The sequence below is a fragment of the Typopeltis vanoorti genome, chromosome 12 (assembly GCF_054136105.1).
Source record: "Typopeltis vanoorti isolate ZY-2024b chromosome 12, IOZ_Tvanoo_1.0, whole genome shotgun sequence".
Lineage (NCBI taxonomy): Eukaryota > Metazoa > Arthropoda > Arachnida > Uropygi > Thelyphonidae > Typopeltis > Typopeltis vanoorti.
This window is the reverse complement of record NC_143560.1, coordinates 16,614,498-17,191,213: the sequence shown is the minus strand read 5'-3', so window position 1 is coordinate 17,191,213 and position 576,716 is coordinate 16,614,498. Positions and strand designations below refer to the sequence as shown.

The 576,716-nt window shown below is 35.4% G+C and overlaps 2 protein-coding genes across 4 annotated transcripts; one reads left to right on the top strand and one right to left on the bottom strand.

Moving 5' to 3' along the window:
- Positions 1-37,015: 37,015 nt before the first annotated feature.
- LOC150100602 (solute carrier family 25 member 3-like) lies at positions 37,016-129,203 on the bottom strand. The gene is made up of 8 exons (XM_090401826.1): positions 129,077-129,203; positions 128,802-128,946; positions 109,390-109,514; positions 85,672-85,851; positions 67,822-68,003; positions 63,580-63,752; positions 49,098-49,208; positions 37,016-37,369 (listed from the first exon to the last, which is right to left on the bottom strand). Exons 2-8 carry the CDS (start codon positions 128,938-128,940, stop codon positions 37,209-37,211), a joined length of 1,071 nt encoding a protein of 356 aa, XP_090257952.1. The 5' UTR covers positions 128,941-128,946; positions 129,077-129,203; the 3' UTR covers positions 37,016-37,208.
- A 23,389-nt stretch (positions 129,204-152,592) lies between these two features.
- IleRS (Isoleucyl-tRNA synthetase) lies at positions 152,593-562,808 on the top strand. Of its 3 annotated transcripts, none has more exons than XM_090401998.1 (31): positions 152,593-152,749; positions 161,247-161,379; positions 172,130-172,286; positions 180,795-180,914; positions 190,456-190,590; positions 204,733-204,817; positions 231,294-231,419; positions 247,177-247,264; positions 257,114-257,174; positions 270,871-270,966; positions 278,089-278,211; positions 294,504-294,694; positions 312,145-312,271; positions 352,031-352,104; positions 365,905-366,099; positions 373,514-373,600; positions 391,023-391,106; positions 406,296-406,440; positions 421,601-421,721; positions 422,895-422,986; positions 429,484-429,561; positions 446,151-446,266; positions 464,467-464,569; positions 467,003-467,086; positions 481,482-481,616; positions 485,646-485,804; positions 509,603-509,698; positions 522,952-523,128; positions 536,862-537,016; positions 554,546-554,660; positions 562,605-562,808. In XM_090401998.1, the coding sequence occupies exons 2-31, from the start codon at positions 161,261-161,263 to the stop codon at positions 562,740-562,742; spliced, it is 3,582 nt and encodes a 1,193-aa protein (XP_090258124.1). In that variant the 5' UTR covers positions 152,593-152,749; positions 161,247-161,260; the 3' UTR covers positions 562,743-562,808. The 3 variants fall into 3 exon arrangements, with proteins under 3 accessions (XP_090258124.1, XP_090258125.1, XP_090258126.1); XM_090401999.1 differs by having other exon boundaries at positions 161,229-161,379; XM_090402000.1 differs by having other exon boundaries at positions 152,626-152,643.
- The last annotated feature ends 13,908 nt before the right edge of the window (positions 562,809-576,716 follow it).

The window sequence follows — 576,716 nt, the reverse complement described above, 5'->3', positions numbered from 1 at the left end:
CCACATTAAATCTGGTAATAACCCCTCACCAACTTATATGTCTTAATCCTATTCTGCTCCTCTTCTCTAGACTGCAAGTTGCATTTATTTCTTCAATCTGTCTTCACACTCGACATTTCAAGATATTTCGAAACCACCTTAGTCGATAGTCTCCGGATCCTTTCTGCATCACTGCCATAATCCACTGTGCTCTTCCCAATTTTAGTAATTATCCCTGAAATCATAAGTTCTTGTTCATCCCTCCCCCCAAGTCCCTTATCTCCTCCACTCCCTCTAAGATATCACCACCAACTGTATACTCCTTCCTAAATTTTAAATATTTTGCTTTGCTAAACTGATAACCCCACTCAGTTACCTATTCACCCAGTCTTGCAAAGCTACAACAGCTGCTCTAATTCTCATAGTCCTTTCCAACTTTTCATCATCTAAAGACAACTGCATATCACCATTCAAACCCTTCTCAATATCATTACCATAAACAGCAATGGTCCCAAATAGATTGAGGAACTGGTAACTTTCCCCTTATGAGATATCACTTCCCCATACATAACTTGCTAATACTTATCAGACAGTAATATCCAAGTAATATCCTGAATATTACTATCCAGTAATATCCAGCATGCTAATCTACTATCTAATCCAATCCATTCTAATTTAATTAACATGTAGCAATTAGACTGGATTGGCAATCTATCAAAGGCATTTGCAAAATCTAAATATACCACTGTGTATGCATCTCCCTTGTCTAATGCACTTGTCACTTTGTTATAAGTAGAAAATGCTAAAACATAATTTTCCTTTAGCAAAAACCCATGCTGCCCATCAAAGAGAATGCTGCTGCTACTGCCATTGTTAATCCAATTATGAAACTTGGTCCTCACTGACCTCTCCAACAGAACTCCAGACAAACAGATTGGCTTATAATTCAAAGCCTTATTCCCTTATGAAACAAAACAATTTTGTCCTTGTCCTGCTCCTTTGGAACTTGGCAACTATAAACAAAAAAAAGCATAATGCAGAAACAAAGTGAGTTGAAGAAGTGAGTGGAAGGAGTCTGTGAGAGAGAGTCACCAATTAGGTGAAGGGTCCTCTATATATAGTCAAGAACTCTTATGAAGTTTTAGGTGCACCACACATACCACAAATTTCTCACAGCATGCCTCCTCTGATCTTTCATCAGAAGGACACCAGACATTGGCAGCTGAGCAGTGCCAGTTAAGCAGAAGGCAAGCTTACAAAGTCTGATTTAGATCTGTTGATGATTTTCTTACACTTGTTTGTGGCTGTAGTGTAGGCTGAGTGAAAAGCTGGAGTTATTGAGTTTAGCCATTGAATATATGCGAGATTTTTATCAGGGACTGCAGATCATTTTTTTTTTTTTAAAGAACCAAGGCTTGGGAAGAGGTTGAGGGTTCACATTGGAATGAGGAATGAAGGCCCTCATTCCAGTAAGGACTATTTCAGTTATTTGGGTAGAGGAGGTGTTTGAAGTGGGAGAGAAAGGATAATTAGCCCATGGGAAAAAAGTTGTAAAAATCCTGGAAGTTACCTCACTTGGTACTGCTGTAAGAGAGTACAAAGCTGGAGTTGGTTGGGGAGGGAAATCAGTCTGTAGAAAAGAGATGTGGATAAAGTTACAGTACATTTGAAGGAAACAGGGGTTAAAAAAAAAGCCAATAGTAGTGGTAGAATTATGAGGATTTTCTGGTTGTCCAGTTAACAATTTGCATTAGATCATGACTGACAGCAGCTGATTTGATTTACAAAAGCTTTCTTATTAGTCAAGACTTGGATGATGCACAAGACTGATTTATAAGATGCATTTTCACAAATGTGCCATTTAGAACAAACAAAAAAAAAAAAAAAAATTAAAAGAAAAAAAACGCATGGTAAATTTCAAAATTACATTAAGTAATTTTTAAGGAAAGTCCATGAGAGGCTGTTCAGCCTATAGTAATCTAGTAGTATGCATGAGCATAAATTTGAGGAGAAAAAAAGAAATATTATAATATGTTGGATATTAACACCTGTAGAGTACTATTCGGGAAAGGCAAAGATGAGAGGCTATTCCACAGAACAGCAGTAAAAGAAAATGAAGAAAATTTTGCCCTATGAGTTTGGAGATGAACTAAGAAAGGATGGTGAATTGCATCACATGAGTCTTACTGGATTAAGAAGAGAGCAAAGATGTGTGCAAAAGAGAGTGGAGTGAACTAGTGAGAAGAGTCATTAATCAACCCAATATATGTGTTGAGTCAAGGATTTTCAGATAGCTCTTATAAGAACTATACAAAATGTGAGAACAGTAGTGAATGGTTGGGTAGATTTGTATATAGCGTTAAAAGCTACTCACTGAATTATTCCACTTTCTTCTTATCTACCACACAAAGTAAATCTATATTTTTATGAGATAAACAGAAGTTTACCATTTTGTACTTTAGAATTTGTCTATAACTGATTATTTCATTTTTTCATTTAAAAAGAGAAATATGTGCTGTGATCTTGGTCCTGCTTCTTTGAGATCAAGTTCATGTACGAGGGTGATCTGAAAAGTTCTCCGCCTAGCAATGAAAAAACGAATTTATAATTTCAAAATTATTTTTATTTTTCAACATAATCTCTCTTAAGACTAATACATTTATTCCAGCGATGCTCCAGCACCATTATCCCATCCCTATAGTGGTTCTCAGTAAGATCTGCAAAATACCCCTCTACAGCTGCAATCACCTCTTGATTAGAAGAAAAACGCTAAATCAGCGAGGAAGAGTTTTAGTTTTGGGAAGAGATAGAAGTCAGAGGGAGCCAAATCTGGGGAATAGGGTGGACATTCCAACAATTCATAGTGCAGATCCCTTAATTTTCCCATTGTAAAAACACCATTGTGGGCACTGTCCTGATGAAAGACGTTTTTTTTTTTTTCTTCTGCAAACCAGGTCTTTTTTCACAAATTTTTTCGTCTAGTCTGGTTAAAAGATTGGAATAATATTCCCCAGTTATTGTTTTACCCTTTTCAAGATAATTAATAAACAAAATGCCTTTAATATCCCAAAACACCGATGCCATGACCTTTCCTGCTGATGGAACCAACTTTGTCTTCTTTGGAGCTGAACAACCGGTCCATCCACTGTTTTGACTGCTGTTTGGAATTTGGTGTGCAATGGTGAATCCAGTCTCATCCATAGTAATAAATCGATGCACAAAATCAGTTTTATTCTTGTTAAATAGGCTCCAAGCACTGTTCAGAGATTTTCATACGAGTGCGTTTTTTATCTGCTGTGAGCAAGCATAGCACCCATCTTGCACAAAGCTTTTTCATTTGCAATTCTTCATTAAAAAAAATACATCCTACATGTTCTTTTGAAATGCCTATAGTCTCAGCAATTTCACGCACTTTGACTCGCCAGTCATCCAATACCATATCGTGCACTTGATCAATGATTTCTGGTGTTGTTATTCAATGATCAATTCAATGATCAATGATTCAGTGATCAATGATTTCTGATGTTGATTTTCTGCTGTTTGGACATCTTTCATGTGGATCATCTTCAAGAGTGATACAGCCATGTTTAAACTCGGCAGCCCATTTCTTAATTGTTGAAAACAAAGGAGAAGAGTGCCCATAAACTTTTATGAACATGAATTTCTTTTTGGTGCTAAATCTTCTTTTACAAAGAATTTTATAACCGCACGATACTTAATTTTATCCATTTCAAGGGATACAGACAACACTTTTGCTTCAGACAGCCATATAAAATAAACTACTTGATAGAATGACTTGCAATTTCACATGGATGCTTATGACAGATGTACCAACTTAGAAAAAAAATCTTGCTGATAGTGTTGCCATCTATGGTCGAGGCCAAGAACATTTCAGACCACCATCGTAAGCTGAACTAATCTGTAAATTTATCACTTTTTGTGGCTACTTCTCTCTCTCTCTCACTCCAGACATATATTCCTTATACTGACAATGAATATATGGATTGGAAAAGATGAAATAATGGACTTTTCTTTGAATAAAGGAAAATAAATAGTGGTAAAGTTAGCAATAAATAATTAGTATGACCTTCTCCAAATTAACCAATGCTATTCAGAAATCATTGGAATGTTATTAACTACTCATTAATAATTTAGTGAAATAATAAAAATTCATTACTACCTAGAAATCTGGGTCATTGCCATTCCATATCATGGCATTTTTCTTAGGATACTGCATAATCATAAAAGTTGTTTTGAATACTGGCTTGAGCACAGAGAATAATTTAATTCCAGTTTTTTTGTTGTTGTTGTTGTTTTTTAAACTAAATTCAACTGAAAACCAAATTTTCTTGACACATTACAGTGCTAATGTAAAACAGTAAAAAAAAAAAAAATTATTATTAAAGAAACTCGACTGGTGCATGTGTTTTAAACTGGATGCAACAACCAACAATATTAAAAAAGGAACCTACAAAAATACCATTTCCCATTAAGTGATTCTAAGTGGATAAGAAAAAAAAATTACAAATGAACAGGATACCTGAACATATTCTAAATATGAAATGTAAGGAATAAGATACTGTAATGTGAAAATAAAATTTCCCCCATAATCTCTCTGTACCACCACTGAAAGGATGACAGGACATACTCTTTAGTTAGGAAAAGATCTTGTCGTGAAAATAGTAATATTTATGTGAGCCGATCTCATATGGATGTAGCAGGCTTATTTCATCCAAAAACTTTTTTTTTGTCCAACACAACAGGCAAATCAACAAGAGAATATATAGACAATTAACAGACAAAATACTATATAAATGTAGAGATAATGTTTCCCAGTTCTTATTTGGCATGCAATGCCAAATGCAATCTTTCGGCATGAAATATGTAAAATAAGACTATTACAAGAAAACAACTGATACTGTCAGTAAAGATTAACTTCCAGGTCTTGCTTATGTGATAATCTATTATGGAGAAAGGAAAGAAAAACAAATAGTGTGATCGAGATTACATTTTATTTGAAATATGTCATCCTAGTAGAAAAACTGATCTAAATCGAATATTTTTCAAATTCCAAAATATCCAATACCACAATATAGGACCTTTTAATGTTAGTAACTGTGAGGTTTGTTCATTACTTAATGTGAACATTTAATATGGAAGAGCACTGAATAATTTGGGGAAGTTCATACACAATACTGATGAGTTTTGCCGCAGTATTAAAATGAGCAGCAAGAACAATTTTTTGTACAGTAACTGCACCTGGAAGTAAATGGGATCTGAACTATTTTATTTTTTTCTGTTTCACGTGCTTGTATAGATACAAACACACATGCACACACACTGTATAATATGCCAGCCAGCACATGAGGCAACTGGGCATATAAGACAACCCCCAAAATTTATTTTCAAAATGTTTATTTCATAGTATAATTGTCATATAAGATGATCATAAATTTACGCTTACTGCTGACATCTTCTTACACATTACTTTAATATACCTTTCTTCCAAGACTCACAACATGGATTTCCATGGGAGGACCACAATATGCAAGTCTAACATTACAAAACTCAACATGCAGCATCATCTTCAGTGGTGCGAAGAGCAGTATGTGGAAGCTTGGAAAGCTGTGTTATGAAGCAACAAATCATGCTGCGCCCTCTACCAAGTGGACAGATGGTGTGATGGATACCCAGTGAACATCTCTTACCAGAGTGCATAACCCCAACTATGAAATTCAGGGGTGGCAGTGTAATGGTATGATCCTGGTTTAACCTCAGACATCTGTTTGTGGTGCAATGAACATTGAACTCCAAGAAGTATCTCAACATTCTGAAAAATACAATACTTCCTACTTTATGGCATTTCTATGGAAATGACCATTGTCTTTTTCAGCAAGAAAATGCACCATGTCATAAGGCTACTGATGTAACTTTGTGTTTGTGGACATGAACATCACCACACTTAACTAGCCTTCATGGAATCCTGATCTCAACCCTACTGAACATTTGTGGGATGAACCGTAGCATCAGGTGAGGTCAAGGGACATTTATCCCACAACAATCCAGGACCTCATTACATGCCTACAGAAAGAATGTCCAAAATTCCCATTGCCCCGTAGGATTGCTGCAGTCATCAGCGAAAGAAAGTCAAGTTCTGCATCTTATTAAAGTGGGTGCCATGGCTATTTGTTCCTCACACTATGGTGTCCACTGACTTCTTTCCAAGCAGTGTATATAGGAGAAGGAGAATGATTCAAAGAACAGAGCACTGTGATACCTCCTGAATTAGTTGGAATCTTGAAAATCCATCATGACACAGTGTGCTGTCAGAAAAAACTGCCAAGCTGATTGCAAAAGACACACTATACAACAGAAGCTTACCTAACATACTATGCCTTAGAGATATCAAGGACAAGCAGTTACTTAAGTATCGCTTAAATTTTTCTTAAGTTACCTTTTCCATGGAATTTGATAAAGTTGCAGTGACATAAGTATCTCCATAATCAACAGTGGCAGAATCCATACCAATGATAATTTATTAGTTGAAGTTTCTAGGTAATGTAGAATTTAATGGATTCCTCCATTACTCTAGAAAGAAATGAAGTGAAAGAAACAGGATGATAATTTCATGGTAATAATTTTAACCCTTCTTAGGAATGGGTAGAATATGGGCTAATTTTCAAGCCTGAGTGGAATAATATAGCATAAAAAAGGAAACAAGACAGAATGACCTTTGGAGCACAAATTTGATCAATGTGAGAAAGTCCACGCTAATAACAACTTTACTAATTTTACTATGTGATTTTTTTTGACTGAAAGAATTACAAGTGCAAGAGATTGCAGAAATCACGTTGTAAAAAATGTAGTCACTAATGAGCAGGCGATTACAATATATAGCCTGTTGAATGTCAATCCTGCATTCTTGTGGTGTGGCCTGTTTCCACAAAAGGGGGAACTAGTGACCCACGAGATGGTCATCTACCATCTTATGGGTCCAGATACTAGTGAAACACCACCATCCTGCTCATTGGAAGTCTGTTTGGACTTCAAAACAAGGATCCTGGTCAACTTTCTCTTGGATGCTGCATGTCATGTGGATGGATGGGTCCCTCTCTTTGAGCTTTACCACTAATGTAGGGGTGCCTCAAGGCTCTGCTCTATATCATACTCTTTCCCCTAGATATAAATGACCTACTCTTAATTACCACTAATCCTATTCACAGCTCCTAATGATAGTACACTCAGCATTCACCCTATTATTTTGACAAACCATGTAGTGTTTCAACATCCCAAGCTTTAAGATCATCTGCAACCACTACTTTAAACATTGATCTCCATACCATCCTTCAATGGGGATAAGGTTAAGTTAGTCACCTTCAATGCCATCAAAATGGAGTTTTGCTTTTTCTCTCATTTCTGGGATCTCAGCTCACATACCCCTACTCTCAGTAATATAGAAATCACTAGACAGGATCAGATTTCTCTCCTCAGACTGACGTTTACCTATAGCCCCTCCTGGAATAAACCACAACATCAATATTTTCCTCTGACTCTAAAAATCTAGGCTTTTTCACTCAAGATGCTACTTTTCACCCAATTAGCCACTAACTCTATAGAAATCTCAAATGCACACATACTCAGACTACTGTTAAGGTGCATATGAACTGTAAGTAGTCTATAGATGAGTGAATCTGGGCACACCACCCAAGGGGTGAATGAATTGTAGGTGCACCACTCTAAACACCTCTAAAATTCTCAACATTGTCAGAGGAGAGCAGTCCAGCTCATAGATGACTCCTCCCTCACTAACTCAATTTATCCTCTGTTTCACAGCTGCCCAACATCCCTTTTCCATACAACCGTAAACACATCAAACTTGCTTCTCCTCTTCCTATTTTCTTCCATCTACTTCTATCCTTTGGAACAGTCATTTGCATTCCCCAACAACCACAATCTCCAACTCTTCAAGAAAAATGTCAATAAATTTCTTTCCCAAAGATTAACAACATGCATTCTACACATAGCAGTGATGTTTCATATTAAAAATAAATAAATAAATAAAATAAAAATAATTAAACAAAAAAAAAGCAAAAGTGGACAGAAAAAACCAATTTCTTGGATCATGAGGATGCAATATTTGTGAAAAGTTTATGGCATTGGAGATTAGAGTTATACGAGAAAATAAACCTCATTTTGTCCAGAATGATCATCATTCATTTCATCATTCATGGTGGTTTTAACAGACACTTAAACACCCACAGCCTTCCAAGTATCCTTGGATTTCCTAACTGTAATATGAGGATAAAGCAGTTGTATGAGACTGGCTAACCACCTTTAGTTAAAAGAGACCAGATAAAGGTTCCTCATGTCAATGACAGGAATCAAACCTAGGCCTTTCTGACCAAAGGGCTTCATCTGCACTGATGAGCCTCCATAGCTCAGTCGGTATAGATGAAGCCTTTTGGTCGGAAAGGCCTAGGTTTGATTCCCGTCAGTGATGTGAGGAATCTTTATCTGGTCTCTTTCAACGAAAGGTGAGTTAGCCAGTCTCATACAGAGGTGGGGTTCACCCAGAAACTCGGGCTTTTCATCCCCCAGAACAGGCAAACTGGCCCCATGAATACATACACAGATTACAGTCAGGAATACTTAAGATAGTCCTTCCAGCCATAGGTCTGATTCATCAGCTATGCTGGTCCTGAGCCCAGATAAAAATAAGGGGGACCAAGATGATGCCATACCTCCCTGTAAAAGGGGCTCACAGCCATTGAATCATCATACGAAATAAATAAAAATCAATACTAACTGAGCACGGAAGCTCCTAGAATGATCTGAGAAGTTAAACAAGACCAAAGAGAACTTGTTTGCATGCCACTGGACAAGCCTGATCTCTTTCTTGCAAAAAAAATTGGGGGGGGACAACAACCTTGAACAACCTTGCACACTTCTTGGAGAAACAAAAAAAAGATGAAAATTTAAATTAGAATTGGGAATGATAAAATGAATTATTTTAGCAATGCTTTTAATGCAGAAATATTGTCATCAACTTTCAAAAGTTATGATCTTCTGATCAGAATTTTTGAAAGTTGATGACTATTTCTGAATAAAAATTTATTTCAGCCTTTCTTTCTGCTCATAACCACACATTTTTTAATTATAAATAAAGGAAATTACATAATTATATAATTCTCATTCTTCCTTCCCCTAATAAAACTTATTTACATAATAAAGTAAAAAAAACAATTCACTGTATTCCACACTTTGTAATTAGAAAATAAAACTACATAGAGTAGTTGTAGATTTCTTACATTTTACTTACTCAGGCAGCCCACCTTCTCTTCGTGAGTTAAGGTGTTTCCCTAAGTGTTAAAAGAATTTCAAACCTTCTAAGTGAAGCAACAGGTAGCTTGCATCTGCAAAAGTAATTTCAGCAACATTCCTTCTGAGGATGACTCTTTATTCCATGTCCTCAAGTGTTAAGGTACTGGTACATTTAGTCACTTAAGAGGTTATAGATAAATTAGAATAATACTTTAAATGCTTTGATAATACATTCAGGAAAAAAAAACCTGTTAAACAAAGCAATGAAATTAAATTAAGCAAATTCCAATAACATGTTCACTCAAGCAATTATGTAATGTGTTTCATACCGCCTAATTATAAAAGGATAAACTACTTAAGGCATAGCATTAAATCTACTAAAATATATTAATAAGCATTGCAAATAAATTAAATGCATTTTTAACTGATGACTTACGTATAAAAATGGTTGTTCACAGCAGCAAGTTGCCATTTATCTGGCTCCTGATTAACATTGGCAAGACCAGTTACTTAGTTCTTTGACCACCACAATTCTTTAGTGGAATACAAAGATGATGGTTTGTATTTTTTTTTTATGTTTAAATTTTTTTTTTAAATGCACCTACTTTGCCTTAAAAATAATTTTCAAGAATATTTGCACATGTTTTAAAACTTTTTTGTAAAGTACAATATCAATGAGCATATTAAATGATTTTGTCAGAATAGCAAATTTACTGTTCTCTAAAAAAAAAATTTGATCCTGTGCAGGCAAAAACAGTTTAGTTATTAATAGCCTTCAACAAGGAGACAAGTCCAACTGAGATGGCAAATGTTCTAATGCATGATTTCTAAAAATTACCCCCCTTTCATGCTTATATTGTCAGTACATATAGCTACAAATGTGTTCAAGGCTGCTGATTTTATGTTTGTGAGAGAAGTATCAAGAATACCTGGAGGGAAACCAACCCTATATCCATATCTAATCCCTCCCAAGAAAAGTCCTTGGACTCCTTGAAGGTGTCATGTAATAATAATAATACAATTCTTGGTAAAAAAGGAAAAAAAAAAAAAAGAACAGCAAGTGAATCCTCAGCCAAGTAATCATACTGTTTCCAAACTAATATGTATACAAAATTTGATCGGCAATCCCAGGAATAGGCTGACTTGTGCCAATTCACTGCTAGTTTATTCTACCTCTTCTAGCATTCTTTTTTTATCTTTTAAAAATAAGCTTTTTTTACTATGCTTTTCTATTTCATTTCACATACACATTTATTTAACACATGCACATATATATTGATATCAACATGTTCAAAAGTGTTAAATTAGATACTTTTTTTAATGGTAATCCATGTCTGAGCAGTTGGTCAAGGTATGGTACATTAGTACTAAGAATGAGCAAAAAGTTAGAGTGAAATTCAAAAACGCAGCAGCACAAGGAATGAATGAAGAAAAAGAGAAATTTGATCTGTGGATTTGGAGTTGAATCTTGAAGTGTTGAATATGCCATCTATTTTACCATGTTGGAAGTTTCCCCCCCCCCCCCACTTGGTTAGACTATAAATTATATATTTAGTTTAATCCTTTATCCAAGTGTAAGCAAACAAAGTTTGTGCCTGAGGTATCTTCAGGACTGGAGCAACTCGTGGCAAAGGTGGAGTAAGTTCTCATCACTTTCCTTAGTATCCCATAATGCAAAGCACATCTCCTTGTGGATATGTATACTGCTATGCATTATAGGAAGGGGTCACTACCCAGACTGGTTTCCTTGTTTAAGTGCGGGGGTTACCTCTCCAAAAACTGCGAGATCCCCCAGATCATCCAACAATGAGCGACCTGCAAGATCAAAAACTCAGCATTGTTTCTCTCAGTAACAGGCTCACCCTGCCACTGAGAAGAACTCTCAGTGTTGGCTCTACCCCATGGCAGGCTCACCCCGCTACCGAGAAGAGCCGTTCATATTTCATCTGGGGGAAACAGCAACAGCTGTGCCTCGGTTAACTTTGTGGGCTACAGCACTTGCCCCCCCCCCCCCAGGACCTGGGTGACAGCCAAGCCTCAGTTAAAACTTCATGGGCTACAGCATTGCCATTCATCACCCAAGCTTTCAACCAGTTTCAACCTTTATTGAGGTCTCTTCAGTGGGAGCCATACCCAGAGGTGGTACCAAGGTTGAAGCAATGCAGAACTCATATTTCCATATGCCAAAAGGTGTCACATCTTATTATTAAATTACTCTGAATTAGAGAATGATATTGGAAGTTTTTTCTACTTTGTTAGATTATAAATTATATATTTAGTTTAATCTTTTAACCAAGAGTAAACAAACAAAGTTTGCACCTGAAGTATTTTCAGGACTGGGACAACTCGTGGCAAAGGTTGACTAAGTTCTCATCACTTTCCTTAGTATCCTTAGTCCAGTAGATAAGTGGCAAAGAAGAGTTTGAAGAAATACCTGCACTAATGTATGTAATGTTCCCAAAACATCTGATTGCCTGTGGCATCAAAGCCTACTCAGTAAACTACAATCCTTTAAACTTTGGAAAAGGCTGGCTTAAATGTTAATCCCCCTCCCCATATTATTCTTTCATGGGGAAATAACCTAGCTATATTTAATTCACCAGCAAATCAGGTGGCTGGTGAAATGAATATGACTAGGTTATTTCCTGGTCATAAATATGACTAGGTTATTTCCTCAGTCTCTGAAAACTAAGCATCCTTTTCCACTCAAGATGTTACTTTTCATCCATCCTGCTCTAACTTTGCATAAATTCTAAATCTTCCCAACCCTAGAATACTGTTCACATGTTTGGGAGGATGCTCCATAAACCTTAAAAATTTCTTGATACTGCCCAGAGGAGGGATTCAGCTTACAGATTGTCCCTTCTCTCTATGTGTGTGTGTGTGTCAATGACTACTATTTAACAGGTGGTATATTTTAGCTCTATCTTTTCTATAGGTACTTCAAATGGATGCTGCTCCATCAAATTGGCATCCATCATTCAACTTCCACTGACTATTAAAACAAACAGTAGCAGCTGTTTGTCTATATAGAGTACAATGGCAAACTCATAAAACCTGCTTCTCCTCTTCTCTTCCACTGTTTTCTGGAACCACTTTCCTCATAAAGTTTTCTCCAACTACGCCTTTGGACTTTTCAAGGAAAATACATTCCCACTCCTCAAGTTAACAGGTTCTACCACCACTGAAAGACACTATAAACTCCACCCCTTTTTATTAACCCTGCTCCCAAAGTCAAATTATCAATATAAAGGAGATCAAATCCCTCATTAATAATACTTTGCTTTTCCTTATTCCTAAGAGGTCCATAATATCATCATTACCTCCTTTAATACCATAACACATTCCTATCCTCAATAAGCAACATGTTGCCTCCTCTTTTTCCTTATTTAATCGCTCCTGATAACCATTATGCAAAGCAGGAATATCTTCATTAAAACCCAAATTTCCTCTATATACATGAACATTCACAATGGTCTAGGCTTCATCCATGGGGGATAATTCCATCCTCTTTCTCAGTGTTAAGAGTAAGTTTAACACAATGAAGTCGGCAAGTGCCTGCATGCTGACACTGCCTGCTGGAACTCCTGTCAGCATATTGTATGTTGCACTCATTTTGGGCAGGCCATTTTCACATAAGTTCAAACTTTTTTTGGTAGAATTTTATTTCTAAAATTAGCATCTATGAACTTCTTAATGATATCTCAATTAAAATTTGAACAGATTTCAAGTTTTATATATATATGCGTGCACATTTTTTTAGAAAATTTGCTTTAAATAAATCGTTTGCTTTCTATGCAAAATGACTACATTATAAATTGCTATTACCATCTATTTTCTGCAACTGAAAATTTGAAACAGGATGTTAGGACAAATGTATTTGGTTAGTCTGTTATTTTATTATAGTGTTTGACACTATAATAAAACTGTTCTTCTTGCTCACATGAGCATAGCATTTGCAGGAGTAGCCATGTTTTCATTAAAAAGGATCCTTCTAGTTCTCTAATTATATTAACTGTTGCTAAATATAGCAGAGACTGTAAATGTCTCTACTGTATTTAGTGATACAGTAAAACTACTACTAGTTTTTCTTGCTTCTGCCATTGTGTCTGTTGGAAATCCCCCCCCCCCAATAAAGGAATGTTTTTTTGGAAAGAACATATGTAATTAATAAAAATTCACCCATTCCTGAATGGGTGAATTTTTACTAATTACATATGTTTTTAGTAAATGAATACTTTTCATTTACTAAAAACATAGTTTCAGTACATGAATTTTTACTAACTACCAACAAAAGACTATCATATGCAAGATATCTACCATTGATAAGACAAGAGCTGCTGATAAAAAAACTGTAGATAATTCTGATAATTAGAAATTATTTACACATGATCAGTATACATAAACTGTATACTGATCATCAGTGAATAAAAGAAAATTCAGGGATTAAGTTAAGGTGCTCTGAAGTAGTTTTAAGTATCTCTCTATGCATGCTTGTTAGAGGAACACCAATAATTGTTTTTTCAATCACAGTACAGTTTTGATAGCCCTGGATATGTCTTCTTCTGTCCCAGATATCCAAAACATTTGTATTTGTATATAATGGTATCCTCTTTGTTTCTCGGTAATTTTGCATTTCATGAAAAAATGCTTCCAAATGTGATTCAAGTTGGCATTGTGCATCTTCAGATGAAGTTTCACCGAACTCAACAGATAGAAAAACTTTGCAGAAAGGTGTAGTAGATCTGGTGCTTCCAGTTGACACTGATGAACAGAACTTCCGATGTATCTGAAGGACCAAGAACACATGGTAAGATGGAAGCAACTCATGAAGCTTCCTTTTCCATTTTGGTTATCTGGGTGGAATTCTGAATTCTCACAAACTACCCTGCAATTGCTGTCAGTGTCTTTTCACAGTCATGAGAAATAACAGTTGAACCTTAGGTCTAAATAATAGACAATCAAAAGATAGTTTATTTTCTAACAAATTACACTCTCATCTTTCCATACTGTCGAATAAACTTTTTGTTAAGACGTTATCCTTACTGTGAGTGTCTTGGTTTCCGTTCCATTCAATGTTTATATATAAATCACCAACTGTCATATAGGATGACTGGTGAACTAATATCTCTTACAGACTTGAAAATATTTAAAAAATAATGCCCAAAATGATACTTTACTTGCCGACTAAAATGTAATTATCAAAAATCAATAGCCTCTGAATAATGACATACACTGAGTTCCATCTCTTCCAAACATCTAATATGGCTTGTTTAGAGCCAAATGTTTTCAAATTGTTTTGGATGGTCAGAGTCCAAAACTTTCTTGCTGTTTGTCAGCAAATTTTGGTATTCTTGCTGCAGGAGTTTTCTTTAATTATATCCTTTACCACAAGGTAGAGTGTGTGTATGTGCATTTTACACCAAACTCGAATTTCATCACTATATACATTTGAGGGGAAGTTTCTTCAACTTCATTTTTTTCATCTTCCAATTCATCACCAATTTGATGTCCTTGAGGCAAAAAATGGACTACTGCATCATATTGTTGGTAGTTATACTAATGACTTGGGCAATGTTAATGTTGTAATTTGACAATACTTCTAGTACTTTTAATTTCATGTAATCCTTCATTTGAATCATAACCAATATCCAGATTACTGTAGAATTTGATTCGATGTATTGGAGATTTATTCCTAATGTGCTTCTTTCTTTGTCTAATGGCACAAGGAATTTTCGGTGTTAACAGTTTAACTAATTTTTTTTTTTTTAATTTCTTTGTAGTATTACGGCTGCATCATTTAAATAATTGACAATATTATGAGCATCAGTGATAGTTATTTTTAATGCTACACACACACAGACTGAGTTAGAAATGCAAAGAAAGCACACCTTCATTAGCAACTACAATAAAGACTATGACTTGAGCCTGAGACGTTTCAACACACATCTTTTGCTTTTTCTAAGTAGAAGGTGCACTGAGATGGTCCATTTCATCATCTTGTACTACTACAAAGTTAATGAAATTTCAGGATGGGACCTTTCTAAATGATGTTTCAGGTTTCCTGCATGGCTTTCAAACAGCTGAACATTGCAGTTTGGTTGCTTGCATTATTATTATTATTATTATTACTTGACACCTCCAGGGAGTCCAAAGACTCATAAAGGGAGGGTACCTAGGCTACAATTCTCTGTTTCTACCACTCATCCACAACCACAGCAAACCTTATCATCTACACCAACGCCATCTACTGTCCACTACCACTAGTATTTTCACGGACAATCACAAACATCCAAGCCCACAGCCTTTTGGCTGGAGAGCAGATAGGTATCTTGTAACAAGAAGGATTTAGATAAGTTTGAATAGAACCAGAAAAGTTTACAAAGATTATAGATTTCGAATGGAGATATATTTTCTTGAAGTGAAATTGTTTGCTTAAGTTTTTTTTTTTTTCGTGTGAGAGCAATACTTGGTTTTCATAATGTTTGTAATGGTGGAAAACTATTTACTCCTGTACACTTTCAGTCATCACAAGTTATGTATAAAAAAATTCATGATGATACACAGGGTCACTTAAGGTTCAAATATAAACAATTGAAGATCTCCACATTGCCTTTAAAGAATACAGAGAACCAACTGGAGCTTCTGATCTAATGTCCAATCCTTGCCTTCACGTGGTGCATCCCATTAGTATCCACTAGGTACTGAACAAATAAGGATGGGTTGACAATTTGGAACTTAGCCACTGTACTTTCCAATGGCTTAAACAAATACATGATGGTACAAATATTACTTCTGCATCACTTCTGAGTCTGGCATCCACTGATGAGTCCTCAATAAAGGTCGAAACATGTCTGGGTAGTAACCCTTCTCATAATGCATAGCATTATACATGTCTGTAAGGTTATGTGTTTTGTATTGTGGGATACTAACGCAAGTGATGCAAAGTCATTAGCCTCTATATAAGAGTTGCCAAGTTGTGAAATTACTTCATATGCAAACTTTGTTTGCTTACACTTGGATAAGGAATTAAACCAAGAATATAATTTCTTGGCATCTTTAATTTATAATGGAAAGGAAATCGAACTTACAGAAGAACTAGAAAAGTATTGACATAATTGTCATTACTAAGACAAAGAAAACAAAAACAGGTACAGGATGTTATGTTTTGACGAACAAGGAAAAGAAGAGGTTGCAGCAGCATTCAGCACCAAACATGAAAATAAACTTCCTGATTGGAAGGAAGTTTCAAGTAGAGTTATGTAGGCAACTTCAAAATGGGGATATGGACAATGAAATTTATTTGTGCCTATTATCCTGCAGAAGGTTCTTCTAAGGAAAAAGTGAATAATTTTTTCAAGGCATTAGAAACAGGCAGCTGATAAAGAAAATGGAAAAGCGGTCTTTATTGGCGATCTAAACAGCAGAGTAGGAAATGAATCCCACAAGGCATATAAAAACATTTTAGAAAAATTTAGAGTAAAGTGCAATGTTATTAATAATGGTAGGTATTTGCTGGATTTTTGCAGAAATATGGAATAGTATTTCTGCAGAATTATTAACATGTTCCAACATAAAGATGTGCTCAAGTTCAGATGGAGAGAAGATGCAAGAAATAAGAAAGCCTCATTCACAATGTCATTGTTGATTTTGATATCATCATGCTCGTTCAGGACATGAATATACAGAGGATTTGAAAGTGGAAGTGACAATAATTTAGGTCTAAGTAGGATAAAAATGCATATTACATTGAAAATAACAGTATGTAAGAAAGTTTTAAAAATAACTAATCTTGAAATCTGTAGATTCAACTATACAAATATTATTGAAAAAAATAAAAAAGTTTTGAAAACAAAAATCAAACTTTGGAGCCGCACTGGCAAACTGAAGAAAACAATGATTCAGTTAGGGAGGTATATAGTGAAGTTGTCTGCAAGGATAGAAAATTAAGAATACAATGGTGGACACAAATGCTAAACAATCAGTCCTAGGCAAGAAGAAAGCACTGAAAGAACTGAAAATTCCTAGAAAAGAAATCACAGTCCTAAAAAAAAAATGTAAGAGCGCTAACAATGTGTAAAAGAAGCTAAACAAAAGTCAGGGGAAGACTGGTAAGATTATAAAATATCAAACAAGTGGAATAACATTCTGGAGGCTATTGAAAAAAGGGAAGAAAGAGTGCCCATAAAAAGAATTCAAAGATAATAAAGGTGGCATTAAAACTGAAGATAAGGATATCCTAGACATCTGGAGCAGTGGCACATGACCATTTCACAGTTGGGTGTGTTGTGATGTGGCTCATGCAACCTGCACTACAAAATTCACATAAATTTGAAAACAATTGGATTGCATTTTTATCAATGCATGAAATTTTTAAGAGTGCATAGTGCATCAGTACTCATCTTAATTAGTTCAATGCAATTAACTGCGGGATAACTTTGAATACTTTCATTTATTAAGTAATTGTGACCAAAATCTGCATAGAGTGGGAGACAATGTGTTTAAGATATATTAAGACCTGTGTAGCTCAGTGGATGTGGCGTTTGCACACCCCCGCGCTAGGCCGCACGAAGGAAGTCTTGGTTTCGAGTCTAGTCGGCGACTAGAGGAAATTTTTCTAAGCCTTTTTTCGACCGGTTCCCGAGTTAGTCGATCTCTGGCACGGGCAAGCAGGTTTTTCCTCCCGGAAACTTGGGTTTTTCGTCCTGTAACCTCAAGAAAATCGACCGTAGAACCCACATTATTTCAGACATTAAATATATTGTGTTAGGGTTAGAGACCACGAGATGGCGGCACATTTGAGCCGTCTCTCTTCACTGGTACCGCTTAATTAGTGATAGCCTTGGGCCATCTGTCTCTGATTGGGTACCAGTGGAGATTGAACTGCCCACTCAGTCTCCAAAAGTTAGATAGGGCTAAATGGCCTCGCCTACTCCCGTATATACGGGAATAAAAAGGCGTTAGCTGATTTTTTTTTTTTTTTTTAGAAAACAATAATGAAGGAGAATGCTATATTTGGTTGGTACTGAATTACTGAAAGGTATAAATATAATAGCAAATTTGGAAGAGGAGGACAAGGTTTACCTCCTTCGACTACAATCTGCAAAAGCTCTGGCAGAAAACCAGATATTCAGTAGATCATCAACACTATTTCCCGTCAATATGGGCAAAAAAAAGTTATAAATTATTTACAGAAATTATATATTAAAACTTTCTATAACGGTATCCTAAATATGTCAGTTTGTCATATCAAATATTTAATGAGATATCAAAAATATCTCATTAAATATGACAGTGCTCAATTGGGTTGGTTAACACTAACCAATCACAGCCACTGATTTCTGGGTGATATCCTGCCTCTCCTTCTAGATGGTTTCAAAACCACTGGAACACTACAAATTGAACCTGCTACCATCTGTATGCCTGTCTGTTCAAAGGGTTCATAGGTATCTGTATTTGTGACCGCACACCTGGCTACGAACGCAAATGCGATACAATGTTTACGTGTTGAAAAGTGTCCTCTTCTTGAAGCATTAGTATATTGTGTTTAATTTTAGGAATCATGCAAAGCCAGGAAACAATTAGGGGGTCTTTAACAGGAATAAATGCAAAAATATTAGCGATACTATTCTGTGGGTGTGCACCGCATACCCTGAATATGCACTCCTGGTCTGGAGTAATTACTCTGAAAAACTTAAGTTTTAAGTTAAGTTCTTAAGTCCTTAAGACATAACAGTAGTAGAAAATTTTCATGAGGAATGCAAACAGGAGTACCTAAAGTATAAATACTTCAGGTAGAAAAAGCCATCAAAAATTTCAAATATGGAAAGGCAGGAGTAGATGATATTCAACCAGAAATGCTTAAATAAAGGGATATAAGTTTTGCAGTGGCTACACTGCAAACCTTCAGAGGATCTGGTCAGAAGGTCAATAACAAATGATTAGAGTAGAGGTCTCATAGTCCATCTATAAAAAAAAAGAATAAAGCTGAATGTGAAATTACAGAACAATTCTCTAAGTGTTCCAGGTAAGATTTATGCCAGCATATTTGAAAAGAGGTTGAGAAAAACTATGGACGAGAAACTAGAAAGAACAAACTGGGTTCAGTTCAAAAAGAGGTTATCAAGATCAGATTTTTACTTTAAGACAACTAAGAAATCTTGGGAATATAACAAGGATCTGTACTTAAGTTTTGTAGATCTGGAAAAAGGCACAGAACAAGCTGCCTAGAGAAATGCTTTTCAAAACACCACAATTATATTGAATAAATGAAACATCATGAACAGCAATACAGTCTACATTTAGGATGTCAGTCAGATTAGAATTGAAGGAAATACAGGAATCTTCAAGGATGCACATTATCCCCACTCTTATTTATGTGGGTTTTGTTATGAAAGAAAGTCACGTTAAAACTGATATCAAAATCAGAGAGCTTAGCTCTTTGCTTTATGAAGATGATGTACTTCTAAATGCATACAGTGCAACTTTCCAGGATTCTCTAACTAAATTGCATAACAGCTACATCAAATTTAGCATTAAAAATCATGCAATAAAAAAGACCAAAACTATGAAAATAGGCTGGAACATACAAAACTTCAATGCATTCTCAATGGAAATGCCTAGAGAACAAGTAAAATATTAGGGAAGTAAATAAATAGCATGAATGACAGAATCATGTTAAAAATGAAGATATTAGATTAGAAAGGAACTTGACATTGTTAACATTTGAGAAGGTATTAGTACAGCTAAACTAAGTTGGTATGAACACTTAAATAGAATGGGCGAAGAAAGATTAGCAACACAGGTGTTTGATACCAAGGTCTAGGTGGATTTATTTCAATCAGAAGCACCTTCAGAATGAAATGTTAGATATGACAATATTGTAGTACTGACAAGTATCATAGTACTGACAAGTAATAGACTAATTTGGAGGAAAATTGTTGAAAGGAGAGTAATGATGTAAACTTAATTATGACAGCACTGCATGACATACCAGGAAATTAATGACAACACACAGTTTATACCTTCTCTCTAAATTACTTTTATTTCCATTTTATATTAAATAAATTTAAATGATCAATATTATTTTTCCTTTAACGACAGAACTACAGCATGCCAACAATCACATAACGCGTGCTCAGGACACAGACTAAAGATTCGCAATACATGCTGACATTGTCACGCGAACGTATCAACTTAGCTACCTTATAGTTACTAACGGTTTTGTATTCTTTATACTTTGTGCATTTATCATTTTTTTGTGTTTACCGTTCAAGCCTGGAGAAAGCTAGACGGTTGCTAGTGAAACTGGGTAGGTGTTATTATATGAACATATATAGTAATTAAACAAACCTATGGTCATATAAACAATAATAAGTCATTATTTTTCCTTGTTAATAATAACAATAAATAGAGAAATACTATTGTTGCATCATATTCTTTCACTAGCATAATTCTTAAATTAAACCTGAATAGTTAATTTTTTTTTCCTCCCCCAGACTGAGCATTATTTTCTGCTTTAACCCAGAAATACATTCTTCAGAGGAAGGAGTAAATTGGAACAATTTACTCCTTCCTCTGGATGGCTATCCAGATATAAAAAATTCACAATAAAAATATTTTCTATATGAGATTGTTAATTTGTGTGATTAAACCATTTAAACTGGTAGCAAGCATTATAAACTTCTGCTTAGTTGACAACTACACATGCGCAGTGAAGAGATCACAACTGACGACAGTAGGACTCCAAGTGCTGGTAAATAAGCAGCAAATGGGTGACAAGATTGTCTAATTAAATCAACAGTACCAGAGGGGACCTTTATAAAGAGAAAGGAGATATTAAGCATTTTAATTTTAACTTTTCTAGTCCTAGAGTTGAATGACATTAAGAAAAATTTTATTGGTAAAAGAATTTAATTATTTCCTAATTTGGGTAATGAAGTTACCCAAATTAGGAAATGTTTACCCAAAGTTACCCAAATTAGCTATCCAAACTATTCATGTTTAGTGTGTGTGTGGGGGGGGGGAGTGATGTACACTGAGTAGTCACTTTATTAGAAACATCTCTCCATTTAAGAGAATAGATCATTCCTGAACATATTCAGTCACATGGCTGCAGTTTGCTATATAAATCACACAGACAAGCATCTGATGGTTCTGTTTTTTGTTTGATGCATCAGAATATGTAAAAGTGTGACTTTAATGCATGAGTGTGGTATGACTGATGAAAGACAGTCTCAGTATCTCAAACGTCTACTCTTCTGGGTCTTTCATGCACAACACTGTTCAGGGTGCATCAGGAAAGATGTCATAACCAGAAAACCTCAAGCCAATGGCAGTTCTATGGACAGAACAGCTCATTAATGCATGAGGTCAGAGAAGAATGGCAAAGATTTGTGAAATGTGACAGGAGGACCAGATTAGTTAAATCATAGCTCAGTGGAAATGGTGGTCAGAACATCATCTCTGAGCACATATTTCATTGCACTGTCAAAGATGGGATACAGGAGCAGACAACAATCCCAGATACCAATGCTGTCAGCTAAGAATAAGATGCAGCTTCAGTGGGCATGTGATCACTAACACTGGACAGTTGATGAATGGAAAAATATCACCTGCTCTGACAAGTGCTGGCTTATACTGTATCATACTGATGGCAGAATCAAAATATGGTGGCAATAACATAGACTGTGAACCCTTCCTGACAAGTAGAAACATCAGGCTGGTTGTTAATGCATAATGGTGTGAGGAATATTTTCTTCGCACATATTAGGTCCCCTGATATCAAATATAAACACTACCTGAATGTCACAGCCTATTTTAACATCACCTCTAATCATGTTCAACCATTCATGGCTGCAGTTTATCCAATGTCAAATGGGTACTTTCAGCAAGATAATGCATCATGCCACAAAGTGTGTTGAACTGGTTCAAGGATTTCACATTTCCCAAGTCCTTGTCATTCTTCTCTGACTTTGTGCATTAATGAGCTGTTCAGTCCACAGGAATGTCATTGGCTTGAAGTTTTCTGATTATGACATCATTCCTGATGCACCCTGAACATTGTTGCTAAAACAGGCTGTGGGCATTCAGGTGGAGTTTATTTGATATCATCAGGGGACCTAACATGTGCCAAGAAAACATTGTTCACACCATTATACATCCACCATCAGCCTGATGTTTCTACTTGTCAGAAAGGGTCCACGGCCGTGTATGTTGTTACCAGCATATTTTGATAATGCCATCAGCATGACAGAGTATAAACCAAGACTCGTTTGAAAAAGGTGATATTGTCAGCAAGTTTCCTTTATTTCAGTGGCCAGCTCAGTCCCCAAACCCCAACCCAATAGAACATCTCTGGGATGAGGGAGAATGAACAGTTTGCAACATGCCATGATCCAATCTGCAACAGTTTGGGAATGTCATTGTGACAGCATGGATAAACATCCCAGATGAATTGTAATATTCTTTTCGACCACTGATTATATACAAAACACATAAACTGAGTTTAACTGGTTGGAGGTTTTTTATTGTAAAATAATAGCCTACTAGTTTTGCCAACTTGATGTTAGATTTGTCTGGGCATACAAGGTGACAAAACAGCTTAAAAAAGATCCAAAAACAAGCTAAGGATATCAGGTTAAAACATAATATTTAACATTCGTTAATCTAAATTTCTAAATTCAAATAAAACGCTACATCAAATGCATGAAGTGTATGTTATCAGTCATTGTTATACATGTACGATCTATAATTGGCAGCAAAATTGAACTCTGATGTGTTGAGTGATCTTATAAGACTTTTCCATATGTCATCAAGAATCATACCTTGGTTTCTGTTCAGGCTGCCTCTTGAATGGATAACTACTGCACAGTAGCATTGCATGCCCATTTCGGTTGGGTGTGTTGTCATGTAGGTTATACAACACGCGCTACAAATTTCACGTCAATTCGATCGTATTTTTTCTGCGTCTGCAGAAAATTTTCCAGGGGGGGAAGCTTGGAGACAAATAATTACATCAATCAATAAATTTTTATAATTATTGATTTAATTAAATAATTACATCAATAAACATCTTTTAGCATTTTTTGATGTAATTATTTATCGATGTAAAATATACAGTACATTATACATCGATTTTCATGATCTTTAATTCTTCGGAAAAAAAAGTATTCAGAATTAATAGTTTTAGCACAATTTCATATAAGTTATAAAAAAATTGACCGGCATATTTATTAAAAATCAACTAATTAATCCTAAATTAAATTATTTCAGTTTAAAAGCAGAAAATCATAAAACTAGCAAGTTAAATAATATTAAATTACATACACTTACCTTTTAAAAATGTATTTTTCTGTTTAAATTTGTTTCACTATAAATTTACACTTCACTCAGTGACTCACTAGACACAGAGGGCAAACGAACTGGCCTCGCTGTTCACGAATCAGAAAAAGATGAACCAAAAACAGGAACAAGTGTTTTATTGCTGCAATAAAACACTTATTCTACTATCCCGCCATGGGCCGAAACAGGCCAACTCATAATAAAATTTTAGGACAGACAAGGCTTACACATAAGGTTACATATCTCAATCACTTTTATGATTATAATTTGTGGAATTTTTTACTTGAGCCCTGGGGGGAGTTTACTCCCCCTCCCTCTGTAGATGCCCATGCCCGTATGATTGCATTTTTATCGACGTATGAAAGTTTTGAGAGTGCATAGCACATCAGTGCTCATATTAATTGGTCCAATGCAATTAATTGCAGGATAACTTTGAATACTTCGGCATAGAGTGGGGGAACAATCCGTTTTAAAATTTATTAGAAAACAATGAAGGAGAATGCTATAGTTGGTTGGTATATTTGAAATACTCAAAGATGAAAATATGTGAACCATCATTTATAGGATATGTTAGAATAGGAAATGAAAAGAAAATAAGTGTGAGTAGATATACTTTCAATAATGGTAAATGCATTATTAATAATTAATATTTGTGATATGTGTCCTATAAGTTGTTGGGTAGAGCAAATAGTATGATCCTATAAAGTCTAGACATGAATAAGTGAATTTATGATGGCAAAATTAAAAAAGAAAAACTTACGAGGAGACAGAGAATGGCAGGAATAAATATCATTTGATGGAGCAGCAAATCATCTCGTAAAATTTGTTGGCCATGTTATGCGTATCTGGTTTGTGTATATTTCGCTCAGTTTTCCAAGAAATTTCTTTCGCTTACTGAGACTCAGTATACATAACATCCGATCATTATCGGAATTATCCACACTTTCGAGAATCCTACATTATTTTTTTATTTATTTTTTTTTTTTAAGTATCAGCAGTTCTGTCTTATCAATCTCACATATGCTAGTATTTTGTTGTAGATCAACAACAAAACACAAACTGAGTTTAACTGGTCGGAGGTTTTTTTATTGTAAAGTAATAGTCTACTAGTTTTGCCGACTATTCTGTCTTATAATATAATACACAGAATATTATTCAGCAATAGATTTTTTTTTCGTGTTTTCGAAGCCTAGAATAAAAATCTCCATACCGTTAACACGTTCGCTGCCACGCTACTTCGGCATAGTCTGTTCCCGTACACCGAGCAATTTCACTTCTTCAAGGTCAGTACGGTACTCTCGTTGACGGCAGTCAGCGTCATACGAGTATACTCGTAGTTGGCTTGTGCAGAGCATATACTATGAGAATACACAGTTTTGATGCTAGCTCCACAAGCCAAGCATTTTCACTTCTTCAAGGTCGGTATGGTAATCTCATTGCTGGCGGCAAGCGTCACATGAGTATACTCGTAGCTGGCTTGTGTAGCTGGTTTACCAACTACGAGTATACTTGTAGTTGGCAGCGAACGTGTTAAAAAACTTTGCAAAAACTTGCATAGCAAGAGAAACGTTTAGTTTTTTCTCCTAACATCCATTTTCAAATTTTCAGTTCCAGAAAACATGTTTAACAGCTGTTTGTAATAAAGCCATCGGATATAGTAATCGCACAACTCATGACAAGTGATAACATTCAATTGGATTAGTTGACACAATTACCAATCACAGCTGCTAGGTGAGCTCAAAATTTAGCTCGCCCAGCCCCACCTTCTCAGCTGTTTAAAAATATTAGAAAGCTAAGAATTTGACCCACTGCGCCCTCTTTACATCTTTTCAAAAGTGCAATGGTGTATGCATTTTGAAAGCACACCTGGGCTATTAACACGAATGTGATGCAATGTTTACGCAGCGAAAAGTGCCTTCTTCATGAAGCACTAATGCTTTATTACCCTCGTGAAGAGGATAATAAAGCATTACCCTCGTGAAGAGGATAATAAAGCATTACCCTCTTCACGAGGGTAATGTGTTCACAATTATATTGTGTTCAATTTTAGGAATTGCGCGAAGTCTGCAAACAATTGGGGGTCTTTTAACTGGAATAAATGCAAAAATATAATATTGGTGATACTGATATTTCATGGATGAGCACTGCACACCCGGAATATTCACCCCTGCTACTGCAGCTTCTTTGATGTTGCAGGAATGAAAATCTTCTTCCAAGTACAGCATAGTACTTTTATCCCATTCAATGCTGATTGGTATTAGAAAAATGGAGCGCTAAGCCAGAATTGTCTTCTGTTGTTATTAACGCCTCCGATGTTGTTTTTATCTTATCTCTAGAATTCTAGAAGTTTGTCCTATATAATTTAAACCACAAGAGCAGGGAATGTTATAAACACCAGGATGTTTATAGAAAGCATTTCTGTCCTTCGGTGATCTTAACAAGTTCGGGATTCTTTATCGGTTTGAAGGCCACTCGGATCTCATAAGGTTTGAGCATTTTAGCAATTTCTGTGAAACAGTCCAAGCAAAAGGAATGGAAATTGAAGAGATGTAGTGGGTTTGAGTTTGTTGTTGTGATGGGCTGGAGAAAAGAATCTTATGAAATTTTTTGGATAGCCATTGTTAGAATTTCGAAGATGAGGTCTAATTCATCTTTAAAAGTTTTGTCATCTCTTGTGATACAAGCTGTTCTCTTTTTCTTGTCAACTCGGCAAAACTAGCAGGCTATTACTTTACAATAAAAATCCTCCGACCAGTTAAACCCAGTTTATGTGTTTTGTATCCAAGAGAATATTTTAGATGCTTAGTTGAATCAATGCCAGAGAGAATACAGGCTGTTCTTGAGGCAAAAGGGGGTTTCACTTTTGCCTCAAGAACAGCCTTGAAGCAAAAGTGAAACTCTTCGAGTGAAAAGCTTCACAAAAGTGAAGCTTATCACTCGTTATTAAATGCTGTTCCTAATAAAGTGGCCACTCAGTGTATGCAACTGAACTAAAAACTGCATAATAAGGAAAGTTAAGTTTTCAGAAAAGGCTTTATAAAGAACTTATTCCAAAGAAGTTTTCTGTGGAATTCTATGAGATAAGGTAGCCTTCCAAGACTACCTTATGTTAATGTTCAGTAATTTATAAAGCAATTTAGTAATAATGTGAGTCAGTGTATGAATGATTGACTTGATTATAAAAAGGAGATCAGGGACATTTATTTTAGCAATCTGAGGACCCGAGCCAAATAGTTTTTTGTATGTTAAAGTTTCTTTATATATAAAGAAGCTGAGAGATACCCAAGTAGAAAAAAATACTATTTATTATTTGAGCACACAATTAGTTACGTTGTCTTAGAAAACTTCATCTGGTTCATAACATGAAGAAATACAAAAATATACATTACAAGAGAAACAACAACACCTATAAATTAACTTGCAAACATATTGCTGACATCTGAAGGCATTCTGGATGCCAATACTATGGTATCCAGATTAAATTAAAATTGGCACAATCTAATTAAATACTGTAGTATCTAATGCTATTATACCTACACATCTTATTTTTCCAATACCTTTACTCCTTAAATAGGTGTGTGCAGTTGTAATATCGTATTGTCCTAAGCTTATGTTCACAGCACACATCAATCAGCTTATTGTAACTAAATGCATGAAAATCGTACATAACAGATTCTTTCATAATACTGTTATTTTAAAAAACACAATTATCTTGCAAAGACAAGCCAAAAAATTGTCTTCACAAGATAATTGTCACATAAATGCACCGTGAAAAGTGAGTCTGGGTCCACATCAAGTGCTACCGATCTTGTTTTCATAAATTTTATTAGTCTTTCCTATTAAATTATTGTTTATGGATAATTTATATAAATTCTCATTTCATTAAAACAATGAACAAAAGAAAACAAACTGAGTTGTAATGAGCTGTGCTGTGGCATAAATTTTAAATCCAACTTAAAGGAAAGCCTATTTCTGTATGTCTATTGAAAATTAAAGACTGTATTACTTGTTTTGTCAGTATAACATTATTTTTAAACATCACCTATAATAATTCTCGTGGAAAAGCTTAGACATTGGTTATACATTCTTACTAAATAGCTTAAGGAAATTACAACATACAATAGAATATACATTAATTTAATAGGAAAGACTAATAAAATTTATTAAAACAAGATCAGTAGCATCTATAATAATATTGATATAAAGTAGACCAATAGCTTGGATGAATAAACTTTTTGGCTAGTAGATTTAAGCTGTATTACTGGAGCAGCGTGTGTGTATCCCCAGTCTTGCTACATTTGTTTTGAATACATCATTAAACTTAATTCTTTTAGAATTAATACGTCATTATACCAATTTCAAAATGAACTTATGGTTTTTCCTTATGACTCAGTATAAAAGAGGGAAATTGGTTTTTACAGGAGCAGATAAGGGCAGTCAGTTCCAAATAGGGTCCACTGCCAAAACTATGAGAAGTTGTCTCCAGCAGACTGACTTATCATCCACAGAATCAGGAAAATTACTAACCATCACAGCAATTCTCAATGTGGCTTTAAAACTTGATTTGATAATGGAAGTTTAAAAAACTGGGTTGTGACACCTGGTGTCACAACCCAGGCTTCATATTAGTGCCCATAGAAAATAAGTTTCTATGATATAATGGAAATATTGATGAAATATTGGACATATTCAACTATTTGTTTTTCATTCTTGAAGATTTCATCCAATTAAATGTCTAACAAGTTCTACACACCTAATCTAAACATGAATTTTTATGGTGAAATCACAGCTAGAAAAGCAAGAAAACATAAGTGGGAAACTGACTATTGGGGCAAATGGCTAGCCTTCCTTAAAAGCAGAGATCAGGAGTTGTATGATTCAAATCGAGCACCATAAAAAAAGAGGAGGAATGGGGGGGGGGGGCTCTGCATCTACAGCCAAACCAGCTTTACTCTAAGGACAGAAACTGTTGATACTGCCAACCTTACAGCAATCCAAATGCCCTAAAACAGATTTTAGCAATTCTCAAACCAAAGTTTCAGTTCACTTTTTTTTCAGATATTTCTGATGTTTTTGCATAAGGAGAACACACTACTTGGAAAGAAGTCAGACATCCACAATGGCAAGGTGCATCGTGCCATGTAAGAAGTTACGTTTTTAGCCAGTATAAACTGGAGGAATATGATGCTTCCAAGTCAGTGCAACTGCGATCAGGTGAAAATGGATGTGGAAAGGGTACTGATGGAATTTGAAAGAGGTATTCTAATAGATGCCATTTTGAAGGCATATCTGTTTGGAAAATTGTTGGCAAATTGGGTCATCTCTGATATCTGAAAACATACTGAGATGGAAGCACATGGAGTTAATCACAAGTGCTACCCGCAGTGGAAAACCCAACACTCACCAAACATGATCGTAGGGTGCTACATAGGATATGTAAAAACCATGAGTTGTTGGTCAACACATTGAATGCAGAATTCCAGGATCCACTGGAACACAAATCTGCACAAAAATATTCAAAACCAAGACTCACAACATGAGTTTCCATGGTAGGACTGCAAATATGCAAGCCCCACATTACCTGAAACTATACTATGTAGTGACGAATCAAGTTACACCCTCTGCTGTATAGATGGCAGGTGTGGCAAACTCACAGTGAATGTTTCTACCAGAGTGCATAATCCCAACTATGAAATTTGGAGGTGGCGATGTGATCCCGTTTTTCCTGGTTTGGCCTGAGACCTCTGTGGTGCCATGAATATCTAAGAGGTATCTGAACATTCTGGACAATGCAATGATCCTACTTTGTGGTTTTTCTATGGAAATTACCATCATCTCTTTCAGTAAGACAATATACCTAGTCATAAGGCTGCTGAAACCACATGGTTTATAGACATGAACATCACCACACTTGACTGGCCTCCACAGAGCTCTGATCTCAACATTATTGAACATCTATGGGATGAACTGGAGCATCAGGTGAGGTCAAGGGATATCTTCCCTACAACAGTCCAGGACTTCATTACATACCTACAGGAAGAATGGTCTAAAATTCCCATTGATCACTATCATATGCTTGTTGTGGAAAGTGTGTCCTGTAGGATTGCTGCAGTCATCGTAGCAAAAGGAAGTCCTACATCATATTAAGGCGGGTACCATGGCTGCTTGTTCCTCACACTATGGTGTGTTGACTTTGCAAACTGTAATTTTTTTTTTTGTTTATTTATAATCTTTTTGAGAACTTTTTATTCTTAAACTTATTTTTAATCTAATTCAAAATCCCAACTACATATTCAGCCTTTCTTGTCATTACTTTGTTTTATACAGAATGTGAAATCTGTAACTTGGTTCCAGATAGTGCCAACTTCAAACAATATTAACACCTTATGCATTGCTTTGTCCCCTAAAAGACATCTAGCCAATTGTGTTCTCATAAGTGTACAGAAATACAAAAATATTCTCTTGACAAGATACAATAATCATAATCCTCAATACCAGTGAACATAATCAGAAAATAAAAGTTTTGCTCGCAGGCCACTTCTATTTATTTATATGTCTGTAGATAATTCTATAAATAAACTCAAATTCAAACAATAAAATGATTATATATCATATATAAAATAAAAACCTCTTGGCTCCCTGCAATATTAAAACCCATTTAGCTACTCCCTCTGTTATTAAGGGTTACCTAAAATTCAAACCTAATAATCCTCTGATTCATAGATGCTACTGATCTCTTCCTCTCCAATTACAGATTAGTCAAACAATTAGAAAAATCATTTATTCCTCTCCATGGCCATGTATTCTTACATTAAAACACATCTTAAGTTACTGAAACTAATTTTAGTAATTCAATATTATGGTCTGTTTTGACATTACTTCTTTTCATTAATATCCCCTGAACTTCTCTTCCCAACATCACTGATCTTTACTCTTTTGCCATCCATGCAAGTTACTTCTATTGGAAAAACAAAATATATACAAACAGATAAAGGATACCTGGTGCTTTCCTCACTTTCACCTAGCCACTTTTCTATATTTTTAAGTCCCACTTTATGTTGCCTACATGTGTTTGTTGAAATGTATATGGAATTTAGAAAACATGCTCTTGACATAGCCTGACTTAAGCATTCTATCTGGATATATGGTATGGGTTCTCAATTCGACTTCATAGCTCACATACATTCATCTTCTACTTCAGTCAGAATCCATTTTACTATGTGGAAAAAAAGTAACAATAGTCTTCACTTTCTAGACTTCAGTCACTTATCTTCCGAATGACAGCCATTCTTTTATAGTACATAAAGCTACTCACATAGGCAGATATATTCAAAAACTTTCCCATCATCATCCCCTCCTTCAACAGTACAGTAATAAGTAACAGAAAAAAAAAAAAAAAAAAACATTCAATCTCAAGTAGGGCATGACAGAAAATATGATCTGCAAAAATATACTTTCAAAAATCCCACTTCACATTCGTTACCCCAAAGAACAAGATCTTTCCTCTGTTTCTGGTATATATAAGATTGCTGGTTCCTGTTAGCCCAATTACAGGCAGACTGGATGGAAGAATCAGCCAACATCCATCTAGAAGAATAAAAAGTACACTGGCTGGAACAACTGGGGACAATCAGGTATACCTGACTGGGACTAACACCAAACCACCTAGAACTTCACATTGATGTTCTGGATGACATACCTCATGACTAATTCAGTGATTAACTGTTGCTTTTTCTTCCTCTGCAAATGGCTTTAATATCCAACCTAATTAAATAAATATAGTTAAAAAATTTCCCAGGATATGGGAAACATTCTTCGATATTCTGTGTAACAATATCGAAGAAAACCAGGGATTCCTACTAGTGACCAGTAGAATGATCTTAATAGTTAGGATTTTAGACAAGTTTTTAGGTCCCTACTTATGTTGCCTACATGTGTCTGATGAAATGTATATTGTACCTCTGAAATAGCCTGACACTAAACACTGGAAGTATTAAACTATTGTTTAATACTTCCAGTGTTTAGTGTCAGGCTTTAATTCATCCCCTGTGCTGTTTGATTATAATTTTATTTGATGATTCACTGCATTTCAGTTGAATACATTACATATGCTTAAGGGTCAAAGCTGTATAACTCAGAGGAGACCTCCACATAGCCTTTAAAGGAATGCGGAGAACCGACCAGGGCTTCTGACCTAATGTCCAATCCTCACCTTCTCATGGTGCACCCTGTTGGGTATCTACCAGGATACTGAACGATACAAGGATGGGATGGCAATTTGGGATTTAGCCGAACAAATTGTATTCTTATTTGCTTAAACCAATATATAAAATGATGGTACAACATGACAAAATTTCATGCTGGCTGTGTCTTTGACCGGTTAAACAAGGTAACCATTGTTTTCACCAGGGAACCTGGGCGAACAGCGAAAATTCAGCTACTGGAACAAATCTGAAAGCACACCCCAACTCAACATCATCAGAATTAAAGATTGGTACTATCACCATAAGAAGCCTGAATGGCAAAGAAATGGAGCTAGCTGAGGAATTAGATAAGTACCAGATCAACATAATAGGGGTAACTGAAACAAAAAAGACAAAAACTGGTGAGATCTTTCTCAACAATAAATACAAAATGTTATATTCAGGAAATGACAATCAAGGAAAAGAGGGAGTAGCCATAGTATTCAACACAAAATATGAAGCTAATCTACTTGAATGGCAGGCAGTCTCAAGTAGAGTGATTTGGGCACATATCAGAATGGGGAAATGGACAATGAGACTTATTTGTGTGCATATGGTCCCACAGAAGGTTCTACTAAGGTAGATGTGGAGGAATTTTTTGATGCTTTAGAAAAAGCAACTGACACAATGAAAAAGGAAAAGTTGGTCCTTGTCGGGGATCGAAATAGCAGGGTAGGAAATGACTGTCAGACACAAAAATATTTTGGGAAAATTTGGAGAAAAGAGCAAAGCCAATAATAATGGCAAGTACCTGTTGGATTTCTGCTCAGGACACAGACTGGTTATTACAAACACCATGTTCCAACATAAAAATGTGCACAAATTCACATGGAGAGAAGAGACAAGGAATAAGGAAAGTCTCCTTGACTATGTCATTGTTGATAGTGATGTTTTCTCCCTGGTGCAGAGTGTACAGAGGATCACTATTTAGTCTTGAGCAGGATAAAATTGAATTTCATATTGAAAAGAAAAACATGTAAGAAAGTTTTAAAGCGAATAAAAGTTGAGCAGCTCTCAGATGTGAACTGTAGACTAAAATACACAAAGATTATTGTGTATTTTAGTCTACAAAAAAAATGAAAAAGTTTGAGAACAGGAACCAAATCTTGGAGATTCAGTGGCAAGCCTTGAAGAAAACCCTGATTGATTCAGCCAGAGAGGCATGTGGTGAGGTAGTCTGCAAGGATAGAAAAATCAGAACTCCATGGTGGACATCGGAAGTTAAAGAGGCAGTGAAGGAAAAGAAGAAAGCATATCAAAAGTTCCTGGCAAATAAGTCAGCTTGTGCTCTTAGCAGAATAAAAAAGTAGAAAAAGCCATCAAGGGCTTGAAATGTGGAAAGGCAGCAGGAGTAGATGATATTCGACCAAAAATGCTGAAATATGGTGGAATAAAAGTCTTACACTGGCTGCACTGCATAGCTCAGAAAGCCTGGACAGAGTGACAAATTCCCGATGATTGGAGTAGAGCTCTAATAGTGTCCATATATAAAAAGGGAAATAAAACTGAATGTGAGAATTACAGATATTTTGCTACTGAGTGTTCCTGACAAGATATATGCAAGCACAGTTGAGAAGAATTGTGGAAGAAATGGTTGGTGAAGAACAAGCTGGATTCAGGTCAAATAGAGGCTGTCAGGATCAGATCTTCACTTTACGACAAATAGTTGAGAAAGCATGGGAATATAACAAAGATCAGTATTTAAGTTTTGTCGATCTGGAAAAGGCATATGACATGGTGCCAAGAGAGAAGCTATTCAATACGCTACAGTTATATGGTGTCAATGGAAGCATATATCAAACAATACTTAGTCTGTATTTCAGTTGTAAGTCGGCAGTTAGAATTGAAGGAAGTACAGGAAGATGGTTTAATGTTAAATATGGAGTGACACAAGGATGTACATTATCCCCTCTGTTATTCATTATCTATATGGATCACATTATGAAGGAAAGTGGTATTAAACATGATATCAGAATTGGAGATGTTATTAATGTCAGCTCTTTGCTTTATGCAGACGATGTTCTACTTCTAAATAAATCCGCTACAAGTTTGCAAGAGTACCTGACTAAATTGAATAACTGTTGTAATAGATATGGTATGAAGATCAGCAATAAAAAGACAAAGACAATGAAAATAGGTAGAATTGTTGAAAATGTCAATTGTATTGTGAACAGGGAACCTGTGGAACAAGTAAAACAGTTCAGCTACTTAGGCACGATTTTTACTGAAAACGGTAAATTAAATATGGAAATAGACAACAGAATCAATAAAGCTGGTATGGTAGGAAGTCAATTGAATAAATTCATATGGAATAAGAAAGAAATTAGTCGGAACACTCAATTAGCTGTATACAAGACAGTGTTCAAACCAGTTTTAACTTGTGGATCTGAGAGCTGGCTCAGATCCACAAGAGACCGCAGATATGAGTGTCCTGAGAAAGATTAGAGGTGTGAACAGATGGCATCAATGGCAATATCATATTAAAAATGAGGATATTAGGAAAGAACTTGACATTGTCAGCATCCAGGAATGCATTAGCAGAGCTAATCTCAGGTGGTATAGTCACTTAAACAGAATGGGTGAGGAAAGATTAAAACAAGTGTTCTCTGCCAGGTTGGCAGGAAAACGACCCAGAGGAAGACCGAGATATAAGTGGATTGATACGGTACAATGTGCCTTAGACGATAGAAATATAAGTTCTAATAATATTACTGGAGTCTTGAGAAGTAACAGACTGATTTGGAGGAAAATTGTAGATAGGAAGTTAGTAATGATGTAAATTTTTCATGTAGTACTATCATATCCTGTACACCCCTTGAGAGTACATGTCAGGAATTTGATGATGATGACATTACATATACGAGACATATTTTGGGATATAAACAGTTATTGAAAACTTTAAAGATAAATTCAGAATGATAAGTAATTTATTTATAAATGAAACATGACAAATCAATTTCGATGCTCTTTTTCTCTTTACCTCTGGATGCTAAACTCTGATATAGTGCCAGTGCAGTTAAAAATAAAATTAATTAATTAATTAAAACCTTACAAAAAACCTTCGCCATACCCAATTTAACAAATGGATGTGGACCACCTATATTAAATGATATGCACCATCATCTACAGATGCACGTTCAAGTCTGTTTTGACCAAATCACTGATAAAACAATCATAACTGTCCAAACAACACTTATTCCTTTTATTACAATTCCTTGCTTGAGGATGCCTCATCTTGAATCTCCTCTTTGACCTTGTGGCTTATGATTTTCCTTGCCTCATTCATCGACTGAATTTATCTCCATCTCCCAATTCTGAAAATCATTCTGGCCTCTGACCGGTTATCTTATTCTTGAAGCCTGATTTCATATAACCTAAGTACCTCAACAGTGAAGTCATTTTCCTTGGTGATTAATATCACCATTTCCAGTTAGATCTAAAACAAACTACTGTTCTTCTACCAAACAAAATACTTAACAATCCGCTCCACTCGCTGATCTTTTTCTAACCAGCTTCCTTTCAAGTATTTGAATTGCTGTTGTAGTTACTTCTCTGAAAATTCAGATCATAATCTCAATTATCTTCAGTAAAACAGAACATCCCTCCCCCTGTTCACAAACTTGTATCCTTTGGCACTACAATGCCAAGTAGGATCTCAAACTTTATACCTAATTTTCCATGATCAGACCACTGTTTTTAATTCAAATCTAGATTGTGATGTGTTGCAGAAATTATCTATGCTGGAATGAGAATTTTCCATTCTGTTCAAAATTTTCATTCAATATCCAACTCATGGTTTTCCAAGAATTGTGAAAGGATAGTAAAAAACATTAAGTGGCATGAGAGAAAACTACAAGTATTAAGTTGTCTAAGGTGTCAAAAGACTTTTAAAGGACTAAATGTAGAAACCTCGTCTCCTACGCTAATGACAGGAAATCTTGTCCCCTACGCTTTCTGGTCTCTTGCAAAACCTGTTGGGTGCAATTTACGTCTATGTTCTCACCTCCCTCCCAGAGTATTGTAACATTACCTAGAGATCAAGCTGATCTCCAGCATTATTCTTTACTTTGAACATTGCATCATGTTCCTTCTATAGCTTTCTGCCAAAAAAGGTTCTGGTCCTAATGGTATCCCACCAACTGTGCATAGATATGCACCCTTGAATTAACCTGTCCTATAAAATCTCTATATTATGTTCAGCTGGCACCACCTAATAACATGGAAGAAGCCTATATATAGCTGACTCAAAAAAAGGAGATAAGTGAACCATCAAACTGGAGAATCTCTTCTGTTTTATATAATTCAGATATACTTACAATACACTCAAATAACATGTTCATATGCTATATATCCAAAAATAAATAAATAATGACACTTTCTCCTATATTTTCAATATTAGTACTCTCAAAATATTGTAATCAATAATTAGCCAAAATTAAGATGTCCATAACATTCCATCATAGCATGATTAAATGTTAGCTGTTAGAGAATAAGGGCTCTCTCTCTCTCTGATGGTATATATATGATCCAGATAGCTTAAAATCTATTCTGCTACAAAAACGAAATGGCTGGATAACAGAACTTATGAACAGCTTGTTATGCTGCACAATAACTTATCAGCCAGATCATAGACCCTACAAGTCTGGATTTTGCCCATGCTTATAAAGTGGCTGAAAGTTTTTCATTTAGTTATAAATTAAATTAAAGATGCCCAGAAATTATATTCTTGTTTAATCCTTTATCTAAGTATAAGCAAAAAAATTTCCATGTGAAGTATTTTCATAACTAGGCTACTTACACAGATAGAACCTAATGAGTTCATAATACATATTTTTTGGGTGTGTATAATATATAAACCCAAATGTATAATATACATTTGCGAAATTGTACAGTATAATATACATTTGTCTAGTTGTGAAAATACTTCACGTACAAACTTTTTTTTTTGCTTATACATAATAAATAATAAAGGATTAAACAAGAACATAATTTCTTGGCATCTAATTCTGAAAGTGGTAACTTGCCCCACACAACTGATCCCATAAAATGTATTATGAAATCTATTATTAAAATGGTTACAATTTTGATTTCTTAAATAGAAAGAATAGTATTCATTTACAATAAAACTATTAAAATGGAAAATCCGTTTAATTTCATATTCTACAATTTACATCCAGAATCTATTTAAAACATCACTGATTGTTTTACATCTTGGCTGATAACAATAAATTATACAGCATTACTATAGCTCGAGGATTCTTAAATTATCTGCATGCCTAAGTCTTTTCTTGGAAATGAAGTAGAATACTATTTCAAACTATGTTACTTTTGTGCAGCTAATTTTTGTTTTAAACTTTCAGGCATTTCTGGAGGTGGAGGACGAGGTAAATGCAAGAACACTTTAACTGCATCATAAATAAACCACTGTAATGCTGTCAAAGTACCAATCATAATGATTCTTGGTGTTAGACCTTTCCATAAACCTGAAACAAAAATATATAAAATAAGAAAACACACAATTTTAAAAAATGCAATATTTTCAGGTAAAGAATGAAAAGTGATTTATATATAAATATATATTTATATAAAAGGATTTAAATCACCGTACTCATACAGACTTCAATAATTAGCAAGAAGTTTATTGTGACAATGAAACCTACAAAGTTACCACATGGAAACTTCATCTAAAATTTTTCTTGGTTAATGAGAGTAAGAAACACTAATGTAAAATTCTAACTGCCACTGTTAATTGTATTTAGAAAGGCAAATTTTGGTTCTGTTCAGTGATGAAGCTCCAGTTGCATAACTTGCTAATTTCGTGTAGCAGAAAGATGTGTATGGTTTGAATGGATGGACACCTGTAAGTAAGCGTCAAACCTTTGGCTGTGAAGAGTAATGCTATTACATTTTTCTTTAACTTGCAGGTGTCCATCTGAGTATCAACTAGAAGTATCAACACAAATTATAAAAAAAATGGCACAATAATAGGACAGAAAATTAACAAGGAAAAACTTGTTTTGGTGTGTGTGTGTGTATATATATAACCCTGCATTTGTTACAAACTTGCAAGGAATTAAATATCCAATATTTAATTTGCAGTGTGAATATTGAATAAGTATTTTGTTTTAATGCTCACAATTCAAAAGCCCTACCTGCTCTCTGCTGAAAAAACTGCACCAGTGTAGTAAATGAATATAGTCATTGATCCACATTGTACAGAATATATAAATAAGACAAAGATGGATGATAAAACTGATAGTGAATGATTTGAGTTTTCGGATATTGTCACTCATCTGTTCACTGGGCATCCACAGATGCTGTATGGTCACTCTAATGCTCAGCAATATGCCACACCAGTCCTTGCAATGCAGTCCTATTGTATGCTTTTCTGGAGGCTTCAACTCTCTGAACATCAGTAACTCCACACACCATCCATCCATCTCATTGACAGGCTACCCCTTCCTCTTTTTCTAGGAATTTTACCTTCTATTACTGTTCTGAGAAGTCCTTCCATCCTTTCAATGTGTCCAAAATATTTTAACTTTCTGTCTGTCTGTCAATATCCTTAAGCCTCAAAGTTCTGATCTTTTCTAATAACACCCATTTTTGTACACCTTTCAGTATATGATATCCTCAGCCTTCTGTAACGGATTTTAGACAAGTCTCTGTTGTTTTAGCCATTCCTAATCTTCTTCTGATGTCTTCTGAGCAGAAATTCTTCACATTAATAATGGATCCCAGGTACTCTCAAACTTGCATACTTCAATTCATTTTCCATTAAGGCACTCATGTTTTTCAAGCGCTTCCCTGTTTGTATTTCCTTTGAGATTCATAATATGTCTTGCTTGGATTGAGTTGAAGTCCTTATTACTGATCTTGTTAACTTTATCAAGAATTTGTCCTAGTTCTTCTTGTCATTACAGAGGAGTACATTATCATCAGCATACCCCAGATTACTGATCAATCTACCATCTATCCTAATTCCTGTCTTGAGCTCATTCGTAAGCTTCACGCATGATGTCCCCAGCATATATACTAAACAAGTGATGAGAAAGTAAACATCACTGTCTAACTCCCTTTCCAACCTAAAGCCAATCAGTTAATTCTTATTGTGACTTCTTGCTCCCTATACAAGTTGGCTATCAACCTGGTAGTGTTGAAGAAAACCCATTCTTTTCATTACTTCCCATGGTTTCACATGCTGAATAGTCAAAAGCTTTAGAGTAGTCTAAGAAACACATTACCAGAGAGAGAGAGAGAGAGAGTAAATTCATTGTATTTTTCTATAATGTCTAAGGCAGTGTTTCTTAACGTGGGGCAATTTGAAAATGATGTTACATTCGTCACATCACTGATATACTCAAAACAGTCACCATTGTAGGCAAGGGGAACATCAAAATCTTTGAGGCAGGGCATGATCCGAAAAACGGGAAATACTGGTGTAAGGCAAATGATCTGATCTCTGGTACCCTTACCTTTCCTAAAACCTGCTTGTTCCTTGGGCCTCTCTGCCTCAACATTAGCCTTAATCCTATTTAGCATGAGCTTCAATAAAATCTTGCTTGTACGAGATATTAACTAATAGTTCTATAGTTCTTGCAATCCTTTCATATATCCCTTTTTATGTAATGGTATGTAAACTGAATTCTTCCAGTCTCTGGGCCATGATCCTGTCTCCCATATCTTTGTAATCAATTTATGAAACACTTATCCCTCCATCTCCTGTGGCTTTAACTCTGCTGAGATTCCATCTGCCTTATTACTGTTAAGCTGCTTAACTGCTCTTTCAACTTCATGCCAAAGTGGAAGAAGAGGTTCCAAATCTGAATTTTCCTGGAAAGAGAGCTCCTCCAAATTTTCTTTATCCACTCTGTTGTACAGTTCCTCACAGTATTCTTTCCATCTGTGAGGAACTGTACAACAGATTAGATAAAGAAAATTTGGACCTCAAAACTGAATATTATTTTGTGTCATGCACTGCTGGTACAGTATTTTTCCACTGTAAAAAGTTTTGCTTAATGCATGAACTAGACCACAGTCACAAGGAACCTGCAGCCTTTTGAGGCGTTCGTTGTATACATTATCAATTATGTATCGTCATCATTTACAAATTATACATTTTCAAATGGTGTGTATTTTAATTATATTTAAAAATCACTATTTTTAAAGCATAACATTAAAAAAAACTGACTGCTATTATCGATCTATCCATTGTTCTATAGCTGACATTTCATCTTTAAGCCACTACAAGCACTCAATGCAACGTCAGCTTGATTAATAAAAAAAAAAAACTTTCGTTTTGCATGTGCATTGTTATACTGCAATGCTGTGTATTGCCATTTTATAACAAGCTGAATGAGCAGAAGTTTTTGTTTCATTTTTTTAAATTTCATTTGATCCCGAATATGTCAAATATCAAGGGGGAAAAAAACAAAGTGAATGCAGTATTCAACGAAGAAAGAGTTGGTGCTATATGCTTGCAGTCAAAGATAAAATGGAGGTTTACTTAGTGATACTGATTTTAACAGAGAAAAAAAAAATACAATAGTCATCAGCATTATTATTATTAATAAGAGACCTCCAGAGATTCAGGAACTCGCCGGAGGCTATAATATTCTCACCAGCTGTCATACCTGTTCTTGCCTTTCTAAATACAATTCATTCACACTATTTGCACACACAACATCCAACAGCAATCCATTCTAATCATGCGCTACTCTATGAAAGAAAAATCTGGCCCTCACTCACTTTTTGACAGCATTCATTCTCAACTTCCATGGATGCCCTCATGTCCTTTCTCCACCCTCCATAAAATGAAAAATTCCATCTATGAAATTCTGTATAACCATTACAAGAAGCTTGTAAGTCTTAATCATATCACTCCTCTTTCTTCAGTTTGCTAGTGTCTACAGCCTACAAATTCTCAATCTGTTTTCATAATCAGTGTTCCACAATCCAGATATCATTTTTGACAATCTCCTTTGTACTCTATCCACTGTATCAGAATCACCATAGAAACCAGACCTGTGCACAACAGTCCATGCGAGGCCTTATCAAGGCACTGTAAAGAGACAAAATGATTTCCTTATCTTTACATGTCAAAGTTCATTTCAGCATTTCTATTATTTTCTGAATTGTATTTACAATTTTTGCTATATGACCCTTGAACTTCAACTTCCTGTCTACTAAACCTCCAAGATCCCTAGCCTCATCAGTTTCTTCAAGCATAATCCCACCAATATAATATGACATCGGATATCTAATCACACCAAAGTGCATAAATTTACATTTATTAACATTGAACTGACATCCATTTTCACATGCCCACAATCCCAGCCTATTCAAATCATTCTGCAAGTACTGCATATCAGCAGCACTCCTGATTACCCTACCTATCTTTGCATCAGCAGCAAATAGCTGTACGATGCATGTCAAATCCTTCCCAAAGTCATTAATATACAGATTGAATAACAATTAACCAAGGACTGATTCTTGAGACACACCACTGGTTAACCCTGAATCTTGCATATTAACTCCTCCCCCCATATACCACTTTTTGATATCTGTCAGTCAGCCATCCTCTTATCCATGTTGTCCATTGCACAATAAAGATTCTGTCAACCCATTTCTGAATGTGAGCCCTAACCAACCTTTCCAAAATCTTCACCACCACTCCTGAGATACTCATTGGTCAATAGTTGGACACATTAGTCTTTGCACTACCCTTGAGCAATGGGATTACCGCACATTCTTTCCACTCCTGTGAAATCTTCCCTGTTTTAAGACTCAAATTATATAGACTGATCAAGGGAATAGACAGTTCTGCTGAACACTTAGCATCCATGCTGATATACCATCAGTTCCTATTGCAGAATTCTTATTCAGTTTGTGCAACAGCTCTGGTACTTCCTCCTCATCTAAGAGTTTCCTCATATGGTGAAGAGGGGTAGCGGTGAGCTCAATGTTGCATATACCAGATTGATAGCTTTTAGTAAAATGGATGCTCATTAGTTGAATAATCATTTTTGCATCAATCACCCACATACCATCTGTATTCAGTAGTTCTTTCAAATCCATTCTTTCTTTTACTTGCAGCATAATGATAGAATTCTTTTGGGTTGTCTTTAACTTTCAGAGCCAGTTTCTTTTCATACTCAGACTTAGCTTTCCATAAAAACTTGCGACTCTTCTGGCCTGTTGCTTATAATTATCATAACTGATAATCCTTATGCACATGGTATTCCTTCCACATCATCTTTTTCTTATGAATCTCTTGCTCAATTAGATTATACATCCATTTTACTCCTACTCTTTATTCTTTGAACTCTAGGGACACATTCTGATATTGCATCGTTTAAGTATTTTTTATATACTTCCCTTGCACCATCAATATCCTTTCCATCCAATACCTGGTACCATGGCACAGAACCCAGTGTATCCCTCAGGTAGTAATAATTTACTGCTTTATAGTTCAGCATGTAACCTTTTCTGAATGGAACTTTGATAAACTTAGCCACTTCCCAAGTGAGTACCACATGATCACTGTCACCAACTGGAGGCAGAATAGTTACTTCTTTAACTGAAACACCCTCTAACACTATAATCAGATCTAACACTCTTTGACCTCAAGTTCCTTCTGTCACATGCTGCTTGAGGAAGTTGTCTCACAACAGTTCAATAAATTCAGTTTCATTTTTCTCATGAGATTTGATTGCCACCCAATCAATGTTTGGATAAAGTCCCCCATTATAATTACTCTTTTTGCACCCATCGTCTTTATTTGATTATGTATTTCTTCATCACTAGCAAATGATCCACCAGGTCTGTAACAACACCCCACTGTGTATTTAATCTTGTTAGACTCCACCTCACACCAGATGGCTTCAAACTCACTGCCACATGAAAAATTGCTACTAGACTATGGTCATAGGTCTCAGCTCTAACTGGATTCAAGACATTTGATATCATTAGCAGCATGCTCCCCTTTCTCTCCTATCCTGTCTATCTTTCCTAAAAATACTGTACTCTGCACTCAATACCAATCAGTATCTGCTTCTGATAACCAATTCTCACTAATGCCTACAACATGAGGTCCCAATATAATAACCAAGGCAACAATTCTACTCATTTGTTTCTGATACTTTATGATACACATGAGGACCACAAATATGCAAAAGTGGAAGAACCAAGAAAATCTATACTTATAAATATAAATCTTAAAAACCCAACAACAATTTCAAGTGATTACAGGACAAAGTAATTTCATTACTTTGTCCTGTACTGAAGCAAATGTAGCATGTGTATTTGGGGAGAAAAGGTAAGCCATAGTGATATGGAAATTATAAAACGGTGCAATGTCAAAGATGTAGCATGTTTGGATTCAAATAAAGTTAATACAAATGACTTCCTCTTTCACAAAGAACTATAACTGACTAACAATATGAATTAGCTGTCATTGTTACTGAACAGCTTCAAAAAAATTGGTTAAAATGAAGATACTTATTTTTCAATTGCACTTGAGTCCATTGATATTAATCCCTCAGTACAAGTTGCTTTATATTCATGTTATAACTGCATATTTTTAATGTTATGAAGCACTACTAACTTTGGCTGCTCTCATAAGGAGAAGACATGGAATTGATGTTCTTAATATTTTTAAAGATAAATGCCAGGATTAAAACTTAATTTGTGTAATTTAGGAAGTGAATGTACAGATTGTGCTGCTTCTGTGAGAAGGAGAAAGACTTGTTGCATTGCTAAAAAATGAAATACAAAATTCCCATAACTTGATTTCATTTCATTGTATATTACATCAACAGAATCTGTACCAAATCTACTCTTAAAAGAGACAGTAAGGAAAGCTACTGATATTGTTAACTATATTTGAGCAAATGCTTCAAGGCATCCGTTTCACAATGTGCTTCAAATTGAAAAGGAAACATCATGTGTGGATCTTTCTCATCACTCTAAAGTAGATTCGTCGTCACAGGGAAAAGTTCTACCACTACAAAAACAATTCTTACATGGAATAAAGTAAACTTTGTAAATTTTCTAAAGAGGATTTCTACACAAGTGTAGTTTTCGGGAGGAAGCAGGTGCTGAATAAACTTTTTTTTGGAAAAGGGGGCAGTAAGCCAAATAAGTTTGGGAACCACTGTTCTAGATGAATTAATGTAGTTAGTGCCTTAAAAGATAAATGCAAAAGATCTGCAAATCTTTGATATACCTAACAAAGAAAATTAAGTTGTTACTACCTAATTAAATGTACACTAAGACAACCTTCCGAGTTTTAGTAGTGTGAACTAAAACTAAGAAGCTAGTCTTAGTGTAAACTAAACTTGTCAACTCTTCCAGTCTTTTAAAGATCATTCTGCAAAAATTTTTATCTAGTACTTAATTTTACATCAGCAAATAAATTTTACTATTAATAAAATAACCTAAATCAGTAATAAATATTGAATAACAATGATCCCAGCTTAACCTTGTGACTCCTCTACAACTACCTGATTCCTGGAGGTCTCTCCTTGAAACACTTCTTGCCATCTACCCATCCACCAATTACTTATCTATTTAACTAAATAAATGATCCAACTGAGGTCTTATCAACTGACTGATTCAGATGTGGAATACTATCAAAGGTTGTGATGAAATCTATGTAAACCACATCAGTCATTTCTACAATCAACCTGTTAACCTCATATTTGTCACGAATGATTGGCTGATCCTTCATGAAACCATGCTGCTCAGCAAATAATTCCTGGTATGTATTCTGACCATTCTATATTATGTAATGAATACAAGGTGTCTCTGAATGTGGTAGCTGGTTAATCTCTACAAGCCATAGAAAGGTGATATCTTATTAAAAAATTCATATATCCCACAAATTGAAAATAAATTTTTGAATTAGTAATAAGGCATTTCATAAAAGTGGATTAGCATTTGTTTCTTATTGTATGTTGCAAGCAGGATGTTTTGAGGTATTTTTGTCTTTGACTACTCAAGTCGTACTTAGATGTGAAAAAATTTATTTGATTAGATATTAGAGATTAATCAAAACTTTGTACGAGATGTCGAGTTATGTAATGTTGGTGTTTGTATCTAGACAAATGTTTAGAAATATCAAATATGAGAGAAAGATTAATTATTTGGACAATAGATCAAGTGTTAACTAATAAATATTTGTTAAACCTACTAGTTTCACCAAACTTTATTGTTGGCATCTTCAGGGTACAAGCACTTAGGTTAAAAAACATTATACAAATGAATAACTGTAAAATTCTAACAATTATAGTTACAAACTAAAATAGCATTGAACGTGAGTGATACACGTATTGCGTGTACATGATTAACTAGTTGTTGCTAAGGAATGTTCTGTAGTTTGCATTGAAGTTATTTCCTGTGTGTTGAGAGATCTAATTAGGATTTTCCATATCTCTGGGAGTATTAAATCCTGGTTCCTGTTAAGATTCCTGTTGAGGTCTTCCATAAATAGGTCAGAATAAGAAAGTGAAAGTGGACTGCCCATTGCCAATCCAGTTAATTGTTGGCAAATCGTATTCTTCCAAGAAAAATAGTTTGAATTTAGGCAATGATCGTACAGTAAGGTTATATCTTATGGGAACAAGGTACCTAGAATGCTGATGATGACCTCCACCACTGGAACGTTTGTAAAAAGAGAGGTGACATCTAGGCTAGCTAGAAGATCATTTTCTGATATGGTAATGTTTTTTTAATTTTTCCACAAAAGTTGTGAGTTTCTGATGTAACTCTATTTCTGATGTAAACTAAAATGCATGCACCCTTTAACTCCAAGACTCTATGGTATTCCAAAAGTGCACAAAGATGGTATTCCTTTATGCCTTTATCATATTGTGGATGGAATCAACTCACCTACCTACTTATTGTCAAAACATCTCTCCAAACTCTTACAACATATCCATAACTCAGAGTTACATCAGAAACTCGCAACATTTTGTGGAAAAATTGAAAAACATTACCATATCAGAAAATGATCTTCTAACTAGCTAGATGTCACCTCTCTTTTTACAAATGTTCCCGTGGTGGAGGTCATCAGAATCCTAGGTACCTTGTTCCCACAAGATATAGCCTCGCTGTATGATTATGAGAGATACTAAGACAAGTAGTGATGAGAGCTTGGTCCACCTCTACCACGAGTCAACTCGTGGTAGAGGTGGACCAAGAAACAAAGTTTGCACCTGAAGATACTTCAGGTGCAAACTTTGTTTGCTTACACTTGGATAAAACATAAAGTGTGGAAATCTCTTAATGGGTTTAATGAATTAATAGGTTAATTTACATAGAGGTTGTTAAAAGTTTTTCCACTTGGTTATAATAAATTAAAGATACCAAGAAATTATATACTTGGTTTAATCTTTTATCCAAGTGTAAGCAAACAAAGTTTGCACCTGAAGTATTTTCATGACTGGGGCAGAGAGATTAAACTAAATTTATTAAAATATGAGAGAAGTAGTTACTGATATATTATTAGAAGTAATTAAGTAAACTTACCTCAGCAAATAAATGATTGTGAAATGGATATCACCAAGTGTATAATGGATATCCTTTATCCAAGTATATAATTCATTGGTATCTTTAATTTACATAGAGGTTAAGTTACATAGATATCCTGGGATATGAACCTATGTGCAAAATTAGATAGTCAAGTACACTGCTGAAAGCAGTAATGGTAGCACATAGTGATGGATTGGAGCAGAAGTTGCTCTAATGCATTGCTGAGCAACTATGGAAGTGATAAGAATGTTATCAAACATTGCTAAATGTTTAGGGGTGGGAAAGGTACACAGCAAGAACAAATTGGAGATTTTGTGTCTTCAATATATATGAAGATTAAACAGAAATCAGGAGTTAAAAATGGAAAACAGAGGATATTCCTTTAAAAGAGAGGTAAGTTTATTGTAATAATTAATCCATATAAGATTTAATTCAGTCAAAGCTACTCTCCAGTTTATACAGAAATGGAACAGTAAGGTTTGTTGTTTATTTGGGAATCTCAGTCTTAAGTTATTGAAATTGTTAATATGGTTTTGGTTATTTCTTCAAAAAGTTTTCACATAGAAGGCAAAGTTGTTCTGAAGTGATAAAAAGTAAGGTTTTCGGAAGTTTAACAAATTCAAATTTGTTGCTATTTTCATACAGAAAGTGAAGTTATAGATAAAGCTCGCTGTCAGACAGTTTTCATGTTAGTCTTTCTCCTGTGTGAACTCAAGAAGGAATAGGTTTGTGGGAAGCAATAAACTGCAATTCAAAAAGTTGTCCATATAGGATGATAACTGTTGGCCTATGAGAACTGAACAAAAGATGTATAGCTAAAGTGTTTACCATGCTGTCTGGAGTTGTGAAGTGATGAATATATTAGTGCCTGCTGGTTAAGTAGTAGATCTGATGGTGTATATGTTATTTTGCAAATTAAAAGATTTTTTATTTTGATTATAAAGTGTGGAAATCTCTTAATGGGTTTAATGAGTTAATAGGTTAATTTACATAGAGGTTGTTGAAAGTTTTTCCACTTGGTTATAATAAATTAAAAATACCAAGAAATTAAATACTTGTTTAATCCTTTAACCCTGTAAGCAAACAAAGTTTGCGCCTGAAGTATTTTCATGACTGGGGAAAGTCGTGGTAAAGGTGGTATTGACTTCACATAACTTGCCTTAGTATCCCATGATGCAAAGATCGGATACTAAGGTCTGGCTCCCACTGATGAGACCTCAATAAAGGTTGAAACCGGTCTGGATAGTGACCCTTCCCATAATGCATAGTATTATACATGTCTGAAAGGAGATGTGCTTTGCATTATGGGATACTAAGGCAAGTGATGTGAAGTCATACCACCTTTACCGAGTTGCTCCAGTCCTGAAAATACTTCAGGCGCAAACTTTGTTTGCGTACAATTGGATAAAGGATTAAACCAAGTATATAATTTCTTGATATCTTTAATTTACATAGAGGTTTAAGTTACATAGATATCCTGGGATATGAACCTATGTGCAAAATTAGATATGGAGTTTAGTTTAGTTTGTTTTTTTATTTTGAATTAAGAGTTCAACCCCTTAGAGTGTGAGAAAGTAAAAAAAATATCTCTCTCCCTATGCACAAGGGGAAACAGCTTCGAAAAAAACAGATTCGAAAACCAAGCAGTTTGAACAATCATGGAGTTGGGCCAAAGTAACTAAATAATGCAATAAAGCACTAAAATTCAACAGAAAATTCAGAAAGTATTATGTTGATAATGAATAGTAATAGTCAAAGGCTATGACTTTTGACTAAGTGGCTAGTATGGACTCTTCTTTATTTGTCACATTCACTTCATTTCTAAAATACATTTTCTTTAACAAAATCATCTAGATTAATGCCACAACTAATCAAGGTTCCAACTTTGTTGCTATTCATATCACCACACAATAGATACAAGAAGCTGCTAGTTGTCTCAACTAGTTTATGTGCTGCCAGTTCACTGCATGTTACTGATTCTACACATCTGCTTTGGAATGCTGATATCACCAATTTACAGTTCTCGTGAAAGAGAATTCACAGGTACTATTAAAAACAGTTTGTAATAGTGGATAGTTTGCTATTGTGAGAATCAACTGTAAACACTTATCATAGAAAGAGTTAATGTTGTTATAATCTTGCCATGGTTAGCACAAACTGATGCTACACACTTTACAGAAAAACAAATCAAATTTTCACTTTTGTTCCCCAAAATGGAATATAATTTTTAGTCCTAACTTTTGGAAATCAGTAAGCAGTCAGTCTCTACCTGTCATACTACCAACAATCTGTAGAATGATTGATGAAAGAATGGTGGACAACTACTGCCACCTTGTTCCTAACTCTAAATGGTATGAATATATGAAAATGTGAGTTCTACAGTCAATTTATTTTGAGTTGCAACAAAATTTGAAGTTGGTAAATTAAAACTTTTTTCCAAACCCTTCTCACATGAATCAGTGTTTAAAATTAAATAAACCATACTGCAAATAACTTTTAAAATTATCCAAAATATAGTTCATTAATGACTGCTCTACATAACTAACCATAGAGGATGTATTATAAATTTCATCAAGTAGCATGATTAGCACAAGAGTTGCCAAAAGTAACATTGTACATAACACATTAAACAAATTATTTGAAATAAAGGCAAATTGAAGCATAAATGTATCCTCTTACCTTTCATGCCTAATTTACGTGCTGCTTCTAGTGCAGTACTGCCTTTTTCTTGATTGAGTTTTGATACTACAGTATCAGCAGGATGAGACACAATAGCACAAAACACACCAGCTACGTTTAAAGAAAAGAAAAAGAGAATTACAGAAGAGCAACAAACAATTCTGACCATCAAGACAATTAAAATTTAACAGTAATGTGATAAGTATTATAAGCTGTATTTAAGCTGCTGTGTACAAAATTCACACATATACCTACATAACTCGTGAATCAAAAATTTATTAAATGAAAATGGTTCCACTGATCACGAAATTACCTTCAAAATAAAGATAAAGGTTGTGAAAAATAGCTTTAAGAAAGATTATTTTAATTATTTAACATTTAAAAAACACTGCCTACCCTCCATACTGGCCACAGCATATAGATGCAAAGAATATGATGTTGAAGAAAGGGCAAGAAGTGGCAGCCATCAATTATCCTCATTAAAATAATTAACTGCATTAACTTTGCATTTGCAGCCACATCTCAGCCAGTACTAATGAAAGCAAAAATCATAGTTCCTTATAGTATATGCAGTATAGCTGTAATGTTTATATTTCTAGTCTTTTTTTGTAAAAGTGGTAGGCCTAGTGGCCTGTTACTATCTCCTCCCATCTCTTCAAAGGCAGTCTTCTATTCCTTCTCCCTTGAGGTCGATATCTCTCTGGGAAGTCTTCACTCATTCTGTATGTTGTCTCCATCCTCTAAACAGATCAATGTAGTCTAAACATCACCTCAAGTTCCTTTAAGAAATTGCGATTTCTTTTGTAGTATATTATATCCAGCTGTTTTGTGCATGTATCTCATTTCAGAGCTTATAAGTCTTTTTCTATTTGCTTGGGTTATGGTCCAGGCTTCTGAACCATATGTTAGGATAGGTCTTGCTATTGAGTTATGGATTCTTATTTTTGTTTTCTTGCTTATTAAATTTGGATTGAATATCTGATTGATAGTTTTTTTTTTTTTTATCATTCCTATGTAACTGGTTATTTTATGTTGCATGTCTTTCTCTCTTTCATAAGAGAATTCTATAAATTGTATAATATCATCGTTGATGCAAATTTTGCTTCTAATTGATTCTCAGCCTTTAAATGCCATGACTTTGGAAGTGGAGATTTCCATATTGCATGATTTTGCTATTTTATTTAATGAAAAGGCTACTCTCTGTAGTTAACCTTCATTATTTTCAATTAGAACCTGATCGTCAGTGAATAAAATTGTACTGATGTTGGTATAATCATTTATGTGAATGCCAAAACTGGTTGTTTTCCTCCACGCTTATATTATTAATGAAGATATTAAAGAGGAATGGTGATAGATTATATCCTTATTGGACACTTGCAGCTATGTTCTGTGATTCAGATTTTTGTGCAGCTATCTTTATTGCAATTTGGTTATTGTTATATATATATTGAAAATTGCTTTAATTATCCGGTTAGTAATGTTGTTATCTCTTAAAATTTCCAGTAGTTTATTACAATTGACTTTATAAAAAGTCTCTAAATTGAATTCTCTTTTTTCTATTAGGAGCTTCAGAGTGAAAAAGGCATCAGTGCAGGATCTGACTTTACGAAAACCACTTTGTTCTTCAAAAATATTTTCATAATATTTGGTTAGTCTTTCATCATCATCATCAAATTCCTGCCATGTACCCTCAAGGGGTGTACAGGATATGACAGTACTACATGAAAAAATTACATCATTACTAACTTCCTATCTACAATTTTCCTCCAAATCAGTCTGTTACTTGTCAAGACTCCAACATTATCATATCTTATATTTCTATCGTCTAAGGCACTTTGTGCCGTATCAATCCACCTATATCTTGGTCTTCCTCTGGGTCGTTTTCCTGCCAACCTGGCAGAGAACACTTGTTTTGCTAATCTTTCCTCTCCCATTCTATTTAAGTGACCATACCATCTCAGATTAGCTCTGCTAACGCATTCCTGGATGCTGACAATGTCAAGTTCTTTCCTAATATCCTCATTTTTAATATGATATTGCCATTGATGCCATCTGTTCACGCCTCTAATCTTTCTCAGGACTCTCATATCTGCAGTTTCTAGTCTTTGGTCAAGTGTTTTACTTCTGACCCAGCTCTCAGATCCATAAGTTAAAATTGGTTTGAACACAGTCTTGTATACAGCTAATTTAGTGTTCCGACTAATTTCTTTCTTATTCCATATGAATTTATTCAATTGACTTCCCACCATACCAGCTTTGCTGATTCTGTTGTCTATTTCTATATTTAGTTTACCATCTTCAGTAAAAATTGTGCCTAAGTAGCTGAAATGTTTTACTTGTTCCACAGGTTCTCCATTCACAACACAGTTGACATTTTCAATGATTCTGCCTATTTTCATTGTCTTTGTCTTTTTATTGCTGACCTTCATACCATATCTATTACAACAGCTATTCAATTTAGTCAGAGAATCTTGCAGACTTGTAGCGGATTTATTTAGAAGTATAACATCATCCGCATAAAACAAAGAGCTGACATTAACATCTCCAATTTTGATATCAGGTTTAATAAAACATTCCTTCATAATGTGATCCATATAGATAATGAATAACAGAGGGGATAATGTACATCCTTGTCTCACACCAGATTTAACATTAAACCATCTTCCTGTACTTCCTTCAATTCTAACTGCTGACTCACAACTCAAATAAAGACTAAGTATTGCTTGATATAATGCCCCATTGACACCATATAACTGCAGCGTATTGAATAGCTTCTCTCTTGGCACCTTGTCATATGCCTTTTCCAAATCGACAAAACTCAAATACAGATCTTTGTTATATTCCCATGCTTTCTCGACTATTTGTCGTAAAGTGAAGATCTGATCCTGACAGCCTCTATTTGGCCTGAATCCAGCTTGTTCTTCACCAAGCTTTTCTTCCACAATTCTTCTCAACCGTTTCTCAAGTATACTTGCATACATCTTGCCAGGAACACTCAGTAGGGAAATACCTCTGTATTTCTCACATTCAGTTTTATTTCCCTTTTTATATATGGGTACTATGAGAGCTCTACTCCAATCATCGGGAATTCGTCCCTCTGTCCAGGCTTTCTGAACTATGCAGTGCAGCCACTGTAAGACTCTTATACCACCATACTTCAGCATTTCTGGTCGAATATCATCTACTCCTGCTGCCTTTCCACATTTCAAGCCTTTGATGGCTTTTTCTACTTCAAGTATGGATATGTATTCCTGACTGCATGCCTGGTCAGTGTTTTTTTTTTTATCACTGTGCTGTCATCACTGCTTGTTTCATTTAGCAGTTTTTCAAAGTAATTACTCCATACTTCAAGGATATCTTTTTCTCCTGTTTTCATTTCACCTTTATCATCTCTAATTCCTTTTACAGCACTCTTTCCTCCATTCCTAAGCTTCTTCAACAACCTCCAGAATATTTTGCCACCTTCTTGATATTTATTTTCTATATTCTTGCCAAAGTCCTCCCATGACTTTTGTTTAGCTAGTTTTACACACTGTTTAGCTTTCTTACATTTGTCTCTGTATTCTGTAAGAGTAAAAGCTGACTTATTTGCCAGGAACTTTTGATATGCTTTCTTCTTTTCCTTCACTGCCTCTTTAACTTCCTGTGTCCACCAGGGAGTTCGAATTTTTTTATCCTTACAGACAACCTCACCACATGCCTCTCTGGCAGAATCAATCAATGTTTCCTTCAGAGTTTGCAACTGAATCTCCAAGGTTTGATTCCTGTTCTCAAACTCTTTCATTTTCTTTTCAATAATATTTCTGTATTTTAGTCTACAGTTCACATCTGAGAGCTGCTCAACTTTTGAGACTCAAATATATTTTATATTCAGTGTTTAAAAGGCTAATGCCTCTACAGTTTTGACATTCATTAATATTGCAGTTTTTGAAGATGGGGATGATCATAGCATTTTGCCAGTTTTCTGATGGAATTTGAGGTAGCTATACTTTTGCTACTGTTTTACACTAAAAATGTATAGGTACATGCTACCAAAGTGAAATATATTTAATTCTCTGGAGAAAATAAACTGAATAAATCTGAAATACTGTAGCTTGAATAAGTAATGATATCGCCACAACCATAAAAACTGAGATACAGATGCAAGTTTTATTTTTTTAAATCATTTTTCTGAAAAGATAATTGCATCATAATCCATAGTTTCAATAATAAAAGTGATTATAAACCTTATAAATTAGATCCTTTCCATTCTTCCAGATTATTCAGACTTCTTTAGATATCTCAATTTATCTAAACAAGCATTTATTTTTTTCTGTCTAATCAGATAAAGTATTTTATGAAGACAGCAAACTTCATCTCATGAAGGCATTTATGAAATGTTCCTGACAGTTCTAGTGTGTACAATGCCTTCCTGTCCACACTGGAAAGTTCACCTATCAGTTACAGCATCTTGTAGTGATGGCAGTATTGGAATATCTAAAGTGGGAGTCACTGCTATTTTGGCAAATTCAGTTTTGATACATTATCAAAATGTTTTTTTGATATCAAAAGACTAAAATGTGGAAAGGCAGCAGGAGTAGATGATATTTGACCAGAAATGCTCAAGAATGGAGGTATAAAAGTCTTAGAGTGGCTGCACCTGCATAGTTCCGAAGACCTGGACAGAGAGACAAATTCCAGAGGACTGGAGTAGAGCTCTCATAGTACCTATATGAACCACTCACTTGCCAAATCGATTAACTCCATAAAAAAAAAAGTAGAGAAAAGTGATAAAATAATATACACTGTTTTTTAAAATTCCTTTTAAAATATAAATTCAACTAAACATTGTAGAATATATTATTGCAGATGTAGCACTTATCTAACGCCATAAAATGTATCAGACAGCATATCCTTGGAGTAATCGTTATTATTATTACAATTTTTGCGCGACCAAGGGAGTTAATCAATTTGGCAAATGAGAAACAGTAATAACATCAAATTCAGTCTCCAAATTATTTTTTTATCACAGAAAAACTTCATTATCATACATTTTTTATTAAAGATTTTTCGCAAAAATGAATAATAACTGTTCTGTTACTGTTACAATTATTAGTTTGTTTAAATTGATTCATCAGCAACATGAATGATGCCTTCTTCATCAGCTGTATTTGAGGTCCCATCATGTCGATTTGTTCTTGCATTTTTATAATAATCATGTTTAATAAGAGAAATGAATTTCAACAGGTCCATCATATCTTTTCTCTTGTCACAGTTCTACCTGTAGGATATAACAAAGGCTGGTCTAAATTTTTCAGACCTAGTGGTCTACCTGCTACAGATTTTCTTATATTAATGGCATGAAATTCTGAATCTTTGTTAAAGTCATATTTGAATTGTATGACGTGGGGTTTCGATCTTTCTAATTTTATCCAGTGCATTTTAAGCCAATTTACTAGTAACCCTGTAACTATTACTTTTTTCGTTAATGATAGAATTTTCTAAAGGATTTGTTGAGAAAAAAATCCTGATGAGTCATTTGAACCACATTAAATGGTGCTTTCTTTTTACTGGTTTTGATTATGTTGTACCAATCATCTGGTGAAAAAATGTATTGAATTTTTTTGCATTTGAATTGCATTACTGCAACAATTTACATCGGAGTATGGAGTTAATTAGATTGGCTGCTGAAATAAATTATTTATTATTCGATGGTAAACAAAATTTTGTCATTTAGTGATGTAAATCCTTATTATTAGAGAATTTATTATGAATATAAAAAGTTAGGAGTCAATCAAGTGCTTTGACACTTGTGAATGGCTCATATATAAAAAGGGAAATAAAACTGAATGTGAAAATTACAGAGGTATTTCCCTACTGAGTATTCCTGATAAGATTAATTCAAGTATACTTGAGAAACAGTTGAGAAGATTTGTGAAAGGGATGCTTGGTGAAGATGCAAGCTGTATTCAGGCCAAATAGAGGCTATAAGAATCGGATTTTCAGTTTATAACAAATAGTTGGGGGTGCTTAAGGGTCAAAACTATATAACTGAGAGGAGACCTCCACATAGCCTTTAAAGGAATGCGGAGAACCGACAATGGCTTCTGACCTAATCCAATCCTCACCATCTCGTGGTGCACCCTGTTTGGTTATCTAACTGGATACTGAACAAACGAGGATAGGCTAGCAATTTGGGATTTAGCCGATCAAATTGTATTCTTATTGGCTTAAACCAATATACAAAATTATGGTACACATGACAAATTTCATGCAGGATGGGGTGCCGCCCGGTTGCACAAGTCCCCCGTTGTTTTCGCCAGGGAACCAGGACAAACAGCGAAAATTCAGCTACTGGAACAAATCTGAAAGCACAACCCTAATCAACATCACCAGAGATAAAGATCGGTACTATCAACATAAGAAGCCTGAATGGCAAAGAAATGGAGCTAACTGAGGAATTAGATAAGTACCAGATCAACATTATAGGGGTAACTGAAACAAAAAAGACAAACTGGTGAGATCTTTCTGAGAAATAAATACAAAATGTTATATTCAGGAAATGACAATCAAGGAAAAGAAGGATTAGCCATAGTATTCAACACAAAATACAAGGCTAATCTTCTTGAATGGCAGGCAGTCTCAAGTAGAGTAATGTGGGCAAATATGAGAATGGGGAACTGGACATTGAGACTTATTTGTGCCTATGGTCCCACAGAAGGTTCTACTAAGGTTGAAGTGGAGGAATTTTTTGATGCTTCAGAGAAAGCAACTCACACAATGAAAAAGGGAAAGTTGGTCCTTGCTGGGGATCTAAATAGTAGAGTAGGAAATGATTGCCAGATATACAAAAATATTTTGGGAATATTTGGAGAAAAGAGCAAAGCTAATAATAATGGCAAATATCTGTTGGATTTCTGCTCAGGACATAGACTGGTTATTAAATTATTGATTCAACCAGAGAGGCATGTGGTGAGGTTATCTGCAAGGATAAAAAAATCAGAACTCCATGGTGGACACAGGAAGTTCAAAAGGCAGTGAAGAAAAAGAAGAAAGCATATCAAAAGTTCCTGGCAAATAAGTCAGCTTAGAGAATACAGAGACAAATGTAAGAAAGCAAAACACCGTAAAACTAGCTAAACAAAAGTCATGGGAGGCCTTTGGCAACAACATAGAAAATAAATATCAAGAAGGTGGTAAGTCAGAGATGATAAAGGTTACATGAAAACGGGAGAAAAAGTTATCCTTAAAGTACGGAGTAATTACTTCGAAACATTGCTAAATGAAACAAGCAGTGATAGCACAGTGGTAAAAAACACTTAACAGGCATGCAGTCAGGAATACATATCCATACTTGAAGTAGAAAAAGCCATGAAAAGCCATCAAAAGGCATGAAATGTGGAAAGGCAGCAGGAGTAGATGATATTCGACCAGAAATACTGAAGTATGGTGGTATAAGAGTCTTACAGTGGCTGCACTACATAGTTCAGAAAGCCTGGACAGAGGGACGAATTCCCGATGATTGGAGTAGAGCTCTCATAGTACCCATATATAAAAAGGGAAATAAAACTGAATGTGAGAATTACGAGGTATTTCCCTACTGAGTGTTCCTGGCAAGATCTATGCAAGTATACTTGAGAAATGATTGAGAAGAATTGTGGAAGAAAAGCTTGGTGAAGAACAAGCTGGATTCAGGCGAAATAGAGGCTGTCAGGATCAGATCTTCACTTTATGACAAATAGTCGAGAAAGCATGGGAATATAACAAAGATCTGTATTTAAGTTTTGTCGATTTGGAAAAGGCATATAAATTCATTGCATACAACAGACAGTCCATTATACAAGAACTCTGCTCTAGGCTGCATCCTCTCTGTTCCAACAACCAAGCAGAACAACTTGCTATAGTTCAGTCACTTGCATATCTCTGGGAATTAGAACTCAACACCTCTCATCAAAAGACAGCAACAATTTACAGTGATAGTAAAAGTAGCACTATAGACAGCATAAAACCGAAACAACCATAAAGCATTAATAGAACAGACAAGAAATCTGCTTTGGAATCTCACTCCAGAGGGATGGGAAATCAAGTTCTGCTGGGTGAACACGCATACTGGGTAGCAGGAAACGAGAGAGCAGATCAGCTGGCTAAAGAAGCAGCTAGAAACAAGTTACCAAAAGTACTCAAAATCTGCTATAAAAATACTCGCAAAAGAGAAAAGCCTAGACTTGTGGGAAGAAGAATGGAAAACGAATCAACAACAAAAGCATTCTTGCCAAGCATCAGAAGCAGACTCCGGCTGAAAAGACACGCCATTTCTCCAAGTTTAACCACACTACTAACAGGACATTGAAAACTAAGACACTACTTACACAGATTCCATATTCTGGAATCGCCATCATGCTGGGTGAATACGCATACTGGGTAGCAGGAAACGAGAGAGCGGATCAGCTGGCTAAAGAAGCAGCTAGAAACAAGTTACCAAAAGTACTCAAAATCTGCCATAAAAACACTCGCAAAAGAGAAAAGCCTAGACTTGTGGGAAGAAAAATAGAAAACGGATCAACAACAAAATCATTCTTGCCAAGCATCGGAACAGACTCCGGCTAAAAAGACACGCCATTTCTCCAGGTTTAACCACGCTACTAACGGGATATTGAAAACTAAGACTATTTACACACAACTTACACAGATTCCATATCCTGGAATCGCCATCATGCACTTGTAGTCCACACCTTCAATAGACTATTGACTACATGCTTTACGACTGTCAGTTACTGGACTCCATCGGAATGCCCCTAACACAACACGTCATCACTTCCGGAGACAAGTGGGCAGTATCAAAACAGAGCCTTATCAAAAAGTATGACTCAGAATTAATTAAAATCGCCAATAACATAAACTTCCAGTGCTTGTAATCTAACATAAATTACTGATATTGTGTGAATTATATGGCATTAATATATGGATATATAAAAATATAAGGGGTGCTTAAGGGACAAAGCTGTATAACTGAGAGGAGACCCCCACATGGCATTTAAAGGAATGCAGAGAATGTCCAATCCTCACCTTATCGTGGCGCACCCTGTTGGGTATCTACTTGAATACTGAACGAACGAGGATGGGCTGGCAATTTGGGATTTAGCCGACCAAATTGTATTCTTATTGGTTAAACCAAAATAAAAATGATGGTACTGGTACAACATGACAAAAGTTCAAAATTTCATGCCGGCTGGTGCATCGCCCGGTTAAACAAGGCCCCCGTTGTTTTCGCCAGGGAACCAGGGCGAACAGCGAAAAGTCAGCTACTGGAACAAATCTGAAAACAAACCCCAACTCAACATCACCAGAGTTAAAGATCGGTACTATCAACGTAAGAAGCCTGCATGGCAAAGAAATGGAGCTAGCTGAGGAATTAGATAAGTACCAGATCAACATTATAGGGGTGACTGAAACAAAAAGGACAAAAACTGGTGAGATCTTTCTGAGCAATAAATACAAAATGTTATATTCAGGCAATGATAATCAAGAAAAAGAGGTAGTAGCCATAGTATTCAACACAAAATACGAGGCTAATCTTCTTGAATGGCAATCAGTCTCAAGTAGAGTGATGTGGGCAAATATGAGAATGGGGAACTGGACAATAAGACTTATTTGTGACTATGGTCCCACAGAAGGTTCTACTAAGGTAGAAGCGGAGGAATTTTTTGAGGCTTTAGAAAAAGCAACTGACACAATGAAAAAGGAAAAGTTGGTCCTTGTTGGGTATCTAAATAGCAGAGTAGAAAATGATTGTCAGACATACAAAAATATTTTGGGAAAATTTGGAGAAAAGAGCAAAGCTAATAATAATGGCAAATATCTGTTGGATTTCTGCTCAGGACATGGACTGGTTATTACTAACACCATGTTCCAACATAAAAATGTGCACAAATTCACATGGAGAGAAGAGGCTCGGAATAAGAAAAGTCTCATTGACTATGTTATTGTTGATACTGATGTTTCCTCCCTGGTGCAGGACACCAGAGTGTACAGAGGATTTGAAATTGGAAGTGATCACTATTTAGTCTTGAGCAGGATGAAATTGAATTTCATACTGAAAAGAATAACGTGTGAGAAAGTTTTAAAGCGAATAAAAGTTGAGCTGCTCTCAGATGTGAACTGTAGACTAAAATACACAAAGATTATTGAAGAAAAAATGAAAGAGTTTGAGAACAGGAATCAAACCTTGGAGATTCAGTGGCAAACTCTGAAGAAAACATTGATTGATTCTGCCAGAGAGGCATGTGGTGAGGTTGTCTGCAAGGATAAAAAAAATCAAACTCCCTGGTGGACACAGGAAGTTAAAGAGGCAGTGAAGGAAAAGAAGAAAGCATATCAAAAGTTCCTGTCAAATAAGTCAGCTTGTGCTCTTAGAGAATATAGAGACAAATGCAAGAATGCTAAACACTGTGTAAAACTAGCTAAACAAAAGTCATGGGAGGACTTTGGCAAGAATATAGAAAATAAATAACAAGAAGGTGACAAAATATTCTGGAAGTTGTTGAAGAAGCTTAGGAATGGAGGAAAGAGTGCTGTAAAAGGAGCTAGAGATGATAAAGGTGACATGAAAATGGGAGAAAAAGATATCCTTGAAGTATGGAGTAATTACTTCGAAAAATTGCTAAATAAAACGGGCAGTGATAACAGCACAGTGGTAAAAAACACTAAACAGGCATGCAGTCAGGAATACATATCCATACTTGAAGTAGAAAAAGCCATCAAAGGCTTGAAATGTGGAAAGGCAGAAGGAGTAGATGATATTCGACCAGAAATGCTGAAGTATGGTGGTATAAGAGTCTTACAGTGGCTGCACACCATAGTTCAGAAAGCCTGGACAGAGGGACGAAATCCCGATGATTGGAGTAGAGCTTTCATAGTACCCATATATAAAAAGGGAAATAAAACTGAATGTGAGAATTACGAGGTATTTCCCTACTGAGTGTTCCTGGCAAGATCTATGCAAGTATACTTGAGAAATGGTTGAGAAGAATTGTGGAAGAAGAGCTTGGTGAAGAACAAGCTGGATTCAGGCAAAACAGAGGCTGTTAGGATCAAATCTTTACTTTACAACAAATAGTCGAGAAAGCATGGGAATATAACAAAGATCTGTATTTAAGTTTTGTCGATTTCGAAAAGGCATATGACAAGGTGCCAAGAGAGAAGCCATTCAATATGCTGCAGTAATATGGTGTCAATGGGGCATTATATCAAGCAATACTTAGTGTTTATTTGAGTTGTAAGTCAGCAGTTAGAATTGAAGGAAGTACAGGAAGATAGTTTAATGTTAAATCTGGTGTGAGACAAGGATGTACATTAACACCTCTGTTATTCATTATCTATATGGATCACATTATGAAGGAAAGTGGTATTAAACATGATATCAAAATTGGAGATGTTAATGTCAGCTCTTTGCTTTATGCGGATGATGTTATACTTCTAAATAAATCCGTTACAAGTCTGCAAGATTCCCTGACTAAATTGAATAGCTGTTGTAATAGGTATGGCATGAAGGTCAGCAATAAAAAGACAAAAGACAACGAAAATAGGAAAATCATTGAAAATGTCAATTGTATCGTGAATGGAGAACCTGTGGAACAAGTAAAACATATCAGCTACTTAGGCATGATTTCTATTAAAGATGGTAAATTAAATATAGAAATAGACAAAAGAATCAGCAAAGCTGGTATGGTGGGTAGTCAAATGAATAAATTCATATGGAATAAGAGAGAAATTAGTCAGAACACTAAATTAGCTATATACAAGACAGTGTTCAAACCAGTTTTAACTTATGGATCTGAGAGCTGGGTCAGAAGTAAAACACTTGACCAAAGATTAGAGACAGAAGATATGAGACTCCTGAGAAAGATTATAGGTGTGAACAGATGGCATCAATGGTAACATCATATTAAAAACGAGGATATTAGGAAAGAACTTGACATTGTCAGCATCCAGGAATGCATTAGCAGAGCTAATCTCAGGTGGTGTGGTCACATAAACAGAATGGACGAGGAAAGATTAGCAAAACAAGTGTTCTCTGCCAGGTTGGCAGCAAAACGACCCAGAGGAAGACCAAGATATAGATGGATTGATACGGTACAAAGTGCCTTAGATGAGAGAAATAAAAGATCTGATAATGTTGGAGTTTTGACAAGTAACAGATTGATTTGGAGGAAAATTGTAGATAGGAAGTTAGTAATGATGTAATTTTTTTCATATAGTACTATCATATCCTGTACACCCCCTTGAGGGTACATGGCAGGAATTTGATGATGATATAACAAGGTGCCAAGAGAGAAGCTATTCAATACGGTACAGTTATATGGTGTCAATGGGACATTATATCAAGTAATACTTAGTCTTTATTGAGTTGTAAGTCAGCAGTTAGAATTGAAGGAAGTACAGGAAGATTGTTTAATGTTAAATCTGGTGTGAGACAAAGATGTACATTATCCCCTCAGTTATGCATTATCTATATGGATCACATTATGAAGGAAAGTCATGTTAAACATGATATCAAAATTGGAGATGTTAATGTCAGCTATTTGCTTTATGCGGATGATGTTATACTTCTAAATAAATCCACTACAAGTCTGCAAGATTCTCTGACTAAATTCAATAGCTGTTGTAATAGATATGGTATGAAGGTCAGCAATAAAAAGACAAAAGACAATGAAAATAGGCAGAATCATTGAAAATGTCAACTGTGTTGTGAATGGAGAACCTGTGGAACAAGTAAAACATATCAGCTACTTAGGCACAATTTCTATTAAAGATGGTAAATTAAATATAGAAATAGACAAAAGAATCAGCAAAGCTGGTATGGTGGGTAGTCAACTGAATAAATTCATATGGAATAACAGAGAAATTAGTCTGAACACTTCTTCTTCTTCTTCTTCTGCAGCTTCTCCCACTTAAGTGGGGTCACTGTTTGTTATGAGTCTCCTCCACACCTTCCTGTCTTGGGCTGTCACCACATCCAAGTTCTTCATCTTCAAGTCCTCTTCTACCAGCTCCATCCATCTCTTCTTTGGCCGCCCACGCTTCCGCCTTCCTTGCACATCCATCTGCATGACCCTTCTTCCCACATATTCGTCCTCCCTCCTCATCACATGACCAAACCATCTCAACCTTGCCTCCTGTATTTTCGCTCCTAAGTTCGTAACTTTCACTGTTCCCCTGACATAGTCATTTCTCAGATGATCCTTTCTGGTCACACCGCACATCCACCTAAGCATTCTCATCTCTGCTACTTCCATCTTGCTAATGTTATTTTTCCTCAGGGCCACAGTTTCTATAGCATATGTCATAGCTGGCCTCACTACTGTCCTATAAATTTTGCCTTTCAGATTGATCGGCACCCTCTTATCACATAACACTCCAGCCATCTCCCTCCAGTTCCTCCAACCTGCTTGTATCCTGCATCCCACTTCCTTCTCACCTCCTCCATCTTCTTCCACTGTCGAACCTAAGTATCTAAAGTCTCTCACCTTCCTGATGACATTTCCTTCTAGCTCCAGGTCTGTCTCCTGGCCACCGCCCACTGCGCAACACATATACTCTGTCTTACTTCTGCTCAGTCTCATACCTCTCTCTTCCAGTACTTTTCTCCATCTTTCCAGTTTAGTTTCTGCTTCTTCTCTTGAATCTACACACAGCAAGATGTCATCTGCATACAACATTGTCCAAGGTGCATCTTCTCTCGCCTCCTCTGTTACCACCTCCATCACAATATTAAACAGAAACGGACTTAATGCTGACTTAATGCTGAACACTAAATTAGTTATATACAAGACAGTTTTCAAACCAGTTTTAACTTATGGATCTGAGAGCTGGGTCAGAAGTAAAACACTTGACCAAAGACTAGAGACCGCAGATATGAGAGTCCTGAGAAAGATTACAGGTGTGAACAGATGGCATCAATAGCAATATCATATTAAAAACGAGGATATTAAGAAAGAACTTGACATTGTCAGCATCCAGGAATGCATTAGCAGAGCTAATCTCAGATGGTATAGTCACTTAAACAGAATGGGTGAGGAAAGATTAAAACACGTGTTCTCTGCCAGGTTGGCAGGAAAACGACCCAGAGGAAGACCAAGATATAGGTGGATTGATACGGTACAAAGTGCCTTAGACGATAGAAATATAAGATCTGATAATGTTTGAGTCTTGACAAGTAACAGACTGATTTGGAGGAAAATTGTAAATAGGATGTTAGTAATGATGTAATTTTTTTCATGTAGTACTATCACATCCTGTACACCCCTTGAGGGTACATGGTAGGAATTTGATGAGGATGAAAAGAGTACCATATAAAACAAATTATTAATACAATAATCGATCATGGATGAATTGTAATTTTTACCATTGATTATTAGATATGATTAACACGATTTTGATATACGCAGTCACATCGCGAGATTAATTAACCACGTTAATCGTGGGATACCTGTACAAGAATTACCTATATATCCAGCTGCAAAAGTAACAACAAGTTGTTCTGGTTTTGAGCATTCATCACGTGGCTTAGGCACAACATATTTGTATAACATTTCTACAGTCCTCTCAAAACAAGCAAATTTCATCATGGTGTAAGGGATTTGTCGCATCCACAATGGAGAAATCCCTTTGTAAAATCTAAAAGAAAAAAATATTGCATATTTAAAGAATATCAATATACAAATTGCGTTTAATGTTCTCGTAAACTAAGAACAAATGAAATGCAAATTTTGAGGAGAGGGGAAACAGCTTAAAACTAGCGAAATTTTTATTTTTATTTTAAAAAGTTTGAAAAAAAAAAAAAAAATTAAAACTTGCTTTGCATCAGATTAATGTGTATATTAAAGCACTGATGTTATCTGGCACAGTCCTTATCAACCAAATTGGATAGGGTACAGATAGCTGTACCCTATGTAGCTGCAAAGTCTAATACTTTACAACTACAGATCACTAGTGGTTTACAAATTACTAGTGGTAATGATCTGTGAACCTTTAGCAAAATATTGGTGTATGTCTGTGTCACAAATGTTGCCAAAAAGATGAACAATTTTGCAATTAACATTAATTAACAATAACAGCCAAGAAGTCTTTGTTGGGTGAATAGAATTTGAGTGACTTGGTTCAAGGCAGTATGTGCAAGGTGCATTCATGTGACAGTTGAAAGATCTGTAGAAGGAGAGTAAAACTGGTGAGTGAATAAATAGCATTTTAGAAGCGAGTGACAAATGAGTAGAGAGAACAAAGCACGTGACAGTGAGAGCAAATTCGAAAATGTTAACATTGGCAATATTGATGTGTGGTGGTGGTGGTGGAAGATCAGGATAATGAAGAGGACCTCAATAAGAAAATAGCAATGCTTAAGTGTAGTCTTTCACATGGCAAATCACAAGAGATTAGTAAAGCTGAGAAGAAGAAAAACACAAAGTCCAATGTAAGAAACAAGATAATATGAATAAATGAGATAAACTAAGGAGAAAATTTTGCACAGGCATTCTATGATCAGAGTAGTACTTAATGAAAACATGACAAAATTTCCAAGGTACAAAATTTAATATTAGTGAAGCAATCAGGATGCAGAAAGGTGAACTGTTTTGGATGACACTAATGACCTAAAGGTAAGAAGCATCGTATGAAAGAGAATGTGAAGGAGTTATTGGAAGATGCAAAAATGAAAGGTGAGAGTGTGATGAGTCTCCTGCCATGCTACAAGAAACGATATCAACCTGAATCAATACAGCTTGTGTGGCGATTCAGTAAAATTACATGCAGTTGTAGACTATATCTGCATTTCACAGACTGAAGGATTTATATCACTGACTGCACTTAAACAGATTTAAAGTTAGGTGTCTAGAGTTCTATCACTAGATGTTTGATAGAAATATGTAGCACACATAATAGTACTGTGAAAATAACAGTTTAACACATGTAAGGGAAATTAGAATTTATTAACTGAGACTTCAGCCTCCATGGATGTGCCCATACAATAATGCTTGCAGTGAAGGAAAGCTTCCTGTAAATGAAAAACCCATATTGCCTATAGTTATGGATTGTTAAGGTATCCAAGAAAGTGAAGACATTGTTAGAGTCATGTTCAATAGTGAACTTGGGGGATTATAAGTTTATTCTGTCCACAATCAATTTCAGCAAAGGACCACAATACAAAGATAAAATGTAGCCAGATATATATATACAGCAATCCCTCGATTAATGCGCCCCTGATTAGTGAGTCATTTTTTTTTATACCCAAATTCGATTGGTGCGCCTATATATATCTTAAAATTAATGTTACAGATTTAAAAAATTTTTCTCTCTGTACGTTTTAATGTCTAACTATTTTAAAAAACCACTCAGCAGGATGAAATAATTTAGTTACCGATTTCAAACATTTCGCAAAGTGAATTTTAATGCCGTACTACACTATTTCCGTGTACACGTGTTCCAAATTTACCATCAAAATGTAATTCATCTGCTAATTACAGAGCCTATTGATGATCATATCTAGTCCCTCATTTGCAACTGTTTTCCTTAATTTTTTTTAATTTAAAGTATTTTTCCAGCTTTCATCATGAGTAAAAGAATTAGTGAATAAAAAAGTGGAAAAGTGAAAATGGTTCAAAAAGTAATCTCATTGGAAGAAAAACTTGCAATAATAAAAAAAAATGAACAAGGTGAGTCCAGAGCAAAGATAGGACAAGAACACAAAAATGGGTGAATCAACTATGAGAGCAATTTTAAGCAAAGCTGCTGAATAAAAAGAGAAAGGTAAGAGTGCTTCAAGTTCATCATGCATGCAGACCACTCGAAATCAAAGTATTATAATGATTGAATTAGGAAGTAATTTCCATTTGGTTTTTAGTTACATGACTAAACCTCATTCTCAGAAACTTTAATATAGTGTTTTCTCCTGTTCAATCAGCTGTGACGGAAACAAAGTATACTCATGTTGTATGTGCTTGTTCTCTCTCTCTCTCTCTCTCTCTCAACAATGCTCAAGTTACAGTGAGCAAATTAATTTCCTCCACATGTATTAAACCTATGTAAGCAATTATTAGGTGTCTAGAGAGCTTTGATCAGAGAGGGTGAAAGCAGAGTTAAGAAAACTGAAGTAGTCAGGATGGATGTGCACACGCAGGCATAACAGACAAATGAGTGAGAATGACCAAAAAATGTAAAATCTAGCCTCTCGAGCAACAGTAAAAAGAGGGATAGTCAATTCAGGATGTAAAAGTGTGCATGCTTTTCTAATTAAAAAATTTTTTAATTTATATTAAGAGTATCAGCCATTTAACTTATGCTCTGGTTGGAGAAACAGTAGCTCCATCTAATAAGCTTTGCTATTTTTTGTTATATGAAATTGGAACATTAGTGTACAAGCTGCACAGGATGAGAACAGATAGTATATTGATTAGATGAATCGGAGATTGGCTCTGAACAATACCAGCAGTTGTGTGTGATGGAGCAGTGTCTCAAAAAAAGGAGGGTATCCAGTGGCATGTCCCCCCCCCCAAGGTTCTGTTGGGCCCCTGCTGAAAAGTTGCACTGCTGATGTTAATTCCCTTCAGGAAGATTTGAATAGACTTAACTTAGACAAAGGAGTGGGATTGTAGTTTTAATATCAAGTACAGGGCATTGCATTTTGGAGTGCAGAAATATAAGGCTCTGTACTATACTGATGATGCTGTACTGGAGGAAGTAGATAAGATTCAAGATTTGGAAGCAGGCTAAAGTTTAGAGGGCATGTTGTAAGTGTTGCAAAGACTGCACATCATGGTGTTGCTATGATAAGAAGTACTCTAACATGTAGAGTACTTCTTATCATATCACCACAGACAGAGCAATGGTCAGACCACACTTGAACTATTGTCTCAGATTTGGTCATCGGGTTTTCAGTATGATGTGGAAATACTAGAGAGGATCTAGAGACAAGTGACTAAGATGATATCAGGACTTTGGAATGCTGGCTATGGAGAGAAGTTGAAGAAATGTGAACTGCAGAGTTTTGGTGGAAAAGAGGTGATATGATAGACATTTAAGTTAACGAGAGGATTTTAATCAGATTAATCCTGTGATTCGTATCCTCTTCATCCTTCCATATTAAAGGAGCAACCTGCCTTATAAAAAGAGTAGAAGGTGAGAGAGGAAGAACCAAAGGCCATCCCTGGAAGTTGTAGGAATGTGGTGAAGAAGGATGTGAGGGATAGATTTTTTTTTTTTTTTATATGAAGAATTGTCAGTGAATGGAACGCTTTATGAGAATGCGTTCTTAATGCAAGGAGTGTTAAGGATTTTAACATGCAGTATGATAAATTTGTCAGTTGAATGAACCTCCCACAATGAATCTGCATACTCCATGGAAGGTGTAATAATATCAACATGAAACCTAGTTTCAGAAAATCTTTATACCTCCAATTTAATTTTCTACTAAAAATATTCAAATTGTATATGTTATGCCAACTACTCCACATTTTTGTACTTATGGCAGCATATGAAGACATTTCTAGTAGTAAAATGTGCCCTAGCAGTAAGTGGTGAGATATGGAGATTAGTGGATTGCAGCCAGAAAAGCAAGAGACTGTTCTAGAGAACACTGCTAGAAAGAGAGAGAGAGAGAGAGAGAAAAATGACATACACAAAACCACAGTGTAAAATGATTTCAGGAAAATACAACTATAGTTTAAAGGAATAACACTTCAAAAATGATTCTTACCCTCTTAATCCTTCATCCTTCCATATTAAAGGAGCAACCTGCCTTAACATTGGAGGGCATCCTGGTTGAGTTTGAATTCTAACTTTTACTGCTTCCATAGGACATAAGGCAATGTCAGCAAAGAACTCTGCAGATGCACTTGCAGCCAAATATAAAGATGTTCTCCATTGATAAGAGAGTTCCTAAACAAATTAAATCAAATCTTATATACATCATGCAATTAGAATGAAAACTTTCCCTCCTAATGAAACTGCATTTGTTAATTGAAAGAAAGTTTGATTAGCTAATTTTCCTAAGAAAAACAATTAAGGCTATGCCAAAACCCATGTTTTGACCAGTACTTTTTAGTAATTAATTTTGAATTTTACTAATAAAATGCAAACTTACATTAGTATTAGGGAAGTTAGCAAGCTAAGGACTAAGACAATCCAGAAATGCTGCTCTACATAAGTTTTCAAACCAACTCACATAAGCAGGATGTTGACCTCATACCAGGGATGAGGTTCATTACAACCTAAAGACAAACATCCACAGCCAAAGTGTAAATGTAACTTTTCTTTTGGTTAGAAGTAGATTAAGTGAAGACTTAATCTCTTAAATCGATTTAATGAGTTAACAGGTTAATTTAAGAGGTAAGAGATATCCTGGGATACAAACCTGCATATGCTAGATTTAAGACTTAGGAATTTAGTTAGTATTTTTTTGATTCTGAATTTAAGTTTTTTAACCACAGAGTATAAAGGAGAAAATAAATATACCTTCAGAACATTCATCCTACAGGAAAGACTGCCACAAGGATCTGTCCTTGCCCAGCTCTAATTATCCTATATAGGAGTGGCATCCCTCCAACAGCCAGTCAAATGTTCATTTACACTGTGACATAGCAATAACCACCCAAGACAGGCAGCGTCGGTGAATAAGCTACTTCAAACTTGTACTCCCCAATTTACCGTTTTTGTGAGTGTTTTTCCATTGAAATTAACTATCAAATGGAAATCAAACAGCAGGTACCGAGCAGCGGAATACCTCAGTACAACCTGTAAATACTTATAGTGTATTAAATCAGCTATCCTTCCAATTTTAAATCAGCAACGTGTAAGTGTTCACAATGCCTACCATACTCAGCAAAGATGGCGGCATCAAAAGCCAACGGCTAACAAGCACCATGTGTCTCTCCAGCACAGTGCTATCAACTTCCACCGACATACCTATTACATCCGCAGCTGCAAAACTGGTGTCACAGACAGAAAAAAGAGCATATTCTGCTAGTTCTGTTGCCACTTACTGCACGCTTCCTGTGCAAAAATAGACGAAGCAGCTCAAAAGCTATTTATCAAACTTAACCAGCCGTTCTTCTGTTCGCTGTGCCTCCTTTTGGTAAAACAACTTCTGAACATAGGTAAATGTGTCGAAAGCCTTGAACAACACATCAATGCTTTAAATGAAAATTTTACCTCCAAAATACATGCAGTCGAAGCCAAGCAAAACAAATTGAAAATCAGTGCTACGCAAGGTCCCCTCTACCAGCAAAAGAACTTCGTGATCTAATCGCATCAACGGTAAACGACTTGGAGTCTAAACACAAAAAACTCAATGCCATCATTTTGAATTTTCCCGACGGAAAATCGTTACAAGAGGACATCAACAAACTAGCTGAAGAATGCAACATTGATCCTAAGAATATCATCAGGTGCCATCGTCTCGGGCCTATAAATAAAAGGAAGGACGATACAAACTTTCTGCACCTAGTAAAAGTGACTTGCGACACGCCGACAAGCACATCAAAAACAATAACAGCGATCAACGAGTTCACAGACACCTGTCCCCAATCACGCATACGTGCACAACCAGACCTATCATTTGCACAAAGGGAACAAAGATGCCAGCTTCGAAGACAACTCAAAGAAAAATGTCAAAATGGTGACAACAGTTGGACCATAGACTACAGACAAAATAAACTGGTGAAAAAAACCAAGTGATGCCACTAGCAGCCACCATGGAGACCAGCATGCGGGCACCGCATAGGAAATGTGCAAGACACATGCGATCCAACATACGACTCACAAAACTCTACACATTCACTTCACCAACATCCGTGGCCTGAACTCCAACCTGAATAGTGTCCACTACCACCTACAGTCTACCAAACCCTACCTACTCTTCCTGGCAGAAACACAAATCTCACCTCCCCTCCAGCACCACTTATCTCAACCTTCCAAACTACACACTCTTCAACAACTTTTGTCCCAAGGATGGTGTCTGCACATACATCTGCTCTGACGTACCTTGCCAGAGAGCACCCAACTTAGAATCACCCAACTTCGACCTCCTTTGGTTGAAAATATCCCTTCCCCACTCAGTCCAATTCATATGCTGTCTATCACTCCCACAACACAACCAACCACACTGAGCTCTTTAATTTTCTCTCCCTAAAAATCGACTTTCTCCAATCCCACTTTCCCAACAGCGAAATCATCCTCCTAGGCGATTTTAACGTCCACAACACTAGCTGGCTTTCCTCCTCCAGTTGTACAGATCTTGCAGGCAGAGATGCTGAAACATTTGCCATCATCAACGACCTTACACAACTTGTCCAGATGCCAACCAGAATACCAGATAACGCAAACCACTCCTGTAGGTGTGGTTCCGCAAACCACTCCTGTAGGACTTCTGTAGGTGGATTGCCAGTTTTCTGTCTGGACGCACCCTGTGTGTGATGGTGGATGGCTCCCTATCCTCTCACCAACCCTCTTTCTGCTATATATCAATGACCTACTGCAATCAACCTCCAACCCAACATACAGTTTTGCAGATGACAGCACACTACACTCCTCGCTTGCATTTGATAAGCCTTACCCTACACAACTCACCTCAACCTACAGATCATCAAACCACCACCACCCTCAACTCCGATCTCGAAGCCATCCTACAATGGGGTTCAGATAACCTCATAAATTTCAACGTCAATAAAACCCAGTTCAGTACTATTTCCCATAAAAAAAGAACCATTTTTTTCCCAGTATCCTTTTCACTGTACCTAAATTTCCAGACAGTTTGATATCTTGCTCCTTGGAATCACCCTCAAATCAAACCTCTCCTGGCACAAACATATCTCAAACATTGCATCCTCAGCCTCAAAAAAACTAGGATTTCTCTTTAGCTCAAGACCCCTGAACAGTTATTAACATTATACAAGTCACAAATCCACCCAATTATTGACTACTGCTCCCACATATGGGGTGGGGCCCCCAAAAGCTCTCTCAAAATGCTCGACTCAATACAGAGGAGAGCAATTAGACTTATCAACGATCCATCCCTTAGCAACTCTCCCCCCCCCCACTTTTACACAGACGTATGGTCTCTGCAGTATATATATATATTCTACAAATTTCCATGGGAAATGCTCATCTGTTATTCCTCTATATCCAATAATTCCTCCACTCGATACTAAAATCATTGGAACATGTGCAGCTGCTGCACAATATTCCTTCACAGTACCAAGAAACAAACAGAACAAATTTCTTTTCCTCTTCCTTCATCCCTGCAACTGCAGCACTGTGGAACAGTCTCCCACCTGCTGTGTTTCCCAAGGAATACAATTTAAGGTCATTCAAATCAAATGTAAACAAATTCCTCTTTTCCCAACCCACTACCCATACACAGTACTAATGTACTATAGGTTGACCAACCAACCTCCTGTGTATGTGCCCAACATAAAAAAGACAATACCTTTCGAGGTCTCAAACACTGAGCAAGGATCTAAACTCACTTGTAAAAATACTTCAAAACTTGAGGACTATCCTTTAACCCCAGCAAAACTGTTTCCACTTGCCACCTAAATAACTAACCACAAGGCCTGTAGAAAACTAACTATTATGAGGACTACATCCATGACAATAACCCTTTCTACCTTTCATCTGATTACAGCCTCGCATACCAACAGCATGTGCCAGAACAATGCCTTAAGCTCAAAGATACAAGTTAATGTTGTAATGCTACAAACTGTTCTGTTTTTAAATTTGCAACACTGATTTTTTTTTTTTTTTTTTTAACTAAAATGATGTGAAAGAGCACTACTGGCTCTGATCTACCCAGTGGCAGGGAATGCTTGCCGTGTTTGGAGCCAAAGTCATCACACAACTCAACATAATGAGAACTACCTCAAGGACTACTCTCCCATGGTTGCCTGTCCTTTTCCACATCACCCCCAAGCTTCAGAAGAGAAGCCATCATCAAAAGAAATAAAATAATTTTCCCTATATCTAGGGATCTCTAGCTTACAGCTTTATCTCCAGATATCTCATCTTACTTATGAAAACAGGACATGGTTCCAGACCTGGTGGAGAAGACTGGAATGAACTACAAACAAGCACCCGATTATCAGGCCAAAAGCAATCCAAAAGTATGTCTTTTGGACTACCTTTAGCCTGCACAGCCAGTTTTTCTTTGTACTCCAACTTAGCTTTTCATATGATACTCAACTTTTCTAGCCTGCTCTTTACATATTTCATAACTCTCTCACAATATTCCTTCCATTATAAATCTCTTGCTTAAGATTGAAGAAATGTAAAATGGATTTGCAAACTCTAGACACATTCAAATACTTTGCTTTTTAGCATTTTTCAGAGCCTCCCATGCATTGTATATTTCTCATTTACCATAGCCTAAAGATAGCATTCTACTGGGGTTGTCATAATTTGCAGCATATAATCTGTCATAACTGGAAAACAATAGTTGGCACTTCCCAGGCGAGTAAGGCATAATCACTATCACCAACTCTTCTGATTGCTATAATCAAACCTAACACACTTTGACCTAGAGTTTCTTCTTTCACATGTTACTTAAAAAAAGTCCTCTGAGCAACTCAATAAATTTTCCTTCATTCTTATAAGTTTTCTCTGCTGCTAATCAACGTTTACATAATTTAATCACCCATAATCATTACTCACTTAGAATCCATCAGGGTAATTTGATGTTGCATTTCATCATCCCCAACAACCCCCTCCCACACACACACCATGTAATTTCATTCTGTTAGTCTCCACACTTCACACTAAATAGTTCCAAATTCCTTGCTACACAGCAAATTGTTACTATTATTGCTTTCCAGCTTTCTACTCTAACTGGACTCAATCATCAGATATCAGTAATATCACCCCCACATACACACATTTCCTTTCAGTTCTGTCTTTATAAAAATGCCATACTCTTTATATCCAATCCCACCTGCAGATTGATATCTGGATTTCACTAATGCAAAATGATCTTCAGCCACAAAGCATTCACTAAAGCAAATTAACTCAACCCTGAGGCCCCTGGCATTTGTGTGGAGACATAAGTTACCACCTAGCTTTTTTTGTCTACAGTCTGCTTGGCCCAGTTAGATAATTTGTTTCTCTTTTCTCTCCACAGATACATCAAAGTGAATCCAAAGCACACATTTTCATCCCTTCAGATTCCTCACCATGCTCAATGACATTCATGTCATTATCATGTTTATATTATAATGAACAGTAACCATGGAAATAGCTGCAGGAATCTCGATGTAGAAGAACCTGACCATCCACATAAAATTGAATCAGCAAGACATAAATATACCTCTCTGCTCCCTTCTGAAATGAATGTAGACTTTGCAGAAGCTCTTAGGAGCACTAGCCTTAGATATAAAAACAGTATTCAATGGTTACATGAGTTTGCATAGAACATAGTATGAATAAACAAGATCCGCATATCCAACTGAACAATTGAGGTATTGACAAGTTGGCTTCAAAAAGAAGTGCAATAAAATTAGCATAATACATTAAGAGCAGGCACATGGATGTTCATACTTTATGGAATCCTGGAGAGATGTTTAAGTTGTGGGGAGATGGAGTAATAACAATGAGCTCCTTGGATACAAATCCAACTTTTTAGTGGAGATCGGAGATTCACTGGATGAGTCAGGAAAGAAAAGGTGGAAGAATCATCTGGTACAGGAAAACTAAAGAAGTAGGAATCAGATTTTTTCTTAGTTAAAGAGATGCATTATTAGGATACAAATTATACAAATGAAAGAATGATAAAGTTCACAGCAAGACTAACATCAATGGTCTATTCACACTTCAAAAAGTACTGTAGTAGTAGTAATATAATATAGTAATTCTATAACTTAGAAGCAGCTTTGGAATCATTAGCGAAGAGATAATGATCACTGAAAGACGATATTACAGAATGCCAAGAATGAAATGGACAGCAGACTAATGAGCAAATACAAGTTAGTACTCTACTTACAACTGCTTGCACTTATGACAGCCATTTCCCTTGTTAAAAAAAACATTACACATTCATACCATATTCAGTGTTTCAATAAACTTCTACTGTATTTTGGATGCAGCTGTGCAGTATGGGCCTTTCTTGGTGGTAAGAATGTTTTTTCACTATAGTCATTTTTGCATCGATTGTCTTTACACTAAACTCTTTAATTACTCTATTTTTCACTGAATACATACAACACAATGTCAATGTAGTGTATTTAGTGCTATAATAACTACTGTTTTAGTTAGACCTGTGCAGTATGATGGTCATTGGGGGGAAGAAGATAACTATGGTTATAGTGAATCATTTTCATTTCAGTGTTACCAATGTAACAAGGTTGGAGTGGAATGCATTCCAAGGTTGCTTCTAAGTTATAGAATAACTATATTACTAATTCAGCACTTTTTGAAGTGTGTGAATAGACTTAAGACCATTGATGTTGTCATGCTAATTCTTTCATTTGCTAATTTGTATCCTAATAATGCAAATCTTTATCTGAGAAGAAATCTTATTTCTGCTTCTTTAGTTTTTCAGCTACTAATTGAAATTCAGAGGATATATTGCAAGAGCGAACAAAATAGCTCAGAGGATTACTTGGATACTGAAGAACACATTAGGGATCTTAATTAGGCTATGATTCGGCCACATGTTGACTGTGCACAGATTTGGTACACCTGCATTTCTTGGGGATCAGGAAGTGATGGAGAGGATTCAGAGATGAGTGAATAGACTAAGAATGTTTCCTCATAGGAGTGTTCCCTATGAGGATTGACAGAGTGTGTGGGTTACAGAGTTTAGCTGAGGCAGAGGAGAGGGGATATGAAAGAAACTAAGTTACTAAAGGGATTCTATAAGACAACAAAGGGTCATGCTTGGAAAATGCCTAAGAGTGGTTAGGGAAGTGCAGACTAGGTTCTTTACTTGGAGAATGGTGAATAAGTGGAATGGATTATCAGAGGTGTTATGAGTGACCCAACAGTGAATAGGTTTAAGGAGATGTGTGATAAGTATTGTGTTAATGGATAGAGCAGGTCTCCCACAATGAGTCTCGACTCCATGAAGTGCTCATAAATAATAACAGATGCTGGCTATTATTGGTTAGTTTAAATATAATTTAATTGTATCAACCAATTAATTGGCTGGTATACAAAAAATTAACTTGGATTCTAATATGTTCCAAAACATTTTTACCCTGGTCTAATTGTTTTGGTTTCAACTGAACAAAACCAAATTGTGTTGTGTCCACTCCGAGTCATAAGAGACAATTTTTCCCTGCTCATCGCAAGTATGTTAATCCTCAATTTAACTTCTGACATTTGGTCAAAGTCTAATGACCACTCCATCCACTGTATGAAACATTTTTTAATTTGTGATCTATGATTCATTTGTAATCTTTTTGAAAATGGCCAACAAGGGAAAAATTAATCCTTTCTAGTGTAGAAAGAAAGAGGACAATTGATTCAGAAATAAAAGTGAAAAGAGCAGCATGAGAATGAAAAAGCAATTGCTGCTATACATGACTCGAGTCTTTTTCACTCCATGATACTGTTATGAAAGAAAGAATGAATCTGTCAAGTCATGAAGGAATCTGCACCAATGAAGGTGTCAATAAGTCACAAAAAAGTCCCTATTAAATGACATAGAAAAATTACTAGTGGCATGGATAGATCAGATTCAGAAATGCATTTGTTTAAGCCTTTTGACAATTCATACTGAGACACGCCTTTTTGAAACTAAAAGAGCATTTAAGAAAGGAATATGACCAGACCATTATAGCAAGCCATGGCTTGTTTCAAGAACAGGTATAGTGTGCACAATATGAAGGTTACTGAGGAACCAGCAAGTGCCTAAGTGGTTGCTCAACAGTCCTTCAAGGAGGAGCTAAATCAGTCAGGAAGGAAATGTACCAGAACAAATGTGAAAATGAGATGAGTTTATTCTAGAAATCAATGCTTGAATGCACATACATCCATAAGAAGCAGAATATATCAAGACTCAATGTATTTAAGGACAGCGTTCTGCTGCTTTTAGGAGCAAAACGTAATATCAAGTTAAAATCAAACAAGACCGTTTCAAAGTTAAAGAGATGAAGAAAGAGAAATAAAGGGTATCTGCAACTAAGAGGGCAGTGAAAAAAAAAATCCCAGACACAGAAGCAAAAGAAATGGATTTCACAAGAGAAACTAATAATTCAAGAAAAAAAAAACAGGATTAAAGATTAGGAAAGATATGAAGCAATGTGAGGATATCAAACACTATGGAGATTAAATAACAAGTATAGAGGATGTAGAAATCAAGAAATGAGCAAAAACAGAATAAAGAATAAAACCTTGAACATAAGAGAGAGAGAGAGAAAGGGGGGGGGAGAGAGGTGAGATACTGATGAATTAAGAGAGAAACATATAGACACCAAAAATAATTGAAGAAAATATCACTCCCAAGCAAAGAGAAGGATGAATATACTGAAGGAAAGAGGTAATGAAAGTAAAGCATCTGAAGAACAAGGCCCTGGGAAATGATACAACCAGGAGATCAAGTATGGTGGAGATGAGAATTACACCAATTATGAAACAACATAGGAGGATGAAAGGGGGAAAAAAAAACTAAATGACTGAATAAGATCAATTTGAATTCATAAAAATTCAAATTCAAAAAGATTCAAATTTCATGCCGGCTGGGGTCTCACCTGGTTAAACAAGGCACACATTGTTTTCACAAGGGAACCAGGGTATACAGCGAAAAGTCAGCTACAACAAATCTGAAAAAACACCACAATCAACATCACCAGAGTTAAAGATCGGAACTATCAACATAAGAAGTCTGAATGGCAAAGAAATGGAGGTAGCTGAGGAATTAGATAAGTACCAGATCGACATAATAGGGGTGACTGACACAAAAAAGACAAAAACTGGTGAGATCTTTCTGAGCAATAAATACAAAATGTTATATTCAGGCAATGACAATCAAGGAAAAGAAGGAGTAGCCATTGTATTCAACACTAAATATGAGGCTAATCTTCTTGAATGGCAGGCAGTCTCAAGTAGAGTGATGGGGGCAAATATCAGAATGGGGAATTGGACAATGAGACTTATTTGTGCCTATGGTCCCACAGAAGGTTCTACTAAGATTGAAGTGGAGGAATTTTTTTAATGCTTTAGAGAAAGCATCTGACACAATGAAAAAGGAAAAGTTGGTTCTCGTTGGGGATCTAAATAGCAGAGTAGGAAATGATTGTCAGACATACAAAAATATATTGGGAAAATTTGGAGAAAAGAGAAAAGCTAATAATAATGGCAAATATTTGTTGGATTTCTGCTCAGGACATGGACTGGTTATTACAAACACCATGTTCCAACATAAAAATGTGCACAAATTCACATAGAGAGAAGAGGCAAGGAATAAGAAAAGTCTCATCGACTATGTTATTGTTGATAGTGATGTTTTCTCTCTGGTATGTACAAAGGATTTGAAATTGGAAGTGATCACTATTTAGTCTTGAGCAGGATAAAACTGAATTTCATATTGAAAAGAATAACATGTAAGAAAGTTTTTAAATATGGAAATAGAAAACAGAATCAAAGCTGGTATGGTAGGAAGTCAATTGAATAAATTTATATGGAATAAGAGAGAAATTAGTCGGAACACTAAATTAGCTGTATACAAGACAGTGTTCAAACCAGTTTTAACTTAAGGATCGGAGAGCTGGGTCAGAAGTAAAATACTTGATCAAAGACTAGAGACCATAGATATGAGAGTCCTGAGAAAGATTAGAAGCGTGAACAGATGGCATCGATGGAATATCATATTAAAAACGAGGATATTAGGAAAGAACTTGACATTGTTAGCATCCAGGAATGGATTAGCAGGGCTAATCTCAGGTGTTATATGTCACTTAAATAGAATGGGCATGGAAAGATTAGCAAAACAAGTGTTCTCTGCCAGGTTGGCAGGAAAACGACCCAGAGGAAGACCAAGATATAGGTGGATTGATACCGTACAAAGTGCCTTAGACAATAGTAATATATGATCTGATAATGTTGGGGTCTTGACAAGTAACAGACTGATTTGGAGGAAAATTGTAGATTTGACACCTCCTTGGACTCCCAGGAGTTGTCAAATAATAATAATCATCATCAAATTCCTGCCATGTACCCTCAAGGGGTGTACAGGATATGATAGTACTACATGGCAGGAATTTGATGATGATTATGATTATTATTATTTGACACCTCCTGGGAGTGCAAGACTCATCGAGGGAGAGTGTGCCAACAGCATCGAACAATCAAATCCCTTCCAACTATTAACCACACTCAAACTTGCTTAACTTTTTTGAGTGAGCCATTAGTAGCAGAGGCTCTACTAAATAAAAGAAATCTAGGATGCATAAGCAGAATTCAGGACCAGTATGCAAAAAATATAACTTTAAGATTGTAGAAAAGGTTCTATATAAAAATAAATATTCTGTCTGCTTTGCTGACTTTTAGGAAACATTCAACAGCATAGACCAGAAAGTGTCATAGGCTGTGCTCTAATCTTACAGTGTGATAATTGTGAAAAAACTAACAATGAGAGGCATGGGGAAAAGAAACAAATATCCCTGACCCTCTTGATCAAATTTCTGGAATAAACAATGAATGTTAAAGGAAAATAAGAGAATTTCATTCCCAAGTATGAGATTCAATAGATTTACGAATGAACTAGAAAGAACAATGCTGAAGTTAAGAGGAGAGAGCCATGGTTGATAAACATTAAAAAAAAAAAAAAAAAAGGGGGGGGGGAGTTAAGAGGATGAAGCAAATAAAAATCAGCTTGCTTTGTTTTTTGGTTCTTTCAATAAAACAGTTGAAACATTCAAATTAATTTGAAACAATCAATTACACAAAGATTTGGAAATGAAACAATGAGTGGTAGAAGAAAATATTCAATACGAATACAAATCAGTACTTGAGATGGAGAGAAAAAGCCATAAAAAAACCCGAAATGTGAAAAGATAGCTGGCATAATGATATTCAACCAGAAATGCTCAAGTATAGAAGACACAGTGATGCAGTGTATAATTCAGAAGGCTGATTGGAGTTTAGCTGACAGTACCATCTTTAAAAAGGAAAATAAAACAATGAGAATAACAGAATTTCCTACTGAGAATTCTAGATAAGATTTATGTAAGCATACTTAAGAGGTAAAGAAAAAGTATGGAAGGGAAACTAAAAACAAAACTGGGTTCAGGCAAAACAGAATCAAATTTCCAACTTTGAGAATAACAGTTGAGAAATTATAGGCATATTTATATACATCTGGAAAAGGCATGACAAGGTGCCATGAGAAAAGCTATTTAAAACACCACAATTATATGATGTAAAGTGAACACTATATTAAGCAAATCTGAGTTGTAAGTCAGCAATTAGAAATGAAGTATAGGCAGATGGTTTTATATTAAATCAAGTGAGACACAAGAACGTGCATTATCTCTGCTATAAGGGATCACAGTATGAAGAAAAGTGGCATTTGGCCAGACATCAAAATTGATGTTAATCTCATTTCTTTATGCAGATCTTACACTCCTAAATAAATCTAGTACAATTTTCACTAAATTCCTAAAATAAAACAATGAGAATAACAGAATTTCCTACTGAGAATTGACTAATTGATTAAATGCTGTAACAAATTTGGTATGAAAATAAGTAGTAAAAAAGACAGACTATGAAAACAGGCAGGAATACTGAAACCAAATACATCTTGAATGAGAAGCTATAGAACAAGTTAGATATTTAAACTATTTAGGCACTTTTTTTTTTTAAAAACCAAAGATGGCAAATGACATAGATAACAGAATAAGCAGTTGATATTGTGGAAGTCAACTGTATATGGAATATGAGAAAAACAAGTGAGAAATATGAGAAAAACAAGTCAAAGCATAAATTTAACGTAAAGACAGTGTTCAAGCTAGTTTTAGCTGAAGAATCTGAAAGCTAGGTTAGAAATAACAATTAATCAAAGACTGGAAACCACAGATATGAAAGTTGCAAGAAAAATTAAGGAAGGAACAGATGGTAAAAATGGCAGAATCACATTAAAAATGAAGATATCAGGAAGGAAACTGACATCATTAGCATTCAGGATGTGTGTGAGCAGAGCTAATCTCACATATGGTCACTTAAACAGAATTGAAGAGGAAAGGTTAGCAATACAGGTGTTTAATGGTAAGATGGTAAGAAAGATACCCAGAGAAAGACCAAGATCTAGGCGGATTGATGCTGTTAGAAGTGCCTTATAACAGTGCTTCCCAAACTGTGGGCCGCAGCCCCCTTGGGGCCATTAGTTTTATTGAGGGGGGACCGTGAAATAATGAAAACAAATTTAAAATATTTTAAGACTAAATAGATATTTTTTATTTTAAAAGAAACATTTAATTTTTATTATTTATTATATCTTTTTTTGTTATTTTTTATATTTTAATAAAAAAAAAAAAATCTCACATTGGTGTTGGTTCACAAATTTTGCTTCCTGCATATTTCAGCGCTTAATGAATATAGTAAATATCTGCTTATTCATGTTTTACTTCAAAGGTATTAATAAGAAGCACAAAATCTTGCACTCATTTAAAACAGTCAAGTTTTTCGCACTTTAAATTAATGTTTCATTGTTAGTGTACACAGGTGCAGCGATGCACAGAAAAAAATACACTTGGTGTGTATGTTTTGTATTGAATATAAACACAATAAATATTATAATAATATATGTCTATGTCTATAATATATGTCTATTAATATATTATAATAATACATGTCTATTAGGAAATAGATGAATAAAGAAATAAAAGAAAAGATAAAAATACAAACAATAGATTTAGAAAAATGGGTGACCTATTTCCAAAATCTCTGGACAGATGAGAACAATGAATTAAAATTTTATTAGACAAAGAATGACCTAATAGAAAATATCACACTGTTAGAACTGAAAAATACAATAAAGAAGATGAAAAATAGGAAAACACCAGGAGAAGACAATATAAATATAGAACTACACAAAAATGCAGGTGAAAAATTTAATGAAAGACTTTTGAAATTTTTTAATATGGTTTGGATGTCCGGAAAAAACCCTAATTCTTGGAAAAAAGCACTGGTCATCCCAATCTATAAAAAAGGAAATAAAGACAATTGCAATAATTATAGGGGAATTAGCCTGCTGAATACAGGATATAAAATATATGCAGGAATATTAAAAGAGAAACTAAGCAGCATTGTAGAAAACAAATTACTAGAAGAACAAAATGGCTTCCGAAAAGGCCGATCCTGCATAGATCCAATTTTTACTTTAAAATTATTAATAGAAAAGAGAAGAGAATTTCAAAAAGAAACACACGTGGCATTTATTGATCATGAAAAAGCTTTTGACAAAATTAGTCGACAAAAATTGTTTAAAATATTAACCAATTTAAACTTACCAAACCAACTTTTACAATCTATTCAAGAAATATATACAGGAAATAAAATAGCAGTTAAATTAGAACACACCTCAGAATGGAAAGATATATCAAGAGGAGTACGACAAGGATGTACCCTCTCACCTATGCTTTTCAATATATATATAAATGAAATATTAACAATCTGGAAACAGCATAACCCATTTGGTATACAAATGACCCTGCAAATGAAGATAGATACACTACTATTTGCAGATGATCAAATAGTATTAGCTACATCAGAAGATGACTTACAAAGATCAATAAATCATTAAATGATATCTCAAAGCAATATAATATGACAATATCCAAAGAAAAAACAAAAATAATGGCATTCAAAGGAGAAAACCCAATAAGAAGTAAAATAGTGATAGATAATAAAATACTAGAACAAGTAAACACTTTCAGATACTTGGGATGTGATCTATCATACGAAGAAGAAAAAGACAGACACTAAAATATCAAACTTTGTCAAAGTAAATGGCATAATAAATAGTATATTTAAGCCATCCCTGGTACAAAAACACACTAGAATCAGACTATATAATGTCTTGTCAAAACCAACTCTACTATACGGAAGCGAAACATGGACCATGAAAAGGAAAGATGAAAAACGAATTCAAACAGCAGAAATGAAGTTCCTCAGAAAAATAGCTGGATATACCAAGTGGGACCACAAAACAAATGAAGAAATCTTACAATCCCTAAAAATCAAACCAATTAATTACTACATAAGACAGTATAAACAAAAATGGCTAGAACATTTAAATCGAATGGACAACAGCAGACAACTACCAAAAATATTATACAGATACAAAATAAGTGGGAAAAGAAGAATCGGAAGACCAAGAAAGAGATGGCATGAGACCGGAACAGGCCACATGGCCTATATTCCATGTTAGGAAGAAGAAGATGTCTATTAGGATTTTTTTTTCTGATTGGGACTGTGAAATCTTTTAATTTTTCCAAAGGGAGCTTTGACATCTATAAGTTTGGGAAACACTGCCTTATAAGACCAAAAATATAACATCTTATTAGTCCTGATAAACTAATTGAGGAAAACTGCTGACAGAAAATTAATAATGTAAATCCCTCCATATACAGTATTACTTGAGTATCAGGTGCACCTCTTGAGGGTGCATATCAGAAATTTGATGATTAATGATGTTCTTAAATGCTGTCAAAAACAGCATTAAGTTTTTATGCACCATTTGTTTAATTGATATGATGCTAAATAAATTTTGTACATGAAGTGTGGAGAAATGGCATCCATCTAAAATTACATACTTACCAATGGCAGGTAATCTGGATCATCCCTTCAATTATTCATTTATGGATTACACTAAGAGATGGGTGGCCTATTATGGCCGAATTTGGCTTTTGAAATTTATCTTGCAAGTTACTGTCAGGTTATGCACCAACCATAAGTACCTCTGGTGTTGCAAGGATAAAAAAACCTTATCACCATATGACTGAATAATTCACCTTCAGCTGAATCCTTACATTAAAGATTCAGGATTCAATCCGTAAGTGTTGAATTACATGAATGTATGCTTTCTTTGTATCACTAATAAATGATAGATATCATTGACATCACTATAAAGCAGTAGTCCTCAAAGGGTGTGCCAGGGTGTACTGGTGCGCCCTAGAAGATTTCCAGGTGCACCCTGTGGTATTCCAGAGAAATGTGTGTCCAGACATAAAAATAAATACAGTTACTCTATTATACCTTTTCATTATGGATATACCGCTCTTTTTGTCAACACATCATTATTATGTTAATTAACAGCGGTTTTTCTTGCAAAGAGAACAAGAATATGATTTATTTGTGTATATTACTTATTTGTTGTGTATATTACTTATTTTAAAAGTGTTGGAAGTGGATGTTATGTGCATATTACTTATTTTCAGATAAATACACCCAAATAAAATGGATAGATTTCTCAAAAAGAAGCATGATATTGAAGAATCAGATTCTGGAAGTGAGCAAAAGTTAAGTGCAAGTAAGAAAGCAAAATCACGGCCTACTCACAAATATAATGAAAGTTATTTAAGCTTTGGTTTCACTTGGACCGGGAGTGAAGATCATCCTTTGCTGCTATGTTTAGTATGTGGATGTAAAATGGCAAATGAATCATTGCTTCCTAGTAAATTGAGTAAACATTTTAAAACTATACACTCTAATTTACAAGATAAATCTGCAAGTTTTTTCAAGAGATTTGTCTGAACATCAAACAAAAGCGGCAAATTCTTTTAAAAGTATAATGACTGTTTCTGATAAAGCTCAAATCGCTTCTTATCAAGTCTCAGAACTGATAGCAAAAAATATGAAAGATCATACTTTAGGTGAGTCACTTATTTTGCCTGCATGCAAAAAAATGGTCATGACAATGCTAGGAAATGAAGCAGCAATGAAAATAAGCAAGATTCTTCTGTCCAACGATACAGTTCACAGGCATATTATACAAATGTCTTCTGATATCAAGAAAAATGTATGCAGTAATAAACTTCAGTATTCAAATTTTGCATTGCAAGTTGATGAGTCAGCAGACATTACCAACAAGGTGCAACTCTTAGCATTCGTCCGTTTTATTAATGAAGATCAAATAGTAAATCAGTTTCATTTTTGCAAAGAATTAAGTGTGTCTACAAAAGGTGAGGACGTTTTTAACACTTTGAATAGCTATCTTGATAAATGGCAGTTAACATGGAAGTCGTGTGTAGGCATTTGTACAGATGGAGTCCCTCCCATGGTAGGCTGTGTTAAGGACCTTACATCTTTTGTAAAAAAACAAAATGAGAATGTTATCATAACTCACTGCTTTCTTCATAGGGAGGCCATGATGGCAAAAATTGGGAGAAAAATTAAGAGAAGTTTTAGATCAAGTTGTTCAGATGGTAAACTTTATTAAAACAAGACCTGTCAAATCGCATTTGTTCGAAAAGCTTTGTATCGATATGGATTCACAACACAGACAGCTGCTTTTACACACTAAGGTGAGGTGGCTGTCAAGGGGGAAAGTACTTACCCGTGTACACGAGCTATGACAAGAACTTCTTGCGTTTTTTGAAGAGATGAAACAATTACATTTTTGTAACCTCCTTCGGTGCGAATTTTGGATTGCCAGGTTACAGTATTTGGTGCCGATATATTTCAGCAGCTCAATATTTTGAATACTAGCATGCAAGGGAAAGAAGAAAATATTCTCACATCCACTGACAAAATGAAAGCGTTTCAGAGAAAACTACAGATTTGGAAAAGAAAAGCTATTGAAGGTAATTTGGAAATGTTTCCATTGGTAAGTAACACTTGCATAAATGAAACACTTCCAATAATAGTTGAACATTTAACAAGTTTAGAAGAAAAATTGAGTTCTTATTTTCCATCACTTAACACTGAACAATACGATTGGATTAGAAACCCATTTATGGAAACTTCAAGTGATTTTGGTTTAACATTAACAGAAGAAGAAGAAGAACTGGCAGCTATATCCAGTGATTGTGGATTGATGATTAAACATAAGGAATTGTCTCTTGAAGCCTTTTGGATTTCTATAAAAGAAGAATATGTGTCAATATCTAAAAAAGCTTTGAACATTTTACTACAATTTTCAACATCATATTTATGTGAATTAGGATTTTCTACCCTCACCACAATTAAGTGTAAAAAGAGAGGAACTCTTCAATGTATTGACGAGGAAATGAGAGTTTGCCTTTCAAATATATGCCCAAACATTGAAGCAATCGCTAGGACACATCAGGCTCATGTTTCTCATAAACACAAGAATGAATAAACTTAAGATATGTTTCATTTTATTATCGCATTATTTTTTTTCTGTAATATTTGACTTAATTATTATAACATATTTCTCAGAAATTTGTATATAGTGCGCCTACATTATTTGTAGGATTTTAAATGTGCCCCGACTTCAAAAAGTTTGAGAACCACTGCTATTAAGTAAAACAATTCACTATTTGAAGCACCAAGTTTTTTTGTTAGTTTTTTAATAAAAAGTAATTTTGAGATGTTACTTGTAAAGAACCCAAGAATGGTACAAAAGAAATTTACATCAATTTCTACAAATTATACATACCTCACCTAAGATGTTACTATAAAATTTTTTGAAAACTTCATAAAATCCAAATTTTCCCAGTCCTTGCAGGGAATAACCAATTGCAGTTGGTGCCCATCCTTTAGCTAATCCACGCATTCCATCTTCCTTTACAGTGACAGAAAAGCCATTCACAATACTTCTATATTTTGCAGGATTAGTCTAAACAAATTGCAAAATATAATAAATATTACTTAAAAATTTAATTAAAATATTTTTAAGAAGAAATTTAAAAACTGAATTAAGTGAAATATATAACCAGTATTACAAAGATAATAAGCCGAAAGGCTAAATTAAATATAACCAGTATGTTTCAGCAATAAGTAAAGGAGTAGGATGAACCATCTCACTACCTTTTTAATATTATCCACAAAAAATCAAGTTCTGTGAGAGACAGAAATAAAATTATGCAAACTGTTTCATACATACATATGAATTTGATTTCATTATGGCTTTTGATATGTTATGGCAAATAGGGTGATCTCCATAATTTCTAGTACTTTTCACTTTCAGTTGAAAGTTTTCACTCTCCTGACCTAAATAAAATACTTGCTCTAAATAGCTTAAGAAGAATTATTATTCCCATGCTTTTAAAATACAAGTCTTTGTTCCTTTTAACAGCTTTATAATAACAAATGCAGCCTAGTAGAGAAAAAAAAAAAATGCATATCAAAGGTGGGTTGAAAAACTCCAGCTCTGCAGTCTTACTACAAGCTTCAGTAAACTAGATCAACATTTAAAGCATTGTAATTCAGTAATTACAAAAGTTCATCAGTAGAATATTAGTGAAAAGGAGACTACATCCAAATTAGAATATCTGCAGGAGATAAAAGCAATTACATGTAGTAAGTTTAAGGGAGATGGTAAATCCCGTATTATTCTACAGCCGGGTACGAAACTTGGATCGAAATCCATATGGATTTCGATCCGAGTTTCGTACCTGGCTGTAGAATAATACGGGATTTACCATCTCCCTTAAACTTAATTTATGTCGCCGGTAAAATAGCCTTTTGACTTCTTATAATTACATGTAGTATTTTTAAATTCTTTTAATTATGGTGTATCAACTGTAAAGAAGAGATAATTACAGTTGTTTGGCTACTTTATAGGTAGATCTGCCTATAGAATCAACTACTGGTTTTTTAGGAAGACCATTCAGTGGAAGTCCAGCTAAATTAACAAGTCTTGGTCCCAATACCAGACATCTAGAAGTTAAAATTTAGATTTACAACTGTATAGGATGTCTGCAGTAGAATAATCATATAATAGGTTAAGTTTCCTAGTAAATGTCATTGCCAGTACCAGTTAGACTTCATCTATGAAAGTTAATTTTATTTTTATAGACTGGAAGGCTTGCTTTTTATCTAAGTATAGTTGCTTCAAATTAACTCTGATTGTGTGATAACCTGTTTTGTAGGCCTATATCAATGTTAACAGCTTTCTTATATCAAGAATAAAGTTAAGTTTTTTTTTTTTACTTGGCAAGAAATTCAGAATGTTATAGTTCTTTATAAAGAAAGATGGATTGAGATTCTATAAATGATAATGTAACAAATGGGAGACAGGGCTGGTCAGAGGAATTTGACAATATTAGCAATCCAAGTTTTTTTTTTTTTTTGGCTTCACACACATCAAAAAGATCTAACATACAACCAAGTACACAAAACTCTTAATTTACAACAAATACAAACCTCAGTTCCTGAACAAAGCAAAGATGCTTTGTTCAAGAAGTGTAGAGGCTAAAAGTTTCAGTAAACAAAGTACAAACACAGGAGATTAAAAATTTATGTATTTATTATAGAATATAAATTTGTCATCTTCAGCACATATATGATGCAAGAGCATGAAGAGGTGTTACCATTCTAGTTTAATATATACAGATCAATTATCAATACTTAGGTAATAATTTATTTTCATTCCCAATGTGAGACCACCATCTTGTTCTGAAGAGGATTCAAGTGAATTAGTCTAGAGCAGGGGTCGACAACGTCACAGCTATTTGAACATGTAACTGCACCTCTAACTTTTAGTCTACATGTACAACAAGCACACACCACAAACACATCTCAGTTTAGTTTGCTGCACAATGCAAGCACAGCACGTGTACTGCAAGGTTTTGAAGATTAATCTTTGTGGAGATGACAGGTATAAAATAGTAAAGACAGAAACAAAATAATATCAGTGTGTTCAATGCATAGAGACATGCATGTAAACCCAAAAATATTTGCATTTGGCTTATCTCAGTTTTGTGTCTGGTATATTTCTGAGAGCAAATATTTTTGAAAATGAACTATATCAAAAATAAATCAAGAAACCATATGATTAATGAAGGTTCTCAGCATGTTTAAAGATGAAAATTATGGTATAATTGCCTGATAAGAGCCTTGCTCCCACTCGATGCCTGAAATTAATGATAATTCATGAATATTTCCATGTTTAAATATACGCAGCTTGATCACTGACATTTGCTACACAGACGTTATTTAGGTATTCTGGGTCTGAGCTTTTGACACTCCCAGCTTTAGCTGAGATGCGGCTCTTTGGATTCCTTTATTTTTTAATTAGATCAAAAATAGCTCTTCGCTGAAAATGGTTGCCGACCCCGGTCTAGAACAAGATTTCCAGATTAATCTAGAATTCTTTTACCTTCAGTTACTGGTGAAAACTTATGTTTTTTTTTTGTTTTTTTTTCTCTCTCTTTCTCTTAACAGCTTTTTGTAAGTGAGATTCATATTAGGAAAAAAAAAAAAACCTTATAAGGGGACTGATTGAAGGTCAAAAGCTAGATAACAGAGATTTGAGCTTTTCCACATTCCTTAAAAAAGGGTTAGGTGAAAGAACCCACCACAGCTGCTACTGTAATGTTCATCCACTCTAATGTCTGTCTATGGTCTCAACTAAGTAGACCATAGAGTTCTACTAAGAAACAGCTGTTGGAATTTTTCAAACAACATTAGAGAGAGCAGCTAGCTGATTGAGGCAATGTTGGTCCTTGGAGATCTAAAAACAGCAGATTATGAAATTAATATCACATACAACAATATTTTGAGAAAAGAGCAAAGATAATAAAAATTGCAAGTACCTGCTCGATTCCTTTTCAAGAAATGGACTAGTCAGTACTAACACATGTTCAAAGATAAACATGTGCACAAATTCACATGAAGAGAAGAGACAATTCTCCCAGTTATCTAGCTTTCTTTTGACCTTCAATCAGCCCCCTTATAAGTTTTTTTTTTTTCCTAATATGAATTTCACTTACAAAAATTAGCAATGATTAGTCCATGTCCTTAAAAGAAATAGAAAAGGAACTTACTACTATTATTAGTTTGCTCTTTAAGTCTGTTATTGTTGATAGCAATATTCATGCTAGTTCAGGACACAAGTATACAGGGGATTTGAAAAAGTGATAATTTAGTTTTGAGCAGGATAAAACTGAATACTGTACTGAATAGAAAAATGTGAAAGTTTAAAAACTCAAGCAGCTTTCAGAAGTGAATTGTAGACAAACACAGTAAAAACGAATAATAAATAAAAAAAGAAAAGAAAAGAAAATAAGAACCAAACAGAGATTCATTGGAAGAGCCTAAAGAAAACAGTGGCACACCCAGAATTTAATCTTGTAAGGGGCCGAGTACTCAAGAGTTAATCTTGGGGGGAGCACACATGATTTAATCTTGGGGAGGCAGAGTTGAATAGACAATTTGAGAATACACACTGCATATGACCTATGAGTGAGCATCTGCAGTGATCGCCAATACATGATACCTGTGATCTCTGGCTGGGCTCGGGCAAACAAAGTATCGCCCAAGCACTACTTCATCCGCCTTGCGTTCATTGTGAACGCAAGGCAAACGAAGACCGTGATTACCGAGAATCGGAGGGTATTCCCACCTTATGTGACTGCTAATTCATAAATAGTATAGAAATAGAAGACACGACACAACATAAATAAAATTTTAAAAAAGAATTTTAATTAGGAAAAGATTTTTGGAAATGTTTCTAAACTTTTTTTCCTTTTTCTTTGGGGGGGGGGGGGGGGGGGGGGGGGCCTTGGCCTCCTCCTTGGGTGCGCCAATGAAAGCAAACATTCACTGATAGTGATTCAGCCTGAGACATGTAGTGAGGTGTTACCTGCAAGGATAGAAAAATCAGGACTCCATGGTGGATACAGAAAGTTACAAAGACAGGCAAGGAAAAGAAGAAAGAATATCAAAAGTTATTAGCAAGTCAGTATGTGCACTGAGAGAACAGAGAAAACATATAAGAAAGCAAAGCACCATGTAAAACAAGCTAAACAAGTCTTAGGAAGACTTTGGTAAAAACAAAAGAAATATCAGGAAGGTGACAAAATATTCTGGAGGCTACTGAAAAAAAAACAAAAAAACTTAGAAATGGAGAAAAACAGAGTGGTAGAAAACATTCAAGATAATTACAGCCAGGAGTACTAATACATGAATATTTGAGGTAAAAAAGCCATCAAAAACCTCAAATATAGAAAGCAGCTGGAGTAGATGATATTCAACCAGAAATACCCCATATAGTAGTTACACTATATAATTCAGAAAATCTGGTCAGAGTGTCAATTTTAGATTATCGGAGTAGAGTTTTTCATAGTACTCATCTACAAAAAGTTAAATAAAACTGAAAATTACAGAATCTGTGTTTTCTTCACTGAGTGTTCTTGGCAAGAGTTATACAAGCATATTCGAGAAAAGGCTAAGAAAAATTGGGAAAGAGAAAACTCAAAAAACTTGAAGTTGTCAGGATCAAATTTTCACTTTAAGACAAAGTTGAGAAATTATGGTGAATATAACAAATTATCTTCTAGGTTTGCAAAACTACTAGAAAGTACATAATTCAGTAGTTAGAGTTGAATGCACATGATCATTTGATATTAAATAAGCTGTGAGAAAAGTGTACACATTATTTTACAAGTAATGCCACTTTCATGAAGGAAAGTAGCATTAAACATGATAGCAAAATTGGTGATGTTAATCTCAACTATTTACTTTATATTTATTACAGATGTCATACTCCTAAATAAACCCAGTACAGATGTACAGGATTCTCTAAATAAATTGAATAATTACTGTAATACCATACCAAACAGTATGAAAATAAAAACTTTGAAAACATCTACATTCTGAATGGAATTCAGAATGGAGAAAGAGAGAGGGTGTTAAATGTCCTTCCTGAAGATGCTGTCAGTCATATATAATACAGCAAAATATATCAGAGGAATGTTCAATTTTAATGAATAAAAATTCCGAGTCAAGCCTGGTTATTCATTCAAAGTGAGAATGTTAACTGGAAAGAGTGTTCAACTAGAAAGCAAGCAGCACATGCCCTAAGAAGCAAGATGGAATCTGCAATAAAATTCTTTTTCTCAGAAATGCTAACCGCTTGAAAACATACTCCTCCCAGATATTATTCTTCATGCCTACACCAACAAATAAAAGAAAGATGTTTTTTCACAAAGCTTGCTTGCTAGAAGATACATGTAATTCTAGTCAAGTGAGATATACTTCTTTCAATGGTGATTCTGAAAAATAGTAAGGACTAAACGAATGAATGAGTAGAAAAAAAAAAGTAAATAAAATGAGTACTCAATAACTATGATATGTTATGGAGTAAATGGGCTTATTAACAAAAATAATCTATTTATACATGATATGTACATCCACACCTATTGGTGAAATCTTGGTCGAATAAAGCATTAACGATGGTAGATTATGTGACCAAAATGGGCACCTTGTCCTTCAAGATAAGTTTCTTAGTGCATGTGAAGGTTCTTTTTCATCTTGGAGAAAAAGGGTTGGGACATCTACTGGACATGTTGTGTAATTTTATCCCTTAGTTCACCATTTGAAGGTGGGTCATGGCGAAATACCAATTCCTCCAAGGTATCCCAAACGAAGGCATCAAGTGATGCGAGATCAGGAGAACATGAAGGGTATGGAAATTCTGTGAACCTCGAAATGAGCTTCCCCTGGGGAAGTGTTCTGATAGTCTCTAGAACCATGTAATGTGCGACAGGTTGCTCCATCCTATTGGAATGCCTGTGCACGAAATGGAATGTTTTTTGACACATACTATGAAAATCCTGGGTGAACGGAACCAACACATTCTTGATGTAGCATTTGTTAATCAAGGTCACAGATACATCACCTTCTTCAATGAAGTAAGACCCAATTATGCCATGACCAGAAACCGCACACCATGTGGTGAACTCACTGCAAAGAGGTTTCTCTCAGACAAATTCAGGTCTCAAGAAACCTGTAGATTCGTCTATTTACATGACTGCTCATATGGAAATGCACTTTATCCAAGAACAGACATTATGGAGGAAGGACAGATCTTCATAGGCCAGCATGCGTGAACAATATTCCCATCGTGCAGCGCAATCCAAATGAATGATGTATGAAAAGGAACCCAGCTGCTTAAAGAGTTTCTGTAGTGATGACTGACTCAGTGTCCAAGTTTTACTGTTGTTCAGTTGATGACTGCATTTCAGACACTAATATTTGCACCAGCACACACCCGTGATTCTCAATTGTGTTAAACAGTTTGTTCTTCCAGAATGCCCTTTACATTGTAGCAGGTATGCCTGAACCTCCTGATTAAGGCAATGATGATTTGGTCACACTTACGGAAAAGGCAAACAAACTGCTCATAAACATGTCGTAGGCTTGGACCATTTGCTCTACCAACTCTGTAATGAATGAAAATAATGCTGAATAATAAAATGTCTTTTCTTCCAACATCAATACCACTGCTAAAACTAAATATAATGGCATAGTTTTCTGTTAATGTGCATGCAGTTGAATGGCATATCTCAGGTGCATGTTGAAGGGGTGTCGAAGTTCAGTACTGTTTTTTTTTTTTCACCATACCGTAAAATAACAGAAGATAAAGAGAATGAATAATGCTGCAAAGGAAGTTCCCATATAGTCAAGTGAATGCTCTATTCATTTTTTTTTGTATATTTAATATCCCTCAAAAATGAATTTAACTTAACAGATCAGAATGAGAAAATTTTCTTTTAACTCATACTGTGCACTTCTTAGAATGTGCCATAGTTATTTTTTGCACATAAGAAATCCAGACAAACGGAATATTATAAATTATTTACTTATCTAAGAGAATATGATTTTGTTTAATTTTTTTAGGATAAAGAAAGTGACTTAACACGCTGAACTATGTTTACAGCAAATATTTAAAAAAAATTTATACTTTAGCTTCATTCTTTGAAATTCACAATATTAAAAGAAAAAAAAAATTAAAACATTCTAACTAATGAGCAATTATAAATGCTAACTTATTTTTCACAAACAATTTAATATAAAGGGGTGGATATAGAGAAGGGGGGGGGAGCTAACTTACCAAACAAACTTATGGTAACAACAACCAGTCTCATAAGGTGTAAAGAGAAAGTTTTATCCTAAACAAAATTCTGTATCACACTATCCACTAATGAACTATTCCTGTGGGTCCTTATAAGCTTAAGGGGATGTAGGAATTATACCCCTCCCCCAATCAAAAATTTTAGATAACTAGTAAGTAGTTCTTGTTATTTAGTCCTCGTCCACTGAACCATCATTTAAAAGTCAAAATCACCATAAATTTCAGAAACAGAACTGCTAATTTTTATTACTTTGATTTAATTATCCCCCTTTTATTTATGCTGAGTGTTAAGGGAAACAGACTTGTTTCTAAATGATTATGTTATCCATCTGGATTTTAGCGGGTTACCAAAGGTCTAGATGGATTTATACAGTAAGAAGTGCTTTAGAAGACTGAAATATAAGGACAAACAGGACAAAATATGTAGCTGGTTTCTGCTAAGAACATACAGATGACATGCATTGACAAATTAGAACAATGAGTGCAGGTTGAGTAATTATTACAAAGATTGACTGTGGGGACAGAGGTGGAATGATCACAGATAGCAAAGGAAAATTTATGCAGCTAAGAGGTAATTACCCGAAACAGAATGTAAAGGAGGAAGTTTGAGAGTGCAGGATCCGATTACAGCATCAGAACTTAACCAATCAGTGAGTAATCAATCTATCTACACTGCCTCAGCTTGGAGAAAGTGATTACATTGTTTTGACTTCAGAGATTGCCAGAAATGCAGAATTTTATATTAAGAGATACATATAAAATTCCAAAGCAGATGATTATGACAAGCTGAGAAGTTGGCCTGGTTCCTGGCAAAAATAACAGGGGCCTTGTTTAACCGGGCGATGCCACAGCTGGCATGAAATTCTGTTATGTTGTACCATCATTTTATATTTTGGTTTAAGCCAATAAGAATAAAATTTTTTCAGCTAAATTCCAAAGAACTTGACATTATCAGCATCCAGGAATGCGTTAGCAGACCTAATCTCAGGTGGTATGATCACTTAAAGATTAGCAAAACAAGTGTTTTCTGCCAGGTTGGCAGATAAAAGACCCAGAGGAAAACTAAAGGGGGTGCTTAAGGGTCAAAACTGTATAACTGAGAGAAGACCTCCACATAGCCTTTAAAGGAATGAGGAGAACCGACCAGGGCTTCTGACCTAATGTCCAATCCTCACCTTCTCGTGGTGCACCCTGTTGGGTATCTACTTGGATACTGAACGGACGAGGATGGGCTGGCAATTTGGGATTTAGCCGACCAAATTGTATTCTTATTGGTTAAACCAAAATATAGAATGATGGTACAACATGACAAAATTTCATGCCGGCTGGGGCGTCGCCCGGTTAAACAAGACCCCCCTTGTTTTCACCAGCGAACCAGGACGAACAGCGAAAAGTCAGCTACTGGAACAAATCTGAAAACAAACCCCAACTCAACATCACCAGAGTTAAAGATCGGTTCTATCAATTTAAGAAGCCTGAATGGCAAAGAAATGGAGCTAGATAAAGAATTAGATAAGTACCAGATCAACATTACAGGGGTGACTGAAACAAAAAAGACCAAAACTGGTGATATCTTTCTGAGCAATAAATACAAAATGTTATATTCAGGCAATGACAATCAAGGAAAAGAAGGAGTAGCCATAGCATTCAACACAAAATACGAGGCTAATCTTCTTGAATGGCAGGCAGTCTCAAGTAGAGTGATGTGGGCAAATATCAGAATGGGGAATTGGACAATGAGACTTATTTGTGCCTATGGTCCCACAAAAGGTTCTACTAAGGTAGAAGTGGAGGAATTTTTTCAGGCTTTAGAAAAAGCAACTGACACAATGAAAAAGGAAAAGTTGGTCCTTGTTGGGGATCTAAATAGCAGAGTAGAAAATGATTGTGAGACACACAAAAATATTTTGGGAAAATTTGGAGAAAAGAGCAAAGCTAATAATAATGGCAAATACCTGTTGGATTTCTGCTCAGGACATGGACTGGTTATTACTAACACCATGTCCCAACATAAAAATGTGCACAAATTCACATGGAGAGAAGAGGCTAGGAATAAGAAAAGTCTCACTGACTATGTTATTGTTGATAGTGATGTTTTCTCCCAGGTACAGGACACCAGAGTGTACAGAGGATTTGAAATTGGAAGTGATCACTATTTAGTCTTGAGCAAGAAAAAATTGAATTTCATATTGAAAAGAAAAACATGTAAGAAAGTTTTAAAGAGAATAAAAGTTGAGCAGCTCTCAGATGTGAACTGTAGACTAAAATACACAAAGATTATTGAAGAAAAAATGAAAGAGTTTGAGAACAGGAATCAAACCTTGGAGATTCAGTGGCAAACTCTGAAGAAAACATTGATTGATTTTTCTAGAGAGGCATGTGTTGAGGTTGTCTGCAAGGATAAAAAAATCAGAACTCCCTGGTGGACACAGGAAGTTAAAGAGGCAGTGAAGGAAAAGAAGAAAGCATATCAAAAGTTCCTGTCAAATAAGTCAGCTTGTGCTCTTAGAGAATATAGAGACAAACGCAAGAATGCAAAACACTGTGTAAAACTAGCTAAACAAAAGTCATGGGAGGACTTTGGGAAGAATATAGAAAATAAATATCAAGAAGGTGGCAAAACATTCTGGAGGTTGTTGAAGAAGCTTAGGAATGGAGGAAAGAGTGCTGTAAAAGGAGTTAGAGATGATAAAGGTGACATGAAAACGGAAGAAAAAAGATATCCTTGAAGTATGGAGTAATTACTTTGAAAAACTGCTAAATGAAACAAGCAGTGATGACAGTACAGTGGTAAAAAACACTGATCAGGCATGCAGTCAGGAATACATATCCATACTTGAAGTAGAAAATGCCATCCAAGGCTTGAAATGTGGAAAGGCAGCAGGAGTAGATGATATTCGACCAGAAATGCTGAAGTATGGTGGTATAAGAGTCTTACAGTGGCTGAACTGCATAGTTCAGCAAGCCTGGACAGAGGGACGAATTCCCGATGATTGGAGTAGAGCTCTTATAGTACCCATATATAAAAAGGGAAATAAAACTGCATGTGAGAATTACAGAGGTATTTCCCTACTGAGTGTTCCTGGCAAGATCTATGCAAGTATACTTGCGAAACGGTTGAGAAGAATTGTGGAAGAAGAGCTTGGTGAAGAACAAGCTGGATTCAGGCCAAATAGAGACTGTCAGGATCAGATCTTCACTTTACGACAAATAGTCGAGAAAGCATGGGAATATAACAGAGATCTGTACTTAAGTTTTGTCGATTTGGAAAAGGCATATGACAAGGTGCCAAGAGAGAAGCTATTCAATACGCTGCAGTTATATGGTGTCAATGGATCATTATATCAAGCAATACTTAGTCTTTATTTGAGTTGTAAGTCAGCAGCTAGAATTGAAGGAAGTACAGGAAGATGGTTTAATGTTAAATCTATTCATTACCTATATGGATCACATTATGAAGGAAAGTGGTATTAAACATGATATCAAAATTGGAGATGTTAATGTCAGCTCTTTGCTTTATGCGGATGATATTATACTTCTAAAAAATCCGCTACAAGTCCGCAAGATTCTCTGACTAAATTGAATAGCTGTTGTAATAGATATGGTATAAAGGTCAGTAATAAAAAGACAGACAATGAAAATAGGCAGAATCATTGAAAATGTCAACTGTGTTGTGAATGGAGAACTTGTGGAACAAGTAAAACATTTCAGCTATTTAGTCACGATTTTTACTGAAGATGGTAAATTAAATATAGAAATAGACAACAGAATTAGCAAAGCTGGTATGGTGGGAAGTCAATTGAATAAATTCATATGGAATAAGAGAGAAATTAGTCGGAACACTAAATTAGCTGTATACAAGACAGTGTTCGAACCAGTTTTAACTGATGGATCTGAGAGCTGGGTCAGAAGTAAAACACTTGACCAAAGACTAGAGACCACAGATATGAGAGTCCTGAGAAAGATTATAGGCGTGAACAGATGGCATCAATGGCAATATCATATTAAAAACGAGGATATTAGGAAAGAACTTGACATTGTCGGCATCCAGGAATGCGTTAGCAGAGCTAATCTCAGGTGGTATGGTCACTTAAACAGAATGGGCGAGGAAAGATTAGCAAAACAAGTGTTCTCTGCCAGGCTGGCAGCAAAACGAACCAGAGGAAGACCAAGATATAGGTGGATTGATATGGTACAAAGTGCCTTAGAAGATAGAAATATAAGATCTGATAATGTTGGAGTCTTGACAAGTAACAGACTGATTTGGAGGAAAATTGTAGATAGGAAATTAATAATGATGTAATTTTTTCATGTAGTACTATCATATCCTGTACACCCCTTGAGGGTACATGGCAGGAATTTGATGATGAGGAAGACCAAGACATAGGTGGATTGATACGGTAAAAAGTGCCTTAGAAGATAGAAATATAAGATCTGATAATGTTGGAGTCCAAATCAATCTGTTATCTTGACAGGTAACAAATTGATTTGGAGGAAAATTGTAGATAGGAAGTTAGTAATAATGAAAGTTTTTCATGTAGTACTATCATATCGTGAACACCCTTTGAGGGTACATGTCAGGAATTTGATGATGAGAAGTTGGCTTTTAGCACAGCCATGGCATAAGAACTTGGAGAGATGGCAGTGGTGGTACATGAGATGGTCAAGAAATGTTTGAAGAAAGTAGTATTAGAATGTATACCCAGAGTCTGGATGATATAGGAGTTAGATGAATCAATGGCATCATTAAGCAAGAGTTGCAGATAGAAAAAGTTGTCAGCATGCCCATGAGCTGTACAAGGCAAAGGCTAAGAATAGTGAAACAAATGAAAGAGAGCTAGCTGATGAGGCCAAAAGAAACTGTAGTTTCATTATATGTTAAATTGCAGAGTAAGCATGTGTGAACAGGAGTGTACCATCTAGGTGGCAAAGTTGCAATACCAGATGTGACAACACTGACTAATAGGAGAATAAGGCTGAAAAAAAAATTGGAGGTGCTTAAAATATTGTGGAGTCTCAATACGAACACGGCCATGTGATTAGGTGGCACATCTGCCAATCAGTATTACAAAAGTGTGCAAGGCAATCAACAGCTCCTCTGTTTAAGCCTCAGTACTATGAAAGTGCCAATGGAGTGGAAAGAGGTCAAAATACTTCACTGCATGAAGGAGACTCAGGACAGAAGTAGCAAATTATAATGCAATCAGCATCTCAATAGATGGTTAAGAGAAATTAGTGAAAGACAGAATTCAGGACTGGATGGATAGGAATATGATATTCTATAAGGGATAATAGTCTTGTGAAATGTAGGTCATGACTTAGTATTTTGCTTACTTTTTATATTAAAGTGACAATGTAGTTGGATAAGAGAAATGATTACTCAGTGATACTGTTAAACTTAGCAAAAGCAATTAACAAGCTTCCATATAGAACTATAGCATAAATTAGAGCAAATGAAGATGAATATGAATCTGTGGTGATCTGGATTAGAGGGTGGTTGACTGAAAGATATCAAAGAGTGGTTAATGGAGAGGTTGAGTCTAAGCGAAGGCAAGTGATCAACAATGTACGACAGGGCTCAGTACTTGGTCATCCATTGTTTAATTTGAAAAACAATGATTTAGGAAATCATTTGACAGGAAATACTGTTGTCTGCTGACGATACTAAACTGGGATGAGTAATAGCAAAAGAAATTAATGCAAAGGATCCTGCTGGGAAACTTAGACTATTTGTTATGTTCCATCGAGTCATTTTCAACTCCTGGTGATTCTATGAACGTATATTCTCCATTAGATCTGTCCCTGGTCATATCTTTCATAATTTCCAAGCGCATTCCAGTTGCTTCTTTAACTCCATCCACCCCATCTAATTCTCGGTCTTCCTCTTCTCCTGCTTCTATCAACTTTAGCAAGCATCATTTTCTCCAGACTGTCATTTGCTCGCATAATATGTCCGAAGTATGACAATTTTTGCTTGATGATCATCCATACAGTACCATAGGGAATACCACTGCTTTCACGATTCTGATTTTTGTTGCAAGGATAATATCTTTAAAGATCTTGCTTAAATTTGTCATTGTTTTCTTTCTGAGTAATAATCTTCTTCTAACTTCTTCAGTACAATAACCATCTTGATCAATGTGGGATTCTAGGAGCACAAAATTGTTAACTGCTTCCATTTTCTCCCCATCTACTTCAAAATCATTAAGTTCACATGTTGCCATAACTTTTATCTTTTTAAGGTTAAGTTTAAGACCATATTTAGCACTTTCTTCTTTAACTTTCATAATAAGTTCCTCCAAATCTTCTTTGCATTCTGCTAGCAAAGTGATATCATCTGCATACCTCAAATTATTAATATTTCTTCCACCAATTTTAATTGCAACTGAAGACTCCTCCAGCCCTGCCATTCTTAAAATATATTCACTGTACAAGTTAAACAGGTATGGAGATAAAATACATCCTTGTCACACCCCTTCACCTATTGTGAAATACTCAGTTTCTCCAAGATGTTTGGATAGTAGCTTCTTGTTCATAATAAAGATTCCTCAGAAGGATAATGAAATGCTCTGTTACTTCCATTGTTCTTAACACATTCCACAGTTTCACATGATCTACAGGGTCAAAAGCTTGCTATAGTCAAGGAAACAAAAAGGTAGACATTCTTTTGATATGCCTGTTCTTGTTCCTCAGCCTTTTCGAAATCCTGCCCGTTCATCTGGCATTTCTCTCTTCATGAATGGTTCCAGTCTTTTCTGAATGATCTTAAGTAAGACTTTACTTGCATGAGAAATCAATGCTATAGTTCTGTAATTTTCACACTCTCTCTTGCATCGCTTTTCTTCAATAAAAGGTATATAAACTGATTTTTTCCATTCCCTAGGCCATTTAGTTATGATCCAAATTTGTGAACATAGAGCTGTTAAAATTTTAACTGCCTCGTCTCCCAGGGCTTTGAGCAACTCAATAGGTATTCCATCTCCTCCTGGTGCCTTCTTACTGGATAGCTGTTGTGGTGCCCACCTCACTTCACTCTCCAGTGTTACTGTCTCCTTTTCAAATTTCTCAGTGATTTTGGAGTCCTTTCTGTATACTCTTTCCATCATTCTTTGATGTCTGCAGCTTCAGTAAGATATCCTTTATGTTTACTTTTCAATATTGGTACTAAACTTTCCTGTTAGTTCTCTGATCTTTTTGAAAAGATCTCATTTTTCCTTTCTTGTCACTTAGACTATGAGTAAAGGTAAATGGCTGTAGTTAAAATATGGCCAAGTATACACATCCACCAATAATTGTCCAGACACTAGCAATTTACAATTGATACCAGCAGGCGAACTCTAATATCTGGTATGTCCGATATTAGACTGGTGAACTGTCCAGTTCACACACTCTTTTCACCAGGCCAGACGAGCTACCTTCTTAGTTGTGATGTTTAGCTTGTGTACCACTGCTCATCACAGATGGTCTGTGCTGATTGTAGCTGGTTTTTGGATGCCACCTGTTTTAACATCCTTCTGTCCCAGCAGCCATTTTCGGCTGTCACCCTTGGTGTTTTCCTATATTAGTGATGCCAGAATGTCTCCATTTGTTGATCACATCGCCAACCATTGATTTTGGATGCCCCAGTTGAGTGGAAATGACACATATGGACATGCCACCAATGTGACAGCCCATGATGATGCTTCTCTCGAAGTCACTGAGTTCATGTCATGTTGCCATACAGGTGGTATGGCAACACTTGTATTCAACTGCTATGATGAAATACTGCTTTCGACCATCTGTAGACCGGTTTTTATGTTATTAACAAACCTAAAATGTTCCATAACTTCAAATAACAGGGGGCATCGAAACAATTATTAGTAGATAGTGTACTTTGAGTGATGCACTTTAGGGAAAAGATCACAACCTGTATAACTATATTGATGGAACAGAAATGTAGGAAACTGATGAGAACAAGGAGTAAGGTGTGATTGTGAACAGGGAAGTTCAGAGGGCATATTGCAAAAGGTAGCCAAAACAGCACACATCAGATTATGTGGTTGTTGAAGTTGAAGGTTTATTTTTCATTTGGTTAGACTATAATAAATTTAGTTTAATCCTTTATCCAAGTGTGAGCAAACAAAGTCTGCACCTGAAAATATCTTCAGGACTGGGGTAAGGTAGTACAACACCGGGCGACTCGTAGCAAAGGTGGACCAAGGTGGACATCACTCCTTTCTCAGTATCTCCCATAATGCAAAACACATCTCCTTGCAAATATGTATAATGTTATGCATTAAGGGAAGGGCCACTACCCAAACTAGTTTCGACCTTTATTGGGGTCTCTTCAGTGGGAGCCAGGCCCAGAGGTGGAGATACCAGGTAGAAGCAATGGCAAGGTCATTTTTACCTATAGGAGTTGCCAAACGGTGTGCCACCTTTTTATTAAATTACTCTGGATTTAGAGAAAGATGTTGACGGTTTAATTTTCATTTGGTTAGACTATAATAAATTTAGTTTAATCCTTTATCCAAGTGTGAGCAAACAAAGTTTGCGCCTGAAAATATCTTCACGACTGGAGTAAGGTAGTACAACACCTGGGGACTTGTATAAAAGGTGGACAAGGTGGCCATCACTCCTATCTCAGTATCTCCCATAATGCAAAACACATCTCCTTGTGGATATGTATAATGTTATGCATTAAGGAGCCACTACCCAGACTAGTTTCGACCTTTATTGAGAATGCACACTGACAAGCAGAGAGAGAGAAAGAGGGGGGGGAGGGTTACTGTTTCCCTCTAAGGCTTGAATAAGGCCACATCTGGACACCTGGATTCTGCAGAGATGTGTTAGAGAGGATCCAGAAACAAGTGACAAAGATTATGGCAAGTCTATGGAATGCTCTGAGCAGAGATTGACAGTCTGTGGCTGACAGGGGAAAAAAAGTATATATGATAAAAGCATAAAAATTATTAAAAGAAGTTTTATAAGATTGGTAATGAAGACTTCAGTACATGGCAGGAAGAGAGAGCGAGAGAGAACATCGGGGGGGGGGGGGGGGGGGGGGGGCACCTTTGTAGTTTGGAAATTTTGTAGTTAGCATTTTTTGCTTGGAGATGGTGAATTGGTTGCAAGGAGTTGTGAATGCTTAATCAATAAATGAATTTAAGGAGAGGTATCAGTATTGTGCGAATAATAGCTAGCATGTGAATAATAGACTTCTTGTAATAAGTCTTCTGACTCCATGGAGATATCTGTATAATAAGATAATATTGGAGTCTTGACAGATAACAGATTATTTTGAAGGAAAATTGTCAATAGGAAATTAGTAATGATGTAACCTTTTCATGTAGCACTATCATAATATCCTGTTTGCCCTCAGGACACAATATCAGGAATATTTTTTCGTACCGAGTAAAAGAGTAAAATAAAATATTCTAGTTCTCAGGAAGATTCAAAAATAAAATTAATCATCATCATCAATTTCCTGACATGAAAAATTTACATCATTACTAACTTCCCATCTACAATTTTCCTCCAAATCAGTCTGTTACATGACATGACAAAACTCCAAAATTATCAGATCTTATATTACTATCGTCTAAGGCACTTTGTACCATATCAATCCACCTATATCTTGGTCTTCCTCTGGGTCGTTTTCCTGCCAACCTGGAGGACACTTGTTTTGCTAATCTTTCCTTGCATATTCTGTTTAAGTGACCATACCACCTGAGATTAGCTCTGCTAACGCATTCCTGGATGCTGACAATGTCAAGTTCTTTCTTAATATCCTCGTTTTTAATATGATATTGCTATTGATGCCATCTGTTCACACCTATAATCTTTCTCAGGACTCTCATATCTGCGGTCTCTAGTCTTTGGTCAAGTGTTTTACTTCTGACCCAGCTCTCAGATCCATAAGTTAAAACTGGTTTGAAAACTGTCTTGTATATAACTAATTTAGTGTTCAGACTAATTTCTCTGTTATTCCATATGAATTTATTCAGTTGACTACCCACCATACCAGCTTTGCTGATTCTTTTGTCTATTTCTATATTTAATTTACCATCTTTAGTAGAAATCGTGCCTAAGTAGCTCATATGTTTTACTTGTTCCACAGGTTCTCCATTCACAACACAGTTGACAATTTCAACAATTCTACCTATTTTCATTGTCTTTGTCTTTTTAATGCTGACCTTCATACCATATCTATTACAACAATTATTCAATTTAGTCAGAGAATCTTGCAGACTTGTAGTGCATTTATTTAGAAGTATAACATCATCCACATAAAGCAAAGGGCTGACATTAACATCTCCAATTTTGATATCATGTTTAATACGACTTTCCTTCATAATGTGATCCATATAGATAATGAATAACAGAGGGAATGTACATCCTTGTCTCACACCAGATTTAACATTAAACCATCTTCCTTACTTCCTTCAATTCTAACTGCTGATTTACAACTCAAATAAAGACTAAGTATTGCTTGATATAATGCCCCATTGACACCATATAACTGTAGCATATTGAATAGCATCTCTTTTGGCACCTTGTCATATGCCTTTTCCAGATCAACAAAACTTAAACACAGATCTCTGTTATATTCCCATGCTTTCTCAACTATTTGTCACAAAGTGAACATTTGATCCTGACAGCCTCTATTTGGAATGAATCCAGCTCGTTCATCACCAAGCTTTTCTTCCACAATTCTTCTCAACCGTTTCTCAAGTATACTTGCATAGATCTTACCAGGTACACTCAGTAGGAAAATACCTCCGTAATTCTCACATTCAGTTTTATTTCCCTTTTTACATATGGGTACTATTAGAGCTCTACTCCTATCATTGGGAATTCGTCATTCTGTCCAGGCTTTCTGAACTATGCAGTGCAGCCACTGTAAGACTTTTATACCACAATACTTCAGCATTTCTGGTCGAATATCATCTACTCCTGCTGCCTTTCCACATTTCAAGCCTTTGATGGCTTTTTCTACTTCAAGAATGGATATGTATTCCTGACTGTATGCCTGTTGAGTGTTTTTTACCACTGTGCTATCACTGCTTGTTTCATTTAGCAATGTTTCGAAGTAATTACTCCGTACTTTAAGGATATTTTTTTCTCCCGTTTTCATGTAACCTTTATCATCCCTGACTCCTTTTACAGCACTCTGTCCTCCATTTCTAAGCTTCTTCAACAACCTCCAGAATATCTTACCACCTTCTTGATATTTATTTTCTATGTTGTTGCCAAAGTCCTCCCATGACTTTTGTTTAGCTAGTTTTACACAGTGTTTTGCTTTCTTACATTTGTCTCTGTATTCTCTAAGCTGACTTATTTGCCAGGAACTTTTGATATTCTTTCTTTTTTTTCTTCACTGCCTCTTTAACTTTCTGTGTCCACCATGGAGTTCTGATTTTTCTATCCTTGAAGACAACCTCAACATGTGCCTCTCTATTTGAATCAATCGGGGTTTGCTTCAAGACTTGCCACTGAATCTCCAAGATTTGGTTCGTATTCTCAAACTCTTTCATTTTTTCTTCAATAGTCTGTGTATTTTAGTCTACAGTTCACATCTGAGAGCTGCTCAACTTTTATTCGCTTTAAAACTTTCTTACATGTTATTCTTTTCAATATGAAATTCAATTTTATCCTGCTCAAGACTAATTAGTGATTGCTTCCAATTTCAAATCCTCTGTACACTCTGGTGTCCTGCACCAGGGAGAAAACATCACTATAAACAATAACATAGTCAATGAGACTTTTCTTATTCCTTGCCTCTTCTCTCCATGTGAATCTGGCACATTTTTATGTTGGAACATGGTGTTAGTAATAACCAGTCCATGTCCTGAGCAGAAATCCAACAAGTATTTGCCATTATTATTAGCTTTGCTCTTTTCTCCAAATTTTCCCAAAATATTTTTGTATGTCTGACAATCATTTCCTACTCTGCTATTTAGATCCCCAACAAGGACCAACTTTTCCTTTTTCATTGTGTCAGTTGCTTTTTCTAAAGCGTCAAAAAATTTCTCCACTTCTATCTTAGTAGAGCCTTCTGTGGGACCATAGGCACAAATAAGTCTCATTGTCCAATTCCCCGTTGTGATATTTGCCCACATAACTCTACTTGAGCCTGCCTGCCATTCAAGAAGATTAGCCTCGGATTTTGTGTTGAATGCTATGGCTACTCCTTCTTTTCCTTGATTGTCATTTCCTGAATATAATATTTTGTATTTATTGCTCAGAAAGATCAACAGTTTTTGTCTTTTTTGTTTCAGTCACCCCTATTATGTCGATCTGGTACTTATCTAATTCATCAGCTAGTTCCTTTTCTTTGCCATTCAGGCTTCTTATGTTGATAGTACCGATCTTTAACTCTGGTGATGTTGAATTGGGGTGTGCTTTCAGATTTGTTCCAGTAGCTGACTTTTCGCTCTTTTCCCTGGTTCCCTGGTGAAAACAAGGGGGGCCTTGTTTAACCGGGCAACAACGTGCCAGCCGGCACAGTACTTTCAATATGCCACTTAACTTCCACTAGCTTTCACTTTAATTCACTGATCTGAATTCTGCTCAACTTCATTTATATAAAAATAAAATACTGTTCCAATCAAGAATGACCAATTATGAAATTTGATTTTCTTGTAATGGTCTGTAACTTCAATAAGGCATTTGTGGGACTGACCATTAAGTTCTTCAGATTTCAGATAAATCTTTTACTGTGCAATACTAAAATATCGTTTGTTATCACAGAAAAAAAATTATTTCTGTATATTAAAATGGAAGAGAAAGCATATTATCCAATTTGATTTATCTTCCTTGTCAATATCCAGAATAAGTTTCCTTGCAGCATGAGCTCGATTATATATATACATTAACTGAAGAATAAAGATTTCAGATTTCACCTTCTCTTTCAAGTAATTCCCTTCCCCCACTTTTTTTGTTGCATTTTGAGACTATTTTTTCATGAGTTAATAAAAATGATTCTTAATGAAAGAAGCAATCTTTTTTACTCCACCATAATACCTATATTTCCTCCTTTCTATTCTGTAGCCCTTACCAACACTCACTCCTTTATATATTCCAATATTTTTATCTCATGTTCCCGAGTTGGAGAGACCAACAACAAGGTAGCCTTCACATGCTTGGAACAACTAACTGCTATTAGTTATTCTGAAATGTGTAGACATGGTTTTGAAAACAATTTTTTTTCCTCTTTTTTGTAAACAATAAATTCCATCAGTTCTTATTAATTTTCATTTGTTAGATTAGTATCACTCCAAGGTATACAAGATAAGCAAGTCAATCATTTCACTACAACTACAATTTAAAACAATACAGTGCAAACGGTATTGATTAACATTTACATTATATTTGGATGGAGATATTCAGATGTTTGCAGATGATCAAAGTTGGGACGAACCATGAAGGTAGTGAAGATGTTGTGGCCTTACAGGAAGACTTAAAATAGATTGAGTGATTAGGCACGGAAATGGAGATATGAATTCAATGTTGCAAAATGTAAGGTTTTATAATTTGGAAAACAAAGATGGGATGTAGAATTTATGCTTGGTGAGAATATTGTTGGAGGTAGAGGAAATAAGAGATCTGGGGGTGACAGTGGATAAGGATCTAAAATTTAGGGACACATCACCAAAATTGTGAAGACAACACAAAGGCTTCTGGGAATGATCCAGATGACACTGACGTGTAGAAGTAGGGAGATTCTTGTTCCATTGTATAAGGCTTTGATTAGGCCACACATGGACTATAGTGCCCAGATTTGGTCACCAGGTTTTCAGAAGAATGAAGAGATGTTGGAAAGGGTCCAAAGGAAACTGACTAAAGTCTGACCTCTGGAATGTCGAGTATGAGGAAAGACTGAGAAGATGTAATTTGCAGTCTGGTGGACAGGAAGAAGAAAGGGAGATAATAGAGACCTACAAGTTGGTAAGGGGTTGTTATAGGATCAATGCTGGAGAAGTTTTTACAGAGAATAGTGGGAGATCAGGGGAGAACCAGAGGTCATCCCTGGAAACTGTATAAAGAGGGTGTGAGTAGGGGAGTGAGAGGCAGGTTTTTTTTGTGCAGAGTTGTGAATGATTGGAATGCTTTGCCTGAGAATGTGGTGTCTGCAAAGAGTTTGAATGTGTTTAAAACACGGTATGATGAGCTGTGTGTGATAAAAGGACCTCCCAGATGAGTCTCTGACTCCATGAGGTCTTGGGGTGGTAATAATAATAATAATATTATAAATATTATTTTTAAAAAAATCTGAAGTTATATAATACATGAATTCTAAGCAGATTTTTACACTAAGCTGTTCTACTGATAACAATACCCCTTTTAATATAAAAGGCTATACTGCTCACAAAGGATTCAACATCTTCTATAGACAATGTCATCTTAAATACTGATCATCTTTCAGTGGAATAAGAATAACCTATTGAATTTCAATATTATCAAAATGTGAAAGTCGTTTGTCACAAAGATCCATGCCAACTCTGTCCAATAGTTCAGAACACTATTTCAACCTAAAACATAATACTATATAATTCCCAATCTAACTCAAACTTACTATTTACACATTTATAGTGGTGCTATAAAATCCTCCCTAAAATTTCTTAATACTATCCAAAAGAGGGCAGTCCACTCTTAAACTTAATCCAATTGTTTCTACATTATGGATGTTCTCAATAAGTATTGTCAGAGAATATGGTTCCAATGAACTGGTCATACCAGTTTTCCCACTTTCTTCTAAACATTAATAGCTACTATTCAACAGAGATAAAAAGTTCTCCTCTTTCATCTTTCTTTAGAAGAGCTTTCTTCACCCCACGTTCTTCAATTAGAACCTCCAGCTCTCAAAAAATCATTAAAAGAATGTTCAACCCAATCACCTGTTTGCATCATCATCATAGGTTTTGTGACCTCTCACGCATCAGGCTGATGCAGGTATTTCTAGTTTTGACTGCTTGGAAGAAATTATCCTTTGTTCTACAAGTTTCCCCAGGAAGAAAACTTTATCACCTCTGTATAAGGCCAACTAATGAACCATCATTTGAAAAGCCATTATATAAAAAAAATTACTTCTGTTTCCTAGATTAAATTCAAACCTAACTGCTCAAAAATCAAATGCTACAACATCCTCATAATTATTAGACAATCTTCCAAAAAATAACTGAAATTTGTTTTGCTTACACTACTGTAATTTGCTTGCTGGCCTGGATGCTTGTAAATGCTTTTAGGTGGTAGATTAATTTCAATATGAGAAGAGCAGATGCTTAATGTAAGCTCAAAGTGAAAACTTTGGTGTCTTGAGCAGGGTTTCTGAACTTTAGCCATTCCATGTTACTGGAATGGCTAAATTTCCGACTAAATGTCTGAAATTTAGCCATTCCAGTAACATGTGAATTCCACTCAAAAGGTTGCATACCTTTTGAGTGGAATTCACATAATTCTTAGTCTGAATCTAAAATTTAACAACAACACTAATACTAATATCATATTCCAAATTAGGTAAAATAAACGATAAAAAAAATAAAAAAATAAAAATCAGTGAAGGTATAGATAGAACTGAGCCTCAAACACACACCCCTTAAGGCAAGCAAAAGTTCTGAAAAAAGAAAATATTCTTCCATGGTTAATAAACCCATTACACTGGTTAGGCAAAAACAATCTTCTTTAGGCTTTTTGAGCAACAAAGGGGACCTATTACCTTGAGTATTTCCTTAACGGTTTAAAGTTTGCCACACATGGCAAACAGGTTAGTTTGACTTATTTAAAGTTTATCTTATGCTCAAGTTTCATCTGAAACTAAAACAATACATGATTTTGTAACATTCTGCTACATCTTTCACTACAATTACAGATATGTAAATGTACACGTTGTTAAGTTCTCGATAATCTATAACAAAATCAAATCATACAGCACACCTTTCAATATCTTAATATTCCGAAACTTTTGCATTATTCTGAATTTAAAGAAGTCAAAATGGCTATGTCCTAGCAATGCATCCTTTATGTACTCGGAATTTTTTTTTTTTTTTTATTCTGTCAGGTCCAGAATGTTTTATTATGAATATTTCCATAATATGGTTCTGAACCTTTTCAAGTTCAAATAATAAAATAGATCAATATTAAAAAAAAAACTTTGGGAGAAAAAGCTATGGGAAGTTATTCTACTCAGAATACTTAAATTACTAAGTGACAGCTAATCCCTTTACAGACTCAGTGTAGGCCTGTATTATTTGGGAGATGGCAAATCCGTTAGGTGTGCTATTGATATGATACTTGAATATAAGACAAGACATTTACCTGTATGCGACACTTCACCAAATCTAATGGTACAACAGCAGTGTGTGTAATTCCACAGCTAAGTATTCCACCAAATCCACAAAGAGCATAGTACTTTAGCGACCCATATTCACAACTATATGTCTCTGTAAAATAAAACAGATCCTGTAAAAAGTTAATTAAAGAAATCCTTCCAAAATTAAAACATCAAATTTCAAAAGAATTTTCACCTATATCATAAACTGCTGTGAAAACTTATTTGGATTTCATCATTATGTCAGTCCATTCTGAAAAAAGCCCTCTGATTACAACTGAGACTAGTCTATTACTTCTATTAATAACATGTCTGTCCAGTTCGCCTGTTTTGCAAGATAAACTGCAATGTCTACAGGAGACCAGTTAAGTAACCTTAAAAAAAAAAAATGCAATTTTCCAAAACTGGACTACAAATATTGCAACAACATCCTTTAATATAGAGAACTCATAGCTGAACTTATGATTGTGTTAAAAATCTTTCACATATCCTCTTTAATATTAATTTCACTAATATAGGATAAGACAAGTAATGATCTTATTCTGCTACTTAATAGCAATTATTCCACTATATGCCATCAAATAGTGATTCTTAACTTTCTTCAGCCCACTACTCCCATCATCTGGGAGCAATAGGCAACTATGGTCTTTTGAGAGTCTCACAATCCTGAAATGCAAATATTACAGGATGACAAACATTACACATTGACAGCTGAACACATCAAAATCAACATATCTATGCATTTACTTAGTACCACAATTACAGATGTATACTATATCAAACTATACTAACTAATTAAATGAAAGAAACCTCCACAGAATGAACTGACCACAGCTTCTGACCTAATGACCAATCATCACCTTCACAGAAGGCCATGGTAGTAGGCTCAGTATCCATCTGGATACTGAACAAATAAAGATGGACTGGCAATTTGGGATTTAGCCAACCAAACTATTTTCATTAGCTTAAAACAATAAAATCATGTTACAATGTGATGGCACTTCATGCCAGCTGGAGATTGACCCAGTTAAATATCCAATTGTTTTCATCATAGAATCGGGGTACACTGAAGGAACCTCCTCGTAGATTGTGTTATATACAAAGGTGATCACTCGGAAATCACAATCGGGCATACCCTGGGCAACGTTGAAACTCAACGTTGGCTAATCCTTCAGCTACTGGAACAATCATGTGAACTATAAATCAGCCTTCTTCAAGGCTAGCTTTTAAGATGACTTCAATAAATATTGAAAGACTATCATCGGAAAAGAAAGTTTTATTAGCAGAAGTGTGATACACGCAAATGTGATATTTTAGTTATCCAGGAGACACATCGAGGGGTAAAAAGCAGTAGACCAAAAATTCATGGCATGAAATTAGTAGCTGAGAGACCACACGAGCAATATGGTAGTGTTATATTTGCTAAACCAGACTTGGATATTAAATCTATACATATGACATCCCATAATAATATAGAGATATTAACCATCGAGATCAAGTCCTGCACAATCACATCAGTATATAAGCCACCTAATGAAAATTTTGTCTTCAAAGAACCTGCCAACTTTAATGCCCAGAAGGTTAAAATAATACTCAGACTTTAATTGTCAGAGTTTAACACTGGGCTACAAAATGAGCAACAGGAATGGTGCTGAGCTGGAAAATTGGACTGAGAGAGAAAGACTAAAGCTGATCCATGATCCCAAGTTAAAACCATCATTCAATAGTGGAAGGTGGAGAAGAGGCTATAATCCAGATAACATCTTTATCAGTGAACAAGCAGCCATGCAAGCGACGAAGATAGTAGAAGAGCCGATACCAAGAACTCAGCACAGACCTGTTACTTGTGAAGTCAGAGCCATTATCAATCCAGAGATAGTACCTTTTAAGCGACGGTTTAATTTTAAAAAAGCAAGATGGGACGGATTTGCGAAAGAACTCGATCAGACAGTAAACACTCTTGAAGCAGATCCAAGGAACTATGAAGAGTTCGTGAATACCATCAAAATAGTATCTTGGTGGCACATACCATGAGGGTGCAGAACTCAATATATCGCTGGGCTTAATGAAGACTAGACAGAACAACTGAAAGAATATAAAATCAGATATGACAAGGATCCTTTTGCTGTAGACACAATCGAGGCAGGCGAAAAACTGATGGACAAACTCACGGATGGTAGAAAGACGAGATGGATGAAGCTAATGCAGGATTTGGATATGAAACAGAACAGCAGACAAGCATGGAAACTGGTAAAGAATTTAAGCAACGATCCAACTAAAACTGCAATTTACATAACAAAGGTCACGCCAAACCAGATTGCTTACCAGCTACTACTGAATGGATGGACAGACAAGAAGATACTGAAAACCAATCTTACATGCATTAAAGAAGCTGAGACTAATTCATTAGCCTGTCCATTCTCTGAAGAAGAACTAAGAAAAGCTATATGTCACCTGAAAGAGAATAGCGCTGCTGGCCCGGACGACATTCAGACAGAACAGATAAAGCGTTTTGGTCCGGTATAACGTAATCACCAGGCAAAAGACGTAAAGTGGCCAATGGCCAAAAAAAAGCAGATGACAGACGAAAGACATCCAATGTACGGCCATATCATCACGGCTTCTCGACTCAAATCGAGGCATAGTTTTATGCAAAGAACCAAATCACTGATCCATAAACCTGAGGAGCGATGCCTTGTTCTATGGAGGGAATCGGTTCAACTTCAAGACGTCCCCATAATTAAGGAAGAGTTAATCCAGGGATATCACCTACCCTATAGCATCTGGAGGACTCTGAACCGTCTTAGAGTGGGAGTGTCCAGATGCAGAAGTAACCTGATGAAATGGGGTTATGCAGATGACAGCTGTGACTGTAGAGACGTCCAAACTGATGAACATCTTTTATTTTGCCCACTAACCGATGTGTGCTCCACGGATGACATTCTGAAGGTCAATGACAAGGCGATACAAGCCACTGTTTTTTGGATGGAGAGGATATGATTGGTGTTCCGGACTCAGAAAGTAAAGTAAGTAAGTAAGTATCAGAGAATCAGGATGAACAGCAAAAAGTCAACTACTGAAATGAACTCCAGCTAGTCACCAGTCAAGGTGATGGGCTGGAGTCATCAATATAAGTATCAATGGAAAAAGAACTGGAACTAGCAGAAAAACTGGATAAGTACCAAATGAATATCAGATGAAAAAGACAAAACTAGGTGAGATTCTTCTAAGCAACATACAAGTGTTATATTCAGGCAACAATGATCAAGGAAAAGGTTCAATGTTAACATGAGGAGATAATCTTAAATGGCAAGCAGTATCAAATGGTGTTGTCGGAAAATGGACAAGACTTATTTGTACCTATGATTGAAGAGAAGGTTATGTTAAGGAAGCAGTAAAGGAATTTTTTTGAGGCATTAGAGAAAACAGCTGACAAAGAAAGTTGGTACTTGTTGGAGAAAGTTGGTCCTTGTTAAAGATCTAAACAGCAAAGCAAGAAATGATTGAGATATAAAAATGCTAAGGAGAAATTTTGGAGAATTAGTAAGTACCTGCTGGATTTCTGTTCAGGATATGTATTAATCATTACTAACACCATGTTCAAACATGAAGAGACAAGAAATAAGAGAAAAAGAAAAAAAAAAGTGTTTTAGGATACAATTATTTTCATGCTGGGTAAGATGAATCGCATACAGAGGATATGAAATAGGAAATGATCAGCATTTAGTTTTGAGCAGGATAAAATTTAAAAAATTTAATTGGAGAGGGGGAGTACTTAAGGATCAGAGTGTATAAATGGGAGAAGACTGCCACATAGCTCTTTAAGGAATGCATAGAGCTGACCAGGATTTCTGACCTAATGTCCAATCCTTACCTTCTCATGGCACATCCTGTTAAGGTACCTGGATACTGAATGAATGAGGATGGACTGGCATCCCTGTGTGGGATTTAGACGACCAAATTTTATTCTTATTGGCTTTTGGTAGAAAGTGGAATAATAAAATGATGGTAGTACAACATGACAGAATTTCATGTCATGTTGTAAAAAGGTCCCTGTTGTTTTTGTCAGGAAACCAGGATGAACAGTGCAAAGTCAGCTACTGGATCAAATCCCAGAACACATCCCTAAAACAGCAGAGTTCAAGATTGGTACTATCAATATAAGAAGCATCATGGAAAAGAAATAGAACTAGCAAAAGAATTGAATAAGTACCAGATCGACATAATAAATGTGACAAACAAACACAAAAACAGGTGAGATTCCAAATAATAAATACAAAATGTTATATTCAGGCAGTAATCAGGGAAAACAGGGTAACCTTGAATGGCAGGCAATATCAAGTAAAGCAATGTTGCCAAATATCAGAATGAAGAACTAGACAATGAAACTCATTTGTGCTTATAGTCCTACAGAAGATTTTACTCTGAAAAAAATGGGGAAATTTTTTGAGGGATTAGAGAAGGCAGCTGGCACAATGAAAAAGAAAAGTCCTTGTTGAAGATCTAAACAGCAGAACTGGAAATGAATCCCACACACACACACACACACACACACACACACACACACAGAAATGTTTTGGGGAAAATATATACTAATACCATGTTCCAACCTAAAAATGTGCATAGATTTGCATGGAGAGAAGATGCAAGAAATAAGTCTCTATGTCAACTGTATAATAAGACTATATTATACAGTTGATAGTGATGTTTTTCCACTGGTTCAAGACACAAAGCAGTTGCAATTGGAAGTGATCACTATTATCTTTTTGTTTAATTTGAGCAGGATAAAATTGAATTCCATATGGAAAAGAAGAGTGTGTAATAACATTTTAAAGTAAATCAAAGTCAAACAGCTTTCAGAGGCAAACTGTAAATTCAAATTCAAACATCATTCAAGAAATAAAAAAAGAAGAAAAAAAAAATGAAAGAGTTTGAAAACAAGGATCAAACCTTAGAGATTCAGTGGCAAATTCTGACGCAAACATTCATTCAGCAAGAGAGAAATGTGATGAGGTTGTTTGTAAGGATAGAAAAATCAGAACTCCATGGTAAAGTCAGAAAGTTGAAGAGGCAGTCAAGGAAAAGAAAGCATATAAAAAAGCTCCTGGCAAGTAAGTCAGCCTATGCTCTAAGAGAATACAGAAAAACACATAAGAAAGCAAAGCAATGTGTAAAGCTAACCAAATAACAGTCATGGCAAGACTTGGGTAAGAATATAGAAAATAAATATCAGGAAGGTGACAAAGTATGCTGGGGGGCTATTGAAAAGCTTAGAAATAGAGGAAAGATTACCTGTAAAATGAATCAAAGATGATGATAAAGGTGACATAAAAACTGAAGATATTCTATCTGTGGAATAATTATTTTGAAAGGCTGCTCAACAAAACAAGCAGTTTCAGTATGGTGGTGGTGGAAACTCCTAACTAGAATGTAGTCGGGAATCTTGAAGTACAAAAAATTAAAAACCTAAAAAGGAAAAAGGCAGCTGGAGTAGATGAAATTCAACTATAAATGCTCAAATGTAGAATTACAAGGGTGGTCTGAAAAGTTCTCGGCCTAACAATGAAAAAACGAATTTATAATTTCAAAATTATTTTTATTTTTCAACATAATCTCCCTTAAGACTAATACATTTATTCCAGTGCCATTATCCCATCCCTGTAGTGGTTCTCAGTAAGATCTGCAAAATACCCATCTGCAATTACCTCTTGATTCGAAGAAAAATGCTGTCCAGCGAAGAAGAGTTTTAGTTTCGGGAAGAGATAAAAAGCAGAGAGCCAAATCTAGGGAATAGGGTGAATGTTGCAACAATTCATAGTGAAGATTCCTTAATTTTCCCATTGTCAAAGCACCTTTATGGGCAGGTGATTGTCCTGAGGAAAGATGATTTTTTTCTTCTGCAAAACGGGTCTTTCCTCATGAATGTTTTCATCTAGTTTGGTTAAAAGATCGGAATAATATTCTCTGGTTATTGTTTTACTCTTTCCAAGATAATTAATAAACAAAATGCCTTTAGTATCCCAAAACATCGATGCCATGACCTTTCCTGCTGATGGAACAGACTGTCTTCTTTGGAGCTTAACAACTAGCTTCTGTCCATTGTTTTGACTGCTGTTTAAATTCTGGTGTGTAATGGTGAATCCAAGTCTCATCCATAGTAATAAATTGACACACAAAATCAGTTTTATTCTTGTTAAAACACTTCAAGTACTGTTCAGATATTTTCATGCGAGTGCATTTTTGATCTGCTATGAGCAAGCGCAGCACCCATCTTGTGCAAAGCTTTTTCATTTGCAATCCTTCATGCTAAATATATCCTACACATTCTTTTGAAATGCCTATAGTCTCAGCAATTTTATGCACTTTGACTCGCCGGTCATCCAATACCATATCGTGCACTTGATCAATGATTTCTGGTGTTGTTACACTTTTTGGACATCCTTCACATCGATCATCTTCAAGGCTGGTACAGCCATGTTTAAACTCGGCAGCCAATTTCTTAATTGTTGAAAATGAAGGAGAAAAGTGCCCATAAACTTTTATGAACTTCGAATGAATTTCTTTTGCCGTTAAACCTTCTTTTTACAAAGAATTTTATAACCACACGATACTCAATTTTATCCATTTCAAGGGATACAGATAACACTTTTGCTTCAGACAGCTGTATAAAAAAAACTACTTGATAGAATGACTTGCAATTTCACATGGATGCTTATGACAGATGTACCAAATCAGAAAAAAAAATCTTGCCGATAGTGTTGCCATCTATGGTCAAGTCTGAGAACTTTTCAGACCACCCTCATATAAAAGTTTTACAGTGGCTACACTACATAATTCAAAAAGCTGGTCAGAAGGTCAAATTCCAGATGATTGCAGCAGAGCTCTCACAGCATCCATCTATGAAAAGAGAAAATAAAATTGCACATGAGAATTAAAGGTGTTCCCTACTGAGTGTTATTGATAAGATTTATGCAAGTATACTTAAGAAACAGCTAAGAAAAATTTTGGAAGGGAAGCTTAGTAAAGAACAAGCTGGATTCAAGGCAAATAGAGGTTGTCAGGATAAGATTTTCACTTTAAGACAATAGTTGAGAAATCTTGAGAACATAACATGGATCTGTATTTAAGTTTTTTTGATCTAGAAAAGGCATATGACAAGATGGCAAGAGGAAAGCTCTTCAAAATGATGGTTATATAGTAAATAGAACATTATATCGAGCAATACGTAGTCTCCAGCTGGAAGTAAGCAGTTAGACTTGAAGGAGGTAAGTGAAGATGGTTTGATGTTACATCAGGTGTGCAACAAGGGTACACATTATCTCCACTGTTATCTGCATGGATCATAGAGATAAGTGGTATTAAATCAGATTCAAAATTGGCAGTATTAATCTTAGCTCTTTACTTTATGCAGATATTATTTTTATTATTATTATTACATGACACCTCCAGGAAGTCCAAAGACTCATCAAGGGAGGGCACCTACTGTACAACTGTCTCCTCCACTCAATCCACCAACTACAACTAAGTGCAATCACACCAACGGCATCTACCACCCACCACCACCACCACTAGTATTTCCACAGACAATCACAAACATCCATGCCCACAGCAGGATTCGAACCCGCAGCCTTTTGGCTGGAGAGTGGATATGCTAACCACTCGTCCAACCAGGCCGGCTAATGTTATATTTGTAAATAAATACATTACTAGCCTGCAAGATTCCCCAACTAAATTGTAATATGTATGAAAATCAGCAATAAAAAGAATGAAAATAGGCAGATATATTGAAAACATCAACTTTATCCTGAATTGTGAATCTATAGAACAAGTAAACATTTCAGCTATTTAGGCACAATTTTCAGTGAAGATGGTAATTTAAATATGGAAATTGACAATAGAATTAATAAAGCTGGTAGGAAGTCAGCTAATAAATTTATATGGAACACGGAAGAAATTAGTCAAAAGACTAAATTAAATACATACAAGACAGCATTCAAACCAATTTTAACTTATGGATCTGAGAATTGGGTTAGAAATACAACACTTGATCAACGACTGGAGACCTCAGATATGAGAATTCTGAGAAAGATTAGTAGAGCAAACAGATGGCATCAATGGCAATATTACATTAAAAATGAGGATATTAGGGAAGAACTTCCAATTGTTAGCATTTAGGAATGTGTTGGTAGAGTACATTCCTAAATAGAACACCATACCACAGGTGGTATGGTCACAAACAGAATGGGAGAGGAAACAGAGCAAAGAACAAGTGCTCTTTGCCAGGAAATAGACCCAGAGGAAGATCACACTGTAGGTGGATTAACACAATAAAAATTACCCAGAAATATAAGATCTGATAATGTTGGAGTCTTGATAGATATTAATTTGGAGGAACATTGTTGATCAGAAGTTAGTAATGGTGTAAATTTTTCATGTAGTGCTATCATAATTATCCTGTACACCCCTTGAGGGTATATATCAGGAATTTGATGATAAAATTGAATATACTGAAAAGAAACGTACGTAATTAAGTTTAAAAAAACAATGAAAAGTTGAGTAGCTTTCAGAGGTGAACTGTATTCTCAAAATACAAATATTCAAGAAAAAAAAATGGAAGGTTGAAAACAGATTCAAATCTTGGAGACCCAGTGGTAGACCCCGAAGAAAACACTGCTTCAGCCAGAGAGGTATGGTCTGCAAGCATAGAAAAATCACACTCTATGGTGTACTCAGGAAGTAACAGTTAAGGAAAAGAAGAAATTGTATTAAAAGTTCCTGTATTCTCTCAGTATGTGCTCTGAGAGAATACAGAGGAAAATGTAAAAAAGCTAAGCAATGTAAAACTAGCTAAACAAACCTCGTGACAAGATTTTGGCAAGAACAAAATAAAGAAAAGTAGCAAAATATTCCAGAGATTATTGAAAGATCTTAGAAATGAACGAAAGAGCATTGTGAATGGAATCAGATGATTCTAGAAGTCTGGAATAAATACTCTGAAAGATTGGTAAATGAAACACGTGGTTGTAGAAAACATTCAAGGGGAATGCAATGAGGAGTACACATAGCAATACTTAAGGTTGAAATGTGGAAGACAGATATTTAATTATAAATGCTCAAGTATAAAAGCATAAGCTTTACAATGGTTACACTGCATAATTCAATAGGACTGGTCAAATTCCAGATAATTGGAGATCTCATAGCACCCATCTATGAAAAAACAAGATTAAATGTAAGAATTACAATGTCATTTCCCTACTTGTTCCTAACAAGTTCTCTGCAAGAATACTTAAGAGGACAAGAAAGATTGTGAAAAGAGATCTGGAGAACAGCTGAATTCAAACTAAACAAAGGTAAAGTTGTAAGGATCAGATTTTGAATTTAAGACAAATAATTGGACAATCCTGGGCAAATAAGGATTTGCATGTTTTGTAGATCTCGAAAAAAGGCATATGACAAGGTGCTTCTTAAGAGAAAAGCTGTTCAAAATGTTGCAGCTATATTGTGTAAATGGTACATTATATCAAAGTTCAATTCTGACTGACAACTGAAATAGAGTCAACAGTCAGAATTGAACTTTGATGAGAAATTATGTGCGAGACAAGCGTGCATATCATGCCCACTATTATTCATCTATATGGATCACATTAAGGAAAGAGGCAATAAACCTGATATGAAAACTGGCAATGTTAATCTCAACTCTTAACTTTATGCAGATGTACTGGATTTATTCAAGACTATAATAAGTCTGGAGGATTCTCTAAATTGAATAAATGACATAATAAACATCAGCAATGAAAAGAGACTATGAAAATAAATTAAAGATACCAAGATATTATATACTTAGTTTAATCCTTCATCCAAGTGCAAGCAAACAAAGTTTGTGCCTGAACTATTTTCAGAACTGAGGCAACTTCACATCAGTTGCCTTAGTATCCCATAATGCAAAGCACATATCCTTATATGTATAGTACTATGCATTATGGGAAGGGTGAAAATAGATAAGAGCAATGAAAATATCAACTTCATCCTGAATTGAGAAGATAGAGAACAAGTAATAAAACATTTTAATAAGGCTGTGGGAATAGATGACATGTCACCACGTATTTTTAAAAGAATGCAAAAGAATTAGTGATGCCCTTGTCCTGGTTATTTAATGAAAGTCTTGCAGTGGTGAAGGTTCCTAAGGAATGGAAACAAGGCGAAATAATATCTCTCCACAAGCATGGTTTGAGAACAGAAGTTTCCAATTATAGACCGGTCTGTATATATCTGCAGTTGTAATCAAAGTGTTGGAAAAATTGATTAGAAATAGAATATAGGATTGGGTTGATTGACATAAGATTCTCTATGATGTTCAGCATGGGTTTGTGAAGAGCAAGTCTTATTTTAGCAATCTGATTATGTTTTATGATAAGGTGACAAATGTGTTGGATAAGGAGGACCATATACAGTAATATTCTTGGACTCTGGAAAAGCATTTGACGGATTAGCACATAAGTTGGTGTATAAACTGCAGAGAATAGGAATGGATAGTATATTGGTTAGATGGATCGGATATTGGCTCTCTGAACAATACCAGCAAGTTGTGTATAATAGATCTGTGTGTCAGAATAATGTCAGAAAAGGTGACCAGTGGCATGCCTCAGGGTTCTATTCTTGTGCCTTACTGTTTAACTTATTTGTTAATGATATTTCATGTGGATTGACTAAGGATCATCAAATATTTGCTGCAAAGTTAGGTAGAATTATCAGGAGTAATGCTGATGTTAATTCACTACAGGAAGATTTGAATAGACTTTTAGCTTGGACAAATGAGTGGGGTTGCAGTTTTAATATTAATAAATGCAAGGTGTTAACACTTTGGGATACAGAGATATAAGGCTACATGCTGTATTTGTGAAGCTGTACTTCAAGAAGTGGATGAGATTTGGGATCTTGGAGTGATGGTAGACAGTGTACTGAAGTTCTGGGAGCACATCACACGCGTTGCAAAGACTGCACATCGTATTGCTGCCATGATAAAAAGTACATGTAGCGATAAGGGTGGTGGTGGTGCTGCTGCTTCTATATAAGGCATTGGTCAGACCACATATGATCTATTCTGCTCAGATTTAGTCACCTAATTTTTAGTGTGATGTGGAAACACTTAAGTGCCCAAAGATAAATAACCAAAGTGATATCAGGACTCTGGAGTGTTTGGTTATGAAGAGTGTTTGAGAGTATGTGGATTACAAAGATTGGTGGATAGGAGGAAAAGAGGAGATATGATACAGACCTTCAAGTTAGTTAAGGAATTCTATCAGATTAATACAGAAGAAATTAAAAAAAGAGTGGATGTTAAGATTGGAAGAATGAAAAGTTATCCCTGGAAGTTGTATAAAGATGTGCTAAAGGAGAATGTAAAGAGTAGATACTTTACATGGAGAGTTGTTAGTGAGTGGAATGCATTGCCCGAGTGCACTGTCAGTGGAGGTAGTGTAAATAACTTCAAAGCTCATTATGACAGACATACTGCTGGTTGAGTGGGCCTCCCACAATGAGTGCCGACACCATGGAGGATACTAAATAAAAATAATATCTGCTATTTAGGCACGATTTTAATGAAAAGAGCAAACTAAATATAGAAATAGTTAGCAGAGCTGGTTATAGTAGTTGGTATAGTAAGAAGTCAAATGAATAAATTTATATTGAATAAGAGAAATTAGTCGAAAGATTAAACTTGGTAAAGAAAGACTGTTCAAACCAGTTTTAATTTATGGATCCAAGAAATAGTTTAAAAATAATACTTGACCGAAGACCAGACACAAGAGTTTTGACAAAAAGTAAGAGTGACCAGGTGGCATTAGTGACAATCGTATTAAGAATGAGATTAGAAAGGAATATGATACTGTTTGAATTCAGGAGTGTGTCAGCAGAACTAACTTCAAGTAGTCTGAGCACAGATAATGGAAGAGGGAGTGTTATAAAATGTTTTTTTTTTCCCTTGCCAGGATGGCAAGAAAAAGACCCCCCAGAGGAAGACCAAAAATAGATGAACTGATTATACTAAGAAGTGCCTTAGAAGATAATCACAAGTTCTGACAATACTGAGATAAGATTAATTCGGAAAAAAATGGTTGACAAAAAATTAGTAATGACGTACACCTCATACAAGATATCATAATATCTTGTAGTTCCACCCCCCCCCCGAGGATACATATCAGGTTTATTTATGGTTTACTGACATAAGGACAGCAAAGGCCATACTGCACCATATCAAAGGTTACAGCAGCACACAAAGGTATCAAATACTAAGAGATAAGTTGGTAAATGTGGCATAAAAAAAAGGGGGATAAATAAGAATAGGATGTTAGATTTGAGCAATGACATTCAAGGAGTAGTGATAGCATTCAACACCCAACATGAAGATACTTCTTGACTGGAAAGCAGTTTCATGCAGGTAAAATTCAAAATGGGGAAATGAACAATGACACTTATGTGTGTGTATGATCTCACAGAAGGTTCTCCTAAGGAAGAAATGAAGGCATTTTTGGATCCTTGTTAGCAATTTAAACAGCAAACTAGGAAATTAATCCCACCAGGCAAAGGAACTTTTGGGGAAAATTTAGAGAAAAGGACAAAGATACTAATAACGGTATCTGTTGGATTTCTGAATAGTCATTACTAATCAGAACAGTGGATTTCTGAATAATCATTACTAATTCACATTTTAATAAATGTGAATTAATAATGTGAATTAATAATGTGAATGTAAATGTGAATTAAGCTCTCTGAACTTCAAAGATGTGCATATTCAGATGCAGAGACGATGCAAGAAATAAGAAAGCATCATTGACTATGTCATGATATGTAATATTTTCATGCTAGTTCAGGAAGTTGGACATTATTATACAGGTATCTCCATGGAGTCGAGACTTATCATGGGAGATCCATTATTCACACACTTGCCATCATTCACAAAATACATATCACACCTCTCCTTAATTCACTGATAGAGCACCTACAACATCTCTGGCAACCCATTCCACCCATTTACCACCTTCCGTGCAAAAAAAACAGTCTTAACACCATTGCTAACTGCACTCTTACACAATTTCCACTAGTGACCCCTTGTTCTCTCCCTTTTTGCCATGTACTGAAAAAAAAGTCTTCACTATCAATCCTATAAAACCCTTTAATTTAATAACTTAAATGCTTCTATCATATTTCCTCTTGTTTTGCCTATCAGCTAATTTTTGAAGCCTACAGACCATCAATCTATTTTCATAGGGAGCATTATACAGACCTGCCGCAATCTTCATCACTCGCCTCTGGATCATCTCCAGAACTTCATCCCCAGGAAATCTGGGAGTCCAGATGTGGATTTATTAAAGCCTTATATAACATCTTTATCCCTGCTTGTTAGAGTATTCTTCGACCATAAATCTGAGACATCTTCTGGGAGTATAAAACTAATACTTGTAACACACACAAATGAAACATGTGGATGTTTCCACATGTTCCCTAAAGTTGTATCCAGCTTTGGTGCTGGCCTTCTATGGACATTTTGTAGGAGACCTAGGATGCAAATTGTAAACCGGATCTTTGAGGATTGTTTTCCAAATAATGAGAGGTTTCTTCATCCATATTTATTTAAATCTGTATAGCTGTAAAGCTGCCACACGACAAACTACTCGTTGAATTGGAACTAATGGGGTTGAATAGTAGATTCGTGTGTTGGATTGGAGATTGGCTGTCTGATAGGTATAAGCAGGTTGTGTATGGGGGGAGTGATTTCCCAGAAGAGGTAAGTCATTACTGGCATGCTCCAGGGATCTTTTTAAGTCATTGTTGTTTTAATTTGTATGTACATGGCATTAGGTCAGTAGTAACTATTTGCTAATGTTGGGTCTTTTTCTGGTTTTAGGATGTCAATGACAATTGACTTATGCCATGAATCCAAAATCTCCTCTCCTGGCAAGCATCCTGTTGTATATTAAGAGAAGGAAATCTACAGAATGCTTTAATCACCTCATAATGAATGTCGCAAGGACCGACTAAACTGGCATAAGAATATAAGTGCTCTTTTTAGTTCCTCCTTAATGAACAGCTAATCATATAGCTCTAGTCCATTAGCCGAAAACTTGAGTTGCTGTTTCACTTCTTTCGAGATCAAAATTCAATTACATATCCATTTTTCAAGGTATGTCAAATGCATTCTGTACCCACTATATTTTTCAGGATTTAATTCAATAAAATTTTTGCACGGGTTATGTGAATGATGGATGTAAATTGGGTCCAAGATTATTTTTGACTGACATCTAAACTTAACATAACTAAGGTGCTTTGACATTAACATATTTAAAATGTTAAGATCTGATGTAGTAAGATCTATCTCTCTGAAATATACCCCAATATCGGAATTTTTTTAACATTCTATCATGACTGGATATTAAAGTATTATGTAAAATAGGAAACACCACCTAGCCATGTGCACTAGAGCAATGTGCTTATGTTCTGTCTCAGTGAGAGTGCAACATCCCAAACTACAAAGCCCTGGTTCTCACACGATTCTTTTATATACACTTTAAAAGAGAAAATGAAATTTTTTTGTTGTTGTTACCATTTTTTCCCTAAGCTTCTACATCAATTTATGAACTCAAGCATCTTTTTTTCTTATTTTCTAGAAAGCATGATGTCAATGCTTACTATTAAAATATGCTTTGTTTTTCAGAATTTTCTCTTCATACTCCTTTCCTCCTTAAAAATGAGGATCTTCTGAATATTATTTGGTCTCACTACACAAAAATCATCAGCTAAGTTCTAAAAGTTTTTGATGGGATTACTTTCAGTGAAATTCTGCTTAAAGTGCTAAAACACTGAAATTTTAATAACTAGCTAGAAAGGGGAGGAGAATGACAGACTTCTGAAAATTGGGCCAACTTTAGATCTATATCCAATGTAATTTTTACTGCCTCTGGAGGAAAAATCCATCACTAATCTTATAAACAAAAAACCAATTCAAATATCTAAAGAAACTAATATGCTAAGCAAAACAGTCACTTTAAGCAATGAGTACCCTATAAATAACAAAAAATAATTTTTGCCATTTAAAAAAGGTAGAAAGTTTTACCTTTCAAAAGGTAGAAAATTTTCAAGAAACAAAAAACTAACACTAGAATCACATTCAACAATCAAGAAAAAAATCAATTTCTCCTTTATAAGCTTTTTTTTTTTTTTGGCAAAGTTTCCATGGCCAATTTTGGATATTCCAGAAATTTTCAGAATCTGATACTTTTTAAAAATAGGATTTTATGCATTTCTGTTACAAAAAAAAAAAGAAAAAAAGAAGATATCAGAACTTCAGGAAGTTATGGCCATTATCTATGGGTGAATGACATCAGAAATACAAATTGCTATTGTTGTTTAAAACATCTGAAATTTTAAATCAAATTATCATCTCAAAGCAGTTTAAGTAAAAATTTATATTTTGTTCCAAATCTGTGGGAGACTCTTCTCTCTGGATTTACCCACCTAGGTTAATACAAAAAAAAAATAAAACATTTTACAAGCACACAAAAATGGAATTCCATCTTTTGATATGTTGTATAAATATTGTAGTTTTTATTTCAACATTTGTTCTTTATATATATCTTTTTCATCCTCCTTCCATTCACTGCTTGATATATAGGGCTCTCCATAAATTTCCAGGTGAATTATTATTGTATGTGCAGAGTCCAAAGACTCATCAGGTGACCCAAACTATACACACAATTTATCATACAAACAGTATGATCCTAAAACATTGTATAGTACATCCACAGATTCGAGACCCTTTGACACTTCTGCACATATCAAAAGAAGGAGAATCCATTCCGATCAATCCATGTGGGATGAGTTGTTTATTATTACACATCGGAAAATTAACTTCTCATTTATGATCATTGTACATTTTAAAGTGGTAACTCTGTTTTCCTTGTATAACAGTTGGAAAATTTTATATAAAGCACTTGTTAATCTCACACTTACTTGCCTCATGGGTGTCTTCATACATTCACCTGTGTTCATCCTAATTGCTTAAGTTTTCCTGAATTTGCACTGTAGCATGCTCTATGTATACAGCTCTCCCAACTACCAAAACCATTTAGATGTAGCACATCAGCATTTAACAAATCTTTCTTTCCAAACTCAAACCATACATCTACAAATCGTATATCATTTCTTCTGAACAACCTGTGTATTGATTCGTTTGCTATCAACACCCTCCTCTCCAATTTTCCTTTATCATACTGTGGCAGGAGACTAACAATCTTCACCTTCTCACTCTTCATTTTTGATTCATTCAATAACTCCTTTACATCCTCCCTCATAGAATACTTCTTACTTCTCAGAACATTAATGTCAACCAACCAAGAAAATTAGTTCTTTCGCCTTACCTTTTTGCATCCAGTTGGCATGGCTAATATTAACATTTGTTAAATACTTCTCTGATCATACAGTCTCCATATATAATTTACTCCTTATCATATTTTTCTCGTTTGTTCACATGATCTCATTTACCCCTGACCACATGCTTCCTTCTCAACTCAGCCCTGTGAATCTCTTGCCACTTCAACATTTTTGATTTTGTGATTTGTTCTGCAAAGGACAACATGCAATTATGCTATTTACTTATTTAGGTCTCCTGTATTTTGCCTGCCGTAAATTCAATATTGATTCCAACATTAGCATTTTCCATTCTACCATCAATACTGTCTACTCTACTAACATCTGGTTTGTTTTTATCACCTAACTGGTAAGCACTGTCAGAACACTTAATATACACTCGTTCATCAGTTTCACTCTCTTTCCTTAAATCCTTTAATTTTTGCAATGAATACAACTCGCACACTGCACTGTACAAAATCATGTAAATCATCCAATAATAGCATCTTCGCCACCATTGTTCTATAGTATGCCCACAGAAGTCAAAAGAAGGAGAATCCATTCCGATAATAGGGTAATCAATCCGTATTGTGGGAGGAGTTGTTTATTATTGTACTGTATTATATTTTATTATGTTTATTATAGTATTGTATATCAATACCAAAGTAACACAAATCCACACAACTCATTATCTAAATTATTTCAATCCCCCACCTACTGCCCACTAATAGTTTTTTTTTTTTTTTTGGTCTATAAATTATGTTCTCGATAATTTGCCTCAACAGCTTTGTTCAGTCCACTGATGAACGAGTACCTGTCCATAAGTATCCATAACATCTTTTATCTCATCATCCCATCTTACCACTGATTTCTGATAAACAATTCTTGGTGTCCATTCTGTTGTCCTATTTGTCCATCTGTTGTTACACATTCCATCATGCCATGCCCAGTACCATTCATTTCATTGATAATGAAATGAATGGCATAAACTTGATATCGAAATTTCATTATCAAGTTTATGGTCAATTGTAATTATTTGCCTTAGATATCTGCAGGAACTCTTATTTTCAAATGTTTGTATTTTGATGCGTTTTCATTCTGAAGCATATTAACTATACATTATTTTTGATTTGTCCATATTTATATGCAGCCTTATCTCCAAACTTACTTCATTTAATTCAATAAACATGTGTTGTAATTTTTTTGGTGATGTTGCTATTAGTATGATATCATGAATCTTAGATTCTTATTTTCCATCAATATTCAATCCTCCACTTACCAGCCAAAAGGCTACAGGTTCAAATCCTGCCTCCAGCATAGATGTTTGCGATTGTATATGCAGTGTAGATGATGATGGTAGCTGTGGTTTGATGGAGTTGGTAGATCATGAGTGGTGGAGATGGAGAGTTGCAGAGTAGGTGCCCTCCCTCCCTCAATTAGTCTTTGGCCTTCTTGGAGGCATCACGTAATAATAATATATTCATTGACTGTAGAGAATAAATTTGGTGAGAGTCTCCCTGTCTGTTGAAAATTTTTTCACTTGGTTATACTATAAGTTAAAGATGGCAAGAAATTATATTCTTGGATTCATCCTTTATCCAAGTGTAAGCAAATGTGCATGACGTAACTTCACAACTGGGCTACTTGTATAAAGACCAATGATTTCAAATCAATTGCCTTAGTGAACCTCCATAGCTCAGTCAGTATAGACTAAGCCTTTTGGTCGGAAAAACCTGGGTTCGATTCCTGTCCATGACATGAGGAAACCTTTATCTAGTTTCGACTAAAGGCGAGTTAGCTAGTTTCATATGGAGGTAGAGGATTTTTTCACCCAGAAACTGTTTTTTCATCTCTCAGAACAGGCAAGACGGACCCATGAATGCACACACACACACACACACAATCTACAGTCATAAAATACATCCCTAATCCCTCATTTGGAGGGCTCAACCCATCCTAAGGGAAAGGAGAGAAAAGGGAGAACCCCTCCACCCATATGAAATAAACTGCCTTAGTATCTTATAATGCAAGGCAAATATCCTTAAAGGCATATCAGTGGGAACCAGACCCAGAAGAGGTCATGCAGAACCAGACCCAGAAGGTCATGCACTGATAAGATGATCTCAAAGTTTCAAAACCAGTCTGGGTAATGGCCCTTCTCATAGCATTATACATGTCTGTAAGGATTACTGTGCCTTGCATTATGGGATACTAAGGCAATTGATGTGAAATCACTGGCCTCTATATATACACAAGTAACCCAGTCGTGAAGTTACTTTGCACGCAAACTTTGTTTTGCTTACACTTAGATAAACAATGAATATTTCTTAGCATTTTGAAATTATAGTCTCCTTGTCTGACCTCTTTTTATTTCTATTTTTCTTTCTTTTAAATTTATTACAGCTAAACCTTTCTCGTATACATGAATTATAAATATTGTCTATTCCTTTATATTTTAAAGCTTCTCGCATTTTACATTTATTCTATTTTTACATTACTTCTATTCAGTGAAGTTTGTTTTTTTTCAAGTCTATGAAAGCCAAAGAAATTGATATGTATTCTTTTTCTTTTCCCATTACTTGACTTAATGCTTGTAAGTGATCCACAGTTTCTGAAATGTGCCCGTTGATGGAAATTTAATATTGTTTATATTTGTTATTTGTTGGTGGGAAAACCATCATACAAACATTGCTACCACCGTGGAGTATTCTTCTCTTCAAGGCTCTCTGAGACGCATGCAGATAGGCTTCCAGTCTTCTTTATCACTGCCGATGTCTCACTTCTCTCTCTGTGCATATATATCTGAAAACGGATCCCAATTGTATTTTTGTAAGAGATAGATGACACAAATAAGAGGCGTGACAGTATGTTACGTCACACTCTCCGAAATGCTGCAGATATATACATATATACATAAAAGAAAACGTCCATACACACTTTACAACCAATCACAGGTAAGTCACATTATTGTGTTCCTGCAAAAGTAAAATCATACCTGTAGATGCTGCGGCCATCGTTCGCTGGGAAAGTAAAGGCTTTTCATCTACTTTTGTATCTAATGACGGAGATTCTTTCGAAGCTTCGCATGATACTGTAAATGGGTTCTTCAGGGACTCCAAAGGTATTTTAAGCATTTTGAACTGTCGCACAAGAAATGAAAACAGACAATTAAGCTAAGTATATATGGCTGCAATAAATATGAGAAATTCAGACAGTCTACGATGAAATTAAAAAAAAGATGGCGGGATTAACAAAAATAGCACTCCTTACCGGCAATACGGCGTATTCGTAGAGGCCACTAAGGACAATCGTACTAACTTTTAACACAGCCTGAAATATAAACAACAGAGTCCTCTAGTGAAAGACGATTATCATAAAATATAATTTGAAAAAAGTGAAAAGCAGAACATAACTTTATTTTTGATAATTGTAATGATAAATGTAAAGGTGCTTCATGCAGCCTTCATCGGCATATATAAAATTTTGCACCGATTTTTATTATTAGGTATGTCTTCCAGTGAACAATCCTTATAAGAGGAATATTCGGGACCAGTGATGGCCAGTACATAAGCACTGCGACACTGTAAGTGATGATATCAAATAAAGTTAAAGGTGTAAAGTTCTGAAATTAATGGTTACAAAAAATGGAGATAATTGAAATCATTAAGGAAGTGCGAAATTGAATCGCATGAGAGAAAGAATTGGAAAGGAGAGGTCGAGATATAAACGAATGATTCTCAAGTGGATTCCGTACTAATGAAAGACGAAATAATAATGATAATGATAAGTATGAAATATATTAGTTTTTTTCTTACAAAGAAAACAACAACGCAACTGTTAAATGTTTAACACGTTCATTGCTAATCACGCGATATCGCGCGATGCGAGTTCTCACCAAACGGCCGATCACGCGTATTGCGTTGACGTCGCTAACTAAATAAAAAAATAAAAAAAATTTGGCCACCACACGAAATTCCAATTTTCAGCTTGGCAATGAACGATATCGCGCGATCACGCGTTATCGCGTGGACGTCGCTAACTAAATAAAAAAATATAAAAAATTTCGCCACCACACGAAATTCCAATTTTCAGCTTGGCAATGAGAGTGTTAAATACGTTGTTATAAGATTTATTTTAGACTTTTAACTTTTAACTTCAATAGCTGGATGAACATCAATCCGTTGGATTTTTATCCGTAATCGGTATTTTTTAATTGTTTAAATAAAGAAAGTTTTGAGCACTTGGCTCGCCCTAATTAGGGCTGTGTACAGGGCCGACGGAAGCGAGCATACAGAGCATGCGATGAATGCGGGCACCGCTACGAAGGGGGCGCCGCCGCAGGGGCACGGTTCATAAGTTCATTTTTAAGAAACAAAATTTTTATCATAAAAACAAAAAATTCTTAGAATGATCAATATTAAAATAAATAAGGCCGGATACACCGAATAAAAATTTTTAAAAAATTGTATGTTGCCGCCTGTTTGATCAGTCGGCTGTTTACAATTTTGCAGCGAGAAAGCTAAATGCTTGCCTGCAGAATGTTGTGTCTACTGCAGTCTATCTAAAGTGAAACGGTGAACAGTTTTTATGCGCAGAAACGAATTTTCGTACAAAACATTTGTTTTTAGTTAACCAGTGATATGGTACGCATCTCAGTTGGCTACTGACAGTAGCGCAGTGCAGACTATTATTTCGTCTCTGTGTCGTGTTGAGTAATATGGTACGCATCTCAGTAGGCTACTGCGGACTATTATTTCGTCTCTGTGTTGTATTGCGTAATAATTTTTGGTCGGTATAAAATAGAAATGAAATCAAAAATTAAAAAAAAGTTATCCGGTGTACGTCATGCTGCAAAAGAAGCAGATATTAAGAAACAAACTGGGGCTCTGAATAAGTTTGTTAAAATATTAAAATATTCTGATGCAGATTGTAACCAACTCAATACATCAGAAATCCGAGTTGAAGAACCGTGCACATCATCCAGTTTTCATGAAAGTACTATTGCAACTATTGAACAAGATGACAAGACGCATGATTTAAGTGAAAAACAGTTAGGAGAAGATTTAGTTGTAGTTGAACACGAAACTAACACATTGTTAATCTCTGTAAATTTAGAAGATCTAGGTGAATGGGGAAATATTGATGAAAAATTACGAGTTGTTTTAATTGAAATGGGGCCTGTTCAGAAGAAAAATATAATATACCCCAGAGATACATATGGTCGTAAATTTGGCGACACGTATTATAATAGAAAAATGGAAAACGGGGAGCTCGTTAAATGAATGAATGAACCAAGAACATGGCTCATTTATTTCGAAATTTTAAATTCTGTTTTTTGATTTTGTTGCAAACTTTTCACACCTACTGAATCAAGTAGTCTTGTAGAAGGTTATAACGATTGGAGAAATGTAAGTACAACTTTATATAGACATGAGACTAGTTTAACTCACATGAAAAGTTTCTTAAAATGGAAGGAGCTTGATAAAAATTTAAAAAGCAAAACTATTATTGATTGTCAGACTCAAAGCATGTATGAAATGGAAAAGAAACATTGAACGAGTGATTTAGAACACTTGGTTGAAATTATAAAATTCTTTGGTAGCCAAAATTTAGCTTTACACGCATCATCTGATAGGTGCCTCCGTAGCGCAATTGGAAGAACGACAGTACATTGCGCCCTTCGATTGGAATAGGCCTAAGTTCGATTCTCGTCGCGACGGGAGGAATCTTTATCTGGTCGATTTCAATTCGAAGGTGAGTTAGCCGATCACATACGGAGGGAGCAGGGTTTTTTCTCCCGGAAACTCTGGTTTTTCATCCCGCATACATACAAATCGGCCCTTCAGAACACATGCAATTTACAGACAAAAATTACTAGTTGTGGTGGTGTTGGAGGTGGGCGGTAGATGGCGTTGATGGAGATGATTCGTAGTAGCGGTTAGGTGTAGAGACAGTTGTAGATGTCCTCCCGCGATGAGTCTTCGGACTCCTTGGAGGTATCAGGAATAATAATAATAATAATAATAAATTATATGAAAGGAATAACGGCAATTTTTTAAAATTAGTCGAACTGTTTGCGAAGTTTGATCCCGTTATGGAAAATCATGTTGAAAGGGCCCTACAAGGAAACAATAGAGTACACTATTTGAGTAAAGACAGTCAAAATGAAATATTGGAAACTTTAAGTAACATAATCAGGGATACAATTTTATTATCAATTCGAAATATCTAAATATTATTCCATAATTTTAAACTGCACACCTAATGTAAGTAAAACAGAACAAATTACCATTATTATTCGCTTTGTTTCCTGTGACAATAGAATTGTCAAGATCAGGGAAAACTTTTTAGGTTTTGCAGATATATCAGATTCCACAGTTATGTGCAACAATAATGGAACATTCCCATTGAAGACATTCGAAGTCAAGGGTATGAAAATGGGGCAAATATGAAAGGGAAAAAATATTGGCTCCAAAATTTGCTTTTGAACAAAAATCATCGAGCTTTTTCTTAAAAGGTGTGTGCAGCTCATACTCTAAATTTAATCATTAACGATGCAGCCAAAGTGAATGCAGATACAATTAGTTTCTTTGCAATTATTCAAGAAATATACATTTCGTTTCATTCTCCTACAAACGTTGGGCAATCCTTTTAAAGTTCGTAAAAAAATTAACATTAAAATAACCATCAGAAACGCGATGGGAAAGTAAAATTAATGCAATCCGCCCTCTCCGATATCAGTTAGGAGAAATTTACGATGCACGTTTTGAAAATTTAAATAATGAAAATTTTAATAAAGAAAATCATTATTCTTGTTTAGAGGCTTATACGCTGGTTAAACATGATAACTAATATTTAAGGAATTGATAGCGTATACTAGAAATATAAATTAAATAAACTTTAATAAATACTTTCCGATAATTCGGCAAACGTCACGTTGCCATCTTCTTGGGAACTTAATACAAAGACACGTGCACAGAAGTACTACATAACAGCAAATGAGAACTGAAGCTAGGAAGCTAACGTTTTCCTAAAGTCCTGATGGTGCCCCTGGCGGCTATATTGGTAGTTCTTGGCCTTTGGGCTGAAGTTCTTCTGATAAATGTTTCCCAAATTTGGGGCAGTCTCGTGCATCTAAATTTGTTGAGGTTTGGCATGTTCCTAAGGGCTGAGGCTGATTCCATGAATAGTCTTTCATACTTGAACTTGCTGCGGTGTATGACTGTGGCTTTCTTCCATCTTATTCTGTGGCGAGTATCCAGAGCATGGTCAACAAGTCCAGAGTGGCTGTACTGGTGAAATCGGATGTAATCCTTGTGTTCTGATATTTGCTGTCCTGCCTGTTTGGCCAAAGTAAGACAATTTACAGCTGCAAGGGACCTGGTAAACACCAGGTAGGTCTAGGGGAAGTGGTTGGTCTTTAGTGGAGCGGATAAGGGATGCCAATTTTCTATGTGGTCTGTAACAAGTGGTTAAATCATGTTTTCTTAAGATTTTGTTGATTTTTTCCGAGGTGCCTCGTATGTAGGGAATGGTGATGGATTTAGAGTAATCTTTTCTGTGAAAGGGAGGGGGTGGTGGGTTGTGGATAACTGGGTTAAGTATTTTCTGGATTTTTTGGGGTAGCCATTGGCTGAGAAAGTGTCACGGATGTGATTTAGTTCAGTGGTTAGGGCTTGATCATTTGAACAGATTATTTTTGCCCTGTTGAATAGTATCTTGATAACTCCATATTGTTGTGAAGGGGGGGTGATGGGATTGTTGGTGAATGTATCTACCTGTATGGGTGGGTTTTCTATAAACTGAGAAAACCAAGGTTCCATCAGGTTGGCGGGTGACTAGCGTGTCTAGGAAGGGGAGGTTATTGTTTCCTCTTTTTCCAGGGTGAACTTGATTCTAGGGTGTTGGTTGTTTAAGTGTGTTAGGAAAGAGAGGAGTGAACTGGGTCATGTGGCCAAATAGCAAACACATCATCAACGTAGCGAAGCCATATGGTAGGTTTTTGTGGGGCTGAGATTAAGGCTTTCTCTTCAAAATTCTCCATAAAGAAGTTGGCCAAGGGTGGGGAAAGTGTTGAACCCATGGCTGTCCCCTCTATCTGTTTGTAAAATTTTTCCTGCCAAACGAAATAGAATGAGTTCATTGTAAACTGAAATAGGGCTGAGATATCGGGAGGAAATTTAGCTTGGATTAGCTCTAGGGTTTCTTTGAGGGGTACATTCGTGAATACGGAGGAGACGTCAAAACTGACCATTATGTCATTATGTTGCAGTGTAAGGTTTTCCATACTGGCTTTGAAGTGGGCTGAGTTTTTTATGTGTGATGATGTGTTGCCAGTATAGTGTGAGAGCTCTTTGGCTAAATGCTTGGCTAGTTTGTAAGTGGGGGAATCAATGCCATCCACTACGGGACGTAATGGCACATTTTCTTTATGTATTTTTGGGAGCCCATATATGCGGGGGGGGGGGTCTAGAGTTATATGGTTTTAGTCTGTTGGTAACCTCCACAGGCCACGAAGTAACCTTCTTAAGAAGCCTATGGAGTTTTCTAATTTGTGAATTGGTGGGATTGTAATTAATGGGGATTGTAGCTCAGTGGATGTGGCGTTTGCACACCACCGCGCTAGGCCGCACGAAGGAAGTCTTGGTTTCGAGTCTAGTCGGCGACTAGAGGAAATTTTTCTAAGCCTTTTTTCGACCGGTTCCCGAGTTAGTCGATCTCTGGCACGGGCAAGCAGGTTTTTCCTCCCGGAAACTCGGGTTTTTCGTCCTGTAAACTCAAGAAAATCGACCGTAGAACCCACATTATTTCAGACATTAAATATATTGTGTTAGGGTTAGAGACCACGAGATGGCGGCACATTTGAGCCGTCTCTCTTCACTGCGTACCGCTTAATTAGTGATAGCCTTGGGCCATCTGTCTCTGATTGGGTACCAGTGGAGATTGAACTGCCCACTCAGTCTCCAAAAGTTAGATAGGGCTAAATGGCCTCGCCTACTCCCGTATATACGGGAATAAAAAGGCGTTAGTTGATTTTTTTTTTTTTTGTAACTAATAGCAAAGCCTTGAGCTTACCTGTGTTGTCATTAAGGTTGAGTACCACAGTGGCGTTCCCCTTATCCGCTTTGGTGATCACTATTTCTTTGTTTCTCTTCGATTCTTGAAGTGACTTGTATTCCCTAATAGATATGTTGGATTTTGGAGGTTTTGGTTTTTTGAGAACACAGGCTACATCCAATCGAATATCGTTGGCGATGTGGTTTGGAAGTTGGCGAATTCCGCGTTCAATTTGGATCATTAATTCCTCGGCCGGTAATTTCTTAGGAGCAATAGCGAAGTTTTGACCACGTGATAGAGCGTTGAGTGCTTCAGGCTTCAAGATAACTGAAGAAAGGTTAACTACAGTGTTGGTTTGTAGTTTAGGTTTGGACGCCGAGTTCTTTATTAATTTATCAAACTAGTTGATATGTTGGCTCCGTATTCGTTCGAATTCTTTATTAGCTGCCGTACACGAGACGTCATGTAGGCCTGACCAAAGCTTGTGATTAAGCGTATGTGAAAGCTAATTCTATAGCGCTAAAATAGCTCTGTTTATATCGGCTAGGGAACCGCGTGTAGCGGTAATTTGCTCCCGAAGTAAAGCCTGGCTTGCCCGGTTGTAGATACGGAGAGCTTTCTGTGAGACGAAGCAGTGTTTAAATTTTACACAGTTTGGGATAACTTGATTATCCTGGCAGCGTTTTAGAAATGCCAGATGGTTAAGTTGTCTGGATAACTTAAGTTTCAGTTTGCCGTAATGGCGGGCCTTGCGTGCGAAGGAATCTCCGTGGATGATCATTATTCTTGTTGAGAGGTTATACGCTGGTTAAACATTATAACTAATATTTAAGGAATTGACATCGTATACTAGAAATATAAATTAAATAAACTTTAATATATACTTTCCGATATTTCGGAAAACGTCACGTTGCCATCTTCTTGGGAACTTAATGCAAAGACACGTGCACACAAGTACTACATAACTGCAAATGAGAACTGAAGCTAGGAAGCTAACGTTTTCCTAAAGTCCTGATGGTGCCCCTGGCGGACTATATTGCTGGTTCTTGGCCTTTGGGCTGAAGTTCTTCTGATAAATGTTTCCCAAATAAAGAAACTAATGATGAAACCAAATAAAGAAAATAAAGAAACCCAGCGTGAAGCACAAACATTATGTGCTAAAATAAAGGACTACAAATTTATTTGCTCTCTTATAACTTGGCATGATTTACTTAACAGAATAAACCCTGGGAGTAAAATGTTTCAAGACAAAAATATGAACATTACACTTGCTTTAGAATCTATCGAAAACTTAAAAATATTTTTACAAGAGTATCGATCAGATACAAATTTTAAAGAAGTTCTAAAAACGGCAAAAGAACTGAGGGAAGAGGTGGATGGAGAACAAGAATTTAAAACTGATACGGAAGTTCGACGACGATAGAAGACACGAGAATTTGACTACGAGCTGATATCATGACGAAACGCCACAATCGCCAGAAGATGAATTTAGAGTGAATGTGTTTTATACACTTCTAGATGTTGCAATGTGTTCGTTAATAGAACGTTTTGAACAGTCAAAAACATATTGTGATAATTTCAATTTCTTGTATAGATTACTACAAATTAATAACGAAGTTTTACGAAAAAATTGTGACGATTTAGAAATTCTCTTGAAGGACGGCGACAATAAAGACGTAAATGCAATAGAACTAAATGACGAGTTATGTGCTTTCCGGGATATTTTTCGGAAGGATAATTTAAATATTCAAAAGCCTTTCGATATTCTTAATTTTACTGTGTCCAATAATTTATCTTTCCCTAACTTTTCAATTGCTTTAAGAATACTGTTAAGCTTACCTGTTTGTGTAGCGAGCGGTGAACGTTCCTTTTCCTAGTTGAAAATGACTAAAACCTACTTAAGAACAAGTATATCACAAAAAAGGCTTGTTAGTTTGGCGTTAATAGCTATTGAAAATGATATATGTGCGGAATTAGACATTAAGACCATTATTTCTAATTTTGTGAATATGAAATCAAAACCTTAAAATTTTAATTAAAAAAATCAAGTATATTTATGTAATTTAATTTATTTTCTGTTATTCTGTAAAGATATCATTTTTTGAATACTTATATTAAATGTTCTAATTATTTCTGAATTCTTTTCTTATTTTCTCATCTATCTTGAGTTTCTTTTATTTTCCTAAAAGATAGTTCCACTTATAAAAAATATTAAACAATTTTTACACGTTACTAAGAATTTAGTAACTTGTAAAATGCAAGAATGTTTTAAATTTTAGTTCAAATAAATTTTAACTTTAATTAAAATTCATTTAAATTTTGTTAGCGATTCGGGTCGGTGAGAAAGCTATAATCCCTGTATCATTATATTCAACGATTAAAGCGAAGTGGCTTCATCAAATTTTGGTTTAACTTTTGAGAATTTTTTGAATATTCGGGTTTTTAACGATTATCCTGCCTAGACAACGCCCCCGGTTCATTACATTTAGCGAACCAACGTGTAGCTGTTCTGTCAAAATTTATTTAATAAATTTCAAATAATTTAAATATTTATTATAGTAAAAGAACCACACACGCCCGGATCGTTACAGAGACGCTCAGATAGAAATGACAGCGGGCGGCAAAGACCCTCTGTATATATATATGAAGATTCATTGACTCGGTTGAAGTGGCGGCCTGTGAAGTTTTAAGTGGGGGTGCTGTCTATACATAATAATTTTTAAAAAATTACTTTTTTCCTAATCAGTAACTAATTTATTAATAAATAAATCTACACATTTATTTATTAATAAATTGGTTACTAATTAGGAAAAAATAATAATATTTTTAAAATTATTTTGTATAGGCAGTACCCCCACTTAAAGCTTTACGAAACGACTCAACTTGAAATATATATTGTAAAATAGAGTTGAATGACTTAAACCGAGAGTTAGGTAAAAAAAAAAAAGGGGGGGGGTAGTAGTAAAACACGACTAGTTTGGGCTAACAGCCTTCATCAGGTGACATTATAAAAGAAAAGAATAAACACTAAACACTGAAGGTTAATAAAATTATGAACAACATAGAGAGTCTCTATACATAATTAGCATGAAAACGTTGTAGTTAACCACGCTATCGGCCAAGACGGTAGCGTGGTTAAATACAAGTTATCATGGATGCGAAGTGCTTATTAAAATTGCAATACCATTGATATTACATCGAAATATATGATGGATACGAAGCGTGCGTATATGATCCATAATGGCCGGTAAGGTGGTAGCTGTTCTTTCGTTTGTTGCATTGTTGGGGTGCGTGCTTCAGCATATAGTAAACGCCAGTAAATGATTACAGCTGAATGACTATCTGGGAGGTTGTAGCTCAAGTTATTATTTAGATGTTCAGGGTTGAGGATGATTTCCCTAGATTCTACGATTTTTCTCTCCAATTCATCATGGCAATGAAAGATGTTAGTAGATCTGTCCCAGTGGACTGTATGACTTGGGTTTTCATCATTGGGATCAGCCGAGAAAAGGATATGGCTTGATAAGGCACTGGCTCGCTGTCTCTTGTAAGCAACGTCCCTCATGTGTTCGTCCATACATAATTCAATAGATTTGTCCGTCTGGCCAAAATAAGGAATATCACAATTGCATCATATTTTGTACACACCAGGATATTTAAGATGATGATGACAAGATTTTGGGTGGCTTATTAAGGAGCGGATTTTTGGAAGTGGAGTGAACAAAGTTCTGATATTGTATTTTCTTAGAACCTTGGCTAATTTTTGTGAAACTGAACTTATGTAAGGAATCGATATATTGCCTTTATTCCTCTGTGTGATGACTCTGATATATTCCTCTGTGTGATGACTCTGATATATTCCTCTGTGTGATGACTCTGATATATTCCTCGTGTGATGACTAGGAGGATTAAGCAGCAATTTTTCAATAATTCTTTTAGAATATCCATTAAGTAAGAAAGTTGTTTTGAGATAGTTGATTTCTTTTTGAAGTTCATTTGGGTCATCAAGAAGAGAGCGAGCTCTATGTCCCAAGGTAGAAATTATTCCACGTTTTTGGGGAGTGAAGTGATGGGACTGGATATGAAGCTATCTGTTGGTATGTGTAGGCTTTCTATACATCGAAATTTTAAGTTTACCAGAAGAGCGGGTCAGTTTTACATCTAGAAAAGGCAGGGAACTATCAGTTTCACGCTCTGCTGTGAGCTTTATACTTGGATGTCGACTATTGCGATGTTCCTGGAAATCCATTAGGGGAATCATGTCCATGGCTCCAAATGAGGAAAATGTCATCCACATAACGTTTCCAAACCTTAGGTAATAAAGCAAAGGAAGAGATAGCCTTGGCTTCATAATCCTCCAAGTAAATATTTGCAAGAACAAGGGATAAAGGATTATCCATCGCCAGACCATGATTTTGCTTGTATATAGTATCTTGGAATCTAAATTAACCGGACTTGATGCAATGGGTAAGTAAGACCAACATTTTTTTTTGGATAACTTGTCTTTGAATAATGTTATGACTTCCGCTGTTAGGATATTAGTGAACAAGGAAATTATGTCGAAGCTGTGTTATTGATAAAGGATAAAAACTTGCCTAAAAAATATTTGAGGTATTTTGCAAGATGTTTAGAAAGTTAATACGTCGGAGAATCAATTCCTTCCACAATGGGACATAGTGGGATGTTTTCCTTATGGATTTTTAGAACTTTATATGCGCTGAATAAGAGGATGGTGAGAGCGTAGAGACAGGTGAACGTTTCAAGAACCGTTCAGTGGTAGTTTTTAATAAGTTGTTGTACGATTTTGAAGTTCTCGAGTTGGATCTCTCTCAAGTATTGGGTAGGTATTACTTTGTAGTAATTCAAGCATCTTATTTTGGTAATCTTCAGAGTTCAGGATAACTGTTGCATTGCCTTTGTCTGCAGGAAGAATAATTATATCTCTGTTATTTTTTAAACTCTTAATTGCTTTGCGTTCTGTCGAAGTAATGTTATCTGCGGTTAGTTTTGCATTATTGATAATAAAAATGGATTCAATACGCAGAAGTGAAGTTTTGCATCTTGTGAAGGGAGGAATGAAGTAACTTTTTCTATTTTGGTAAGGAGTGATTCTTTGGGATAAATTTGTGTGTGTGTGTGTGTGTGTGTGTGTGTGTGTGTGTGTGTGTGTGTGTGTGTGTGTGTGTGTGTGTGTGTGTGTGTGTGTGTGTGTGTGTGTGTGTGTGTGTGTGTGTGTGTGTGTGTGTGTGTGTGTGTGTGTGTGTGTGTGTGTGTGTGTGTGTGTGTGTGTGTGTGTGAATTATATATATATAATTCACAAAAAACAATTGATAAATGCCTACTAAATCCACCCACTCGCTATAATGAAGAGACCAATAGAGTGAAAGGTAATATTTCTATATCATACATAAGCTTTGTCTCACCCAAATTACACAAGGTTCTTAGGAAATACAAACATAAGAACTTTATTTACACCTCTTTCAAAAAGCCGCTCCTTAGTGAGCCGTCTGAAACCCAAACACTACAACCTTAAATATCTACGTGTTTACCAGATTTAGTGCAACTGTGATATACCATACTTTGGCCAAACAGAGAAATCGATCGAGTTACCATTTAAGAAAATAAGAGGGACGTCAGTCACAGGAGAACGCGATCCCAGTGCTTTGTCTAGTCATGTTCTGTTCTCGGCCGATTCTAATAAAGAAAACCTTAGCCATGTAGTCGCTAGGATGAATTAGAAAGAAAGATAATAGAATCAAAAGAAATCATTCCCAACTCCCTACATCTCAACAACAACCTGAGTTACAACCTTTCAGACTGTCATTGTGCTACGATCAAATACTGGCATTCGCGAGATGCTATACGCATGCATACGCCCAACAATGAAGCCAACGAAAGAACAGTTTCGAATGCTCAGACATCAACGTTTCTATGTTGATTATACATACACTAACTTTCTGTATTGTTTACAGTTATTTACTCTAGGTTTTACTGGTTATTTCTTTTGTAATGTGCACCTGAAGAAGGCTGATAACCGCCGACTCTCAGTGGAGCAAGTGATCCAATTTTCATACGAAATGCAAATTTTATATGATCAGTCTGAGACCATCACATGTATTTTTTATGACCGACAACCAAATCAGAGGATTCATTCATAAGCTCAATCCGAAAGCCACTGTCGAAAAAGAAATTTGAAATGAACCACATACAAAAAAGGAAATTATAAAAATCGGCTAACGCCTTTTATTCGCTTACAGGGAGTATGCAAGGCCATTACAGTACTACCTAGTTTGTTTTGGAGTCTGAAGGGGAAGTTCAATCTCTATTAGTAGCAAATTAGAGATCTATTGCCAGCATGCAACGAAAAATATGGTGTTCTTTGAAATAGTGTGGGTTCTACAGTCGAAATTCTTAAGATTCGAGACGAAAAATCTAGTGTCCTGCCGAAAAACTCGCTTGATCATGTCAGAGTTCCGCTAGAACGAAAACTGGTAGAAGAAAGGTTTAGAAAAACTTCCTCTACTCGAAGAATAGAATCGAGGATTTCCGCAGGGAATGCAAACGCCACATCCACTGAATACATGAGAAATGTAAACGAAACATCAAATATTTAATATGGAAAGTTGAAGGAGCAACCCATGAAGAGAAAGAATTAGAGTAACTGCTAAGCTACTTATATTATATAAACGAAATACTAAAAGAATGGCAGTGTATCAATAATACAGGAATACGACTAGAAACAAATTACTGTCTAAATGACCAAATTTTAATCGCTACCACAGAAGACGAATTACAGTGATTGTAGAGGCTCTCTACAATCTTCACAGGATTTCTGCTAAATATACATGAAAATATCTTCCGTAAAAAACAAAAGTTATTTCATTTAAAGGAAGAGAAGCAATAAGAAGCAAAATAGTTCTAAACAGCAAACCAAATGAACAAGTTAATAATTTTAATTATCTCGTTTGTAATATAAGTTACAATGAAGAAACTGATTCAAAACATAAAATTAGTAAATTCACCAAAACGATGGGCATGATTAATAATATTTTCCAGGCAAGAAGCAAAACATGGACAATGAAGAAAATAGATTACCAAAGGATAACATCAGCAGAAATAAAATTTCTAAGAACTGCAGGCTATAATAAATTAGATAAGAAAACAGATTCAGATATTTTAAAAGAACTTCAACAAAAACTAATTTCACAAACAATAGAAAAACTACAGAAACAAATGGATCCAACATGTAAATAGAATGCCACCAGAAAAATTATCAAAAATAATACTAAATTATAAACCAAAAGGGGGAAAAAAGTAGAGGAAAACCCTTAATATGCCAGTAGACCTAATACCATGGTAGGAAGAAGAAGAAGAAAAAGAAGAAGACTAAACTACTTTGCGCGCTACGTAGCGAAATTGGAATAACAATGGTACATTACGCAATTCGATTTGTAAATGTCAAACTTCGATTCTCGTCGTGACGAGAAGATTCTTTATATGGATTTTTTCAATTGAAGGTGAGTTAGCCAATCCTATATGGAGGTAGCAGGGTTTTTCTCCGGAAACTCGGGATTTTCATTTCGCATATAGGCAAAAAAAAAAAAAAAAAAAAGCCATAGGACACACGCACCTTACGTACAAAATATACTGGGGGGGGGGGGGTGTACAATAGATGGCGTTGGTATAGGTAATGATGGTAGTAGCGGTTCGCTGTAGTTGATGAATAGAGTGGGGGGGAGCATTGCAGAGAAGCACTCTCCCTCGATGAGTCTTTGTACTCCTTGGAAGTGTCATGTAATAATAATAATAATAATAATAATAATAATAATAATAATTCCTTTTATTATTATAAAACTGGATGATATAAAGACAGCAGAAATAAAAAAGCAAAAAAAAAAAAAAGAAGAGGGATTACAGAACTAAATGATTATATTCGAATATATAGACAAGTAAAGAAAATTCCAGAGAGGAACAGCTGGAAGTATAATGATATCTGCACATTGGTAAAATAAAAATAATTAGAAATAAATACAAGAATGATAGAATAATAGAAGAAATTTAAAAACACGACGAGGAAATGCAAATATAATCGGTGCTAGGCCCACAATGAAACAAACAAAAGATTCTAAAGAATATTAAAATTAACTTCTGCATTGTGCAGACAAGGGATTTAAGGCTATTTTGTGTGGAGATTTGTGCAATTTAAAATGAAATATAGGCGATTTTTTTATTTATGAAACATATTTTAGAGAAGAATAGGTGTATTTTTACTATAGTTTTGTACTTTTTACTCATATTATTGCATTCATATGAGCCTCCGTAGCTCATTCAGTATAGACGAAGTCCTTTGATTGGAAAGACCTGGGTTCGATTCTCGTCAGTGTCCGGAGGAAACTTTATGTAGTGTCTTTCGATGAAAGGTGAGTTAGCCGGTCTCATAAGGGTTTTTCACCCGGAAACTCGAGTTTTTCGTCCCCCAGAACAGGCAAAGCGGCCCGTAAACACACGCATCTACAGACATAGGACACAGCGGGAAGCATAGGGCTAACCCTCCTTATCCTCGATACGGTAGCGGTTAAATGTAGAAAAATACTCTACAAAGCAAGGTAAAAGAGGAGGGAAAGAATAAGAAGAAAATTATTGTATTCACTACATTTGCCAATCTATTATATAAGACACAGTGTTAAATTTATGATAGTTTTCAAAAATGAAATGAAAAGCAGAGTAAACAGCATCACAGGATAGCGATAACCATGACAAGAAACCCGGAAAAGAAAATCTTTATATTGATTACATAAACCAAGAAAAAGTATCATACAAATATCAAGATTAAAAAGAATTATTCAAAAATCAACAGGATGTTGGAGAGAGGAGGAAAATGTTTACAATAGCTAAAAAGGAAAAAAAAAAAAACGAACAATAACAGGGACCATAGACTGGATAGTGCAGTCAAAGCTCAGTGGTTGAACAAGGAAACATTTAAGTTCTAGTCAATTCTCCAATTAGGCGAACATATTCTAATTTTTTTTTTTTCGACTGATTCCTGCAGATGCTGGCACGGTCCCGCCTGGTTTTCGTCTCGTAAACTCATGAAAATCGACTGTTGAACTGCCAATAATTCAGACAATATCTACCGTGTTAGGGAAAAGACTAATCTTCCCTACTCAGCCTCCAAGAGATTTAAAACGCCTCATCTATTCCCTATGAGTGAATACGCTTGTTGAGGCTTAAGTACTGTGAAGAATTCATGTTAGAGGTTTAATGGAATATTAACAGCACTGAGAAAGGATTAAAACTAATTTTAATACTCCCAATATTCTCCGTCACAGAGACATCTTCGGGGATTACAAAAACTTTTTGTAACAACACACACACAAATACAATACAAAGTGAAAATAAAGTCCTATCTAGGTGGTGCACCCTCTATGGACAATTGCAGGTGGCCTGGGATGTAAAGAGGGATCACTGATAATTAAAGTTTCCCAAATTTGGGGAAGTTTAATGCAACCGTATTTGTTTAAATTATGTTGATTCCTGAGTGCAGATGCAGATTCAAAGAATAGTCTTTCTTTTTTGAATTTACTACGGTGGAGCATGGTGGTTTTTTTCAATGAGATTCTGTGGATGTATCCAAAACATGGTCTGCAAGGCCAGACTGACTATAATCGAGTTTGCAGATGTAAGAACTGTGTTCTTCTAACCAGATGGATGCCGACCTGCCTGTTTGTCCGATGTAGGCAAGTTTACAGGAACAAGGTACGCTAGATACACCAGGCACGGAAAGAGGATGGATCTGGTCTTTAGTGGAGAGGATAAGGATAGCAAGCTTACGGTGGGGCTTAAAAGTTGTATGGAGGTTGTAGTTTTTTAATTATCTGGCTATTTTGTCTGAAGTACCACAGATGTAAGGAATAGTGATGGCATTTCTGAAGTCCTTCTGAAGAGATGGTCGGGGAATAGGGAAGGCATGTTAAACTCTGACAGTTAATGTCTCCGAATATTATTTTGACCTTCAGGGCGTTGAAGTTGGCAGGTTCTTTGAAGACAAAATCTTCATTAGGTGGCTTATATACCGATGTGATTGTGCAAGACTTGATCTCGATGGTTGATATCTCTATATTATTGTGGGATGTCATATGTATGGATTTGATATCCAAGTCTGGTTTAGCAAATATAACACCACCATATTGCTCGTGTGGTTTCTCAGCTACTAATTTCATACCATGAATTTTTAGTCTACTGCTATTTACTCCTCGATATGTCTCCTGGATAACTAAAATATCACATTTGCGTGTATCACACATATCTGCTAATAAAACTTCCTTTTCGGATGAGATTCCTTCAATATTTATTGAAGTTTTCTTAAAAACTACCCTTGAAGAAGACCGATTTATAGTTCGCATGATTGCTCCGGTAGCTGAGGGATTAGCCATTGAATTTCAACGTTGCCCAGGGTACGCCCGATTGTGAATTCTGAGTAATCGCCTTTATGTATAGCGCAATCTACGAGGAGGATCTTTTAATGTACTCGCTCTGGGACTTTCGAATACAAACTGATCGGCATTTGGAATACAACAGACCTGACATCACAATTATCAAACATCAACAGGTTTGGATTATCGATATCGCAGTGCCCAGTGATAACAACTTAACAACAAAGAACTGGAAAAAAATACTAAATATCGAGATCTGGCAATCGAAGTTGACAGGCCGAGGCTTAAACACACTAAAGTTATCCCAATAGTTATCGGTGCACTTGTTGCAATTTCAAAGCAGCTATCCAACTATTTATAGCAATTAAACATCAACGAAGTGATTCCATACGACCTACAAAAAACTTTGTTCGGTATCACCAGTCAAATTATTGTTTAAATAATATCTTGTTTTGGCTGTGTATCAATTATCTGAATAAATAATGATATATTTTTAAACTTCACTAATAACTTTATTATCTATTAACTTTATTATATATGCAGAATTATATAACTACAGAACTGTTCTCACCATTGCTTTTTTTGGAAACCGATATGGCATACCGTATTTTGGGAATGATAATAATAAATTTTTTTTTATAATAATAATAATAGTTTATGATCTCTCAGATATATTTTACAGACATACATTGCATGATTTAGGCAACCCTACATTGTCTTACCAATAATGTTAACTCACATTATAATTCAAAAAAAAAAAAAAATCAGCTAACGCCTTTTTTATTCCCGTATACGGGAGTAGGCGAGGACGTGTAGCTCAGTGGTTGTGGCGTTTGCATATCACCGCGCTTGGCCGCACGAAGGAAGACTTCGTTTCGAGTCTAGTCGGCGACTAGAAGAAATTTTTCTAAGCCTTTTTTCGACCGGTTCCCAAGTTAGTCGATCTCTGGCACGGGCAAGCAGGTTTTTCCTCCCGGAAACTCGGGTTTTTCGTCCTGTAAACTCAAGAAAATCGACCGTAGAACCCACATTATTTGAGACATTAAATACATTGTGTTAGGGTTAGGGACCACGAGATGGCGGCACATTTGAGCCGTCTCTCTTCACTGCATACCGCTTAATTAGTGATAGCCTTGGGCCATCTGTCTCTGATTGGGTACCAGTGGAGATTGAACTGCCCACTCAGTCTCACATTATAATTAATTAATATTATGTTTTGAAATATAATTCATCTATTATTATTATTTTTTAAATTTATCTACAGTTTTATTGATAATATCTCAAATATTTACATATATACAATTATCATCGTGAGTAACATTGAGTATATTATTTTACTAGGTTCAACACTAAGTGCTACATATAATGAAATTTCAATAATAATGATGATAACAAGTTTTTTTTGCTATCTTTTAAAATAACAATCACAGTAATAATTTACAATTATATAGTTCAGCGTTACACAAGTTATATAATATTACGTTTACTATTTTTTTTCCCCTTCAAAGTTTGAGAAAGAGTGATTATAAAACAGTATTATACAACAGTATAATATCTCAAATATTTACATATATACAATTATCATCGTGAGTAACATTGAGTATATTATTTTACTAGGTTCAACACTAAGTGCTACATATAATGAAATTTCAATAATAATGATGATAACAAGTTTTTTTGCTATCTTTTAAAATAACAATCACAGTAATAATTTACAATTATATAGTTCAGCGTTACACAAGTTATATAATATTACGTTTACTATTTTTTTTCCCCTTCAAAGTTTGAGAAAGAGTGATTATACAACAGTATTTACACATGTGCAACTAAAATATTATATTTCCTATTTCTCACAAACATACAATGTAAACTCATTATTTATATATTTTTTTCATAATAAGAATAATTTATTACATTATTTTTTCATGTTACATAGTAATATTATATTAATGATATTACCACATAATAATCAGTATCTTCTTTATTGTTAGGTAATTTACTGACTGTTTTGTTACATTTATGCATTTGATTATAAGGATTACATGTAGATGGATGAGGCAAGTTAATCCCACCTACTTCGAAGCTTGGGTTAGCTTTTATGAAGAGAGTGGGATTTAGCCTTCACTATTTATGTTGTTGTTACTGTTTATGCATGGGCTGTCGGCATTGGATGCCGGACGCAGGACATATATCGCGCAGAGGGTAAGCTTGACGCTTTTTATATTCCCTGTTGTGGGTTTCTGGAGCAGTGATGGGAGAGATTTGTGAGCTATTTTAGCTCGCCCTGAGTGGGCAGAAGTGGTTACACGTCGTTGAGTGTTAGGATGGCTTTCGGTGTTTTATGTTTCCAGTGGTCATTACCGTCATAGTTTCCGGCTTGTTGTATTAGTTGATTTGGATGCGTAGATGTCTTCATAAAGGATTTTTCTGCTAGTGGCGTAGTAGTAGTGGAGAGATGTAGGGGATATTTATGTCCCGGTGGAACTGGGCGTTCCTGATGAACCAGGGGACGTCAAGTATCATTCGCATGCACTTGTTCTGTAGTTTTTGTAACTTGAGGATGTTTGTCTTGGAGGTATGGCTCCAGGCTGAGAAGGCGTATATAATTGTGGGATAGATCACTGTCTTGTTGAGTAGAATTTTGTTTCTTGTGCTTAGTTTGCTGTGTCTGTTGATCAAGGGGTACAGCTGGGCGATAACGTTTGAAGCTTTGGTGCATGTGCTCTTGATGTGGCTGTTGAAGCATAATCGTTTGTTGAGAAGTATTCTGAGGTATCTTGTTTCAGTTTTCCAGGGAATTTTAGAGTTGAACAGGGTGATGTCTCCTTTGGGGGATGCTCGTATTCTTGTGAAGAGTATTGTTGTGCTTTTCTGGGTGTTTAATTGTAGTTACAAGTCTGTAAACCTTTTTTATATATTCAGGATGGTATCTTGTAGTTTTTTGGTTACGAGATGAGGTTGGCGGGATCTGGCTAGTATAGCCGTGTCATCTGCATAAAGGACGATGGTGGATGTGAGAGGATTTTGAGGGATGTCTGCCATATAGATGTTGAACAAGATCGGGGCTATTAGTGATCCTTGAGGAATTCCAGCGAGGATTTTCCGTTGGGTTGAGACTGTTTCATTGATTTTGACTTGCATCCTCCTGTTTGAGAGGTATGATTTAATCAGGTGTATGATGTTTAGTGGAAGATTTGCGATGATAAGTTTGTAGAGGAGGCCTTGGTGCCAGATCTTATCGAAGGCCTTTGAGATGTATAGGAAGACGGTTCCAGTGTGCTGATTCCAATTAAATCCTATGGTGATGTATTCTACCAGTCTATGGATCTATTGGGTCGTGCTGTGATTTTGACGGAAGCCAAATTGTTCTTGTGGAATGATATTTAGTTGGTTGACATGATCTTGGGGTCTGAAGAGGATCTTATCGAAGGCCTTATTGCTATCCTAAGTTGGATAGCAAGCTGACGGGATGGTAATTTTCAGGTAGGTGTGGGTCTTTGCCTGGTTTGTGAATTGGGATGATGTCAGCAATTTTCCATGACTAGGGGAAGTGCTGCCATTTGAGGATGGAGTTTATGATGTTTGCCAGATGTGCTATTGCTTTGCGTGGTAGTGCCTTGATGACTTTGTTAATGATGCCGTCGGGACCTGGGGCATTTTTGATCTTGAGGTGGTTGATGATGCCGATTATTTCAGTAGGTGGGGTAGGCATTATAGGGCTTGGATTGTCATCGGGACGATTTACTGTGAAGGCGTTCCAAGCAGTTCTGAAAATCACAACGATCTGTGATTTTCAAACCACAGGTCGTTGTTATGTTGTATATGTTCTTGTGTGTGTTAGCTATCTCTACAAGTAATAGGGGCATTGGACTCTTGTCGGCCCATAACATTCTGCTGACCTTGACAGATGGGATATCGTAGAGGCGGAGGTCTTCAGTTATTTCATCTATTCAGATGATTTCTGTTACTCCCCTGAGTAAAATTTTTAGGATTTTCTCTGACTTCAGTAAGTAAGTATGATATTTAATATCTAACTCATCCATTGTTTTAGTGAGTGTCTGTAGTCGCCTATTGTGGTAGGCTGGATTTTAATTCCGTCATCTACGTTTTTTCCCCATGAATAGGCAGTTTGGTATAGTTTTGCATAATAGGCCTGAGAACCGTCCATCGTTCTTTTTCCTGTAGTACAAACGGAGGGCCTTTTTCATTGTTGGGTGTGGGGAAGTCAGTGTTGGGGGCATCTTCTTCCATCCCTTAGTTTACCTGAGTCTCCGCTGTTTTACACTTTTTTTCGAGCATGAGTTTCTGTATGGTCTCTTTGTGTGTGAGCAGGGATTATCAGGTTCATCTTCCCCTGGTGTTGATTTGTCCCCTTCTGTGGAGTGAATATAGGTTTAGAAACCCTGGCCACTCTACCTCAAATTTCTTCAACAGTTTTTTGAGGAGGTCAAGCGCCAGCTTCTTATCCAGGTATTGGACAAAGTCGTCGGGACTTAAACTGTTCATGTTTAAAAGTATTAAAATATGCTTACCTGAGAAATATTTATAATGGCAAAGAAAAATTGCATCAAAAGTCAAAGTCTTACCTTGTATTCCGCTATCAAAGAAGATGCACAAAATCTGAAACTCACTAATCACCACTGAATTGGCGACTAGAGGAAATTTTTCTGTCTTTTTTCGACCGGTTCCTGAGTTAGTCGATCTCTGGCACGGGCAAGCGGGTTTTTTCTCCCGGAAACTCCGGTTTTTCGTCCCGTAAACTCAAGAAAATCGACCGTAGAACTCACATTATTTCAGACATTAAATATGAGTGTTAGGGTTAGGGACCATGAGATGGCGGCACTTGTTGAGCCGTCACTATTCACTGCGTGCCTCTTAATTAGTGATAGCTTTGGGCCAGCTACCAGTGGAGATTGAACTGCCCACTCAGTCTCCAAAAGTCAGATTGGACTAAAAATGGCCTCGCCTACTTCCTATATTTACGGGAATAAAAAGACGTGAGCTGATTTTTTTTATAACATTTTTTTAAATAATAATAATAATAATTTATTACATATGATACACACATTATATAGTTTTGATTACGTATGATACAACATTACATAAATTTCTTTACATTTGATACATTCATGTATTCTGATAATAATAATAATTTTTTTTTCGAAATAATAATTATAATAATTTATAACATATGACACATACATTGCGTACTTATCATTACATATGATATAACATTACATACATTTATTTACATGTGATAGGTACATTACATGCATTTGATTATATATGATACATTTATTTTTTTATTTTTATTTTTTTATCTTGGATGAGATGAAATGTATTTTCTCAGCTTTCATCCACGAAACTTATTTGTGAGCTTATCTGAGGGTGACACCAGTTATTATTTATTGGTTTATTTGCTGTGTTGGGAAGCTATGAAATGCCATCTATGTTTAAAAGGTTTGATTTCCACTGCAGCCGTTGATTGAGAAATTCGCACGCACACGCACACGCACGCACACACAAACACACGACAACTTGGAATGTCTTGATGCGGCCCTGAACTGGAAGACTGCATGAATATATTGTGTTTCATTGCGTTTGTATGGTATTTTGGGTGCATGTTTGTTGTTCATAGTATGTCCTTAGAGCTATTTTCAGGCTATTGTAGTTTGTAAGATTTCTGTATTCAAAAGGTAATTTGTTTATCATGTCTGGGATGTAAAAGTTTCACGTGGCCTTTCCGTAGTGATTATTGTATTTATATATCATAATTAGTTGTGTGAGGTCTTGTTATACGGTATGTATTTCTAACTGTCCTGTAGTTGGCATCGAAATAATGTTTTTGCAAAGCTGCATAGTGACATAAATGTTGTGCTGTCAGTATTTTGTGTTCTGACATTGCAGTATATATAAAGTCGTTATTGTCTCTGTTCCCAAAAGATCAGTTTCATCATTTTGTACTGTAGCGACATGAATCTATTTAGTTTGTAGGGTGCACAGAAAGCATACGTTGTTATAGCGTATCTTAGTATATTTCTGCATAGTGCTTTGTATATTAGTGTTTTTAGGCGTGTGGGAACTGTCTTTTAATAATAATAATCAGCTAACGCCTATTTGTTCCCGTATAGGGAGTAGGCGGGGCCGTTTATTAATAATAATAATAATTATTATTATTATACAATAACCAAAATCAAAAACTATGGCCTTTAAAGGACAAGATCCTGCAAGAACTAAAACAATAATAGATAACAAGATCTTAGAACAGTTGAATTCATTTATCTACCTAGGATGTACAATCACATATGAAAATGAAAAAGATATAAACGTAAAAATTGCAAAATATTTAAAAATAACAGGTGTAATTAACTCTATATTCAAACCAAACCTAGTTCAAAAACAAACCAGACTAAAAGTCTACAATACATTAGCCCTACCAGTCTTAATGTATGGAAGCGAAATCTGGACAATAAAATAAAAAGACAAACAAAGATTAATAACAGCAGAAATAAAGTTTATGAGAAAAACTGCAAAGTATACCCTATTTGATCACAAAAGAAATGAAGAAATTATAAAAGAATTAAACCAAGAACCAGTAATAAAAAAAAAATAAAAAATTTAACCATAAATGGATGGAACACGTTCAAAGAATGAAAACAGAAAGATTACCAAAATACAAACCAATAGGAAAAAGAAAACCAGAATGTCCTCTTAAACGATTCAACGATGACTTCTAAGGCCGGAACAGGCCATGCTAGGCCTAAATCCTTGATATGCATGATGATGATGATGATGATAATAATAATGCTAGCATTGATGGTGTGCTGATGACGTTCCCTTGGCATGAAAGAGAAATAGATGATTCATGCATGATGGAGCTCCGTTTCAACTTTGTCGTGAGTCTTGAGGATATTTTAATGAAGCATTTCCTGACAGATGGAATGGCTGAAGTGAACAATTGCTTTGCTTCTTCAGTCAAAACCTTTCCCGATTTTCATTTGTGTGATCATTTGCGAGCATTTTTTTTTTTTTTTTATCTTAGTAAAGCAAGGTTTTTTCGGACCAATGGTTATTGTGAACTTTTTGTGAGCTTTGAGCATGTAATTTATCAGTTCTACTGGTTACGATCATTAGTATCGTCTTATCCTGCTAAGATTAGAAACTCTTATGCCACTGATCGAAAAGTTATCTGATGTCTCTGTGTCTCTCTCACTTCTCACACCTAAATGATCATGGATCATTTTATCGCCCGAAAGTGGCGCTGAAGTTGATTGAAGTTTTCTGCTGTGTGTGGACATGCACTAGTTGGTTCCCGATTGCATGCGGTTTTCTTTAATGTGGTTACCGGTACAAGATTGTCTGATATTTGTTATGTTCGTTGTCACATATATAAAATTATTTAGGTTATTCTAAATTATTTATTTTCATTAGAATATTTTGCATGGATTGAATGGTAAATATATTTTGTCAACATTGTTTTACCATGTGTTTTTGATTGATTTGGCGTAAATGTTAAAATGATACAAATTCAAATAAAATATTTAATAAAATAAAAAAAAAAGCTATACAAACAGTTAAAAAGGTAATGATAATACCGTAATAAATAAACTATTATTTCTATAGCGTGAGGCTCGAGGTAAACAGGAATATTAGATAAAGTGTTCGTATGCTAAGAATACTGGCTGCAAGGTTTTTCGATCAGTGTCATAAAAATGTCCAATCTTTGCAATATACAGGTCGCAAATTAAAAGCCACAGTATCCCTGGATTGCTGATTAAGGTATTGAAGTAAAAGGCAGAATAAAATGACTGGATGGACAGGAATATGATATTTTATAGGAGACATATGGTTTTGTGAAGGATAGTATAGCCTTATCAATTACTATCCAGTGTAGCCGTATTATATTGCTTCTGCTTCAATGAAGTGATTATGTGATTTTGAATTGGGAGATTGCCAGACATGCAGAATTTTCACTTATGGAGTATATACAGAATTACAAAGCAGGTGGTTATGACCAGCTGAGGAGTAAGCCGAGAGCAATACTGTGATATAAGAATATGGAAGGGAGAGATGTTAGCAATGCTTGGGAGATGGTCATGGATTGTTGAAAGAAAGCAGTATCAGAGCAGAATAATTAACCCTCTCATGCATGAATTTTTATATTCATTTATAAAAAATTATAATGATGATACAGTACCGTTTAATCTTATGGTATTACCATGAATACATTAAATTTGCTAAATTTGTGCCCTGTATATGTTAAAAATGATGTCGTCATCTGAGGACATCATTTTTATGTGTCCTCATATGAGGCCCTTATGCATGAAAGGATTAAGTAGGTGTTGCAGTAAAAGAAAAAAAATTGTGGAGGGAATTAAGGAAGGCCAAAGCTAATTATTAGCTTTGGCCTTCGTTTTGGTCTAATTATTATAATAGCCCAAGCTATTGCCAGCCTGGTTGGCCGAGTGGTTAGCATATCCGCTCTCCAGCCAAAAGGCTTGGGTTCGCATCCCACCATGGGCATGGATGTTTGTGATTGTCTGTGAAATTACTAGTAGTTGTGGTAGGCAGTAGGTGGCATTGGTCTAGATCAGGGCTGTCCAACCTTAGGTAATCTGAGAGCCACATTAAAAAAAAGATTTATCCGAGGGCCACATCCAATGCATATAGTAATTTAGTGAGCAGCAACGATATAACCTCAATCAACACTAATCGCATGCTCTCGTTCTCCATGAGTGCCCAGAGCATGAGTGTTAGAACAAAACACTGTAAGAATGCTATTTTGACACATCTAATATTTGAAAAATACGTGGGTATATAGTGATGTAAAAACACCAAATAAAATAACCAACATTGAGATTATCGATTAGTGATAAATTAAAATATCCAATATTCATTCGGTTCAAATTATTATTTTATTTTTTCACTCATGAAAATCAAAACCCACAGGAGGGCCACACAGAATTGCACCACAGGCTGCATGCAGCCCATGTTTTGGACAGTCGTGGTGTAGATGATGATGGTAGTTGCGGTTCACTGTAGTTGGGAGACTGAGAGTTATAGAGTAGGTGCTCTTCCTCAATGAGTCTTTGGACTTCTCGGAGGTGTCACGTAATAATAATAATTATGGAAGGAAGATAGCGGATGAGGCCAAAAGAAATTCCAAAAAAGTTCTTTTGCTGTGTGACAAGTAAAAGCAAGAATAATTGTGGAATGATTCATTGTAGTAAGAGAACAATAACAAATGAAATAACTAAGTTACTGAGTCATCGTTTTGAAAGTGTGTACATCCAGGTGGAAATATTCCAATGCCATGTATGAACTGAGTGATGGGAGAACAGGTAGATGAATTGTAAGTGCTGATACTACAGAACCCTAATGAGGACATGGCCATTAGATTAGAAGGCATATCAGGCTATGCAAGAGAATTGACATCTCTGAAAGCTGTTGGAGTCATTTCTAGGAAGGTACCAAGGAAGTGGAAAGAGAAGAAAATAGATCACAGCATCCAAGAAGCTCCAAGATAGAAGTTTCAAATTACATGCCAGTCATTCTCAGGAAGAGTGGTTAACATATTGATGAAGTTGGTAAAAGATTCAGGACTAGGTGAATACAAACTTTATAGAGGGAAACATGGTTTGTGAAGGGTAGGTCCTGCCTTAGTAATATGCTTTCTTTTTATAATAAAGTGACAGTTGAGCTGGATAAAGGAAATGGCTACTTAGTGGTTCTGCTGGATTTTGCAAAGGCATTTGACAGGATCCACATGAAATTCTATTGTATAAAGGGACTATATATTGTAGCAGATGGTAGTAGATATGAAGCTGGACTAAAACACCCAAGCTATTAGTATGTTGTGTTTAATTTTAGGAATCACACAAAACCAGGAAACAATTAGTGGAGTCTTTAACACGAATAATTGCAAAAATATAATAGCGATGATATTGCTATTTCGTGGGTGTGCACTGCACACTTAACACACCCAGAATATTAGATCATGATATATATACAGGGTGGCCATAAAATAACTTTCCCTCTTTGGAGGCATCTGTAGCTAAAACCAATAAACAGAATGAGACCAAATTTTATATTGAAACTTTCGAAGGCATGGGGAGATGAATTCCACGAAAAAAAGATTTAGTACCAAAAGTCGTCGATAGGGGAAATTTTGACATCAGAGCTGAAAACAGTCAAATATTTGCAGTAAATGTAGGTAAAAAGGATTATGCAAATTTTACTGTGCGTACGTGACAGCAGGGCCACCAATTCCACTTAAAAAGGGATTGGGAACATTCAGGCAGTTATTCGAATGACTGACGAATTGTGCTCAATATGCGTCCTACCTTGCCTCAGCGTGCTTTACTTGTTAAGTTGTTTTACCTTAAACAGTGCAATGCCATAGCGGCCCTTCGGGAATTTAGAAGGCTTCAGAAATTGCGTACAGGTCCTATGTCAGCTGTAGCACTGAGAGCTATGATTAAGAAGTTTGAAGAAACTGGATCACTAGGAGTTAGACCTGGCAGAGGATGGAAAGCAGTGCAAGAAGAGACAGTAACAGATGTTGCTACTGCGGTGTTCGATGACACAGGGACCAGTACTGGTTCAAGCGCTCGTGCCATAGCTCGCAAACTTGATATGGCTTATGGTAGAGTCCGGAAAATCTTACGAAAAATGCTTCACTTCTGTCCGTATAAGCGCATAGACTCCTTACGCTCAGCTGTAGAGCATGTCGCACACCGGATGCAATTTGTTGTACACAAGAAAGGGCAGCACATTGAAAATCGTGTATGTGGTCCAGGGGACCCTGACTCTGATGAATAAAACATTATTTCCTGCAAGTTCAGTCACTATTTAATTTCTGTCTCTCTCAAGTTGTTTTAGTTTAATTATTATTCTTATTGTAATGCTCCATATATCCAGCCTAAATGAGTGATGCGGCTGTCACTTACACCATCGAAATGTTATTATTCCATTTTATTTGCCTTTAATGTAATTATCCACTTGTTTTTGGTTCTGCCAGTGCCAAAATTTCCCCAATTGGCGACTTTTGGTACTAAATCTTTTTTTTGCGGAAATCATCTCCCCATGCCTTCAAAAGTCTCAATATAAAATTTGGTCTCATTCCGTTTATTGGTTTTAGTTACAGATGCCTCCAAACAGGGAAAGTTATTTTATGGCCACCCTGTAATATATAAACTGCTTGGTAAACAATTAACAGACACCATAATGTGAAGAACAAACAGCTTGTAGGCTTTCTGCAGTCATTGCAGTGAAAGGTTAAGATGTAGGACTTCCTTTCACTGCAGTGATCCATTGATCGCTATCATATGCTTGTGGAAAGCATATGATAGCGATCAATGGACCATTCTTCCTGTAGACATGTAATGAGATCCTGAACTGTTGTGGGATGGATGTTCCTTGACCTCACCTGACACTCTAGTTCATCCCATAGAATGTTCAAAAGGGTTGAGATCAAGGCTCTGCGGAGGCTAGTCAGGTGACATTCGTGTCCACAAACCATGCGGTTACAGCAGTAGCCTTATGACAAGGTGCATTGTTTTGCAGACAAAGACAGTGGTCAGTTCTGTAAAAATGCTACAAAGTAGGAAGCATTGCATTGCTCAGAATGTTCAGATACTTCTCAGAGTTCAGTGTACATGACACCACAGAGGTCTGATATAAATATAGGATCATACCATCACACCGCTTCCTCAGAATTTCATACTTGGAGTTATGCACTCTGATAAAGACGTTCATTGGGCATCCGCTACACCTACATCCATCTATCTGCTTAGTAGAAGGTGTAGTGTGATTCATGGTCCCATAACACAGTTTCCCAAGTTTCAATGTCCCACTTTTAAGGCTTGAAAGGTTATGATTCCCGTTGACAATCCAGAATATTTATCCATGACCACAACAAATGAAAATGTGTCGGGAATCAGGAACCGATTCATAGTAACAAACCATTTTTCATCTGATGTTTGCTAGTGTAATGGGAGTCTGAAGTGAAGTTTATACCGAAGCATTTCAAAAAAAGTTCTGAATATATAATGGATCCACACAAGATTCATCCAATATCTTAGCACCACTAATTCATCATCAACATTATGTCTGTCAAGGATTTAGGCCTAGAGTGGCCTGTTCCGGCCTTAGAAATCATTGTTGAATCTCTTAAGAGGACATCCTGGTTTTCTTTTTCCTGATGGTTTGTAATTTAAGGCTGGTTTTGGTAATCTTTCTGTCATTCTTGCAACATGTTTCAGCCATTTGTTTATTTATATTTAAATTTTTTTTTCTATTACTGATTCCTAGTTTAATTCTTTCATAATTTCTTCATTTCTTTTGTGATTGATGAGTCAAAAGACTCATCGTGGGAGGTCCTTCCTAAGAACATAAAGTCTGTCAAGACTCATCAAGGGGAGGTCCCCCCTAAGAAACACAAAGTCTATCATACCACTCTTTAAACTCATTTGACCGTTCTCGCTCCCACCACTCCATCAGGCAATGCATTCCACGGTTCAACCACCCTCCATGCAAAGAAAACACTCCTCACCCTCTTGCTCACAGTTTCCTATCGTAACTTCCAGGGATGGCCTCTTGTCATCACTCCTTCCCGTTGTTCAGCCAAGCGAAAGAACTCCCCAGTATCAACCCTGTAACCACCTCTCAACAGTTTAAAAGTCTCAATCATATCACCTCTCCTTCTTCTATCCACCAAACTCTGCAGTCCACATTCCCTCAGCTGATCCTCATAACTATCCTTGTACAGTCCTGAAACCATCTTTGTCATCCGTCTTTGTATCCTTTCCACAGTTAATTTGTCCCCTTCAAATCCTGGGGACCAAATCTGAGAACAATAGTCCAAGTGTGGTCTGATCAGAAACTTATACAACGGAATGATAACCCTCTTATCTCTGCAGGTCAGTGTCCTTCTCATAATTGCAGCAATCCTCTGTGTTACCTTTACCACCTTTGCAATATGTCCCCTAAACTTCAGGTTTCTATCAATCATCAACCCCAGATCTCTTGTCTCCCCTACTTCCTCCAGTATAACTCCTACCATAGAGTATGCAGCATCCCATCGATGTTTCCCAAACCTCAAGACCTTACATTTTGCTGTATTAAACTGAAACCCCCATTCATTTGCCCATCTATCTAGCTTATTTAAATCCTCTTGCAGGGCTACCAAATCTGCACTATTACTAATAATCCTTCCCAGCTTCACATCATCCGCAAACAACTGAATAGTCCCTTGCAATCCACTGGCAATGTCATTGATATAAAGGTTAAACAATATAGGTCCTAGTACTGAGCCCTGTGGGACCCCACTTGTAACCCTCTGCCTCCTTGAAATTGCTCCACCATACACAACTCTCTGATACCTATCAGACAGCCAATCCTGAATCCAGTTGACCATATTTTGAAGTTTTTCTCATGAACTTCATTTCAGCTGTTATTAATCTTTGTCTTTTTGTTTTATTGTCGATTTTACTTTCATAGAGCTAATGTATTGTATACTTTTGGTGTGGTTTGTTTTTGAACTAGGTTGGGTTTAAATATAGAGTTAATTACACTTGTTATTTTTAAATATTTCACAGTTTTTAGTTTTATATCTTTTTTTCATTTTCAGATGTAATGATGTATTCTAGGTAGTTAAATGAATTTCACCTGTTCTAAAATTATCTATTACTATTTTAGTTCTTACTGGATCTTGTCCTTTAAAGGCCATTGTTTTTGATTTTTCTGTTGATATTGTTATTCCATAATCTTTGGCTATCTCATTTAAATTTAAAATACCTTTCTGTAAGTTATCTTCAGAATTTGTAATTATTATTTGGTCATCAGCAAAAAAGGAGTGATTAAGTTCACAGTAGGAGAAAGTTATTAGCACCAATAATTAGAAGGAAAATTGTTCCTTAATATTGTCACAGCATTGTGTCAGATATCATCAAATCTTCAGTTTCTTTGGAATGTTACTATTTTACTATTGAAGCAAATGGAATTTGAGAAAATGATACTTAAAAAGAATACTTACTGTATCATAATATTAAGTAGGATACTGGATAGTAAGATTTTTGCAGTTTATCACTGATCAGATCTAATATCTAGAGGTGACGTTGTGATGAAATGGGTTTGGTTGGTATGGATCATGTTTACTGGTTGCAGTGAATGGGAATCATGATTGCTAGGTTCTTAACCTCTGATGTTCCAAACAGTTTTGTATACTGATGCAAATTTTTGATACTGGTCCTTGCACCTTCCTACATGATGTTTCACATCACAAAGCATTGATTGCAAATGTATGTGTTTGAAGAGAATAACATTGGAATGTTGCAATTTCAACCCAGAGCTTCAGCCTGAACATGGATGCAGAATTAAGGAACAACCAAGGTGGCTTCCTTCATTAATACAACTTATGATATTTCTTGTTGCCAGTTCATCTTCAAACAGTATTAGGGTCTGATACAAGATTAGGTAACCAGTCTTAGCAAAAAATACTAGCTTTTGTCAGTTAGGTATATTATTCTTAGTTGTTTCTTAGACTTTGCTTTATTTGGCACATTTCCATCTATGGATTTAGGAAAGCTTAATGTGCATGTTGCAGATATTTATCCTAAATGACATCTGATTATCATTCCCTTCTGAAATGTTATTAACTTGTTTCGTGTTCTTGTCATTTTGCATACAAGATCAGTCTTCTACATACTTCTAATTTTTAGGAAATGGTAACGTAAACTAAATTATTAATTATAAAAACTTTAATTAATAACTACTTATATTTCAGCAATGTTGCATTGCATCTTCAGGGATCACAAAACAATGATATGTGCATGCAGGTGCCCTCTAGCGGGTTAAATTGTATTGTCTCTTGGCCATTGGGCTGGTAATCTTAGAATGTAAGCTTCCCAAATTTGGGACAGTGTCATGCACCCAGATTTGTTGAGGTTTGGGAAGGTTTTCAGAGCTGAGGCTAATTCATGGAAATATACTTGTATTTGCTTTGCTGTAATAAAGTGGCCTTCTCCAGCGTATTCTGTGGTGGGTGTACAATGCATAGTCCTCAAGTCCGTAGTGGAAGTTTTTGGGAACTGGATGTAGTTCTTGTGTTCGGAAGTTTTTCAGCATATCCAATCTTTAAAGAGATCTGAAAAACTTCCCAAACTTCAACTAATTTGGGAAACTTACATTCCAAGATCATCAGCCTAATGGCCAAGACAACCCAGTTTAGCCTGCTAAAGGGCACCTTTAGGACTCTAGGACCAACTTCATTTACCTTTCTTCAGCCTCATTTGCTTAGTGTGAGTGCTTGCATACACATATTGTTTAGTGATCCTGGAAGATGGCAATGTAACATTGCTGAAATATAGGTAGTTATTTTTATAATTATAAAAGTTTTTATAATTAATAATTTAGCTTTTGTCATTTCCTAAAAATTAGAAGTATGTCTAACCAACATATAAGCTTATCTACAATCTTCTATATAAGTTGCAAAGTATTTGCATAGTCCCATCCATATTCTAGCATTTGGAGGTATTTGATTTTGACTTTCTCTGTAGGTTATATTTTTATACATTGTGGTATTGGATATTCTAATAATTTAATTAGTATAATTTTATAAGTTAATTTTTTAAATTAGTTATAATTAACTTTTAAATCTTTTGATTTTCAGTAATCTTCTGTACATAGAATTAAAACTACATAAAATATTTTTATTGCATAGGATGGACTATTATCTTAACACCATTTCTTAACCATGTAGAATAAATGGTTTTGAGACATGGAGCATCCTATATTAAATGACTGTTATAATGTACTATATTAAATTATTGTTATAATTAAATTGAAAGACATTACACTATCTTTTTAGTAGCATCCATGCTATTTTAGAATTGTTTTTTATGTTGTCTATGTGAAAATTTTCTTTTTGACAGAGAAAATAAATTTTGCAGACATTCACTCAATCATGGTGCAACCAGTTCCTGAATTTATCGACTTTCCCAGAGAGGAAGACAAGATTTCGCAATTATGGAAGGACTTGGATGCTTTTAAAACATCTGTAAAAATTTCAAAATCCAGACCAAGGTGGGCCTGATATTAATTGGGCAAAAATAAATAATAGTAAATATATGAATATTGAATAAAAAAAAATATTTGTTAACCATATGATAACAAATGATTTCAGTGAGTCACCTGCTAAATCACTTGTGTGTTTAGTATTGTTTAAGACATAAGGATACAGGCAAATGAAAGATAAAAATTTATAGTTTGTATTCTAACTTCAGATATCATGTTGACAGTGTTGGTACAACCCTGAAACTTAGGTTTTGCACATATCTAGCTTATTCCTTAAAGGAGACAAAAGCTTGCCAAGAACCTGTCATCCATTGCCCTTATTTCAGTTAAAGTAATGGAGAAGACAATTTCTTCACTATCTAAAAACTTATTAATGATTGGCAGTCAGCACTTATTCCATTAGTTTTTTTTTTTTTACTGAGATTCTTATCTTCATCAGCCACCTCTTGGTCTGGCATTCGGGTTTACACAGAATCCTATCTTATGATTTTTTTTATCATTAAAACTAAAGACCAGTTTTCTTTGGCTACCAATTACATCTGATGGTGAATGGCTTTCTTTCTGATTTCTCTGCTAACAGGAGTTCCTCAAGGTTCTACTCTTTCATCTACTTTGTTTCCCCTTAATATTGGTAACTTGTCACTTTTTTTTATGGTTATCCCATATGCAAGAGAGAGGATTCTTTGGTGTATATTATATTAGTACTGTGCATAGGTAGAAAGCTGAGGAGAAAGAATAAATTCCTTAACATTCAGTTTGAAGAACTGTAGATTGTACTCTTTAGAAATACATAAGAAGTAAGACTGTCCCAAAAGACAGAAGTAGAAGGGATGAATGAAGGGGGAGAGAATTTGTTCCATAAGTTTGGAGTTGAACTGTGAAGAAGAATCAAACAGCTCTGTGCAAGTTTTAACAGATGGGAAGTAGTTGTATCAAATGCAAGAAGCAGAAACTGAATGTGAAAGAGTGGAGTGGTGAAGATGTCTAATCATCCTAATTGCATCGAGTCATATTTTTAGGAAGCTCTTAGGAATACCATCCGAAATGTGAGAACAATATTCAGTAGTTGAGTGAATTTGCTTGGAGTTAAATCTGTTCAGAGAATAATGCCTTGAACAAAAGAGTGAACCTAATTTTTTGGATGCCAAGGAGGCAATAATGTTTATTTCAAGAATGATTGGTGGTTAGTTATTCCAAGAAAAAAAATCTTATCTTGTCCCAAGATCTGGGTATTGCTAAAAGTAAGAATGAAAGAAAAAAGAAAAATCCTTTCTTGTGAGAAATAGACAGGATTGTGTTTTACTAACATTGAAGTTAACAAGGTTAATAGCCATTGAAGACTGGTTTGAAGATCATAATTTAGTACAACAGAAATTCATATTTTGAAGATTTGGGTAGTGTAAGGTTTGCCAAATAAGCTGTTTAATGAATTTACATTTGTCTGGAAAAGTCAATATATAGGAGGAGGAGAGTAGGTGAAAGAACAGCATTTTCAGTGTGGAACACAAGTATTAATTGAAAATCTAAGTATAAAGATCCATCCATATGTAATATCCAGAAATAAAACTGGCAACAGCCAGCCTATTAAGACCAGCCAGTTTATACTGCTATGTTCTACTTAGCATTTGTTCAAAAATGGGCAGCATAAACAAGAAGATACAATGTTTTTCAGTAGTGGCAGATAGTTAAAAATTTGATTGATAATGGTTTTGTTCCCTACTTTTGATTGAAGTAAGAAAAGTTGAACAGTAGTTTTCCTTAGGAATGGATTGAATATGAGCTAATTTCTGAACTACAGTATAGATACCAGAATAGATCTTTATTTTTATTCTCTTTTTGTTTTTTATTTCTGGCCAAAATTCAAAGATGGGAGAAGCATTGAATACTTCATCTTTGAAATGTGGTAAGAGGACATTTATATGATCATCAATTCAAGAATAAGAGAAAAGTAAGGAAGCTAAGTGTTAGTAGGACTATCAAACTGCAAAAAAGGTTGCAGTAGGGTTGGACAAAAGTTTTGACCAATAACTTTGGCTACAGACCAGAAAGCACACTGCATTGGACTTTTGCAAGTTTTCTGGTTTAGTCCTTTCAGAAGCAGTTTTGAATGTGTTGATAATTTGCTTGCACCTATTTTGGGCTTTGGTCTAAACAGAAGAGGAAAATGACGATTTCAGTGAAGCCAGTCAAGTACATCTTGGCAAACTTCCTGGAAAATCTGGGCATAGATATAGAATGAGTGGATATTCTAGGTTTCATATTCTCTGGCATGATATATCATTGCAAAATATACATAATTCACCTCCTTTGAAGTGAAAAGGATTGGTGTGTAATTGGTAAAACTGAATGAATACTGCTCGAAGAAACTGAAATGTGAGTAAGAAAAGGTGTGATTTTGTAGATCTGAGGTGGTTATCACATGTGCATGTTCACTAAGTCCAAAGACTTGTTGCAAGAAGCTTACACCAATCATCATTAACACAGTATCTATCATACTCCTCAAACTCATTCATTGAGCAAACATTTACAACTTCTTCTGGCAACTCACTTCACTTATCATTTTCCAAGTAAAAAATCTAATCATCATTTGATAGTTAATTATTCTCTTACAACTTCTATGGGCATCCATTGTTCTCTCCTGTTTAATCATGTATTGGAAAATTTCCTTGGCATCTATGTTCTAGCATATCCTTACTCTTTGTTTCCACTTATTAACTAAACTTTCTAACTTGCAAACCTTCAGCCTTTCCTCATAGAGAATTCCATAGGCCAGTTACCATTTGGGCGGCTTGTCTATGAATCTTTTCCAACATTTCCTCATTCACACAAAACTCAGGCAACAATTATGTTCACACTTAGCTTCTCTCTTTAAGGATTTTATATGTGGCCATATCCAATCTTTAAAGATGGTCATGGCATCTCTCTTTTTAGTGTTCTTCTGTTTATAAGTGATCTCTGAGTTATTTTGTCCCTTTTTTTTTTCTCCCAGTGTGTCTTCTACTTCATTTCCCTTGTTCATGATCATTCCTTTCCAAATCCCTATCCTTGTGAATTTTTTCAGTACATTTCTTTATTTTGCATGACTTTATTTTATATTTCTATTAATCCCATACACGAGAGGTTGTTCGACCTATAAGCACATCATTAGTGTTGTGTTGTGTGGGGGGGGTAGGATGGGGTGCAAATGAGGATTGAGATAGTTTTTTTTTTTTGAAGAGTTGTATAGGTACTTCCATGGTTACTGCTCCAATGAATTGGCAACCATCATTCCTCCAGTTTCTATTGCATCTGTTAATACCAGATCAGCAGCTGCACAGCACTCCTTTACTGTGCAACTGCAAACATACCAAACCTGCTTCTATCCTTCCTCTTTTATTCTATCCACCTCTGTTCTCTGGAACAGCCTTCTTCATAAAGTACTCCCTAACTACAATCTACAGCTCTTCAAAAAAAAAAAAAATAAAAAACTATCTCAGTCCTCAATTGCACCTCACACATCTCATCATCATCAAATTCCTGATAGGATATGATAGTACTACATGAAAAATTACATTGTTACTAACTTGCTATCTACAATTTTCCTCCAAATCAATCTGTTACCTGTCAAGACTCCAACATTATCAGATCTTATATTTCTGTTTTCTAAGACACTTTTTACTGTATCAGTCCATCTATATCTTGGTCTTCACCTGCGTGTTTTTCTTGCCAACCTGACAGAGAACACCTGTTCTGCTAATCTTTCCTCTCCCATTCTGTTTAAGTGACAATACCACCTGAGATTAGCTCTGCTAATGCATCCTGGATACTGACAGTGTCAAGTTCTTTTCTAATATCCTCATTTTGAATATGATATTGTCATTTATGCCATCTGTTCATGCTCTTGATCTTTCTCAGGACTCTCATATCTGCAGTCTCTAGTCTTTGGTTAAGTGTTTTACTTCTGACAAAGCTCGTAGATCCGTAAGTTAAAACTGGTTTGAACATACAGGTAATTTAGTGTTTTGGCTAATTTCTCTCTTATTCCATATACATTTATTCAGTTGACTTCCTACCATACCAGATTTGTTGATTCTGTTGTCTAATTTCCATATTTAATTTACGATCTTCACTAAAAATTGTGCCTAAGTAGCTGAAATGTTTTACTTGTTCTATAGGTTCTCCATTCACAATGCAGTTGATATTTTCAATGTTTTTGCCTATTTTCATTTTCTTTGTCTTTTTAATGCTGACTTTCATACCATATCTATTACAACAGTTATTCAATTTCATCAGGGAATCTTGCAGACTTATAGTGGATTTATTTAGAAGTATAACATCATCCGCATAAAGCAAGGAGCTGAGTTAACATCTTCAATTTTGATATCAGGTTTAATACGACTTCCCTTCATAATGTGATCCACATAGATAATGAATAACAGAGGGGATAATGTACATCCTCATCTGACACCAGATTTAACATTAAACCACCTTCCTGTACTTCCTTCAATTCTAACTGCTGACTTACAACTCAAAGTATTGCTTGATATAATGCCCCATTGACACCATATAACTGTAGTGTATTGAATAGCTTCTCTCTTGGCACCTTGTCATATGCCTTTTCCAGATCTACAAAATTTAAATACAGATCTTTGTTTATATTCCCATGATTTTTCAACTATCTGTCGTAAAGTGAAAATCTGATCCTGACTGCCTCAATTTGGCCTGAATCCAGCTTGTTCTTCACCATGCTTCTCTTCCACAATCCTTCTCAACCGTTTCTCAAGTATACTTGCATATATATTACCAGCAACATTCAATAGAGAAATACCTCTGTAATTCTCACATTCAGTTTTATTTTCCTTTTTATATATGGATACTATGAGAGCTCTACTCCAATCATCTGGAATTCGTCCCTCTGTCCAAGCCTTCTGAACTATGCAGTGCAGCCACTGCAAGACTTTTATGCCACCATACTTAAACATTTCTGGTCGAATTTCATCTCCTACTCCTGCTGCGTTTCCACCTTTCAGGCTTTTGATGGCTTTTTCTACTTCAAGTATGGATATGTATTCCTGACTGCATGCCTAGTCAGTGTTTTATACCACTGCGCTGTCATCACTGCTTGTTTCATTTAGCAATTTTTCGAAGTAATTAAAGTAAATTTTCTCCACTTCAAGGATACTTCAAGGATATCTTTTTCTCCTGTTTTCATGTTACCTTTATCATCTCTAATTCCTTTGACAGTACTCTTCCTCCATTTCCGAGCTTCGTCAACAACCTCCAGAATATCTTGCCACATTCTTGATATTTATTTTCTATGTTCTTAACGAAGTCCTCCCATGACTTTTGTTTAGCCAGTTTTAAACAGTGAGCTTTCTTACATTTGTCTCTGTATTCTCTAAGAGCCCAAGCTGACTTATTTTCCAGGAACTTTTGATATGCTTTCTTCTTTTGTTTCACTGCCTCTTTAATGTCTTATGTACCATGGAGTTCTGATTTTTCTATCCTTGCAGACAACCTCACCACATGCCTCTCTGGCTGAATCAATCAGGGTTTTCTTCAAGGCTTGCCACTGAATCTCCAAGGTTTGGTTCCTGTTCTCAAACTCACTCATTTTGTCTTCAATCATGTTTGTGTATTTTAGTTTATAGTTTACATCTGAGACCTGCTCAACTTTTATTCGCTTCAAAACTTTCTTACACGTTCTTCTTTTCAATATGAAATTTAATTTTATCCTGCTCAAGACCGAATGGTGATCACTTCCAATTTCAAATCGTCTGTACACTCTGGTGTCCTGTATGGACAAAAATCACTATCAACAACAACATAGTCAATGAGACTTTTCTTATTCCTTGCCTCTTTTCTCCATGTGAATTTGTGCACATTTTTATGTTGGAACATTGTGTTAGTAATAACCAGTCCATGTCCTGAGCAGAAATCCAACAGGTATTTGCCATTATTATTAGCTTTTGCTCTTTTCTCCAAATTTTCCCAATATATTTTTGTATGTCTGACAATCATTTCCTACTCTGGTCTTTAGATCCCCAACAAGAACCAACTTTTCCTTTTTCATTGTGTCAGTTGCTTTCTCTAAAGCCTTAAAAATTTCCTCCAATTCTACCTTAGTAGAACCTTCTGTGAGACCATAGTCACAAATAAGTCTTATTGTCCAGTTCCCCATTCTCATATTTGCCCACATCACTCTACTGGATACTGCCTGCCATTGAAGATGATTAGCGTCATATTTAGTGTTGAATAGTATGGCTACAACTTCTGTTCCTTGATTGTCATTGCCTATAACATTTTGTATTTGTTGCTCAGAAAGATCTCACCAGTTTTTGCTTGTTTTGTGTCAGTCACTCCTATTATGTTGATCTGGTACTTATTCAATTCCTCAGCTAGCTGCATTTCTTTGCCATTCAGGCTTCTTATTTTGATAGTACCGATCTTTAACTCTGGTGATGTTGAATTGGGGTGAGTTTTAGGATTTGTTCCAGTAGCTGACTTCGCTGTTTGCTTGGTTCCCTGGCAAAAACAATGGGGTCTTGTTTAACTGGGTGATGCCCCAACCGACATGAAAGTGTCATGTTGTGCCATCATTTTTATTTTGGTTTAAGCCAATAAGAATACAATTTGGCTGGCTAAATCCCAAATTGTCAGCCCATCCTCGTTTCTTCACTATCCAGGTAATTACTTAACAGGGTGCACCACAAGACGGTGAAAATTGGACATTAGGTCAGAAGCCCTGATCGGTTCTCTGCATACCTATCCTTGTGAACTTCTTTCAGTCCATTTCTGCCAGTGTGATGGGGCATGGAACCTATAAGCACATCATCAGTATTGTGTAGGGTGCAAATGAGGACTGAGTTTTTTTTTTTTTGAAGAGCTGTAGGTTATAGTTACGGAATGCTTCATGCAGAAGACTGTTCCAGAGAACAGAGATGGACAGAATAAAAGAGCAAGAATAGAAGCAGGTTCGGTGTATTTGCAGTTGCACAGTAAATGAGTGCTGGGCAGCTGGTATTAACAGATGCAACAGAAACTGGAGGAATGATGGTTGCCAATTCATTGGAGCAGTGACCATGGAAATACCTATAGAATAGATTGATAGATGGTGTCAAGGATTTTAATGCAAGTTTTAGGTGCACCACCCCACACAATGTGAGCAGTACTCTAAACATGGGTGGATTTCAGATTTGTATGTAGTTGATAGTGAGCTGGGTATAAAATAACTTCTTGAATGAAAAATAATGAGAAGTTTCTTGGATGCATGTTGAGGAGGCTATTGATGAGATGTGTTTATGCCAGGAAAGACCAGAGGTAATTGTCCAAGCAGAGAAATCGGATCTTGTCTGGTTATTTTTGTCCTACTAAGGGTAAGGGTCCCTCAAGGTCTCACTTTATAGGACCAAAACTTCCCAGATATGTGGAAAGTTTTGGTCCCCAATTATGATAGTACCACCACTGTGATACTGCTATATAAGAGGATTATAACCCTTCTTGGTTATAATCCTGTTAATGGCAGAATACTTTGTATTAGACTTAAGGCTCATCCTACCAATATGTCAATTGTGGTAGTTTATGCACCCCACACATATGAAGAGAGTGAGAAATTCTATGAAAACTTCGATTGTTTTAGATTGCCTACCAAGGAGAGATGTACTTTACATCTTAGGCGACTTTAATGCAAAGCGAAGTGGATATTAGATCCAGCATTATTTCAAAGAGCTGAATGTAGAAACTATGAAAGTTTTGTAAGTTGACCAGAGAGCTTGTGGGAATACATTCCTCTGCATGCTGGATCTAATATGTACTTCGCTATGTAATTTTACATCTCAGAACTGAAGCCTTTTGGCTCTTTATTTGATTTATTTTTTATGTTCTTTGCATGTGAATTTTGCACATCCTTGTTGAAACATGGTATTAGAAATGACCAGAAATCTAGTGGAGACTTACCATTATTACTAGCTCTGTGCTTTTTCCAAATTTTTTTAGAACTTTTTCATGTCTACTATTTGTTTTTTTACTTTACAGTTTAGATCTCCAGCATGAACCAGCTTTTTATGCCAGCTGCTCTCTAATGACTGTGATTCCTGTACTTCTTCCTTATTGGAATCTTCTGTAATAATCTCTGGATAAACACAAAAATTGGACAAATCTTTGCAATTTTTCCATTTTGAAATTTATTTAACTATTTGAAATTGCCCACCACTCAAAGTTTTAGTGATACTCATCACTAAAACTTTGAGTTTTAGTGATAAGTATCACTAAAAATATATCACAGTGATATGTTACAAAAATATATCACAGATCAACAGTGATCACAGATAGGAAGAAACTAAAAGTTTCTTCTTATCTGTGATCACTGTTGCCTGAATATGACTACTTATTTAGCAGTATGTGACCTGTTTTAGACTTCTTTGTCTTAGTAAGGTACTGAAGATAAGTACTATCACTAAGATATTGCTCTGATTGATTCTTCTGATTGATTATCTTTCCCATTATGGGTAGTGGGTTAGATAATGGGTAACTTGTTTACATTTGATTTGAAGACCTGTATATTGTATTTCTTGGGAAACATATAAGGGGAGAGATGGTTCCACAATATAGCAATAGTAGGGAAGAAGGAAAAGGAAAAAGACTTGTTCTATGGGTTTAGAGTATCACGAAGAGATGGATTTAGTAGAAATTGAAGGAATTATTTGGAAATATTTATAGAAGATACCTGTTGCAGAAACCAAATGCCTGTGTGAAAGTGGGGTAGAGTGAGTTGATAAGAGATCAGTTATTAATCAGTCAGATTGCCCTCTTCTGTATTGAGTCAAGTATTTTTAAGGAGCTCTGAGAGGGCGGTGGGGGCTCATCCCATATGTGAGAGCAGTATTCAATAGCTGGGATTTGTGATTTGTATAAGATTAACAGCTGTTTGGAAGTGAAGTAATGTCTTGAGTAAAAGAGCAATATTAGTTTATTTGGAAGCTGAGAAGACAATGGTTGTGATATGTTTGATGTATTTTCCATTGGTCTTTTTATGTTGATAGTACTTATCTTCAGTTTTGTTTAGGTTGATTTTGTTTCAGTAGCTGACTGTTCACTCTTCTCGTTTCCTGACAAAAATAGATTGCCTTGTTTAATCCTACACCATCCGATTTCATCATGTAATGCCATGATTTTATTAACAGTTTGTCAATATAGAATACAGTATGGTCAGCTAAGTTTCCAATTGACATCCACATTCATTTGCATCCTCATTTATTATGTATGTATGTATGCGGATAACTAATAATGGGCTCACCACAGGAGGGTGAAGATTAGACATTGGGAGTTCATAACTCACCAAATCATTTACCAACTCAGTCCTTGTTCCTTGTAGTCTTCTTATAGTTAGTTATTTAGCTTTCACGTAATCACATTATCTTTTTTATATAAATTAAATTAATTTATAAGTAAATTTAATAAATTAATTTAAATAACTTAAGTATTTTTAGGGAATTTTTAGTATTGGTAAATATGGGACCAACAATTAACAGTATCCTTACAAGAATAGAATGTGATGGGTACAGTGTATTCAGGGAAAGCAGACAGGATAGAGAGGGTGGGGAAATGTTGCTAATGATTGGTTGGATTTAATTCATCAGAAGAATAGAAATATGAAATGATGATGATAGCATGAATGATAATACTTACCTGAGGTCAAAGCTGTTTGGCATGAGATGCCAACCGTACAGAATATATAGTTGAGTGCTGCGATAGACTTGGGTTATCCGAAGAGGACTGTGAACTCTCCTCTTCAGACCAAGGAGAGCTATTGTTATGGATGATTTCAACTATAGGAATACAAGATGTGACAAATTCCTGAAATGGCCTTGTGCCTATGATGAGTCAGGCAGAATCATGCGACTGTGCATCTTTGAACGTGTCTATGCTATTGCTTCGAGTCATATCAAAACAATCAAGCCAGGAGTTGACAATCTATGGTAGAGTTTGCATATGCATGTTTGTTGCTTTCATTTCATTAACATTGTGTTTTGAGCAAAGTTAGGCAAAATTGCAGGTGAAACTCAAGATATGTTAGCATGGTGGTGACACCATGAAAGAGCCTAGTGCATTTGAGTGGCATGAGAGATTTAAAGAGAGATGGTGAAAAACTGAATGACTATAAACTGTTTTAAGATATGAAAATATGGAAGGAATAGAGCAGTTAGTTCAGTCTGATAGACAATAAGTGCACAGTTAACGGAGAAGAATTGAATTTAGACAAAGAAACAGTGGTGAGAAAAATTTTGATAGTGTTCTAATTTTGTTAGAACAGATGTTGTAAGCTCTGTTGAAAGGGTTTTCATATCATTTTAGTGTTGGGGGGAGAGGAATGATAGAAAAGTTTCGGTATGCATCTATCTGTGTGGATGGATTTTGAATAAACCAAGAAAGGAAGGGTGCCGTTGGAAAGATATGTGGAAATATATGAATATCTCCGATTCTTTTAAATAGTGAAATACCAAGGTAGTTTGTGCTGCTGAATGTTATGGCATAGCACTTTGTAGGCTGCTACTCTGCAGTTGCTCTTAAAGCTTATTTAGAAATCTTATGGAGCAAACACCAGTTTACTAACTTGTGTATATGAGAGAGAGAGAGAGAGAGATGGTTATTTTATTCTTTTAAAGAAATGCTTTTATATTATTGGGTTAGATTAGAATTAAGTGTACATGTATTTAGAGGTTGGGTATTTATCTGTGGGATGTAAAACCATACAGTTTATTTATTTTTTAATTCGCTACAGATACACCTTTTATGATGGTCCCCCATTTGCAACTGGTCTACCACATTATGGACACATCTTAACTGGTACGATTAAGGATATTGTGACTCGCTATGCTCATCAGTCTGGTTTTCATGTGGAACGAAGATTTGGATGGGACTGTCATGGCCTTCCAGTGGTATGTTTGAATAAATATTGTATTTGCTAAATCCTAGTTAATTTTGTTGAAAAACATTTTCAGTATGTATGTGTGTGTAGGTGGGGATTATTTTTATTTTATAAATACCACATGTAAAACGTTATAACTGTTGTATATTTTGCATTGTTTCATCTACCACCTGAAGACCATAAATGTTTATTCCACAGTAGAATTCAAACCAGCAGCCTGTTGAATGGAGAGTGTAGATGTTATTGACTTAGTGAGCTACACCAGCAGCATAACATATGCATAAATCTCATCATGATGTAATCACAGGAACCAAAGACACATTAGGTTGTGCAATCTAAATAATGTGCAAATAAAAAGCAACAATCAATAGTTCAAGTATTTGGTATTCAGGACCAACATTTTTCATCTAAGTAAAATAGGCTATGAAAAAGACAGTCTAAAAGTTTATGGCATTAGAACATTAAGTAGAAGACAACTTTAGTAATTATCTATATACTAAAAGTTTCATATATGTTGAGATATCAGTAGTTAACAGTAATTTAACTAAATACTATATAATGCACCACAGTGGACTACAAGTAAGATAGTTTTTGTCCAAATTGAGCTTAGCTGGAACACAGTGACCTCTAGTATCTTTAGCACCAACGCAAATAGTTCACTTTTTGCATTGGTGCATCTTAATATGCAGATACAGGAAATAAATCTCATGTTGTATGTGAAGAGTATCTGTTTGAGGATATGACTTTGACTTGTAAAAGTGTACATGGGTGCCCAAACTTTTGCTTAGCAACCATTTGGGAGTTTCTGCAAAATGCATAAGCATGTACTATACATACTAGCCACTGAATTAGAAACCTTTATGTAGATATATATACATCAATTACGCAGCATATATTCAAAATACTTGGTCACATGCATCTATTTAAGAATGCTACTGGTCAGTAATTGTCAATAGTATTGATCATAATAGGAAAAACAAAGGATCTTTCAGAGTTCGATAAAGGACTTATTTTGTGTGCCCATCTGGCTGGAGCCACGATTCTGAAAACAGCAGAACTGACTGGTTTCTCAAAAGGTGTGAGATATCCAAGGTGTTGTTGAAATCAGTGGAAAAATAACCCACATTGTTTATCTAAAAAGTGTAACTGTATTCCTGAGACAATCTGTCAGAAATAAGATTGCCATCATCTGAGCTTGTACAGACAAATAAAACTTCCTGTGTGCAGCTTTTGGTTGAAGCATTTATTGAAATTTATTCCTAACCCATATCTCACTGAACTATGTGCAGGGAATTGAAGAGGATCAGTATTAGCATTCACTAAAGGAGAACCAACACAGTATTAAATACAAAATTAATGAAGGAAAATCTCACATAAAAAGATTTTTTTATTTTATTTTATTTTTTTTTTTATGCAGGAATTTCCTTCAGACGTAAAAATATTTGATTTTGTAATACATTCTGGCTACTTTTCCTTTAAAAATAAGTTGTATCAACAAATTGAAGGAACAGCAATGGGCAATCCTCTTTCTCCTGCTATCTCCAACTTCTTTATGTAACATTTTGAAAAACATATCTTTGACAACATTTCTTCCAGACCTACTCATTGGTTCAGATATGTGGATGACATTTTTGCTATTTGAAATGGCTCTTCTGATGAACTTCAACAGTTTCTCACTAAGTTAAATGCACTTCATCCAAGAATCCAGTTTACCCTTGAAATAGAATCAAATAAGCAGTTAGCCTTTTTAGATCTTCTAATTCTTTGCCAACCAGATGCTAACCTACATTTCTCAGTCTATAGAAAGAAGACTCATACTGGCCATTATATTCATGCTGAATCTCATCACCATCCCAGTCAAAAGGCACACTCCTTTTGTTCTTCAGATGATCTCTTACAGAAAGAACAATATATTACTTCTTCCTTTCTATCTAATGGATACAAGAATTCCTTCATCAAAAGAGCTTTTAGTAGTTTTAATGTGTCTTCCTCTTCAAATACAAAAGAAATAACATGCATTCCTATCTCTTATGTACACGGTCTTAATGAACGTATAGCAAAAGTTTTAAAACCACTGAATATTTTTGTTGCCTTTCAACTGGTCAGAAAAATCTCCACCTTTCTGACTTCTCCTGAGGACAAGCTTCCACTTCTTAATTATCCAGGTGTCTACCAGATTCCTTGCTCTCGTGAATTATTTTATTTCGGACAAACAGGAAGATCTGCTTCTATTCGACTAGAAGAACGCCAGTCTTATATTCAGCACCTTAAACCTGAACAGTCTGGATTGCAGAACATGCCATCTTAACCAGACATAGAGTTCATTGGAAAAGACAAGAGTCCTTTCGCATAAGTCGGTTCCTCATAAACGGCTTTATAAAGAAAAATGTGAAACTTTACTCCACTCTCCTAACTTAAACAGATCTGATGGTTTACATCTATCCCCTTTATGGAAGATAGTACTTTACAAATCAGCTAATCTTTCCTAACTGTTTATTGTACATATAATTTTTTTTTTTTTTTTTTTTTTTGTTAGGAAATTTTATTGACCTCTTTAGTTATCTTACACTAGCAACTTAGGTGGCACTTTTTGGAATTGTCAGTTATTGTTTAATTTCAGCTTAACATGTACTGAAGATGCCTGTGACACACGGGGGAAAATTATACTATTAAGAAAATCTTTTTACGTGAGATTTTCCGTCATTAATTTTGTATTTATATGTTTACTCACAGTATTCCCTTACTAAGAGTTATTCCAACACAGTATTAAAGTTTTAAATTCAATGGTTTGGTATGTGTAGATTATTATTTTTTTTTTTATCTTATATATATATATATATATATATATATATATATATATATATATATATATATATATATATAACTCCATTGTGACAGGATACATTTTACTGAAATCAGTATTTGAGATATTTACAAAAATTTGTTTGCATTTATGCACACAAATTTTTGTGTTTTTATTTTTTGAGCATTTGTGTTTTTATTAGCCTGGCCATTATGACACGATGAAATTTGGTAAAATACTACATAACATCCTTCTGGCTAGATGAAATTAAATGAAAGTTGGTATTTGTGTACTTGACTCGAATACCAGATACCAAATTTGTATTTTTCTCTCACAAGTGATATTGTGATCTAAGTTATCTCATAGTATTTGTTTACTGATAAACTCATTGTACATTGATGCAGCATAAAATTATGTTATGAATGTCTAAAGCAAAAACAGCTCTAGGTTCATTTGCTGTGATTATTGATTTACTATAATAATGCTGTTGAAAAATATACATTATGATTGCCATATCACTTATTTAAAATTTTTAGGGAGGTCTTAAGTGCACCTTCCCAAACATGAGAGCAGTATTCCATAGTTGGCCAAATTTGGGATTTGTACAGAGTAAGTAATTTTTTAGCAGAGAAGTACTGTCATAATCATTTAGCATCCTTTGAATGGAAAAGGATTCTAGGTGATATGATTATACCATGGAGGATTTGGAGTAAGAGTCAGTTTGAGAAGAGAGATTTAGTTGATTTTTGAGATGAACATTATCAAAAGTAAGGTCTTTTTTTCAAGTGAACGAGCAAACTGTGTTTTGGAAATATTGAAGTTGACTAGGTTGTTTTCACCCCAATTAAGGATATTATGGAGATCAGTGTTAAGAGCACTTATTATAGACGATTTTGAAGCTTGAGATGTTTTAGCCCTGCAAGGCTTGTTGTATGAGTAGGCTGAGTGGAGAGTGCTATCTTCAGCAAACCTGTGAATAGGGTTTGCAGTAAATAAGAGCAGGTCAATGGGATACTTGCATTAACAGGAAAATCTGAAGAGAGAGAGAGAGAGAGCATACCATTAAGATTGATCTGAGAGAAAACTGGCAATCCAGTTGCACAAAGATGAAAGCAGTGCATATGATGGTAATTTGTTAGAAAGTTCTCATTGTTGTCATATCCTATCAAAAGCCTTGGAGATGTCAGTTGCAGTGGTGCAGTTTCTCCAAACCTTTCCATGGAATGAGTCCAAAGGTATGGGAGGTAAAGGCATGGGATAGGAAATTTGAACAAAGCGAGAAATGAAAGCTTCCATTCCAACATGGATTATTTCTGTAACAAGATCATAACAATCATCTGGATCTGGAGAATGAAAACTTGACCATGGAAAAATACAAGTTCTCCACTTGGCATTATTGTAATGTATATCTGGAGTTAGATATTACTGTAATGTAATATCTAGCTTCAATATTGGGTGAGTGAAAAGGATTGTCTGTAATTCTGATGGGGCGATGATCTGTTTTAATCATTTGTCTCCCTACTGAAATTACCAACATTGCTTCTGTCTCTCTTCCAACTTATTAGTGAAGTTCAAAAAGGGAGCCAATTAGAATTGTGGATATTGAAATCGGCAAGAAAAATGACTTCACTGATTAGAAAGTTGGCTGAATGAAATCGAGCTTCGAAGGTAGGAAGTCAGAGAGGTTAGCATGATTTTCAGAATTAGGAGAACAGTAGAGGCAGCAGATGAATGAAACAAAATGTGATAAAGAAGTCTTAAGCCAAAGAAGATTAAAAGGATGAGATTCTAGATAAGACATCCATTGGCAAGGAATATTAGATCACACAAGCACCTCCCTTATGGCAGAAGGAATCATATAGAATGTAATTTAGACAGCTGGAATGAGCTGTCGTTGATGTAGCAGATTTTAGAGTTCAGTCAGAAAGAGAACATCAGATTTTGTGTGTTACATATCTAGATGAAAGTTATTGTTGATGTCATGGATGTTGGCGAAGTGAATATGAAAGTTTTTTTGTGAATTATGGAGGGAGGTTTAATTTTGTTTAACTTCAGAGACATTATGATTATTTAGGCTTAATTTCATGCTGAAATTAGAAGGGGAATATATAGCACTAGAAAAATACTCTTTTCCAGTCTCCAAACCATGTGGCTGCCCTCCCCTGCTTATCCCATGCATTCAGTTACACAACCTCCCTCTAGGTATTACCTGGCATTGTACATAGCAAGATTATGCACTAGTTGATCAGGAATCCAAAAAACACATTACTGTCTGGTTTGGTCCTATGAAAAGGACATAATGTAAGGTCAAGCGAGTTTTCATCTAGATATGCAACACACAAAATATTGTCTTCCTGTTAAGACTTCTAAATTTCTAATCATATATCTTCAAATTAGCTTATTTTAAATTCCATCTCTTATGCTGTCTTTATCTTTCTCTACTCTTGCAAATGTCTGATCCACTATATCTAGGAACTGTAGTATCCTTTATAGTTCCTTTCCTCCTCCTCCACCTGTAGGTTTACATATATGTTGCTTTGACTGATTATTGTGAAGTTGCTCCAGAAATTTACTAATTGCATTATTAGTTGCTTCATTCTCTCAGTATTAAAATCTCACATGAATAATATTTTTTTTTTGTCTCTCTCATTAAGTAATTGGTCCATAAGATCACTACTTCTACTGTGCCAGTATTGTCTCACCCTAAATTGTCAAGCCCTATTAAGCACTATGCCATCCCAAAAAAAAAAATCTAGATAGTAATTCAATATATTTGTTAATCTCTAAATTGTTCACGATAAGCAATAATTCCTTCCTCTTTTTTGACGTGAATACGTCTTTAAATTCAGAACAGTACTAGGGGGTATGGGATGAAAAGTTGAGCGTAACAAAATCATTCGATAAGGTTTAGCTTAATAATTTCTAAAATATTAAAGGTAGCCAAACCAAACTTATATCATTCGATAGCTGAGGGAATAAACATTCGTCAGTGACCTTCAGATGGCGTGACACGCCACGCAGGTAGTAGTGGGGGCTCCACCATTTTGTGTACGATCTGCCGCGCCTTGGAAACTTCCACTCAGTATAACTTTGCACTCTGTCATGGTACGACGCTTGTTTTAGTGTCAATCAACAGCTCTCGTCGAGATTTATCGATTTAATGCATAATTCTTAAATTTTAATACAGTGTTGGTGAAGAAAATGTGGATTGAAGTTGAAAAATTTTAGAAATTTCTCAATGTCTCTGCCTATACTGACGGAAAGCCAGCCAGAAATATGCCGAACGCATACAACGGGGAAAGAGCAGCTTGTCAGTTTTCCAATAATATCCCAATATCTGGGTCAGAACAAATAAGGAAGTGTCAGGAGCGAAAGAAATTGAAAGTGGCGCAGTGTGCGGCTGACGGTGCCAGCACTTTGGCGGTTGGTGTGCATGAACTCATGGATGTAAATGGCATAAGCAACTATGAAACCGCTTCAGAAGATGGATTGAACAAAATGGATGTGGATTTAGGAAGATCGGTGACAATGGAAGAACATTGGAGATCGGCGAGTCTGCTTGTGCCATAACGATTCACAAATCGCAAGGGGGCACTTTCAATCAAGTTGTCTTTCAGTACGAAAAGTCTCAACAAAATCAACTGGTATACATTCCACTGAGCAGAGTGACTTCTATCAACGGGCTGTATTTGACTAACGAGAGAGACAATTATAAATTTTATCACGGTTATGGAAATTCAGCACCCACTGTCAGGGAGATACACGACGAATATGAGAGAATGAAGAAACACCACTGGTTAAGTGAGTTAACAGTTTCTGTGGTCGACAATCGTCAACTGCTGTGATCACAGAAGAGGTCCGGATATTAAACGTAGATGATGACCATGACAACAGCGAAAACTCACAGCGGGGAGCCTTACTTGTCTCGGCGATCAACACACAGAGTTTGGTGGATCATGCTGAAGGTATCGAAACTGAGTCCATTATGAACAGATCTGACTACTTGGTCATCAGTGAAACCTGGATGGATAATGCCACACCTGTGAATGTATCTAGTTTCAAACATAAAACAGCCATAGAAATGCGATGCAGTCAACCATCAACTTTGTCGTCGTCATCCAAACGCACCGCCGGTGGAGTCGCCATATATAGGAACCTCAACAGCTTTACCGATTGTCAATGTATCATTACCATTGATGTCAGTCATAAGCTTAGAGTCGAAGAACCATCAGTGGGAGATATATGCCTGGACGATGTAACGATCAACAGTGTATCTAAATTTGTCCTCGGAGCTGTGTACGTTCCCATCTCAATTCATCTGAATTCTATCACTGACGAAGTATTCATCCGAATACTTCGTCAGTGATAGCATGTTGTAGCTATCGATCCCTTCTGCAATACTCGAAAAGCATAAAGAAAATAATCCCCAGCATCGAGACAGACCTGTTTAAGCCCATCATCATCACCAGTGACTTCATTGTCAATGTGCCACAAAACCAATCACTGCAGGACTTTAACACTTGTATTGATTTGTGACTTTTGCCAGAAACTTGGATGTATCTTGTCTACCATTTGTATCTTACTTCTCTTACCATAGACCTATGATAAATAAAATTATAATGGATTATTAAACTTGTTTTCATTTATTTACACTTCCCAACACATATATAATCTTTTGGTGTAACATATTCATGTAAAACCCCTCCGGCCATGCTCCGACACAGCCACACCCGATTTCCCCCCCTCCCTTTTTTTTTTTTGGTCTTTTCTGCTAATATTTGAATTCTTAAGTATTGCTGTATAGTAACATGATTGTTAAGACAACATTTTAGAATACCTCACAAGTTGTATCCTAATTTATTCAGTTAATAACTGAAACAACACTTGCTCTTCCCATTTCTTTATCCTTAGATACATTTTGTTATATGTATCTAAGGAAGTAATATGCCTGCAGTGTCATCATCTGATCTGTTGTATACTGGGAGAGGGGTGGGGGCAGCTTGAAGAAACTGGAAAAAGTACTATGTTTAGTTTCTACAGCAGTTTCCCAAATTATCTGATCCTTACTCCACTAATAGTAATAAAAAATGTTTCACAGACAGCAAACTTTATGTATGTTGTATTGATATATTAAAACATTATGAAATAATTTTAATAACGTGTGATGTGACTGAAAATGATACGAAAATGTATTTAACTAATGGGTAGAGCAAGTGTTGTGGTTTCAATTATTACTTGAGTAAATTAGGCTGCAAATTGTGTGGCATTCTGAATGTTGACTTATGTTACTGATCAAGAGATACTCGATAAGAATTCCGATGTTAGCAGAAGAGATCAAAAAGAAATAATATAAAATTTAAGATATTTTTAAATGGTACATGATTTTCATCATCCAATGTTAGACCACCACCCTGTGGTTCTTGGAATTTAATCTATTTTTAATAAAACACTGTACTTCTTATCAATGCAGGGTCACAACATTTTGATTTTTCTAGCATTTTCAATATGATTGCACGTATCATTCCTCTGTGACTATGCTAAAAATGGTAAACATTATGCAAAAGTAGCTGAAGAAGATGCTGCATAGATATTGAAGTGCCATCTATTATAGCTTAAAATTGACTTGTGTCTAATAGAAAATAGTTTTATATTAACAAAAAATGACTACCCATACAAATTATCAATTCATTATTATAAAATGTAACTGAATTTCAGGAATATGAAATTGACAAAACCTTGAACATTAAAGGACCTCAAGATGTGGAAAAGATGGGAATTGAGCAGTATAACAGTGAGTGTAGGAAAATTGTAATGAGATATGCAGATCAATGGAAGGTTTGTATTTTTCATGCTAAATGATTGAATTCTTATCATAGTAATTAAAAAGCAATAGTACTGACATCTTTTATTCATTCTCCATGTGCATATGCATACAGTAAATTAATACTTTGTTTACATTTGTTATTCCTGTTTACTGCCTCTTATTAGAAAATTATAACAAATATGGTTTTGGATTTATGGAAATTATTTGGCTCCAAGACTAACAGTCAGAGAAAACACAAACTTTTTGGACAAGGAGCTGATCCCTTCATCTACTTGTAAAGGTGCAGATTAAATCTGATTAAATCAAATTTGATTTGTATCCTTTTGGGGGTAGTTAAAGGGGTTAGTAATTTGATGCTGACTATTGTTATTATTTTTACATTATCTGTTTAATTTTTTTTGTTTGAATACATATAACAAATGGAAAAAAGCTCATTGTGTAGTTGCCATATTCTTTATTTATTGTTATTTTTTGTTTTAGTCTTGGTTACAAAGTAAATTATAATAGACAATAAATTATATTCTTAAGACATATGGATATATGACATTTGGTAAGCAAATATATGCAGAATATATAAATAAATAAAATATAACAATATATATAGAAAGAAATGTATGAAATAAGAGCTGAAATAAAATATAACAATATATATAGAAAGAAATGTATGAAATAAAAGCTGAAATTATTGCTCAAAACCTAAAGTGAGGGTTTACTGGAGAACTTAAAACATAAGGAAGCAAACATAGTTTGCCCATAAAGTATCTTCATGACTAGGCCACTTGTATAGAGAGGCTGTTGACTACACATCAGTTGCCTTAGTATCCCATAAAGCACTGCACATTTCCTTTTAGATGTATATGTTGCTATGGTTTATGGGAAAGATCATTATTCAGTTTCAACCTTCATTGAGGTCTGATCAGTGAGTGGCAGACTCAGTAAGATACGAAGGTTAAATCAATGCAGAAGTCATATGTGTTTCACATACAAGTAGTCCAATGGTGCACTGCCATAATATTAAAATACTCTGGATCAGAGGCAGTTGTAGAATAGTTCTAAAAGTAACTGCAGAGATAGCGATTTTGTAACCAAGCAAAGAAAAATTTTCTACAACTGTCTCTTAATCAGAGGCAGTTGTAGAAAATTTTACAATTTTCTTAAGTCATATTTTCTGTACACATACAGTAATATGTGTTATACACCATTTTACTGTTTGTGTACAGAAAATATGACTTCTGTATTGATTTTACTTCAGATTCTGGCAGTGGGGGAGGGGAGAAGGTAAATTTGAAGAGAGAAAATTGCTACTCAGATACAAATCACAATTTTCTTGAAATATCAACAGCAACACAAATTTCTCCAAATCTTTCCATGGCTTGGTCCAAATGTGAGTTGTGTTGGCTAGGACATCTAATATGGATCCTTTATTTATATATATGTTGGTGTCACTAATTAATTAGCAGACTTTCAAGTGAAGAAGTACTTAGCTGTCTCCTGCTGCTGAAGTCTGGGTGGCGACCTTCCCATAATGCATACAAATATACATGTCTGACAGGAAGTGTGCTCTGCATTATGGGATACTAAGCCCATTGATATGAAGTTAACAGCCTCTACATACCAATAACCTAGTTGCAATAGATACTTCCTGCACAAACTTTCTTTCAGAGTTACATGGTGATGAGCATTCATTTATTCATTTTTATAAATTATGAAGACTGCTACCATATTGTGATTAAATATATATATATATAAACTGAAATAATCATCTGATGTTTCAACCTATCAAGTTCGTCATCTGATGTGTACACATACAAAGAGACAAGCTGTATTACAATATGTAGTATTCTAAACTCTCACACTAGTTTGGTCAACCGTTGAAACTGCTGACCTGACTTCTAGTGGGAGAGGGGAAATGCAGCTATATCAAAGCTAGTCCTGTTATCTCTTTGGATAAAAATTGCTAACAGATAAATTAACAAAAGTTAGGCTGGTAATTACTCACAGATAAATTAGAACAAAAACAGGATTGGTGGTGGCTAATGTATGAAATAAGAACTGAAATTATTGCTCAAGATGTAAAGTTGAGGGTTTGCTTGAGAACTTAAAACATAATTTAAGTGGACTGAATGTATGCAATCCACATTCTTGGGATTTAGTCTACCATTACTGTTTAGGTTAAGATTATTGATCAAAAGCGTGAGAAATTTTGATTAACCATCCTATAGGATTCCTGGTTCGAAATAATAGTTTTTTTTATCAGAGGTCAGGCCAGTAGTGTTAACAGTTGACCAAATTGGTGTAAATTTAGCATACTGTGTATTGTAACATAGCTCTCCTTCTCAGTTCATAGATCATTCTGTAAGAAAAACTTTAATTGTTTGCTTCCAGCAGTAATCTAATGCAAATTAGTGGGCTAAGAATTTTTTTCTATTTTTATTTTATTTTTTTAATTAATTTTTTTACCTGGTCTAGAAACTGCTTAAGAGACCAAACAGAGAACTTTTTCAAGCTACTTTAGGCCTTCAAAAAGTTGGGTGATTGTCTCACACCAGCTGATGAAATTCGTTTACTGCTTAAAGGCAGTCACATACATCCATATGTATGGTGAGATTTGAACCTGTAGTCTTTAGTTGAAGAGCAGATAAGCTATCCACTTGACCAACCAGATGAGACCTCAGTCTGTATCTCATTGATGGCATTTATTAATACTTGTCATTGGGTTTTGGGTTTGCTTACTTCCTGGGGAGGAGAGAGGTTTTACTTGGTGACAGATTTTTGCCTGTCATTGGTTGGAACCACTGCTGAGTTTCCTGTTGTGGAGTGATTCAGGTCAGGAGTAATTAGTTTAGTAGTGATCCTTTAGTTACTCAGTGAGATTTAGTGATCTTGTAGCTCACTCAGTTTTTGGACAGGTATTCTCACACTTAAACATATCTCAATAAAGGTCCAAACTGGTCTGGATAGTGACCCTTCCATAATGCATAGCGATATACATGCCCAAAAGGTTTGCTTTGCATTTTGGGATATTAAGGCAATTTATACGAAATCAAGTCTCTATTTGTGAAGATACTTCACATGCAAAGTTTGTTCACTTACTCTTAGATAAAGGTTAAACAAGAATATCATGTCTTGTCAAGTATAATTTAGTAATGTTTTCTGTTTGTGTATCAGGTGGGCATACAACAAATTGTAGCATGTGCTTTCTGTCAAAACCAATAAAAATATCACGACTGTGTGATATTTTTATTGAAATGGAACAAAACCGTGTAGTGAATAATGCACAGTGACATTCAAAACAAAGAAGTTTTATTGTCAAAAATAAAATAAAATAACACTAAATATTTACAGTGCAATATCCGAACACTCAATGATTTTGAAATAATTGAGAAGGGAAATTATTCTAATCTTTAATCTTGCATCCTGTCCTGTTGTTTTATTTTAAGAAAGAGAAAGTATTTAGTTTTTGGACATTATTTCTAAGAAATTCAAGAAAAGTCTTACTAATCTTTTTTTTTTGTTTCGGAAATCACGTAAAAGATGGAATAAAAAGTCATGAAGTATTATGCAAAATGCACATTTTAAAACCTGTTAAGCCAATTTCATGCTGGCTGAGCCATCGCCCAGTTAAACAAGTCTTCCCCTTCTTGCTGTTTTCATCAGGGAATCAGGGCAAACAGTAAAGTCAGTTACTGGAACAAGCTCCAACTCAACATCTAGAAGAAGAAGAAGAATAAACCTGACATCAGAAGAACTGAAAATAGGAACCGTCAATATAAGGAGTATTAATGGAAAGGAATTCGAACTTGCAGAAGAATTCGAAATGTATCACGTGGACACAAAAACGGGGTAGATCTTACTGAATAATAAGTATACAATGTTATTTTCAGGCAATAATGATCAGGGAAAGGAAGGAGTAGTGATAGCATTCAATAACAAACATGAAGATAAACTCTTCTTGATTGGAAGGCAGTTTTTCATGTAGAGTTATGTGGGCAAACTTCAAAATGGGGAGATGGACAATGAAACTTTTTTTTTTTGTGCATATGGTCCCACAGAAGGTTCTTCTAAGGAAGAAGTGGAGAAATTTTTTGAGTCATTAGAACAGGCAGCTAACAAAGAAAATGGGGGGGGGGGAAATGGTCCTTGTTGGGGATTTGAACAGCAGAGTAGGAAATTAATCCCACCAGCCATACAGCATACCAGGCTTACATATTTGGAAAAAAGGGGCGAAGCTAATAATAATGGCAAGTATTTACTGGACTTCTGCTCAGGACACATGCTACTCATTACTAACACCATGGTTCAACATAAAAGTGTACACAAGTTCACATGGAGAGAAGACGCAAGAAATAAGAAAAGTCTCATTGACTTCGTCATTGTTGATAGTGATATCGACATGCTGGTTTGGGATACAAGAGTATAGAAGCATTTCAAATTGGAAGTGACCATTACTTAGTACTAAGCAAGATAAAAATGAATATCACATTGAAAAGAACAGTATGTAAAAAAGTTTTAAAAAGAATTAAAATTGAGCAGCTTTTACAGATCAGTTGTAGACTCGGCTATACAAACATTATTGAAGAAAAAATGAAGCAAATTGACAACAAGAACCAAACCTTGGAGTCTCACTGGCAAACTCTGAAGAAGACTTTGATTGATTGATTCAGCTAGGGAGGTATGTGGTGAAGTTGTCTGCAAGGATAGAAAAATAAGAACACCACAGTGGACACAATAAGTTAAAGAAGCAGTCCTGGAAAAGAAGAAATTATACTAAAAGTTTCTAGCAAATAAGTCAACAGACATCCTAAAAGAATACAGAGAAAAATGTAAGAGAACTAAGTTATGTGTAAAAGTAGCTAAACAAAAGTCATGGGAAGACTTTGGCAAGAATATGGAAAATAAATATCAGGAAGGTGTCAAAATGTTTTGGAGGCTACTGAAGAAGCTTAGTGATGAAAGAAAGAATACTGTAAAAGGAATCAGAGATGATAAGGTGACATGAAAACTGAAGATAAGGATATCCTAGATGTCTAGAGTAATTACCTTTCCTTCATGTTTACACGATGATCAGAATACATCATGAAAATTATGGAAACAACTGGAGAGTAATTACCTTGAGAGATCAAGCACTGACAGAACCATATTAGAAGAATGCAAAGAGGAGTACATATCAATATTTGTGGTAGAAAAAGCTTCAAAAACTTGAAATGTGGAAAGGCAGCTGGAGTAGATGATATTCAACCAGAAATGCTTAAGTATGGAGGTATAAAAGTTTTGCATTGGCCACACTGCATAATTCCGAGGGCCTGGTCAGAAGGTTAAATTCCTTTTGATTGGAGCAGAGCTCTCATAGTACCCATTATAAAAAAAAAAAAAAAAAAGGGGAATAAAGCTGAATGTGAGAATTACTGACGAATTTTGCTATTAAGTGTTCCAGGTAAGATTTATGCAACCATACTTGAAGAGAGGTTGAGAAAGATTGTGGAAGAGAAACTTGGAGAAGAACATGATGGGTTCAGACCAGTTAGAGGTTGTCAAGATCAGATTTTCAGTTTAAGACAAATAGTTGAGAAATGGCAGGAATATGACAAGGTAGATGCCCAGAGAAAAGCTTTTCCAAATATTGATTCCATGTTTGATCTTTAGAGCAGAGTTTATGAATTATCTAATCCTTAGCCTGTCCATAGCTCTACTGTACTTCAGATTTACAAGATTTGTGGGTAGGATTCACATAACTAAAAAAAAAAAAAAAGCGTAAATTCAGATTATGATTTTTCTTGATGGCTTTTCAGCTATTTTGACTGAAATACTTAAAAGATTACTGTTGATCTGCATAATTTTCATGTTTATATTTACTTGTATCCATATCCATCATATTGATATAATGAGAGACAATATATTAGTATGGAAGTGAATGTACAGAACCAGAGAAACTAGAGTTATTAAGGGGGGGAAGTAGATATGCAGATTTTAGGGAGACAGTTGAGTGTGTGAATGTGTGTAATATGCCCAAGCGAGTAGGAAAGACCACAAATCAGAATGGGATAGTTAGTATAAGGCATCAAAATAGGGATGGGACAAATCGGCTTCTTCAGTTCATGTATACAAATGCCAGAAGTATTAGGAACAAGAAGGAAGAATTTTTGGCCTTGGCTGGCACTTCCAGAACACAGGTTATTGGCATTAGTGAAACATGGCTGACAGAAGATGACACAGCCAGTGGGATTGAATGTGAGGGGTATGGTGTGTTCAGGAGAGACAGGGAGAATAAAATGGGGGGATGTGTGTTATTGATGATAGCAGATGAGCTAGAGCCAAGGAGAATAGAAGTGGAACCACAGGATAGAAATAAGAGCACATTTGAGGCTATTTGGTGTGAGATTGAAACTAGCAGAACAAAATAGACAGTTGGATGCTGCTATAGACCAGGTGATGGAATAGATGGTGGAGACAGTATGCACAAGCAAATAGAAGAAATGAGTGGAAGGAGGGTAATTATTATGGGAGATTTCAACTATGGCAACATTGATTGGAAGGAGGAGAGGACACAGGGGAGGAAGGAATTGGATTTTATGCGGTTATTAAGGGATAACTATCTGCAACAGCATGTAATGAAAAATACTAGGGGTCAGAGAGTGCTTGACCTAGTAATTGCATCTGAGAATTTGGCTGTAACGAATATGACCACGTTGCCACCAATTGGTGAGAGCGATCATAGGGTCTTGACTTGGGAGGTGGCTAAAGGTGTGAAATTTACAATTAAGACAGGGTACATGTGGAATTATCGGGCTGGCAAGTATGGCAAGCCTAGGAGATTGATTGGTACAGTTCCATGGCATGTAAAACTGCAAGGGCTAGAAGTTGACAGTGCATGGGAGGCGGTTAAGAAGTGTTTGCATGAAGCAATGGCTGACTGTATACCTAGAGTCCGAAAAATAAATCAAGTAGGAGTTAAATGGATGAATAACACCATTAAGCTTGAGCTGCAAAAAAAGAAACAACTATGGAGGGAATTTCAGAAGAAAGCTGACCGGCAGACACATGAACAGTATAAAGCCCAGGCCAGAAGGATAACGAGTGTGGTAAGAAAAGCAAAAAAGGATTATGAAAGAACATTGGCCATGCAGGCTAAAGAGAATCCTAAACAGTTTTTTCGATATGTTGTAAGTAGAAGAAAAAATGTATATCATCCAGGTGGTGACATTGCAGAAATGAATGAACCAAAAGTTTATACGGGAATTGTGAATGATTGAGGTGGAGGTGAGTAGTCTATTACAAAACCTCAATGTCAATACATCTGTGGGATTGGATGGTATACCAGCTCGTGTCGTACGTGAAGCGGCTAAAGAATTGTCAGTACCCTTGACCATTCTGTTTAATCTGAGTTTCGGGTCTAGGTTAGTCCCGAGGGGGTGGAAAGAGGGGAAAATAGTTCCAAGACTGCTGTTGTAAATTATCAGCCGATTAGCATATCAGGAATCGTTGTCAAGGTCTTGGAGAAACTAGTCAAGAGAGGAATACAGGATTGGATAGATGAAAATGGGATACTGTATGGGGGACAACATGGTTTTGTGAAGGGTAGATCATGCCTCAGTAATTTGCTCACGTTTTATAACACAGTAACGACTGAACTAGATAAGCGTAATGGGTTTTCAGTGATTCTACTGGACCTTGCCTAGGCCTTTGATAGGATACCACATGGAACCCTAATCAGTAAATTGGAGCAGATGGGGATGGATATAGGGTTGGTGAGATGGATAGGAGGGTGGTTGATGGAGAGATACCAGAGAGTGGTTTATTCAGGAGTGGAGTCCAAAAGATGGCTTGTGACTAGTGGTGTGCCGCAGGGTTCTGTTCTTGGACCACTACTTTTCAATTTGTTCATTAACGATATAAGAAAGGATCTGAGAGGAAGTGTTCACTTGTTTACTGATGATGCAAAGTTGGGTAGAGCAATAGTGAATGCAGATGACGTCAAAATTTTGCAGGATGATTTGGATAGATTGGAGGTCTGGGCTAAGGAGAATGGATGTCAGTTTAATGTGGCAAAATGTAAGGTTATGCACTTTGGGGTGAAAAGAATAGCAGCAGTATATCACATTGGTGGAACTGTACTCCAGGAGATTGATGAGGCCAGGGATTTGGGAGTGTTGGTGGATAGGGAGTTGAAGTTTAGGGGCACATTGCAAAAGTGACTAAAACAGCTCATCAAATCACTTGGTTACTGAAAAATACTTTAACGAGCAGTGACAAACAAGTTGTTGTTCCTCTGTATCGAGCCCTGATAAGACCCCATCTGGACTACTGTGCCCAGATATAGGCGCCAGGATTTCTTCTTGGTGGGGAGGAAGTGGAGAGGATCCAGAGACGAGTGACCAAGATGGTGGCAGGTCTGTTGAATGAACCTTATGAGAACTGATTGAAGATTTGTGAGTTGCAAAAATTGGTTGATAGGCGGAAAAGGGGTGAGATGATTGAGACATTCAAATTACTGAACGGTTTCTATAAGATTAATCCAGAAGATATTTTTGAGAATAGGGCTGTGGTGGGAGGCTATGGGCCATACATGGAAGCTGGGGAAAAATGTGGTTAACAGGGGTGTTAGAGCTAGGTTCTTTACTTGGAGAGTGGTAAATGAGTGGAATAAGCTGCCAGAGTCTGTTGTGGGTGCTATGACCGTGAATGAGTTTAAGGCGAGGTATGATAGATACTGTGTGTAATACGAATGGTTGTTCTTGACATGATGGGCCTCCCTCGATGAATCTGTCGACTCCTTGGAGTTGCCCGTAATAATAATTATAATATTCTCTGGTCCTGACATACATTGATGTGCATGCTTATTACCCACTAACAATACATCCTTAATAAAGATTGAAAGGTACTAAAGTGGTATCTTATTTGTAAAGTTACATATTTTCTGACAAAAATTATGTGGATTGATTATGCATCAAACAAATATGAGATAGAAACTGATAAGAATCAGGAAGATATACAGTATCTAATAAATAGATAATGATAAAAAAAAAAAGCTTAAAATGATAACTAAAAAAATGCTTGCATATAATATCAAACTGAAGCCTTACTCTGAACTCATTCCTTGAAGTATCTTTATGTAGTATTTGTGATCACTGTAGTTTTTCTCATGATTTTAATCATTTTTCTTAGTCTGTTCTTAGTGATTGTTAGTGATGGTTAATTCATATTTCCTATGAATTTTATGATTGTTTTCTGGATAGACTAGTATTTTACATGTACATCTAGTTTGCCATATCTTTGCTGTACAGATAAGAGAGAGAGACCTGTTAATGAATTCTTTATGTATATCGATTTTTATGCAGATTGATTTCGTACATCTGTATTGCAGCAATACTTGTTAGTTTATATATGTAGATTGATAAATAGATGGTGAGGAAATAATTACTAGGATTATAATTACTAGGTAATATCACTATATATAAAATATATAGTGATATTATCCTGTATATCACTATATATTTTAGCTACACTGAATTCTTTTGTTGAAATTTTATTAATATAGATGTTTTCTTTATATAGAAGATTGTTGCTCGTGTAGGAAGGTGGATTGATTTTGAAAATGATTATAAAACACTTTATCCATCATTCATGGAGAGTGTATGGTGGGTTTTCAAAGAGTTGTACAATAAAGGTCTTGTGTACAGAGGAGTTAAGGTAAATATGATTCATTTGTGTGTTAGATCAGCGCTTCCCAAACTGTGGGTTGTGGCCCCCTTGGAGGCCATAGGTTTTGTTGAGGGAAGGCCGTGAAATAATGAAAACAAATTTAAATGTTTTAAGACTAAGTTTTTTTTTTTATCTTAAAAGAAACATATTTAATTTTTATTATTTATTTTTTGTTATTTTTTATATTTTAATGGAAAAAATCACACATTGGTTCACAAATTTTGCTTCGTGTGTATTTCTGCACTTAATGAATATTAGTAAATATATGCTTAGTCATATAAGTTTCATTTCAAAGCAGAAATCTAAGAATTGCAGTTTCAAATATTTCACCTGATATTGACCTTTTGTGTAGCTGTATTGAAACACATCCATCATTAAATTGTTTTTAAACTTCTTTTATGTTTTAATTCTTTCTTTATTACTAATCGTTTTATATTTCATGTTCATGTACTGCAAATGTACAATATTAATATATCTATGTATATAAAAATATGAGATAATGTGCCATGTCAAATGTGTATGTAAGATGCTAAAAATGTAATATTTGCATTTGATTTTCGCAATATTTGCTGTGTATGTTTTGTGTTGAATATAAATACAATAAATATAATAATAATATATGTCTATATTACGATTTTGTTTCGAGGGGGGGCTGTGAAATATTTTAATTTTTCCAAAGGGGGCCCTGGCATCCAGAAGTTTGGGAAGCAGTGTGTTAGATGAAATCTTAAGTGAAATCATAATGCATTATATCAAAATTCATTTGTATAACTTATATATACTTGAAAGTATATTATACTGAAAATAATTTCTAGTTATATGCTATTATTGTCAGATTATCCAGGGAGTCAAGGGCTCATTGAGAGTTGCCATCTCATCCACATCAGCTGTGTCATACCTTCTCTTAAACTCATCCACACTTAATGCACCTACTGCTTCAATCAGAAAATTCTGTTCACTCACTGCTCTGCTAGAATAAAATCAAGTCCCCTCAAGTATGATATTATATATCATACTCCAGTTTGACAAGTGATTGTTGTCCACAGACTCCAAGTCTGTCCTCCCATTGTCATTTTTTAGCTTTTCTTATGCCATTTCCACAGCCTCTTTATCACCTTGGAACTTGGGAGACCAAATCTCTATACATTACAGGTGTGGTCATATCAAGGCTTTGTAAAGAGGCAAAATGACTCATTCAGTGTACATTTCAGCATCACAATTATCTTCTGAGAATTTGCAATTTTTGCTATATGACCATTTGAGCTTCTCATCCCATAACTCTAAGTTTCATTCTCTAGCCTCATCAGTTTCTACAAGCATAATGCTAATATAGTATGCTGATGGAAATCTCATGCCAAAGTGCATAACTTTAAACTTACTAACATTGAACTGACATCTATTAATATTTGCCTATGCTTCGGGCTGTTTGTCATTCTGTAAATGCTGTATATCAGTAGCATCTTTGCATCATCAGCAATGAATTGAACATTTCCTGTCAAGTTATTCCCAGCATCATAGATTGGATGCCAGTAGTGTAAAGCCCAATCCATGGGGTACCCCACTAGTCACCTTAAATCTGGCAGATCTCCACCTCATTTCCTTCCACATACCACTTTAATACTTGTCCATCAGTTTTCTGTTTACCCAGGTTAGTAGTTTATATTCCAATCCCATATCTTTCAATTTATGCAACAGACTTTTGTGTGGTATTATATCAAATGCCTTAGCACAAAGTCCATTAGGGTCATAGTATACCTATTCCTTTTATCCAGCTCAGAAATTATCTCTGTTCCCTTTAGTAAACCAGTCCTGTTCCTTGCACAGTATAGCATTTCTGTCAATCCTATCTATGTGCGAGTTCTTACCAACTTTCTGGTGGTTTAGATACATCATATTTTGCACCACCCTTATACTGTCATACATTTTCCATTCCTATGAGATCTTTTATGAGCTGAGACTCTGATTATACAAAATGTCAAGTCAACGATCTCAGCTGAACATTCTTTTAGTATATGTACTGACATCCCATTGTTGAATTCTTATCCATGTTATGCAACAGATATATCTCCTTCTCATGCACCTCTATCTCTTTCTCCTATGTAGTGCTATGCATGATATTGCATACACAAATCGATCTTTGCAAAGTGGAAACACATTATTTGAATAATTGTATCTACTTCTTATGCAATCTGCATTCTTTAAAGTTATTTTTCTATATTAATTCTTTCTTTTACTTGCAGCATAACGATTTAAGGCAAGAGGGTAATTTGACAATTCATCACTTCACCTTCTTTTAGGACGTCCTTGGCCTCATTTCCCTTCTTTTGGAATCCAGTTGGTTAGTATGGTGGTTCATCGCTCATCTTCTCTTCTGAATAGATTCCATGTGTTGAGGCTTAAGTGCTGTGAAGAATTCATGTTCGAGGTTTAATAGAATATTATCAGCACTGAGAAAGGATTAAAAATAATTTTAATACTTCCAATATTTCGTATCCATCACAGAGATATCTTCAGGGATTACAAAAAACTTTTTGTAACAACACACACACAAATAATGCAATAATGAGTGAAACTAAAGTCATATCTAGGTGGTGTGCCCTCTATGGGCATTTGTAGGTGGCCTAGGATGTAAAGAGGGATCTCTGATAATTAATGTTTCCCAAATTTTGGGGGTGCTTAAGGGACAAAGCTGTATAACTGAGAGTAGAACCGACCAGGACTTCTGACCTAATGTCCAATCCTCACCTTCTTGTGGTGCACCCTGTTGGGTATCTACCTGGATACTGAACGAACAAGGATGAGCTGGCAATTTTTATTCGCTTAAACCAAAATACAAAATGATGGTACAACATGACAAAATTTCATGCCAACTGGTGCATCGCCTGGTTAAACAAGGCCCCTGTTGTTTTCACCAGGGCGAACAGTGAAAAGTCAGCTACTGGAACAAATCTGAAAACACACTCCAACTCAACATCACCAGAGTTAAAGATCGGTACTATCAACATAAGAGGTCTGAATGGCAAAGAAATGGAGCTAGTTGAGGAATTAGATAAGTACCAGATCGACATAATAGGGGCAACTGAAACAAAAAAGACAAAAACTGGCGAGATCTTTCTGAGCAATAAATACAAAATGTTATATTCAGGCAATTACAATCAAGGAAAAGAAGGAGTAGCCATAGTGTTCAATACTAAATACGAAGCTAATCTTCTTGAATGGCAGGCAATCTCAAGCAGAGTGATGTGGGCAAATATCAGAATGGGGAACTGGACAATGAGACTTATTTGTGTCTATGGTCTCACAGAAGGTTCTACTAAGGTAAAAGTGGAGGAATTTTTTCAGGCTTTAGAGAAAGCAACTGACACAATGAAAAAGGAAAAGTCGGTCGTTGTTGGGGATCTAAATAGCAGAGTAGGAAATGATTGTGAGACATACAAAAATATTTTGGGAAAATTTGGAGAAAAGAGCAAAGCTAATAATAATGGCAAATAACTGTTGGATTTCTGTTCAGGACATGGACTAGTTATTACTAACACCATGTTCCAACATAAAAATGCGCACAAATTCACATGGAGAGAAGAGGCAAGGAATAAGAAAAGTCTCATTGACTATGTTATTGTTGATAGTGATGTTTTCTCCCTGGTGCAGGACTCCAGAGTGTACAGAGGATTTGAAATTGGAAATGATCACTATTTAGTCTTGAGCAGGATAAAATTGAATTTAATATTGAAAAGAATAATATGTAAGAAAGTTTTAAAGCGAATAAAAGTTGAGCAGCTCTCAGATGTGAACTGTAGACTAAAATCCGCAAAGATTATTGAGGAAAAAATGAAAGAGTTTGAGAACACGAACCAAACCTTGGAGATTCAGTGGCAAGCCTTGAAGAAAAAGCTGATTGATTCAGCCAGAGAAGCATGTGGTGAGGTTGTCTGCAAGGATAGACAAATCAGAACTCCATGGTTGACACAGGAAGTTAAAGAGACAGTGAAGGAAAATAAGAAAGCATATCAAAAGTTTCTGGCAAATAAGTCAGCTTGTGCTCTTAGAGAATACAGAGACAAATGTAAGAAAGCTAACCACTGTGTAAAACTAGCTAAACAAAAATCATGGGAAGACTTTGCCAAGAACATAGCAAATAAATATCAAGAAGGTGGCAAAATATTCTAGATGTTGTTGAAGGAGCTTAGAAATGGAGGAGAGAGTGCTGTAAAAGGAATTAGAGATGATAAAGGAGACATGAAAATGGGAGAAAAAGATATCCTTGAAGTATGGAGTAATTACTTCGAAAAATTCCTAAATGGAACAAGCAGTAACAGCACAGTGATAAAAAAAACACTCAACAGTTCTACAGTCAGGAATACATATCCATACTTGAAGTAGAAAAAGCCATCAACGGATTGAAATGTGGAAAAGCAGCAGGAGTAGATGAAATTCGATGAGAATTGCTTAAGTATGGTGGCATAAAAGTCTTACAGCGGTTGCACTGCATAGTTCAGAAGGTCTGGACAGAGGGACGAATTCCCGATGATTGGAGTAGAGCTCTCATAGTACCCATTTTCAAAACGGGAAATAAAACTGAAAATGAGAATTACAGAGGTATTTCCCTACTGAGTGTTCCTGGCAAGATCTATGCAAGTATACTTGAGAAACAGTTGAGAAGGATTGTGGAAGAACAAGCTGGATTCAGGCCAAATAGAGGCTGTCAGGATCAGATCTTTACTTTACTACAAATAGTCGAGAAAGTTTGGGAATATAACAGAGATCTGTATTTAAGTTTTGTCGATTTGGAAAATGCATATGACAGGGTGCCAAGAGAGAAGCTATTCAATACGCTACAGTTATATGGTGTCAATGGGGCATTATATCAAGCAATACTTAGTCTTTATTTGAGGTTGTAAGTCAGCAGTTAGAATTGAAGGAAGTACAGGAAGATGGTTTAATGTTGAATCTGGTGTGAGACAAGGATGTACATTATTCCTCTGTTATTCATTATCTATATGGATCACATTATGAAGGAAAGTGGTATTAAACATGATATCAAAATTGGAGATGTTAATGTCAGCTCTTTGCTTTATGCAGATGATGTTATACTTCTAAATAAATCCGCTGCAAGTTTGCAAGATTCTCTGACTAAATTGAATATCTGTTGTAATAGATATGGTATGAAGGTCAGCAATAAAAAGACAAAGACAATGAAAATAGGCAGAATCATTGAAAATGTCAGTTGTGTTGTGAATGGAGAACCTGTGGAACAAGTAAAACATATTGAGCTACTTAGGCATGATTTTTACTGAAGATGGTAAATTAAATATTGCAATAGACAACAGAATCAGCAAAGCTGGTATGGTGGGAAGTCAATTGAATAAATTCATATGGAATAAGAGAGAAATTAGTCGGAACACTAAATGAGCTGTATACAAGACAGTGTTCAAACCAGTTTTAGCTTATGGATCTGAGAGCTGGGTCAGAAGTAAAACACTTGAACCAAAGACTAGAGACCGCAGATATGATAGTCCTGAGAAAGATTATAGGCGTGAACAGATGGCATCAATGGCAATATCATATTAAAAATGAGGATATTAAGAAAGAACTTGACATTGTCTGCATCCAGGAATTTTTTTAGCAGAGCTAATCTGAGGTGGTATGGTCACTTAAACAGAATGGGCAAAGAAAAATTAGCAAAACAAGTGTTCTTTGTCACGACCCAGAGGAAGACCAAGATATAGGTGGATTGATACTGTACAAAGTGCCTTAGACGATAGAAATATAAGATCTGATAATGTTGGAGTATTGACAAGTAACAGACTGATTTCGAGGAAAATTGTAGATAGGAAGTTAGTAATGATGTAATTTTTTTCATGTAGTACTATCATATCTGTACACCCCTTGAGGGTACATGGCAGGAATTTCATGATGATGATATTTCTATTTTTATGAATCTTTATTTTTCATTTATTTTTTATATACTTCAGAAACCTTGCTCTAGAGACCAAGCATGCAACTTTTTCAACCCACTTCAGGCCTCCAACAGCTTCCTATATAAAAAACTCGACCCACTTTAAAGCCCTCACAGAAAATGTAACCTTGAACAATACAGACATATTGGTAAGCTTTGATATCTCCTCTTTGTTTACCAATATTCCCTTAAATGACACTTTATCTCTCTTAGAAAACGTTTTCCTCTCTGACATCTTAGATCTCTTTTCCTTTGCCATCAACTCTGGGGATTTCTCTTGGAATAAAAAAAATCTACAAGCAGATAGAAGGAACCGCCATGGGTTCCCCCCTCTCACCCCCTTGCCAATTTCTATATGGAAGATTTCGAAAAACGAGCCATAGACTCAGCCCCACTCAAACCTTCTATCTTGCTAAGATATGTAGATGATGTGTTCTCCATTTGGCCTCATGGCCCAGACACTTTAGACTCCTTCCTCTGTCATCTCAATAGCCTACATCCAAGAATCCAGTTTACTATGGAAAAGGAAAAGAACAATTGTTTACCCTTCCTAGACACCTTAGTCACGTGCCTGCCCAATGATACACTTGCCTTCACTGTATACAGAAAACCCACACACACAGGCAGATACATTCACAAACTCTCCCACCACCACCCCTCACAACAATATGGCATCATTAAAACCCTTACCAAGAGAGCCCACAATCTTTGTTCCAGTGGAACTGCCCTCACTACTGAGCTTAACCATATACACAGAACTTTCCTCTCTAATGGCTACAGTGAACACAGTATCAAAAAAATAATTAATTCCTCCCTCATTCCCCGTCCCTCTCATCAACAAGAATTTAAAAATACCATCACCATACCCTACATCCGAGGCACTTCGGAAAAAATAGCCAAGATACTAAAAAAGTATAACCTACATACAGCATATAAGCCCTACCGCAAACTTGCTACCCTTATCCGTTCTATGAAAGATCAGCTCCCCCCTCTCTCTCTGCCTGGAGTTTACAAAGTACCCTGTTCCTGTAAGCTTGCGTACTTTGGACAGACAGGCAGATCAGCATCCATCCGCCTGGAGGAACACAAGTCGTACATCGTTAAACACAACTATGGCCATTCATGCTTGGCTGACCATGTTTTGGACACCACCCACAGAGTATCATGGAAGAAAACCACCATGCTCCACCACAGCAAATTCAAGAAAGAGAGACTTTTCTTAGAAGCAGCAGCAGCTCTCAGAAACCAACCAAATCTTAACAAATACAGTTGCATTAAGCTTCCTAAGATTTGGGAAACACTCATCACCAGAGGTCCCACCTTACATTCCAGGCCACCTACTACCGCCCATAGAGGGCGCTCCACCTAGATAGGACTTTAGTGTCACCCACGTGGTTGGGCTTAGTATTGTAAGTTTTTGTGTGCATGTTACATTAATTGTTTTTGTAATCCCCGTAGATGTCCTAGTGACTAGGACGAAATATAGGAGTATTAAATTCTAATTTAATTCTTTCTGAGTGTTGTAAAAAATCCATTAAACCTCCAACATAACTGTTGGTTGGAGAGCGGGTGTGCTATCTGCTTGGAGCCAACCAGGTTGGCTAATATTTCCAAAGCATAATGTTTCTCTGATCTTCTTCTCCCATTCTGACAAAGTATCCTTTCATATGAGACATCACACGAAGGGATGCTTTGTGACACCACCAAATGCTTCCAGTAATTGCAGAGAAAACACAAAATATTCAGGATGACATTATGCAATATTTACATATGGAAAGACAACAGTATGAAACCTGCTAACTTCTGGTTTCATGCAAAAAACCATGCTGTCAATATGAAGAATCCAAAATAGAAGCATCAACCAGAAGAAAAATCCATGTGGATATGAGCTTTCTCTTATTTGCTGCTGTATGAAGGGAACCTTTAACATCTTTATAAGGACTTTTCTGAAGGTAAGTTAGCTAGTCTCATATGGAGCTTGTTCTCCTGGAAACTTAGGTTTTTTCATCATCCTTCAGAAAAGGCCAGCCAGCTAGAAATATGCAATTAATACCCAACCACCATGATGTCTATAGATGTCCAGCTAAATCTGGATATGATTCTGTAATGTTACAGAATCATATCCAGACATCCCCAACAGTCTACATAGACTATGAATGAAGAAGAGGATATGAAGACAGCATGGTCACCATAAAGGTGTCAGTCCAGATGTTTCTGTCTTAGGATCTCCTTAACAAAGTGGAGAACAAAGAATTAGTCTACTTCATATCCTCCTCTGCTGTAATTTAAACCATCTCAGGCCAATCCTGTTTGTTCCATGGTCTGTGGACCACTTGCCCTTAAGAAGGTTCAAGTGTAGTTCTCTGAGAGCTGTTCATCTGAATATAGCAATAGCAACGGATGAATATGATTTTAAAAAAATATAATTTGTACTTTTTTGAAGTTTTTCCATTTATTTATTCTGAATTCCTATTTTATTATTTTCTGAGAAAACTTTTTTTAAAAAAAACTGTGCCAGTGTTGGACTACACCAATCAGTGTCTCGGATCCCAATTTCTTTGCGATTCTCAGGGCAGGAAGCGAGGAGAAACTTAACGAATTTCAGTGATATTAGGAATTGTGCTGTCTTATTGCCCATTAGAAAGATCTTAATTCATGCCCTCTTATATTTGATAATGTTCTCATATCCTTTCGAAGTTTTTTTTTTCTCTTGGTGCTGACTTTCACAGCCTGCTTTTCCTGGCTTTAAATATATTAGTGCTTCCATAGTGCAATTGGAAAAACAACAGGACATTGTATCCTGTTGTTGTTCCAATTGCAGGAAAGCACTTGGGTTCATTTCTCTTTGTGACAAGAGGAATCTTTATATGGGCTTTTCAATTGAAGGTGAGTTAGCTGATATCATATGGAAGTAGTGGTTTTTTTTTTCTCTCCAAAACTCAGGTTTTTCAGTCTGCATGAAAGCAAGTCGGCCATGAGAACACATGCAATTTACAGACAAAAAATACTGTTGGTGGTAGTAGTTATTCATAGTAGAGTAGAGTGCTCTCCCCTCAATAAGTCCTTGAAGGGTGTCATATAATATTATGTCCATGGCCTCCTTGGTCTCTAAGGGGCTTGGTATTCTTTTTTATTCAAAACACTACCTCTCTTCTACTCAAGTGCTAACACTATAGGTCTCAAATTTGATCAACTTTGGAATGCTGCTTTTGCATTTTGGGGGGAGGGGTGCACCCATAGCCTCTCTGTGAATTCTTGATTGTGTACAGAGTAATACAATCTGAGTGGTGGCTCTCTCGGATTGTTTTCTTATGAGAGAGAGGGAAGGTTTCTGTCAATATGTTTTTCAGTACTTTATGGCCATTTCTCCACTGGGCCATCCATTACTGTTCCTCAGCTTTCATCTGATCATCTGTACTTGGTCCAAATACATTGAGCCAGTGTTTCATCATCTTTCAGTCACCTCTTTGAAACAGCCATCCTGTAGAGTTTTCTCCAATGATTATCTTTCCCCCTCCCCCCACAGCTTTCTGAAGAATCTTGTTAATAGGTTCCTTCTTTCTCTTTCACCATTTGATGACAAACGGCCCTTCTATTGTTATAGATCTTGTGTTGTCTTATTGTGAGTGAGGTCAATATAAAAAATAAATAAAATCACTTCCAATCCCAGAAATATACTCACGTGTATACCTTAGTATTCTTAGTTCAGTCCTCTCCTTCTTAACTGCAATTATCACTTTCCCTTGGAGATTCTTGGTGGAAAGGGACTGCTCCTGTCTTTGAATATGTCAGAAATAAGAGGAAACAATAGTGGAACATGATTCGAAAATCTTTATTAATGATTTTGTTAGTCTAAATTAATAACATCAAATTCTTAATATGTTCCTATCTACCTTTAGGGGGTGTATGTACAGGATATTAGGATAGTACTACATGAGAATTTTAATCATTAGTTCCTATCAAATTTTCCTTTAAATTAATCTGCTATCTATAAATTAATCTATTATCAGGACTCCAATATCATCAGATATTGGAGTCCTGATAGATGACATTGTATATTTGTATTGATAACATTGTATATTTCGTTCTTCTTAGGAACTTGTTACTATATCAATCTGGATTTTTTTCTATTATCCTAGCAAAAAAAAAAAAAAAAAGTTCTGCTAACCTTTTTTCACCCATTCTATTTAAGTAACATAACCAGCTGAGTTAGCTCTCTTCATGCACTCCTGAATGCTTGACATCGATTAATCTCATATTTGATTTCCAATCAGATAGCATTACGAGAAAGATTCTTCCATCGATATCATGCCACTTCCCTAATCTTTCTCATAACTCATATCTGTTGTATCTGGTGTAAGACTACTGCTCCATTTATTGGAGGCCTGAAGTGAAGTAACTTGAAAAAGTTTCATATTTGGTCTCTAGAGTAGGGTTTCTAGACTATGTAAAACATAAATATAAAATACAAAAAAATACATAAAATTGATAAAAAAAAAAAAAAAAATGGGGAACAAAATCCTTATGTACAAATGTACTATAGGTTATTCAGTTGACTTTCGACCATTACCAGCTTTCCTAATTCTGTTATCTATTTTCATATTTCATTTGGCATCTTCACTAAAAATTATGCCTTAATGCCTGAAATGTTTTTCTTGTTCTGTAGTTCCTGTCTATTTTTATAGTCTTAGTCTTTTTATTCCTGATTTTCATACCAAATTTAGGGCAGCAGTTATTCAGTTTAGTTAGGGAATCCTGCATTGTACTTGTACTCAATTTATTTAGAAGTATAAAGTCATCTGCATAAATAGCTCAGATTAACATCTCCAGTTCTGATATCGGGTGTAATTCCCCTTTGCTCATAATGTGATCCATGTAGATGAATAACAGTGGATCTAATTGGCATCCTTGTCTCACACTTGATTTAACATCAAAGCATCTTCCTGTACCCCCCTGTCAGTTCTAACTTGCTGACTTACATCTCAAATATTGAGATGTGATTGCAACATTTTGTTCAGCTTTTCTCTTGGCACCTTGTCATTTGCCTTTTCCACATCTACAAAACTTAAATCCAGATCCTTGCTATATTCCCATGATTTCTCAACTCTTTGTCTTAAAGTGAATTCCTGACAACTTCTATTTGGTCTGAACTCAGGTTGTAATTCTCCAAGTTTCCCTTTCCACAATTTTTCATAGCCCTTGCATAAGCCTGCATAAATTTTATCAGGAACACTCAGTAAGCAGCCTCTGTAATTCTCAAATTAAGTTTTATTTCCCTTTTTACTGATTGGGACTATGAGCTCTACTCCACTCATCTTGAAATTAAACCTTAACTGACTTTCTGAATTATGCAGTGCAGCCACTGTGGAATTTGTATACTTACATATTTCAAAATTTTTGGTTGAATATCATCAACTTCAGCTGCTTGTCCACATTTCAAGTTTTTGATGGCTTTTTCTACCTCAGGTATGTACTCTTTGTTACATTTCTTTTTATTGTTTTCTACCATCATGCAGTCACTGTTTTGTTTAGCAGTCTTTCAAAGTAATTAGTCCAGACATGTAGAATATGAAAGAACAAGAAAAAGAAGTGAGTTAAGGAGGGGAGGGCTATGATAGCAAATTATTCAATGCACAGGATGTGTAGAAAAAAATGAGTGTCAATTTTGTAGTGAATTTGATGATAGAAAAGATTTTTATAAATGGGAGGACTTGCACTTAAATGGATTAGTCTACCAGACTAAACAGCAACAGAATGTTCATCAGAGTCAGTTTCTTTGTTAGGCCCTTTCTGAAAATATAAAGCTGCCTCTTTACTTCCTTGGGATCTTTCTTATTTTATTCCTTATGTAACACACACTTTTTTTTATCATTCCTCTTATCTCACTTGAAGTATAAATAATTTTACCTCTTGCAGTTTAATATGACGCACAAATTACCAATTTTTGTTACCACAGAAAGACAGTTTCTTCTACTAGTTCATAAACAACATATATAAGTAGAGCTCTTCATGTTAAGTCACTTTACAGTTTCAGATTTCATCACTTTTTTTCCAATAGAATAATAAAATAGAACTGGCATCCTTAAGACACAAGGTGAAACTTTCCATTCAGCATTTCTTCGAACGTTGAATTAGAACATCTACTCAAATATCTTCTTTTATTTACTAAGCGCTTGTTGACAGTCTCAACTCTTCCAGTTTAAAGAATCACAGTGTTAAGATTCCATTTTGGAATCTTCTGTTAATACTCTCCCGACTGTCATTTCTTAAAAACTTCTTAAGAACAAAATTCTCTGGCTACCGTTCTCAAATTTCTAGTCTCTCTCTAATTGTTTTCTTCTGTTCTCTGGAGACCGAACATTCTCTCTCTCTCTGTCAGTTGTCAATCACCCATCGATCTTTTCAGTGAGCATGTGCACTTCATGTAAATGGCAAGCGAGAAGTTACATAATAATGGCTGACACATTGTCTTCGTTAGCATGAAGAGAAGGTGTTTGCAAAGGATAACAGATATCTTAACAATTAGAAATATGATAAAGAAGATTGAAATTATTACAAACTATCAGAACCTAGTAAGTACACCAGTTTCAGATTCTTTACATTTCATTTTTATGCATCAGTAAGGGGCACATCGTAAGTGCCAATAATGTGCGTTATGAAAGAAAACTAAAAATATACTAACATAAACAGTTGTAACAGTTGTAAAAGGATTCATAATTTTAAATGATTATTTTACAATAGCACTTTCTCCAAGCAGTGCCACAGCACTCCTGTGAATGCCTTGTAAATTACAAGTAAGAGGCTAATAGGTGTATAGTTTTTTTAGGTCTTTTGTCTCCTTTTTTTTTTTTTTTATGTAAAACAGTCGATGTAAAATTGTTCCACTCCATGTGAATTTGGCCTTCTTCAAGGCATTTTGTAAATAGTTAGGCAAGTACTGTCTCTGCCTCTGGACTAGCAGGTTTTAAGGTGTCTTCAGTAATGCCATCTTCTCTTGGGGCTTTTTCATGGCTCATTTCCTTGAAAGCATGGGTAACTTCCTCTTGCAGGATTAGTGGGGCTTTTTACTTAGGTATCATTTTTACTGTACCATTATCTCTGCTGTACAGTTTTTTCATGGAATTCTTCTCAGATGAATTCACAGAATTAAATAGAATTCTACAGTCTTTAAAATTCCCTTCTATTTTGATAACTTTACCATTATTATTTTTAAGGGCAATTATTTGCTTCTTTCCATTTACCAGTTGATGCCAGGTGTTGTACAGGCTGTGCTTATTCTCAATTGGTTCTGAATAAGCTTACAATTGCAGTTATGCCCTCTGTAAATACACTCATACAATCTTGCAAACTACTGCAGATAATAGATTTTCTTTGTTGAGCTTCATATGTCTTCATTTCTGCACGAGTGCTTTTGTCTTTTATTGCATTTCATATTGCATATGAAATACAGTATGCATATAAAATGAAAAATTAACCACAGTCTGTTTTTCCATATAACCATTGGAAACCAATATTGAAAAAAGTTTACTGTGAAAAACAGCACCCTTCTATTTTGTAGTCTTGCCTTACAAGTATTCACTAAACATCTTGCTCGTGAAATCTCTTAGTGATTATTATCATACTATGTTTGCCACATTTATATTTTAACCTTAACATCATAATATCAGCATATTGTGATTTGCAAAGTATGCATATATTAATAATAATAATAATCAGTTCAGATAGGTTCACTTAATATATCAGCTTGGATGTTTCATTGCATCGAATCCTTACATTTCTAATTAAAGACACCTAATAATAAATATTATTATTTGATTTGATATTTGAAACCTATACCAAATTTGTTGGAGCATTCTAATTCTCAGTTGAACTATTTTGAGGGCTGCAGAGGGACACCATGTTGAAATCATAAATTGCAATACCTCTCTGACTTTGTGGAATTCGATAACCTGCAGAATTTGAGAAATGCTCCAGAAGTTGACTGCGCTTTTTTGCTTTTTTTTGTGACTTGGGCTTATGAACACTTGTTTTTAAAGCTGAATTTTTTATGTGCTATTTAATAATGGTTTGATAGACTTTATAATTTGATATGTTTATTTTAAAGTATGTAATTTAAAAGTTTCACTTTTTTGTTTTTTATATTAAAAGATTTACTATTTATTTTACACTTCAAGGTTATGCCCTTCTCTACAGCTTGCAACACACCATTGTCAAATTTTGAGTCAGGACAAAACTACAAGGAAGTAGTCGATCCTGCAGGTAACTTTTCTCATTTAAGGATGTATTATTATCACACAACCAAAAACCCAATATAATTTTTACTTTTCTATATTACTCCCACAAAGTGTATAGCAAATAAATGCCAAATAAATACATGGGCTGTGGTCATGGGCAAAGTAATTAGTTGATATTCTTCATAAAGAGCTGCAGGTTGTAGTTCTTGGGAATACTTCATGTGGGAGGGCTGTTTCATTGAACTGAAGTAGACAAAATAAAAGACTAGGAGTAACAGATTCAATGATTCAGCAGTTTTATTGTAAAAGGATGTTGGGCAGCTGATGCTAGTGTTCCTGTAGGTTAGCAGAAAAAATAGAGAGAGAGAAAAATACTTGCTGAACAGTAGCCTTGGACATATCTGGAGAAGAGAAACAATGTGGAAATAGCCATCTGTAAGACAGTGGCTGAGGAGAATATGAGAGTCATCAGTCAACCAAATTACTTTTCTGAATTGCACAAGAAATTTGAAGGGTTTTAGATGTACCACCTGAAATGTGAGAGCAGTTTTCTTGGGTTGCATGGATTTGAGATTTATACATAGTAAGGAACTGAATGTAAGAGAAGGAACAACTTGTGAAAAAGGATGCCAAGTTTTCGGAAGCTGAAGATGCTGTAGAAGTGATGTGATAATGCCAGGAAAGGCTAGTGATAAAGAGTCAGTCCTAGAAGAGAGTCTTTTAAGTTGAGCATTATTAAAGGTATTGGAGAATAACTAAGATCTGTGAGAAAAGAATGGTGTGAGGATCATGCTTTCCTTTAGGGCACTAATAGAGAAGTTTGAGGGCTACAAGATTCATCTTATGAGTAGGATGAGTGGAGGGTGCTATCATCAGCAAAACTGTAAATATGATTTGAGGTCAGTAAGAGCTGGTCATTTATATATATATAAAAAAAAGGGTAGGTGAAATAACAGAGCTCTGAGGAACACCTGATTTAGCATGAAAATTTGAAGAGAAAACACCTTTTTCTATTAAACATAGTACATAATCTGAAAGAAATCTGGCAATCCTTGGGAAATACTTCATGAGGAGTGCTGTTCCATTGAACTGAGGTAGACAGAAGATGAAAATAAAAACAATGCTTTGTTTATCTTTTTATTTATTTCTTTAAGCTTTGTTTCACTGGTAATCCATTTGCAAAGGAATGAAGGAAGATCATAAGATGGCATTTACTGAGAAGTCCTAAATGATGAATCCTATTCAGTTCCTTGGAAATATCAAGTGAAATAGCACGTTTCTCCAAACCTTCTACAAATCCACAAGAGATCTCGTGGCCTACATCATCTGACTTTGGACACTTAAGTGATATAAATTGACATTTCTCCAGATTTTTAAGTTGAAGAAGTTGATTATTTATCTCCATTACTTTGAACACCAGTGAGGTGAAAGCAGTAGGTCATTAGTTTGATAGTAGACAACTTATCTCCCCCCCATTTTTTTTTTGAATTGGCTGTATATGAGCTTATATCCATGCTATAGGGTGGATGCCAGTTATGTAATATGGTGTATAGATAATAAAGAACAGGTGTTAGTTCAGGAGTATAGTTGGTAGGATTTCATTAGGGCCAGAAACTTTTTTGGTATTCAAGTTATTCAAGATTCTTCTGATATCTATCTGGCAGAAGGTTACAGGGGGCATATAGTGAGTATTACAGATAAAAGATGGAAATTTGCCTTTTTCATCTATGTAAGAATTGGACAAGAAGAATGATGCCAGGAGGTTGTGAGCTTTATCTTAGATATTGTTACAATGCTACAATTTGGGTGAGAAAGAGCTGTAAACACAGACATCTAGCAGCAGCAGTGGACCAGAAGGCATGACTGCCATTGACACATATAGCAGATTTTCTAAATTTAGCCCCATCAAAGTCAGACATCTCCTTTAATGATTATTTTGTGAGTATTGCAGTCTTTCGTGTAGGTTGTAAATGAAGCTGGAGTTTGTACTTTAAGGCACTTATAATAAACTGTTTTCTTTTCTTGGATGTGACCACCCTGGTACACTTGGCATTTTTGCAGTGCTAAAGTACACAAGGATTATATGGAATGCCTGAAGGGAGGATGCTCCACAAGAGATGAAACTTGGATGAGATTGTGATCTGTGTTACTAAGAGGAGCAGTCACCTCATCACCTGGAAAGAGAACTGGTTAAGAAAAGATCTAAAATGTTTGGTGATTGGAGAGGGTTGTCATAGGTTCTTATTGAGAGATGAATAATTTGTTTTAAATTATTATTTACAGCAAATATCTCTGCTTCTTTTTAAGCTTGGTCAGTGGAATTAAAAAAGGAGAGACAGTCAGAATTGTGGACTTGAATGTTACCTAGGAAGATGACTTCACTTTCAGGGAATTTGTATGAAATGAAGCCTCATTAATAAGTTAGAGAAGTCACAACGATTTTCATAATTGGAGGAATGGTAGAGACAGCATATGAATAAGTCACGAGACTGAGAAATCTTAAGCTATACAAGGTCATAAAGGGAAGATTTAAGATTAGACATCCTCTGGCAAGGAATATTAGATTGTTCAAAAGCTCCAAATCCCACCCCTCTGGCAGATGGAATCATACAGAACATAGTTTAAAGTTAAGATGGGTGTGGTAATTGTTGTGGGAGAGATTTGGGATTCAGTCTAATACAGGAGATCAGTTGAATGTCTGCGAGTGATGATTCACATCATTTAGGTTATTTTATGTAAGTAAAGTGGATATAAGATCCAGCATTATTTCAAAGCCGAATGTAGAAACTATGAAAGTTTCGTAAGAATAAGTTGACCAGAGAGCTTACGGGAATACATTCTGGCCTTCATGAATTTCCTTAGCATGGACCACTTTGAAAACATAGGTGCTGACCAAGCGTCTATATATTTGCTTTCTATTAGTCCATTTAGATATGGTTTAGAAACTGAAAAATAAAAAAATTAAGAAAATAATAATTTTCTAAAACTATTTAGGAAATAAGGAATAGAAAGCAAATATATAGATGCTTGGGCGGTGCCTATGTTTACTAAGTGGTCCACACTAAGGCAGCTCGTGAAAATGCCAGTGAGCGTATTCCTGTAAGCTCTCTGGTCAACTTAATTTTCATAGTTCTGCATTCGTCTTTGAAATAACACTCGATCTTATATCCACTTATAAAATTTTGCATTGCTGAACTGAAGCCCTTTTTCTCTTTATTTTAGTAAATTCATTTAGATTATTGTTTATACAGTACCATGAATGTAGAAGTGAATGTGGAAGAAATTTTTTTGTAAAATTTTTGAGTTTATAAATTTTTTTAGTGAAATTTTTAAGTGAGGTTTGTTATATAACTGCAATGAAACTATTTAGGTTTCTTCTCATGCCAGTATTAAAAGTGAAGAGAAAAAGTGTGTGTGTGTGTGTTTTTTGGGGGGGGGGTTAAGAGGAGATACTCTTGAACCTGTGCCCGTACAGTGAATCCGATCCCCATAAGCATGACATGACCTCAACAGTGGCTTTTGTATACCATTACATAGTCCCTTCAGCCTTGACTTGGCAGCATAGGTAACATTAAGATTGTGCCAGCTGATCAGGAAGCCTCCTAAATGCATTTCCAGGACAGTTTTACTACTATATGCTTGAAGGTGGGGTGGTGGTTCTGGATCTCTTCATTATGTCTGGCATGCTTCCGTAGATTGCATCACTGACTTCTGGACATGAGCCATCGTGGAAGTGCTTGTAAAAACTGGTACTGTCGCCCTTGACATTTCCAAAGTTTTGGACTGTGTGTGTGTGTTTATGGCATCTAGCCTATTAAACACATTGCCATCTTTTGGTCTCCCTGTTACTCTGTGTAATTGGGTAGCTAGCGTTCTCTGATTGTTCTTAGCGAGTCATGGCAGATGGCTCCCTCTCTTTAAGCTTTACCATCAAAGCTGAAATGCCTCAAGGTTACTTATTCTCTTTTTCCTGTAAAGAACTTGTATTCACCACTAATCCATCCACAGCTTTGCATACGATGATACTCTCCACTCACCCTACTCATTTGACAAACCATGCGGTACTCTGGCATCCAAGGCTTCAAAATCATCTACAATTAGCCTTAAACATTGATCTGCATTCTATCCTTCAATTGAGCAAAGACAGTCTTGTCATGTTCAATGCTACCAAAACATAGCCTTGCCTTTTCTCATGCAAAAGAGATCCCATTTCACTTACCCTCATCGTCATCATCATCAAATCCCTGCCGTGTACCCTCAAGAGGTGTACAGGATATGATAGTACTACATGAAAAAAATTACATCATTACTAACTTCCTATCTACAATTTTCCTCCAGATCAGTCTGTTACTTGTCAAGACTCCAACATTATCAGATCTTATATTTCTTTTGTCTAAGGCACATTGTACCATATCAATCCACCTATATCTTGGTCTTCCTCTGGGTCGTTTTGCTGCCAACCTGGCAGAGAACACTTGTTTTGCTAATCTTTCTTCGCCCATTCTGTTTAAGTGACCATACCACCTGAGATTAGCTCTGCTAACGCATTCCTGGATGCTGACAATGTCAAGTTCTTTCCTAATATCCTCATTTTTAATATGATATTGCCATTGATGCCATCTGTTCACGCCTCTAATCTTTCTCAGGACACTCATATCTGCGGTCTCTAGTCTTTGGTCAAGTGTTTTACTTCTGAGCCAGCTCTCAGATCCACAAGCTAAAACTGGTTTGAACACTATCTTGTATACAGCTAATTTATTGTTCCGACTAATTTCTCTCTTATTCCATATGAATTTATTCAATTGACTTCCCACTATACCAGCTTTGCTGATTCTGTTGTCTATTTCAATATTTAATTTACCATCTTCAGTAAAAATCGTGCCTAAGTAGCTGAAATGTTTTACTTGTTCCACAGAGTTTTACATTCACAACACAGTTGACATTTTCAATGATTCTGCCTATTTTCATTGTCTTTGTCTGTTTATTGCTGACCTTTATACCATATCTATTACAACAGCTATTCAATTTAGTCAGAGAATCTTGCAGACTTGTAGCGGATTTATTTAGAAGTATAACATCATCTGCATAAAGCAAAGAGCTGACATTAACATCTCCAATTTTAATATCATGTTTAATACCACTTTCCTTCATAATGTGATCCATATAGATAATGAATAACAGAGGGGATAATGTACATCCTTGTCTCACACCAGATTTAACATTAAACCATCTTCCTGTACTTCCTTCAATTCTAACTGCTGACTTACAACTCAAATAAAGACTAAGTATTGCTTGATATAATGCCCCATTGACACCATATAATTGTAGCGTATTGAATAGCTTCTCTCTTGGCACCTTGTCATATGCCTTTTCCAAATCGACAAAACTTAAATACAGATATTTGTTATATTCCCATGCTTTCTCGACTATTTGTCGTAAAGTGAAGATCTGATCCTGACAGCCTCTATTTGGCCTGAATCCAGCTTGTTCTTCACCAAGCTTTTCTTCCACAATTCTTCTCAACCGTTTCTCAAGTATACTTGCATAGATCTTGCCAGGAACACTCAGTAGGGAAATACCTCTGTAATTCTCACATTCAGTTTTATTTCCCTGTTTTATATATGGGTACTATTAGAGCTCTACTCCAATCATTGGGAATTCGTCCCTCTGTCCAGGCTTTCTGAACTATGCAGTGCAACCACTGTAAGACTCTTATACCACCATACTTCAGCATTTCTGGTCGAATATCATCTACTCCTGCTGCCTTTCCAAATTTCAAGCCTTTGATGGCTTTTTCTACTTCAAGTATGGATATGTATTCTTGACTGCGTACCTGGACAGTGTTTTTTTACCACTGTGCTGTCATCACTGCTTGTTTCATTTAGCGGTTTTTCAAAGTAATTACTCCATACTTCGAGGATATCTTTTTCTCCCATTTCCATGTCACCTTTATCATCTCTGACTCCTTTTACAGCACTCTTTCCTCCATTCTTAAGCTTCTTCAACAACCTCTAGAATATTTTGCTACCTTGATATTTATTTTCTATATTCTTGCCAAAGTCCTCCCATGACTTTTGTTTAGCTAGTTTTACACAGTGTTTAGCATTCTTGCATTTGTCTCTGTATTCTCTAAGAGCACAAAGTGACTTATTTGACAGGAACTTTTGATATGCTTTCTTCTTTTCCTTCGCTGCCTCTTTAACTTCCTGTGTCCACCAGGGAGTTCTGATTTTTTTATCCTTGCAGATAACCTCTTCCACAATTCTTCTCAACCGTTTCTCAAGTATACTTGCATAGATCTTGCCAGGAACACTCAGTAGGGAAATACCTCTATAATTCTCACATTGAGTTTTATTTTCCTTTTTATATATGGCTACTATGAGAGCTCTACTCCAATCATCGGGAATTCGTCCCTCTGTCCAGGCTTTCTCGTGCCCACATGCCTCTCTGGCAGAATCAATCAATGTTTTCTTCGGAGTTTGCCACTGAATTTCCAAGGTTTGATTCGTGTTTTCAAACTCTTTCATTTTTTCTTCAACAATCTTTGTGTATTTTAGTTTACAGTTCACATCTGAGAGCTGCTCAACTTTTATTCGCTTTGAAACTTTCTTAGATGTTATTCTTTTCAATATGAAATTAAATTTTATCCTGCTCAAGACTAAATAGTGATCACCTTTATCATCTCTAACTCCTTTTACAGCACTCTTTCCTCCATTCTTAAGCTTCTTCAACAACCTCTAGAATATTTTGCTACCTTGATATTTATTTTCTATATTCTTGCCAAAGGCCTCCCATGACTTTTGTTTAGCTAGTTTTACACAGTGTTTAGCATTCTTGTATTTGTCTCTATATTCTCTAAGAGCCCACGCTGACTTATTTGCCAGGAACTTTTGATATGCTTTCTTCTTTTCCTTCACTGCCTCTTTAACTTCCTGTGTCCACCAGGGAATTCTGATTTTTTTATCCTTGCAGACAGCCTCACCACATGCCTCTCTGGCAGAATCAATCAATGTTTTCTTCAGAGTTTGCCACTGAATCTCGAAGGTTTGATTCCTCTTCTCAAACTTTCATTTTTCCTTCAGTAATCTTTGTGTATTTTAGAGTACAGTTCACATCTGAGAACTGCTGAAGTTTTATTCACTTTAAAATTTTCTTAAATGTTATTCTTTTCAATATGAAATTAAATTTTATCCTGCTCAAGACAAAATAGTGATCACTTCCAATTTCAAATCCTCTGTGCACTCTGGTTTCCTGCATCAGGGAGAAAACATCACTATCAACAATAACATAGTCAGTGAGACTTTTCTTATTCCTTGCTTCCTCTCTCCATGTGAATTTGTGCACATTTTTATGTTGGAAAATTGTGTTAGTAATAACCAGTCCATGTCCTGAGCAGAAATCCAACAGATATTTGCTATTATTATTAGCTTTGCTCTTTTCTCCAAATTTTCCCCAAATATTTTTGTATGTCTGACAGTCACTTCCTACTCTGCTATTTAGATACCCAACAAGGACCAAGTTTTCCTTTTTCATTGTGTCAGTAGCTTTTTCTAGAGCCTCAAAAAATTCCTCCACTTCTACCTTAGTAAAATCTTCTGTGGGACCATAGGCACAAATAAGTCTCATTGTCCAGTTCCCCATTCTCATATTTGCCCATATTACTCTACTTGAGACTGACTGCCATTCGAGAAGATTAGCCTCATATTTTGTGTTTGAATACTATGGCTACTCATTCTTTTCCTTGATTGTCATTGCCTGAATATAACATTTTGTATTTATTGCTAAGAAAGATCTCACCAGTTTTTGTCTTTTTTATTTCAGTCGCCCCTATTATGTCGATCTGGTACTTATCTAATTCCTCAGCTAGCTCCATTTCTTTGTCATTCAGACTTCTTATGTTGATAGTACCAATCTTTAAATCTGGTGATTTTGAGTTGGGGTTTGTTTTTAGATTTATTCCAGTAGCTGACTTTTCGCTGTTCACTCTGGTTCCCTGTCAAAAACAATGGGAGCCTTGTTTAACTGGGCGACGTCCCATCCGGCATGAAATTTTGTCATGTTGTACTATCATTTTTTATTTAGGTTTAATCAATAGGAATACAGTTTGGTCGGCTAAATCCCAAATTGCCAGCCCATCCTCGTTCTTTCAGTATCTAAGTAGATACCCAACAGGGTGCACGACGAGAAGGTGAGGATTGAACATTAGGTCAGAAGCCCTGGTCGGTTCTTTTCATTCCTTTAAAGGCTATGAGGAGGTCTCCTGTCAGTTATATAGCTTTGACCCTTAAGCACCCCTTACTTCACTTACCCTTACATTCAGTAATACACAAATAACCAGACAAGATCATATCTCTCTACTTGACCTAACATTTACCTTCAGTCTTTCTTCACATAAACACATCATATCAATAGCCACCTCAGCATCCAAGAAACTAGGCATTCTCTTTTGTTCATGAGCCTATTTTACACCAAACCAATTCTTCACTATATACAAATCCCAAAATCCACCCATGTTTAGAATACTGTTTATTTATATATATATATATATATATATATATATATATATATTTATTTTTCTGGTGGTGTACCTAAAACTTCCAACAAGATCCTTTATGTTGGAAGATTTTTTCACTTGGTTAGACTATAAATTATATATTTAGTTTAATCCTTTATCCAAGTGTAAGCAAACAAAGTTTGCACCTGAAGTATCTTCAGAACTGGAGCAACTCGTAGCAAAGGTGGATCAAACTTCACATCACTTTCCTTAGTATCCCATAATGCAAAGCACATGTCTGCAATGAGATGTGCTTTGCATTATGGGAGATACTAAGGCAAGTGATGAGAACTTATACCACCTTTACCAGGAGTTGCCCCAGTCCTGAAGGTACTTCAGGCACAAACTTCGTTTGCTTACACTTGGATAAAGGATTAAACTAAACGTATAATTTATAGTCTAACCAAGTGAAAACACTTGCAACATCTTTCTCTAATCCAGAGTAATTTATTAATAAGGTGTGACACCTTTTGGCAACTTGTGTAGGTAAATATGACTTCTGCATTATTTCAACCTCGGTATCACTTCTGGGTCTGACTCCCACTGAAGAGACCTCAATAAAGGTCGAAACCAGTCTGGATAGTGACCCTTCCCTTAATGCATAGCATTATACATGACCACAAGGAGATGTGCTTTGCATTATGGGATACCAAGAAATGTGATCAGAATTTAGTCCACCTTTGCCATGAGTTTCCCCCAGTCCTGAAGATACTTCATGTGCAAACTTTGTTTGCTTACACTTGGATACAGGATTAAACTAAATAAATAATTCAAAATCCTTTATATTGTCCAGAGGGGAGCAATTAGATACATAGATGATCCCTCTCTTACAGATTCACATCAATCTCTATCTCACAGGCACATTATTTTTCAGCATTGTCTATTCTACAGGTACTTCTATGGTCACTGTTCCAGTGAATTGGCAACCCACTCTTCTTTTTTTGACTTGACATAATTAGCATTCAAAAATAGGTTAGCTAAAGTGGTCTGAGGTGGTATGTGGTCACTTACACAGAATGGAAATGAATGGTTAGCAAAATATATGTTGGAAACTAAAATGATATAGTAATTTGTAAAGCAAATGGAAGAGTTGATAATATTGGAGTTTTGGCAAATAACAGATTAATTTTGAAGAAAACCTTGGATAAAGTTCATAGTGAAATCCAGACATTTATCAGATACCAGGTCATAAATTGTCTTATTCTCAATATTTTCTAACATATATCCTCAAGATGTGCAGTCTGTGATTGTTAAATAGTTAAATGTAACATTTTTTATTTATCAACACGTTATTTGTTGGTGTTTAATTTGATCAGCTCTTACTTTTCTGTTTTCTAAACCAGTTACAAGTTAAAAAGAAGAGGGATAAACAGATTATCTGTTTATCCCTCTCCTTTTTTGATCCAAGTACCTGTTTTAATTGTTGCATTTGTTGTGTATTATTGTGCATTTTATAGTGCAAAAAAAAAATCTTTGTATTATCATCATCATCAAATTCCTGCTATGTACTCTCAAGGTGTGTACAGGATATGATAGTACTACATGAAAAATTTACATCATTACTAACTTCCTATCTACAATTTTCCTCCAAATCAGTCTGTTACTTGTCAAGACTTCAACATTATCAGATCTTATATTTCTATCATCTAAAGCACTTTGTACAGTATTGATCCACTTATATCTTGGTCTTCCTCTGGATCGTTTTCCTGCCAACCTAGCATAGAACACTGTTTTGCTAATCTTTCTTCACCCATTCTGTTTAAGTGACCTTAACACCTGAGATTAGCTCTGCTAACGCATTCATGGATGCTTGTCATGTTCTTTCCTAATATCTCCATTTTTAATATGGTATTGCCATTGATGATATCTGTTCACGCCTCTAATCTTTCTCAGGACTCTCATATCTGCGGTCTCTAGTCTTTGTTCAAGTGTTTTACTTCTGACCCAGCTCTCAGATCCATAAGTTAAAACCGGTTTGAAAACTGTCTTGTATACAGCTAATTTAGTATTCCAACTAATTTCTTTCTTATTCCATGTGAATTTATTCAATTGACTTCCTACCATACACAACACAGTTGACATTTTTAACGATTCTGACAATTTTCATTGTCTCTGCCTTTTTAATGCCAGCCTTCATACCATATCAATTACAGCAGTTATTCAATTTAATCAGGGAATCTTGCAGACTTGTAGCAGATTTATTTAGAAGTATAACATCGTCCGCATAAAGCAAAGAGCTGACATTAACATCTCCAATTTTGATATCCTGTTTAATACCACTTTCCTTCATAATGTGATCCATATAGATGATGAATAACAGAGAGAGTAATGTACATCCTTGTCTCACACCAGATTTAGCATTAAACCATCTTCCTGTACTTCAATTCTAACTGCTGACTTACAACTCAAATAGAGACTAAGTATTGCTTGATATAATGCCCCATTGACACCATATAACTGTAGCATATTGAATAGCTTCTCTCTTGGCACCTTGTCATATGCCTTTTCCAGATCGACAAAACTGAAATACGGATCTTTGTTATATTCCCATGATTTTTCAAGTATCTGTCGTAAAGTGAAAATCTGATCCTGACCGCCTCTCTTTGGCCTGAATCCAGCTTGTTCTTCACCCAGCTTTTCTTCCACAATTCTTCTCAACCATTTCTCAAGTATACTTGCATGAACCTTACCAGGAACGCTCAGTAAGGAAATACCTCTGTAATTCTCACATTCAGTTTTATTTCCCTTTTTTTTATATGGGTACTATTAGAGCCCTACTCCAATCATTGGGAATTCGTCCCTCTATCCAGGTCATCTGAACTATGCAGTGTAAAATTTTTATACCACCATACTTCAGCATTTCTGGTGTTATTCATCATTTATTACTGCTTCCTCTCCACATTTCAAGCCTTTAATGGCTTTTTCTAATTCAAGTATGGATATGTATTCCAGACTGTATGCCTGTTGATTGTTTTTTACCACTGTTCTATCACTGCTTGTTTCATTTAGCAATGTTTCGAAGCAATTACTCCATACTTCAAGGATATATTTTTCTCCTGTTTTCATGCCACCTTTATCATCTCTAACTCCTTTTACAGCACTCTCTCCTTCATTTCTAAGCATCTTCAACAACCTCCAGAATATTTTTTCACCTTCTTGATATTTATTTTCAATGTTCTTGCCAAAGTCCACCCGTGACTTATGTTTAGCTAGTTTTACACATGTTTAGCTTTCTTACATTTGTCTCTGTCTTCTCTAAGAGCACAAGCTGACTTATTTGCCAGAAACTTTTGATATACTTTCTTCTTTTCCTTAACTATTTCTTTAACTTCCTGGTCCACCATGGAGTTTTGATTTTTCTATCCTTGCAGACAACCTCACCACATGCCTCTTTGGCTTAATCAATCAATGTTTTCTTCAAGGCTTGCCAGTGAATCTCTAAAGTTTGGTTCCTGTTCTCAAACTCTTTCATTTTTTCTTCAATAATCTTTGTATATATTAGTCTACAGTTCACGTCTGAGAGAGGTCAACTTTTATTTACTTTAAAACATTCTTACATGTTATTCTTTTCAATATGAAATTTAATTTTATCCTGCTCAAGACTAAATAGTGATCATTTCCAATTTCAAATCCTCTGTACACTCTGGTGTCCTGCACAATGGAGAAAACATCACTATCAACAATAACATAGTCAATGAGACTTTTCTTATTCCTTGCCTCTTCTCTCCATGTGAATATTTTGCGCATTTTTATGTTGGAACATGGTGTTAGTAATACCCACTCCATGTCCTGAGCAGAAATCCAACAGGTATTTGCCATTATTATTAGCTTTGCTCTTTTCTCCAAATTTTCCCAAAATATTTTTGTATGTCTGACAATCACTTCCTACTCTGCTATTTAGATCCCAAACAAGGACCAATTTTTCCTTTTCATTGTGTCAGTAGCTTTCTCTAGAACCTCAAAAAATTCTTCCCCTTCTACCTTAGTAGAGCCTTCTGTGGGACAATAGGCACAAAAAAGCCTCATTGTTCAGTTCCCCATTCTGATATTTGCCCATATCACTCTACTTGAGATTGCCTGCCATTGAAGAAGATTAGCCTCATATTTTGTGTTGAATACTATGGCTACTCCTTCTTTTCCTTGATTGTCCTTGCCTGAATATAACATTTTGTATTTATTGCTCAGAAAGATCTCACCAGTTTTTGTCTTTTTTGTTTCAGTCGCCCCTATTATTTCGATCTAGTACTTATCTTATTCCTCAGCTAGCTCCATTTCTTTGTCATTCAGACTTCTTATGTTGATAGTAACGATCTTTAACTCTGGTGATGTTGAGTTGGGGTGTGTTTTCAGATTTGTTCGAGTAGTTGACTTTTCGCTGTTCACCCTGGTTCCCTGGCGAAAACAACAGGGGAGGCCTTGTTTAACCATGCGATGCCCCAGTCAGCATGTAATTTTGTCATGTTGTACCATCATCATCATCATCAAATTCCTGCCATGTACCCTCAAGGGGTGTACAGGATATGACAGTACTACATGAAAAAATTACATCATTACTAACTTCCTATCTACAATTTTCCTCCAAATCAGTCTGTTACTTACAAATCAGTGTGAACATGTTGTACCATCATTTTTTATATAGGTTTAAGCCAGTAAGAATACAATTTTGTCAGCTAAATCCCAAATTGTTAGCTCATCCTCATTCGTTCATTATCCAGGTAGATTCCCAACAGGGTGCACCATGAGAAGGTGAGGATTGGACATTAGGTCAGAAGCGATGGTCGGTTCTCTGCATTCCTTTAAAGGTTATGTGGAGGTCACATCTGAGTTATACAATTTTGACCCTTAAGCACCCCAAATTATTGTTATTAGTTTACACTTCAAGGGAGTCCAAGACTCATTTTACACCTCTCCTTCTTCACCCCTTAATCTCATCCACCCATCATCTGTCAACAGTATCATCTACACCAATGCCATCTACTGTTCACCACCACCACTATTATTTTCTCAGATAGTCACAAACATCCATGCCCATGGCAGAATTCAAACCTGCAGCCTTTTGGCTGGAGAGCCGGTACACTAACCACTCGGCCAAACAAGCCAACTTAATCTGCTCTACTTTTCTATTTTATAAACCAGTTAACAGGCAGATTATCCCTGTAACCCTCTTCTTTTTTGTCCTTTTTTGATCCAACTTCTTTATATTATACCTTTTGTTTTTAATACACTGGTGTCTAAAAACTAATGATAAACTATATTTTTACTTGTATATGAAAATATTTTCATGACTACAGCCAGTGTGAACATAAATTTATTGCCAGCATACTAATAAATTATAATACCCAAAAAGTGTTAGAAATTTTGTAAAAAATAAACTGCAATACATTTTTTTGCAAACGTTACAGATTTCCTAAGGACATAGTTAACTAATTAACATACAGTGTTTACAGTAAACTAGGTGGAGACATATTTCAGTATAAAATATGTCCATCCCCCCCCCCCCCCCCAAACTAAGATGCAGCCTCACAATGCCGTACCATGCTTTGCACCAAGTGATTCAGGAGTTCTTGAAGAAAACTTACTCGCTCATCCTTCAGACCAAAGATAAGACCTTCTTTGTTTTCCAGAGGGGAATTTTGAGCAGCGATGTGCCTTTTTATTATATCCCAAATGTATTCTGTTTGTTTGAGATCTGGGGAGCATGCTGGCTGCATTATTTGATTAATATCCTGGGTCTCCAGAAGTATCTCCACTGCTCATGTATGATGTGATATAGCATTGTTTCCATAAAAATGAATTCTTCACCTACAGCACCACTGAACAATCCAACATGATGTTGAACTTCGTTGCAATATCAATAGCCAGCCATTGTCCATTTTTCCAGCACTTGTAGCTCAGTGCGTCCATTCTCCTGATTCTCCATGTCCTGATTCATCATCAGGACAATGCTCCAGCCCACAGTGCACTGTCTGTTTCCTAATTTTCTCATTTTCAATATGATATTGCCATTGATACCATCTGTTCATGCCCCTAATCTTTCTTAGGACTCTCATATCTGCAGTCTCCAGTCTTTGGTCAAGTGTTTTGCTTCTAACCCAGTTCTCAGATTCATAAGTTAAAATTGGTTTGAACATTGTCTTGTATACAGTTAATTTTAGTGTTTTGACTAATTTCTTTCTTATTCCATATAAATTTATTGAGTTGACTTTCTACATACCAGCTTTGTTGATTCTGTTGTCTATTTCTTACATCCTAAAATTCACTTCAGAATTGAAAAGGAATAAAATAACTGTCTACCCTTCCAGATACATGCCTTCTAAATGCTTCATTATTGTTTTCTATTTACAGAAAGTTTACACATACTAAAGATATTTTCACAAATCTATCCATACCATTAGCCAGCCCAATAGTATGGTATCCTGAAAACAATAATGCAAAGATGGGTAATAGATGATTGAATAGATGGGTAAAGTTTACCCATCTATTCAACCTGCAGATGTTTCAGATAATTTTTTTTCAAAACTGTTCACAAAACAGTTGAAAATATAAATCACTTTGGGAACTTATACATTTTTAGTGTAAAATTTTAGAGTATTTTGAGACTGATTTCTCTCTAATTCTGTATATTTGTTTTCATATTTAATTTACTATCTTCTGTCTTCTATGGGTAATTCAGATCTAATAACAATGTGACTAGTTACAAGAGAATGATTACTAGCAATGCACATGCTTTTAAAGAATTCCTCCATTCTCTGTCTGTACTTCCTAACTCTACTGCTAGTTGGCGCATGCACATTATCTATATATCAAAAGGAGTGGTGAAAATGTTGGGGGTGTGTGTTATACATTAGGTGCACGTTATCTATCGAAAAATATGGTAATTGTAGCCAATTGGTACCTTGTGTTATGCTTTTTCCAGATTTGCAAAACTTAAATACAGATCCTTAGTATATTCTTGCTTCTCAACTATCTATCTTAAAGTGAAAATCTGATATTGGTAATTAACTTCTGTTTGGCTTCAATCCAGTTTGTTCTTAGAGTTTCTTTTTCATTATTTTCCTTAACCTCTTAAGTATGCTTGCATAAATCTTACCTGGAACACTGAGAAATTCTCTTTGTAATTCCTTTTTTGTAGAGCTGTATCCTGATCACCTGGAATTCAACCTTCTTACCATGACTTCTGGATTATACAGTACAGCAACTGTAAGACTTTTATGCCTCCATATTTTGAATGTTCCTGATCAAATATCAACTACTCCATTTGACTTTCCATATTTGAGGTTTTGATAGTTTTCTCCTACCTCTAGTATCGATATATACTCTTGATAGCATTTCTCTTGAATGTTTTCTTCTACTGTTCTATCACTTGTTTTACATAGTAATATTTAGAAGCAATTTTTTTTAAACATTTACTATCTTTCAGCTTTTTCTTCCATCTTTCTCATATTTATGTTCTATATTCATGTTGAAGTGTCCTCATTACTTTTGTTTAGCTACTTTTACACATTGCTTTGCTTTCTTACATGTTTGTCTGTAATCTGTCATTGCACATGCTGACTTGCTAGAAACTTTCGAAATGATTGCTTCTTTTCCATGACTATCTCTTTAACGCCCTTCGTCCACCATGGCAGTCAGATTTTTTATATCCTTGCAGGAAACTTTACCACATGCCTCTCTTGCAGAAATAGTCATTGGCAGAGTTTTCCTAAGTCTTCCATAGTCTCTAAGGTTTGTTTTTGTCTGTGTACTTTCATTTTTTTCATGTTTGAGTCTACAAAAATATATGTATGTAATGAGTCTACAGTTTACATCTGAAAGCTTATCAATTTTGATTCTTTTTTGAACTTATATTTCTTTTCAGTATGATATTCAGTTTTATGCTGCTTTAAATTAAATTATCATCAGATCCCCTGTATACTCTTTTGTCCTGAATCAGTGACTATGGAACTATGTCAGACAAGATCAAATGCCTATGAAATATCAAGAGTGACCACATCAGCATCTCCAAATCTTCCCTGTGTCCAAAAGTGAATAAGGTTATGTGCTGGAGAATGAGATTGGGAGAATCCACATTGGCGATTGCTAATTAACCGATGAGTCTCCAGGTAAAGAAAAGCTGGTTGTTGATAACGGGGGGGACAGGGCCCCCCCTGTGTGCGCCACTGGCCAGAGGTCCAATGCAGCAAGCAACTGTGCATGAGCTAGTGGTATGCTGAAGGAAAAGCAGTTCAAAGATTATTGCCAGTGGTGAGCTATAAGGGGCTCGCACGAGCCCTTTGTTAAATTTTTCTCAAATTTGCAAGCCCCTTGTTCTTCTTGTTTAATAATCTTGTAGAACTAGAAAATACCACTGCAGAATGTATTCATGCTACTATAATTGCTACTTTAAATTCATATGGATGTTCTGATAACTATTTAAAAAAATCATCTCATTGCATTTTGTTCTGATGGAGCTAGTGTAATGTTAGGAAACAAATCAGGTGTTGCAATCAAACTTCTACAAAAATTTCCCAATATTGTGATTCCCAGCATTGTGTTTCTCATCATTTACAATTAGCATTAGATGATTCGATAAAAAACATTAAAGAAATAAATCATTTTGAAATATTTATGGATAAATTATATGCTTTTTATCATCAATCACCAAAAAATCAATGAGAATTAAATTAACAAACAATTGCAAAAGATCTTGATATCGAAATTTTAAAGATTGGGCATGTGTTTGGAAGCTTTATGCAAACATTTAGCATCAAACGATAAATATAAGGGCTTTTTAAACTGACATCTCAATTTGGAATTTTTAAAAGATCTAGCATTAATGATTGATATCCTACAGGAATTATTATATCTGTCAGAAGCTCTACAAAGTCCCAATATAAGGGCTAAGTTAGCTTTTTTTTTTTTTTTTGCTCGACAATGCGAGCCCTTTGTTAAAATTTCCATATCTCACCACTGATTATTACTATCCACAATAATATAGTCAGTGAGACTTTTTTTTTAAAAAAATTCCTTGTATATCTTTTCTCCAAGTATATTTGTGCACATTTTTGAACATCATCTTATTAATGCTTAGTCAATGGCCAGAGCAGAAATCCAGCAGGTATTTACCATTATTATTATTAGCTTTGCTCTTTTCACTAAATTTTCCCAGAACTTTTTTCTGTGCCTGGTATTCATTTGTTACTCTGCTGTTTAGATTATTAACGAGGACCATCTTTTCCATTTCATTTTTATGTTGGTCTTTTTCTCTAATGACTAAAAGAATTCATCTGCATCTTTCGTGCAACCTTAAATACAAATAGGTCTCATTGTCCAATTCTCCAATTTGTAGATGCTATCTTTCTGAGAATTTTTCATATTGTTCCTCCATAATGCAAATCAATACGATACAAATCCATCAAATTTCACTAACACAGAAATATTGGAATTCCACAATGTAGTATACAAATTTCCTTGTCAACACAACTGTTACATCCTGAATGAAGAACCTTTAAAAGGAAACAATTCATTCAGGATTTAACAAGTCAGAAAAATCAGCTGAGAGAAAAAACTTGTACTCGAGCAGAAGAAATAAAGTACTAACTGTAAATAGAATTACAATTACCTCCTTTTAGTAGAATTGTAATACTATGTGAAGAACTTTGTGTATGTAAAAGAAATATTAGGTTAAATTTGTGTCCTATTAAGCTATCTCAAATAACGTAAGTTGCAGACAGGTAATGAGTAACAGTGCAAAGGTCGCGTCTGAAACACGCATATCGGTTGTGACGGCGGAGGCTACAGTGTATGCGGAAAATAACGTAAGCACACTTTCCTCGAAAACAGCACTTAACAGCAATAGGGAGAGTAAGGATCATCTTAAGAGCATTAAAACTAAGGGTCGTGCAAAAAAAAGGATACAGCAAAAAGAGGGCACTAGAACATAGAATATAAGGCAATGCACGCCATATTGCAAGGCTTTTTGTTCGGGATTTCATCTTGAGGATTCTTGACTGGTGGTTGGAGAAAGGACGAGCCAGTGTTCTATGATGTCGGACAGCGAGCCGTTTTCCAGATTATGCTGAACAAGATTCCATGCGGAGCCATAAGTGAATCATCAGCCTATGCAGAAATCATGCCAGTCGCTGGATGTCCCATCGGAAAGGAGCGGAGATAGCCCCCAGTCGTGGAAGAAAATAGTTCTAGTCTGACAGCAGTAGAAAGGACGACATAGCCAAAAGCCAGGTGCTGAGATAGCCGATCGAAGGATGACCAGAACAACACGTGGTAGTTAATTGACTTTCGGAAAGAACTGGGTAATGTAGAGATCTTTGTTATATGTTACGGAAGTGATAGAAGATTGAAATTTATGTTTGATTAAGTAATATGGACAATCCTTTAAAGAACTTGGATAAGATTTCGTATTTGAGACAGCAAATTCTATTGGACAAGTAATTGTCAGGACCAAATCTAATTGTATGTGACTGAAATAATAAGTGTATTTTGTTTAGTAGATAACCTTAACTGAGAAAGCAACAAGTTGTATAGTATGTACTCTATAAATAGCATGCATGAGAGAATCTTAATTTAGTGTAATATTGTCATTGCTTTCTATTGTTCTGTGTGATTAACAATTTGGCTAGGTGAAATTAATTAATTTAGAATTGTTTAATTATCTTAGCATGAGATTTAACTTAGCAAGAGATTTAGAAGTTTTAGTAATTTGATTTAATTTAGTTGTAATTATCATTTAGTTCCAATAAACATGTTTTATTGCATATGCCTGAGTCATGCCTGAATTCGAGATATCAAATTACCACTTATAAAATTAGAACCATAGCAGGAGAAATTTTAGATATATATGTTTAAGTAATAGATCATTGGTCACGACTGCAAAGTACAGATATCTATTTAAGTGTGTGTTAGAGTGTATGCCAATGAATCTAGGAATATTTCACTGAACTTGAATAAATTCCTGTTATAGGATACTGGCTGGCACAGTATAAATACAAATTTGCCAGTATCTGAAAAGGAAATATCCCTAGGTAGAATCTAGTTAGGCTACACACAAGAAAAGATAATAGAGGTTAATGAAGTATATAAAATAAGAAAATAGAGAGAAACAACGACATAACACAACCGTTAAGTCACTTACACAGGCTCAACAATCAGATCGCTATGGTCACAGCTGCAAGAACATTTCTGTGACTGTAATTTCTGAATAGCTAAGCAGTAAGAAGAACAAAATCCAAAACAATAAAAAATCAAATATCGGTAAAACTGAAATTGCGTTCCACTCATTCAAACAGAACCACATTTCCCAAATCGTTCATAGTTAAGAATTTATGGAGACCCAACACACATGTTAAAATAATTACTTTTCTTTATATTAGGAAAGTACTATTCGAAGTTTTGACCTCTGTATTGAGATCAACATCAGGAAAATACATATGTGTTGCTACTGCACTATATAAAGGTAAAATTAATCTAACTGTTCATTAATCTTTTACCTAGCCTGACCTCTTGTGGAGAAACTAAATTAATAATATTAAATTAAAATAAAAATCATAAATAGATTAAAAAAAATTAATTAAAATTGAATTAAAAAAATAAACAAAATTTTTAAAAAATAAATTAAAAACGGAACTATATTAAACATTTCTAAAGTCCTCCTACATTGCGATTTTTTTCTGGGCTTGTTCCGTTTCTATAACGGTTGCAGATGGGTCCTCCACATTCTTGGAATGATTAATCCATCATTTTTGTTAAAGTTTGGATGATGATTTAGCATTTCACAGGCTTCTTTGAATTTTCTCTCAAATCAGGTTTTGGTGTGACGTAGAGACTTGGTGCCTTTCCAGTCAATCCTATGGAGTGCGTGGTGTGATAGGCCTGTTTTACCATAATGGAGGTATTTAATATGTCGTTTGTGTTCGTCTTTTCTGATTGGGATCATGCATCCTGTTTCCACTCTGTAGGGTAGGTTACATGTACATTGGATTTTGTAAACCCCTGGGTGGGCCAGATATGGAAGAGGATCTTTGGAAGAACTGAGTAAATGTTTTAATTTTGTCAGGGGTTTGAAGGTAGTTTTGATGTTGTATTTGTGTAGTGTTCTGTCTGTTTTTTCTGAAATGTCTCTAACATAGAGTATGGCTAAGACATTCATGTAGTCTTTTTGTTTTTAGTTTATTTTTGTGGAGGATCTTGTGAACTGTTTTTTTATTGTAGCCTTTTACAAATGTACAGTTAATGATTTCGAATTCTTGGTTTAGAGCTTGTTCATTTTAGAAAATTGTTAATCTGTGTTTGAGGGTGCTTATGACTTAAAACTAGCACCCTCAAACACAAAGGGTGCTAGTTTTTATGTTGGGTGGTGGTATGAATTTTTGTGCATGTATTGGCCCGTGTGTGTGTGTGTGTAGGTTTGCAGTAGACAGAGGAGGAAAGACAGCCTGAGGAAAGGTGTGATGAATGTGTCACACCTTCCCTCTTTCATTCTCTCACACCAGAAAAGGAAAAGAGTTGTTGTTTTCGATTTCAATGGTGAATTGGATATGTTTGTGTTGTTTGTTCGGGTGGCTAAGGAATGTATTTAATGTTTTCTGGCCTTTGTACTTTAGGCTGGCCGAATCTAGAGCTTGTTGCTCAAAGTCTTCCATGTAAAAGTTAGCTATTGGGGGGGGGAGAGCCCATGGCCATACCTTCTTTTTGTAGGTAAAAATTGTTTTGCCACACGAAATACCCAGAGTGGAGTACGTGGGCAAAGAGGGCCGTGATGTTGGGCAGAAATCTGTTCTGTAGAAGAAGAAGAATAGTATCATTGACAAGGACATTAGTGAAAAGGACAGTTATGTCAAACTTAACTAATAAATCTTGGTCGTTGAGGGTGATGTTTTCAATTTTGTTTATAAAATGTTGTATATTTTTTATGTAGGAGGGGGAATGACCTACCAACTCCTTGAGGCTGGCCACTAATTTCTTGGCTAAGTGGTAATTAGGGCTATCGATTCCTTCAACTATCAGACGTAGTGGTGTGTTTGTTTTGTGTATTTTCAGCAGGCCATAAATTCTGGGAGCATAGGCATAATGAAGTATGAGTTTTTGGTTATTTCTTCTGGCCATGTGATCACGGATTTGATTAATTGTGTTATTTTCTTTTTTATGCGTTTTGTGGGGTTGTACTTCACCATTTGGTATGTGTTGTGATTGGATACCAAATGGTTCATTTTTTCTAGGTATGCTGTCCTCGATCGAGGACAGCATACCTAGTTGCTACTTAAGTGGCAACTTAGTTTTTTATTTGAGCTTAATATGTATGATGTTTCCATTCGTATTTTGTCCGCTAAATTGGAGGGGAGTAATCTTAGACCTCTTTCAGTTATGATAAATGAAATCTAATTTGTTAACTGACCTTGGTGCAGTGGTGTAGTTCAGACCTTTTTCCAGAAAGGTCTCCTTGGTTAAGGGGTTGTAGCTCGATTTGTTGATAACTCAGCCATGGTCTGTTAGTGATTGGTTGCTCCTGACTTTGCTTGTGGGTGATTGGTCGCTCCTTGTATTGTTGGTTTGTAATTGGCTGTTCCTCTGGATATGGTGTTCCGATTGTCTGTTGCTTTCTTGTTGTTTTAATGCTTGGAACTTCGCTATTAGTTTTTCTTTGTTCTTAAGTAATATGTGCTTGGGTGAGTCATCTGTTACCTTGTCTGGAATATTTCAAATATCGGGATTAACGTAGCTGGATAGTTCAAATTTTTGTTGTAACACACTGGTTTGGGTAACTGCTAAGTTTTTACTGGCCTCATGGATTTGTTCTCTCATCTTCATTATACCCTCTTTTACCTTGTGGTGTCGAGGATTTATTAATCATCAAACCTCAAACCGTTCACAGGATAAGGTGGTCAGCCCTACACCTTGGTATATCCTATGTCCTGTAGTGTTGAGTTCTCAAGGCTGGTTTGCCTGCTTTGCAGGATGAAAAATCCCAGGATAACCTGGGGGGAAAACCCTACCATCCATGCCCAAGACCAGCTAACTTGTCCATGGCTGAGGAAGATCCTTCAGCTCCTCATGTCACCAACGGGAATCGAACCTAGGACACTCCTTCCCCAGGCATATGGTTGTGAAGTGCATAGCTACTAGGCTAGCTGCAAGGACATAAATAAAAATAAAATATTACAATTAAATTACTTAAAATTACTATAATTATATTATGCAAGTATATATTTTTTTAATCTCAAAATATTATCATTTTGCACAAAATATTATCATTTACATTTAAAAAATTCCCCGAAATATAGATATTTCATTCCCAAAATAGAAGTATTTTATTTCAACACAAACATAAAAAATTTCAAACTAATAGGAGGCTCTGTAAATTTTTTTGATGGTTATTAATGAAACTTTATACTTTATAGACTGTATAAATATTTGATTTGTTCAAATAAAATTTAATTTCGGTTTAAATGCTATATATTGTAAATATTAATATAATAAAAATATTCTTTATTTTTTTGAGTTGTCAATCATTATGCTATTATTTTATATGTCTTATAATGACTTAGAATAAATAAAATTTTCATTATTAATTTTTCAGTTTATTTATACTTATTCTTTCAATTCCCTTCGATTCTAATCAGTGCAGCTTTTTTTTGTTGAAAATTTTTTTTGCAGCCCACTTGAGATGCACTTTTATGACAAATGGCTGGCGGTCCAATTGAGTTTGACACTCCTGCTTTAGAGCGATGGGAAGTAGCCAAAGAAATGTCTGGGGTAAAAAAAAAGGGGTGGTGAGATATATGGGAACTATAAGGCAGATTACAGAAAGCTCAATAGTTAATTAACATCAGTATATAGGGATAATGATGAGTAGCAAGAAAAAGACATTAATACTACATTGGAACTCATTAGAACATATCTGACATGTAATGTTCAACCGTACAAACCAAGAATCAGGTAAATATTTATACGAGTAGTTAATTGCTAAACAGTGAAATTAGGTAAGTAGTGCAGGAAAAGAAATTATGGAGAAGATAAAATGGCAAACAATGACTAGATGCATGACGAGCATAAAATGGAGATTATAAAAGGAAAAGTAACACGTACAGTTGCTTGGGGATGAATGTTCAGTGTGAATAGTATAGTGTAGACATGATAAAGGACAAATATGAGTTCAGAAGCACATCACCTGAGCACAACTGGTAAGATGCCATTAGGACTAGAAGCCTTTCTGCAGGCCACAGGAGGCATGTGGTGAAATGTTCTAGATAAAGATGGAAGTAATTTACCTTGGTATCTATACAGAAGCTGGATGAGAAGAATGATACCAGAGGTCAGCAATAATCATTAGCTGATGTTGCAATAATGTTTTATATGAGTGTGTGATCGAATTATTGAGACTGAAGAAAAATATGTATAATTATGTTTTTTTTTTTTAAATTAGATATTGTTGGTGAAGTGGTGATGCATAGCAAAACAATGGCACCTGAGAAATCTTTGTTGAGCAAGTTGAATGTGCAAGGTTTTGTTGCATTCTGATGCAGTGCAGCAAGGATGGAATGTTTTTGTAGCAAAACTTAAGATTTGTGGAAAGAAAGTGAGACTGGTGAGCGAATGCTGTTAAGTGTTTTGAGAGTTTCGAAGAAGAGTTTTAGTTTTGGGAAGAGAAGTCAGAGGGAGCCAAATCTGCGGAATAGGATGGATGTTCCAACAATTCATAGTGCAGATCCCTTAATTTTCCCATTGCCAAAACACTTTGTGGGCAGGTGCATTGTCCTGATGTAAGATGATTTTTTTCTTCAGCAAACCGAGTCTTTTCTCACGAATTTTTTCGTCTAGTCTGGTTAAAGATGAGAATAATAGTCCCTGGTTATTGTTTTATCCTTTTCAAGATAGTTAATAAACAAAATGTCTTTAGCTTCCCAAAACACCGATGCCATGAACTTTCCTGCTGATTTAACCAAATTTGTCTTCTTTGGACTGAACAACCAACTTCTGTCCACTGTTTTGACTGCTGTTTGGATTCTGGTGTGTAATGGTGAATCCAAGTCTCATCCATAGTAATAAATAAATAAAAAAAAAATAAAAAAAAATCAGCTAACGCCTTTTTATTCCCGTATACGGGAGTAGGCGAGGCCATTTAGCCCTATCTAACTTTTGGAGACTGAGTGGGCAGTTCAATCTCCACTGGTACCAATCAGAGATAGATGGCCCAAGGCTATCACTAATTAAGGGTACACAGTGAAGAGAGACGGCTCAAATGTGCCGCCATCTCGTGGTCCCTAACCCTAACACAATATATTTAATGTCTGAAATAATGTGGGTTCTACGGTCGATTTTCTTGAGTTTACGGGACGAAAAACCCGAGTTTCCGTGAGGAAAAACCCGCTTGCCCATGCCAGAGATTGACTAACTCGGGAACCGGTCGAAAAAAGGCTTAGAAAAATTTCCTCTAGTCGCCGACTAGACTCGAAACCAAGTCTTCCTTCGTGCGGCCAAGCGCCGTGGTGTGCAAACGCCAAATCCACTGAGCTACACAGGCTCCATAGTAATAAATCTATGCATGAAATCAGTTTCCTTGTTAAAACGCTTGAAGCACTGTTTGGAGTTTTCATGCAAGTGCATTTTTGATCTTCTGTGAGCAAGCACAGCACCCATCTTGCACAAAGCTTTTTCATTTGCAATTCTTCATGTAAAATATATCTACATCCTGCACGTTCTTTTGAAATTCCTATAGTCTCAGCAATTTCACATACCTTGACTCACTGGTCATCCAATACCATATTGTGCACTTGATCAATGATTTCTGATGTTGTTACACTTTTTGGGACGTCCTTCACATGGATCATCTTCAAGGCTGGTACAGCCATGTTTAAACTTGGCAGCCCAATTTTTAATTGTTGAAAACAAAGAAGAGTGCCCATAAACTTCTATGAACTTCGAATGAATTTCTTTTGCCGTTAAACTTTCTTTTACAAAGAATTTTATAACTGCACAATACTCAAGTTTATCCATTTCAAGGGATACAGACAACAATTTTGCTTCAGACAGCTGTATAAAACAAACTATTTGATAGAATGACTTGCAATTTCACATGGATGCTTATGACAGATGCACCAACTTAGAAAAAAAAAAAAAACTCTTGCTGATAGTGTTGCCATCTATGGTTGAGGCCAAGAACATTTCAGACCACTCTCGTATATGTCTCATATACATACCAGCAAAGTTGACATTCTGCTTATGTTCTACAGAAATAAAATTTGGCATAATTTTAAATTTGTAGGCATTAATTTTCTATGTGTAAACTGTCATTTGTTACTTAATTTGTTGTTACATAATTTGTTACTGCAGCTTAACATTTCATTTGTTTTATTTGAAAGAATAGCTAAATTCAGAATAATTATTTTTTTAAACCAGTCTGCTGTGAAAATTACTTATATATTAGAAAAAGAAACTGCAATTGATTTTCTTATTTCTTATTATTATAAATTACTTTCACAATTCAGTAATCATTTATTTCAAAAAAAATTAAATCCTTAAATTCTTCTATGGTTAGCTGAGCTTAAAATAATTATTCTCATGTGTAAATCATTCAGTTTTTCCTTTAAGTACTGTCTTTGATGTCATTTACCACACAAGAAATTGTATTGTTTAATCTTGAGCCAAGTGTAAACAGAGCTACATGGGCTCTCTCTCTAACATGAAAGTAAAGGCAGAGAATTTGGATGCTACACACTGACTGGAGAAGTGACTCCTCCCTTGTTTGAGTAGTGTAATAATTTGTCTGAAATAATTTAACATTATTTCAGACATTAAATATATTGTGTTAGGGACCACGAGATGGCGGCACATTTCATTAGAATTCACTGAAACCTTAAATAAAAAAAATGTTGATGCTCTAAAAATTTGTTTTTGTCTTTGCTAAATCTATTACCATATAATGAATTAATATTTTTTTCTCTTGTGTTTTCAGTCATTGTTAGTTTTCCTCTTGATGATTCCAGTGGTAAGCTGTTAGCATGGACAACCACTCCGTGGACATTACCCAGTAACTTGTCTGTTTGTGTTAATCCTGATTTGTTATATGTACAAGTTAAAGGTTAGTAAACAGTAGAGTGCAGCTCTTTTCATTTTTAATTTTAATGAGTTGGTTTTATTATCAATAAAATATTTATGAAATTAATTTAGGAATCCTCTGTGAAGTGTAATTTTTATATTTAGCTTATTATTATACATAACATTTCAGCCAAAATTGTATGAATTTCTGCATAGTTACTTTATTAATAGCAGAATAGTCACATATTATTAATAGCAGCTTCATCAGGCTGTGCAGCTTTTCTAAATGTCTCCATGCTTTAGTCACTTTTTTGTTCTTCATGCCATTAACATATAGTTGCTTTATATTTATTCATTATTTAAGGTTATTTATGTATTAAGTAAGTTTTTTTTTCATCTTGATTTAAAATTATTACTTTCAATTATGACCTGAGTGAAAAAATGAATAGTGAAGACCACTTTTATAAAAAGACAAAACAAGTTTTTAGAAGAAAATGAATTTGAATTTCTGATTAGAGAGCAGTATCCATTTAAGTATTTTTAGCATCAATGAAGCCACTCCATGAAAGTCAACTATTGAAGCTAATGTTGTAGGTGTCATTTAATTAAATAATACTTTCATTATAGTAAACACATAAGGACCAAAGGAATAGTTTGCTGTAATGAATTTTCACAACTATTTGTGTCATATTTCATTTTATTTCAGTATCTTATGGTATCTTCAATAGTGTGTGAATGGGAATTCTAAAGCAATCAACAGCTCAGACTCTGGATATAAGAGGGTCCATCATTGAAATTCAGGTTAGGCAAATATCAAAGCCTTCAGAAATTTTTTGAATGTTCACATATGAAGATATTTCAGAGAATATTTTGAGTTTGGCCAAATGATGTAATAGCTAGTGTGCCATGCTGAGCTGATTTTATAGGTTTGTTGTAGTTTGATGTCTAGAGATTTAATTTTATTCTGAGCAGTATTTCAGAACCATGCAAGTTGTACAAGTATGGCACTTGGTAAAACAGTAGATAGAAATTGGTAGGGAGACAATTTATAGTTAAAAGGAGGAAGTAATCACCAGTATTGTTGATAGGTTTAAAAGTGAAAGTTAAACTAAAACTTGGGATTGGTAGCATGTTCAAAAGCCTTTTGCATAATGAATGAAATTTTCATTTTTAGTAATGTGGAGGGTTATATAATGGATGATGACATCAGTTATACTTCTACTTTTACTTCAACTTCACCCTAGAAGTAGAAGTAAACAAGCAATTAGCCTTTTTAGATCTTTTAATTATTCAGTAACCAGATGGTAACCTACATTTCTCAGTCTATAGGAAGAACACTCATACAGGCCATTATATCTATGCTGAATCTCATCACAATCCCAGTCAAAAGGTGGGAACTATTAAAACACTGGTTCATCGGGGTCCACTCCTTTTGTTCTTCAGATCAACTATTCCAGAAAGAATTGCAATATATTATTTCCTCTTTTTTATATAATGGATATAAGAATTCCTTCATCAAAAGAGCTTTGACTAGTTTTGATATATCTTCCTCTTCAAATACCAAAGAAACAACGTGTATTCCTATCCCTTATGTGCAAGGCATTAGTGAATGCATAGCAAAAGTTTTAAAACCACTAAATATTTTTGTTGCCTTTCGCCCAATCAGAAAAATCTCCACTTTTCTTACTTCTCCAAAAGACAAGCTTCCACATCTCAGTTACCCAGGTGTCTACTAGATTACTATTATTATTATTATTATTACTATTATTACGGGCAACTCCAGGGAGTCATTAGACTCATCGAGGGAGGCCCCAAATCATATTCATCACAACTATTTGACATTCATACAGTATCTATCATACCTCGCCTTAAACTCATTCGCTGTCACAGCATCCACCACAGACTCAGGGAGCGCATTCCACTCATTCACTACTCTAAAAGTAAAGAACCCAGCTCTAACACCTTTACTAACCACACTTTTGCCCAGTTTCCATGGATGTCCCCTAGTCCTCCCACAACCAGCCCTGTTCTCAAAAATATCTTCTGAATTAATTTTATAGAAACCCTTCAGTAATTTGAGTGTCTCAATCATATCTCCCCTCCTCCGCCTATCAACCAATTTTTGCAACCCACAAATGCTCAACCTATTCTCATACGGTTCATTCCACAGACCTGCTATCATCTTGGTCACTCGCCTCTGGATCCTCTCCACCTCCTCCCCATCAAGAAGAAACCTAGGTGACCAAATCTGAGCACAGTAGTCTAGATGGGGTCTTATCAAGGCTCGATAGAGAGGAACAATAACCTGCTTGTCTCTGCTTGTCAACGTATTCTTCAGCAACCAAGTGATTTGATGAGCTGTTTTGGTCACTTTTGCAATGTGTCCCCTAAATTTCAATTCCTTATCTACCAACACTCCTAAATCTTGTGCTTCATCAATTTCCTGGAGCAGGGTTCCACCAATGCAGTAAACTGCCGCCAATCTTTTCACCCCAAAATGCATAACCTTACATTTTGCCACATTAAACTGACATCCATTCTCCTTAGCCCAGACCTCCAATCTATCCAAATCATCCTGCAAAATTTTGACGTCATCTGCATTCACTATTGCCCTACCCAACTTCGCATCATCCGCAAACAAATGAACTGTTCCTCTCAGATCATTTCCTATATCATTTATGAACAAATTAAACAGCAGTGGTCCAAGAACAGATCCTTGTGGCACACCACTAGTCACAGGCCGTCTTGTGGACTCTACTCCCGAGTAAACCACTCTCTGATATCTCTCCGTCAACCACCCTCCTATCCATCTCACCAACCCTATGTCCATTCCCATATGCTGCAATTTACTGATTAGAATTCCATGTGGAATCCTGTCAAAGGCCTTGGCAAGGTCCAGTAGAATCACCGTAAACCCATTACCCTTATCCAGTTCAGCCGTCACTGTGTTATAATACGTGAGCAAGTTACTGAAGCATGACCTACCCTTCACAAAACCATGCTGTCCCCGATACAGTATCCCATTTTCTTCTATCCAATCTTGTATTTTCCTCTTGACTATTTTCTCTAAGACCTTGACAATGATTCCTGATATGCTAATCGGTCGGTAATTTACAACAGCAGTCTTGGAACCACCTTTATGCAGTGGAACTATTTTCCCCTCTTTCCACCCGCTCGGGACTAACCCAGACCCGAGACTCAAATTAAACAAAATGGTCAAGGGTACTGACAATTCTTTAGCTGCTTCTCGTACAACACGAGCTGGTATACCATCCAATCCCACAGATGTATTGACATTGAGGTTATGCAATAGACTACTCACCTTCACTTCATTAACCACAATTCCCGTATAATCTACTGGTTTATTCGTTTCTGCAATGTCACCACCTGGATGATATACTTTTGCAAAGTGCTCACTCAGTAACTCAACTATCTCAACTGATTCAGTTACCTCCCTACCATCGGCATTCTTTAAAATCAATCTGCCATGTACATTTTTCCTTTTACTTGCTACATATCTAAAAAACTGTTTAGGATTCTCTTTAGCCTGCATTGCCAATGTTCTTTCGTAATCCTTTTTTGCTTTTCTTACCACACTCGTTACCCTTCTGGCCTGGGCTTTATACCGTTCATGTGTCTGCCGGTCAGCTTTCTCCTGAAATTCCCTCCATAGTTTCTTTTTTTGCAACTCAAGCTTAATGGTGTTATTCATCCATTTAACCCCTGCTTGATTTATTATTCGGACTCTAGGTATACAGGCAGTCATTGCTTCATTCAAGCACTTCTTAACTACCTCCCATGCACTATCAACTTCTAGTCCTTGCAGTTGTACATGCCATGGCACTGAACCAATCAAACTCCTAAGCTTGTCATACTTTCCAGCCCGATAATTCCACATGTACCCTGTCTTAATTGAAAATTCTACACCTTTAGCCACCTCCCAAGTTAAGACCCTATGATCACTCTCAACGATTGGTGGCAATGTGGTCATATTTGTTACAGCCAAATCCTCAGATGTAATTACTAGGTCAAACACTCTCTGACACCTAGTATTTTCCATTACATGCTGTCGCAGATAGTTATCCCTTAATAACCGCATAAAATCCAGTTCCTTCCTCCCGTGTGTCCTCTCCTCACTCCAGTCAATGCGACCATAGTTGAAATCTCCCATAATAATCACCCTCCTTCCACCCATTTCTTCTATTTGCTTGTGCATACTGTCACCACCATCTTTTCCATTACCTGGTCTATAGCAGCATCCAATTGTATATTTAGTTCTGCTAGCCACAATCTCACACCAAATGGCCTCAAATGTGCTCTTTTCTCTATCCTGCAATTCAACTTCTATTCTCCTTGGCTGGAGCTCATCAGCTATCATCAACAATACTCCTCCCCCCATTTTATTCTCTCTGTCATTCCTGAACACACTATACCCATCACATTCAATCCCACTAGTTATATCATCTACAGTCAGCCATGTTTCACTAATACCTATAACCTGTGGTCTGGAAGTGCCAACCATGGCCAAAAACTCTTCCTTCTTGTTCCTAATACTCCTAGTATTAGTGTACATGAATTTAAGACCCCCATTAGCCCCCAACCCTACCTTCATGCCTTATATTAACTATCCCACTCAGATTTGTTGTCCTTATTTGCTCTGGCATATTATATTCATTCTTACATTCAACTGCCTCCATAAGGACTGTATCTCTACTCCCCCCCCCTAACAAATCTAGTTTCACTGAATTTGCACATCCACTACATTCAGCAACACTTTCTCAAGTCTTCTTACACCGTAACCATTCAAATGCAAGCCATCCATCTTATATAGATCCTTTCGCCCATCAAACTCACTCCACACATCCACAAATTCCACACCACTCGTCATACATAACCCACGCACAAAGTCGTTTGCAATTATAGCCCTCCTTTTAAACATTTCACTGTCATACCGTGGCAAAAGACTAATCATTCTAACTCTCTCACTCTTTTCTTTTGCTACCTCAAACAATTCATTCAGGTCTTCTATCATTTCCATTTTATCTCCTTTCAAATCATTCGTACCTGCCACAACAATCATTTCTTTCACCCTTTCCTTTTGCTCTCTAATAGACGCAGTTACGTCCTTTATGGTAGCACCAGGTTGGTACAATTTTGTCAAATCCTCTACTAACACACCTCGTACTAACGAGTCTCCATACAGCACTCTATCCTTCATTTTGTTCATGTTCACATTCATAAGTCTATTTTTCCTGTCATACCTTTTATTATTGGTTGGTTCATTCAGTGTACTTTTGTTCATGCACTCTAGCTGCTGTTTTGCTCTTTCTATCGCACTATTCAACAACGCGATCTCACTCAATGCATCTATCTCATCTTTTTTGTTCTCTGAGAAACCATTTATACTCTCATTCACACTTTCTACATTCACACTCTCACAATTTTCATGTACAACCTTGCCGTTTCTTGTCATATCCCTATTTCCTTCATTCTGAAGGTTGACAAAAATATCACACTCACGATCCGAAATACACTTCAATTCCGCATTCTCCCTACATTTTCTACACACATTCAATCCTTTATTATCATCTAACCACACTCCGACCGCACTCTGCAAAGCGTACATTTCACAGCTAGTACACCGACTCATTTCTTTTATGCTACCGTTCTTTGATAACGATGGCGAACCTTCATTACTGGCCGCCATTTTCCTTTGCACAGGTGCCATACTTATCTGTAACGTGTTTTGTCAAATTATACGTTATAACACACCAAAAATAGACTCACTAAAATACGCAAGGCAAACAAAACAAAACTACACGATATTAAGTAATTTGTATCGATAACTGAAATGATACTTATCTTATCTGGAGCTTGCACGAACACTACTCATTACGAATTCATCTAGCGGCGACTTCCCGACATAGATTATGTTATAAAACACTTTAGTACACTAACCACGCTAATAAAGCTCCAATAATATACCAAAATTAAACACTTAAGTCCATTAAATTGAGTCCATTAAATTGATTCTTTGCCCTTGTGGGTTATCTCATTTTGGACAAACAGGAAGATCTGCTTTTATTTGGCTAAAAGAACACAAGTCTTATATTCAATACCTAGAACCCGAACAGTCTGGACTTGCGGAGCATGCCATCAACACTAGACATAGAGTTCATTGGAACAAGACGAGTCCTTCACAAAAGTCAGTTCCTCATGCAACGGCTGTATAATGAAACATGTGAAACTTTACTTCACTCTTTCCTAACTTAAACAGATACGATGGTCTATGTCTATCCCCTTTGTGGGAGATAGTACTTTTTAAATCACCTAATCTTTCATAACTTTTTTAATTGTGTGTGTGTGTGTGTGTGTATATATATATATACGTAGGCTGTTCAATAAGTTATAAGACTATATTTATACAGAAAACAGATTACCTTTAATCGGCATCGTTTACATGGTCTTTTTCGAAGTAACTACCGTGAGACGTGATGCATTTGTCCCAATGTTGCGTCCACTTCTTAAACACATGTGATTATATTTTTTTTGAAATTACACATGAAATTATATTTTTGTTTTTGTCCTTTATTCAACTGTAAGCAAACAAACTTTGCACATGAAGTAATTTCACTACCAGGCTACTTGTATGTAGAGGCTAATGATGTCACATCCATTGTCTTAGTATTTCATAATGCAATGCCCTTATCCTTACAGGCACGTGTAATGCTATTATTATGGGAATGGCTACTACCCAAACTGGTTTTGATCTTTATTGAGGTGAAAAAGTAAAGGGGTGTTCATCATAGGCCTAGAATAGTTAGTATACAGGTGCAAGGAAGCTTGATGGTATTAGGAGAAAAAAAAGATAGATAGGTGGTATGAGAGATAGAGAAAAGGCCTCAGCTCTTTTATATCATCATATAGCCAAAGGCTATCAGTTTTCCTTTTTTACCAATCTCATATAAATGAACGACCAAAAGACTAATTGAAACTAAAGTGCAAAGATGACGGATACCCAAGTGCCTTGTATGAGTTAACTGCCTTGAGTTGGCTTTCTCGGCCTGGGATTGCTCACCAGTCATCCCTGCAATTGACTATAAGACCACATTGAATTAAGAGGATGGAACCATTTAAAAACCTCTCATAGCAAAAATACAGAATTTTATCTCCCCCCCCCCGATGAATAATGTGGTATAATGTGGATAGTCTACACCACCTAGCTGAAAATTTGATATATCCTAGAATGCTTCTTTCTAAATACAAAAATCGTCTGACTGAACAATAAAATTTCCACAATACAATATAAAGTATTTTGATGTCATATTGCTGGTTTTCGAATCTATTTTTCTTCTAACCTTCATAAATGGTATTTTAATTCATTAATTACAAAAATCAAAATTCTCTTCCCATTGCTGACAGATGGTGGGTACTACAAAAAAATAACCTATTCTGTTGTAAGTAATGGAATGCCCAACACATTACATAATCTGTTCCAAATACGCAGTAGAATGTATGTTCTACTGTTTCCAATCGGTAACAGATGTCACAGATTGGATCTCCGATGTTTACCTCCATTTGATGGTATTGACTGAAAGGCGACCATATGCAATTCTCCAAGCAAGATCCATCCTGTTAGGGTATCCTTGTAGCTTCAATAAGTTATGAAACAAAGTATTGTTGTCAGTACCCAACTGCTGAAGTTTGCAGCAAAAGAGATTAAAGATTTCTTTATACCAGATTTTACTTTTTTGAGTGTTTTAGCAGTCTTAGAGTTAAGCACAGAATGTGTAGTGTTCAGGAACAATTTCAGCTTTTGGATCTTTATAATCATTTACTCCAAACACGGGAAGATGAAAATCAAGGTAGTACAGGAGAAGGTCTGCACATGTGTGATTTAAGACTGAAGCCCAAATCCTCTATGCTTCTTTGATAGTTGAAGAAATTCCTTTTTAATTTCTTGGTATTGGCTGGGCCAAAAAAATTGCTCAGGCTTACTATATAATTGCACTTCTTGAGCTTCTGTGATGTCTATAATATTGTACAACTGAGCAGGGTAGATTATGGCTTTTGAAGAAAAGGAAAGTGGCCCTATTTTCCAATTCGAACTTTATTGAGGTCTCATCATTGGGAGCTAGACCCACAAGTGATACCTAGATAGAATAATGTAGAAGTCATATTTCCATATACAAGTAGTTAAAAGGTGTCACCCCTTATTACTAAAATACTCTATATTAGAGAGAGATGTTTGAAAGTTTTTTTCACTTGTTTATACTATAAATTAAAGATGCCAAGAAATTATATTCTTGGTTTCATCCTTTATCCAAGTGTAAGCAAACAAAGTTTGTGAATGAAGTACTTGGTCTGGTTCCCACTGATGAGACCTCAAAGATCAAAAATGGTCTGGGTAGTGGTCATTCCCATAATGCATAGCATTATACATGTTCTCAAAGATATGTGCATTGCATTATGAGATACTAAGGCAATTGATGTGAAGTCAAGTAGCCTGGTCATGAAATTACTTTGTGTGCAAACTTTGTTTGCTTGCACTTGGAATAAAAGATGAAACCAAGAATATAATTTCTTGGCATCTTTAATTTATAGTATAACCTGTCTTTCTAGTATAATTAGAAAAGCTGGAGCAAATGGAAATGGATATTGGTAGCATAAATAGACGAACATGGCATCTCCAGAGTGTCTTATGGTGGAGTGGAATCTAGAAGAATGAGGGTCACTAGTGGAGTATTTCAGGATGATTCTGTAGTAGGACCACTATCTTTAAATTGTATATCAATTCAGAAGGCATATGGCAAAAGTTGGCAAAATATTTAAAAATAACATGAGTAATTAACTCTATATTTAAACCAAACCTAGTTCAAAAACAAACCAGGCTAAAAGTATACAATACATTAGCCCTACCGGTCTTAATGTATGGAAGCGAAATCTGGACAATAAAACAAAAACACAAACAAAGATTAACAACAGCAGAAATGAAGTTTATGAGAAAAACTGCAAAGTATACCCTATTTGATCACAAAAGAAACGAACATATTATGAAAGAATTAAACCAAGAACATAGATGGATGGGACACATTCAAAGAATGAAAACAGAAAGATTACCAAAACAAGCCTTAAAGTACAAGCCATTAGGAAAAAGAAAACCAGGACGTCCTCTTAAACGATTCAACGATGACTTCTAAGGCCGGAACAGGCCATACTAGGCCTAAATCCTTGATACGTATGATGATGATATAGGCAAAGATTTAAGGGAAATATTCAGATGTTTGCTGCTGCTGATGCAAAATTTGGGAGGACAATAGTTGATAAAGGTGATGTTGATATCCTGCAGGATGATTTAAATAAATTGACATTGTGGACAATGATTATAAATTTAATGCTGCAAAATTTACAGTTATGCACTTTGGATTGAAGGAGGTTACATACTGTATATCACATTGATGGTACTGAATTGTAGGTAATTGATGAGGCTCAGAACTTGGGGGTAATGGTGGACAGAGAGTTCATGTTCAGAAGGCATATGGCAAAAGTTGGTAAAATGGCTTAAGGCATTACTTGGATGTTGAAAAACATACAAGTAAAGATAGGGAGGTTATTATCCTGCTTTATAAAGCTATGAATCACCTGGGTTTTATTGGGGATCAGGAGATAGGGGAGATTATTCTGAGACAAGTAACCAAGCTGTTGACTGAAAGGCAGATCACCCATGGAGGTTGTATAAGTGTGTGCAGACTAATTTTTTGCATGGAGAGTGGTGAATGAGTGAAATGGATTGCCAGAATTGGTTATGAGTCCCCTAACATTGAATGAGTTTAAGGAGAACTATGATAGATTTGTGTATAAAAGTTAGTGTGGGTCTTTCATGATGAGTCACTGGACTCCATTGAGATGCTTTTATAATAATATATATCTAGTTCTTCGGAGTTTATTATAAGACTTTAATTCTCCTCTTGTCTGTTAAAATTTGAATTGGTTTACTAGGCATGCTTGATTGTAGTACTTTATGTTTTGTGACAAATACTTTTTTTTATGTAAAATTTTTCACATAAAATATCTGCAGTTTAATAAATTATATAATAAATTTTTTTCTTTTATGGTGTTTTTAGTTACTTTTAAAAAGATATAATGAATAATAAATTTAGTTAAAGGTAGTGCAACACAGTTGCCTGGTGTTGCACTACCGTACCTCAGTCCTGAAGATATTTTCAGGTGCAAACTTTGTTTGCTTACACTTGGATAAAGGATTAAACTAAATTTATTATAGTCTAACCAAGTGAAAAATAAACTTCCAACATCTTTCTCTAAATCCAGAGTAATTCAATAATAAGGTGGTACACCTGTTGGCAACTCCTATAGGTAAATATGACCTCTCCTATTGCTTCTGCCTTAGTATTTCCTCATAGAGACCAAGTATGGGAAGAAAAGTTAGCCTCCATTTCACCTATTGATCACTCCATCTGGGGACTACTGAAAGAAAAGTTAGCCTCCATTTCACCTATTGATCACTCCATCTGGGGACTACTGAAAACAAAGTCAGATCCCTTCCCCCAGTATTCTCTGACCAGGGCCTTGCTCACACAGATGCAGACAAAGCAGAAGTTATAGCATACAATTTGGAGGAGCAATGCAGGCCTTCATATGAAAACCTTGACTTTGACCACATATATAAGATTCACAGCAAGGTCAGACACTCACTCAAACTTCCTATCACCAGCACTGACCATATTGCACCAACATCACCTGCTGAGATATATGACATTATTAAAAAATTAAAGAACAAAAAAGCTCCTGGGCCAGACGGCATTACTAATTGGGTGATCAAACTTCTGCCCCAAAAAGCAGTAGTGCACCTGACCAGTATAATAAATGCAATTTTAAGATTTCACTATTTTCCTTCCACTTGGAAACTGGCTGATGTAATTCCTATACATAAGCCAGGCAAAGGCCCACACCTACTCCAAAATTATCATCCAATCAGTCTCATCTCCAATCTGGGTAAGGTTGCGGAGAAGGTCATCCTCTCACGACTCCAAACCTCAGTAAATGACCTAAACATCCTCCCTAAAGAACAGTTTGGTTTTCGGCAACACCATAGTACTACTCAGCAAATCCACAGAATTGTCGAATACATCACCACCAGCTACAACTGGCGCCAGTGTACAGGAGCTGTTTTCCTAGACCTATCCAAAGCATTTGACAAAATCTGGCATTTTGGACTCCTGCACAAACTTATCTCAGCTGGTACTTCACTAAAAATGGTTCATCCAATCCACTCATATCTTCAGAATAGATCATTGCAAGTTAAAATCAACAGTTCTACATCGTCCCAGCGCCATCGTATCTTTGCTGGAGTGCCGCAGGGATCTCTACTGGCTCCATTGCTGTTTTCCGTATACATGTCAGACATCCCGCACAATCCGATGACTTCCATTTTGACCCTGTATGCGGACGATACGGCAATACTAACCAGATCTCTCAGACTCCATTTCATTACCAGAAAGCTTTAAGAAAACCTTCTAAAGCTGGAGGGTTGGTTCTCCATGTGGAGATTGGAAGTCAACCCCTAGAAAAGCTCAGCCGTTCTTTTCTCAAAAAGGCCAATGTCTCCTGCAGGAGATGTGTTACTATTCAATACTAAAATTCCCTGGCAGACAGAAACAAATTACCTGGGTGTAATTCTCGACAAAAAACTATCTTTCAACCAACACATCAAGTCTGCGTGTGCAAAGGCATCTAAAGCAATAGCTCAGATCTATCCGCTAATTAATAGAAATAGCAAGCTCAGCAACAGAATCAAATTGCAACTATACCAGATGACGATTCGTCCTATAATCACCTATGCCTCTCCAGCCTGGAGCCACACCTCTAATACTAACATTATCAAGATACGAGTGCAGAACAAGTGCTTGAGAATGATTCTGAACGCCCCGTGGTATGTTATAAACAATCAACTTCATAGATACAAATATTCCCTATATTTTCTCTTTTCTATAATCCTTAGTATCCAAGTTTTTCCTAAAGACGTCCACACACCCCAACGATTTGGTTCAGCAAGCTGCAGCATACGAGGCAACGGACATATTCAAATATAGAAGACCAAAAACTATATTAGCCTCCTATCGTGATGCATAATCTCCATGCCCATTCAGGGCGAGCAAACTGCTCATAAATTTTACCCTCGCTGTGACCACAACAGATAGCGGGGAATATGAAAAGCATCTTGCTTCACCCCTTAAGGCATAAATGTCAATTGTCAATTGTTCTTGTATCTCCATGTTTGGGTCTGCCTCCCACTGACGAGACCTCAATAAAGGTTGAAACCGGTCTGGGTAGTGGCCCTTCACTTAATACATAGCAGTATACATGTCCGCAAGATGTGCTTTGCAGTATGGGAGATACTGAGACAAGGAGTGATGAGAGCTTAGTCCACCTTTGCTCAGAGTTGCCTGGTGTTGCATTACCTTACCTCAGTCCTGAAGATATTTTCAGGTGCAAACTTTGTTTGCTTACACTTGGATAAAGGATTAAACTAAATTTATTATAGTCTAACCAAGTGAAAAAAAAAATAAAACTTCCAACAATAATGAATAATAGCCATCATCTAAGCTTCGTGTGCAGACTCATTGTCTTTAAAGACTTTGTCATTTACTAAACTAATTTGCTAATGAAATGAAAATTTTTCTTAATTTTGTGTTTCTTTACAGAAGATAAATTTCCATAAGGTTTTCTGACTTAAGTTTGTGTGACAGATGCTGAATGAGCAACAAACTGTCATACTGACAGAGCTCATTGCATTTTCCTACATAATTTTACTGGGAAAATGATTTCTTGGCCCAAAGAAATCACTAACAAGCTGAAATTTTACTGTGTTAATCATTTCCTTTATCTGAGTTTGTGATTTTCAAAATTTACAAAACCATTACTCCTTCCTTCATTTGTTCCATTGTGGATAGTATTGATATTTCTACTTATAAAGTGGCAGTGCAGTTGGCTGAATAACTTTTCTATATATAATGTTATTCATTTTCAAACTGGTATAGAAAATCTAAAAATTTCAAATGTTATGATGAATTGTGATGATAACCACACATTTTAGCCATTGCTACAATCCAAGAATGGCCAAGTGGTTAGCGTATCCGCTCTCCAGCCAAAAGGCTGCAGGTTCGAATCCTACCTTGGGCATGAATGTTTGTGATTGTCTGTGAAAATACTAGTGGTGGTGGTCGGCGGTAGATGGCGTTGGTGTAGATGATGAAGGTAGTTGCAGTTGGTGGAGATGGCGAGTTTAGAGTAGATACCCCTCCCTCGATGAGTCTGCGTAATTATTACTCAGACTGCATAATTATTATGTAGCACCTCCAGGTGTTGCATAATAATAATATACTAAATATGCCCTCCTTAACTATCCATTACACCTTAGTTCATGATAAATTTATTCCCATCCTATATATTTAGAACATTTCAAAAAAAGGAAGCTAGTCAAGATGCTTTTTAAATTTTTCTGCACATTTAAACATTACATCAAACTAACATCCCTTGACCTTTGATGTGATGTTTAAAAGTGTAAATGTATCCCTTGCCTGCAGATTTGTCTACATTGAACATACCATGTAAGTGATGAAACATGCACTTTGAAGTACATTGAATACAATGAGAAGTACGTTTGCTAATCCCATTATGATAAGTCTTAACTTATGTAATGGAGGAAGTTAAGATAGGGCTAACAGACCATATACTTTAGAAACAAACTTATTTTCAGATAATAGAAAGAGCAGAAAGATGAATAAAATGCTTTCTAATGAGGTGCATCCAGAAAGTAAGGTCCATTCAGAAAATACCACCAAATAAGATATGGGAGAGGGGGTTGTGCATCCATGGTAGCATAGAATGACTCATTAGCTAACTGTAGACAATTTTGCTTTCATTCCATTATTATTTGTTGTTTTCTCTGAATAATCTATGAGTGCTGTGATAAAAAACTTGCCAGTTGTGAGGTTTGTGGTGTGATACAGTTTTTGCTGGAGGAAAACATTAGTGCTGCAGAAATACATTAACGATTGTGTAAGATTATGGGCCTAACATAATGAGTGACAATAACGTTACGCAGCAGTGTTATTTGTTTAAAGAAGGGCACAGCAATGTTCTCATTAAAGAGCGCAGTGGTTGGCCAAGTTTGTGACAGACGATTTGGCATAAAGAGTGAACATGAAAATTAATTGTGGCTCTTTGTGGAAGAAAATCAATGAGCAAAATCCCTTTTCACTTTTAGAACATAGTGGTCATAATTTTTTTGACCGATAGTGCCTGTTTGAATTTTTTTTTGCTTTCGGAGATGATGAATGGCACCACTGCATTGATTGTTATTTTGACTCCACATTTGTATACGAAATCGATGTTTCGTCACCAGTCACAATACGAAAAAAAAAAAAGTTTGACCCCTTCATTTTTGTAACATTCCAAAAATTTTTCAGCTTATTCCACTCATTGCTATTTATGCGCATTCATCAACATTTTTGGGACCCATCTGACACATAGTTTCTTGTATCTCAGCTTTTCTGTCACAATTTCATGAATGAGTGAGCGTGAAACTTTCAGGAATTTAAATATTCAAGAATTTTTGTGTTCACTCTGTCTACCAAATCGTCTGCCACCACACTCAGCTGGCCACTGCACTCTTCATCATGAACATCTTCTTTGAGCCAATGACATCATTGCCTAAATTTACTGATTGTTAGGGCTGTAAACACTACACAGTTGTCAGTGAATTTCTGCAGCTCTGTTGTTTTCTGCCAAAAAAAACCATATCACACCACAAACATCACAACTGGTGGGATTTTTTTATTCTAGCATTCATTATAAATGATAGAAAACAACAAACAATAATGGAATGAAAGTAAAATAGTCAATAGCTAGCTAATGAGTCGCTCTATGCTACCATGCATGCATGACCATATCTTATTTGGTGGTAAATTCTGAATGGACCTTACTTTCTGGATGCTCCTATAGATTCTTATGATCTATAGATCTATTCTTATGAAAAGATCAATCCTGCATAGAAACTTATATATCTGAAAGACTGTATTTGGAGGTCACAGCATCATTAAAGCATATCCTTAATTGCAGCAAGTATGGCTTTCATTGAGTTCCCCGAAGTTTTGGAGACTAATTTTAGACCTTAATCCCAACTGGCCTAATCCTAGCAGTTGCTCACTAGAACTTTGTTTCACAAGTATCCCATGCAATTACAGGATCCATGTTACATTTTTCTTTCATTTGGAAACATCTGGATTCAGATCTTTCTACAATGTCAGGAAGAACCTAGATTGGAGAACACAATATACTTTCTGCATGGACTTAATTGCTTCAGCCATTATGCCACGAAACTTCCTTTACACTGTTAATTTTTGCTTGTTACCTGTATGCATGTTATGTATACCTGTTGTTACCTGTTTATTTACAAGGGACTTGCATTGCTTTGTGTGCTGAAGATTCTAGATTGAACTAATGAAATATTAGTTCAATCTAGCTGACAAGAAATTGTTAGTTTATTTTTTCCTGTTAGAAGTTGTTAGTAAACAGTATCAAAAAAATTACACGAGTAGCAGGTAACATCTAAGAGCTTTTATATAAACTTAATTAGAAAAAAAAAGCTAAATCATTGAATTAAACCATTACTTTTCTTGCAAGTTTTCCCCCTTATATGTTTATCCTTTCAGGAAAATGTAAAATATGCACTTTTAATAATCAGTGCTTTTTCTTTTTTCTTTATTTTTTATTATCAGATAATAAAACTGAAGATATTTATATTTTAATGGAAGCACGGTTGTCAGCACTATATAAAAATCAAGAAGAATTTACAGTCCTTGCAAGGTATGTAATTAATAAGAACATAATTTATTAAAATGATTTTAGACCTGTATCAGCTATATTCATGAAAACATTTGACTAATTCAAATGGATCAGCCAGTGTGTTATTTAGATTGTTTCTGTATTTAATCAGAAATCTATTTACAAGTAATTTGTACACCAAGTCCTCTCAGAAACTCTTGTTTTCCATCTTGCAAAATAGGCAGCCTGGCTGGAAAAGGTACTGTTAGATCTGAAACGGGCTACCTCACTCTAAATGAGGTTATCCTTCCAGAGTCTAACAGTAAACATAAATTAAATAAGCATACTTATCATTTAGCACAGGTGACTATGTTTTATAGGAAATAACATCTTGTAAATTAAATTTTGAACTGTTTGAATTGAAGTTAATGTATTTGTATATCAAATGTAACTGTAAGTCAACAAAAAAAAAAAAAAGGGCAATTGTAAGAGAAAGTATTAGTGATATTCTACATGTAAAAGAATGTAAATTATTTGGCAAGACGGGGCAAAGGTCGCCCTAATGCTACAAGAGGAGCGTAAGCGCCCGCTGGTGTTACATCTGAGAAAATATCATGATGCATGTATTCCCGGAATTAGAAAGCCCCGTATGAGGATCGGTGATGTCACCCAGTCAGGTACCAATCGACAGGATGATAGGAGAAATCAAACTCAGAAAGGTGGCGGCAGAGAAACTCTTGGGGAGCATATAAAACCCACAACACGGAGAGAAACAGCCACATTTTGTTTGTTCCTGTATTCTCACTGTGTGCTACAAATGTTCAACGTGGTTCAGTTCTTATTTTTAAGAGCTGACCTTCGAGAAGTTCCAGCATGGCACCTCCACAGAGCACGGCAAGATCGAACGTAGGCCGTCAATGAGAAGAAGCGTTGACGTAAATCCATAGCAAAGAAACAGCACCCGATTCAGGAAAAGCACGCGAATCCTACGTGGCGGTAGAATCAAGATAGCCAGAATCTTCACAAAGAAGGAAGGACGAAGAGAAACCGAAACAATGTAGATAAGTACTTTTATATGTTCTAGCCCCTTTTAGAGAAATTGACTAACAGTACGGAAAAGAGTGTATTATCAAATATGTGATAAAAGGAAGTATGAAGAATTGAAATTTATGTGAATAACTCTATACCTTTGGACTGAATTTTAAGAACTATCAGTTGATTAGACTTTTTTGTTGTGATCCACTCGAGGGAAAATGTTAATGTGCTAAATGCCTAGCTGGCCTAATGAGTAAATTAGGCCTAATGTAAACTAAAATGTCAATTAAGTTGAGAAAATTGAATTGTAAAGATTTAGAAATCGATGTTTATTTTAAGAACAAGAGAGTGAGAGGAAAATAAGAGTTTAACTTAGTATTAATTGTTTTGTTCCTGTATTATATTAAATAATGAATTCATTAAAATTGTTTGATACCTTTCATGCCTGTATTTCTGACCATGCTGACTGACCCTGACCCTTCATAAAATTTCGAACCTGTGATCATATATGTGCGCGGGAATATTCCAATTAAGAGAGAAAAGGGGCACGACTGCAAATAAACTAGAAAACCTAAGGCTTCTGAATTATAGTAAATGATATTAGTAGCACCTGATACCCTATAACTATCCTTAGGCTGAGTTAAACTCTACCCTTAAGGCCAGGCTGGCGCAGTAAATAAATTTGCCTGAGTGAATAAGGATAGCTTATAGTGATCAGGGAACAGGTATTTCTGGGGGCCCAAAAATTGAGAAATTTGAGATAAGCGATAAGATCACATACTCAAGTAAGATAGACGACTTAGAGATACATGAAGTTAAAGATAACAGATAGAAGCCAAAGTATATATTAGAAAGTAAATCACGCAAAGAATAATATAAAGGGATAAAGATAAAAGATATGACAATGACATGGACAAAGATATGGCAAGGGAAAAAACATAACAGTACGCAATCAATATACATGTTACACTGGCCTCAGTTGATTTGACTGTAATTGCAGCCATATCTATCCTGTGCTGATGACCCTCAGTAACTTTGATTTTCTTGATCAGTGGCTTTTCTAGGTGCTTTTTTTTTTGTAGGATATTGCATTGGAACTTTTTTATTACTATTACTTGATACGGTTATGCTGAGTGATGAGGTGATATCTTCTAATGTTTATACCTTCCTGTGTTATACTTTTGTATAGACTATACAGACTTTCAAAACCATATCCTGATAGGGTTGTTGATCCTTATTCCTGTTGCATCTAATATCTGTAATTATTTGTGTTCACAGAAGATTTTGTAATGCCCACCTAAAGTATGTGGTTGGCAAGTCCCAAATAATGGTAGCAAATATAGTCTTTATGTTTAGTGATTCTGATGCAGGTTATCCTGTTTGGTCATTGAAAGATAAATCAGAGGTGACTATGTTGCACATCATAAGACGAAGTCCTGCTTTGTTTCTTCATTGCAGCTTCAACTATATAATCTCTTATGCACTTACATTTATCAATATATTGTTCCCTGACTTTGCTTTGTCAGGAAACGATGAACTTTGGAAAAATATAGGATACACTCAATATCCTATATTCATTAACATGTAAATTATTTTAACTATTATCATCATCATCATCATCAAATTCCTGCCATGTACCCTCAAGGGGTGTACAGGATATGATAGTACTACATGAAAAAAATTACATCATTATTAATTTCCTATCTACAATTTTCCTCCAAATCAGTCTGTTACTCGTCAACACTCCAACATTATCAGATCTTATATTTCTATCGTCTAAAGCACTTTGTACCGTATCAATCCACCTATATCTTGGTCTTCCTCTGGGTCGTTTTGCTGCCAACCTGGCAGAGAACACTTGTTTTGCTAATCTTTCCTCGCCCATTCTGTTTAAGTGACCATACCACCTGAGATTAGCTCTGCTAACGCATTCCTGGATGCTGACAATGTCAAGTTCTTTCCTAATATCCTCGTTTTTAATATGATTCTGCCATTGATGCCATCTGTTCATGCCTATAATCTTTCTCAGGACTCTCATATCTGTGGTCTCTAGTCTTTGGTCAAGTGTTTTACTTCTGACCCAGCTCTCAGATCCATAAGTTAAAACTGGTTTGAACACTGTCTTGTATACAGCTAATTTAGTGTTCTGACTAATTTCTCTCTTATTCCATATGAATTTATTCAATTGACTTCCCACCATACCAGCTTTGCTGATTCTGTTGTCTATTTCTATATTTAATTTACCATCTTCAGTAAAAATCGTGCCTAAATAGCTGAAATGTTTTACTTGTTCCACAGGTTCTCCATTCACAACACAGTTGACATTTTTAATGATTCTGCCTATTTTCATTGTCTTTGTCTTTTTATTGCTGACCTTCATACCATATCTATTACAACAGCTATTCAATTTAGTCAGAGAATCTTGCAGACTTGTAGCGGATTTATTTAGAAGTATAACATCATCCGCATAAAGCAAAGAGCTGACATTAACATCTCCAATTTTGATATCATGTTTAATACGACTTTCCTTCATAATGTGATCCATATAGATAATGAATAACAGAGGGGATAATGTACATCCTTGTCTCACACCAGATTTAACATTAAACCATCTTCCTGTACTTCCTTCAATTCTAACTGCTGACTTACAACTCAAATAAAGACTAAGTATTGCTTGATATAATGCCCCATTAACACCATATAACTGTAGCGTATTGAATAGCTTCTCTCTTGGCACCTTGTCATATGCCTTTTCCAGATCGACAAAACTCAAATACAGATCTTTGTTATATTCCCATGCTTTCTCGACTATTTGTCGTAAAGTGAAGATCTGATCCTGACAGCCTCTATTTGGCCTGAATCCAGCTTGTTCTTCACCAAGCTTTTCTTCCACAATTCTTCTCAACCGTTTCTCAAGTATACTTGCATATATCTTACCAGGAACACTCAGTAGGAAAATACCTCTGTAATTCTCACATGCAGTTTTATTTCCCTTTTAATATGGGTACTATGGGTACTATGAGACTATGGGTACTATGAGAGCTCTACTCCAATCATCGGGAATTCGTCCTTCTGTCCAGGCTTTCTGAACTATGCAGTGCAGCCACTGTAAGACTCTTATACCACCATACTTCAGAATTCTGGTCGAATATCATCTACTCCTGCTGCCTTTCCACATTTCAAGCCTTTGATGGCTTTTTCTACTTCAAGTATGGATATGTATTCCTGACTGCATGCCTGGTCAGCGTTTTTTACCACTGTGCTGTCATCACTGCTTGTTTCATTTAGCAGTTTTTCAAAGTAATTACTCCATACTTCAAGGATATCTTTTTCTCCCGTTTTCATGTCACCTTTATCATCTCTAATTCCTTTTACAGCACTCTTTCCTCCATTCTTAAGCTTCTTCAACAATCTCCAGAATATTTTGCCACCTTCTTGATATTTATTTTCTATATTCTTGCCAAAGTTCTCCCATGACTTTTGTTTAGCTAGTTTTACACAGTGTTTAGCATTCTTGCATTTGTCTCTATATTCTCTAAGAGCACAAGCTGAATTATTTGACAGGAACTTTTGGTATGCTTTCTTCTTTTCCTTCACTGCCTCTTTAACTTCCTGTGTCCACCAGGGAGTTCTGATTTTTTTATCCTTACAGACAACCTCACCACATGCCTCTCTGGCAGAATCAATCAATGTTTTCTTCAGAGTTTGCTATTGAATCTCCAAGGTTTGATTCCTGTTCTCAAACTCTTCCATTTTTTCTTCAATAATCTTTGTGTATTTTAGTCTACAGCTCACATCTGAGAGCTGCTCAACTTTTATTCGCTTTAAAACTTTCTTACATGTTATTCTTTTCAATATGAAATTCAATTTTATCCTGCTCAAGACTAAATAGTGATCACTTCCAATTTCAAATCCTCTGTACACTCTGGTGTCCTGCACCAGGGAGAAAACATCACTATCAACAACAACATAGTCAATGAGACTTTTCTTATTCCTTGCCTCTTCTCTCCATGTGAATTTGTGCACATTTTTATGTTGGAACATGGTGTTAGTAATAACCAGTCCATGTCCTGAGCTGAAATCCAACAGATATTTACCATTATTATTAGCTTTGCTCTTTTCTTCAAATTTTCCCAAAATATTTTTGTATATCTGACAATCATTTCCTACTCTGCTATTTAGATCCCCAACAAGGACCAACTTTTCATTTTTCATTGTGTCAGTTGCTTTTTCTAAAGCCTCAAAAAATTCCTCCACTTCTACCTTAGTAGAACCTTCTGTGGGACCGTAGGCACAAATAAGTCTCATTGTCCAGTTCCCCATTCTCATATTTGCCCACATTACTCTACTTGAGACTGACTGCCAATTAAGAAGATTAGCCTCGTATTTTGTGTTGAATACTATGGCTACTCCTTCTTTTCCTTGATTGTCATTTCCTGAATATAACATTTTGTATTTATTGCTCAGAAAGATCTCACCAGTTTTGGTCTTTTTTGTTTCAGTCACCCCTATTATGTCGATCTGGTACTTATCTAATTCCTCAGCTAGCTCCATTTCTTTGCCATTCAGGCTTCTTACGTTAATAGTACCGATCTTTAGCTCTGGTGATGTTGAGTTGGGGTTTATTTTCAGATTTGTTCCAGTAGCTGACTTTTCGCTGTTCGCCCTGGTTCCCTGGCGAAAACAATGGGGGCCTTGTTTAACCGGGCGACGCCCCAGCCGGCATGAAATTTTGTCATGTTGTACCATCATTCTATATTTTGGTTTAACCAATAAGAATACAATTTGGTCGGCTAAATCCCAAATTGCCAGCCCATCCTCGTCCTTTCAGTATCCAAGTAGATACCCAACAGGGTGCACCATGAGAAGGTGATGATTGGACATTAGGTCAGAAGCCCTGGTCGGTTCTCCATTCCTTTAAAGGCTATGTGGAGGTCTCCTCTCAGTTATACAGCTCTGACCCTTAAGCACCCCTTTAACTATTCATCTGCATTATCGTTTTCATTTCAGCAATGCCAATGTGAGTTACAGTCAATACATATGATTCGTATAATTCAGCAGTCATCAAACTTATGGCGATATCTGCAGAGTATGGGACCCACTCTTCCTTTTTCTAATTAGCCTGAATTTTTTAGAGAACCTTAAGCATTGTTAGAAATAGCTATGTTTCAGATTCACTTGAAATCAGCTGATGTGTCCAGCAGACATGTCTGCAGACCTGCAAACTAATGATCCCCAACATTAGACTGTATTTCTCATTAGTTTTTACCTTTGCAGCAAAATTAGGTACTGTATTCCAGAATTCCAGATATGGTTGAAAGTGATGAATAATATTAGCTTTAGTGGTCTCTGTGGAGGAGGAGAAGATGAAAAATACTTTTTTTGCTATTGTAATGAATGCATTAAAATGACAGCGTGTCCTGCTGAATACCTGTGTAGTCAGATAAATGTAGTGGACTGATAAGACAGATATTCAATATTTGGAATCATCTTAAATATAGATACATTCAAAATTTTTGTTTCAAGATCAGTTTGCAGAGAAATGTAGGAAACAAAACATCATTTAGTATAATAACTACTATATCTCTTGTATGGATGAAATTTAATAAACCTTGTACATTTTGGATGTATACAAGAAGTTTTCAATTTGGATTTGATTTCAAGTGAATTATTTATTGTGGCAAAATGTTGAACTTTTGTTAATAATTCTCTACTGACTGGATGGAATTCAATGAAATTTGGTATTTAGATACTAAATTTCATTCAATTTGTCATTTTGATTACTAGTTTGATCATTTGACAGAATTAGGCAAACAAATTTCTAGAATATATTAAGTCGACAAGAAATGATCATATACAATCATGAGATGCTGTATTTTATAATCATTCATGTCTAGTGACATAATTCATTATCACAGCAGTTCTACTTGTTCAGACATAAAACCTTAACTGTATTCTCTACTGACAACCTATGTAACAAATGAAACAGTTCACATATTTAAATATATGCACAATTTTCAGTGAGGCTCGCATGTTAAAGATGACTGTAGACCACAGAATAAGCAAAACTGATATGATGGGGAGCCAGCTGAATAAATTTCGGTGGAAGAAGAAAGAAATTAGCAAATCACGAAACTTGCAGTATATGAGACAGTGTTCAAACCACTTTTACCCCATGGATAGCTTAAAAATAAAATAGCTGATCAAAGAGTAAAGACCATGAATAAGAAAGTTGTGAAAAATATTTGGAAAATGAACAGAGGAATGGAGCCCAAGGAAGGTTTCTTCCTTCTTTTCTTATAAAGGAACGAAAATTCAGCATATAGTCCTTCACAGGACAATATATAGCGTTAGCCATTCCAAACTTCAGAATTCAGATAGTGCCAGATTTCACACCTTGGACTGACATTTACCTTCAGCTTCACCTGACATAAGAATGTCATATCAGAACTTCCTCACTCTCTAAAAAAACCAAGCATTATTTTTCACTCAAGATGTTACTTTTCATCTACAGCTACTAACTCTGTGCAAATCTGAAATCAGCCCATCCTTAGAATGTTGTTTATATATTTGGGATGGTGCACCCAAAATTTCTCTGAAAATTGTGATGCTATCTAGAGGTGAGTGATTTGCAAATAGATTATCCCTCTTTCACACTCACTTCAACTTTTACCTCATAAATGCGCTGGTTCAGTTTTTGTGTCTTTTGTAGAAGTACATTGTGACTACTCCAATGAACTGGCAACTATCATTCCTCTGCTTTCTGTTAGGCTGTTAAACAAGAGCAGCAGCTGCCCTTTTCTGTCCAAATGCAAACATCAAATCTGCTTCTCGTCCTCATTTTTTCCATCTTCCCCTATCCTCTGGAACATTCTTCCTCATGAAGTATCTCCTAGCACCTGCAACCCTCCAACTCTTCAAGAAAAATACCAAAAGATACTAAGGCAAGTGATCAGAACTTCAGTTTGAACCTGAAAATATTTCAGGTGCAAACCTTGTTTGCTTACACTTGGATAAAGGATTAAACCAAATATGTAATTGGTAGCATAGCCAAGTGAAAAAATTTCCATCAACTATCTCTAATCCAGAGAATTTTAATAATAAGATTTTCTTTTAGTGATCACGGTGATCAGCATTCATTTTCGAAATTATGGATTTTACAACCATGTTATAACTAACTCTTTTTATTATCCCGACGTTTCGATCTTCATATCAAGATCATCATCTGGAGCATACACAAATATACAAGACAAGCTGAGTTACATTACAAATCATAAGCTAGAGAAACAATGATCTTATCACATGTTATTCTACTAGCATGACCTTTAGTGAAGAAAAAAAAATGTATAAATTACATCAAGCTAGATTTAATTTAAGATAACATGAATAAACATTTTTTTTTTCTTATAGATAGTTTTCTTTCAGTAACAATGATGTCCTATATTTAGTATTACAATTATTATTTTTGATTTAGGAACCTGGATTTACTACAGTCCTGTTTATAGTTGTTCTTAGAGAGGAAGGTTCCGTGGGTCGAATATATGCCTTCTATATGTATGGGATTTTTAGACCTTCATTATTGTTCAGATTGGGGTGGTTGATAATGATCTCACGGGCTTCCTTAAATTTGTATCCATACCATGTTTTGGTGTGATGTAGACTAGTAAATCCAGGATCCTAAATCAAAAATAACAATTGTAATACTAAAAATAGGACATCATTGTTACTGAAAGAAAACTATCTATAAGAAAAAAAAAATGTTTATTCATGTTATCTTAAATTAAATCTAGCTTGATGTAATTTATACATTTTTTTTTTCCCACTAGAGGTCATGCCAGTAGAATAACATGTGATAAGATCATTGTTTCTCTAGCTTACGGTTTGTAATGTAACTCAGCTTGTCTTGTATATTTGTGTATGCTCCAGATGATGATCTTGATATGAAGATCGAAAAGTCGGGATAATAAAAAGAGTTAGTTATAACACGGTTGTAAAATCCATAATTTCAAAAATGAATTAATAATAAGGTGTTGACACCTTTTGGCAACTGGTATATGGTGATATGACTTTTGCATCACTTCCACCTTAGTATCACTACCTCTGGGTCTAGCTCCCACTGACGAGACCTCAATAAAGGTCGAAACTGGTCTGGGTAGTGATCCTTTCCATGATGCATAGCATTATACATACCCATAAAGATGTGTGCTTTGCATTATGGGATACTAGCTCCCACTGACGAGACCTCATTAAAGGTCGAAACTGGTCTGGGTAGTGATCCTTTCCATAATGCATAGCATTATACATACCCATAAGGATGTGCGTGCTTTGCATTATGGGATACTAAGGCTTGATCAGAACTTATACCACCTTTACCATGAGTTTCCCCAGTCCTGAAAATATTTCAGGTGCAAACCTTGTTTGCTTACACTTGGATAAAGGATTAAACCAAATATGTAATTGGTAGCATAGCCAAGTGAAAAAACTTCCACCAAAAATACCAAAAGAGTTTTTTCCCCATTCCTTCCTCTACACTCCTCACACATGACACTGATGTGCTGCTGTAGGTTCTTTTGCTTACCTTGTATGGAAGTGATATATTAAAAAATAACATCCTCTGGTCACCACTGTGTTTTGTTGTATTCTACACATGCCATGCTTGCATAGAATTTTCTATACGTGGTCTCATTTCCATACAAATTTCATTGTTTCAGTTAATTTGTTTATTCCCTTGTATTAACATCCATGACAGTATTGTTTTCCAATGTTTAATGTTTACATGCTTTCAATATACAAAGTTTGAAAATTTAATTATAATCTATTTAGTGATTTTTTTATTTATTTATATTTTTTTTTCAGGTTTGCAGGAAAAGCTTTAAATGGAAAAACATATGAGCCTTTATTTCCATATTATGCTTTTGTAAGTATGGGAAATTTTTGTATAATTATACAAAATTATATTCAGTTACCATTACTATTTCTGCGGTTACAGTGTTCTTGAAAATTGCTTTATTGAGTACTCGAGAAATGCTGGATGAAAAGACATGGATTACAATACCACTTTATTAATTTATTATTAGGCCCAATATTTTATTTATTCTGTGAGTCAATATCATTAAATCTGCAAAACTACAAAGAGTTGAAAACATGGTAAAATATATTTCTTGTAGATAGGCTTATATGTTGGTAACACATGACTAGTAAATTATTTTACAACGTATGCTGGAATATTATTAAAAGAAACTTTAATGAATAATTCCTATATTTCGGCAATGTCACATTGCCATCTTCATGGGAACATAACTATGGCACGTGCATGCAGGCACTACAAAAAACAAATGACGCAGAAGAGAGAAAACTAATGTTGTTCCTAAAGTCCTAAAGGTGCCCCTCTAGCAGGTTATATTGGGTTGTCTTGGCTGTTGGGCTGAAGTTCTCACAATGCAGGTTTTCCAAATTTGGGGCAGTCTCATGCACCCAAATTTGTTGAGGTTTGGAAAGTTTTTTAGAGCTGAGGCTGATTACATGAATAATCTTTCATATTTAAATTTGCTTCAGTATTAACATGGCTTTCTTCCAACGTATTCTGTGGTGGGTATCCAGAGCATTTCTGCCAGACCAGAGTGGCTGTACTGGTGAAACTGGTACAGCCAAAATAAAAAATTAGCATCCCTTATCCGCTCCACCAAACACCAACCACCTCCCCTAGACCTAGACCAGATGCAGTCTTTGTGTTCTGAAATTCTTACATTTGCTGTCCTGCCTGTTTGGCCAAAGTAGGATAGTTTACAACTGCAAGGGACCTGGTATACACCTGGTAGGTCTAAGGGAGGTGGTTGGTCTTTGGTGGAGCGGATAAGGGATGCTAATTTTTTATTTTGGCTGTATCGGTTTCACCAGTACAGCCACTCTGGTCTGGCAGACCATGCTCTGGATACCTGTCACAGAATACTTTGGAAGAAAGCCACATTAATACACCGCAGCAAATTTAAATATGAAAGACTGTTCATGGAATCAGCCTCAGCTCTAAAAAACTTTCCAAAAAAACCTAAACAAATTTGGGTGCATGAGACTGGGGAAACCTGCATTGTGAGAACTTCAGCCCAACAGCCAAGACAACCCAATATAGCCCACTAGGGGGCACCTTTAGGAACAACATTAGTTTTCTCTCTTCTGCCTCATTTGCTTTTTGTAGTGCCTGCGTGCACGTGTCATAGTTATGTTCCCATGACAATGGCAATGTGACATTGCCGAAATATAGGAAGTATTCATTAAAGTTTCTTTTAATAATATTCCAGTATATATTGTAAATTCCTTAAATAATTTACTAGTCATGTGTTACCAACATATAAGCCTATCTACAAGAATTATGATCATCCACGGAGATTCAATCGCGCGCAAGGCCCGCGAATATGGCAAACTAAAGCTGAAGACTTAGAGACAAGTAAATCATTTGACCTTTTTAAAACGCTGCCGGGATAATGAGGTAATCCCGAATTGTGTGAAATTCAAGCACCATTTCTCTTCACATAAGGCTCTTCGCATTTATAACCGTGCTAGCTTCGCCCTACTACAAGAACAAATTACTGCTATGCGCGTTCTCCTTGCCGAAGAATAAACAAAACTCTTCAGGTGCTAGAGGAGGAGCTTTCCGGCACGCTGAACCATGACCTTTGGACTATTCTCTACGACATCTCGTGCGCTTCAGCAGCCAAAGATTTGAAAAGATATGCAGTCGGCACATCAAGAAATTTGAAAACTTGAAAAAGGGCTCCACTTCCGAACCTCTCAACACTGTAATCAACCTTACGTCTGCCACTTTGAAGCCTGAGGCCCTCGACACACTGGCACGTGGCCACAGTTTCGCCATAACTCCAAAGAAAATATCAACCGAAGAAATGATTCAGATAGAACGTGGTATCCGTAACCTTCCAAACCATATTGCCAACAATGTCAGACTGGATGTAGCTGGTGTTCTCACCAAAGCAAGACCACCAAACCAACCTATCCAAAGGAGAATATAAAGCTCTAATAGAAATAAAGAAAAACAAAGAAATAGTAATCACCGAAGCGGATAAAGGAAATGCCACTGTGGTTCTCAGTCAAACTGACTACACAGGTAAGCTTAATGCTTTATTGTTAGATCTGGCTACCTACCTCCCTATTGAGTATAATCCCACTGGCTCACAAATTAGAACACGCCAAAGGCTCCTTAAGAAGGTCACTTCTTGGCCTATGGAAGTTACCAACAAACTAAAACCGTTTACTTTAGCCCCCCCCGAATATATGGACTTCCGAAAATATATAAACAAAATGTGCCATTACGTCCCATAGTGGATGGCATTGATTCCACCACATACAAATTAGCCAAACATTTAGCCAAAGCACTCATACACTATACTGGCAACACACCATCACACATAAAAAAACTCAGCCCACTTCAAAGCCAGTATAGAAAACCTCTCACTCCAACATACTGACTTAATGGTCAATTTTGAAGTCTCTTCCCCATTCACAAATGTCCCATTCAAGGAAACCTTAGAGCTCATCCAAGCCAAATTTCCTCCCAGTATCTCAGTCCTATTTCAGTTCACAATGAACTCAGGCTATTTCGTTTGGCAAGGAAAATTCTACAAACAGATGGAATGGACAGCCATAGGTTTACCACTCTCCCCACCCCTTGCCAACTTCTTTATGGAGACTTTTGAAGAAGCCTTAAACTCAGCCCCACAAAAACCCACTATTTGGCTTTGCTATGTTAATGATGTGTTTGCTATTTGGCCACATGGCTCAGAGACACTCCACTCCTTCTTAACACACTTAAACAACCAACACCCCAGAATCCAGTTCACCTTAGAAAAAGAAGAAAACAACAGTCTCCCTTTCCTAGCCACTCTAATCATTCGCCAGCCTGATGGATCGTTGGTTTTCTCTGTTTATAGAAAACCCACCCATATAGGCAGATACATTCACCAGCAATCCCCCCCCCCCCACACAACAATATGGGGTTATAAAAACACTATATAACAGGGCAAAATTAATCTGTTCAGATGACAATGCCCTAACCACTGAACCAAACCACATTCTTAACACTTTTTTAGCCAATGGCTACAACTCCCAAAAAATCCAAAAGATATTAAAACCAGTTAACCACAACCTCTCTCCCCCCTTCATAACCAAGATTACACTAAATCCATCACCATTCCCTATATCTGAGGCACCTCTGAAAAGTTATCCAAAATCTTAAAAAAATATGACCTGACTTCCTGTTATAAACCATATAAAAAATTAGCATCCGTTATCTGCTCCACCAAAGATCAACCACCTCCCCTAGACCTACCTGGTGTATACCAGGTCCTTTGCAGTTGTAAACTATCCTACTTTGGCCAAACAGGCAGGACAGCAAATGTCAGAATTTCAGAACACAAAGACTACATCCAGTTTCACCAGTACAGCCACTCTGGTCTGGCAGACCATGCTCTGGATACCCACCACATTAATACACTGCAGCAAATTTAAATATGAAAGCCTGTTCATGGAATCAGCCTCAGCTCTAAAAAAAACTTTCCAAACCTCAACAAATTTGGGTGCATGAGACTGCTCCAAATTTGAGAAACCTGCATCGTGAGAACTTCAGCCCAATAACCAAGACAACCCAACATAGCCTGCTAGAGGGGCACCTTTAAGACTTTAGGAACAACATTAGTTTTCTCTCTTCTGCGTCATTTGCTTTTTGTAGTGCCTGCGTGCACATGTCATAGTTATGTTCCCATGAAGATGGCAATGTGACATTGCCGAAATATAGGAATTATTCATTAAAGTTTCTTTTAATAATATTCCAGTATACGTTGTAAATTCTTTAGATAATTTACCAGTCATGATAAAATATAAAGTAGGAATGCAATTTACAATGCATTAGATAAGCATATAATTGTATTAAGTCAGGACCAATGAAATAATGATTTTCAGTATTTTTTTGAAGATGTGTTCAAAACAATCCTAATTTATTTTGTGATTGGTACAAAGCATAGTCTTCAAGACAGTCTTATTTAAAAAAGAGAAACTTATGGTTCGTGTGGTCTTCTCTTTTGATATCCAGAGAGATCACATCTAGGGTAGTTGAGGTTGCAGGCATATGTCCGGAACTGACCAAGAAAAAGATTGTCCTTTAAAAAGAAGAGCAATATTGTGTTGAGTTCTTTATCTGGAGGAGAAAGACACAAATGTTGACCAATTTTGAATATGGGCTATTCATTCAGAGATGCTTTTAACATATAAGATGGAGGTACAGATTATCTCCAGATTGTGATTGCTTAGAAATGTAGCTGCGTGTGTAATTGAACCACAGGACAGGGACATTTATATAGCTGTCACTTTTTTATGTGTATGTATTGTACCCTTAGCAGATATTGACTTGACAGCTAAAGTCTTAGCTGTGGTTTTATCATGAAGTAATCCATATAGATATTAGTGCTATACAGATGGAACAATGTGAAGAAATCTTATTGCAACAGACTTAGAGATGTTTGGGAAGATGAGGTAATATCATTATTAATTGTTGCAGCTTCACTTGCAAACATGGATTTGTTAGTCTTGTACAGAAAAGCAGAAGCATTCTTAATATAAGATGAATAATTGTCAAAAGTGAGACAACATCTCGAAAAAGAATTCACTATAAGTCAGGTAACTAGTGAGTTCACAGCTGAATATCATGAAAGGTCAGGCTTGTGTACCTTCAGCAGGCTATAGATTCTTCTTGGTATAGCCTGGAATGCATGATGTTTTATCTGGCATTCTCAAGTATGCATATTGAGCATTTAAATTTAAACACATCCATTAATAGTCATCTGATAGATTCATGATATGCAAATAAGACAAAAATAGGAGATTCCTCATCTTTACCAAAATTTTTTTATTTTTAATTTTCAGTAAAAAAGCTACTGTTATGAATGTTTTCTCTGTTCTTTTATTTTGATCGGAATGAAAATGCATGAAAATTTATAAAGGTTTTGCAGTGGCTATGCTGCACAATTCAGATGGCTTGGTCAGAAGGTCAAATTTCAGATGACTAGAGTAGAGCTCTCATAGTTTTCATTTGTAAAAAAAGGTGAATAAAGCTAAATTTATGGAGGAATTTCTGTACTAAGTGCTCATGGTAAGATTTATTCACACATACTTAAAAAGGATGAGAAAAATTGTGGAAGAGAAACTGAAAGAGGAATAAACTGGGTTCAGGCCAGAAAGAGGTTTTCAGAATCAGATTTTCACTTTATGACAAATAGTGAGAAATCATGGGCCTATAATCTGTACGTAATTTTTTACATGTGGAAAAGACATATGACAAGGAGCCCAGCAAAAAGCTTTTCAAAATGCTCCAATTTACTTATATACTTACTTACTGTCCTCTTCCGGACAGTAAGTAAGAGTCTTCTGTGTTTCCACAACAACCTCCAGGAGTCTCGGTTTCTTGCTTGGCTGGTGAGCTGCCTATAGGTTTGAAATCCAGAGTTAACCTTTATTGATGTTATCCATTTAGTTTTTGGTCTTCCTTTTTTCTTTTTTCTTCTAATCTTGGATACAGAACGAGGTTGGGTAGCTTCTTTGGTGGCATTCTCTCGACATGTCCATACCATTGGAGTTGTCTTCTTTTGATATTTTCTATTAATGAGTCTGTATAGTTTAGGTTTTGTCTTACATTTTCATTTGCTTTCTTTTCTGTCCATTTTGCTTTATTTATTTTTCTGAGACATTTCATCTCGAAAGCCTCCAGTTTTCGTATCTCTGGCTTCTTGAGTGCAAGCTTCTGAAGCATATAGCACAGTGGGTATTATAATTGCATTATATAATTTTATTTTTTAGAGGTTTGGAGATTTTATTATTTTTCCAGATCTTACCTAGCTTATTAAATCGACTTTTGTAAGTCAATTTAATAAGTATGGGTAGCTTCATGGGTAGCTTCTTTGGTGGCATTCTCTCGACATGTCCATACCATTGGAGTTGTCTTCTTTTGATATTTTCTATTAATGAGTCTGTATAGTTTAGGTTTTGTCTTACATTTTCATTTGCTTTCTTTTCTGTCCATTTTGCTTTATTTATTTTTCTGAGACATTTCATCTCGAAAGCCTCCAGTTTTCGTATCTCTGGCTTCTTGAGTGCAAGCTTCTGAAGCATATAGCACAGTGGGTATTATAATTGCATTATATAATTTTATTTTTTAGAGGTTTGGAGATTTTATTATTTTTCCAGATCTTACCTAGCTTATTAAATCGACTTTTGTAAGTCAATTTAATAAGTATTTTATAATATTTTGTAAGTATTTTGTAAGTTGATTTAATAAGGATGTTGTGATGATAATGATTTTTAATAGTCTATGTTTAATAGTGGTCACAGTATCTAAGTGTTCTGTTATTACTGTTCCTAAATAGTTGAATTGTTTTACCTGTTCAATTGTTGATCCGTTCAAGGAGAAGTTTACTTTTTCTTCATTTTTTTCAAATTACCAAGATTTTTGTTTTGTCTGTATTTATGGTCATGCTGTATTCTTTAGCTGTATTGTTTAGTTTGGTTATTAGGTTCGCCATTTTTTCTTTTGTGTTTACTTATCATTACAATGTCATCTGCATATTTTATGTTATTAAGGTTATAATAACATTTAGGTTGACCCCTTTTTCTTCTTCCAAAGCTTGGTTAACCATATCCTCTAGGTAGATGTTAAAAAGGTATGGAAAGATGGGACATCCTTGGGCTACTCCTTTACTGATGTTTATTTTATCTGTTGTTATACTGTTGAATTTAATCATTGCTGTGAGACTATAATTTTTTTTAAGAAGTCTAGAGTATCTTTATCGATTTGTTTCTGTTTTAATATTCTTAATAAAGTTACTTTATTTATTGATATAACTGGTAATTAGTTTACGGAATTAACAACGCAAATAAAGTATATTAATTAAAGGTAACTTTAATGAATCACTTCTATATTTCTGCAACGTCGCATTGCCATCTTCAGGAACATAAAGATATGGTATGTGCACGCAGGCACTAACACAAAGCAAATGAGGAAGAAAGCAAGAAACTAGTATTGTTCCTAAAGTCCTAATGGTGCCCTCTTGCGGGCTAATTTGGTAGTCTTGGCTGTTGAGCTGAAGTTCTCATAATGTAAGTCTCCCAAATTTGGGGTAGTTTCATGCACCCAAATTTGTTGAGGTTAGGAACGTTTTTTAGAGCTGCTGAAGATTCTTTGAATAATCTTTCGTATTTAAACTTGCTGCGATGAATTATTTTTGTTTTCTTCCAACGAATTTTATGGTGGGTATCTAAGGCATGGTCTGCCAGCCCTGAGCGGCTGTACTGGTGAAACCAGATGTAGTCTTTGTGTTCTGAAATCCTGATATTAGTTGTTCTGCCTGTTTGGCCAAAGTAGGACAATTTGCCGCTGCAAGGGACCTGGTATACACCAGGTAGGTCTAGGGGAAGTGGTTGGTCTTTGGTAGAGCGGATAAGGGATGCCAACTTTTTATATGGTCTGTAACAGGAAGTAAGGTCATATTTTTTGAGGATATTGGTTATTTTCTCAGAGGTGCCCTGGATGTAGGGGATGGTGATAGACTTGGTGTAATCTTTATTGTGGAGGCGGGGAGGGGGGTTGTGGTTTACTGGTTTTAGTATTTTTTGGATTTTTTTGGGGTTATAGCCATTGGTTAAGAAAGTGTTGAGGATGTGGTTTAGTTTAGTAGTCAGTAGTATACTCAAAAAATATGACCTTACTTCCTGTTACAGACCATATAAAAAGTTGGCATCCCTTATCCGCTCTACCAAAGACCAACCACTTCCCCTAGACCTACCTGGTGTATACCAGGTCCCTTGCAGCTGCAAATTGTCCTACTTTGGCCAAACAGGCAGAACAACTAATATCAGGATTTCAGAACACAAAGACTACATCCGGTTTCACCAGTACAGCCGCTCAGGGCTGGCAGACCATGCCTTAGATACCCACCATAAAATTCGTTGGAAGAAAACAAAAATAATTCATCGCAGCAAGTTTAAATACGAAAGATTATTCAAAGAATCTTCAGCAGCTCTAAAAAACGTTCCTAACCTCAACAAATTTGGGTGCATGAAACTACCCCAAATTTGGGAGACTTACATTATGAGAACTTCAGCCCAACAGCCAAGACTACCAAATTAGCCCGCAAGAGGGCACCATTAGGACTTTAGGAACAATACTAGTTTCTTGCTTTCTTCCTCATTTGCTTTGTGTTAGTGCCTGCGTGCACATACCATATCTTTATGTTCCTGAAGATGGCAATGTGACGTTGCCGAAATATAGAAGTGATTCATTAAAGTTACCTTTAATTAATATACTTTATTTGCGTTGTTAATTCCATAAACTAATTACCAGTTATGTCTAACCAATGTATAAGCCTTGCTACTTTATTTATTGAGTCGAATTCCTGTTTAAAATCTATAAAACAGTAATAGATGTTTGGTCATTTCCCAGTATAATTCTGCTAATCTTTGTATTATGAAGATCTGATCTGGAGCTATTCTTTCTGAATCCTGCCTGTTCTTCATTAAGAATGATCTCATATATGCTATTTATTTTGTTCTGTAATACTCTTATAAATATTTTGTAAGTATGGCTGAGTATTGTGATTGGTCTGTAATTTTTATAGTTTTTCTTATCATCTTTCTTGTAAATTGATATGATAATTCCTGTTCTCCAATATTCTGGTATTTCTCCTGTTTTAATGATTTTGTTGAAAAGTGTGATAAGGAATTTTAAAGTTGTTTGTTTTCCTTCTTTCCAGAATTCTGATGGAATTTGGTCTATCCCTGGTGCTTTGTCAGATTTCATTTGCTTTAGAGCATTCTCCACTTCCGATGGAAGGATCATTAAGGCATCATGTCTTGAGTTAGTGTTGGATCTTGTTATTAGGTAGTTATTGCTTTCATTCCTGATATTAGAAGTAAGGATATCAGACATATCTTTGCTTTATGTAGATGATGTACTTTAATACATGCTGTGCAAGTCTCCAAGATTCTCTAAGTAAGTTGAGTAACAGCTGTAACAAATTTGGCATGAAAATTAGCAATAAAAAGACCGAAACTGAAAATATGCAGGAATGTAGAAAACTTGAGCTGCATTCTCAATGGAGAACCTATGAAACAAGTAAAATATTTCAGTTCAGTTAGGTACAGTTTTTAGTGAAGATAGCAAATTAAATATTTTTAAAAAAATGACAGAATAAGAAAACTGTTTTGATGAGGGAAAAGTTGAATTCATTTATATGGAATAAGAGAGAAATTAGCCAAACCATGAAACTCGCAGTATAAAAGACAGTGTTCAAAACCTGTTTTAAATTATTTATCTGAGGGTTGGGTTTGAAATAAAGAACTTGATGAAAGATTAGAGTTCACAGATATGAGAAAGATTAAGAGGGGGGTGGGGGGCAAACAGATGACACCAGTGGCAGAAACGTGAAAATGAAGATATCAACAGTAACTTAACGTTGTTAGCACTCAAGAATGTGTGAACGTGGCTAATCTGGAAAAGAAAGGTTAGCAAAACAGGTTAGATGGCAGAGATAAGATCCAGATGAAGACCAAGATCTAAGTGGATTGATTCAGTCAGAAGTGCCTTGCCTTAGAAGACTGAAATGTTAGATATCACAATATTGGAGTGCTGATGAGTAATATGTTAATTTGAAGGAAAATTGTTCATAGAAGATTAGTAATCATGTTTTACTTTCATAATGGCCTGTACACCCCTTGAGGATATGTATCAGTCAATTGATTATGATTCTTTGACTTTCTTGTGAAGTTATTTTTATGTGACATTTTGAAGGGGATCCAGACTCATTGCAGGAGGGTACATCACATAATCCACCATCTACACTACTTTATCCTTTGTCTAGTGCTTAATTCTAATAGGTTTATATATATATATATATATATATATATATATATATATATATATATATATATTTTTTTTTTTTTTTTTAATTTTTTATTTATTAAAAAAAGCAAGCCTTTTTTTTATTAAAATAAAAGCTCATCCACTGCAGGCTACAAAAATATGTAACCTGTTGGTTGATGAGCAGGTATGCTGTTTACTCACCCAACCAGACTGGCTTTTTCTTCACTAATTGTGTGTTCTCAGGCTGATTTATTTCTATGCAGGATGAAAAACCAGTTCCAAAGAGAAATACTCCTGCCTTTGTGTGAATTGACTAACTCACCTTCAGTTGTAAAAGCTTGCATAAAGATTTGTCTAATCATCAGAGAATTGAACACAGGGCTTTCAAATCAAAGGGTGCCATGTCTCATTGTTCTTCCAAATGTGTTCTAGAGGCACTTTATAAATTTTGCTGTTTTTTTCAAGTCAGAAGACTTTTTTAAACCGTGTTCCTTTCCATTAAAAATAAGTACTGGAACTTTGTAGATAGTCATAAAAAAAAATTTATTATTGTATAGCGAGGATTATTATCATAACGGTTAGCACTGGGACAGTTTTTGTATGTAATTAATTATTCTGACAAAATTATCTAAATGAAACAATTTAAGAAATTTTAATTGAGATCTTTAACAAATAAGTGATTTAACGGAACATTGTGCACTTGACATGTTAAAGTAAGTTTCACGGCTTGCATATGTAGCGAAAATTATATAGAATTTATTCAAAAACTTTAATATATTTCATCTAATGTTATGGAGATTGATCATCTGATCGTTAGGGAGATTGACAAACCATTAGCTAGATTCAAAAGATGAATCAAAATAATGAGCCTTAAATCGTGCGTATATTAGCTTGTGTCTCGGCTGCAGCTGAAGTATATGATATTACACTATTAGTGTTCAAAGGGACAATTGTAGTAAGTTGTGTAGATTTAAAAAATATATATATATACATGTTAAAAATAATTATTAATTAAAAAAAAAAATTATGAACAATTAATAGTGATCACTTTCCAAAACTTGAATATTGGCATACAGTCTGATTGGTTCAGGTTCAGAACATATGAAATGCTAAGAAACTGTCTGCTACAAAATTTATTATTATTACATCCTCTATGGAGTTGACTGACTCATCATGGGAGGTTCATTCAATTGGCAACATATTTAACATATCAAATCTTAAAATCTTTAACACTCCCTGCATTGTCAACATATTTTGCCACAAATCATTTTGCCAATAAAACAGAATTATAAAATTGGTCTTTCATCAGTCATTCTTGAACATAGGGACTGGTGTAACATCAAAATTTACTATACTGCAGCTGAGGCATGTGACATACACATTACAGATGCTCCTCTAACGCTTATGTGTGAGGCTTGTACTTTAAATATATTATTTTATACTCATTTTTTCCACAGTAAATGGTTAGCTTCACACCTCTTAAAGATTCTGTATTTCATTTTCCCTTCAGCCACTGTGGAATTGTTAACGAGTTTTAACTGTTTTTGCAAATTTTACCAAATTTGCAAAATTTGAGCATTATACAAGTATTTAATGTTAGTCAAAAGTTTTGGTAATTCATTATTCCTATTTCTCTCAGTTTGTCAAATGAAAAAAATGTAATTTGCTGCCATTGTCCAAACTGCAGGTGACATTGGTTGTTTGGAGAAGATCATTTATATACACAGAAGCAAGTAGTAGGTCAAAGAACAGATCTCATTGGTTTCCAACATTAGTTCTAGAGTTTAATGATAAATGTCCATCTGATGCAATATGCAACCACAGAGCAAGCTGGCAATGCAGTTGTAGCAGTCAGAAGGCAGATCATAAGATAGAGATTTACTGAATAAGGTTTTGTGCTAAACCTAATCTAGAGATGTCAAGAGTAACACTTGAGTTTTTTCAAACCTTTCCATGTCATATATTCAAAGATGAGTAAAGTAAAGTTTTGGAATAACTTTTAATGGGATTATATTGTTCAAGTGCATATAATAAACAACTGTGTTATACCAACTAGTTTCACCAACCAAGGCTGTTGGCATCTTCAGGGTAATTAAAATTAGGCAAAAAGAACACATAGGTGACGTCAATAATAACAGAGAAGAAAAATTGGAGTTAGCTTTTCATTTTTCAAGAACGAACCATACCATAGAGTGGGATAGAAGCACAATTCCTTACATGGAGGAGGACTTCCACTCCTGAATTTTTAAAGAGGCCACAGCAGTTACCCGCTGTATACAAAACCTTAACAGGAACCAAGGACTAATCTTGCTCATGATCTGGAAGATGCTTATTAGATCTCTCAAATCACCAGAACTGAATTACAGTGCCAACTATAGAACGTTCCTAAATAACAACAAGTGATATCATGCACGCTCTATGCATGTATTGTATGCACTCTGCTCTTTGTTTAATATAATTGGAATCAGTTGATTATAGTTAGTAACAGTTTTTTTACTTTTTAGTGCCTTACCCTGAAGATGCCAACAGCCTTAGTTGGTATAACATAGTTGTTTATTATATGCACTTGATCAATATAATCCCATTAAAAGTTATTCCAGAGTTTTATGGTCAAGAAAATTAAATGTTTTTAACATAAAGTAAAGCTTTTTACTTGCCTCTGCCTTGAAAAGTCCTTATACAGATTTTTTGCATCATAGATGGACTCATATCCAGCTCTTTCTATTCAAATGACATATATGTCCTTGGATCTTCTTTTTTCAACCTGGATCAGTTTACTGCTAGAGGAAGGTCTCTCACAACCTTGTCACAGTGCTGTGAAGTAATTGGGTGGTTCGGGTGGTGGTGGTGAGGAGAAGAATTTGGGATCATCCCCCAAAATCTGAGTAAGAATGTGAGGTCCAGGTTCTTTTCATAGCATGCAGTGAATAGGTGGAAGCATCATGAGTCCATCTTCAGTGAACATGTTCAAAGAAAAATATAATAGATATTTAGGAACTGTGTGACCCGCAAGAGGCTTTTTAATAATTAATTCAAGGAAGAGTGTTATTGGAGTTGTTTCATCAGGTCCTATACTTCAAAGAAGTAAGTAATTATCTAAAAATATAAAACTAAGTAAAACACAGATTCTTCATCAAAGGCAATGGGAAGCTGTTAATTTTTCCCTTTCACCTCCTTTTTTTCCCTCTCTGTTTCTTGTTGAGTCTCCATTCAGATTATTTCTGTTTTTTCCTTACTTAAAATCACTATTCCATCATCTTCGCTTTTCATTAATTTTTTCTTATACTAAAGTCTTCTAATTTGGTATCAACTCTCAAGTATCACATCTCTGCTTCACACAAAAAATATCTCTACCTTCTAATCCATAGGTATTTAATTTGAGTGTTTAGTTCATTCATTTAGATTGTAATGGGCGATAAAACAGATCATTAAGTTTGAAAAAAAAAACTCCATTCATAATTGGCTTTGCTACTACATCTAAATATTATTTCAAAATTTTATCAATATTCATTAATTTAATAAATAGTATTATATTAAGTTGACTACCTAAGGTTATATTTTATAAAACCAGACACTGATCATACATGTCAACTCTATTTGAATAGGGCATTTTGATAACACACCTTTAAAAATATAGTACAAATTGCAAAATTTAGTGAGTAATTCTAAATATTTTTTCCCCTTTTTTTTTTTTTAATAGCTGAAGAAAAATGGTGCTTTTCGAGTGATCTGTGATAACTATGTTTCAGAGGAAAGTGGTACTGGAATTGTTCATCAAGCCCCATACTTTGGAGAAGTAAGCAGTTGTCTAAAATTTATATAACTAATATAAAAATAACTCTTTTGATGTAATTTCTCCAAAGGTAGTAGGCTGCACTGTTTCTGCTATAACATTTTTTATTCAGTTAGCAGCTGGTTTCCAATTTCAATAATTGCTGATGTTAAGGCCAGCTAGGCCTTGATTGCAGACTATGTTTATAGTCCTGACTAGTATTTATTTGTATGCCAAAGTTAACTTTTCTGAGTGTTAAAATTGTGAGTTTCTTTTGGGAATGAAGGAACTCGTTCTTATTCACTCAAAAGAGTAATTCTTGAATTGATTGATGAAAGATTGAAAAAAAAAAAAAAACTGTTGCATTAATCCACTTGACAAAAGGTTGGGAAAAAACAATTCTAGAGTTGTTTGATAAAAGGTTGGGAAAAAACTCTTGAATTGGCTAAAAAAACGTTTTACAAGTCAGTAACTAGAATTAAACCTGTAATTTTTCTTCTACAAATCAAACATCATGGAAGTTACTATAAGGCAGGCAGGCTTCCTATTTAAAATATTTATTTAGAAGTTGCATTTTTACTTAGCTGTTTAAGGTTGTTTACCTCTCAAAAAAAAAAAAAAAGTAAATATTTATGAAAAAAATCTAAGTAATTTACTAAATATACTAAACATCCTTACATTGTTATTAAAGTTAGTTTTGTTCTAGCTCACATTTGAAACTTAATATTTCTGTGTGCTATTGTTAAAACCATAATGCATACATTCACTTACATCTTGCTGTCATTCATATTTTTCTCTACCATAAGCAAACACAAGTTTGCACATGAAGTAACTGTTTACTTATTTCATAAAAATATTTTCTAGGTCTTAAAATGATTCACAATATAATTGGTGTTACTGAGACAAAGAAGACAAAACAGTTGAGATCCTACTAAATAATAAATGTAGACTATTATATTCCAACAATGAGAATCAGGGAAAGCAAGAGATAGTGATAATACACTACACCAAACATGAAGATAAACTTCCAAATTGGAAGGCAGTTTCAAGTAGAGTTATGTGGACAATTTCAAAATGAGAAAATGGACACTGAAATTTATTTGTGCTCATGGTCCCATAGAAGGTGAGAAGTGGAGGAATTTTTTTGATTCATTAGAACAGGCATCTTGAATCAAGCAGAAAGATTGTTCTTGATAGAGATCTAAACAGCAGAGCAGGAAATGAACCCCCTGGTATATTGACGTGTTTTGGGAAAATTTGGAGAAAAGTGCAAAACTAATAATGGTAAGTATCCACTGGATTTCCATTCAGGATATAGAACTAGTCATTATTAACAGCATGTTCCAGCATAATGTGATGTGCACAAAGTCACAAGGAGAGAATCTATTTAAAAAAAACCTGCTGGTATTATTCAGAGAGCCAATCTCTGATCCATCTAACCAATATACTATCAATTCCAATCCTCTGCAGTTTGTACACTAACTTATCATGTGGTAATCTCTCAAACGCTTTTGCAAAGAGAATATCACTGTATATGATTCTCCCTTATCTATCACACTTGTCACCTTATCATAAAATGCAAGTAGATAACTAAAACAGGACTTGCCCTTTACAAATCCATGCTGACCATCATAAAGAATGCTATGTCCGTCAACCTAATTCTGGATTCTATTCCTTACCAATCTCTCCAACACCTTGACCACAACTGCAGTTATACAGACTGGCCTACCTATAGTTGGAGACTTCTGTCTTAGAACCATGCTTGTGGAGTGGTACTATTTTGCTTTCTTTCCACTCCTTAGGAACCCTTCCCACTGCAAGGCTTTCATTAAATGATCAGGGCAAGGGCATAGCCAACTGTGGTGCACATTCCTTAAGTAAATAAATTTGTTTTGTTCATTCTGTGTATTCATCAGAATTGCTCTACCAATTCTGATGACTACCCTGACCTTTTTCATTATTCAACTTTGAAGATTGATCTACAGTTGAATGTAGATCAATCTTGAATTGATCTTGAAATCAATGTTGAATGTCCAAGGTGACTTATTTGGGCATTCGATAAAAAGAAGGATATTATAATGGGATGTTCTGTGCTACTAGGAATCATGGGCATCAACTATTACCCCAGCCATTGAATGAGTATATTTAAAATACTTGGTTATGTGTGCCATCACTTGTTCTAGGCAACTATTTCAGAATGTTGCTGATCAGTAATTGTCAATAGTGTTGATCACAATGGGTAAAACAAAGGATCTTTTGGAGTTCGATGAAGGACTTATCGTGGGTGCTTGTCTGACTGATTTCTCAAAAGGCAAGCATCCTGGGTGTTTAAAAATAACCCATATTGCTTGTCTAAGAGGTGTCGCTGTGGTCCTAAGACAGTCTATTATGAATAAGATCACCATCATCTGAGAAGGCTTGTACAGAAAAACAGAACTTCCTGTATGCAGCAATTGACCAAAGCATTTAATGAAGGCTCTTCCCAACCCATGTCTTACTGAACTATGTGCAGGGAATTGAAGAGTTTGTGTGCCATCACTTGTTCTAGGCAACTATTTCAGAATGTTGCTGATCAGTAATTGTCAATAGTGTTGATCACAATGGGTAAAACAAAGGATTTTTTGGAGTTCGATGAAGGACTTATCGTGGGTGCTTGTCTGACTGATTTCTCAAAAGGCAAGCATCCTGGGTGTTTAAAAATAACCCATATTGCTTGTCTAAGAGGTTTGCTGTGATCTTAAGACAGTCTATTATGAATAAGATCACCATCATCTGAGAAGGCTTGTACAGAAAAACAGAACTTCCTGTATGCAGCAATTGACCAAAGCATTTAATGAAGGCTCTTCCCAACCCATGTCTTACTGAACTATGTGCAGGGAATTGAAGAGTTTGTGTGCCATCACTTGTTCTAGGCAACTATTTCAGAATGTTGCTGATCAGTAATTGTCAATAGTGTTGATCACAATGGGTAAAACAAAGGATTTTTTGGAGTTCGATGAAGGACTTATCGTGGGTGCTTGTCTGACTGATTTCTCAAAAGGCAAGCATCCTGGGTGTTTAAAAATAACCCATATTGCTTGTCTAAGAGGTGTCGCTGTGGCCCTAAGACAGTCTATTATGAATAAGATCACCATTATCTGAGAAGGCTTGTACAGAAAAACAGAACTTCCTGTATGCAGCAGTTGACCAAAGCATTTAATGAAGGCTCTTCCCAACCCATGTCTTACTGAACTATGTGCAGGGAATTGAAGAGGATCAGTATTGGTGGTCGCATGTCTAACACGGTATTGTATAAAAGTTTCTAATTCAGTGGCCAGTATGTGAACCTCAATTAAACAATTTCTTCCTTGATATTATGTTTCTTACACCATGTAAACCTCACATCATAAGAATCATATAATTATTAAAACTATTTCCACCTTACATTGTGACTTTATTTGAACATTACATCAACAGTAGCTTCCAATTCCAGGACAAATGCTGTTAGCAGAAAGAGGGTATAGCATTATTTCAGCTTTTAGCCAGATTGCTTAGGGAATTTTTAGGAAAACAGGCCCTAAGGGGCTACAAATTATGACCAAAACTTTGCCATTCTATGTGAATGATTATTCATCATATGGTCTGGACTAGCAAAACACAGTAGCTCTGTAATCATTTTAACAGCTTTCATCTCCACATAAAGTTTATTGTTGAAATAGAAAACAAAACAGCAAATTTCCAGTTTTTTTTACAATCTCTCTCTCTCTCAGATGTCTCAGAACAGAATAAACTTAGCTACTTGATCTACAAGAAGCCAATGCATACAGGGAAATCCCACCTTGCAACTTCCCTCCGCTTTTTATCACAAACAAATTTGGCATTATAAAATCCTTAAGACAGGGCAAATAACATTTCCAGCAGTACAGAGAACAGACATCACAAATTTTTACACTTTAGTCTTATCCTGCAACAGAATGGTTATAATCAACAAATACAGATCATCTTGAAAGATCCCTTAGATAAATGGATGGACATCAGCTCAGCTATCAGCTAACGCCTTTTTATTCCCGTATATACGGGAGTAGGCGAGGCCATTTAGCCCTATCTAACTTTTGGAGACTGAGTGGGCAGTTCAATCTCCACTGGTACCCAATCAGAGACAGATGGCCCAAGCCTATCACTAATTAAGCGGTACGCAGTGAAGAGAGACGGCTCAAATGTGCCGCCATCTCGTGGTGACTAACCCTAACACAATATATTTAATGTCTGAAATAATGTGGGTTCTACGGTCGATTTTCTTGAGTTTACAGGACGAAAAACTCGAGTTTCCGGGAGGAAAAACCTGCTTGCCCGTGCCAGAGATCGACTAACTCGGGAACCGGTCGAAAAAAGTCTTAGAAAAATTTCCTCTAGTCGCCGACTAGACTCTAAACCAAGACTTCCTTCGTGCGGCCTAGCTCGATGGTGTGCAAACGCCACATCCACTGAGCTACACAGGCTCATGGATGGACATTAAAAACACAAATCTGGAGGAGTCATATATTCCTTTACATATGATTCTCTCAGACAAGGTCTCAGAGATATTGTATCAGCAAGTAATAAAAATGGTTTCTCTCCAGTCAATTGGATGTTTTTCACCCTCCAAAACCTCCTTATTTGCCATTTAAAAAAAAACAGGATCATGCAAGATCAGCGGTTCCTGTGAATTTGCTCTGTGGAATAAATTGGCCCAGTCATGAGGGGGGGGGGGGGAGAAGCATGCCAGAACATATCAAGAACAACATGGAGAAAAAGAAAACATACATCACGACTAGCAGCACATGCACAGAGACAAATCACATGCTATGGCAGTATACAGAAATGGTCTATATCAATTACGGTTTCTTCATGAAAGACTCATCAGAAATGTTAAAAACCACAAGATGTGATTGCGCATTCATTTGGTCATCTTTCATCAAAAACCTGGTGCATGCAGATTTTGGATATGTATCACATCACTAGTTATCATAATATGTGAATTGCTTGTATGTAGCATTTTTAGTCTATTTTTGAATGTTATATGTGTAATATTACATGTTACATGTGACAGTATTACACATGGAACTAGAAGAGATTAAAACTTAATAAATTGTTCAACAGTCTCTATGTGGTAAATGTACTGGGCATTAACTTTCAACATATATGCCTTCTAACAGGATTGCTGAAGCAAATAACTTGTTTATGTGTGATCAAGCTGGATATTCAAAAACATTCAAAGACTTCATTCAAAAACATTCTTGATTAACAAGTCCTCATCTGCTTTTCAGATACCTGCCAGTCTTTCACTTCTTTGGATAAAATGTCTACTTTATGTATTCATATCATTGTATAGCATCTACTTTAATAGATGGAGGGGAAGCTATGTAAATAAATTTAGATGGCAAGTTGTTGTATTGATTAAGAACGTTCATTCTGTTGAATTCGGCGTGAGTCATGCATTGGGATACTAGATTCTTTTTCTTTTAAGAAGGATTCTTATAACTATTGTTTGATTGATTGGTGGTGGGCAAATGTCATACATATTGTCTGGCGACATGTGTCTAAGCTTCTTTCAAGTAACAGATATACTATAACCCCTAACATCAAATTCATATAATACTGATCTTGAAGTGTTCAATTCAATTATATGCATAATAGAAAAAAATATCTTAATGAATTTATTTTTAGATGCTCAGTGGATGTGGCGTTTGCACACCACAGTGCTTGACCGCACGAAGGAAAACTTCTTAGTTTCGAATCTAGTTGGTGACTAGAAGAAATTTTTCTAAGCCTTTTTTCGACCCGGTTCCTGAGTTAGTCGATCTCTGGCACGGGCCAGTAGGGTTTTTTCTTGTGGAAACTCGGGTTTTTTGTCCCGTAAAACTCGAGAAAATCGACCGTAGAATCCACATTATTTCAGACATTAAATATGAGTATTAGGGTTAGGGACCATGAGATGGCAGCACTTGTTGAGCCATCTCTCTTCACTCGTGCCCCTCTTAATTAGTGATAGCCTTGTGCCAGCTATCTCTGATTGGGTACCGGTGGAGATTGAACTGCCCACTCAGTCTCCAAAAGTTAGATATGGCTAAAAACGGACTCGCCTACTCCCTATATACGGAAATAAAAAGGCGTTAGCTTTGACTTTGAGTAGGATATGCTCAAATGTGAACCTTAAATTGAAAAATTGAAAGTTTTGTTGTTGTTAAAGAAATCCGTTATATTGATATGTGGGTTTTCTGACATTTTTTTAAGCTTAATTTAAATACTGTATTCTTCATTAATATATGTTTAAGCTAAATGATTTAAGGCCAGATGAATAATGAAAATAATAAAATTGATGGTGGTAGGTAGAATTTACATTTGTCAGTATTAGAAGGCTGTTATGTGTGCACATGAGAAAAAATATTGTCTATGGTTTCGGTTAAAGCAACTCAAAAAAATAATTTTGCAAATTGATGCAAATAATTTCTCATGTTACACATTATAGAATATTCTTACAATACTGTAATTCTTAAATTTTTGTCAAAATTATATTAACTTTCACAAATGCAATGGTTATCCATTTTTACTTTTTATAATTTATACATTATAGACTGCGTGGTTAGCCTAGTGGCTTTGCGCTTCGCAACCATATGCCTGGGGAAGGAGTGTCCCAGGTTCGATTCCCGTTGTAGACGTGAGGAATTTGAGGATCTTCCTCAGGCATAGCCAAGTTAGCTGGTCTTGGGCGCAGTCAGTAGGATTTTTTCCGCCAGTTTATCTGGCGTTTTTCATCCCGCAACCAGGCAAACCGGCCCTGTGAACATACGCCTCTATAGTAAAAAAAATATCCCCCCCCCCAGCGGCAGACCAGGCGACGGGTCGGTTGGGAGTAGTACTAACAAGAAGTCACATCTAAGTAACATGCGGACCCTACATAGGAAGCGGGAATAACGCGTAGAAGAAGAAGATAATTTATACATTATCATGTGTGTATTTCATCTGAGATGAAATAAACAGATGACTTTAAAACTAAACAAGCAGTAAGTCTTTGTTTGTAAATTCACTAGTTTATTTAATTGTTTTAATTTCTGTTTTTATATTCTATATAGTGAAGTAATTGTGAAAAAAAATGTCTTTAAATATATATTTGTTGCATGCCTTTAGGAGGACTATCGTGTTTGTTTAGCAAATGGTGTTATTTCTAAGGATCAAGAAGTAATTTGTCCATTAGATCCAAGTGGAAAATTTGTAAATCCTGTAACTGATTTTTTGGGACAGTATGTCAAGGTAATGTGTATTGATTGGTCATTTTTGCTATGAAGTTTTCATATAAAAAGAAATGTAAATAATTTTTACAATCAGAATAGTTTATGCAATTCTACATATTCACTAATGAACAGTTTATCATAATTTATAGAAAGCTATACAAGTGACCTACTCTCCAAGACTAAAAAAAAAAATTATTCTTAATACTTATGATCGATATTAAGCAATGCTGTAATTACCTTTTTAATCAGGCTGATCAAAAATAGAAATCCTGAAAGATTATGCAATCTCTAATTTCAAAGTTACCAGTTTCATATAATGATGATGGCTTTTTTTTCTTGAAACTGGTTTTTTATTCTTTTCAAAACAAACCTAGGCATGTGCGCGCACGCGCGCGCACACACACACACACACACACACACACACACACACACACACACATCCATTACCATGCTGGCCTCATGACCTTATTCGCTTTTTTCATAACACCAACCAATCCTAATCCATTAATTATATGCTATTCGAAGGTTTGTTCTGCAAAATTGTTAACAGAATTTAAAGTGCATAAGGAATATCTGTAATTGCATCAAAGTATACTTTCCTACCTAGGTCTGAACCACAACTACATACCGATTTTCAAATAAAATGCTAAAAAAAAAAACTAGTATTTCTGTTGTTTGGCTTATTGCCTTCTATTCAGTCCTGTCTTCCTTGCTCTAGTGCTCCTTTCACTGGGTATTCATTTTTGTGCTTAATGATCAATGGATAGACATACAATTTTGGATATAGCTGACCAAATTCTGTTCTTTATTGGCTGAAACAGCTTTTGATGACATTATCCTATGTGACATAAGCTGGAATGTTACCTCGTGCAGCATTTTCCTTGTTCTTCTTGGAAGCAGGATGAACAGTGCATTGTCTTCTACAGAACACCTACCACAAGATTAAAGATATATACTATCAATGGAAGAGAGGTGGAGCTGCATAACGAATTAGAGAAATTTGATATTATTGATGTTACTATGACAGTCAAAACAAGTGAAATTGTTCTAAATGTAATTGCTTCTTTACCTACTGCATAACTCTGTCAATCTTATATATAGATCTCACTATTTCACCCATCATAATCTAGTTTGTAGAGTCTCCATGTTATGTCCCATACCAATAAATATTTTTTCTAGACTCCTGATACTAAACACATTCAAATACAAACCTTTCCTCTTATATAAATTCATTCTTCCTATCAAGTGTAACAGCTCACAATTATTTCTCCTACACACACACACACACACACACACACACACACACACACATACAGTCTCACACATGGATAGGTTAAAACTATTGGGCTGAAAATAAAATAGATGAGTTTTAAAAAAAAAAAAAAACTACAGATTACAAATTTATTTAATATAGTTCAGGATGACAATTGAGGTTAGGTCAAAGAAGTAGGGATTCAGCACCTTCCCTGTATAAATGTTCATGTTTATATATGGATCTATGTAACAGCTTGGTGTTTTCCCATTGGATCCTGTGGCTAGTATTTTCAATCCCATGTGCCAGGCCAGATTGTGAGGTTTGATAAGTTGGGTATGGTCCTGATGTTCAGAGATACAATTATATATAGATCTTCTTGTTTGTAGTAAAACAAGTTGCACAAACATGGTACTTTGTATACACCAAGCATCAGTGGTGAGAATTTATCTTTTTGAGAAGGTAGCAGATTATGAATTTGGTTGATGGGATTTGGTTATGAATAAGTAGGGATAAGTTCATATATTTTTATAATTTTTGCCACCCATTTAGAGATGCCTTTAATATACGATATAGATGTCCTGTGGACTTCTTGTTTGAGTTGCTGTATAGGAAAGTCATTAATTATTTTCTGAATTATTCTTGAATTATAACCATTTAGTAAGGCTGTTTGTTTGATAGTTTCCACTTCTTGTTTTAGAGATTCTTTGGAAGAACAAATCTTGTGTTCTCTTGATACTAGGGATTTCCACTTCTGTCTACTGAAAACCAACTTTTACAGATCACTGTATCCACAATACATCAGCCCATCATCCATCTCAAAAATAAAATAATAAAATCCATATATACATAGGGATTTTATGCTTATGTATATACAGGATTATTCAAATGAAGGAGCAGATTGTACTTGTTTATGAATTCTTTATTTCTGACAATATAAACATGAGTTATATGTCACCTGTCAGGAAAACTGTCTGGTATTCAGCACTGTGTATGCACCTCCATGTAAAACAACACATATCAAATTGATAGTCCATTTCTTTCCAGGCTCTTTGTAACTGGCAAATGTTAAAACCATATTCCTGATGGCTCTTGCAGTATGGTGGGTAGGAGTGGCAATTAAATGGCATCTTTAACGAATCTCAAAATATAAAAATTGCAAGGGTTTAGGTCTTAAGACCTGGGTGGCCACTTGCTCAGCACAAGATCATTTGTTTCACTTCAACCCATCCAGTGGTTAGGAAGAGTTGTGTTGAGATAATTAAAGTGAAACAGTGCCCCATCTTGCATGAAAATGAAGTCAAAAGACTCGTCTTCTAGTTGAGGGAACAACCAAATTTTTAACATATCGAGGTTTGACATCTCAGTTAATGTTGCCCAGCAAAGAAAAAATGGACCATAAATTTACCTGTGAGAAATGGCACAAAACATGTTCACTTTTGGTGAGTTTCTTTCATGTTCAATGTTTGCACATGGATATTTTCATGTTATGATGATTCACTTTGCTAAAGTGGAAAGTTGATTCATCAGAAAAAATGAGTTGTGCTGCAAAGACATTTTGTTCTCCATGTTATCCAACATTTTTATGCAAAAGTAACCTTTATTCTTTGTCACCAGGATGTAGTGACTACATTAATATATTTAATTAATTAAGAAGATATAATTAAATACATTTAATTATATCTTAAATCTTTTTTCAGTTTATTTAATTTAAGATAATTTTGAAATTATGATAATTATTGAGATATAACATCTATATTTGAATGATAATTCAAATATAGATATTATATTTCATAGTTATATTTTATAGTTAGAGTATCTGAATGATAATATTGGATGTGCACATGCTCTGCTTCTTTTTTGTTTAATTTGGGACAGTTAATGTTTTATGTGTAGTCTGAAATACTAGTTGACTCACTATATTAAACTACCAAAAATTACCCAAATCAGCGCTATGACAAACTCTTTCTTTCTTTGGTACATATTTGTATTTCTTTCTTTGATCCATATATGTGTGAGTAAATCTGCAATTTCTGAGCTATGGTATGTTAATGTTGGCTATTCTTTCAGTATTTACTTCTTTGAGTTTTGTTTTATTCTCCTGTATGTAAGGAGGAACACTATGCACACCAACTCACATCTCCAACATACATCTTATTGAAAGTGCTTGTGTATATAACAGAATTTAATTGTAAACTCTTGTGACAATTTCAAAAAAACGTGTTATTTGAAAAAATTATAATTTTTTTTAAATTTTTTATTTTATTTTATATGCATGTATGTAATTTCTAGAATAGCTTGTTAACTCAGTTGGCTTTATGTTCTGCAGTAGTTATTGTTGCTGACTTATTAAATTCTATAAAATTTGATTTTGGTAATTTTTAGAACATAAGCATGAAATCTCCATCCCATGATTCAGACCACTTTGTAATTAGGATAATTTGCATAAAAATTCAGAAATCCGAAGTTTAACTTCCCTAAGTGAAACTTGGGATATATTCAGTACTCTGCTTGTTTTCAAGCATAGCACTGAAAGCAATAATGGCAGCACACAGTGGTGGAGCTGAAGTTGCTCAGTTGTATTTCTGAGTATGCACAGGAATGAAAAGAATGTTATTGAATGATGCTAGGTGCTATGCTGTGGGGAAGTAGGAAAGGAACACACCAGGAGAAATACTGGAGTTTGTGTCTTCATAATATGAAGACTGAGATAGGATATTGTTTTATGAACGATGAGTGAAGTTTATTGTAGTCATTAATCCATATACAATTGAATTTGGTTAAAGCTGAATGGAACTTTATTGCTATCCAGTTCATATAGAAATGGGCCCAGCAAGGTTTGTTTTATTTAGGATTCTCACTCTAATAAGTGATTTTTAACAGTTGATATGATTTTGATTATTTCTTCAGAAGCTTTCATCTAGAAGGCAAATTTGTTCTGCAGTTAAAACTGTTGATATGATTTTAAGAATTTGAAACAACTTTCATCTGGCAAATTAATTCATTCTAAAGTTGAATGATGATGTGGTTGATATAGTTTCTGGTAGTTTATTCAGTGGAGTTTTTTACTTTATTATTATTATTCATGTCTCCATGGAGTCAAGAGACTCATCGTGGAAGGTCCTTCCTAGGAAACACAGTCTATCATACCACTCCTTGAACTCATTGACCATTCTTGCTCTCACCACTCTATCAGGCAATGCATTCCATGGTTCAACCACCCTCCTTGTTCATCATCGCTCCTTTCCACTGTTCCACCAAGTGAAAGAACTCCCCAGTGTCAACCCTGTAACTGCCTCTCAACAGTTTAAAAGTCCCAATCATATTGCCTCTCCTTCTTCCATCCACCAAACTCTGTAGTCCACGTTCCCTCAGCTGATTGTCATAAAATTGTACAGTCCTGAAACCTTCTTTGTTATCTGCCTCTGTACTCTTTCCACAGTTAATTTATCCCCTTCAAATCCTGGGGACCAAATTTGAGAACAATAGTCTAAGTGTGGTCTGATCAGTGTCTTATACAACGGAATGATAACTCTTTTATCTCTGCAGGTCAGCATCCTTTTCATACATATCGCAGCAGTAAGACAAAAAATTATATACAGGATAGCTTTCAAATTAATAAATATAAAACTGTTTGGATCCAAGGCCGAGATTTCCTTTTTATAATTGTAGAAAATTAATCATTCATGCAGACTCACAGTATTACTGAATTGTGTTGCAAACTGATGAATATTATTACCATTAATCATCAGTCTGTTGAGCATTCTCTTTCTCATAGCAAAACTCTAGAATGAATGACTGCTCTTTAGACTAACTTATTTTTAAGGTGTTTTTTTTTTTTTTTTTTTTCTTTCACAAATTGTAAAGTTTTTAACTCCCATAAGACTGCATAGTTTTTCTTCTTGTGGCATGTATATCTTCTTACACACTGTCACAATGGGTATAAATATTGTATTTTGCATCAGGCAATCTCTGATTATGAAATATTATCACAAATTCTCTTTTACTAGTGATAGTCATTTTTCTTAATGTCTTAAAATTGTAGAAAAAATAGGCCATCCTTCATTTGCTGAACTTTACATTTCAGTTTGATTAACTCCTTCCTTCCTTTCTTCACTTCTGAATAATAATTTTATCATATCGCCTAGTACTGCCCATTTACTTACACTATTAATCTTTAGGATTAATAGCTTTAAGATTCAATTTTGCTTAAAAATACATTTTTGAAGACACCTCTTATGTATTCTGCTTTAAAGTCTTCTACAGACTTTTTAAAACAAATTCTGTGGTCTTATTTCCTGTTCTCTGTGCATGTGTGTGTGTGTATTATTCAATGTATGCTTCAAGAGTCCAGTTGTCAGTTTCGTGAATTTCTTATTTCCTGTTCTCTCTTTCTGTGTATGTGTTATTGTATGTTGATGCTTCAAGAGTCCAGTTGTCAGTTTTGTGAATTTCTTCCCTGTTCATCTACAATTTTTCAACTAGGCAATAGTCTAATTGTGGTCTGATCAGTGTCTTATCCAATGACTGATAACTCTTTTATCTCTGCAGGTTAGCATCCTCAGTATTGCAGCAATCCTCTGGATTACCTTCACCACCTTTGCAATATGCTCCCTGAATTTCAGTTTTCTATCAATCATCACCCCCAGATTTCGTCTCCCCTACTTCCTCCAGTACAGCTCCTCCAATTGAGTATGCAGTGTTCCATCGATGTCAAACTTCAAGACTTTACATTTTGCACCATTAAACTGGTACTCCTATTCATTTGACCATCTCTCTAGTTTATTCAAATCCTCTTGCAGGGCTACCACACCTACACTTTTACTAATAACCCATCCCAGCTTCACATCATCTGCAAACAACTGAATATCCTCTTGCAGTCCATTGACAATGTCATTGATATAAAAGTTCCATGAACAACAATACAGATCCCATTACTGAGCTCTGTGGAACCCCACTTGTAACCTTCCGCCTCCTTGATATTGCCCTGCCATACACAATTCTCTGATACCTATCAAACAGCCAATCCTGAATCCAGTTGACTAACCTGACTAACCCGACATCTAAACCCAACACAGCTATCAACACAGCCGCTATCAAACCTAGTCTCTCTCTATGCTATGTTGATGATGTGTTTGCTATTTGGCCACATGACCCAGACACATTGAATACATTTTTAGTGCATCTAAATAGCCAGCAAATCCAATGACTGCCTGCCCTTTCTGACACACTGATCACACGTCTTCCAGACGGTTCCTTATCATTTTTGGTTTATAGAAAACCCACATGGAGAGAAGAGGCAAGGAATAAAAAAAGTCTCATTGACTATGTTATTGTTGATAGTGATGTTTTCTCCCTGGTGCTGGACACCAGAGTGCACAGAGGATTTGAAATTGGAAGTGATCACTATTTGGTCTTGAGCAGGATGAAATTGAATTTCATATTGAAAAGAATAACATATAAGAAAGTTTTAAAGTGAATAAAAGTTGAGCAGCTCTCAGATGTGAACTGTAGACTAATATACGGAAAGATTATTGAAGAAAAAATGAAAGAGTTTGAGAACAGAAACCAAATCTTGGAAATTCACTGACAAGCCTTGAAGAAAACCCTGATTGATTCAGCAAGAGAGGCATGTGGTGAGGTTGTCTGCAAGGATAGAAAAATCAGAACTCCCTGGTGGACACAGCAAGTTAAAGAGGCAGTGAACGAAAAGAAGAAGAAAGCATATCAAAAGTTAATGGCACATAAGTCAGCTTGTGCTCTTAGAGAATACAGACAAATGTAAGAAAGCTAAGCACTGTGTAAAACTAGCTAAACAAAAGTCATGGGAGGACTTTCGCAAGAACATAGAAAATAAATATCAAGAAGGTGCTAAGATATTTTGATAATTGAGTAATTGCAATTCCAATTGAGTAATTGCTTCGAAAAATTGCTAAATGAAACAAGCAGTGATAGCACAGTGGTAAAAAACACTCAACAGGCATACAGTCAGGAATACATATCCATACTTGAAGTAGAAAAAGCCATCAAAGGCTTGAAATGTGGAAAGGAAGCAGGAATAGATGATATTTGACCAGAAATGCTGAAGTATGGTGGTATAAAAGGCTTACTGTGGCTACACTGCATAGTTCAGAAAACCTGGACAAAGGGACGAATTCCCGATGATTGGAGTAGAACTCTAATAGTACCCATATATAAAAAGGGAAATAAAACTGAATGTGAGAATTACAGAGGTATTTCCCTACTGAGTGTTCCTGGCAAGATCTATGCAAGTAGACTTGAGAAACGGTTGAGAAGAATTGTGGAAGAAAAGCTTGGTGAAGAACAAGCTGGATTCAGGCCAAATAGAGGCTGTCAGGATCAGATCTTCACTTTACGACAAATAGTCGAGAAAGCATGGGAATATAACAAAGATCTGTATTTAAGTTTTGTCGATCTGGAAAAGGCATATGAAAAGGTGCTAAGAGAGAAGCTATTCAATACGCTACAGTTATATGGTGTCAATGGGGCATTATATCAAGCAATACTTAGTCTTTATTTGAGTTGTAAGTTAGCAGTTAGAATTGAAGGAAGTACAGGAAGATGGTTTAATGTTAAACCTGGTGCGATACAAGGATGTTCATTATCTATTATTCATTACCCTCTGTTATTCATTATCTATATGGATCACATTATGAAGAAAAGTGGTATTAAACATGATATCAGAATTAGAGATGTTAATGTCAGCTCTTTGCTTTATGCAGACGATGTTATACTTCTAAATAAATCCGCTACAAGTTTGCAAGATTCCCTGACTAAATTGAATAACTGTTGTAATAGATATGGTATGAAGGTCAGCATTAAAGAGACAAAGACAATGAAAATAGGCAGAATCATTGAAAATGTCAACTGTGTTGTGAATGGAGAACCTCTGGAACAAGTAAAACATTTCAGCTACTTAGGCACGATTTTTACTGAAGATGGTAAATTAAATATGAAAATAGACAACAGAATCAACAAAGCTGGTATCGTAAGAAGTCAATTGAATAAATTGATATGGAATAAGAGAGAAATTAGTCGGAACACCAAATTAGCTTTACAAGACAGTGTTCAAACCAGTTTTAACTTATGGATCTGAGAGCTGGGTCAGAAGTAAAACACTTGACCAAAGACTATAGACCGTAGATATGAGAGTCCTGAGAAAGATTAGAGGCGTGAACAGATGGCATCAATGGCAATATCATATTAAAAACGAGGATATTAGGAAAGAACTTGACATTGTCGGTATCCAGGAATGCGTTAGCAGAGCTAATCTCAGGTGGTATGGTCACTTAAACAGAATATGCAAGGGAAGATTAGCAAAACAAGTGTTCTCTGCCAGGTTGGCAGGAAAACAACCCAGAGGAAGGCCAAGATATAGGTGGATTGATACGGTACAAAGTGCCTTAGACAATAGAACTATAAGATCTGATAATGTTAGAGTCTTGAGAAGTAATAGACTGATTTGGAGGAAAATTGTAGATAGGAAGTTAGTAATGATGTTAATTTTTCATGTAGTACTATCATATCCTGTACACTCCTTGAGGGTACATGTCAGGAATTTATGATGATCATCATCATCCTAAGACCAAATTAATATTTATCTATTTTTATTTTACTTTATTTTTTTCAAAACTTTGGACTACTATTTTTCAAAACTTTCAAAGACTGCTATTTGGACTACTATTTTTCAAAACTTTCAAAGACTGCTATTTGGACTACTATTTTTTCAAAACTTTGGACTACTTTTTTTTAAAAAAAAACTTAGATGGTGCTTATTAGTACTTTAGTCTTGTGTTGCACACAAATTACTTATACTAGTCCCTCTGTTACACCGGATTGTGGTCATCTCGCATTTGTAACAAACTTTCTTTGCATGCTCTGAAGATGCTGGATATAATACCAGCGAAATATTAGCTTTTAAGTTAATAAACAGTTATTTTCTTATCAATCTGTGTTCGCGTCAATACCGTTTAAATCCAATTCAACATGTGTGACGAACACATAAGCCTATCCATGCAGTTATCTTAACCTAAGTGAAAGTACTATGCATTGGGTGAAGGTAAGTTATGTTTTCTTCAGTTTTTCCATGATTTGAGATGCAGGAATTTTACTTATGTTGCTATCATATAGAGAGGAGTTTGTGTGAGTCTCTCTCCTCTTTGAGTTCAAGAAGGAATGAAAGTTCTATAGAAGGCAAGAAACTATAGTTCTAGAAATTTTGTCTATATAGGATGATAACTGTTACCTTGTGTAATTGAAGGAAAACTGTTTTTCTAATTGTTTGAAGTTTTAGTTTGAAGAATACGTTGGCACTTGCACAGTTAAGTAGTTGATTTGATGTTGTATATTTGTGTTATTTTTAGATTAAAATTTTTATTTGGTTATATAAGGTGTGTGAAGATTTAATCTCTTCATAGGTAAATGGTTATCGGGTTAATTTACAAGATAATGTTTATGAGAGCAAAAAATCTGTTCTGCACAATAATAATTTGTGCAGACTAGATCTACGCTCTTACACAACTTCCACAGAAGGCCCCTAATTCTCTATGTCATTGAAAATTTCCTTTACATCAATCTTAAAAGTTTTTATTTCCCCTCTTTTCTATTCCATCCTGCCTCCTGTCCTATTCCATCAATCCTTCCTGAAGATACAGTACCCCTTTATGTTCTACCCCTGTAACTATATCCTTTTTTGTCAACCAGGTCTCACTGATGCCTATAGGTTTTGGTCAAGTAAAGCTGACCAATACCAAAAACTCCTCTCTGTCAATCCTGATTCTTCTTGCATTCTTGTACTTGCATTTCAACATTCCTTGTACCCATTACCAACCCATTCGAATTGAAAACCTGTGGGATCATTTATCATAGAGTTGGCCAGACACATGCTTGATCACGTTCTTCCTAATATCTAGTTTCGCCTGGTTTTGTGCTTTCAAACTCTCATTAAAGAACACTTTCTCCAAACATCTGATTTCAAAACCATTTAAATGTACTCCATCAGGCATGTATAATAAGTCCATTCATTCATTAAATTTAAGACATTTTAAAATGGGATTTTTATTTTATTTGTCAACTGTGCTATTTTAATGTATGTTGTATGTAGTTACTAGGTTTCGCCATTGATTTCTATCATAGGCTGTATCTGGTGTAAAGCATTCATCCATCTGTCTTAAGTCTCTCATTACCACATCCCTCCATCATGTTCAGGGTTTTCCTGTGGGTTTTTTCTTGTCAGTTTTATTTGTAAGTACGAGTTTGATTAACTGGTCGCCTCATCTCAATATATCAACCAAATCCCACAATTCCCATGCTTCTTATAAATGATAGGATATTGGTCTTTGAAACAGGTTTTGTAGTTCCTCATTATACCTTCATTCATATAGTTACAATATTTTGATTGTAAATGCTAAATTTTTTTTCTCTCTAAATGTGATGTTTCCTATTATATCCTTTTGTTGTTGACCATGTTTCACAACCATAGATTAATATTGGTCGTAGATAGCATAAATAGATTTTCTTTGAAATTTCTTGATAATATTCTAGACTTCAGGAGTCATTAAACTGCAAAATATCCACAACTGGTCTTCTCAATTCTCTCCTTTATCTCTTGATGCATATCATTGTAGCTGTTAATGTGGATTCCTAGGTAGTTAAAGTTATCCACTTGCTCAAAGATATAGTTATCAGCAACCAAGTTGGATTGATCTTGATGCTTCTTTGAAATTGACATATTTGATCAATCGACTGCCGTTTTTAAAACGGTGTAGGGACAGTGATATCATTCCTAACTGCATCAGGCTAAAGAGAAAATTCACTTCAACAAAGGCACAAAGAACATACCACCGCATGGAGAAAGCACTACTGAGAGAGCAGATCCAAGCTACCAGAAAGAACCTAGCCGCTACACAAAACCAGCTACTAAAAGAAAAAACGGAGCTGTCTAGCTACTTAAACGCAGATATCTGGATAATCCTAGAAAGGATTACGGACAACACAGCAAACCACATCCAACAGATGAAGAAAGAAAACCTAATTTCCAAATTTCAAAGACTAAAAGAACGACAAAACCAGCCGCCATATTCAAAGTTTGCCACAGTGAAAAAGAACAACCAACCAGAAGCAAGAAACAACAGGAGCCAATCACCCACAGGTATCAATAACATAATTAACCTATCTAACCACGCTCTAAACAAAGACGAAATCTCTATACTTAACAAAGGTTTAAATTTTGCTATGGCACCAAAAAACGATAGAAGTTATTTGTAATATGGAAAGAGGCCTAAGATTCATACCTAATAACATAGCAGACAAAATACGTATAGAAACTGCGAACATTTTAAACCATAACAAAACAATAACAAGCAACATAACTAAACACAAATTAACAGCGATAAAATCACTTAAAACAAATCCAAACATAGTAATAACCAGAGCCGATAAAGGAAATGCCACTGTCATTTTAAACCGTACCACTTATATAGAAAAAATGAATCTGCTTGTCTCTGACAATAACACATACAAACTAGTTAACTACAACCCAACTAACAGAACAAAAAACAAAACGGAAAAACTACTTAAATCAATTACCACATGGCCCGAAGATACAATCAAAAAACTGTTCCCTCGTTACGCTTGCTCCCCTAGAATTTACGGGCTACCAAAAATTCATAAAGAAAACACCCTGCTAAGACCTATCGTTGAAGGAATCGATAGCCCGACGTATCACTTAGCCAAAAAATTAGCAGCAACACTCAAGGAGTTGGTAAGTCATTCCCCTTCCTATATCAAAAACACACAACACTTCATAAACATCATCAAAGACATTGCATTAGAAAAAGATGATTTATTAGTCAGTTTTGACATTTCTGCCCTCTTTACGAATGTCCCAATCAATGACACATTCCTTCTCCTACAAAACAAATTCCCTCCAGATATCACAGCGCTTTTTTGTGCATGCATTATGGTTGGGTTATTTTGTATGGCAAAACGCCTTCTACTTACAAAAAGAAGGCACAGCCATGGGCTCGCCATTATCCCCCCCCTATTGCTAACTTTTACATGGAACATTTTGAGCAACTTGCCCTAGATTCCTCCCCTCTAAAACCCAAAGTCTGGCTTAGATACATTGACGATGTTTTCGCGATCTGGTCCCATGGCCGCCAGACATTAGACACATTCCTTAGCCACCTAAACAAACAACACAAACGCATACAGTTCACAATTGAAATTGAAAAACACAGCACACTTCCGTTTCTAGATACACTTGTCACACGTCTTCCCTCGGGCAATCTTTCCTTCACTGTTTACCGAAAGCCGACACATACGGGACAATATATACACATAAACTCCTACGACCACCCAACACAAAAACTAGGTGTCATCAACACGCTAAAAAACAGAACTCAGGCGATTTGTTCCAGTGAACGGGCACTGAAAGATGAGTTTAAAATTATCAGTAATAACCTACAAAAAAACGGATACAGCCAAAATACTATAAACAAAATTCTCTACAAAACCACAATAAAAAACAAAGACAAACCAGACCACAGTAAAACTATAACCATTCCCTACATTAAAGGAATATCAGACAAAATAAACAGAGTACTACAAAAGTACAACCTCAAAGCCACCTTTAAACCTCCTGCAAAATTAAAAAACTTACTCAACTCATCCAAAGACCCACTCCCTCCACTAGCTCACCCTGGAGTATACCGGATTTATTGTACTTGCAACATACCATATATAGGAGAAACAGGACGCACTATTCCTATTAGACAAAAAGAACATAAACGACACATTAAATATAATAATTATGGTGAAGCTGGCCTTTCTGATCATGCCTTGAATACCTTACACAGAATTGACTGGAAAACCACCAGCTATCTACATCACACTAGAACATGGTATGAACGGAAATTCAAGGAAGCCTGCGAGATTATCAGCAACCACCCCAATCTGAACAACAGTGATGGTCTAAAAATCCCAAACATATGGAAGGTATATATTCGACCTTCCTCACCAAGAACAACTATAAACAGGACTGTAGAAAATCCAGTATTGTAAATCAAAAATAAGAATTGTAATACTAAAAATAGGACACCAATTGTTTCTGAAAGAAAACCATCTAAAAGAATGTTTATTCCTGTCATTGTAAAAATAGAATTTAGCGTGATGTAAAAAATTTTTATTTTATTTTATTTTCATTTTTTTATTTATTTTTTATTTATATATTTATTTATTTTTTTTTCACCAGAGGTCACGCCAGTAGAATAACATGTAATCAAATCATTGTTTCTCTAGCTTACAGTTAATGATGTAACTCAGCTTGTTCTGTATACTTATGTACACTCCAGATGATGATCTTGATGTGAAGATTGAAATGTCGGGATAATAAAAAAGTTTTTTAACACGGTTGTCAATTCCATAAAATTTTTAAAAAGAAAATTGACATATGTTTGTTCTTTTCCTTGTTTATAAAAGACCTGTAATCTTACTTGCCTTGATTAAATTAGACGTAGTGTATATATCGTCCTCCTTAGAGTCTCCAAGGATAACAATGTCATTGGCATAAGCCAATAGTATACAGTTCCCATTTATTTCCATCCTTCAATGTACATTTAGGTCTAATGACTTTTTCCAAAGCTATATTGAACAGGATTGGTGGGTTCCAGATTTTATTTCAAAACTTGATGAATGTTCCTGGAGGAAATGTACCTTACAGAGGGTGTGGTGATTACAAAGTCTAATATTTATATACTTCTGTATATTTTAAAGTCTCATTGCATTTCATAGTGCATTTTGATGTATACTGTCATATGCTTGTTTATCATCCACAAATACTAGATGTATTCTTTATCGAATTTAGTGTTTTTTAACAACTTGACTTTCCAAGTTTCCCTTGCAGAAGCCTCACTTACTATATTGTTTAAAGAATGTACATGAATTATTCTCCAGATCAGTGTAGACACCATTTTATAGTGTCCAAGAGAGAGAGAGAGAGATGCCTCTATAGTTGCTGATTATCATAGGGTCTCCTTTTTTAAAAATAGGATACAGTATGGCTGCATTTCAATTAACTGGGATTTCTTTTTTATGCCATATGATGAGTTCATAAATCACAGTCATTAAGGGTGTTCCTCCAAATTTTAGTTGTTCTACTATAATTTTATTTTCACCATCTGCTTTATTAATTTTTAGTGCTTTAATAATATTCTCAGCTTCAATCAGAGATAGCTCCTCAATTGTAGGTTTTCAATATTTTCTCTTAATCATATCACCTGTGATGTAAGATTTTCATCTATTGTTTGAATAATATTGTCAGAATTCCTAAAATTCTTTTTCTTTTGGTAATTAACTCTTTGGTTGTTAGTAGTCAGTATTCGAGTTTGTAGTTCATATCCTCTTCATTCATTTTTCTCTGCCAGCCATTTTTCTTGATGCTATATTTTACTAGTTAAATTTCTATAGGTCGTATAATTCTCAGTATTTTTTGGTGATGGATCCTTTAGCAATTTTAACCTCAACTTATCGCATTTCTGTATAGCTTCTTTTACATACATTATCGAACCATTTGGTTTTCTTTCTGTTGTTTATGAATAGGAGAATTTCTTCTGCACAATGAGTAATAATATTTTTTATTTGAGTCCATTTAATTTTCTGTATATCTCTCAGGTATAGGATGGTTGTAATGCAGTATTTCCTGCTTTATTGTTTCTGCATATTGTCTTTATATGTTTGCATTCTCACATGTTTCAATATTATATCAATTAGTATTTCTGTTTCAGTTAACATTTCTCCATCTGAGAGAGAGAGAGAACTTTAGTCCGAAATGTGCTATTACCAGGTAATGATTGGTATCTGTATCAGGTTCTCTGTGGGTATGGACAATTTTTTTATGTATGTTTTATGCCTATTGTTTATCATTACATGATATATTTGATTGCTAACTGTTCCATCTGGGGAGACCCAAGTTCCTTTATGGATATTTCTTCTGGGAAAGTACGTACTACCAATTGCAAGCCCCTTTGAGGATGCAAAATTAATAGCTCTAATCCCATTATTATTAATGTCATGCAGACTGTCTGTATCTTGCTTCTTTTCCTATTTTAGCATTAAAATCACCCATGATTAATTTTATACAGTAACCAGGTAAAGAATCATATACCCTCTCTAGTTCCTCATAAAATTTATCTTTGACATCATCATCATCCTTATCTTCTATCAGTGCATAAATGTTGATGATTGCAGCATCAAACTGATAACCAGAAATAGAAATATAACAGAGTTAATCATCTGCTTGTGTAAAAGTTTTTACATGTCACAAGATGTTATTGTGTACCTGAAAACCTATATCATTTTCATGTCTGTCATTAGATGGTCCACTATAGAATATTGTTCTGTATTATTTGACTGTATGTTTTCATGGCTTGACCATCCAGTTTCTTGTATACCTAAGATCCAGATATCATAATTTTCTATTGCATCAATAAGACATTGTAAAGATCCTAGTCTCAACAAAGTTTTTATATTCCACATTCCAGCTTAAAATCTGTTTGTTAGTTCTAGTTGATTTTGTGACTTGTGGATTTTTTTTACATCAGACTGGTAGTCAATCCATCATAACAACCTCAACCTTGAAGGTTGAGGTGGTCTGGTCCCTACCCTTTATCAGTAATGGTAAGCGCTTTCATAGCTCTTTGGGTCATTGGGAAGCACAAGTCCTCTACCACAACAAGGTGGAGATATCATCAGAGGGCATTATAATTAACTACTTAACTTTTAATTCATTTTTATATTTTTAATTTGTGGGATATTTGAACTTTAATACAGATATCCTACATCTTACTATTAATGACATAGTTGACAGCCTACAGGTGTTGCAGAAATCATATGCTCATTGCAGTCATGTAATAGTATTATACAGCAGGATGTATAAAATATACATATATATGATATATATTGTTTTTTAATTGGTATTATACTAACTAGGTCTTGCAATATGTATGTGTATAATTATTCATAATTTATGATTATTTTAGGATGCTGATAAAAACATCATAAAGCATTTAAAAAATATAGGACGTATGGTACATAACAGCACTATGAAACATAGTTATCCTTTTTGCTGGCGTTCAGAAACACCTCTCATTTATCGGGCTGTACCTTCCTGGTTTATTCAGGTGGAGCATATGGCTGAATTACTTTTAAAGTCCAATCAAGAAACGTATTGGTTTGTAATTTGTTTTTTATTTCTTTATGTTTTTGATACATTTATATATATCTTAAGCTAATAACCAGTAATGTTTCTATAAAAATGAAGCATGTTTTATACATAAAGATTTTGTCATTGACACCTCCAGCACATCCACTTCTATTCTCATCTTTAATTCTTCTTCCATTCCATCAGATATCACATATTTCTGTCCAGAAGATACATCTTGACAAAGTAAGCAATCGCTAATTTTGCTTGAGTGTCTTATTGGGAGAACATCTTTTACATAGTATTTACTTTAATTAAAAACCACAAGTATAGAACAACAGTTAATGCAAACCATACCACTGTTTACTTTTAATAACACAGTATATCTCCTCTTTCTTGCTCTCTCTCTCTCTACCATAAATATGTGCTATTTTTTATAGCAACAAAACCAAATGAATATTTGGTTTTGTTGGATGAATTATTATATGAACTAAAAATTCATAAACAGACATTATTTGTATAAACACATACACATGTATATTTCTCTGTTCTGTTTTGCTCTTATGTAATTCTTGTAGATAGGCTTATACATTGGTTAGACATAGCCTCTAATTGTTTAGGAAATTACAATGCAACTAGATTATATAAGGGGTACTTAAGGGTCACAACTGTATAACTGAGTGGAGACCTAGATATAGCCTTTAAAGGAATGCAGAGAACTGACTAGGGCTTCTGACCTAATGTCCAAACTTTACCTTCTCATGGTGCATCCTGTTAGGTATCTGCCTGGATACTGAACGAAAAAGAATGGGCTGGCAGTTTGGGGTTCAGCACCAAATTATATTCTTATTGGCTTAAACCACAAGTAAAATGATGGTACAACATGACAGAATTTCATGCCAGCTCAGGTGTTACCTGGTTAAACAAGCCCCCCCCCCCCCCGTTGTTTTCGCCATGGAACCAGGGCAAATAGTGAAAAGTCAGCTACTGCAACAAATCCTGAAACACACCCTAATTCAACATCACCACAGTTCAAGATTGGTACTGTCAACATAAGAAGCTTGAATGTCCAAGAAATGGAGCTAGCTGAGGAATGAGATAAGTATCAGATCAGTATAATGAGCATAATTGAAACAAGAAAGACAAAAACTGATGAGATCTTTGTAACTAATAAATACAAAATGTTATATTCAGGCAATAACAATCAGGGAAAAGGAGTAGCAGCTATGATATTCAATACTAAATACAAGTTTAATCTTCTTGAATGGCAGGTAATATCAAGTAGAATGATGTGGGCAAATATCATAATGGGGAACTGAACAATGAGACTTACTTGTGTCTATGGTCCCACAGAAGGATCTACTAAGGTAGAAGTGGAGAAATTTTTTGAGCTTTAGAGAAAGCAAATGATACAATGAAAAAGGAAAAGTTGGTCCTTGTTGGAGATCTAAATAGCAGAGTAGAAAATGATTGTCAGACATACAGAAATGTTTTGGGAAAATTTGGAGAAAAGAGCAAAGCTAATAATAATGGCAAATAGCTGTTGGATTTCTGCTCAGGACACAGACTGGTTATTATTAACACAGTGTTATTGTTGATAGTTTTGTTTTCTTACTAGCATAGGAAACTAGAGTGTTCAGAGGATTTGAAATTGGAAGTGAACACTATTTATGAACTGTAGAATAAAATACACAAACATTATTCAAGAAAAAATGAAAGAGTTTGAGAACATGAACCAAACCTTGGAGATTCATTGGCAAGCCCTGAAGAAAACACAGATTCAGACAGAGAGGCATGTGGTTGAGGTTGTCTGGAAGGATAGAAAAATCAGAACTCCATAGTGGACACAGGAAGTTAAAGAGGCAGTGAAGGAAAAGAAGAAAGCCTATCGAAAGTTCCTGGTGTAAATTCTTGCGAGTTTTGGAAAGATATACAATTCCTCTATGCGATCTCTGATGGCACAGTCGTAAATAAAAAAATAAATTTTCGTAGATCAAGGTGGAAAAAAGCCAGCCATTTAGACAAAGGAATTGGCTCTGCCAGAGGCAATTCTTAAGTTCTATAATACGTACATGTGAAATAGCATAGTCACGACCTTGAGAAGGGGGAATTAAATTGGTAGACGGAAAGGATTAAGAGGAGATAGACTACTTCAAGCAACGAGATTACACAACTCGGCATTATGACAATTAAAATAAGTAAAAAAAATTAAGTTGAGTAAAATGTATAGAGATTTCAAATCAAGTATAAAAAAAATTTAATTTTACAGTGGTGCAGCCAACAGGATTTAATCCACGTTAATTAATTAGTCAAATTGTTCATTATATGAGAAAGTTTTGAGTAACGAATCATGCAGGTACAGAAAAAAATTTTTTTTGTTACTTTGAGAAATTTTCTTTGAAAATTAAGTTTTAGTGTGGAGAGTGAAATTACAAGTATTAATCAAACTAATAGTGCAACAATGGACAACGTAGAATTCTTTTGAACCAAAGATCCTCAACTAGTCATTCCGCAATTTTCTAGGGAAGAAAATGATGACGTTTTAGTTTTTTTAGCTTCATCGAAGAGCTGAGAAAAGTTGGAAGGTGGTCAGACCTCCAACTACTTATCTTGCTCAGGAGCAAACTGGTCGGAAAGGCCAAAAGCTTCTTGTATTCATCCCCAATACTCGAAGTTCAAGGAAACCTTGATTTCCCAGTTCTCCAGAGTAAGAAGTCTAGGCCCTAATATCTGGAAATTACAGAGATGTGCTCAGGAGATAAAAGAGAATGTGACTGAGTACTATAATAAGTTACTGACAATTGCCAACAGTCTTAAGTGTTCCAATAGAGGATAAACCTCACTTTGACTGGGCAGTGTTTCATCAATTTAGGTTAGGGGTCAAGGAAGAACTAAAAAGACCGCCTATAAAAAGAAAATCAAATCACAAATCTCGAGGAATGTTTCCTCGCTGTGAAAGAAAAAGAAGAGAGGCTTGGAGACATTCGTCCCGCTTCTACTAGCAGCTACATTAATGTTATCAAAAAGGCTAATGACTCTTCTTGTGAAAGTAAGAGTGAAAAGGGCTCAAGCACATGTAAGGGCAAGTCTAATAAGGATCAAAGTGAAAGAGAGGGAGAAAGAGAAAGATCAGTCAACATGAATCAAGTGACAGACAATACAATGAACATCCCGAAAGAATTAGGACCTACGGACATGGAGGAGTTACGTACCATAATAAGACAGGAGGTAGAAAGGCTACAACTTGTGATGGACCGACTTGATGCCATTATACAGTAGTCGGTGGCAACGACAGCAAAGACCTCTGAACTAACTCGACCTCAACCAGAGATGAAGAATGAGGTAAGAGACAGAAGGGAGCCTCCCAAATGCTTTGTTTGCAATAAATATGGGCACATTGCTTGCAACTGTTTTAGAAACAAAAGACCCTCCAACGGAAATGTTAGATATGAGTCGAATCTTGTGCACACTCCTCATAATTATGCAAATAAACCATGGAGGAGAGAGCGCAAGAATCATGAACTTCCAAGGAAGTCTAATATGATCATAAAAGGAAAGGTACGAGGATCGCCTTGTGACATATTACTTGATACTGGTTCCCAGGCCTCTGTCATAACAGGAGATTATTTTCAACAAATAAAATCCGTATATGGAGAGGCATTTCTAAACTAAAGAAACTGAGCAGATTATTGGGGATTTCGACATCCGAGATTTATGCGACTAAGAAAGTTAGAGTTAAAATGTACTTAACAGAGTTTCATTTGTGTGTTTGGCAAGAGTTATTGGTCCTCCCTAGGATATCTCGCCTGAACATGCAAATGATTTTAGGAACTAACTTTCTGGAGGGGTATAAGTTCTCTTGCGACTTTTCCAGAAATGAAATGTTCCTAATGGGTAATAAACTATCAGGAAAAGGGAACTATAATTTTAGAGATAGAGTTGAGAAATCACATGAAAAGAGAGAGTGCAAAATGAAAATAAAGTCGGGCCGACTGAACTGACTGAAAGAGGTAATGAAGACTATCAAAATAATAATACTGATTCTTCAATAACTTCAGCATCTGAAAGGAACAGTCAATCTGAGACCTACCACATATCAAGCGTAAAATTAGTAAATGATCAAGGTGACAAGGAAGAAAATTTAGAGGAGGGTAATCAAAAGATAATAGAAGTAAACATCATTGAGAAACCTAAAAGATACAGAAGTTCCTATGACAAATCAAAGTGGAACAGACACAGAAAACATGAGGTTGGAATTCAGTCCCAGCAGCGGTTTAATTATACCAACTTCCTCTGTTTTCTTTTCATGATTAGAAAGACAATAAGTGGATTGTTAGGTTGGAATTTAGCTATTGCTTCAAAGGCTGCATGCTTATTAACTGATTGTACAAGTTTTATGAGTGAGTTTAATGGAGAATTAATTAGGTTCAAAACTTTAAAAGATAGCAAGGAAAATAGGTGTAATAATGAGAGGAGAGCATATAGTGAAAAGGGGTACAACTTAGGGCCAAGAGAAAAATTGAAAGGTATACGCTCACACCTTGCTATACGGTCGAGATACGTTTGTTTGTGGAAAGTCACCTGCAAAGCAAAATGCTGTATAACGAATCATTTATTTCCATATAAAGCCGTATAAATTCGGCAAGATGCATTCCAATTTTATACAAAAATAGAAAATCATTGATTTTTTTCTGGTTTGAAAGGCATTTTTTATTTCATTTAAAATATTGTTTACATTAGTTATTAATAAAAACAAAAATATAATTCTGTAATACTAATAAAATAAAATGAAATAAAACACAAATAACTAATGAACGCTTTTATTTTAATTTTCGAATCAGTCTGATGACGAATTGCACGACATCACTTCGTTAGTGTCACCATCTGTTGTTGTCTGAGAACCTGGTTTAAAAAATTTGTCCAATGTTGTATTAAGTCCCTTTTCTTTTCTTTTTGCAATTCTTTTAGCAGTTAATAACTGTGTTAATGCCACGATAAACTTTGGTGCTGCATTCTTCATTAGGATCGTTTTGAAGTAGGATATTTATTCCTTGTTCGAAATGAGTAAGCGCATTCAATAAATCGTTTGAGGTTAATTTTCGGTAAACAACTGGCTCTTGTTGTACCTCATCAAATGTACAGTTTGTTTCTAACTGTATTAATTCTTCGTTAGAAAGTAGTTCTCTATCAACATCTAGCAAATCGATTACATCATGTTCTTCCACATCCTCAAAACCAAGTTCATTTGCTAGGTTCAATATATTTTGTCTAATTTCAGAAAGGGGTTAAAATTCAGAATCATTACTTGTAATGCATTCTGGCCAATTTTTTTTCCACACATGGTTCATTGTGGTTGATTTCAATTAATTCCCTGATTCGCTAATGTTGTCCACAGCATCTTTGATGTTGAATTTTTTCCAGAACTCTTTAATTGGCGATTCACCATCGGTTTCATTTATAAGTTTTCGAAATGTTCTTTGTAAATAATATGCCTTAAAAGTAGCTGTTGCACCCTGATCCATTGGCTAGATTAGAGCCATTGTTTTTTTAGGTAGATATTCAATCTCCACGTCTTCAGATAACTTAACTGGATGCCCCTGGAGCATTATCCAATAGGAGCAAGAATTTGTTACTTAAATTTTTCTTCTGCAAGTATTTTTTGACATCAGGGCAAAAATAATTTTTGAACCAATCTTTGAAGAGTATTGTGGTCATCCAAGCTTTTTTGTTGGACCTCCAAATGACGGGCAATTGTTTCTTGTTCAATCCTTTTAAAGCTCTTGGATTTTCAGAAGCATATACCAAAAGCGGTTTCAGCTTAAAATCTCCTGCCACATTCGCACCAAGGAGCAAAGTTAATCGCTCTTTGGACACCTTATATCCAGATGCTGCCCTTTTGTTCTTTGAAATGTAAGTTCTTTCAGGCATTCGTTTCCAATAAAGTGCTGTTTCATCCACATTAAAAACTTGTTGAGGAACGTATCCACCTCTTTCAATAATTGATTTCAAGATGTTTGAATTGGCTAGAGCTTCACCGGCTTCGGCACTAGCTGCTTCACCTTTCATTTTAATATTATGCAAATTATGGCGATTTTTAAATTTTTCAAACCAACTGCGTCTTGCTAGAAAAGTTTCATCTGCTGGACCTTCACCAGTATCTTCACTCTTCAAATTTTCAAAAATACTTTTCGTCTTTTCCTGGATAGTCATTTGGCTCATTGGCATCCTCCGTTGATTGTTGTCTTCAATCCATATGTTTAATAATTTTTTCCATTCTTTCCATATTGCTACTTCTTTGGCGTGTTAATTTTGAAACACTTAAAGGTGCAGCTGACTGTGAATGTGCATTAATTTTTTCTTTGTTAGTGCGAATTATTTGAACCATAGATTTCGCAAGCCCTAATGCCTTACATATATCAACAATTTTTTCAGAAGCTTCAATATGATGCAAAACATCTAGTTTAGTCTCTAGTTAGACAGATTTTCGGCTTCTTTTTTTTAACTCCATCACTCTCCAAATTTAAAGAACATGTCGGGCTCATGTTTCCCCCCAAATATATACTGGATTCTATTTAAAAAACAAAAAATAATAACAGTTATAATGTATACACTTTATAGCAACACGAATACATACACACTTTAATATGTACTGTATTTACATACAAATGCATATTATGTACTTATCAACAATGTTTATAGTTGAAACAGAATGCAAGAAGAAACAAACATTTGATACTGAGGATTTACCTAATTTACTAAACTGATCACTAAATGCATCTACTCATGAGCACGTTTACAGAAGCTTTGCTCTTATGTGTAAACCCCAACTGTACCATGCAGGCTTTTGAAACTAGATCCAAAGGAATAAGGTGGTTAAACCTTATTCCCTTTGTCTCCTGGATCTGTATGTTATGTTATGTTTGTTTTTCTGGTCAATTTTTCTGTTTTGTGGGATGAAAAACTGGTTTCTTGAAGGGGGAACCCTGTTACCTCCATATGAGGCCTAACTCACCTTTAGATGAAAAGCCCTGATAAACATTGTTTGTATCATAGACAGTCTTCAAATCCAGAGGTTATTGTTGAAACTGACTGAGCTATGGTAATTATAAAGTGTGTGTGTATGCAATTTATGATTTATATGTATATATCCACATAAAATGAAAATTTATGTTTACTAATGCTGCAGGAGCACTGCTTTGGTTTGTTGATAATGGTGTCTGCAAGTATTAGTAAAGATGAATTTTTTCCTTTTATGTGGAGATATATATATATATATATATATAAATCAAATTGTATACACACACTTTATAAATTATAGTCACCATAGCTGTCGGTTTCAAAAATAACTGAGTGAGTTCATGGGGTCATCCTCTTTTTCAGTGCCAGTAATAAGAAATTTGGTCATAAATTAATAATGCCAATAATGTATTGTTCCAGTCTAGTGTGTGGCACTTATCTTTTGAAATCCATTTTTGTTTATTCTACCTGTTTTAACTGTTTTTAACTGTCAGTTCACTGAAGATCTGTAATTTGTTAATAAACTTCTTAGGTATATATTTTCATAGAATTTTTTTGGGGGGGGAGGGGGGGGGGCTAAATTATCTATAGACATTCATTAGCTGTCAGGCTATTGCACATTTCTTACATGCAAAATCTTTCTTAGAGCATGAATGGTCACGAAAGTTGGAATTAGCCTTTGCTTGACTAGTGCCATCTTTCATAAGTTGTTGCATGTTTGAGGCAACTATTATTTTAAATTACTATTTTTCTCACAGTCACAGAAAAGTTTCCTGAAAACAATGCTTGTCATCAAATTTTTGATATGGTAGAAATCCCTTGATGATTGTCAAAATTGTCATTCTGCATATCCCTAAACTTTATTTCTTAATTCGCACATCCCTTTTGAGGGACATGAGAATAAAGTATCTCCAGTACTGGAGGTACCAGAAGTGCTTTCCATTCTTTAGAGAAACTATATTTGTCAATATAAAGGTGGTTTATATTACATTAATATTCCATTCATCTGCTATTTGAACCATACAGCTCCATATCTTAAGTGACATATCAGAGTGTATTGCTGTGACCCTCTAGTTTTGCTTTTTAAGCTGTGGACTGTTTCACCAACACAAGTTGAAGAGTAGCTTCAGAACAGAATCCTACAGCACAACTCTTGCCAGTACCAGTTTATTATCTGGTTTATTCTATTACTAATTCATTAATGACTTATGTATGCATCCCTTCTGTCCAGTGCATTTATCAACCAATTATAAAATATGATGAGATTGTTAAAACAGGACCACTGTTTGACAAACTCATTGCATCTACCCTCTTAACAAATTCTTGCTTTCATCAAACTGCATCAAAACTCACTTCTGTCTCTGACCAATTTCCTCATTATCTTCACACCAATCCTAAACTACAAATTGGTTAATAATTCAAGACCATTGTTTTCAATCCTCCTTTAAGGATTAGCATTATCCTCCTCACCTTACCCCTTGTAGTGTAGTCATGAAGGTTTATTTCAATGAATGACAAATCACAACATTTGCCATTCATTGAAAAGATGAGTTTAAATCCCATTTAGGACATATGAACTTTAAGAAAGACTTTTCTTGTGAACATAAGTTAGCCATTTCAAACAGAAGTGGCAGAGTTTTCCTTCCCAGAAAGGTTACTTCTTCAGGGTTACAGGAAATTCGATACAAAAATTAATACAAATGCGTAAATTATTGATGTTTAGTGACAGTTTTTAAGAGATTTTGTTAACAATGTAAACTAGAAAAAGTTAAAGTTTCATGTTGTAAACGTTATATTTACAGTCATCCTTCTGATATTATCATCTGGTATCTTCCATATGTTGTGCATAATTAAACGTAAATTCCTATTCACAGTTCCTTGAAAAAACATTTTGATTCATTAAAACTACATATGCAAAATTATTGAAAGCTGTGTCTGAATCCCTTATTTGATGAACAGATGTATGAAATTAAACTTGATTTATGAGCTACATTGCTATGATGTTTACCTTACCTAAGCTAATATAAACTCAATGTAAGATTTTCTGAAGGAACCATTTCTGTTTTAGGAGACTTCAGGAGTCTGCATAGTTTTCTGCATTTTTAGCAACATAGACATTTAAATCTGTAAAGATGGGATGGAAGCAGAATTTCTGCCAAGGACAAGATATGGTAAGGACATAAAAAAAAAAACTTTATGATCACATTGTCTGGACTCTATGCCAGATCCAATGAATTGTCCTGAAACTGTTAAGCATGACAAAATGAGTTTCTCCAAAAAGTGAATAATGTGGCCAGGAGGTCAACTGTGAATCAAGAACTGCAGAATCTGCATTGGTAGTTTCTAATAGATAGATTCCAAGAATGGTGTTGATTATTAATGACTCATTGTTTTTGAAAGAACTTAGCTAAGAGCAATGATGGTTTGGTGGCCATCTCTTATCTCATTTTTTTGAAATAGGTTAAATATACTATTCTGCTATACCTAGCTTAATAAGATGGGAATTAAAACAGAATATTGAACCTCAAAGAGAAAAAAAAAAAGAAAAAGATGACTTCTCTAAGTATTATAAACTTTTCAAATATTTGTTTCTTTAGAATATAATGGAGTTCCATTATAGCAAATGCCATTGTAACAAACTCCTAAAAGTGGCAGCCAAAGCCAAGTATGAACAACATAGTTATAAAGAAAATTTGCTATAATAAACTACTATAACAAATCATCCTGTGATCCCTTATAGGGATCACAGGATGATCCCTTTATTAGAGAGTCCTGTAATAAATTATGTACTGTAATTTGAAGAAGTGTTTCTAGTTTTTAATGGAATGATTTCTTCTTCAGCATTATGTTTTCATATACTTCTAATAATTATAGTTTAATGATTCAAATATAGTTCTAGTATTCTAATTGAAACATATAAGCACTTTAATACAGATATAAATTACTATATTTTATTGAATTCCATCTATCCTAGTGTTTATGTGTTTCAGTTAGAATACGTGAACTATATTTGAATCTATTATCAGTATCAGTTTGATTTATTTTCACTAGAAATGATCTATTTGAAACAGGTAGTGATTGTTTGGTCTATACATCATACATTCTGAATTTTATTCAATTCCATTCAATTGAAACAAAATAGGTGCTGGTTATCCACTGGTTAAATTTTATAATGATTCTAAGTGTCAGATTACAGTGAAATACAGCTTGCAGGAATCCTGGAATAGTTTAATATAGCTGAATAAAACAAATACGTGCTTAGGAATTTTAGATATTGTAATGCCATAAATTCTCACCAATATCATGATAGTTCTCGGTGAAACATGGAAATATCATTAACACAGGCAGTTATTGAGGTATGATTAGATCAGCTTCCCACAACTGAGTGTCTTTTCTGGCCATCTGCTGCTGCTACTTTGTGGACTTTAATGCTAAGGTTGGCACTGATTTCTGTTACTAGGCAGGAGTAATTGGCCCATTTGTCATTGATAATACAGTGGCACTAATGATAAACTTCTCCAGTAATAGAAGCTAAATAGACTGAGAATAACCAATACCTATTTCAGAGATAAAGATATTTACAAGTATACTCGGATCCCATCTGATAGTGTCTGCAAGGGCATGATTTAATTAATAGCAAATGGACAGAAGTGCTCAGATAGGTTCTGACCACTACATTGTTAAGAGCACATTGCATTTGACGCATCACTGAAGCATTTCAGCAAATGTTGTATTGCTAGAATTTACCAGGATAAGTAAATTCCTTTATACTAAGGTATAGGGGAATTTAATAATAATAATAATAATAGCTGGAGCAGGGAGAATAATCACCTAGGACAGTATGAAGGTATTGGTTATGTAGGAAGAGAATGAAGTGAAATTAAGGACTTGAAGGTTAAAAATGCCACCAAATTGTCCTTAGTCAGTATGAGAGAGAGAGAGCAAGTTAGACTAGTTCCTCCACTTCCTAATTTCATATCAGTCCCATTACACAATATGATGTGATGTTAAATTGGCTGTATATTTAATAAGTTAAAACTTCATAAATCACCAGGATGTGTTGCTGAAGAATATGATAGCAAGAGGTGAGACAGTATAGTGATTTGGCCATCTGATATCCTGAACATTTTCTATTAGAGTGGCAAAGGAATATACTGTATTTCGCTGAAGTCCCATAGACTTCATCAGAAATATAGTAGTATCCATTTTTAAGAAAGTAGTTGCACTGTGTGTGAGAATTGAGGAGGAATTTGCTATTTTCTTTGTCAGATAATTTTCTCTGCCTTATACCTCCACAGAATAAAGGACCTGGTCACTTAGAAATGAGCAAGGTCAATTCAGAAGGGGAAGAGGCCAAATATTTTCAGAGGCAGATCCATAAATATTTAGAATTTCTGAAATCTGTAATAATGCATTTTGTTGATTTCAGAAAGGCTTTTGATTTAGTTCATGGGCAAAATCTTCTTTTCCTTCCTTCTGCATGTTAGGCCTATTAGCCTGTTACTAGCCTTCTAAGTCATACCTGTCTTGAGAATAAGGTGACTAGCCCTATGCCTCCCGGTATATTCTATGGCTGTAGCTGCATGTGTTCACAGGACCGATTTGCCTGCTTGCGGGAGGAAAAACCCTGCTGTCCATGCCCAAGACTGGCTAACTTGACTATGTCTGAGAAAAATCCAGTGACAGGAATCGAACCCAGGGCACTCCTTTCCCAGGCATATGGTTGTGAAGCACATAGCCACTAGGCTAACCATGCAGACCCTTGACCATGAGCCTTGTAACATACCTTACACTCATTAACATTATAATTGCTTTATATGATAACAGCAAGGCTTGTGTTAAAGTTGACAAAGCATATAGTAAATGGTTTAAGATAACTAGAGTAAGACAAGTGTATCATGTCAACTTTTCTATTCATCATCATCATCATCATCATCAAATTCCTGCCATGTACCCTCAAGGGGTGTACAGGATATGACAGTACTACATGAAAAAATTACATCATTACTAACTTCCTATCTACAATTTTCCTCCAAATCAGTCTGTTACTTGTCAAGACTCCAACATTGTCAGATCTTATATTTCTATCGTCTAAGGCACTTTGTACCGTATCAATCCACCTATATCTTGGTCTTCCTCTGGGTCGTTTTCCTGCCAACTTGGCAGAGAACACTTGTTTTGCTAATCTTTCCTCTCCCATTCTATTTAAGTGACCATACCATCTGAGATTAGCTCTGCTAATGCATTCCTGGATGCTGACAATGTCAAGTTCTTTCCTAATATCCTCATTTTTAATATGATATTGCCATTGATGCCATCTGTTCACGCCTCGAATCTTTCTCAGGACTCTCATATCTGCGGTCTCTAGTCTTTGGTCAAGTGTTTTACTTCTGACCCAGCTCTCAGATCCATAAGTTAAAATTGGTTTGAACACAGTCTTGTATACAGCTAATTTAGTGTTCCGACTAATTTCTTTCTTATTCCATATGAATTTATTCAATTGACTTCCCACGACACCAGCTTTGCTGATTCTGTTGTCTATTTCTATATTTAGTTTACCATCTTCACTAAAAATTGTGCCTAAGTAGCTGAAATGTTTTACTTGTTCCACAGGTTCTCCATTCACAGCACAGTTGACATTTTCAATGATTCTGCCTATTTTCATTGTCTTTGTCTTTTTATTGCTGACCTTCATACCATATCTATTACAACAGCTATTCAATTTAGTCAGAGAATCTTGCAGACTTGTAGCGGATTTATTTAGAAGTATAACATCATCCGCATAAAGCAAAGAGCTGATATTAACATCTCCAATTTTGATATCAGGTTTAATACCACATTCCTTCATAATGTGATCCATATAGATAATGAATAACAGAGGGGATAATGTACATCCTTGTCTCACACCAGATTTAACATTAAACCATCTTCCTGTACTTCCTTCAATTCTAACTGCTGACTCACAACTCAAATAAAGACTAAGTATTGCTTGATATAATGCCCTATTGACACCATATAACTGCAGTGTATTGAATAGCTTCTCTCTTGGCACCTTGTCATATGCCTTTTCCAAATCGACAAAGCTTAAATACAGATCTTTGTTATATTCCCATGCTTTCTCGACTATTTGTCGTAAAGTGAAGATCTGATCCTGACAGCCTCTATTTGGCCTGAATCCAGCTTGTTCTTCACCAAGCTTTTCTTCCACAATTCTTCTCAACCGTTTCTCAAGTATACTTGCATAGATCTTGCCAGGAACACTCAGTAGGGAAATACCTCTGTAATTCTCACATTCAGTTTTATTTCCCTTTTTATATATGGGTACTATGAGAGCTCTACTCCAATCATCGGGAATTCGTCCCTCTGTCCAGGCTTTCTGAACTATGCAGTGCAGCCACTGTAAGACTCTTATACCACCATACTTCAGCATTTCTAGTCGAATATCATCTACTCCTGCTGCCTTTCCACATTTCAAGCCTTTGATGGCTTTTTCTACTTCAAGTATGGATATGTATTCCTGACTGCATGCCTGGTCAGTGTTTTTTATCACTGTGCTGTCATCACTGCTTGTTTCATTTAGCAGTTTTTCAAAGTAATTACTCCATATTTCAAGGATATCTTTTTCTCCTGTTTTCATTTCACCTTTATCATCTCTAATTCCTTTTACAGCACTCTTTCCTCCATTCCTAAGCTTCTTCAACAACCTCCAGAATATTTTGCCACCTTCTTGATATTTATTTTCTATATTCTTGCCAAAGTCCTCCCATGACTTTTGTTTAGCTAGTTTTACACACTGTTTAGCTTTCTTACATTTGTCTCTGTATTCTGTAAGAGTAAAAGCTGACTTATTTGCCAGGAACTTTTGATATGCTTTCTTCTTTTCCTTCACTGCCTCTTTAACTTCCTGTGTCCACCAGGGAGTTCTGATTTTTTTATCCTTGCACACAACCTCACCACATGCCTCTCTGGCAGAATCAATCAATGTTTCCTTCAGAGTTTGCCACTGAATCTCCAAGGTTTGATTCCTGTTCTCAAACTCTTTCATTTTCTTTTCAATAATATTTCTGTATTTTAGTCTACAGTTCACATCTGAGAGCTGCTCAACTTTAATTCGCTTTAAAACTTTCTTACATGTTATTCTTTTCAATATGAAATTCAATTTTATCCTGCTCAAGACTAAATAGTGATCACTTCCAATTTCAAATCCTCTGTACACTCTGGTGTCCTGCACCAGGGAGAAAACATCACTATCAACAATAACATAGTCAATGAGACTTTTCTTATTCCTAGCCTCTTCTCTCCATGTGAATTTGTGCACATTTTTATGTTGGAACATGGTGTTAGTAATAACCAGTCCATGTCCTGAGCAGAAATCCAACAGATATTTGCCATTATTATTAGCTTTGCTCTTTTCTCCAAATTTTCCCAAAATATTTTTGTATGTCTCACAATCATTTCCTACTCTACTATTTAGATCCCCAACAAGGACCAACTTTTCATTTTTCATTGAGTCAGTTGCTTTTTCTAAAGCCTCAAAAAATTCCTCCACTTCTACCTTAGTAGAACCTTCTGTGGGACCATAGGCACAAATAAGTCTCATTGTCCAGTTTCCCATTCTCATATTTGCCCACATTACTCTACTTGAGACTGACTGCCATTCAAGAAGATTAGCCTCATATTTTGTGTTGAATACTATGGCTACTCCTTCTTTTCCTTGATTGTCATTGCCTGAATATAACATTTTGTATTTATTGCTCAGAAAGAGCTCACCAGTTTTGGTCTTTTTTGTTTCAGTCACTCCTATTATGTCGATCTGGTACTTATCTAATTCCTCAGCTAGCTCCATTTCTTTGCCATTCAGGCTTCTTATGTTGATAGTACCGATCTTTAACTCTGGTGATGTTGAGTTGGGGTTTGTTTTCAGATTTGTTCCAGTAGCTGACTTTTCGCTGTTCGCCCTGGTTCCCTGGCGAAAACAACGGGGGCCTTGTTTAACCGGGCGATGCCCCAGCCGGCATGAAATTTTGTCATGTTGTACCATCATTTTTTATTTTGGTTTAACCAATAAGAATACAATTTGGTCGGCTAAATCCCAAATTGCCAGCCCATCCTCGTTCGTTCAGTATCAAAGTAGATACCCAACAGGGTGCACCACGAGAAGGTGAGGATTGGACATTAGGTCAGAAGCCCTGGTCGGTTCTCCGCATTCCTTTAAAGGCTATGTGGAGGTCTCCTCTCAGTTATACAGCTTTGGCCCTTAAGCACCCCAACTTTTCTATTTAATGTTGTAATTGATTCCGTGATAAATAGACTTTGCCAGTCAAGAACTGAGGACTAATACAGTCCAAGAATCTTACAATATCTGATCAGGATTAATCTGATAATTTGGCTTATTCACAAATAATGTGGAAGAAAGGAACTTCTTTATTGCTGCATTCAATTATGCTGGGCATAAATGATTATCATTGTTGAGAAAAGAAGGTAATGAAAACAGATGATACAGATATGTCTTCTTTCTTAAAGGATGTGCAATTCTCTCACTTCATTTATCTTTACATAACTACCAAGATAAATTCTGAATTCAGGCTGTTTAGATTTTTATTGAAATTTATGATCCTTATTGTTCCAATATTTTTTGAATGGGACTACTTTCAGGGGTCAAATGAGAAAAAACACATTATCATCATCATATACTCCAGTAACTCAATTCTGGCTGAATGACATTTAATAAAATTTGGAATTTAGGATATATCTTTTGAAACCAAAATGTCAGTTATGGTTTCAGCTGGATCTCTTTTTTTAATGACAGCCTGTCATCTTTCTTATACATGTTTTCTAAGACTCATTTGAAAGATTCTATTCATTGAAGCAACAATAGTAGTGGATGCTAGACATTGAAAACATATATTTTAACCCTTTAACTGCTGAGAACGTATTATGGGCTCGGAAATACACGCCTACTTTGCTGAGCCCGTATATGTGTGGTGCGCGCCTCCCATATTCAGACAATTTTTTAGTATAGAAAGAATCGTCGTAAGGTATTCAAACTTCGGTGGTAGGTTCCTCCATCTGTTGCCAACCAATTGAAGTTTATTTGACTTGGGTTTCTGTCCTTGTATGACATCTAAAGAGAAAAATTTGAACTGGTGCAACTAATCATATGCAGCACGATGCATAAACCACATGACTGCGGAGATTTCAGAGATGTCACAATATGACGTCTACCAGTAAATATCTACGTTATCTTACTGCTGATCAAATTGATGAATTGTTAACAACAAATGAGTCGGGAGAAGAATTGTCCGAGTTAAGTGAATTGTGTACTTCAGATGAAGAAGATCCTGGTGATGTAAGTGTTACAAGCGAGCAAGATAGTGACAAAAGTCTTGATACGAATGTACGTAAGCAAATTCATACCGAAGATGTATTGTTCAAGTGGCTTGATGATGCATTTACTCCAAGTGTACACGAATTTGATAGCAGTGATGATTCTTCAGCTTTAGATATTTTTTAACAATTTTTTACCATAGAACTGATGACAACAATAGCTGACAAAACAAACAAGTTTTTACCTTTACCACAAATAATAGACCATCTACACTATCTTCACGACTAAAGCAGTGGAAAAACACCACCCCTCAAGAACTTTACATTTTTCTAGCTATTACAAAAAACTATTTATCCACCTTCTGGATATGACCATACTCTAAATTCCCATTGTCTCTATAATGTAAAATTTGGAAAAAACACAAACTTAGCAAACTACCAACTCATGCTTATCAGGGAAATAATTCAAAAGTACCATATCCCCAGAACAACAGGGAGGTTGAAAGTACGTCCGTCACCTGGAGATCAACCACTGCGTCTCAAAGAAAGGCATTTCCCTTCTCTTGTACCTTCTACTGAGAAGAAGAAGAATGCAGCTCAAGTTTGTTATATCTGTTCCAATACCACTCATGAGCAGAAGAAGTGTCATGAGAGCCAGTATATGTGCACCAAATATGACGGACTCTGTGTACAGCCCTGTTTTGAAAAATATCATTCCATGCTAAATTTTTAGGATTTTCATGCCCTGGCACTTGGTAGGCTTATGTAAATAATAGTGATCTTTATATATTTTGATTTATTTCTACATAAATTAATGTGTGTAAGTTGCATAATTAAGTGGACATCCCTTGATTATGCAAATTTTATAAAACACTATTATAAAATTACTATTTTTGTGAGCGAACAAGTGTATATCGAGAATTATGCTGTCCGGACTTTTTACTTCAGTAAGAATTTTAATTGATTTTATTTATAATTTTTTTTGCAAAATTAACTCAGCACATGGGACAATGTCAGTAGAATATAAAATCAGCAGTTAAAGGGTTAATGTATCTGTTTTGTATGTGTGTGTGTCTTTGTATTTAAATAAGAAATTATGATGATCCAGAAAACAAACATTTATTCTGCATATTTAGGGTTCCAGAATTTGTAAAAGAAAAAAGATTTGCTAATTGGCTTAAAGAGGCTCGTGATTGGGCTATATCTAGAAACCGTTTTTGGGGTACACCAATCCCTCTTTGGATAAGTGATGATGGAGAAGAGGTATGTGTATTATTAGTAAGTGCATTTTATATATATGTGGGTGGTCTGAAAAGTTCTCAGCTTGACCATAATGGCAACTATTGGCAAGATTTTTTTTTTCTAAATTGGTACATCTGTCATAAGCATCCATGTGAAATTGCAAGTCATTCTATCAAGTAGTTTTTTTTTATACAAAAATACTTGATTTTATTTATAATTTTGGTCGATAGCCAAAGCGTTGTCTGTATTCCTCAAATGGATACAATTGAGTATCGTGCGGTTATAAAATTCTTTGTAAAAGAAGGTTTAACGCGAATAGAAATTCATTTGAAGTTTATTATTATTATTATTATTATTATTATCCCGGGCAACTCCAAGGAGTCGACAGACCCTAACATCATGTCAAGAATAACTATTCGCCATTCACACAGTATCTATCATACATCGCCTTGATCTCATTCACGGTCATAGCACCCACAACAGACTCTGGCAGCTTATTTCACTCATTCACCACTCTCCAAGTAAAAAACCTAGCTCTAACACCCTTGTTAACCACATTCTTACCCAGCTTCCATGCATGGCCCCTAGTCCTCCCACCACCAGTCCTATTCTCAAAAACATCTTTTGGATTAATCTTATAGAAACCCTTCAGTAATTTGAATGTCTCCATCATATCACCCCTTTTCTGCCTATCGACCAATTTTTGCAACCCACAAATCTTCAACCTATTCTCGTAAGGTTCATTCCTCAGACCTGCTATCATCTTGGTCACTCATCTCTGGATCCTCTCCACTTCCTCCCCATCATGAAGAAACCCTGGCGCCTATAACTGGGCACCAGGGTTTCTTCATGATGGGGACTTGACAGGGCGACTTGATAAGACCCCATCAGTAGTCCAGATGGGGTCTTATCAAGGCTCGATACAGAGGAACAATAACTTGTTTGTCTCTGCATGCTAAAGTATTTTTCAGAAGCCAAGTGATTTGATGAGCTGATTTAGCCACTTTTGCAATGTGCCCCTAAACTTCAATTCCCTATCCACCAACACTCCCAAATCCCTGGCCTCATCAATCTCCTGGAGTACGGTTCCACCAATGTGATATACTGCTGCTAATCTTTTCACCCCAAAATGCATAACCTTACACTTTGCCACATTAAATTGACATCCATTTTTCCTAGCCCAGTCCTCCAAACTATCCAAATCATCCTGTAAAATTTTGACATCCTGTGCACTCACAATTGCTCTACCTAACTTTGCATCATCAGCAGACAAGTGAACACTACCTCTCAGATCCTTTCCTATATCATTGATGAACAAATTGAATAGTAGTGGTCCAAGAACAGAGCCCTGCAGCACACCACTAGTCATAAGCCGTCTTTTAGACTCAACTCCTGAATAAACCACTCTCTGGTATCTCTCCATCAACCCTCCTATCCATCTCACCAACCCTATATCTATCCCCATCTGCTCCAATTTACTGATTAGGGCTCCATGTGGTATCCTGTCAAAGGCCTTGGCAAGGTCCAGTAGTATCACTGTAAACCCCTTACCCTAATCCAGTTCAGCCGTCACTGTGTTATAAAATGTGAGCAAGTTACTGAGGCATGATCTACCCTTCACAAAACCATGTTGCCCCCCCATAGAATATCCCATTTTCATCTATCCAATCCTGTATTATTTTCTTGACTAATTTCTCTAAGACCTTGACAACGATTCCTGATATGCTAATCGGTTGGTAATTTACAACAGCAGTCTTGGAACCACCTTTATGCAGTGGAACTATTTTCCCCTCTTTCCACCCCCTCGAGACTAACCCAGACCCGAGATTCAAATTAAACAAAAGTCAAGGGTACTGACAATTCTTTAGCCGCTTCTCGTACAACACGAGCTGGTATACCATCCAATCCCACAGATGTATTGACATGGTTATGCAATAGACTACTCACCTCCACCTCATTCACCACGATTCCCATACAATCTATTGGTTCATTCATTTCTGCAATGTCACCACCTGGATGATATATTCTTGCAAAGTGCTCGCTCAGTAACCCAACTATATCAACTGATTCAGTTACCTCCCTACCTTCGGCATTCTTTAAAAACATTCTGCCATATACATTTTTCCTTTTACTTGCAACATATCGAAAAAACTGTTTTGGATTTTCCTTAGCCTGCATAGCCAATGTTCTTTCGTAATCCTTTTTTGCTTTTCTTACCACACTTGTTACCCTTCTGACCTGCACTTTATACCGTTCATGTGCCTGCCGGTCACCTTTCTCCTTAAATTCCCTCCATAGTTGTTTCTTTTTTTGCAGCTCAAGCTTAATGGTGTTATTTGTCCATTTAACCCCTACTTGATTTGTTATTCGGACTCTAGGTATACAGTCAGCCATTGCTTCATGCAAGCACTTCTTAACTGCCTCCCATGCACTACCAACATCTAGTCCTTGCAGTTGTACGTGCCATGGCACTGAACCAATCAAACTCCTAAGCTTGTCATACTTTCCAGCCCGATAATTCCTCATGTACCCTGTCTTAATTGTAAATTCCACACCTTTAGCCACCTCCCAAGTCAACACCCTATGAACACTCTCACCAATTGGTGGCAATGTGGTCATATTTGTTACAGCCAAATCCTCAGATGTAATTACTAGGTCAAGCACTCTCTGACCCCTAGTATTTTCCATTACATGCTGTCGCAGATAGTTATCCCTTAATAACTGCATAAAGTCCAATTCCTTCCTTCCATGTGACCTCTCCTCACTCCAATCAATGCGACCATAGTTGAAACCTCCCATAATAATTACCCTCCTTCCACTCATTTCTTCTATTTGCTTGTGCATACTGTCTCCATCTTTTCCATCACCTGGTCTATAGCAGCACTCAATTGTATATTTTGTTCTGCTAGCCACAATCTCACATCAAATAGCTTCAAATGTGCTCTTTTCTCTATCCTGCAATTCAACTTCTATTCTCCTTGGCTGCAGCTCATCAGCTATCATCAATACTACTCCTCCTCCCCCACCCATTTTATTCTCCCTGTCATTCCTGAACACACTATACCCATCACATTCAATCCCACTAGCTATATCATCTAGTCAGCCATGATTCACTAATGCCAATAACCTATGGTCTGGAAGTGCCAACCATGGCCAAAAACTCTTCCTTCTTGTTCCTAATACTCCTAGCATTAGTGTACATGAATTTAAGACCCCCATTAGCCCCATTCCTACCTTGATGCCTTATATTAACTATCCTATTCTGATTTGTTGCCCTTATTCGCTCAGGCATATTATACTCATTCATACATTCAACTGCCTCCCTAAGGTCTGTATATCTACTACCCTCCCCCCGTTAACAAATCTAATTTCCCTGATTTTGCACATCCATTACATTCAGCAACACTTTTTCAAGTCTCCTTACACTGTATCCATTCAAATGCAAGCCATCCATCTTATATAGATCATTTTGCCCATCGAACTCACTCCACACATCCACAAATCCACACCACTCATCATACATAACCCATGCATAAAGTCATTTGCAATTATGGCCCTGCTCTTAAACACTTCACTGTCATACCGCGGCAAAAGACTAATCATCCTAACTCTCTCACTCTTTTCTTTTGCTACCTTGAACAGTTCATTCAGGTCCTCTATCATTTCCATTTTATCTCCTTTCAAATCATTCATACCTGCCACAACAATCAGTTCTTTCACCCTTTCCTTTTGCTCTCTAATAGACTCTCAGTTGCATCCTTTATGGTCACACCAGGTTATTACGATTTTGTCAAATCCTCTACTAACACACCTCATACTAATGAGTCTCCATACAGCACTCTCTCCTTCATTTTGTTTACGTTCACGCTCATATGCTTATTTTTCCTATCATACTTTTTATTATTGGCTGGTATACTCAGTCGACTTTTGTTCATAAGCTCTAGCTGCCGTTTTGCCCTTTGTATCGCTCCGCTCAACAACGCGATCTCACTCATTGCATCTATCTCATCTTTTTTATTCTCTGTAAAACCATTAATTTGCTCTGAATTAATACCATCATTCACACTTTCTACATTCATGCCCTCACAGTTCTCTGGTACAACCTCGCCATTTCTTGTCATATCACTATTTTCTTCATTCTGAAGTTTGAACATATCATACTCACGACCTGAAATACACTTTAATTCCTCATTCTGCTTACATTTTCTACACACATTCACTCCTTTATTATCATCTAACCATACTCCGACCGCACTCCGCAAAGCGTACATTTCGCAGATAGTACACTGAATCATCTCCTTTATATTACAGTTATTACCATTATTGAATAAAGATGGCGAACCATCATTACTGGTCGCCATTTTCCTTTGTATGGGAGCCATACTTACATCTAACGTATTTTATCAAATTATAAAATTAAACACCAAAAACACACAAACAGACACACTAAGATACGCAAGGCAAACAAAGCTACATAATATTCAAGTAAATTTATCAACGATAACTTAAAATAACACTTATCTTATCAGGAGTTCTCACAAACACAAACGACTACGAATGCCTTTAGCGGCAACTCATCAAATATGCGCACTCTTCTCCTTCGTTTTTTGACAATTAAGAATAGGCTGTTTTGACAATTAAGAATAGGTTTTTGACAATTAGAAATAAAAAATGATGGTACAACATGACAAAATTTCATGCCGGCTGGGCCGTCGCCCGGTTAAACAAGGCCCCCGTTGTTTTCGCCAGGGAACCAGGGCGAACAGCGAAAAGTAAGCTACTGGAACAAATCTGAAAACAAACCCCAATTCAACATCACCAGAGTTAAAGATCGGTACTATCAACGTAAGAAGCCTGAATGGCAAAGAAATGGAGCTAGCTGAGTAATTAGATAAGTACCAGATCGACATAATAGGGGTGACTGAAACAAAAAAGACCAAAACTGGTGAGATCTTTCTGAGCAATAAATACAAAATGTTATATTCAGGCAATGACAATCAAGGAAAAGGAGGAGTAGCCATAGTATTCAACACAAAATACGAGGCTAATCTTCTTGAATGGCAGTCAGTCCCAAGTAGAGTAATGTGGGCAAATATGAGAGTGAGAAACTGGACAATGAGACTTATTTGTGCCTACGGTCCCACAGAAGGTTCTACTAAGGTAGAAGTAGAGGAATTTTTTGAGGCTTTAGAAAAAGCAACTGACACAATGAAAAAGGAAAAGTTGGTCCTTGTTGGGGATCTAAATAGCAGAGTAGGAAATGATTGTGAGACATACAGAAATATTTTGGGAAAATTTGGAGAAAAGAGCAAAGCTAACACCATGTTCCAACATAAAAATGTGCACAAATTCACATGGAGAGAAGAGGCTAGGAATAAGAAAAGTCTCATTGACTATGTTATTGTTGATGGTGATGTTTTCTCCCTGGTGCAAGAGACCAGAGTGTACAGAGGATTTGAAATTGGAAGCGATCACTATTTAGTCTTGAGCAGGATAAAATTGAATTTCATATTGAAAAGAATAACATGTAAGAAAGTTTTAAAGCGAATAAAAGTTGAGCAGCTTTCAGATGTGAACTGCAGACTAAAATACAGAAAGATTATTGAAAAGAAAATGAAAGAGTTTGAGAACAGGAATCAAACCTTGGAGATTCAGTGGCAAACTCTGAAGAAAACATTGATTGATTCTGCCAGAGAGGCATGTGGTGAGGTTGTGTGCAAGGATAAAAAAATCAGAACTCCCTGGTGGACACAGGAAGGTAAAGAGGCAGTGAAGGAAAAGAAGAAAACATATCAAAAGTTCCTGGCAAATAAGTCAGGTTTTACTCTTACAGAATACAGAGACAAATGTAAGAAAGCTAAACAGTGTGTAAAACTAGCTAAACAACAGTCATGGGAGGACTTTGGCAAGAATATAGAAAATAAATATCAAGAAGGTGGCAAAATATTCTGGAGTTTGTTGAAGAAGATTAGGAATGGAGGAAAGAGTGCTGTAAAAGGAGTTAGAGATGATAAAGGTGACATGAAAACAGGAGAAAAAGATATCCTTGAAGTATGGAGTAATTACTTTGAAAAACTGCTAAATGAAACAAGCAGTGATGACAGCACACTGATAAAAAACACTGACCAGGCATGCAGTCAGGAATACATATCCATACTTGAAGTATAAAAAGCCATCAAAGGTTTGAAATGTGGAAAGGCAGCAGGAGTAGATGATATTCGACCAGAAATGCTGAAGTATGGTGGTATAAAAGTCTTACAGTGGCTGCACTGCATAGTTGAGAAAGCCTGGACTGAGGGACGAATTCCCGATGATTGGAGTAGAGCTCTCATAGTACCCATATATAAAAAGGGAAATAAAACTGAATGTGAGAATTACAGAGGTATTTCCCTACTGAGTGTTCCTGGCAAGATCTATGCAAGTATACTTGAGAAACGGTTGAGAAGAATTGTGGAAGAAAAGCTTCGTGAAGAACAAGCTGGATTCAGGCCAAATAGAGGCTGTCAGGATCAGATCTTCACTTTACGACAAATAGTCGAGAAAGCATGGGAATATAACAAATATCTGTATTTAAGTTTTGTCGATTTGGAAAAGGCATATGACAAGGTGCCAAGAGAGAAGCTATTCAATACGCTGCAGTTATATGGTGTCAATGGGGCATTATATCAAGCAATACTTAGTCTTTATTTGAGTTGTAAGTCAGCAGTTAGAATTGAAGGAAGTACAGGAAGATGGTTTAATATTAAATCTGGTGTGAGACAAGGATGTACATTATCTCCTCTGTTATTCATTATCTATATGGATCACATTATGAAGGAAAGTGGTATTAAACCTGATATCAAAATTGGAGATGTTAATGTCAGCTCTTTGCTTTATGCGGATGATGTTATACTTCTAAATAAATCCGCTAAAAGTCTGCAAGATTCTCTGACTAAATTGAATAGCTGTTGTAATAGACATGGTATGAAGGTCTGCAATAAAAAGACAAAGACAATGAAAATAGGTAGAATCATTGAAAATGTCAACTGTGTTGTGAATGGAGAACCTGTGGAACAAGTAAAACATTTCAGCTACTTAGGCACGATTTTTACTGAAGATGGTAAATTAAATATAGAAATAGACAACAGAATCAGCAAAGCTGGTATGGTGGAAAGGCAATTGGAATAAGATATGGAATAAGAGAGAAATTAGTCGGAACACTAAATTAGCTGTATACAAGACAGTGTTCAAACCAGTTTTAACTTATGGATCTGAGAGCTGGGTCAGAAGTAAAACACTTGACCAAAGACTAGAGACCGCAGATATGAGAGTCCTGAGAAAGATTAGAGGCGTGAACAGATGGCATCAATGGCAATATCATATTAAAAATGAGGATATTAGGAAAGAACTTGACATTGTCAGCATCCAGGAATGCATTAGCAGAGCTAATCTCAGGTGGTATGATCACTTAAATAGAATGGGAGAGGAAAGATTAGCAAAACAAGTGTTCTCTGCTAGGTTGGCAGGAAAACGACCCAGAGGAAGACCAAGATATAGGTGGATTGATACGGTACAAAGTGCGTTAGACGATAGAAATATAAGATCTGATAATGTTGGAGTCTTGACAAGTAACAGACTGATTTGGAGGAAAATTGTAGATAGGAAGTTAGTAATGATGTAAATTTTTCATGTAGTACTGTCATATCCTGTACACCCCTTGAGGGTACATGGCAGGAATTTGATGATGATGATGATGAAGAATAGGCTGCCGTGAAACGTGGCTGTACAGCCTTGAAGATATCCACATGAAGGACATCCAAAAAGTGTAATACCAGAAATCATTGAGCAAGTGCATGATATGGTATTGGATGACCGGCGAGTCAAAGTGCACGAAGAATTGCAAATGAAAAAGCTTTGTGCAAGATGCGTGCTGCACTTGCTCATAGCAGATCAAAAACGCTCTTGCATGAAAATCTCTGAACAGTGCTTGGAACCTTTTAACAAGAATAAAACTGATTTTGTGCATCAATTTATTACTATGGATGAGACTTGGATTCACCATTACACACACACCAGAATCCTAACAGCAGTCAAAACAGCTGCTGTTCAATGCCAAAGAAGACAAAGTCGGTTCCATCAGCAGGAAAGGGCATGGCATCTGGGTTTTGGGATGCTAAAGGCATTTTGTTTATTAATTATCTTGAAATGGGGAAAACAATAACGATGGAATATTATTCCGATCTTTTAACCAGACTAGAATGAAAAAATTTGTGAGAAAAGATCCAGTTTGCAGAAGAAAAAAATCATCTTTCATCAGGACAATGCACCTGCACACAAAGGTGTTTTGACAATGGGAAAATTAAGGAATCTGCACTATAAATTGTTGTAATGTCCACCCTGTTCATCAGATTTGGCTCCCTCTGACTTCTGTCTCTTCCCAAAACTAAAAATCTTTCTCGCTGGTCACCGTATTTCTTTGAATCAAGAGGTGGTTGCAGATCTTACTGAGAACCACTATGGGAACAGAATAATGGCACTGGAGCATCGTTGGAATAAATGTATTAGTCTTAAGGGAGATTATATTGAAAAATAAAAATTATTTTTAAATTATAAATTCGTTTTTTCATTATCAGGCCAAGAAGTTGTCAGATTACCCACATATATGTATAAACTATTTATTATTTGAATGCACAACTAGTTTTGCCTTCTTAGAAGTCTTCTAATAAGGTGAATCTTGTAATATATATTTTGTATTTCTCTTTTCATATTATGAAAAGAGAAATACAAAAGCATACATTACAGAACTACTGCCATAAATTATCTTAATTATCATAAATTATGTATTATTATTATTAACATCTGACCTGTATAGAGTCAGAGACTCATTGTGGGAGGACACACTATCGCACACAATGCTCATCCAACTGTGCAAACTGGTTCAGTATGTCTACATTCACAACACACTTAGACGGTGCATTCCATTCACCAACCACTCTCCATGCAAAGAACTTGTACCTCACTCCTCAGCATCATCCTCCTTATACAGTTTCCAGCGATGGCCTCTGTGCTTCCCCCTCCCCCCCTCTCCCATTTTATGGAGGGAGGGTAAACTAGCTTTGATGTCTCAATCATATCCTCTCCCTTTTTCTCCTATTAATGAGACTTTGCAATCTACATTCTCCCAATCTGTCATCGCACTTCACATTCCAGAGACCACTGAACACCTTTGTGAATCTTCTCTGGACCCTTTCTAACATATCGTCATCTCCATGAAAACTTGGCAACCAGATCTGTGCACAATAATCCATATGAGGCCTGATCAAGGCATTATGCAATGTCATCATAACCTCCTTATTTCTGCATGTCAGGGTCCTCCACATCATTGCCATTATCCAATGTGACGTCTTCACAATTTGTGCAATGTGGCTACTGAATTTCAGGTCCTTGTTCACCACCTCTCCCAGATCTCTTATCTCCTCTACCTCCTTTAAAGTGTCCCCACCAAGTATATACTTTATTACATCTGCTAGCTTTATTTTCTTCGCTTTCGACCGTTTTTCTACATTTGGGGTTATACCATTTCAATTGCAACAAGTGTAGCTTCAGAGAGAACATCTTGTCACTTATTTCTAAAATGTTCAAGATCTTTCAGAAGAGACTCAACATTTGCTATTGCAATATCAATCGATATGTACTAGATTGCAATATTTTATTTCATTGTTAATGGAAGCTAAAATTTTAAACCAAACTGTTGCAAAAAAGTATTGCTTTGAAACTTGAAAAATATCGTTTTAGAGCAACAGCTTCAGAATGACCTTCATTTGATAATTTCCCAGTCAAAATTACATCCTCTAAAGCTTTTAAAATACTTGGAAGCTTCTGAGCAACCGGTCTAACCGCATCGATTCTACAACTCTAGTGAGATAGACCATGAAGAGAACAGCTAGTTTTTTCTAATAAAATTTGCCATCTCATTGGGCTTGAGCTAAAAAATGCAAATAAACGCTCCAAGTTGCCAAAATATATTGTTCTTTCCGAACAACATTTAGCTGCATTTACGCCCACTACATTCAGTGAATGTGCTGCATGTGGGGAATAAAGAGAAGTTTAATTTTCTTTTTCAATAAAAGACCGAACACCTTTTATTTTTCCACTCATATTTGCAGCATTGTCATATCCCTGACCTATGCAGTCTTATATGTCAATTTCTAGTTGATTGAAGCGTTCTAATAATTTTTTTGCTATTTCTTCTCCAGTTTTATGATAAAAATCAAGAAATTCTATAAACCTTTCAAGAATTATCCAATTTTGAGTTAAAGAATCCCTGAAAACATATCGTATTAAAACATTTTGTTTGATATGTGACAAATCTGGAGTCGAGTCACAAATTATTGAATAATAAATGGACTTCTTTCTTTCGCTTAAAATTTTGTTTAATACAAAATTACTGTTTAATACAAAATAAAAACCTTTCAAGAATTATCCAATTTTGAGTTAAAGAATCCCTGAAAACATATCGTAGTATTAAAACATTTTGTTTGATATGTGACAAATCTGGAGTCGAGTCACAAATTATTGAATAATAAATGGACTTCTTTCTTTCGCTGAAAATTTTGTTTAATACAAAATTACTGCAAATGTCAATGAATTCATTTCGAGTTTGCCACGATAAATAATGGACCTGAAGTCGTTGGCCGGTGTTTTGATATTCTTTTGTAAATGTTCTTTTAGTATGGGATCATAATGCGCAACTAATTCTAATATCCCCAGAAAGTTCCCATTATGTGGATTACCAATTGGTTGATTAGCACCATGAAATGATAAATTTCTGGACACTAAAAATAAAATTACATGAAGCAACCTTTTAAGCAATGCATAAAATTTTTTTGTTTCTTTAATAACTAAATTTTCCATTTTATTGTTTACTCCGTTACCAGTTAGAGATTGCCTCCAGAATAAGTAGCACTCTTTATGAGATCGCGATTTTTCATGATCAGACAAACGTGGATATAACATTTGCCACTTTTGTTTTAGAGGACAAAACCCTTCTGATTTACTTAAATCACTGACAAGTTTACTTTTTGTATCATTGCTAAATAATAGGCAGGTAACAAAATATAAGGCTTGTTTGCTTGAACTCCAGCGTAACCAGTCTCAAACTAACTGATCACGGCCATTTGATAACTGAGAATAAAGTAAATATGTAGAAAATTTTCTACCTTTACAATCTTTTGGCATTAACTTGACCATATCATTTAACTCAGATTCGGATTTTAGTCCTTTAACAACTATTAATTGCTGATTTACATCACTAAAGAAATCTAGCCGAGTATCTGGATCTTCGTAATTTATAACTTCAGTACCTTCTAAGTTGGTTGTCGCTTCAGCTTCACTTCCAGTTGAAGTAAATTCTTCATATATTAAATCGTTGTTACCTACTGCAACAGTTGTAGTGCTGATTGTTGCTTCAATTAAAGTTCCAAGCAACTTTTTTTCTTTATCTTGAAGGTTTAAATTGTCCCTAGCATCTATTTCAGTGTTCACTTCAGAGTTAGCTGCTGCAGGTCCAGATGAAGAAGATTCTTTATTACTTTTGTCAGCAGTTAAACTATTAGCACATTGTTTACTTGAAATTTCAATATCTTGGTGTTCTTCCGTCTTCAAATATTTCAGTAGTAAATGCTTGTTTTTTAAATCTTCTTTTGCCTTCTCACTATCCCTTTTCTTCTTTCGTTTTTGATTTCCAGATTTATGATGATACATTTCTGTTGGTCAAATTTTTATTATTAAAAATATAATTTTAATAATTAAAAAATCAAATTAATAAGAATATTCATTTTTTAGCGCACGGCCTACACTATACAGTTGCACACTTTACAAACAATAACAAAACCTTCATCTATCAATACAATAACAAGAACAAAGCGTTCTGGCAGGGAACATTACTGTGAATGCAATTACTAGCTAGCACAGCCAACTGCAAAACAACCTTGCACGAATGCCTATTGATGTCATCACCCGCTATAACTACAGTGATTCGTGCTGAGAGAATCAGTGTCTTCCGGACACTGATGGCGAGCTAAAGAGCGTAGTCGTCTGTCTAAAACAAAACACAGTATCATTCTTGATATGCCATTATTATTATTTATTATTGTTGTATTATTACGAGAATTAAAACCATGCATTATAAACACAGTTATGTGACACGTTGGGGCCCAACAGTCGGGTCCTTTTCGATGCCGGGCCCGTGACAAGTCTTAGATGTCCCCCCCCCCTCTCGGCGGCCCTGATTCCACTTACCTACCCACTCATGCAGTTTATTCAAGTCCTCCCATTAGTCCATAACATCTGCTTGACTCTGCATTGCTCTCCCCAATTTTGCATCATCTGCAAACAGCTGATTATCACTAGTTTAATCCATCCCAATATCATTGATACGGGATACTGCACCTCCATTTACAACTTTCTAATACCTATCTCACAGCCAGTCATTGATCCTACTCAGAAGTCTGTTATCCAATCTCATCTGCTTCAATTTATTTAACAGCTTGCCATGTGGCAGTCTATCAAAAGCTTTTGCAAAATCAAAGTATACCACTGTATGATGCATATACCACTTGTATATGCATCTCCCCTGTCCAAGGTATTTGTCACCTTGTTATAGTATATAAGTTAGATAAAACGTGATCTTCCTTTAACAAACCCATGCTGATAACCACAGAGAATACTGCTGTTATCAACCCATTTCTGTATCCTTCTTCTCACCAATCTCTGCAGTAACTTCACCACAACTCCAGATATATATATATATAGATTGGCCTATAATTGAAGCAGAATAATAGAGTTAATATCAGATACCAATAAACTGAATAAAAAGAACTAAATTACAGATATTCAAAGCTACTTAGTATTGTTGATTATCCATTAGTGGCATGATCGAGACTTCCTGGCATAGTTTTTTATAGCCCTATATATCTGTATTTTATGATATCTATTCCTAGAGAATATATATTTAATAATCTTGAGGTTGTTCTAATTTTAGTTTCTTGATTATTAATTTGTCCCCCCCCCCACTTAAGACTTCTAATACAAACATCATCATCAAATTCCTGCCATGTACCCTCAAGGAGTGTACAGGATATGATAGTACTACATGAAAAAATTATATCATTACTAACTTCCTATCTGCAATTTTTCTCCAAATCAGTCTGTTACTTGTCAAGACTCCAACATTATCAGATCTTATATTTCTGTCGTCTAAGGCACTTTGTACCGTATCAATCCACCTATATCTTGGTCTTCCTCTGGGTCGTTTTGCTGCCAACCTGGCAGAGAACACTTGTTTTGCTAATCTTTCCTCGCCCATTCTGTTTAAGTGATCATACCACCTGAGATTAGCTCTGCTAATGCATTCCTGGATGTTGACAATGTCAAGTTCTTTCCTAATATCCTCGTTTTTAATATGATATTGCCATTGATGCCATCTGTTCACGCCTATAATCTTTCTCAGGACTCTCGTATCTGCGGTCTCTAGTCTTTGGTCAAGTGTTTTACTTCTGACCCAGCTCTCAGATCCATGAGTTAAAACTGGTTTGAACACTGTCTTGTATAAGCTAATTTGGTGTTCCGACTAATTTCTCTCTTATTCCATATCAATTTATTCAATTGATTTCCCACCATACCAGCTTTGTTGATTCTGTTGTCTATTTTCATATTTAATTTACCATCTTCAGTAAAAATCGTGCCTAAGTAGCTGAAATGTTTTACTTGTTCCACAGGTTCTCCATTCACAACAGTTGACATTTTCAATGATTCTGCCTATTTTCATTTTCTTTGTCTTTTTATTGCTGACCTTCATACCATATCTATTACAACAACTAATCAATTTAGTCAGAGAATCTTGCAGACTTGTAGCAGATTTATTTAGAAATATTACATCATCCGCATAAAGCAAAGAGCTGACATTAACATCTCCAATTCTGATATCATGTTTAATACAACTTTCCTTCATAATGTGATCCATATAGATAATGAATAACAGAGGGGATAATGTACATCCTTGTCTCGCACCAGATTTAACATTAAACCATCTTCCTGTACTTCCTTCAATTCTAACTGCTGACTTACAACTCAAATAAAGACTAAGTATTGCTTGATATAATGCCCCATTGACACCATTTAACTGCAGCATATTGAATAGCTTCTCTCTTGGCACCTTATCATATGCCTTTTCCAAATCAACAAAACTAAAATACAGATCTTTGTTATATTCCCATGCTTTCTCGACTATTTGTCGTAAAGTGAAGATCTGATCCTGACAGCCTCTGTTTGACCTGAATCCAGCTTGTTCTTCACCAAGCTTTTCTTCCACAATTCTTCTCAACCGTTTCTCAAGTATACTTGCATAGATCTTGCCAGGAACACTCAGTAGGGAAATACCTCTGTAATTCTCACATTCAGTTTTATTTTCCTTTTTATATATGGCTACTATGAGAGCTCTACTCCAATCATCGGGAATTCGTCCCTCTGTCCAGGCTTTCTGGACTATGCAGTGCAGCCACTGTAAGACTCTTATACCACCATACTTCAGCATTTCTGGTCGAATATCATCTACTTCAGCTGCCTTTCCACATTTCAAGTCTTTGATGGCTTTTTCTACTTCAAATATGGATAAGTATTCCTGCCTGGTCAGTGTTTTTTATCACTGTGCTGTCATGACTGCTTGTTTCATTTAGCAGTTTTTCAAAGTAATTACTCCATACTTTAAGGATATCTTTTTAACTTGTTTTCATGTCACCTTTATCATCTCTAACTTCTTTTACAGCACTCTTTCCTCCATTTTTAAGCTTCTTCAACAACCTCCAGAATATTTTTCACCTTCTTGATATTTATTTTCTATATTCTTGCCAAAGTCCTCCCATGACTTTTGTTTAGCTAGTTTTACACAGTGTTTAGCATTCTTGCATTTGTCTCTGTATCCTCTAAGAGCACAAAGTGACTTATTTGACTGGAACTTTTGATATACTTTCTTCTTTTCCTTCGCTGCCTCTTTAACTTCCTGTGTCCACCAGGCAGTTCTAATTTTTTTATCCTTGCAGATAACCTCTTCCACAATTCTTGTCAACCGTTTCTCAGGTATACTTGCATAGATCTTGCCAGGAACACTCAGTAGGGAAATACCTCTATAATTCTCACATTCAGTTTTATTTTCCTTTTTATATATGGCTACTATGAGAGCTCTACTCCAATCATCGGGAATTCGTCCCTCTGTCCAGGCTTTCTCGTTCCCCACATGCCTCTCTGGCAGAATCAATCAATGTTTTCTTCGGAGTTTACCTCTGAATTTCCAAGGTTTGGTTGCTGTTCTCAAACTCTTTCATTTTTTTTTCAACAATCTTTGTGTATTTTAGTTTACAGTTCACATCTGAGAGCTGCTCAACTTTTATTCGCTTTAAAACTTTCTTAGATGTTATTCTTTTCAATATGAAATTAAATTTTATCCTGCTCAAGACTAAATAGTGATCACTTCCAATTTCAAATCCTCTGTACACTCTGGTGTCCTGCACCAGGGAGAAAACATCACTATCAACAATAACATAGTCAATAAGACTTTTCTTATTTAGTGTATAACTAGTTTAGTGTTTTGACTAATTCCTGTGTTATTCCATAACAATTTATTCATTTAATTTCCATATCAACTTTGCTAATTCTGTTGGCTATTTTCAAATTTACCATCTATACTAAAAATTGTGCCCTAAATAGTTGAAATGCTTTACTTGGTCTATAGCAGGGGTCGGCAACCTGTGGCTGTTTGTTTTAATATTTAAAAATATCATATAATTTCATGTGACATGCCATTCCTGTGTTTTACAAGTATGATAACGTGTTACTGTAAAAAAAAATCTGAATAAATAATTTAATTATAATATTTTTCAATGTAGTTTCTAAATTTAAGGCAGTAATGAGCAATTAAATAGTAAATCAAATACTTGGTTTGATCCGCATGAAGAATATTTTTTTTCTTTGATAAGAAAGTATTAATTTATTTTCCATTATTTATGTATATTTTAATTTTTTGTTAAAAAATTAAAATATACCTGCACAAATAAATCCACATGTAAAAATCAACAGTCATAAAATAGATTTTTAGTTAAAATATACTAATTCTGCCGTACAAAATGAACACCGTGGACCACACAAAAAACTTGAGAGGGCTACATGCAGCCCACAGACCATTGGTTGCTCATCACTGCATGCGGCTCTCTAAATTTTTTTTTAACAGATATAATTTTAAAAATGGCTCTTCACTCCAAAAAGGTTGCTGACCGCTGGTCTATAGGTTTCCATTCAGGATTCAGTTAATGTTTTCAATGTTCTGCCTATTTTCATTCTCTTTGTCTTTTTATTGCTGATTTTCATACTAAATTTATTAAAGTTATTTAATTTAGTCACAGAATCCTATAGATTTGTACCAAATTTATTTAGAAGTATAATATCTGCAGTAAAGTAAAGCACTAAGATTAACAGCTCCAATTTTGATATCAAGTTTAATTCTATCATAATGTGATCCATATAGATGATGAATGACAGTGGAGATAATGTACAGCCTTGTCCAACACCAGATTTAACATCAAACCTCCTTCCTCTACATTCTTGAATTCTAACTGCCGACTTATAACTCAAATATACACTTGTATTGCTTGATATAATGTCCAGTTACACCAGTAATTAAAGGAACCTGGCTGGTTCCTTTAATTATTGCATCTCAAACATATTTTCTCTTGGCCTCTTGTCATATGCCTTTTCCAGATCCACAAAACTTAAATATAATATCTTTCATATGTATATTCATTTATACTGGAAAACTTGCTTAATGTGAATTCAATATTGAGTGAAATGATACTATTTCCTGCTTTAACCAATGATTAATCAGTTAACATGATTTTTTTAGTTATGCGAAATATTTTGTCGCCAATCTGCAGTGTGCGGAAAAGCTGGGAGTCATTAAGAGACATGAAAGTAGCACTAGTAATACAATGATTGTATGAGACCTGGGATACAGCGAGTCTAAAGTTCGAACTATATTAAATAAGAGCAAGGAATACAAAGAAAGAACAAGGAAAAGTTGCTACTGCTTCTTTAAGCATGCAGATCACCTGAAAGAGGAGCCATTTAATGATCGAGATGGAGTATCTTCTATCATTATGGATTGAGGATTGTAACCAAAAAAGAATATCTCTTGGTACAGGGAATATTCAGGCAAAAGCTCTCAATATTTTTACCTCATTGAAAGAGACCAAATTTCAAGAGGAATGTGACAGCTTTACTGCAAGTTTAAGATGGTTTGACTGTTTTAAAATTCGAATTGGACTACACCTCACAAGATGAGTCTGTTGACTCCATGGAGGGTGCAATAATAATAATAATATAAGAATACTTAGGGAATCTGCTAGTGCTGATAAAGATTCTATGTCCAAGTTTCCTGAAGAATTGTAAAGGATAATTCAGGAGGGTGATTATGATGACTGGCAAATATTCAATGCTGACAAAATTGCTTTCTTTTCGAAGCATATGCCAACAAAAACCTTCGTGGCTAAAACTAAAGCATCTCAACCAGGATACAAAGTATCTAAAAGATCGTCTTATGCTTTTATTAGGAGGCAATGCAGAAGGCGACTTTAAACTCAAACCTATGTTAGTTTATCGTGCCCAAAATCCAAGATCTAACATTATTGAAGAAATCAACACAATTGGAAAAGAACTTGGATTTAATGAACTGGATAATGAAGATGTGAAAAACTTGCTTGATTCCCATTCAGAACAGTTAAGCGAGAATGATCTCTTTCAACTAGAACAGCATGCATATGAAGAAGAAGAATATAAGGAGTGTGAACAAGAAGAGAATGTTACGACTAAGAAGCTAACTGTAAAAGAACTTGAGCTAGTTTTCAATCACATTGAGTATGTTAAGAAATTTTGTTTAATGCTGATCCTGGTATGGAATGAAGCTTCGAAGTCTGCCAAAATCTTGATAAAGCATTCGCCAGTTATCTCAAATTGCATGACAAGATGAAAAAGTTAAGCACTATTTAAACATCTTTTTGTAATTTTTTTGTAAAAAAGTAGCTCAATCGGATGTTTAGACATTAAATAAAAATTTAAGTGATTCATTTGTTATTAACTTCGATGATTTTATCCTCTAATTTGGCTTATACTTTTATTTTTTTTCAAATTTATGCTAACTAATGGATGAATTATAATTATTCCTGTTGTTTATTGTATTTGCTTAACGCCATTAATTGATGGATTAATTAATCGTGTTAAGAGAGGTTTTCTGTACTGATGATTTTTTAACTGTTTGTTTTAAAGTGATAATCTCATCCTAGTAGCAACCTTTATATGGCGTGAACCCATCTTGTCTTTCTTAAGCTTCATTTCCACAATTTTTCTTAGCCTTTTCTCAAATATATTTGCATAAATTTTAGGCTTAGGGAAATTCCTCTGTAATTCTCATATTCAGTTTTATTTTTTATTGATGTAGTATGACATTTCTGCTCCAATCATCTGGAATTCGATTGTCTAACCAAAACTTTTAAATTATTCCTTGTAGCCACTGTAAAACATTTATATCTTCACATTTGAGCACTTCAGGTTTTTGATGACTGTTTCTGCCTCAAGTATTCATATATATATATTGTTATATACTCTATTTCTATATTTTGTCCCTTTTAGCCTTTAAGGTTAAACTCATTGTTCTCTTAAACCTTTCCCCTTTTTAAACAAACAATATCTTTGGCCGCTCTTAAGTTTAATCACGTGTAGGATACTTAATGATTAGGGCTTTGTCCTAGAATGAGACACGGCCATTAAACATATCTTCTGAGACAGTTCACCTGATAATGACAAAATTTATTTTTTTAACTGCGCCAGCCAATACCGAGGATAGATGAGACTCTTATCCAGAATGGCTCTCAGAGTGATACACAGTAACTAAACTACAGTAAAATTTCTAACTTCTGTTCACTATATTCTTGCATGCAGTCATGATCCACTTGTTAAATTATACACGTGGGTTCTTCCTGCTAAGTTCGATAATAATTTTATGAGTGGCTGTTTGAATTCCTATACCAAACCAGAACAGGCAGGTACTAAGAAACATATTTATTAATTAAAGAAATGATACATGAAAGTCTTATTTCTAGGTAATCTGAATCAAATTTTAGTAAGATCTTTGGTTCATTACTACTAATGAAATACATGAACAAATTTGCTTGGACCATCTCTATATGTAACCTAACATTATCTCATCACAAATTATCACACATTCTGCACTCATGTGGTCACCAGTTATATCACTTAACACAACACAATTAATTCATACAAATTAAATAGAGCCCTTCTAGGCAGACAGTTCTCAAACAAAGATGGGTCTATGCCAAGTTGGAGACAGTTCCTAAAGTTCCATATAATAAGTCCACTACACAAAATGTTCTTTGGAAAACACACAATTCTTTAACCGCGAATATATAATACAAACGTCTACATTACCATCTTTGAAATGATACGCGTTCCTTTCTCTGCCTTGTCTGGGCATTAAGGCTTCTTCTCAGTCTTCTGCTCGTCTGGTCACCTTCGACAACTGTACGGCCAGATTCTCAGCGGGAAGGGCGATATGGCTCAGGAGCTTAGCCAGAACGGATGGCATCTATTTGCTTTTTCCATCGCACGATATAGCATAGCTATCCTAGTCCAAGGAAATAGCTAGTCCTATTCCTTATGCTGCGGCAGACGACTCATACCTTCCACGGCCAGCCTGGAACTTCTCCATAGGTGCGGACTCGACCAACGTCTGAGAGGTCAGGAAACAGGAACCAAAAAAAAGCCTTGAGTGAGGGTTGCTTGACTTTTTTGTTTTCATGCTCTTCTCAGCGTTTCTCTTATATCGTGATGCCCACCAACGCAGCCACGTGGGTTTTCGTCACGCCGTCCAGCTCCTTCCACTACATCGTACGTGCTTTTGGCATGTTTTCTTAGAAAGCGCTCTAGTTTCTCTTTCTCATAATTTCTCCCCCCCCCAGCACACGTAACACTGGACGATCAAAAGGTGACCCTTGGACTCTGGCTTACAGATTTTGTTATCTCATGACACATAAAATGGGGTTCTTAAATTAATTCAATACATTAAATAATTTCTCTATCAGACCCTTATACATAATAGGTTAGGTCTTACAATTTTCCTTCATTTGTTATATGTTATATTTGTTATGTTATATTTCTTACTCCTATCTTAGTGTTATACACATTTCCAGTTTATAGCCAACACACCACATTATCTGCCTATTTTCAAAGACAGTTGTTCCTGAATAAAAAAAAGTGGTAATTCTTTTTCTTGGTTTATTCAGGACACAACAATATATATATATATATATATATATATATATCTATATCTACTCCTGATTGCATTCCTCTTGAATGTTTTCTACTATCATGCTGTCTCTGTTTCATATAAGCAATCTTTCAAAGTAATTACTCAAACATCTAGAATATCTTTGATTTTTATTTCACCTTTATCATCTTTGATTGCTTTTACAGTACTCTTTCCTTCATTTCTAAACATTTTCAGTAGCCTCCAGAATATTTTGCCACCTTTTTGATGTTTATTATGTTCTTAAAGTCTTCTCATAACTTTTGTTCAGTTATTTTAACATGTACGTCACTTTCTTGCTTGAGCACAAGCTGACTTACTTGCCAAGGACTTTGAATAAATTCTCTTCTTTTCCTTGACTGCTCTCTTTAACTCCCTGAGTCTACCATGGAGTTTTGATTTTATTATCCTTGCAGACAGCCTCACCAAATGCCTCTCTGACTTCTTCAGGGTCTGCCACTGAATCTTCAACGTTTGGTTCTTGTTTTCAAATTATTTCATTTTTCCTTACATATTATTTGTGAATTTGAGTCTATAGTTCACCTCTGAAAGCTGCTCAACTTTGATTCATTTGAAAACTTTCTTGCACACTTTTCTTTTCAATGCAATATTGAATATATGTTATATTTTGAACATACCAGTCCTGAGCTCTGTTAATGTCAATTTGGAATTTATTTCAGTAACTTGTTGTTTGCACTAGTTTCCTAATGAAAACAACAGGGCCTTCTTTAACTAGGTGACATCCCAGCAGGCCTAAAGTCCTATCATGTTGTACCATCATGTTATATTTGTTTAATACAACAGAATACAATTTGGTTCGCTAAAGCTCAGATTGCCATTCTCATTTGTTCACTATCCTGGTAGATACCTGCTAACAGGTGCCAAGAAGGTGAGAGTTGGACATTAGGTTAGAACTCCTGGCTGGTTCTCTGCATTCCTTAAAGACTATATGGAGGTCTCCTCCCATTATTTAGCCTCAACTTGTAAGCACCTCATGTGCATTTGTTTTGAATCATATTAGTGAAACAATAGTAGAAAAGTAGTTTCAGAATTTCTATACACTCATGAGGGTTTTATCAGATATTATGACCGCAATAATATATTAAAATTTCATAACTAGTTTTCTTTATATATTTGGCTCTTATCTATTGGGCATTTGATTTGACTTGGCTGAAAAATTTGCCATAAATATTTTCTCCGTAGGACAATCTGGCATAAACATTTATGCCGTAAGACATTTTGCATCAATTTTTGTAAATAATCAATGGATGATAAAGGGTATTATAAAATCATTAAATAGGCAATTCTTTATTAAGGTGAATGTCAGTGATACATAGCATAATGAAATCATTTAAAAATTGTGTAAATTAAAAGAGATACTGCATAAATAATTAACTTTTTGCTGCAGATCGTCAATTCAACAAATCCATCAGTAACAGTGCTCATTGGAAGAAGAAGAAATAGAAAAAATTGCCATCACGCACCTTCATTTCCTGTAAAGAACATTCAAAACAAATGCTAATGCTGTGAAGCATTTAATTTTCATGTTGAATTCATCATCTGTTTGATAGCATAGCTTCATGCCAATAGCAACTTGCAATGAAGATTTTGTGCCATATGAAATAAACAACCTGTTATGGTTGTTGATGTAAATATGTTATAAAAAGCGTTGATGGTTGCTTTCTTGAAGTCAACCGTTAATGTTTCAGGATCTAATGATGAACATAAGCCCTTTAAAAAAACTGAATAATCTGCTGTAAGTTAATTCTAATTTGCCAGGAAGCAAAGCAAAAAGCTGCCATGGAATCCTTAGGGGTCTCATGCCAGTCCCAAACCTGGATAAAGGAGGAGGGTTGGTCAGATGAGTGTCAATGCTCTGATTGTAAAGAAAAAACACTTGTTATCTGATGCCTATATGATCAACAGCTACAACATACAGGCTCGGACGTTGCCTGAATGAACAAGGTTCGTGATACCAATCAAGTGATTCCATGTCATACTCATTAACTGGTGGTGATAGCTGCTTCACTTCTTCAGTTAATTTCCCAGTGCTATCTAAATCTAGTTGTTTTTTCATATAACTCACTGCAGTATCTTGTCCATCGCTGTACAATTTTATTTTTATTCATCAATACTTTGCCATTTCATCTTTAACTGTGGTCTGTTTTGGTTGCCACCTTCTATGAATGGTTCTAATCATTTTGTACACCTCCCTAGTTTTATGCTCTCCATAGTACTGTTCTATATTATTGCATTGGACTTCTAACCATTTCATCTTATCCATTCTGACTGCTTTTTTCACCTCATTACACGTTCTTCTATATTGCTCTTCTATTTGTTCTGATGTATCAATTCTTAAATCAACATTCTTCAACATTCTTTTCTCCTATACTAACTTCAGTCTTTCTTGTCTAATCCATTTCGTCTTGATCTTCTCTTCTTCTGGTACTGTTTCTTCAATTGTATCTTCTATCATCTTCATTACTCCTTTCACACTTAGATTCGAATTTTTTTCTTTGCCCACACTTTTAAGTTTCTCCTCTAACACCACTGTCCTGTATCTTCCTATTTCTGGTTCACTTATTCTTGCTGTATCTCTTCATTTCTGATGGCGGGGTTTATATTTTCTTTTTAATTTCAACTTTATGTTTGCAGTCACTAAACTATGATCTGAGTCTATATCCATTCCTTGAAAAGTTTGACACTGCTGTACTAATATTATCCATCTTCTTTTAATCATAATCATATCAATCATGTTCTTGGTTTTCCCATCATTTGATTGGCACATCCATTTTCTAAACTCCTTTTGCTGGAATCTTGTGTTACAGATCATCATCTCGTGGTCCATAGGAAATTCTAACATTTTTTCACCTCGTTCGTTTCTTTCTCTGAAACCATATTTTATTATTATTATTATTTGGCACTCCAGGGAGTCCAAGGAGTCATCGAGGGAGGGCACCTACTCTGCAACTTCGTCTCCACCATTCAATCACAAACTGACCGCAACTACACCAACACCATCTACCTCCAACCACCACTAGTATTTTCACAGACAATCACAAATATCCATGCCTTAGCGGGATTCGAACCTACAGCCTTTTGGCTGGAGAACAGATACACTATCCACTCAGACAAGCAGGCCAGCCATTTTCTCATGACTCTTTCCCAACCATCAGTATCTATTCTGGCTTTGGCATTCCAATCTCCTTCAATAATTAGTACATCTTGCTTTGGTATTGTCTCTTTCAGATCTTTCAAAATAAGTCAGTATCCTCATCTATGCTATCAGATGTGGGTGCATATATTTGGACTGTTGATATATAGTAAATTTTTTTGCTTGAAATCTTGCTTCTATGATTCATTCATTGACTGGTTTATAGCCTAATAGTGCCTCTCTAGCTCTTTTGTTAAGAAGGAAGCCAACTCCTGCTTTATGCTTGGTGTCATGCCCTGACCATATGACTTCGCATCCATTTATCTCTCCTGATGATGCCCATCTCATCTCTGCCAGTCCTAGTATATCACACTGATATCTCTTCATTTCCTCGCGAAGTAATTCTAGTTTTCCTGACATCCAAAGTGTCCGTACATTCCATGTTTCTACTGATAATAGTTCTGTTAGTTTCTGTTTCCTTTTGGTATCCCACTTTTCAATCCAACCCTGATCGCTCAATTGGTATCGTGGACTTTGTTGATCTGGGCAACGTATGAGCTGGCATGTTGTAGCTGTTGATCATATAGGCATCAGATAACAATTGTGTTTTCTCTTTATGGTCAGAACATCGACACTCATCTGACCGGCCATCCTTCTTTATCCAGGCTTGGGACTGTCATGAGACCCCTAAGGATTCCATGACGGCATTTTGCTTTGCTTCCTTGCAAATCAGAATTCAGTGCCTTAAAGGGCTTACATTCATCATTAGATCCCAAAACATTAACGGCTGACTTCGAGAAAGCAACTCTCAATGCTTTTTCTAACATATTTACGTCAACAACTATAACAGATTGTTTGTTTCATATGGCACAAAATCTTGATCACAAATTATTTATTTTCACAATTTTTAAATGTTTTCATTATGTTATGTATCACTGACATTCACCTTAATAAAAAATTGCCTTTTTAATGATTTTATAATACCCTTTATCATCCATTGATTATTTACAAAAATCAATGCAAAATATCTTACTGCAAATTTTCCTACAGTGCAAATGTTTGCATCAAATTTTCCTCTTGCGAAAATGTTTACGGCAAAATTTTCTAGAACCCTGATTTGATCAGCTTAAGCTTACTGCAAAATCTTTTGATGCATTCCTAACTTACCACCTACCTGTATCTTGATCACTTCTCTTTGTAGTGCCACTTGTGCTTCAAAACAAATTTATTTACATCTCCCATTCTGTTTAAGTACCCACACCATCATAGATTATTAATAATGTCAACTTCCTTTTTAATATCTTCAATTTTAATATAGCTTTACCACTGGCATTATTGCCGCCCTCCCATTTCTCTCAAGCTTTGTTTTTCCTTATCAAAAGACTTTTTTTTTTAAGAATCGCAACAGATTTAAAAACCAACCCAATCTAAATAAATATTATTATGTTAAACTTCCCAAAATGTGATACACATTTCTTGGTTTTTTCAAGAAAATCTGTTGAGTTTTTTTAATACGATCTGGAATGACCAGTGAGAGCACTTGAGGAATGTGATAATACTTTTGCAATCCGATAAGTTGGAGAGTCGATGCAATTTACAACCATGTCCTTACTGCTCTCACTGGTCATTCCAGATCCTATATAAAAAACTCAACAGATTTTCTTGAAAAAATCAAGGATATAAAAATTACAGATTCTGAAATATTAGTCAGTTTTGAAATCATTTCTCTGTTCACCAATATCCCATTAACCAACACAGTCAATTCGTTATATGAAAATTACTCTGCAGATATCACAAGGATATTTGAATATGTCATCCGCTCAGGTTATTTCAGTTGGAAAAACAAAATCTACAAACAAATTGAAGGTACTGCCATGGGTAGCACTCTGTCTCCACCTTTGGCAAACTATTATTTGAAACAATTCGAAGATACTATGTTCTCATCCATTCATCCTCAAGCATCCCTTTGGTACCGTTCCGTCGATGATGTTTTTGCTGTTTGATCACACACTGAAGATGAACTTTCCACTTTTCTACAATGGATAAATAACCTTCACCCACGCATCCAGTTCACTATGGAAAAAGAAAACTCTGATACTTTACCATCCTCCGTACTAGAACGTCTTCTGGTACCTTATCTACAAGCGTCTTTCGAAAACACACTTTTACTGGCAGCTACATTCACAAAAAGTCTGCGCACCATATATCTCAAAAATTTGGCATTTTTAAATCTCTAATTCATAGAGCACACAAAGTGTGCTCTTCCCCAGTAATCTTACAAAAAGAACTTTCCATCATTAAAAAGTTAATGGAATCAAATGATTATAACTCCAATCAAATCCAACAGATACTTGACTCTTATGTTCCAACACCTACAGTTTCTTCAACCCCATTTCATCAGGTTACTTCTGCATCTGGACACTCCCACTCTAAGATGGTTCAGAGTCCTCCAGATGCTATAGGGTAGGTGATATCCCTTGGTTAACTCTTCCTTAATTATGGGGGCTTCTTGAAGTTGAACCGATTCCCTCCATAGAACAAGGCGTCGCTCCTCAGGTTTATGGATCAATGGTTTAGTTCTTTGCATAAAACTATGCCTTGATTTGAGTCTAGAAGCCGTGATAATATGGCCGTACATTGGATGTCTTTCGTCCGTCATCTGCTTTTTTTTCTCCATCTCACCAGCCACTTGACATCTTATGCCTGGTGGTGCTATGCCTGCTAAGGGATACAGCTTGTTGACTGGAGTTGGTCTTAGGCATCTGGTTATGATCCTAATGGTATCATTTAAAACCACATCCACGTGTTTCGCATGGGCGGATGCCACCTACATTGGGGCAGCATACCCCCCCTGCAGCAAAACACAATGCCAAAGCCGTCGAGCGAAGTACCTCTGGTTGAGCTCTCCACGTCGTGCCGGTCATTTTTCTTATGATGTTATTTCTTACATAGATTTTTCCTTTTAGTTCCTGGCAATGTACCTTATACGACAAGGTATGATCCAGCTTAACTCCAAGATATTTGGGATTGGTGCAGTGTTCGAGGCGTTTTCCTCTCCAGACAATGTTTAACTGGTGTTTTGCTTCCCTGTTGCGCAGATGGAAAACGCATACCTGAGTCTTGTTTGGGTTAGGCTTCAGGCAATTGGTCTCATTGTAATTGGAGAGTATTTCTAAGGCTTCTGTCAACCTCTTCTTAATTTCTTCAAAACTCCTTGCTTGACTGCCTATAACTGTGTCGTCGGCATAGATAAACCTCCTCACTTTTGGGTGGGTTGGCTGATCGTTAGTATAAATATTGTAGGGCATCAGGGCCAATACGCTTTCTTGGGGTAAACCATTCTTCAGATTTCTCCATCTGCTCTCCTTCTTTCCTTGCAAAGTTACTTAGAATCGTCGATTCTGGAGCATGGTTTTAACTATATTCATGAGGTGAAAATCTTTCGTTATTTGGTACAGCTTGACCAACAGTTTCTTGTGATTAACAGTGTCATATGCTGCTGAAAGATCGATAAAAGCTGCTCCAGTCACAAGCTTCTTCTCGTAACCATCTTCAATGTGCTGCGTGAGATTCAGAATTTGGCCGCAGCAGAACTTTCCGGGATGGAAACCGGCTTGCTCGGGTATAAGTTTCTCGTCAGTGTTTGCTGCTATTCTTTCCAGAATCATTTGTTCAAAAACTTTATACAAGTGGCAGAGGAGATAAACAGGGCGAAAATTCTTCGACTAAAAATTCTTTAGAATTCTTTGATTCTAAAGAATTTTCGTTAGTTCTGCTAGCAAAGAACTAGCAAACTATTTTGCTAGTTCTTTAAGTAGCTTTACTTAAACCTACCACTTGAGCCTTCCTCCATAATTTGGGCAACTGAAGAGATTCTACACACCTATTCATCAATTTCACCAACCATTGGATGGTTACCGGACCAAAACGCTTTATCTGTTCTGTCTGAATGTCGTCCGGGCCAGCAGCTCTATTCTCTTTCTATTCTCTGGGGTACATTGAAGGAGCCTCCTCATAGATTGTGTTATATACAAAAGCGATCACTCAGAAATCACAATCGGGCGTACCCTGGGCAACATTGAAACTCAACGTTGGCTAATCCTCCTTCAGCTACCGGAACAATCATGAGAACACGTGATTATTGAATTTAATTCAGTAAGGCTGGAGATATGACTACAAATAAATGTGGATAAATCAAGAATAATCTGTAATGGAAATACTCCAGAACAAAACCAAATCGAAATAAATCAAAGACATATTGAAATAGTGAATTCATACATATTACCTTGATGGACCCGTGTTTCACTCAGGATTTCTGCATGAGTGAAACACGGGTGCCGTCTCGAGTGCAGGTCACAAAGATGCCTTCAACGATTTCGATCTTGAGCCTCTCTCTTCCATGTTATATCCATAGATTTCACTGGTGGATCTTCCCATCTTGTAGGTGGTCTTCCTGGTTTTCTCTTTATTCTTGGTTGCCAGTTGAGTATTCTATATGTCCATCTGTCATCGTTGAGTGCTATGTGACCTGCCCATCTCATCTTGATTTCATATACTGCAGTTACTACATCTTTTATGCCTGATCTCTTTCTTAGTTCCGTGTTTCTAACACGTTCCATTCTGCTGATGTTATAAATCATGCGTTCTATTGCATGCCGAGTTATTCTGAGAGTCTCTTCTTCTTTTCTTGTCGTGTTCCATGTTTCTGATCCACGTGTGAGTGATGGTAGAATATCATTATTAAATAGTTTTGCCTTCGGAGAGATGTCAAGATTTGGATCGGTAAGTGTTTCTTTTAGTCTGTTGAATGATAGCCATGCAGCTTTCTTTCTTGCTAGTTCTTCACATAAATTGTTATTCATTTTTATTGTTTGTCCTAAGTACTTGTATGAATCAACTTGTTCTATAGGGATGTTATCAATACATAGGTGACTGTCACTTGTGTAGATGTTTTCGATCCATTTTGTTTTTTCTAGATTCATTTCTAAGCCTATCTTACTGCTGTTTGTGTATACTTTTGCACCATTTCTTCTAGGTCTTTTGGGTTGTGGGATATCAGTACTAGATCATCGGCAAACATAAGAATTTGTAGCTTTTCACCATCTATGCTTATTCCTCCGTTTAGGTCTATTTTTTTCAGAATGTATTCTAAAGTGCTGGTAAATAGATTTGGGGAGATCACATCGCCTTGGCAGACCCCTCTCTTTATATCTATATTTATAGGTTGATCAAATAGGGTTATTTGTGTGGTCTGATTTTTGTTAATTTCTTTTATCATGTGGATATAAGCAGGGTCTACATTTATTTCCAGTAAGGTACTGATGACTGCATTGTGTTCTATGGTATCAAATGATTTCTTTTTTAAAATCAATAAAGAGGAAACATAGAGGGATTTGATATTCTCTGCATTTTTCTGTTAGTTGTGAAATGACCTGGATATAATCTATTATGGAGAAGCCTCTTCTGAATCCTGCCTGCTCTCTGCTGGAGTTGTCTTCTAGAGTGTTTTGGATTCTGTTCAGTATTACTCTGTTCATGATCTTATATATGTGAGAGAGTAGACAGATTGGACGATAGTTTTTTATGTCTTTCTTGTTGCCTTTTTTGAATAGAGGTATGGTTTTTGAGGTTTTTCCATTCCTCTGGAATCTTTCTTTCTTTGAAGTACCATGTGAATCTGGCAGCCAAGGCTTTGAAAATAATTGGTCCACCTTGTTGGATTTCTTCAGTCTTAACATGATCAAGTCCTGAGGCTTTACCTTTACTCATTGTCTTAAGGGCATGTTCTATTTCTTCTGGAAGTACATCTGGTATATTGCTTGGTTTTGGAATTATAGGTTCTGAAACTTGGCATTTAGTTGCATAGCGATCATTATAAAAATTCTGCACAATTTCTTCTATCCTTTTTCTATTAGTATGTTTTTCTCCATTTTGATCTTGTAAAGCAGATGGAATTGACTGTTTAAAATTTAAGTCTCTCTATTTTTTTCAGGCTGGTTTTTTGCCCGCATGCTTCTCTTAATTTTTGTATCCTGAAAGCTTTGTAGTCTTCTAGAATTCTTTTCCTTAGTAACTTACAGATAATTTTGTATTCTAGAAAACTTTCTTCAGTTTTCTCTTTTTCAGTAGTTCTATAGTTTGAGGTGAGAGTCGTTCTCTTTTCTTTTGTTTCACAGGAATTTCTGATTTTTTTCTTGCACTCATTGAATTTATTAATAAAGTCAATATAGTCATCATTTATGTAACAGTTTTTAATAGTCCATTCGGTCTCTTCTATGTACTTCCTGAACTTGTGGTAGTCTATTTGTTTGGGTTGTCTTTTATGGTTTGATGTTGCCCTGATATGTTGTTCTTTTTTGTGGTCTATTCTTATAATGGCTCTGAGGTCTGTGGTCAGAATCTATGTCGAAGTATGTTTTGCCTATTGTACCAACATTTTGTACTAGTCTTTTACAGTCTGTTAAAATGTAATCAATTTCATTTTTTGTGTCTCCATTCGGTGATTACTAAGTCCATCTTCTTCGTAGGTGTTTGTTGAAAAAAAGTGTTCATGATAAAAAGTTGTTCAGCTGCAGCAAATTTAGCTAATCTCTATCCTCTTCTATTTCTTTCTCATAGGCCAATATGGTCCTATAAACTTTTCATCTTCTTTTCCACATCCTATTTTGGCATTAAAGTCACCACCAACGAATGTGTATGTTAACTTGTAATTTAATGCCTGTTCAAGATTCATGTAAAAATTTTCTATTTTTTGATTATCAGCTACAGATGTTGGAGCATAGTAGGATATTAATTTTATTGTTATATTGTTCTCTATTCCAATTACGAGTACACCTATTCTTTCAGATAAGATGTTACAAGAAAGGATCGACTTGGTGAGCTTAGATTTAACAATGAAGTCCACTCCGCCTTGTTTGCCATTGTTTGAAAATGCTCCGAGGAGTATCTGTGAGTCATTGTACCATCTTGCTGTCAGTTCTTTCAATCTTTTTGTTTCATTCACTAGCAGGATATCCAAGTTGATATTGGTTAGTTCTTTGATTAATAAATCTATTCTGTAGTCTTTTGCCAGAGTTTGAGTAGTGAGGGTACCGATTACCATTTTCATAGATTTAAGAGGCGGCCTGTTTTCATCTGCGAGATTCTTAGCACCCCTGGCTACACTCGGTGCCTTACCACTGCTGTAGAAAGGTGAGTGTGGGCCGCACAGGACTCGGGGCCGTTTCTGTTGTTGTAGTGGCATCTTTGCTGTGGTCGCATATACACTTCTCCTGACCAGGATTCTGAAGTGTTCATACATATAATTCATACATATATCTAGGACAAATAATTACAGATGACCACAAACTTGATAATAACATTTCAGCTAAAATAACAGTAAGATAGAAAGTTTTTAACCATTAGAGAGAGAGAGATTGACAAGCAATTTACCAAACTGCCTAAAAATAAAGAACTACAAAGTGTGTACTCCTAACAGTGACTTATGGTAGTGAAACTGGAATCTCACTAAAAAAAACACCTAGAGAAACTAAAAATACTACAAAGAAACATGGAAAGAGCCATTTTGGGAATAATCCAGCTAGATAAAAAGAATAATACTTGGATAAGGAAGAAAACAAAGGTAATGGGCATTGCATTAGTAATAAAATGCAACGGATGCTGTTGGGCAACAGGTGATGAGAATGTCTGACAACAGATGGACAAAGAGGATAACAGAATGGACACCATGAATTGGTTATTGGAAACCAGGTAGAGCAATGGTAAGATGGGACTGGAATAAGATGTTATGGACATTTATGGTGGAAAGATGCACAAGACCAGCAAAAATTGAAGCACGAAGAGGATGTCCAGCACCGGACTGAAAAAAGCTGTTTATAATGATGATGATTATATATATATATATATATATATATATATATATATATATATATATATATATATATATATATAAATAAATAAATAAAACAAATCCTATAACATCTTTAAAATAACTTAACACGATAACCACAGTAATCGACTTTAATGAAATCAAAGGTACAGATATTTCATACTGAAATTAACAGTACATTATCAGTGTAGAATAAACATTTAAAAGGAATGGAATACAAAGTACAGAACAGTCAGTGGATTACCAATTAAAATTGTTGCCGCATGATAGAAAATTAATATGAATAAAATATTAAATAATTAATTATTTAATAATAAGAATTAATTGTTAATATTAATAATATTTTATTACATATATATATATATATATATATATATATATAAATAAAACAAATCCTATAACATCTTAGAATAACTTAACACGATAACCACAGTAATCGACTTTAATGAAATCAAAGGTACAAATATTTCATACTGAAATTAACAGTACATTATCAGTGTAGAATAAACATTTAAAAGGAATGGAATACAAAGTACAGAACAGTCAGTGGATTACCAATTAAAATTGTTGCCGCATGATAGAAAATTAATATTAATAAAATATTAAATAATTAATTATTTAATAATAAGAATTATTAATTGTTAATATTAATAATATTTTATTACAAAGTACAGAACAATCAGTGGATTACCAATTAAAATTGTTGCAGCATGCTAGAAAATTAATATTAATAAAATATTAAATAATTATTTATTAATAATTATGAATTATTCTTAATTCTTGCCGCATGCTAGAAAATTAATATTGATAAAATTGAGAATAGAAAATTCAATAATTAAGAATATTAATTCTTAATTATTTAATAATAATTAAGAATTAATAATTTTAATTGGTAATCCACCAACTGTTCTGTACTTTGTATTCCATTCCTTTTAACTGTTTGTTCTACACTGGTGATGTACTGTTAATTTCAGTACGAAATATTTGTACCTCTATTTTATTAAAGTCTGTTACTGTGGTTATCGTGTTAAGTTATTTTACAGTTATGCCACAGGTACCTTTAAAGACTATAACATCTTTTATTCCCTAAGGGAACAGGAGAGGTCATTTTAGCCCTATCTGATTTTTGGAGATTGAAGGGCCATTTCAATCTCCACCGATAGGCAATCAGAGATAAAAGGTCCAAGGATAATTATAACTTGGCCATTGGCCTCTCTTCACTGGATGCCATTTATAATGGCCACATAAAAGTGCCATTTGCTATGGAAGCAATTGGCACTTCTATGGGGCTACACAGGCATACAGTGTCAAAATATTTTGATACTTCAACGTATTCAATAGACAGGGATAACTGATTCCATTAAATTCATATATATGTAAAGAGGTGATAGATTTGAGGGATATATTAGAGATTAGTAATTAAAAGAAGTTCTATATTTGGTAAGTCTAGAGTGGCCGTATCCAGATCATATGACAATTTTGAGTTCCAGACCACCACTGTATAGTGAATCGCTGTTTTTTTTTTTTTTTCTTTCCCCAATTGTAGATGCATGTAATAGTTCAATAATGCTTTCAATTAGTCATATCTTTTCATCCGCTCATGGCAGGTTGAGTTCCTCGAAGATGAATTTTTGCCATTTCTGTCTGTCTGTCTGCTGTTTATGTAGTTCTGTTATGGAGTTTAAGTGGATGCTTTCTTTAATGCTGTCAATCCATTTCTTTCTTGGTCTTCCTCTGCTGGGCTGTCCTTCAATTCTACCATTTATTTATTCTTATGGCAAAAGGAATACAGAACAGCTATAGGTCAATGTCCAGTCTGGAAAGCTAATCCAAAACCTCATCCATCACCTTATGGATATCCTCTAGGCCACCACCATGAAATTGGCACCTTGAGCAGTCATTCACAATATGCGTAATCGTCTGAGCCATGGGAGAACAATCACAATAAGGGTGGTCTAACAGCCTCCATTTATGTAGTAGGTAGCCACATCTGCCCTGATTAGTTCTGATCTTGTTGATGACCAAATCTTCCTAGGAAGAGCAAAACCAGGCTGCAGAGCACAGCCTGGTTTTGCTCTTCATTTGTTTGGAGATTGTTGGACCAGTATTCTCTCCACATGTCAGGTGTTGATGGCAGGGCAGCTGAAGAGAGTTTGTCCATGGACCAGAAAGGCTTTCTAGATTTTAGGCAAAGACTAGGTGGATTTATGAGAGTCTGGTGCAGGGGCAGGAGTGGATTGCTCATCACATTCTTTAATAGAGGCTTGTCTTCTCTTCTCCGTATGTTTTGAGCAAAGCCAGGAGAGAGGGGTGCTTCTCACTGTCCCACTAATTGTGCACATAGTAGAGTTTAGCTGGGTGTCTATAATTTTAGTGTGTGTGTGTACACTTCTTTCCCAGACAGGGGCACAATATTCTGCCTGCAGAGAATGCGAGGGCTATTGCAGAAGACTTTAGGACTTTTGCACCACAACCCCAGGTCGTTCCAACAAGCCTTGATGGAACGACCTGGGGTTGTGAATGAGAAACAATGATATTGTTTCTCATTTTAATTTTGTTGGCGGTTGGTGATGTGCCTTTTATAGGTTAGGCTTCTGTCCGGGCTCATTCCAAGCAATTTCAGATGGGGCTCATGTTCTACCATTTTTCCGCAGAAAGAAAGGTTGAGGTGTTGATTCGCCTCTCCATTGCTCAGGTGAAATACTGTGGACACAGTTTTTGTTGGGTTTGGCTTCAAGTACCACTGCTTGAAGTACGCTTCCAGGATGTTTGGGTCTTTGTTCAAGATTGATTCCAGTTTGGCAAAGGAGGTAGATTGATGTAGGATCGCTAGGTCATCAGCTGGTATGTGCTGGTTGAGCTGGTATGCTGTAAGTCGTACATGTAGATGTTAAAGAGTAAAGGAGATAACACAGAGCCTTGTGGGAGACTGTTGTGAAGGAATCTGGGCCTGCTCTTTTTTCTGCCAATATGGACCTGGATCTTTCTGTTGGAGAGAATGGATTCTAAAAGCTGGAAAATTGTTTTGTACCTTATGATATTGCTTAGCTTTAGGAGGAGGGCCCCTGATCCAGACTGTGTCATAAGCTGATATTAGGTCAATGAAATGGCTCCGGATTTAAGTTTCTTCTGGAAGCCTGCTTCAATCTGTGTTGTCATGTCACAGCAACTTCTTCCCAGCCTGAAGCCAGCTTGTTCAATCAGGAGTGCTCTTTCGATGAGTGAAATTCTTTTAAGGAGAATTCTTTCAAAGAGCTTAAAGGTGGAGCAAAGCAAGGAGATAGGTCGTATATTTTTGACATCATTTGGATCTTTCCCTGGTTTGGGTATGGCAATTATTTTGGCTTCCCACCTCAGATTTGGTAGTTTTCCAGTCATTATAATTTTTGAGAAATGGGCGGCCAGCCATGTTTGGTCTTGTTGACCAAGATGTTTTAGAAACTCTGGGAGGATACCATCCACTCCTGCAGCCTTGCCATTCTTGGTGAGTTTTAAAGCTACCTGTACCTCTTCCCAAGAAACTGGGTGTACAAATTCAGGAAGATTGGACCCGTCTTCAGGATTTGTCTGATGGAAGATTGCACAGTAATTTTCCTAATAGAGCTAGGACAAATCTTGGAGGTTTTCAATAAATGATTAGCCATTTGATCAGGAGTTATCTCTGTTGTTTTGTGTGTTATTGGTTGTGCCCCACCTAATTTTCTCAGAACAGCTTTTCCGGATAGATGTGGTGAAATCGAGTTCATGGATGGTTAAGATCCATTTTTCCTTTCTGTTTTTATCCAGCATTGCTGTGAGCTCCTTAGCAACAGTTGGGTCTTCTGTCTTTTCATATTTGGCTAAAAGTTCCTCAGTTTCCCTACTACAGCTATTGTTTTCTGTAGCCTCTAGGAATAGAGGTTTTGGCTGCAGTTTTGATTAGTTTAACAAATCTTGGATAGCAGTTAGGGATGGATGGAATTGCTCTGATGGTTTGCTCAATTTGTTTTTGAAATGCATTCCAGTTGGACCTGCAAAGGTTCTGTAAAATCTCTTGTGGTGAAATATAGAAATATTTTTTCACCTATATCAATTTTACATAGGCCATAAAATACATATAATTAGAAATGTATGTAACCTACTGTAATGTAATAAATTTTATAATATAATGTTAGAATAACTGAATGTAGAACCACAAGCAATTGTAACTATAAAGATCAGACCGGATTAGGCTAGTGAACTGAAGGTCAACAACAGTCTCAAAGGTCAAATTAAGGGGATAAAAATCCCTTATTGTTTTTCAGCCGGTATGCGAAACTGGCTGAAAAACAATAAGGGATTTTTATCCCCTTAATTTAACAACCTCGCCAGAAAAATAGCCGTTTGGCTTTTCATCTTAGTCTCAAAAGTCACCGGATTATGTGAATTTTGCCGCCAAAACCTAACGTAAACATGGGTGATTTAAGGTAGCCTCCAGGAAGGTTTGGAAGGAAGGCCAAAGGACAGCAAATGATATAAAAGGCGGAGATTGAGGAAGACTGTCTCAAACCACCCCCTTCCCCCATTTCAATTCTACCATTTAATAATATGTTTGGTAGTCTTTCTGAGTTTATTCATGAGACACGTCCAAACCAGCTTAGTTGGCTCTTTTTTTTTTTTAGCGCTGTAATTATTGTTTCTTTAAAGTTTTTTTTATTTTTTTTATTTGTTTTTCATTCTGTCCGGCTTGTTCTATTGATTTTTCTTAGGCAGTTCATTTCAAAAGCATTGAGTTTATCCATTTCTTTTTTTTTTTTTCCCCTCAAGATCCAGCATTCTGAGCCATAGAGTACTGTGGGCATTATCATTCTTTTATATATCTTTAGTTCGAGTTCTTTGCTTAATCTTTTATTGTTCCATATTTTTTGTAGTCTGCCCATTGTTATCCATCGATTACTGATTCAATGTTTTATGGTTTCAAAATAGTCTAGATCTTCAGTGATCATTGAGCCTAGGAAATTGAATTTCTTTACTTGTTCTATATTATTGTTTCCTGTTTTCATTTGGATTGCTTCTCTTTTTCTTCCTAGTTTTGTTTTACTAAAATTGATTTTCACATCATATTTGTTACTTGTTTGATGCAACTTGGTCAGGATATTTTCTGATTTTTCTTGGCTGTCTGTATTGATTACTATGTCGTCAGCATATCAATCATATATATACACAAATGAAGCATTAATTCACACCAGTTATGCAAACAAAAAAGATATTCTGAATAGTTTGGCTTAAGGCAGTGTTCCCCAGCATTTTTTGGATCATGCTCCACCTCAATGCCTCAAAGATTTTGATCCCCCCCCCCAGCATAATAGTCAGCAAGTTCTGAAAAAGTATAATATAAATATGTACTTTAAATAAAAAAAAGGAACATAGGTAAAATTGTTTTTAATTTGACTTTCTTCAATGAATATAAATTTTATATTCCACTTTGTATGTTATAAAACATAAATCGAACTGAACTCGGGGAAAATAAAATCCAAGTTAATGCGATCCTTGAGCTTGATGTCTGCTGCGAAGAGTTTTTATTTGAGGTACTAATTTAGTCATTTTCAATCTCAAATCCCCATGGTTTGTGATATCCAGATGATTTCTTTTTTTTTTTCAGTAGCAAGTCATTTACAGCACTAAAGCCACATACAACTAAATATGACGATGGGAAGGGCAACAGTATTTTTTTTTTTTTTTGCAAAACTAGTTGAATTTCGGTATTTCATTTCTGTCTCGTTAGAAAGCTATGCCATTGTTCCTTTTATGTTAAATAAATTTCTAATAGACTCATCATTTTGCTTTTCTGAGAGTTCTTGATACTGTATTTATGTTGAATGCTGTACTAGCTTTTTTTCTCGGAAAGTCAGGTTGCAACATCGACAATTTATCGCCGACAATGGTGAGTTATTTGGGTATATCGGTGATGAGGTGATGAATGCAATGTCATTTTCTAGTTGTCCCCAAAAATATTCAAATTGTCTCCTGTGGGGCGTACTCCCCACGTTGGGAAACACTGGCTTAAGGGAACATGCCAACCAGCTTTGTCATCGGTCTACATGATTAAAAGTCTTTCCATTTTGGCAATAAAATTGTCGCGCATGTGGATAACTATGTTATTAACTAGTGTAGTGCTTTTCACTTTATCTTTGTTTTTAGCTATAACACTGGTATTGCAAGGTAAGTTTAGCCTTCATCCTATCTCAGTATACACACTCTTCACTGAATTTAATGTCTGCATGGTTAGCCTAGTGGCTGTGCACTTTGCAACCATATGACTGGGGAAGGAGTGTCCCAGGTTCGATTCTCGTCGAAGATGTGAGGAATTTGAGGACCTTCCTCAGCCATAGCCAAGTTAGCCGGTCTTGGGCGCGGGCAGTAGGGTTTTTTTCCACCAGTTTGTCTGGCGTTTTTCATCCCGCAAGCAGGCAAACCAGTCCCATGAACACACACACGGATTTACAGCCATAAATACTTAACCCCCCATGAGGGGCTCAACTCGCCCCAATAGGGACGGGGGAGAAAAAGGGAGGAAACTCCATATACGAATAAATAAATAATTAATAAAAAAATAAATAAACTGAATTTAATAATTTTAATCTTAGAATATTGTAAACTGGTTTATGCATTCTTCTTTTTAGTGAAAATAACAGCACCTTTATTTTGAATTTTATCTGCCATTATTAACAAGAATAACATAATGGTTATAAACAGTTTATAATTTGCAGAAACACTAAAACAGAGAGAGATGCAACAATGTCATAAACAAACATTTCACAAAACTGCACATCAGTTGATTCATGTTACTAAAACTGTCATATGGGTAGATTGTCATAAGGTGATGTATTACTGTATATTTAAATTAACTAATAATAAAAAGTGCCTGTATATATCAGTAGCTTAGTACATTAATGAAAATGACCAGAAAGATGTCTACCTCCCAAAAGTCATATTACACAGCTGAAAGCAGAACATATATATTGTAACATGAAATAAATATAGCTTGTCGCGTCAGTGATTGTAATTAGTGATAGATTGTTACATTATTTAGTTAATTAGAGACAATAAAATTTATCACTCCCCCCATATTCATTGTATTGTAGGATGCAAGCCAAACTGAGCAGAAGTTTTATTGCATCACTAAATTAAGTACAATGTCCTAATAATCTATTTCAAAGTAATTGATAAGGGAAATTTATTCATTCATATGTACTTCACTAAGTGTAGAAACAAACACATAATGCAAATTTTCAGAAACAAATACCCCCCCCCCCCAAACACACACACACACCTGTGAAATAAGGTAATATTACAATTGGAATTTTCTGTGCCACTAAGATAATCCATAAATAACTACTTTTAGAAGTGAAAGTTTACTGAATTGAAACTGGCATGCAATGTATATTTAACTAGTTATAAAAAATGTTGGCTGACAAATGCAAAAAGGACATTTTATGGTCAAGAGAGTTCCTGCCTGACATGGTTCTCGTGCAAGATACAGCCTGGGATTAAATTGTTAACTTTGTGAGTTACTAGCATGATAAAGTTAATCATAAAAAATTTAAAGTAACAATGCAAGCAGTGGACTGATAGCATAAGCATGTGGCTACATGAAACTCATTAATGTCAGAGTGATTTATTCAAACAAGGAACTGTATTTAGTGATAGATTGTCCTTTTACAGAATTAGTCAGTAAGATAATTATTACAAAATTCATTAAAAGTCTTTTTGATTTACCAAAATTACTGGAAATGCTGGTTAGTTTTTAAAGAATTTTTGCTGCATTCACTGATAAATTGGTTTCCAGTATTGCAATCATTAGTTTCCATAGTAATGAGGACTATTGTTAGAATGGATTCTGTGACAGTTACCTAATACATTATCAGAACTTAGGAATATTAGCTGTGAGGTGAGGTTGATGGAATGTCAAAGCATGGTAAACAGAAGAGCAAGGAATAGGTAGACATTTAAGATGGCCAAGGGATTTTACCAGATTAAGACACAGGAGAATGTTGACTGGATGGAGGGTAAGGCTTTGTAGAAAAAGATATTGCACTCTCATTTTGGAGTGTGGTGAATAAGAGAGTGAATATTGGTGGGTGTTTTCTCACTCATCTCTTTTTCTCTCATCGGTAATTCCTCATGTAATAGGGACCATGAGATGAATGTGTTTCTTTACATATGATTGCTTTAAATAATTAGACAGCACTCAAGTATTTGAATTAACAAAATTACTTTTTTACAAATATTCTTGATTAAATCATTACATTTATCTATTTAAATCAGTAGTAATATATAACAATGTGATTTTGATTTTTTCTTGCACGTTCTTAGATTGTATGTGTTGGATCCATTAAGGAATTGGAAGAATTAACAGGTGTAATAGTTACTGATCTCCATAGAGAAGTGTAAGAATATATTTAAAATTTTCTTTGACTTAATCTTCATATTAAATTAGTCTTGTTGCGTGAGGATATCCTAAGCTTATTACATTATTAGTTTAACTGCACAGTGCTTTTCTGTAAAGGTAAGAACTGACTTTTCTATTATTACTTGCCAATCTTTGTTACAAAAGTTCAATACAGTTATGAAATTTGCCAAAATAACACTGGTAAATTAGCATACTGGTGTCCCCCCCACACACACTGTTTTCAGAGAGAGAGAGCAAACGAATGCTAATCTGGCTGATAAACCAAGCAGAAGCGTCTGTAGATTATTATTCTCTACAAAGTAATCTCCATGTAAATTTCTACAAAGTCAATCATTTTTGCCATTGTTTTCTGCAGGTGTTCTTTCTTTCAGCTGCATTTTTATCTATAGAGAGAGATAAGTCACAGGAAGCCACCAGATCTGGAAAGTATGAAAAGCATGAGACTTCCACCCATGCTCGTCTTGACCAGAACTTTTAATACAGTCAAGCAGTGTATGCTTGATGCACTGTTGTGTAAAGCAAAGTTCTATATATGTGCCACACTTTCTTTTGGGGGGAGAGGGCAGGGTATTTTCAGTGAGCACCTTTCCTTAAACACTTATTTGACACCATCCTAGTAAGGAGAAGAGATGCTTGATATTTAGAGAGGCACAACTTTTTTGAGTTGGGAAAAATCATATAACAACAAAGGGCTTTATGACTGAAGATGAGTATGGATTCACAGTCATAACTACTTACAACCCAGCTATATGCCAGATTTGTCAGCTATATGCTGGTCCCAAACCTGGATAAAAATAGGGAGGGTTGGGGAAAAGCAGTGGTGAACTACCCTGTGAAAAAGAATATCACCAGAACACTTTGTGGCAACAAACACTTCTGCACAAAGTCACCAAGAGTCGGATACGACTGAAGGGTTAAATCATCACATAAGAATTATTCATGATTTTTCTGAGCAAACATATGGGTTAGAAAACTGAAAGCAACTATTCAACTAAGGAAATGATGCATATTAATCACAAATATCATTGCTCTTGGGCACATTTTCAGTACAAGGATGAGAGCAGCTGTGTGAATATTGGTCCATAGGATAAGAAATCAATATTAGATTGTGTGTCTGAATTGCCTAGAGAGACAAACAATATGAGGGGATTGCTAGTTAAGAAGAGAGCTAAGAGATTTTGAAAATGGTAGAATTATTTGGTATTCTGGTAGGCATATACAGGTGAAAAGATTTTTTTCATTCCATTAGTTTAGATTTTATATCCATAAAACTGACTAAACAGATAATGAAAATGCACGATTTCTTTACAATTACGATTTTTTTTTTTTTTAAATAACAACTGCATGAGATGTGCAAAACCTATAGCATATTAGTGCTGTGTGTAGATGGAAGGTGAGAGTTAAGAGAGAGAGAGCCTCTTGATATATTTTTTTTAAAACTGGAAAATATTTGTTCATGAGGAATGTTCCTCTGCAAGGGTCAGCCGTTGTAATAAGTTTCAGGGAAGGGACCTAAGGCTTGCTGCAGTCTCTTATAGCATTTCCAATCTCATTTATTGCTTACCAGATAATGGATGTTTATGAGTAGCTCAATAGCGGATGGGGATCACTGATGTTGTGCCAAAAGATTCCTTACAGCATGAATCCTTCATCCTCAATTTTCAGGATCCTCTCACAAGGCCACATTCAAGTACAGATACATACTCTGATAGCAGACATAAGAAGCAAAAAGACTTCTGACACACACATATAAGTGTACCATTTTTTTTTAGAAGAGTTTAGAGCATTGGCAGGATCTCCCAAAACTGTTTAAAAAAAAAAAAAAATACATTCTGGTAATGTTCTTTTTGAAACATTATATCAACAACATTCAACAGAAAAACTACTGTGAGCAATGTAATTAGATGAGTGCCAATTATAGTAACACTTCATTAAACACTCAACTGTTCTAGAGGGGTGATATCAGAATAGCATCTCCTTGATAATTCTGGATGAGGGGGTATGTTCACAGCTTAGAGATCAAGGAGTGACAGGTATGAGGCACATCCTGATATATAGGGGTGATCACCTGGGTGATATTCTGCCCAGGAATATCATCCTTACTTTTCACTGGAACTGTTGTGGATTCACTAAAATATTGATGATATCAAGGTTCTTCTGCAGAAACACTCATTTTATTCTGCAGACTTTTCAGACCAGTGAGGATCCCTACCTTAAGGCATTTCACTACTTGTAAGAACAGAACTGGAGATGGACCTGCTCATGGAGGAGTTTCTGTTCTTGTCAGCAGTTATACCCCATTTCAGCATGTCCAACTTAACCCTGCTCTGGAAGTGGTGCCCATCTGCTTTTAATTGGGATTTCTTATTATAATGTTCAATCTACTACAGGACTCTTAATTAACTGAGATCAGCCTGATAGTCTTATATTGCAACTACTGCCTCATCTTATAGGTCTTATTGGGTGACTGTAATGGACACAGTATTCTGTGGGATAATACCAACAAATGGGTGAGGCTGGTTTGTTTAGCATATGTTTGACTTCTATCTTCTTAATAATGGACACAGTACATTCTTTCATATGCCTACCTGTTTGTATTCTGCAGTGGATCTTACATTCTTCTGAGGCAAACAGAAACACATTTATCATACAAGAAGTGATGTATTAACAAATTCTGTTGTCCAGGCAGCAACTACTATTCCAAAAACATCTTGATTTCTACTCTGATCTAAAGCCATGGTGGAACATTAAGTGCAGGGCAGGGAAAAAAAAAAAAAAACGTCAAGGCAGAGCATAGAATACATTTTTGAGATATGCTACAACATCAAATTTTTAACTTTTAAACATACTTGAGACAACGCACATTATTAAACATCAAAATCAAAAACAGTCTTGGATCCAATTTTTACATCAGCTATCAATCATGCATCAAGTGTCTATGTTGTATGGGATAACAGCTGGAAAATTAAGGGTAGACATGTAACACATTATTCGTCTACCCCGGTGTATGATGGGTGCTTTGTATTCCCTAAATTTTTGATATTGAAAAAGATCAACAAGAGAAACATGGCTCAACTTTTCTACAATTGGACTAGAGCCACTAGACTTTTACAACCATTCCAGAGAGACTGATTAGTCTGTAATTTGCTACCACAGACTTAGATCCTCCTTTATACAAAGGAATTATTTGTCCTCCTTCCACTCTCTTGGAACTTTGCCAGAATTGAGACTTAAGCAGTCTAGTAAAAGGCATCACCAGTTCCTCTTCACATTCCCTTAAAATGTGAGCCGATATTCCATCCAATCCCCAGCTGTATTTGCATTCATATTCTGCAAAGTACCTAAGTGCCGCCAATTCACCAACCTCTGTTCTCACATCAGTCCATGTCACCTCTGTCATAACAATATCTTCACCTGGATGATATACCCTTGCAAAATGATCACTCAATAGTGCAAGAATTTTGTCTGCCTCTGTTACCTCTCTACCATCTGGGATTTAGTTTTGTCTATTTGACTAATTTCTTCTTATAATCTGATTTTGCCTTCTGCACCATGCTGGTACCCTTTCTTGCCTGATCCTTGTATTGTTCATGAATTAGCTGGTCACCTTATATACCCTCCACAACATTTTGTTTGCAGCTCATGTTTGATTATGCTACTCATCCATCTAACTCCTACTGGATTTAACCTCCTGACCTTGGATATACAGTGTGATATTGCTTCCTCCAGATATTCCTTGACTATCCCCATATGCACTGTGAACACCCTTCCTTTCCAGAACTTTTTGCCATGGTACTGCTTCAAGCTGCATCCTAAGTGTATCATAATCACCTGCCTTATAGTTCCACCATTCACCAGTCAAGACCACATGATCACTTTCCCCAAATGGAGACAGTGTTGCCATTGGACAGGTCTGCTTACCCTATAACAAGATTCAACACTCTCATACCCTAAGTCCCATCTGTCACATTCTGCTTCAAGTAATTACCTATCAGTAGGTGTAAAAATACCATTTCCTTCCTACCATGATCTTTCTTCTTCCCAATGTATGGAAGGAGGAAAGCAATGCAGAGAATTTGCAGGATGATTTATATCATCTGGAAGTATGGTCAAAAGATAATGTATACCACTTTCTTGTGGAAATGTGTAGTTATGCATTTGTGTACTATTTCCTGTACTCCAGGAAATTAATAAAGCTGTAGATTTGGAGGTGGTGTTGGTAGATAGGGAGTTTACCTTTAGAGGGCATGTTGCAAAAACGGCCTAGATACCTAATAGAATCACTTGGTTAATTATTCTGTTAGGTACCTTGTCCACCTCATAGGATAACTGAGATGGAAATTAATCATTCTTCTTTATAATGCTTTGAACAGCCATGTTTGGATTATTGCACAGATCTGGTGACCTGGGTTTCTTGTGAACTAAAAAGGAGAGTATTCAAAGGCCACAAGAATCATTTATAGATACCCCCTATGAGAATAAAATGAAGTTTTTATTTAAGTTAAGGGATATTACATTCCATATTGTTTCTTAGCCGAATAAGAAACATAAAGTGTTTCATGCCGAATATAGAAACTGTATAAAGTTCGGCGATTCCAAGCGTAAACAAATACCTGGATAGTGCAGCACCTGACCCATTTGGTAGTGCAAGCTGAGGCAACTCATAGCAAGGGTGGAGCAAGCTCTGATCACTATTGTTAATTCTGTACTTTGTCGGCTGTGTTATTGTTATATCCTTACTTTCATATAATGTTATATCGTAAATCATAAGTTCAATCCTATTATACATTAACTTACTGTCTCTAGAATCTATCCTTTTGCTTACTCAAAACTTTGTACAATCAAAGTCTTACCGGCTACTCTATTGTTATGTCGCTATCTCTCTATATTATATCTTATTCTACCTCTATAATAACTCTCCTTCTAATCTATTGTCGTGCTCCTAAAATACTAATTCAGATTTATTTTCTCTTCGAATATTGGCAAAATTTATATTTCGCTGCGCCAGCCAATATCCTATAACAGAAGAGACTCTTGTTCAGGGAAATAATTCAAAATTTAAAAGGATACACACAATAATTTATCTCACGCTAGCACTGTGCAGATTCAGTTAGCAGTCATAGACCGAATCTCACTTAAACAATTATATCTAAATTCCTTCCCGCCAAAAAAGGTTCAATTTCATAAGTGGTGGCTTGAATTCGTAATCAGGCATAACTCAGGTATAAGATACAAAACATGTTTATTGGAAAACACAAAACATTTACAGTTATGTAAGCTTAAATACTCAATGGATCAAAATTCACTCTAAGTTAAGGGTTATACTAAATCACAATGAATCACAGCAAGTTAAATCCTTCAATTATGAAAGGACAAGATTAGGTTTAAGCAAAATACTACTACTATATAATTCCTTTCACAAGTTACTCACAGAATACTTATTGAACACTTTCGTTAATACTCTATCAATGATTACCTTAATTCTAAATTTTATCTAAGCAAGTCTAGCCATTCACAAATCACTGCCTATTTAACAACTGTTCTTTGCTTCACAAGGGCTTAATTAATTCAGTCAAATTCTCACTAAAAGTTCTCTACTAGTGTCCTTTAGTTACAACACACACAAATTTCTTGTTCTTCTAAACTAATTTTTAACATAGAATGAAAACTCTTACATTACCGGATCCTTTCAGATTTCATGCCGCCATCTCATGTAGGTCTGGATTACTGTACTGCATATTCTTCGGCTGTCTTTGCGCCTGGCGATGTACTACGCTTTTTCTTCTAATCATTTCCGACTGTTGCGTGCTGTCTACCGCTCTGCAGGAAACTTTCTTCAATGGGACATTCTGCTAAGGCTCGATTCCACATGGGCCGTCATATCGCAATCAGCTCTGCTTGAAAATCTTCAAGCATTCTCAAGAAAAGAACCTGCCGTCTGTCATTCCCGTAGTCAACTCGCCGCTCTCTCACGAATCCTCCGATAAACTCCCCCTAAAACTCGAATCTGGCACTCCAAGATCAAAAGGTCAAAAAGCCCCCTAAAACGTCGTGCTTCGTCTTTTATTCGCCCTATTCGGGCGCCCCCTATTCAATGTGGTTTTCACCCACGAACCCCATCATTCATGCCCCTTGGGTGATCCTACACTCTCGCTAATCTGTCCGGTTACATTATTCTAGGAAGGCGCTCTGACGTCATATTTCCGCGTAGGTATAGCCTCCATCGCTACGCTCACTCATACCGATTATACGCGATTATACCGATTATTCCAGATTACTATTATAAACTTTTCTCAGAATTTCGCAAGGTACTAGACAGCTTACTTGGGAATTACAAATAACCTAGCAATGACTCTCACTATATCGCACACATGGACTATACATTATTACAAGACATAAAACAACACTTTATAATTATTAGCCGATGTGCAGATATCTCCTTAATAATTAGTAGTTTGTCATGTTAAATCCTGAATAAAGAATTTACTTGTAAAGCTCTGCATTCAGGATCTAACACTATTCTTGGTATTTACCCATAGTGTGAACTTAGCTCCTAGGAGCTGTATTACTGTTCTACATTATGAGAGAAGGTCACTACCCAGACCGGTTTCAATCTTTATTGGGGTCTCATCAGTGAGTAGGTAGACCTGGTTAATACCAAGTTTGTAGCGAACAGAACTTATATCCCTTCTATGAGAATTGCCAAGAAGGTGTCCTAATAAATGACTAATTATATGAAGAGCCAAAGGATTCAATTCGGTGACATGGACTTATTTAAGTTAAGGGATATTACATCCCATATTGTTTCTTAGCCGAATAAGAAACTCAAAGAGTTTCATGCTGAATATAGAAACTATATAAAGTTCGGCGATTCCAAGCGTAAGCAAATACTTGGATAGTGCAGCACCTGACCCATTTGGTAGTGCAAGCTGAGGCAACTCATAGGAAGGGTGGAGCAAGCTCTGATCACTATTCTTGGTATTTGTGGTTTTATTTATTTTATTTTATTTTATTTTTTATTATTTTTTTATTTTTTTTATTTTATTTTATTTATTCTTGGAAGTTTTTATGGTTCTTGTGGGTTGCAGAAGTTAGTTGATATGCAGAACAGAGGGGATATAACAGAAACATTTAAGAAAAGACAAACAGAAACATAAAAAACTTGGCTAGAGCAGACAGAACAAGAGTCTTTCCCTGGAAATTGAGTATGGTGTGAGGACTAAATTTTTCACTTGGAGAGTGGTGAATGAGTGGATTATGTTGCTAGAGTGTTGGGAGGGCTTTGTCCATGAATGTGTTTGAGGTACGACATGACAACTATTCTGTGGATGGCAATAAATTTTCAGATCCCATTCCCATGAAATAATAATAATAAATCTTCCATCAGGCCTTTGAAGAAAGTTTTTATGTTGCTCTCGCCTGCAAAAGGTTATTTGAAAACCTATAGTACATTTTGTACTGTGGGCACGCTTGGGATTTTTTTTTTTTTTAATCTATTTTTATCAAATTTGTAATTTTTTGCATTGTCCATTTATTTTTAGATAGTCCAGAAACCCTGCTCTAGAGACCAAACATGGAACTTTTTCAAGCCACTTCAGACCTCCAGTAAGTGTATCAGACTGCATTCTCATGGCCAGAAAAATAAATTAGGAGGGAGCTAAATAAATGAATAACATCATATGATGGTGCTGTAAAAAAGAGGGAAGGATATAGAGAGAAATCTGATCAGATTTCCCATCTTGGTTGGCCCAGTGATTTGTATATCTGCTGTCCAACCAACAGGCTGCAGGTTCAAATTTTACCATGTGTGTAGATATTTGCAGTTGTCTGTAGGTGGGTGATGAATTTCATTGTCCAGTGTGACCACTGCTCTACTTGTGTCCTGACATAGTTTAAAAAAAAAAAAAAAAATTCCATGTTTGGTCTGCAGAGTAAAGTTTTCAGATAACGTAAAAAATAACAAAAATAGAAAAATAATCCCCATCCCACCATAGTTCTAAGGTACTAGGGGTTTGCAACCTTTCATGGATGGGAGTTATATAAAAAAACTCCGACCCATGAGCATTACAGGACACAGGAAAAAATTGTGCCTAGCATGATAAAGAAGGCAATATCAACTTATGAGAGGAAATTAGCTAAGTAGCCAAAGGAAATCCAAAAGAGTTATTTTGCTATATCATTGGTTCCCAACCTTTTTCCACTTGTGTACCCCTTTTAAACCCTTTTCTATAAATTGTATCCCTTGTTTTTAAACTAGCTGTTTTTAAATACTGACACTTTTGTTCACATTCCTATCTTAATGTAAAATGTGGAAATGAGGTAATGAAAAGTACAAAAGTACAAACCACAGATTTAATTTTACAACATTTGCATTAACAAACTTTTGATTTATTATTATTAATAATATTGATTTATGTTAATATAATCTTCACAGTATTTCCTTTTCTTCTGTGTAGTACCTGAGGCACATGCCTTTTTACTATCTCCTGCTGTGGGTGTACTCATAGCTGCAGACATCTGTTGAGAAGTACTTGGCGACAGGTTATAATCCACGTCAAGTTTTGGTTTTTTTAACCATTCCTGATTTCAACCACTGATCATAACTGACATGCTTAAAAATCAATGACAATAATAACTGAAACTACGTTAAACATTAAATAAAAAACTACTTGAAAAGAATCAAAGTTAAAGACAGTGCACTTACTTATACTCAGTCAATAACAGAACTGATCAAACAGTCTGGTTACGGATGTATTTATATTTTTGAAGAAGTTCTAGAAACGTCGCAAATGGAAGTCTGTGGAAGGTTCGTTATCATGAAGGTCATTTCTTAGTAACACGCAATTGTTCTGGCAAGGAGGATGGGTGACAAAAGTGACGCATGAACTGTGTGTAATAATTGGTAGAAGAGTAGTTTGGGGGAGGGGTTCATAGCCACGCCCTCACCAATCATCATTCACTAATGTGAGCTAGTTTTGAAGTGTCTCCATTAGCGATGATTCAAACTGAACATTATTGTACCATAACTAACGTTTTGCATTTTGTTTACTTTACTTGTTTTTCCGTCATTGCTGATTATTTTTTGTGTATCCCTGAACGGCCCAGCACGTGTACCACTGGTTGGGAACCGATGTGCTATATTATGTAAAAAAAGGAAGAATATTTACAAAAGGAAATTTAATGCATTCTAATGATAGGAGTGTGAAAGAAGTAAACAAATAAACAAATATAGAGGTAGATGAACTGGAAGTGCTGAGAATATTTTGAAATTTCAGTATATATGTAGCAATGGGAATTGAATGGGATGTCAGCTCAGCTCATGCATTATTCCAAACTAGGCTGTAATAAGTTTCAGAACTGTCAGGATCCTGTGTAAGTGAAAAGTGGGCAAGATATCCCATTATAACAAAAGAGACTCCAAGACTGAGTAATGTTTTGAAAACTTGAAGGGTAGAATTCAGGAATGAGTAAATAGAAATATGATGCCTCAGAGGTCTTTCTTGGCTTATTAATTTCATCATTTTCTATAGTAAAATGATACCTGAGTTGAATAAAGGAAATGGCTACATCATAATATTGCTGGCCTTTATCAAGGCATATTTGACAAAATACCACATCAAACTTTACTATGTAAGTTGGTGCAAATAGAGATAAATGCAATCAGCTCCACCAGAGCATATGGTAGAGTTGAATCAAAGGTAGATGACAATTCATGTATCATAGGACTGTATACTTGTACTGCTACTATTTATATGTACTAATGATATCGGGAATATTATTGAAAAAATTTGGGGGAAAATACCCAATTGTTTGATTCTAACTAGGGAGGGCAATAGTTAGTAAAGGTAATGTAAATGTGTTGCAGGATGTTTTAAATACACTGGCAGCTCAAGCAAGAAATAGTTGGTGCTGGAATGTATAAAGTTAAGCACTTTGAGATGAAAAAGACTACAAGATTGTGTGTGTACTAAAAATCTCCCCAAGAATGCTTAATACCATCCAGCAGGACTACTTAATGGATGACCCATTCCTTATCCCTCCCTCTCCAATCATTTCTTCATGGGTGTCCTATTTTGGCATTGCATTCTTCTTTTATAGGTATTTTCTTGGACAGTGATCTGCTGGGCTGGCCATAACTGTTCTGCTTTCTTCCAAATACTTAAGGCTGCTGGTTAGCATTCATTCACAGTTTAGCTTCAGACCAACTTCTCATCCTCTTTCTTTCTGTATGCCTACTCTACCCAAGCTATTTTCTCAAATGTCTACAACTTCCAACTCTTCACGACAGATCCCCTTTCCCCCTCAGTATTATTATGTTATAAGGCTTTTGACCTTGTGTTTTTGTGGATTGATTAAGGAATATGATGGATATGAAACTCTCAAATTGATGCGACTAAGGTATTAGAGGTGATTATGAACAGAATTGAAATTCAGAGAGCATATTGCAAAAAAGCAGGCATACTCTCTCAAAGGATTATGGGTTTCAAGCAACACACAGTGACAAGATGGATTTAGGCTTTGATATAATATATCTGAACTACTGTGCACGTATTATTTCTTGGGTTTCAGGGGAGGAGGAAGTGATGAAAATCAAGAATGAATTTATGAAACTTCATAACTTCATCCTGGATTTTCACCTGTTGTAGCTGGTTTATGGAGTGCTCCCCCTGAGGATAGACTCAAAGGTTGTGGGCTGCAAAATTTAGTTGATATCTAGAAAAGAGGAGATATGATAGAAATGTGATAAATGCCAAAGAAATTTTTCATTGCACAATAGGATAGAGAACAAGGATGACCCCTATAAGGTGTGAAAAATTTTTTTTAGATAATTTTTGACTAGAGAACAATGAATGAGTGGAATGGATTATCAGAAGTGGTCACAAGAGGTTTGTTAGTGAATCACTTGAAAGCAAGTAAGATAGGCACAGCAGATAATCTTTGAAACTCGACTGAGATGCATAATAATAATGTTGAAACTTTCTATGGACCTGATATAATTCTGAAAACAATTCTCATATTGGACAGTGGAAGTGGATTAAAAAAAATGAAACTAGAACTATAAGCAACCAAAAAGATTGGGTCACTTAAAGTATCTAATAAGTAAAGTGATACTACACTGTGTAGGTTACCTGGCACAAACAATAGCAGAAATGATGTTAACATCATTATCACTTGCAGACATCTTGACTATGGCCTTCTTTTTTTGATCAAACTTTATTTGCAGTTGCAACAATCATAATTCATCTTAACAGTCTAAATTACACTTTTTTTTTGTTTCTAATTTCTTACTCCACAAAGATGGCACTTCTGCTTTTAAGAATAGTAAATTCTAGAGTCCTTTGTTTTTGACTTCAGATTTAAGGTTGTTTTCTTTACCCTGTTCAGTAACATTTATCTGCTGCATTTAACACTCCATATTCTAAAAATCACTCTGCATTTGCAACTTTTTAACTATGAAGCTTTGTTTTCATCAACCCAATTAAAACAGTGAAGTTATCTTTCTGAATAGCCTTAGTACCCACAAACTAACTGGCCTCCATTTTAATTCCATTGACTAAGTTATAAGAAATGTAGAAATATTTGCTGTAAGCAGTGATCTGTTGTCTATATGCCATCCTGGATACCAGATAACCTCACCTCTCTCTCTCTCTCTCTCTCTCTCTCTCACACACACACACACACACACACATCCTTGCTTTCTTCTTAACCATTTCTATTTCTAGATATACTGTATAGGTTACTTAGACCGTCATGTTGTGTAAGTTTACTTTCTCTTCACCCCACCCCAACCACTTCTAACCTTGTGCACTATGAGGATGTCAAGTGAGATGACTGCTGCCCTTTCTTTCTCTTGTTTACATTCTTCTGATCTGAACACCTACTCTAAGCAAGAAATTATTCTCACTGAAATGAAAGTCATTCCCCATCCCATCCAAAATTCCCACCCACTCAAATACACCACAGCAGTTTAAAAGAAAAAGAAATCGCGATCCTGCTCGCAGTTGACAAGAAGTTTATATTTGTCATATTTATATTTATAAATGGACTCTGCCTCCTGATCCCTTTCAAAGGCCATTAGGTACATAATGGTATTACTTAAATGTATTCTCTATGTTAGAAAAAACTTTTACTTAATACTTCCAGTATTTCAGCAAAGTCAAATTGCCATCATCAGGGAACAGTGAATGAATAGATACGTGCACACAAGGTAAGTATGACTGAAGTGGAAACAACAAAGGCAAGTCTAAAATCCCCAATAGTGCTCCTGGTGGGCTGGGATAGATGTTTTTAACTGTTGGGATGAGATTCTCAGTGCTTCCCAGATTTGAGACAGTTTCACATAACCAAATTTATTGGAGTTTTGGTATTTTTTATGGCTGAGGCAGCTTCCAGGAAAAGTTTTTCTTATTTGAATTTTCTTCCTTGGAGAAAGGTGGCCTTTTTCCATTGTATCTTGTGTGCGGATGCCCAAGCCATATACAACAATTTTGAGTTGCTGCATTGGTGGAACTAGATGTAGTCTTTTTTCAGAGATTCAGGTATTGACTATCCTGCCTGTTTGACCATAGAACAGCTTACAAGTGCATGGAACCTGGTAGACATCTGGCAGGTCTAGGGGCTTTGGCTGGTCTTTGGAACTGGTTATAGGTTTGTATTTTTTGTTAGAATTTTTGTCAGTTTTTCAAATGTGCCTTGGATATATGGAATGGTAATAGATTTAGTGTATTCTCTGTTCTGGATGGAGCAGAAAGAGTTTAGCTTGGGGGATTTAATATTCTTTGGATTCAGTGGGAATTGTAGTAAGAGCGTGTTTGTTCTTAGCCAACTACAGCAAACTCATAAGGATTGAAGGAATAGTAAAACTGAAGTTTCTTCTAATGAATTTCATTTCACATAGCATTGTATCTGTAGAGACTTTGGCTGGGACTTTCAGATAGTTTGTTACATTGAGTATTATAGGGGTGTTTGCAGTACTGAGAGTTGATTATACTATTGTTTTTATTTATTTATTTTTTAAGTCCACAAAACATTAAACAAATAAAAAAAATAGTATTGATACAGATATTATTACAATGGTTTGTCTGAGAACTCTTATATCTTAATGGTCCTTTGTGTTATACTTCCATTAAAAAAAGGTAATTCCATAGTAGTTGGTAATGAACTATGAAATCAATCCCTCATGACTGATAACAGGTCTATTCTGGATGTGTTTATTAGTTACATTAGTACAATAATTGCAGCCAGCGTAGCTCAGTCAGTATAGACGAATCCCTTTGGTTGGAAAGACCTGGGTTCAGTTCCTGTCCATGAGGAACCTTTATCTGGTCTCTTTCAATGAAAGGTGAGTTAGCCAGTCTCATATGAGAGTAGGGTTGTTTTTTTAACCTGGAAACTCGGGATTTTTGTCCCCACAGAACAGGCAAACTGGCCCTGCGAATACATGCATTTTCAGGCATAGGACTAACCACCTTTTCCTCGAATTACCATTGCGGTTGCAAAGGCCAAGGATAGTTGGAAGGTCGTAGGTACTTAAATGCTTGTTAGGACCACTAATGATGATGAGTACAATAATTGCTGTATTCAGCTGGTGTGCCAACTTTGTCATCGAGTAGCCAGTTAGCAGTGATAACTCATTCATATTTTGGCTGGATATTGTCATTTAATATATATTCATTGTTATCATTACATTTAAAACAGAAGAATAGAGTAATGGATAGTGTGAATTTCTAAAGCATTATAAACATGTTTCTTTGATATGCTTACTTCTTTTCTATAGTGTGGATAAATTGACCATCCCATCGCGGATAGGAAAGGGTTTACTTCGGCGAGTACCAGAAGTATTTGACTGTTGGTTTGAAAGTGGAAGTATGCCATATGCTCAGGTTCACTATCCATTTGAGAACAGAAGTTTATTTGATGAAAATTTTCCTGCTGACTTTATTGCTGAAGGTGTTGATCAGACAAGAGGATGGTAGGTAAATTGAGTTCATAAGTTTATTTATTATTATGCTTTATTATTGTTAATATATAATTATTAATATATATAAATATATATTAATATAACATGTTAATATTGCATTCTGTATTGTTTATATATATATATACTAGGGGGTTCTTTGGTCAAAACAATTTCGGTTAAGATGGCATGAAGCAATCTCATGTCCATTGTTAAACCATTTTTCGACTGCTGATTCCATTCCAGCTTTGATACAGTAAAGGACTTGTCATTTAACTGATATCTGACAAACTCTTGAAGTTCTATAAGGAAACCATGTCAGACTACAAGAATATTATTCACATACCTGTACCATAAAGGACAATTCAGAATATATTCAAAAATTGCCAGTAGGCCTTATTTGAATTGTTCCATGAAGTAGTAAGTGTTGGAGATAAAGGACTACCTATCAAAGTAAGTTTTACCAACAAGTTTACATTAAAATTTGTTTATATAGCTTACTTTACCATGTTGAATTAGCCAGAGTGGATGATGAAGCCCAAGAGGTGAATAAAATCCATGGGAAAATCTTGCCAGAGGAAATAAAGATACCAAGAAATTATATACTTGGTTTAATCCTTTATCCAAGTGTAAGCAAACAAAGTTTGCGCCTGAAGTATTTTCAGGACTGGAGCAACTCGTAAAAAAGCTAATGACTTCACATCACTTGCCTTAGTATCCCAAAATGCAAAGCACTCTTGCAGACATGTATAATGCTTTGCATTATGGGAAAGGTCAGTACCCAGACCAGTTTCGACCTTTATTGAAGTCTCATCAGTGGGAGTGTAATAATAAGGTATGACGCCCTTTGACTACTTCTATAAGAAAATATAGGTATCACCTCTGAGTCTGGCTCCCATTAACCTTCCAAACGGCTAGGACGTCTATAGACGTCCAACTAAATCTGGATATGTTTCAGCCCACCTGTTTAAAGAACCTGGATAAGAAGTGCAATTTGACCCTCTTGTCCATTAGAAAGTGTGATAAACCCTCACGCGGAAGAGAATGGTTAATCGGATTATCTCGCGTTCTTAGCTGCCTCTCAGTTGCCTATAACAAGAATGCACTTCCTTGTTCCATGCTGGTCAACTGGATTTTAGTTATATAGGATAGACTAAAAATAGAGAAATTATTTATATTTTTGTTTTCTCTTTTTATTGTACAATACAATTTTAATGTCTGGACAAAATAAAGATCTTGTATAATTTGTTCACTTAAAAATATTTAAGTGAACAAAGCCTTACCTTGGAGAACCAATTTAATATTTTATTTTTTTGCGCTAATTTTTTTCTAATCGCTTACAAGACAAAAGATTTTTCTTTGTTCTCAAAGAAATTAATTCACGATAATTATTTGAAATATTCTTTTAAAAAAAGAAAAGAAAACAGGTTGCCGACGTTCCAGTTTATATTATTTTTATTTTTGTACAAAACCTTCGAAATCGAATAATACTTCACAGATTTCCTTTAGGACACGCTTGAGCAACTTTGCTTTATAGAGAATAACATGAAATTCTTTAATCATATTACTAAATTTTTTCTTCATGTTGTATAGTAATCTGTACTTTCACTTTCTTGGTTTCCTTGTATAATTGGTCATTACAAAATGAAATTAACAGTTATGATTTAAATTTATATTTTCTGCATAATTCAGATATTTTATTCTCCAATTTTTAAAGTAAGCGATAGATTTGCTTATTTTTATCATTCAAAATATGTATATCAAAATTTCATTTCCTTTCACAATAGAATTGAACTCTATTTCGCCTCTGATAGTTTAACCCCCCCATGGCATTACTATCACACACCCGAAAACTGTTATGAAACATAGGTACAGTTTTTATTTAATTCGTTATTTTTCTCTAGTAATTGTTCCACATAACTTTAATTTTTCGATACTGAAACTATGTGGTGATTATTATAAATTAATAAATTATAAATCAGACAATATACATATTATTTATGTATATTGTCTGATATTGAGAGACCCTTTACTGGGGAAAGGTTACTGCATCACAATGGATAATTACTATATGTGTCCTGAACTTGCTGATTTGCTTTTACAGCATTGTACAGATAGTTATGGTACTGTAAATGCAAAAAGGCGAGATATGCCTCCCGATCTGGCTTCAGGAAAGCTGTCGAAGGGGGAAATCCGAGCTTATCAGCTAGGGAAAGTCTTGCACTACGTTGGAAAGACAAAAAAGATGTTTTTCTGCTGTCTTCCCTGCACAATCCATCAACGGAATCCGTGGAGAAGCATGGTTTGAAGAAAGAAAAACCCATTGCTGTGTGTGCATACAATGACACTATGGGTGGAGTCGACAGGTGCGATCAGCAGCTATCATTCTACTCTGTAATGAGGAAACAGCATAAACAATATTACAAAAAAGTGTTTGGACATGTATTAGATTTTGTTATTTGGAACAGTTTCCTCCTGCACAAGAAAAAATGTTTGTCTGTCATAATATATCTAGAATACAGAATAGAAATTGCGAAAGCATTGCTGCATGCACATGCGCCTTCTTCAGCAAGCAGAAAAATAGGAAATCCTGCCAGACATCTGAGGTTGAACGCTGCTAACTTCAATCATTTTCCCGAAAATCTACCACCAACGGCTAATAAAAAAAAACCTGCACACAAATGTTATGTATGTAATAAAAAAAATATCAGAAAGGAAACAAAAATCTGGTGCCCTGAGTGTAAAACTGCTTTGTGTGTTTACCCTTGCGTCAAGGTGTTCCACACTGTTCAAGAATTTTAAATTCTAAACAGTATGAAATAAAAAATGTTTGTTTTCAAGGCCATCAAAACAGTCCTTTTCAGGACTACAAATATTGATAGAGGGATACCTGAATGAACTGTTTCCTTTTCATCTTGAAGGCGAATTTTTAAGTTCTTTTTATGACACAGAATGATATTTTCGAAGGAATAAAATATAAGAGGAACTGGAATACTCTTTCCAGTTCCAGAGGAACTGGAAAGAGTATTCAAGTAAAGTATTTCACCAAAACAATAAAAAATAATGAAATAAAATCTACCCTATATACATATAAAATGATAAGCCTTTTTATGTCATGTTTTTCGAAACGTTTTGAAACTCAGGGGCTACCCTAAGTGTCGAGTTTTCAAAATTCGAGTCATCAGAATTCAAGGGCGGAACCCCCTTTCGAGTTATCACAATTGAAGGAGAACTGGCCTACCAGACTGGGACACGGGGAGTTGGGCATAGCCCCCCCCCCCAGTTAATAAATGAAATATATAAATAATAACAGGAACATTTTCACCTTGCTAACACTCAACATTGATGTGATATGGGTTCCAAATTTCTTGTTTTGGAGATATATATTACAAAGTTTTGTAATAAAAATTTCTGATACAATGAAGTTTGACATAATCAACAATATTATTACTACCTTATTTCTGTTTCTTGTGTGGGAGAAAAACGGTAAAATGTCACTCTTATAATTATATGAGATGTTATAATGGCAAAAATAGTAAGAAAAAAGTCATTTGCACTTTCTCTTCAAAACACAAAGAAAGAACATTGTAAATTCAGCCAGTGGAAAAGAAAATACTACATATTTTTCTTCTGTTATCTGATTTTTTTTTCTTGTAGTACAAAGAAGAAATCACTGCATATAACGTGGAGTCTGCATGAGGGAAAAAATCTGGAAATTGGTTACATTATAACGAATAGAGAAATCATCTGAGAAAAATTATTCACGTAAGATTCTAATCTCAGCAGACATAACATTTTCTTCTAGATTAGATATCTAAATAAATAAATTTCACATAATTTCAGTGGACAGTAGAATAGCTGGTTTTAGATTGCAAATAAATAGAACAGAATTAGAAGTTTCACGGTACAATCTGATTGCCGTATATCTTTTGTCAAAATGGTAAAATGAAGTAATTGATTTTGAATGATATCTAGAAGAGCTTTCAAACCTGTATAGAAATTATTTGCTACTATTTTATACTAAAATGAATGGGTATGTTCTCCAAGTGATTTACGTTTGTAACAGCTGTCTTGCGAACGATTTATGAAATAAATTATCTGAAATATCCGCAGATTGATTAGGTCTATACCCCCCCCCCCCAAAAAAAAAAAGATTATGAAACGCATATGCACCTTTTCTTTGAAAATAATTCAAATCCTCTTTTTCAAGATGATTGTATGATTTAATTTCTAATTTTTGATAATAAAAGTGAAACTGATCATTATAAATTAAGCAATTATTTTGGCATAAATAATGTATAAGCATGTAAACGAAATGTCAGTATTTCTGTTAGGATATAGGTAATCAACAATCGAAAAGGAAACAAGGCATTCTTGACATATTCTACACTACAGCCTGAGGCACTTTAGTGCGACTTTAGTGTTCTCCCCTTTCTTCTCAATAACACTGAGTAAGCCTTCAACTTTTCCTCCAGCTAAGAGGATATTACCAAGTATTTATAAGACGTAGATTATTTCAGAAATAGCTTCCAGCAGCAGAAGTAATATTTAGATTTTTTTAAAGAAAAACAAGCAAAAATAATACTACTGAACTTTCTTCTGTGTGGTATGCATATAAACAATTTTGCATGGTGAAAATATAGCATATTATTTCTAAAATTTCACATAATTTCAGTGGACAGTAGAATAGCTGGTTTTAGATTGCAAATAAATAGAACAGAATTAGAAGTTTCACTGTACAATCTGATTGCTGTATATCTTTTGTCAAAATGGTAAAATGAAGTAATTGATTTTGAATGATGTCTAGAAAAGCTTTCAAACCTGTATAGAAATTTAGAGTAGTTATGCAATTCAGTTCCAGGAGAGGATAAAGGGGGTGGGGAAGCATTAGAAAATCTTCAAAATGAGCAAAAATTTTGAATCATTCCGTATATGATATTTTTCACATATTTTCAACATATCTACGAGGATATGCATTAGATATTATCGTAATATACATAATGCAAATAAATAAATAAAAGACGAAGGCGAAGAATCACTGCTAAAATATCATTGGATATAAATTTTTGATACCAAAAAGACACAATCGGAAACCGAGTAATGCAATTTAGCATTTTAACATTTTTTTTTTTTTATTTTGTCTTTATGAATAACAAAAAATCGTTTCTAAAACTGAAATGTGATGATCCATATAATGCTATTTGGCTAGAAACAAAAACAAAAGGACATTTATTTCAATAAATATTATTTAAAAATATTAATATTTGACGTAATATTTTCAAAGCAAACATTTGAAAATTCTGAAATTCGGAAAAAAATTATTCAATTATTATACGTAAAGTGAAAGAACAATCAGTGCAACTCTTCCGGTGCACTGATTTGTAGAATAAAATACACCAACTTTACTATCACTAAATAGATTCATTGCAAAAGCTGATCAGTGGTCATTTCAGGATTGATTTCTTTCGCATATGTGAAATTCGTTTCAATTTTTGGGAAGAGACACAATAAATCATTTTAGAGGCAAGAAAGGTCAGATAATTTAGAACAGTAAATGAAATTCTAAGCAACACAATAGACATAAAGACAGGGGGACACAAAGGTCACTCAGCAATATTTAATCCACTGATGGCTATAGAATAGCCGTAACAAGATTAACAGCACAGGAAGGTAATGGCATGATAAAAGGTAGAATGCCGACGAAGTTTTGATCCATGAAAAAAGCTAGGGAGAGCTGACTATATCATCCACACCAGCCGGTTGGAAGGTTAATGAGACCTGAATAAAAGTTAAAACCAGTCTGGGTAGTAGCGATCCTTCCCATAATGCATAGCATTATACATGTCAGCAAGGATGTGAAGTCATTAGCTTCTATATACCATTTACCCCAGTCCTGAAAATACTGCAGGTGCAAACTTTGTCTGCTTACACTTGGATAAAGGATTAAACCAAGTATATAATTTCTTGTAACTTCAAGTTATAGTATAACCAAGTGCATAAACTTCCAACAATTGCCAGAAGGAGTTATTTAATTAGCTTTACTCGCACTTTCCTGAATACTAACAAGTCAGGTTTCTTCATAATATCTTCATTTTTGAAATGATTGTATCATTGATACCATCTGTTCACTGATGTTATTTTTCTTGGAACTTTCATATTTGTAGTCTCCAATCATTTATCAACTCTTTTACTTCTGACAAGATAATAAATATTCTTTATTTTGTGAAGTACTTCAAAATACAAAAACTGAAATGAATTCATATGTTCTTTTAATAAAGTAAATCTTTCCTTCAAAGATTGTAATATTTGATCTATTATGCAGAGAAAAAAATTTACTTTAAATGAAATTTCAGGATCTACTATAATTTCATTTTCATGTAATCAAATTGTGTTGTCTTTTTCAGTGCATCTAAAGTAAGTTGGAGATTCATAGATGAAGACTGCAGTATTTTGCTGACAAAATTCACTTTATTTTAAATATCATACCAAATCTTTGGCACCTTTGCTATCCTGACACCTGCGTGCATCGCACACATTGCACAGGCCGGCGCCTCCCTTTGTATGGAACACATGCAGATTTGTCTGATCTGCAACGCATTGGGTCCGGCTCGGCTGCTCCCTCCGTAGTTAATCACTTCTGGTAACCGTCATTTTTGATCTGAACGATTTGACTTGGATCGACCTCCTCTTTCTCTCCTCCCAACTTCCGTGTGTTCTAGCCAAACTGTTGATACTTGATGGTTGAAGATTCTTGCCTTATATACAGTCTTCCACTGCACCTTGGGTTAAGGATTGTAACCCCTGAATATTTCCTTATGACTTCTTTGATTCTTTTGATCTAACATTTCTGCCGACATCTCTTTTCTCCCCTTTCGTACATCTTTAATTTGTTTTACTGTACTGTGGAACTGTGTTTGATTCAGGCCACCACTGACCTTGAAGGTCATCTTAGACTGAACTTGTAAACAAAAGAGCTCTCTTATACTACAATCAGAGCTCTAACATCAAATAACATTCCGATGGCAAGGCCCTTGGCTTTACCGTTTTAACATTCCTTGTTTACACGAGCGAGCAAGCTAATTCCCTTTGGGCTTTATACATAGCTTTTAGTATTCTATTTACAATAACAAAGTTTATTTTTACAAGCTTTCTAGATGTGTCCTCTGTAAAAATCGATGTAATAAAAAAATTGGAGAAAATTCACCTGCATCAAATTTTACACTACCATAGTTTTCTTACGTAAACTTAAAATAGGCTAAAGTTTTCGTTTAAAAAACAGTAATTAATGAAATTAATTACTGTTTTTTAAATTAATTGATGAAATTAATAAATACACATTTAAATTTAAGGCATCTAAATGTATTCAAATTGTCCTTATTTACAATGGAATAAAGCATAACTATCTTAACAGTTGCTTCCTTTGATATAGGTTCTATACTCTACTTGTATTATCGACAGCCTTATTTGGTCATCCACCTTTCAAGAATTTAATTGTAAATGGTCTGGTTCTGGCTAGGTAAGTAACATTTTTTTTTAATTACTATCTTTAAATAATCCATTTTCTCTCAAAAGCATGAGCATGATTATAGGTATTGATATTTCTGTTTTTTTTTTTTTTTTTTTTTTTTATTCAGCTAAAATCATGATCAATTTTAGCCTGGTTGATTGACTGACTGGATAGCATAACCTATTCCCAAGGATATGCACAAACAAAACATCCATATCCACATCTTTAGTTGGTGGATTAATTTTTTCATACCTAGTATATAATCCTTCTCTTTTACTAGATTCCTCAAGTTGCTTGAAATAGCCATATTTTGTCTGGAGAACTTAATTTCTGAATTTTCTAACCTTTTAACTCATCCCTGACTGATCTTAGATTTACAACTCAGTGTGGGTAGAATATACATTAAAAAAATTATTTTCAAGAAATATAGTTTTGCTTTCAATTTCATATATGTAAAGATGGCTTTTCTTGCTTAGTTTACTTCAGTTACACTTTTAACAAAATGGCTGCATCAGAATTGACTTTATTATTTTTTAAGACATGTAGGTATAACCATTTTTAAATTGACGGGTATTATGTATGTAAATAAAGTTTCCCACGTAATCACTCAGCAGAATCTTTAAAAAAAATGCATGTTATTACATAAGATGATGAATATTTAATTAGCTGTGCACATGCCACTGAAATGTTCAGAGAAATGTGCTATCACCCTTGATATTTCAATGACCTTTGATTGTACCTGACATCAAGGCCTGCTCAGAAAATTGCCATCTTTTGCTATCCTTTAGAATTGGATAGTTGATTTTCTCTCGGTAACATGCTGTCACCCTTGACCTTTCAGTGGTGTTTGATTGTGTACCTCACATCAAGGCCTTCCCAGAAAATTACCATCTTTTTATGATCCTTATATAGCCAGTTTTCTCTTTTCTTCTTTACTGCTATCACAGTGAATGTCCTCCTCTCTTTTAGCCTTAACATTGCAGGAGTATGTTGAGGGCTTTGTTCTATCACCAACTCTTTTTCTGCTGTACATAAATGAACTACCTTCAGTCAACATTAATCCTTTCTATCTAGAATTTTGTTGATGATAATATAGTATGCTCCATTCCTACTTTTGACAAGCCATGTATTGCTCAGACATCCAAATCTGCAAGATCATCTTGACCCAGTTCCTTAAACGTTGAATCTCCTTACTATTCCTCATTGTGGTAAGGATTACCTGCTCAGTTTCAATATCACCAACATTCAAAAGGGATCTCAGCTCACTTATCCTCACCCTCAGTAAAACACAAATCTCCAAATAGGATGAGATCTCTCCCTCTCTGCTTGAACTGACATTTACCTTCAGCATCTCCTGTCATAAATACGTCACATCAGTTGCTTACTCAGCATCTAAAAAACACAGCATTCTTTTCAGCTTAAGATGCTATCTTTTACCAATCACCCAGTTACTAAATATACAGATCACAAATGTGCCCATCCTTAGAATACTGCTTGCATGTTTGGGATTGTGCGCCTAAAAACCCTTCCTAAAAATTCTTGATGCTTTCCAGAGGAGAGCAATATGCTCATAAATGATTGTTTCCTTACAGACTCACTTCAATTTCTATCTCACAGAAGCAATGTTTCCAGACTGTGTTCTGCAGGTACTTCCACAGTCAATGAACTGGCAACCATCATTCCTCCACTATTTGTTTGACCTGTAAAAAAAAAAAAAAAAAAAAGAGTGTGTGAGGACAACAGCTGCCCAATATCCTTATTCTGCAAAACTACACACATGCTTCATCAAACCTGCTTCTCCTCTTTCTGTTTTATTTCATCTACCTCTGTCCTATAATAAATTTAGTTTAATCCTTTATCCAAGTGTGAGCAAACAAAGTTTGCGTCTGAAAATATCTTCAGGACTGAGGTAAGGTAGTTCAACACTGGGCAACTCACAGCAAAGGTGGATCAAGCTCCCAACTCCTTGTCTCAGTATCTCCCATAATGCACAGCACATCTCCTTGCAGACATGTATACTGCTATGCATTAAGGGAAGGGCCACTACCTATACCGGTTTCGATCTTTATTGAGGTCTCGTCAGTGGGAGCCAGGCCCAGAGTGGTGATACTAAGGCAGAAGCAATAGGAGAGGTCATCCTTACCTATTGGAGTTGCCAAAAGGTGTGCCACCTTATTATTAAATTACTCTGGATTTAGAGAAAGATGTTTGAAAGTTTATTTTTCACTTGGTTAGACTATAATAAATTTAGTTTAATCCTTTATCCAAGTGTAAGCAAACAAAGTTTGCACCTGAAAATATCTTCAGGACTGAGGTAAGGTAGTGCAACACCAAGAAACTCCGAGCAAAGGTGGACCAATCTCTCATCACTCCTTGGTGATGCACTACCTTATCTCAGTCCTGAAGATATTTTCAGACGCAAACTTTGTTTGCTCACACTTGGATAAAGGATTAAACTAAATTTATTATAACCTAACCAAGTGAAAATTAAACTCTCAAACATCTTTCTCTAAATCCAGAGTAATTTAATAATAAGGTGGTACACCTTTTGGCAATTCCTGTAGGTAACGATGACCTCTCCTATTGCTTCTGCCTTAGTATCTTCACTCTGGGCCTGGCTCCTACTGATGAGACCTCAATAAAGGTCGAAACCGGTATGGATAGTGGCCCTTCCCTTAATGCATGGCAGTATACATGTCCGCAAGGAGATGTGCTGTGCTGTGCATTATGGGAGATACTGAGACAAGGAGTTGGGAGCTTGATCCACCTTTGCTGTGAGTTGCTTGGTGTTGTTACTACCTTACCTCAGTCCTGAAGATGTTTTCAGGTGCAAACTTTGTTTGCTTACACTTGGATAAAGGATTAAACTAAATTTATTATAGTCTAACCAAGTGAAAAATAAACTTTCAAATACCTCTGCCCTCTAGAACAGCCTTCTTCATTAGGTATTACCAGACTACAACTTCCAACTCTTAAGAAAAGTGTCTGTAAACTTCATCTACCTCCTGTGTATGAGATTGGTATAAAAACAATTAAAAAAAGAAATTCTGAAGTGTCCTAGTATTTCCTCCCAAAAACTTGTGTTCATCATCCCACAAAACTGGAAGAGCAGTCAGAGTAGCATACACAATTAAGACATAATATGCCAGCTTAATAGCCTTATTGTATTGTCCATTATCATCCGAACAACAGTATTCTTGAATTTTAATAATATCATGTTTCTCTTAAATATCTTCAATTTTAACATGTTTCTGTCATTGAAATCTGTTCACTCCATTCATTTTTCTCAGAGCTCATTATCTATAGTCTCTAGTGAGTAGGTTGTGCTGAGAAGTTGTGATAATCACCATGAAGGAATTGAGGTAGAACTATGCAGCTTACACATTATTTTACATATCCCCATGAAGTCTTATACATTTGTTACAACACCGCTGCATCATTTGCAATCCTCTGAGGAAAAAATAAGTTGTTGCACAAACCAATCATTTTTGTTCTAGGTGTTTATCGGAACTTTTCAGCCCCTACTCGTATTTGATTTACTGCTTTATTTCTAATTGATCTCTTAGATCTCTAGGATAAAATTATTTCTAAACTTCTATGTGTACTTATAGTCTCATGCTTCAGCTAATTTCTGTCTTAGTCCATAATAAATATATTCAGTTGACTTCTTTTTCAAATGTAATTTTCATCTTCAAAATAGTGGCAAAATATTTTTTCTTGTTGTATAGGTTCTCCTTTGGGAATGCAGTTAATCTCTCCATATTTTGACCTCCCCATCCTATAATTTTTCTCTTTTTTAATGATCATTTTCATGTCACATTTATTACAGCATTAATTTGAATTAATCCTGAAGATCCCAAAGATTAGCACTGAATTTATTTATTAATAATGTTACAGTAGTAACATAAGACATGATTATTAATAAATAACATAAATGGATTTACCTTGCATATATATTTTATTAATATAAAATTTTTATCCTTATCAAGGGTATCTTCAGTATGACTTTCAAATTAAACAAGAACAGAAACCAGTATATTCAAAAATGATCCACATGAATTGCACGTACATGATATGGAGCATCATGTTCTAATTATGTTAAGGTTCTAGTAAAGATAACTTTCACAAGATAAAAAAAAAAATATATATATATATATATCAGCGTTCATATTTACTCGGTAGATAATGTTATGAAAAATAAATTACTTTGAATGATTATAATATCGAGAATAAAAAAGAATAAAGTTTAATGCTGAGATGCTACTAGTTTCGTTGAAAAAATCAACTTCTTCGGGTATCAAAGACAAAGAATTGTATAAAAAATAACAGAGACATTATAAAATTACATCAACAGATCTAATATAAAAGACTGTAGTACAGTTTAAACAGGAATGCATGCTGGAGTTCCAATTGAAGTTGACTATGTATGTGAGTTATCACGAGAGCGCCAGTATTGGACAGTGGCAATGGTGTGCATCAGATAGGTCGTAGCTAAGACTGTTCTTTATGTGGGATGAATCAAGGGATATTTCTTTAGATTCGATTATCTTTCTTTCAAGCTTGTCATAACACATATGTAAATTAGAAGTTTGTGGCCAGTCTACTAGGTGTTGGTGGCCTTCATCCAACTTAATAGAGAAGAGAACATGGCTTGAGAGAGCCCTGGCTCTGGTCCTATTGTAGGATATGTCTCTTCCGTGTTCCTCAATATGTAAAAGGATAGATTTAGCTGTCTGACCGTAATATGGTTTGCCACATTCACACACGATCTTGTAGACTCCTCGATACTGAAGAGGGAGATGTTTTACTTTAGGTCTACTTAGTGTGGAGCGAAGTTTTGGAAACGTGTGGAACAAGTTCTAATGTTGAATTTCTTAAGAATTTTTGCCAGTTTTGCAGAGAAAGAGCTGATGTATGGCAAAGATATAAATGCTCTTGGGGAAGAAGAATCTTCAATAGTAGGTGAACGACAGTGAGAGATAAATTTATCAGTCTTCTTAAGAGAGAAACCATTGTTGACAAAAGTCGTTTTTAGTAAACGTCTGTTAATAAAGATCTGGCTCGATGTGCCAGGGTTCAAATAATACCCAATTTTTTTAGAGGGTAGTGATGGGAAGAAGCATGAAGGTATCTGTCTGTGTGTGTGGGTTTTCTAAAAATAGAGATTTTAATATTTTCAGCGCATCTTGTGAGTTTTAAGTCCAAAAAGGGAAGACAGTTGTTGGATTCCAGTTCGTAGGTGAAATTGATTTTCTCATGAAACTTTTTGAGATGGTCTAGAAAAATAGGTTGTTTAAACCATGTTCCCAAATGAGGAATACATCATCTATATAATGGTACCAGATTTTGGGTTTCAGTGTTGAGCAATTAATCGCCTTTTCTTCGAAGTCCTTAAGGAATATATCAGCAGGAATCAGAGAGAACGGACTGCCCATAGCCAATCCTGAGTTCTGTCTGTAAATCTTATTTTCAAATTTGAACTATCCTGAATTTACACAGTGAGAGAGTAAGGAAAAAAATTTCTTGGATAGTTTGTTCTGGAAAAGATGGAGGACCTCTTGAGTAGATACATTCATGAAGAGAGAAACTATGTCAAAACTTGTCATTAAATCTTATTTGTTGAGTTTGACGTCTTTGATTTTGGAAACGAAATCAGCTGAATTTTTTACGAGAGAAGGAATCACCAGATAGGTTTTTCAAGAAAGATGCGAGGTATTTAGATTGTAAGTAGGGGAGTGTATACCTTCAACAATTGGTCTAAATGGAGAGTTCAATTTATGGATCTTTAGGAGTCCATATAATCATGGGATTAGCAGATTAATCAATCTGAGGGAAAGACGGATGTTTCTTGGTAACTTTGAGATGGTTTTCAGATGTTGTTGGTCCTATTGTGCAATTCTCTTGTAGGGTCACTATTTAGTTCAGAGTAAGTGTCAGTTTCTAGTAGTCTAAAAATCTCTATTTTTAGAAAACCCACACACGCAGACAGATACCTTCATGCTTCTTCCCATCACTACCCTCTGCAAAAATTTGGTATTATTTCAACCCTGGCACATCGAGCCAGATCTTTATTAACAGACGAAACAGAGATTAAAAATGAACTTAATTTACTAAAACGGACTTTTGTCGACAATGGTTTCTCTCTTAAGAAGATTGATAAATTTATCTCTCACCGTCATTCACCTACTATTGAAGATTCTTCTTCCCCAAGAGCATTTATATCTTTGCCACACATCAGCTCTCTCCCCAAAACTGGCAAAAATTCTTAAGAAATTCAACATTAGAACTTGCTTCACTATGTTTCCTAAACTTCGCTCCATACTAAGTAGACCATAATGTCTCTGTTATTTTTTTATAATTCTTTGTCTTTGATACCCGAAGAAATTGATTTTTTCAATGAAACTAGTAGTATCTCAGCATTAAACTTTATTCTTTTTTATTCTCGGACTTAGGTGTGTTGGTAGATAGGGAGATGAAGTTCAGAGGACACATTGCTAAGGTGTCCAAGATTGCACATAGGATTACTTGGTTGTTGAGGAACACACTGACATCTAGAGATAAAGAGGTTATTATTCTCCTTTATAAAGTGTTGATACTTCCACATTTGGATTACTGTGCTCAGGCCTGGTCACCTGGATTCCTTGGAGATGAGGAGGCTGTGGAGAGGGTTCAGAGAAGAGTGACCAAGTTGGTGAGTAATGTAAAAAATTCTTCCTACATTGATAGACTGAGAGCTTGTGGATTGCAGAGATTGGTTGATAGGCAGAGAAGAGGGGATATGATAGAAACATTTAAATTACTGAAAGGTTTGTATAGGATTGATGCAGGAGAAATGTTTCAGCTGTGTGATAGTGATGGAAGAACAAGAGGTCATCCCTGGAAATTAAAGAAGAGTGTGGTTAACAAGGGTGTCAGAACAAGGTTTTTTGTCTGGAGGGTGGTGAATGATTGGAATTCATTGCCTGACTTAGTTTTGAGCTCTTCGTCTGTAAATGAATTCAAGAAGAGATATGACAGATATTGTTTTGCTAGTTTGGGTTTCCCACGATGAGTCTACTGACTCCATGGAGATACCCGTAATAATAATAATTATTATTATTATAGTCATTCAAACTAATTTATTTTTCATATATATATATATATATATATATATATATATCACCATAATCATAATCAAATTCCTGATATATACCCTCAACAGGTGTACAGGATATGATAGTTCTACAGGAAAAATTTACATCATTACTAACTTCCTATCTACAATTTTTCTCCAAAACAGTCTGTTACCTATAAAGACTCCAATATTATCAGGTCTTATATTTCTTTCTTCTAAGGCATTTTTTACTGTATCAATCCACCTATATCTTGGTCTTCTCTGGTCTTTTTCCTGCCAACCTGGCAGAGAACACCTGTTTTGCTAATCTTTCCTCTCATTCTGTTTAAGTGAGACCATTACCACCTGAGATTAGCTCTGCTAACACATTCCTGGAAGCTAACAATGTCAAGAACAATCGGCTTCTGTCCACTATTTTGACTGCTGTTTGGATTCTTGTGTGTAATGGTGAATCCAAGTCTCATCCATAGTACAAAATCAGTTTTATTCTTGTTAAAATGCTCCAAGCACTGTTCAGAGATTTTCATGCAAGTGCATTTTTGATCTGCTGTGAGCAAGCGTGCCACCCATCTTTATGCAAAGCTTTTTCATGTGCAGTTCTTCATGCAAAATGTATTGTTGGATCGTACATCCTGGCTTTGAATCCACCATCTTGTTGGAACGTTATTCTTATTTAAATTGTCCGTTTTTATTTGTTAGATGCTGAATGATACTGATCTGACTATTATCCTGCGTCACTCTATATTCAGACTAGTCTATATAATATAGAGGAATCAATCATCAATTAACTTTTTCAATCTCACTTTATACAGGCCCGGGTTAATATTATCATTTAAGGCTTCTGCAAGGTCCGATATTTTTTTATGAGCGGTGCAATGAAGGAGAATCAGGCAAACACCAAATTAGAATCAATAAAACATTTAATGCAGGGTTATATAACATGTACATTAAGTATAACTTTGAAAACAAGATAATGCAAATCAACTTAGTTCAGGTATTCATAACAAACATAAAACATTAGGCATCAGACATCCAGCTGTCAATTCTACATTCTTCCGAATAATTAAAATGGTTCTCACAGTTCAATGTTACAGAATCTTACAGTAAATACTCTTATAGTAGAACTCTCTAATTCTCTCTTAGTCAACAAACACTTAATTCAATTTTGAGGCAGTTATCACTTCAAGGGGGGGGGGGGGGAACACTTTAAAGCTCCATACTATAACTGGAAAAAAAAGCAAAGGTTTTATGGTAATGAAGCTGTTCCTATAAGCCACCTTGGCTAAAATTCAGTTTTAAATAAATGAAATTTATTATATTAAAAAGGATTATTAATTTGGCATATTACTGTCTGTATTTTTTTGAAGCTGGAGGATGATGATATAATATTTGGTTCAGGATTTAATTGAGACAAAATAGTATATAATTTTAAAAAAATGTTCAAAGATGAAGAATCAGTAAGTCAGTATAGAAATATTTACCACATAGTCAAAATAAAACCTAATGAATAAAACCAATCATGAAGTAAATGAATCAAGTAAACTATGAATTTGAAAAAGGTTAAGAATTATTATTATTTTTTTTTTTTTTATTCCATATTATAAGAACCATCCAATACATTTATTGAAAGATTCTTATTACAGTGGATTTGGAGCAGTGTAATTTGGTGATGTTTTCTTGGAATCAATAATGACACCTTTTCAGTTTCAAGAGTGTGTTTGGATGCTATTACATGTAATGATATTTCAATAATGGGATTTTCATCGTTATTGCTAGTGTATTTTTATTTGCATTTTTCAGTCCTGAAAAGTAGTGTGTGTTTTTTAGTATGTTGCTGGTAGTGAATACAGTTTATAACTAGGATATTTTTAGATGTGTTTTTGATGTTATATGCATATCTACTGCACTAAGAGATGCCATCAGGGAGGGAAGGGGGATAGAAATTGTTTTCTTATGGGTAAGAAAAAGTGCACAACAAATTGGTTGTTATTTAGGCCCATGGGAACACTGCAAATTTTTTCATAAATATTGTCATTGTATTTAAAGAAATTTGCAGAGATTATTACTTATTATTATTAATTTTTTATTATTATTATTTTGGATGATTGAAAGGATATCCAAGGAGATTTCAAGTGATGATTGTCATCACCTAAAATCTCTTAGACATCATTTGCATACTTCGGCTGGCTTTGTTATCAAGAAGTCAGTAATAAGACCTTGCTTACCACTATGCTGCAATTTTTTTTTTATTAAGTTCATAATATGGAACTAAACAAATATCCAATTTCTCTTGAATTTTCTGGAGCACTCCATTGAGGGATCATTATCCGCAAAATAACTTCTTAACTTTCTTGGCAAGTCCAATCCTTCTGCTAATTTCTTTAAAATGAATTCTTTAATAGATTCATCACAATCAGAATCTTCACAGAACTTTCCCTGCCATTTGGTTTGACATCATCTATTAATTGTACCAGTTCCTCCTAATTTAAATCTGTTTCCTCTCAATTAATTCAATAATTTTGTTTTCAACCATATCGCAAAAGCCTTCTAAGTGGTCATTACTATAAAAATAAATTTTTTACATAAAAAAGCATTACATATTGTATGCAATATGTAATACACCAGAAAATAAAATACTCAGCTTGAGATTAACACGCTTATGATTTTTAATGCGCTTTCCTGGAAGAAAACAAAGACAATTTTCAACAATAAACACTTTGTATGGTAAACAAATTATAACTACATGCACGATATGGGCAGACACAAATTTAACAAAGATAAAATTTTATTTTTAAGTCGTACGTTGAAAAATATAAAGATAAAGGGTTACTACAATTTGTAGACCATGTTATATCGAACGCGTTATACGAGGGTTACCTGTACTCTTTTCTGTCTGTTGTCATTATTATGTCATATCTCCATAGCAATTAGATTTACTGAATTATTATTAATTTTTATTCTGTTTATTAACTTATATTTTAGTTTTGTTGTCATTTCATCTATTAAAATATTGAACAGTAGTAGATTTAATGGATCATCCTGTCTAATTCCTTTCTTCCTTTTAATTTGTTTTTTTGATTATTACACATGTAATTATTTTCTGTATAAAATATCTGATGATATTTTATACAGAATATGATAAGCTTCACTGTGATATTAAAATATCTTTGTAGTTTTATGCTATCAAATGCTTTATGTAGATCTATAAAACACATGAAAACTAGATTGTTCTCTTTATTCTTGATTTTTCTATTTGTTATTTCATTGCAAGATCTAAAACCCTGTTTCCAGTAGTCAGCCAAAAAGTTAGTCTGGGAAAACCCTGCTATGAAGAACAAATATTCAACTTTTCTCAAGGCAATGTAGGGCTCCAGTAAGGAGGAAAGTGATCTTACAACAGAAATGAAATTCATCTCCTACATGAAAACATGTTGGAGATGGAAATCAAAAACAGATGGAAAGAATACTGTGAGGAACTGTACAGCAGAGCGGATAAAGAAAATGTGGAGTCCTCCCACCAAGAAAAATGTGATTTGAACCTCCTCCACTTAGGCATGAAGTTGAAAGAGCAGTTAAGCAGCTCAACAGCAATAAGGCCCCAGGTGCATATGAAATCCCAGCAGAGTTAATTAAGGCCACAGGGAATGGAGGGATAAGACTGTTTCATAGATTGATTACAAGAATATGGGAGACAGGTTCATGGCCTAGAGACTGGAAGAAGTCAGTTTTCATACCACTACACAAGAAAGGTGATATGAAGGCATGCAAGAATTATAGAACTATTAGTTTGATATCTCATGCAAACAAAATTTTATTAAAGATCATGCTAAATAGGGTTGAGGCCAAAGTTGAGGCAGAGATGCCCAAGGAACAAGCAGGTTTTAGGAAAGGTAGGGGCACCAGAGATCAGATCCTTGCCTTAGACAGATCATAGAAAAATATAAAGAATTTAGACTCCCTCTGGTAATGTGTTTCTTAGACTACTCTAAAGCTTTTGACTGTGTTGAGCATGTGAAACTGTGGGAAGTAATGAAAAGAATAGGTTTTCCTCAACACACTATCAGGTTGATAGCCAACTTGTATAAGGAGCAAGAAGCCACAGTAAGAACAGGTATTGGATTGACTGACTGGCTTCAAGTTGGAAAAGGAGTTAGACAAGGATGTTTACTTTCTCCTCACTTGTTTAGTATATATGCTGAGGACATCATGCATGAAGCATTGGATGAGCTCAGGACAGGAATTACGATAGGAGGTAGATTGATCAGTAATCTGAGGTACGCTGATGATACAGTACTCCTTTGTAATGACATGGAAGAACTAGGACTAATTCTTGACAAAGTTAACAAGATCAGTAATAACAGAGGACTTCAACTCAATTTTAGCAAGACAAAGATCATGGTTCTCAAAGGAAAAACAAACAGAGAAGCTCTTGAGAAACAAATATATCTTAATGGAGAAAGAATCGAGGAAGTCAGCAAGTTTGAGTACCTGGGATCCATTATTAATGTGATGAATTGCTGTTCAGAAGATGTCAGAAAAAGGTTAGGAATGGCTAAAACAACAGTCAGAGACCTGTCTAAATCTGAAAGGATGGATTTATCTCCATGGGAACAAAGTTGAGGATTTTAGATGCAGTTGTTTTTCCAACAACGACTTATGGATGCAAGACTTGGAACCTAAAGAAGTCGGATAAGAAACAGATATCTGCTTTTGAGATGTGGTGTTACAGAAGGCTGTTGAGGATATCATATACTGAAAGGCGTACAAATGAATGGGTGTTAGAAAAGATTAGTAGAGCTTTAAGGCTCCTTAAGGATATTGACAGAAGAAAGTTAAAATATTTTGGACACATAGAAAGGATGGAAGGAGGACTTCTCAGAACAGTAATAGAAGGTAAAGTTCCTGGAAAAAGAGGCAGGGGTAGACCATCAGTGAGATGGATGGATGACATGTGTGGAGTGACTGATCTTCAGAGAGTTGAGGCTGCCAGAAGGGCAAACAACAGGACTACATGGCGAGGCCTGGTGTTGGAACATCATCGAGCATCGGAGTGACCATACGGCATCTGTAGATGCCCAGTGAACATAGATAGATAGATAGACATGAAAACATTAAAATTAATCTCTACAGTGAAGTTCAGATCTGCATCTTGTTGGCTATAGATAGAAGAGGTCCTCAATCAAACCAGGCTGTTACATCTCATCTGCTAGCAAGTTTTTATATGCAAATAATGCCAAGTTCCTTTCTAGTATCTTCTCATTAATGTGCTTATTATGCTGTTGAATCCATCTGTTTATTTTCTCAATTTTCCTAAACACTCGCATGTTTGTGGTCTCTCTCTCTCTACAGATATGAAACCTGGGTTCAAATTCCACTTAAAATTCAAAAAAACCCTTATAAGTAGTTACCCCATCTGTAGATGAAGTAACAGTCTCATTTGGAATCTTAAGTTTCTAATCCTGCAAAAGAGGCTAACCAGCTAGAAGAACACAGTTAACAACCATAATACTGTGGCTTCCTGGCATTGTTTACTTTGGCAACAATTCAAAACAACCGATTCCCCTAAACCAGGGGTGGCCAACCTTTTATAGTTGATGCTTCAATTTTTTCATTTTTTAGTTAAGATGCGCCATACAAACTTATACCACTTTTCGGCCCTTTTTTAAAATATGGTAATATGGATATATTTAACAGTTATGCATAAAATGATTTATTATATATATGATAATATAGACACTTTTAGCAATTTTAAATAACAGGATTTCATATAAAGACAAGATAAATGTTAATATTTTATTGAGACTTATGAAATTACTTTGCTTTTGCTTAGTTTGTAATGTTTGGAGTTAAATCAGTTACAGAAAGCATCAAACAGTTTTTCAAATTTGAATCAGTCAGTCGCGACCGTGGTTTGTTTTTTATCATTTTCATTGATAAAAATGCTTGTTCGCATCTGTATGTAGTTCCGAAATGACAGATATAACTCTGAGCAAATTTTCTCAGTTCTGGAAAATGTTCACAGGGCAACGATCGCCAGAAATTAATTATATCAGAAGCATCTGGTTGTGATGGAAGTTCATTAAATTTCATTTTCAATAAAGAATTGGTTTTAAGATGAATAAGTTCCATTTGTATGTTACTAGGCATCGTCAAGATTTTTTGTTCAGTAAGTGAAAAGGGATTTATAGATACAAGTATGCAGTCTTCTTCTTCTTTGGCAAAATCGCTAAAACGACTGTCAGAGGACTCTTGCAATAATCTGAGTTTCTCAGTATATTCTGTAAAGTTTCCATTATCTTCAACAGATTCACCATGTTCTTTTAAATGTGGAAATTGACTTAAATCTCTATTTTCTAACTGGGAGATGAACAGTTTTAATTTCATTTTGAATGCACTGATGTCATTTACTAAGCTAGGAAACAATTTGTTCTTGCCCTGCAGTTTTAAATTTAGATCATTGAAGTGGCTGGTAACATCAACTAAAAATGCTAAATCAAATAGCTATTTCTCATCACACAACAGGGCTTTTTCCTCATGCAGCTCATCCTTCTCTTCCATAAAATTACGAACACTTTCTTTCAGCTTCCAAAATCTACTAAGAACTTGTCCTTTAGAAAGCCAGCGCACCTCACAATGAAGGATGAGATCACCATATTCCATATCTAGCAGTTCACAATATTCTCTGAATTCTCTTCTGTTTAACCCTCTTGCTCTAATTTTATTCACACACTTTACAACTGGTATCATAACATGCTTCAAATTTAGAGTTTTTCCACACAGAGATTCTTCATGTATAATACAATGATACTTTAGTAGAGAACGACCTAAAAACCTTTCAAGTAAAGTTACAGTCCCAGAAACTACCTACCATTGACAGTACTCCATCAGTGCAAACGCTGATGAGCTTACTAGAATCTAGTTGTTGATTTTCTAGACATGACTTTACTTTGTCAAATATGTCTGACCCTCTGGTTTTTCCATGAAATGACTCAAGACCAATAAGTTCTTCAAAGATGTTAAAATTACCATCAATTTTCTCTTATAAAATTCTTAATTGGGCTACATCACATATGTCAGGAGATTCGTCCAAGGCTAAAGAAAAGAAAGAAAAAGCATGAACATGCCCTATCAATTGCTCAGTAACATCATGGGAAAGTTCGTCTTGTAATTGTTTGCTTGGACAAAGCAATTTGGTTTACTTTCTTTCAACATTCTTATCATCGAGACATTTTGCAAATTTTTCAAGACAGGGCTTAACAACTTCCTCTCCATCTGAGAAAGGCTTGTGTTTTTTAGCCAACACAAAGGCAATTTCATAGGATGCCTCCAGCATTACCACACTTTCACAACTTCGTTTCACAAATATATTTTGTCTCTTTTTTATTTCTTCCTTTTTCTTAACCACATATTCTTTCCACAACTCAGACTCAGGAACTAACTTCAGTTTTTCTTCTAATTCAGCTTGATGTTTTCTATAGTGTCTGTTAAGATCGTGTCTTCTATTATCTGAGAGAGTGCTTTCACAAACAATGCACAACGGTTTTCCTGAAGGACCTGCAATAAATAAGAACTCATTTTCCCACAGTTCATTAAACTGGTGCTTGCTATCACCTTCTGCTTTTCTTTTGCAAAGTAATGGGTAACTGACTGTAAAAAAAATTATTTCAAAAAGTAAAGCTTATTATTAAATAATTTATTTAAATTATTTTATAATTTTATACATTATGAACATTCAAAAACAGTTCTATAAGTTTAAAAATCATATATATATTTCATAAAGAGTTTTCGTCTCTCTCTCGTAATATATTATGTCTAATGAAATACGAGATCGCTTCCTGCCATAAAACAGTCGATCAGCTGGCAATCACACACACAACCCAAACATCCTCATTACGAAAGCTTTGCTGATGATCAGTTAAATTTTAAGAATAAACCTACTATACGTAAATAAAAAGGAAAGATATTGTATAAATAAAACATAAAAACACACACATATAAATACACCGAATAATTGTAGGTTTCAGTAATCAGCAAATTAGAGGAGCGAGCAAGAACTTTACATACACGTTCAAAATGAAAAAATTTATTTTTAAATTTGAATGATTGATAGTATTTAGCCTTGCAGCTGTCTGGAGGTAGCTATATATGCCACCATCTAGGGAAAATGATTATGAGCAAGGTGGTTTCCCGTTGCCTTCCTTGCCGTAATATATCCTATGACTGTAGCCTGTGTATTCACGGGTCCGGTTTCCTGCTTGCGGGATGAAAAACGGCAGATAAACTGGCAGAAAAAACCCTACTGCCCAAGACCGGCTAACTTGGCTATGGCTGAGGAAGATCCTCAAATTCCTCACATCTTCGACGGGAATCGAACCTGGGACACTCCTTCCGCAGTCATATGGTTGCGAAGCGCAAAGCCACTAGGCTAACCGCGCAGACTCATATTTTAAATTTACAGAACTATATTAAACCTTCATGAAAACAGAAATCTTATCTTAAACTTAAAGAACTGTTAATAAAAACATATAAGTTCGAAAACACAGAATTGTTTATTCACATCGAATCAGAAGTTCATCGAACGTTATGACACAAAAGTCAGCTGTAAACTGATTGAGTAACTGGTGACGCATGTCAGCATTTGCCGATGCCTGTTGCTTCAAGATCAAACAAGTATAATAAGTGCGCACTCTAGAATTCAGTGGTAGGTTAATTGTGTGTTTATATATATATATATATATATGATTAGTACTATTAACTCGGGGTTGGGATATGTTCATTTTTCTAAATTAACTGACTTAAAACCCGAGAATTATAACACAATGACATTTATTTGAAAAAAAACGCAACATATTTCGTCAAGAACGACTTCATCAGGCGATAAGAACATAGAAAGATATGTGTCAATGTTAATTTCGTGTCTTTTAATATCTTTCTATGTTCTTATCGCCTGATGAAGTCGTTCTTGACGAAACATGTTGCGTTTTTTCAAATAAATGTCATTGTGTTATAATTCTCGGGTTTTAAGTCAGTTAATTTAGAAAAATGAATATATATATATATATATATATATATATATATAAATCGTATATAAAATTTTTCTCTGGGGTTCAGTTTGCCACTTCTAATAATGCAATGCGCCACTTTTGGCGAATGTGCCATAGGTTGGCCACCCCTGCCCTAAACTATCTGGTATAGCCATAGTTTATTGTTTTCACAAAATTTGCTCTCTTTTCACATAAATTTTTCAGTTGACTCCCTGTTAACATTAATCTTGCATTTTATCTGCTTCCTGTTTCATTTATCCTCTTATATAAAAATCATACCTATATATAGGTAAAACATTTTGGTTATAAATAACCAAACAAAATGTTTTACCTGTATAGATATGCTGTTGAAAATTTCTGCATATTTTCTCTTTTAAACTCAAAAAGTGATAACTTTTGTGTCTTTATCTTTGCACTTCACTGTGATAAAACCTTTTGTTTATGATTTATTTCATTACAGGCTTACATATAAATAAAGCATTAGACTGTGATAAGTGCTTTAAATGCTCTAGACCAGCGTTTCCCAAATGGTGTGTCACGACCTGGCACCATGTCACAAAAGCTAAATGTTGGGTCGCCTAAAAAAACTCGAAAACCTAGATTTCGTTTTTGGGTTTTCTTTTTGCACAAAACTCTAAAATACAAGTAAATAGCATTTAATCGGGACTAATGAATAAATAATTTAATTAATAGAGACAAAACCCGTTCCATCCGCATCGCCATTTCAGTCTCTTTGTTTGCGGTAAAGTAACTCAACTAATGGCGAGGCTGCACGGTGGCAACCGCACCACCAGCTGAATTGTTTGGCAGGCTGACATTTACTCGCCTGCCACGTTAAGCATCGAGAGAGAGTGTATTTTTTTGTATTTACTGATTACCATGTACCTTGCCTCCAAACCTGAAGTTTCTAGTTAACAAACAACAGCATCACACTTCTCATTAATGAATTACTTTGATTTAGTTTCATTTCTTTATATTTTTGTAAGAGTAAATGCTTCTTTATTATAATAATAATAATAAATGAAAACTCTGTGAACATTCAAATGTCTTTTTTTACCTATTGGCCATAAAAATTTTAGTGGGTCATGAAGATGAAGTATGGAAAAAAAAAAAGTTTGGGAAACCTTGCTCTAGACAAACAGCATCCAATTATTATTAATTTTTTTTTTTATTGAAATATTTTATATTGTGATATAAAATTAATATCATTTTGGTTTTTTTCCAAAAATTTCTAAATGCATTTTCAAATATGAACTGCTTTTGTATTTTCAAGTGATGGACAGAAGATGAGCAAGAGGAAGAAAAATTATCCTGACCCTGTAGATGTCACTAATAAATTTGGGGCTGATGCTCTTAGGTAAAGTAACTATATTTGAAAATATGGCTTTTCTTGGGGGTGGGGGGGATATAATATATATATATATATATATATATATATATGAGAGAGAGAGAGAGGGGTATACCCTGGTCATACAACGCAGGTTCTTCCAGACTACCATCATGGTGATTTTCATCATATAATAAATTTGCTTCCCACCCTTCCCCTTCACTAGTACATACATGTAATGGTTAATAATGTTTTTAAACAATTATATATGTACATAAATCATATAAATAAAGCATTAGTTTATGTTAGACGAACAAAAATGTAGAATAATTTTTGCAAATGTAAATGTTATTCTGAATAGAGCTTAAGGGAACATGCCAGCCAATTTAATCATCAGTCTATATCATTAAAAGTTTTTATTTGTCAGCAGTAAGATTGTCATGTTTATAGATAACTAATAGTAACTAAGTGTAGCACTTTTTCACTTCAATAAAAACTTTATCTTTGTTTTTAACAACTGTTGCAGCAGTAGTGGGCAGTAAGTTTAGCCTGTTACCTCTTGTTCGTTATACTATTGTCACTAAATTTAATCATTTTAATCTTAGTATGTAATGTGTTAGGATTATGCATCTTCTTTTCACTGGAGCAACAGCACCCTTACTTTGAATTTTATCTGTCATTAATAACAATGATAAAATAATAGTTGTAAAAAGTTTATAATTCATGGCAAATCACCAAAACAGAGACAGAGATGTAGTGAGCAACAATGCCATAAATAAACTTAGTTCACAAATATTGCACATCAGTTGACAGTAGCATTATGTCAGTAAAAGTGTCTTGTGAACAAATTCAGCATCGTATAAATTGATGGGCCTTGGTCATAATTGAAAAGTGCCTTAAGGTGAGATGTTACTGTATAATGTTCTTTTCTCTTCTATGACCAGTCATATTCAGGTGTATAATTTATTTGGTAAATTCTTACTTGTTAATTCTCTTGCATGCATAATCCACTAGTGCCAGTATCCTTCATTATTTTGAATTACCATAAACTTTTTTTAATGAAAATTATCAACATTCATGCATGAATTCTATACTTTTTTGAGTCTACTCTGTTTCCTTTTCCTTTTCTGATTTGTTGAAATAAAACTATAATAAGTTTTATAGAAGCATTCTCATTGTTACAGGCCATTGAAACTTAAATTGCTTTCATTTTTTATCATGTGAGAATATAAATGTAGTGCTGTCTTTTTAATTGTTAAAGAATTCATATTAGAAATCATTAAATAGTTATTTTTAGAGCTAATTATATAGAATTAAAGGTGAACATGATGTTTTATAAAATATAAATAGTCGGCTTTGAAATAAAGCTGGATTCAATATCCACTTAATTTGAATAAATAGTTCCTTTTATTTAATTCGTATCTGATATGTTGGATTCTCTCTCTAAGTAGTGCTAAAGAAGTTTTATAATATATTCATTCAGCTTGTTTTGATTGAATATGTCCATTGACAATTTGGAACTTGGGGATGATAGCATGTTGTCTACACCGTTTAAGGAAAGTAACATGGTTCAGTAATTTCGCCTTTTTGCACTTATCTTTTTCTAGGCAACGTACCTTGTTTCATATATCCATTGAGATTGTTTGTGATGAAAGTTATATTTGGTCTTTTTTTTTTAAGATTAACACATACTATTTGGATTACAAGATCATAGGTTTTAACACGTTCGCTGCCACGCTACTTCGGCATGGTCTGTTCCCCTACGCCGAGCAATTTCACTTCTTCAAGGTCAGTATGATAATCTTGTTACCGGAGGTAAGCATCCTACGAGTATACTCGTAGTTGGCTTGTACAGAGCATATATGGTCTATGAGAATACACAGTTTTGATGCTAGCCCCACAAGCCAAGCATTTTCACTTCTTCAAGGTCACAACAATAATCTCATTCCTGGCGGTAAGCGTCATACGAGTATGCTCGTAGCTGGCTTGTGAAGCAGGTTTACCCACTACGAGTATACTCGTAGTTGGCAGCGAACGTGTTAATACACATATATACAAAAAATGTCTACTAGTTTCGCTAGCTGTGACTGACTAGCTTTGTCAAGATGAGAAGGTAAAAAACTACTAGTAAATGCAAAAAAAGGAATGTAGTAACGGTTAACAACAGTTAGACAAAATTGGAAGGCTCGCATGACATGGTACGCATGAAGAGTGAAGAGTCAGTTATTATTACAAAGTTGCGTTACATACTTTTTTGCGTAATGTAACTCTGCTAAACTTAATGAGTAATCAGATTTTTCCATACATCCATTAATATAACTCCTTGGTTTCGATTAAGGTTATAACCTGTTCATAGGACCTCTGCAGCTTCTTTAAACGTTCGACAACTGTAATCCTCTTCTATATATGGCATGGAGCTGTTATCCCAATCTATAGTGGGGTTTGAAGTTGAGAAATGATATGCCAAACCTGAGGTGTCTGTTCTGTTGTGATTGATATTTCATACATGTTCCTTCCTTCTAATTTCTAGACTTCTCGAAGTTTGGCCTATGTAGGATAGTCCACATGTGCATGGTATACTATAAACACCTGCATGCTTGAAGAAAGCTACATTGTTTTTAGGGGATCGTAAAAGCTGTCTAGTGATACTCGTCGGTTTAAAAACAACTCTGATGTTATAAGGCTTCATATTTCTAGCTATTTTTGTGGAGACTGATCCAACATAGGGATCATCATGAACAATCTCAATAGATATATGAAACACAAGGTACGTTGCCTAGAAAAAGATAAGTGCAAAAAGGCGAAATTACTAAACCATCTTGCTTTTCTTAAACGGTGTAGACAACATGCTATCATCCCCAAGTTCCTAATTGTCAAAGGACATATTTGGTCAAAACAAGCTGAATGAATATATTATAAAACTTCTTTAGCATTAAATAGTTCCTTTTTTGCGGGGAAAACAAAGAACAAAATCATGTTTGAGCATGCAACTTTTTTAAAAATTTCATGTTTGTATATCAACCTGTTAAATTTACTATTTTTCATTTATTTGAAATTTTAAAAAAATAGAAAGTTTTTTAATGTAAATCACTGCTAGATATATATGTAATTTTATTAAATTAACACCTGCAGGATGTCCAAAGACTCATTGAGGGAGGGCACCAACTTTCCATCTCCACCACTCCACCAACCACAACTACCTTCATCATCTACACCAATGCCATCTACCACTGATTACCATAAGCATGCAGGCAATCACAAACATCCATGCCCAATGCAGGATTCGAACCCACAGCCTTTTGACTGGAGAGCGGATATGCTAATCACTCGGCCAACAAGGCCTGCTGAAAGTGGGACTGGAAGATATTTTTACTGAGATAGCATGTAATACTATATTTTCATGGTTCTTTCACTATAAAGATAACAGTAAGAAGAAGAATGATTATATCAGAATAAATTTAATAAACACTGATAGTAGAGAGATCTCAAAAGCAGACAAAATAGTTGAATTACTGGGTGATTGCTTTGCTCAAGTGTATATCATCCAGATGGATATAATGTAATTTTCGTGTGATGGGGATGGAGACAGAATATAGGTATATGAATTCAAGGTATTTAGGATATTAAGAAATCTTATTGTGAATACAGCTATGTGGTGAGATATCAACATTTGTGTTTTATGAGAAAGAGTATAAGATGAATTGTAGTGTCCCCCTACAAATTTTCTTGTAGGGGCTTTCAAAGCTCAAATGAAGATAACTGCTCTTATCCAACTCTTCTGAAGACTCCCAACTGCATCCCCTCTCAGAGGAGCATGCAAGACTTCTTATTCTTATAACTTGTTGTATTATGGACTAACTAGAAGATTTGCCAACATCCATCTAGAAACATATCTGCTGCCACAATTAGTTGGTCACGTCTAGTTGATGTCCCTTTGATTCATAGTGTATAGGAACAAATGAAACAAGCCAATATGCTTCACCAGAGACATGAAAGACTTTTTAAATCAGCAGCTGATTTAAAAACCTAATCAAACCTCAATATATATGATCATGTGAATCTTTTCAAGCTTTGGAAAACTGTTAATTCTTAGACCTCCAGCCAAAATCCAAAGTTGCCTGCCACTGTTCCTTAGTTGGCACTCCTCTTAGGATAAAGTTTTCAGCCTAACATCCTCCACTTGCTCTTTATGTTTCTGGGAACAATTCTTATATTGTATCGCAAATCCCTTTGATTGAGACAAAATCTCTGTTTTAATAATTTCTTTGCTGTTTTCATTCCATTAAACTGCAATATAAGCTTCAACGAGCATTTAATTCTAAATATACAATAGCAAGGACATGGTAAATCCAAAGAAGGCACATGATGTTAAATGAAAATGAGTCAAAACACAAAATATAAACTATGTGTAGATTGATATGTACAGGGTATATAACTGAACTTGCAACGAAGTTCACAAGGTAACTTTTCATCGGAAAAAAGTAACTTTTTTCCTTATTTTACACAGTTTCCTCAGAAGGACACTATAGATACATGTGGCTGATATAGGTACTAACTGAAATGGACAAATGTAGCTTTAATGAAGCAACTGTTACACACATGGCACAGTAAACAGTAACAAGATAGCAACTTAATGACCATACCAGAAAATTTTCCTTTGTCACAGCCACTCCCAATTTACCACTTCTAACTTCCTGTATTATGCAGGCTAGTTTTGGAAGAGATAGTACTCAAGAACTCATGCCATCAAACGTCTTTATAATAATTACACTACCATCTTCATGGAGTCCAAAGACTCATCATGGGAGACAGGCTTACAGTAACCATACTAAAACAACACCTGTCAAACATTTCCTTAAAGTTATTTACAGATAAAGCACTTCCAACTGCCTATCGAGTTTCCTCATTTACTAATTCCCAAGAAAAAAAAAATACATTTATAGTCCTTATATCCTCATCCACACACAATTGACACCTCATTTTCTCCCATCTAGTTATGTACTAGAAAATTTTAGCATCTACTCTAATAAAAATCCTTTTAGTAACATATGTTTCTAACATATCTTCCATTTAACTATTCAAGGTATACATTTTTGGTTGTTTTTATAGATAGAAATACACTTTTATTAATACAGACCAGTATTTTACAAATAAATAAGAATAAGAACAAGAATAAGAATAATAAATAAATAAATGAATAAGAACAATAACCCATCTTTGTCACGCGAAACGTGTAACCATAGATACTAGTTTGGTTTACAACGTTTTTTATGTTCCTTTTAATTTGCATTTACTTTCATATCTCCGTAATACCTTGAAAAAGCCAGACAGTTTGCTGGCGAAACTGGTAGGTTTTAATAAATGTTTATTTGTAAAATACTGGTCTGTATTAATAAAAGTGTATTTCTATATCTTCCATTTTCTGTCTGTCAGCTAATCTTTGTAATCCATAAACCCTCAATCTATCCTGATGGGAGACTTTGATCATTCACCTCTCAGTTCTCTGCACCACTTCCACATCCAGAGAAACCCAAGAGACCAAATTTGTAACAAGTCCAATGTAGTTTTTAAAATCCAAGTGATTCTTTAAGCTGTTTTGAAAACTTTTGCAATATGTCTTCTGAACTTCAGCTGTGTCTGCCATTACTCCTAATCTCATTATTTTCTTGCAGTGCAGTTCCACCTGCATAATACACATTGCTTTAAAATTGTACTTTTTTTTAAAATAGAATTATTGTAATCTGTATGTGGTGAGGAATGTGAGAAAAGAGAGGAACAAGGATTTTATTAAGTTTTTTCTACTCTTAATCATCAGATAAGAAGGTCCGATGAATAATAGTAAGTTTAGCTATGAGCAAAGGCTGGTTAGCCATGTTAATAAGTTTTTATAATACTGTTTTTCCACCAGTCGGTAGTGTATGGCAGAGTGGAATCAAGGCAAATGAGGGACTAGTGGAGTACTTCAGGGTTCTGTACTAGGACTACTACCCTCTAATTTGTATATTAATAATATAGCAGAAGATTTGAAAGGGAAGATTCAGTTGTTTGCTGATGATGCCAAACTAGGGAAGGCGATATTTGATAAAGGTGATGTAGATATCTCACAATATGATTTAAATAAATTGGCAGTGGGCAAAGGATAATGTTGTAAGGTAATGTTCTTCAGAATGAAAAGATTATGCACTTCTTATTATACTGATGGTACTAGTTTATGGGAAATTTATGAGGCTAGGAATCTGGGGGGGGAGGTCTGATACAAGTCTGTGAGACTATTTTTGGAAATAGCATCAGCTATAAAACACTCCCTTTAATGCCTCAACAATTTTAGCTGCATTCATTTGTCAAAGATTTTGGAGACACTCATTCTAAGACCACATTTAGCCAAACTTCTCTGAATTAACAGTTTTTATCTGGTCCTAGACAGGACCTTGATAAGACATTACATACTTTTCATTGGTGATTTGAATTGTTTTTACTACATTCTGATTGAGTTCCATGTTTTACTATAGTTGTAATTTGTGCTCTTAAGTTGCTGGTTAGAAATCCAGCAAAATATCAGTACATTTAGTAACTTATTTATTTTATCCTGTTGCTTTGGTAAGCACTGTTACCCTTACATACTACGAATAACACCTATTAAGGTTTATTAAGGTTTTTCACTAACCTGACGTGAGATTACTTGGTCAAATTTGTCAGCCCTCCTCAACCTAGTTCAATTTCTAGTGTGCATATGTGTTCATCTGTGCCAAAAGTTGTTGCTTGTAAGTTTGCTATCAATTAAAAAATGAAATATTGCGATCTCTTTCTCTTATTCATTTAACCAGTTCTACAATAGTTCAGCATATCAACTGATTTCTGAAACTACACCCTATATACATTCACTAATTAACCATACCTTCATTTATCCAACCAGCAAATTGATTTCCAAAATCAGTGGTTAATCGAGAGATCACTTTAATTATTTTGAAGTGAAAGCATTAAAAAGCTTTAATTTCTGTCTTGCATGTTTACCAGTTGTTAGATCTTGAATAAGAACCTTTTCATCAAAAGGATCGTTCATTCAAGATTTAACAAGAATACAATAACAACCAAGAAATACTTGTACTGTTAATAAAGAAACAAATTGTTAATAGAAAACATACTGGTAATTGAATTACCTTAAAGTGAAGTACAAAAAAAAAAAGAGGAATTTGTCTGTCTAGATAGAAATATTGTTGTTTGAAAATGCTAGTAAGAAAAAAATACATTATGCAAAATGTATATCAATGCAAACAAAAGTCCAAAGGTTGCGTGTCAGTTACCCACGATAAGCGTAACGCCCAAAGCGAAGGCATTCGTGGAAAGTGAATTGAACTCGCATTCCCCAAAAAGAGCGCTCTTGAGGAGAAGAGTTGTGACCAAACAACTTAAGGGCCAATAAGAAGGCACCATGAGAAAACTTCTGCAACGAAAAGAGGGCACAACAAGGGATAATAGATGCGGGTTCGCATGAGTTTCAACCCCCGTTTTTTCTGTTCCTGTTTTCATTCGGACCCACGATGCTGACCAGCGGAAGGAAATTCTGCGGCATCGGATGACAACTTTCTCCCCGTTACTGACTGGCGAGTATCAGGGAGAACTCTACGCAAGATGATGGCGTCCACCAACTTGGGCCATCGGTAGAAGTGCTACCGGAATGAGACAAAGGAAGGTTCCTCCAGGGAGACGGGCAGTCAGACAATAGTGACCAGCAAAACGAGCATTTGTTCAGCAGAGTGCAGAAAATGGTTGTACTTGACGAGTGAAGTGACCTCCACGTGGACGCAACCCACTGAAGCAGTAAAGGACGGACAAAGGGGACATGGTAACCTCATGCGGCAGTGGTAATGTACAGAATTTTCTTATTTTATTAACAATTAGCATTAGAGGAAAAGAGTGAATCAATTTCTAGTTGGAAGAAAAATGGACAATTGTCTAGAGAACGTTTTGAATGACTTATATGTACTGTAACTTGTTAGCTCCATTGGAATGGTAATCGGAGGACTTAAGTTCTTGTGTGAGACCTAATTAATGTGGTGGGGTCTGTATTAGCATTTGAAGTTAAAATTGTAAACTCGTATTTTCCCATGCTAAATGTGTTTTAATTGACCAGAGGATATAAGTTATATGTTCATTAACTAGCGTGTTCATTTATGATTGTCAGTTGATTTAGTATAGGTATTGTGATAAGCTTTTGATATGTTTAAACCTAATTGTAAACTCATTAGATCTTTAATAAACTTGTTTTACTATGTAAGCCTGAATTTTGCTTGAGCATGAGACTAATTTACCACTCATAAAAGTTTGAACCTATGAATAAGGGAAGGTATAGAATAATTAGAAAGGATAGGGCATGACTGCAAACTGAGATCTCTACAGATGCTATATATATTTAACGAATTTAAGTAGCTGCTAGAACTCTGGGAAAGTTTCTCTGAGCAAGAATTCTTCTGTCCTAGGACTCTGACTGGCGCAGCTGGAACAAACAAATTTGTCAGAGTTCGAAAAGGAGACGGCCCCAGAGAGATAGACTGGAGATCTCATTCTTAGTTGGCACAAGAGGGGATAATAGTAACATAGATTTAAAGAAAAACCATGACGTAACACAGTCCATTAATCTTGGATGTTAAACTATATAAAAAATAAGCAGAATATATCTATTGGTGTTGCACTACCTTGCCTCAGTCCTGAAGATATTTTCAGGTGCAAACTTTGTTTGTTTACACTTGGATAAAGGATTAAACTAAATTTATTAGAACATATCTATAATTTCATGAAATACACAAACTGGCATTTGCATAAAAAAACTAGAGTATATGCATTTCAATACATACTTGAAACAAATACAACCTATTTAACTTTCATTAGTGACAAAAGTTTTGACCTACTATCAAGGCCATCTTCTGTGCCTTTAGAGGGTACAGTAATCAGAGTGAAATAGAGCCTATTTAACTATAACAGTATAGTTAAATAGGTCATAAAAGAGAGAGTAAAACCACCACCTCCTAACTTCACATGAAATTAAAGACTTCATCTGACAAAAGGAACAGTATAATCCATACAGATAAATGGAGGGCAGAGGTTACATGGGCTAAAATAAAATATTATGGAAAATTACAAAATATTTGCTTTTGAATGTTTTCTACAATACTTAGAAATCATTCTACTTTCTAGTGTGTCTCAAAACGTCCTGTGCCATCACAGATACATAAATTCTTAGATAAATTGACATTGGAACATGGAATTAAAAAATAAGATTAGAACATGCTTTGCCAGAACTAGGATGCATAGTTCTGTTCTGTAGGTACAGGATACTGTATCCTACAGAATGTGTGTGTGAGCAGAGTAAATTTTAGGTGGTATGGTTACTTAAACAGAATGGAAAGATTAGCAAAGCAGGTCTTTGATGATAGGAAAAAGACCAAGATTTAGATGGACTGATGTGATGAGAAGTGTCTTAGAAAACTGAAATATAAGATCTGACAATATTAGTCACAACAAATAAGAGACTAATTTAGATGAAAACTGTTGACAGAGAGTCAGTGTCTTTTCATATAGTACTATGGAAAGATTCCATCTAAATCTTGGTCTTTTTCTTATCATCAAAGACCTGCTTTGCTAATCTTTCCATTCTGTTTAAGTAACCATACCACCTAAAATTTACTCTGCTCACACACACATTCTAAAATGCCAATGTTAAGTTCCTTGTATCTTTATTTGTAATACGATTCTGCCCTTGATAGCATCTGTTCACTGCCCTTATTTTCTTAGAACTCTTATACCTATGATGTCTTTTGATCAGCTGTTTTACTTCTGGCCCAGCTATCAGACATGTGCAAATAGTTTGGTTTGTTAACTAATTTTTCTTATTCTATATAATATTTATTCAGTTGACTACTCACCATACTGGTTTCAGTTATGGTGAGTGGTCATTATTCTGCACTCTCTTTCCATATTTTATGTGCTTTCTTCTGAAAATAGCTGTAATGTTCTATAAGTTTTCCATTTTGGATTCAGCTGATAGTTTCAATACACCTGCTAACTTTCATACTTTTTCTACTGCTGTTTTTATTACAAATTTGTTACTCCAATTACTGAGGTTAGATAAAGAATCCTGCAGACTTGTACTAAATATTTGTACAACTGCACGAAGTGAAGAGCAAAGTATAATATCTCTAATTTTGATATCTGGTTTAATTCAACTTTCTTTCATAATGTGTGCACCCTTGTCCTTACACCTGATTTTACATCAAACTATCTTCCTGTATTTCCTTCAATTCTGACTGCTGGTTTACAACTTAAATATAGACTATTTTCAATCTATATAATGTTCCATTTACTCCATATAAGTGTAGTGTTTTGAAAAGCTTTTCCCTGGGCACCTTGTTATATTCCTTTTCCAGATCCACAAAACTTAAGTACAGATGCTTGTCATATTCTCATGATTTCTCAACTATTTGTCATAAGGTTGAAACAACTGCTGCTTGGCCTGAATCTAGCTTATTCTTCCTCGAATTTCTTGTCCAGAATTTTTCTTGGTTTCTTCTCAAGTATGCTGGTATAAATCTAATTTGGAAAAAACACTGTAAGGAAATTCCTTAGTAATCCTCATATTGTTTAATTTGGCCTGAATCTAGTCAAATTTCTCATCCAGAATTTTTCTTGGTTTCTTCTCAAGAATATATCTAACTTGGGAATACTATAGAGAAATTCCTTAGTAATTCTTACATTGTTTAATTTCCCTTTTTATGGATGGGAGCTATGAGAATTCTCCGATCATCTGGAATTCATCATTTTTATCAGGAAATCCTTAATTATGCAAGTGGCGTCACCAGCAATGGCAAAACTTTTATACCCCTCCTTTAGCATTGCTAGTCAATTATCATCTACTCCCTTCTGCTGCATCATTTCCACATTTCAGTGTTTTTTTTCTTCTTCCCCCTCAAGTATTTACATATACTCCTCATGGAGTATATCATGGAGTCCTGATTTTTCTCTCTTTGCAACTTTGCTACATTACTCTTTCTGAATCAGTCTCCATTGTTTGTCCTTGTTATCAAACAAATTTTTTTTTTTTTTCACTAATAACGTGTATATATTTTAGTCTACAGCTCACCTCTGAAAGCTACTCAACTCTGATTATTTTTAAAACTTTCAGAACAGTCTTCTTTTCATTATAATATTCAATGTCATACTTAAGAACAAATCCCTTGTATACTCTTATGTCCTTAAAAAGTGCAAAGATATCACTATCAGTAACAAGATAGTAAGACTTCTTGTGTCTTCTCTCCATGTTAATTGTTCATTTGTATGCATTTTTATGTTGGAATGCTGTTACTGATGACCAGTCCATCTTCTGAACAGAAATCCAACAAGTACTTACCATCATTATTAACTTTGCTCTTTCCTCCAAGTTTTCGTGAAACATGTCTATCCATGTGATATTTATTTCTTAACAAGAATTGACTTTTGTTTGTAATCCTCCCCATCCCCCTCACATACACATGCTGAACAATTCAAAAATAAGATTGCTAATCTCTCCTTCTAACACCTCTCTATTCAAAAATATTTGTCTGATACTTTGAATGACTGATGAAGCATAAATTTCCTCCAAACATTTTAAAGCTACAGCAGATTCTGGTTAATTGGGACAGCCATTTTATTGGGACACGTCTGGAAAAACAAAATGTGAATATAACAAAAATTTACTTCATTTATTTGGAATACAATGCCATTTAATGGGACCAGCCAGTAACCTCTGCACATGGAATATTAGAAAAATTGTGTGCTGATGACATGCTGACGAAACAGGTCTATTTTATTGTGCTACATTGGAAACACTACACTGTTTGGATCAAGGACAGCAATAGATTGTGCGACCGTGTTTTGCTGTTCAAATGTGTGGGGAACTGGTAAATGAAAACTGTTGGTTACTGAATAAAGGACCAGGCCTCAATGCTTTAAAGGGATTAGAATGGAGACTATGATTTCTTTACTGAAAAAAAAAAAAAAAAAAAAAAAAAAAAAAAAAATGTATATATGACATCTGAATTTTTAAGAATTTGCTAATGAGTTGGGACATGGAATTACAATGGAAATTATTTTACTGGTTCTTGACAGTTGCTTAGGAAGTTAGCACAAAAGCTAATCTTTTAAGGCAGTGGAGTTTACGGCCGATAGTCGGCTAGGAATAAGCAACAATGCCATTTGAAACTGCACTGTGGTTTTATACATTCAATTCTGAATGTGCCACATATGGCAATAGTGAAAATGATGTCTCATTAGATGTGAACCACATCAAAAACAATGAAGAGTTTGCATCCATTGACAAATTAAAGATAGTCTTCAATACTAGAATAAAAACGAAGAGGAAATCGCAGCAAAACATCAGAGAACATTAGAAAAACATGATAAGAATGACAATCCCAAGCTTGAACAAGTGCCTACCCAGGACACTAGAAAATTTATTACTGGATTATGACTTTCATGCAGGAAGCAATGCTATAACTGCACTAAATACCTGTACTGATTTTATTGGTAGTCAATTGAAAAAATAAAATATGTGTGCTTAATCAATTTGCACACCATTAACTGCTAATGAAATTATTTTTATGGCAAATATTTTACTTAAATTAAAGCCAGTTGTTTATAAGTTAGTAATTTTCTACCCAATAAATGAAAAACTTGTCTAAACTTGTATTTTGTCTTATCTATATATACCTTTTATACTCTTGATGTGTAACTTCTAATTGGGGAAGCTACTTAATTGTGCCAAATTATGCTATTCCCAATGTGGCCTAGTTAACCAGAATCAACTGTATTTAAATACTGTTATTATTACCGGGTAATTCTGATTCCGAGAAAAATGGTAACAGGTTGGTTTAAGGAATGACTATGGGTCATTCCGTAAACCATGTATGTGATTTACACTTTCCAAATACCCTTTGTAGAATTTGAGTAGCACATCTTTAATTCTGTCATACTTTCCATATGGATATTTTGTTTTACATTTGTGCTTCCTAGAATTTCTTTAAAATATAACTAACATCAAGCATGTTCTGTGTATGATCAGCTCTAATCATGTTAGGATCCACATGTCAGCAATGGAATTCAGTGGATGTGTTTGCTCCTTTCAAACCTCATATGAGAATAGACGGTCAGCACAGGGAGTTACACTGACTCTTATTCTAATTATCACCCTATCCAAAAGTTGGAAAATAATAATATTAATCCACCATAATCACTTCCTTTGTTCTAATATCAAATTCACATTTTGTTCTAATGGATATGCCATCCATCTCAGAGTGAAAAACTTCATTTGATCTCTACCTCCTTAAGATGTTCATAAGGTTTCTATTTATATCCAAAGTGCTTTGGAGAAAATAGGACAGCAAAATTTCTACATTCCAAAAACCCAGATGTCTCTTCTCACGCTGTTCCCAAGTTTTCTTCTGTTCTGCATTAAAGGCATGTTGAATTCATTGTCCTGTGTGGAAATTTACCCAATAATGCTCTTATGGAAATGGGAAGGTCAGCATTTGTTTGCCCTGAAGATAATCTTAAGATTAATTAGATGCCTAGAATTCGATGAGTCTGACAGACTTGGCAAATTTGAAGAAAGTACTTAAATTCTACTCCACAAACCAAATTAAAATAGGAGACAGAAATTGAAATAGAAATTAAAAAATCGATTTCTTAATGCATATTTTTATTATCTGTTGAACTCTAATGGCATGTTAGACTTAGTTTACTACCTATCATAATATCACATGAACTAACATTATTCATTGCTTCATGTATTTATTGCCTTAAATTTATTTCTGTTCCATTGTTTGACCTTGATACTAGGCTGAATATTTTGTCCCAATAAGTATGTTTTATCCATTATGTTATTATTGATTTAATCTTATTTTTTAAATCTTAACTCAAATTTTTCTTAGTTTTCTCAGAATAAATTATATTCTAAGCTTTTAATTATAACGCACACTATGAATGTCAGAAAATGTGGTTCCTTATTTATTTAAAAAATTTTTCTTTTGAGAAATATGAATACTTTTAATTGTTTTCATACAAAGATCAATGTTTCGAATGTTATTTCTTCAAAATAATACAATTTCCTTTCAATTACAAATGTAACGTTTGTATATCCTTTGACCTGAAGTACTGCATTTAATGCATTTAATTGTTATAAGAAAAACTGATGATTACTATCAGTTCAATGAAATATTAATAAAATGTATTAATAACATACAAAAATATGTTTGTACTTTTTTTTTTCCTCCTCCTTATTGTATTTCACAACTTGCGAAAATCATATGAGACTGATACACTGCCTACTGCACTACTGAGACACGAGCCTCTATAGCTCAGTCAGTATAGATGAAACTCTTTGGTTGGGAAGACCTCTGCTTGAATCTGATCTAGGATGCAAAGAACCATTACTAGGAACTTTCAGTTGAAGGTGAGATACTTGGTGTAAAATGAAGGTCACAAGGTTTTTTCTCCTGGAAACTATATTAGGTTATCTTGGCAACAGAGACGTCATACATTGCAATAGAACAAATGCTAACTTTGAGTTTTTCATCCTGCAAAACAAGCAAACCAATAAGAAGAGCACATGAACTTTACAGGTGTAGTACATAAGCAATACCAGATTTTTTAGAAGCCTAGTTACTTGGCCATGACAGATGATGATAATGAAAATCCTGTGTGAGGATGTATGTGCATTCACATATTCTTAGAAAGCAAGCACACGATAAGTTTTCTGAATGTTATCACATTCAGAAAACATCTTGCTTGATTAGTGACAGATATGAAAATTTTGGTCCTATATATTAAATCAAGCAAGCTAAATCTCTCTGAAAAATAGTGGAAGCTCCCACCAGCTTTTTAATTAACAAGGTTTTAGAAATTGAACATGCATTATCTGGTTCCTGTTCCTTGAGGATTTAAAAAATCTTCATAAAAGATTCGCTGTATTTCTCTTTTTCTCTGACAGTGAAAATCTGAAGTTTTGTCATGTACCATTTCTTTTTGAGGATATGATTAGACTTTAAGAAACAATTTGTGAATAATTGTTCATATTAATTAGCTTCCATAATTTATCATTATTTTATGGTAAGACAGTATACTCATATTATGAAATTGTTTTATTTAGTTATTTTCTTATCTATTGTTTTTTTGTGTGTGTGTTTTTCATAGAGTTTATCTTATCAATTCACCAGTGGTACGAGCAGAAAGTTTGCGATTCCGAGAAGAGGGTGTAAGAGATGTTCTTAAAGATGTATTTTTACCATGGTACAATGCATACAGGTTTTTAATTCAGAATGTGGAAATATATGAAAAGGTTAGTCACAAAATCTTAATTAGCTTGTTATAATTTAATAGGTAATTACAAGCAATTTTTGATCAATTAAATGTGCAAAATCAATTCTCATGATAGCAAATCCATTTAAACTCTGCCGTTGCAAAACTACTGAAAAGCCTCACTGTATCAGACTATAGCAATACTCATCATCATCAAGTTCCTGATATATATACCCTCAAGAGGTATACAGGATATGATAGTATTACATGAAAAATTTACATCATTACTAGCTTCCTACTTACAAATTTCCTCCAAATCAGTCTGTTACCTGTCAAGACTCCAACATTATCAGATCTTATATTTCTATCTTCTAAGGCACTTTTTACTGTATCAATCCACCTATATCTTGGTCTTCCTCTGGGTCGTTTTCCTGCCAACCTGGCAGAGAACCCTTGTTTTGCTAATCTTTCCTCACCCATTCTGTTTAAGTAACCATACCACCTGAGATTAGCTCTGCTAATGCATTCCTGGATGCTGACAATGTCAAGTTTTTTCCTAATATCCTCGTTTTTAATATGATATTGCCATTAATGCCATCTGTTCATGCCTATAATCTTTCTCAGGACTCTCATATCTGCGGTCTCTAGTCTTTGGTCAAGTGTTTTACTTCTGACCCAGCGCTCAGATTCATAAGTTAAAATTAGTTTGAACACTGTCTTGTATACAACTAATTTAGTGTTCTGACTAATTTCTCTCTTATTCCATATAAATTTATTCAGTTGACTTCTACTGTACCAGCTTTGTTGATTCTGTTGTCTATTTCCATATTTAATTTACTGTCTTCACTAAAAATCAATGAAACAATTCTGATATCATGTTTAATACCACTTTACTTCATAATGTGATCCATATAGATAATAACAGAGGGAAAACTGTACATCCTTGTCTAACCCCAGATTTAACATTAAACCACCTTCCTGTACTTCCCTCAATTCTAACTGCTGACTTACAACTCAAATAAAGACTAAGTATTGCTTGATATAATGCCCCATTGACACCATATAACTGTAGTGTTTTGAATAGCTTCTCTCTTGGCACCTTGTCATATGCCTTTTCCATATATACAAAACTAAAATACAGATCTTTGTTATATTCCCATGATTTCTCAACTATCTGTCATAAAGTGAAAATCTGATTGTGACAGCCTCTATTTGGCCTGAATCCAGCTTTTTCTTTAGCAAGCTTTTCTTCCACAATCCTTCTCAACCGTTTCTCAAGTATACTTGCATATATCTTACCAGGAACACTCAGTAGAGAAATACCTCTGTAATTTTCATATTCGGTTTTATTTTCCTTTTTATATATGGGTACAATGAGAGCTCTACTCCAATCATCTGAAATTCGTCCTTATGTCCGAGTCTTCTGAACTATGCAGTGCAGACACTGTAAGACATATCTCCATACTTGAGCATTTCTGGTCAAATATCATCTACTCCTGCTGCCATTCCACATTTCAGGTTTTTGATGGCTTTTTCTACTTCAAGTATGGATATATATTCCTGACTGCATTCCTGGTCAGTGTTTTTTACCACTGTGCTGTTATAACTGCTAGTTTCATTTAGCAATTTTTCTAAGTTATTACTCCATACTTCAATGATATCTTTTTCTCCTATTTTCATGTCACCTTTATCATCTCTAATTCCTGTTACAGCACTTTTTCCATTTCAGAGCTTCTTCAACAACCTCCAGAATATCTTGCCACGTTCTTCATATTTATTTTCTATGTTCTTGCCAAAGTCCTCCCATGATTTTTGTTTAGCTAGTTTTACACAGTGTTTAGCTTTGTTACATTTGTCTCTGTATTCTCTAAGAGCACAAGCTGACTTATTTGCCAGGAACTTTTGATATGCTTTCTTCTTTTCTTTCACTACCTCTTTCACTACCTCTGTCCACCATGGAGTTATGATTTTTCTATCCTTATTCACCACATGCCTTTTTGACTGAATTAATCAATGTTTTCTTCAGAGCTTGCCACTGAATCTCCAAAGTTGCGTTCCTGTTCTTAAACTCTTTCATTTTTTTTCTTCAATCATATTTGTGTATTTTGGTCTACAGTTCACATCTGATAGCTGCTCAACTTTTATTCACTTTAAAACTTTCTCTCACGTTAGTCTTTTCAATATGAAATTCAATTTTATCCTGCTCAAGACTAAATAGTGATCTTTTCCAATTTCAAATCCTTTGTAAACTCTGGTGTCCTGCACCAGGTAGAAAACATCACTATCAACAATAACATATTCAACGAGACTTTCCTTATTCCTTGCCTCTTCTCTCCATGTGAATTTGTGCTCATTTTTACATTGGAACATTGTGTTAGTAATGACCAATCCATGTCCAGAGCAGAAATCCAACAGGTATTTCTATTATTATTAGCTTTGCTCTTTTCTCCAAATTTTCCCAATATATTTTTATGTCTGACATTTCCTACTCTGCTATTTAAATCCCCAACAAGGACCAACTTTTGCTTTTTCATTCTGTCAGTTGCTTTCTCTAAAGCCTAAAAAAATTCCTCCACTTCTATAGTAGAACCTTCTGTGAGACCATAGTTACAAATGAGTCTCATTGTCAAGTTTCCCATTCTCATATTTGCCCAGATCACTCTACCTGAGACTACCTGCTATTCAAGAAGATTAACCTCATATTTAGTGTTGAATACTATGGCCACTCCTTGATTATCGTTTCCTGAATATAACATTTTGTATTTATTGCTCAGAAAGATCTCACTAGTTTTTGAAATCTTTTGTTTCAGTCACCCCTATTTTGTCAATCTGGTACTTATCCAATTTCTCAGTGAGCTCCATTTCTTTGTCATTCAGGCTTTTTATGTTGTTGATTGGGGTGGGTTTTAGGATTTGTTCCAGTAGCTGAGTTTTCACTCTTTGCCCTAGTTCCCTGGCAAAAACAACAGGAGCCTTGTTTAACCGGGTGACACCCCAGCTGGCGTGAAATTCTGTCATGTTGTACCATCATTTTTTATTTTGGTTTAAGCCAATAAGAATAAATCCCAAATGGCCAGCCTATCCTCGTTTGTTCAGTATCCATGTAGATACCTAACAGGGTGCACCATGAGAAGGGGAGGAATGAACATTAAGTAAGAAGCCTTAATTAGTTCTCTGCATTCCTTTAAAGGCTATGGGGAGGTCTCCTCCCCATAGCCTTTGACAGATATGTCACTTGATCTCCGAAATTGTCAACAAACATGGATTTTCTTGTATGACAGTTTCAACATTTTTCCAGGAATATGAAAATTCTGGTTAAAAAAAAAAAAAAGCACCAGACAAACTGCAAAGGGCAACCAACCTTGAATGATTATGGACTTCACTGTCTGACTTACGTTGTATGGACCGATAGGGGCCAGACATCTCAAATCACCTCCCATCTGAACGAAGGTTCCAGCCAGAAAGTCAGTGTAATGACCATGCAATGTTCACTTCATCTCAGCTTCAGAAGCCACTGACCTATGAGAGTCCTGCTTCTAACTGCACAACACCAGACTTGAACACCCTCCCTGGGCCAAAACCATCAAAACTGGATGATTGAAAATTAGCGACATATAGCCTACAGTGATGAATCACAATTTAAACTTCATAGTATCAATGGAAGACTGAGAATATGGGGCCAGACCATTAAACCATGGATCCTACATGTCAGGTCGGAACTGTACAAGCTGATGGGTGGTGGTGGCTCAGTGATGGCATGGGGCATTTTCAGTTGGATGTCTTTGGGACCTTTGGTACATGTACCAAAGAACTCTCATTGCATCCCGGTCCCATTTATGTCCATCATGCATCCCAATGGAGATGGCATCCACCAGCAAGATAACTGTTCATCTCACAGGTCCAGGCAGATACTGCTTTGTTCCAGGAGTATTCTGTTGACTTTGAAATGAAGTGGCACCTTGAAGCCCTGATTTAAATCTCATAGAAAATCTTTGGGATACCATCGAGTAGGATGTTTGGGCCTGTGTCCTATCACTGCCAAACTTAGCGAAATGTGGACAGCTCTGGAGGAAGCATGGGTTGCCATACCTCCACAAGCTTGCAAAACATTTTCACAAGCATGTGGAGTCCTTACCGCGTTGTGTGGCGACCATTATCTGGGCTGTGGGAGAAGTCCAACACATTACTAAGTAGCTTTCCCTAATTCAATGGCACTTTAGTGAATACACTATAGTGCCATTATCCACTCTTCTTTCAGTTGCTCTTTGGGTTGTTATTAAGATTTGTTATTTCTTTTTTTGTTGTTCTGTGTCCTGTTGCCATAATCATTGCTGGTATAATACTGCTGTTAAAAAGGATCTTATTTTAACTTTTTTTTTTTTCTTTTTTTGGTTTGTGATAGTGTCTTTTATCTGGTTAAACGCTTTCCAATCAGTTTTTTTGTGTGTATTTATTTCATCAGATAAATTATTGTCCATTTTGATTGTTTGTCCTAAATAAATGGAGCTCTTCACTCTGTCTTGATTCTATTTTGCGATTTGATTCGGTGGTCATCACAGTATTTATTTTTCATTCACTTCATCTTGTCAGGATGAATTCATAATCCTGCCATTCTATAGTGCAAATCTATTTCATTCAGCATTATTTCCAGATCAGATATGGTTCTGATATCTGATGAGAAATTAGAATGACATTAGTAGCAAACAGGGGTATTTTAAGATTCTCCCCATCTATATTTTGGCTTCCATCCAGGTTTGTGTTTTTGAGAATGTTTTTAAATGTGCTGTAAAGAGATTGGGATCACATCTCCTTGCCTTACTCCTCTCTCTAGATGTATTTCAAAAGGTTTATTAAAAAGAATAATCTAGGTTTTGTTACCTGTATATAAATTTTGAATTAACCTGATATATAGTTCAGTGTCTTATGTTCTACTGTGTTGAATGCATTTTATGAAATTGATAAATAGCAAACCAACTGGATGATGATATTCTCTGCATTTTTCACTTAGTTGGTTTATTGTATGTACATAATCTACCGTGGAGAATCCTTTCTTAAATCCTATTTGTTCTTTCCTTCTGTTTTCATATAGTGTTTCTTTCATTCTATTTAATCTTGTGAAATTTTATAGAGATAGTGTAGGAAACATGTTAGTCTACAGCTGCGAATATTCTCTTTCTCTCTCTCTTTTTTTTTTTTTTTTTGTGAAAGTGGATGGTTTTAGATGATTTCCATTCTTCAGGTATTCTAGTTTCATTTAGGTACCAAGTGAACCTTGTTCTAGCCCTTTATATAGAGTATTTCCTCCTGCTTTTTTCTTCCATTTTTATTTCATCTTTTCCTGGTGCTTTATCTACCTTCATCTGATTTACTACATATTCTGTTTCTTTTGGCAGTATTTTTGGTGCTTCTTTATACTCAGTTAAATTTCTTGGAGTGACATTTTTGTGTAAATGAGTAGAGCTTACTGTAGTAATTTTGGACAATTTTTTCCATTCCTCTTCTGTTTCTTTTTCTAATATTCTGTTCATTTCGGAGTGCTTGTATTTTCTACCACTGCTTATAGTTTATTTATTCATAATTTGGTGCAACCTTTTTATCTTTATTTTCAGTAACTTGCTTAATCATTATGATATTCAGTTATACTCATTTTGAGTGTAACCTGACTTTTTTAACTTGACTTTTAACTCTTTTTTTATATAGCAGTTCAAGATTTTTTTGGCTGAGATGCTCCCTGTGATTCTTTTCTGTCACAACTTCTGCCTGTGTTTTACGTTGATTTATTTGTTGGTTGAATTTGGCCAAGTCTTTACTATGTCTTCTTCCACACTCCAGTCAATCTGTTTTACTAATTCAGCAAACTGCTCCCTGTCAGTACATTTTTGTTTATGGATTGATTTTGCTCAGTTTTTTGCTTCCCATATTTTGGCTGTATGAAGAATGGTCTGTGATTTTAGTGTACATCACAGTATTTTTCCAATTGTTGCAACATTTTTTATGATTCTTTTGCAATTTTTCATAATGTAGTCTGTTTCATTTCTTGTTACTCCATTTGGAGAACTCCATGTCTACCTTCTTCCAGAACACTATTTAAAGAAGCTGTTCATTATATTAACCCTCTGTGCTTCAGTAAATTCTGCCAGATGCTCTCCGTTTTCATTTCTATCATCGCTATTCCACATGGACCCACATATTTCTCTCCAGGTGCTGGCCTTTATCAATTTTGGTATCAATATGGAATAAACAGGCAAATTTAAATAAGGCAGAATGCAAGGTAACACTGCAACCACTTAACCAATAAAGGAATGTGCTCTAAGGGATAGGCAATATCAAAGTATTTTTCATTTCTGATATTTGCTAAAGATGAAAATCTTCCATACTTGGGGCATCTCTCACCTTCACTAGATTGGTTGGCTGAGTGGTTTGCTGATCCATTCTCTCACCAACAGGTTATTACCTCCATGGAGTCTGAAGACTCATCGTGGGAGACCCAGTCTATCCACATAATCTATTATACCTCTCCTTAAACCTAGTAACAGATCCCACTGTGGGTATGGTTGTTTGTGATTGTCTTAAGATGGGAGATCAATTTAATCACCCAGTGTGAGATGACTGTCCCACTTATGGAAGGCCTGAAAGTGGCTTGAAAAAGTTCCATTTTTCTTTTTTTTTTTTTTTTTTAATATCGAACCATGTAATAGAACTCGAACTTTCCTTGGCTAGATTTTCATATTTAAAACTGCATCTAAAATTATACAAGTATCATTCCAAAGGATCTGTGTTCATTATCAACACATATTGTGCAAGACCAGACTTATAGTACCAGATGTAATATTGTTGAAATCTGTTGAAAATATAAATTCCTGTCATAAGAAATCTAATAAACTAGTTGCAGGCAAATGTTTGTCTTTTATAATTGACAGAAAGTTAAATATCTTTTGCATGGTTAAATATGTAGATATTGGTGAAAACATCTTCAAAATCTGCTGAATATGCCCAAGTTAATAACAATTTGATTATGGATTTTAATTGAGATAACTGGAGAGGGATGGGAATGGATATGAGGCTCATAGCATAGGTAGGGGATGACCGATGGACAGGTACCAGAAAATAGTATATGGTGGGGGTGCAGTCTAGGAGAATGATGGTGACTAGTGGAGAGTACCTGAGGGTTCATTAATAGGACCACAATTTAATTTGTATATCAATGACATAGGGAAAGATTTAAGAGGGGATATTCAGTTGTTTGCTGATGATGCAAAACTGAGGAGAGCAATAGTTGATAAAGGTGATGTAGATATCCTGCAAGAAGATTTAAATAAATTGGCATTGTGAGTAAAGGATAAAGATTGTCAATTTAATGTTGCAAAATGTAAAGTTATGCACTTCAAGTTGAAAAGTTGCATATGGTGTATCATATTGATGATATTGTTTTGCAGGAAATGGATGAGGCTAGGGACTTGGGGGTAATGGTGGACAAAGAGTTAAAGTTCAGAGGGCATATTGCAAGAGTTGGTAAAATAACTCAACAGATTACTTGATGTTGAAAAACACACTAACAAGTAAAGATAAGGAAGCTATTATCCCGCTTTATAAGGCTATGATTCGACCACATCCTGACTACTCACAGATTTGGTTATCTAGGTTTCTTGGGGACCAGGGGGTGGTCAAAAAGATTTAGAGATGAGTGATCAAAATAGTGACAGGTCTGTGGAATATTTCCTACAAGGATAGGTTGAAGATTTTGGGGTTACAAAGTTTAGTTAATAGGTGGAAAAGAGGGGACATGATAGGAACGTTTAAGACATTAAAATGGTTTTATAAATAGAGAATTAGGGGCCATCTGGGGAAGTTGTGTAAGAGTGTGGTTAGTAGAGGTGTGCAGACCAGATTTTTTGCATGGTAAGTGGAATGGATTGCCAAAATTGTTAATTCTCTGATGGTGAATGGATTAAAGGAGATGTATGATAGAATTTGTGTGTAAGATGGTTGATTTGGGTCTCCTGCGATGAGTCTCTGGACTCCATGGAGATGCTGTAAATAATAATAATAATTCTTCCTGCATAAATAAAAATTATAAAATCCTATTCCATAATGAATTGAATTTGTGCATGCAGATTATTGATTTCTTGTAAGTCAGTAGTTCCTTTTCAGAATGAGTCCAGAGCATCTATAGTGGATTTAGAAGGAAGATGTATGGGGGAAAACAAGGTATCTTCTATGTGGTTTAGATGATAATTGGCTTTGTTGGGGATAGGGAACCTCCATGCTATTCTGTCAGTCTGTTTATGGATAATATTTTTCCTACTGAAGTAAGTTGATCATATAACAAATGCAAATATGTTCACATCAGTTTACATGCAAATGAATAGTTTCAACCAAACTATTCATGTCTAAATAGACAATGTCAAAGCCATCCAAAATATCAGAAGGTTGTAGGGGAAATAACATTGACCTCTTTGAGGAATTTTGTAGCATTTTTGATGAGTAATTGAGAATGTTCAACATACATACTTAAATATCATCAATGTGTAATACAACAATCATCTAACTAACATGGGCATGCATAATGCTAGATAGAAAAGTAATATGAGACTAAACAATTATTCGTTTATGATGTTTGCTAAGGCTGAAAAATCTCCCATACTTTCGGAACGCATTCTGATTTAAATTGAAATGATTGCCTCTTGATCCTGAAAATATGGAAAGTTCTCATCATGTTCCCATTCTTAGCAAATAACAAAGATGAATTCGACCAGAAATGCTCGCATATGGAGGTATAAAAGTTTTACAATGGCTGCATTGCAACACAGCTTCAATTTATATAAAGCATCAACACAATAACTGAGTTCATGCCTAAAACTACTGAAGCAACCACTGGTACTTTTGTTCAAGACATGACAAGAATAATTCCACAAGTTGAGGCAGAAGTCAATGACGATAATACCATTACTATTACAGTCTCACAAAAACGAAAGCTTTTGCGTTTATTGTCAGAAACTGATATCGAATAACATAATTTTTGTAGAAAGTATTTTACCTTGGGTATAATAAATGTTAAAAATACCAAGCAATTTTAAACTTGGTTTTACTCCATTTCCCAAGTAAGCAAACAGACAAACAAGTCAAGTTTGCGCCTGCAAGTGATGCAAGTCTAGCTGATCCTACAGGTAGTGCAAGACCAAGGCAACTCGTGGTAAAGGTGGCTTATGCCACCTTTACCACGAGTTGCCTTGGTCTTTACTACCTGTAGGATCAGCTAAACATAATTTTTTTTTTAGAATCCTTAGTAAACAACTGAAATGAATATGTTTTTTTTAAAGTTATTAAAATTCATTATATGTATGTGTGTTCTCCATGAAATGTAAATAAAAATCTTATGATCCTAATGAATTTAATGTTTGTTTGTTTTTTTCATTATTTTGCTTATATTTCAGGTTTGGAACCAATCTTCACTTTTTCTATGGAGTCAGTAGTTCTTTTTATGCGAATTCTATTTACGCGTAATTTTTAGGAACATATCTATCGCGTAAAAAGAGGTTTAGGTGCACTATTAAAATGGGATGTCCTTCTAATTACTTAACACCCCTAGATTATTTTCACACAATTAATGGTTCAAGAACTACCCGACAATGACAAACTAAAATATTTTTCACACTGCACTTTTCCAAGTTATCTGACTCAGATCAATCATTCCATATTCATGGTTCAACTCCTAAAGTCCTACAACACTTCATAAATCACAATTCTACTTAGTCTCTTTTACCGTCACAATCTAACTTTCTTTGTATACAAAATTTTAAAAAAAGTTCTTACTTTACTGAGGTGTCGGGATCTCACTGGCTTATGTTTGCGATCATCAACTGGAATTATACGGCCCACGTTTTCTTCATCTGGTCCCTTTTTGACGAGGTTACCTGGCTGATACATTCCTTAGGTTCTTGCTTCTGGAAGGTAGTGTAAATATGATCACGATTCGTTGCCTATGATGATCACGAAGCACTGCTGCCGATGTTGGTCCACGAGGTTCCACATTTTCTTCTTGGCCTACACTGACCTGCTATGCCGAGACCTATATGCACGATGGCATTCTACTTGGTCGCATAGCCGCTCTCATTCATCTCACCCAGCCCTCACTGGAACAGATCCGAGGCAAAAACTAAAAGGCAACAGCCTTTTTTTTGTGTCAGCAAAAAACTGTATACTCCCTAGATGACCTTCACACGGCACCTCAATTCCTCTGCACTCCGTTCCGACGATTCTCGTTCTTGTCCATGGGAGACCCCCCACACACACACAAGCACAACGTAGGCGCTTGCGTACGTGATGGCCTCAGGTCATGATTTAATCTTCTTATCTTGTCTGGGATTTTAGCCTAATGTTCGCATACTAACACATACTTCACCCATTACTAAATTGCTTCCCTTCCCCCCCCCCCCTTTTTTTTTTCTTTATAAGACATTTGACACTACAATATTCAGAAAATTTCAAATCAAGGATGTTATTATCATTTCATTTACATTCAATTTCCTTTTATTGTAACAATGTACAAGTGTTACATCAAGAATTTAGATTCTTGTTAAATCTGAATGAAAGGTAACACATTATAACGTCTCTTTCATTCAAGATTTAACATTGGTAATAACTAATCTGTTAGCATGGGCAAATTCAAACATCTTTCACCATGGGTGTTACATTCACCCAAGACCAAACATGCCGCACTCTGCCTAAGTCTCATACTCTTTCCCACTTTTGCATTTAAGTCCTCTAAGATATAAAGTATGTCTCTCTTTGATATTCAGTCCAAAACGGTCTGTAAGTTTTCATAGAATTCCTCACTCTCTTCTTCTGATGTATCCGTGTGGGGTCCATAAATTACTACGACTGATACATTGGTAGGCTGAGCCTTAACTCTGATAGAAAGTATTCTATCATTAAAATGGTTATAACCAAAAAGGCTTCTTTCCTGAGCTATCTTCAGTATCACAGCTACCCCATGATGCTTTGAGTCACCACCTGAGTAAACAACTAGCTTACCATCCTGTCTTTTGAAGTGACCTTGTCCGTTACATCTGGTTTCTGTAATTCCCAGGATGTCAATTTTATACCTATCTATCTCTTTACAGACAGTCTCAAGAGTACTCATCTGTAGACCCTTAACGTTCAATGTGCCTATGTAAAATTCCCTTCTAAGATTAATCTTATATGCTCTATGTTGCTCATTCACAATATCACTGACTTTTGTTGGAGACTGTAATATACTTCTCGAACAGGACCTAATCCCTGAATATGGCTCTAATTAATCTGTGTAACAACCGATGCAGCATGAGATGTATTATAAGGCACAACCATAATAGCATTATGAAGGAAAGTTAGTAAATCTGATATCAAAATTGGTGATGTTAATCTTAGCTCTTTACTTTATGCAGATGATGTTATACCTCTGAATAAATGCAGTACAACTTGCAAGATTCCCATACTAAATTGAATAACTGTTGAGATGAATTTGGTTTGAAAATCAGCAATACAAAGACAATGAAAATAATCAGAAACGTTGAAAACATCAACTATATCCTGAATGATGAACTTATAGAATATGTAAATAGACAACAGAATTAGTAAAGCTGGTATGGTAGGAAGTCAGCTGAATAAATTTATATGGAATAAGAAAGAAATTCGTCAAAACAATAAATTAGCTGTATACAAGACTGTGCCCAAACCAATTTTAGCTTATGGATCTAAGAGCTGGGTTAGAAATAATACACTTGATCAAAGAACGGAGCAAGCCTGATATGAGAGTTTTGGGAAAGATTAATGGTTCAACTGATGGCATCAATGGCAGTATCACATTAAAAATGAGAATGTTAGGAAAGAACTTGCCATTGTAAGCATTCAGGGATGCCTATGTTAGTAGAACTAATCTCAGGTGGCATGGTCACTTAAATAGAATGGGAGAGGAAAGATTAGCAAAACTTTTTCTGCCAACCAAGCTATTTGGCAGAAAAAAGATCCAGAGGAAGATCAAGATGTAGATGGATTGATACAGTAAAAAGTGCCTTAAAAGTCAGAAATATAAAATCTGATAATGTTGGAGTCTTGACAGGTAATCAATTAATTTGGAGGAAAATTGTTGATTGGAAGTTAGTAGTGGTGTAACTTTTTCATGTAGTACCACCCTGTCTAAGGATATATATCAGGAATTTGATGATGATGAATAATTATTTTATTACCTTTGTATTATGCCTGACCTCATTTTAATTAGCTTGTTCATTTTGCCAATGCACTGTTATTTTCAGTACAAGTATATCTTGCTGATTTGCCATAAATCTGTGCAGTTTGCATATCCTGTTAATGTTATAGGTTCTGTAAAGGTGCGATGTGATGGAATGTAAATGAGTCATGTGAGCCACTAGAAGTATAACAAGGTTAATGGCACTTAATAAAATTGTCATATTCTTTAATGAAACATTTTTTTATCCATTCCACTGCATAAAAAATATTTCATATAACTGTCATCAGTTATATACAATCACTTATGGAACATATTAATGGTTGTGTTCTAATCTCATTCTGGAAGTTTGCAGACATTGATAATGGTTGAAATTATGGATTTTGGTAATAGGTTTTGAGTAAGCTGAATAATCTGATGAACTACAGCTACTTATTTAGTGTGATAATCTTTTTAATAATTGACACTGGGAAAAAATCATTCTGCCTGGAAGTCATTCATGATAATTGACTTTCATTTAATTTCAAATGATGGAATAAGCCAAATAAATGAAATTAATATCATGAAAATAGCCATTTCTTTGCTATGCTAAGAGTAGAGCTTATCTCAATTGTTGTTTGCATCAGTGGGTACCAAGATTAAATTAGTGTGGAAATGGCCCATGTTATTTTTAAATGTGTGGCCTAATTTAAATTTATCATATGCTGTTAATTTTATATGTGCATTAGTGTAATACTGAGTGTGTTTAACACATGATTACTCCAGTAAGCAAACATGGAAGCATCTTTTAACCATGTGAATAAGTTTAATAATTGACATTAGGAACATTCTACTATAAGATAAATAAGAGTTTAAACATTTAAACACATTGAATGAACATACTAAATGCTCCCTGTGCTTATAAGGGATGCACTCAAGGCAACGAACTACAGAAAACATAAGGATGGAACTAACCTCAGCATTATCATTATCTTCATTATTGTCAATATTAAATCAGTGCCTGGAAATAACCTGTGCTGCTAATTTATCATATGCTGTTAATATTTTAGTAATAACTTCACATCGTGCCCCTTTAATCAAGCCCCTTTTTAAATGTGATGGATTTAGTTTACTAAGAAAAAAATAAAACTTCATTAACCATATGCTCAAAGTGAAATGGAATATTATTATCATTCTTTCCCTCAAAGATTGAAATAAAACCAAACAATTAATGTGGATATACTATTGTTTATAAAGTCATAAATTGTTTATATTGTTTATAAAGTCATCCGAGTTGAGCATCTCGCATCCTGAGAATATTCTGGTTCATCTCTCATTATAAGCCCTGGATTTTTAACACATTTGTTGGGGTGATCAGAATTCTCTCATCACCATCTTAACAAAAGAAAAAACTGCGTGCTGCCACAATTTTATGTTTGCTTGTTGCCAGACATGGTTCTTCAGTTGTAACGAAATCTACATAGGGGAGGCAAACATGTTTGTCTTAATCATTTCATGATTAAGGAGAACACTATATTTGGTTGGTATATTTGAATTACTAAAAGCTGTAATTATGTGAACCAACATTTAATGAGCCATGTGGGATTGGCAAATATAAGGAAGAGAAAGAACAGGTATGATTAGAAATATTTTCATGACTGGCAGATGAATTAGTAATAACTTAGATTTGTGATATTACATGGGTGTTCTAAAGTTATTAGGTGAAGCAAATAAAATAATCATATAAACTCTGGACATGTGTATGTGCATTTATGATAAGTATCATTTTAAAAAAATTATAAGGAGAGGGAAAGAGATTTGTTTGGGAAATATAAATGACCAACCAATAATGAACAGCAGCTGTATATATTTGGTAGCTCATTAAATAATTATCAGGACTACTCGAGTGAACTAATAATGTTGATCAGGCAATTCATCTAGACATGGTAGGAATACCCATTGGTGAAGCAGCAAATCATCTTGTACACTTTGTTTTGCTTGTTATGTGTATTTATTTCTGTTTTATTTATATTTTGCTTTGTTTTCTAAAAATTTTCTTTTATTCACTGATGAGCAGTATACACTTTTTTTTGACATTTTTTATGTAATATATACATAAATAATTCCCCATTGACATCAGAATTATCCACTCTTTCACAAATTCTACATTCGTTACATAATTTTTTTTTTGGTGTGTCATCAGCTTTTCTGTCAAGACTGGAATGAAAATGTTCTGATAATGTGAAACACATTTCATCCTCAACAGACACTATACTGCAGAATCATGAAAAACGACTAGTTTTATTGTATCGTTAAATACAGTACAGTGACCTTTACAGTTTATGTACTATATTTAGTAATGATTAGTGTAATTAGAAATGGAATGACACTTTATAATAAAAAAACATGTTCCATCCCACATACACCATGTTGCATACATGCAAGCAAAATAGTTTTATTGTGGCACCAAACATTATCTAGCTAAACACATTTGTTCTATCATCCTCTTTCAAATTTTCAGTTGCAGAAAATACATCATAACAGCTGTAGTCATTGAGTGCAGAAAGAAAATGATTCATATAAAGTAAAGAAAGATATATATACATGTGCATAAAAATGTTAAATCAGGTTTGAATTGTATTTGAGAGTTTTGATATCATCAAGACAGTTCACGAATACTAGTTTTACAAATAAAATCCTACCAAAAGAGCAGCATGTGTGTAGTAGAAAGTGAATCCCTGCAGGTGGTGCCCATGGGTGCAGACACTACTCAGTGTGAACTTGTCAAAAAAACATTTTTCCAAATGACATGCCGTTATTTGATTCAGATTTAATGTTCTATTCTATGCACATTGATTACAAACTTCCCAGATTTATAAAATCTAAAAGTAGCATTATTCCCTGAATATGAATGTATATATGCATAAAAATATACGTACAGTTTGTGAATGTTATTTTTAATACACCTTATTTTATGTATATTTGTTATCTCTAGGAGTGGAATATTCATTTTATCCATGGGCAGAGTAAACAGAAAAAGGTTTCTAATATTATGGATAAATGGATCCTGTCATTTACAGAAAGTTTGGTGTTATTTATAAAACAAGAAATGTCTGGTAAGTTATTTTATCTCATCTTTCATATAATATATATTAGGCCTAATGGCCTGTCTTTCTGCATAATCTGCATATATCTGTTGGCATGTATGCAGCAGAAAAAAATAAGAATGAAGAATTTATTGGAGTTTTGTGAGACAACTTTTCCTCCAAATCAGTCTGTTACTTGTCAAAACTCCAACATTATCAGATTTTATATTTTTATCATGTAAGGCTTTTTACTGTATCAATCCACCTATATCTTGGTCTTCCTCTGGGTCATTTTCCTGCCAATCTGGCAGAGAACATTTGTTTTGCTAATCTTTCTTCGTCCATTCTGTTTAAGTGACCATACCACCTAAGATTAGCTCTGCTAACGCATTCCTGGATGCTGACAATGTCAAGTTCTTTCCTAATATCCTTGTTTTTAATATGATATTGCCATTGATGCCATCTGTTCACGCCTCTAATCTTTCTCAGGACCCTCATATCTGTGGTCTCAAGTCTTTGGTCAAGTGTTTTACTTCTGACCCAGCTCTCAGATCCATAAGTTAAAACTGGTTTGAACACTGTCTTGTATACAGCTAATTTAGTATTCCGACTAATTTCTCTCTTATTCCATATGAATTTATTCGATTGACATCCTACCATACCAACTTGGCCAACATTGATGCCACATTACTCTATTTGAGATGGACTGCCATTCAAGAAGATTAGCCTCTTATTTTGTGTTGAATACTATGGCTACTCCTTTTCCTTGATTGTCATTGCCTGAATATAACATTTTGTATTTATTGCTCAGAAAGATCTCACCAGTTTTTGTCTTTTTTGTTTTAGTCACTCCTATCATGTCGATCTGGTACTTATCTAATTCTTCAGCTAGCTCCATTTCTTTGCCATTCAGGCTTCTTATGTTGATAGTACCGATCTTTAACTCTGGTGATGTTGAGTTGGGGTGTGTGTGTTCAGAAAATGGAATGTAGCATCTGAAATTTTAGTTTCTTGCTTCCCTGTTCCCTTCTCTTTTTTTATATGGTTATTCAAGGTATGTTTTTCTTCTGCTTAAAGAATTTATAAATTTTTCTATAAACTGTATGATGTCTGTGCATTTATTTTGTTTAATATTTCCTTAATGAATTAGTTTTGATTTCCTGCTATTGATTAATTTAATTTTTTTATTTTTTTTTATTTTAGCTTATCGTCTTTATACTGTGGTTCCACGACTTTTGAAATTTGTGGATCAGTTGACTAATTGGTATGTTAGAATGAACAGAAAAAGATTAAAGGTAAGGAATAATTTTTAATCTTGGTAATATTAAATAACCATTACTTATAATATTAGTTTATAAACAAGAAGTGAAAAAAGTTATTTGGATGCTCAATAATTAGACAATATGAGGACATTGAATCTCCATTGTAGCAAGTAGGATGTCGTATTTGCAAATAAGTTGGGAAACATTAAAATTAGCCACATTTTTCTGCAATGTTGTACTACTTTGGAAATGCATGTTTCATAGAACTTCTTTTGGTATTCCATTTGCTGCTATCCTCATTTTCAACCTAATTTTCTCAGAAAAACATTTCTGATGCACATACTGTACAGCAGCTATTCATCACTTCTTTACAGTTCATCACCAAACTCATAGCAGAAGTTGTTCTTACTCTTTATTCATTTCTTCTATACAGTGCTACTTTGAAACACCTCCACTCCCTCTTCCTTTTGTATTTCATAAAGAGTAAACATGTAGGTCTTCAGATTAAATGTTAAGAAGTATCTTCCTGTTTCTGAACTTTCTTCCCGCCATGGTACTAAAGACTATAGGTTTAATAAATTATAGTTTGACTTAAATATCAGTCTATTGCAAAGATAACAATGAACAGTTTTTGTAATATCAATCCTGCACACTAAAGGTAGAAGTGCTTCATATGGCACTTCTACCTTTACTTACTGTGAGATATAGTTTATTGACATTTTTCTTGAAGAGTTGGAGTTTTTAGTTGTTAAGGAACACTTCATTAGGAAGGCTATTACAGAGATAGATAAAAGAGGAATAGGAGAACCAGGTTCACTCTGTTTGCAGTTATACTGAAAAGGGATGTTGGTCAACTGCTGCTTGAGTTTTAACAGGCCCAACAGAAAGTGAAAAAGTGATTTCGAAGACCATGGAATTATCTAGAAAACACAGAGCTTACCCTCCTTACTGGCCAAGGTGGATGAAATAATGAGACCAAATTGCACTTCTTATCCATGTTATTCAATGGGTGTTACAGAATTGTATCCAGATTTAGCTGTCAGTATAAACATCATGGCCGGTTGGGGTGTTAAACAGTGTGTCCATGAGAGATTGATGATACAATAAGAGAAGGATTGTTTGAGCAAATTGCTTTCCTCTGGACAGTAACAAGAATTTTTAGATAGGTTTTAGGTTTACCATCCCAAACATGAGCAGCACCATTATGATGAGCAGATTTCAGATTTGTATAGCATTAGTGGATGGGTGGAAATAGTACCTTGAGTGGAAAAGAACACCTAGTATTTTAGGAACTGAGGAAGGTATTGATATGATATGTTTATGTTAAGAGAAGCTAGAGGTAAATATCACCCATGAAGCAAGATGTCATCCTGTCTGATGATTTATGTATTATTGAGATTAAGGATAGGTGAAGCCAAGATCCCCTTTTGTAAGAGAGAAAAGTAACAGTAATGTAAACTTAATCATGTAATGCTGTCATAGTAGCCTCTACACTCCTTGAGGGTGTAGAGGCTACTATCAATTTTTTTTTTGTCAAAACAAAAATTGATAGTCTCTGAGCATGTTTATTACTTACATTTGGTATTTAATATAAGGTGACATAGGTATCTTTAAGTCCTTGGATATTCCAAGCCTAAAATACTGCATTCGTAATACAACAGTTGCATAACTATTTTGAGTTACCAATTTTTGAAGCTCTATAGTGTGTGTGTGTGTGTGTCATTGTGCAGCAGGGGAAGCAAAGTTTACAAGTTAGCTGACATGCTTTGAGGCAGTGCAGGAAGATAAGAATCCTCATTCCAAGACCAATAAACTTATTTTTTAATCTTTAAAGGTACCTATGGCATAACTATAAATGTAACCACAGTAATTAACTTTAATGAAATGAAAGTACAGATATTTTGTACTGAAAATAGCAGTACATCATCACTGCATAGCAAAGCAAAGAAACAGGAATACAAAGTACATACAACAATCAGTTTACCAATTAAAAACAGTTGCTGCATACTAGAAATTAATATATTAATAAATAATATTATTAAAAAAAAATATTTTTGATATTTAAATGAATTTAAGGGAAGGTATGATAGCTGGTAATTTACAGCCTCCCTCGATGAGTCCTTGACTCCCTGGAAGTCTCAGATAATAATAATAATAATAATAATAATATTTACATAAAACGAGAATCTCCTAAACTTTTGGGACCGAGAGATAATTGTTTTGATTCAGATTCGACAATGTAAAAGGGCTTTGAAAAGGCATTCATATTTAAAACTGCTTCTATGTTGAAGATGATCTTCATCCCTGGATACTGTGTTTAGTGTCAGTACTGTGTTATGCCAGACCAGACTTTTGAGGTTTCATGTATTCAATATAATACTGATGTTCATTAATAATTCTGTTTTCCACAGAATGGCCTGTCTGCCCAAAATATGTCAGATTATATAGAGGTAACAATAATAGAGGTAACACTTTGTCTTTTGTAGATAGCAACAGATGAGAAATTTTGTTGATAGGAAAATATGTGAGAATAAGGTGATACTTCTTCAAAATTCTACCAGTAAGTTCAGAGATAACAGAAATGCAAGTGAATGAAACCCTGCAGTCTGTTGAAGAATCCTTAGGTGTTAGAACATAGGAGTCAGTTATCTGCTAGATTTGATGAGGGTTGCAACCATTAAATTCCATTAAAGTTTTGGTAGTGAGAAGTTCTTGTTGTAAGCTTGAAATAGAGCGGTATACATTATGTTCTCTATTAATTAAAGACTTGATTTTTTTGAGAGGCGTGATGAGCAGACTTTGATTAATGTATCTGCCAGTAAAGGTAGGTTTTCAATAAACACTAGTTGACAAATTACCAGACAATGTGTGAATAAGAAGGATGTCCAAGAATGGTAAACTACTATATACAAAAGACAGATTGTCACCTCTATCATTAGCTGGTGTTTACCAGATACCTTGTGAATGTAATTTGACATACTTTGGATAGACAGGACATTCTGTGAAAAAAGAATTAATGGACATCAGTATTATATTGAATACAAGAAACCTCAAAAGTCTGGTCTGCACAACATAGTATTGACACCAAACACAGCATCCATGTAATAAAGCTCGTCTTCACTATAGAAGCAGTTTTAAATATGATCTTTTCAAAGAAAGTTGCAAAATCCTTTTACATCAGCCAAATCTGAACCTGAACAATTGTCTCTCTCTCTCTCTCCCAAACTTTTGGGAGATTTTCATTTTATGTAACCATCAAAAATAGTTTAAATATTATTTATCAATATATTAATTTCTAGCACAAATGGCAACCATTTTTAATTAATAATCTGATTGTTGTATTACCTTGTATTTTGTTTCTTTGATATGCTTCTTTTTTATGCACTGATGATGTACTGTTATTTTCAGTATGAAATATCTGTACTTTCATTAAAGTTAATTAGTGTGGTTATTTATCATGTAATTTGTTGTTCAATAAACTTATTGACTTTTTGGTCCCTTAATGGTTACACTAGTAGAAAAATTTTTTTTCTTTGTTATCCTAATATAGATTACTTGTTTCTGTTATACTTTTAGTTATTTGGTTTTGCAGATAGTATCAATTTATCAGCTAGTTATTTTTCATGTAGTTCTATCATATCCTGTACACCTCTTGAGAGTATGTGGCAGGAATTTCATGATGATGATGATGCTTCAGATCCTGTTTACCCAAAATATAACAACTTTGTTGTTATATGAGGTTAAAAGAACAAAGTAGATTAGCAATTTTAGTAAGGGATATTTACATGTGATATGTAGTCATATTTCTTTTGCCTTTTACTGATGTATGTTTTTTTCCCCACTTGTGGAGTATTTTTTATGTGGATCCCACTTCAAAAAGGTGTAATCCTACAGACATCCGTACTATGGGTAAGCTGAGGGTTAAATAATCTGAAAACTCTGCTCCAGTGATCAAACATGAACTTTTTCAAATCACTCCATGCCTCCAGTATGCAGGTGGTTTCACTCTAGACAGCAAAAATTATCTATCACCAAAAAGTAGAGTGATTATTGCTTAAAGTTTTGCCATTTAACAAGATAAAATTGTTACTGTTTTTGAAAAGTTGGAATTGATTTTCCAATTCTAAACAAAATTATTTTCTTGTCTTGCAATTTTTCTGATGATGATGATGGTATTAGATGAAATATATATTTTTGCCTATCAGATCTCTCTCTCTCTCTCTCTGTGAGGGGAAAAAAAAAGTTCGTATCACACCACTTTTGCTTGAAAGATTGAGTGTGGTTGTGTAAAGTAATTGTTTAAAATTGTAAATTACTGATTTCTGCTCCTTGAATGCTTGTCCTTTATTTCATTGTTTATATGAATTTATTTTTCACAAAACAAATTTACCTATCTTGGCTTCTCAAGTAGGAAAATGCTTACCAGTTCTCTCTGACTTGTTGATAGGGATTTGCATGCTTGTTTGTATTCGTGAAAGCAGATTATCTATTAAATCTGGTTTACTTGATGTCTAGTAGGTAAGGCCACTTGTCACATATATCTTAATCAATAATTGTGTTTAAATGACTTTTCAGTAATACTTATTGAAGTTTTTGTATAAATGGAGATATTCTATATATATAAAAAGATAAGCCAAAATTTGAAATGTTTTTATGTCACGTTTTTTGTCTCTTCATTGTTTGAGCTGGGTTAAGCTGATAAGCCGAAATTTGAAACGTTTGACATCCAACAATGTGTTTACCTTCATGCAATAACAATTTGTTGGGCATTTCAAAACAGTGGAGAACCGGCTTACCAACCTGGAACTCAGGGTGTTGGGTGCTGTAGGTGCGGGGGAGCAGAGTCCCCCCCCTTAGTATATATATATACAGGGTGTTCGGGATAAATTTGACATATAATTAATTATATTTTTCCGTAAGTTACATGTATTAACACACACTTCTCTTCATTTAAAAGTTTGGACCCTTCTTCATTCATATACAAGATGTCCGAAAGGATGGATAGCTGGAACCCACCTGAATCATGGAAGAGAATAACTTGTATCATGATGATTCGTGCCCTCCATCAAAATAAGGATATTACGACTGCTGCCCAATGCTCCCTGAATACAGTAAAAACAATCAGGCACGAACTAGAGACTTGCAATGGTGACTACGAGGATGTAGCAAGAAGAAAGATCCCTAGCAGACGATCTGATTGCGTTCGTACAGCAGAATTCCTCGCAAATCTGCAGGAACAGGTGTTGAAGAACCCTGGCATTGGAATTCGGGCTTTGTTCGTGGAGTTGCTAACTGTAGTCAAGCCCTGGATAACAAGGGTAGCCAATGGTAGGCCGTATGTATGGCAGCAGGATTCGGCCCCTTGCCACACCTCTGGGAAAAGTCAAAAATGGTTGTCTGAAAATTTCTACGACTTCACCAGTCAAAATGTTTGGCCTCCAAACTCCCCAGACCTTAACCCCATGGATTATTTTGTATGGGGCGCAGTTGAAAAAGACACCAATCGCACTTCCAGTAATACAAAAGCCCAGTTAATGGATAAAATTAAAACAGTTTTTGCGGCCCTTCCCAGGGAGACTGTAGCATCAGCTTGTTCAAGGTTCCGAAGCAGAATTGAAGCTGTGATCGATGCTAATGGTGGTTATTTTGAGTAAATCTTGTTGATAGTATTGTAATTAACTTTGCCTGTAATGTTTTTTTGTCAATTCATTAAATTTAATAGATACAAAGAAGATTTTCTTTTTCCTTACGAAACTGTCAAATTTATCCCGAACACCCTGTATATATATATATATATATATATATATATATATATATATATTTGTTAAATTTTAATGACTAAACGCTGATGAACCCAATTAACTGATTAACATCGATAGAACACTACTACTAGTTTTGTCGGGAAGCTGACTTCGCCATGTGTCACAACATAAAAATATGTAAAATGGAAAGCCCATAAAAGCATTGCATTTCCGCTATAACGGAACATGACAATTAACTATGATAAAAGTTTAACTTGGAAACTGAGTTCTAGTTGAAACGTCACATACATGCATGCATGTGAATTCACGTGTGCACCAGTAGTGATTGGTGGAACTATGTGAGTCTGGCAAACTGTAACTTAGGTTGCTATTCATGTGGGAGGAATCAAGAACTATTTCTTTCAATTCCAGTATTCGTCTCTCGGGTTCGTTGCAACATTTCTAATGAAATGTTGGTGCCCAATCCCCCGAGTTCCAGGCTGGTAGGCCAGTTTTTGAATTTATTGAAATTAAAAACTACGACTTCTGTGTTATTTTTTAGTTTATAATTTTAAAAAGATACAAGAATTTGAAATTCTAACACTATCACATTAAAGTTGGATAAATTCAGAAAAGAATGATACCAAACATATATATGTAGGATTTAAAATAGGCCCAATTTAAAACGTGATATAAAAACGTTTCAATTTTCGGCTTACCTTTTTTATATATATAGAATAAGTTTTCACTGTTAAATTCCATTGTGTAAGCCTATCTCATTATAAATAGGGAGAAGGAAATCAGGATGATTGTTATGCTGCTCTGAATACTCTTTTCAGTGTTCTCTTCACATTAATCAAAATGATGGTAAGTGAGAGTTATATATCATGTTTATATTTTTAATTATATACTATTAATGAATATTGTCACATCTAGTAAGAGTGCGGAACTTGAAAGTTGCAGGCATTTCTTCTATTCCAGAATCTATAACAGTAACCACAAAGTGCTCTTAGCATAAATTGAACAAGACTGTTTTGCATAGAATTCAGTCTTCTAACCATGAGAAGGCAGTTGCTCATTAGAAATATGATGATCATTGCCAGCAGCTTTGTGTGGTGCTAATAGCTATTTAAAAAAATATATGTATAAATAAAATTATATAGTAGAAAAATGTAGTCCTTACATTCCTCATACTCTATTTCCAGGAATGGTGATTCCTTATTTTACCTCTCTGACTGCTTACTTAAAGATTTTACTCACTTTCAATATATAAAATCTTTTTACCGGCTTGTGTTGCTGCATTCTATTAATCTGTTCCCATACATAACATTCTACAGGGCTGATAACATCTTGATTGCTATTGCTTTACTGTTTGCTGTTCCTCCATTTTCTGTGTCATTAGAGATCAGATCTGAGTAGAGTAATTCAGATGTAATTGTAATACTGCTTGTAATAAACAGACACTACTATTTCATGAATTCTTACATGTGATTGTAAGAATAAGGAAACATGGCTGTTATGCTCTATCATTTGTACTATCTTAATTTCAGTTCTTTCCACTATTTTTCCAAAATGTGTAGTTGCTAGGTTTTCAGAGCATAATACCTTCACTATGTGCAACATGCCATAGTTGTGCATTTGCTGCTTTCAGTCTATGGCACACTGAACAGCAGAAACTCAATACTGTGACATATACTGACTGAATAGCAGAATCACTGAACAAAGATCCATCAAGAACACAGAACATGCTGTATATATCCAAACAGTGCAGTAGTAGTCTGTACCATATTATTGTTTCATTTCACAAGTAGACCCTTGTGGATCTACTTGTGATATCTTCAATTCAGGTGACATGAAAGGGATTTTACCATTTTTCATGTTATCTGAATGGAGGATGTATCTTTCTCAAAAGCACTTACTAAAATCCTACAGGTTTAACTGGATTGAGATTTGGTACATTTACCAGTCATTCAAAATGGATAATGTAATCCAAGAGTTTTTCTAACCAGTTTCTTTACATTGTATCATAATTATTCTGGAAAACTGCATCACTTTTGAGAAATATATGTTGATATGCTAGAGTTCATGTGGTATCCATTGAGCTACTGGTAGACACACACACACGCAACAGTGATACATTAGTCTATATACAATACAGGTTCTAATTTTGACCACTTAAACTTACCTGCTAGCCTGGATGTCAACCGTCTATGAAGGATCCATGAACTTAGTTGTACAACATGTATACTCTTTCTGAATGTTGCAGAAATAACCATGACTCATCAGATTCATGCATTGCCACATCAACTATGACAATCATGTCATTTAGTACAATCGGTTGGGATTTTTACTTATGATAAAGATCCCCTTTCTGTTGTTGCTAAGGTTTGTTTGCTGGTTTGGTGCCATCCTTGTGCTCCATCCAATATGAGCCATGAGCTGTACTGGTGATGGAATGTTTAGTTATCATTCTGTTCCACATCCATGATACAACCTTTTGTCATGGCTGCATCTTTACAATTTGTTACACAACGTATAAGTAACTGTTGCTAGCTTTTGGTTCCACAATACTTTTATACTGCATTAGACTAGGTTTATCCACTCTGGATGCAAATTGATAATTCAGTCTTATGTTAGTGTATTTGCAACAGAAAAGAAGTGGAACTGGCATAAGAATTAAAGAAATGCCATGCCATTGTTTTGGTGTTAGCAAAACAAAGAAGATAGAAGCAGGTGAAATTTTTTAAAATACAAAATGTTCTGTTCAGGCAATAACGAGCAGGTAAAGGAAGCAGTAGCTATAGCATGCAGCACTAAACATGAAGACACTCTTCTTGACTGGAGTGGAGTGAAGTGGAGGAATTTTTTGACACAATAGAAAAGGCAGCTGACATAAGTAAAAACGGAAAAGTTGATACTTGTTGAAGATCTGTTAACCAGACATACAGAAATGTTTCTAGAAAATTTGGAGAAAAGAACAAACTTAATAATAAGTACTCTGCTGTATATCTCTTCAAGATATTGACTAGATTAATACACTGTCCCAACAGAAGATATGCACATGTGGAGATTTGGTTATTTTGTATTATAGCCAAAGCAGCTCAGGCTATGAGGCCAGATTGAGAGAGAGAAAAGACATAAGAAATAAAATTTTCAGTGACTGTTATTGTTGATAGCAATATTTCCACGGTGATTCAGTCCATAGGAGCATACAGAGGATTAGATGTGGGAAGTGATCACTATTTTGTTTTCAGAATGATAAAAATTTCATGTGGGAAAAAAAAAATATATATATATATATATATATAAGAAAGTTTTAAAAGAATTTCAGTGGAGTAACTTATGAAAGTATAGTTCAAAAACAAGAACCACACGTTGGAATCTCAGTGGCAAACTCTGAAGAAAACATTGATTTATTCTGCTAGGGCAGTATGTAGTGAAGTCATTTGCAAGGATAGAAAAATCAAAACTCCATTGGAGTTAGGAAATTAAAGGCACCATAGAAAAGAAGAATGTATATCAAAAGTTTCTAGCCACTAAATTAGCATGTGCTTAATAGTAGGAATGCAGAAGGAATAAAGCAGTGTGTAAATGTAGCTAACCAAAAGTCATAGGTTGGTTATTCTGGAGACATTATTAAAATAAAACAAGAAGTTCAAGAGAAATAAATTCAAAAGTGTGTGTGCATATATATATCAATAATTGAGTATCAAAAACTGGTGATGTGGAAAGACAGCTAAGTGGATAATATTCAATGCAAATGCAACAATGATAGAGATAGAAAAGTTTCAAAAGTGTTGCAGTGCATAATTCAGAAGGTTAAATTGCAAATGATTGAGTAGAGTTCTCATAGTACCCATCTCTCAAAAGGGAACTAAATCCGATTACAAGCATTACAGAGAAATTTTCCTGCTGAAACCTTTGGTGGGAAAGTTTTGTGCAAGTATAAGAACAGTAAGAAAAATAGGGGAAGAGAAACTGGGAGAAGAAAAAGCTGGTTTCACACCACATGTTTGAGTTGTCAGGATCAGATTTTTACCACTAAGATAAATAGTTGAGAACTCATCTGGTAAGGTGCCAAGAAAAAAACTGTTCAGAAATCATGGTATTACATTACATAGTGCGAAAGACACCATTTAGAATTGAAGGAGATACAAGTACAGTCATCTCTCAACTTATGTCGGGGTTCTGTTCCATCCAGCAGGACGTAAGTCAGTCAGACCTAAGTCAACATTAAATCAACAGAGTTATAGGGGGTTAGGAACTTAACCGTAATAAGTATACTGTCATTTAATTTTAAAACCTTATAAAACTGTACTGTGCATTACTGCCACTATAAAACAGGAGAATAATCAAATAATTCTTCCTCCACAATCATATCTTCATTACTTTCCCTATATGAACGACCAGGCTGCAGCTCTTTTGGTGTAACATTTTTTTTTTTTTTTTTTTTGATGAAAATGTCCAATTTGCTTTGCAAATAAACAAGCGCATCATGTACTTTCCTTTCTACTAATAAGTAGTGTTCAAAATTGGGGTCCATGTCTTCAGCCATCTTGAGAACATCGCTAACTGCAGAGATAATCATTTGCAATTCATTTCTGCAAGACCCTGCAGAAATGAATTGTTTAACTACTGCTTCTTGTTTCTCTTTTCCCTTTTCTCGTTCTTCCTCTTAGGCAACATATTGTTCCTCCAGTTCAACCAATTCTTTGTTGTTCAACTCTTCAGGGGCACTTTCTATGAGTTGAACTATGTGGTCATCATTTATTTCGAGATTCAGATTGTTTGCTAGGCCCACTATTTCTTCACTTAATTTACAAAGGTCTTCATTTTTTTTGGAACTTCCAAAATCATTCACAAACCTTTTTAATGTCTTTTTCTATATGCCACTCATACATTGAGAGGTCACTTCATCCCAAGCCACAGCAATATTTTTAATAGCATGATAAATATTGAATGCTTTCCGGAATTGCATGAGAGTCTGGTCATTTCCTTCAGTGGCATAAATGGCTTGTGAAAAAGTTCTCCGTAGATAAAAAGCCTTAAACACTGCAAGAACTCACTGATCTATGGTTGGATCAATGAAGTAATGTTTGGAGGGAGAAACATGACCTTGATATTGGGGTGAAGAACGCCGATGTAAGATGGATGATCTGGAGCATTATTTAGAATTAATAAAATTTTAAATTCTACATTTTCTTTTAGACAATACCTTTCCATTCACTCGCATTAGTTGATTAAGACATCATCAAGCAATTTTTGAGTCATCCACAACTTCTTATTGCTCCAATAATGAACTAGAAGCATATGCTTCCTAATGTTGTTGAAGGCTTGTGGATTCTCACTGTGTTATATCACAAATGGTTTCAATTTATATCCAGCCACATTACCCCCTAACAGAATCATAATACAGTCTTTAAGAACTTTGAAACCAGGCATAGATTTTAGCTTTTTGTGGATGAATGTCTCCCTGGGCATTTTTCCAAAACAAGGAGGTCTCGTCTATATTAAATATTTGCTGTGGCAAATAATTTTCCTCTGCATTAATTTTATCCAATTTCTCCACAAGCTCCTTGGCAGCCTTCTCATCGGCACTTGCAGATTCACGATACATTTTCACATTATGCAGCCAAAATGCTGCTCTAATCTCATGAACCAACCGGAAGAAGAATTGAATTCATAGTCATATCTGGCTGTCCTTTCTCATTCAACATGTTGAAGAGACGCGCCTTAGCGGTTATGGTCATAGTGCTAAGGGGTATGTGCTTTTGGTTCAGGTCCTCTATCCATGATGCAAGTAGCTTTTCCATATCACTGATAGGACCTTGTTGTTGCTTCATCACTATCGTCGATTTAATGGAAGCAGATCCTTTCACAGCCTCTGCAATTTTATCCTTATTTTTGAAAATGGTCATCACTGTAGAATGAGACCATCATGTGTGGTCACATTGATGGGCTTACCAGCTTAATATTGTTTTATAACTTGCAACTTCATGTCAACATCAATTGCTCGCCTCTATTTCAGTGATTCTTCACTAGGTTTTTTAATTGGGCATGTAGAGGCCATGTTGCACAAAATATCGCGAAACATTTAATGATAAATACACAAATAACCTATTTCTCAAACAAAAAAAAAAGGAGTTGTTGACGACACTTGCAGATTGCAGTGAGAGGTTGCTGCTGAATGCACATGATCCATTGTTGCTAAATAGAAGCCTTTTTACTTTAGGCTCACTTGCGTCTTGTTTGAAAGTATAGTTGAAAATGTTATTAATTCCCTTATGGATCATGGACGTATCTTCGAATGGACATAAGTTGAGGAACCACTGTAGTTGGATGTAAAATCAGGTGTGAGACAAGACTCCATTCTTCTCCTCTGATTCATCTGTATGTATCACATTATGAGTTACTAGGGTGGTCTGAAAAGTTCTCAGCCTCGACCATAGATGGCAACACTATCGGAAAGATTTTTTTTTTTTTCTAAGTTGGTACATCTGTCATAAGCATCCATTGAAATTATATAGATATATAGATTGAAAAGTCAATCTATCAAGTAGTTTGTTTTATACAACTGTCTGAAGCAAAAGTGTTGTCTGTAACCCTTGGAATAGATAAAATTGACTATCATCTGCAAATCTGATGATAGGATTGGATTAGTGCTAATTAAGAACAGGTCATTTATGTACAGGAGAAAGAATAGGTGGTAGGACAGAGCCCTGAAGTACTCCTATATTGGTGGTGAAGCTCAAAGAGAATGAGCCATCGACCATAATATGCAATGAGCAAACAGAGAGAAATTTAGCCATCCAATCGGAGAGATGGTAGGTGGACAAAAGGACAGCAATTTGTTTAGTAGGCCTAGATGTCAAACATGATTAAAAGCTCTGGAAATGTTAAGAGCAACAATACAAGCTTCTCCAAACCTTCCATAGCATGTGTCCAGTAGTGGGTGATGTAAGCTAAGAGGTCAGCTGTGGATCTTGAATTGCAAAATCAATACTGGCGGTCACTGGTAGGCCTCTAGGAAGTGGAGAAGTTAGTTATTAATGACTTTCTCCATTATTCTGGAGAATACTGAGGTAATAGCGATTGGTCAGTACTTTGACAGTAAACTTCTATCTCCATTTTTTTTTTTTTTTTGAAATATGCTGGATATGTGATTGGTTCCATAAGTACCAGTTATTTATAATAGATTGTAGAGATGACACCAGACAGGTATTAGCTTTGGAGCACAATGTTTGAGAACAATTGCAGAGATGCCATCAGGACCAGGAGACTTTATTTTACTGTCAAAGTTATTTAGAAATTTTCTGCTCTCTTTTAATGTTGAAAAATTACAGCCTGCACATACTGCTGAAATTCCTTTATGGCAGAATTTTGAGGAAAACAGTGATGCTAGGAGGTCAACTTTATCTTTGGGTGAAGTAAACTAACTTAATCCACTCATAATAACAAATTAATTAAAAGAAATCCCAAACAAATCGCTATTTGCACAATGCTATTCTAAAGAAAATGAACTACAGTAAACCTTCCACTATAACAACTCTGATGTTTTCAATGTTTCTACCTATTTTCATATGTTTGTCTCTTTTGTTACCAATTTTCATTCTAAATTTGTAATTTAGAATGAAAATTCTAAATAAGGCAATTTAAATAAGGAATCCAAGAGAATTATACTGGATTTATTCAACAGTATAATATTATCCGCGTAAAATAAAGAGCTGAGATTAACATCTCCAATTCTGACATAACATCTAATGTACAAGGGTGGTCTGAAAAGTTCTCGGCCTAACAAAGAAAAAATGGATTTATAATTTCAAAATTATTTTTATTTTTCAGCATAATCTCCCTTAAGACTAATACATTTATTCCCACGATACTCCAGCTCCACTATCTCGTCCTTGTAGTTGTTCTCAGTAAGATTACAAAATATCCCTTTGCAGCTGCAATCATATCTTGATTCAAAGAAAAACGCTGACCAGTGAGGAAGAGTTTTAGTTTTGGGAAGAGATAGAAGTCATAGGGAGCCAAATTTGGGGAATAGGATGGATGTTCCAACAATTCATAATGCAGATCCGTTAATTTTCCCATTGCCAAAACACAGGCATTCAAATCTAATGTAAACAAATTTCTCCTTTTGCAATCCACCACCCATATACGGTATTAATGTACTACAGGTTGACCAACCAACCTCCTGTATATGGGTCCAACATAAAAAAAATAAAATTAAAAAAACCTTTGTGGGAAAGTGTATTGTTCTGATGAAAGATTTTGGTGTGTACATCACATCACACCAAAAACATGGTATGAACGCAACTTTAAGGAAGCTTGTGAGATCATTATGAACCACCCCAATCTAAACAGCAATAATGGTCTAAAAATCCCATACATATGGAAGGCATAATTCCTCCCATGAATCCTTCCTCTCTAAGAACAACTATAAACAGTACTCTAGAAAATCCAGGATCCTAAATCTGTAATGACTACTTTAATACAGAAAAATAGGACATGTTGTAATTTAATTTTTTTTTTTTTTTTAAATCAAAAATAACAATTGTAATAATAGAAATAGGACATCACTGTTACTGGAAGGAAAACTACCTGTAAACAAGAATGTTTATTCATGAAATTAAAATTAAATTAGCTTGATGTAATTTTTCTCTCCAGAAGTCATGCCAGTGAGTAGCATGTGATCAAATCATTGTTTCTCTAGCTTACAGTTTGAAATGTGACGTAGCTTGTATTGTATATTTATGTATGCTCCAGATGATGATCTTGATATGAAGATCGAAACATCGGGATAATAAAAAGAGTTATTCTAACACAGTTGTAGAATCCATTTGAAGTTTTGTCCAAGTTGACAGAACTTCACAGTTCTGTCAACTTGGACAAAACTCTCAGAGTTTAGCTTGATCCTTTGTCTTCTTCCTGGGTATTGGCTGCTGCCTGGACAGTCCTTTCAGTTCTGCTGTAGAAGTTTTCCAAGAAAGCTTTAGATTGATTCTCCTTCTGGAAACTGGATTGAACAGCCGAAGTTACTGCAATTTCTAACGGCTAACCACACTCTCGTAGCTCGTCTTCACACCTACAGGAAATACATTGAAATAACAGCCTCTTCCCCCCCCCCCCCCCCCGCACCTGAAGTCACATACCTAAAACCAGATCTCAAGATGACAAAAAACCGAGAGCTTAGAGCCCTTTTATATCTTAGCTGACCCTTTGTTCTTCTGATGCAGTTTCCAGGATTACCCACGAGTACAGTGACTTCATTTTGGTTGGGAACATATTTCTATATGACCTTGCAAACTTTTGTCATCGCTAATCTGGGTTAATCCCTAACTTTCCATCTTACATATACTTTATACAATACATATACAATATACATTCATTTATGCAATTTAACATACAATTTAAGATGATAAAGGCATTTTGTTTATTAATTATCTTGAAAAGGGTAAAACAATAACGGGGAATTTTATTCCGATCATTTAACCAGACTAGGTGAAAAAAGTTCATGAGAAAAGACCCAGTTTGTTGAAGAAAAAAAAAAAAAAACATCTTTCATCAGGACAGTGCACCTGCCCACAAAGGTGTTTTGGCAATGGGAAAATTAAGCGATTTGCACTATGTATTGTTGGAACATCCACCCTATTCCCCAGATTTGGCTCCCTCTGACTTCTGTCTCTTCCCAAAACTAAAACTCTTCCTCGCTGGTCAGCGATCAAGAGGTGATTGCAGCTGTAGAGGGATATTTTGCAGATCTTACCAAGAACCACTACAGGGACAGGATAATGGCGCTGGAGCATCGCTGGAATAAATATATCAGTCTTAAGGGAGATTATTTTGAAAAATAAAAATAATTTTGAAATTATAAATTCGTTTTTTCATTGTTAGGAGAGCTTTTCAGACCACCGTCGTATAGCTGACATAGAATCAAGTCAGCTTGATTGAATAGACTGCTTACATGGGAAAATGTCAGCCTTTGCAAGTGCAAAGTTATGTATTTCAGACAGAGGACATTGCATGCAGAGTATTATGATGGAAATTTGATGAAGTAATCAATTCAGGTTGAGACTTTGGTTATTGAAGACCATGAATTAAAATTTAGGAGTCACACTGCTAAAGTAATTTAAGTCATTACATTGTATAACATTTTAAAAAACCGGTAACGCACTGGAATAAGGAAGTTATTTTTGCAATCTACAAGGCTATGATAAGACCACACCTGAATTACTGTGCACAGATACAGTCACCAGCTTCAAGGAAATGGAGAGAGTTGAAAAGATTCAGCAGTGAGTAACTACAATGCTAAGTGGCCTGTGAAATTGTGCATATGAAGACAGAATGAAGGAAGGAAAGTGGTCTTCAATGTTTGAGGAGGAATAGATGGAGGATATACAATAGAAACATGCAAGTAAGTAGAGGAGATCGTACAGTATAGACACAAGTGAGATTATAAAAGGAAATACATTAGGCTTATATGGTTGTAACAATATAAAAATCAAAACTGACTAGTTTTGCCACTGATACTTCTGGATTAGGGCAAAAACGTATACAATAAAATTACTAAAATAAGAGCTAACAAGTTCACATTGGCAAAGTAAAATTATTCAAAATTAAGTGGATATTGAATACCACATTATTTCTTAGCCGAATAAGAAACTCAAAGATAGGAGATCCAATCTAAGAGTTTCATGCCTAATATAGAAAACTATATATTGAATGCCACATTATTTCTTAGCCGAATAAGAAATTCAAAGATAGTAGATCCAGTCTAAGAGTTTCATGTTATATAAACTATATATAAAGATCGGCGAGTCCAAGCGTAAGCCAACACCTGGTAGTGCAATGCTGGGCGACTCGTAGTAAAGGTGGAATAAGCTCCGATCACTGTTCTTAATATTTTCCCATAATGTAAAACACAGCTCCTATGAGATGTCTTATTGTTCTACATTATGAGAGAAGGTCACTACCCAGACTGGTTTTGACCTTTTTTTGGGGTCTCATCAGTGAGTAGGTAGACCTAGATGTAATACTAAGGTTTCAATGGTCAGAACTTATATCTTTACTGTATGAGTTGCCAAAAAAAAGGTGCATGAATACGATTACTAAAATAAGATCCAACAGGCTTCACATCGGCAAAGTAAAATTATTCAAAATTAAGTGGATATTGAATACCACATTATTTCTTAGCCGAATAAGAAACTCAAAGATAGGAGATTCAATCTAAGAGTTTCATGTCAAATATAGAAAACTATATATAAAGATCTGCGAGTCCAAGCATAAGCCAACACCTGTTAGTGCAATGCTAGGCGACTCGTAGTAAAGGTGGAGTAAGCTCCGATTATTCTTAGTCTTTTCCCATATTCGTGCACCTTTTTTGGCAACTCATACAGTAAAGACATAAGTTCTGACCATTGAATCCGTAGTATTACATCTAGGTTTACCTACTCACTGATGAGACCTCATAAAAGGTCGAAACCAGTCTGGGTAGTGACCTTCTCTCATAATGTAGAACAATAAGACATCTCCTAGGAGCTGTTGGAAGTTTATTTTTCACTTGGTTAGACTATAATAAATTTAGTTTAATCCTTTATCCAAGTGTAAGCAAACAAAGTTTGGGCCTGAAAATATCTTCAGGACTGAAGTAAGGTAGTGCAGCACCAGGCAACTCCGAGCAAAGGTGGACCAAGCTCTCATCACCCCTTGTCTCAGTATCTCCCATAATGCAAAGCACATCTCTTTGCAGACATGTATACTGCTATGCATTAAGGGAAGGGCCACTACCCAGACTAGTTTCGACCTTTATTGAGGTCTCTTCAGTGGGAGCTAGGCCCAAGTGGAGATACCAGGCAGAAGCATTAGCAAGGTCATCTCCTCCTCCTATAGGAGCTGCCAAACAGTGTGCCACCTTTTTATTAAATTACTCTGGATTTAGAAAAAGATGTTGGAAGTTTATTTTTCACTTGGTTAGACTATAATAAATTTAGTTTAATCCTTTATCCAAGTGTAAGCAAACAAAGTTTGCACCAGAAAATATCTTCAGGACTGAGGTAAGGTAATGCATCACCAAGGAGTGATGAGAGCTTGGTCCACCTTTGCTCCGAGTTGCCTGGTGTTGCACTACCTTACCTCAGTCCTGAAGATATTTTCAGGTGCAAACCTTGTTTGCTTACACTTGGATAAAGGATTAAACTAAATTTATTATAGTCTAACCAAGTGAAAAATAAACTTCCAACATCTTTCTCTAAATCCAGAGTAATTCAATAATAAGGTGGTACACCTGTTGGCAACTCCTATAGGTAAATGTGACCTCTCCTATTGCTTCTGCCTTAGTATCTCCATGTTTGGGTCTGCCTCTCACTGACGAGACCTTAATAAAGGTTGAAACCGGTCTGGTTAGTGGCCCTTCCTTAATGCATAGCAGTATACATATCCGCAAGGAGATGTGCTTTGCATTATGGGAGATACTGAGACAAGGAGTGATGAGAGCTTGGTCCACCTTTGCTCCGAGTTGCCTGGTGTTGCACTATCTTACCTCAGTCCTGAAGATATTTTCAGGCGCAAACTTTGTTTTCTTACACTTGGTTAAAGAATTAAACTAAATTTATCCTAGGAGCTGTGTTTTACATTATGGAAAAATAAGGATGTCATTTTGCCTCTTTACAAGACCTTGATATAAGACCTTACTTGGACTATTGTGCACAGTCTGGTCTCCTGGTTTCCATTGTGATTCTGATATAGTGGAGACAGAGAGTGTGCAAAGGAGAGCATTAAAAATGATATCAGGATTGTGGAATGCTGATTATGAAGACAGGCTGAGAATTTGTAGACTGCAAACACTAGCAAACAGGAGAAAGAGAAGGTGATATGATTGAGACTTACACTCTTCTGAAAGGGTCATACAGGATTTCAGTTGATGGAGGATGAGGAAAGGGCAGAAGCATCCTTGGAAGCTGAGAATGAATGCCACTAAGAACAGGGGGTAAGGGCAGGACCAGCGCATAGTATTTTTCTTGTGTGCGCGATTAATGTTCGGCACCTTTCCAGAAAAGTTTTTTTTTAATAAAGTGTGAATAAAATGAACAGGAAATGAAAAACAAACGAAAACTGCTTTACAGTATAATGTTACCTACAGATTAGTTCTGTTTATACAAATTTTCAAAATAATATAAAATAGTAATATAAAGTTAAGAGATTTATTCAAATATTCTTTACATTAATTTTGCATTAATAAATTAATTAATTTTGAAGATTCGACGAAAATAGATGAGAATTTTACAAGAATGTTTCGCATTGGACTCGAGAGTTCGCCGATTATTTTGTGTTGCTGACACTACCCTAACAGCTCGCTAATATAACAGGCTCGAATGTCGAGAAGAATGAGTTATCAGTAGTAAGCCGACTTGTAGAGCAGGACCACATGCATCTGATTAAAATTAGGATACCGCCCTTACACGGAACTCAACAATTAATCATAAGTTGATTTATGATACATCAAAAAATAAAGAACTATTTTAGGTATATTTTCTTAAATTTTAATAAAAAATTACAGTGATATAATCGGGTCCAGGATACAATTTCAGAATTTATTTGTTCGTTTCCAGGAAGATCTGAAGGTGCCTGAATGGAAGACGTCATGCATTCATAATTATATGTACCATTCGTTGTTCATTTAAACTCTTATCTCATATTTTTTGACATCTTTTAGGCACCTGTGTATATTGCACACGCCACCAGCCAGGCCTGGGTAAGGGCTAGATTTTTCTTTCATAGGGTGGTGTGTGATTGGAATTGAGTGCAAGTAGTGTGAATGAATTCAAAAATTATGAAATTTAAATTTTCAATAATAATAACAAACTTAAATGAAGTAAATAAACTTTAGCAGAGAGTTCAAACTGCAGGGTTTGAGCTATTTGGATTTTAAACTTAAAATGCAAAGTTCAAACCATGCAGTTGTGTAGTCAACTAGACAGAGATCTGTTGATGCTAAGAGGCATATTTTGTTTCAAACTGGAGATTTTTCTTACCTGTAATAATATGATGACGAAAATATCCAAGTAAAAATAATAATAATAATAATAATAATCAGAATAAAAAAAAAAAAAAGTGCTTTATATCTCTCAGAATGCAACCCTGCTGCCATATTAGCAGCATGGTTGTATTCTTTACTCTTGCTGCTTTTTTTTTTTTTTTTGTCTCACTGTTATATACCTCCTTTTATAACCTCTCTCATATCATACATTTCTCTTTCAAATTAATCAATCCAACCAGCGCAATCACATCATCATTCATTCTACTTGCTTTCATGTTGCTTCAGTAATGTCACACATCACAATATTTATTATTATCCATTTTCTTGATACTTTCTTTACTTCATTTGCTTTGTCTCCTTTCCTGTCATTTGCTGTGCTTTTCTAGTCTAACTCTTATATAGTATTGTGCTGAACTCTTCCTATTTCTTTCAAATCCTCTCTCTTACCTCTTTCACCATCTTGCATTTCTAACACCTCCCTTCATATTCTGCTTAGCATTCCTCACTACCTCCCAAATCATCTCATTTTCTCCCTAATTTGAATTTCTGATCACATCAAGCATATTATGCTCTTCAAGCTGCCTAATGCTAGCAGAGTAGCACCTGTTTCCCATAGATAGTTAACATTTTCCAATGAATATGTTCAACACAAGGTACTAATTAATTAAATAGACTAAAGTTACTATTTTTTTTTTAAATTCTTGCCAGTCTTTGAATAGCCTTAAAAGTATCTATTTCATCACTATCATCAAATTCTTTATTTATTTATTCTTATGGCAAAAGCAACTACAGATCGATGTCTAGACCAGAAAGACAATCCATGGCCTCATCTGTCCCCTCGTGGATGTCCTGGAAGCCACCGCCATGAAATTGGCACCTTGGGCAGTCATTCACAACATGAGTGATTGTTTGAGCCATAGGGGAACAGTCACACTAAGGGTGATCTGATAGTCTCCATTTATGCTGTAGGTAGTCACATCTTCCCTGGTTAGTTCTAATTCTGTTGATAGATGACCAAATCTTCCTAGGAAGGGCCAAACCAGGCTGCAGAGCACAGGAATCTTCAACCAGGAAACCGTTTATTGGAAGATTGTTGGACCAGTGTTCTCTCCACATGTCAGGTGTTGATGATAAGACAGCTGAAGAGAGTTCATTCATCCATGGACCAGAAAGGGTTTCGTGATTTTAGGTGAATACTAGGTGGATTTATGACGTCTGGTGCAGGAGCTGGAGCAGCTTGCTCATCACTTTATTAAATACTTTAATAAAGTGATGGGCTTGTCTTCTCCATATATTTGGTGGAGCAATGTTAGATAGGACAGGGCAGTCAGGGGAGAGGTTGCTTCTCAGTGTCCCACTAATTGTGCATACTTCTTTCCCAGACAGGAGGCACAGTATTCTGCTGCAGAGAATGCAAGGGCTAGTGTAGACGACCTTAAGACATCAGCACCACAACCCCAGATTGTTCCAGCAAACCGTGAGATGATATTATTTCTCATTTTAATTTTGTTGGACAGGTTGATGATGTGCCTTTTGTAGGTTAGGCTTTTGTCCAGGCTCACTCCAATGTATTTTGGGTAGGCTCATATTCTATCATTTTGTCACAGAAGGAGAGGTTGAATTGTCGACTGAACAATGCAGATTTGCCTCTGCATTGTTCAGGTGGAATGCTGTGGACACAGTTTTTGTTGGATTTGGCTTCAGGTATCACTGCTTGAAATACACCTCCAGGATGTTCAGGTCTGTGTTCAAGGTTGTTTCCAGGTTGGCAAAGGAGGTAGGCTAATGTAGGATAGCGAGATCATCAGCATATACATATTTGCTTGAGCTGGCATGTGGTAAGTCAGGCATATAGATGCTAAATAGTAAAGGTGGATAACACAGAGCTCTGTGGAAGACTGTTGTGGAGGAATCTGGGCATGCTCTTTTTTCCACCAATATGGACCCAGATCTTTCTTTGGAGAGAATGGATTCAAAAAGCTGGAAAGTTGTTTTGTACCTTATGATATTGCTTAGCTTTAGGACTAGGCCCCTGATCCAGACTGTGTCATAAGCTGATGCTAGGTCGATGAAAGTGACTCTGGATTTAAGTTTCTTTTGGAAGCCTGCTTCAGTATGTATTGGCAGGACCAGGACCTAGTCACAGCAACTTCTTCCCTACCTGAAGGCAGCTTGTTCAATTGGGAGTGCTCTTTCAATGAGTGGTGAAATTCTTTTAAGGAGAATTCATTCAAAGAGCTTAACGGTGAAGCAAAACAAGGAGATAGGTCATTGATTTTTGACATCATTTGGATCTTTCCCTGGTTTGGGCACAGCAATTATTTTGGCTTCCCGCCACAGTTTTGATAGTTTTCTAGTTATTATAATATTTGAGAAAAGGGCAGCCAGCTATGTTTGACCTCATTAGCTGAGATGTTTTAGAAACCTTAAAAGTATCTATTTCATCACTATCATCAAATTCTTAATATGTACTATTAATCATATAGTATTACCATAGTATGCTGTCTATATGGATACTATATGTGATTGCCATATGCAAGTTTTTCTTCTTACAAAACATGCACACTGGCCAGCAGAACAAATGTAATTTACAGGTGTTATACACTGACCTCATTGCCTTAGCTGCATTAACTATAATTTCAAACAACACCATGATTAAGTTTGTTATTACTAGCTTCCTACGTACAGTTTTCTTCCATATTAATCTATTATTTGTAATCACACAAGTATTTTCAGATTTTCTCTTTGGGTTCTTCTTAATAGAAGACCCAAATAGAAACTGAACTACTAACTGGATTAGTCTACCTGGATGTTGGCCTTTTTTCCTGCCTTCACACACTCTTTTCTTACCTTTCCTCTACCATTCTATTTGAGTTACCATATTATCATCTTGGATTAGCTCTATCTTTGTTGTTGATGCCATCTGTTTATTCCCCACCACCACCACCACCAAAAAAAAAAAATTTTTTTCCAGCACTCTCATATCTGGGGTCTCTGTTATTTGAGAGCTGGCTGCCAAACATATCTGCTTTGCTTATTCTGTTATCTGTTTCCCGGTTTAACTTGCCATCATTACTAAAAATCATGCCTAAATAGCAGAAATGTCATGCTTGTTCTGTAGGTTCTCCATTGAGAACCAGTGGAGACAGAACATTTGAAGCCTGTGTGTCATTTTTAAACACTCAAAATATCTGTTATAGAGGCAGCTTAATTTTCACACTATGATTGTTTCTCTTAAATTGTTTTCACAAAAGGTTTGTTTTTCAGGTCTAAAAACTCATAGTAAAGTGCTGTATTCTAATTTTTTAAAAAAATGATGTAGAGAAAATATTTTTCAGTTGTTTGATGATAGAAAATCTTATGAATCAATTTTTTAAATTTTATTTATGTATTTATTTGTTTATTTTGTTATTAATAGGCACCATTCACCCCTTATCTGAGTGAAATGATGTACCAAAACATGAGGCACCTTTTACCAAAAGATATCAAAGAAGATGTTTCTAGCATTCATTACTTACCATTTCCACGTTCACAGTAAGTAATCTTCTTAGTAATAGTAATGCTTTTGTGAATAGATGTTATATTTGTTAATTTTCTAATAATTATTATACTTGCTATTAGAAAGATGATGTTGTCTCTCAAGTGATTAAACTGAATGAGGTACTCAATACAAGGTGTAAAGGTGGTTGGTGGCCTAAAGATGCTACACTTTATGTATATGCTATAGAAATATCAGAAATATCAAGTAGAGATACTGGTATTTGTTGGCACAATATTGCCAAAAGTTGCAGGCAATAGTGAGACTTGACAGACAACAGATGATATAGTTACAGGTATAGACTTATAGACTTACGGGTATAGTATTTTTAGAGGGGGGGGGAGAGAGAGAGAGAAAATGAGATGAGGGAAAATTGATAATAGCAAATGCATTGCAGCCAAAACAAGTAGATCAGGAAGACAGGCATGTGGCTGGAAGCACATTTGAAACATCTGGTGTGAGATGGAGAACAAAATATATATATACACCCAATTCTCCATTTACATGGTAGATTGGTTCCAGAAAAAAAATTATGTAAATGAAAACTGTATAAAAAAGAATACGGTGCATATGAAAAAATTGGGGTGCTTAAGTGTCAAAGCTGTATAACTGAGAGGAGACCTCCACATAGCCTTTAAAGGAATGCAGAGAACCGACCAGGACTTCTGACCTAATATCCAATCTTCACCTTCTCGTGGTGCACCCTGTTGGGTATCCACCTGGATACTGAATGAATGAGGATGGGCTGGCAATTTGGGATTTATCCGACCAAAATACAAAATGATGGTACAACATGACAAAATTTCATGCCGGCTGGGGCGTCGTCTGGTTAAACAAGGCCCCTGTTGTTTTCGGCAGGGAACACCAGGGCAAACAACGAAGAGTCAGTTACTGGAACAAATCTGAAAACACACCCCAACTCAACATCACCAGAGTTAAAGATCAGTATTATCAACATAAGAAGCCTGAATGGCAAAGAAATGGAGCTAGCTGAGGAATTAGATAAGTACCAGATCAAAATAATAGGGGTGGCTGAAACTAAAAAGACAAAAAATGGTGAGATCTTTCTCAGCAATAAATACAAAATGTTATATTCAGGCAATGACATTCAAGTAAAAGAAGGCGTAGCCATAGTATTCAACACAAAATACGAGGTTAATCTTCTTGAATGGCAGGCAGTCTCAAGTAGAGTGATGTGGGCAAATATGAGAATGGGAAATTGGACAATAAGACTTATTTGTGCCTATGGTTCCTCTAAGGTAAAAGTGGAGGAATTTTTTCAGGCTTTAGAGAAAGCAACTGACACAATGAAAAAGGAAAAGTTGGTCATTGTTGGGGATCTAAATAGCAGAATAGGAAACGATTGTCAAACATACAAAAATATATTTGGAAAATTTGGGGAAAAGAGCAAAGCTAATAATAATGGCAAATTCCTGTTGGATTTCTGCTCAGGATGTGGACTGGTTATTACTAACACCATGTTCCAACATAAAAATCTGCACAAATTCACATGGAGAGAAGAGGTCTCATTGACTATATTATTGTTGATAGTGATGTTTTCTCCTGGTGCAGAACACCAGAGTGTACAGAGGATTTGAAATTGAAAGTGATCACCATTTAGTCTTGAGCAGGATAAAAATTGAATTTCACATCGAAAAGAATAACATGCAAGAAAGTTTTAAAGCGAATAAAAGTTGAGCAGCTCTCAGATGTGAACTGTAGACTAAAATACACAAAGATTATTAAAGAAAAAATGAAAGTTTGAGAACAGGAATCAAAGCTTGGAGATTCAGTGGGAAGCCTTGAAGAAAGCCCTGATCGATTCAGCTAGAGAGGCATGTGGTGAAATTGTTTGCAAGGATAGAAAAATCATAACTCCATGTGTGGACAGAGGAAGTTAAAGAGGCAGTGAAGGAAAAGAAGAAAGCATATCAAAAATTCCTGGCAAATAAGTCGGCTTGTGCTCTTAGAGAATACAGAGACAAATGTAAGAAAGCTAACCACTGTGTAAAACTAGCTAAACAAAAGTCATGGGAGGACTGGGAAGAACATAGAAAATAAATATCAAGAAGGTGACAAAATATTCTGAAGTTTTTGAAGAAGCTTAGGAATGGAGGAAAGAATGCTGTAAAAGGAGTGAGAGACGATTAAGGTGACATGAAAATAGTAGAAAAAGATATCCTTGAAGTATGGAATAATTACTTCGAAAAATTGCTAAATGAAACAAACAGTGATAGCACAGTGGTAAAAAACACTCAATTGGCATACAGTCAGGAATACATATTCATACTTGAAATAGAAAAAGCTATCGAATCTTGAAATGTGATAAGGCAGCAGGAGTAGATGATATTCGACCAGAAATGCTGAAGTATGGTGGTATAAAAGTCTTACAGTGGCTGCACTGCATAGTTCAGATGGCCTGGACAGAGGGATGAATTCCTGATGATTTGCATAGAGCTCTCATGTTACTCATATATAAAAAGGGAAATAAAACTGAGAATTACAGAGGTACTTCCCTACTGAGTGTTACTGGTAAGGTTTATGCAAGTATACTTGAGAAATAGTTGAGAAGAATTATGGAAGAAAAGATGGTGTAGAACAAGGCTGGATTCAGGCAAAATAGAGACTGTCAGAATCTGATCCTCACTTTACGACAGATAGTTGAAAAATCATGGGAATATAACAGAGATCTGTATTTAAGTTTTATGGATCTGGAAAAGGCATATGACAAGGTGGCAAGAGAGAAGCTATTCAATACGCTACAGTTATATGGTGTCAATGGGGCATTATATCAAGCAATACTCAGTCTCTATTTGAGTTGTATGTCAGCAGTTGGAATTGAAGGAAGTACAGGAAGATGGTTTAATGTTAAATCTGGTGTGAGACAAGGATGTACATTATCCCCTCTGTTATTCATTATCTATATGGATCACGTTATGAAGGAAAGTGATATTAAACATGATATCAAAATTGGAGATGTTAATGTCAGCTCTTTGCTATATGCGGACGATGTTATACTTCTAAATAAATCCGCTACAAGTCTGCAAGATTCCCTGACTAAATTGAATGACTGTAATAGATATGGTATGAAGGTCAGCAATAAAAACACAAAGACAATGAAAATATACAGAATCATTAAAAATGTCAATGTGTTGTGAACAGAGAACCTGTGGAACAAGTTCTCTTAGAGAAATTAGTCTGAACACTAAATTAGCTGTATAGAAGACAGTGTTCAAAACAGTTTTAACTTATGGTTCTGAGAGCTGGGTCAGAAGTAGAACACTTGACCAAAGACCACAGATATGAGAGTCCTGAGAAAGATTAGATGCATGAACACATGGCATCAATGGCAATGTCATATTAAAAATGAGGATATAAGGAAAGAACTTGACATTGTGAGCATCCAGGAATGCATTAGTTGAGCTAATCTCAGGTGGTGAGGTCACTTAAAGAGAATGGGCGACAGGTTGGCAGTAAAACGACTTGGAGGAAGGCCAGTATCATCAATTTAGCACATGCAGTTGGCAGAGAAGGATTTGATGGCTGAGAAGGCTGTTAGTGATGACAAAATAATGGAAGCCTTCCTTGAGAATTTCAATGAAAAAGAAAAAAGTGATGAAGAGATTCTACTCACTCATAGGATTAAAGATAATGACTTCAGTTCACGTTTAAACTGTTCAGTATTTGGATCATCTGTAAGAAAATGACTTTGCAATTTTATTAGCCATTTGAAGCCTTTCTTTAACACGTTCACTGCCAACTATGAGTATACTCATAGTTAGTAAACCAGCCCCACAAGCCAGCTATGAGTATGCTCGTATGATGCTAGCTGCTGGCAACGAGATTACTGTGCTGACCTTGAAGAAGTGAAATTGCTCGGCGTACGGGAACAGACTTTGCCGAAGTAGCATGGCAGCGAACGTGTTAATTAATCCTGTGAGTAAGTAGAATCTCTTCATCATCCTCACTTTTCTTTTTCATCAAGAATCTCAAGGACAGCTTCTATTATTTTGTCATTACTAACAGCCTTGTCAACCATCAAATCCTTTTCTACCAACTGCATGTGCTAATCTGATGATATTGGGATATTCAGTTGTATGGGATACAGGGTTTTTCTTTTTCTCGCATTCTGGCCAAGTAGCTTTCCAGCATGCATTTAAAGTCGATGGTTTCAATTCTGATAAATCCAACTTAGCAAATTTGATGCAGTTAAAAATGGAAAATTTCTTCCTCGCATCAATAACTGTCAGTAAATTATACTTATCTGGTTTATCCAAAATGTATTGGAATGTTCTTCTTATGTAGTAAGTTTTGAAGGTAGCAATCACAGCCTGCTCTAGTGGTGGTGGTGGTGTTAAGGTTGTCGTATTAGGTGCCAGAAAACAAAATTCCACATTCAGGTGTTCTGAAACAGGATGGACAGGCATATTGTCTATAATCCATAAAACTTTAAAGTCCAGTTTTTTTTTCCATCAAATAGCATTTAACTGTTGAAACAAAACATTGATGGAACCATTCATTAAAAATTTCTTTTGTAACTCAACCTTTTATATTTGTCTTCCAGTGCACTGGTAACATGTTAAAATCCACACCTTTCATTGCCTGTGATTTTAGGGATTGATTAATGAGCAATGATTTTAATATATGATCTCCTGAAGCATTGCTACAAAATAATAAAGTCACACGATCCTTAGCTGCTTTAAAGCCACCAGCACATTTTTGTGATTTTGCTATATAAGTTCTACTTGGCATTTGTCTACATTCTGTAGTGTAGAGTAATTCCAAAAAATATTTAAAACATCGAGGGGATTCCCCAAAATTCAAGTTTAAGTACATATGTACCATACTAGGAAATGATAATTATAATGGAAATACCCTTTTTAACAGAACTGAATTCAAGTAGAAATTTTAAAAATAAGCACCATTTGAACCATGTTAAATCAAAATCTAGTGTAAAAAGCGAATTGCTTCTATTTTCTAAACCGTGTTATTTCAAAATCATGTAAAAAAAATTGTAAAAAGAGAATTAGTTGTGTGTTTGTGTATATATATATATGTGTGTGTGTGACGTGGTATCAAAAAGTTTCAAGACTATTTTTGTAACATGCCAACAGATGGCAGCACAAAGCTGCACGCACAGTCACAGGGAGCACCAACCTTCATAAGTCAGTGTGCCAAAAGCCATCATCCTGTGTACATTGGGAGCCGTGCAACTGGTGCTATTCTGACCATGTGCATTACCATGTCTGCGATTTCGTCATGGACAGCAAGTTAGAACAAAGAGCGAACGTGACATTCTGCATGAAACTGGGCAAATCTGCACAGAGATGTTTGACATGATTCGGCAAGTTTACGGCGATGCTGCAATGAGTCGTTTGAGGTGTTTTGAGTGGCACGCTTGCTTCAAGAGTGGAATAACATCACTGGAAGATGACGAGAGATCAGGAAGACCTTCGAGCTCAATCCCCAAAGATGTCGAAACCATTTGGCAACTTGTGCATGAGGATTGTCGGAGAACACTCCACAACATTGCTGCCATTGTCATTGTGTCACACGGAACAGTCCAGGCAACCTCACGTGTGATTTGAACATGTGCCGTGTTGCTGCCAAATTCGTCCCCAGGCTGCTGACCCAGGAGCAGAAGAAACACCGTGTTGAAGTCTGCCAAGAACTCTGTCAGTGTGCCGTGATGAAACTTGGATGTACGGGTATGACCCTGAGACGAAGCAGTAGTCTTCACAATGGAAGAGCCTATCGTCTCCACGACCGAAAAAGGCAAGGCAGGTCGGCAGCTTGACCAAGTGCATGCTCATCGTCTTTTTCAACATTCGCGGTATTATGCATCGAGAATTCGTCCCCAGAGGCCAGACCATCAATAGTGAGTTCTACTGCCAGGTTTTAAAATGTCTAACGAAGGACGTGAAAAACTGCTGCTCCATGACGACAATGCACCCTGTCACCAAGCTCTCCTCACACATGAGTTTCTCGCTGGAAACAACATAATCTCACTTCTGCACCCACCGTATTCGCCAGATTTGGATCCTGTGGACTTCGCTCTCCTCCCGAAGATGAAGATCCAGCTCAGAGGTCGTCGTTTTGAAACCGTTGTGTGAGATCCAGCAGGAATCGCAGAAGGTGCTTGACAAATTTCGAATAGAAGACTTCCAGGACATATTCCAGAAGTGGCAGGAACTCTAGGAGTGCTTTATTGCTATGCAAGGGGACTATTTTGAAGGTGATAGTGTAGATAAATAAAGTAATTTCTTGTAAACAGAGCTAGTCTCGAAACTAGCTCTGGTTCGAGATACCACCTCGATACTTTTTGATACCACCTCATATATATATAATATTATTGTACAGCACCTCCATGGGGTATAAAAACTCATCGCTAAAGACCAAACCATCCACATGATCTGTCATAGCTCCCCTTGAACCACAGAAAAAAGTGCCAAAAACTGGCTCAGGCAACCCATTCGATTCATTGACGACACTCCAACCGATAAATCTAGTCCTCATTGCACTACTAACCACACTCTTACTCAACTTCCAAGGATGACTTTTTTCCCCTATCTTCTTCCTCTTCTAGCCAAGTGCTGAAACATTTCTCCTGCGTCAATCCTATAAAACTATTAACCAACTTCTGCAGCCCGTTGTAGGCCTGGCTGGTGGAGTGGTTAGCATATCCGCTCTCCAGCCAAAAGGCTGTGGGTTCGAATCCTGCCGTGGGCATGGATGTTTGTGAGCATCTGTGGAAATACCAGTGGTGGTGGTCAGTGGTAGATGGCATTGGTGTAGTTGGGGTCAGTTGGTGTATTTAGTAGTGGAAACAGAGTTGTAGAGCAGTTGCCCTCCCTCAATGAGTCCTTGGACTCCCTGGAGGCGTCAAATAATAATAATAGTAATAATAATACTCCTTGAATCTATCCTCATAGGGAATGTTCCACAGACCACTCACTGTTTTGGTTGCTTGCCTCTTCCTTTGTTATATAATTGATTACTGCTGTAGGCCAGGGGTTGCAAGGAATAATGCAGAAGACACATTATCAGATTAGCACAATGAGTGCAGGTTGAATAATTATTATGGGAAACTTTGAATTATGGGGACATAAATTGGAAGGATCACATGGTGGGGAGAGATAATTACTTAAAGCAGCATGTAAATAGTGTTTTTTTTTTTAATATCATTTCCACACACAAAACGTCACAAGACTGATGACACGAGTTGAGTACTGATTTCTGATTATTGGTCATTTGGAAATACAAGGGTTGTTTGAAAAGTTTGGTAAAAAAATAAGCTAAACACATTTTTTTTGGAAAAAATCAGCTTTATTTCTCAACATAGTCTCCATCAAGGTCTATACATTTGATCCAGCGAGTTTCCAATTTTTTCATTCCATCGAAAAAGTAGGATTTCTCAAATTGTGCAAAATAGTCATTGACAGCCTTGATGACATCCTCATTCAAAGAAAATTTTTAAGTTTGGGAACAAGAAGAAGTCACAATGGGCCAAGTCTGGAGAATGCAGTGGATGTGGAACCAATTCGAACCTCAGTTCATGCGATTTTTGCCATTGGACAGTACATTGTCTTGATGAAAGAGCACTTTTTTGTGTGCCAATCTTAAATGATTTTTCTTCAGTTCTTCTTTTAAACGGGCTAACAATGACACATAATAGACTCCTGTTATTGTCTTACCCTTTTCCAAATAGTCTATCATGATAAAACAGTGGCCATCACCTTCCCAGCTGTCTTCGCTTTTTTTGATGCTCTTTCACCAGGCATTGTCCACTGTTTTGACTGCTGCTTGGACTCAGGTATGTAGTGGTGGATCCAGGTTTCGTCTACAGCCACAAATTAATGCAAAAAAATCCTGCGAATTGCGATTAAACATCCCAAACACTGCAGTGAAATGTCTTTTCGAATTCGTTTTTGATCGACAGTCAACAATTGCGGCATCCATTGTGCACACAGTTTTTTCGTGTCCAATTTTTCATGCAGGATATTATACACCCATTCAGTTGAGATTCCTACAATCTCAGCAATCTCATGCACTTTCACTCTGCAGTCTTCCATAACAATACCATGGATTTCTTCAATCATTTCCTTCGTAGTGACCCCAATCGGATGTCTGGAGCATGCTTCATCTTCATCATCACGTTTAAACTCATTTATCCAAAAATAAATGGTCTTTAATGCTGGTGCAGAGTCCTCATGAAGTGCATCTAACTCAGCTTTGATCTGCATGGCTCTCCACTTCTTCAAATAAAAGTGTTTTTATCACTGCTCAAAATTCGTTTTTCTCCATTTTTATGAAAAATGTGAACACTGTCGTTTTAAATGTTTGTCAAATGAGAACTACACGGTGTGCATGGCTGAAATTTTGCCAGGGGTCATGAAAAAGATGATACATGCCGACACTGGTATGGATGAGCAAATTGTGTTGCCGTATATTGGAAATTTACTAAACTTTTCTACTGTAATGCATGTGAAAGTGAAAACGAGTTTTTTTTTTTCACTTCCACAAAAGGTTGTAAACCTCTAACAGGAGTCAGCAACCTGTGGGCCGCATGTAGCCCAAATGTGCATTTTTGGTGGCCCGTATGTTGAATTATTTAAATAATACATTTTGTAATATCAATAATAAATTAAAAATAATTTTATACTTATACTTCGTGATATATTGTCCATGCAACAAATCTTGTTGATTTTCACAGCATCGAAATGTGATTATGTTTGGACCCTTTATGTGGACGCTGATAACGAATGAAACCAACTACAGATGGAAGTTTTGGAATTAAACACAATGAAATATTAAAGAACGCATTTTCGCTGGAAAATATACAAAAATTTTATCGATGCCTACCAATAAAGGATTAATCAGTTTCGCAAAGAAGATGATAGTCGCATTTGGAAGCACAAACATCAAATAAGCATTTTCTGCTATGAATTTTAGAAGAAATAAATTTTCTCGACTGACTGATGAACATTTGCATGCTTCAATTCGAATTGCACCTCAGATTATAAAGTGGATATAGATAATTTGGATTAGGGAAAACAAGCACAAAAGCAGGGAGACACGCATATTGCAATTTATAAACTATATTACTTTGTTTTTATGTGATAATTTTTCATTGAGTTTCATTATCATGCTTATTTCATATCTCGTACTTTAAATATTTCTGTTTTTTTTTGTTTTTTTTAATTGATATAATAAAAATTGATAACTTAAGTATTTTTTTCACTCACTATTTTCTCTTAATTAAACGCTTGCTGCCCAATTATTAAAAATAAAAGTTGAATGTGGCCCGCGAGTCTGAAAAGGTTGCTGATCCCTGCTCTAACACATTACGAATTATAAATATTTATTTGTATCTGTAATGGCACTTATTACAGTAAATTCAAATACTGAAACACATACAGGAAGCCAATAAAATTTTATTAAATTGGATATCTAAATCTCTTAAATCACCTTTATGAAATACCAGTTCAGAAGTTAGGAGAGCACAATTGGATTTTTAAATTATATGAGCTACCTTATAGTGCAATACAGTATAGGGGATAGTGAGGTGTGATTAAAAAAAAAAGCTTATATATATAAATCTTCAGACTTCTTGTCCATAATCAGAAAACTATCTCTACAGCCTAATGACATCATGGTTAGTTATGCCATTTCAGTTGTTCAGTTATTTATGAATGTTCCTCTCAGTGAAACTCTCTAGTTATTATCTCAAGTCCTCCAGATATCATTAATTTATATGACTTGTGATCTGCACAGGCTATTTTGTCTGCAAAAATAACTTTACAAGCAGATCAAAAGTACTTCCATAGGTAACCATCTTTCTCTTGCTATAGTCAATTTCTACCATGAGTGCTTAGACAGTATCCTGATCTCCTCTACAACCTCAGCCATTGTTTGGTTGCACTATGCTGATAATGGTTTCACCCAGAAGATACTCTGTTCACTTTCTCAACAAAAAAATCTGCAGCTTACACCCTTATATCACATCATCATGGAGATAGGAAAAGAAGACAGGAAATTAGCCTTCTTGGCCTTCCTCCTCTTCCAGTCTCCTGGTGTTACTGACTACCTTTGTTTATCACAGACTACCTCTACAAGTCAGTGTCCTCTGCATCATTCCCAGAAGTCTTTGTGTTGTCCTCACAATTTTGACAATGTGTCCCCTAAATTTCAGATCCTTATCCACTATCACCCCAAGATATCTTATTTCCTCCACCTCCAACAATATATCCCCACCAAGCATAAATTCTACATCCCATCCTTGTTTCCCAAATTTTAAAACTTTACATTTTGCATCATTGAACTCGCATCCCCATTCCCGTGCCCATTCACTCAATTTATTCAAGTCTTATAATGCCACAACATCTTCTCTACTCTTCATAGTTTATCCCAACTTTGCATTATCTGCAAACAGCTGAATATCTCCATCCAAATCTTTGCCAATAATATCATTAACATAAAAGTTAAACAGTAATGGCCAGATAATTTATTCAAGATATGATATGCCTGTGATTTAGGATCTTTTTGAATCTTAGAATCTCATTTAAAATCTTACATCATCTATAATAAGTCTGAGATGTCTAATTTAGCACTGCATAGAATTGACATTTAGCACAAAATCTCCTGGTCTGAAACTCATTTTCATCACCAGTGCTTCAGATTTTAGCATTTGTTCAGAGAGTGCCGAAATGCTAATACATAATCCAACCACATATCTATACATCATCTGTCTCAAAAAATTGTGTTATAATCAAAACTTGTAACTAGAACTGAACATCCAATGTATTATACAATGAAATGGTTTCTTCCCATGGAAGAGTCATCATAGTTTTGACTCATACAAGTCTGTTCTTTAGAACCTGAAATCTCTGAATCAATTTCAAAAATCCTCAAGATGTATGATTCTACTATTCAAGTTTTTTTCAGCAAAATTCTCATAGTTATCTCCACTGAGGATAAACTATCAACTCTATCCTTTCTTGTTGTCTACTGTTTGTCCAAAATAAGAGATTACCATCACTTTTACTTTTGGATATTTTGTTGAGCCAAGGCTACAAGGAACACCAATCTTACATCATCTATAATAAATCTGAGATGTCTAATTTAGCACTGCATAGAATTGACATTTATCATAAAATATCCTGGTCTGAAACTCATTTTCATCACCAGTGCTGCTTCAGATTTGAGCATTTGTTCAAAGAGTCAAGTGTTGACACTTAATATCTGGAAGGCTTGAAAGCCAATAGAGAGGATGCAAAAATTACGTAGAATTTAACTTATGAAAGAAACATTTTATCTAAATCACTTAATAATGCACTCCTATATTAAAAATACTTCACTTATTGCAAAAGCTTTCTGAAATATCTATCTGTCAGATATTCTAACTTGTCTGTTTGTTCTATTTTATTTACAAATGTGTCAGTAGGTTAAGTGCTCACATTAAATTCTATTCTCCTCAAATGTGAAATTATATAAATTCAGCTTCCAATTTAACTTATTTACTCAGGATGGTCACATTTATAACTCACAATATGGTCTGGCAGTGGGTAGATTACTGTAATCACTGGATTCTAATCTGTACTTATTAAGGTTTGAAGAAGCTCTATCTGAAGCTGATGTAAAACTTTATATTGGTCAGGTTATATGGATGGCATATTCATTATCTGGAAACTTGGTGAACCTGATAAAATTTTTTTGATTTCCTTAACTAACATCTTCAAAAAATAAATTTACAGTGATATTAGAAAAAATAACAAACTAATTTTAAATGTTTTGATCAATAAAAAAAAAAACTAGAGATTGGTATTTCTCTTGTCAGTTGATCATTAACCTACCCAACACGGTCCATTATAAATCTACATCTTAAGAGATGATAATAAAAAGAAGGATGAACTGGACATCTTTCATTAATTCATTAATGAAATTAATTATCTAATTAATTATCTAACTAATTATAATTATCTAACTAACTATTAACTAACTAATTAATTATCTAACTAATTATCTAATAAATTAATCATTAATTAATTTCATTAATTCATATATAATGTTTAATTGAAAAAAAAATTTATAAACTTTTATATACATCTTACTTCCATATCTTTGTGAAATCTCATATTAGGGTTGCTAATAAGCATATGTGTAAAGTGTGCAGCCTCTTAAAGATATCAGCCTTTCCAGAAATATTCAAATATCTATAAAATTCACTATTCCTCTAATAAGCCTTATACTGGTTAGATTAAAGTGAACATTTGGGTCACCTTGCTCATAAAATATACTATAAAGTTAGGATCATATGTGCATCTTATTTACAAACCACATCAATTCGGACAGAATTATGATGCCATACTCAGAAGAAAATATCCTGCCATTTCATTTTGAAAAATTCTTTTGAAGTTATTTACTCACATAGAACTCTTGATAGGAATCAGCTACTGATTTCTCAAAAATATCAAAGTCACTCATTAGCTATTCTAATATTTCAGACTTCAGATTTTCTGACAATCACCAGAGAGTAATTCAAGAAACTCAATTGTAATATTTTGCAACACGAGACATGAATTTTCCATACTTTGTACTGTTAAGTTTTTTTCTTTTATTTCATCATTATATTATTATCACTGTTTTGTTTGCAATTTATATTGTTAACAGCACCCATGAAATAACTTGCAGATATTAGGTAGTGAGGCATCAGTTATTTTCTTAGTTTTTTGTTTTATAATAATAGTAAGTTCCTGTTACATATGAAGTCATCAAAAATAAAAATTAATAATAATAATAATAATAATATATATATATATATATATATATATATATACATTTTTCTAAATTAACTGACTTAAACCCAAGAATTATAACACAATGACATTTATTTGAAAAAACGCAACATGTTTCGTCAAGAATGACTTCTTCAGGCGATAAGAACATAGAAAGATAATAAAAGACACTTAAATTAACATGGACACACTCTAAAGCTATACAGTTATAAAGCCATAATATTCGACTGTAAATTACAGTTATTATAAGCTTGAACTACAGTCCAAGTTAAAGTTCTATTGTTGTACACCTGTGCGTGTGTGGAATCACGCGATCTCCAGTATCTAATAGTAGAGTTGAAAGAGTCAGGCAAATTATAGCTAAGATTATTATTCAAATGAAAAGGGTCTAAGGTGATTTCCCTTGACTCGACAATGCGGCGCTCTATTTCATCATGGCAGATGTGTAGATTTGAAGTCAATGTCCAATTTATTTCATGTTGGTGGCCTTCGTTGTTCGTGTTTATTGAAAGCAGGACATGGCCCGACAGAGCAGTTGCTCTGGTTCTCTTATAAGCAATGTCTCTCTGATGCTCTTCGAGATGTAGTAAGATAGATTTCTCTGTCTGCCCATAGTAAGGCTTTCCGCATTCACAAGTGACCTTGTATACACTTGGGATAGTTGTTGAAGCGTGATATTATTTTTGGCAGAGTCGAGAAGCACGTTTTTATGTTAAACTTCTTTAGAATTCTGCTCAGCTTTTTGGATAGTGTGCTGATATATGGCAAGACGATATGACCTTTGGAGTCATCCTGTGTCTCTACGTTGTTACGTTGACGGCGGGATAATTGGTTGTTAATACTTTTTAGAGAGTAGCCATTGTTTTTAAAGGTCCATTTAAGATGTTGTAGTTCCTTTTTCAGTTCTTCTTCATCTGACAGTACAGATCTTGCACGATTCAAGTCGAGTCAAGGGAAATCACCTTAGACCCTTTTCATTTGAATAATAATCTTAGCTATAATTTGCCTGACTCTTTCAACTCTACTATTAGATACTGGAGATCGCGTGATTCCACACACGCACAGGTGTACAACAATAGAACTTTAACTCGGACTGTAGTTCAAGCTCATAATAACTGTAATTTACAGTCGAATATTATGGCTTTATAATTGTATAGCTTTAGAGTGTGTCAATGTTAATTTAAGTGTCTTTTATTATCTTTCTATGTTCTTATCGCCTGAAGAAGTCATTCTTGATGAAACATGTTGCGTTTTTTCAAATAAATGTCGTGTTATAATTCTCGGGTTTAAGTCAGTTAATTTAGAAAAATGAACATATCCCAACCCCGAGTTAATAGTACGTTTCATATATATATATATATATATATATATATATATAAAAAAAGGTTTAATGACTATTACCGAGAGAAAAGATGACAAGATATATTTAACAAGATACTACTAGTTTACTAGTTTCGTTACATGAACATCCTCGGGTATCATAATCAAAGAAGTATATAAAAAAATTAGAGACTTAAAATTGTACTAACAGAACAAGTATAAAAAACAGTAGCGTGTTTGAAAAAAATGCAAGTATGAGTTCCAAACAAACGAATACTACGCGCTGTCGTGAGTGCGCCAGTACTGAACAGAAGCAACATGTGCGTCAGAGAGATTGTAACTCAGGCTGTTGTTGATATGAGAGGAATCTAGAGAAATTTCCCTAGATTCAACAATCTTTCTTTCGAGTTCATCGTAGCACACATGGATGTTAGCAGTTTGAGTCCAGTTTACAATAATATGTGAAGAAGAAATTCCAGAAAGATTTCTTAGAAAACTCGCTAGAAATTTGGAGAGATTATAAGTGGGAGAGTGTATGCCCTCAACTATAGGTCTGAGTGGGCAGTTATTTTTGTGAATCTTGGCGAGACCATACAGTCGAGGTATCAAGGGATGAAGTGACCGAAGAGAAAGCCGAATGTTTCTTTGTAACTCTAAGGTGGTTTTTAATAAATTATTAGTTCTATTGTGTAGTTCCATCGTAGGGTCATTAGCAATTTCTGAGTAGGTATCACTATTTAAAAGTTCCAAGATTTTATTATGGTAATCAGACTTGTTTAAGATGACAGTTGCATTCCCTTTGTCTGCCGGAATGATAACTATGATAAATGATAAATAAAGCTAGACCTCCACCTGACAACATTTCTTACTCTGAAAGGAAAGCTATCAAGTCCTTAAAAGAAAATAGTAACATAGTTATCATTCCGGCAGACAAAGGGAATGCAACTATCATCTTAAACAAGTCTGATTACCATAATAAAATCTTGGAACTTTTAAATAGTGATACCTACTCAGAAATTGCTAATGACCCTACGATGGAACTACACAATAGAACTAATAATTTATTAAAAACCACCTTAGAGTTACAAAGAAACATTCGGCTTTCTCTTCGGTCACTTCATCCCTTGATACCTCGACTGTATGGTCTCGCCAAGATTCACAAAAATAACTGCCCACTCAGAACTATAGTTGAGGGCATACACTCTCCCACTTATAATCTCTCCAAATTTCTAGCGAGTTTTCTAAGAAATCTTTCTGGAATTTCTTCTTCACATATTAAAAACTCTGCAGATTTTGTTTCTAAAATCAAGGACATCAAACTTAAAAAAACAGATTTAATGGCCAGTTTTGATATTGTTTCTCTCTTTACAAATGTTCCTGCTCAAGAAGTCCTCGATCTTCTCAAGAACAAATTATCAAAAAAAACTCTTTGCTCTTCTCTCCCATTGCATAAAGTCAGGATACTTCAAATATGATAACAAGATCTACTTACAAAACTCAGGTCTGGCTATGGGCAGCCCACTCTCTCTGATTCTTGCGGATATATTTCTCAACGAATTTGAAGGAAAAGCTATTAACTCCTTTCACTTTAAACCAAGAGTCTGGTACCGCTATATTGATGATATTTCCCTCATCTGGGAAGACGACGTCAATAACCTCTATTTATTTTTAGACCACCTAAACAAGTGCCATGAAAAAATCTCTTTCACCCTCAAACTGGAATCAGATGACTGCCTTCCCTTTTTAGACCTCAAACTTACCAGATGTGCTGAGAGCATTAAAATCTCAATTTTTAGAAAGCCTACTCATACTGACAGATACCTTCATGCTTCCTCCCATCATTATCCCCCACAAAAATGTGGTATTATTTCCACTTTAGCCCACCGAGCCAAATCGTTACTTACAGAAGAAACAGAAATTGAAAATGAACTCCGTTTTCTTAAAAAAACGTTTATTAACAATGATTTCTCTCCAAAGAAAATTGACAAATTTCTTTCCCCCAGGCACTCAACTACTTCTGAAGATCCCTCTTCCCCAAGAGCCTTCATCTCCTTGCCTTACATCAGCTCTCTTTCACCAAAACTGGCAAAGATTCTCAAGAAATTCAACTTCAAAACGTGCTTCACTACGCTTCCAAAACTTCGTTCATTACTTTGCAAACATAAACAGAAACATCTTCCTACTCAGTTTCCAGGAGTATACAAGATTTTGTGTGATTGCGGAAAGCCATACTATGGACAGACTGCTAAATCCATCCTTCTACGTTTGGATGAACACCGTAGAGATATTTCCTATAACAGGACTAGAGCTAGCGCTCTCTCTCTAGCCACGTTCTCTTTTCAGCTAACTCAGACGAAGGCCGCCAGCACATTGTAAACTGGACTCAAACTGCTAACATCCATGTGTGCTACGATGAACTCGAAAGAAAGATTGTTGAATCTAGGGAAATTTCTCTAGATTCCTCTCATATCAACAACAGCCTGAGTTACAATCTCTCTGACGCACACGTTGCTTCTGTTCAGTACTGGCGCACTCGCGACAGCGCGTAGTATTCGTTTGTTTGGAACTCATACTTGCATTTTTTTCAAACACGCTACTGTTTTTTATACTTGTTCTGTTAGTACAATTTTAAGTCTCTAATTTTTTTATATACTTCTTTGATTATGATACCTGAGGATGTTCATGTAACGAAACTAGTAAACTAGTAGTATCTTGTTAAACATATCTTGTCTTCTTTTCTCTCGGTAATAGTCATTAAACCTTTTTTTATAATATTCCAACCGAGTAAAAATGAATTTTGAAAAAAAAAAATATATATATATATATGATACTTTGAAGGACTCAAAGAAAGTGGATGATTGGCTTGCATTAAATGATATGGGTGTGAGTTACCAAATGATGGAGAAATCATGTCAGCTGTGCTTATCAGAAGTCAGATGAGGCGATATGAACTTTCCAATGCAGACTACTTTCCATCTTCTGTTACAAATCACTGGAAAGCTGAAGACATACCATCAAAATCTGCTGGGTAATTTGAAAGTGAGAAAGAAGAAGAAATAATGTTTTTCATTTTTGAGAAATATTTGCAGTTTCCTATCTAAAAGAGCATGTTATTTCATTTGTATCTTATTCTAGAATGTGTAGATTGAGTGCCAGTATATAATAATTAACTTTATTCAGTAATCCCTCAATTATCTATCTACAACAGGAAATAAGTTTTCTGCTCAGACAACTGAAGAGTTACTTAACTAAATGGATTATATGTTACATATATATATATTAGAAGTCATTTGCCATACTAACCCTTAATTTACCTTCAGATACTACTGCTTTAAATTAAGGCTTTTATTTGAAGGTGAGATAATTGAGAAATCACCATATGTACTGTAAAATATGAACAATAATAAATTTAGTTTAATCCTTGATCCAAGTGTAAGCAAACAAAGTTTGCACCTGAAAATATCTTCAGGACTGAGGTAAGGTGGTGCAACACCAGGCAACTCCGAGCAAAGGTGGACCAAGCTCTCATCACTCATTGCTCGGAGTTACCTGGTGTTGCACCACCTTACCTGAGTCCTAAAGATATTTTCAGGTGCAAACTTTGTTTGCTTACACTTGGATCAAGGATTAAACTAAATTTATTATAGTCTAACCCCAAGTGCAAAATAAACTTCCAATATGAACAATAAATGTGATTTTCTATTATCTGCCCATCAATCCCTTGGTCCTGAACCTAGATAGAAGGTCAAAGTTCTACTGAACTCACATGTAAAGGTTATTCAAATCATCCATCCATTTAGCTAATAAATTTTCAGTTTCAGTCATCAGTGAATTTCAAATGTGAAAAACTCTACCATTTGTTAATAATTTCAGCTACCTGTTTTGTTTTGTTTTTTTATTTATTATTATTATTATCGGTTGACAAATAAAATAGCACACATATAACAATTTATGTGGTATATAAGTAAATCATTTGTACTCTCTCAAATTATAATTTGATTAGTGAAAATGTAATATTTTTGTATCACTTTATTAACAAATTCACCCTTGAATTATTATTTTTTTTTTTTTTTTCCGATTAGAGAGTGGTTAATAGATAAAGTAGTGGAAAGAAAAATTGCCCGGATGCAAACTGTGATTGATTTAGGACGAATGATACGTGACAGAAAAAATTTGCCATTCAAGGTGAATATCTGTATATAGTTATGAAGGAGCATTTTTTTTTAAATCAGATTTAATGTTTTATTATCTTGCAGTTATAATCAGTAGAACAGTTTCTTGACTTAAAAAAAAAAAAAATTGACCACTTGTTTTCTTTCTTGACATTAACAAATTGGTCTTTTAAAATTTTCACTGAAATAAAGACTTTCTTTTTATCTGAAACCAAATGTGAACATTACATTATTTTTTATTATACTTAGTTTAAAATTCTCTCTTTTTGTCATATCCGATGGAACATGTTATATTTGTTTAAATAATAAAACATTAACATTTAACAATTCAGTTACTATTCTTAACCATCAAAATTCAATGTTGACTAATACAAAAAAAAAAGTGGTAATATTTTTTTTTATAGTTCCTCCAAAATTAAACTTTAGCTTTATGAATGAGTATTAATTAACCGATTATAATTAATGAGTAATCTGAATTTCTTGGTGCAACTAAGCTGCATTCTATAAGTGTTATTTTCCTTTCCAGTTCTTTGTCCAAGGCTTCCTTGGATTTCCTAATCATTATTCATGGATAGGGTGATTAGCCCTATATCTGTAGTACTTTTTATGTAAATTGCTTGTGTTCTCTTATGATCTTTCTGGTTTGCCTGTATCTGTAATGAAAAAAAATGTAATGGGGAAAAAAAAAGGAGGAGGAAAACTCTACCAACTCTGCATGAAACCAGCTAACTCGCCTTCATTTGAAAAGTCCTTACAAAGGTTCTTCACATTCTAGATGGGATTCAAACCTAGGTCTTTTTAGTCAAAAAGCATCATCAAAACTGACTGAGCTACAGAGGCTCATTCCAATAGTATTTTCCAATATTATAGAATAATATTGGAATATTATGGAATAAGTGGTTAGACTTGTGAACATTATAGAGTCTAAAGTAAGATGACATCACTGTTTAATATTTGTACTGTAGAAATTTATTTTTCTAAGATAAGTAATCAGTGAGTTTGGATTGAATAACCGAATGTGCAGAGGGATAAAGATAAATAATAAAAGAAAAAAATGAAAGCAAGAGAATGTTGAGCTAAACAAATCGAAGAGAGGAAATTCTAGATCTGACAGAGAATGTGAGATTTGATATATGCACAAATACTGCCTTTATGATAGAAAGAGTTGTGCTTTGTCGTTCATGTTCTTTAAAAAATAGGTCTATCGAGAGGCTTGTAAAGTGGCTGTGCACATGTTTTTAGTTTGCATTAAGGTCATGAATAATAAATAAATGTGGAAGTTTTTTTTTAAACCCTGATTAGCTCTGTTACTGTATTTTGTTTCATGATGGTGGCTGAAAGGACTAGTTAAAAAGTGAAGCATGCAATGTTGATTGTGAAAGATTAAGAACACAGTTCCTGCATATAATGCAACCATGTTCAGCCTTAACAGTTTCTCCTTCTACTTCTTTTCATATTACTATACTCAGCTCCCTCCAGCATGATCTGCATTATTGAGCTACTTTATTGGCTCAAACATGCTATAGTTTAGTTGCAGGTTTAAATTCATAATGGTTTAAACCTAATAATGAGTCTAAACCAACACAAAGAAAGAAAGATATATAGGTTTAGTAGTTCCAATATTCCTGATGATGTTTAGTGGAATAAAACAGATGTCTAAAGCTAATAATTAAGTTAGTTTTCACATGTGATGTGATATGGTTACTCCTATACCTCATCAAGTTTTTGGGAGAGAAGTTTTCTATTAGAAGAAACTGCTAGGACTACAGAATAAGTAAGACAATCACAGATATCCATGCCCATGTCAAGATTCAAACCTACAGCCTCTTGGCTAGAAAGCGAATATGCTAACCACTCTGCCAACCAGGCCTAACTAAATTTATTTAACTAATTGGATTACTCATCAATATTTTGCCTTGGTGAATAAGGCATCTTCAAGGACACAGAGGTATATTGAGCATATGCACACAAACACATTAGTAGGAAGGCAAACACAGATCATTTTCAATGGCATACTCCTACAGTCCTAACTGGTGACCTCTGTGGGTGCAGTGATTGATATTTACTGAAGGTCATGAAATAATGGTCTTCCAGATTTTTGGCAGTGTAATGCAGCTAAATTTGTTTAAGTTTGGGGAATGTTGTAGTTCTATGGCAGATTCCAGAACTGGCATCTCTGATTTAAATCTGTCTCTAAAAGTCAGAATTCAAAAAAAAATTTTGAATTCTGACTGACAATTAACTGACAATTAAATATCAAATTTCTGTTGTTGATTTGTAGGAAATATTATAGTTATTTTCTAATCTATAGCAGTGCAAAATATTGTAATCCCAGTATTAATTACTGTAATCACAGAAGTGTAGATAAGAAATATGACTTGCTCTTATCATTTTTTTTAACGTCAATTGTAGATTCATACTAAAGTGACACAATTCTGTTTTCTAGTATCCTCTTCCTGAGCTTGTTGTTATTCACAAAGAGCAAGGCTATTTGGAAGATGTGCTGTCCCTTGAAAAATATATTATTGAAGTAAGTTATAATCTAAGTTATGTAATATTTGTATGTGTGTGTTTTATATATATCAGGAGCGAATATTCAGGGTGTGCTAGATGTGCAGTGCTCATCCACCGAGTAGCAATATCACAATGTTATATTTTTGCATTTATTCCCATTAAAGATTCCCCTAATTGTTTCCAGAAACATTGCATCACATTCGCATTAATAGCCCAGGTGTGCGTTCAAAATACATGCACCTTTGAGCCCTTTGAAAAGATGTACAGATGGCGCAGCGGGTCAAATTCTTAGCATTCTAGTAGTTTTAAACCGGTCAGAAGGCGAGGTAGGATTAGCTCTGAGAGAATAGCACCTAGAGGCTGTGATTGTCATTGTGCCAATCCAATTGAATGTTGTCATGAGTTACTGTTTTTGTTTTCATAGTTTCATCTGTTTTGCGTGCGTGAAGTGTGAACTGACGTGGTAGGCAAGTTCTTAATATAATATAGACGTTTTTAATATATAATTTTAGATAAATTTATAACTTTTTTTTTTTGCCCATATTTATAATGGGAAACAGTATTGTAGTCGAAGGAAGTAAGCCTTGTCCTTCTCTTCCAAATTTTACACCTTTTGAGTAATTCAAAAGGTATATACCAACCAAATATAGCATTCTCATTCATTACTGTTTTCTAATATACAGTATCTTAAACACGTTGTCCCCCATTCTGTGCAGGTTTGGTTACAATTAATTGATAAATTAAAGTATTCAAAGTTATCCTACAATTAATTGCATTAGACCAATTAAGATTGAGCACTGATATGCTATGCACTCTTAAAACTTTCATACATCAATAAAAATGTGCAATCATGCGCATTTAAACTGACATGAATTTTGCGGTGCAGGTTGCATAAGGCACGACAGCATACCCAACTGAAATGGGTACATGATGCCACTATATATATGTAAGTGATTTTGAAACTCCTGCCCAAATGTCTTGGATGCTGTCTGTTTGTTTCCATAATTGTCCTCCATCTCTTGAATCGTTTCCATTCTTTGATCATCAAGAAATGCTATTTGTTACTAGTGCCCCAAATGAGCATCTACAAACACCATGGATAGGTCTTTTCTCATTGCTTACTTGGATCCCGTGATCGGAATGCAAAAAGATATCTCAAAAAGAAATGTATCTTAGAATTCAAGATCATTTTCATGCTTATCAGTTTCGGCCTTCCTCTAATAAAATGAGTCCCGAACATCAAAATATTAGATGATAAAGAAGGAAGTGTTATCCTTATACACTACTTTCAATCAATTTATTATTATTTTTTTAAAGTAGCCTGGTCATTGTATAAATAGCTTGAAACATTCCTGGTCATTCTACAATTAACTCGAACAGTTATTATTATTTTTTTTTTTTTTCAGAATCCATTAAGTCTGCTGTTTTGCTAGTTGTTTGCCAGTGATTGCCTGTAACATTAACTGGTGGCAAACAGGTAGCATCATTTCAGTCTTTTGAAATGATGAGATCTACAAATGGGGAGGGGGTTGGATTTGTGTGGGCATGTATAAGTTATTGACATTAGCTAAGGTCCTTATGAATTATAGCTGAAACAAGTAAAGCTACTAGGCCAATGATTGTTTGTTAATCACATGTGCATTTCTGGCTGTTTTATCTGTTTTGCAAGATGAAAAACCTGAGTTATATTCCCAGGAGGGAAAATCCTACCACCATTGTCTGAGATTGGTTATCTCAGCTTCAGTTTCTAAAACACATAATGGTTCTTTGAATCCCAGATAAGAAGAGTAATAGAAACTACAAATACATTTTGTAGAAAAGGGATGTGTAGATTCTAAAGTGAACACACTTTAAATGAAGTAAATCAATGAATTTGTAAGTGATTAGACACGAGTGAATAATAGTGATCGCCTATAACGGTAACTGGTGGCAAACAGGTAGCATCATTTCAAAGTGATTTTTCATCATTTTGGGAAAGCTGATGCATATCTACCATCTATCAAAATTAAAAAAATTGAGCATTGTCATATTTTCGAATGAAAAATTGAGAATTGGTTATCAAAATCAGACATACTAACTGGTAATAATAAAAATACTATATCGGGTGTAAAGGATATAGTATTTTTAGGAAGGATAGGAGAGGAGGAGGCATTCTGGTAATAATATCGGATGACTTGAATACAGTTAGAGTTGAGACCTATGATTGTAGTACTATTACTAACAGTATTTCATGTGGCAGTGAATTTGAAGCCATCTGGTGTGAGGTGGAATCTAACAAAATCAATTACATGGTGGGGTGTTGTTACAGACCTGGTGGATTGGTTGCTAGTGATGAAGAAATGCATTGCCAAATAGAAAAGATGAGCATGAAAAGAGTAATCATAACAGGAGACTTTAATTATTCAAATATTGATTGAGTAGCAGTAGAATCTTATGAGAAGAATGAAATGCTTTTATTAAGCTGTTGCAGTACAACTTCCTCAAGCAGCAGCATGTGACAGAAGGAACTCGAGGTCAAGGAGTGTTAGATTTAATTATAGTGTCAGAGGGCATTTCAGTTAAAGATGAAACTATTCTGCTTCTGGTTGGTGACAGTGATCATGCAGTACTTACTTGGGAAGTGACTAAGTTTATGAATGTTCCATTCAGAAAAGGTTACATTCTGAATTACAAAGCAGGAAATTATGACCAACTGAGGAGTATACTGAGTTCAGTGGAATGGTATCAGTTGCTGGATGGGAAAAATATTGACAGTGCATGGGAAGCATTTAAACAATACTTAAATGATGAGATATCAGAATGTGTCCTGAGAGTTCTAAGAATAAATAGGGTAGGAGTGAAATGGATGTGTAATCTTATTAAGCAAGAAATTCGTAAGAAAAGGATCATGTGGAAAGAATACCATGTGCATAAAGATGATGTCCATTATGAAAATTATAAGCAGCAGGCTAGAATAGTTCAAAACTGTTGTATGGAAAGCATAGTCTGAATATGAAAAGAAACTGGCTTTGTGGCTAAAGACAACCCACAAGAATTCTATCGATATGCTGCAAGTAAAAAAGAATGAGTATGAAAGAATAACTCTTCTAACCATGGATGGTGTGAGGTTACAGATGCAGGAGGTTGTTCAACTAATGAGTGCCCATTTTGTTAAAAGCTATCAACGTGGTGTACGCAACATTGAGCTCACTTCTACCTCTTCACTGAATGAAGAAACTCAGGTGTATGAGGAGGAGGAATTAGAGCTGTTGCACAAACTGAATAAGAATTGAGCAATAGGGACTGATGGGATATCAGCACGTGTGCTAAAAGTGTTCAGCTGAACTGGCTATTCCTCTGACTAGGCTCCGAACAAGGAAAATTCTGCAGGAATGGAAAGAATGTATGGTAATTCCGTTGCACAAGGGTGGTGCCAAGACCAATGTATCCAACTATCGACCATTTAGTATCTCAGCAGTAGTGGTGAAGATTTAGGAAAAATTGGTTAGGGCTCACATTCAGAAATGGATTGACAGTGAATCTCTACTTTGTAATGAGCAACATGGATTTACTAAGGGATGGTTGCGTTTTAGCAACTTGTTCACATTCTATAAGAATGTTACCATTGAACTAGACAAGGGGAATGGATACACCATGATACTTTTGGATTTTGCTAAGGCTTTTGACAGAATACAGCATGGTAGACTGTTGCATAAATTGGAGAATATGGATTTGGGTTATAGAACATTAGCATGCATAAGAGGATGGCTGACTAACAGATATCAAAAAGTGGTATACAGAGGGTATAAGTCTGCAAGATTTAAGGTAACCAGTGATGTACCACAAGGATCAATGCTTGGTCCACTGTTATTCAATCTGTACATTAATGAGATTCAGAAAGATTTGACAAGTGACATATAGCTATTTGCTGATGATGCAAAGATAGGTGGGTAATCGGGAATGCTGGTGATATGCAGTACTTGTAGAAAGATTTGAATAGGCTGGAATTGTGGGTATGGGAAAATGAATGTCAGTAAATGTCAAGTTATTCACTTCAGTGTGATTAGGATTAGATATCCAATGTCGTATTATATTGGTGGGACTGTGCTAGAAGAAACTGATGAGGCTAGGGATCTTGGAGTGTTAGTAGATAGGAAGTTGAAGTTCAATGGCCCATATAGCAAAGATTGCAAATACAACTCAAAAGATAATTGCAGTGCTGAAACGAATGTTCACATGTAAAGATAAGGATGTCATTTTGCCTCTTTACAAGGCCTTGATAAGACCTCACTTGAGCTATTGTATGCAGGTCTGGTCTTTTGGTTTCCACTGTGATTCTGATATATTGGAGAGTGTTAAAAATGATATCAGGATTCTGGAATATTGATTATGAAGATAAATTGAGAATTTATAGACTGCAGACACTAGCAAACAGGAGAAAGAGGGGTGATATGATTGAGACTTACAAACTTCTGAAAGGGTCATACAGGATTTCAATTGATGGAATTTTTCAAATTATGGAGGATGTGGAAAGGACAAGAGGGCATCCTTGGAGGTCGAGAATGAATGCCGCTAAGAGGGGGATAAGGGCTAGATTTTTCTCTCAGGGTGGTGTGTGATTGGAATGTATTGCCATTGGATGTTGTGAGTGCAAGCAATGTGAATGAATTCAAGAATAAGTATGATAACCATATAGTATGTGGCTTGATAAGTACCTGACTCCTTGGAGGTCTCTCTCTTAATAATAATAATAATAATTATTACTATTTTTGTATTTATTTTGTCAAGGTTTTGATAATTATCCAAATATCTTGGATATTCTCAATGGATCACTAATGCATGGAGTGCATTACTTCATGCTATATATCTGTCATATTATCTATAGACTAACCTAACCTATCCTTCTTTCTTTTTTCGCTCCTTCCCCTAATGCTACTAGAGTATTCAAGGGCTAGGAGCGAATCTTTCCTATTTTACTGTTTCTTTTCTCATCTCATGCAGTGGGAGTTGCTTTCTCTCCCAGTATTTGCCTCTCCTAATAGACTGAAGTCTCACCCTGATGGTCAGTGTGGAATGAATTTGGACCAAAACCTCAAGATTTATAAAAAGGTTATCTTTTGCCTCTCTCACCTTCCTACATAGTCATTTTCCATCTTACTTGCCACATAAAAAAAAAAAAAAAAGCACCTCTTTCAGGTTTACTTTGGCCTGCTTGGCTAATTTTATCTCATAATCTGATTTGGCCTCTCTTACCAAACTAGTCAACCTTTTGCTAACATTTTGCACTGCTCATGAGCATATCGATGACCTTTTTCTTTATATTCCCTCAACAGTTTTTTTTTTTTTAAAAAAGCTCCTGCTTTATATCTGTATTCATCTGCTTAATTCTCACTTGGTTTATACTCCTAATCTTGGGTATGCAGTCTGATATTGCTTCTCTCAAACAATCTCTGACTACTTCACATGCACTACCGACATTATAGCTTCTCAAGCAATGGCACTGCTCCAAGATGACTCCTAAGTCTGTCATAATTACCAGTTTTATAGTTCAACATCAACCATTTCTTAACCAAGAATATCATGTTTGGCAACTTCCCAGAACAAGACAACATGGGCACTCTCCCCCAGTTGGAGGCCTCATGATAGATCTCATGCTGCATCAACTTTCGTGCAGAATAATCAGAGCCACATTCAGGGTTAAGGCAGAGGGTCCTATTTGAGAAATCTACCTTGGTTATGGATATAACCAATCTGCTAATGCTATTGTCAGATTCAACACTCCCCAATCCCTTCTCCCTTTTATAACATGTTTTTTTTAATTATCCCTTAGCAACTGTATAAATTATATTTGCATCTTGCCATATCCCATTTCCTCCCTCCAATCTATGTCTGCATAGTTGAAGTCTCCCATTATGAATGTTTGGCCTGCACTCATTGTGCTAATGTTCTGATAAATGATATCTACATATCCTATGGACCTCCTGGTCTGTAGCAGCAGCATCCAACAGTATATTTTGTCCTATTGGCCTCTATCTCATAGACAGCTTGAAAACAACCATCTCCCGCAGACCTAAAATTCTCTTTAACTTTTAATTTTGTTGGTTGTAATCAGCAATATCCCACCTCTTGTCCTATTCCTCTATCCTCCCTGAAAATACAATAACCTTTACATTCTATTCCTTTAACTATATCATTTTCTGTTAACCAGATCTCACTGATACCTATAATTTTTGGCCAAGTAGAGCTGACCAATGCCAGAAACTCCTCTTCCTTATTCTTGATACTTCTTGCATTCATGTATATGCATTTCAACACTCTCTTGTTGAAATGCATTACCAACCCATTCGAATCAGAAACCTGTGAAATCACATTGAGCATTGCATAATCATTTCTGTACACATGCTCATTTATAAATATTACTAGTTTTTTGTAATGAAGGAACTAATTTCATTTATTTCATCATCTTTTATTTTATTTTTGGTGATTTTAGGGACCAGTCTACAGATAATATAACATGTATATTCTTCATGTAATATGTATCTGTTATGTTATCTGTAGAGTGGTCCCTACCCTTCTTTCTTTTCTTCGTTTCTTCTTGCTACCCCCCCCCCCCCCCTCCCAATGCTATTAGAGTATGCAAGGACTAGGGATGAATCTTTCCTATTTTACTATTTCTTTTTGTCTTATGCAGTGGGAGTCTGCTTTCCCTCCCAGGTACTTGCCTCACCTAGAAGGCTAAAGTCGAACCCTTCCTGGTCAATGTGGGATGAATTTGGATCAAAACCCCTAGATATGTAGAAAGGGCCTCTGCAACCCTAACTCTTTTTTTTTTGCAGTAGCTTCACTCCAAAATCCTAATATGGTTGTACCTCATAATAGATCTCATGCTGCATCAGCTTTCGTGCAGAATAATCAGAGCCATACTCGGGGGTTTAGGCAGAGGGTCCTGTTTGAGAAATATATTATGGTTCTCCAACACAAGTCAGGGTTACTGTAAATGAGAAATGCCGAAGACATAGGATGAATCTTAGAGGTTAACTTTGCATAGACACATTGAATGTATGGGGGCCACATATGGTTACTCCTGATATTGTCTGTAAGGAGATGGAGAGGCATAAAATTGACATCCTGGGAATTACAGAGACCAAATGGAATGGAGAAGGTCATTTCAGAAGACAAGATTGTGAGTTATTTATTCAGGAGGCAATTCAAAGCATCATGGGATAGCTGTGGTACTGGGGATATCCCATTAATACAAAATATTTTTATTAGACTTAACTTTTATCCTGCCAGTGTTTGTCAGTCATGGTTGTTTATGCATCCCCCCCCCCCCCCCACACACACAGATAGGCCTGATGAAGAGAGTAATTCTATGAGGAGGCCTATGAACATCTCCAGACTGTTTTGAATTGACTACTAGAGAGAGATATGTATTTTCATCTTAGGGGGACTTCAATGCAAAAGTGGAAAAGAGTATAGCAGTTAGGCCAGAGTGTGGCAGGTTTGGTCTGAGAGAACACATCGCCCATAGTGAAAAAGACTTGGAATTTACCTATGCTACCAGATTAGTTCATTACAATACTTGCTTCCAGAAGCACCCATATTGATTGCTTCAAGGCATCAGATCAATGTTACATCCTTGCAGTCTAACGATGCAAGACTAACATCTTTGATTTGCATACTTGTCCTGGAGCAGACTGCAGTACAGACCATCAGCTAGTAAGAGCCAAAATAAGACTGAGGATAAAACTTTTTAAATCAGGCATGTCCCACTAGACTGGATGTCACAGAAGAACTAGGACAAATCCTTGTTTGTCCTAGCTTAATAGCAATAAGGCCCTGGATGCAGATGGAATCCCAGTAGAATTATTTAAGGCTACAGGGGATGGTGGAATAAGTCTGTTTCATAGATTGATTACAAGAATATATGAGAGACTGGATGAAGTCGGTTTTCATATCACTACATAAGAAGGGAGATATGAAGGATTGCAAGAACTGTTAGAGATCATTCTAAATAGGGTTGAGGCCAAAGTTGATGCAGAGATGCCTAAGAAACAAGCATGTTTTAGGAAAGGTAAGGGTATCAGAAATCAGATCCTTGCCTTAGATCATAGAAAAGTATAAAGAATTTAGATTCCCTATGGTAATGTGTTTCATAGACTACTCTAAAGCTTTTGACTGTGTTCAGTATGAAACTGTAAGAAGTAATGAAAAGAATGGATTTTCCTCAACACACTATCAGATTGATAGCTAACTTGTACAGGGAGCAAGAAGCTATGGTAAGAACAGGTGTTGCATTAACTGGCTGGCTTCAGGTTGGAAAGGGAGTTGGGCAAGGATGTTTACTTTCTCCTCATTTGTTTAGTATCTATCCTGAGGATATCATGCGTGTAGCACTGGATGAGCCCAAGATAGGAATTAGGATAGGTGGTAGATGGAATCAGTAATCTGATATATGCTGATTATACAGTATGCCATTGTAATTACAAGGAAAAAGTAGAACAAATCCTTGACAGAGTTAATGAGATTAACAAGGACTTAAACTCATCCCTAACAAGGCAAAGATTATGGTTCTCAAAGGAAATATAGACTGGGAAGCTCCTGAGAAACAAGTGTGTACCTTAGCAGAGAAATAATTGAGGTGGTCAGCATATCCTTATATTTGAGTTCCATCATTAAGATGAAGAATTGCTGTTCAGAAACCATCATAAGAAGATTAGGAATGTCTAAAACAATGATCAGAGATGTGTCTAAAATGTGGAAGGATCGATCTATCTCCACAGAAAGAAAGCAGAGGATTCTAGATGTAGATATTTTAAATAGCAGCTTGTGAAATTCAGAACCTAAAGAAGCCTGTTGGGAAAAGGATAACTGCTGAGTGGTGTTGCAGGAGACTGTTGAGGATATTTTATGCTGAAAGGTGGACAAATGGATGGGTGCTGGAAAGGATCAGGAACTTGAGAATTCCTCCTTCCATTCTTTCAGCTTTCCTTTTTCACTACCCTAAAAGAGTCTTAAAGGATATTGACAGAGAAAAGTCGAAATACTGTGGACACTGAAAGAATGGAAGGAGGACTTCTCAAAACAGTAATAGAATGTAAAATCCCTGGGAAAAAGAGGAAGAGGTAGACCCTTAGTGAAAAGATTGATGGTTGTCTGGAGTGACTGGTCTTCAGAGAGTCAAAGCTTCCAGAAGAGCATAGAACAGGACCACATGGCGAGGACTGATGTGGCACATCACCAAGTAGCAGAGTGACTATACATGCAATTTTGCATTCTCCCTCCCCCCCACCTCAGTGATTAGAAGAGGTGCATTATATCTGTGGAAACTAAAAGTAGCAATTATTAAATGACATGAAAAAAGATAATGAATTCATAGACATTGTGCATGCTTTTGTGAGGATTGCTCACACTTAACACAATCACTTCCAAGAAAAGAGGCATATTAATAAGAGAAATGAAAACATTATTGAAAATTTGAGTGAAGATATGCAGCAGTGATTGGTGATGTCTTATGCTTATACAAGAGAAACCCAAGATGCTATTGCATGGAAAGAACTGATATACTATTTGGTGAGGGAAATGGTCAGTACTATAGACTATATATACAATATTAACATATTCATAATGAATATGTAGTACTGTTTGTTCATTTCTTAGAGTTGTATATGTTTTTATATTTATGTACTTGATAGGATTCTAAATAAACTCATTTTCTTAGTTTTCTTTTGATAAGCAGAACCTATTGTATCTTTAATTATCCTTTGAAACAAACATGTATGTCAAAAATGCATTGTATTTAAGTACTTGTGCAGATTTTAAACTTGCACAGAAGCTTTTTGGAACAAATTAATTACATAAGTTGTTAACTTACTGTGTCAATCTTTAAGAGATTCTGCAGCCTACACTGATTTTTTAGCTTCAGAATAAGTGCTGTTGGGTTTGGAGACCTATATATAAAGCCATGCACAAATTAAGTCATACATTACAGCTTTAAAAAAAAAATGCAGAGAAACAAAATTACTTTGTCATTTGTAAATAGTTTGTTAATACTTTTGTCCAGTTTGGTTGAAGAAGAACTATTATGTGAGACTGCTTGTCTGTTGCCAACTTTGTAGAATTTTAGCAACACTTGTTGCTCAGTATATTTCACATGACAATTTACATTATTCCAAAAGAAAAATTACTCATGGTTCATTTATCTTGTGCATAAATTTTTATGTGGATATATTATGTGGATGAAATTTTTGCAATCCAGAAATTCTCTGCAGAACTCTGCTTCATACATCAGGTATTTCTACATAAATGAACTACACCACATAATCCTATTTACTTTAGAAATTTAATCTAATAACTCTTTCCTTCCATTTCTTAGAGAGAGTGAGTGATGATGACAGCTTTTAATTCACTCTCTACAGAAAGAAAACTCATAAAAATAAATAAATAATAAAAATATTGACATGAAGTTTAACATCATATCATGTTTGCATCTGTTCCCCAGACTCTGTTGCAACAAAAGTTAAAGTTCATCAAATACATATTTCATTCTAATATTCATGACATTATCTCAGGGGGAAAAAAATAATAAATAAAAAACTTAAAATAGTTGTTGTCTTACTTCCTCCAGAAGATATCCATAGAATATATTTCTTATGCCAGAGATACCTCCAAGAAGAGATCTGGATTCTTTGGTCCCAAAGCTTACTTTTTGCCCTAATTTCCAGACTAACTTGCTTATGTTCACTTAAACTGTTGAATCCATTGTTTTGCATGGAGTTTACTAGGTGTGTATTAAAGACATTTCAAACTTTTTACTTCGTGCATACAAGAAGAAGAAGAAGATGGGTGTTTGTCTACTTAGAAGCTCCATCAAGATTACACTAGATATCAAATGACTAGATCCTTTCATAGAGGCTAGTTTTTAATGGAAAGACCATATAAAAAATCTGCAGAATTCTGCTTCATTGAATTTACATAGGCTTGATTGCTTTGTACTTTTCACTTTTGGTAAGCAATTCTGTTAAATGCCCAACATTACTCTGAGATATAATCATTTATCTTTTTAATTCATATTGAATTAATGGCATGTCATTGTATAAGTTCTTGCATTGGATTATCTTTCTCTCTCTCTCTCTTGCCTATATCTAGAGTTGATTGGCATGCTTGTTAGTAGCTTTTCTGAATAAAAGCAACTAACAACTAAGAAGTTCATTTCCATAAACTTCCTAAATGCTTGTGAAAATGAACTTCATTCTGGTTGGAATGTATATTTGAAAAGTGGATTTTGTAGATTTTTGCTGGGTAAAAAAAAAAAAACTCACTTGGCAGCACATTGCCAATGATTCTTTTGTATACCATCCCTCATTTAACAGAACGATGATTTCAGTGCTATACTGAAATGTTGGAAATATCTGCATAGTTTTTTTTTTTTTTTTTTTTTTTTTTTTTTTTTTACAAGAACTACTCTCTCCTTGAGAGAGAGAAAGAAACACAAACATTACTTAGGGTATTGAAAAAGTAATAGTAACATAAGCCAAACAATATACTCCTCTTCAGAATAATAGTGCAGTGCAATGCAGCATCTGCTAAACATTATGCTTAGCTCCATAAGCTGTCCATCTGTTAAATTGTGAATGAAGCTATGTTATGTAATTTATTTTTTTTTCATTCACATTTAACATTGCTTATTAAATATTAATCATGGCTCATATAAATTTATTTATTATTCCTTAAATAAGAATTACTAAATAAATATTTATTCAAAACCTGACCTACTATTATTTCATAAAATAATAAAATGTATAGAATTTTGTGTGACCAAATATATATGATGTAACGTAAAGTGTTATTTTATATTTAACTGTATACGCAATCAAAAAGTTGAAGAAATAGCTTAAATATTATATTGTTCTTATTTGTGAAATATTTAATGTTATGTAATCACTCATGTAGTAGTAATAGAGCATACATTACATTAGCGAAATATTTACGTTTAGTCTATTGTCATGGAGACGCATGCGTAAACAACCACGAGTGGAGTAGAGCGTGGCGTTCGAACGTAAGGTGGGGGTGAAGGTCATAGATAAAAGAGTAAGGAGAAGGAAGGTCATAGATAAGACGGAAAGGAGAGAAGAATTTTATTAAGGGAGTGAGGAGAGAGTTTTGCGGAACCAGAAGGAAGGCAGCATACAAGTAAAGAAGTAGAAGAAGATTATAAAATTCTCAGGGCAGAAATTTATGAAAACAGTGTTCGGAAGTGAACCAATAAGCAGTGAATCATAAGTTTAATATTATCAGCGAAATCAGTTGTTGTTATGTAGAAAGGTTAATGTCGTAATCAGATAAAAAGGAAACTGGACAGTCAATGCGAAAATTCTGATTAGTTCCAGTTAATCTGGATTACGATTTTAATTCTTATCGATTACTTGGAGAAAAGTGAACAAGAGAAGATATCAGTACCTAATTACTGTTGTTTGGAATAGTGAAGTGCGACTAACAGTAGTACAGATTAAACTTGGAGAATTTTTATTATATGTGTTCCGCCAAAGTTAATTAAGTTAATTCATAAGTGCTCTCTCAATAATTTGATGTATTGAAGAATTTGTCTGGTAAGAGTAGTTGTATAAGTTTGTCTATTTTAACATTAACTGTGATATATCTCCGATGCTCAAGGACCGGAATATATTTGCTTGGAATATTGCTTACGTAGTTTATTGCCTGCTGTGAATATAAACATTGAGCTGATAGATTTGTGAAGACTGATTAAATGTGAAGTTGTTATATTAACTTGAGATAAGAAGATTTATGTTTTTGAGACTGAGAATTGTATATGAAAGTTAGAACATTGAATTGGCATAACTGACTTAGGAAGATGTGTTAAGTTATTTGTGTAGTTCCATTTTAAAATAGAGTTCTTGTATTTGTTAACCATATCATATATTAAATGTTTTATTTTGTTAATCTAAATATTGTGTTTGCCTGAATTCCTTTTTATTGCACCGTTCATAAATATTCGAATCTTGCGGGAACCCCAAGTGAAAATGATAATAATTGATTCGCCTAATGATATGACTGCTAACCTAATTAAGAATTGATCCTACTATTTATATAGACTAATCTAAGAATAGGGTGGCGCAGTATAAATATAAATTTCCCTACTTTTGGATCGGTGATCACTTCGTAATTAGTTAAATTAATTATAAAAGTGACTTGAAACTAGATGGTGAATTAGAACACGACAGGAGAAAAGTCGTCACGACACATCATAACATTACTCTCAGAATTTCTGGTTTGTGTGCTCTTAAATATAATTTTTATGGCTTGATGTGAGAAATTGGTACTTTATTCTTCTTTCAAAATTAAGTTGGAATGTTAAGTTACTATTGTTTTGATCATTTTCAAACCTTTTGAAATAGGATTAACATCAGTTTCTTGGTGTTGACAGGAATTAGCAAAGTGACAAACTACAGAAACTGCAACCCTATTTCATTGAATTTAATGCTACATCGTTAATGCACACTGTTTAACCATGTATTGCATTTATTAGCTGGAATTATTGTACACTGAAACTTTGGTTCATTGTCAGTAAATTAACATATTTTCCCTTTGTTTCTCATATACATAAACTTTGGTTCATTGTCAGTAAATTAACATATTTTCCCTTTGTTTCTCATATACATTATTGTTCAACTAGAATAATTGAACGTCCATGTAATTCGATTATCTAAAAGTTTATTTACTATGTAATAAAATAATAATAGTAGAGTATGTAATAAAATAATAATAGTAGAGTTTTTAAATTCCTTCTAATCAGTAAATAATGGCATATAAAAATCAGTTTTATTTGAATCCAGGAACTTAATGTGAGAACCATCCTTGGGACAACAGCAAAAGAACAGTATGGTGTTAAACTCCATCCATGCAGATCCAGATATTAAGGCATTGGGAATTAGACTTCGTGCTGCTTCAAAGACAGTGGTTCACTGTTAAACTTACTTTTATTGCCTGAACCACTGCCCACTATTGCCTGAACAAAGACAGTTTTGAAATAGGATTAACATCAGTTTCTTGGTGTTGACAGGAATTAGCAAAGTGACAAACTACAGAAACTGCAACCCTATTTCATTGAATTTAATGCTACATCGTTAATGCACACTGTTTAACCATGTATTGCATTTATTAGCTGGAATTATTGTACACTGAAACTTTGGTTCATTGTCAGTAAATTAACATATTTTCCCTTTGTTTCTCATATACATTATTGTTCAACTAGAATAATTGAACATCCATGTAATTCGATTATCTAAAAGTTTATTTACTATGTAATAAAATAATAATAGTAGAGTATGTAATAAAATAATAATATTAGAGTTTTTAAATTCCTTCTAATCAGTAAATAATGGCATATAAAAATCAGTTTTATTTGAATCCAGGAACTTAATGTGAGAACCATCCTTGGGACAACAGCAAAAGAACAGTATGGTGTTAAACTCCGTGCAGATCCAGATATTAAGGCATTGGGAATTAGACTTCGTGCTGCTTCAAAGACAGTGGTTCAGGCAATAAAAGTAAGTTTAACAGTGCAGATAATTATTTTGTGAAAAATTTTATTATATCAACTGATTACTTTTTAACATGTTTATAAATTTTCAACATTTCTTGTATATACCCTTAAAAGCTGTATAGGGACATTGATAATCTAGCACAGGTAAGGTTGTATTACTAATTTCCTATTAACAGTTTTTTCTAGATTGTCAATTACTTGCCTTATCTTCAGTACTCCTTTAGATAATCTCTGTTTATATATGTTTGAATACTAATTATGTCCAGTTCCTTTCTGATCTTTCATTTTTAATTGTGGTTCTCCTATTAAAGTCGTGTTCACAAATTGTTTTAAATGATTCTTCTCGTGTTCCATATCAGTTTATTAATAGAGAAATAGTAATGTTCACTATCAATTTCATCTATATAGCTGAATGTTTTACTTGTTCTGTTAGTTTATCACTGTTGATATTTTCTGTTTTCCTGCTGAATTTCACAACTCTCATACTTTGTACAAGAAAGCGGCTACATTGCTGCTTACTATGCCCATTAAGATTAAGTAACATATTCTGGGGAAAGGGGGTGTCTAGAGTTGAAAGGTTTTAGTCTGTTGGTCATTTTCACAGGCCAAGACTCTTTCTATCAGCCTATGGAGTGTTCTGATTTGGGATCTAGTGGGATCATATTCTATAGGGGATATAGGTAGACTGATCTGAAAGTAAAAAGGTAAGCCAACCTGTGTTGTACTCTGTTTGATTTAGAACCACATTGACATTAGTATTGTGTGTGTGTGTGTGTGTGTGTGTGTGTGTGTGTGTGTGTGTGTGTGTGTGTGTGTGTAATGCATGCATGCATGCACATATCATGTTTTGTGATCCCTGAAGATGGCACTACATTGCCAAAATATAGGAAGGTATTGATTAAAGTTTGTAATTAATATTCTAGTATGCATTGTCATTTCCTGAAAAATTGAAAGCTCTGTAAGTCATCAGGATACAAGACTTGTGTATAAAAGCAAACAAAAAAAAAATTAATTATACATTACAGATTATAAAATCTAACAAACTGGTACATATAAACAGGGTGACAAAAAAAAAAATATGTAACTAAACTGCAAGTGTTTAAATGATGCTGGTTGTTGCTGTGTTGTCAGGTATAAAGCACATCACATTGCAGCTGTTGAAATTTTGATGAATGCAGACCAAACTTTGTTCTGGATTACATTGTGTTTTTTATAACACAACTGTTACATTGTGTGTGTGTGGGGGGGGGTTATGAAGCATTTGTTATGTCCAGAAATGCATCTTTCCAGGCGGAATGGTCTGGAAAGATATATATCTGAGCAAGTTTGCCAGCATGGTTGGCCGAGTGGTTAGTGTATCTGCTCTCCAACTAACAGGTCATGGATGTTTGTGATTGTCTTAGGTGGAAGATCAATCTCATCTCCCAGTGCAAGATCACTGCCCTGCTTATTGGAAGCCTGAAGTGGCTGTAAAAGTTCCATGTTTGGTCTCTGGAGCATGTAAAAATAAATTTTAAAAATTTTCAAAAAAAAAAAAAAAAAAGAAGGGGAAAAAAAAAAAAATATATATATATAAAGAGAGAGAGAGACAACGAGATTGACAAAAATGTAACAAAAAATCTTTCACCCACCCATGGTACAAATGTACTATAGGAACAAATAGTTTTTTGGACAAAGAACAAATGTCATATATTGATCATAACTCTAAGAAAATTTAAAGAAGCCTCAGGAATGTTCTGCACTGCTCTACCATTTCCTATGCTTTATCAGTATCTGACTCTTGCAGTTTCTTATGCCATGGCACTACTACAAGCATTCTTTCTCCAAAGTTTGTCATAACCACCAGCTCTGTAGGCAGGGCCATACTTATGCACACAGGCACAAGGCTCTAGCTGAGTGGTACCAAAAATTAGGGGCAATTTAGGAGCCCCTGAACACTCTAGCACCTCGGCCCTGCCTGTCTTGGGAAAAGTGTAAGTACGGCCCTGTCTGTAGGTTGACATATATCCCTTCTTAACATTCTCCGATGTATTTACTAGATCTGGCACTCTCAAATCACTGAGAAATTATGTGTCTAAGAGATAAATGAATGTCAGTTTATTTAGTCAGTGTTCCTTTTGAGATAATCCTATGAGTATTTAATATATAAATGGTAAGTTAAATTTATAATTGCATACCACATACATTATCAGAAAAACACTACAGAGAATTAAAGAAAGATATTGGTCAGGTTTAGGTAGTGACAAGGAACTTCGTCAAGCCTTTTCCACATTTTTCTGCAGGTATATATTGAGTTCATTATCACAAACAGAAAGCAGTAACAGATATAGTGTCTTATTTATAGTGAAATATACATTTTATCTGTGTCCAGGACTTTTCCCTTAAAAGACCAGAATGCAGAGATAGGATGCCATAGACATCATACAACATATGATGTCTATGGCATCGTATGTTGAAATGGATATCTTAATTTTTCTCAGAACTTTTTTATTAAATTATGCAATTTGGTGGGTGTTAAAAATTTATTTACAACTTGTTACAGGCTTTACTGTAATGGTCTCTTTGAAAGATTGAATAAATCAAACATATTATCAAGAAATAGAAACCCTTCTTTACACTATTTGGCTATGATTCTCTTTTTTCCAATGGATTTATTTGCATTCTCCTTCTCCAGAATCATGTTTTGATGATATTAATTAATATTTCATATGAAAAACTTAATACGACTTGAATGTTGGTTACAAACTACCTCTGATAAAACCAGAGCAGTGATAAACAAAAATAGAAAAGAAAGAAATCTAGCAGAGGAGAACTAGTCCTATTACCCAATAAATAAACATGATATTAGGGGATAAAATGGATAGATGGGAGTAGGTGCCTCTGGTCCTTAGAAGATATTAGAAAGACTATTCTTTGAAACCTAGAAAATAATCTAACATTATTACCTGAGGTTAGCCTTGTTCTTTCAGAAATCTTCAAATGATTTTTGTTTAGCTACTTATACAGATAAAACCAAATGTCTTCACCTATGTTCTAACAGTTGTTACCCCCTGAGGAGGGGAAACAAAGTTTAAAAAAAAATTCCAAGATATTGAATTGATGCTGTTAAGAGAGCTATTTATGTGTTCAAGAAGTAAGAGTTTATCTTACCAGAGGCATGACATATAACCAAACATCAATTTTTAAGAAAATTATTAGCGAAAAATTAGTTATAAAATATTGTGTTGGACTTCACAAGCTTTGATACACCATAAATGGTTGATGACTCTGTAGGTGACCTCTGCGCAACACATACTTTTAACCCAACTAGTTAATTAAGCAAATGCAGAATTATTTTAATTGTATGTCAGGGGTTCTCTACCTGGTTGTGGTTGTGGTACATTCAAGATTGCGAAGAGATTGACGGGCACCAATATTTTTTCTATGAAAATTTATACTTGCTTATCATATCAAATAACAAATCAAATATATTAAACCATCCCATAATAAGCCAAAACATTAATCTTTACTCTGGATAAAACAATAGTCTTCCCAATCATTGTTGAATTTATAGGTTCGTTGTTTTTTATTTGGATTCCTCATTTTGGAGCAAAATTTTTAAACACGAGAAAACAACATATGGTCAAAGCATACCAACAACACTGGAAGTGGTAACACATCCCTTAAGTAACAGTTGCCAGTAGACTAAATACAAAAAACATATGCACAAAATTGCCACTGATAACACATTCCACACAAAGACAGGGGAATTACAAAATATTCATAATATAACATAAATGTTAACATTTTTTATGATTTCAATAAATATTATTACTAGGAGAAGACATATTTTCCAGTTTTAATTTTATTTCTTCCTTATTTAATAATAGACAGCGGATAAAATAGCTCAGCAGGGCACATGTGTGCCTGCAAGCATATGGTTGAGAACCACTGATGTATGCCATCATATTTATCTTTTTAAAACAAAAATGTAAATGAAATCCTATGTAAGGTACATAACTTAAAATAAATAATCCTTTTTTATTATAAATAGGAATTAAGTGATCATGAAGTGCAGAAATTCTTGGAAACAGGAAGTCTTGAAGTTGCTGGATATGCTTTAGAAGCAGGAGATATTAAGATTTCCTATAACTTTACAGGCAGCAGAGCAGAAGAACTTTCAACTAAATATGAGGCCAATGGAAATGATGATGTATGTTATAATTTGTCTATTCATAATGATACTGCTACTCTCTCTCTCTCTCTGTAAATCTCTCATATATATCCATACCTTAATTTCCAAATGAAACTTCTTGAATTTGGAAACAAAAAATCGATTTTCTTTAGAACAAAATCATCTTATTGTATCAAAAATTATTATTTTACTGATATTTTAGTTTAAACTTGATTAGATTATGAACTTTGCTTTATTCTGTAAAAGATATAATATATGTATAAAAATTCTATGCAAGTATACTTAAGAAACGGTTGAGAAGAATTGTGGAAGAAAAGCTTGGTGAAGAACAAGCTGGATTCAAGCCAAATAGAGGCTGTCAGGATCAGATCTTCACTTTACGACAAATAGTCGAGAAAGCATGGGAATATAATAAAGATCTGTATTTAAGTTTTGTCGATTTGGAAAAGGCATATGACAAGGTGCCAAGAGAGAAGCTATTCAATATGCTGCAGAGATATATAGTGTCAATGGGGCATTATATCAAACAATTCTTAGTCTTTATTTGAGTTGTAAGTCAGCAGTTAGAATTGAAGGAAGTACAGGAAGATGGTTTAATGTTAAATCTGGTGTGAGACAAGGATGTACATTATCCCCTCTGTTATTCATTATCTATATGGATCACATTATGAAGGAAAGTGGTATTAAACCTGATATCAAAATTGGAGATGTTAATGTCAGCTCTTTGCTTTATGCAGATGATGTTATACTTCTAAATAAATCCGCTACGAGTCTGCAAGATTCTCTGACTAAATTAAATAGCTGTTGTAATAGATATGGTATGAAGGTCAGCAATAAAAGACAAAGACAATGAAAATAGGCAGAATCACAAAATGTCAACTGTGTTGTGAATGGAGAACCTGTGGAACAAGTAAAACATTTCAGCTACTTAGGCACAATTTTTACTGAAGATGGTAAATTAAATATAGAAATAGACAACAGAATCAGCAAAGCTGGTATGGTAGGAAATCAATTGAATAAATTCATATGGAATAAGAGAGAAATTAGTCGGAACACTAAATTAGTTGTATACAAGACTGTGTTCAAACCAATTTTAACTTATGGATCTGAGAGCTGGGTCAGAAGTAAAACACTTGACCAAAGACTAGAGACCGCAGATATGAGAATCCTGAGAAAGATTAGAGGCGTGAACAGATGGCATCAATGGCAATATCATATTAAAAACGAGGATATTAGGAAAGAACTTGACATTGTCAGCATCCAGGAATGCGTTAGCAGAGCTCATCTCAGGTGGTATGGTCACTTAAACAGAATGGGCGAGGAAAGATTAGCAAAACAAGTGTTCTCTGCCAGGTTGGCAGCAAAACAACCCAGAGGAAGACCAAGATATAGGTGGATTGATGCGGTACAAAGTGCCTTAGATGATAGAAATATAAGATCTGATAATGTTGGAGTCTTGACAAGTAACAGACTGATTTGGAGGAAAATTGTAGATAGGAAGTTAGTAATGATGTAATTTTTTTCATGTAGTACTATCATATCCTGTACACCTCTTGAGGGTACATGGCAGGAAATTGATGATGATGAAAATTCTAACTTTGAAATCCATTTATTAAAAGTTTTATCATATTCTCTGTTATATTTTAAATTAAATCCTTTGTTGTAACCTTATTAATGAAAGAATTTTGCAGAAAATTTACTTTTTCAGAGCTAAGTCTATATAGTAGAAACTGCTGGTTAGAATTCCTCATGAAGTACTTTTCTATAGAATGATGATGATGATAAATGGGAACTATTGTCTGATGAGTGGTGTGAGTACATTTGATGCCATCTTGTCAATATATCAGTTTGATATTAATACATCTTTGTGTTTATATTGAGCAGTAAGGAAAAATCACAAGGATTCATTTCTGATTGATGTAATAAATTTAAACATAATTCAGAGTAATATAAGACACTGGGAGGTTAATTGATGTATTGAAGTAGATCACCACCAAGCACAGGTTGTAAAGCATCTGAAGAACTATAAATGTGCAGGGAATAATGAGATCACTGGGAGATACTGAAGCATAGTGGCAAGGCGATAATTGCCACTATACTGAAGCATAGTGGCTATAAGCTAACTACACTTGCTTGTAACACTGCATGGGATGAAGGATATCACCAAAAGAATGAAGAATATCACTTCTAATACCATTCACAGAAAGGATGGAAAGTGGAGTGCAGAAATTACAGAACAAGAACAGTTTCTCTGATGAGCATTTAGGAAAAGTATATGTGATAATATTAACAGAAAGAATGAGGAAACTAATGGAAGAAAATCTAGAATTAGTAAGCAGGATTCAGAAGAAACAGGAATATTTGAATATGTGTGTCAAATATGAATGTTAAGATTAATTGTAGAGAAAGCTCTACATAAAATATTTATGCCTGCTTTGTTGACTTTCAGAAAGCATTCAACAGTATAGATCAAAAAGTGGCATGGACTGTATTCAAATTTCAGAATGGACAGGAACCTAATATATCTGTGCAGAATATTAATGATAATGCAAAGGCTGCTTGTAAGAAACAGGAATATAGTTCCGGGAAATAAAAAGACAAGGGAAGGAAACCCAATATCACGGAGCATCTTTATCATGCTTTTGGAAAGAAGAATGGATGTTATAAAAGGAAAATGAAGAGCAATTTCAGTGCAAGTTATAGAAATCAGTAATTTAAGATTTCCAAATCACAGTTGTTATTGTAACTAGAAAGAACAGTGCTGAAGTTATATGAAGAAGGAAAGATTGTATCAAACATCAAAATAAAACCTTGATGTTTGATACAATGGGTGCTATCAACAGGACAAGACAAATATGACATGAGTGGGTAAACGATGTGAAATTATTATTATTCAGACCTCCGTGAAGTCAAGATACTCATCGTGGGCGATCCTTCTTAGGAAACATAAAGTCTATCATACCACTCCTTGACCGTTCTGGCTCTCACCACTCTCTCAGGCAATGCATTCCACGGTTCAACCACCCTCCATGCAAAGAAACCACTCCTCACCCTCTTGCTCACAGCTTCCTTTTGTAACTTCCAGGGATGGCCCCTTGTCATCGCTCCTTCCTGCACCAAGCAAAAGAACTCCCCAATGTCCACCCTGTAACTGCCTCTCAACTGTTTAAAAGTCTCGATTATATCACCTCTTCTTCTTTTACCTACCAAACTCTGCAGTCCACGTGCCCTCAGCCAATCCTCATAAAATTGTAAAGTCCTGAAACCTTCTTTGTTATCCGCCTCTGTACCCTTTCCATAGTTAATTTATCCCCTTCAAATCCCAGGGACCAATTTGAGAACAATAGTCTAAGTGTGGTCTGATCAGTGGCTTATAGAACAGAATGATAACATTACTTAAATTTAGGGGATATTAAATCCCACATAGTTTTAAAACCGAATAAGAAACTCAAAGATCGGAATCAGAGAGTTTCTTGCCGAATATAGTAAACTATAAAGTATCGGCGACACTAGTGTTAGCCAATGCAAGTTATCCTAGTACGTAGTACAATACCGGGCAACTCGTTGCAAAGGTGGGGGAAGTTCAGATCGCTATTCTTAGGTATTTTCCATAATGTAAAAACACATTTCCTAGGAAATGTATGCTGTTATTACATTATGGAGGGAGGTCACTACCCAGACCACTTTCAGCCTTTTTTGAGGCTTCATCAGTGAGTAGCTAGACCTAATACCAAAGTGTATAACGAAAAGAACTTATGTACTCTGCGAACGAGTTTTCCAAACAGGTGCAACCATTAAGTTACTTAATAGCTACTCACTGATGAAGCCTCAAAAAAGGCTGAAACCGGTCTGGGTAGTGACCTCCCTCCATAATGTAATAACAGCATACATTTCCTAGGAAATGTGTTTTTACATTATGGAAAATACCTAAGAATAGCGATCTGAACTTCCCCCACCTTTGCAACGAGTTGCCTGGTATTGTACTACGTACTAGGATAACTTGCATTGGCTAACACTAGTGTCGCCGATACTTTATAGTTTACTATATTCGGCAAGAAACTCTCTGATTCCGATCTTTGAGTTTCTTATTCGGTTTTAAAACTATATGGGATTTAATATCCCCTAAATTTAAGTAATGTTTTCATTGCCGAAATGAAGCTTATTAGCTCTTTATACTTAAGCAGAATGATAACTCTTTTATCTCTGCAGGTCAGCATCCCTTTCAGTATTGCAGCAGTAAGACAAAAAATTATACATGATAAATAGCTTTCAAATTAATAAATATAAAACTATTTGGATCCAAGGCCGAGATTTCATTTTTATAGTCATAGAAAATTAATCATTCATGCAGACTCACAGTATTACTGAATTATATTGCAAACTGATGAATATTATTACCATTAATCATCAGTCTGCCAGTTGAGCATTCCCTTTCTCATAGCAAAACTCTAGAATGAAATAACTGTTCTTTAGACTAACTTATTTATAAGGCTTCTTTTTTTTTTTCTCACAAAATGTAAAGTTTTAACTCCCATAAGACTGCGTAGTTTTTCTTCTTGTGACATGTGTATCTTCTTCCACACTGTCACAACGGATTTAAATATTGTCTTGCCTCAGGCAATCTCTGATTATGACATATAATCACAAATTCTCTTTTGTAATTCATAATTATCAGGACACTATCATCTTTTAATATTTTATTTGTATTTTCTGTTAATCTAATTAAATTTCTAATTTCTGCAAATATATATATATATATATATATATATATATATATATATATTTTTTTTTTCTTCTATGAAAGTGCACATTTATAATTCTGCTAGGATTTCTTACATCTAGAATCCTAAAATGTACATGAGAATACTGGTCTTAAATTCTATATGAACCTGAAGCCTTTTTTGCTAATTTACCATCTCTTTACTTCATATCAGATTTATCATCCAATAAAATATGGTGTGAATATTTAATAAAAATTTATTTTTTGTGAACTTAATTTACTTATCTTTCCTATTAACTTATATAAGTGATGGAAAACTGACCTGTTTCCAGATATTTATCTATGTCTAATTATCCTGTATCAGGAATAAAGCTATTTCATTACAAAAAATTGGGTGAAAACTTTTGTATGTGGGGTTGATACACACACACACACACACATATATATATATAAAATGGTTTCAAGACTTATTACATAACAGCGCTATGTGTGGGCAAGTGATTAAAGAGAAGAAAGGAATCTGTTAATGTGTTTCATGAAGTGAAAACAGTATAAGGAAGATCCTAAGGAAAAAGATATGTAGAATGAAGGAAGAAGATGAGTGTTAGTTTGGTGAATTTGAAGCTGAATTGTGCATGGATGTTGATTATCAGTTGCCCCTGTGCTTGTACGTGATTAGAGGAAAGTTTGTGAAGAATGTGGTTCCAAGTTCGGCTGAGCAATATTCTTGGAAACATATGTATAAAGACATACACAGGAATACAGAGTCTATGGGAATGTGATTGGAGAAAGCGTGACTGAGAGAGAGAGAGAGAAAGTCATATATTAAGCTCTGTTTTAGATAGTCAAGCATTCTGAGGGTGGTCCTTGGTGTGCCACCCTGAATTTGAGAATGCTATTCTAAAGTTGGACAATTTGGGATTTATAAAGTGTCAGGAGTTCAGCAGAAAAGAAGTATTGTTTAGAACAAAAAGAGTACTGATTTTTTGAGGAGACTGTGGATATGATGTACGTATGCCAGGATAGGTTAGATGTGAAAGTCAATGCAAGAAGAGAAAATGAAAATTGATCTTGGTTGGTATGTAGAAAGTTATAAAAAGTAAGAGAATGAAGTGTTGTCTTTCTTAATGGAAATAAGATATTTTATTTTGATAGCATTAAATTTACTAGATTCTTCACTTGAGAATGGCAAGAAGATGTATTTTATTGAATTGGTGAATTGTTGAGTATTACTTCTCTTGTTGGGGAGTTAATGGTAGGGTTTATGTTGTACTGACTTAGTATATCAAGGTATGTGTTAGTGGTTGAAGAAGTGTGGTCAAGAGTATTTATATTAATGTCTCCTAATAGGATGAGCCTATGTGTTGTACTGGGTTTGATGTCGCTTAGCCATGCTTCTAACTCATGCAGAAAGCTCAGTGGATTATTATCTAGGGGGTCTGTATATTATGTTTATTGTGTATTTGATATTATGTTTGTCGCTATTTGTGATTTCCAAAATTAGTGTTTCCGCATGTTTGAAATGAGTTTGTTTTTCAGTCACATTGTATTTTTCTTAGATAAATGCCACGATGCCACCCCTCTTTTGTTTGGTCTATATACAGGGTGTTCGGGATAAATTTGACAGTTTCGTAAGGAAAAAGAAAATCTTCTTTGTATCTATTAAATTTAATGAATTGACAAAAAAACATTACAGGCAGAGTTAATTACAATACTATCAACAAGATTTACTCAAAATAACCACCATTAGCATCGATCACAGCTTCAATTCTGCTTCGGAACCTCGAACAAGCTGATGCTACAGTCTCCCTGGGAAGGGCCGCAAAAACTGTTTTAATTTTATCCATTAACTGGGCTTTTGTATTACTGGAAGTGCGATTGGTGTCTTTTTCAGCTGCGCCCCATACAAAATAATCCATGGGGTTAAGGTCTGGGGAGTTTTGAGGCCAAACATTTGGACTGGTGAAGTCGTAGAAATTTTCAGACAACCATTTTTGACTTTTCCCAGAGGTGTGGCAAGGGGCCGAATCCTGCTGCCATACATACGGCCTACCATTGGCTACCCTTGTTATCCAGGGCTTGACTACAGTTAGCAACTCCACGAACAAAGCCCGAATTCCAATGCCAGGGTTCTTCAACACCTGTTCCTGCAGATTTGCGAGGAATTCTGCTGTACGAACGCAATCAGATCGTCTGCTAGGGATCTTTCTTCTTGCTACATCCTCGTAGTCACCATTGCAAGTCTCTAGTTCATGCCTGATTGTTTTTACTGTATTCAGGGAGCATTGGGCAGCAGTCGTAATATCCTTATTTTGAAGGCGGGCACGAATCATCATGATACAAGTTATTCTCTTCCATGATTCAGGTGGGTTCCAGCTATCCATCCTTTCTGACATCTTGTATATGAATGAAGAAGGGTCCAAACTTTTAAATGAAGAGAAGTGTGTGTTAATACATGTAACTTACGGAAAAATATAATTAATTATAAATATGTCAAATTTATCCCGAACACCCTGTAAGTTGTAGGTTTGGTAATTATTAATGTCGTATGTGTAAATTTCTCTGTTGTTTATTCCAACTTTGGTCAGTATTAACACATCTATGTTATGAGCAGTGTTATCAATGTAATCCAGGTTTTTTTTTTATACTTATGTTTGTGTGTATGATAGTAAAGTCGGTATTGGTGGAAATGTAGTCGGACCATTTCTTCAAAGAGTCAAAAATCTTGAAGTTAATATTGTCTTTTAAAGTATGGAGCCCAGTGTTCAGATATATAGATTAGTGGAAGTTTCTTGTCAGTTAGGATTGATGTTGTAAGCCTTGTTTTCCTGCTTGCTGCAAGAATGCAGTAAGTCTGAAATCATCTCAAATTTGCTGCCGATCAGTTGCACTATGTTGCTTAAATCTGTCTTTTCTTTTGGTATTCCCTGAATGTGAAGTTCTTTTTCTTCTTTCTTTTTGTAGTATGTGCTCCATTTGACACTTGAGTGTGTTTACTTCTTTCTGCAATTCTTCATTTTCGTGCTTGAGTGTTTCTTGTGTTTCTATTGCTACCATTAATTTTGTCTTTATTACTCGCACGGTTCCTAACATTTCTTCAACAGTCGTGTTATTGTAATGTATGTAATGTTCATACTCCTCGAATTTTTTTGTTAATTTGTTCCATGTGTGTAATTAGCAAATCTTTAACCATACGTTTGAAGGAGTCTTAAGTTGTCTGTAATTTTAGAATCAGGAAGGGACTTACTTTGATGCGCATTGCTTTTCTTTGGTGTCTGTTCTTTGTTCTTCATTTTCTCACGGCATTGTAGACAGTGCCATTCAGACCGTTTTGTGGCTTCTTTTGATTTCCACGTGCTTTCTGACATCCCAGAGCATTGGCCAGAACATTGTGGCCTGTCCCCTTCATCGCTTAATGGCTTATTGCACTTGATACAGCTCATTGTGCTTGACCTTTGCTGTCTTGGTGACCTTTGGACTTTCTTCCCTTTAGCGACTGCCAAAACAGCATCATTTGTCCTAATATAATAATTTACCATCTTCACTATACATCACACCTAAATAGCTGAAATGTTGTACTTGTTTGTAGTTCATTAGGATGTCATTGATGTTTCAATGATTGTGCTTATTTTTTAATGTTTGTCTTTTTATTGCTGATTTTTATACCAAAATTACAGCAGTTACTCAATTTAGTAAGAGAATCCTGCAGATGTATTTACATTATCATCATCAAATTCCTGTCATGTACCCTCAAGGAGTGTACAGGATATGATAGTACTACATGAAAAATTTACATCATTACTAACTTCCTATCTACAATTTTCCTCCAAATCAGTCTGTTACTCGACAAGACTTCAACAATATCAGATCTTATATTTCTATCGTTTAAGGCACTTTGTACCATATCAGTCCACCTATATCCTGGTCCTCCTCTGGGTCGTTTTCCTGCCAACCTGGCAGAGAACACTTGTTTTGCTAATCTTTCCTTGCCCATTCTGTTTAAGTGACCATACCACCTGAGATTAGCTCTGCTAACGCGTTCCTGGATGCTGACAATATCAAGTTCTTTCCTAATATTCGTATTTTTAATATGATATTGCCATTGATGCCATCTGTTCACGCCTCTAATCTTTCTCAGGACTCTCATATCTGCGGTCTTTAGTCTTTGGACAAGTGTTTTACTTCTGACCCAGCTCTCAGATCCATAAGTTAAAACTGGTTTGAACACTGTATTGTATACAGCTAATTTATTGTTCCGACTAATTTCTCTCTTATTCAATTGACTTCCTACCATACCAGCTTTCTTGATTCTGTTGTCTGTTTCCATATTTAATTTACCATCTTCACTAAAAATCGTGCCTAAGTAGCTGAAATGTTTTACTTGTTCCACAGGTTCTCCGTTCAAAACGCAGTTGACATTTTCAACGATTCTGCCTATTTTCATTGTCTTTGTCTTTTTATTGCTGACCTTCATACCATATCTATTACTGCAGCTATTCAATTTAGTCAGAGAATCTTGCAGACTTGTAGCATTTATTTAGAAGTATAGCATTGTTCACATAAAGGAAAGAGCTAACATTAACATCTACAATTTTGATATGATGTTTAATAACACTCTCCTCCATAATGTGATCCATATAGATAATGGTTAACAGAGGGGATAATGTACATCCTCGTCTCACACCAGATTTAACATTAAACCATCTTCCTGTACTTCCTTCAATTCTAACTGCTGACTTACAACTCAAATAAAGACTAAGTATTGCTTGATATAATGCCCCATTGATACCATATAACTGTAGCGTATTGAATAGCTTCTCTCTTGGCACCTTGTCATATGCCTTTTCCAGATCGACAAAACTTAAATACTGATCTTTGTTATATTCCCATGATTTCTCAACTATTTGTTGTAAAGTGAAATCTGATCCTGACAGCCTCTCTCTATTTGGCCTGAATCCAGCTTTTTCTTCACCAAGCTTTTCTTCCACAATTCTTCTCAACCGTTTCTCAAGTATACTTGCATAAATCTTACCAGGAACAGTCGGTAGGGAAATACCTCTGTAATTCTCACATTCAGTTTTATTTCCCTTTTTATATATATGGGTACTATGAGAGCTCTACTCCAATCATCGGAAATTCATCCCTCTGTCCAGGCCCTCTGAACTATGCAGTGCAGCCACTGTAAGACTTTTATACCACCATACTTCAGCATTTCTGGTTGAATATCATCTACTCCTGCTGCCTTTCCACATTTCAGGCCTTTGATGGCTTTTTCTACTTCAAGTATAGATATGTATTCCTGACTGTATGCCTGTTGAGTGTTTTTTTACCACTGTACTATAACTGCTTGTTGTGATAGTACAGTGATAAAAGCAAGTTACGACTGTAAATTTTTTAGAAATTTTTCAAAGTAATTACTCCATACTTCAAGGTTATCTTTTTCTCCTGTTTTCATGTCACCTTTGTCATCTCTAACTCCTTTTACAGCACTCTTTCCTCCATTTCTAAGATTCTTCAACAACCCACAATATTTTGCCACCTTCTTGATATTTATTTTCTATGTTCTTGCCAAATCCTCCCATGACTTTTTGTTTAGCTAGTTTTACAAAGTGTTTAGCTTTCTTACATTTGTCTCCGTATTCTCTAAGAGCACAAGCTGACTTATTTGCCAAGAACTTTTGATATGCTTTCTTCTTTTCCTTCACTGCCTCTTTAACTTCCTCTGTCCACCATGGAGTTCTGATTTTTCTATCCTTGCAGACAACCTCACCACATGCCTCTTTGGCTGAATCAATCAGGATTTTCTTCAAGGCTTGCCACTAAATCTCCAAGGTTTGGTTGCTGTTCTCAAACTCCTTCATTTTTTCTTCAATAATCTTTGTGTATTTTAGTCTACAGTTCACATCTGAGAGCTGCTCAAATTTTATTCGGTTTAAAACTTTCTTACATGTTATTCTTTTCAATATGAAATTCAATTTTATCCTGTTCAAGACTAAATAGTGATCACTTCCAATTTCAAATCCTCTGTACACTCTGGTGTCCTGCACCCGGGAGAGAACATCACTATCAACAATAACATAGTCAGTGAGACTTTTCTTATTCCCTGCCTCTTCTGTCCATGTGAATTTGTGAACATTTTTATGTTGGAACATGGTGTTAGTAAAAACCAGTCCATGTCCTGAGCAGAAATCCAACAGGTATTTGCCATTATTATTAGCTTTGCTCTTTTCTCCAAATTTTCCCAAAATACTTTTGTATGTCTGACAATCATTTCCTACTCTGCTATTTAGATCCCCAACAAGGACCAACTTTTCCATTTTCATTGTGTCAGTTGCTTTTCTAAAGCTTCAAAAAATTCCTCCATTTCTACCTTAGTAGAACCTTTTGTGGGCACAAATAAGTCTCATTGTCCAGTTCTCCATTCTCATATTTGCCCACATCACTCTACTTGAGACTGCCTGCCATTCAATAAGATTATCCTCGTATTTAGTGTTGAATACTATGCTTCCCCTTTTTTCCTTGATTGTCATTGCCTGAATAAATACAAAATGCTCAGAAAGATCTCACTAGTTTTGTCTTTTTTGTTTGAATCACCCCTGTTATGTCGATCTGGTACTTATCTAATTCCTCAGCTAGCTCCATTTCTTTGCCATTTTTAACCAGGCGACGCCCCGGCCGGCATGAAATTTTGTCATGTTGTACCATCGTTTTGTATTTTGGTTTAAGCCAGTAAGCATACAATTTGGTGGGCTAAATCCCAAATTGCCAGATCATCCTTTTTCATTCACTATCCAGGTAGATACCCAACAGGGTGCACCACGAGAATGTGAGGATTGGACATTAGGTCAAAAGCCCTGGTTGGTTCTCTGCATTCCTTTAAAGGCTATATGGAGGTCTCCTCCTGGTTATATAGCTTTGTCCCTTAAGCATCCCAGATGTATTTACTTAAGAATATAATATCTATAAAGTTAAGAGCTGAGAATATTATTAATTTTGATAAATTTAATGCCACTTTCTTCATAATGTGATCCATACTGATGATGAATAAAAGTGGAGATGTGTGCCTTGTCTTGCACCTGGTTTATCAAAACCACCATTATCTATATCTCTTTCACTTCTAACTGCTAACTTACAACTCACATATAGACTATGTATTGCTAGATATGTCTTATTTATACTATATAATTGTAGCGTTTTGAACAGCTTTTTTTTTTTGGCCCCTTTTCATGTGGTTTATCCAGATTTACAAAAGTTTAATATAAATCCTTGTTATAATTCCCATGATTTCTCGTTAGTTGTCTTAAAGAGAAATCTGATCGTGATAATGTCTATTTGGCTTGAATCCAGCTTGTTATTTACCAAGCTTCTTTTCCACAATTTTTTAGCCTCTTCTCAAGTACATTTACATTGAGTACATATGTACTTGTTACCAGGGATGCTCAATAGGGAAATCCCTGTGTAATTCTCACATTTAGTTTTGAAAGTTTATTTTTCACTTGGTTAGAGTATAATAAATTTAGTTTAATCCTTTATCCAAGTGTGAGCAAACAAAGTTTGCGCCTGAAAGTATCTTCAGGACTAAGGGTAAGGTGATACAACACCAGGGCAACTCGTTGCAAAGGTGTAGCAAGCTACGAACACTCCTGTCCCAGTATCTCCATTAATGCAAAACACATCTCCTTGCGGATATGTCTAATGTTATGCATTAAGGGAAGGGCCACTACCCAGACTAGTTTCGACCTTTATTGAGGTAGAATGGGAGTTCATGTCTCTCATCATTGGCCTTTGGAGAATAAAGCATGCTGAGGATCAGCAGACAGTAAAAGAGGAGTATGATATAAGATAGAGTAGGATAGTAGGAGGTAAAAAGAGGCCTCAGTCAACCTGTTTAGCCTTATTGGCTAATTGGTCTGTAACATATAATCTCAATTTACCTGTTCAGAAAAGGTTAAACATAGACTTTTGTCTATAGTTCTCATATTATTTTATCTAAAGTAATGATTTACTCCAGTATTAATGGAGGTTCTTTTTATGTTACTAGATATATCCTTATTTTTATTCCAGGTAAATATATATATATATATATATATTTTTTTTTTTTTTTTTTTTTTTTTAAACAGGATGTAAATAATAGGACCTGTTTAAATATTTATTTTAAATCTAAAATAACGGGACTTAAGGTCCGGTAAGTAGGAATGAATAGGAACTTACTGAGGAACTTGTATACCTGGTACCACTGGGACTTAGAATGGGGAAGAGACTGGCCCGGGAGATGCCGCTCACGAGGAGCGGCACCGCCTCGCAGTAAGCCTTCGCCGCCCGGTTCTCAGCTCTCCCCCCCCTTGTTTGGAGTAAAGAAACCGTGCCAGCGAAAGCTTTGTGGCTAGGGGAAACAGAGTGGTTATTCTTTTTCCTGGGGTGGGGGGGATGGTGGGTTTTTTTTGGGTTCTAAAGAGATATACAAGGCTTGATGCGTCCCTGTATAAGAAAGCATATTATCGGTGGTTTGCAGTATTGATTCACAAATTTAAAGTCTCCTAGTAAGTGCCTTTCTTGTGCAAGAAATTTGTGTAAGTAGAAAAAGAAACCTTTTCTTATTCTTGCATACATTAAATTTGTGTCTCGTACCTGGGATTTTTTCCGTACTTTCCAGATGTGATATTTTAGTACATTGATTAGGAAGATAGTGAACTTTTGGTTTTTTTGGACTGGTGGCGGGAATTGTAGTCGTACTACCTCTTCTACTGTCAGCATGGGGATTCCCAATGCTGTGCTGAGTCTCCGCCAGATGCGTTGGGCTGGTGGGCAAAAATAAAAGAAGTGGTCCACCGTTTCCACGTCCCGGCAGACATCGCAGAATGGGTCGCACGGGTTAGGTACATACCGGGATTTCACCTGTTTCACCGGGAGCCACCCGTAGGCTATTCTCCAGGCTAGATCCCGATGAAAAGGCTGTCCCCAGCTATTTTTGATGTTTCTGAAGAGAATTTCATTATTTGTACTAAGATTGGGTGTATCACGCCTGGAAAGTTGGAAGAAATCCCAGTATACTGCTTTGGGTTTGTGTGTGAGGATTGCTATTCCTCTGTCTCTGAGTGTTGTGATCGATTTCACTACTGTATGGTACCACTTGGGCACCCCCCTTGCGCGGGGTCCAGCATAGTCCGTGATCCCAAAGAGGGGGAGGAAAAGTCCTATAAAATATCTAATTAGTAGGCCAGAAATGTGGTTGGAGTTTAAGGCCTTCCGTACGGTTTTGAACGTGTTTGCTTGTAGCAAGCTTCTGTGATCGGGCAGAGCATAACCCCCTTCTTCCTGTTTGAGTTGTAGATATTCTTTCTTTACTTCGCGTTTTCTCCCATTCCAGAAGAAATCCAGGAGTTCTTTTGATAATTTATTTTCTTGTGCCAGTGTGATGCCTGTGATATTGACAGTGTGCATCAGCATTGGGGTGACGATTGTTTTTATTACTGTCGCTCTGCCATAAAAGGAGAAGAAGGTTGGTTTGAAGAGCCTTATCCTTTCCCTGCTTGTCTCCTGCAATTTTTGGATTGGTAGTGCTAGGGTGTCTGAAAAGGGCACGCCTAGTATAGTTAGAGGCTGTGTCTGTAGCGTTAAACCGTAGGGAAGTCCAGTGCTATGGAAATTTCCGAAACTTTTGATTTTGGTTTTTTGTGCGTTAACGCGAAGACCACTGACTATGCTGAATTTTTGCAGCGTGTGCAGATAGATATAGATGGACTCAGAGTCTCTGAGTGTAGCCACTACATCGTCTGCATATGCCACTATTTTGCATTGTCTGGAGCCTTGGGGCAGTGGAATACCGTTAATTGCGGGGGTGTTATCAATTCTTTTGATTAGGGGTTCTAATACTAGGGAGAAGAGGAGGGGGCTTAGCGGGCAGCCTTGCCTAACCCCTCTCTTTATGCGGATTGGTTCTGTTAGAAACCCATTAATAGATAGTTGGGTCGTGGCTTCCGCATACATGTTTTTAATTGTACGCCGAAGTCTCAGGCCACGCCTGTTTTTAGTAGGATGTTCTGCAAGTACCTGTGGTTGACGCTGTCAAACGCTTTCTCCAGGTCGGTGGAGAGAAGTGCCAGGGGGTATTTTTTCTCTTTGGCCAGTTTGATCAAGTCTCTTAACAAAAAGAGATTGAATTCCATAGATCTACCAGGGATCCCATAGACCTGTGAGCTTGTTATTATTTTTTCGATACCACCCTTAAGGCGCGTGCAGATAATTTTTGCAAAAATCTTGTAGTCTACGTTGGTTAGGGAGATTGGACGCCAGTTATTCGACAAAGTCCGATCTCGGTCTTTCTTGGGGATAAAGATGGTGTGGCTCTTAACGAATTCCTCGGGGATGTTTCCCGAAGTGAGGAATTCGTTAAAGATGTTTATTAACGCTGCCAATGCAAATTCCCAGATAGATCTATAGAATTCTATCCCCAGTCCGTCTGGCCCTGGGGTCTTCTTTGTTTTCATCATTCTGTACGTGGCCTTTAATTCGGCTGCAGTTATCGGCCTGTCCTGCAGGGCACTAAGATGATCGGGAAAACGTGTTGCGTCCCACTCACTGAAGTCATCCGTGCCCTGCCGGTCAGAGAAGATACCGATATACTGCTGATGAAAGTGACCGAGTATTTCGTGGGTTGAGCGTAAAATCTGGCCCTTCTCGATCTGGTGAATCGTTTTCTCATCATTAGCCGCCACCCGTTGTTGGTTGTAGAATGCGGCGGAAGGTGTTTCCAAATGTCTGAGATAGAGTCTCGTTCGAAAGTCGAGGTCCTCGACTCTACTCTGCCGCTCTTGCTGCAGTTCTATTTCTACTTGTCTGATGAGATCTCTGCAGGGAACTCCGCTCCGTTCGTTTGTCCGGTACCAGCCGAGTTCCCTGTAGAGATCCCTCAGCCATTTGCGTTTTTGGTAGGCCCTTTTGCGTCCACATTTTTGGAACAGTTCCCTAGCCTGCCTCTTGAAGGTCAGCCAGTTTTCCCAGTCCCAGTTGGTGTTTGTCCATCCGTCACAGAGGTTCTGTAGCTGGTCGCTGAAAAGACTGGGGAAGGTAGGAGGGAGCCTCCAAGGACCTCTGGCTGTTTCCATCACCTCTGGGAGCGTGATTTTTAGTATGACCATCTTGTGGTCGGTTGTCAAGTTATGCACTGCGGTGTGACGTATCCTCTGAACATATTGTTCCAGGTTTTGGGACACGTACACCCTGTCTAGTCTTGTCGATATCTGGCCGCGGCCCCATGTAGTTTCTACTTTGGCGGGGTTATTCCGCCTCCAGATATCGACGAGGTCAAAATTTATACAGCATCGATTTAAAGCGGCAATGCCGCCAGTTCCGTTGTTTGCGTTCCCTCCTATTTTGTCTAGATGTGTGTCTTCCACACAGTTCCAGTCTCCTGCAACTATTAGGTGTTCTGCTCCCAGGAGATAGTTTTCAAGGGCAGAGAAGAAACCACTTCTGTGGTATGGATTGTTCGGGGCGTAAACTGCAGCAAGTCGGATGGTACGGCCACCGTACTTCCAGTCCACCGTTACTAGGCGTCCTGTGGCGTCTTTTTGGACGTTGAAGAACCCCCCGCGATTGGGGGGCGAATTAGTATCCCCACCCCTCGCGAGTGAGTGTCCCCGAAGCACCAGTAGCTGGTGACCGGATAGCTTCTTGAGAAGTTCTCCACGTCCCAATGCTTATAGAAATGGGTTTCTTGTATCAGGAGGATATTAATTTTGTGTGTTAACATTAGCCTCCAGACAGCGCTTTGCGCAAAGGGGTTGCGTAGTCCGTTAGTGTTTAAAGTTGCGATTTTAACTTCCATGTTGGTGTTAGAATGAGGGGGGGCGTTATCTGGTGTTTGTTTTATGAAACCCGGTTCTGGTTCCTCGTCGGAGCTGGTTGCACTTTGAGCATCCGAGACAATGACAAGCCTGTCTGTAGAGTCGCTGTCTTCGTCAGAGTCCATTTCGTGGACTTGGGGTTGTGCCAATTGATCCATTACTGGGGGTAGGCTCTCTAACATTGTAACGTCATTGTCGAGGGGCTTTGCGCCTATTGTTCGACGTTGACCTGTGGTCTCTGTTTCGTCCTCCGATGACATCATGCTGCTTTGTTTCGCTTTTTTCTTTTCCTGTGATTCCGTTTCTCTTGCGCGCTTTGTTGGGGTGCTGGGTGTGACCTCTTCCTCTTTCCTGCAAGCTTCATGGTTTGCCACATTGATGCTGGTGATGTTCTGTGTGTGGCGGCTTGCCTTGGGTATCTTTGGGGTTTTCGTTTCCGTTGCTGCTTCCTTTTCAGCCTGCTGGCCGAACTCCGGAAAATCGCTCCTTGATATTTTCTCAGGGTTCCCGATGGGCGTTGCCCTAATCGGTGTTATGGTCCCTCCTGTTGCTTCTGAGTGTGTCTTGTACGGACGTGTGTCCAATTTGTGGGTCAGAGCCCCACACTTAATACAGGGTTCTGTACAGCTTTCCATTTTATGCTTTGACGATTTGCAATTTCTGCATTGTATTCGAGGGCAATCTGCCCCAAGGTGTTCCTCCAAATTACATCTAAAGCACCTTTTTTTCACACCTGGGTAGTTCACCATTACCCTCGTTCCCCCCAAAAAAACAAAATTGGGGACTTCTTTTTTCATGTCAATCTGGATTTCAACGTCTCCTGTTTTCTATCCTTTATAGTCTGCATACTCCATTGCTTTAATCTCGTGAATTTCCCCCCATTGGCTAAAGAATTTCTTGACTTCAGGTTCGTTCTCTAGGTATTCTAGTGGAAACCTGGTTATTTTTAGCGTTTTTCGTAGGCTCCCTACTAGAAACGGTCTGATTGTTTGTCCACCACAAATGAAACCCTCTAATAATTTCTTTTTTGTTTGTTCGCTTTTGACCACTATTTGAAATCTATTGTTCCCATAAGGTATAAAACCGTATATATTTTCAGCCCCTACTGTTTCGATTAGAGCTCTCGCTAATGCCCGCTGATCTACGGGCTTCGTGAGCTCGATACCGAGCGTCCTAGTTCTAGGCAAAAAATGCGACATGGTTACAGAAATTCCTGACTACTGGGTGTAGAAAGGGAATGTAAGGAGGGGGGGGGGGCAAAATCGAGGAACGTTGGCCGTTCCTCGCCGCAAACAAAGCGATACCAGAATAGACGGATAAAACAGGCAATAAAAAGAAAAAAGGTCTTACCAAAGCTGGGGTACTACTGCGGAATCTGAGCATGGAGCTCTCTTTTCGGGCCGTTGAAACTGGATCTTCTTGAGAGGTAGACGTCTGCCTTCGGCCGGAGCTTTCTCGGGGGTCCTCGGGAACTGTCTCTGGAATCCGCTGCGTTCTGTCGATGTCGATATTGAGGTCTCTTCAGTGGGAGCCAGGCCCAAGCTGAGATACCAGGCAGAAGCATTCGCAGGTCATCTCTACCTATAGGAGTTGCCAAATGGTGTGCCACCCTTTTTTAATAAATTACTCTGGATTTAGAGACAGATGTTGAAAGTTTATTTTTCACTTGGTTAGAGTATAATAAATTTAGTTTAATCCTTTATCCAAGTGTGAGCAAACAAAGTTTGCGCCTGAAAGTATCTTCAGGACTAAGGGTAAGGTGATACAACACCATGGCAACTCATTGCAAAGGTGTAGCAAGCTACGAACACTCCTGTCCCAGTATCTCCATTAATGCAAAACACATCTCCTTGCGGATATGTCTAATGTTATGCATTAAGGGAAGGGCCACTACCCAGACTAGTTTCGACCTTTATTGAGGTCTCTTCAGTGGGAGCCAGGCCCAAGCTGAGATACCAGGCAGAAGCATTCACAGGTCATCTCTACCTGCATTAATGGAGATACTGGGACAGGAGTGTTCGTAGCTTGCTACACCTTTGCAACGAGTTGCCCTGGTGTTGTATCACCTTACCCTTAGTCCTGAAGATACTTTCAGGTGCAAACTTTGTTTGCTCACACTTGGATAAAGGATTAAACTAAATTTATTAATCTCACATTTAGTTTTATTTTATCTTTTCATAGATTGGTGCTGTGAGAGCTCTTCTCCAATCATCTGGAATTCAACCTGCTGATAGTGATATCAGACGACACCTTCTGAGTTGTGCAGTGTAACCACTATAAAGCTTTTATAACTCCATGTTTGGGCATTTCTGGTCCAGTATTATCTACTCCAGTTGCCTTTCCATATTTCAGATTTTTTGTGGCTTTTTCTACTTCAAGCATTGATATGTACTTCTGATTGCTTCTTCTTGGCTGTTTTCTACGATTGTATTGTCTTTCAAAAAAAAATTATTCCACAGACATCTAGAACATCTCCAGTTTTCATACATCTTTTATCATTTCTGATTCCTTTTAATCATCTTTCTTCCTTTTCTAAGTACTTCTTCAATAGCCTCCAAAATATTTTGTTACTTTCTTAATATTCGATTTAGTAAGTGTCTCATTTTTGTTGCCAGTTTTACACACTGCTTCACTTTTGTACATTTTTCTCTGTATTCTCTCATAACACATCCTAACTTGCTTTCCAGAGACTTTCAGTACTTTATTCTTTTTCTTAACTGCCTCTTTAACTTCCTGAGTCCACCATAGAGCTCTGATTTTTATATCTTTTGACAGCTGACAAGATGCCTCTTCTCTCTCTCTCTCTTTCTGAATCATTCAATGTTTTCTTCTATGTCTGCCAGTGAAGCTCAGAGGTTTGCTTCTTGTTTTTAAATTGTTTCATTTTTTTCTTGAATAATATTTGTGTATGCAAGTCTGAATTTCACCTCTGAAAGCCACTTGACTTCGATTCTTTTCAAAACTTTTGTTACACACTTTTTTTTTTCCAATATAACATTCACTTTTGCCCTTCTCAAAATTAAATAGTCATTACTTCCTATTTCATAACCTCTGTATACTCTGGTGCCCTGAACTAGCATTTAAATATCGCTGTCAACAATAATATAGTCAATAAGACATATTATTTCTTGTGTTTTCTCTCCATGTAAAATTTTGCATGTCTTTATGCTTAAGCATGGTGTTGACTAGTTTGTCCTGAATAAAAATACTGCAGGTACTTAGCACTATTATTATTATTTTGCTCTTCTCATCTAGTATGACTTGTGTTGCTGTTTATGGAGAAAAACATGTCTAAAAGTGATAATTGATTAAATTTATTTAACTAATTAGATTATAAGCCAATATTTTGGCTTAGTCACCAAGGCATTTTCTTGGACACAAAGAAATCCTTATAAATACTATGCTCATGCATTCAGGCACATATTCATGAAGTTAAACACAGACTGATTGTGAAAGGCCAGCTCTACAATCCTTCCAGGTGCCTCTACAGTTGCAGTTGTGGAACTTTTGCTGAAGATCTCTCACAGTAATGGTGTCAGATTTTTGGCAATGTGATGCAGCCAAATTTGTTTAGGTTTGGAGAATTTTATATCCTGCTCTAGAAGAATCCATGAACAATTTCTCTGATTTGTATATATTTCTGTATAAGCAGGAGGTTTTTTCCCCATTTGATCTGGTAATCTCTCTGGCAGTCTGTCACTGTGAAATGGCTGTAAGGAATTAGCTGTTCTTCCAGTTTTCCCATAGTATTTAACTTTGCATGAGCAAATGATACTGTAGAAATCAGGATGACCTAGATGGTGAAGTGGATCTCTAGGTGAGTGAGCAAATCAGGATGGTTAATTATTGGCGTGGCCTGAAGGAGGTCTGTACATTATACATTTTAAGAACATGTGGATTTTTTTTGAGGTGCTCTGTGGATGTAGGGGGATAACAATGGATTTTTTTGTGTTCTGGATTTTGAGAATAGGTGTCTAGCTCTTTTGATTTTGTGAAAGGGAAAATGAATCTGATTTAATTCATTGGATAGGCTGCTGTGATCTGAGCATGTGGTTTTGACTATTAGCCAATGCTTGACAACATCATACTGCTGGGTTGGGCAGGGTGATGGTGGATTGGTGGAATGTACCTTCCAGTGTGGTCTTGCTCTTTTTCTCCAAAATTTCTCAAAAAAATTCTTTGCATAATAATCATGTCTCTCTGTGTCAACTTTCTTTTCTGATGCCTTGAAAAATTCAACTTTTTCCTTATTAGAACTATCTGTGGGGCCATAGGAACAAAAAAAAGTCTCATTGACCACTTCCCCATTCTGTTAAAAATTGCCTGACTGCTTCTTCTGTTGATGATACAATCTTGAACACTGCTGACATTGAATTCAAGTGTGTTTCATTATCTGACTTTGTTGACCAACAATGTTGACTATACCTATTATATATGAGCATATTTGCTACAGTCTAATCAAATGCATCAATTTAATGATATCTTATCATATCTTTGTGTTTATACTAACTGGTAAGGAAAAGGATTCATTTCTGATTGGTGTAATTACTTTAAACTTAATTCTTTTAGAATTCAGAAAATGATTGACTCAAGATCAAAGATCAAATAAAATATTTAATAATAATAAACACACACAAAAAAAAAAAATTATCCTGCATATTCTTTTCAGAATAAATATAAAACTGTTTGGATCCAAGCTGTCTAATTACTAGAATATGAGATTTCCTTTTTATAATTATAGAAGAGTAATCATTCATGCACAGACTCATACCATTGTTAAATTTCTCTAAATTAATAAATATTATATATGTTAGCCATGGGTCTACCAAACTAAGTATCCCATTTTTCATAGCACAACTTAACAAAAAATAATTGTTCTTTACACTGAGTTTATAAAGCCTTTCCTTGAAATGTGTGGAGTTTTTCTTCTGAAGTATATCTTCTTCCACAATCTGTTTCACTGAGTATAAGTATTCTCTTACTTCAGGCAATCACCGATTAAGAATTATAATCACAAATTCTCTTTCCTTAATATTTTAAAATTGTATCAGAAAAATTTGGCCCTTTTTCATTTTCTGTACTTTACCATTGTTAACTCCTTCATTTGTCTCTGAATAATAATTAATTTCATTGTACCACTTATATCCTTGAGATGGGAAAAACTTTCCTTTTTAGCATTTTTTTCAAACATTGAAATAGAATAGCTGCTGACTGTCTGTTGTAGTATTTTCTATTAATACATTAATAATCTGTTAGCCATGTGATTCATTTGTTGAGACACCTGTTATGTATATTATATTCAGCTCATAAAGTCTTCTACAAACTTTCTAAAACAAATCCTTGTCTTTTTTCCTGTTTTTTTCTGTGTATTATTACCTGGATCCTGATCTCCCCCCCCCCCAACTCTGGCTGTCTAATCTCCCATGTGCAATTGTTCAACTGAACAGCAAGCAAGAAGATGATATTAATGACTGCAACATTATCATTATAAAAATGAGAATGTATTTTACAACAAAACATAAATATCACTAATTATATATTGAGTTTTATCCTTTATCCCAGTGTAAGCAACCAAAGTCTGCATCTGAAGTACTTTGAGGACTGAGGCAACTCATGGTAAAGGTGGTATAAGTTCTTATACCACCTTTTACCATGAGTAAAATCTTATACTTGCCTTAGTATCTCCCATAATGCAAAGCACATCTCCTTGCAGACATGTATAATTCTATGCATTAGGGGAAGGGCCACTACCCAGACTGGTTTTGACCTTTATTGAGGTCTCATCAGTGGGATCCAGAGCTGGAGATACCAAAGTGGAAATAATGGAGAAGTCATATTTACCTATACAAGTTGCCAAAGGGTGTCACACCCTATTATTAAAATTCTCTGGATTAGAGATAAGTTTATGGAATTTTTTCACTTGGCTATGCTACTAATTATATATTGGGTTTTATCCTTTATCCAAGTGTAAGCAACCAAAGTCTTGCTTGAAGTACTTTCAGGACTGGAGCAACTTGTGGTAAAGGGTGGTATAAGTTCTCATCACTTTCCTTAGTATCTCCCATAATACAAAGCACATCTCCTTGTGGACATGTATAATGCTATGCGCCCTTTACCACGAGTTGCCCCAGTCCTGAAAGTACTTCAGGCGTAGACTTTGGTTTACACTTAGATAAAGGATAAAATCCAATATATAATTAGTAGCATAGCCAAGTGAAAAAACTTCCATAAACAAATACCTGTATTCCTTTTAACAATTTCCATGAACTAAATAAATAACTTTATTGAAATTATAACAAACATCAGGGCTCTGGTGAGTACAATTTAATTGTAAATTTTCATTTTTTTTAAACATGCATAACCTCTAATTGAGTACATAGCAAGTGCCATAGGATGTCGTTATAAAACTAAGAGTTTCAAACATGCAAAAACTATTGTGTGGCAATTCATAATTGTAAATTATGATTATTTTTAGAGTGTCCTCTCTGTAAACACAATTTTTTTCCTCTGATAGAAAAGCACTGTGATCTATCATCACGTACTTGTGTATATCTTTCACCTTGCAGATGAATTATTCCATAATTTAAGTAAACCATCAATGTACATTCTTTGTCCCCACCCCATCTATGTCCATCACCATATTTTGGTGATGGACATAGATGGGGGGGGGGGTGATTACTGTATTCTACTATCAGAATTTACAGCAAAAAGATTTAATTATCCAGAAATGAAACCATAATAAGTTTATTCGCATCCAGGCTGCAGTTAATTAATGTTTTAAGTTCCAATATAGGTCTTTCTGATTTTACAGTGTACTCTAGTGGTGGATTTTGGAAATGTGTATCTGTCAAATATCAGATCTTGGGAAGCAGAATGGATACTGTTAGTTATTTTATCATCATTTAGATTAAAGTCAGCCATCTTATTTATATCAGGAAGTCATTCTCTATCACTGGCCATAGATATCCAAACAAGCAACTAACAAAGCAGTTTATACAGACCAAACTATAGAACTGCAGATAACATATTTATGATTTAGAAATACAAAACACAACTGCTGAGAACTGGAAACATTATTTTCAGTTCTCTTTTTTTTTTTTTCCTTTTCTTTTCTTTTTTTTTTAATGCTAGAAACAAATATTTGACATTTTAAATGTTATCTGACTTCTTGATATTTAAATATGTTGAAATAATTAGTGATGGTGAAGTACAGTTGAAATTATCTTGTTTCTGTCTTGCAATGATTGTAGGTTTTAGTATTGTTGCATATCAATCCAGATCAGAGTATGTTGGATGAAGGAGTTGCTAGAGAAGTAATCAATCGTATTCAAAAGCTGAGAAAAAAGGTAAGTTATTTGGTATATTTCTTAATATATTTGAGATATTGCAAATTAATGTGTAAAATCACACAAAACTTCACAAGAACAAAGAAGGCTCCCACTAAGCAGATTCATACCAGTGTTGATACAAATGAGATACTGAAAATGAATTTAACTTTGGAAATCTCAAGATTATACCAAATTATTAGTAATGCAACATGGAAAAGGAAAAATTCAAAATATTTAGAAAAACAGGAAGGATAAGAAATATGAGCAGCAAAATTAGAAAAAACAAAGCCATGAAGCATGTGAGATATTGAATAATAATAAATCAGATAAGTAAAGTGGAACATAAAAAGGTAATATGACATAGTGATTTGCTTATAAAACAGGCCATTGATGGCCATGTTACTACTTGTTATCCAAGAGTGAAAATCAAAAATATACCAAATGCAAGTGTGAAACAAAATTAACAGAGATGATAGTTCTTGTAGGTACACACAATTTAACTAGTGTTAAATATAGTATGAGAGAATGTGAAAGGATTACTGCTAGAAGTGAGAAGGAAGAGAGAGAGTAAAAAAAAATCATTAGTCTGGTATGACAGTACTGAATTAAGAAAAGGATGGCAAACGATTCAATATGCAGAGTGTGCAGAAGGAATGATTATCTCCTTCATTTTCGGAACACTCCAAACATTTTTGAGCTGATTCCACTTATTGTTGTTTATGTATAATGGGCAGCATTTTTTGGACACATCTGGCACACAATTTCTTTTATCCCAGCTTTTCTGTTACAATTTCATGAATGACTGAGCATGATACTTGCAGGAATTCAAAAGAAAGTTCCATAATTGTGAAACGACGATCTCATGAATTTTCTTGTTCACTCCTTCCACCAAATCGTTAGTCACCATACTTGGCCGGCTACTGTGCTCTTGATCATGAACATTGTTGCACCCATCTTTAAACTAAGACACCATTGCCTAATTTTACTGTCACTCATCACATTAACCTATAAACCTTGCACAGTCGTCAATGAATTTCTGTAGCAGTGTTGTTTTCTGCCAACAAAATCCATATCACACCACGAAACTTGCAACTGATGGGATTTTTTTTTATCACAGCACTTATTATAAATTTTCATAGAAGACAACAAACAATAATGGAAGGAAAGTAAAATGGTCAACACCTAGCAAATGAGTCACTCTGTACATAGATGGACATAGTGCTGCCATGCATGCGCAGCCTCTCTCTCTCTCTCTCTTCCATATTTTATTTGGTAGTAAATAAGACCTGACTTTCTGGATGCACCTCATTCATAAATATCACCTGAAATTCACCTTGGAGTTTAGCAAGCTGTACTTAGTTTTTATTTTGATATTTTATTTTGCTGGTGATAGTGATGTCCCCCCCCCCTGCATGCACCCACTAGCTTAGAACTATTTAAACAAGCATTAATAAGACTGCTTGTAGTGTAGTTAATATCTACACCTACAGGATTTTTTTGGGTGCATCCTAGCCATAATTTTACAATAACTCAGCAACAGCATTATTTTTTCTGAGATAATGACACCGATTCCTCCAATGTCGCAAACTCTGGGAATTGAAAATTGAACCTGAAGAGGCAAGACAAGTTTGGAAATAGCACAAGCTAATAAGATTAACTTCTTCATGGCATATTGTTGAGGGAAGTATTTATTTTTAGTTAAAGATGTGGAAACCAAGGATAAACTATTACAAGTTTTTACATTTCCAAGGTAGCACAATTGGTAGGAATCATTGTAATGGTAGGACTGTTATGTCCTACTAATGGTAGGAAGCTAGGTTAGAAAGTAAAAATTCTGAGATTTCCAATATAATGTATAGAAAGTAGCAATAAAATCCTTATTCATACATTCTCAAAATGGAGTAAAATCAGTAACATAAAAAAGGATATTGCAAGCAAAGATCCCAGCTGGCTGTATGGTGAAGTCACCTTCACATTGGACATGAAGATGCCATACCAAACTTTGTGATGATCAGTACTACTCAAGCTATGGTGAAATATCCAAGAATGCAGAGACAGTGCCTAATTTTGCAATTTGTACAATTGCTCGGGCAGCAACTGCTCCAAGGTTGAATGTTTTAACTGTGTGGAGATCAGATATATTACCCAAACCCTGATGAAATATGAAAGTTTTGAACATTGTATTGCTACCACTTGTCCCCTTAGATCTTTTGCTAAAAAAAGTGGGAGCAATAGTAGAACCTATTAGGGCATATATATTGAAGGTAAATAAAAAAGATCTTCCATTTCAGTTTTGCAAATACAGATAGCTACTGGTGCCTTTTTGCCATCGCCCACTCAGTCTTTATGTTGATGAAAATGAACTGGTTCTATCACTTAGAAGGAAACAGTTATAAACTTGGATGTCTTGTAATGTTTCAAAGCCATTGTCTAGATCAGTGCTTCCCAAATTTATGGATGTTAAGGTCCAATTGGAAAAATTTAAATATTCCACGGCCCCCATCAAAAAAAAAAAAAAAAAAATCGTAATACAGACATATATTATTATAATATTTATTGTATTTATATTCAATACAAAACATGCATAGCGAATATTGCAAAAATCAAATGCAAATATTATATTTTTAGCATCTTACATACACATTTTGACATGGCACACCTAGTCTTAAAACATTTTTAATTTTTTTCATTATTTCATAGCCCCCTCAACAAAACTAACGGTCCCCAAGTTTGGGAAGCGCTGGTCTAGATGATATCACATGGGGAAGAATTATTGGAAAGCTTGAAGATTTTTGGTTATAACAGCAAAATGTAATATACGCACCATGGCAGGTCAGCATGCAAGTCGGTTCCATTCAAGCACAGATACGTGGGTATCTCAACAAACAAAAAATGGCAACAAATTTGTTACAAATGTGTTGCTGCTTTTTTTTTTTTTTTTTTTTTATGTTGAGCCCATACACAAGAGGTTGGTAGATTAACCTATACTACATTAGCACCATGTATGGGTTGGGAAAGAAGGTGCTTGTTCACATTGGATTTGAATGACTGTATATTGTATTCCTCAGGGAACACGTCAAGGGGAAGACTGTTCCATAGCATAGCAGTTGCAGGGATGAAGGAGGAGGAGAAGAAACGTGTTCTGTGGGTTTCAAGGTGCACTGTGTAGGGATGCTGAGCAGCAGCTGCACATATTCCAACGAGCTTAGTACTAAGTGGGGGAATTATTGATGCTATTTCGGATGAACATTTTCCATGGAAATATTTGTAGAAAATGCACAGTACAGAGACTGATCATCTGTGTGAAAGTGGGGGGGGGGTAAGAGATAGGTCATTAATAAGTCTAATTGAGTAGAGCATTTTGAGGGAGCTTTTGGGGGCCCCACCCCATATGTGAGAGCAGTATTCGATGGTGCGCAGATTTGTGTAAGGTTCAGAGGTGAAGTAACGTCTTGAACGAAAGAGAAATCCTAGTTTTTTAGAAGGTGAGAATGCAATGGTTGTTATGTGTTTATGCCAGAAGAGGCTTGATGTCAGGGTAATTCCAAGAAGAGAAATCTCAGATTGTCTGGAAATTTGGGTGTTTTCAAAAATAATACTGGGAGAAAATGGTTCTTTTTTATGAGAAATGAGACAGTACAGGCTTTTATTTACATTGAAATTGACTAGGTTATCTGAATCCCATTGGAGGATGGCTTGGAGGTCTGAATTGAGAGCAGTGGTGGTTGCTGTTCTGTAGGTTGAGGTGAGTTGTGTGGAGTAAGGTTTATCAAAAGAAAGAGAGGAGTCACTGTGATGTCATCTGTAAAACTGTGTATTGAGTTGGAGGTAAGCTGAAGTAGGGCATTGATATATAGTAGGAAGAGAGTTGGTGAGAGGACAGAACCTTGAGGAACCCCGGCATTAGTTGAATGGTGAGAGGATAAGGAGCCATCCACCACCACCATACATAGTGTGCATCCTGGAAGTTGGCAATCCAATTACAGAGGTCTTGAGATAGACCAAAAGATGGCAGCTTGCTTAGTAAGCCCTTGTGCCAGACCCAGTCAAACGCCTTGGAGATATCGTCCACCCACTTAAGTTTTGCCAAACTCCTCCATGGTGTTTGTCCAGAGATGGGTGACATATGTGAGCAGATCTCCTGTTGATCGGAAGTAACGGAATCCACACTGGCGGTTGTTTGTTAGACGGGTAGCTTCGAGGTAGTGTATGAGTTTGGAATTGGTGATTTTTTCCATTACTTGAAACAGCACTAAGGTGAACAAGATGGGGTGGTAGTTGGACAGCAGTGACTTGTCGCCCTTCTTGGGAATGGATTGAATATAGTCTGATTTCCAGGCTGTGGGATAAATACCAGTGGAGTGAGACAGTATATATAAGCAACATAGGACAGGAGACAGTTCTGGTGTGCAAACCTTCAGGACAATTGGAGGAATACTGTCAGGGCCGGGAGACTTTTTTGTGTCTAATTTGGGTGGTATTTTACTGATCTCTTTCTGGCAAAAAGGCCTATACACCCAAAGGCCTGTAGTCTACATCCCTTTATCCACATCTTATCATTGAACACATTTTCTGTGGTGTTATATCTATAAATATTGGACAAGACACCAATGGGTTAATGTACTCTTTAGTCCATGAGAGTCATTTTTGTCTTACCTCCAATTCTAGACGCCACTTGATCTGGCACGAAAGTGGTACTGCTTACTATTGTGAGAATTTTCTTGAAAGGGGATAGATATAGCAGTGCTGGGGTCACGGTGTGGGAGACATTATGCTTAATGGATGCACCAAGCTATAAGTGCTGGAAAAAGGAACTATGACCAGTGAACGCTATTGTAACGAAGTTCTTCAACATCATGTTCGATTGTTCTGTGGTGCTATAGGTGATGAATTCATTTTTATGGATGATATTGCCACATCATACATGAGCAGTGGAGATACTTGTGGAGATCCAGGATATTAATCAAATCAAGTGGCCAGCCCACTCCCCAGATCTCATCCTTCATAGAACATGTTTGGGACACAATAGGAAGATGCATCTGCTTGAAATTCCCTACAGAAAACAAACAAGGCTCTGTGAGGAGTAAGCCAGTTTATCTTGAGAACACCTGAATCACTTGCTGCTAAGCATGGTACGATGTTGTGAGAGCTGCTTCACTGTTCGAAGACATATTCCATACTGAATTATCTCTCTGCATAGTCTTCTATAAGCACTGTGCATTAATTCCTTAACTATGTCCTTAGGAAATTTGTAACTTTTGCTGAAAATGTCCTTCAGTCACAATTTCTTCTTTCCTGTTGTGGAAAGAAGAAATTCACGCTGTTGCCCCACTTCAAGAACTGTGTCAGTGATTGCTGTGAATGCGAATCTGGCCATTCTGATACAATTGGGGAATCAACATCTTCAAAACCAAGATCCTTTCCAATGATGCTAATTTCTTCAATTTTTGAAGCAATAAAAAAAGTCATTTGCACAGTAAGGCAGAAGATATTTCCACAGAGCCCCCATCGTACTTGCTGTAACTTTGTCTATTGGCTGTAGCCAAGATGTAGTGTTCCGAAGTAAAAATACAACTTTTACCTTTTCACACAGATCATTTAGCACAGCAGGATGGCCGGGGGCATTGACAAGAACTAAGAGGGCTTTAAATGTAAGATTATTTTGCTTGCAATTGTTTTTGCCTACTGGATAAAAATCACTCTTGGTTTGAAAACTGTTTTCAAACCAAGCTTGAATCATCCATGGCTTTATATGTCCACCAAATTACAGGCATTGATGCTTTGTTTTAACCTCGTAAAGGCCTAGGATTTACTGAATGGTAAATAAGCATAGGTTTCAATTTGAAGTTGCCTTCAGCATTTCCTCCCAACCGAAGAGTTAAGTGATTTTTGGGTTGAAGGCCAGTTTCATCAATGTTAAAAATTTGGAGGTCATCATAAATATTTTCTTCAATTATTTTTTTTTTTTCAAACATGCAGAAAATTTGACAGCTGCATCTTTATTGGCATTTGCTGCTTTCCTTGTTAACTTACCATTATGCATTCCATTTTGAGCTTTAAACTTTTCAAACCTCCTTCTGGTAGCAGACAATATCATGATATTCCCCTTGAATTTATTTTCTTTGAGCCATGAAAACAGGCTAAGTGCTTTTACCATTCATTTTTGAAATTATGGATTCTACAACCGTGTTAAAAGAACTCTTTTTATTTTCCCGACGTTTCGATCTTCATATCAAGATCATCATCTGGAGCATACAAATATACAAGGCAAGCTGCGTTACATTACAAACCATAAGCTAGAGAAACAATGAATTGATCACGTTATTCTACTGGCATGACCTCTAGTGAAAAAAAAATATATAATAAAAAAAAAATACATCAAGCTAGATTTAATTTATGATTACATGAATAAACATTCTTTCTTACAGACAGTTTTCCTTCCAATGACAGTGATATTCCATTTTTTTTTTTAATTATTACAATTGTTATTTTTGATTTTAAAAAAATATTATTTATAAATTACAACAAGAATAAACATTCTTTCTTACAGATTTTTTCCTTAACAGTGATATCCTATTTTTTAGTATTGTTATTTTTGATTTAGGATTCTGGATTTTCTACAGTCCTGTTTATAGTTGTTCTTGGAGAGGAAGGATTCGTGGAACGAATATATGCCCTCCATATGTATGGGATTTTTAGACCATCATTATTGTTCAGATTGGGGTGGTTGATAATGATCTCACAGGCTTCCTTAAATTTGCATTCATACCAGATGTAGACAACTAGTGCTTTTCCAGTCAATTCTATGTAAGGTGTTCTGGCCATGATCAGAAAAGCCAGCTTCACCATGATTATTATATTTGATGTGTCATTTATGTTCTTTTTGTCTGATAGGAATTGTGCGTCGTGTTTCTCCAATGTATGGTATGTTGCAGGTGCAATAAATATAGTATACTCCAGGGTGGGCCAGTAGAGGAAGTGGGTCTTTGGATGAGTTGAGTAAGCTTTTTAATTTTGCAGGAGGTTTAAAGGTGGCTTTGAGGTTGTATTTTTGTAGTACTCTGTTTATTTTGTCTGATGTCCCTTTAATGTAGGGAATGGTTATAGTTTTATTGTAGTCTGGTTTGTCTTTGTTTTTTATTGAGATCTTGTAGAGAATTCTGTTAATAGTTTTGGCTGTACACATTTTATTGGAAAGCATTGCTGATCACTTTAAATTCGTCTGTTCACTGGAGCAGATCTTCAGAGCCCTGTTTTTTAGAGTGTTGATGACACCTAGCTTTTGTGTTGGGTGGTGGTAGGAGTTTATGTGTATATATTGACCAGTATGTGTCGGTTTCTGGTAAACAGTGAAGGAAAGATTGCCCAAAGGAAGACGTGTGACAAGTGAATCTAGAAACAGCAGTGAGTTATGTTTTTCCATCTCAATTGTGAACTGAATACATTTGTGTTGCTTGTTTAGGTAGTTAAGGAATGTGTCTTGTGTCTGGTGGCCATGAGACCAGATCGTGAAAACATCGTCAACGTATCTAAGCTATACTTTGTTTTTTAAAGGGGAGGAACCTAAAGCAAGCTGTTCAAAATGTTCCATATAAAAGTTGGCAATAGGGGGGGGGGGATAATGGCTGTGCCTTCTTTTTGTAGGTAGAAAGCTTTTTGCCATACGAAATAGCCAGAACGTAATACATGCGCAAAGTGCGCCGTGATATCTGGAGGAAATTTGTTCTGTAAAAGAAGGATTGTGTCATTGATTGGAACATTCGTAAAGAGGGCAGAGATGTCAAAACTGACTAATAGATCATCTTTTCTAATGTAATGTCTTTGATTGTGTTTGTAAAGTGTTGTGTATTTTTGATATAGGAGGAGGAATTACCTACCAACTCCTTGAGTGTTGCCGCTAATTGATAAATCGGGCTATCTATCCCTTCGACTATAGGCCTTAGCGCTGTGCTCTCTTTGTGAATTTTCAGTAGCCCGTAAATTCTCGGGGGACGAGCATAGTGCAGAAATAGTTTTTTGACCGTATCTTTGGGACGTCCTCTTAAACGATTCAATGATGACTTCTAAGGCCGGAACAGGCCATGCTAGGCCTAAATCCTTGATATGCATGATGATGATCTTTGGGCCATGTGGTAATTGACTTAAGTAGATTCTCTGTTTTCTTTTTTATTCTATTGGTTGGGTTATAGTTAACTAATTGGTATGTGTTATTGATCCAATGCCTTTATAATTATGTTGTTAGTACCTATTGCAATCTTCCAGCCAAGTTGTTAAAAGATACTCCATTTCAACCAAAATAGGACTTCTGTTCCTAGCACGCTGCATACTGAATGATGTTGATGCAACTTTACCTCATTCTGTGTGTTCCAGATTTTGATAGAATTAGTTGTACCGTAGAATCGTTGAGGCCTAGCGCCATGCCGATGCTTGCCTTGCTTTGACTGCTATCATCAGACCATTTAATAATGCTAAGTTTTGTATCCAAAGTAATAACTTTATGTTTCTTCCTGTTGAATTTCACTGACATATTACTTTTCCTTTTGGGCATGGTGAATTTTTACAGTACTACTTAGTGAAATACAGTAATGCAAAGATACTGCTTAGACACATGCCTTAGATGGTCGTCTAAGCAAAACTGAGCTTATGGGAGCATAGTGGTGTGGCAGAAGCAAAATTCTGACAACACTGTTTTTTGTGGGCAACAGTTTTTGGACATTTTTTTTCTGTTTTTTAATTGGCCACACTACGCAAAATTTGAGGAAGGGGGCCTATATAGAGGAATTATATAAATATTTATCGCCGTATTAACCAAAACTCACATTGATCGAAACCACATATTGAGGTTTACCTGTATTTATCAATACCTGGTGTAGGTATCTTTTTATTAATAGATACCTACCTTTGACATGCAGATACTTAACACTTTGTACATACATTTTTATCTTATTCATTGGTTTATCTACTTTTGACTATTTCCTAATACCCTGTATTTCAGGGTATTAGTACACAACATTTTACATAAGTACACAACAAAGGTCATAATGTGCCATGACATTATGACAAAGTCATAATATCATAACACATCATGACGTCCTTGTGTGTGTGCTGTGAAACAACAAATCAATCGATCATAACTGACCCTCATCCATTGTTTAAATATTTGGTATGATATTCCTTCTGAGGCACTAAGATTTCATAAATGTATAATTACCATGCTTAATTATAGTTTAGTGGGAAAAGAAATTATAAATATGCCTCTGAGCATGAGCCTTGATTTCTAGATTTAATATAACAGGGTTTATAATACAACTGTTGTAATCTCTGGTGTACAGTTGATATTTCAGTGGGTTTGCTGTGGTAGGACAACATCATTAAAAAAAAATAATTTATATATAAAACTTACATTATTAAGAAAAAAAAAAAACATTCTATTTATACATCAGTTTGCTCTTATGTTTCCAAGACGTAAAGACTACGCAAATATGGAAGAGACAAACATGGATTACTGTCTTTAGCCATTTTTTAACTTGATTTTGTATTCTTGATTTGAGAAAGGAGTACACAGAATATCTTCAACACTGCTTCCTGTTGTTGAGAATGATAAAAGTAAATATCAGTTTAAAAATAAAAAAATACAGTTCAGGAAGCTACAAGGAATAACTAACTACACTTCACATTCTTGACTGCAGATAGTCTACTGCAGCGCTTCCCAAACTGTGGGCCATGCCCCCCCCCCCCCTTGGTGGGCACTCCTTTAACCTGTGCACTTAGTTTCACTCAATGCAAGTGCACCAGCATTATGTGCTGCATCGTTTCTGTTCACCAGTCGATGTGTACTTAAAAGGCCTCAAAGCATACTGTGCATAAGGAATCACATAACTCTCATTTCTTATATGTGTAGTTGATGCGTGCTTTGATGACAGTGCTTTCCTTTTCTGATTTACAGTTGCACTATGAATGTCTTGATATTTTTAATAGATTTATTTCAAATAAATAACTGCTCAAAAAATTATTTCTTCATGAATTTTTCAAGTGTGATGCTTGTATAGCACACCCAGAATATACACTCCTGGTTATCATTTATTGAACTTTATCCCTTTGTTATATGCCTTTATTTCTGACATAAAATGTTTATAGAACATTTTTGAGTTTTCTTTTAGTTAAATCTTTTTTTTTTCCATTAAAAAGAAAACATCCACATTCTTAAGCATTATTGCTCTTCCGCAAGCCAGTCCCTAGATAGTACACCATACCTGATGGCAATACATCAGGAAGCTTCTCACTAGCTAAGGAATCTGTTACTGCTTAGTCAACAAGATTGTGCATGGGGGGGTCTGTTGAAGCCACTCCTGTTCTATAAGTGTCTTACATTACTGACTTTGAAAATTATTGCCCAAAAATAACAGTAACACTGCAGTTTAAAAAATAAAAAAATAATAAAAAATCTGAATGAAAATATCCTTCAGCACTAAAGGAAAATGTATTGAGTACATTACTTCCATTTTCCTCAACTTTCATTCTCCACAACTAAAGTCTTGTGTGTATTAAAGTAGAAAGTGACAGTGAGAAAAAATTTCTGCTCATAAGGGTTTAGAAAAGTTTCCTGACATTGTCGAGTTTTTTCTTGATTAACAGAATACATAACAGGAAAGGTAAACAAAGTGAAATGTTTATACACTTTGTTTCTTATTATTTATGAAATCACTATCATGTTAAGGACAGCTGCAATCAGGGCTGTAGCACTGGGAGAAAATATTACAGCTCCAGATCTAGCTCATTTAATTTTTTTAAAATCCTAATAAAGTTTTGAACTGTTGAAGTGAGCAATGAAAATACTGTTGGAATGATGTTTACATTATAGGCTTAAAATACTTAGTTAATTTGACTTTATTTTAATGAACAAAAGGGAAAAAAATGAATGACTTTGAATTGAAAACAACTTAATGCATTATAGAAAATAAAAACATTGACCCATATTTGCCATATTAAATATACAAATTAACTTTAATCCACTTAAAAACTGAATATTCAAATTTTTAGTATTGTATAGTGGTTGTTCTTAAGAACAATATTGCCTCAAGCAAGTAATCTTTCATTGATGCTCTCAAATCTGATTTAATGAATTTAGACCTGAAAATAAATTTACTCTACCTTAGTAAATTTCGTTTATTCCTTCATCCAAGTGTGAGCAAACAAAGTTTGCACCTAAAAATATCTTCAGGACTGTGGCAAGGTGGTGCAATTGTTGGCAACTCAGAGCAAATGTGGACCAAGTTCTCATCACTCCTTATCTCAGTATCTCCCACCATGCAAAGCACATCTCCTTGCAGACATGTATAATGCTATGCATTGAGGGAAGGGCCACTACCCAGACTGGTTTTGACCTTTATTGAGGTCTCGTCAGTGGGAGGCAGAACCAGAGGTGGTGACACTAAGGCAGAAGCAATAGGTGGTAAATATGACCTGTTAATATAGGTATAGGTAAATATATTTACCTATACGAGTTGCCAAAAGTGTACCACCTTATTATTAAATTACTCTGGATTTAGAGAAAGATGTTAGAAGTTTTTTTTCCACTTGGTTAGACTATAATAAATTTAGTTTAATCCTTTATCCAAGTGTAAGCAAACAAAGTTTATGCCCTGAAGTATCTTCAGGACTAAGGCAACTCATGGTAAAGGTGGACCAAGCTCTCATCACTCCTTGTCTCAGTATTTCCCATAATACAAAACACATCTCCTTGCAGACATGCATAAACCACGAGTTGCCTCAGTCCTGAAGATACTTCATGTGCAAATTTAGTTCGTGTACACTTGGATAAAGGATTAAACTAAATTTATTATAGTCTAACCAAGTGCAAAAATAAACTTCCAGCATCTTTCTCTAAATACGGAGTAATTTAATAATAAGCTAGTACACCGGTTGGCAACTCATATAGGTAAATATGACCTCTCCAATGCTTCTGCCTTAGGGTCACCACCTCCGGGTAGTGGCCCTTCCCTCAATGCATAGCATTATACATTCCGCAAGGAGATGTGCTTTGCATGGTGGGAGATACCGAGACAAGGAGTGATGAGAGCTTGGTCCACCTTTGCTCTGAGTTGCCAACAGTTTCACCACCTTGCAACAGTCCTGAAGATATTTTCAGGTGCAAACTTTGTTTGCTGACACTTGGATAAAGGATTAAACTAAATTTATTATAGTCTAACCAAGTGCAAAAATAAACTTCCAACATCTTGCTATACCTTAGCTTGAATTGGGAACAATGCAATCACCATGAATTTCTGAAAAAATAAAACGTGCGATATTCAAAAACCACTCACTGGTTTAGACATTAAAAAAACATTAGTAAACAAAAAGAACAGCAAAATGAAAACAACACCATGAAGCATCAAATTATATGCACATGTGCCACGTTCATGGTGATTTTGATTCCCCAAATTAGTTTGAGCCCACAGAGCCAGTATTTTGCTGGATACAGATGCCCCACACCCCTGGTGTGCACACACACACTTGGAGGTATGGAAAGAAAATGTTAGCATTATAGGCATTGGTGGTTGTAAGACATCATGACACTTATGTAATACCAAGTGTTGGAAGCAATAAAATTTCACCTGCATTGTCACTGTTATGAATTAATAATGAATAAATTAAGTAAGGTCACATCATTTAAAAAGGCCGACCCGAAACAGATGAGAAAAGGCAAAGAAGTAGAAAGTTGTCACTGTAATGAATGCAAGAGCTTAATGGAATGCAAGGCAAATATGTTATTTTAGAATCGTTTATATAAAGTGCATCTAACATCTTTGAATGATCAAAAGCAACTGCTTAAATTTCACAAAAATTCAAAAAATATGAAATGTTCTTAAACACCCTGGCACAATCATTTGTTACATGACAAGTTGACTGGAAACACTATCTACCTGTGCTTATATCTCCAAAATACAAATGTGTAAAAAATGTCTGTCAACCTCTAATTTTTAGTCTGCTAGCCAAGTGTCAAGTTATCTTGTTAATTATATCTACTTATAATTAACATATGGGAATTACCACATGCAAACCAGCCACTGAACTATTGTATTCCACTTTCAGTAGCCAAAAAAAAAAAAAAAAAGTTATATTTTAATCATTTAAAAATACATCTAAACAGTGAGTGGAGTTGACATTTCATGAAATGAAATGGGGAAAAAAAAATTTTTTTAATATTTAATTCTTAATTCTTTTTAAACATTTTGATGTTATTTAATTTGCAAGTTATTTATTTATCATAGGCCCATCTGCTCCCATCAGATGCTGTACAGATTTATTCTTCTGTTGAGCCACAGGGACATTATTTGGAAACTGTTGTTAGAAGTCATGCAGACTTCATACAAAATATCTTGAAAGTTCCCTTCTTTAATCATCCTTTACTTCATGATGCACATATAATAATACAAGAACCCTGTGAGGTAAGCTATTAAAGTCTGTACTCTTTTTAAAATAGAAATGAACATTAATTTTTTACTAAATAATTTTTTCTTAAGATGAATGAATTGACTGAACCGAACCTATATGTTGAACAGAGGAGTGGAGAACTTACCACAAATTAATTATATAATTACAAATAGCTGAGATAATTTTATATATCTCCCATACACAAGAGGTCAAAGAACCTCTAAATAGATTAGTGCAGGTTGGGTGCAGGGAAGCAGGAGAAAAAAGTTTGACATTTTTCTTTTTTTTTTAATTACACACTTTAATTAAGTATATGATTAAGTCAGACTCTTCATTTATTTTATTTTTTTAGTTTATTATATCATGTCCTTATAAATATTCATCCAGTAACAAAAAAAAAAAAAAAAAGAGAACAAAACATATTTTTGACAGTAAAATAACCAGTTGAGCTGTATATTTGAATGTAATTTTACTTATAGCAGAAAAATATAAAAAGCCCACTAGGAATCAGTTTTCCCTCCCCTTACAAACATGCATAATTCTTTTCTTGCAGTCAGGAACTTAGATTCATATATATATATATATATATATATATATATATATGTGCATGCATGGAGGTTCATTTACTCGGTTGTTAAACATATTTTTTAAAAGAATTGAATGACATAAACCGAGAGAGAGAGAGAAGGAAAAAGGTTTAATAGTATCATACAACTAGTTTCGGCTTTTTACAGCCTTCTTCAGGTGGTTTTTTAAAGAAAAGAAAAAACATAAAACATTGAAGATAAAAATCGTGAACAGCACAGGAAAGTCACTATACATATTTAACGTGAAAACATCGTAGTTAACGTATTCAAAGCTGTTCCTTTGTTGGCCACATTGTTGGGTGAGTGCGTGCGTATAGCATCTCGTGAGCACCAGTATTTGATCACAGCAGAATGACAGTCTGGGAGGTTGTAGCTTAAATTATTATTTAAATGTACAGGGTTGAGGATGATTTCTCTAGATTCTACAATTTTTCTCTCCAATTTGTCATGGCAATGGAAAATGTTCTTAGATCTATCCCAAAGGATTGTATGACTATGGTTTTCATCATCAGAATCGGTCGAAAAAAGGATATAGGTGGATAAAGCACTGGCACGTGTTCTCTTGTAAATGATGTCCCTCCTGTGCTCCTCCATATGCAATTTAATAGGCTTATCTGTCTGGCCAAAGTATTATTTAAACGTACAGGGTTGAGGATGATTTCTCTAGATTCTACAATTTTTCTCTCTCATTTGTCATGGCAATGGAAAATTTGTTAGATCTATCCCAAAGGATTGTATGACTATGGTTTTCATCATCAGAATTGCTCGAAAAAGGATATGGCTGGATAAAGCACTGGCATGTGTTTTCTTGTAAGCGATGTCCCTCCTGTGCTCCTCTATATGCAATTTACACCATATCTTGTACACACCGGGATATTTTAGATTTAGATGAGATGTTCAAGGAATGTTTTAATAGTCAACACCCGAATATCCAATTCACGGCTGAGTTTGAAACTAATGGTTACCTGCCTTTCCTGGACATGAAACTGACCCGTTCTTCTGAAAAACTTAAAATTTCAATGTACAGAAAACCTACACACACCAATAGATATCTCCATAGTCAGTCCTATCGTTTCCCTCTTCAGAAACTTGTAATTATTCTACTTTAGGACATAGAGCTTGCTCTCTTTTTGACGACCCAGATGAAATTCATAAAGAAATCAATTTTCTTAGATCTACTTTCAGACTGAATGATTATTCTCAAAAAATTATTAAAAAATAACTTTTTAATCCTCCTAATCGCCATACTGAAGAAATGAATAATGTTAAAGGCAATATATCTATACCATACATAAGCTCAGTTTCTCAAAAATTAGCTAAGGTTCTCAAAAAATATAACATTAGAACTTTATTTACTCCGCTTCCTGAGATCCGCTCTCTATTGAGCCGTCCAAAGCTTAGCTATCACAATCTAAAATATCCTGGTGTGTACAAGATATGGTGTGACTGCGACATTCCTTACTTTGGCCAGAAGGATAAGTCTATTGAATTGCATATGAAGGAACACAGGAGAGACATCGCTTACAAGAGAACACGTGCCAGTGCTTTATCCAGCCATATCCTTTTTTCGGCCGATTCTGATGATGAAAACCATGGTCATACAATCCTTTGGGATAGTATGACTATGGTCATGACAATTCGTCATGACAGCATTTTCCGTTGCCATGACGAATTGGAGAGAAGAATTGTAGAATCTAGAGAGATCATCCTCAACCCTGTACATTTAAATAATAATTTAAACTACAACCTCCCAGACTGTCATTCTGCTGTGATCAAATACTGGTGCTCACAAGATGCTATATGCACACACTCACCCAACAATGTGGCCAACGAAGGAACAGCTTTGAATATGTTAACTACGATGTTTTCACATTAAATATGTATAATGACTTTCCTGTGTTGTTCACAGTTTTTATCTTCAATGTTTAATGTTTTTTCTTTTCTTTTATAAAAACACCTGAAGAAGGCTGTAAAAAGCCGAAACTAGTCATGTGATACTATTAAACCTTTTTCTCTCGGTTTATGTCATTCAATTCTTTTAAAAGTTTTTTAAAAGAATTGAATGAAATGAAAAGAAAAGAAATTAAATTTTTCTGTTTTCCATTCCCTTAATGGAAAACAGGCATAGTAATCACTATAGGGGAATAAATTATACTTGCCTCATAGTCCTGAAAAATGCCACTACCATAAATAATAATTGAAAAACACTGTAGAATTCCAGAACTAGTTTGCTGAATACCTGAAACAAAGAAAGAATGCAAACATAATATTACATTAATTTAAAATAAGAACGTAACGTATGCTACTAATAACATAACATAGTTATTAGTGACAGTTTTCCATGTAGCTGTGATTTTCAGAGTGTTTGGTGTGAGGTGGAGTCTAACAAGATCAAATATATGGTGGGGTATTGCTACTGTCCTAGTGGATCAGCTGCTAGTGACAACAAAATGCATCACCACTAGCAGCTGATCATTTTGTACTCAATAAACCTAATGGATACTTAACAATTAATCATCATGGATGACTTTAATTATCGGAACATTGATCGGGTAGCAGTTAAATCTCATGAAAACCGTGAGGCTGAATTTATTAAGTTGTTGAATTGACTGCTTCAGTTTAGTCAATTGATATATTTAGTGGGGTGTTGCTAACAATCCAGGAGCACAGAGGGTGTGGACCAGGAAATGTTTAGACAGTTGAGTTTGGCAAGTGCAAGAAGAATGATTGTTATGGGGGCTTTTAACTACAGTAGTATAAATTGGGGAGAGGAAGATGCATGTAGCAATAAGGGAACAAGAGGTTCAAGAGTTTTGGATTTGGTTATAGCATCAGAAGAGTTGATAATTACTGAGATGACATCTCTCCCACCAGTTGGAGAGAGTGACCATATGGTTTTGACTTGGAAAATGAATAGACATGCAGGAGTATGAAAGAGATGGGAATGTATGTGGAATTATAAGGCATGTGATTATAATAGTCTAAGATGTCAACTTGGAGAAGTTTCATGGAGGGAGGAATTGGAAGGCTGGGATATCATTAGTGTATGGGAAATTATGAAAGAATATTTGTTAGCAGCAATGGTAAGTTGTATACCACGAGTGAACAAGAGGACACAATTTGGAGTAAAGTGGATGACAAACAATATTAAACAGGAATTGCATGCGAAAAAGAGGTATGGAAGAGATATAAGGAGACAGGTGAAGAGAAGATGCATGAAGAGTATAAGACACAGGCCAGAAGAGTGACTAGTATGGTAAGGTAGATGAAACTGGAATATGAGAGGAGATTGGTCCTATGATCCAAAGAAAATCCTAGGGAAGTTTTTAGATATGTGGCCAGTAGGAGGAGAAATGACTGTGGAAGAAAGATATTGTGGGATAAAAATGGGAATAGAGTGACTGATGCAGAGGACATAGTGGAATTGTTCAGCGAACACTTTATTGGAGTATTTCATCCTGGAGGAGTCAGTTTTAATGCTAGAGGGATTGGGCAGGTTCGAGGTTTAGAGGTACATTAGGAGAGTGTGTTTCAAATACTGAGTACTCTGGATGTCAGTAAAGCTGTAGGACTGGATGGTATTTCACCACGAGTTTTGAGAGAATGTGCTAGGGAACTGACAGTGCCTTTGACCTGGCTTTTCAATGAAAGTCTGGCTGCGGGAAAGGTGCCCATGGAATGGAAAGAAGGTAAGATAGTGCCATTGCATAAGGGCGGTAGCAGACTGGAAGTGTCTAATTATAGGCCAGTTTGTGTGTCATCAGTAATTAGTAAGATCTTGGAGAAAGCAGTGAAGACTGTATACAGCATTGGGCAGATGAGGGTAATGTTATCTGTGAGAGTCAACATGGATTTATGAAAGGGCGCTCTTGTTTTAGCAATATGCTAGCCTTTTATGATAAAGTTATTACAAGAGCATTAGATGAGGAAAAAGGCATATACTGCCATTTTCTTAGACTTAGCAAAGTCATTTGACAGGGTGCCACATGATAAGCTGATATTTAAGTTGCAGCACATGGGTCTGGATGTCAGATTGGTCAACTGGATTCAGGATTGGCTGTCCAATAGGTATCAGAGAGTTGTGTATGGTGGGGCAGTTTCAAGGAAGCAGAGGGTTACAAGTGGGGTCCCACAGTGCTCAGTACTGGAACCTATATTGTTTAACCTTTATATCGTGTCTCTCTGTGGGCTCTTAATAATGGGTTTAAGTTTTCAACAGAAAAAAGTGTCTGTGTACACTTCTGTCGAAAACGCACTCATCACCCAGATCCTGAACTAAGAATGGGACCTACTGTTATTCCAGTAACTACAGAAACCAAGTTCTTGGGACTCATTTTTGACAGAAAACTCACATTTCTAGCACACATTCGTCAACTAAGAGAAAAGTGGAAAAGAACTTTGAATCTCCTTCGCACTCTATCCTGTACTGGGTGGGGTGCTGATCGAGCTTCATTGCTCCATCTTTATCATGCACTTATACGTTCAAAGCTGGATTATGGGTCCTAAGTTTATGGTTCGGCAAGACAGAGTAATCTACGAGATTCCATCCATCATCAGGTTATACGGATAGCTACTGGTGCCTTTCGCACCTCACCCACTCCAAGTCCCTATGTAGAAGCAAATGAACCGGTTCTATCACTTCGACAGAAACAGTTGTCTCTTAATTATACCCTAAAAATAAAATTTCTCCCAGATCACCCTACGTGGAATAGTATCTTCTCTCTCTCTCTGCATTGGGAAGCTCAATATCACACACATCAAACTGCTATACATCCTTTTGATATGCGTATTAAGGAAACTGTTCAAGCTGTTAGTATAAATGTTGACAACATTAGCTACACTAAACATAACAGCATTCCTCCATGGCAGGTTTGCACACCATCCTGCAACCTCTCACTTTGTCAGCTACAGAAATCTTATACCCCATCATCCATTTACCTGCAATTGTTTAATGCACACGTAGCAGCACACACTGATTTCTTACTCATCTATACTGATGGTTCAAGAACTAATACCTCTGTTGGCTGTGCTGCTGCTGTGTTTCCTGACATTATTATCTCAAATCAGATCCCACCTGACTGCAGTAATTATACAGCAGAGTTACATGCTATTCAGCTTGCACTTGTGCATATAAAAGAAAACTGCTACCAAAAGTGTATAATTTATTCAGACTCATTGAGCTCTTTACAGACTATCTCCTCTCCTATGTATAATCCTCATCCAGTACTTTATGAAGTGCTACACCTGCTTCACAAAATGAAAATCCTTAATTTCGATGTTCAGTTCTGCTGTATTCCCAGCCACATCGGAATCAAAGGAAATGAGTCTGCAGGTGCAGCTGCTAAATCAGCCCATACTCTCTCCACATACTATTTGACAGTTCCATATATATATATATATATATATATACAGACTACAGACAACTTATAAGATCAAAGCTAATTGCTCAGTGGGAGTTAACATGGCAAGAAACATCAACAAACAAATTATATAACATTAAACCTGAAATTAAACACTGGCATTCTAGTCAATGTACAAAGAGAAGGGAGGAGGTTGTCCTTGCTAGGCTCTGCATAGGTCACAGTCACCTTACGCATTCTCATTTGCTGAGAGCTGGTGACCCTCCCATATGTGAAAAATGCAACACACATCTCACTGTTCATCATATTCTGGTTGATTGTCAAAAATTTACACGAGAAAGGAATGTAATTTTCACCTATCTACCAAGCCATATACACTCAAGGAAATGCTAGCAGACTCTGGCAAATTGCATAGTGTTTTTAATTTTTTAGAAAGAATTAATTTTTACAAACACATTTGACCATAAATTTGTTTACATGTAAATACTTTTTTTTTTTTGCTTAACTTAACTTTTATACATATATATTATTCATTAGGTTAAATCTGACCAATTATGTATTACCATGGGCCTTGATTTGTATCACCCTGCTGTAATTTTGTTAATATCTAAATACCATAATGCTAAACTTAAATTTTATGCATCAATGCTGTATAATAATTCCTTTCTGACTTTCTTTTATGTTAAGAATGCAATACACTTCACAGAAAATATCCGAGGCATCACATTGGCTCTTACTGATATAATTGCAAGCCTGGACATAGTAAATCTTTTCACAATTGTTCCAAGAATAAAAACCATACAAATGCTTTGGGAAATTTTCCCACTGGACAGCAGACCTATTTAAACATTGCATTAATAGCAGTTTTTTTCAAATTTGAAGATTTTTTTTGCACAGAAAGAAGGATTAGCTATGGACTCTTCCTCTCTCTCTCTCTCTCTCATAGAAACTAGTGATTCTAATACCACTGTTATTCAGTCTGTTCATTAATGACATTTAGAAAGGATTTGACAGAAGACATACAACTGCTGATATGCAGTACTTGCAGAATGATTTGAATAGGCTGTATTTGCAAGGATGTGAAAATGGCTGACACGTCAATGCTAGTAAATATAAAGTCATGCACTTTAGTATTATCCAAAGTCATGTTATGTTAGTATGATTATGCTAAAAGAAACTGATCAGTCTAGGGATCTTGGAGTTTTAGTAGATAGGAAGTCATAGTTCAAGGGCCATATAGCAATGATTGCAAATATAACTCAGAAATGATTGGAATGCTAAAACCCTGACATGTAAAGATAAAGCAGTTATGTTGCCTCTTTACAAGGCCTTTATAAGACCTCACTTGTGCACAAGTCAAGTCTTCTGGTACCCTTGATCATTTTCATATAGTGGAGAGAGAGTGTAGTGTAGAGTAGTGTCAAAAAGGACACTAGGATTGCAGAATAATACAGATTTTCGTGATAGATTGAGAATTTGTGTATTGTTGACATAGCAAACAGGGGAAAGATGGTGTGATATGATTGAGACTTACAAACCTCTGAAAGGGTCATAAAACATATCAGTTGAAATTTTTCATTTTATGGAGGGTGGAGAAAGGATGAGAAGGTATCCTCAGAAGTTGAGAATGAATGCCGTCAAGAAGGGATGAGAGCTAGATTTTTCACTTGTGCATGAATGGGATGGATTGCTGTTGGAGGTAGTGAGTGAAGTTAGTGTGAATGAATTCAAGAACATGTATGGCAGGTGGTGTAGGTAATACGTGGCCTCTCTTGATATGTTCCTGACTCCCTGGAGGTCTCTCCTAATAATAATATTAATACCATAATATAGTAGTACTGAATGTTTGATGATGCACTTGGAATTTGAAATTCACCCAACCAAACTGCACTCTGTATTTGCTTACACCACAAACAAAAATGTGATACAGTGTGATTAAATGGTATACCAGCTGGTGTTTTCAGGTTAAATGAGATCCTAGTGTTCTTATTGGAAAACTAGGATGATCAGGCATAAAAAAGTTGGAACAAACTCAGCCTCAGCAGAATTGAAGATGGGTACCACCATTGTAAAAAGTGTTAGTAGAAAAGAAGTAATAAATGTTACCAAGTTGAAAACACATAGATACTGTTAAATAATAACTATAGCATGTCATATTTGTGCAAGAGCAGTCAGGGAAGGGAAAGAACATCTGTAATATTCACACTGAATGGGAAGATACACTTCTTGATGGCAAAGCAGTTACAAGTAGTGTGTAGACATGTTTCAAAATGAAGATATTGGTATGTGACGCTTACGCCTGTATTCCACTAGAGGGTTCTACTATGAAAGAAGTAGAAGAATTTGTCATGATTATAGAGTGACATTGGGAAATATAGAGCAAAATAATACTAATTAAAATTGAGCAGTTTCAGGGGCGGAAGCTATGGATTCAAATATGGAAAAATGGAAAGGTTGAAAATAAGAATTGGACCTTGGAAGACCTGGTGGGAGTAGCATTCTAGGGAGGCAGGATACTGTGCAATTTTCATGAATAGAAAAATCAGAACTTTATAATGTACTCAAGATGATTGAGAAACAGTTCTGTAAAAGAAGAAATCATATCAGAAGTTCTTGGCAAGTGGATCAGCGGCAACAAGAGAATACATAGAAAAATGTTAGAAAGCTCTATATGGATTTCTTGTATAGTGAGACGTAGAGTGTTTCCAGTAAGTTTCCACATTCATGCATAAAGTAAAGAGCTGAGATTAACATTCCCAATTTTAATATCAAGTTTAATACCACTTTCCCTTATAATATGATCTACACAGATGATTAATAACAGTGGGGATAACGTTCACCCTTGTTTCACACCTGATATGATATCGAACCATCATCCTGTACCTCCTTCAATTCTAACTGCTGACTTAAACTGAAATATATATATACACACTAAGTGCTTGATATAATGTCCCATTTACAAAATATCACTGTAACATTTTATTCAGCTTTTCTCTTTGTACCATGTCATATGCTGATTTAATATCAAACCATCATCCTGTATTTCCTTCAATTTTAACTGCTGATAACTCAAATATACACTAAGTATTGCTTGATATAATATCCTATTCACAAAATACATATGCCTTTTCCAGATCTACTAAACTTAAATACAGATCCTTTTTATATTTCATGATTTTTCAAATGATTGAAAGTAAAATCTGATCCTGACAACTTCTATTTGGCCTGTATCCAGCTTGTTCTTCTCCAAGCTTTTCACATTTTTCCTTAGCATTTTTTAAGTATACTTGCATAAATCTTACCAGGAAGACTTGGTAGGTAAATTCCTCTGTAATTAATATTAGTATTACTTCCAAGTCTCCACAGAGTCCAAAGACTCATTGCAAAGGTACAGACCACAATAACTATCATACCTTGCCTTGAACACATTCATTGTTGGAGCACTCACTACCCACTCTGTAAATGCATTCCACTCGTTCTTCTCTGCCCAGTGGGAGCAAGACCCAGAAGAGATACCATGTTCGAAGGAATGCAGAAATCATATACAAGTAGTCAAAAGGTGTCACACCTTATTAAAATGTATTATTAATGTTCAATTTCCTAGTCATTGTTTGCATAAACTTTCTATAAGAATAGCTCATCTGTTAATTAAATTAAATTTAATTAGTTACTTAAAATATTATTACTACTTAATTATGTAATATAATTAAATAGTCAAAAACACTATTTTATTCATTTATGATTTTTTGCTGTGGTGGACCCCCCACCTCCTCCACTATTCATGCATTTGAAAATTAAATCAAATTCTGTTTACACAATTTTCGATTATGCAAGGATCTCAGGAATGCTTATGTTATGCAAAGACAGGACTTACTATACCAGGAATTTGATGATGATGTTTATATAAATAAATTCAGAAAAAATTTTCTCATCACAAATTTTGGAGCAGCCAAACCGCATTTTTACCTTTGTCACTTTGTAGTACCTATTAAATTATTAACTATTTTCTAAAAGCTGCCACTGTAAACATATTTGCTTCCTACTTATTCCTTTAATGCTGATCTGATGTGCATAAAATAGTTGTTTTAGGAGTAAATAAGTGACTCCTTAACATTTGAATTGCTATTGAGGTTATCCACAAAAATATATGGTTAACGCATCCTTGTTATAGTGGATTTATGTTAACTTCCGCATTGATGTCTAGGTGATTTGGCTGAGACTAAATGGTTTTGTATATTTCTGGTATAAGTAACTGACAGTACCATCAATGGGCAGAATGGTGCAAAAGAAACAAAGACTGATGTTACAGAGAACAACAGTAGAGAATAATGAGAAAAAATAGTTTATTCTTTAGAGCATCAGTAGATGCTGCATATGTTTTAACAGATTTAGAGAAGAGTTAAGGTCATTTGGTAATATTGGTAAAAATGCAAGCAGCAGAAAGTTAACATATCTGTAAAAAAGGGCAAACCAAGTGTTATAAAAGACAGGTCATTATTCTATTTATTAACTGAGTTCAGGATTTTTAGGAAGCTTTTAGAGACACCATTCCCCAAAAGGAAAGTGTGCTTGAAAGGAGCAGTAATAGGAAGAGTGACTGAAGTAGCAGGAATGAGATCTGAGGAAAGCATGCATTGGGTAGGACATGATTTGCAAGAATTACTAGAGACAGTGAAGCAGAAGTGTGAGAGGAAAAATTGTGAGCATGTTGCCAAAGTATGATAGTAGGGAAGTGAAGAGCATCGATTATGGATGACATGATAGAATGTGCAAGAACAGAAGACTTCAGTATGTGGATGTATGGGATAGGTTTTGGCAGAAAAGCTGTTTGCTGCAAATGTTCTGCAGCAAAGTGGGGTATATTGCCAGTGAAAAGAAAAGAGTGGGAGTGTAAGCTAGGGTCAATATGAGATAAATTATCAGGTTTATTAACAGATAACTGTGTGTTATTCATTCTTAATAAGTAACACATAGAGTTGAAAATATTTAATTATGATAAATTAATCACAAATATTTCGATTCACATATCATGGATCATCATCAGTGTAAAACAGTTTGAAATAAAAAAAATTAAACAATAATGAAGGCATATGGAAAATGGAATCTCTCCTTACATGTATTTGCAAGACAGCCAGGTAAAAAATGATATTATTATTAGGATCAGGTGAAGTGTACATGTGTGCGATTATAAAATACACACACACACACACACACACACACACACACACACATATATATATATTAGATGTTCCCATAAATATGAGCATTTCAGAAAGTTCCTAAGTACTTCAGCATCACCCATATTTCAACCTTAATAATGAACTCTATGCCAAAAAACCAGGAAATTATTATTAAGAACTATACTGTTTAATTATATGTTTTTTAATAATCACACACAACGTACACTTCAACTGATCTTAATATCTTTTTACCTGGCTGTCTCATGACTGCATATAAGGAGAGATTCCATTCTCCATATGCCTACCTTCATTGTTGTTTAATTTTTTTATTTCAAACTATTATACATTGACAATGACTCATGGTGCATGGATCAAAATATTTGTTATTATTTTATCTTAATTAAATATTTTTCATCAGGGAATGTGAGATAAAGATGGTTTTAGTGTGAGCAGCAAAGTTGGAGGACTCAAATGATGTGGTGAGGAATTGTGGGAAGGAAAGAGACTGCAGTGGCAAGCTACTATGCTTATATGCCAGTGATGCAAGAAGTGTTAAGAATAAGGATGCAGAGTTTATGGCCTTGATTTGGTTATACCACAGGATACTTTGGACATTCTATGTTAATCACATCAGTGAGATGTGGTTAACAGAGGATGGTGTACTTACAGGAATAAAATATGATGCTTATGGCATTTTTGAAGAAAAAGAGAGAGAGAGAAATTAGGGTATTACTGATGATTCAGAAGAAGAGCTGTCCTCTACATGTGTACCGTTAAGAAAGAAGTATTGATAATGACTTTGAGGCTATTTGGGGTGAGGTTGAGATGAACATGAATTTTAGATATTTTGTGGGGTGTTGCCACAGGCCAGGAAATGTAAAGGGAGGTGATTCTGAAATGATTGGGCAGATGAGACTGGTGAGTGAGAGGAAGGTGATAAATGATTTCTGAGTTACTTTAACTATGGAAGCATTGACAAGAAATAACGTGTATAAAGAGATTAAATTCCTTGCGCTACTTAGGGATGACTACATTATGCAGAAATGTTGGATTTAATATCTCCAACAGTGATAAGAGAAGATGTTACCATAATCCCACCATGGATCAAAAGAAATATATGGAACTACAGAGCAGGGACTGTGGTAAATTAAGGGAATAGATTGGTGACATTCTGTTGCTTGATCAGTTGAAATGAAGGAAATCAGCAGTGCATGAGACTTGATCCAAAATTGATTACTTATTGCAATATCAGATTGTATTTAAGTTCAGGAGGATAAATAAAGTAGGGGTGAAATGTAATTATGCAAAATCTCCTGAGAAAGGAAGTTATGGAGGAGATAAAGAACAGAGTATCACTCAGCAGCACAAAGAGTATAAGGGACTGTTTAGGAATGTGGTAAGTGTAGCGAGAAAGAAGTTAGCATATGAAAGGAGATTGGCAGAAGCAGCAAAGCAAAATCTTAGAGAAAATTCTATGGTTATGTCACTAGTAAAAGAAAGGTATCACATCTGCAGAAGATGTAGCAGAAATGTTCAGTGTAGTTCTTGTAGGTGAGAGAGTAGTGTTGAATAAAAATATGAAGATAAAAGTTCGACAGTTCAAAAATGGGAAGTGTTTAGAATTTGAAGTAAGCCTGAAGTTAATATAGCTGTGGGACTGGATAGGATATCACTACATAAATTAAAGGACTGTGCAAAGAAGAACTGACAGTGCCCTTGACTTGGTTGTTCAACAAGAGTTTGGCAACAGGAATAGTCACAGAAGAGTGGTAAAAAGGAAAGATAATGTCACTGCACTAGAGAATCCAAGTCAAAGCCAACATGTATATCAGATGTAGTGGTGAAGATGTTAGAGAGGTGGTTAGAACCTAAATTGATGAGAACAGAAATTGTCTGTTAAGATCATTCTGCTCTACTAAAATTGATTTTTTTCTGTGTTAATACTTCTGATTCAAATATGCTTGCTTTTTTGCCAGTTTTCTATTTTCATGCTGAAGATAATGCTGTCCAACATTCTTTTTATGTATATGAAACATTTGTTGCATCAGTGAACTTTTGTAAGTGAATAATTAATAAGTTCACAACTTTCATTTCAATTAAGATACAGATTATGACTCCACATTGGTTAGACCGTACTGGTGCAGAGAACAGAATTTCTAACAACAGATGAATTGGGAAGAAAACTCTTGAATAAATGCTCAGCAATAATGTAAACTGAATTATATAGTCAGGAAATGATGGGTCTACCCTACTTACCCTTTCTTCCATTCTTCTCAGTTTTCTTTTTTGAAATAGAAAAAGGAATGAAAGAAACTGGAATAAACAAAGATGTTGTCTTGTCATATTCATTTAGTCCCTTACCTTATATATATTAGTATAAAATTTAGAAGTCAGGCTATTTGGTTTCAGAATGATTGTCTCCCAGAATCATTTTTGGCAAATAAATGCAGCCATACTTATGGAGGTTGGGGAAATGATTCATAGCTGATGCTGATTCTAAAAATAGTCTCTCAGAGTTATGCATTGGTATTTTAAATTCTTTTTTCTGCTTATTATTCATTATAATTTTTAAACAGTGACATTTATTGATAACATTAATATTGATTTCTTTTTCATATAGGTGAAAGGAGGTATTTTAAACATTGTAATCATACAGCAAAATGAGAATCACAGTCTTTCCCATACCATAAAGGACCAAAATAGTTATGTGACACCTAATGGAAATGAAAGTGCCTCAAATATTGGAGATGTTAAACCCAGTCAACCTTTTTGCAAGTAATTATTAAACTGAAAAGGAATTTTAATTTTTGATATTTATCTCTCAACAATAAGCAACAGTGTAAAAGGTTCTAAATGTAACTGAATGTTATAATCCTGACTATTTAATTCGCTCCACAGTTCTCATCATCAAATACCTGATATATACCCTCAACGGGTGCAGGATATGATAGTACTACATGAAAAATTTACATCATTACTAACTTCCTATCTACAATTTTCCTCCAGATAAGTCTGTTACCTATCAAGACCCCAATATTATCAGATCTTATATTTCTGTCTTCTAAGGCACTTTTTACTGTATCACTCCACCTATATCTTGGTCTTTCTCCTGCCAACCTGTCAGAGACAACTTGTTTTGCCAATCTTTCCTCTCCCATTCTGTTTAAGTGACCATACCACCTGAGATTAGCTCTGCTAATGCATTATTGGATGCTGAATGTCAAGTGTTTCCTAATTTCCTCATTTTTAATATGATATTGCCATTGATGTCATCTATTCATGCCACTAATCTTTCTCAGGACTCTCATATCTGCAGTCTCTAGTCTTTGGTCTAGTATTTTACTTTTGACCCAGCTCTCAGATCCATAAGTTAAAACTGGTTTGAACACTGTCTTGCATATTAATTCAGTGTTTTGACTAATTTCTCTCTCATTCCATATAAATTCATTCAGTTGATTTCCTACCATACCAGCTTTGTTGATTCTGTTGTCTATTTCCATATTTAATTTACCATCTTCACTAAAAATCGTGCCTAAGTAGCAGATATGTTTTACTTTCTATAGGTCCTCCATTCACAGTGCAGTTGATATTTTTAATATTTCTGCATATTTTCATTGTCTTTGTCTTTTTATTGCTGACTTTCATACCATATCTATTACAACAGTTATTCAATTTAGTCAGAGAATCCTGCAGAATTGTAGTGGATTTATTTAGAAGTATAACATCATCTGCATAAAGCAAAGAGCTGAGATTAACATCTCTAATTTTGATATCAGGTTTAATACCACTTTCCTTCATAATGTGATCCATGTAGATAATAAATAACAGAGCGGATAATGTACATCCTTGTCTGACACCAGATTTAACATCAAACCATCTTCCTGTACTTACTTCAATTCTAACTGCTGACTTACAACTTAAATAAAGACTAAGTATTGCTTGATATAATGCCCCATTAACACCATGCAACTGTAGCATTTTGAATAGCTTTTCTCTTGGCACCTTGTCTTATGCCTTTTCCAGATCTACAAAACTTAAATACAAATCTTTGTTATATTTCCATGATTTCTCAACTAAGCATTGTAAAGTAAAAATCTGATCCTGACAGACTCTATTTGGCCTGAATCCAGCTTGTTCTTCACCAAGCTTCTCTTCCACAATCCTTCTCAACCATTTATCAAGTATACTTGCATATATCTTACCAGGAACACTGAGTAGAGGAACACCTCTGTAATTCTCACATTCAGTTTTATTTCCCTTTTTATATATGGGTACTATGAGAGCTGTACTCCTATCATCTGGAATTTGTCCATCTATCCAGGCCTTCTGAACTATGCAGTGTAGCCACTGTAAGACTTTTATACCTCCATACTTGAGCATTTGTGGTTGAATATCATCTACTCTCCTGCTGCCTTTTCACATTTCAGGTTTTTGATGGCTTTTTCTACAGATATGTATTCTTGACTGCATGCCTGATCAGTGTTTTTTTTACCACTGTGCTGTCACTGATTGTTTCATTTAGCAATTTTTCGAAGTAATTACTCCATGCTTCAAGGATATCTTTTTCTCCTCTTTTCATGTTCTTAACCTCCAGAATATCTTGCAATCTTCTTGATATTTATTTTCTATGTTCTTACCAAAGTCCTCCCATGACTTTTTTTTTAACTAGTTTTCTACAGTGTTTAGCTTTCTTACATTTGTCTCTGTATTCTGAGAGCACAAGCTGACTTATTTGTCAGGAACTTTTGATATGCTTTCTTCTTTTCCTTCACTGCCTCTTTAACTTCCTGTGTCCACCATGGAGTTCTGATTTTTTTATCCTTGCAGACAGCCTCACCACATGCCTCCCTTGCAGAATCAATCAGTGTTTTCTTCAGGCCTTGCCACTGGATCTCCAAGGTTTGGTTCCTGTTCTCAAACTCTCATTTTTTCTTCAATGATGTTTGTGTATTTTAGTCTACAGTTCACCTCTGAGAGCTGCTCAACTTTTATTCGCTTTTAAAACTTTCTTACATGTTCTTCTTTTCAACATGAAATTCAATTTTATCCTACTCAAGACTAAATGGTGATCACTTCCAATTTCAAATCCTCTCTACACTTTGGTCTCCTGCACCAGGGAGAAAACATCACTATGAACAATAACATAGTCAATAAGACTTTTCTTATTCCTTCCCCTTTCTCTCCATGTGAATTTGTGCAAATTTTTATGTTGGAACATGATGTTAGTAATAACCAGTTCATGTCCTGAGCAGAAATTCAACAGGTATTTGCCATGATTATTAGCTTTGCTCTTTTCTCCAAATTTTCCCAAAATATTTTTGTATATCTGACAATCATTTTCTATTCTGCTATTTAGATCCCCAACAAGGACCAACTTTTCCTTTTTCATTGTGTCAGTGGCTTTCTCTAAAGCCTCAAAAAATTCCTCCACTTGTGCCTTAGTAGAACCTTCTGTGGGACCATAGGCACAAATAAGTCTCATTGTCCAGTTCCCCATTCTCATATTTGCCCACATCACTCTACTTGAGACTGCCTACCATTCAAGAAGATTATCCTCATATTTAGTGTTGAATACTATGGCTACTCCTTCTTTTCCTTGATTGTCATTGCCTGAATATAACATTTTGTATTTATTGCTCAGAAAGATCTCACCAGTTTTTGTCTTTTTTGTTTCAGTCACTCCTGTTATGTCGATCTGATACTTATCCAATTTCTCAGCTAGCTCCATTTCTTTGCTATTCAAGCTTCTTTTGTTGATAGTATCAATCTTGAACTCTGGTGATGTTGAGTTGGGGTAGGTTTTAGGATTTGTTCCAGTAGCTGACTTCACTGTTTGCCTTGGTTCCCTGGGGAAAACAATGGGGGGCCTTGTTTAACTGGGTGACGTCCCAGCCTACATGAAATTCTGTCATGTTGTTCCATCATTTGAAATTTTGGTTTAAGCCAATAAGAATACAATTTGGTTCACTAAATCCCAAATTACCAGCTCATCTTTGTCCATTATTCAGTATCCAGGTAGGTACCTAACAGGGCGAACCACGAGAAGATGAGGATTGGACATCAGGTCAGAAGCCCTGTTCTGTTCTCCGCATTCTTTTAAAGACTGTGTGGAGGTCTCCTCTCAGTTATATAGCTTTGACCTTTAAGAACCCTTCTGCACAGTTCTATGAAACTATAATTATTACTCCAGAAATTTTCACTTTTTTTTTTTATCTTCTTTCATTATTTCAGACTAATGTGATATTTGCATTTTCATAAAAAAGTGAATCCTATTTGTTGAACAACAAGAACAAATCTTATTTCTTTTGAATTTTTTTTTTCCTTCTGTATTCCTTCAGAGTACATGCTAGTACATGACTTACTTGCTAGGTACTTTCAATATGCTTTCTTCTTTTCTATGACTTTCTAACTTTCCTTTTTGCCTCTAACTTTCAGACTCCACCTCAGAATTATGATTTTTGTTAAGTTTGTGTGTGCAAAATGTGGTAAGGCAGCTGGAACAGATTAATTCAAACAAAATCTCAAATATGGAAGCATAAAAGTTTTATAGCAACTACACTGTAATTTAGAATGCTGAATTAGATGAAATCCAGATAATTGGAGTAGAGCAGCGCACTCATAGTACCCATATTGGAATTGGAGATGATAATTTTGACTCTTAATGCAGATGGCTGTATACTCTTAATTAAAATCAGTACAAGTCTTCAGTATTCTCTAACTAAATTTAAAGAATCTGTAGAAAATTAAAACATTTCAACTCTTTAAGCACAATTTTTAGTAGTGAGGGCATCAAATTAAATATAGAAATAGACAACAGAATTAGCAAAGCTGGTATGGTAGGACATCATACCAGCTACAAGAGAGACATTAATCTAAACACTAAACTGTATACAAGACAGTATTCAAACCAATTTTAACTTATGAATCTGAGAGCCAGGTTAGAAGAAAAAACACTTGATCAACAATTGGAGACTGCAGATATGAGAGGTGTGAGAAAGATGAGTGGAGTGAATAGGTGGCATTAATGGCAGAATCATATTAAAAATGATGATATTGGGAAGTAACTTGATATGAGGGGTTTCTGAAAAACAAGGTAACACATCTTTTTTTCTTAATAATGATAAAAGAAATAAGATAAAACATAGTAGACAGATAGACCCATTAATAATGTTAAAACAAAAAACTGACATTGCAGTTGCCTCAGAGCTAATTCTAGTTGCAAGATGATGGGTACTGCGTTGTGTGTAGTCCAAAACAGGTGTCTGTGAAATTATTCATTTTTTGCAAGCAAAAGGGGCTCCAAATGACATTCACCATGAAGTGGTTTATAGCAAAAAAGGTGATGTCAAAGAAGCAGGTGTGTTTTTTGGTGCAAAGAATTTAAAGCAGACCGTAATGACATTGTAGATTAACATCAGGCAAGCAGGCCTTCATGACAACACAGAATGATAAGAAAATAATATTTATTACCTTATTTGCTGACATTTCGCTGATTTTATATCTAACATCTTCAGAGCACAAAAACAGTTTGTCACATTACACGAAACAACACCAATTTGGTATAACAGTGAGACTAGTTTAAAAAGTTGCAATGGACAACAAAAGGAACTAAAGTCCTAATTAGGCACCATTTAAAAGAGAGAAAACAAATATTAATTAGATCTTAAAATGACTGTTTCTCAGATTTTTGGTAAATTTATACAGCCATAGTTGTTGACGTTTGGAGCATGCTTTAAAGCTTCTGTTGATTGCAAAAATAATCTGTCTGACTTATGACTTCTGTATAGCACTTTTGTTTTTCTTCCAGTTGATTCTGTGTGAAGTGGTATCCAAGGCATGGTCTGCTAGACTCAACTTGCTATAATGATAGTGCCAGATGTATTTTTTTATGTTCACCAAGGTGGATGTAAACAGTTCTTCCTGTCTGTCCATAGTAAGCCCAGTCACAAGAACAGGGAACACATATGCCTTTCCATGCGTTTGAGGCAGGTCATCATTTTTGAAGACCAGCAAGTGAAATTGCATGAGTGGTGAACTAGAGTAAGTCTGCTGTTTATGAAATTGTTCATGATGTCCTTGGCTTTCAAAACGTGTGCTCCCACCTGGGTGCCCCAATAATTGTCAAAGAAGCAGAAGGCAACACATGGGGATGTGTCTGGAGAATCTGTTGCGAAACAGCAATAAAGGCGAGGATTTTCTCACTCACCTAGTCACAGGAAACGAAATGTGGATTCATCACTTTACCTTGGAATGCAAAGAAGACTTCACGACCTGGAAACATCCGCAGTCACCTGTGCATAAAAAATTCAAAACTCTTCCTACTGTCCAAGAAGTCATGGCCACAGTGTTCTGGGATCGCCGAGGCATTCTGTTGATGTTCTTCTGGCCAAAGGGAGGAATGATCGATGCAAAGCATTACTGCGTAATGTTGGCCAAACTGAAAGCTAACATTTGATGCAAACAACCAGGACTCTTTTCAAGTGGCATGATTTTGATGCATGACAATGCTACTCCACACACACACACACACACACACACACACACACACACACACACACACACACACACACACACACACACTGCGCACGTTAGGGTACACACCACTCTTGAATGGTTGCACTGCAATTGTTGGGAATCTCTATCATATCCCCCCCCCCCCCCACACACACACAAGACTTAATGTGTTCAGAATTCCATTTATTCAAGGCTCTCAAGAAACATCTTTCCAGAAGGCATTTCACTATGGATGAGGAAGTTCATCAGACGGTGCAACGTTGGTTACTGGATGTGGGCACAGACTTCTTCAGTGCTGGTATTGATAAACTGATCTATTTTGGGAAAAGTGAATCAATAAATTTGGAAACTTTGTGGAGAAGTAGTGCATGTTCACTTATTTCTTGGTGTATAATTTCAACTTCCCATTATTAAACATTCTCGAGGGAGGGGGGAAAAAAGTGTTACCTTACTTTTCGGAAACCCTTTGTATTGTTAGATTCAGAAAGGAATGTGTGAGAAGAGCTAATCGCAGGTGGTATTGGTTATTTAAACAGAATGGGTATTGTAAAGTTGGCAAGCAAAGTCTTTTTTTGCCAGGATGGCAGTAAAAAGATACAGAGGAAGAACAAGATTGAAGTGGATTGATACAGTAAGAAGATTCTCTTAGATGACTGATATAAATAATCAGATCATATTGGAGTCCTGACGGATAACAGATCAATTTTGAAGAAAATTGTTGGTAGGAAGTTAGTATTGATGTAAACTTTTCATGTAAAGTACCATCATAACATCCTGTACATCCCCCCCCCTCAGGGGACATGTCAGGAATATAATGATCAGTCTTAACCACTAGCTGTAGTTAGGAGCTTCCTTCCATCTATCAACAGAGAGCTTTTTTTTTCACTAAGTGCATAATGAATGAAATCTCTAGGATTACTCTTGCCATGCGTTTTTCTCCCTAAAATCCCTTCATTTAGTCTAGCCCTACTCTTTTCAAATACCTATCCTTCACTGATTCCTGTAATTTCACACACGTTACTTTTCCAACAAAATAATTCACATCCTTAGCAATCTTTCCGATCAGTCACTCGATGAAATTGGATAACATTAGTAGCTTCATTATTTGTTGTTCCTTCTCGGGATGCTGCCCTCTTTTATTATTGTTACTAATTACTTTTTCCTATTAATATTTTTACAAGTACGTTACAATATTAAAATGTTCAGTAGTGCTAATATCTAGCTATTCTTTTGATATTATATTACATTGACTGAAATATTAGTAATCAACAGTACGGATATTATTTCTGGAAAATATTCCATGTTACTCCTCTAAATTAATATTAATTTTTATGGCTATTTCACCTATTTTTCTTTAGGAGAGCCCCTTTTATGATGGCTTTTTACTCAATTTTAGGGCATTATTGATATTTTAAAAAATAGGCAAAACAGCCATAAAAATGAATATCAACAATACAGTTAATAATAATTTACAAAATTGATAATTGTACCAACATGTGTAACAGTGTTGGTTGTATATCAATATTTTATTAAATTAGAATAATAAATAACATTCATTAATCATTTGTTAATAATCACTTATCAGCATAATGATATCAACTATCATTTAAAAATTTACAGTAGTCACCAACAGTGAATAACAGTATGCTAATTACATATATTATCTTTAGTCACTACCTTTATTCGTGAATATACTAAACTATTCATATATAATTCTGTTCATCTCTATATCAGTTCATATTATTTAGCATAATCTGCCTTACACCAATAATCGTGTATCCAATTAATTATTAAAATTGTTGAAATCGTCTGTGTTCTCAATCCTTTTCTAAAGGTTATTCCATATATTCTCCTTTTCCTAACTAAAAAATTAACTTATACAAGATTTTTTTTTCTTTATTAGTCTATGATTTTGCCAAAGAGTAGAACATGGCTAAGACAATTACTGTAGTATCTGATTATTCATGAACACACCTTGACTATTAATGCTTACCTTGTGGGGATTGTTTCAAACCCGATATTGCCCTAGATGGTGGCAGTGTGGCTCGATGTCCTGTGTCATAAGGCTCGCATTATGCAAGCATGGTTTTTTCCAAGAGCATATCCAAGCATTTCATGTGCCCCCCCCTCCTCCAGCTAGCTAATTCTCCTGATTTGAGTCTCTTCAAAAGTTTGTATGATAATGTTGACTGCGGCTATCTCTAGTTGACACTACTGCCTTGATTGGTCACTAATCTCCAGGACATTATTTTGCCTGGTCAGTCCAGATACCTCAGGATACCATTTTTGGTCTAGTGGAGTCAATGCCAAGATGGGTGCAAGCAGTTATCTTGGCCAAAGGAGGCTCAACATACCTAGGTATGTTGAATCTTCTTTGGCCAAAGTAGTCATGTTTTGGCTCATAAGTGTATCTTTACTTGTCAGGAACTATTGGAGGTTTAACTCAAAAAAACAAATCTCGTCCTCTTCAGATATTTGTGACAAAGGAAAAGAAAAAAGTACTTTCTTTGAAAAAGAGAAATAAGAGAAGATTGTTTTACTACCATTAAAATAAGTTTTGAAGAAAGATTTAAGAAGTAATTTAGGCTATAGAAGTTTCTCATTTGACAGACCTTGCACCTAGTACTACAAGGTTTATCAAATGAGAAAATGAGGAGAACAGTGTGCTGTGAATCGGTAGAATTTTGACTTGAATATGTCATCTGGAGACTGATATATAACAGGTGGTGTTCGCTCTGTGACACACAGTCAGAGAAATGTCATTAGGACTAGGTAACTTTATTTGGTATCAACTTTGGACCAGATTCTCCTGATCTCTTTCTGGCTGAAAATCAGAGGATATTTCATTTTTATTTATTTATTTATTTTTTTATGTTGAGCCCATACACGAGAAGTTAGTTGATCAACCTATAGTACATTAGTACTGTATATGGGTAGTGGGTTGGGAAAGGAGGAACTTATTTACATTTGATTTAAAAGCCTCTCCATTGTATTCCTTGTAACTGTATTCCTCTCCATTGTAACTGTATTGTGGGAAGACTGTTCCACAATACAGCAGTAGCAGGGATGGAGGAGGAGGAAAAGAAACCTGTTCTGTGGATTTCAATGTGTACTGTGAAGGAATAATAAAATTAGTTTAATCCTTTATCCAAGTGTGAGCAAACAAAGTTTGCGCCTGAAGTATCTTCAGGACTAGGGTAAGGTGATACCACACCACTTTGTTTTTTAACTTTTAAACTGTTTTTAAACTTTGTTTGCTCACACTTGGATAAAGGATTAAACTAATTTTATTATACTCTAACCAAGTGAAAAATAAACTTTCAACACTGTGAAGGAATGTTAGGCAGCAACTGTACATGTTCCAGCAGACTTGATACTGAGTTGGAGAATGATTGATACTATTTCAGATGAACATTTGCGATGGAAATATTAATAGAATACACATAATAACCAAACGTCTGTGCAAAAAGGGAGTGAGTTGGTGAGAGATGAGTCATTAATCAATCTAATTGCTCTCTTCTGTATTGAGTCAAGCATTTTGAGGGAGCTCTTAGGGTCCAAATGCAAATGCCAATGCCAAATGTGAGAGCAATATTTAATAGCTCGGCTGATTTGTGATTTGTATAAGGTTTACAGCTGTTCAGAAGTGAAGTAACATCTTGAGCAAAGAAATCCTAGTTTTTTAGAAGCTGAGGAAGCAATTGTTGTGATGTGTTTATGCCAAGAAAGGCTTGATGTCAGGGTAATTCCAAGAAGAGAATTCTCATCTTGTCTGGAAATTTGAGTGTTGTCAAAAATAATACTGGGAGAAAATTGTTCTTTTTTGTAAGAAATAAGATAAACTGAGTTTTACTGGTATTGAAATTGATGAGGTTATCTGAACCCCCATTGGAGGATGGCTTAGAGATCAGAATTGAGGGCAGTGGTGGTTGATGTTCTGTTGGTTGTGGTGAGTCATGTAAAGTAAGGTTTATCAAATGGAAGACAGGAGTACAATGTGTTGTCATCTGTAAAACTGTGGATTGGGTTGCAGGTTAACTGAAGTAGGTCATTGATGTATAGAAGGAAGAGAGTTGGTGGGAGAACAGAACCTTATGGAACCCCGGCATTAGTTGAATGGTGAGAGAATAAGGAACTGTCTACAATCACACTGTGCATCCAGACAGAAAGCTGGCAATCCAACTGCAGAAGCCCTGATACAGACCAAATGATGAAAATTTGCTTAGTAATCCCTTGTGCCAGACCCAGTCAAAAGCTTTGGAGATATCAAGTGCAACGACTTGAGATTCACCAAACTTTCCTATGGCATTTGTCCAGAGATGGGTGATATATGTGAATAGATCTCCTGTTGCTCAGCGGTGACGAAATCCAAACTGGTGGTCGTTTATTAGCTGGATGTCTTCCAGGTAGCATAAGAGTTGCGAATTGATGGTTTTCTCCATTACTTTTGACAGGACTGAGGTGAGAGAGATAGGGCAGTAGTTAGATGACAGTGATTTGTTACCCTTCTTGGGAATGGGTTGAATATAGGCCAATTAACATGCTTTAGGATAGATACAAGTGGAGTAAGAGAGTATATACAGGCAACATAGGATAGGAGTTATTTCTGGTGCACAAGCCTTCAGGACAATTGGAGGAATGCCATCAGGGCCAGGAGACTTTTTTTTTTTTTGTGGGTGGGTGTCTAATTTGGACAATATTTTTCTTATCTGTTTCTGGCAAAAGGATATAGGGGGCTTTGTATGCTGGACATCTGGAATGATTGGGGAGCATTTATAATCATATGCATTGGAAGCAAAGTGTGAAGTCTGGAGATTGGCTTTTTCTGTGGGTAATGATGCAATAGAACCATCTGGGTCTATTGCATCATTATATGATAAGGGTCGGAATAACGTTGGGCGAAAGTTGCGACCAATTGCTTTGGCAAGAAACCAAAAGGCTCGGCTGCAAGTTTCCTGCTTTTTCCTCTTTTGTACTCTGTTTTGGAAGCATTGATAGTTTTCTTGCATTTATTTTGGGCTTGAGTATAAGCACTAAAGGAGGATGGCATTCTTTATTTGAGCCAGTTATGGTATACTTTTTTTCATTTGTACAGCGCTTGGCACATCTTTTGGAGAACCAAGGTTTAGTTAGGGGATGGCAGTTCAAGGTAGTGTGAGGAATGTATGTTTCCATTCCAGTGAGGATTACTTTGGTGATACATTTGGCATATGTTTGGGTTGGAAGGCCAGAAGCAATAGTCCAACCATGCCAAACTACTCTTGTATGGGAGTAGTTTGACATTGTTGCATGTGGAAGGAAATGAGCACTAGATTGTTGTTAGGATTACCTAGGGGGCCCACTACATTCACTGTGTATTTGGAAAGGTCATTGGTAAGGAAGAGATCTAAAGCATTTGGGGAGTTTTTTGGATTATCAGCTGTACTGGTTGGCATGTGAACAATTTGTGTAAGGTTGTTAGTGATGGCAAATGTGTCAGCATCCCTGCCTGCAAGATCTGTACTACTGTGAAAGCCATTGGTGTTGTGGACATAAAATCATCATTGAAAGTGGGACTGGAGAATATCAACTTTTAAGGAGAGGAAATTAAAGAGCTTAGAGTGGTTGGTGGTATTAGAGGACCGAAAGAGACAACAAATGAATTTGACTGAGTCAGGAAGGGATATTTTCAACCAAAGAAGGTCAAATTTGGGCGATTCTAGGTTGGGTGCTCTCTGGCAAGGTATGTCAGAGCGGATGTATGTGCAGTGAAAATAGAATGAAATAAGTACTTCAAACTGCATTGTACCTATTCTTTGCAAACCCTAGCAATATGAAATTGCATTGAACTGCATAGCTAAGTTACTGTTATGTACTAGTAAAAAATTGTATTTTTTTAAATGTTTTATTCTACTTTTACATTAAGCTGGTGATGTGTAAAAACCCTCATTATTGTAAATTGCTTACTGCACACACACATACACATACTACTCACAAGGTCCTAAAAATTATATTGGTAAGTGGATATCCTAAATACACTTAAAGACGCAATAAAAAACTGTCTAGGCTTGAAGGGATGAAAATAACAGAACGAGAACAAAGAAGCAGTTTTTAATTTGAATTGTTCCTGTATCAGGCAGAATTTCTATTTTCACCTCGCATGGATCTTCATCTTGATCTTCATTTGTCAATATAGCAACAAGGTGGTGCTCTGAAGCTTAATAATTAAAAAAATGCTTTTTAAAAATAAGCTGACAATGTTATTAAAATATAATTTATTCTTAGGTATAATCAGTGGTGAGCTATGAAAATCTTAAAAAGGGCTCGCATCGTCGAGGCCGAGCAAATAAAAAAAGCCGTATTTCACACAAAAACGTTTATTAATACAGCTTGTGTACAAATGCCAATCAAAAAGTATGAGGGGACAATCAGCCTGTAAAGGCTATCATTTTTAAACAAATATTTCATGATCTAAACATGAAATATTTGCACACAATCATCTATGTTAATTTATCTCACATAAGAAAAACATTTTTTAACTATCAAAATATAATAAGAAATAAAAAAATCAGAAATCAGAAAATCTGGAAATAATCTGTGATTAATTTTAAAACCCTGTAAAACTGCAAAAATTCTGTAGTTCTGCCAAATAAAAACAGTTGCCATAATTAATCATTCGGATACCAGGAAATATCAAAATAAATCGCTTTCATCAAAATCAGAAATTATACTGCTTCAATCCCTGAAGACAACATATATATATTTGAAATGTGAATTTTGGGAGATTTGCCCATCCACATGTAATCTATTTATCTATGCTTAACTTTTCATTATTCTTTTGAGTTGAAAAAAAAAACTCTTTTGGGTTTACTTTGGCCTGTTTAGCTAATTTTATCTCATAATCTGATTTGGCCTTTCTTACCAAACTAGTCGCCCTTTCTTACTTTGTACTACACATGAGCATATTGATCACCTTTTTCTTTATGTTCCCTCAACAGTGTTTTTTCAGCTCTTGCTTTATATCTCTACTCATCCACTTAACTCTCACTTGGTTCATACTCTTGATCTTGGATTTGCAGTCTGATACTGCTTCTCTCAAACAATCTCTGACCATTTCCCATGCACTACTGACGTTCTTTCTTTGTAGTTTCTCACGTCATGGCACTGCTCCACGAAGTCTCCTAAGTCTGTTATAATTACCAGGTTTATAGTTCTACATGAACCATTTCTTTACAGAGAATTTCATGTTTAGCAACTTCCCAGAACAAGATTGCGTGGCCACTCTTCCTGATTGGAGGAAGAGTGTCTACTTTGATTATGGATATATATCCTGATGCTGTTGCCAGATTCAGCACTCTCAAACCTGTGGTCCCTTCTATAACATGATGTTTCAGGTAATTATTCCTTAGCAACTGTATAAATTTCACTTCCATTTTACCATGCTCCCTTTCCTTCTTTCAATCCCCATAGTTGAAGTCTCCCATAATAATTGTTCAGCCTGCACTCATTGGGCTAATCTGTCAGGACATGCCATCTACATTTTTCTGTGGACTTTGTCTATTTCAGCAACTAACAATATATTTTGTCTTACTGGCCTCTATCTCACACCAGACAGCCTTAAATGAGCCATTCCCCCGACCTAAAATCCTCTCTACTTCCTGTCATATTCCTTCTATCCTCCCTGAAAAAAATACAATACCCTTTACATTCTATCTCTGTAACTATATTATCTTCTGTCAACCAGATCTCACTGATGCCTATCATTTTTGGCCAAATCGGGCTGACCAATGCCAAAAATTCCTCTCCCTTATTTCTGATACATCTGGCATTACTGTACACGCATTTCAACATCCCCTTGGGCCTACAATTAACAGACATATGTTTGATTGCATCCATATGTCATCCATCAAATTTACTCCATACATCTATAAACTACACACCATACCTCCTGCACAATCTTCTCATTGATTTGAGCAATCATGGTCCTTCACAATTCTGTCGTATCATACCAAGGCAGCAGCCTCAGTATGATAGGACAAAAGTATACCCATTCATTCCATATTTTCTAGAACACTACATCATGCAAAATCCCTCATCCTAAACTTGGTGGAAGCTTTTGTTGCCATTTTCCTTGTAAGCATTGGGGGGAGAAATGAAAAATCATGAAAAAAAAAAAAATCTTTCTAAATGATATCCCGCATTAAATTTCTGAAACAAACACACGCATGCTCAACTTATAGTCTAAAGCAGTGGTTCTCAACCGGTGTTCCGTGGTAGGTGAATAGGTGTTCCGCGAGAAGTTCTGGAATTTGTCATTTTTCAATTAATTTGTCAGCAAAATTAATTTAATGATGGTTTAATTGATGTTAATTATTAATCAAGAATTAATTATCAATTATTGATTAATAATAAAAAAATCAGCTAAATTGCCAATTAATTATTAATTTATACATTACAAAATAACCAAGGTGTTCTGCGAAAATTTCAAGATTTGTGATGTGTTCCAAAGTCGAAAAAAGTTTGAGAAACACTGGTCTAAAGTAAGTAAGATATAACCAGAAATAATTACTAATATTCACTAAAATAAAAGGCATCTGTAGGACATGCACAACACTGTTTTTACTCTGCTGCGCTCAATTAATAATGTCAAGATCCTTTCTACTGCATTCATTTTTAATGATTGTGCCATTGATGCTATCTTCTTGCTCCCCTAATTTTCCTCATTCATTTCTGTGATCTGTCAAATGACTGTTTTTTCTGCTCTCTTTGGGACTTACCAGTTAGTTAATTAAATGATCACATTACTGATCCTGTCACTCTTGCTCACCAGTGGATTTCCTAACTAACCTTTGCACATAAGCCATGAAATGCTTTGAGAAACTTACATAGTCACTCTTGAATGTTTCCAGGACATCTTATCAGATCTAGCATAGAGGCTTTACCAAATTACTATCTTAAGGTCTGCCTTCCGTACTTTGTATTTGGATTGTCGGTTTCTTCTTGTCTCATCAACTGGAAATCCTATCCATAGTTTTGCTGACTGTGCAATCCATTTCTCTTGATTTGCTAAATCCAAATGATTTGAGGCTTCAAGATCCTGATGCTACCCAAACAATACCCTGTCTTATTTCTCTTAAAGATTTCAGGTCATTTCCTGTTCTCTTTGATGATATTCAGATTTCCAGTTAAGATAAAATTTCTGTTCTCAGATTAACCTACATATTTAGCCTTTTCACTATTTTATTCCACTTAAAACACTGCTTCTCATATGTACAACTGCTAATACTGTATAAGTTTTAAACCTGCCCAACCTTAGAACACTATTCTCACATTTTAAATGTGAACCAAAAATCTACCTAAATCCACTCACTCTCTCACAGATTCACTCCTTACTCATAGTACAAGTAAGTGCTCTCTTTCTGCATTATGTCCTTATATATATATAAAGTTGGACATAGCAATGACAACAACTATTAGATGATGATGGTGGATGTTTTTTCACTTAGCTATGCTACCAATTATATATTTGTTTTAATCTTTTATCCAAGTGTAAGCAAACAAAGTTTGTGCCTAAAGTATTTTCAGGACTAGGGCAACTCGTGGTTAAGGTAGTATAAGTTCTGATCACTTGCAATAGTATCCCATAATGTTGCGCATTAATGGAAGGGTCACTACCTAGACTGGTTTCAACCTTTATTGCGGTCTTGTCAGTTGGAGCCAGACCTAGAAGTGGTGATACTAAGGTGGAAGTAATGCAGAAGTTATATCACCATATATCAGTTGCCAAAAGGTGTCAACACCTTATTATTAAAATTCTCTGGATTAGGGATAGTTGATGGAGGTTTTTTCACTTGGCTATTATTATATTGGTTTAATCCTTTATCCAAGTGTAAGCGACAAAATTGGCACCTGATGTATTTTCAGGACTGGGGCAACTCGTGGTTAAGGTGATCACTTGCCTTATTAATATTAATCTGATCAGATAATTAATCTGAACACTTGGCTTAGTATCCCATAATGCTATGTATTAAGGGAAGGGTCACTACCCAGGCCGGTTTCAACCATTATTGAGGTCTCATCATAATAAGGTGTTGACACCTTTTGGCAACTGGTATATGGGGATATAACTTCTGCATTACTTCCACCTTAGTATCATCACTTGTGGGTCTGGCTCCCACTGACGAGACCTCAATAAAGGTAAAAACCGGTCTGGGTAGTGAACCTCCCTTTAATGCATAGCATTATGGGATACTGAGGCGAGTGATCAAAACCTATACCACCTTAACCATGAGCTGCCCCAGTCCTGAAAATACTTCAGGCATAAACTTTGTTTGCTTACACTTGGATAAAGGATTAAACCAAATATGTAATTGGTAGCATAGCCAAGTGAAGAAACCTCCATCAACTATCTCTAATCCAGAGAATTTTAATAATAAGGTGTTGGCAACTGGTATATGGTGATATAACTTCTGCATTACTTCCACCATAGTATCACCTACACTAGAATCAAACTGCTTATCTACAAACTGATGGTTCATCCTATACTCACTTATGCTTCTCCGGCTTGGAGCCATACCGCTCATACTAATATTCTCAAGTTACAATGAGTGCAAAATAAATGTCCACGAATGATTCTAAACGCTCCATGGTTCATAAGAAATGTGCAACTCCATCGAGACACAGATGTCCCCTATAGTTACACTTTCCTGCAAACTATAGCAACAAAGCTCTTCTCAAAAGCATCTGTACACCCCAACAAATTGGTTCAACTAGCTGCAAATTACCATGTAACGGATTACTTCAAACATAAAAGACCAAAAGCCATCTTAAACTACAATTCTGATGTTTAATATTCAAGCCCACTCAGGGCGAACAATTGGCTCATAAATTCTTCCATTCGCTGTTTCGCTATCAGATAATGGGGAGTATGAAAAGCATTTTGCTTCACCATTTATGTCAGAAATCATTTGTCTTTAATCGTTAATCCTTAGTATCACCACTTCTGGGTATGGCTTCCACTGACGAGACCTCAATACAGATCAAAACTGGTCTGGGTAGTGACCTTTCCCTTAATGCATAGCATTATGGGATACTAAGGCAAGTGATCAGAACTTATACCACCTTAACCACAAGTTGCCCCCAGTCCTGAAAATACTTGAGGCGCAAACTTTGTTTGCTTACACTTGGAAAAAGGATTAAACCAAATATATAATTGGTAAACTAATCGCACCATAATTGCTATTCGACATTCATACCTAATTCAGCTTCAAATTTATTGAACCAACCTATCATTCTACAGACTGTGACCCTACCATTCAAGAAACAGTGTAACGTTTAAAACAGTTTAAAATTGATGGGATGATGCAGCGTTCATTTGCAAATCCATTAACAAGAGATTTGAAAAATAAAAATTTCAGGTTTTAAGAGAAGAGAAACACACATATACTTTATGCAGGGGCACACTGGCCATATGTGCGATGCACACAGGCATCAAAGAGGAGGAAATACTTTAAAAAAAAGTTTTTTTAAAGTGTTTTTTTTTATTGGAGGGGGGGAGATAGGGGTGCTAACTAAAGTTTTGCACACAGGCGCCAGACACTACTGGCGTGCTACTGGGTATAGGGGTGCCAACTAAAGTTTGGCACACAAGCGCTGGACACTACTGGCGCCCCCTGACCTTATGCTTATTATGAACATACCTTAGAGCTTGAATAATCAGAAATTTATTACTTTTAAAATATTTTTATGACTGGTACATTATATATTTTACTACAAAAAATTGATTTTTTTTTTTAAAAATCTTTTGTATAGGTTTGTAAATGTTGAGCTATGTAATAATAGTGGCTCTACACCTCTCTATGGAACTGTGCTTCTCGAAAATCCCTGTTCAGAATTTGTTTTAACTGTCGAAAAATTACATAAGCTGGTATGTTTGTTTTAAATTTTTGATTTATTTATATATATATATATATATATTTATTTATTCCCATTAACGTATTGAAAGCATTACATTATTCCTGAAGAATAGAATATATTTTTTTAATTCATGTTGTGTAATTAATAAACCTTGAACTATTATTGCCAACTTATTAAATCATCCTGTTACTAACACAAAATTATTTTTATTTTCCTCTCTCTCTCTCTTTCTTATTCTGTTTAACATTTTTACTATGGAATAACCCCTTACAATATCCATTTTAATCACAATTGGGTTATGGAGTTCCACTTCCACCTTATAGAGAGATGATTATCTCTCCAACAGGCTGCAAGTTGTCTAATTATGAGATATGGTGTGTTATGAAGTCTTTAGGTGGGATGGTGTTCATCATCCGGAGACCACCAACCTTTTTTTGGTATAAGCTCTTATAAAACGTGCTATAGGTTGCCAACCTCTCACAGTTGGATTGACATGTGTACAGTAGGCCCACACAACAGTGGATGCCACAGTCGCAAAATAAAACCCCAATTGACCATGGAAAAGTCCTGCCCATAGTCAAATAGAATCAGTACCATTTTTAGCTCATTAATGCAAACAGCAAAATTTCAGAATATTCATATCTTCATTTGCTGAATAAAGATATTTTTAACATAACCTATCTCACCAGCATCATTTAATAGTTGTTTTTCATAGCAATGACAACAGCTATAAGACTAAGAATATTTACTGTTAATGTTTACTTTGACTGGCTGCTGAAAGACAATAGCTCAAAATATAGCTCTTGTGAGTAGCATTGCAAAAGCATTCCATAAAATCTTTACCATATTCTATTAAATATTAAAACTAGAAACATATGGTTACCTGTTAGGCAAATAAATGCCAGAATTGCCTAACATTTACCACAATAATTATAGATAAAATCTGCAAGAGTTAGTTGGGACATACAGAAGGGTCCAGTAAACTTACAATGTTGTAAGAAGAATCTGTTTACAAAATCTTGTAGCTCACTTTTTTGTTTAGATATAATTGCAAAACTTCAGTTGGACATAGCTTTGAAAGTTGCAATAAGAGGATGCTGTGTATATAATTAAAAGTATGTTCAAAGTAGAGTGTATACTAGACACAGAGATTTAGTTCTTGCCTAGATAAAATCAGCACGTGTTTGATCATCCAGGTATGGGTGGGGGAGAGGGAAGGGAGTAGAAGCATCTTCCTCTTACTGTCATGTAATCTTACAGTTATTAATAAAATTTATATTGCAACTAGGATTGATAATCAAAATTTCATGGTTAATCAAAATTTTGATTTACCATCCTAATCTTAACAATAATGGCAGCATAAAAATCCCAAGAATTTGGATGGCACATTGTGAAGGTTGAAATATCCGGTGATTATTTTGGTTTATATTAAACTGAAGTGTTTCTTTAACACGGTAGTTGTTTCCATAATGTTTACGATGAATTCTCTTCACCGTGTAACCATGAATGAAAGGACTAACTAGAACAATCTTAAAACAATAAAAACCATTCCTTTTATCTGAAAATAATAATTCTTGTCCTGTGATCTTCCACCTATTAAGTCTTTAAAAGCAAAATTGCTTTTAACACTAGAAAATGTGAGTTTATGAAAGAACGCTATTTTTCTGCAGCTTTCATAATGCATATAATCAATATGTATAATATTAATATTGCAATATAAAATAAGCTAAAATTACTGTATCATCTAATATCTATGTATTCTATTGGCATGATTGTCTGAGTTGTTAGTATATCAACAGGAGAAAAAATATATATATATATCACCTATCTCTGGATAAATGCCTTGGAGAAGTTGAGTGAATCTCAATTGGTTGCACTTAGAGTTTACTTTGTAGGAAAGCGTTCACCTACAAGACATCTAACTCTTGTGTAGATTTTGTGACTTTGCAACATCATAGCAAAGGTGTGTAATTTTATAAACTATCAATTTTTGAAACTTTAAATTTAAATGTCAAAATTCAAAATTGCTTGCCTAGTTAATATAACATAGCAATTAGACTCATTAACCATCCTTTTCATGCGAATGAGAAGAGGTTAAGTCTTCATTAAAAAGATGGATAATAATACGTCATTATTTATACAAAGCAGACCATAAAAAACTTGTGCTTTGAAACTACAAATTTTGAAGGTATAGGATTATGGCAACATTATTATACCTTAGAAGGTATAAACTCTGTATGTTCGCCTGTTGTGCATTTGGGGGGGGGGGGGGGTATAGTTTTCGCTACCCTAATTGTTGTTTCAAAATATCGGTTCTCACTATTTATGAAAAGTATGCATTGTGGTACTCTAGATTTCTCTCTGGTCTGATGAGAATCAACAGTTTAAAACAGCTAACAGTAATCTCTCAGTTATCCGACCACAGCAGAACAATCATATGCTGTTCATATAATTGAAAAATTTAGATAACAGAAAGTATTACATGGTGTTATATTAGAAGTAGTCAGTTGGCACACTAATCCATTCAAGGGTTAGTTAATTGAAGGTTTGTTAATTCAGATGTGAGATAGATATAGACTCTTGGGAGGTGTTCCTATTTTACATAGTGTAATCTCAGGTCAGACAACTCCTGTTTTGCATTTTTGTATTTATGGAACACTTTTGAAACTTTCATGTATCAAAGCATAAATATTTGCCTACTTGGTCTAAAATAATGATAATGGAAAGCCTGTCTTAAGAAAATGCAATAGATATGGCAAACATTTAGTTAAAAAAAAAAAAAAAAAAAACTAAATACATAAATACATTAAGTTGTATTTCTATTAAAATGTACCCTATATTGTTCCTACCAGTTTTTTTTTAGTACAATATTCTCCAAATTTCATCAGAATCTTACAAACATTTTTTTTAAACCCTTCGAGATAATCTCAAATGGAAATAATGCAGGAAGATTTCATTAATGATGAATGGCTATTATACTTAAATCCCACTGATAGCCAGATCAAGAAGCTTAATAATCTCAGTGACACTGTTTCTGGTTATATGAATTATTTACATGAAAACACAAGGCAAAGGTAATAATTAGAAGGCCATATAATTCATATAACTATAGCATAAGTTTCTCTTAAAAAAAAAAAAAAAACTTTCTGGTTGAGAAGATGATTTAAAGAAAAAAAACTTAAGACAGACTTTTCATACGCATCCCCTGAGTTTAAATGGTTTTGCCAAGACCACATTGGTTGTCCTGCTTATTATAAGGTTTATCTAAGTATTTGTCAAATTTACTTTCTACTTCCACAGGAAAATCTTTCACTCATAGATCACAAAACAAAATTTGTGATCTATGTTTGAGTCCCTCTGATGTTATTAACAGCTTAGCTATTGTCACTTTTTTTTTTTTTTTTGTCAACATTCCTTTATCAGATGCTGTCAAATTACTCAATCGAGATTTTCCATCTGATATTATCAGACTTTTGATTCTGTTTTCACTCCAGATGTGTTTGTTACCTTTCAAAATAAAGTACCAACAAATTGAGGAAACAGCAATGGGACGTCTCACTCACACTCGTTGGCTACTTTATGAAACACTTCAAAGATGTCTTTGAACAATGTTTCTCTAGACCTGTGGTTTGGCCCAGCTATGTTAACATTTTTGCAGCTTGGAGTGGTTCTTCTCCTGATTTAGAACATTTTGTATCCAAAGTAAATGTAGTTCATCCTCAGAATTGAGTTCATATTAAAAAAAAAAGACAATTTAAAAAAAAAAAATGCTACCATATATTCCAGCATATAAGTCGACTTATACTCCGGGTCAAAAATTGATTGCTTTCCAAGAAAAAACTAGTACATATCATACTCAGTTAAATTTATTAGCAATATACAAAAAGGGTAAATAAGTAAAAATATTTCAACTTATATCAAATTTATTTACAGAAAAAATTATTTACATGTTATATAATTATTTATTTACAAAAGAAAATAGGTAGGTAACTAACTACATAATTAAAATTTAATTTTCTCTGTCTGAATGTATAAAAAGTTCATTGTACTCTGGTTCTGTAATTTCTTCCGGTATATCGTCATATAAATTGTATTCGTTTTCTCCATCAGATTTAGCATCAATTTCTTCATTGCAAACAAAATCATCTTTCGAGCCATCTAATTTGTTAGATATAGCACATTTTTTAAAAGATTTTATTACTGTATCTAGTTTTATTTCATCCCATGCTTTTGCTATCCATTCACACATAGTTATCAAAGATGCATGTCGCATTTGTCCTCCTTTTGTGTAACTTTTCTCTCCTTCTTGCATCCACACATTCCACTGTTTTCATAAACTATCTTGAAATGGCTTGTTTATATAAACATCCAACGGTTGCACTAGTGAAGTTAACCCACTTGGAATCACTGCCATATTGGTATCATTCTCTCTTAATAAAGATTTTGTGCTTTCCGTTAAATGGGATTTGAACATGTGCCACACTAAAAGACTGTTTGGATTTTTTAATGCACCTTTCGTATTGTTTTTCTTTTAAAAATTATCATAGGTTTTAATTTAGTACCATCAGCCATACAAGCAAGTACAACTGTGAAATGGCTTTTTTCATATCCAGTTGTTTTTAAAGAAATAGTTTTACTTCCTTTCAGTTCTACTGTTCTATTCCCAATCGTGTCAAACATAACTGGAGTTTCATCCATATTTCCAATTTGAGACAATAAATAATTTTTTTGCTCTCTTTTAGCAATTATAAATCTTTTAACTAATTAAGTTTATATTAGTTATATAATTTTATAATTAAGTTATTATAAACTTAATAACTTATCATCCAAATCCTTTGGCAGCTTCTGTGCAATTTTCGTTTTTAGTCAAAGCACTACATTTTTCCTTTCCATAAACTGGCTACACAAACTCACTGTAGCTTTGAAGTTTTCGCTGTCCTTTTTATTTGCTTTGCCCTACTTCAAAGTAAATAAACGAATATTATTTCTCGTTATAACGAGTCCATTTTGGCGATTTTCTCGAACCCAATCCGCAACATTATTTTCCAGAATAGGCCACTTACAAATTTCTTTCCGTAATGCGCACTTATTTTTTGGCATTTTCATTATTAAAGTTTCATTTTTTCTCCAATCGCGAACTAGCTTTTTGTTTACTCCAAACTGACGTGCAGCAACACAGTTAATATTTTCTTTTCCAAATTTAATCACTTTGCACTTAAAACTCGCATCATATTTCATTCTTTTAAAAAGAGCCATTGCACTTTAGTTCACTATTGGTCAACTGATCAATACGAAATAAAATTTCTTTTGTCAACTAGGTATTTTATATCGTTTGCTAAAACAATAAATTTAGTTTAATCCTTTATCCAAGTGTAAGCAAACAAAGTTTGCGCCTGAAAATATCTTCAGGACTGGGGTAAGGTAGTGCAACACCAGGCAACTCCGAGCAAAGGTGAACCAAGCTCTCATCACTCCTTGTCACAGTATCTCCCATAATGCAAAGCACATCTCCTTGCAGACATAAATACTTCTGTGCATTAAGCGAAGAGCCACTACTCAGACTGGTTTCAACCTTTATTTAGGTCTCGTCAATGGGAGGCAGACCCAAACGTGGAGATACTAAGGCAGAAGCAATAGGAGAGGTCATATTTACCTTCAGGAGTTGCCAACAGGTATACCACCTTATTATTGAATTACTCTGGATTTAGAGAAAGATGTTGGAAGTTTATTTTTCACTTGGTTAGACTATAATAAATTTAGTTTAATCTTTATCCAAGTGTGAGCAAACAAAGTTTGCGCCTGAAAGTATCTTCAGGACTGGGGTAGGGTGGTACAACACTGGGAAACTCGTTGCAAAGGTGGAGCACGCTCACAACATGCTTCTGCCTGGTATCTCCACTCGGGCCTGGCTCCCACTGAAGAGACCTCAATAAAGGTCGAAACTAGTCTGGGTAGTGGTCCTCCCCTTAATGCATAACATTATACATATCCACAAGGAGATGTGTTTTGCATTATTGGAGATACCGAGATAGGAGTGTTGTGAGCTTGCTCCACCTTTGCAACAAGTTGCCCAGTGTTTTACCCCCTTACCCCAGTCCTGAAGATACTTTCAGGCACAAACTTTGTTTGCTTACACTTGGATAAAGGATTAAACTAAATTTATTATAATCTTCATTGAAGGGCTCGGTGACCAGTTAATTATGACATGGCAACCTAAAATAAACAAGCAGCAGGCAGTGATAATTAACTTATTTCTTACCCCTTGATAAAATATGTAGAATATGAACCATTAATAGTGGATATTAAAACTTTGGAAAGTTGAGAAAGAAGTTTTTATCTTCCCAAACTATTTCATTGCACTGATTCTAACTGAACACATTTCAGTTGAGTTGCTATCATATCATATGATGTCACTGGCCCTATCCATCTGACAACATTTCAAAGCCAATTAGAATTCAGAAATGCAATAATGTAGTTATGTATAGACCTAAGGGTTTTATGTTATTGAGAGTTTCTATGATACCTAATGTTTTCAACATTTGCTTATAATGGCAGAGAAGAGATTGCTTTTTCATGGATGCTCAGGTTTAGTAGACCATGCCTTGGATACCCACCACAGGATCCACATGAGAAATATCATCTTACATCACTGAAGCAAGAACATGAGGCACTTTTCTTGGATTCTGCTTCAACCCTCATAAACTACCCCAATCTTAACAAATATGGTTGCATCAAGCTCATCTGGGAAGCCTCTCATTCACAGGCAATCAGCCCAATAGCCAAGAACACACAATCAACTCAATAAGTAGGACTGTAGTCCCCTTCCCCCCATGTTTTTCAGTCTTGCTTACTAATATATATTTGTGTGCAGGTATCTATACTATTCTATGGTTCTCCTGATGATAATTTATCTTGGACAAAATATTGGAATTAATAATTAAATAGCTATTAAATTTTGTATGTTACCATTTTCTGAAATAACAAAATTGAAAATGAGAATCAATGTATAAGCTTAAACACCAGAATAATAAGGCTGTACATATGTTCTGACTTCCAAGTTGCTAGAGACTCAGCTAGAGTCCATGGCTGGAATAATGAGATACTTCTCTAGGAGAGTGGATCAAGGGCAGAAATAAACAACCAAGAACAAAATTGATAGCTCAGTTTTTTTTGGAGGAGCAATTGTGTAGCACAACTCCATTAATTTTGTTATCTTATAAAATACACATTATGTGATGCTGATCATTTTTATTTTGAATATATTTCAGATAGCTCCTATAGGGGAACAGATTTCTTTTTCCATGAACTGTTAAGCAGATATATGCGTAATTTGTTATTTTAATTTCAAAAATGCAATTTGCAGTTCTTTCAACTTACAGCTTTCACACAATAAAATATGTGTTCAGTTTTTAACTAAATACTGATCAGGTCAGAAGACAGGATCAAGAAGAGGCTAGATATTGTGTAATTCTCTATAGTTATATATGCTCAGAAAAATTATGCATATTTTGTGTGTTAAAAAAAATACACCAGATGTCCATCAACTCCTACCCAATATTTATCCTTCTAGCTCTGCAAATTCTGATCTGCTCTTTTTAACATGTCTTGACACTGCTCATGTTGGAAGTTTATTTTCCACCTGGTTAGACTATAATAAATTTAGTTTAATCCTTTACCCAAGTGTAGGCAAACTTTGTTTGCCTACACTTGGGTAAAGGATTAAACTCAATTTATTACACTGCTCATATATTGTCTTCTATTGCTATATCTTTCATTCACATATATCCTTTCCTGACTGAAACTTGCAGTGGCTATCTCCTAGAGATCAGGCTGCTAATTGTTTAAAAATATTAGAGAAATTTTTGTTTAATCTAATGAATACAAGTTGTATTTAACTATTTATCATTTTCTTTTGTGGGTATGTATAATATATAATATATATACTCTTTTAAAGGTTGCACTCATTTTTGAAGTTCAAGAAAGGAAGGTTACCATTTACAGGTCACGAGAGAAAAAGGACAAACTTCAAGACTTAAATCCTAGTGATCTTCTTAAATTAAGTTCTTCAACATTATATGTGTATGTAGAATGAAACATTTGTTCAATTAGAGCAGTTACTGTGCCCTTAGATTGCTGTACAAATAAATATTTTTAAGCATTTGGTGTCTTTCCTTATTTCTGTTTGCTGTTATCATTTGTAAGATATTAAATATAAAACAGATATGAGAACATGCCATTGTCCTTTGAAAATGGTGCACTTAAGGTTGACAGAAAGCAAAGTCATTTTTCCATAAGGATTAATATAATAGAAGTAGATGAAATTTTAAAAAAATTGTAAATACCATCTTGTCTACATTTTCATTAGTGCTGATATAATTACATATTAAAAAGTATAGCATTACTTAGCCTCCATATCTACACACAATGCAAATTGCATTTTTGTCTGTTAATTGCATTTAGCTTTGATCAGTTTGCCTGAATGAAGGATGATTAAAAGCACAAGTTTCTGGGGGGGGGGATGCTTGGAGGGTCTTTTTTTTTAATTGAAGGATGCAATGTCTTAGTTTTCCAAGGGGTGCTTATCAAATTCCTAATATTGATCTTTATGAAATGCGCATGATGCTATGATAATGCTACATGAATAAGTTTGCATTATTACTAGTAAGCTTTGTATCAATTTTCTAAATTAACCTGGCTCCACATCATCCAACATCCACATCTGTTTTCTGAATTGCTGACTACATCAATCCACTTATATCTTAGTTGTCTTTTTCCCTCTCATCAAATACCTAGCCCTTTCCTACTGTATTTAGGTGACTGTACTCTGTTACATTATCTCTGTTCACACATTGGTGAATGCTGATAATTTCAAATTTCTATCTAATATGTTCATTTTTAAAATTTGTTAAAAAAGCATTTTAACAATACATAATTTTACCATTTTGATCATTTACCATGTGATCAACTTTTCTAAATTTTCTCAGCACCTATTATGTCTATGGTCTCTAGTCTTTGCCTAACTGTTTTATTCCATATAAATTTATTCAATTAGCTTTGATTCTATTTACATAATTTGCCTAACAGAGCTGAAGTATGTTACTTGTTATAGCTGGAAAATTGATGAGTCTAGGATTCTGAGGATACTGATGGACAGAGTTGAAATTCAGACAGTATATTGCAAAAGTGGTTAAAATATCTCAGAGGACTACCTAATTATTGAAGAACACACTGCCAAGCAAAGATAACAAAGCTATTATACCTCCTTATTAAGGATGATATTGACACATCTGGTCACTTGGAGAGGATCCAGAGGCAAATCTATGGAATACTCCTTATGCAAATAAATTGAAGATTTGTGAGTTACAAAAATTGGTTAACAATCAGAAAGTGGAAGGATATGGCAGAGGCATAAAAGTTACCAAAAAGGGTTTTACATGATCGATGCAGAGGAATTTTTTTTAGCACATTACTAACAGGGAAGTAAGTTTAATCTATCAGAAACATGAAATCCATAGTCTGTGTGCCTATGTTGATATGTTTACTCTTTGGCCTCAGTGTATCTGAACGCTCAACATCCAAAAATAACTTCACTATATTAAAGGAATCAAATAACTGTCTGCCTTTTTTATAGATGTTAGCTACTGTAAAATGATTTAATGAAAGCCAACAGACACACTGGAAAAGATATTCACCTAAACAATTACACTATCAACCAGTCTAATAACACTATCTTAAAAACCGATATACAAAGCTGTTTGTTTCAGTGATACAGTTCTTATCCATGAAGTTAATTATCTATGCCATGCCAGCTAATGGCTGCAACTCCTGTAAAACAGATAAAATATTACAAGCTTCTCTGGCATGATGTACAACACTGCAGATTGAAGACAGCCACAGTACTAAATAAATACATTTGACTCTTAATAGAAAACACTGCTGAGAGGACAAACTCTATCCCAAAATACTGTTAATGAGTAGCAGATGGCATGGTGTGTGTATAGGGAGGAATGTGTGGTGTAGAGCAGTGCTTCCCAAACTTATGGATGTAAAGGCCCCCTTGGAAAAATTTAAATATTTCACGGCCCCCATCGGGAAAAAAATCGTAATACAGGCATATTATATTTATTGTATTTATATTACAAAACATACACAGCGAATATTGCAAAAATCAAATGCAAATATTACATTTTAGCATCTTACATACACATTTGACATGGCACACTTAGTCTTAAAACATTTTAAATTGGTTTTCATTATTTCACGGCCCCCTCAACAAAACTAACAGCTCCAAGGGGGCCGTAGCCCACAATTTGGGAAGCGCCCGCCCACGAGTCCTTGGGCTCAGTATTAACTGAAGAGTGATTTAATTAAAATTTTATATTAGTTTTAACTTAGCCTCTGGTTAGAGATACAGGGTACCTTCATGACTTACTAAGTTTTGTTATTTTTCTAATAAATATATGTTCTTTCAGAGTACTATTTTCAGTAAAATAATAAACAAATATCAATAAATTTCCCACTTGACTTGCTGTTTCTGACTTAGTATGCTGATTTCAACCCTTTCCACTTCATACTGCATGATGTGATTCTGTTGTAAAAGGAAAATATTCAAATAGCAACCAATCAGAACAATGAATGGATGGTTAGATGTTGATTATCACTTGTGCTGATGTTTAGGGGAGAAACATCTAAAGATAATTACTAACTAAATTTATTTAGCTAATAAATTATTAAACCAATAATTTGCATTGGTTGCCAAAACATCTTCACGGGCACGAAGAAATACAACTATGAACAGGCACACTAGGAAGACCAGGACACCAGTTAGGGCTGTAGGATCCTAACTCAGTTACTAAAATACAAAAGTCTGCAGGAGTAAGAGTTGCTGTAGAACCCCAGAATGTTCAAGATGATGGAAGGAATCTTTTGGCAAGTTGATAAAGATAGCCAATGTTTGGTATTGCTCAAAGGTTTGTATGTCATACCCAGGGGCGGCTCGTGCATAGGCACTGCAGAACCCCCAATTTTTCTCGATATATAAATATATTTATATTTGCTTGTAATATTTAATTTTATCATCAACAATTCTCTTATTTTGTATAAAAAATAATAAAAATCCATCTTGAGGAGAGCGAAGGACACTAGCAGCACTGTGTTTACCAGTGTCATATTGCTACATGGTCAAGCATATGCACATCATAGTGAGATGCAAGCTATTAGCATAATGCAGCACAGTTCCACTGTTGTTTATATGTAGTTTGCATCAGCAGTAGAATGTTCGTAGTGCTTATCGTGTTTACTCCGTCTCTTTAAATATTTGGACGTTACAATTAAAGGATTTAATTGGTAATGTCCATGCACCAGTGGTGGTGTTCGTAGTGCTTATCGTGTTTACTCCGTCTCTTTAAATATTTGGACGTTACAATTAAAGGATTTAATTGGTAATGTCCATGCACCAGTGGTGGTGTTCGTAGTGCTTATCGTGTTTACTCCGTCTCTTTAAATATTTGGACGTTACAATTAAAGGATTTAATTGGTAATGTCCATGCACCAGTGGTGGTATTCATAGTGCTTATTGTGTTTGCTCCATCTCTTTAAACATTTGGACATTACAATTAAAGGGATGGATTTTATTTTTAAGTAATTTTGAATTATACTAAACTGTATAATTTTATCGAATAAACAATATTTTTTCATGTTTAATTTTTTTTTTAATTTTTACCATAATTTTGATATTTTATCCAAACACGTATACACTGTACTTACAGTGTGTGTGTGTATATTTCAAAAGTTGCAACACCCCCACGATTTCAAGCCACAAGTCAACACTGGTCATACTTTTTAGGATGCAGAATTTACTCTGGGGTGCACTGGATGTAGGGAATGGTAATGGATTTTGTGTGTTCTGGATGTGGGGGCAGGAGGTTTTTATCGAATTTTATCGAATAAACAATATTTTTTCATGTTTAATTTTTTTTTTAATTTTTACCATAATTTTGATATTTTATCCAAACACGTATACACTGTACTTACAGTGTGTGTGTGTATATTTCAAAAGTTGCAACACCCCCACGATTTCAAGCCACAAGTCAACACTGGTCATACTTTTTAGGATGCAGAATTTACTCTGGGGTGCACTGGATGTAGGGAATGGTAATGGATTTTGTGTGTTCTGGATGTGGGGGCAGGAGGTCAGTTGATCTCTTGTGAAAGGGAAAGCCATTGGCTAAAAAAAAAAAGTCTCAGATGTTCATCAAGATCAGTGGGTAGACTGGTGTAGTTAGTCAGAGCAAATGGTTTTAGTTTAATTTGCTAAGGTTCTGATAACTTTCAGATGAGAGTCACATTGTCAAAACCATACGATGGCAATTCCACAACCATGGAAGAACCTTTGATGTATTTTTCAATTTATTTATTTTCTGTATTGTAAGATTCAGTAAATACAATTTGTAAATAATATTTCGTTCAATAAAATGTGTAAATTAAATGAACAAATTGGGTGTCGTAGATGTGTTATACAAATTTAAGGAAGATAACTTTTTTTTTTTCCTTGTGAAATTTCATGCCACAAAGTAACCAGAGAATTTTTTTTTTTTTGATTCGTTGAATTAAAAGTCTTATTTGTACTTTCTATACGGATACGATCTGCCGTATTGTCCGCTAGATTTCTAATTCCTTTTTCTATTTGTGCTATGATATCAATTTTTGGTAGGAAACGTGGGGTTAAGGCGAAATTAAAACCCTTAAGTAAAAGGTTATTTTCCTCTTTTGTTAGGACACTTGAAGAAAGATTAATAACTACTTTTGAATAATCTAGTTGTTTTTTATGTATTTCCTTCTTCTGGAGTAAGTTGAACTTATTTTAACAAAGCAATATCGCTATTGCTTTGTTAAATGTAACACTATTTCATGAATAGCCAGACAGTTATGATTTGTATTTATTAATTCTCTTGTTTAAACGTTAAGTTATACTATTTACCCCCTGAAGATGTAAATCCTACGATTTACGAAACTTGTCGGGAACTATTATTTCAGTATTTTGTATAACTGAATAAAAAAAATGTGGTGTAATCACCGAAATATATCTTTTGAACCAATTAGCCGCAGAAGACTACGCCTGCAATTACAAACTTACGGTGAGTGCTTTGGCATAAAGTTATACAACTAGAGAAACTACGCATTAAACATCTCAACTTCATTAATAGTCTAATTTTCTTCATCCGATGCAGAGATAACGAAGTCATCCCGAAATTCATCAAAATCAAATGCATATTCCATACAAACAAGGCCTCCAGAATTTATCATAAAATGGAACTAGCTTTTCTAAGAGAAAGAATTACAGTCACTAGAGCTGAATTAGCATTAATTAGTAATAACACTTTTTTCTTCATAATGAACTGGCCACATCTCTTCCATCCTACCTATGAAACAACATCGATAGTGTTACATTTAACAAAGCAATAGTGATCTCATAACAGAAGAAACATACATTAATTCATAAGTTCAACTAACTCCTTCAGAAGAAGGAAATACATAAAAAACAACTAGATCATTCAAAAGTAGTTATTAATCTTTCTTCGAGAGTCCTAACAAAAGAGGAGAATAACCTTTTACTTAAGGGTTTTAACTTCGCCTTAACCTCACGTTTCCTACCAAAAATTGATATCATAGCACAAATCTACCGGGCAACACGGCAGATCGTATCCGTATAGAAAGTACAGCTTTACTATTAAAAAGCAGATTACCTCGTAGGAATCTACCTTACAATGAATACGTTTGCCTTAAAAAGTTAAAGGATGGCCGGACAACACGGCAGATCGTATCCGTATAGAAAGTACAGCTTTACTATTAAAAAGCAGATTACCTCGTAGGAATCTACCTTACAATGAATACGTTTGCCTTAAAAAGTTAAAGGATGGCCGGACAACACGGCAGATCGTATCCGTATAGAAAGTACAGCTTTACTATTAAAAAGCAGATTACCTCGTAGGAATCTACCTTACAATGAATACGTTTGCCTTAAAAAGTTAAAGGATGGCAAAAATATTGTCATAATAAAAGTGGATAAAGGCCACGCAACTGTCGTTTTAAATGCTACAGAATATGATAACAAAATGAAAAGTCTCCTGGAAGATACAAACCCATAGACAGAGACCCGAATTGGCATACACACAAAAAAGCAAATGATCTAATAAAAAAAAGTGTCTCTCTGGACGGAAGAACTTAAAAAATACTTACAATCAAAACATCCTTTGATACCAAGAATATATGGTGTTTCAAAGATCCATAAGACAGATAGTAGATGGAAGAGATTCACCGACTTCCAACTTGGCGAAATACCTCACCAACATGATCTCACAACATATAGGAAAAACATCTTTCTTCATAAAAAAATAGTAAACATTTCATAGAAAAAGTGAAAGATATACATATTGGTCCAACAGACATCTTAGCAAGTCTAGACATTATCAGCTCGTTTACAAACGTCCCGAGAAAAGAAATTTTGAATCTCCTAGAAGACCTCTTCTCTCCGGACATCTTGAATCTTTTTAAACATTGTATAAACAATACTTTTTTTTTTTCACCTATAAAGACAGAATCTGCGAACAAAAAGGACTGGCCCGGGTTCATCATTATCACCGGTATTAGCAAACCTATTTATGGAAAAATTTGAAAACAATGCTCTTAGAATTACCATAAAAAACCAGAAATATGGCTACGCTATGTGGACGATATTTTCATCATATTCAATGGAACAACAGATGAACTTATCAATTTCAAAGATTATCTCAACAATTTGCATAACACCATAAAATTCACTTTAGAACAAGAAGAAAATAAAAAACTTCATTTTCTGGATATTCTATTAGAAGTTAATGAAGAAAGTAAACTCTCCTCAGTATATAGGAAGCTGACAAACACTGGAAGATTTCTAAATGCAACCTCACACCACCATCCTTCACAAAAAATAAGCTTAATTAAAACTCTTCGAGACAGAGCATACAATATCTCCAGCACACAAGAAAGATGTAATGAAGAACTAAAATACATAACACAAATCTTCCAACAGAATGGATATGAAACAAAAACCATCAAGAGAATCCTTAAAATGCCTCCAGCTAAAAAAACAATAAAACAGGATTACAAAAATGCAATCTCGCTTCCTTATATCAAAAATGTTACAGAGAAGCTAGCCAAATTAACGAACAAACACAACATAAAAGTAGCCTTCCTTCCTATGGAAAAAATCTCAAGATTCCTACATCCACCAAAACCATCTCATCATCCTCTTAAAAAACGAGGAGTCTACAAAATCCATTGCTCGTGGGATTTGCTATGTAGGACAGACAGGAAGATCTGAATACGCATGGCTGAACACCAAAAACACATACAATACAAAAGAGAACAAAAAACGGGTCTTGCTTTCCATACCACTTCCACTGGACATGATGTACTCTGGCAAAAAACCACTGTCATACATAGAAAACAACAGTCATATAAGAAAATTTAAAGAAACTGTTAATATGGTAAAAAACCAAACACAATGCAATAAAAATCAATTTTTTAATTCTCCATCAAGTGTGGTCGGCTCTAATAAAAAAATCTACCTCAATCTGAGCTCGGACGGTTTGAACGAGAACACGTGACACCGTCCAGTATTGTTCAACGTCAATAACGTTTTATATATCTGCATTCTGTTATTTTAGGTTTATGAATAGCCAGACGGTTATGATTTGTATTTATTAATTCTCTTGTTAAAACTTTAAGTTACACTATTTACCCCCTGAAGATATAAAACCTACGATTTACGAAACTTGTCCGGAACTATTATTTCAGTATTTTGTATAACTGAATAATAAAAAAATGTGGTATATAATCACCGAAATATATTTTTTGAATTTCATTTTTTTTTTTATTTTTCAAATAATCTTCCTTACGACTAATACATTTATTCCAGTGTCATTATCCCATCCGCATAGTGGCCCTCAACAAGATCTGCAAACTACCTCTCTACAGCTGCAATCACCTCTTGATTTCAAGAAAAATGCTGACCAGCGAGAAGTGTTTAATTTGGGGAAAAGATGGCCAAAACACCTTTGTGGGCAGGTGCCTTGTCCTGATGAAAGATGCTTTTTTCTTCTGCAAACCAGATCTTTTCTCGCGAATTTTTTCGCCTAGTCTGGTTAAAAGATCAGAATAATATTCCTCGGTTATTGTTTTACCCTTTTCAAGATAATTAATAAACAAAATGCCTTTAGCATTCCAAAATACCGATAAGTTGACCTCTCCTGCTGATGGAACCAACTTTGTCTTCTTTGGCGCTCAACAACCGGCTTCTGTCCACCGTTTTCACTGCTGTTTGGATTCTGGTGTGTAATGGTGAATCCAAGTCTAATTGATAGTAATAAATCGATGCACAAAATCAGTTTTATTCTTGTTGAAACGCTGCAAGCACAGTTCAGATTTTCATGTGAGTGCGTTTTTCATCTGCTGTGAGCAAGTGCGGCACCGATCTTGCACAAATCTTTGTCATTTGGAATTCTTCATGTAAAATATATCCTACACGATCTTTTCAAATACCTATAGTCTCAACAATTTCACCACATTGGCTCACCAGTCATCCAATACCATATCGTGCACTTGATCAATGCTTTCTGGTGTTTTTACGCCTTTTGGACGTCCTTCACATGGATCAACCTCAAGGCTGGTACGGCCACATTTAAACTCGAAGCCCATTTCTTAATTGTAGAAAACGAAGGAGGAGTGCCCATAAACTTTTATGAACTTTGAATGAATTTCTCATCATCACCATCATCAAATTCCTGATATATATACCCTTAAGGGGTGTACAGGATACGATACTCAGTGGTGAGCTATAATGGGCTCGCCCGAGCCCTTTGTTAAATTTTTCTCAAATTTGGGAGCACCTTGTTCTTCTTGTTTACTTTTTTATTTTTCAAAAAAAAAAAAAAAAAATTAAATATATTAAGCGAAAAACTCATACGGCAACCTAACAGTGATTTTATTAAATAAAATATAGTTATTACCATTTATTATAGTCCTATTTATTTATAAGCAATTTTAAAATGGCAATCGCATATAAATAAATAGGACTATAAAATAATACCCCTTGTTGGTACTGTTGATTATCACTTGAAGTATAAAAACAAAAGAGAAATATAACGTACTTCAATATTATTTATAGATTGTTTGTCATAAAAACTTCTATTGCAAACAAAAGAAATTTATTTTGTTTATAAAAAATGTGTACTATTTCATATGTGCGATGATTATAAAAGATTTTATTCTTATTATATTTTGATAGTTAAAAAATGTTTTTCTTACGCAAGATAAATTAACACAGATGATTGTGTGCAAATATTTCATGTTTAGATCATGAAATATTTGTTTAAAAATTATAGCCTTTACAGGTTGATTGTCCCCTCATACTTTTTGATTGGCATTTGCACACAAGCTGTATTAATAAACGTTTTTGTGTGAAATACGGCTTTTTTTATTTGCTCGGCCTCGACGATGCGAGCCCTTTGTTAAGATTTCCATAGTTCACCACTGATGATACTACAGCATGAAAAACTTAGACCATTACTAATTGCCTATCTACAATTTTCCTCCAAATCAATCTGTTACCTGTCAAGACTGCAACATTGCCGGATCGTACATTTTTATCTTCTGAGGCACTTTTTAATGTATCACCTATATCTTGGTCTTCCTCTGTTGTTTTCCTGCGAACCTGGCAAAGAACACTTGTTTTGCTAATCTTTCCTCTCCCATTCTATTTAAGTGACCATACCAATGGAGATTAGCTCTGCTAACGCATTCCTGGATGCTGATAGTGTCAAGTTCTTTCCTAATATCATCATCTTTAATATGATATTGCCAGTGATGCCCCTCTAATCTTTCTCAAGACTCTCATGTCTGTGATCTCTTATCTTTGGTCAAGTGTTTTATTTCTAACCCAGCTTTCAAATCCAAAAGTTAAAATTGGTTTGAACACTGTCTTGTATACAGCTAATTTAGTGTTTTGACTAATTTCTCTCTTATTCCATATAAATTTATTCAATTGACTTCTTACCATACCAGCATTGTTGATTCTGTTATCTATTTCCATATTTATTTTACCATCTTCACTAAAAATTGTGCCTAAGTACCTGAAATGTTTTACTTGTTCTGTAGGTTCTAGATTCACATCATACAACTGTAGCACTTTGAACAGCTTCTCTCTTTTGGCACCCTGTCATATGCCTTTTCCAGATCTACAAAACTTAAATACAGATCTTTGTTATATTCCCATGATTTCTCAACTATTTGTCATAAAATGAAAATTTGATCCTAATAGCCTTTATTTGGCCTGAATCCAGCTTGTTCTTCACCAAGCTTCCCTTCCACAATCCTTCGAAATCGTTTCTCAAGTATACTTGAATAAATCTTACCAGGAACACTTAGTAGAGAAATACCTCTGTAATTCTCACATGCAGTTCTATTTCACTTATGGGAGCTCTACTCCAATCAATTGGAATTCGTCCCTCTGTCCAGGTTTTCTGAACTATGCAGTGCAACTGCTGTAACTTTTATACCTCCATACTTGAGAATTTCTGGTCGAATATCATCTATTCCTGCTGCCTTTCACATTTCAATTTTTTTATGGCTTTTTCTACTTCTATATGGATAAGTATTTCTAATTGCATGTCTTTTGAGTGTTTTTTTTACTACTGTGCTGTCAACACCGCTTGTTTCATTTAGAAATTTTGTGAAATAATTACTAGATATTTGATATCTTTTTCTCCTGATTTCATCACACCTTTATCATCTCTAATTCCTTTTACAGTACTCTTTCCTCCATTTCTGAGCTTCTTCAACAACCTCCAGAATATTTTGCCACCTTGATATCTATTTTCTATGTTCTTGCCAGTCTTCCCATAACTTTTGTTTAGCCAGTTTTTAGTGTTTAGCTTTCTTACATTTGTCTCTGTATTCTCTAAGAGTACAAGCTGACTCATTTGCCAGAAACTTTTGATATGCTTTCTTCTTTTCCTTCACTGCCTCTTTAACTTCCTGTGTCTACCATGGAATTCTGATTTTTCTATCGTTGCAGGCAACCTCACCACATGCCTCTCTAGCTGAATCAATCAATGTTTTCTTCAGGATTTGCTACTGACTCTCCAAGATTTGGTTTCTGTTCTCAAACTCTCATTTTTCTTGAATAATGTTTGTGTATTTTAGTTTACGCCTGACAGCTGCTCAACTTTTATTCGCTTTAAAACTTTCTTACGCATTCTTCTTTTTAACATGAAATTCAATTTTATCCTGCTCGAGACTAAATGGTGATCATTTCTAATTTCAAATTCTCTGTATACTCAAGTGTCCTGCACCAGAGAGAAAACATCATTATCAACAATAACACAGTCAATGAGACTTTTCTTATTCCTTGTCTCTTCTCTCCAAGTAAATTTGTACACATTTTTATGTTGGAACATTGTGTTAGTAATAACCAGTCCATGTCCTGAGCAGAAATTCAACAGGTACTCTGCATTATTACTTTGCTCTGCTCTTTTCTCCAAATTTTCCCAAAATAATTTTGTTTGTCTGACAATGATTTCATACTCTATTTAGATCCCCAACCAATTTTTCCTTTTTCATTGTGTCAGTTGCTTTTTCTAAAGCCTCGAAAAATTCCTCCATTTCTAACTTAGTAGAACCTTCTGTGGGACCATAGGCACAAATAAGTCACACTGTCCAATTTCACATTCTGATATTTGCCATTCAAGATTAGCCTCGTATTTTGTGTTCAATACTTTTCCCTGATCGTCGTTGCCCGAATATAACACTTTGTATTAATTGCTTAGAAAAATCTCACTAGCTTTTGTCTTTTTTGTTTTAGTGACCCCTATTTATATCAATCTGGTCTTTATCCAATTCCTCAGCTAGCTCCATTTATTTGCCATTCAGGCTTATGTTGATGTACCGATCTTGAACTCTGGTGATGAGTTGGGGTGTGTTTTAGGATTTGTTCCAGTAGCTGACTTTTTGCTGTTCGCCCTGGTTCCCTGCCGAAAATAACGGGGACCTTGTTTAACCGGGCAATGCCCCAGCCAGCATGAAATTCTGTCATGTTCTACCATCATATTATATTTTGGTTTAAGCCAATAAGAATACAATTTGGTCGGCTAAATCCAAAACTGCCAGCCCATCCTCATTCGTTCAGTATCCAAGTAGATACCTAACAGGGTGCACGAGGTGAGGATTGGACATTAGATCGGAAGTCCTGGTCGGCTCTCCACATTCCTTTAAAGGTGATGTGGAGGTCTCCTCTCAGCAGCTTTGACCCTTAAGCACCCTTTGAATGAATGAATTTCTTTTGGCATTAAACCTTTTATAAAGAAGTTTATAACTGCACGATACTCAATTTTATCCATTTCAAGGGATACAGACAACACTTTGCTTCAGACAGCTGTATAAAACAAACTACTTCATAGAATGACTTGCAATTTCACATGAATGCTTATGACAGATGTACAATTTAGAAAAAATAAAATTGTGCCGATAGCGTTACCATCTATGGTCAAGACCACCCACGTATACTATCATCCAGCATAACAATACAGTATCCTTAAAACATTAACATGTTGCCAAGACTATTTGTTCCCATGATACAGCTCTTACTACAAAATTCAATTATATGTCATACTCTTTAGTGAATGATTACAAACCCCTATAAAGTAGACAAAGTCTAAAGAATTAGCAACTGTTATACATTCTGCTAGGGCTACACTGCTCTTTTGATAATGTAAAGTGTCTTGTGCCTGCTATGAGCAACCAGAAAGAACTGTGAACATCAGAAATACATGTGCTACCATCATTATAGTTGATCACGTTAGCTATTCCTTCACACAGACAAACTGAAAACTACAGAGAAACTACAAGTACAGTACAATAAGTTTTCTGGAGTGAGGCATCAGAAATGAAGCAATCTCCTAACCTCAACATACATGGTGATTCAGAACTCTTGAGCCAAATTTTAAGGGGTGATAGAACACGCCTAAACAAGCACTTTTCGTCATACAATGCATGGTCCAAACTCAAGCGGTGAAGTGCTAGGGGTTAGCAACTACTGTGTCAGGAAATGAAGAAACACAAGAATGACAGAGGAGATTTGAAACAATTGCATAAATTATAGAATTTTATTGAACAAATTACAGAAACTGCTCAAAAGGGTGACCGCCAACATTAATGCATGCTTCACACCTTCGCCGTAGTGATTGGTGTAAACACCAGACATTTTTCATGCAACAGCAATAAGGTCCTAATTGGAATCGATGGGGCTATCATAGATCAGGCTTTTCATATGGCCTCATAGGAAAAAGTCCAGACATGAGAGATTGTGGCGGCCTAGCGATGGGACCACCCTGACCAATCCATCGTCCTGGAAATGTTGCATCCAAGGCATTCCACACATCCACGTTGAAATGGGTTGGCGCTCCGTCGTGTTGGAACCATATACGTGTTTGAATGTTTGCTGGAACATGGTTCAGTAATTCTGTAAAATTACGAGGTAAGTTCTCATGTACACATGACCTCTTGTAAAATTACGAGGTAAGTTCTCCCATTCAGTCGTGCTAGCAAAAGGTATGGGCCAATCAAATGGTCAGGTAGGATTCCCGCCCAAACATTTATGGAGAAATGCCACTGGTATGAATGGGGATGTGTGACATGAGGATTTCTGCTAGCCCACACATGATAATTGTGGGTATTTAAAATGCCCTCACATGTAAAGGTGCATTTGTCAGTGAATAAGACGTGCATCAAAGTCCAGCTGCACTGCAGTCTGCTGCAGGAACCACTGTGCAAAATCTACATGAGGCTGGTAATCTGCAGGTGTACCCTCTGTGCATGGTAGGGGTGTAATCATTCATCTCATAGAACTCGCCACACCATCAATTGGGGCACACGTACGGCATGAGAAATTGCTCGCGTGCTACATTCGGGACGATCTGAAACCCTACATAGAATTTCCTCTGTAACACGTGGCATCCTCACACTCCTTGCA

Excerpts from the sequence above, each read along its gene's own strand:
- IleRS (XM_090401998.1), top strand. The coding sequence starts at position 161,261 with ATGGTGCAACCAGTTCCTGAATTTATCGACTTTCCCAGAGAGGAAGAC. Across the intron at positions 172,287-180,794 it reads ACTGTCATGGCCTTCCAGTG|GAATATGAAATTGACAAAAC; the intron begins GTATGTTTGAAT and ends ACTGAATTTCAG. Across the intron at positions 190,591-204,732 it reads TTGTGTACAGAGGAGTTAAG|GTTATGCCCTTCTCTACAGC; the intron begins GTAAATATGATT and ends TTACACTTCAAG.
- LOC150100602 (XM_090401826.1), bottom strand. The coding sequence starts at position 128,940 with ATGCTTAAAATACCTTTGGAGTCCCTGAAGAACCCATTTACAGTATCA. Across the intron at positions 49,209-63,579 it reads TTTTGCAGCTGGATATATAG|CTGGTGTGTTTTGTGCTATT; the intron begins GTAATTCTTGTA and ends CTTTAAACGTAG. Across the intron at positions 37,370-49,097 it reads ACGTAAATTAGGCATGAAAG|GTTTATGGAAAGGTCTAACA; the intron begins GTAAGAGGATAC and ends TTTTTGTTTCAG.